This window comes from Muscardinus avellanarius, assembly GCF_963383645.1.
Source record: "Muscardinus avellanarius genome assembly, chromosome: 3".
In the NCBI taxonomy this organism is placed as follows: domain Eukaryota; kingdom Metazoa; phylum Chordata; class Mammalia; order Rodentia; family Gliridae; genus Muscardinus; species Muscardinus avellanarius.
This window is the reverse complement of record NC_137788.1, coordinates 67697526-68274241: the sequence shown is the minus strand read 5'-3', so window position 1 is coordinate 68274241 and position 576716 is coordinate 67697526. Positions and strand designations below refer to the sequence as shown.

General features: G+C 41.0%; 3 protein-coding genes across 16 annotated transcripts; 2 read left to right on the top strand and 1 right to left on the bottom strand.

The window, feature by feature from the left end:
* Positions 1–18750: 18750 nt before the first annotated feature.
* USP33 (ubiquitin specific peptidase 33) lies at positions 18751–63618 on the top strand (the record flags this gene model as incomplete). Of its 8 annotated transcripts, none has more annotated exons than XM_080690390.1 (23): positions 18751–18831; positions 19001–19054; positions 19467–19529; positions 21086–21238; positions 23216–23318; positions 27073–27142; positions 27733–27846; positions 30213–30291; positions 30627–31044; positions 32476–32616; positions 34698–34810; positions 36657–36829; positions 36952–37022; positions 37835–37868; positions 41632–41677; positions 43739–43919; positions 45980–46106; positions 47101–47270; positions 49350–49431; positions 50825–50933; positions 60769–60859; positions 62524–62592; positions 63461–63618. In XM_080690390.1, 23 exons carry the CDS (start codon positions 18751–18753, stop codon positions 63616–63618), a joined length of 2700 nt encoding a protein of 899 aa, XP_080546516.1. The 8 variants fall into 8 exon arrangements, with proteins under 8 accessions (XP_080546516.1, XP_080546515.1, XP_080546514.1 ...); XM_080690389.1 differs by having other exon boundaries at positions 60769–60871; XM_080690388.1 differs by having other exon boundaries at positions 36928–37022; positions 60769–60871.
* A 77590-nt stretch (positions 63619–141208) lies between these two features.
* Positions 141209–186046, top strand: ZZZ3 (zinc finger ZZ-type containing 3; the record flags this gene model as incomplete). Of its 2 annotated transcripts, none has more annotated exons than XM_080691134.1 (11): positions 141209–142725; positions 163071–163209; positions 168238–168385; positions 168475–168587; positions 170621–170692; positions 172452–172553; positions 173231–173326; positions 178915–179067; positions 181963–182097; positions 184804–184904; positions 185902–186046. In XM_080691134.1, the coding sequence occupies exons 1-11, from the start codon at positions 141221–141223 to the stop codon at positions 186044–186046; spliced, it is 2709 nt and encodes a 902-aa protein (XP_080547260.1). In that variant the 5' UTR covers positions 141209–141220. The 2 variants fall into 2 exon arrangements, with proteins under 2 accessions (XP_080547260.1, XP_080547259.1); XM_080691133.1 differs by having other exon boundaries at positions 168472–168587.
* A 6709-nt stretch (positions 186047–192755) lies between these two features.
* On the bottom strand, positions 192756–509366 carry AK5 (adenylate kinase 5; the record flags this gene model as incomplete). 6 transcript variants are annotated; one of them, XM_080692434.1, is made up of 14 exons in its annotated part: positions 192756–192814; positions 206479–206677; positions 221586–221702; positions 222494–222657; positions 260643–260687; positions 265177–265219; positions 331943–332019; positions 346375–346465; positions 428942–429133; positions 486183–486296; positions 486384–486553; positions 496527–496694; positions 504057–504243; positions 509307–509366. In XM_080692434.1, 14 exons carry the CDS (start codon positions 509364–509366, stop codon positions 192756–192758), a joined length of 1686 nt encoding a protein of 561 aa, XP_080548560.1. The 6 variants fall into 6 exon arrangements, with proteins under 6 accessions (XP_080548560.1, XP_080548559.1, XP_080548563.1 ...); XM_080692433.1 differs by having other exon boundaries at positions 192756–192824; positions 206483–206677; XM_080692435.1 differs by having other exon boundaries at positions 192769–192824.
* Positions 509367–576716: the final 67350 nt, after the last annotated feature.

Here is a 576716-nt window from a genome sequence, read left to right as displayed (position 1 = left end):
GAGCGCCGCTCGCCTTAACCTCCGGCACCGCACGGCGCGGCCGCCCGGACAGCCGGGGGCGGGGCCAGGCCGGGGTCCCGACCCCTGGCCCCGGCTTGGCCCCGCCCCGCGGCCTCGGCCCCGCCCCCGCCCGCCCGAGACGTCTGCGGCGGCGGCCGAGACACCGGAAGCGGCGCGGCTGCTGCGGGAAGTGGCTGTGCGGGAGGCGGGACGCGCGGAGCGCTGCGGAGCGGCGGTGCGGGCCTCGGAGGCGGCGCGGGCGGCAGGCCGGCAGGCTGGCGGCGGCGGCGGGGCCCGCGGGCGCGGCGGCCGAGGTAGGCTGGGGGCGGGCCGCCCGGGGCCCGCGCGCCGCGGCCTCGTCGTCCTGCCGGGCTGCGGTGCGCGCGGGCGGCGGGGCCCTGGGCGCTGCGGGGCGGCGGCGGCCGGGCTGGCGGGGTCGGGGGCGCTGCCGGGGCGGGCGGGAGGGGCGCGCAGCCGGCCGCCGCGCCGCGGCTCCCCACCTGGCGGCGCAGGCTCCGGGATCTGCTTTCATTTTGCGGCGCGGTTCGGGCGGCCAGACCCGTTGGTGCCGGCCCCGTTATTTCTAGTGGAGGGAAAATCGAGGTGTCATCGTCGTCCCTGGAATTTTTCTTCGACCGATGTTTTGTTTGGGTCAGGTCCAGGCTTCCTGTCGGTCCCTCTGCAGCTTTTGTTGGGGTCAGATTTCCATGATGTGTGTTTTCCCACACCTTAAGATATTACTCAAATAACAAAAACGCTCTTCATTGGAGTATTTACCGGGTGCAAGGTGAGCAGTTGGACAATGCACTTTTTTTTCCTAAGTATTATTTACTCGAATGTTTTGAGGGTTTACGTTCTCATGTAGGCAGTTATTAAATGAGCCAGACAGTGAAATTCTGGCAGGAGCAGTGATGAATTTTGCCACCTGGATCTCAGGACTTTTCCTTAGTAGAAATGTGGCATTCGAGAATTTTTCCTTTAAGAAAAGCCTGTAACAAAAAGTAAAAAATGTAATGAGGCCATCCTGGTTCCATTCTGCCCAGGAGTGCAAAATTGTATCATCTGGAAAGGTCTGGGTAAGTCAAATGATCCTACCAGGATCTTTCATTTGAACCTGATACAAATAATGTTAGTGAAATCATACAGTTAATATAAAGGGGAAAATTAGGCATCTTACTAAAAGATTGTAATTTTAAGAAAAAGTAAATCACTATGCAGGGATCTTTTATTTGACAAGACCGAAAATAAAAACAGTACAAATATATTTTTGGAATAAAATATTTGACCTGTGTTTAAGAGGAATACTCCATTTACAATTGCTTCTTATTTTTTATCTGGTTTATTGCCAACTTTTATTTTTTTCTTCCTTATGCCTTTGGTTTTTGTTTTCTTTGGGGGGCTTTTATAACCTATCAATAAGCAAATCATTTTACATAACTGTAGTTTTTTGGGATTAGATTGAATTAAGTTGAGTGAAAAATTTTAGAGCTAAGGAGATGATAGTTCTTAATTCTATGTATTGCTGTTAGAATTTTCAGTGACCTTTCACTTAAACAAATCTTGCTTGATCTTCATGTCAGTCTTCCGAGGAATGCCAAGAAATAGTCTTTCCCCATGTCATAAGCATTTCAAGATTGTGTAAGGATCAGAATTTCTTTAGAGCCTGAAATAATGTTGCCAAAGCAGCCTTTGATATAGATTGGAATTCAGTTAGATAGGATTGGAGCTCTGTGGTCTGTGACATATGGTAGACTGGACTCTGCAAGAAAATGAAATAGATATGCAGGAAAACTTTGGGTGAGAAATATGAAATGTCATTTCTTTTTTTTAAAAAAAGAAAGGAATAAGTAACAGCTCTTTCTTTAGTGTGGTTTTAAAAGTTTTTGAAAATCTACATGTGATTATAGGGGTGTAGCTGGGAGGTTGAATGCCCCTGGGTTCCATCCTCAGACCAGGGGAAAAAAAAAAAGAGGAATAGAGGACTGTAGCTCCGAGATAAAATGTTTCCAGGTTCAAAAGCCAGAACCAAAAAATAAAAATGATGGGTATGATGGTGCCTTCCTATAATCCCAGTACTTGGGAGGGTGAGATAGATAAGAATTTATCTATCTCATTTTGATAAGAAAGATCCAAAGAGTCTGAAATGAGTACAGTTTAACTGTCAAAAGAAGGCATCTGGATTATGTGCAATATAGTATATGAATATGTAAATGAGAATCAAGCCCCCCCCCCCAACTGGGGATTGAACCCAGGGGCATTCTCCCTCTGTACTAAACCTTTCAGTCCTTTTTATTTTTAAAACAATTTTTTTTTTTTTTTCGGTACTGGGGATGGAACGCAGGGACATTCTACCTCCAAGCTACATCCATAGCCCTATTCTTTATTTTGAAACAGGGTCTCACTGAGTTGCAAAGAGCCTCACTCACTAAGTAGTAGCTGAGACTGTAGGTGAACCGTGATCCTCCTGTCTCAGCCTCCCAAATGCTGGGATTATAAGCATGCACCACCATGCCTGGCAACAATTTTTAAACTTCTATGGTGCTGGCGATTGAACCCAGAGCATTTACTTCTGATCTACACCTTCTTCCCTGTTTTTTGTTTTTTTTTTTTTTAACTTAGAAAGAAGATCTCACTAACTTGTGGAGGACCTCACTGAACAGTGGAGGCTGGGTGAGAACCTGTGATCTTCCTGTCTTAGGCGCTCAATTACTGGGATTATAGATATCCCCTCTCCCCTCACAACTGGTTGGCTTTATTTTACTTTTTTAAATTTTTACTGGAGATTGAACCCAGGGGCATTATACCCCCAACCTTTTTTCTTTTTTATTTTGAAACTATGTTTTGCTTGCCAAGTTCAGAGGCTGGCCAGTAACCTGCAGTCCTATCTCACCCTCCCAAGTACTGGGATTATAGGAAGGCACCATCATACCCATCATTTTTATTTTTTGGTTCCGGCTTTTGAACCTGGAAACATTTTATCTCGGAGCTACAGTCCTCTATTCCTCTTTTTTTTTTTTTTTCCCCCCCCTGGTCTGAGGATGGAACCCAGGGGTATTCAACCTCCCAGCTACACCCCCGGCCCTATTTTTATTCTTTATTTTGAAACAGGGTCTCACTAAGTTGTGGAGGGCCTCACTAAGTAGCTGAGGCTGGCTTTGAACCTGTGTGATCCTCATGTCTCAGCCTCCCGAATGCTGGGATTACAAGTGTGTGCCAACACGGCCGGCCCTCCTATTTTAACCAATCTCACTAAATTGCTGAGGCTGGCCTTAAGCCTAGGTGCAATGGCATCCATCTGTAATCCCAGGGCTTGGGAGGCTGAGACATGAGGATCACACAGGTTCAAAGCCAGCCTTAGCTAGTGAGACCCTGTTTCCAAATAAAGTATAAAATAGGTCTGGGAATATAGTCTGGAGGTAGAAAAGCCCCTGGGTTCCGCCTCAAGTACCACAACAACAACAACAAAACTAGTATTGAAGAAACAATACATGTATCAAAATAAATGTTGCATTACAGTCAATAATTTGAGTCATTGAGCACAAAGCCACTTGAATTTAGAATGGAACATAGTTTCTGCTCTTAAAGAACATGTAGTCAAGCAGGTAATTTTTTTTTTTTTTAAAGTAGCTACAGTAAAGTTCTTGAGGAATGAGGTGAAGGAGAGACATTTCGTGTGCCTGGGCTTGCTGGAGATGATACTATTTGAGATGAGTGAGCTTTGAAAGCCTTTCAACAGGTGAACACTGGAGGAAATATTTCTCTTGCTTTGTTCTTTTGTTTGTTTGTTTGTTTTCTGGCCTGCCCTCCCACCACTGGCCTGAAGGATATTTCCAATAGGAATGGTTAGTGGGCTCTGGAAAGTTGCAAGTCATATCTGAGAAAGAATCAGCAGAACAGTTTGGTTAGTAGTAATTTATTATTTATGTGAGTAATAGGATACAAAGAATATAATTTATGAAAGCCTTCATTGAAGGCACTTGATCCAAAGAAGTATGTGAGTAGAATGAGCTGTAGTTGGGAGAAAAGAATGCAAGATTACTGGGTTGCTTTAGGTTAAACTCGGTCTTGACACTTATTTTAATTCAAATTTATTTTATTTTATTTTATTTTTTTGCGGGTATGGGGGTGGAACCCAGGGACATTCGACCTCTGAGCTACACCTCCTGCCCCATTTTTTAATTCTTTATTTTGAAACCGGGTCTCACTGAGTTGCAGAGGGCCTCACTAAGTAGCTGAGGCTGTCCGCGAACCGTGATCCTCCAGTCTCAGCCTCCCGAATGCTGGGATTACAAGCGTGCGCCACCACACCCGGCTCACTTTTTTTTTTAAAGTGGTATTCCTGGGGGGGGGGGGGAACCCAGTTGCATTCTACCTCTGAGGTACATTCACCTCCAGAGAGTTTTTGTCTTTTTTTTTTTTTTTTTTTAAACAGGGTCTCACTAAATTGTGGAGGGCCTTACTACAAGTTACTGAGGCTGGCTGCAAACCTGTGATCCTCCTGTCTCAGCCTCCCAAGTACTGGGATTACAGGCATGTGCCACTACACCCATTTAATTAACATGTATTGATGTACACGATAATGGGGTCTGGTGTGATATTTCAGTACATGCAGACAAAATCACTTTTGGGGCATCTCTGAAGTCTTTCTTGAACTCAGCCCTTGAGATAGCAGTTATGGATACAGATGAGATGCCAGGAAGCATGAGGGAGTGTCAGAAAAGGGGGAAAGCAAATCATGGATGGGTAACTCAGGGGAGATTTTTGTTTAACTGCCTCAGAATTGTCCTGCCAGTGAAATGTGAATCATGGTGTTTTTCTACTACTCCCAGCTCTTACTTACTGAGCTTGTCCCCAAAATTCTACCTGCACGTACCAGTTGTCCTGGTTAGATATAGGCAAGCTCCTTAGGTTGCTGGAAAATTTAGGAGAGAAGCAGAAAAGTGATTGAGGTGGAAACTTGAGGTATGTAGTAGAAATTCCAAATTAGCTACAAGTGAAAGTTGAAAAATTACGGGCCAGGTAATAACCATGTCTGTTAAATAACATCTTCACTTGGGTGTGGTGATACAGGCCTGTGATGCCAGTACTTGGGAGATTGAGACAGAACTAGTAGATTCAAGGCCAGCCTCAGCAATTTAGCAAGACCCTGTCTCAGAATAAAAAATAAAAAGGGTTGAGGGTGTAGCTCAGAGGTAGATTGCCCTGGGGCTCTTATTTATAGTGTGTGTGGGGAGAATAACCAGGCATGGTGATACACAATTATAATCTTAGTATGTGAGAGGCTGAGACAGGAGGATTGCAGGTTAGAAGCTAGCTAGCTCAGCTATTTAGTGAGGCCCTCTGCAACTTAGTGAGACTGTTTCAATATAAAGAATTTTTTAAAAGGGGGTTGGGGTGTATCTCAGATAGAATACTCCTGAGTTCAATCTCTGGGAACACATACACACACATACACACATGCACACACACACACACACACACACACACACACACACACACACACAAACACACCCCTTGCTGAAGACTTCAGATGACAAATGAAAGTGAGAATTTAGCTGGTAATCTAGAAGAATGAGTTAAGCCAGTTGTGGTATGACACACTTGTAATCCCAGTAATTGGGAGGCTGAGAGAGGAGGCCAAGGCCAGCATGTGGTGATTTAGGGAAATCCATTTCAAAATAAAAAATAAAGAAGGGCTGGGGGTGTAGCTTATTGGTAGGCGTTAGTACACCCTGGGTTCAACCTCCAGTACCACAAAAAAAAAAAAAAAAAAAAAAAAGAAAAGAAAAGAAAAAAAAGAAAAAGCTGGGTATGGTAGCACACACTTGTAATCCCAGTACTTGGGAAGCTAAGGCAGGAGGATTGCAGGTTCACAGCCAGCCTCAACTCCTTACTGAGGCCTTTATCTTCTTAGTGATACCCTGTTTCAAGTTAAAGAATAAAAAATTAACTGGCTGTGGTGGCGCACGCTTGTAATCCCAGCACTTGGAGGCTGAGACAGGAGGATTACACAGGTTCAAAGCCAGCCTCAGCTACTTAGTGAGGCTCTCAGCAACTTAATGAGACCCTGTTTCCAAATAAAGTATAAAATAGGTCTGGGAGTATAGCTCGGGGGTAGAAAAGCCCCTGGATTCCACCCCCAGTACCAGTAGCACCAAAACAAAACAAAACAGAATAAAAAATAGGGCTGGAGGTGTAACTCAGAGGTAGAATGCCTCAGAGTTCAATCCCCAGTACCACAAAAACAAAAAGGAGCCGGGCATGGTGGTGCACACTTGTAATCCTAGATCCTAGTACTTGGGAGGCTGAGACTGGGGTATCACAGGTTCAAGGAAAGCCTTAGCAATTTAGTGAGGCTCTCAGTAACCTAGTGAGACCCTGTTCCAAATAAGAAATAAAATCGGTCTAGGGATATAGCTCAGAGGTAGAATGCCTCTGGGTTCAATTCCCAGTATCATTAAAAAAGAGAGGAGAGAGCTTGGCGTGGAGGCACACGCTTGTAATCCCTGCGCTTGGGAAGCGGAGACAGGAGGATCACGCAGGTTCAAAGCCAGCCTTGCTGGTTTAAGAGACCCTGTTTCCAAATAAAAATACATAAAATAGGCCTGGGAGTGTAGCCCAGAGGTAGAAAGGCTTCCAGGAACCCCAATATCACCAAAGAGAGCGAGGGAGGGAGGGAGGGAGAGGGAGAGAGAGAGAGAGAGAGAGGAGTGGTGGGGAAAAGTAGAATTTGGTAAATGAAAGGGTGCTGAGGTTTGAAAGATAGCTTGTGATAGAGAATTGTTGGCAAAAGGTCACTGACTTTCAAATTAGTTATTTCAGAAGAATAAAAAGGGGAAATAAAGTATGAATGAGTACTCACTCAAAAGAGAGAGCCTGTAACCCTAGTACTTGGGAGGCTGAGATAGGAAGATTGCAGGTTTGAAGCAGTGTATCGAGGAGGCTCTTAGCAACTTAGTGAGACCCTGTTTGAAAAGGCAGGAGAATCTGGAGTTCAAGGCTAGCCTGGGCCTATTAATGAAGTCCTGTCTCAAAAAAAAAAAAAAAAAAAAATTAAAAAGGCCTGGGTATGTTGAGGTGGTAGAGCACCTTTGAATTTAATTACCAGTACTGGGGTGGAATGAAGATTTGAACAGTACTGCCACTCCCACTCACTTTTACTGTGGCTGGCCCATACTTGCTTATAAACCTTTGTTAAATTAGTCTATTTCCAGAGCATAACATAGTCCTGAAATAGAGTATATGGTGAAATATAGAACTGAGTGTGACATGAAATGAGACCATTTTCTACAGTTTTTAACGGTTTCTAAAATCCCAGAGTGATTTGCAATAATTTTGCTGGGGGTATTAGGTAAAAAAAAAGTTCATTTTATGATCACCAGTATTATATATGTGTGTGTGTGTGTGTGTGTGTGTGTGTGTGTGTGTGTGTATGTATATGTATATATTTGTGGGTCTGGGGATGGAACCCAGGGGCATTCCACCTCTGAGCTACACCCCCTGCCCTAATTTTTATTCTTTATTTTGAGACAGGGTCTAAGTTGCAGAAGGCCTCACTAAATAGCTGAGGCTGTCTGCGAACCGTGGTCCTCCAGTCTCAGCCTCCTGAATGCTGGGATTACAAGCGTGCGCCATCATGCCTGGCTACCAGTATTTTAATATAGTCCAGTAAACAAACAAAAATTATTGACAGAATTTTTCTTAGAGTAGTTCTCATTTGACTATTGTTGCATTTGTTTTTCCTTGTTTCCACATTGCTTGTATAAGCTTTTTTGTTTTGTTTGCAGTACTGGGGATGGAATCCAGGGGCATTCCACCCCTTAATTACACCCATAGTCCTATTTCGTATTCTTTATTTTGAAACAGGGTCTCCCTGAATTGCAAAGGATCTCCCTTAAGGAGCTAAGGCTGTTCGCCAATTACGTTCCTCCTGTCTCAGCCTCCCAAATGCTGGGATCACAAGTGTGTGCCACCACCCCTGGCTTTTTCTTTTCTTTCTTTCTTTTTCTTTTCTTTCTTTCTTTCTTTTTTTTTTTTTTTTTTTTTGTGGTGCTGGGGATGGAACCCAGGGGCATTCTACCATGCCCGGCTTGTGTACGAATTTTTAATGACTGTTCCTTAATGTCAGTATGTCAGAGTATTATTAATGTTGTTTTGTTGTTGTTGTTATTATTATTATTGTGGGGGGGGGTACTGGGGATTGAAACCAGGAGCATTCTACCTCTGAGCTGCATCCTTTGCCGAATTTTATTTTATATTTTGAAACAGGGTTTCACTTTAAGTAGCAGAGGGCCTCACTAAATAGCTGAGGCTGGCTGTGAATCTTCATCCTCCAGTCTCAGCCTCCCAGGTGCTGGGATTATAGGTGTTCACCACTGCACCTATCTGCCAGTGTATTATTATTACCCTTAGTCTTGCTCAAAAGTGACTTAGAGTGGAAATAACTGTCAGCTTATTTGAGGCTTATAGCACCATGATATTATTAATTTATTAATATTTCATTCTCTGGTGTTTGTCACAGTTATTTTTACTTATTTTTTGGGTCTGGGAATTGGATTGAACTCAGGGACATTCTACCTCAAGGTACACCACCTTCCACCTTGTTTTATTTTTTTATTTAGGAAAAAAAAAGAAGACTTGCTACATTACCAAGGCTTTCCTTAAACCTGTGGTCCTTCTGTCTCAGCCTCCCAGATACTGGGATGGCAATTGTGTACCACTCTGCTTTGCCAGATTTTTTTTTTTATTAGACAGATTTTCCTCTGTGTAGAAACTGCTAATTAATATTTAAATCTCAAAACATGTTATCTGGTGTGAGGATTACCATTTGGAATGGATATTATATTTTGTGTTTTTGCAGTAGTAGGAATTGAACCCAGGACCTTGGACATACTAGGCAAGCATGCTACCACTGAGCTATATTCCCAGCCCAGGAATACCATATTGGATGCTTTAGAATGTTTTTAAGGTAGTGTTAAGAGAAGACTAAGTTAGGTGTGGTGGTGCATGCTTATAGTCCCAGGACTTGGTAGGCTGTGACAAGATGATCTGGGTTTGCAGCCAGCCTCAGCTACTTAGTGAGGCCCTCTGCAACTCAGTGAGACCCTGTTTCAAAATAAAGAAAAAAAATGTGGTACGTGCGTGGGGTGGGTGGGGGGAGCTAGAGGTAGAATGCCCCTGGGTTCAATCCCCAGCACTAAAAAAAAAAAAAAAAAAAAAAAAAAAAAAAAAAAGAGTAGACTCGAATATAAGTTGTAGGTAGAGAAATAATTCACCTAGAACACTATATAGTTCTCTTAATAAACTTAAAGTTCATCCGGGCGTGGTGGTGCATGCTTGTAATCCCAGCATTTGGGAGGCTGAGACCTGGAGGATCGCGGTTCGCAGACAGCCTCAGCTACTTAGTGAGGCCCTCTGCAACTCAGTGAGACCCAGTTTCAAAATAAATAATAAAAAATAGGGCAGGGGGTGTAGCTCGGAGGTCAAATGCCCCTGGGTTCCATCCCCAGACTCACAAAAATAAAATAAATAAATAAACTTAAAGTTCTCATTAGTTAGACTGTGAAGGCTCAATGCCAGGTGTTTCTAGGAAGAGGGAAATAAAAACATTACCAAATCTTTTTTCTTTCTTTTGTTTTTTGCAGTACTCAGGATTGAACCCAGGGGCATTCTACCCCTGAGCTATACCCCCAGCCCTATTTTTCTTTATTTTTTTTTTTATTTTGAAACAAGGTCTAATTAAGTAGCGGAGGACCTCACTAAATAGCTGAGGCTGTCTGTGAATCTTGATCCTACTGTTTCAGCCTCCCAAGTACTAGGATTACCAGCTTTTTTTCTTTTTTAATAATTTATTTTTTAATAAATTCTTTTTTACATACTTTTACTGGGGCATTGTTGTCCCACATCATAATGTAGTTCTTAGTGATAGTGGCATTAATGTGCACAGCACTTGGTGGGCTTTCCCCCAGCTCCCTCCTCCTCTCCTCTATACACAGTGTTGAGATTGACATTGATATTGTCACCTGTGTACTTAAGGTCAATAAAAGTGAGTCCTAGTCCTTCATTGATCCTTCCTCTCCCCCATTCCACCTTCCCCAGATTTATTTTTCTATGTTACAGCTTGAATGAAAATTGAGAATGATTAAATATTTTAAGACAATTTAAGATCTTTAAATTGTCCCATGGATTTGAGGAAATGTGTTTAACAATGTTTAAAGATCAAGCAACACAGTTCTTTATAATGCTTTTCAGCTTCCATCCTCAGTAACCCTTCCCCCACAAGCTTGTCAGCAGATTTCATAAGTTAAAAGTCTCCACAAGCACTTACTGTGGATTGATTTAGAATAAAATACATTTTTCTGCTTGTTATTGCACTCTGTACTGATATTTCCATTAATCTTTTTAAGTATGGCTTGCTTTTATGGGTAGCAGTTTTCTACCAATATAAATATGGAAAGATGTGCCATAAATTTGTTATTGCATCTTTGCTGCTAAAATACTTCCCTCTCCCCCTCCCTCCCTCTCCCCCCACTTCTCTTTTTTTAAACTCCCCCCCCCCCCGAGTTTTAGGGTAAAACCCAGGCCTCTGGACTGCCTGGCAAGTGAGCACTCTGCCACTGAGCTAAATCACTAAACCCCTAAAATAATTCTGAAGTGTAATATTTAAAATGGTACTCTCTAGAGCGGGGCGTGATGGCTCACGCTTGTAAATCAGCATTCGGGAGGCTGAGACCAGAGGATCGCGGTTCGCAGACAACCTCAGGTACTTAGTGAGGCCCTCTGCAACTCAGTGAGACCCGTTTTCAAAATAAAGAATAAAAAATAGGGCAGGGGGTGTAGCTCGGAGGTCCAGCTTGGTCCAGAAACATAACCTAGAAATATGTTGCCTTAGCCAGGCACGGTGGCACACACCTGTAATCCCAGTAGATTAGGAGGTTGAGCCAGGAGGAACCGAAGGTTTGAGGTCAGCCTTGGCAATGTAGGGAGACTCAGCAACCTAGCAGGACTCTTTCAAAACAAAAATAAAAAGGGCTGGGAATTTAGCTCAGAGATAGCATGCCTCTGGGCTCTGGGTTCACCCTGTACCACTAATACTGGCAATCAAACCCAGGGGCACTGAGGTACATCTCAGCCCTTTATGTATTTTATTTTCAGACAGGGTTTGCTAAATTGCCAAGGCTTACCTAGAACTGGCAATTCTTCTGTCTCAACTTCCCAAGTACTGGGATTATGGGCATGCACCACCACTCCTGGCTTGGCCTAATTTTATTTTATTTTATTTATTTTATTTTATTGTGGTATTGGAGATTGAACCCAGGGATGTTCTACCTCTGAGCTACACCCCTAGCAGGATTACAAGTGGGCACCAACAAGACTGATTCTTGGCCCTATTTATTATTTATTTATTTTGTGGTACTAGGGATTGAACCCAAGGGAATTCTATCTCTGAGCCACAACCTCAGCCTTATTTTATTTTTTAGTTTGAAACAGGGTCTCACTAGGTTGTTCAGGGTCTCACTACCTTGTTGAGGCTGTCCTCAAATCTGTAATCCTCCTGTCTGAGCCTCCCAAGTATTGGGATTACAAGCGTGTACCACCATACCCAACTTTGGCCTCACTTTAAATGGTAGATTTTTTTTGAACCCCAATGTAGAATATTATATTAATTCTTACTATGTTTCATCTTGTTAATTTTAGCTCATTTTACATAGTTTCAATTTTCTAATTTTTTTAGTAATTTTATATTTATAACCAGATTTCACTAGCTTCCTCTGTACCTTCATCTATCTCTCTATACTATATATATGTGTATGTTTTCAGGGGAAGGGTACTAGGAACTTTTGTTTTGAAACTATGCCTGCCTCATTTATTTACTTATTTACTTACTTATTTATTGTGGTACTGGGTATTGAACCCAGCCAGACGTGGTGGTGCGTGCTTGGAATCCCTGTACTTGCGAGGCTGAGACAGGAGGATGGAGCAGGTTGGAAGCCAGCCTCAGCTACTTAGGCTCTCAGCAATTTAGTGAAACCCTGTTTCCAAATAAAATATAAAATAGGTCTGGGAGTGTAGCCTGGAGGTAGGAAGCCCCATCCTACCTGGAGGATAGGGCTCTATCCTCAGTACCACACACATACACACACACACTCACACACACACACACACACACACACACGTGTGTGTGTGTGTGCGTGTGTGTATGTATGTATATAAATAAAAAATAAAAAAAAATAGGGCTGGGCATGTAGCTTGGAGGGGTTCAATCTCCAGTACTACAAAAAAAATTAATAAATTACTGAGGCTGGGTATGAACCTGTAATCCTCCTATTTTAGCTTCCCAAGTACTGGGGTTACAAAGGTGTACCATCACACCTGGCTACAGCTAATTTATGGAGAGTACATCATAATAGAAAAGAATCCTGCTCTCCACTATTGAAGATGCAAAGCTACTCAGTTCGTATTGTGAAGCACACATACTTTTCTCTTTGATAAAAATACTAAACTGGTTAGGATGGCACATGCCTTTAATCCCAATACTTGGGAGGATAGAATGGAGGATCATAGGTTTAAGGCCAGTGTTTGGTAATTTAGTAAGACCCTTTTCACAATAAAATAGGACCGGGGGTGTAGCTCAGTGGTAGAATACCCCTTGGTTCAGTGTTCATTAAGCACACACACACAGAGAGACAGACACCCATAAAGATTAGTCTCTCTCATGTCTAGAAATGCAAAATTCCTAAGTACAATATTAGCCAAAGAACATAAGCAGCAGTCTAATAATACATTTTGACCCAGTACAATATATTGCACCAAAGATTATTGAGTACTGAATCTGTTAATATAATACTATATTAAAAACGAAACAAGAAATATAGTAAGCTATTTGTAGCTGCTGTGAGAGCATTTCATAAAGTTAGTATGTGTCTGTTTGTATTTTCTGTGTCTGCCTCACCCTCTCTGCAGAGCTAGAGATGAAACTCAGCCTCACAAGCACTGGGATTACAGGCATGTGCCACCATGCCTGGCTGTGTCTAATCCTTTTTATTAAATCTCAGACATCCCAATTTTAATCTGGTTGTATACTGAATAAGTTCTTTCAATCCTTTAAATGTCCTTAAACTGCCGGGCGTGGTGGCGCACACTTGTAATCCCTGCGCTTGGGAGGCTGAGACAGGAGGATCGCACAGGTTCAAAGCCAGCCTCAGATACTTAGTGAGGCTCTCAGCAACTTAGTGAGACCCTGTTTCTAAATAAAATATAAAAATAGGTCTGGGAGCGTAGCCTGGAGGTAGAAAGCCCCTGGGTTCAAACTCCCCCCCGCACCACAATAAACAAACAAACAAATAAATAAATAAATATTCTTAAACATTGTCCTAGGACAGTTTTTGGGGGATAGTTTTTTGGGGGGGCAGTATTTAGGATTGAATCCAGAGGGATTCTCCCTTTGAGCTACACCCCCAGCTCCCCCCCCCTTTTAAGTTTGAAACAGGGTCTTACTAAATTGCAGAGGGCCTCACTGAGTTGCTGAGGCTGACTTTGAACCTGCAATCTTCCTGTCTCAGTTTGCCAAGTACTGGGATTATAAATGTGGGCCATTAGCTGGGCGTGGTGGCTCACACTTTTAATCTCAGTACTTGGGAGGCTGAGACAGGAGGATCAGAAGTTCGAAGCCAGCCTCTACAATTTAACCTTCTGAGCTAAACTCCCCCAGCCAGATATTATTCTTTTATATTTTGAAACAAGCTTTCACTAAGTAGCAGGGGACCTCATATAAATAAATTGAGCTGGAAGTTTATTTATTCATTTATTTATTTTTGCGGTACTGGGGATGGAGCCCAGGGGCATTCTACCTCCAAGCTATACCCACAGCCCTATTTTTATTATTTATTTATTTATTTATTTATTTTGGTGGTACTGGAGATGGAACCCAGGGGCCTTCTACCTCCGGGCTATACTCCCAGACCTATTTTATATTTTTTATTTGGAAACAGGGTCTCTTCTTTGAACCTGTGTAATCCTCCTGTCTCAGCCTCCCAAGCGTGGGGATTACAAGCGTGCGCCACCATGCCTGGCTTTTTATTATTTAATTTAAAACAGGGACTTACTGAGTTGCTGAGGGCCTAAGTAGCTGAGGCTCTCCGCAAACCACGATCCTTCAGTCTCAGCCTCCAGAATTCTGGGATTATAAGCATATGCCACATAGCCTGGCTCCGGCTGGAGGTTTAACTCAGAGGTAGAATGCCTCTGGGTTCAATATTCAGTTGCTACCAAAAGAAAAGTGTGGGTCACCATACCTGGTTAGATTCCTTTTTATTTTGGGGGGAATAAAAACATCCTTTGTAAGGCTCTGAGAGTTTTTCTACCACCTCCTTCCCCTGTGGTTCTGACTTTGCCTTGGGGTAGTTGAATTAAATGCTCAGCTGAATGAATACCTGAGGGTGGCCCACTACAGACTTCCAGAGTGTGTGCAGTCCTGTTCTGACTGTCCTGTGCGTCCTAGCCTCTCTGGCTTCCCTAAGTTGTGCACTCTGTCTCTTCAACTCAAAAGAGACTGCCTGGAAATTCCGTGTAGGCTGAGTTGGGCAGATTTTTTATTCTTTTTAGTTACGTAAGGTGAGAGGGTAAATCTGGACCCTTTTATTCCATCTTGACTGGCAGTGAAAGTTAACCAAAAAAAGAAATGAGATATAAGATGTACCAGTATTGGGAATGGCCTAGGAAGATTTGAGAAAGCTTTGATTATTAATATATTTCAAAAATTGGGTTGAGGGGCAAATCTGTGCAAGGACTTGGTTTCTGCCTAAAAGCAGGCAACTATTCCAATGTAAATTAACATAGTTAAAAGTAATGAACAAGTCTATAGGAGAGGAGAACTAGGCCTTTATCTAAAGACAGATCTTAGGAAAACTAGGCCTTTCTGTATCTAAAGACAGATCTACATGATTAAGCTAGCTAAGATGGTAGGAGGGGTTGACCTTCATGAAAGGAGACACCTTGCCACACCTTGTTGGGGGAGGTACCTTACAGGATAAGAGGAGGTACCTTACAGGGACTTTCACCAGGTCAAAATTACGAAAACAAGATGGAGGTCATGGGTATAAAAATTCTGGTCCATGCTGTATCTGGGGAGTGGTGAGTTGGCCCGGGCCACCCTCTCCCCTCATGCCATTTTGGCATGGGGCTGTAACTATTTTCTGTATTTCTATTTTCTGAATTTTATATTTTTAATAAACTTCTTTAAATCTTCAGCAACTGTCCAAGCTATGCATATTTATTCTTAGCTTAGGAAAAGAACCCGCGGTTTTTCTGTTTTGGGTCATTTTGGATTTTGTTATGGGTTGGGGGAAAGTGTGTCCAGGACCCTCGCAGAGGTTCCTGGGGAACAGTTTCCTCAAACCATATTCTCCCAAATCGTAACATAAGAGATGGCTGAGAAATGTTGTCAAACCTTCTACCAAATATAAATAAAAAATAGAAAATATTAGCAATAGCTTAAATTTAACTTAATGCTCAGAAAGTCTGGAATGTGACTTATTTTTTTGTGTGTGTGTGTGTCGGGGGGTCTGGGGATGGAACCCAGGGGCATTAGACCTCGGAGCTACACTCCTCTGCCCTATATTGTATTTATTTTGAAACCGGATCTCACTAAGTTTTAGAGGGCCTCACTAAGTAGCTGAGGTTTTCGGCGAACCACAATCCTCTGGTCTCAGCCTCTCTAATGCTCTGATTACAAGCGTGCACCACCATGCCCGGCTTGTGACTTATTTAGCATAATAATGTTTTCACTATTCTAGAGTGTTTCCTGGTGTGTTTTGTACATTGCCATATAATATTGGATTGACTATTTGGGTTTGGATTTTGATCATACTGATTTTAGGGTTTGTTTGTAGTAGTGGGGATTGAACCCATGACATTCTTCCTCTGAGCTGTACCTCCAGCCCTTTTTATTTTGAAACAAGGTCCCAATAAGTTGCTGACGCTGGCCTGGAGCTTGCTGTGATTCTCCTGTCTCAGCCTCTCAAGTACTGAGATTATACCTGTGGATCATTACCCCTGGCTCAATCTTTTTTTAAAATGTGTTTACAGTGTGCTACTACTTTAGCAAATTTGTTGCAATAGTTTTAAAAGACAAACACATAGGATATAGGGTAACAAGGACTTTTTATGTAGTATAAACTGTGTTATTAAATAATATTATTTATATTATTAATTGTGTGTGTGTGTGTTGGGGGATACTTGGGATGAAACCACCGGGCATTCTACCTCCTGAGCTACACTCCCCTAGCTGGATGTTATCCTTTTATTTTGGAAGAAGCTTTCACTAAGTAGCAGAGGACCTATTAAGTTCTTGAGGCTGGCTACCAACCTGCAATTCTTCTGTCTCAGCCTCCCAACTACTAGGAGTATAAGCTTGCGCCACCACACCCAATTTATATTACTTATTTGTGTGTGTATGGTTCTAGGGATTGAACCCCAGGACATTGTACCTCAGAGCTGTACTCAGCCCTATTTGTTTTGTTTTGAAACAGGGTCTTGCCGAGAGAGTCTTCTACTAGTTAAGGCTGACCTTGAACTTGTGAGCCTCTGGTTTCAGCTTCCCAAATACTGGGATTACAGCTATTATTAACTATTATTAAAACTTATGGTGTTTCATGAATAACTTACAAACCATAAAGGAAATTAAATTTACAATGTCTTTGAATGTAAAACTGTGTGTGTGTGTGTGTGTGTGTGTGTGTGTGTGTGTGTGTTTGTGTGTGATGCTGGGCTTGAACTTAGTGACATTCTACCTCTGTACTCAATGACATTCTATCTCTGAGCTACACTCCAGCCTTATTTTATTTCTTTTTTTTTTTTTTTTTGGAAACAGAGTCTCACTAAATTGCTGAGGCTGGCTTTGAACCTGCGATCTTCCTGTCTCACCGCCCAAGTACTGGAATCACAGGCATGTGCCACAACACCAGGCTAGATGTAAAACTTACCTGTTTCATTCTTAGTAAGTTGCTTCACTTTTTCACAAATAGTGTTCTCAAACCCCAAAAATGAGCTAATGGTAGGAAAAGCTCTGTTACTAGGATTGTACTAACAGAAGACGATTGAGAAATACTGAGTTGACTTGAAATCTTTGATTGAAAAATCACTCACTTAACCTGAACCAGACAGGAACATTTGCATCTTAGCCTTATATGCAAATCAAGTTGATACCTACCTCAGAGGTCCCTACCTCAGAGTTGTAAAGATCATGCATGCTGGGCGCAGTGGCGCACGCTTATAATCCCAGCGCTTGGGAGGCTGAGACAGGAGGATTGTGCAGGTTCAAAGCCAGCCTCAGCTGGTTTAAGAGACCCTGTTTCCAAATAAAATATAAAATAGGTCTGGGAGTGTAGCCCGGAGGTAGAAGGCCCCTGGGTTCTGTTCCCAGTACCACCCAAAAAAAAAAAAAAAACCAACAACAACAACAAAAAACTACCTCCGAGCTACAACTCCAGCCCTATTTTTTATTCTTTATTTTGAAACAGGGTCTCACTGAGTTGCAAAGGGCCTCACTAACACTAAGTAGCTGAGCCTTTCTGTGAAGGTGATCCTCCTGTCTCAGCCTTCCAAATGCTGGGATTACAAGCCTGCACCACTACACCCAGCCCTGGGGAGCTTTTTGTCCACCACAGGATGGACTCAAATTCTGTTGAGAGGAATTAGTTCTGAAGAATGGTAGTGGTGGTGCTCCATAGGTGGAAGCAGAATTGCTGCTAAACGGGCAGTGTGACAAAGAATTGCCTCAGCTCTAAGTGTCAGTCTTGGCATTGTTGAGAAGCCCTTCTATGAAGTGCTCATTCTGTTCCAGGGCCAGGATAGAAGAGCACATGACTTCATGTATAACATCAGTAGAGGCTGCTCTTAGTATGAAGAGGAAGCTTTTCACTTGACATTTCTTTCCGATTCCTGTTGCAGTCTAAGGATTAATTGGGGCTGGGAGTCTAGCTTAGTTTTAGAATGCCCCTAGGTTCAATTCCTAGCAATAAGCCAGGCATGGTGGCGCACGCTTGTAATCCCCGCACTTGGGAGGCTGAGACAGGAGGATTGCACAGGTTCGAAGCCAGCCTCAGCTACTTAGTGAGGCTCTCAGCAACTTAGTGAGACCCTGTTTCCAAATAAAATATAAAATGGGTCTGGGAGTATAGTCCAGAGGTAGAAAGCCTCTGGGTTCCACCCCCAGTACCACCCAAAAAAAAAAAAAAAAATCAATTCCTAGCAATACCACCACACACACATAAGTGAACTGATGGGGGGGGGTGTTAGCAAAAAGTCATAGAGAACCAAATTTATGTTTGTTCATAGGTGTCCCCTTTGGGGGGGTACACCCCAGACCTGTTTTTTATTCTTTATTTTGAAACAGAGTCTCAGTTGCTGAGGCTGTCCATGAACCTGCAATCCTCCTGTCTCAGCCCCCCAAATACTGAGATTACAGGGTTGCACCTCCATGCCTGGCTTATAGGTGCCAATTTTAATAAGATATTTTTTGATAGAGAAAATTTCAATTTCAGATTAAAAATTATAAAAATTACCTAGGTATATTGGAAAATATATTCTTTTCCTGGGCAAGCTTATAAACATCTATCATTATTGTGTTATCTTTCATGCTTAATCATTTTTAGTAGGTTAGCATTTTCTAATTATTTGTTGGTTTGCTTTTTCTTATAGATATTATCTCATTTGGAAAGCCTTGGAAAACAGGAAAAAAATTCTAACAAAATGTCAACTTTTCGAAGTCATTGTCCACATTTGGATTCAGTTGGTGAAATTACAAAAGAAGACTTGATACAAAAATCTCATGTAAGATATAGTTAATATCTTTTAAAAATGATGGTTACATTTAACCCAAATATGCATTTTTATAAATTACAATATTCTGTTCGAGTCCCATTTTTAAAATATGTGATATATTTATTTGTGAGATATATATATGGCTGTGTCAATATGACAAAATTTTCTCCCCCCATAGGGTACTTGTCAGGACTGTAAGGTCAGAGGACCAAATCTTTGGGCATGCTTAGAGGTATGTATGCTTTTTCCTGAAAAGTTTGCTATTATAAATATATATCTGAGTAATGATAACCAATAAAATTTTTGATACTTAATAGAATTTTGTAAGCATTATTATTGAAAACAAAAAATTAAACTTCAAATTTTTGAAAGAATTTTAACTTATACAACTCTTGTGGAGTTTTTAGTAAATTACTCTGAGATATTTTGTTAGAGATATATTTTCTTAGAGATATATTTCTTAGAGATATATTTTCTTAGAGATATATATTGTTTTATTTTGTGCCTGGTACCTTTTATTTAAGTTGACTATGGAAAGTAATATAAGTATTAAAACATGTAATTAAAACTTAGTTGTAAAATTAATTGTAATGCTATTATAAACTAACACGTTATAAAAATTTTTCTTCTTGCATAATTTATAGAATAGATGTTCATATGTTGGCTGTGGTGAATCACAAGTAGATCATAGCACCATACATTCTCAGGTATGTATACAATAATTTTATGTATTTGTTTATTTATGGTACTGAGGATTGAACCCAAAGGTGTTCTACCTCTGAACTACATTCCTAGCCCTTTTTATTTTTCATGTTGAAGCAGGGTCTTGCCAAGTTACCATACAGTGTCTTCAAACTTGTGATCCTCCTGTCTCAGCCTCCCAAGTACCAAATTACAGATGTGCACCACTGTGCTGGTTTATATAATAAATTTTAGGGCAAGACTTTAATAAACAAAGTTTTATTTTGAGATAATTGTAAAATGTATGACAATTGTTATTATTAGAGTTTTGGCATGGGAAAGCCAGTATAGTATTAATTCAAGTCATAATTAAGAGAATACTGATCTAAGAAGCATGCATTGAGTTATATGGAGATGATGGCTGAAATATTAGATTATAGAGATTGAAGCCAGAGATACTTAGGTTTATGACACAGCTGAGCCAACTTTTTTTTCTTTGATGTACTGGGGATTGAACCCAGGGACATTCTCCCTCTGAGCTACACCCCCAACCCTATTTAATTTTTTTTTTTTTTAAACAGGGTCTCATTAAATCACAGAGGGCCTCACTAGGTTGCTGAGGCTGGCCACAAACCTGCGATCCTCATGTCTCAGCTTCCCAAGTACAAGCATAGGCCACTATGTCTGGCTAACTTTATATTTTAACTCATCATACTTTGTTTGCATATCATTGCCTAGAGTCCTCTTTCTACTTGGTTCTGGTTGTGTGGTGCTCCCTATGTAACTCTGGCATGCATCTATTATAGGTAAATCTCACATTGTAAACTCTTGGGTATTTTAAATGAATATGTCTCCAGATACACACTGATAACTCTACAACATCAAATATTCTCCAAAAGATTCCTCCAAAGATTTAACTAGCCCAAATACACAAAGCTCTAAGGCATGGCTGTACATAATTTACTTTTCTGTGCATCTAGAATGGTCCTTGGCTATGTTCCATCCTTGGAAAAATTGCAAAATTAGTCATTCAAATCATTTTCTGCAGGGCTAAATTCTCCTGTAGAGTACTAGTTGAGAATGGCTAGAGTTTTCTCTATCTAAGATCTTAAACTCTTATTTGATCTGTTTTATGTCATCTGTGTTCTTTTGCCATTCTAGTTACCTAGATAGTTACTTCCTATTGTTCATCATTCTCTATTTGGTGGTACCAGTATAGAACTCAAGGCCTTGCACATGCTAGGCAAGTGCTTTACCACTGAACTGCATCACGGACCCCAAGATTTTCTTATATCTGTTTGCTAATTACAGAGCAGTCTTATAGCCTTGCACTGTGTCTTTATATAGTGATTGGGGAGGAGGAGAGAAACTAGAATAACTTCTAGAATAGGTTTAAACATTGTTATTATTCCATTATACTTTAGCAGTTTATCTAAAGAACTTTAGATAGTGTTCTAGATTAGACTCTTGAGTATATTGTTACTCATCAAAGACCAACAGTATATCTTCTGTGGTTTTTTGAAGAAATATTTTCAAGTGTATCTGATTTTGGTTTCTCTTCCTTCCCTATGAAATTGTACAGGAGACAAAGCATTATCTGACCGTGAACCTTACCACTCTAAGAGTGTGGTGTTATGCTTGCAGCAAAGAAGTATTTTTGGATAGAAAATTAGGAACTCAGCCTTCCTTGCCTCATGTAAGACAACCTCAGCAAATACAAGAAAACAGTGTCCAGGTAATCTAAATTCATTTAGCTAAGATATCAAACATTAATGTTATAATTTCAGAATTTTTCATGTAGTTGAAATTTGAAAAGGAATCCTGCCTAAACTTCCATGTACATAAAAATGCCTGTAAAGTGCCACTCATGCTGCGTTTCTTACGAAGTAGAGGATGGTAGATTAGGGTGAGATTGAACCCTATCTGTCCAAAGATGAAAAAACACATAATGAATTTTTAAAGCTTTAAAAAATATGGTTTAAATAGTAGTTTTTTTCTAGCAAATCTTATTCTAGAAATGTTAGGCCTTTGATAGGGAATGACAGTTACTAATTCAATCACTTACCCCCATTCCCTCCCTATTTGTATTACTGTGAACACTTAACTGGTTATTGAAAGCCAGATATAATATAACAAAACTTAGCACTAGAGATTAGGCAAAGATTTTTTTCTCTTTTTGGATCAGGCTTGTAAAGATTGATTACTTAATTTTCAGAATTTTTCAGTTATGTAAAAATGGGAAGAGGGAATGAAGAAATTAGAATAGTTAGCTGCTCACTTATTATTCTGGTTATCATTTGATTAAATGTGAAATTTATTTTTCTTCATCTGTTGCTGAATGGATTTGATGTACCTTGATTGCCTGATAATATAGGACAGCTTGAAAATTTTTATCTTTCTGTGTGTACTCCTGATTTTTTTTTTAAATTTTTATTGTTTTGGTGGTATTGGGAATTGAACCCAAGGGGCCTTCTACCTTTGAGCTGTACCGCTATTTTTTTTTTCTTTTTAAACAGTTTTCTCTAGGTTGCTGAGGCTGTTCTCAAACCTGGATCCTCCTATCTCAAGCCTTCAAGTACTGATATAAAAGGCATGTGCCACCAAGCCCTGATGTTCTATTGATATCTTAAAATTTAGTTCAGATTTCCTTTTGGCTTTTGGCTTTCTTTTATTTTTTATTTTTTATTTATTTATTTTTTGTGGTACTTAAGGTGGAACCCAGGGGCTTTTCTACCTCCGGGCTTTACTCCCAGAACTTATTTTATAGTTGATTTGGAAACAGAGTCTCAATAAATTGCTGAGAGCCTCACAAAGTAGCAGAGGCTGGCTTTGAACCTGTGCGATCCTCCTGTCTCGGTCTACCAAGCGCTGGGATTACAAGCGTGCGCCACCACGCCCAGCTTTTTGGCTTTCTTTTTAACAGTGTGAGCTAGTATTTTGCCATCAGGCCATCAGTTGCAACCTTTGAGTTGAGCCAACTCTTGGAAATTAATGTTGGAATATTTTATTATTACTTAAATATTTGAACTTTTTAATATGCATAAAAGGGTAAAGGCTAAGTATAGTAATAAGTATTAGAGATTGTAGACGTTTACAAGTAGTTGCTTGAAGTTTTATGATGAAAAACTTGTCTTTTTTCCTGTTGAATGTTAAGAAAGATCTCAAAAGTCAGTGTTAGTGCACTGTGTAGTCTTTTTAGCTGAGATAGAATGTCACTTAAATAGAATTAGTTGTGGAGTTTAAATTCAGAGAACTCAATTATAAAAGGCAGTTCTTTATTCAAATACATATACTAGGAAAGCCAAGATGATATGCCATTAACTAGTATAGATGCATATTTCTTCAAAATTAGATGTAAGTTTTATAATTCCTAATACCTCAAATTCTTTTACTGGAGGTGGAACCCAGGGGCTTTCTACCTCCGGGCTATACTCCCAGACCTATTTTATATTTTATTTGGAAACAGGGTCTCACACTAAGTTGCTGAGAGCCTCACTAAGCAGCTGAGTCTGGCTTCGAACCTGTGTAATCCTCCTGTCTCAGCCTCCCAAGTGTGGGGATTACAAGCATGTGCCACCACACCCGGCAATACCACAAATTCTTTTATTAAATTATACTATTAAAATAATAATCTAATTCTTATAATGTAGATGTAATATAAGTTACAATTAAAATGTTTTAACCTATGTGCCATCTGTTTTTGTTAATTAAGGATTTTAAAATACCTAGTAATACAACACTGAAAACTCCTCTGGTTGCTGTATTTGATGATCTGGATATAGAAGTGGAAGAAGAAGATGAACTTAAGGCAAGAGGTGAAAAAAAATTCTGTGTAACAGTCTTCATTTTCTTGCTACTGCTGCTTCTTTAAGAAGCTGTGTAATATGAACCAAATCTAGAGATGAAATGGAACAGATATGATAATTATGAAAAAAATGCTCAGACATGTCCTAGTGTTTGCAACCTGGGTGCAGTTGCACATGTCTGTTCCCAGAATTTGGGAGGCTAAGACAAGAGGATCATAAGCTTGAGGCCAGCTTGGCAAGAGCTACTTTATAAAACAAAAATAAAATAGGGCTAAGGGTGTAGTTCAAAGGTAGAATGCCCATCACTTCAGTCCCCAGTACCACCACCAAAAAAAAAAAAAAAAAAAAAAATATATATATATATATATATATATATATATATATATATATATATATATATATTTAGTTGTTGTTTGTTTGTTTGCAGATAAACTTGGCTTCTCTGGTATCACTTTATCAATGTTGGGATTTAATTATTCTTTTGCAATTGAACCTTTGGATTTTTTGCTAACACCCCCGCCCCCCTAGTACTGGGGATTGAACTCAGGGGCATTCTACCTCCAAGCTGCACCCTCAGAGCCTTATTTTTTATTCTTAATTTTGAAACAAGGTCTTACTAAGTTCCAGAAGGCCTCACTAAGTATCTGAGGCTGTCTGTAAACCAAGATCGTCCTGTCTTAGTATCCCAACCAACTACTGGGATTACAAGCGTGCGCCACCATGACCAGCTTAAACATTTAAGATCTGTTTAAATTGTTACAAGTTGGCACATGCTTTTTTTTTACCATAAAAAAATCTGTTCAAACGGTGGTTTTCAACCTGTTTTTCAACTTTTATCTGTCAGTTATAGAGATTGGTGGGGCAGTTTTTTAGTATATCCTTACCACAATTTACAAGGAACAACATTCATTTGGAAATTTTAGGGGATTCTTTTTTTTTTTTCTCTCTTCTTCTTTTTGGTACTGGGGATGGAACGCAGGGGCATTCTATCTCCAAGCGACACCCCCAGCCCTATTTTTATTATTTATTTATTTATTTAATTTTTGGTGGTACTGGGGGTGGAACCCAGAGGCTTTCTACCTCCAGGCTATACTCCCAGACCTTTTTTTTTTTTTTAAATATATTTTATTTGGAAACAGGGTCTCACTAAGTTGCTGAGCGCCTCACTAAGTAGCTGAGGCTGGCTCTGAACCTGTGCGATCCTCCTGTGTCAGCCTCCCAAGCGCAGGGATTACAAGAGTGCGCCACCACGCCCGGCTTTATTCTTTATTTTGAAACAGGGTCTCACTGAGTTGCAAAGGGCCTCACTAAGTAACTGAGGCTGGTTTCGAACCTGCGCAATCATCCTGTCTCAGCCTCCCAAGAGCTGGGATTACAAGAGTGCGCCACCATGCCTGGATAAAATTTAGGGGATTCTGATAGAGCTTTGCCTTGTCTACTCTCTCATCAGCCCCTGCACTGAGAACCACTCTAACAGAGTGGTTCCTTTTTTTCTGGTACTAGGGATTAAACCTAAGGGGATTCTACCTCTGAGCTACACCCATAGCCCCTTTTTGTTTTTTATTTTGCAACAAAGTCTTACCAAGTTGCTGAGGGTCTAAGCCTTCCAAGTACTGGGATTATAGGTATGTGCCACCGTGCCTGGCTCTAATTTTATTTTTGGAGTATTAGTTATTTTATCTTTTTTGTTGTGTTAGGGATCAGATTTAGGTCCTTGCACATGCTAGACACATGCTCTACTAATGTACTACATCCCTAGTCCCTGTTTCATTTTTACTAGTGGAGAATCAAGCCAAGTATGGTGGGTCCTTGCACATGCTAGACACATGCTCTACTACTGTACTATATCCCTAGTCCCTGTTTCATTTTTACTAGTGGAGAATCAAGCCAAGTATGGTGGGTCCATGCACATGCTAGACACATGCTCTACTACTGTACTACATCCCTAGTCCCTGTTTTATTTTTACTAGTGGAGAATCAAGCCAACTATGGTGGAGCACACCTGTAATCCTAGTACTTGGGAAGCCTAGACAGGAGGATTGCAGGTCCAAGTATAGCCTTAGCATATAGTAAGACTCTCATCAACCTATTGAGGCCCTGTTTCAAAATAAAAATTAAAAATAGGACTGGGCATGTATGCCTCTACCATTTTGTACTTCATTAAGATGTATGGCTACAATGCACCAATAAAAAATAGGACTGGATGTAGCTCAGAGCTAGAATGCCTTAGAGTACAATCTCCAATACAACATACACACACACAAAAGAGAAATCAAATATATATATGAAAATGATTAGAAGTTGTCCAATGACTGATTTACTGTATTAGCTTGAACCACAGGAAACTGATGTTGTGTGGGCTGATTGTCAGCAGTTTCTTGTGGCTCAGAGTAACAAATAATTGTGGTCCCCCCCCCCCCAGTACTGGGGATGGAACCCAGGGGCATTGTGCTTCTGAGTGACACCCTCAGCCCTATTTTTTTTTTTTTAATTCTTTATTTTGAAACAGGTCTCACTGAGTTGCAAAGGGCCTCACTAAGTAGCTGAGGCTGGCTGGCTTCGAACCTGCTCTCTCAGCCTCCCAAATGCTGGGATTACAAGTCTCGTGAGCCACCATGCCTGGCTCAAATAATTGCTTTTAATGTAACACATTGAAATAGGACGGAGAAGGATGCTTTATCATTTCTCATGCCATTAGTTTTTTGTATTCTCATTAGTTTTTTCTCTCAATAATCTGCTTGTAATGAGAAATATAAGTCTCAACTAGTGTTCTTTAAACACACCTATTCTTAGTTAAATAGTAATAGGAAAGGTTTTTTTTTTTTTTGGTTTTTTTTTTTTTTTAGATGAGGTTAGAGATTGGTCCCAGAGGCATTCTACCTTCAAGCTATACTCCTCAGCCCAATTTTATTTCTTATTTGGAAATAGGGTCTTGCTAGGTTGTAGAGAATCTCACCACTTGCAGAGTCTGTACTTGAACCTCAGTCCTCCTAACCTCTCAAGTACTGGGGTTATAGGTGTGCACTACCATGCCCAGCTGGAAAGGTCTTTCTTCATGTTCAAACTCCAGAAGTTGAATGAACTAATTCTTGAGTTTATCTAAAAATTTTTTGCAGTCACACATAGGTTTAGGGCTTTGTGTGTGTGTGTGTGCTGGGCATCAAACCCAGGACTTTTTTTTTTTTTTTTTTTCTAGGTGGGGGTGGAACCCAGGGGCTTTCAACCTCCAAGCTACATCCCCTGCCCAATTTTTTATTCTTTATTTTGTTTTTGGTTTTTTTTTTTTTTGTTTGTTTGTTTGTTTTGGTGGTACTGGGGGTAGAACCCAGAGGCTTTTTACCTCCGGGCCATACTCCCAGACCTTTTTTTATATTTTATTTGGAGACAGGGTCTCACTAAGTTGCTGAAAGCCTCACTAAGTAGCTGAGGCTGGCTTTGAACTCGTGCGATCCTCCTGTCTCAGCCTCACAAGCGCAGGGATTACAAGTGTGCGCCACCACGCCCAGCTTTATTCTTTATTTTGAAACAGGGTCTCTCTAAGATGCAGAGGGCCTCACTAAGTAGCTGAGGCTGTTCGTGAACCATGATCCTCCTGTCTCAGCCTCCCAAACCCAGGACTTTTAATGTGCTAAGCACATGCTGTACTACTGAGCTATAAACCCATATTTTTGTTGTTTTTAAAGTATTTTTAGAACTGAGTACTCAGTAAATTCAGAAAATTGAGTGACTTGTATTTTTGAATGATATATTTTTTTCTCATTAGGTCTTACAGGTTTGAAAAATATTGGAAATACTTGTTATATGAATGCAGCTTTGCAGGCTCTTTCTAATTGGTACGTAGAAAAATTAATTTTGTTTTATTGTATAGATTCTAGAAGTCACTCTTTGAGCAGAAAGCCATGCTGTTGCAGTAGTTGACTAACTCTCAAGGTAGAGTAGTCAAGAATCAGGGTCAGGACATAATACACTGTTATCCCAGTGGGGTTACTTCTGTGTGTCTCTAGCTACCTAAGACCTCTCCTGGCTTAGATGCTATGTAGTTGTGTGTCTTTGAACAGGTTGTTTTATTTTTAGAAAATGAAGAGCTTGAACTAATTAATTTCTCAGGTAATTTTTAATTGGGAGATCCTATGAAAATATTTTCTATTTTTCTATAGGTGGAAACTCCTCTGATAAGTCATTCAGATTTTCTTTTTCTTAATTATACCAAGTAGATAGGGCAGGTGTTACTCTTAGGTTTTGATATACTGAGTCAGGACCAGACTAGGTCCTGAAGGATACAAACAAAGGAAGGTGAAGCTGGTAAAGAGAGCAAAGCAATAGCAGATTGAGAGATACATGTGTCATCAACTCATTGAATGGCTAGAAAGTTGTCAGTGCTGACCTGTGATTCCACTCTTAACATTTTTCTCTTATAAATTAGCCCACCTTTGACGCAGTTTTTTCTCGATTGTGGAGGACTTGCAAGAACAGATAAGAAACCGGCAATTTGTAAAAGTTATCTCAAACTAATGACAGAGTTGTGGCATAAGAGCAGGTAGGTATTTAATATTTATCCTTATTGTATTCCCAGATAAATGTTATTGATATTAAAAGTATGCAAGCCAGGTGCAGCGGTGCATGTCTGTGATTCTTCTTCTTGGAAGGCTGAGACACGAGGACTGCAGGTTCAAGGCCAGCCTAAGCAGATTAGCAAGATCCTCAGTAAGTGAGCCAGACCCTGTTTCAGAATAAAAAATAAATCCGGGCGTGGTGACACATGCTTGTAATCCCAGTGCTTGGGAGGCTGAGACAGGAGGATTGCACAGGTTCAAAGCCAGCCTCGGCTACTTAGTGAGGCTCTCAGCAACTTAATAAGACCCTGTTTCCAAATAAAGTATAAAAAATAGGTCTGGGAGAGCCGGGTGTGGTGGCACACGCTTGTAATCCCAGCATTCAAGAGGCTGAGACAGGAGGATCACGGTTCACAGACAGCCTCAGCTACTTAGTAAGGCCCTTTGCAACTCAGTGAGAACCTGTTTCAAAATAAAGAATGAGCTGGGTGTGGTGGCGCATGCTTGTAATTCCCAACGCTTGGGAGGCTGAGGCAGGAGGATTGTGCATGTTCGAAGACAGCCTCAGCTGGCTTAAGGGACCCTGTTTCCAAATAAAATATAAAATAGGTCTGAGAGGGTAGCCTGGAGGTAGAAGGCCCCTAGGTTCCATCCCCAGTAGCACCAATGAATGAATGAATGAATGAATGAATGAATGAATGAATGAATAGAAAATTGGGCTGGGGTATAACTCGGAGGTAGAATGCCCTGGGTTCCATCTCCAGTACCGCCAAAAACCAAAAAAAAAAAAAAAAAAACAAAACCAAAAAAACAAAAACACAGGACTGGGAGTATAGCCCAGAGGTAGAAAAGCCTCTGGGTTCCAGTTCCAGTACCACCAAAAAAAAAAAGAATATAAAATAAAAAGGGCCAGGAGTGGTGGTGTACGCTTGTAATCCCAGCGTTTAGGAGGCTGAGACAGGAGGATTGCACAGGTTTGAAGCCAGCCTCAGCTACTTAGTGATGCTCTCAGCAACTTAGTGAGACCCTGTTTCCAAATGAAATATAAAATAGGTCTGGGAGTATAGCCCGGAGGTAGAAAGCCCCTCGATTCCACTCCCAGTACCACCAATAAATAAAATAAAATTAAAATAAAAAGGGCTGGGTGTAGCTGGGAGATAGAATGCCCTTGGGTTCTATCTGCAGTTCAGTTAAGTATCCGGCATGTTGTATTTGAATCTGAACATCATAATTAAGGAGTCATAAAGTGTTAGAAGTATCTGAACAGGTGATAGTGTGCTGAACTGCCAGAGCTGCTATTACTAAAATTCATGAGTTTTAATGCAGGAGTACCAAACATTCTTGCAGTACCAAAATCAGGCCACAGATACCTTGTGAAGGTCTTCCTGCTTGTGCGTATTTGTTTTAAAGTTCAGCATTAGGACAATAATTATTTGCTGTGATGTGTTAATTTTGCTTTAGAACAACACAGGGAGTTGCATTCTTAAAATCATACAGTGGAGCAGCATGATCATTTAATTAGGAGAGAGGACAGTAAAATGTCACTTAAAGTATCAGGGACAAGTTGTTCTGCCGAGGCCATGGAGTATGATAGTGGGTAGTTGTAAATGACTTTTAAAATTATAAGCACTTTTCAGCTTATCACTGAATTCTTGGTGGTTAATTTTTTTAACGGTGTTCTACCTCTGAAATACACCCCCAGCCTTATCCAACCCCCCCCCCAGTACTGGGGATGGAACCTAGGGGCATTCTATTTCTGAGCTGCATGCCCAGCCCTATTTTTTATTTTTTATTTTGAAACCGGGTCTCACTGAGTTGCAAAGGGCCTCATTAAGTAGCTGAGGCTGTCCGCAAACCACAATCATCCGGTCTTAGCCTTCCAAATGCTGGGATTACAAGCATGTGTCACCACGCCTGGCTTACCTATTTTATTTTTTAGTTTGAAACAGAGTCTCACTAAATTACAGAAGCCTTCACTAAGTAGCTGAGGCTGACTGCAAATCTGAGATCCTCCTGTCTCAACCTCCCAAGTACTGAGATTACAAGCATGTGCCACCACGCCTGGCGCTTGATTGTTAATTAATTTATTTATTTTTGCAGTACTGGGGATAGAACCCATGAGCATTCTATCTCTGAGCTGTAACTCCAGCCCTATTTTTTACTTCTTTATTTTGAAACAGTCTCACTAAATTGTAGAGGGCCTTACTAAGTAGCTGAGATTGTCCAGGAACTGTGATCCTCCTGTCTCAGACTCCCAAATGCTGGGATTACAAGCTTGCACCACCACTCCCGGCCTTAAAATAAATATTTTAAATTACAAAAATGTTTGTTTTTTAACTGTTCTCTTCAGACCAGGATCTGTTGTGCCTACTAATCTGTTTCAAGGAATTAAAACTGTAAATCCGACATTTCGAGGGTATTCTCAGCAGGTTAGTCTACTGCTTTTCATTCGTAGTTTTAATAATCCTTAATAAACTCAGAAAATGCTATTATGCTCTTTTATTTGTTCATTCATCTTTTTTGATCATTGCATTGCTTATTTATTTGCCCAGAATAGTAACCTTTAATCATGTTTACTTATATTTTTACAACTTTCAGTTTTTATTATGTATGTATTTCTCTAGTATCTATGTTCTACAAATTGCCATTTAGTGTAATGCTAAACATTTACAAATCAGTTGATAACCATATTTTATATATTTCCTTCTTATGTTTCTACCTACATATGTAATAAAATGGTAACATTAAGTTGTTCATATATTAGGATGCTCAAGAATTTCTTCGATGTTTAATGGATCTGCTTCATGAAGAATTGAAGGAGCAGGTCATGGAAGTAGAGGAAGATCCTCAAACCTTAACTACTGAGGAAACCATGGAAGAAGACAAGAGCCAGTCAGATGTAGACTTTCAGTCCTGTGAATCATGTAGCAGCAGTGATAAAGCAGAAAATGAAAATGTCTCCAGAGGCTTTTCTGAAGATAATAATGAAACAACAATGTTAATTCAAGATGATGAGAACAATTCAGAAATGTCAAAAGATTGGCAAAAGGAGAAAATATGCAATAAGATGAATAAAGTAAATTCTGAAGGAGAATTGGATAAAGATAGAGATTCTGTGTCTGAAACAGTGGACTTGAACAACCAGGAAACTGTCAAAGTACAAATACATGGCAGAGCTTCAGGTGGCTATTAATTAATTCCATCATGAAATTGGTAGTATTTTATTTGTAGTCAGGGAGTGGTTAAGTCATCGTTACTTTCAGAATTACTGATTAGTAAACCTAACAGTTTAGTTATATTTGCATGTGAACAGTAAATTAAAGTCACAAACTTAGAATTTGAGAAGAGAAATTTTATGAATCATTTAATTATATAAAAAGTCACCAGAAGCCAGATATGGTGGTGCACACTTTTAATCCCAGTATTTGAGAGGCTGAGACAGGAAGATTACAGGTTTAAAGCCAGCCTCAGTTTCTTAGTGAGGACTTCCGCAACTTAGTGAGACTCTATTTCAAATTAAATAATAAGCCTGGCATGGTGGCACACGCTTGTAATCCTAGCATTTGGGAGGCTGAGACAAGAGGATCGTGGTTCATGGACAGCCTCAGCTACTACTTAATGAGGCCCTTTGTAACTTAATGAGGCCCTGTTTCAAAATAAAGAATAAAAAATAGGGCTGGGAGGTAAAATGCCCCTGGGTTCCATCCCTCGTACTGCAAATGAATAATAATAATAATAATAATAATAATAATAATAATAATAATATAATAATAATAATGATGATGATGATGATGAAATAGGTCTGGGGATGTAGCTCAGAGGTAGAGTGCCCCTGGTTTCAATTTCTAATAACACACACATACACACAAAACACACACACACATCAGAAGATTTTATAGTTATGTAGTAGTCTAGAAAATTGAGCTATTTGAAATTTTCCTTTTTATTTTAAGCAAATTATATATTTTTCTTCTTGTTGTAAAACCGAGGGACATTCTACCTCTTAGCCACACACCCCCAGCCTTATTTATTTATTTATTTATTTAGGTACTGGAGATTGAACCCAGTGGCATTTTCGCCCTGTTTTTTATTCTTTAATTTGATACAGGGTGTCACTAAGTTGTGGAGGTCTTCACTAAGTAGCTGAGGTGGCCATGAATCCCAAGTGTCACCATGCCCGGCTCCTATTTTATTTTTTATTTTGAAACAGGACGACCATAGTAAGTTGCTGAAGCTGGCTGTGAATCTATGATCCTCCTATCTTAGCCTCCCAAATACTGGGATTTCAGGAATGTACTACCACATCTAGCTTTTATTTTGAAACAGGATCTCACTGAGTTGTGGAGGGCCACAATAAGTTGGTGAGGCTGTCTTCGAACCTATGATCCTCCTGTCTTACCCTACCAAGTACTGGAATTATAGACTTGTGCTACCATACCCAGCTCACTATTATTTTCTTAGCAAGCACTTTGTCTATCAAATTATTCACTCGACATTTGTTAATGTGAATTGTATTCAGAAAATCAAATTTAAAAATCTTTAAATTAATATTAATGGACACATGGATAATTTTACTGTATAAGGTAATATAGATTTTAATTTAAATATTACAGAATATATAACTGATGTCCACTTGAATGACATGTCTACACCACAGAACCTTCCATCAAATGAAGGTGTTAATCCACGTTTATCAGCAAGCCCTCCTAAATCAGGAAATTTTTGGCCGGGATTGGCAACCTCACACAAAAAAGGTAAAAAGAAAAAATTCTTTTTTGGATATTTTGTCTTGGGTCTTAGCTTAGTGTGCTGATTTTGATATTTGATAATTTAAAGTGTTAACTATAAAATATTTATCTTTTAAAATTGAATGCAGAATTTTCTACAACTATGATTAAATTTTTTCTCTGTGGTACTCTTTTTTTAAATGCATGTAATAGTTGAATTTACTTTTTTGTGTAGAGTTGTGTGAGTTTAAACACATGCATAGATGTATGTTTTCACAAACAAAATACAGAGTGGTTCTATTTCCCCCCCACCCCCAATTTTCTCCTATTACTCCTTTGTAGTTAAATCCTCCTCCTCCTCCTAAGCCCTGGTACTATTTGTTCTTTTGCCCTATTGTTTTCTTTTCCCCCAGAATACAGTATAAGTGAAGTCATACAGTTGATAGACTTTCAAGACAAGATTCTTTCATTCAGCATTTGCATTTGAGAATCATTTGCATTATTTCATGTCTGAATAGTTTGCTCCTTACTACAGAGTTTTATTTCATTGTATGATTATACCATGCTTTCTTTATTCATTCATCGAGGGACTTTTGAATAGTTTCCAGTTTGGGGCAGTTATGAATAATGCTTCAATAAACATTGGTGTATGAATATGAGCTTGTTTTGTTTGTCCAGAATAAATATATAGAAATTGAGTTATTGTATTTATGTTCATTTTAAGCTTAAGGTTGTACAAAGCTGCCAAACTGTTTTCTAGATCATCTGTACCATTCTACATTTCCACCTTCTATGTATGAAAATTCTAGTATTAAAAAGTGTAAAACTAGCTGGGCGTGGTGGTTCACGCCTATAATCCCAGTACTTGGGAAGCTGAGACAGGAAGATCACAGGCTCAGTGCCAGCCTGAGCAGACTACTGATGTCCTCAGCAATTTAGTGAGACCTTGTTTCCCCCCAAAAAATAAAATAGGGCCAGAGGTATAGCTTGGACATAGAATACTCCTGAAATCAATCTTTAGAACCACAAAAAAAGGGGGGAAAAGTGTAAAACTATAGAACTAATAGTAGGAAACATAGGATAAAGTCGTCATGATCTTTGGTTAGCATCAAAGACATCAAAAGCACAACCCATTAAAAGAAAAAAACGGGGCAAAGGACATTGGAAGAAAGAAAAGATAATATTGAGAGGAGGTATTGTAAATTACATAGCTGACCAAGATTTCTATCCAGAAATAAATATAGAGCTCTCAGCGTCTTCTACTTTCTTCTTATGAAGCCTTACTTAGAAACAAAAACAAGTGAAAGTAGGACCAGATGCTGTGGTGCACACATGTAATCCCAGTGCTTGGGAGGCTGAGACAGGATCACAGCTCTGTGGCCATCCTCAGCAACTTAGACCCTGTTTCAAAATAAAAAATAGAGCTTGGGGTGTAGCTCAGAGATAGAACCCCTGGGTTCAATCCCCAGCACACCACACACACACACATGAAAGCATTACTCTGAAGTAAAAGTGAGAAGAGTGAACCCTCCTTCCTAATCTTGCCCTCTTCCTTGACCTGGAGAACATAATATCCCAGTGATAAAGGCTAAACTTCTTTTTGCAGTGGAAAAGATGACCTGTATATTGTGCTAGTCGGGATTTTTAAGTTTTCCCATATGTGCATTTATTTCAACCGGCTATCATAAATACAGTTTTTTTTCCATTTTTATAAAACCATCTTAAGCCTTACCTGGTTCACCTATTTCTTTAAAGTGGCGTTCTTGAAGAATATTTGAAAATTTCTCTACAGCATATTAATTTTTGCTATTAAATTTTCTAGAGGAATGTTGGGCATGGTGGCACATGCGTGTAATACCACTACTTGGGAGGCTGAGACTGGAGGATCTCAGGTTCACCGCCAGCCTTAGCTACTTAGGCCTTCCACAACTTAGTGAGACCTTGTCTGAAAATAAAGAATAAAAAATAGGGCTGGAGTTGTAGTTGAGAGATAGAATGCCCTAGGTTCAATCCTAAGTACTGGGGGGGGGGGAATCTAAAGGAAAAAATGATAAAGGAACTGCTTTTTTTTTTTTTTTTTTAAATCTGTACTTATTTTTCTGTTCTAGCTCAGACTGCATCTCCAAAGAGAAAAAAACAGCACAAGAAATACCGAAGTGTTATTTCAGACATATTTGATGGAACAATCATTAGTTCGGTACAGTGTCTGACTTGTGATAGGGTGAGTATGAGAAAATTTCTGACACATGTTCCTTTTTCAAAACTTGAAAAAATGGCAGGAAAAGTTTGATTCCTTAATGCTGCTTTTGATTATACATACTGTTCTTGTGTTTGCATCAATATAAGTTGATTTAAGAAAACTTACTTTTTGGAAGTAACGTCCTTTTTAAAAGATGTGTCTTAGCTGGGCGTGGTGGCGCATGCTTGTAATCCTAGCATTCGGGAGGCTGAGACTGGAGGATCGCGGTTTGCGGACAGCCTCAGCTACTTAGTGAGGCCCTCCACAACTCAGTGAGACCCGGTTTCAAAATAAAGAATAAAAAATAGGGTAGGGGATGTAGCTCTGAGGTCGAATGCCCCTGGATTCCATCCCCAGACCCACCAAAAAAAAAAAAAAAAAAAAAAGATGTGTCTTAAGTCAGGCGTGATGGTACTATTTTTTTTATTCTTTATTTTGGAAGAGGGTCTCACTGAGTCGCCAAGGGCCTCACTAACCTGAGGTTGGCTGCAAACTGCGCTCCTGTCTCAGCCTCCCAAATGCTGGGATTTCAAGCGTGCACCACCACACCCAGCTCTAAGGGCATTTAATAGCGTCATTTTAAAGTATGTTTTTTGTTATCTACAAATATTTTTAGCTATAGTCATGTACTTCATACAAAGGTTTTGCATATATGACAGTATCTAGTTATATCACCTAATGACATCGGAGCTGTCTTAGTTTGTGTAAATACACTGATTTTTTAATAACAGTGAGATCATCTAAGAGAACGTTTGTCATGACACGTTCCTGTTAGGTGGTACATGATTGTGTTAAAATTAAATGCTAGGTTTTGCATCTCCCCCCATTTAAAAACATTTAGAAACTGTTAGCTAGGTGTGAGGACACACACCCATAACCCCCAAACTTAGGAGACTGAGACAGGAAGATCCTAAGTTTGAAGCCATCTGGGCAGCTTACTGAGACAGTTTCAAAATAGAAATGAAAAAGGTCAGTCGTGGTGGCGCAGGCTTGTATTCCCAGCATTGACAGCCTCAGCTACTTAGTGAGGCCTTGTTTCAAAATAAAGAATAAAAAATTAGGGCTAGGGGTTTTGCTCAGAGTTAGAATGCCCCTGGGTTCCACCCCCAGTACCCCCCCACACAAATAGAAAAGAAAAAGGGATGGAGTTATAGCTTAGAGGTAGAATGCCTATGAGTTCATGTCCAGTATCTCCCCCCCCCACACACATGCACACAAAACCTATCATCAGCTTATAGGCCCAGCTGCTTGGAGGCAGAGGTGGGAAAATCACTTTAGCTAGCCTGAGCAACATAGACCTGGACTTGAGACTACAACAGCTGGATTTGGGGTGCATCTGGGTACTACAGTATCCATGACTGTAGTGAGGACGCTACTGGCTACCACACAGGGATTATGTTATGTGAGATTAAGTTTAGAGTAGCACTTTGTATGGAACATGGTGGGTTTTTTGTTTTTGTTTTTGTTTTTTGGTGTTACTGGAGGTGGAACCCAGAGGCTTTCTACCTCCGGGCTATACTCCCAGACCTATTTTATATTTTATTTGGAAACAGGGTCTCACTTAAGTTGCTGAGAGCCTCACTAAATAGCTGAGGCTGGCTTCGAACCTGCGTGATCCTCCTGTCTCAGCCTCCCAAGCACGGGGATTACAAGTGTGCGCCACCACGCCCGGCTGAACATGGTGGTTTTTTTTCATGCTGTTATTACTATAAAAGTTTTATTTGATTTTTTTTATTGCTGCTTTGATCTTTAGAGTCTAAAATCTAACCATACAAATGTTTGTGCTGGATTATTTTCATCCCATTTTTAAAACACAAAACAATTCTAGGTATCTGTAACCCTCGAGACCTTTCAGGATCTGTCCTTGCCCATCCCCGGCAAGGAAGACCTTGCCAAGCTGCATTCGTCGAGCCATCCGACTTCTCTAGTCAAAGCAGGGTCATGTGGCGAAGCATATGCTCCACAAGGGTGGATAGCTTTCTTCATGGAGTATGTGAAGAGGTATGTATTTATTTTCTTTGTTACAACTGATTGTTGAAACTGCTGTTTCTGCTCTACTGGCAGAACACTTCCTTTTTTTTCTGTCAATGATGTTTTAGGTTTGTTGTCTCCTGTGTCCCTAGCTGGTTTTGGGGTCCAGTAGTAACCTTGCAAGATTGTCTTGCTGCCTTCTTCGCCAGAGATGAACTAAAAGGTAAGAAATATAATCATATTCATGGCTACATTACTGTAGATAAATGTAAGTCTGCACTATAGGACAGCTTAAATAATATTTGCCTATCCTGTCACAGTAAGAGTATCTACAGTGGCAATATAAATATAACAAGAAGCCTGGCATAGTGACACATGCTTGTAATCCCAGTAGCTGGGAGGCTGAGACAGAAGGCTTGTAGGTTTGAGGACAGCCTTAGCTATGAGGCCCTCCACAACTTAGTGAGACCCTGTTTCAAAAGAATTAAAAATGGGGCTGGGGGAGAAGCTCAGAGGTAGAATGCTCCTGGATTCGGTTCCCAGTACCAAAGTAAGTAAATAAAAAATAACAAGAAACAAAATCATATCCTGGAGAAATTTATACAGATTCCTATGGTATCAGACAGCCTGTCTTAAAGCTGTTCTGGGATTCAAAGAAGGAAAAACTCAACCAAAACAACCGACTGACTTCAGTATCTTGACTTGTCTGTAACTGCTCCATGTCATTTAAGTACCTTCACTACTTCTGAGTGCCAGCATCTGTCTTGCTTGGACATACGGGCCAACAGCAAGCTTTGTTCAGTGAGTGAATGAGAAGGATGGTGGGTGAGGCAGGCCTTCACAGAGCACATGAAGCGAAGGGTGTGAGGCAAGGCGTGGCATCTGGAGCTGAGTGGTGAGCAGCTGCTGAAAGCGCGGCCCTGCCTGTTTCACTGTGCTGAGGTCCACATGTGGCAGAATCAGAGGCTCGCAGAACCCAGAGAAAATGACGCACTGTTAACTGCAGAGGAATGACTAGATCTCTTCTGTTTGCAGGTGACAACATGTACAGTTGTGAAAAATGCAAAAAGTAAGTGACATCGACAGTGCTTTCACTTCACACTTTATATTTTTCTTGGTTATTTTAATTGACAATATATAGTTACACTCGACACAAAATTTAGAAAAATATTAGCCAGCAAATGGTGATAATCAAGAGATTGGTTGTTTTATAAAACAAATTTGAGGTAAAAATGTAGCAGATTTAATAGGTTTATTCAAGGTGTTAAAGTAGCTATTTGAGGCATCTATATGTGAGTTTACATTAAATGTTTTGTGAAATAAAGCACTGTGCTCTTCTGGATTACTTTTTCTTCTTTTCTCTGTACTGCTGGGGGTTGAACCAAGGGGCATTCTACCTCTGAGCTGCACTTCCAGCACTATTTTCATTTTTTATTTTTTAGTTTGAAGTAGGGTCTCGCTATGTTATAGAGAGCCTCACTAAACTGCTGAGGCTGGCCTCAAATCCAGAGTTTGAGGCTGGCCTCAAACTCCTGTCTCAGTCTCCCAAGAAGTGAGATTATAAGCATGTACCACCATGCCCAGCTGGATTACTATCTTATTTAATTATTTATTATTTATTTTGGGGGGATGGTAGTAAGAATGAAACTCAGAGGCTTTCAACCTCTGAGCTATACTCTCAGCCCTGTTTTTATTCTTTATTTTGAAACAAGATCTCACTAAGTTGCAGATGACCTCATTGCTGAGGCTGGTTTCAAACCCAGGTGATCCTCCTGTCTCAGCCTTCGAAGTACTGGGATTACAAGCATGTGTCACCATTCCTGGCTTGGATTACCATTTTAATAAGCCAGATTCAGTAAGTAAAAGATACAGTGTTTCAAATCTGTATACAATTCAGAAAGATTTTACCAACTTTGATGTTACCTGCTATCATAATAGCTGAATAAGGCAGTAAGCCTGATCTTATTTATATCTACTAGTAATATTTACTTGGAATCTTAATAATGCAGACTTTGAGCCATTGGCAACAACCCCAGGGAAACCTTTATCTGAACTGTTGGTCCTTTTTATAACAAAAAGGAATGGTATGCTGTTTGGTCAATAAATATTAAAAATCTACCTTGTACTTCAGGAAAGAATTTTCTGTTTGTCCTTGACACCTAGAAAGGGATTCTTCCTTGTAAGTAAAATAGTCTAGGAAAAAGCAAATAGAGAAAAGGGGGAAATACGTAAGGTCTTCTTCCAAATCCAAAGTAGATGTTTGTCAAGTGTATGTTAATACTGATTGTTAGTTACAAACATCCTTTGTCTTGAGTTTTCCCCATATTTAAGAATAAAGGTGAGCTGGGCGTGGTGGTACATGCTTGTAAATCTCAGCTACTTAGTGAGGCCCTTTGCAACTCAGTGAGATCCTGTTTCAAAATAAAGAATAAAAAATAGGACTGGGGGTGTACCTCAAAGGTGGAATGCCCCTGAGTTCCATCCCCAGTATTGCAAAAAAAAGAAAGAAAGAAAAGAAGAAAGAAAAAAGAATAAAGGTAGATGGGCGTGGTGGCACTCGCTTGTAATCCCAGTACTTGGGAGGCTGAGATGGGAGGATCTGGGTTCTCAGCCAGCCTCAGCTACTTGGTGAGGCCCTGTTTCAAAATAAAGAATAAAAAACATGTCTGGGGGTGTAGCTCAGAGGTAGAATTCTCCTGGGGTTCAATTCTAGTAACACACACACACACACACACACAGTTTTGAAAGCTGAAAGAGGAGTATTAATGGGTTGGAGGCCAGCTTCAGCATTTTATTTTTTGTGGTACTGGAGATTGAATTCAGGGGCATTCTACCTCTGAGTTATACCCCCAGCCCTATCTTTTATTTATTTTGAAGCAGGGTCTCACTAAGTTGTGGAGGGCCTCACAAAGTAGCTACGGCTGACTGTGAACCTCCAATTCTCCTGTCTCGCTCAGCCTCCCAAGTACTGAGCCATCACTCCTGGCTCAGCCTTGGAAATTTTAGTGAGACCCTGCTACCAAAATATATGTATATTTTTAAATAGGCTGAGGTTATAACTCAAGGGTAAAATGCCCCTGGGTTCAATCCCCAGTACCACAAAGCAGAGTAAAGATTTTGAGTTGGGGACAGCGATGCACATCTTCAGTCCTAGCTATTTATGAAACTAAAGATCATGTGAACCCAGGAGTTCAAGGCCAGCCTGGGCAACATAGTGAGACTCTGTCTCAAAAAAAAAAAAAAAAAAAAAAAGAAAAGAAAAGAAAGGCCAGATATGGTGGTACACACTTGTAATCCCAGTTTTTTGGAGACAGACCTGAGGATCTCAGGTTTGCAGTACTCAGTAATTTAGTGAGACCCTGTTCCAAAATAAAAATAGGGCTGGGGGTGTAGTTCAGAGGTAGAATGTCTCTGGGTTGAATCCCCTTTACCACCCAAAGAAAACAAAAAAGAAGAAAGATTTTAAAATATTGAGCTGAAGCCAGGTGTGGTGGTGTATGCTTGTAATTCTAGTACTTGAGAAACTGAGACAGGAGGATTGAAGGCTCAAGGACAGCCTCAGAAAGTAGTAAGACTCATCAACCTAGCGACACCTGTTTCCAGATAAGAAATAAAATTAGTCTTGGGTGTAGCTCAGAAGTAGAATGCCTCTGGGTTCAGTTCTCAGTACCACACATTTGTTAAGTTTTTCCTTTTTTTTTTTCCCCCTGTGGTTAGTAAATTGCACAAGTTCCTAAGTTTTCTTTACTAGTATTTTGGTCTAAATTATTATTATTTTTTATTGGTACATTGTAGTCATACATCTTAATGGAGTACAAGATGGTAGAGGCATACATATACACACCATTCATTTAGCCCATATACAATTCTCACCCCATTCTCTCCCCCTCCCTCACTCTCGTGTTTGACTTAGTGATTAACTTTGATATGTTTGTGAATGTACATGCTTCAAAAACATGTACAAAAACAGATGCATAGCCCAATGGAGTAGAATAGAAGACTCAGAAACAAATCCACACGTTTACAGCCAATTGATTTTTCACAAAGGGGCCAAAAATACACATTGGGAAAAAGATATCCTCTTCAAGAAATGGTGTTGGCAAAACTGGCTAACCATATGCAGATAAATGGAAATAAACCCCACTTTCTCACCCTGCATAAGAGTCAATTCAAGATGAATCAAAGACGTGGAAATTAGACCAGAGACCTTGCAGCTTTTGAAGAGGGTGTACATCTAACACTCCCAACACATAAGCAGGTTAAAAACTTTCTGAACAAGACCCCAAAAGCACAAGAAACTAAAAGGCAGATCAATATGTGGGACTGCATTAAAATGAAGAAGTAAAGCAAGTAGTTTCCTACAGAAGTAAAGCAAAGGAAACTATCAAAAACCTCAACAGAGAGCTGACAGAATGAGAGAAGATTTTTGCCAAATTTTCCTCCAATAGAGGACTAATCTCTAGTATATATAGAGAACTCAAGAAACTCAGCACTAAGAAAACAAATAACCCGGTCAAATAATGGAAAAGTGAACTAAATAGACACTTCACAAAAGAAATTCAAATGGCCAGTAAATGTATGAAAAAATGCTCAACATCATTAGCAGTCAGAGATACAAATCAAAACTACCCTGAGATTTCACTTAAATTATCTTTCACAATAAGAAAGTTTAATGTTTTGATTACAGTATTTAAATATGTTACATAATTCAGTAGAGAACATTTCTTGTCTGATACCTTTTACCTGAATTTTCTAAAATGTTTTTGTGGTATATTTAAGCATAGTAAATCTTTTGTAGATTCATTGATTTTTTTTTTTTCTTTTCCTCTTAGGTTGAGGAATGGAGTAAAGTTTTGTAAAGTACAAAAGTTCCCTGAGGTATGGACTTCAATTCATTTTATTTTACTTGGTGTAAAGTATTATTGTCACACAATGTAGGAATAAATTCTCTCAGCTTTGTAAGAGAATGAAGTACACTCGGGTGTTGACTATTTGCTGTGCCTATCTTAGTAGGATTATTTATTTTAAAATATTGGGTTAGCTGGGTGTGGAGTCACACACTTGTAATCCCAGTACTTGGGAGGCTGAGACAGGAGGATCATGGTTCATAGGCAGCCTCAGCTACTTAGTGAGGCCTCTGCAACTTAGTGAGACCTTGTTTCAAAATAAAGAATAAAAAATGGGCTAAGGGTATAGCTCAGAGGTGGAATGCTCCTGGGCTCCATCCCCAATACTGCAAAATAAATAAATAAATATTGGTTTAAATATTGGGCTAATTGGCTTCAATGTTGGGTTAGTTAAGTGTACTTTACAGTGCACTATGCTGAAATGGTATAAATAGACATTGTAGGATCTTGTCAGGTATAAAGTATAAAATTAGGAAAACAAGTAAGAATGAACTTAGGAAGAACCATATTTCTTCATATATATATTATATATGTGTATCTATTATGTATATGTGTATACATATATATATTTTAGAGCGTGCGAGCGAACACATGCGAACACACACACACACACACACCCCTGTATTGGGAATTGAACCTAGATACATTCTACTGCTGAACTACTGGCCCAAACCGATTTTTTTTTTTTTTTTTTGGTGGTACTGGGGTTTCTGGAAACCCTTCTACCTCTGGGCTACACTCCCAGACCTGTTTTTTTATATTTTTATTTGGAAACAGGGTCTCTTAAGCCAGTGAATCCTCCTGTCTCAGCCTCCCAAGTGCAGGGATTACAAGCGTGCATCACCACGCCCAGCTCTTTATATTTTATTTTAAATGAGGAACTCTGTATGTTGCTGAGAGTCTTGCTAAATTGCTGAGGCTATCCTCAAACCTGTGATCCTTCTGTCTCAGCCTCCTAAGTACTATGATTACAAGTGTGCACCACCATACCCAGCCTCAAACCGATTTTATTTCTTATTTGGAAACAGGTTCTCACTAGATTTCTCAGAGCTTCACTACATTGCTGAGGCTGTCCTTGAACCTGTGATCCTCCTGTCTTAGCCTCCCAAGTACAGGATTACAGATATGTGCCACTAACGCCTGGCTCTTTTCCATATTTTTAACACATAGGTTCAGACTTTTAACTGAGCATTGATATTTAACCTTAACACTTACTCAATATGAATATTTAATAGACGTTTTTGTGGTACTCGGGTTCCTGGAAACCCTTCTACCTCCGGGCTACACTCCCAGACACCTATTTTTAAAATATTTTATTTGGAAACAGGGTCTCTTAAGCCAGTGAGGTCGGCTTCGAACTTGTGGGATCTTCCTGCCTCTGCCTCCCAAGTGCAGGGATTACAAGCGTGTGCTGCCACACCGGCTTTAATAGACTTTTATATAAGATATATAACAATAATGGGGCATTTGACCTCCGAGCTACACCCCCTGCCCTAGTTTTTCTATTCTTTATTTTGAAACAGGGTCTCACTAAGTTGCAGAGGGCCTCACTAAGTAGCTAATGCTGTCTGCGAACCATGATCCTCCAGTCTCTGCCTCCCGAATACTGGAATTACAAATGTGCGCCACCACGCCCGGCCTGAGTAAAATTTTAAACAACTTTGCCTTACTTAATAATTTTGTTTTAAGCCAGATGTGGTGGCGCATGCTTGTAATCCCAGCATTCGGGAGGCTGAGACCGGAGGATTGCGGTTCACGGACAGTCTCAGCTACTTAATGAGGCCCTCTGCAACTCAGTGAGACCCTGTTTCAAAATAAAGAATAAAAAATAGGGCAGGGGGTGTAGCTCGGAGGTCAAATGCCTCTGGGTTCCATCCCCAAACCCACACACACAAATAATAATAATAATAATTTTGTTTTTGTTGAACACTTTGATCTTTTGCTTGTAGAATAAAATCTTAGTGTTCTTATTTGGAATACTCTTAGTCTTTTGTAATGATAAATTAGAGTTTTGGATTTTATTCTCTTTTAGATTTTGTGTATTCACCTTAAGAGATTTAGACACGAACTGATGTTTTCCACCAAAATCAGCACTCATGTTTCATTTCCGCTGGAAGGCCTGGATCTTCAGCCATTTCTTGCTAAGGATAGTCCAGCTCAGATTGTGACATATGATCTTCTGTCAGTCATTTGTCATCATGGGACTGCAAGTAGTAAGTGTACATGCTTGACGCTTGATCGTAGATTTTTAAAAAAGTATCTGAATTAATTGCCTAAACAAGGCCTGCCTCATCAAAAGAAGGAAAAATTAAAATCTTGTAACTGGTGAGACCCTGTTTCAAATTAAAGAATAAAATAAGGCTGGGGGTATAGTTTAGAGGTAGAATGCCCTCCCTGGGTTGGATTCCCCGAACCACATACACACAAAAAAAGATCTTGTTGCTGTTTCTGTGTGTGTGTGTGTGTGTGTGTGTGTGTGTGTGTGTGTGTGCGCGCGCGCGCGCACGCGCGCACCCCTAAGGTACTGGGGATGGAATCTAAGGGCTTTCTACCCCCGGGCTACTTTCCCAGACCTATTTTATATTTTATTTGGAAACAGAGTCTCACTAAGTAGCTGAGACTGGCTTTGAACCTGCATAATCCTCTTGTCTCAGCCTGCCAAATGCTGGGATTACGAGCATGTGCCACCATGCCCAGCTTATTCTTTGTTTTTTGGGGTTTTTTTTTTTGTGTGTGTGGGTCTAGGGATGGAACCCAGAGGCATTCAACTTCCGAGCTACACCCCCTGCCCTATTTTTTATTCTTTATTTTGAAACAAGATCTCACTAAGTTGCGGAGTGCCTCACTAAGTAGCTGAGGCTGTCCATAAACCGCGATCCTCTAGTCTCAGCCTCCTGAATGCTGGGATTATAAGCATGTGCCACCACAGCCGGCTTATTCTTTACTTTGAAACAGGGTCTCACTGATTTGCAAAGGGCCTCACTAAGACTTAGCTGAGGCTGGCTATGAACCGCTATCCTCCTGTCTCAGCCTCCCAAATGCTGGGATAACAAGCATGTGCTACCATACCTGGCTCCTATTGCTATTTATTAAAAACATTTGATACTCCCAACACAAAGTGTTTAAGGAAATGAAAATGTTAACTACCCTAATTTGACTATTATGCTTTGAATAAATGCATATATTGAATTATCATACTTCATAAGTATATACAATTATCATGTGGTAGTTAATATCCTGTGTTAGAGCTGGGTGTGGTGGTGCACACTTGTAATTCCAGCACTTGGGAGACTGAGACAGGAAGATCCATGTTTGCAGCCAGACTTAGCTACTTAATGAGACCCTCTGCAACTTAGTAGGACCCTGTTTTAAAACAAAGAATTAAAAATCAGGCTGGGGGTGTACCTTGGAGGTAGAATGCCCCTGGGTTCGGTTCCCAGTTCCACAAAAAGAAAGAAGGCAATATCATGTGTTAAATAATATGTGTTATGGGCTTGGTGGTGCACACTTGCAATCCCAGCATTCGGGAGGCGGAGACCAGAGGATTGCAGTTCATAGCCTCAGCTATTTAGTGAGGCCCTTTGCAACTCAGTGAGACCCTGTTTCTCTGATTTTGGAAAATTGGAAATTATATCATGTAAGGTTAAATAGGTTAAAATAATTTTTACACTCTGGCATTTATTTATTTTGTGGTATTGGGGATGGAACCCAGAGGCATTATACCCCTGAGCTACACCCCCAGCCCTGTTTTTATTCTTTATTTTGAAATAGGGTCTCACTAAGTTGCGGGAGCCTCACTAAGTAGCTGAGGCTGTCTGCAAAAGGGAATCTTCTTTTCTCAGCCTCCCAAGTACTGAGTTTACAAGTGTGCCACCACACCCTACTGCACTGGAGCTTTTAAGATTAAATTTTTGGTGGGACATGACACAATTATACTTGGGAGCCTGAGACAGGAGAGCAAATGTTTGAGGCCAGCAAATGGTAACTTAGACCCTGTTGCAAAATACAAAATGAAAAGGGCTAGAGGTATAGCTCAGAGATAGAATACCCTGGGATCAGTCCTCAGCATCACATACACATATACCAAAAACAAAAACAAGATTAAATTTTTATCAGTTTTTATCCAAGTGGTGGTAGTGATGATACACACTAAAAAATAATATCACGATTCTTGCTATATGTTTCAGCTACTGTGCTAAGCATTGAGGATGCAAGAAGTTTATCCTTCATTCTTAAGTTAATAATTTGCATTTTTTTCTTCCCTTAAATATAGGTGGACACTATATAGCCTACTGCCGAAACAATTTAAATAATCTATGGTATGAATTTGATGATCAGAGTGTCACTGAAGTTTCAGAATCTACTGTACAAAATGCAGAAGCATATGTTCTTTTCTATAGGTAATGGAAGTTGTCTCACGAATAAGCTATTTTTACAATAATGAAAAGGCATCTCACTCTTTGGGGTTTCTTTGTGATTTCTGAGATTTTCAAACCGATTATAAGTAAAGAGTACAAGTTGTTTTAGTCACTTCATTAGAGTAAAATAGTAAAAAAAGTTTTCTATAGAAGGAGGCTTTGATTAGAAAAGCATTAAACCATTTATAGGAAGAGCAAAGGGATATATTTTGTTTTAGAAAGATTAGTTTAAAAAATTAGGTTGGGTGTGTTGATGCATGCCTGTTAATCCCGGTACTTTGAAGCCTGAGACAGGAGTTTCAAGGCCATTCTCAGCAATTTAACAAGATTCTCAGCAACATAGAGACCCTATTTCAAAATTAAAAGTTTAAATTGGGTGTGGTGGTGTAAACTTGTAATCCCAGTACTTAGGATGCTGAGACAGGAGGATCACAAATTCAAAGCCAGCCTTGGCAATTTAGCAAGACCCCAAGCAACCTACTGAGACCCTGCTTCCTAAATTAGAAATAAAATCAGACTGGGAGTATAGTTTGAAGGTAGAATGCCTCTTGGTTCAATCCCCAGTACCAAAAAAAAAAAAAAAAAAAAAAAAAAAATCAGGCAGTGACAAAGTGACAAATTTTCTCCTAAAATAACTATTAAAGGAGGTATTACAATAAAAATCTTTGGTATGTTAAATGTCTTAGGAAAGACAATACAAGCTACTGAAATAGGAATACATAGTTACTATTTAGCTTAATATTTATTGCTAACAAACATCTGAATGTTTACCATATGACAATAGTTAAATGGACTGTATAGTTAAGATACAGTATTGCCTCAAAGGGTGTGTTGCTTTTGAAATTCTGAAGGCATGATACATCCCAGTTTAGTATGTTTAGTATGTGTATCAAGTCTAACTAAAGAGGAAAAGTCAGTCTACTAGTCCAGTGTAGTAAAGTACATATTGAATTTAATGAATCATTATCTTTAATAGGAAGAGCAGTGAAGAGGCACAAAAAGAGAGAAGGAGGATATCAAATTTGTTGAACATAATGGAACCAAGCCTCCTTCAGTTTTATATTTCTCGACAGTGGCTGAATAAATTTAAGACCTTTGCTGAACCTGGCCCTATTTCAAATAATGACTTTCTCTGTATTCATGGAGGTAAGAAACGTGTCATGCAAAGTAGTGATAGAAGTTTGCTATTAGATAATTTGCAAATTAGAAAAGAGCAAAGGAGTTTTCTCTTCTTTTTTCTTCTTTGTCCAGCTATAATCCATCTTAGTGTATTTAATTCCATATATACCAGGAATTGACCTTGTCTTCTAGTCATGGGCAATATCCCATGACTAGAATAGATAAATTAAATCCTCTCTCGAGGATTTTTTTTTTTCCGAGGATTTATTTATTGTCTACCTATTTGAAACCTTGCTCTAGATTCTAAGGACACAGTGACCTTATTTTTCTTGTCAAAGTTTTAATCTCATACTAAAGTCAGTCAGATACATAAACAACCAATTAGAGTACAAGTCTTCTATTACTCATCATTTTTCTTAGCTCAGAGTCATTTCTGTGCTAGTGATTTCAGCTACCACCTACATCTATAGATTTCCTAAATATAAAAATATATTTCTTCTGAGCGTGGTGATGCATGCTTGTAATCTCAGTACTTGGGAGGCTGAGACAGGAGGATCATAGGTTTGTTTCTAGCCTCAGCTATTTAGTGAGGCCCTCTGCAATTTAATGAGACCCTGTTTCAAAATGAAAAATAAAAAAATAGGGCTGGGGGTGTAGCTCATAGGTAGAATACCCCTCAGTTCCACCTTCAGCACCAAAAAAAAAAAAAAAAAAAGAAAAGAAAAGAAAAGACATGAAAAAGAAAATATATTTATATATTTGAGATTTAAGTATTTCTGAGCCAGACGTGGTGGCGCATGCTTGTAATCCCTGTGCTTGAGAGGCTGAGACAGGAGGATCGCACAGGTTCCAAGCCACTTAGTGAGGCACTCAGCAATCTAGTGAGACCCTGTTTCCAAATAAAGTATAAAAGAGGTCTGGGAGTATAGCCTAGAGGTAGAAAGCCTCTGGGTTCCACTCCTAGTACCACCAAAAAAAAAAAAATTATTTCTGAAAGCTAGGCATGGTGGTACACAATTGTAATCCCAGCGCTTGGGAGGCTGAGACAGAAGGATGCAGGTTTGTGGCCAGCCTCAGCTACTTAGTGAGGCCCTCCGCAACTTAGACCCTGTTTCAAAAATAAAAAATAAAAAAATCGGGCTGGGGGTGTAGTTCACAGGTCGAATACCCCTGGGTTCAATCTGCAGCACCACACACACAAAGAAAAGTCTTTCTGGATCTAGGAATATAATAGCACAGTGTAGAGCACATGCTTAGTTGGCAGGAGAACTTGCATTCAAACCCCAGCACTGCCAAAAAAGAAAGAAAAGAAAATTTCTGCCTGTGAATTTCAAGGTATATGTTCATGTTTAGGAAGTACAATCACCAAAAAAATGATTTTTACTTACCTTTTTGGGAAGAGAGGTTTAAGAGTAATGATTGATCAGTCATTAGTCATTTTTTAAAATGAGTTTAACCGCCGGGTGTAGTGGTGCATTCTTGTAATCCCAGCATTTGGGAGGCTGAGGATTGCAGTTCCCAGATAGCCTCAGCTACTTAGTGAGGCCCTCCGTAACATAGTGAGACCATGTTTCAAAATAAAGAATAAAAAATAGAGCCGGGCATGGTGGCGCAAGCTTGTAATCTCAGCATTCGGGAGGCTGAGACCGGAGGATTGCGGTTTGCGGACAGCCTCAGCTACTTAGTGAGGCCCTCTGCAACTCAGTGAGACCCGGTTTCAAAATAAATAATAAAATATAGGGCAGGGGGTGTAGCTCAGAGGTCGATAGCCTCAGGGTTCCATCCCTAGACCCGCAAAAACAAAACCAAAAAAACACATGAGTTTAACCTAGCCAGGCGTAGTGGCACATGGCATAATCCTGGTACTTGGGAAGCTAAGACAAGAGGATTGTGGGTTCAAGGACAACTTCAGCAAATACTGAGACTCATCAACCTAGCGACACCCTGTTTTAAAATCAAAATAAAAAAAAAATAGGACTAGGGGTGTAGCTCAGAGATAACAATACTCCAGAGTTCAATCCCTAGTACCAAAAAAAAAAAAAAAAAAGGAATTAAAGAATGAGATAGACCTGTCTAAATTTTTTTTTTTTTTTTTTTTTTTTTTAGGTGTTCCTCCACGAAAAGCTAGTTATATTGAAGACTTGGTTTTGATGCTTCCTCAGCACATTTGGGATAACCTATATAGCAGGTTTGTGGTTTTTGTGTTTTGTTTTGTTTTTTGGTGGTACCGGGGGTGGAACCCAGAGGCTTTCTACCTCCGGGCAATAACTCCCAGACCCTTTTTATATTTTATTTGGAAACAGGGTCTCACTAAGTTGCTGAGAGCCTCACTAAGTAGCTGAGGCTGGCTTCGAACCCGTGTGATCCTCCTGTCTCAGCCTCCCAAGCGCGGGGATTACAAGCATGTGCCACCACGCCTGGCTAGTAGGTTTGTTTTTAAAATGACGATTCAGTTTTGTAAAAATAGCTAAAGTGGGTAAAGGGGGATTGGGTGGTTTCATATGCTCCTTGTGCTTTCTGTTGCTTATGTAGAATATCTTTTTTATTCATTTTCTTAATCTGAAATGTCAATAAGAAGACATTGTAGCTGGAATAGCCCTAGTCTAGATAATTAATCTTAATTTTTTTTGTTCTGATTATCGGTCTGTGAAGATATGCTGTGATATTTAAGTACCTAATTTTAAAGGTATTCCGTAGCTGGGCATGGTGGTGCATGCTTGTACTCCCAGCATTTGGGAGGATGAGACAGGAGGATCGGTTCACAGACAGCCTCAGATACTTAGTGAGACCCTCTGCAACCTAGTGAGACCTGTTTCAAAATAAAGAAAAAAAGGGCTATGGGTGTAGCTTGAAGGTAGAATGTCCCCAAGTTCTATCCCAGTATGGCAGAAGAATAAAATAAAAAATAAAGGTATTGCCTATACTCAACAGTAAAGTTTTACATGTGTGCACACTCCTAAAATTGAATATTCTCTTTTAAATTTTAATGTTTTATTTTAAAATGTTTTATATTATAATTTCCCTACAATTTTGTTTTCCTTAAACTCATACTATGAATGCTTCTTACATGAGAGGCCAGGAGAAGCCTAAATCTGACTGTAACTTACTGTGACTATGTATGTATAACTGACATTCTATGTTGTATTCTAGTTTGGAAAATCACTTTTTACTTTGTTTTTGCCTTTAGCATTTTGTGGAAGCTACAAGGGAAAGTTGAACTGTAGATTAAGAAAATTGCCCTAATAAACATACAATCAAGTCCTCATACTTTTTGTGGGTTTGGGGATGGAACCCAGGGGCATTTGACCTCCGAGCTACACCCTCTGCCTTTTTTTCTTTATTCTTTATTTTTGAAACAGGGTCTCACTAAGTTGCGGAGGGCCTCACTAAGTAGCTGAGGCTGTCTGCGAGCCGTGATCCTCTGGTCTCAGCCTCCCGAATGCTGGGATTACAAGCGTGCGCCACCACGCCTGGCTAATAGTTAATTCTTAACTATTTAGTCATTGATGAAAAATGTAGAAGCTATTTTGTAAAACATCAGCCTCTGTTATAATTTTAATGCTTAGATTCTTCTGCTGCAGGTATGGAGGAGGGCCAGCTGTCAACCATCTGTACATTTGTCATACTTGCCAAATTGAGGCAGAGAAAATTGAAAAAAGAAGAAAAACTGAATTGGAAATTTTTATTCGGGTAAAAAAAGTAATGCTTTTCAAATTGTAAACGATGTAGGATAATGATGAAGACCTGATAACTGGCAGAGCTGTGTTTTGTTAATGAAACAGTTGGGTGAAAGAGTTGTAATAGATTTCAGTTGTTCTGTTGCATAACAGGGATGACTTGAGGCAGTTTACTTTAATTCTAGTGAGTTTTCCCTTTCTGGGTTTTTGCTTTTATGTATTGGCAATAAATTTTGTTTTATGTATTGGTGCTGGCGAGAAATCTTATTTAAATGAAAAATTATAGGTTTTCTTGTTAGCATTGTCAGTAGTCTACCCAGATTGCATACTCTGCTTCCATCCTTTTGTGAAATAATAATGTTGTTTTATCTTTTGGGGCTTCCTCTTTGCTTATAAATGTACTCTGTTTAAGTGAGGCACTCCTTAATTGTAGACAACATAAAGTTTGATCCCAGAATCAAAAAGTTGACTAAAGCCATTCTTGGTGGCGCTGTAATCTCAGCTACTCAGGAGGCCGAGGCAAGGAGGGTCACAAGTACAGTGCCACCATGGGCAGCATAGTGAGGCCTTTTCTCAGATATAAGAAGGGCTCAGGATATAGCCTGGTGATACAGTACTTGCCTCGTATGTGTGAAGCCCTGGGTTTAATCTTTAGCACTGCTTCAAGAAAAAATAAATTTTATTTTTTAAAAGCTTAACAACTGGATTTTAGAGATAAGTACTAGTATAATTCTAATGATTTAGGTAACAAAATATCTTCAAACTATTGCTGTCAGTAACATAGTTCCAGTTGTTTTAGATACTCTGAAATTCAGTTCATCTGAGAGGCTTATTCATTGACATTCTTACTGGTACAATGGTAGGGGAAGGGACAGTACTGCAGGAGAAAATTAGGATTCTCTTAGTAAAAGCAGTAGAGAATATATTGAGCAGACCAAATTAAGATGCCTGGTATATTCCATATTATGCCCATTATGTGTGTAAACACACATACACACCTGCTTCTCTTTTTTATTGACTCGGGGTTTTTTTTTTTTTGGAGGGGGACTTGCCCTAAAATAAAGAAATTTTTATATAAGAGATATGATTTCATATTAGAATTATGGCTTTATTTTTTATTAATTTTACATGGGCCTCATTTGTTTCCTAAATCTACAGAAGCAAGTTTTATTTGAATATTAAAAATAATTTGTTTGAGCCAGGGTACATGCCTGTAATCCCAGTACTTGAGGCTGAGACAGGAAGATGGCAGTTTTGCAGACCCTGTTTTTTCTTTGTTTTGTTTTATTTTGTTTTATTGTGGTACTGAGGGTAGAACTCAGAGGCTTTTCTACTTCCGGGCTATACTCCCAGACCTATTTTATACTTTATTTGGAAATAGGGTCTCACTAAGTTGCTGAGAGCCTCACTAAGTAGCTGAGGCTGGCTTTGGACCTGTGTGATCCTCCTGTCTCAGCCTCCCAAGGGCTAGGATTACAAACATGCGCCACCACGCCAGGCAGACACTTTTTTTTTTTTTTCCCCCAGCATTGGGGATGAAACCCAGGGGCATTCTACCTTTGAGCTACACCCCCAGCCCTGTTTTTTATTCTTTATATTGAAACAGGGTCTCACTGAGTTGCAAAGGGCCTAAGTAGCTGAGGCTGTCTGCGAACCACCATCCTCCTGTCTCAGCCTCCCAAATGCTGGGATTACAAGTGTGCACCAGCACGCCCGGCTTGCAGACTCTTTTTTTTCTTGTGGTACTGGGGATGGAAACCAGGGGCCTTCTACCTCGGGCTATACTCCCAGACCTATTTTGTATTTTATTTGGAAACAGGGTCTTTTAAGCCAGTTGAGGCTGGCTTCAAACCTGCACGATCCTCCTGTCTCAGCCTCCAAGTGCAGGGATTACAAGCTGCAGACCCTGTTTTAAAATAAATAAAATAGGGCTGGTGTGCAGCTTGGAGGTAGAATGGGTTTAATCCCCAGTATCACAAATGATGATGATAATGTATCCATCAGGGTTTAACAGAAGCCATTCTAAGTATTTTATTTTATTTTATTTTATTATTTTTTTTTTTTGCGGGTCTGGGGGTGGAACCCAGGGGCATTTGACCTCCGAGCTACACCCCCTGCCCTATTTTTTGTTCTTTATTTTGAAACCGGGTCTCACTGAGTTGCAGAGGGCCTCACTAAGTAGCTGAGGCTGTCCGCGAACCATGATCCTCCGGTCTCAGCCTCCCAAATGCTGGGATTACAAGCATGCGCCACCACGCCCGGCCATTCTAAGTATTTTAAATAGAATCAGAATACAGGGAACAACAGACTGTTATACAGCTACTGAAAGGACAGGGTAGTAAGAGACCCAGCTGATTTTCAGTAGATCTGAAAGTGGGGTAGGCTGCTATGTAGGAGGTAGGCGTGAAGGCAGTGGCCAAGAATGGGGTTTTGGGGCCAAGACAAGATAGAGAGCTTTTGTGTAGTAGCAGAAGTTCAGTCAAGGGTGTTAGAGCTGAGGCGGGATGAGGAGGGATGCTGGTCTTGTTTAGAAACTGGGCTACAAGAGCACAGTGTGGTGGTGTTGGCAGTGAGAGATTGCCTACACATATGGAGAACTGATCAAACAAATTTCATGAGAGCCAGTTCTCTCACTGTCAGGTACAAATATAGGAAGGCAGAAAACTAAAATGTGCTCTTTGTTATTGGCTTCGAGTTGTAGGTATTTTTGAGAACTTATGGTGATAGATAAATGCAGAGATATAAATGTTTATTTGTATGTTTGTGCATATGTAGAATAATGTGAGGTTCCTTAACTCAATTGAAGGACAAAAAATGATTACTTCAGTAGGATTGAGCATGCCTAGTTCTCAAATCTTGACTTCTAGCATCTTTCTTCACTTAAAGGAACCAGCTCTCCTTGGAGAAATGAGTGATTCTAGAGTAAGGACAGGGAAATTACAAAATGAAGCAGAAACATCCTGTTATGCCAGAAAGTAAAGAAATTCTGCTGGGTGTGGTGGTGCACGCTTGTAATCTCAGCATTTGGGAGGCTGGGACAGGATGATCACAGTTCACAGACAGCTTCAGCTACTTAGGCCCTTTGCAACTCAGTGAGATCCTGTTTCAAAATAAAGAATAAAAAACAGGGCTAGGAATGTAGCTCAGAGGTGTAATGTCCCTAGGTTCAATCCCCACTACCGCAAAAGAAAAAAGAAATTCTTAGCCGGGCGTGGTGGCGCACGCTAGTAATTCCTGCGCTTGGGTGGCAGAGACAGGAGGATCGTGCAGGTTCAAAGCTGGCCTCAGAGCCGGGCGTGGTGGCGCACGCTTGTAATCCCAGCATTCGGGAGGCTGAGACCTGTAGGATCGCAATTCGTGGACAGCCTCAGCTACTTAGTGAGGCCCTCTGCAACTCAGCGAAACCCGGCTTCAAAATAAAGAATAAAAAATAGGGCAGGTGGTGTAGCTCGGAGGTCAAATGCCCCCTGGGTTTCATCCTGATACCTGCAAAATAAATAAGTAAGTAAAATAAAACAAAGTTGGCCTCAGAAATTTAGCAAGGCTTTCAGCAATTTAGTAAGGCCCTGATTCAAAATAGTAAATAAAATACTGCTAGGGGAGTAGCTTAGAGGTAGGATGCCCCTGGTTTCAATCCCTAGTAATACACACAACAGATCCAGGCTTGGGGGCACATGCCTGTAATCTTGGAAGTACTTGGAATGCCAGTACTTGGAAGGCTGAAACAGGCTTTCAAGACCAGCTGAGACAGGAGGTTTGTTGTTTTTTTTGTTTTGTTTTGTTTTGTTTTGTGGTACTGGGGGTGGAACCCAGAGGCTTTCTACCTCTGGGCTATACTCCCAGACCTTTTTATATTTTATTTGGAAACAGGGTCTCACTAAGTAACTGAGGCTGGCTTCGAACCTGTGCGATCCTCCTGTCTCAGCCTCCCAAGCGCGGGGATTACAAGCGTGCACCACCATGCTCGGCGACAGGAGGATTTTAGATTCAAAGTTAGCCTCAGCAATTTATTGAGGTTCTCAGCAACTTAGTGAGACCCTATTTGAAAACAAACAAACAAAAAATAGGGCTAGGGGTGTAGCGTGGAGGTATAATTCCCCTGGTTTCAGTTCCCACTAACCTCCTCCCCAACATGCATGTGCACACACACACATACACACACTTCATTAAGAAAATAGAATATGTTGCATTCATACTTCAATAACTAAATGAATAAATGAAATGACCGTGCACATGATATTTATATTATTTCAATTAATTCTCCACAAAATACTTATTAATTACAAATGGAAGACAACGTTCAGCAGACTCCTGGTACCACCTCAATGAAATTATTTAAGTATCATTAGAAATGGAACAAACCAGGCAGGCCTGATGGCACACACCTGTAATCTAAGTACTTGGGAAGCTGAGACCAAAGAATTGCAGGTTCAAGACCAGCCTCAGCAATTTAACAAAACTTTCAGTAACTAAATGAGATCCTGTTTCCAAATAAAAAATGAAATAGAGCTGGGGGTAGAGCTCTGAGATCGAATATTCATGGGGGTTCAGTCCCCAGCAACACACACCCACCTCCAACCAAAATAGTGTGTCAGGATAGGATACAATACAGTGAGAAGAGGGTGGCATTGCTTCTTTGGTACACAGATGTGTAATGGGAATCTCAAATGAAGAAAAAGCAGACAAACCCAAATTCAGGTACATTTTATATAGCAACCACTATAAATATGGAGGAAAGGAACATATTTTTTAGCAGTTTATTCTGAAATTGGTATAGGAAAAGAAATTTTTTTTTGTACTGGTATTTGGGGTTTTCCTGTAAGTTTGAGATTGTTTAAAAGTTTTTTAAAAATTGCATAAAGCCTCTGGAAGTGATCTCAGCTGGCTGCCTTTGGTGATTCTCAGAGAAGCTCAGAAGCCTGATCAGCTGTGGCGGCTCTTGGGCTCCATGTGAGTCCTTTAGTGGTTGTCCAGAAGGCACAAGATGCTGCTATTAAAGATGTTAGCTTCTGGCATTTGGGAGGCTGAGACAGGAGGATCACAGCTTAAGGCCAGCCTCTACAAGTTAGTGAGACCCTGTTTCAAAATAAAAAATGAAATAAGGCTGGAGGTTTAGTTAGATGTAGAAAACCTCTGGGTTCAGTCCTCAGTACCAAAAAAGAATACTAAAAGCTGAGGATGTAACTCAGTGGTAGAACACTTGCTTAGTATACATGAGGCCCTGGATTCAGTCCCAACACCACAAAAAACGAATGAATAAGTGAATATAGGTGAACCCAGACATGGTGGTACATTTTTGTAACCCCAGTACTTGGGAAGATAAAATAAGAATGGAACGTTCAAAGCTAGTTTATGATAACTTAGACCCTGTCAGAAGCCAAAAATAAAAAGGCCTGGCTAGGTGTGGTGGCACACACTTACAATCCCAGCATTCAAGAGGCTGAGACCAGAGGACCACGTTCGTGGACAGCCTCAGTTACTTAGTGAGACCTGGTTACAAAATAAAGAATAAAGCTTGGCGTGGTGGCGCACGCTTGTAATCCCCACCCTTGGGAGGCTGAGACAGGAGGATCCCAAGGGTTCGAAGCCAGCCTCAGCTACTTAGGCTCTCAGCAACTTAGTGAGACCCTGTTTCTAAATAAAATATAAAATAGGTCTGGGAGTGTAGCCTGGAGGTAGAAAGCCCCTGGGTTCCACCCCAGTACCACCAAAAGACAAAAAATAAGAAAGAATAAAAAATAGGGCAGGGGCTGTAGCTCAGAGATTGAATGCTCCTGGGTTTCATCCCCAGATTCACACACAAAAAAAATTAAAATGAAAAAGAATAGTAAGGCCTGTGGGTATAGCTCCAAGGTAGTATGCCCCTGGGCTCATTCCCCAGTAAAACACACATACACACATGTAAAAGATTTTAGTAGAAATTACTCCCAAGCAGTATGGCAAATAAGCACAAGAAAAAAAATATGGTCTTAGTAGAGAATTCTCATGTATATAGATGGTGGAAATGCAGAACTCTACAGGCTTATAGTATGGCAGTGTCCTCTAGAGCCAACATTGTAGCATATGTTTCAACAATCCCACTCCTAGGTATTGACTCCAGAAACTGGACAATTGTTTCCCTCTGGGTTTGATCCATAGTATTGTAACATATATATTGTGTATATATATAGTAACATATATATATATATATACCCAGCTTGGTGGCACACATGCTTGTAATCCCAGTGCTCGGGAGGCTGACACAGGAGGATCGCACAGGTTCAAAGCCAGCCTCGGCTACTCAGTGAGGCTCTCAGCAACTTAGTGAGAACCTGTTTCCAAATAAAGTATAAAATAGGGCTGGGGGTGTAGCCCAGAGATAGAAAAGCCCCTGGGTTCCACCCCCAGTACCACAAAAAAAAAAAAAATTAAAAAAATAGGGTTGGGTGTGTAGGTCAGGTAGAATGCCCCTTGAGTTCAATCCTCAGTACTGAAAAATAAATAAAAAGGGCTTGAGTTTAGTACAGCAGTTGAGTGTCCCTGGATTCAGTCATCAATATGAAGGGGGAAAAAAGATATTAGCTCTCTAGAGATAAGTCACAGAAATTACCAACTTTAGTTCAATGCCTTGAGGTAAACAAGCCTTTGTTTCCTTACTATCCAACAGAGACAGTCACAACATTTTTTCTCCCCCTCTTCCTTTCCTTCTCCCTCTTGCAATATTAATGATTGAAATGGGGAGATTCTAATAAGTTGTGAGGCTGGCCTTGAACCTGCAATCCTCCAGTCTCAGCTTCCTTAGTACTGAGATTACAGGCGTGGTTCACCTTTCTTTCTGATTTTATCTCTCTTTTTAATGGTATTTTGGATTTCTCAGGCTTCACACCTGCTAAGCAAGAGCTCTCCCATGGAATTACACCCAGCCCTTTTTATATTTTAAGTCAGGGTATTGCTAAATTGCCCAGGCTGACCTTGAATTTGTTACCCTCCTGTTTCAGCCCCTCCAGCTAGCCAGGATTACAGGCATTCAGACTCGGCTCACAGCATTTTATATTATTTTTCACTGTATTTCAGCAGCTACATAAATTATGTATTAAAAGGTCATGTAGTCATGTACTATGGAAAAGGAAAATGTTGAACAGGATAAGAGATCAGGAGTGCAGTATGAGGAGACAGATCAGGTTGCAATTTTAAACAGGCTGGTTTTAAAATGGGACTTTGTTGAGAAGGTGACATTTAAGCAAACTTGAAAGAAGAAAGAGACAGGTATTCAGGATATGTGAAAAGAAGGGAGAGCCATAGTTCACGAAGAGATCAGTGTGACTACAATGGAAAATGAGGAAGAAGATGATAGAAGATAAACTCAGATCTTAGAGGTGTAGCTCAGCTATTATAAGGATCTTTGGGAATGGATACAGGGGTTTGATTAGACTTAATTAAGGGCGTGACTGGGCTTGGTGTGTTTTAGTTGGCCATCATGAAATACTTTTAGGAGCCAGGCGTGGTGGCGCACGCTTGTAATCCTCGCACTTGGGAGGCTGAGACAGGAGGATCGCGCAGGTTTGAAGCCAGCCTCAGCTACTTAGTGAGGCTCTCAGCAACTTAGTGAGACCTTGTTTCCAAATAAAGTATAAAATAGGTCTGGGAGTATAGCCTGGAGGTAGAAAAGCCCCTGGGTTCCACCCCCAGTACCACCAAAAGAAAGAAAAGAAAAGAAATTAAAAAAAATTTTTTTAATGGTCCTGGGAATGGAACCCAAGGGAATTCTGAGCTACATCCCCAGCCCTATTTTTTGTCTTTTTTATTTTTTGAAACAGGGTCTCACTGAGTTGCAAAGGGCCTCCTCACTAAGTAGCTGAGGCTGTCTGAGAACCACAATCCTCTGGTCTCTGCCTCCCAAATGCTGGGATTACAAGCATGCGCCACCATGCCCAGCTCCTTTTAGGGTTCTTACTACTACAAATACCCTTCATTTTCTTTAATACCTTCTCTCTCTCTCTCTCTCTCTCTCTCTCTCTCTCTCTCTCTCGTGTGTGTGTGTGTGTGTGTGTGTGTGTGTGTGTGTGTTATTGGAGATTGAATCCAGGGACATTGTGTGTGTGTGTGTGTGTGTGTGTGATTGAATCCAGGGTTTTTTTTTTTTTTTTTTTTGGTACTAGAGGTTAAACCCAGGGCATTCTGTCTCTGAGCTATAACCTTAGTTGGTTTTTTTTTGTTGTTGTTGTTTTGTTTTGGTTTGGTTTTTTGTTTTTGAAATAGGGTCTTGCTAGGTTCCTGAGAGTCTCACTACTTGCTGAGGATGTCCTGGAACCCGCAGTCCTCCAGTCTCAGCCTCTCAAGTACTTGGATTACAGACATACACCACTATACCCAGATCACTTGGGTTTTTTTAAGCTACCATTGGTGAAAGGCAGACTGGCTAACTTAAGCAAAACAAGAAATGTATTGAAAATAAATTGAATGATCACACTTCTAAGGAGTTTGTAATTGAGGTGGCCCAGAGGTTTTAGCTAACAAAAGTTGACATTGGAATGACTCCATCCTAGCCACCAGTTCACTCCCTTTCTAGTTGAATTGTGCCTAATTTGTGTCACATACCTAGTCATAAAGTCTTTTGAGAATATACCTATCTGTATTATATGTTTATTGCCTGTGAAGTAACATGTACAAGATTATTCTTTCTAGCATTGTGTTGGCAATAGCAGATTGTCTACTAGTATCTTTCTTGCTTTCTTTTCCTCCTTTGTGGTACTGGGGATTAAATCTAGGGCCACTCTACACCACCAGACCATTTTTTAATTTTTATCTTGGAATAGGGATTTGCTGAGTCTGTCCTTGACCTGCATCTTTCCAAATACTGGGATTACAGATGTGCAACACTGTGCCCAGCATTGACCAATATCTCACGTGAACAAAAGTAAGGTTTTTGTGCGTGTGATGGCACATGTCTGCAATCTTAATGACTTGGGGTCTGAGGCAGAAAAATCACAAGTTCAAGGCCAGGCTGAGCAACTTAGTGAGACATAGTATCAAAATAAAAAGGAATAGGGATGCAGCTCAGTGCACCCCTGGGTTCAAAATATAAAAAGTTTTAGCAGTGAACCAGGCATGGTGGCACACACTTGTAATTCCAATACTTGGGAAGCTGAGACAAGGAGGATCACAGGTGCAAAGCCAGCCTCAGCTATGTAGGGAGCTGCTCAGAAACGTAGAGATCCTGTTTGCAAAAGAAGAAAGAAAATTGGGCTGGAGGCTAGCTTGGATGTAGCTTGCCTCTAGGTTCAATCTCCAGTACCAAAAAAAAAAGTTTTAGCATTGGACCCAGTATATTTAAATAAAGTCTACATGTTACGATTTTTGTAGAAGACTTTGTCTTGACCAGTCTTTTATATACCCCTTTTGTGTGTACTTGTTAAGTCCTGAGACATAACTAGAATTGTTTAATTAGTATGTCCTACTGGGGCCAGTCGTAGTGGTGCACGCTTGTACTCTCAGTACTTGGGAGGCGGAGACAGGAGTATCGTAGGTTTGAAGGCAGCCTCAGCACCTTAGTGAGGCTCCCAGCAACTTAGACCCTATTTCCAAATAAAATAGATCTGGAGGTGTATCTCGAGGTAGAAGGCCCCTGGGTTCCATCCCCAGTAACACACACACGCACACACGCACACACACACACACACTATATATATATATATATATATATATATATATATATATATATATATATATATGATGTTCTACCATGTATTCTAAGACAACTCAGCAATAAAATACATTTTATTGTGGTACCACATTATTTATTTATTTATTTATTTAGTCTTTCTACCAATTAAGTTCTAGTTACTAAGTGACTTTTTTCCCCCTTGTAGCTCAACAGAGCATTCCAAGAAGAGGACTCTCCATCTACTTTTTATTGCATCAGTATGCAGTGGTTTAGAGAATGGGAGAGTTTTGTGAAGGGTAAAGATGGAGGTGAGTGGTTGACTGAAAAATGAAATTCTTTGCAAATTTCTTGTTTCTTCACTCAGCAGGTATTTCCTAAATTTCTATATGCTGGGATTTTTTTCGGGTCTGGGGATGGAACCCAGGGGCATTCTACCTCTAAGCTACACCCCCTGCCCTATTTTTTATTCTTTATTTTGAAACAGGGTCTCATGGAGTTGCAAAGGGCATCACTAAGTAGCTGAGGCTGGCCGCGAACAAGCGATCCTCCAGTCTCAGCCTCCCAAATGCTGGGATTACAAGGCGTGCGCCACCACGCCTAGCTTGTACGCTGAGATTTTAGCAGTGAGCAAAAGAGAAAAAGATCCCCGCCCTCAGAGATCTTATATTGTAGTTTTTGTTCTTATTTGTAATTTTTTGTATATTTTACATATTATAGCATATTTATAGCAGGAATGAAGAAATTTGAACAAACTTAGTATGTAATCTTAATATTGAAATATTTAAAATATCATAACCAGGAACTGGTTAAAATGTGGTATCTAGTACAGTGGGATAATGTATACTTTTAAAATAATTTTGTATGATAATCTGTAATACTTAGAAAATTAAATGTTTTTGACATAAGGAAAAAGATTATGACATAGTGTGTACAGTTTAGATCCTGGGGGTTTTTTTTGGGGGGGGGAGGGAAGAGCAAATAACATTGTACAAAAGCAAAAGAACCATATAGATAGAGAGTAAAATAATGTGTCAATTGTTTTATATAGAGTGAATAGGATAAGATTTTCTTCCATGTGCCTGTTTCACAGCTGGGATTTTTTTTTTTTTTTTTTTTTTTTTTGCGTGCGTGCGTGCGTGTGTGCGTGCGTGTGTGTGTGTGTTTGTGGAATTAGGGTTTGACCCCAGGGGCATTCTCTGAGCTATATCCCCAGCCCTTTTTATTTATTTAATTTAATTAATTAATTTATTTATTTTTATATTTTTCGTGGTACTGAGGTTCCTGGAAACCCTTCTACCTCCAGGCTACACTCCCAGACACCTATTTTTAATATTTTTATTTGGAAACAGGGTCTCTTAAGCCAGTGAGGCTGGCTTTGAACCTGTGCGATCCTCCTGTCTCCGCCTCCCAAGCGTGGGTATTAGAAGTGTGTGCACCATGCCCGGCTTTATTTTTTGTTTTGAAACAGGGTCTCACTAGGTTGCTGAGGCTGACCTCAAACCTGTCATCCTCCTGTCTTAGCCTCTCAAGTTCTGAGATTACAGGCATGAGCCACCTTCCTTAGTTCTGTTTTACAGTTGTTTGTTTCACAGCTTTTGATAATGAACAGTCCTGATAGACTGTTATTTGTATTCAGGGAAATAAAAAAAATAAGCATTTTTTTTCTCTTAAATTTAAAAAGAAGCCTGGTGTGGTGACCCATACCTATAATCCTAGTACTTGGGAGGCTGAGACAGGAAGTTTATAGGTTCAAGGTAAGTCTTGGCAACTTAGTAATAGGGCTGGGGATGACATTTGGAGGTAGAATACCCTTGTCTTCAATCCCCAGCACCCCAAAAGGAACAAACAGTCTGCTTATATGAATATAGCTCTTAATTTTTTCAGGCCCCAAATTATGTAGTTCTTTTTCATATTCTTTGAAGAATAAGTATTTGATAATTCTTTTTTTCTTTCAAATTAGATCCTCCAGGTCCTATCGATAACACTAAAATTGCAGTCACTAAATGTGGTAATGTGATGCTCAGGCAAGGTAAGTTTGGCTAATATTAATTAAAGCCTTTACTTAGCTGGATGTGGTGGTATACACCCATAACCCCAACTACTCAGAATGCAGAGGCAGGATGATCACAAATTCAAGGCTAGCATTATGAATTTATTGACACCCTGTCTCAAAATGAAAATACCTCAATGTTAGAGAGTCCCTGGGTCCAATCCCCAGTGCAGGGATGGGGGAGTAGGAGGGTATTTGTTAGTGATTTCTTGATGTTCGGAATGTATAATCACTAGTCATGTATAGTACTTTTTTTTTTTTTTTTTTAACCTAGCTCAAAAACAGTTTAAGCTGGGAATGTAGCTCAATGGTAGAACACCTTCCCAGCAGACATGATGCCCTGGCTTCTATCCATAGCACCACAAATAAAAAATGAACAACAACAAAAAAGAAAATATAATCTGTGCTTTGAACTAGGACAAATAGTGGGAAACAGCAGTGTTTGTTTGTTTGTTTGTTGTGGTGAGGTTTGTGAAACCCAGGGGCTGTTCTACCTCCGGGCTGCACTCCCAGACCTATTTTATACTTTATTAGGAAACAAGGTCTCACTAAGTTGCTGAGAGCCTCACTAAGTAGCTGAGGCTGGCTTCGAACTTGTGTGATCCTCCTGTCTCAGCCTCCCGAGCACTGGGATTACAAGCATATGCCACCACGCCCGGCTCTTTATTTTAATCTGAGGACTGTGCATTGCAGCTTATAATAGTACAAGCTGGTAAAATGAAGATTTATATTGCAGAGGTTCTCAGTTATCCACACAGGATTCATACTAATGGTGAGTCTAATTATGGAAACATGAGCAGTATGAAAGTTTGTAAACATTACTTGCTCTTCATACCCATAATTTTAGGAGCAGATTCTGGTCAAATTTCTGAAGAAACATGGAATTTTCTGCAGTCTATATATGGAGGAGGGCCTGAAGTTATTCTGCGACCTCCAGTTGTTCATGTTGATCCTGATATACTACAAGCAGAAGAAAAAATTGAAGTAGAAACTCGATCCTTGTAACCTTGAAGATACAGAGTTCTAAATGAGAAATCATTTTCAAGCTGGGCGTGGCATTTGAGAGGCTGAGACAGGACGATCGTGGTTGGCGGACAGCCTCAGCTTCTTAGGCCCTTTGTAACTCAGACCCTGTTTCAAAATAAAGAATAGAAAACAGGGCTGGGGGGGGGTATAACTTGGAGGTAGAATGCCCCTGGTTCCATCCCTAGTACTGAAAAAAAAAGAAAAAAAGAAAAAAAAATCATTCCACTTCCATAACATTACACACACACACACACACACACACACTCAAAAACATTCCTTAAAGCATGTTTTTTTTATTTTTCATTTTTAAATCACATTTATTCTGACTGGGCATTATGGAAGAATATGTTAAAATGTGTAATATACTACAGGTTGGTATATTTAATGCTAAATAACATGAGGTTTTTCAATGTAATATTTTTGAAAGAGAAGGGCAGCTGTGATTAATTGGTAATCAGTGGGTTATCTTTAATCTTTATACTACATGCAGATCTGTAATATCCTTTATAGTGTTGTAAATATTTTCCTTTAAACACTTTTTCATTACCCTATACTACCATAACTGACCAATCTTTTTCAGTTCTCAGCATCTTAATTTAATTGTATAGTTTTGACATTGCTTCATATAATAAAGAGCCTAATTTAAATTGATAGTAGTAGTCAGAAAGTTGTTAATTTCCTAAAGCTCAGGAAACATTAGGATGTTACTTCTTTTGCACTGCAGCATATAAACTAGCATATTAAAATGTACAAAATGTCTTTTGAATGTATCAAGGCTGTACTTAGTTTGAGTGGAATTTGTCAGCAGATATCATAACTTATTGCCGCTTATACTGTAAAGTGTTAAACTTCAATTCCTATAACCCTGAATAGTGTTCTTTAATGTCAGTAAGTAAAAAAAACTTAGTGTTAGTTTCAGGCCACTTTTCATTGGCGAGCATGAAGTGTGGAATGTGTCAATGAGATTGTTGATAAAGCTGAAGCCACTTACAAAATGATTTTTAAAATGAAATGCACAGTCGTTTTGAATAATGCAGTGTGCACCACTCTTTGCTTGATTGTGTAATGTCCAGAGTTTAACTATATTCCAAATAAAGAAACATACTGGATTACATTGAGGATGTTGAGTAACATTCTTGATGGCTTTGTTTCAGTTTGGGGCAGCTGGCATCATCTAAAGTGATACTATTAAAATTAGTTCAATAAATGACTTAAAAATGTATAACTTGAATGTTGAGTTTATTTGACAGACATTAAGGTTGAAAGGGATAAAGTTTGTTAATATTAATGTACACTTGTTACTTCTTAAGAAGTATGGAAATAATCACTTGGTATAATAATATTTATTTATTTATTTTTGATACTGGAAATTGAACATAGGGGCATTCTACCTCCAGGTTTCACTCTCAGCCCTTTTAATTGTTTTTGAAACAGGGTCTTGCTAGGTTGCTGAGAGTTTCTGTTCTTGAACCTGTGATCCTCTTGCTCAACCTAAGTACTGGGATGACAGGTGTGCACCATCACGGCCTGACTTACATTTTAGTTTTAATTGATACATAAAAACATAAAAGTCTTAGGCAGGTGTGTTGGCGCTCATTTGTAATCCCAGCATTTGGGAGGCTGAGAAAGGAGGATTGCACAGGTTCGAAGCCAGCCTCAGCTACTTATGCCCTTTGCAATTCAGTGAGACCCTGTTTCAAAGTAAATAATAAAAAAAAATAGTGTTGGGAGCCGGGCGTGGTGGCGCACACTTGTAATCCTAGCATTTGGGAGGCTGAGACCAGAGGATTGAGATTCGCAGACAGCCTCAGCTACTTAGTGCGGCCCTCCGCATCTTAGTGAGACCCTGTTTCAAAATAAAGAATAAAACATTGAGCCAGGGGTGTAGCTCGGGCCTCTGGGTTCTATCCCCAGACCCGTAACAATAATAATAATAATAATAAGGCTGGGGTTTCACTCAGAGGCAGAATTCCCCTGGGTTCCATTCCCAGTACCGCAAAAAATAAAAGTCTCAACAGAGTAACATATAAGTACCCCACTGAGATACATATATATGCAAACACATTATATGATGTTTATTTTTTCACCAATAATTGGTTTATTAAAAAGTTATTTTCCCAGCATTCGGGAGGCTGAGACCCGAGGATCACGGTTTGTGGACAGCCTCTGCTACTTAGGCCCTCTGCAACTTAGACCCTGTTTCAAATTAAAGAATAAAAACTAGGGCAAGGAATGTAGCTTGGAGATCGAATGCCCCTGGGTTCCATCCGCAGACCCGCAAAAAAAAAAAAAAAAAAAAAAAAAATTCTTTTCTGAGCTAGGCATGGTGGCACACAGCATTTGGGAGGCTGAAACAGGAGGATTGAGGCTCATGGACAGCCTCAGCTATGTAGGCCCTTTGCAACTCAGTGAGACCCTGTTTCAAAATGAAGAATAAAAAATTGGGGCCAGGTGTGGTGGCGCATGCTTGTAATCCCCGCACTTGGGAGTCTGAGACAGGAGGATCGCACAGGTTCGAAGCCAGCCTCAGCAACTTAGTGAGACCCTGTTTCCAAATAAAATATAAAATAGGTCTGGGAGTATAGCCCAGAGGTAGAAAGCCTCTGGGTTCCACCCCAAGTACCACCAAAAAAAAAAAAAATTGCCAGTGTTGCTCAGAGGTGGAATACACCTGGGTTCTATCCCCAGTACTAAAAACAAAAACAAAGTTCTTTTCCCTCATTTTACATCAGATATAGCTCTGTCATAATTACAATACCTGAGAGGCTGAGACAGGAAGATCACGGGTTTGAGGACAGCCTCAGCAAGTAGTGAGACTCTCATCAACCTAGGGAAACCCTGTTTCAAAATAAAAAGTAACAGCCGGGCCTGGTGACGCACACTTGTAAACTCAGCATTTGGGAGAATGAGACAGGAGGATTGCAGTTCGTGGACAGCCTCAGCTACTTAGTGAGGCCCTCTGTAACTTGGACCCTGTTTCAAAATAAAGAATCAAAAGAAATAGGGCAGGGGGTGTAGCTCGTGGTTAAATGCCCCTGAGTTCCATCCCCAGACCCACAAAAGATAAAAATAAATATTTTAAAAATCAGGCTATAGATAATAGCTCAGAAATAGAATGCCCATGAGTTTAATCCCCAGTGTCATAAAAAATAAAAATTAAAAAAAAAGAGCCAGGCTTCATGGCACACACTTGTAATCCCAGTACTTGGGAGGCTGAGACAGTATGATCACATGCTCAGAGCCAGCCTCGGCAATTTAGCGAGGCTCTCGAACAACCTAGTGAGATCGTTTCCAAACAAATAAAATCAGTCTGGGGTGTAGCTTGAAGGTAGAATGCCTCTGAGTTCAATCCCCAGTGCCAAAAAAAACATTAAAAATAGGGCTGGGAGCTGGGCGTGGTGGCGCACGCTTGTAATCCCTGCGCTTGGGAGGCTGAGACAGGAGGATCGCACAGGTTCGAAGCCAGCCTCAGCTGGTTTAAGAGACCCTGTTTCCAAATAAAATATAAAATAGGTCTAGGAGTGTGGACTAGAAGTAGAAGGCTCCTGGGTTCCATCCCTAGTACTACAAAAAAAAAAAAAAAATAGGGCTGAGTGTGTAGCCCAGAAGTGGAAAACCCTTGGTTCAATGCCCAGTAACACAGACATTCACACACACACACACACACACACACACACACACACACACACACACCACACCACACCACACTACATGAAGGGGACCATTCCAATTGAGCATCCCTTAGAAGTCTGCAGCTGATGACTGCCTGGATTAACTCAAATCCTAGTGGTGGGGGCATAACTTACTGCAAATTACTTAACATTTTGTCCCAGCAAAATATACATTTAGTTTATAACTTCAAAAAGTATATGAACCTAGCTGGGCGTGGTGGCGCACGCTTGTAATCCCCGCGCTTGGGAGGCAGAGACAGGAGAATCGTGCAGGTTCGAAGCCAGCCGCGTGCGCTGGCTTAGGAAACCCTGTTTCCAAATAAAAATATAAAAATAGGTCTGGGAGTGTAGCCCGGAGGTAGAAGGGCTTCCAGGAACCCCAGTACCACCAAAAAAAAAAAAAGTATATGAACCTGATAAAATTTATAAAACATGCTTAGTTGTCTTTGTATCTAGCAAAAAACCACAAATACCTTTTTTTTGCTTGTTTTGATTTTATAACCTTTAAAATTTCTTAATTCACCTAGGACAAACATATTTACACAAAGCTACCAAAACACAGATCACTTAAAGAGTGAGATGTAAAGTATGACAGTAGCCAGGCGTGGTGGTGCACAGTTGTAATCCCAGCATTCGGGAGGCTGAGACCAAAGGATCGTGGTTCGTGAACAGCCTCAGCTACTTAGTCCATTTGCAACTCAGTGAGACCCAGTTTCAAAACAAATAATAAAAAATAGGGCAGGGAGTGGAGCTTGGAGGTCGAATGCCCCTGGGTTCCATCCCCAGACCTGAAAAAATAAGCAAGAAAAAATATTATGACTATGCTACAAGTATGGAACCTTTTTTCTGTTCTCTACAAAAAGCAGCATTTACGTTTTTAGAGTTCAGTGCAATCCTATAAGGAAAAATTAGCAGAAGAAAAACACACCCTTTAGACACATAAGCTCCTCTCTGGGGAAGCACATGGGTGGGTCTTTGTTCCACACAGCTGCTGTTCGTGGTAGAGTCCTTTTTTTCTGCGATACACAGATACCTTTTCTGGGATGAGGGACTTGAGGACGACAGTGCCAAGTGTGTGGCTGTTTGTAGGGAAAGTGGGTTGAATGGCAGCCTGAGTTGCACCTGGTTCCAGGTTGGACTCCCCTCCCTCCTCACTTGGGATAACATTCTCCAAGGAATGGTCAGAGACACTGCCCAAAAGGGGTAGAGCAGCCGGGTGTGGTGGCGCACGCTTGTAATCCCCACTCTTGGGAGGCGGAGCAGGAGGATCACGCAGGCTCGAAACCAGCCTTGCTGGTTTAAGAGACTCTGTTTCCAAATATAAAATAGGTCTGGGAGTGTAGCCCGGAGGTAGAAGGGTTCCATCCCCAGTACCACAAAAAAAAAAAAAAAAAAAAAAAAAAAATAGGGCTGGGGGTATAGCTTGGAGGTAGAATGATCCTGGGTTTCATCCCCAGAACCGCCAAAACAAAAAAGTGGTAGAGCATACATTTGTGTGTGTGTGTGTGTGTGTGTGTGTGTGTGTGTGTGTGTGTACACAAGGGACTGACCCCCAAGGCATTTCATTCTCTTTTTGTGGCACTGGAGATTGAATCCAGGGTCATTCTACCTCCAAGCTATACCCTCAGACCTTTTTAGGTTTTTTTTGTTGTTTTTTTGTTTGTTTGGGTTTTTTTGGTTTTTTTTTTTTTTTTTTTGGTGGTGGTACTGGGGTTCCTGGAAGCCCTTCTACCTCTGGGCTAGACCTATTTTATACTTTTTTTTTTTTTTTGAAACAGGGTCTCTTAAGCCAGCACTGCTGGCTTCAAACCTGCACTATCCTCCTGTCTCCGCCTCCCAAGCGGGGGATTACAAGCGTGGGCTACCACGCCCGGCCTTAGTTTTTGTTTAGAAACAGGATCTAGCTAGGTTGCCGAAAGTCTCACTGAATTGCTGTGGCTGGTCTTGAACCTGCAGTCCTCCTATCTCAGTTTCTGGGATTATAGTTGTACACCACCACAGTCAGCTTGGTAGTGGAGCTTTCATGCTAGAGAGACAGCTTGGCCTTCTGGTGTTTTTTTTTTGGGGGGGGGTCTGGGGATAGAACCCTCGGGCATTCGACCTCCGAACTACACCCCCTGCCCTATTTTTTATTCTTTATCTCGAAACAGGGCCTCATTAAGTAGCTGAGGCTGGCTGCGAGCAGTGATCCTCCAGTCTCAGCCTCCCGAATGCTGGGATTACAAGCGTGCGCCACCATGCACAGCTCAGCTTGGCCTTCTTTGTGGCACTGAGAAGGCAGGACCAAATGGGCCCAATGGCAAGTACTTTGGTGGCAACCTGCCAGAGACGAGGAAAGTGTTTTAAACTTTATAGAAAGATTTAGGCGTAATGGTGTATGCCTGTAATCCCAGTACTTGGGAGGCTGAAACAGGAGGATTGCAGGTTCAAGGCCAACCTCAGTTACTTAGTGATGCACATTGCAACTTAGTGGGACCCTGTTTCAAAATAAAGAAGAAGGTGGGCGTGGTGGCACACGCTTGTAATCCCAGCATTTGGGAGACTAGAACAGGATTGTGGTTCACGGCCAGCCTCAGTTGCTTATTGAGGCCTTTTTTAAATCAGTGAGACCTTGTTTCAAAATAATTAAAAAATAGGGCTGAGGGTGTAGCTTAGAGGTAGAATGCCCCTGGGTTCCATCCCCAGTACTGCATGGAGGAGGAGGAGGAGGAGGAGGAGGAGGAGGAGGAGGAGGAGGAGGAGGAGGAGGAGGAATAATCAGGCTGGGGTATAGCTCAGAGGCAGAATAGTCCTCAGCTTTTTTTTTTTTTTTTTTTTTTTTTTTTTTTTTTGGTGGTACTGGGGGTGGAACCCAGGGGCTTTTCTACCTCTGGGCTATACTCCCAGACCTTTTTTATATTTTATTTGGAAACAGGGTCTCACTGAGTTGCTGAGAGCCTCACTAAGTAGCTGAGGCTGGCTTTGAACCCGTGGGATCCTCCTGTCTCAGCCTCCTAAGCGTGGGGATTACAAGCATGCGCCACCATGCCCAGCTCAGTCCTCAGTTCTGAACAAAAAAAAAAAAAAAATAGAAGAAAAAGTAGAGAAGAGGGGACTACCATGCCGGGCGTGGTGGCACACGCCTGTAATCCCAGCATTTGGGAGGCTGAGAATGGAGGATTGTGGTTCTTGGACAGCCTCAGCTACTTACTGAGGCCCTCTGCAACTCATTGAGACCCAGTTTCAAAATAAAGAATAAAAAAATAGGGCAGGGGTTGTAGCTAGGAGATCTAATGCCCCTGGGTCCCATCCCCAGACCCCCCACACACACCGAAACAAAAAAGAGGGGACCATCTAAATGTGACAGATGTTGCAGTGGGGTGGGTAGTACCTACCGGTATTCTATATCACAGAAACATAGGAGAGAGAATGAGGGACGACTACAAAGGAGGAAAGGGTGTGTGTATGGTGGGAGTAAGTCCTTGATGAGCAAACCTCAAGTCTAAGCCATCCCTGCAAGCCAAGACACTGCCCATCCCAGCTTTTACTTGCTGGTGTTAATGGCTCAATGCCCTCGAGGGGAGACTTTCAGGTTACCTTCCCTGATCTCACATGCCATGGCTGGCGGGGTGTTACAGGGCCTGGCCTGCGAAGATGTGGTTGAAGGTGGAGGACAGTGGCCGGCCACCCCAGCAGGCCGTGCGGCAAGTAGAGTAGGGTAGAGGACAGCATGTAGGAAAGGGTGGATGGGAGGGCTTGGGATGATGGCTGAGGGAGATGGCATGATGGCATGGCTAGCAAGAAAGGTGGCTAGATGTGTTGCCGTGTGGTCTGGGGGAGCTTGTGGTACTTTTTCATCTCCTCAGGGGTGGAGGTGATGAGGTGTCTGTCCAGGGAAGCCGGCAATGCATCCTCAGCCCCATGTGTTACCTTGATACTAGGATCCTAGGTTCCCGTGGAGGTGCATAAACAGGGAAGTGCTTGAGGTCTGGCGTTAGAGGCAGCGGGATAGATTCCACAGGACCAGGAACTCCAGAGTGTTCCCGATGCAGAGATCAGGACGGTAGTTGTGGGAAGTGGTGGGGTCCCAGGGTAGCAGTGTGCAGAGGTACCTGGTAGAGCCATGGGGTGACCAGCGGTAGCTTCTTCCGACTTTGGCTCCTCTTGGAGTGGGTCTGACAAGCAGCCAGCAGCTTCCTCCACCCAAGTGAGACATCACTGCTCCCCGGGGGCCCTTCTTTTGTTTCTCACTGCTTATTCCCTCCCCCCTTTCTAAGCCAGACTCCTCCCATTTCTTGGGCTTTCCAGTGACTGGGAACTTCTCTATCAGTGGAAGAACAGGCTAATTGTTGAGAAGGGGGAAGCTTGGGCCTGCAGTAACCTTGTGGGGGTTCCTTGAGCTGAGCCCAGATGTATGTGTGTATGTATGTATTTATTTATTGGTACTGAAGATTGAACTCAGGGACATTGTACCTCTGAGCTATACCCTCAACACTATTTTTTATTTTAATTTTATTTTTATACATATTTTATTGAAAATAAATGGTATACATTTAAACTGTATTTGGTGCCCTCCCCCCCACCCCCATTTTCCCTTCCCCACCTCTCAACAATGATTGTCCAGGGAAACCATGCTATATTCATACTTTTACACATATTCTGATGTAGACCCTCATTAATCAAATTCAGCCTTCTTCCTCTCCTATCTTTCCATTCAAACTTTGCTGAGATTTCCCTTCCATTATCTGGAGTCCCTCTGGTATCCCCAGTGCTCCCTAGTTTGGGCATATTAGAGGAAACATATGTCTCTTCTCTTTCTGTGCTTGGCTGATCTCACTTAACATAATGCTCTTCAGGACTTTCCATCTTCTTGCAAATGACATGATTTTTTTCTTCTTTAAAGCTGAATAGAATTCCATTGTGTGTATTTCCCATAATTTTGCAGTCCATTAAAAATATGGAACCAACCTAGGTTGGTTCCATATTTTGGCTATTACGAATTGTGCTGCTATGAACATAGGTATGCATATGTTGCTGTAGTTCTCTGATTTAAACCCCTTTGGAAAGATACCCAGGAGTGGTATAGCCAGATCAAATGGTGAATCTATTCCCAGTTTTCTAAGGAATCTCCACACAGATCTCCATAGTGGCTGAACTAGTTTGCTCTCCCACCAGCAGTGTAAAAGAGTTCCTGTTTCCCTACATCCTCACCAGCATTTGTTGTTATTTGATTTCTTTATGTTTGCCACTCTGACTGGGGTTACATGGAATCTCAGTGTAGTTTTGATTTGCATCTCCTTGATGGCTAATGATATAGAACATCTTTTCATGTATCTATTGGCCATTTGTATCTCTTCTTTTGTAAGGTGTCTATTCAGTTCAATTGCCCATTTCTTGATTGGGTTGTTTGTTTTGCTAGTATAGAGTCTTTTGAGCTCTTTGTATATTCTGGATATTAGTCTCCTATCAGAGTGGTGGCTGGTAAAGATCTTCTCCCATTCTGTAGGCTTCCTCTTAAGGTTATTGATAGTTTCCTTTGATGAGAAGAAACTTTTTAGTTTGATGCTATCCCACTTGTTAATTCTTGCTTTAATTTCCTGAGCTTTGGAGGTTTTGTTGAGAAAGTTACTGCCTGTGCCTATATGTTGTAGTGATGAGCCTATGTTCTCCTCTAATAACTTCACAGACTCTGGCCGGGCGTGGTGGCGCATGCTTGTAATCCCCGCGCTTGGGAGGCTGAGACAGGAGGATCGCATGGGTTCGAAGCCAGCCTCAGCCACTTAGTGAGGCTCTCAGCAACTTAGTGAGACCCTGTTTCCAAATAAAGTATAAAAAATAGGTCTGGGAGTATAGCCCAGAGGTAGAAAGCCTCTGGGTTCCACCCCAGTACCACCAAAATAAATAAATAAATAAATAAATAAATAAATAAATAAATAAATAAACTTCACAGACTCTGGTCTAATTTCTAAGTTTTTGATCCATCTCAAGTTGATTCCTGTGCATGGTGAGAGGTAAGGATTTAGTTCCATCTTTCTACAAATGGACAGCCGGTTCTCCCAGCACCATTTGTTGAAAAGGCTGTCATTTTTCCAGCATATGAATTTGGCCCCTTTGTCAAAGATTAATTGACTATAGGTTTGTAGATTTGTTTCTGTATCTTTTATTCTGTTCCACTGGTCAGTATTCCTGTTACTGTGCCAATACCAAGGTGTTTTTATTACTGTTGCTCTATAGTATAATTTGAAGTCTGGAATTGTGATGCCTCCTGCATGATTTTTATTGCTGAGAATTGCTTTGGCTATTCTGGGTCTTTTCTTTCTCCATATAAAGTTCATGATTGATTTTTCTAGGTCTATGAAGAATGTTGCTGGTATTTTAATGGGAATTTCATTGAATCTATATATCACTTTTGGCAGAATGGTTATTTTGATATTTATTCTGCCTATCCATGAGCACGGGAGATCTTTCCATCTTCCAAGGTCTTCTTCAATTTCTTTCTTTAATGTCTTATAGTTTTTGTTGTAGAGGTCTTTTACATCTTTGGTTAGGTTTATTCCTAGGTATTTTATTGGTTCTGAGGTTATAGTGAATGGAATTTTTTTCTTTATTTCCTTCATTGTGGATTCACTGTTGGTGTAAAGAAAAGCCACTGATTTCTTTAGGTTGATTTTGTATCCTGCAACTCTGCTGAATTTGTTAATCAGCTCCAGAAGTCTTTTGGTTGAGTTCTTTGGGTCTTCCAGATAAAGGATCATGTCATCTGCAAATAAGGATAATTTTTTTGTGTATGTGTGTCTGGGGATGGAACCCAGGGGCATTTGACCTCCGAGCACAGCCCTGCCCTATTCTTTAATTTTTTTTTTTTTTTTTTTGCGGGTTTGGGGGTGGATCTCAGGGGCATTCGACCTCCAAGCTACACCCCCTGCCCTATTTTTTATTCTTTTTATTTTGAAACCGGGTCTCACTGAGTTGCAGAGGGCCTCACTAAGTAGCTGAGGCTGTCCGCGAACCGTGATCCTCTGTGTCTCAGTCTCCTGAATGCTGGGATTACAAGCGTGCGCCACCACGCCCGGCTTTAATTTTTGAAACAGGGTCTCACTAAGTCTCACTAAGTTACGGAGTGCCCCATAGCTGAGGCTGTTCTTGAACCACGATCCTCCGGTCTCAGCCTCCCAAATGCTGGGATTACAAGCATGCGCCACCATGCCTGGCTAAAATAAGGATAATTTTAATTCCTCTCTTCCTATGTGAATTCCTTTGATTTCCTTCTCTTGTCTTATTGCTGCAGCAAGAGTCTCAAGGACTGTATTGAAAAGGAGTGGTGATAGTGGGCATCCTTGTCTTGTTCCTGACTTTAGAGGAAATTCTTGAAGTTTTTCCCCATTCAACATAATGTTGGCTTTGGGTTTTTTGTATATTCCCTTAATGATGTTGAGGTATCTTCCTCCTATTCCAATTTTCTGCAGTGTTTTTTACATGAATGGGTGTTGGATTTTGCCGAATGCTTTTTCAGCATCTATTGCTATGATGATGTGGTTTTTGTTCTTGGTTCTATTTATGTGGTGAATAACATATTGATTTGTGTATGTTGATTTAATTTTTATTTTGGAACAGGGTCTTACTAGGTTGATAAGTCTCATTACTTGCTCAGGCTGTCCTTGAACCTGTGATACTTCTGTCTCAGCTTCTTAAGTACTGGGATTATAAGCCAGAGCCACCACAACTGACTTAAACCCAGGTTTATTAAGAGTGGCCTGCACCTCTCTACTTACTGGGTTTCCTCTCCACTTTCCTGGCCTGTGTCTTTTCCAGCAGTAGTTTGGCAGTGATAGGGTTTTTTTCTTCAGGGTTGCAGTCATTCATTCTGAGTCCTGTCCTATGCCAGTGTTGCTGTCCTGAGAGGGTGGACCTTTACTGTCTTCTCCTCTGCTATCATCTCTTTTCAGGACCTTCACCCTGGCCTCATAGCGGGGAGACTGAGAACAATAGATCTTGGAGCACATGAAGTTCCAATGGCCAGAATGCCTCTCCCGAGGCCTCTCGTAATCCCATGATTCCTTTCTAGAACCTGATCTCTGGTAAAGGCTCCTGAAGCTCTGACTCTGCTGCTAGCTGAGGCTGACGCAGCGGCCTTTGCTCTTGCTCCATTGTGACTACAGATGCGGCTGCTGCCCTGCAATCTTGAGCGCTCCCTGGTATGACTCCAGGTTAGCTCCAGCACTGGCTGCAAAGGAGGCTATAGTTATATCATTAGAAGATGAGTACTGTAAGCCGGGCGTGGTGGCGCACACTTGTAATCCCAGCATTCGGAAGGCTGAGACCAGAAACCTGAGACCGGAGGATCGCTGTTTGCGGACAGCCTCAGCTATTTAGTGAGCCCCTCTGGAACTCAGTGAGATCCTGTTTCAAAATAAAGAATAAAAATAGGGCAGGGGGTGTAGCTCGGAGGTCAAATGCCCCTGGGTTCCATCCCCAGACCCGAGGAGAAGGAGGAGGAGGAGGAGGAGGAGGAGGAGGAGGAGGAGGAGGAGGGGAGGAGGAGGAGGAGGAGGAGGAGATGACTGCTGGGTATGGTAGCTCATGCTTGTAATCCCAGTCTTAGGAGCTGAGACAAGAGGATCACAGGTTCAAGGTTAGCCTTTGCAAGTGAGACTCTCAGCAATCTAGCAAGACCTTGTTTCCAAACAAAAAAAATAAAAAGGGCTGGGGGTATAGCTCAAAGGTAGAATGCCTCTGGGTTCAACCCCCAGAATACCACACACACACACACACACACACACACACACACACACACACACACCTGGCATAATCTGAGTCATCCAAGTCATGGGAGTTATTAAACCACATTAGTGATGGTCACTATATTCACACAGCTGTCATCAGAGTAACTATGTTGTCTACTGTAGCAGCTCTAGTCTGAAAGCTCATCTGAGCAACTTGAATAAGAAGGCCAGAAGGAACAGTGTGAAGAAGTGACTCCAGAAATGTTCACAGCTGCCACTGCCGCCGCCACCGCTGCCGCGCCACCATCTCTTCCTCCTCCTCCTCCTCCTCCTCCTCCTCCTCCTCCTCCTCCTCCTCCTCCTCCTCCTCCTCCTCCTCCTCTTTGTATTGAGAGGGAGGCTTCTGGTGCAGCCTGTGGGATGAAGCATCTCACTGCCATCTCCACTCCTGGACTGACTGGTCCGTTTGGTGCCTGCTCTCCCTTGGCAGGACAAAGTCTCACTTTGTATTTCCTTCCACCATGACTTGGGAACTGCTATCACCCCATCTTCATCCTTCTTGCTGCTACTCTCTTCTGTAGCAGGGAGGGGTCCCCTCCGGAGTCATCCTGAGCATGTTGCCATCTTCTTGGGGTATAGGGCTGCCACTTGCAGGGGGTTCTGGTTTGAATCTTTGTCCCAAATCAGCTAGGGCTGATGACTTATCCTTTCATTTTCATTTCTTGTGCATTCTAGACTTCTCTCCAGATTCTGCCTTGGAGCTTTTTTCTTTCTTTTATTTTTTTGTGGGTCTGGGGGTGGAACCCAGGGGCCTTCGACCTCTGAGCTACACCCCCTGCCCTATTTTTTCTTCTTTATTTTGAAACCAGGTCTCACTAAGTTGCGGAGGGCCTCACTAAGTAGCTGAGGCTGTCCGTGAACCGCGATCCTCCGGTCTCAGCCTTCCGAATGCTGGGATTACAAGTGTGCGCCACCCCGGCCCTTGGAACTTTTTTCTTCTGTGCCAACCTAGTATTTTTCTGTGTGCTCATTTTTCTTTTTGTGTCAGTGGGATTCCCTGGATCATCCTTTGTTAGGAAAGCCCCCCCACCCTCCTACTTGCTCTGCCTGTCACAGGCAGGTCCCAATGCAGATGTATCAATTCTGCTTCCTGATGAATGCACTGCGTTCTCTCCCCTGTCTTTGTTTTGACTTACCAGGATCAAGGCCTTGGATATGGTCCTTTGAGAAGCCTCCTACGTCTTCTGGTTTTTCCGTCTCTTTAGATCTAGTATGTTTGTTCCCTGAAAGTTTAAGGTCAAGTATAATGGGTTACAAACTCTAGGAAATGGAGGGTTCTGCCTGGGTGACAGTTCTATGGCCACTGGAGGGCAGTGCATGCATCTTTGCTCAAAACTGGGAAGAAGGGACCAGCAGGATGGCTGGGTTGTTTCTGGCTTTCTTTTGCTGCTGAGGTGGCCTGAGAGTTTTCTTTAAAAGGATTAAGCTCACAGACTTGGATCTCTGAAGACTGTGTGTGTGTGTGTGTGTATTGAACTCAGGGGGATTTTAACTCTGAACTACACTTCCAGCCCTATGTTATTTGGAAATAAATTGCAGAGGCTGGCTTGGAAGGTATGATCCTCCTATCTCAACTTCATGCCGAACTCCGTTTCCTCCTCCTCGTCCTCCTCGTTCTCCTCCTCCTCCTCGTCGTCCTCCTCCTCCTCCTCCTCCTCCTCCTCCTCCTCCTCCTCCTCCTCCTCCTCTTCTTCTTCTTCTTCTTCTTCTTCTTCTTCTTCTTCTTCTTCTTCCTTTTTTTTTGTGATACTGGGCTTGAACTCAGAGGCATTCTACCTCTGAGTTATACCCCCAGACCAGCTTGCTTGCTCTTTCTTTCTTTCTTTCTTTCTTTCTTTCTTTCTTTCTTTCTTTCTTTCTTTCTTTCTTTCGTGGGTCTGGGGATGGAACCCAGAGGCATTCGACCTCTGAGCTACACCCCTGCCCAATTTTTTCTTTGTTTTGTTTTGTTTTGTTTTGTTTGGTGGTACTGGGGGTGGAACCCAGAGGCTTTCTACCTCCGGGCTATACTCCCAGACCTCTTTTATATTTTATTTGGAAACAGGGTCTAAGTTGCTGAGAGCCTCACTAAGTAGCTGAGGCTGGTTTTGAACCTTTGTGATCCTCCTGTCTCAGCCTCCCAAGAGTGGGGATTACAAGCGTGCGCCACCACACCCGGCTTTTATTCTTTATTTTGAAACAGGGTCTCACTGAGTTGCGGAGGGCCTCACTAAGTAGCTGAGGCTGTCCGCGAACCACAATCCCTGTCTCAGCCTCCCAAAACTGGGATTTACAAGCGTGCGCCACCACGCCCGGCTCAGTTTTATTTCTTATTCAGAAACAAAGTCTTACTAGGTTGCTGAGAGCCTCACTAGAGTTGGCTTCAAACCTATAATCCTCCTGTTACAGTCTCCCAAATACTGGGATTACAGGTTTGCAGTACCATACCCAGCTCTTAATGAGAAGCAGTGAACAAATGGAAGATGAAATAGTACACACTCAAAAAATGTCAAGACAGCCAGGTGTGGTGGCGCACGCTTGTAATCCCTGCGCTTGGGAGGCAGAGGCAGAAGGATTGTACAGGTTCGAAGTCAGCCTCAGCTGCTTAGTGAGGCTCTCAGCAACTTAGTGAGACCCTGTTTCCAAATAAAATATGAAATAGGTTTGGGAGTGTAGCACAGAGGTACCACACACACACAAAAAAAAAAAAGTCAGGAGAGAGAGGGGGGAGAGGGAGAGAAGCAGTTCTCCTAAGCCTGTATATAAATTGTCTTTTGGCTGTGAGAATGTAATCAATTTTTAGGGGGGTGGGTACTGGGGGGTGAACTTCGAGGCATTCTACCTCCAAGTTATCCTCCCAGCCCAATTTTTTTTTTCTTTTTTCTTTTTCTTTTTTGCAGGCCTGGGGATGGAACCCAGAGGCATTTGACCTCTGAGCTACACCCCCCCGCCCTATTTTTTATTCTTTATTTTGAAACAGGGTCTCACTAAGTTGCAGAGGGCCTCACTAAGTAGCTGAGGCTGTCCATGAACCCCGATCCTCCGGTCTCAGCCTTCCGAAAGCTGGGATTACAAGCATGCGCCACCACGCCTGGCTTTAATCCTTATACTTTTGTCTAAGCTTTTCTGTGTCTTTTTCACTTCTAGAATGTGAGGTCATTTGACAGTACCTTCGGCATAATCAGTCTTTCTTTCCACGTGGACCATACCCATGACATCATACTTAACAATGACTGGAATAGGATCTGTAGATTTTCCCAATGCCTGGTCCAGCTTCCATCCATCTTTTTGGAATAAGCAGTTGTCCCTGTCAACATTCTCACTGATGTAATCTAATAAGCCTGACCCTACCACTTAGAGAAGGAGGATTTATTTGCTAATAGTTTTTGTAGATTTTGAGGTTCAGTCCACGAGAGGCTGTGGTTTGCTGAGCTCAGGTCATGGTGTCAGGAAGCAGAGAGAGGGATAGAGCAAGGCTCTGCTCTCACATCATGGAGGCCAGAAGCAAAATAGCCTGCAAACAAGGGCATTTAAGGCAAAAGCAGAGTCCCTAAGGTCACACCCCCAGGGATCCAACTTCTCTAGCCACACCCCACCTGCCTAGATTACCACTCAGTAAATCCATGACAATGGATTTATCCACTAATGAGATCACAACCTTCACAACTTAATAACATCAACTCTGAACATTAAGATGTGAGCTCTTGAGCACGCTTGTAATCCCAGCATTCAGGAGACTGAGACCAGAAGGATCTCGTTCTGGACAGCCTCAGCTACTTAGTGAGGCCTTCTGCAATTCAGTGAGACATGGTTTCAAAATAAAGAATAAAAAATAGGGCAGGGGCTGTAGCTCGGAGGTCAAATGTCCGGGTTCCATCCCCAGACCCGCCCCCCCCCCCAAAAAAAAAAAGATGTGTGCTCTTCAAGGGTATATATATATATATATATATATATATATATATATTTTTTTTTTTTTTTTTTCCGGGCTACACTCCCAGACTTATTTTTACATTTTTATTTGGAAACAGGGTCTCCTAAGCCAGTGCACGCGGCTGGCTTCGAACCTGCACGATCCTCCTGTCTCTGCCTCCCAATTGCGGGGATTACAAGCGTGTGCCACCACACCCAGCTCTTCAAGGGTATTCTATATTTAACCATAACAGCAGTGCCTAATATTATCCAATCCAAAGGTTTATCAGTGATGCATGTTCAACTTCCAAGTTTCCTTCCTTATATTGATCAAAGTGATGACACTGAAAGTCTCCAGTCCTTGTTGAATTGAGAGAAGCAGTCTGCCATTTTTCTGCCTTCACTCCTCGCAGGACAATGTTCTCCACTTATATAATGTTTATTTTTGTTTTTAATTTCAGTACTGGAGATTGAGCCCAGGGGCATTCTATCTCCAAGCTACACTCCCAGCCCTCCACCCCCTTGTGTGTGTGTGTGTGTAAGTGGGGATTAAACCAGGGGCATTCTACCTTTGAGCTAGACCCTTAGCCCAATTTTTTTATTCTCACTAAATTGCAGAGGGCCTCATGAAGTAGCTGAGGCTGGCTGTGAAACTGCAATCCTCCTGTTTCAGCCCTCTAAGTACTGAGATTACAAGTGTGCACCACCACGCCTAGCTTTGTATGTTTACTTTTAAATTTTTTTATTGGTGCATTATATTCATACAACATATTGGGGTAAAAAACTTGTGTGTACAAACATGTACTCATCGCTGATTTAACCTCTATCCAATTCCCACCCCATTCCCTCCCTGTCCCTCCTTCCCTTGCTCGGCTTAGTGGTTGACTTCAATATGTTTAAGTACATTGTGTGTTTTAGAGATTTTCCTCTTCCCCCCTCCTTTCTCCTCCTTTAGGTTGTCTTGTTTGCTCCTCTATAGGATTTCCTCTTTCAAGAGTTCCTCCTATGACCCATTTCTCCCTAACTCTCACATATTAGGGAAAGCATCTGATTTCTTATTTTTTGTGACTGACTAATCTCACTTAGCATAATGTCCTCCAGTTCCATCCATTTCCCTGAAAATGATGTAATTTGAGTTTTTTTTTGGTGGCTGAGTAAAATTCCATTGTGTACATATCCCACAGTTTTGTAATCCATTCATCTGTTGATGGACATCTTGGCTGGTTCCATAGTTTGGCTATGGTGAATTGTGCAGCTATGAACATAGATACACATGCATTAGTTTGGTAGTTTGGTTTTTTTTCTTTTGGGTAGATACCCAACAGTGGTATTGCTGGATCAAATGGTATATTTGTTCCCATTCTTCTGAGGATTCTCCATACTGTTTTCCAAAGTGGTTGCACTGATTTGCAATCCCACCAACAATGTCTTAACAGTTCCCACTTCTCCACATCCTCACCAGCATCTGTTGTTGTTTGTGTTTTGAATGATTGCCATTCTAGTTGGAGTTAGGTGAAATCTCAGGGTAGTTTTGATTTGCATCTCTCTGATTGCCAGTGATGTTGAGCATTTTTTCATGCATTTATTGGCCATTTGAATTTCTTCTTTTGTGACATGTCTATTTAGTTCATTTGCCCATTTTGTTATTGGATGCTTTGTTTTCTTAGTGTTGAGTGCTTTGTATGTTTAAATCAGATTTTTTTTTTTTTTTTTGGTGGTACTGGGGGTGGAACCCAGAGGCTTTCTACCTGCGGGCTATACTCCCAGACTTTTTTTTTTAAAATATTTTATTTGGAAACAGGGTCTCACTAAGTTGCTGAGAGCCTCACTAAGTAGCTGAGGCTGGCTTCGAACCTGTGGGATCCTCTTGTCTCAGCCTCCCAAGTGTGTGGATTACAAGCGTGCGCCAACACTCCCGGCTTAAATCAGATGGCTTTGATCTTTGAATTGTCATAATTTAGTATAATGTTTGGGACTTAGTTAATTTTAAAAGGCTTGTTTTTAATAGTGCTTGCCAAGCCGGGTGTGGTGGCACAACCTTGTAATCCCAGCATTTGGGAGGCTGAGACAGAGAAAATCGCCGTTTGCGTTCGCGGACAGCCTCAGCTACTTAATGAGGCCCTCCACAACTTAGTGAGACCCTGTTTCAAATAAATAATAAAAAACAGGGCAGGAGGTGTAGCTCAGAGGTCAAATGCCCCTGGGTTCCATCCCTAGACCCACACACACACTCAAAAAATAGTGCTTGCCATTTATTGAATATTTAATGATGTGTTACTAATGTGTGACTAATGATTAGTCACTCTACTAATGTACTTTATTTTTTTGGTGGTACTGAGGGTGGAACCCAGGGGCTTTTCTACCTCCAGGCTATACTCCCAGACCTATTTTATACTTCAGTGGGAAACAGGGTCTTACTAAGTTGCTGAGGGCCTCACTAAGTAGCTGGGAGGGCCTAAGTAGCTGAGGCTGTCCATGAACAGTGATCATCCAGTCTCAGCCTCCCAAAAGGTAGGATTACAAGTGTGTGCCACCACGCCCAGTAGAAAAACTTCTTTAATCTGGTACTTGGGCCAGTAATCCCAGCTACCCAGGGGACTGAGGTGGGAGGAGGGGTTATTGCTTGAACTCAGAGTTCAAGGCCAGACCAGGGAGTATAATGAGAACTATCTTCTGCTTTGAGACCAATCTCAAAGATTTAGTGAAGCCCTTAGCAACTTTGTGAGATTGTTTCAAAATAAAAAAATAAAAAGAACTAGGGGGTATAGATCAGAGATAAAATGTCCCTGGGTTCAATCCCCAATACATGTGCATGGACCACACACAGAAAACCAAACCCAAAAAATCCCTGGTATTGTGTTGAGGAAGATGTTAGTTTGAAATGAATTGAAAACTGAAACAAATAGCAACCATTTCGGTCATTTATTAACTTTTATTAGCAATATAAAAGAAATTATGTATCTACATGCCTGAAAAAAAAAAAAGTTCCAGAGGATAAGGAAAACAATGAAGCAGAACTTTAAAATTGTAGTAGAAGGTCCCTAGTGGTGGCGCACACTTGTAATCCCTGGGCTTGGGAGGCTGAGACAGGAGGATCGTGAAGGTTCAAAGCCAGCCTCAGCTACTTAGTGAGGCTCTCAGCAATGGTCTGGGAGTATAGCCCAGAGGTAGAAAGCCTCTGGGTTCCACCCCAAGTACCACCAAAAAAAAAAAAAAAAAAAATTGTACACAGTCCCAGTTAATGCCTTCTACCAATGGATTTGATAATTCTGGAACACAGTCTTCTAATTATAGACAGGGAAGGAGGTTTAGGTCACTTTTTCCACAGCTCATAAATGGTGAAGTTGTCTGCTATACTATTAACCCCAAAGAAGTGCTTATTGCCATTAATGTATATTGGGCCATATTTGCATGTTCAGTATAATTGGTAGCTATTGAGTGGGATTCTTTGGGGAGGTTGCTGTGGATTGAAAACAGTTACTAGTACTGTTATCCCCTCCCACATCAGATCCTCTTCCCCCCTCCATACTGGGGATTGAACCCAGGGCCTTGATCTTGCAAGGCAAGAACTAAGCTACATCCCTGGCCACCCCACCCCCCCAAGCCGGGCATGGTGGCACACACTTGTAATCCCTACACTTGGGAGGCAGACAGGAGGATCAAGCAGGTTCAAAGCCTGTCTCGCTGACTTAAGAGACCCTGTTTCCAAATATTAAAAAAAAAAAGTATAAAATAGGTCTGGGAGTGTAGCCCGGAGGTAGAAGGGCTTCCAGGAACCCCAGTACCACAAAAAAAAAAAAAAAAAAAAAAAAAAAAAAAAAAAAAAAAAAAAATCATACAAAGCAAACCAGGCTGGCCTGGATTCTGAGCTCCTCCTGCTTCACCCTTCCAAGTAGCTGGGATTGATTACAAGTGCAACACCACTCCTGGCTCTACTAGATATTTTTGTCAGTTATTACTGAGAAGTGCTTTGTGCTAGACACAGTTTTATGGAATAAAGCAATGAATAGAAACTACTATAAAGAATAAAAAATAGGGTTGAGGGTGTCTCTCATAGGTAGAAGGTCCCTGGTTCCACTCCCAGTACCGCAAAAAAAAAAAAAAAAAAAAAAAAAACAACCCCACAAAAACAACAACAAAAACAAAACAAAAAATACTACATTCTCGGCGAGGACACCTACAAATAATCTCTGAAAGTGATAAGTGTTAGGAAATTAAGTAAAAGTAGTGGTGAAGGTATGCTCTTCTGAAAGAGTGGTCTGGGCAGCCCTCCGACGGAGACCTCAGAGAAGGGACCTGAAATATGTGCATCGAGCATCGACGAGTTAAAAAGAAATCCGGGGGAAGCGTTGTAGCTGGAGGCACAGCAAGCGCAAAGATCAGAAGCGGTTGGAGCTTGCGTGTTGCAGTGAGCGCCAGAGAGCCAGCGAGGTGAGCGCGGAGTCGGGCAGGAGCATCCTCTCTAATTAGCACGCGGCTACCGGAGCCACATTCTCCTAGCCACCCAGGGCAGGATGAAGCCGATTTCCAGCGGAGGACCCTCGGGCGGCTCGGGGCCGACAGGGGCTGGGTCCTGCCCCCCAGCACCAGCCCTCGCCCGGGGGCGGGCGGCGGGGGCGGGCCCGGGGGCTGCTGCACGGGCCGCGGTTGCCAGCAGGCGGTGCAGTGAGCGCGCCGGCAGCGGCCGCGCCCGCCAGTCCCAGGCAGGCGGAGGAAGGAGGGGACCGGAAGGAGCCGCTGGTGCTGCGGGAAGTGGCAGGAGCGGGAGGCGGGGACCCACCTGGAAGCGCCGCGGCGCCGCTGTCGAGCTTCCTGCGGCAGCGGCCACTCGAGCAAGTGCCGTGGCGGGGGCCGAGAGCGGCCACGGCAGCGGCGCCTCCCCGAGCGGGCCGCGGCGCGCGGCTCCGCGCGGAAGGTGAGCGGGCGCCTGGGGCACGTGGTGGGGCCCGGCGCGGGCGGGGCAGGGGCGGCGGGGACGCGGGCTCGGGACGGCTCGGAGCCAATGCGGGGAGGGGGTGGGCTGGCGGCGGCGGCGGCGACGGCGAGGCCCCCACGTGGGGCGGGGGTGCGCGCGCACGCGTGCGCGGGCGGAGGGGGCGGGGAGGGCCGCGCGGCCGCCGGGCGCGCGCGCGCTCAGTGACGTCCCACGTGACGCGCCCGCCGCGAACCTGTCTCCACGTGACAGGCGGGCTGGGAGGCTGGCCCGCGCGGAGGGACGCGCCGGCTGGGTGGCCGTGGAGGCTGTGCGTTCCCTGGCTGCCGCGCTTCTCCGCTAGGGGACTTGGAGGAGACAGGCAGGGTGGAAACGACTTCTGGCTCGCTCAGTATTTTCACACGTCCTCCAGTCCGTGCACGAAGCACTTACGTTCCGAGACACTGACTTTTCCTTGCCGCCATGTTGGTTGTAGAGGAAGCTCGCGAGACGCGAGGGGTGTTTACCGCGAGATCTGGCGACTCTCGCGGGACGTTGTTGGCAGTGCAGTTGTCCTGGATGGCGGAGCCTTGGGTGTTGGGGGCCTGGGACCCGCAACTCTTTCTACCAGGCAAGTTGCTAGGGAGGGCCCGGGGGCGCGCGCCTCTCGGTGCCGGGAGCCGCGCCCCAAGGCTCCCCTGGTCTGGAGGGAGCGCGGCCCCGCGCCGACACCCGCGGGCGCCCGGCCACCTGCGGAGCCGAGCGCCGCCCCCGCGCCCCGCAGCCGGCGCCCGGGATTCCGTCCCGCACGCTGTGAAGCCTTCTGGGCAGTTTTTCGCTTTTTCCCCTTTTCTCAAGTATTCCAGACCTGTTAATTAACCATTTTGTCGCCTTTCCTGCTGCGGTACCCCTCTCCAGTTGTCCAAAACCGAACTCCGTCCAGCTCTCCCTCTGGGTATCCCGTACTCCCATTTATTTGGCCATTGATAACTTCCTCATCACCCAGACTTTGTATTTATAGTAACTTTTGGCGGTATTTGGAGAGTCGTTTGAATCTCCCACGGTACCCGAGGTCAGAATAAAATCATTCTTTTAATTATTATGTACGTGCTTATTAACTCGGGATCATTAGTACAGTTTTTTTTTATGACTACGGTGTTACCAAGGTTGCCGTCTTTGATGTTTAGGGAATGTTATTTTAGGTTAAATGTTTAAGGTAATAGTGGATTGCTTTTGATTATTTTTGAAATTAAAAACATCTCAAACTTTAGCATCAAAGTTTGAGTTTTTCATAAATGAATTTGAAATCAGACCAGTTTCTTTTCAGTTCTAATATCTTGCGGATGATTTTACATGTGCCTTTGTTTTTTCGTATTAAGCAGCGTTTGCATTTCATTTAGTGTTCAGATTGGGGAAATAATTACACAACAAATAAGATAACTGGGTAGTTCATTCATAGTTTCCCCTTAATTAAGTTACGGAAGTGTCGTTTGCCTGTACACTTGCTACAAAATGCTACAGAAAGTTTACAGACTGAAACGCTTCCTGATACACTATTACCAAATATCCTTCCTCGTTCTTAAATTCTCTGCACTTCAAGTAACATTTTTTTTTTTTTTTCGGATATTTTCCATGAGCGAGGTTAGTTTTTTAAAAATTTTTTTTAGTTAAGAAAGTTATGTGATATACTACCCTTGCATTAGCAATCAACAGATTTTCTACTTAGTTACAATTTTATTTAGTGATAACTAACTCGTCAGGACTCATGTATGCATACTTGCTTAGATAAAAAACAGGTTTTTTTTTGGCGTGTGTGTTATATAGATGATGATTTAATGGTATAGTGGTATAATATCCCTAGTGATAGAGCTGTTTTTGCAGTGGAAATGATATAGTGTGCTGATAGCTTTGCACAAAAGAAAGTTTATGTAAATAAAGATTTAGGTGGGTTTGGGGGCACACCCTGAGACAGAAGGATTGTGGTTAGAGGACAGCCTACTTGGTTGAGGCCCTTTGCAACTCTGTGAGACCCTGTTTCAAAAAATGAAGAATATGACACATGCTTGTAATCCCAGCATTCGGGAGGCTGAGACAGGAAGATCACGGTTCACGAACAGCTTCAGCTACTACTTAATGAGGTCCCTTGCAACTCAGATCTGTTTCAAAATAAAGAATAAGCCTGTCGTGGTTGCACATGCTTGTAATCCCCGCACTTGGGAGGCTGAGACAGGAGGATCGTGCAGGTTCGAAGCCAGCCTCAGCTGGCCTAAGAGACCCTGCTTCCAAATAAAATATAAAATAGGCCTGAGAGTGTAGACTGGAGGTAAAAGGCCCCTGGGTTCCATCCCCAGTACCACCAAAAGAAAAAATAAAGAATAAAAAAAATAGGGCTTGGGGGGGGGGGTGTAGCTTGGAGGTAGAATGCCCCTGGGTTCCATTCCTAGTACTGAAAAAAAATGAAGAGTAGCCAGGCATGGTGGCTGAGACAGTAGGATCTCACAGGCTCAAAGCCATCCTCAGCTTAGTGAGGCTCTCAGCAACTTAGTGAGATCCTGTTTCCAAACAAAGTATAAAATAGGTCTGAGAGTATATCCTGGAGGTAGAAAAGGCCCCTAGGTTCCACCCCCAGTACCACAAAAAAAAAAAAAAAAAAAAAAAGCCGGGCATGGCGGCACAGGATTGTAATCTCAGCATTTAGGAGGCTGAGCTAGGAGGATCCTGGTTCTACGCCAGCCCCGGCCACTTAGTGAGGCCCTCTAATTCAGTGAGACCCTTTTTCAAAATGAAGAATAAAAAATAGGATTGGAAGTGTAGTTGGGAGGTAGAATGCTCCTGTGTTCCATCCCCAGTACCACAAAACAACAAAGATTTAAGTGTTATTACTCAAATTTTAGATTTTATGTTTAATGTTTATATTTACATATTATACTTACATATTCTAAATTTTAACTGAAATATGTAAGGAGTTTTCAGAAAGTTTGAAAAGTTTTATCAGCTTAAAGTATAGTTATGGTCATGCATTTTTGTGAACTCATTGGAGAGTTCATATCAGCAGTTAATACAAGCACATCTGTTTAAAATAAAAGTTGCTGCCGGGCGTGGTGGCACACGTTTGTAATCCCAGCATTTGGGAGGCTGAGACCAGAGGATCGTGGTTGGCAGACAGCCTCAGCTACTTAGGCCCTCCATAATTTAGTGAGACCCTGTTTCAAAATAATAAACCGGGCATGGTGGCGCCGGTTTATAATCCTCACGCTTGGGAAGCTGAGACAGGAGGATCACACAGGTTCGAAGCCAGCCTCAGCTACTTAGTGAGGCTCTCAGCAACTTAGTGAAACCCTGTTTCCAAATAAAATATAAAATAGGTCAGCCGGGCGTGGTGGTGCATGCTTGTAATCCCCGCGCTTGGGAGGCTGAGACAGGAGGATCGCACAGGTTCGAAGCCAGCCTCAGCTACTTAGTGAGGCTCTCAGCAACTTAGTGAGACCTTGTTTCCAAATAAAATATAAAAAAGGTCAGGGGAGTATAGCTCTGAGGTAGAAAGCCTCTGGGTTCCACCCCCAGTACCCCCCCCCACAAAAAAAAATTAGGGCAGGGGGTGTAGAATGAATGCCCCTGGGTTCCATCCCCAGACACACACACACACACACACACACACACACACACACACACACAGTTGCTAAGCAGGCCAGTGCTGCAAAAAAAGTTGCTAAGAAACCTATCATTTTGTGATTATTTTCATATTTCTCTCCCCCTAACTTAACAGCAGTATTATCAGACTTATCATAGTAAAAAGGGTGTCCATCCATTCTTTGGGTAGTGTTTTTATTTTTTAATAGTGTAAATAAGAATGTTGAAAAATGAAAGCAAGTGCTGAAAAGTGTGATGTGGGGAAGGAATATGGATAATATAGGAAGGAATATGGGTAATATAGGAATATAGGTAATAATAGGGAAGGTAATGAAATGGAATTATGAAGTTTTAGTAAAGACAGGAATGTAGAAGGTTGACAGTGAGGCAAAAGCCATAGCCCAGGAATTGCTCACAATGGCTGGAGGGAAACTTGAATTGATCAGAATTTGGAAAGAGTATTTTTGGGAGGGTGGCGGTCTGAGGATGGAACCCAGGGGCATTTGACTTGAGCTACACCCCCTGCCATATTTTTCATTCTTTTTTTTTTGTGGGTGTGGGGATGGAACCCAGGGGCATTTGACCTCAGAGCTACACCCTCTGCCCTATTTTACAAGCGTGCACCACCACACCTAGCTTTTCTTTATTTTGAGACAGGGTCTCACTAAGTTGCAGAAGGCCTCAGTAAGTAGCTGAGGTTGTCCTCGAACAGCGATCCCCCTGTCTCAGCCTCCCAAATGCTGGGGTTACAAGCGTGCACCACCATGCCTGGCTCTATTGTTTTTAATTTGATTCGGGGTCTCACTAAGTTGCAGAGAGCCTTACTAAGTATCCGAGGCTGTCAGGGAACCATAATCCTCAGGTCTCAGCCTCCCAAATGCTGGGATTACAAGTGTGCACCATCACAGGACTCTATATCTTTATTTTAAAACAGGTTTTCATTAAGTTGCCTCACTAAGTAGTTAAGTGATCTGTCTCAGTCTCCCATTTACTGGGACTGCAAGCATGTGCCACCACCTGGGCTCCTAGCCCTGTTTTATTTGTTTGTTTGTTTATTTCGGTAATAGGGATGGAACCCAGGGGCATTGTTTCTCCGAGCTACACCCCCTAAGCCTTATTTTTTATTTTGAAATAGGGTCTCAGTGTGTTGCAAAGGGCTTCACAAGGGAGTAGCTGAGTCTGTCTGGAACCGGGATCCTCCTGTCTTACCCTCCCCAAATGCTGGGATTACAAGCATTCACCACCAAGCTCTGTTTTATTTTGAAACAGTTTCACTAAGTTGATGAGGGCCTTGCTAAATTGCTGAGGCTGTCCTTCAATCCTAGGATCCGCCTGTCTCAGTCTCCCAAGTACTATGATTATAAGGTGTAGACTACGCCTGACTACCAGGCTCTTACTGACAGTAATTTATTTGAAGTTCTTAGTAGAAATATACTGAAGAAATCCAAGGAAGAAAAGTGTTTTACCTGGTTTGAGTTTGCTTGAGTAAAACTTGACCAAGAAATTTTATTTTCTTAATTTATTGTAGAAATTATGAAAGCTAGAACTGGCATGGTGGCACACGCTTGTAATCCCAGCATTCCTCATGCTGAGACCGGAGAATCATGGTTTGTGAATAACCTCAGCTACTTAGACCTTATGCAACTTAGACCCTATTTCAAAATAAAGAATTAAAAAAAAAAAAAAGGGCAGGGGGTGTAACTCGGAGGTAGAATGCCCTTGAGTTCTGTCCCTAGACCCGCAAAAAAAAAAAAAAAAAAAAAAAATTATGAGAACTATTGATTTGTCTTTATGTGAATTTTTTTTCTTAAGGTTTGACACCATACTAATTTCTGTAAACCTGTAATTTTGTAAGCTGTGCAGTGTAATACCTATATTACATGTTATATGAATAATGTAAATTGTATTATTTCTTGAATCAATGTCCAAGGAGACTATAGTAAATTACTTGAGTCAGGAGCATCAAAGGTTCAAGACCAGCATCAGCAGTTTAGTGAGACTGTCAGTACTTCGACCCTCTTTCAAAACAAAAACTAAGGGCTAGGGGATGTAGATCAGAGGTAGACTACCCCTAGGTTCAATCCCCAATACCATATAATAATAAGTACGAAACCCCTACTATCAGTAAGTATTTTTCAGATTCTTAAGTCTTGGCTTTTAAAACTATGTGAAGCCAGGCATGGTGGTGCACTCTTGTAATCCCAGCATTTGGGAGGCAGAGACTGGAGGATTGCAGTTCCTGGACAGCCTCAGCTACTTAGTGAGGCCCTTTGCAACTCAGTGACACCCGGTTTCAAAATAAAGAATAAGAAATTGGATGGGGGGTGTAGCTTGGAGGTCAAATACCTCTGGGTTCCATCTCCAGACCCGCAAAACAAAAACAAAAACAAAACTATGTGAATGTACAGGTTCGAAGCCAGCCTCAGCTACTCAGTGAGGCTCTCAGAAATTTAGTGAGACCCTGTTTCCAAATAAAATATAAAATAGGTCTGGAAGTATATAGCCCAGAGGTAGAAAGCCCCTGGGTTTCACTCCCAGTACCACCAAAAAAATATGTGTGTGTGTGTGTGTGTGTGTGTGTGTGTGTGTGTGTGAATGTAGAAGTGGGTCATGTGAATGTAGAAGTGGGTCTTTTGTTTGAATTTCAACTTTCTATTTTTTCCTTTTCAGATGTTCTTTCTTATTTATATAGATAATTTTCATCTTGGCAACAAGTGAATTGTGTTAACTTTGCTTGGGTGAAATATCACTGCATGATTAATCAAGCTATTTAGTTATTACTACCACTTTTGCTTTTTGGAACTTAGTGTATTTGTAAGTTAAGAATCAGTAATTCAGCTGGGCGTGGTGGCGCATGCTTGTAATCCCAGCATTCCGGAGGCTGAGACTGGAGGATGGCAGTTCAGCTTCAGCTACTACTTAATGAGGTTCTCTGCAACTTAGTGAGACCCTATTTCAAAATAAAGAATAAAAAAATAGGGCAGGGGTGTAGCTCGGAGGTCGAATGCCCCTGGGTTCCATCCTCAGACTCCCCCCCCCCCCAAAAAAAGAATCAGTATTTCATCTTAACATTTATTGAATGTTGGGATTCCAGCCATTAAAAACATGTCACAGAGGCCGGGTGTGGTGGTGCACTCCTGTAATCCCCGTGCTTGGGAGGCAGAGACAGGAGGATCATGCAGGTTCGAAGCCAGCCTTGCTGGCTTAAGAGACCCTGTTTCCAAATAAAAAAATATATATATGAAATAGGTCTGGGAGTGTAGCCCAGAGGTAGAAGGGCTTCCAGAAACCCACCAAAAAAACAAACAAACAAAAAGTCACAGATCCTGGACATAAAAAAGATCTCTGAGCATTCAATATAATTAACAGAAGTAACTGCATTGCTTAATGAGAGGGATATATACTGACAGATTAGAGACTTACAGAAACTAAGATGGCAGTTACATAGCTGAGTGATGCCATTTTGTGTGTGTGTGTGTGTGTGTGTGTGTGTGTGTGTGTGTTTGTTTGTGTGTGTGTATTTTACTGGGGATTGAGCCCGTGGGTACTTTACCACTTGAACAGTATCTCCTTGAGACAGTCTTAAAGTTGCCTAGACTGTCCTCTACTTTGTGATCCTCCTGCTTCAGCTTCCTGAGTTGCTGAGAGTACAGGTGTGTGCTCCCCTGTACCAGGCTGGTATAGTTTAATATGGATTACTTCCATGTATGTGGTCCATCCTTGACCAAACAGTATTACATGGTGCTTGACCTATACAATAATCCTCTGGCTTTTATTCAGAAACTACTAGCTGGAATTAGCCCACAGATGAAAATCCAGTGTTGGCCACTGGGATTAGATTTATGGACTGCTGGAGTACATATTATTTAAAGGAAAATGTAGAATCATTAAAAATAGATGAAATTACAAAAGAGTAGTTTTGCGAGGGTTTTTTTGGTACTGGGAATTGATTGAATTTAGGAGCATTCTACCTCAGAGCTACACCCTCAGCTCTTTTAAAATGTTTTGTTTGTTTTGAAACCATGGTCTCCTTATGTTGCTGAGAGTCTTGCTACATTGATGAGGCTAGTCTTGAACCTATGATCCTCCTGTCTCAGCCTCCCAAGTACTGGGATTACAGGCATGTGCCACCATACCTGCTGGGCAAAGAGTAGTGTTTTAAGGTCATTACATAAAGACATACCTTCCTATAATCATTGTGCACTGTACCAGTATTGGGAACAGCCTAGGAAGATTTGGGAAAGCTCTGATTATTAATATATTTCAAAAGAAGATGATTGATATTTCAAAAATAGTTGTATCAAAATGGCAGCAGACATGGGTGAGGGGAAGATCTGTGCAAGGACTTGATCTCTGTCTAAAACAGGCAGTTATTCCAATGTAAATTAACCTAGCTCAAAATAATTACCAGGTCAATAGAGGAGAGCTAGGACTTCTGCTTTCTAAAGAGATCTACTTGATGATCTAGGAGAATAGGGCAGGGTTTGACCTTGCCCTTCACAAAAGGAGACACCTTGCCACACCTGGTTGGGGGAGGTATCTTTTAGTGTTCAGGGGAGGTACCTTACAGGGACGTTCACTACGTCAGAGTCACCCAAACAAGATGGAGGTCATGGATATAAAAGACCCAGTCCACGTGTAAGCCCTTTGGTGTACTCATTAGAGTCATCCCTCCATGCCAGTCTAGTATGGAGCTGTTCCTGTTCTCTGTATTTCCATCTTTTAATAAACTTCTTTAAATCTTCAGCAACTGTCCAAGCTATGCATATTTATTCTTAGCTTAGGACAAGAATCCGCAGTTTTTCTCTGTTTTTCTGTTTGTGTGGTTGTGGTGGGGGAATTCCTTCTCCCCTCACACACCACACACATTTCAACCACAACATGCACCCCCATGCCTGGCTACAGTGATGATCTTAATCATAAACTTTAGGTACTATGTTTAAGAAGATATGTGAGTCTCTTAGGAAAAAAATGATTATAAAAGCTTTGTTTCTGCATTAAGTTGCAGGTTTCTGGAAACATCACTTAAATTATGTTACCAAGTAAAAATAGTGCTATTATGTATGGAATTACCTTTGTTTTATTTTTATTGCTTTTATCTACAGTCTGTCTACTTAGCTAATATTTCAAGGATTGTTTTCCATATAAGGAAGGCTTTATGACATTTTTCTGTGACTTATAATCAATTGCTTATATGCTTGTACATTTGTAAACAAAGAACTTAATAAAGTAGGTAATTAGACTTAGGAAATAACCAGTCCTCAGTCCATATGATTCAGTTTTATGATTTTGAACCCTGATATTAAATCTCTATCCTAATATCCAGAGGTGAGAAATGTTTCATTTTGTAGTGTTTTCTTTGCTGCTTTGCTGACCTGGTCTCTGGTTGTCTTTTCTTTATTATTTATTTGTGGTATGGAGACTAAACCCAGGGATATTCTACCTCTGAGCTATACCCCCAGCCCTATTTGTTATTCTTTATTTTGAAACAGGGTCTTGCTAAATTGCAGAGTGCCTAAGTAGCTGAGGTTGGTGTGAACCTGTGATCCTCCTGTCTCAGCCTCCAAAGTAATGGAATTACAAGCGTGTGCCACCAGGCCCGTTTCCCTGATTGTCTTTTATTTTAATTTGTAATATTTTTTTGTGTGTATGGTACTAGGGATTGAACCCAGGGGCATACTACCTCCAAGCTACACCCCCAGCTCTGCTTTTAGTCTTTTTTATTTTTTTATTTTTTGCAGTACTGGGGATGAAATCCAGGGGCATTGTACCTTCAAGCTACACCCCCAGCCTATTTTTTAGTCTTTTTATTTTTGGAACAGGGTCTCACTGAATTGCAAAGGGCCTTACTAAGTAGCAGAGGCTGTCCTCAAACTGAGATCCTCTGGTCTCTGCCTCTGAATTTTGGGATTACAAAAGTGTGCCACCGCGCCTGGCCCTTATTCTTTATTTTGAAACAGAGTCCTACTAAGTGTGTGCCACCACGCCCAGCTTAATATGTAATTCTACCTCTGAGTTATACCCCCCAGCCCATTTATTTATTTATTTATTTATTTATTTATTTATTTATTTATTTATTTATTGTGGTACTGGGGTTCCTGAAAACCCTTCTACCTCTGGGCTACACTCCCAGACCTACTTTTATATATTTTTATTTAGAAACAGGGTCTCTTAAGCTAGCGAGGCTGGCTTTGAACCAGTGTGATCCTCCTGTCTCTGCCTCCCAAGCGTGGGGATTACAAGCATGTGCCACCACGCCTGGCTTTTTTTTTTAATTTTTTGCGGTACTGGGGATGGAACCCAGGGGCATTCTACCTCCGAGCTACACTCCCAGCCCTATTTTTTGTTCTTTATTTTGAAACAGGATCTCACTGAGTTGCACAGGGCCTCACTAAGTAGATGAGGCTCTCTGCGAACTGTGCTCCTCCTGTCTCAGCCTCTCAAATGCTAGGATTACAAGTGTGCACCACCACACCTGGTTTATTTTTATTTTTTGGAACAGGGTGTCTCTAGGTTGATGAGAGTCTCACTACTTACTGAAGGCTGCCTTTGAACCTGTGGTCCTCCTGTCTCAGGCTCCCAAGTACTGGGATTACAAGTGTGCTCTATCATGCTTGTCTTAATATGTAATTTTAAATTTATTGTTCTTGCTGGGCAACACACTCCTATAATCCCAGTATTTGGAAGGTTGAGGCAGGAGGATTGCTAATTTGAAGCCAGCTCCAGCAATTTAGGCCCTCAGCAACTTAGTGAGACCCTATTTCAAGATAAAAAATAAAAATATAAAAATATAGGACTGGGAGATGTAGCTCAGAGGTAGAATGCCCCTGGGTTCATTCCCCAGCAGCACAAAAACAAAAGCAACAAAAAATCTTTGTTCTCTCTTCAGGGGTGGATAGTATTTGACTTAGGTGTAAAGTATGTGCATATACTGTAATGATTTCAAAAGCTGGTTTTAGGCCTTTTAGTTTTGGATATTAATACAATTTTGATATATTCTGTTATTTACCATTTTTTATACTGGGGATGGAACCCAGGGGGCAGTCTACCTCTAAGCTATAGATATATCCCCTGACTTATTTTATTTTTTTATTTGGAAATGGGGTCTAAATTGCATATGACCTCATTAAATTGCTGAGGCTGGCCACTTACCTGGAATCCTCGGGTCTCAGCCTCTCAAGTACTGGATTGGAAGTGTTGTATTTAGTTGCTGAGGCTGGTTTTAAACTTGAACTGCTCTTGCCTCAATCTCCTAAATAGCTGGGATCATAAGCATGTGCTAATGGGTTTCGCTCTCATGTCTCACTTTTTTCTTTTTTCTTTTTGGTACTAGGGATTGAACCCAGGCCATTTTACCTCTGAACTATACCCTCATATCTTTTTATTTTTTATTTTGAAACAGGGTCTTGCTAAGTTGCTGAGGCGGACCTGGAACCTCTGATCCTTCTGTCTCAGCCTTCCAAGTACTGGGCTTACAGGAGTTTGAGGGCTACCAAGCCCTGCTTCATGTTCCACTTTTTCACCTAATGTTAGGTAACATTTCCCTATTTTCATAAGCCTTGATAACCATCACTTTAAATGCTGTATGATTTCCTATGCAGATGTGGCATATCATTCACCTTTTCTAAGTTTTTGCATATGTAAATGATAAATGGAGAAAACATTAATACATAACATCTTCCTTGTATATGCTATTATCTCCTTTAAGGAAATATCGCCAAAAGTGATCTTTAGATGTTTTGAAATCTTTTAAACATTGCCAAGTTATTTATCAAAAAAATACATGTACATTCTCACTGAAGTAGGTTATTCTTACCTTGTCAACATTGAATGTTATAAAAATTTAATAGGATATACCACATGTTGTACAACTTTAGTTACTATTGAGGTGAAACATTACATTATACTTAATAGATATATTTCTTACATGGTTTTTTAAGGAAACAATTTTAATACTAATGTAAGTAAATATCCTACTATACCTTTGTTCTACAAGTCCTATGAAATTCTCCAAAAATGTGAAAAATAAACAATACTGACTTATACTGTTTCCTCAGTTATTTCTAAGTTAGAGTTAAATCAGTTTAACTTTTTATCTCCTGTGGCATTGGTGAAAATAAGACTGTTTTCCTTCAAATTGGCTATTGTCTCAATTCTATTAATGCTTTGTTTTCCCATTGTTATACTTCATTTTTCAATTTTAAATGTTTATATTTAAAACTGTTTTGTTTATCCCGAACTTTAAAATATTTTAGTGTTGTTTTTTAGATTATTCTTATGACATGTTTTATATCCTTTGCCTTGTTTTTTTTTTATTATGGTGGATGTTATATAATTGATTTATAAACATACTTATAAATTGAGGATAATAAAGCTCATTCTTTACAAAACAATGTTTTACAATTTCTTTTCTTATTAGCCCAAAATTGAAATATTCTTGGCTGGTGGTTGAGTGCATGCTAAGCATGCAGAAAGCCCTGGATTCAGTCCCCAACACCAAAAAACACAAACAAAGAAACAAACCCCACCACCCAAAAAAAGAAAGAAAAGTATTCTTTTCCCATACCCTGGAATTTAGTAGCAATTTCTTTCTTAATCAGTGATAAAATATGAAACTACCTAAGAGTACAGTACTAGAGACTCTAAAGATGGCTTTGGTAGAAAAATTAACTTCTGTAATCAGTTTGGGGTATTTATTTTGTGTTGGAGTCTGAGCCCCAGGTCATTTCAGGCCTTCTTTAATTTCTTATTTTGAACCAGGGTCTTGCTAAATTTCTCAGGGTGTCCCTAAGTTGTTGAGGCTGATTTGTGATCTTGTCTCCTCTCAAGTATTGGGATTATTGTCCTGCACCACCATGCCAGTGAGTGTTTCCTTTACTAAACAGTAACACACAGCTTAATACCTTACATCTCTAATATATTTAGTGGAAAAGTCTTAATTTGTAGTTGTGACTTAAGGTACAGATTTATAATAACTTTTTCAAATGTTAATGAATGACAATATATTTACTGACTTAATGAAAAATGTAGAAAATTTGAGTATTAAGAGGGCATTCATGCCAAGGAGAATAATTTTAATATTGAAAGTGATTGTTGTTTACTGTGTGTTTTTCTTTTGTATCTTAAAATAACTGATTAAAATTACTATACTTAATGATGTGTTTTTTCCTTTGTGAAATAATTGTTAACTATTTTTTTTTTCCGGTACTGGGGATGGAACCCAGGGGCATTCTACCTCTAAACTACACCCCCAGCCCTATTTTTTTTTTTTGTGTGTGTGTGTGGGGGGGGTTTGGGGATGGAACCCAAGGGCATTTGACCTCTGAGCTACATACACCCCTTGCCCTATTTTTTATTCTTTATTTTGAAACTGGGTCTCACTAAGTTGCAAAGGGCCTCACTAAGTAGCTGAGGCTGTCCGCAAACCATGATCCTCCTGTCTCAGCCTTCCGAATGCTGGGATTACAGGCGTGCGCCGCCACGCTTGGCACCAGCCCTATTTTTAATTCTTTGTTTTGAAACAGGGTCTCACTGAGTTGCAGAGGGCCTCACTTAAGTAGCTGAGGCCGTCCATAAACGGTGATCCTCCTTAGCCTCTCAAATGCTGGGATTACAAGCATGCGCCACCATGCCTGGTTTATCTTTTTTATTTTTATGTGTGTGGTACTGGAGATTGAACCCAGGGTTGCTCTGAGCAACCTATTTTATTTTGAAATGGAGCCTTCCGAGGTTATCCATGCTGTTTTCAAACTTGCAATCCTCTAGACCCTCAAATCCGGGAATTACAGGCGTGTGCCACCAGGCTCAGCCTCAGTATTGTAAGATAATTGATGAAAAGGAATTTCTAGTTATTATTTTAGTAAGTAATGAATTCATCATTTTCTGTTGTTTAGAGATTATTTACAATTATGTTAATGCTAGTAAGAGATCAAATTTAACTTTGTGAATATGAAACAGTAATTGAAAGAACATGTATTCTGTGTTTGGAGATCACCTAAAGGAGAATGCATATAAAAAACTTTGTGATAGAATTTCTTCTATTTGGGTTGTGATGATATTTAAAGGGATCAGAACATAATCTATACCTTTAATTTCTACTAGAATTCTGCTACCCTATAAAATTAGAAGTTGCTGTTGCAAAATGTTACATAAGTGTTCCCGGAAATTGGAGCTTAATTATATTCAGGCACTACTTACTCTCCTTGGTGATTTATTTATTTATTATTATTATTGTCCTGGGGATAGAACCCAGGGCATTCTACCTCTGAGCTACACTCCCAGCCCTGTTGTATTTTTTATTTGAAAAGGGTCTTAGGCCGGTCGGTGGCGCACGTTTGTAATCCTAGCATTCAGGAGGCTGAGACTGGAGGATCCTGGTTCTCGGACAGCCTCAGCTACTTAGTTAGGCCCTGTGCAACTCAGTGAGAGCCGGTTTCAAAATAAAGAATAAAAAGTAGGGCAGGTTGTAGCTTTGAGGTCGAATGTCCCTGGGTTCCATCCCCAGACCTTAAAAAAAAAAAAAAAAGAAAGAAAGAAAATGGTCTTGTTGAGTTGCTGGGATCCTCACAAGTTGCTAAGGCTGGCTTTGAATATACAATCCTTCTATCTGAGCTTCCCAAGTACTGGGATTACAGACAAGCACCACTGTTATTTGGCTGACTTTTTTTTTTTTAATTTTTATTTTTTGCGGGTCTGAGGATGGAACCCAGGGGCATTCAACCTCTGAACTACACTCCCTCCCCTATTTATTTTTATTTTGAAACAGGGTCACTCTGAGTTGCAGAGGGCCTCACTAAGTAGCTGAGGCTGTCTGTGAACCATGATCCTCTGGTCTCAGCCTCCCAAATGCTGGGAGTACAAGCATGCGTCACCACACTCGGCTTAATAAGTTTTAAGAAGTTAGGTATCTTAATTTTTCTTGTTACAGATGTAATACATTCTACTTACAAGTATTCTACTTACTTATACATGATTTGTATAAAAAATTATAAGATAGGTGTTTATCCAGTACTTGGGAGGCTGAGACCAGATGATTGTGGTTCATGGACAGCCTCAGCTATTTAGGCCTTGTTTCAAAGTAAAGAATAAAATATAGGGCAGGGAGCCAGGCGTGGTGGTGCATGCCTGTAATCCCTGCACTTGGGAGGCTGAGACAAGTTTGAAGCCAGCCTCAGCTACTTAGTGAGACCCTGTTTTCAAATAAAAAAATATAAAATAGGTCTGGGAGTATAGTCCAGAGGTAGAAAGCCTCTGGGTTCCACTTCCAGTACCACAAAAAAAAAAAAAAAAAAAAAAAAATAGGGCAGGGGGTGTAGCTCAGAAGTCGAATGCCCCTGGGTTCCATCCCCAGACCTGCAAATAAGAAAATAAATAAATAGGGCTGGTGGTAGAGCTCTGCAGACAGCCCCAGCCCTTTTTGTTTTTTAGTTTGAAACAGGTTTTGCAGCTAGGTGTGGTACACACCTGTAATCTCAGTACTTTGGGAGACTGAGACAGGAGGATCACAAATTCAAGGACAGCCTCAACAAGTAGCTAGACTCATGAATTTGGGTTTGAGGGTAGAATGCTCCTGGGTGCAGAGAGAGGGAGACACACACACACACACACACACACACACACACACACCACACAATTGCTAAATTGCTGAGGCTGGCCTGCAATCAATCCTGTTTCAGCCTCTAATTACTGGGATTACAGGCTTGAGCCACCACTCCCCAGGCTAGAATATATTCTTTGATGTGGAAATGAGTCTCAGAGAAATTTGCCACATAGCTTATAAGTGACAAATATCTGACTCCAAAGGCTATGCTTTTTAATGCCTTCTAGCTAGAAATTGAAATGATGGGAATCAACACCTTGGAGTTTATGTTAGGTAATAGTTCACAGAAAAGTTGGTTTCAGAAAGAAGATTGCTAATGACCACATACAGTTTAAGCAGTCAATAATGGTAGAAGGTTGTTAATGAAATTTGTTACTAATTAAAAAAAATTTTTTTTATTGAAGTCGGGCATAGTAGCGCATACTTGTAATCCCAGCACTGGGGAGGCTGAGACAGGAGGATCCTGGTTCGCAGACAGCCTCAGTTACTTAATGAGGTCCTTTGCAGCTAACTCAGTGAGACCCTGTTTCAAAAATAAAGAATAAAAAAATAGGGCTAGGGATGTGGTTCAGAGGTAGAATGCCCCTGGATTTTATCCCCAGTACCACCAAAAAAAAAAAAAAAAAAAAAAGAAAAAGAAAAGAAAAAAAATCATTGAACCAGGCGTGGTGACGCACACTTGAAATCCCAGTGTTTGAGAGGCTGAGATGGAGTATCAGGGTTTGCGGACAGCTCTAGGTACTTAGTAAGGCCCTTTGCAACTCAGTGAGACCCTGTTTTAAAATAAAGAATAAAAGCCAGGTGTGGTGCACACTTGTAATCCTCGTGCTTGGGAGGCTGAGACAGGAGGATTGCACAGGTTCGAAGCCAGCCTCAGCAACTTAGTGAGACCCTGTTTCCAAATAAAATATAAAATAGGTCTGGGAGTATAGCCTGGAGGCACAAAGCCTCTGAGATCCACCCCTAGTACCACACACACACACACAAAAGTAAAATAAAGGAAAAAAAAATAGGGCTGTGGGTATAGCTCGGAGGTAGGATGCCCCTGTGTTCCATCCCCAGCACCAAAATAAAAATAAAAAATATTCATTGAGGTAGGAAAACATGAGTACTCTAAAGAAATTATGACTTTCATGTAATTTCTAATAAAAATTTAAAAATCAAGAAAATCTAAATAATTAATGGTATATAAAAATAGCCCCAAAAGTTGTGCTACAGTAGGAATGTGGGAGGCTGGAGCCCTGAGTGAGTTAAGATTTGCAAAAATAAAAGCTTAAAAAGCAGGGCTAATTTTACATAATTCAGAGCAAGATCAGTTAGGAAGAAAGAAGCCCTTTCATTGTTGAGATAACATTGAATAGTGAGAACTACTCAAGTCCTGCTTTGCTCTCTCCCCATCCCTCCCCTCCTGGCTTTCTGTCATTGTACTACTGGGGATGGAACCCAGGGGCATTCTACCTCAGAGCTACACCTCCAGTCCTAGTTTTTAGTCTTTTATTATATTTATTTTTTGCGGTACTGGTGATGGAGCCCAGTTTTATTTATTTTTTATTTTTATTTTGAAGCAGGGTCTCACTGAGTTGCCATGGACCTCACTCTGTAGCTGAGGCTATCCATGAACCTCAATCCTTCTGTCTCAGCCTCCCGAATATTGGGATTACGAGTGTGTACCACCAGTCCTGGCTTCCCTATTTTTTAATTTTTATTTTGAAACAGGGTATGCTAGGTTGATGAGTGTCTCACTACTTGCTGAGGCTGTCCTTGAACCTGCTATCCTCCTGTTTTAGCCTCCCAAGTACTGGGATTAGAGGCCATGTGCTACCTGCTTTTCTGATATCTTTTCACGTTTATTTGGTGCTTTGTAATTATACATCATACTGAGGTGTAGAGTGATAGGAATATGCATGCACACAACTCTGTGAGCACTTCCACTTTCTTCCCTCCCTGTCCCCTAATGGAAGCCCCTGAGATTACAGTTGGTAATTTTATATACCTTTTTTTTTTTTTTTTTTGCGGGTCTGGGGATGGGACCCAGGGGTATTCGACCTCAGAGCTACACCCCCTGCCCTATTTTTTATTCTTTATTTTGAAACAGGGTCTCACTAAGTTGTGGAGGGCCTCACTAAGTAGCTGAGGCTGTCTGCAAACCACGATCCTCCTGTCTCAGCCTCCTGAATTGATGGGATTACAAGTGTGTGCTACCATGCCCCACTTATACATTTCTTATGTCTTTGTTCTCCACCTCCCTTCATCACTCCACTGTAGTCTCTGTTCTATCGATATTACCCGTTTCCCATTTTCTATCTAGCTTCTACATATAAGGTAAAACATACAACTATTCAATTTTTGAGACTAGCTAATCTTGCTTAGCATAGTATTCTCAAGTTCTATCCTTTTTCCTGCAAATGACATAATTTTGTTCTTTGTGGCTGAGTTAAATCACATTGTGTGTACATAACACAGTTTTGTGATCCTTTCATCTGTTGATGGATACCTAGGCTGTTCCATAATTTGGCTATTGTGAATTGTTCTGCTATGAACATGGATATCCAATATCAGTGTAATATACTGATGTTAATTCCTTTGGAAAGATGCCCAGGAACTCTATCACTGGCTTATATGGTGGTTCCATTCCAATCTTCTGAGAAACCGCCATTCTTTTTTTTTTTTTTTTTTTTTTGGTGGTACTAGGGTGGAACCCAGAGGCTTTCTACCTCCGGGCTATACTCCCAGACCTATTTTATACTCAGTAAGTTGCTGCTGAGAGCCTCACTAAGTAGCTGAGGCTGGCTTTGAACCTGCGCGATCCTCCTGTCTCAGCCTCCCAAGCGTGGGGATTACAAGTGTGTGCCACCATGCCCGGCTTAGAAGCCTCCATTCTGATCTCCGTAGTGTCTGTTCTCGTTTGCAATCCCACAACAGAGTATAAGAGTTCCTGTCTCCCCATAACCTTGCCAGCATTTATTATTGTTTGTGCTCTTGATGATTGCCATTCTAACAGAGTTGGAATCTCAGTGTAGTTTTGATTTGCATTTCCCTGATTGTTAGTGATGTTGAACTTTTTTTTTTCCATATAATCACTGAACATTTATATTTCTTCTTTGAGAAGTTGCCTTCGGTTCCACTGCCCATATTTTTATTGGGTTTGGGTTTTTTTTTAAGTGTTGTGTTATAAGCTAATTGTGTAGATATTAGTTCTTTATCAGAAGGGTAGGTATAAAGATGTCCCATTCTGTAAGCTCTCTCTGTAGATTCTTGATGGCCTCCTTTGCTGAACAAAAACTTTTAAATTTAATGTCACCCCAGTTATTTTTGTTTTATTTTTCTGAGCTTTTGGGATCTTACTGAGAAAGTTTCTGTCAATATCTACATGTTAGAGTATTGGTCTATGGCCTATTCTAGCAATTTCAAAGTTTCTGTTCTGATTTCTAGGTCTTTGATCCATCATGAGTTGACTCTGTAGGGTGAGAACTTGGGGTTTGATTCCATATTTTCTACAAATGAATAATCAGTTTTCTCAACACCGCTTGTTGAAAAGGCCATCTTTTTTCTGGTGTATATTTTTTGGCACCTTTATTAAAAATCAACTGTCTGTAAACATGAAGGCTTGTTTCTGAGTCTTTTTTTCTGTTCTTTTGGCTTATATGTCAGGTTTTGTGCCAATACCATGCTGTTTATATTACTATTACTTTGTAGTATATATTTTTTGTGCTACTGGAGTTCCTGGAAGCCCTTTACCTCTGGGATACACTCCCAGACCTATTTTATGCCTTTTTTTTTTTTTTTTGAATCAGGGTCTAAGCCAGCACCCCTGGCTTCTAACCTGCGTCCACCTCTCAAGGGTGGGATTACAAGTGTGCCACCACTCTCGGCTATAGTAATTTGAAATGAGTGTTGTAATGCCTCCAGTATGGTTTTCATTGTTGAGACTGAATGAATTACTCTTGGCTATTCTGGGTCTTTTGTTTTTTCATATGAATTTTCTTCTTCCTTTTTTTCTTTTTTTTTTTTTGTGGTACTGGGAGTGGAACCCAGTGACTTTTCTACCTCCGGGCTATACTCCCAGACCTATTTTATACATTATTTGGAAACAGGGTCTCCCTAAGTTGCTGAGAGCCTCACTAAGTAGCTGAGGCTGGCTTCGAACCCTTATGATCCTCCTGTCTCAGCCTCCCAAGTGCGGGGATTACAAGCGTGTGTCACCACACTGGCTGAAACTAATTTTTGATACATTAATAGCAAAGTCATTTTCCAATACATTAATACCAAAGTCATTTTCTAGTACCAGCACAGTAAAGACAACAAAAACCCTGTTTTAAGAGGAAAGCTTACTCCATGGTATGTTACATAATAAAGAACATCAAGTTTCATTAAATAAGTTTAAATCACCAATTCCAGTGAAATACTTAGAGCAAAGAAATGTTTTTATTACTATTACTTTGTAGTATATAGTTTTTTTTTTTTGGTGCTACTGGGGTTCCTGGAAGCCCTTTACCTCTGGGATACACTCCCAGACCTATTTTATACTTTTTTTTTTTTTGAATAACATGTTTCTTGATGTTTGTGGCTGCTTTTAAGTGTAGAGAAGACTATGGTTTAAAAAGAATATGAGTATTAGCTGGGCGTGGTGGCGCACGCTTGTAATCCCCGCACTTGGGAGGCAGAGACAGGAGGATCGTTCGTGCAGGTTTGAAGCCAGCCGTGCTGGCTTAAGAGATCCTGTTTCCACATAAAAAAGTATAGAAATAGGTCTTGGAGTATAGCCTGTGGGAGTGTAGCCAGAGGTAGAAGGGCTTCCAGGAACCCCAGTACCACCAAAAAAAAAAAAAAAAAAATGAGTATTTGAGAAGACTGAGACTGAAGGATCTCAGGTTCAAGGACTGCCTCAGCAACTTAGACTCTGTTTCAAAAAAAGTAAACAAATAAGTAAATAAATAAATGGGGCTGTAGGTATAGCTCAGAGCTGGAATTCTCTTGGGTTCAATCCTTCCTCCAAACAATATAGAGTATTTATTTATTTTTGTGGGTCTGGGGATGGAACCCAGGGGCATTCGACCTCCAAGCTACACCTCCTGCCCTCTTTTTATTCTTTATTTTTTGGAACAGGGTCTCACTAAGTCTTACTAAGTTACGGAGGGCCTCACTAAGTAGCTGAGGCTGTCCTTGTACCGTGATCCTCTGGTCTCAGCCTCCCGAATGCTGGGATTACAAGCGTGTGCCACAACGCCTGGCTCAAGTATTTATTTTTTGGTACTTGGAATTGAACCCAGGGACATTTAGCCTCTGAGCAACATCCCCAACTCTGTTTTCTAAAATATTGAAACAGGGTCTTCCTAGGTTGATGAGAGTCTCACCACTTGATAAAGCTCTCCTCCCGCCTGTGATACTCCTGTCTCAGCCTCCCAAGTACTGGGATTACAGGCATGCACCACACATAGCTGAGCCTAGGAGTTTAAAACCAGCCTTGCAACATAATGAAACCCCATCTCAAAAACAAAACAAAGATGAGCATGGTGACACCAGCATATAATCCCAGTATTTGGGATCTTGAGAGGAGGATTGCTGGTTTGAGGACAGCCTCAGCAGTTTAGGGAGACCCGAAACTGCTCCGGTCTCCCTAGTGGCTCGGAGGTAGACTGCCCTGTGTTTACACCCCCTAGTACCACAAAACAAACCACTCAGAAAAACAAAAACAACGTAAAAAAAAAGTCTCCAGCTTCATATTAGACATTTTATGATTCTGTTAAACTAGAAAATTTAATGTAAAGCAAGAATTATTCTGAATGGGTTTTTGATTTGTTGCTAGGCTTTGATTAATAGCCTAGTAATTTTAGTTGAACAGATTAAATCATCCATAAAATAACCTTCTCAAGTAAAATGGCCTTTGTACTTGTTTTCTGTCCTCAAATACTCTTCTCAAATATTTGCATGGCTTGCTGTCACTTCTCAGGTTCCACTTCATTGTGAATTGTGCACACTGGTGTGATCCTCATTAAATAAGGTACCTAAAATACCTTCCTTCAGTTGCCCTGGTTTGTTTTTATTAATAGTATTTATCATACCTGCTATTTGTTTGGTTCTTCTCATTAGAATATAAGATCCATGTGAAGGTTGGGATTGTTTTGTTCCGTGCTTGTTAACAGAGCCAGCAATGACATGTATTTTATGGTGGAGGCTCATTAAATATTTGTTGACTGTGTGAGTATATACTATAAAGAGCCTGGAACAAGATTGAGCATGAGAAAGTGGTATGTTAGTGTTTTATTAGTACTACTATGTATGTATTAGTACTACTATGTATGCTTATTTAATTAAATCTTGCATATTTACACATTTATTCTTATTTTTATTGTGTGTGCCACTGGAGATGGAACCCAGCAGATTTCTACCTCCAAGCTACACCCTCCAGCCCTATTTTTTATTCTTTATTTTGAAACAGGGTCTCACTGGGTTGCAGAGCCCCTCACTAAGTAACTGAGACTGTCCTCGAACCACGATCCTTCTGTCTCAGCCTCCCAAATGCTGGGATTACAAGTGTGCTCCACCATGCCCACATTTAATGTGCTATTTTATTTTATTTATTTATTTATTTTGATTGTTGTTTTTCTGGTACTAGGTAGGGATTAAACCTTGGGGTGTTCTACTTCTGAGCCACCCCTCCCCCCAGCCCTATTTTATTTTAAAACAGGGTTTATGTTGTCCTTGAACCTGTGATCCTCCTGTCTTAGCCTCCCAAATATTGGGATTACAGTTGTATGCCACCATGCCTGGCACATATAATATATATGTATGTATGTATGTATGTATGTATGTATGTATGTATTTTGCAATACCGGGGATTGAATCTGGGGCATTCTACTCCAAGCTACATCCTCAGCCCTATTTTTATTATATATATTTAAATATATGCAAATATAAATGTTATATGCAGGTTTAGTGAGAAATGAGAGACTCAAGAGTCCAAGGGAATGTGCCATTTGAAGCCTTTATTAGCTGGCCAGTGGTGGTACCCTCAGTCTAGAAATCTGACTAGAGGGGCGTGCCAGCTCGCTAGGAGTAGGGGTTTACCTTTTAAAAATCACTAAGGGGTAATCCATCTATTATGCTAAAATAAGCCAGCAGGTTTACAGTAGCAGAAACTTGCATATGCAGGGCTGTGCTGTTTTGTTCATGTGCAAGGCCAAGCTACTTAGTGGGGTTTGCAGGTCTGGGAGTGCTGGGTGGTGTAAGGTCAGACTCTTGCGAGGGAACCTTTGTTTACCACAAATCACAGGAATTTTAGGTGGGGAGATAGGCCATTATGATTTTAAAAGTATGGGCCCATTAGATACTATTGCCTAAGTAGGGACAGGCCTGATGGGCTATTGTAATTAAAAGTGAAGCATATTAGGGCTTTTGTCCAAGGTAGAGCAGACCTTGCAGGGTGAAGATAATTTCTAAATTATAAAACTATTTCCTCCTTTCTTTCCAGTTGCTTCCTTTTTACTTTTGGTATTACTATATAATATATAAATGTTTTAAACATATGATATATATATATATATCATACCTTTAAATATATATATTTGTGTGTGTGTGGTATTGGGGATGGAACCAAGGGGCATCCTACCTCTGAGCTATACACCCCTCAGCTCTGTTTTTATTCTTTCTTTTTTTCTTTTTATTTTGGTGGTACTAGGGGTGAAACCCAGGGGCCTACCTCCGGGCTACACTCCCAGACCTATTATATATTTTTTATATGGAAACTGGGTCTCTTAAGCCAGCTGAGGTTGGCTTCGAACCTGTGCCATCCTCCTGTCTCAGCCTCCCAAGCACAGGGATTACAAGTGTGCGCCATCACGCCTGGCTTTATTCTTTATTTTGAAACTGGGTCTCACTGAGTTGCAAAGAGCCTCACTAAGTAGCTAAGGCTGCCTGCAAACTGAGATCCTTCTATCTCAGCCTTCTGAATGCTGGGATTACAAGTGTGCAGCATCATGCCCACTCTTCTTTATATTTTGAAACAGGGTTTCACTGAGTTGCAAGGGGCCTCACTAAGTACCCTGACACTGTCTGCGAACCACAATCCTCCTGTCTCAGCCTTCTGAATGTTGAGATTACAAGCATATGCCACATCTGGCTTAGTTTTTTTTTTTTTTTTTTTTGGTGGTACTAAGGGTGGAACCCAGAGGCTTTCTACCTCTGGGCTATACTCCCAGACCTGTTTTATATCTTATTTGAAAACAGGGTCTCACTAAGTTGCTGAGAGCCTCACTAAGTAGCCTGTGTGATTCTCCTGTCTCAGCCTCCCAAGCTGCTGGGATTACAAGCATGCGCCACCACGCCCGGCTTGGTTTAGTTTTTGAAACAGGGTCTCACTAAGTGATTGAAGCTGGCTGTGAACCTGCAATCACCCTGTCTGAGTCTCCCAAGTACTGGGATTATAAATGTGGGCTACCATGCTTGGCTGCCTGGCTTATATTTTTATTTTGAGACATGTTGTTCTTGCTAAATTGCCTGGTCTCAAATTAGGATCTTCCTGCCTCAGCCTTCTGAGTAGTTATGATTACATGCTTGAGCCACTGTACCTGGCAAGATCTTAGTAGGGGGATACTACCTCCGAGCTGTGTACCTCCAGCCCTATATTTTATTCTTTATTTTGAAACAGGGTCTCACTGAGTTGCAAAGGGCCTTGGTAAGTAGCTGAGGCTGCCTGCAAACTGCGATCCTCCTGTTTCAGCCTCCCAAATGCTGGGATTGCAAGCATGTATGTATTTTGCAATACCGGAGATTGAATCAGAGAGCCACCATGCCTGGATCTCTGTTTTTTATTCTTTATTTTGAAAAGTGTCTCACAAAGTTGTGGAGGGCCCTCACTAAGTAGCTGAGGACAGCTGAGAACCTGTGATCCTTTTGTGTCAGCCTCCCAAGTACTGGGGTTACAAACCTATGCCACCACGCCCAGCTGGAATCTGTTTTTATTTTCCTTCACAATTTATATTTTCAGAGGTTTTGTTTTCTAAACAAGCTGTGTGAATATTTTATTTTAAGTTTTCTTTTTGCGGGTCTGGAAATGGAACCCAGAGGTATTCGACCTCTGAGCTATACCCCCTGCCCTACTTTTTTATTCTTTATTTTGAAACAGGGTCTCACTGAGTTGCAGAGGGCCTCACTAAGTTAGCTGAGGCTGTCTGAGAACTGCCATCCTCCAGTCTCAGCTTCTGGAATGCTGGGATTACAAGTGTGTGCCACTACGCCCAGCTCTGTGTGAATATTTCTGTTTTGCATTGGGATAAATAGTATTTTCATGTAACTTTATAGTTAGCTATCAAGATAAGTAAGTAGAACAAATACTTAAAGGTCAATAAAGTTGATTCTCATTATTTGCAGATTCTGTGTTTGCAAACTCAACTAAACTTTATTTGTAACCCCCAAATCAATACTCCTGGTACTTTCATAGTCATTCTTTGACATGCAGAGAGAATAGGTGAAATTGAAGTCCCCTTATGTGTACATTCCAGTCTGAGGTTAAAGAGGTGAGTCTCTACTTTGTTTTAGCTCTCGCACTTTAAAGTATCCTTTCTGAATGTATTTAGTCCCATGTCTTTCCCACTTGTGCTTTCTTTGGAGATAATTTTACTGTTTAAAATGGATCCCATGAGACTGGGGATATAACTCAGTTTTAGAGCACAAGCACCCCAAAAAGAAAAAAAAAGGCTCCTGGTGTAGATGAAGTACTGTGTAGTGTTCCTAATTACAGGAACTTGTGATGAAAATATGTTAGCTAAGCTTTATTCAGATATGAGTTATAGTGCTATTGGCTGAGTTCAGTGTTAATGAATCAGCAACAGTATTGAGCAAGATATCTTTAAATAGGAACACACATAAAACAAGGATGTGTTGATAGGTTGATGAGAATGTTTTGACCAGAGTCTCACAGGAACTTAACTCTGAATTTCCTTTTCTTAGTGTTCTGTATTGACCAATTTAATGCATTTGGCAACGCTATTAGATCATACTCAATATGAATAATGAGAATTGGCTATGTATGTAATTTGTTATGGTGGTTACTATATTAGAGACTCCTTTTCCTCTATAGATTTTTAGAGGTGGTGGAGATGCTGGCTTAGAGATTAATTAGCATGCTGATTAAATTTTTTGTACTCTGGGAATGACAGTAAAAATGCTAGAATTTAGAGGAAGCTAGTTATCTGATAAGATTGAAGGACTTTGTATTTTGACATTCAGACCTTGACATTGATATCAAGGGATTTTTCTAGGAGGACTCTGTCCTGTAAGACAGGAATGTTAAAAGTTAAAATATACCAACTCACTATGAGGTTTTTTCTTTTCTTTTCTTTTTTGGTATTAGGGATTGAATTTGGGGGCATTCTACCTCTGACCACAGTACTCTATCCATTTTTCTTTTTCTTTTGTGCTATTGGGGATTGAACCCAGGGGCATTCTACCTTCGAGCTACACCTCCAGTGTTACGGATTGGGAGAATATGGTTTGGGGAAGCCATTCCCCGGGAACTCCTGTTAGGGTCCCGGACATACTTACCCCTAACCCATAACAAAACTCAAAACAACCCCAAACAGAAGAAAAACCGTGGATTCTTGTCCTAAGCTAAGAATAAATATGCATAGCTTGGACAGTTGCTGAAGATTTAAAGAAGTTTATTAGAAAGATAGAAATACAGCCCCATGCCAGGTGACTCGAAATGAATACACCAAAGGAATTACAGGTGGACCGGAATTTTTATACTCATGACCTCCATCTTATTTACGTAATTCTGACATAGTGAACGTCCCTGTAAGGTACCTCCCCTTAACCCTGTAAGGTACCTCCCCTAGCAAGGTGTGGTGAAGTGTCTACTTTCATGAAGGTCGACCCCTCCTACCAATTTAGCTAGCTTATCCAATCATGTGGATCTGTCTTTAGATAAAGGCCTAGTTCTCCTCTCTTAAGATCTGTCTTTAGATAGAGAAAGGCCTAGTTCTCCTCTCCTATTGACTGGTTAATTGCTTTTAGCTAGGTTAATTTACATTGGAATAGTTGCCTGCTTTTAGGCAGAAACAAAGTCCTTGCACAGATTTGCCCCTCACCCAATTTTTGAAATATATTAATAATCATAGCTTTCTCAAATCTTCCTAGGCCATTCCCAATACTGGTACATCTAGCCTGGTGTTTTATTCTTTTATTTGAAAGCATGATCTCATAAGTTGCAGAGGACCTCACTAAATAGCTGAGGCTGGCTGTGAAACAACCTCCTTTCTCAGCCTCCCAAGTACTGGAATTACAAGTGTGCGCCACCACTCCAGGTGTTTTTTTTTTTTTTTTTTTTTTTTTTTGGGTGGTACTGGGGATGGAACCCTTCTACCTCTGGGCTACACTCCCAGACCTATTTTATATTTTATTTGGAAACAGGGTCTCTTGAGCCAGCGAGGCTGGCTTCAAACTTGCACAATTCTCCTGTCTCCACCTCAAGCGCGAGGATTACAAGCATGTGCCACCATGCCTGGTGCCTGGTTCATTTTCATTTTTTATTTTGAAACAGTCCAAGTTTCTGAGGCTGGCCTAGAATCTGAGATCTGTCTGCGCCTACTAAGTACTGGGATTACAGGTGTGTACTACCATGCCCAACTAGGAATTATAATTTTTTTGTAAGCCTTTTTAAAATGCTTTATGCAGTTATCTAGCTATGAAAAGCAGTTTTCCTGAGAAAAAATGCCAGTTGATAAAATACAACATTTTTGAAAATTAAAGATATAGGAGAATCTTTTTTTTTTTTTTTTGGTGGTACTGGTGTTCCTGGAAGCCCTTCTACTTCTGGGCTATACTCCCAGACCTATTTTATACTTTTTATTTGGAAACAGGGTCTCTTAAGCCAGCAAGGCTGACTTTGAACCTGTGTGATCCTCCTGTCTCCGCCTCCCAAGCGGGGAGGGGGGGTTACAAGCATGCGCCACCACGCCCTGCCTAGGAGAATCTTTACATCAGGCATTTCATATAAACCTTGCTGAATTATTTGTGCATTAGTTGAAAATATCCTTTTAAGATGAATGCCTGTGCAGAGCTGAGATCATGTCTTAATGAAAAGTGTGTTGTATATGGTATGTGCTAGATAATGTCTCAGCAATCTTGTTCAATAATTACACATACATATATACTTACAGTTTTTTTTTTTTTGTCGTAGTATTTAAAAGCTTTGGTTGGAGACAAGAAATTGACATAAAATAACTTTGCTTTAATTGAAATAAGAAATAGTTTATTCTGAGTCAAACATGAGTGACCTTGGCCTGGAAAGTATGGACTTAAAGTCACCCAGAAAAAAGTATTTCCTTGTGGAAGAGATTACAGGATCTTTTGTAGTCACAGAACAAAAGTCATGAATTACTGTGTTTATAAAATAACGTAGGTGGGGTTACCTGGTGCTTAGGGTACAGCAGAGAGGGTAGAAGGCATTTATCTTTATTGAGTTCTTGGCTTTGGAGTTGGTAGAGGCTATAGGTGTGTCATGCTTAGTGATAACAGTTCTGAGAGATTTATCTGAAATCTCCAGCATGTTAAATATGATACTAAAGTTGATAGTAAGTGGCTAATAAGAGGAGCTAAAGGACCTGCAACATTTCTTCTGTCCACAGTCATATCGTTCAGCTAAGGTCAGACATTCTATAGGATCTTTAATACAGATAGCTAAAACTCAACTTCAGTTCACAAAATAATATATGGTGTTTTTTCATCTCATTTTTTTCTATTTTTAACATTGCTAGGGATTTAACCCAGGGCAAGTAACTACCATTGAGCTATCTCTTCTTTAAAGTCATTAGTCAAAGAAATTTTTTTCAAACTTAATGAAGCCAGGTGTGGTGGTGCATATTTGTAATTCCAGTACTTGAGGGCACTTGAGGTGCTGAGACAGGAGGATTATAGGTTCAAGGACCCGGGCATGGTGGCGCACACACGTAATTCCAGTACTTGGGAGGCTGAGACAGGAGGATCACACAGGTTTGAAGCCAGCCTCAGCTACTTAGTGAGACCCATTGCAACTCAGTGAGAACCTGTTCCAAAATAAAAAAGGGCTGAGGGTGTAGCTCGGAGGTAGAATGCCCTTGGGTTCAGTCACCAGCACCATTAAAAAGAATCTGGGCTGGGGTGTTGTAGCTTACAGGTAGAAGCTTTTGGGTTCAATCCACAGCAACACACACACACACACACACACACACACACACACACACGTAAATAAAATGATTAAGTTTTGTATTCTAGAAGATAAATACTAAGTAATAACCAGGAGAGATACTTTTAGTATTAAGGCCTTACACACTATCTTTTCTCATTTATGAATAAAGTTAGGCAATACCTTTGCAGGAGAACTGGATGATTTACAAAAGTATAAAATGATCTCCAGCTCTCTGTTTCACTGATGTCGTTCTGGCCTGGTGTGGTGGCTCATGCCTGTAATCCAGTGCTTGGGAGGTTGCAGCAAGAGGATTGCAGGTTTGTGGCCAGCCTCAGCTACTCAGTGAGTCCCTCTGCAACTTAGTGAGACCCTGTTTCAAAATAATGAATAAAAACTAGGGCTGGGGGTATAGCCCAGAGGTAGAATGCTGCTGGGTTCCATGCTCAATTCTGGAAAAAAAAAAGTCATTCATTAAACTAGAAGCATACCACTAAAAACAGTAACAGACCTGTTAAAGTATCTATTACATGTGATCATTACCAGGGTTTCCTCACATGTTTAATGAAAGTAGAATAAAATTATTATTGACATTCCCTATTTTTGTGGCACTGGAGATTGAACCCAGGGGCCTCTGAGCTACACTTCCAGGCCCCTTTTATTTGTAGTACTGGGAATTGAGTCTCCAGAGGCATTCTACTTGTGAGCTACACTCAGCCCTGTGTTATTTTTGTATTTGGAAAGAGGGTCTAGTTAATTGCTGAGGCTGGCCTTGAACCTCTGATTTATTTGTTTGTTTGTTTGTTTGTTTATTTATTTATTTATTTATTTATTTATTTATTTATTTATTTATTTATGTTTTGGTGGTACTGGGGATGGAACCCAGGGGCTTTTGTACCTCCAGGCTATACTCCCAGATCTATTTTATACTTTATTTGGAAACAGGGTCTCACTGAGTTGCTCAAAGCCTTACTAAGTAGCTGAGGCTGGCTTCAAACCTGTGTGTTCCTATGGCCTCCCAAACTCTGGGATTACAAGTGTGTGCGCCACCATGCCCAGCTTACCTCTGATCTTTCTGTCTCAGCCTTTTGAAGTCCTAGGATTGTGTGTGTTCATCACCATCATCACCCCTGGCCCTTTTTAACTTTTATTTTTATTTATTTATTTTTTTGCGGGTCTGGGGTTGGAACCCAGAGGCATTTGACCTCTGAGCTACAACCCCTGTCCAACTTTTTATTCTTTATTTTGAAACTGGGTCTCACTGAGTTGCAGAGGGCCTCACTAAGTAGCTGAGGCTGTCCGCGAACTGTGATCCTCCGGTCTCAGCCTCCCGAATGCTGGGATTACAAGCCTGCGCCACCACGCCCGGCTTAACTTTTAAAACAAGTTCTCACTAAGTTACCATGGAATAGGCTCGCACCTGTGATCCTACACTCTCAGCCTCCCAAGTACTGTGGTTTTCAGCCTAAATCTGTGTTTTAACTTTTGGAAAACTTGAATGACAGTCACTAGGAGGAAGTTCTGTAACACTGCTGGAGATTGAACCCAGGACTTGGTGAATGCTAGCAAGTGCAATCCTGGTGGTGGTGGTGGTGTGCGTATAACCCATGGGCCTACTTCTGGTCTATACCTCTAAACCTAATTTATTTTTTATTTGGAAACAGGGTCTCACTCAGTTGCTGAGAGCCTCACTAAATTGTTGAGGCTATTTTTAAATGTGTGATCCTGTCTCAGCCTCCTGAGTACTGTAATTTTACACATGTATTGTTGAGGTGAAATATGTTGCGGTGTGGGAAGATATGGTTTTGGGGAAACTGTCCCCGGGGACCCCTGTTAGGGTCCCGGACACAATTCCCCTCAAACTACAACACCCCCCCCCAAAAAAAAAAAAACCCAGAAATAACACGGGTTCTTATCCTGAGCTAAGCGTCAATACATATTAGCCCAGACCCTTGCTGAAGATTTAAAGAAGTTTATTAAAAAGATAGAAATACAGAAGATAGTTACAGCCCCATGCCAGAAAGGCATGTGGGGGTGGTTCAAATGAATGCCCCACCCAAGATACAGCACATGGACAGGACATTTTATACCCATGACCTCCATCTTGTTTAAGTGTTCTGATGTAGTAAACATCCCATTGGGTTCCTCCCCTAGCAAGGTGTGGCATGATATCTCCCTCCTCCCATCCTAGCTAGCTTATCTAATCATGTAGATCTGATTTTAGATTGAGGATGGGGAAGTCCTAGTTCCTCTCTCCTAAAGACTTGCTAATTACCTTTAGCTAGGTTAATTTACATTGGAATAGTTGTCTGCTTTTAGGCAGAAACCAAGTCCTTTCACAGATTTTTGAAATATGATAACTATAGTTTTCGCAAATCTTGCTAGGCCATTCCCAATACTGGTACATGTATCACCACAACCATCCCCAATCCTGTTTCTTTTTTTGGGGGGGTACTGGTGATTGAACTCCCAGGGGCATTATGCTGGGCATGGTGGCGCATGCTTGTAATCCCAGCACTTGGGAGGCTGAGACAGGAGGATCACACAGGTTCCAAGCCAGCCTCAGCTACTTAAAAGGCTCTCAGCAACTTCCTGAGACCATGTTTCCAAATAAAATATAAAATAGGTCTGGGAGGATAGCCTGGAGGTAAAAAAGCCCCTGGGTTCCACCCCCTAGCTAAAGGTAATTAGCAAGTCTATAGGAGAGAGGAACTAGGAATTTTTTATTTTTATTTATTTATTTTTGCAGGTCTGGGGATGGAACCCAGGGGCATTTGATCTCCGAGCTACATCCCCTGCCCAATTTTTTATTCTTTATTTTGAAACCGCGTCTCAGTGTGTTGCAGAGGGCCTCACTAAGTAGCTGAGGCTGTCTGGGAACAGCAGTCCTCTGGTCTCAACCTCCCAAATGCTGGGATTACAAGTGTGTGCCACCACACCCGTGACTCAGGACATTTTATACCAAATCTTCTGAGCAGACTAGATTCACTCTTTCTCTGGGGCAGGTCTTTTGATGTGGGGATTCCATCCCTAGTACTACGGAAAATAAATTTATACACACATACATACATATTTTTTGTTTGTTTTTTGCGGGTCTGGGGATGGAACCCAGAGGCATTCAACCTCTGAGCTACACCCTCTGCCCTATTTTTTATCTTTATTTTGAAACCAGGTCTCACTGAGTTGCAGAGGGCCTTACTAAGTAGCTGAAGCTGTCTGCGAACCGCGATCCTCTGGTCTCAGCCTCCCAAATGGTGGGATTACAAGCATGCACCACCACACCTGGCACACACACACATATTTTGATGGTACTGGGAAATGAACCCAATGGCATTCTACTTGTGAGCCATATAGTGCTGGGATTATAGCTATGCACCATCATGCCCAGCTGAGGCTGTCCTCAAACCACTATCCTCCTGTCTCAGACTCCTGAATGCTGGGATTACAAGCATGAGCCGCTGTGCTCGGCTTTATTTTTATTTTTAAAACAAGATCTTGCTAGGTTGATGAGAGGGTCTCATTGCTTGCTGAGGCCATCCTTAAACCTGTTGTCTCAGCTTCCCAAGCGCGGGAATTACAAACTTGCGCCACCATGCCCTGGCTTGAATGATCCTTTTATCTCAGCCTCCTAAATGCGGAGATTACAAGCATATGCCACCATGCCTGGCAGATTTTCAATTTTTTGAAGGAGATCATATTTGAAATTATTTTTATCTAGTAGCCATTTCCTTAAACCTAAACTCTCTAGAATATAGCTACAAACTAGGAAGTTAAAAAGGCTTCTTAATAGTTAAAATAGATAAGAAGTTCATTCTCTCATCCATCTATTTTATAAGTAGAATTAAGAATGGTAAGACTTCCTGGGTTTACATTCCTACTTTAATACCAGTGTTCACTGAGACCTTGAACAAATTACTTCATTTTTTTCTGATCACTAAAATACTAGTAGAGGATATATCACAGGGTGGTTGCATGTTTTAAATGATATAATACTTTGGGCATGGTGGTGCATGCTTATAATCTCAGTACTTGGGAGGCAGACAGAGGATTGTTGGTTTGAGTTTAACCCTATTCAGTTTAGCAAAACTTTCAGCAACCTAGTGAGACCCTGTTTCAAAAACAAAAAATTAAAAGGTCTATCCAGGCATGGTGGTGCACACTTGTAATCCCAGCATTTGGGAGGCTGAGACAGGAGGATTCAGGTTCACGGACAGCCTCAGCTACTTAGTGAGGCCCTTTGCAACTCAGTGAGATCCAGTTTCAAAATAAAGAATAAAAAAGAGGGCTCAGAGATAGAACACACCCGGGTTCTATCCTTAGTATCACACAAAAAGGGGGGAGACTGAGGGTGTAACTCTGAGGCAGAAGATCCTTGGGTTCACTCCCAAGTACCCCTTCCCCCATAATAATAATATAATGAGTTGATAACATGTTCTTAGAAAGTGGCTGGCATGGAGTGGTCACATCTTAAATATTAACTGCTGCAATTTATTTGTTGCTCAGTGTTAGAATGTTAAAAATGTGCTATGTACTACATTTAGTGCTGGGGGATATAATGGGAGACATTGTCTTCTATGAGACCTTGGGGGGTGGGGGAATCTGAGAAGGTGTTGGGATAGTATGATCCTGAAGGGAAAACAACAGTGATAAATGAGTATCATAGATAAGAGAAGATACCTAATCCTTAAGAAAACTTCCTAGAGAAGGCATGCAGGAATGGTTACAGGCTTAGGATTCCATCTCTAGCTAGCTCTTTGATCTGGGCTGGTTAATATCTCTGTTAATTTCTCATCAGTAAATTAGAAATTCTAATTATATTTATAATCAGTATTAAATGTGAAATATATAGGTTTCTAAATATCAAGCTCTTATTAATACATATTAGCATATGTCATTATTTTAATAATTATTATAGACTGAGAAAACAGGGTCTCACTAAAAAAAGGCTTACTAAGGTGAGTAGGATGTGAGGGATGGGCAAGGAAGGGTATTTTATGCAGAGAGAACTTCAGGGATAAACCAGGGAGGGGAGAGTAAGAGGAAAGATATGAAAAATATGTGGAACTGAAAGTGGTATGTTTGAGATTGGACCCACTGCTGGCGAGTTGGCAGAGATGAAATTGGAGAGGTTTGAGTAGGACCAAGTATTAAGGACTTTACCATAGTGAAACAGGGGGTTTCTTGAGAAGAAACCCTGCATTTCATTAAGATGAAACGGAGTTTCTTGAGAAGAGACTCGGCGTTTCCTTACCAGATTCTTGTCTGTGGCAAGCGAAGAATGACATCTGCAGACCGCAGGAAGGGGTTTAAGTAAAAGGTTTATTGGAAACAGCAGGGAATAGAGAAAAGTGGCCGAACACCCCAAAGGGGCTGTTAAAACTCTGAAGTCCAGCAGCTGCCTTCAGGACAATACTTGAGGGTAGCCCAAGCCGAATGCCTTCAGTTGTAAGCTACTTTCTCCCAGAGTCCCGCAATCTGCCAGAAAGGAATAGGGAGAGTGGCAGGACACCTCTAGGGCTGTCGGGGCTCTGGTGTCCAGTAACTGCCTTCAGGTCACTACCTGAGTGTAGCCTGGGCCACGTGCCATCAGTTGCAAACTGCTTTCTCTCAGAGTCCACGCGATCTGCCAGAAAGGAAGTGCAGGTCACCCCTAGGGGCCCTGGTCGCCCTTGATGTCCAGCAGAGGCCTTCAGGTCACTACCCGAGTGTAGCCCAGGCCAAATGCCTTCATTGCACTCCACCTTCTCTCAAAGCTAATGCGACCTGACAGAGGGGGGGGGGGAGAAGGGAGGGAGGGAGGGAAAAGCTCCCCAATGAGGAGGGGTTCCCAGAGTGGGAAAAACTATCCTGATGGCTATGCTAGGGGTTTATATATGTCTGCATGTCTTCTGTAGATTGGAGTTTGGGATTCTGAGGATTCTGGGAAGCAGCTCTCAGAATTTGCATAGGGTATTTGCATGTCCTTTGAGGGGTCTCCTTTCAGTAGACGTGTCATTTGCATGTCTTTGGAAGGGTCTCCTTTCAGTAGGAGTGTCAGACTTGCTCCAGTGATGTCTCCTGGGTTTGTTGATTAGTAAACAGATGGTTCTGTGAAGCTTTGGTCTTTCTTTTCTCTGAGCCTTGGAAGAGCTGATATTCGTTGCCCCTCAGGAAATTATGTTTTTTTCTACCGAGGCCTCTTCCCTATCTGCCTATTTCCTTTCTATCTCCTCAATAGGGTCACTGAAGAGTTTAAATCAGGAGAGCACTGATGTCATCAGTCAGTGTGGAGAATGGGCTAGATAGGTTGTTCTCTATGACAGAGTGTGCCACTTCCGGAGGGACACACATGGAGCGGTAAGGGAGGAAGGGGACACCCACTTAGCCGGCCAGATCAGCAGAATCAACTGTGGTGATCATTGGGATGACAGATGTCACAGCCAGATCACCCTCACATCCTAATTCTTTATTTTGAAACAAGGTCTCACTAAATTACAGAGGGCCTCACCAAGTAGCTGAGGCCAGCTACAAACATGGGATCCTTCTGTCTAAGCCTCCCAAGTACTGGGATTACAAGTGTGTACCACCACACTGTGCTATACTCTCTTCTCTTCTCCTTTCTTTCTTTCTTCCTTTCTTTCTTTCTTTCTTTCTTTCTTTTTCTTTCTTTCTTTCTTTCTTCCTTTTCCTTCCTTCCTTTCTTTCTTCTCCCTCCCTCCCATCTTTCTTTTCTTTCTCTCTTTCGTTCATTTGTTCGTTCGTTCGCTCGTTCCTGGAAACCCTTCTACCTCTGAGCTATACTCCCAGACCTATTTTTATACTATTTTAAATTTGGAAACAGGGTCTCTTAAGCCAGGGCGACTGGCTTCGAACCTGCTCAATCCTCCTGTCTCCACCTCCCAAGCGCAGGGATTACAAGCGTGTGCCACTACACCCGGCCTTAACCCCTTTGTTTTATAGATGAAGAAACTACATCCCAGAGAAGCTTAAAAATAGATTTGAGTATAAGCCGGGCATGGTGGCATGTCTATTATTTCAGTACAAGGGAGGCTGAGACAGGAGGATTGCAAGTTCCAAACCAGCCTTAGCAACTCAGCGAGGGCTTCAGTAACTTAGTGAGACCCTGTTTTAAAATAAAAATTAAAGCCAGGTGTGGTGGCGCATGCCTGTAGTCCCAGTACCTGGGAAGCTGAGACAGAAGGATATTGGTTTGTGATCAGTCTCAGCTACTTAGTGAGGCCTTCTGCAACATAATGAGATCTTGTTTCAAAATGAATAATAATAATAATAATAATAATAATTATTATTATTATTATTATTATTATTTAATAAAAGGGGGAGCCAGGTGTGGTGGCGCATGCTTGTAATCCCAGCATTTGGGAGGCTGAGACAGGAGGACTGTGGTTCGCAAACAACCTCAGCTACTTAGTGAAGCCCTCTGCAACTTAGTGAGACCCTGTTTCAAAATAAAGAATTAAAAAAAACACTGGGCGTGGTGGTGCACACTTGTAATCCCCGCGTTTGGGAGGCTGAGATAGAAGGATCCCACAGGTTCGAAGCCAGCCTTAGCTACTTAGTGAGGCTCTCAGCAACTTAGTGAGACCCTGTTTCCAAATAAAGTATAAAATAGGTCTGGGAGTATAGCCCGGAGGTAGAAAGCCTCTGGGTTCCACCCCAGTACCACCAAAAAAAAAAAAAAAAAAAAAAAAAAGAATAAAAAATAGGGCAGGGGCTGTAGCTCAGAGATCAAATACCTCTGGGTTCCACCCCCAGACCTGCAAAAAAAAAAAAAAAAAAAAACAAGGTTGGGGTATAGCTCAGAAGTAGAATGGCTCTGGAGGTTCAATCACCCCCCCCCCAAAAAAAAAAAAGTAGGGCTGGGAGTGTACCTCAGAGGCAAAAGCACACACATGTACAAAGCACACTAGTTGAGAATATAATCATTACCAGCTCCCATTGTCTGGTATTTTGATTTTCTAATCTGAGGTTGGTTGTTCCTACTGCAAGCAAAGGGTCAGAAGATCACTCTTCTGGTTGTCATTTAATATAAGTAAAGAGTATTAGCACAAGGTCCTTGCATACATTTCTTTTCCATATAAAGATTGATTAATGGTCCAGATCATTGCTGTCATTTGGAAGTAGATTGTATCATTGAATGGAAAAGAGGTTGATTATCAGCCCTCCAAGGGAAGGGCCTGTATCTAAAGCTGAAATAAGACCAGGAGTTAACTTGAGTCTCTCCTGCCTTCCTGGTGTGTGGTTTCAGGAAAGCCTGTGTTTGCTCATGATAACCTGAGCTCCTGAGGGCCATCCGCATGGGAGCTAAGCTACCCTCTTCTGCTGGGTGTCACTGGACAAGCCTTAGCCAACTATGGCTGAAGCTGGCTGACCTGGTAACCCAGAAACCTGAGACCCAGAAATTGCCATTTTTGTTGTGGACTACACAGCACCATAAAATGCTTAGTTTTTTTTTTTTTTTTTTTGCTGGTCTGGTGATGGAACCCAGGGGCATTCTACCTCCAAGCTACACCCCTTGCCCTATTTTTTATTTCTTTCTTTCGAAACAGGGTCTCACTAAGTAGCTGAGGCTGTCTACAAACCGCAATCCTCCTTTCTCAGCCTCCTGAATGCTGAGATTGTAAGTGTGAGCCACCACACCCAGCTAAAATGCTTAGATTTTAACCTGGATTCTTGGAAAAGCATTTTGTTTCTTGATTTATTTGTACAATTTGATGTTTTTATATGGGTAGTCTTTTTTTTTTTTTTTGAGACAGGAACTCATTGAGTTGCCCAACTTAGCCTCAAACTCATGATCTTCCTGCTTCTGGCTCCTGTGTAGCTGGGATTATAGGCTGATGTTAAACCAGCTTTACAATCAAGATTATGAAAATATCCACCTTTGTTTCCTTGTGCCCTTTCTTAATCTCTCCCTACAGCTGTTCCCTTCTATATCAGCTGGCAATCACTGATTTTCCTTTAGTCACTACTGATGGACTCTGGATATTGTTTAAATACCCTTTCTGTATTTTTAATTCATCAATCTATTGATCTATCCATCTATCCAGTCTGAGAATTGCATTGAATCAACCTAATGCATATGTAATATGTAAACCAGTGTGACATTTTGAGTAAATACCATTTAGCACTAGATTTGGTTTGTTAAAATTTTGGTTAGAATTTTGCATCTGTGTTTTGCTTTCTTGTAATATCTGCACCTACTTTTAGAATCAGAGCAGTGTGGCCTAGTAAAATGAGTTGAAAATTTTACTTAATTTTCTGGAGGAATTTGAAATTTGACTGTAACTTCAAATTTTCTCCCCCTGATGTGCTGGGATTTGAACCTAGAGCTGCACATGCAGCTACACCTCTTGCCCTATTCTATTCTTTATTGAAAAGGGCTTAGCTGGGGCAGTGCTCAGGGGGCATGCCCCGGGGCCTCCCCGCGTGGCTGAGGATCTTGCTACGATGCTGTGGCTGGCCTCAAATCTGTGCTCCCACTGTCTCAGCTGCCTGAGCGCTCAAATTACAGGCATCCACCACCAAGCCCAGCTAACTTTTCTAGGGTGTGTGTGTGTACGTATGTATGTGTAATTAGGTATTAAACTCAGAGGCATTTTACCTCTGAGCTGTACCTCCAGTCCTATTGTATTTTTTATTTTGAAACAGTTCTCACTGCTGAGTTGTAGAGGGCCTTGTTAAGTTGCTGAGACTGGTGGTGAACTTGTGATTTTTCTTTTTCAGACTCCCAGGTACTGGGATTACAGGTTTGTGCCGCCATCAGGGTTTTTTAATTTTTAATTTATTTTTTTAAAAACAGGATCTTTTTAGTTTGCTGAGAGTCTGATTAAGTTGCTGAGGCAGGCCTCAAACCTGGGATTCTCCTGTCTCAGCCTCCAAAGTACTGTGGTTACAGGCACGTGTCACATTCCTGGCTCATTTTTTCTTTCTATATTGCTTATTTTATCTCCCTCCCTCTCACCCACAGTCCCTTTTTTCTTCCTTTCTTTTTGATACTGGGGATTGAACCCAGGGGCATTATAGTTCCAAGCTACATGCCCAGCCCTCTTTATCTTTTGTTTTGAAACAGGGTCTCACTGTATTGCCAAGGTTGCCTTCTAACCTGCAATCCTCGTCTTAGCCTCCCAAGTACTGGAATTACAGGTGTGAACCGCCACACCTGGCTTATCCTTTCTTTTACTAGTTTGCTCTGGTGTAAATAGAAGTGGTTGAGGTTCTTTTTTTCTAATTTTTGTTTACTGTTTTAGATTTTTCTGTAAAAACTGCTTTTTGCTACCTCCCACAGATTTTGTTAATGCTGTGTTAATTTCACTTTTGATTTGACTCATGGGTTCTAATAAGATTATAGCTAAATTAATCATATTAAGAATAAAGTCCAGGCATGGTGGTATTCTGGCACATGCTTATCCTTGTACTTGGGAGGCAGAGACTAGATGATTGCACAGGAGGATCACAGGTTCACGGTCAGCCTCCACTAGTTAGTGAGGCCCTTCATAATTTAGTGAGATCCTGTTTCACAATAAAGAATAAAAAATAAGCCGGGTGTGGTGGCGCACACTTGTAACCCCAGCATTTGGGAGGCTGAGACCAGAGGATCGCGGTTCTCAGACAGCCTCTGCTACTTAGTGAGGCTCTCTGCAACTTAGTGAAACCTGGTTTCAAAATAAAGAATAAAAAAATAGGGCAGGGGGTATAGCTCCAAGGTCAAATGCCTCTGGGTTCCATCTCCAGACCCCCCCCCCCAACCCACACACAAAAAGTAAAAAATACGGTAGGGGATATAGCTCAGAGATAGAATGCCCCTAGGTTCTATTCTTAATACTGGAAAAAGAATAAAAAATAGGACTGGGGGTATAGCTCAGAGTTCGTAGAATGCCCCCGGTTCAATCTCCAGTACTGCAAAAACAAACAACAACAACAAAAACAAAGTCCTTGGAGATTTTTGAGGTTTTTAAAATTAATTATTTTCAAGCCTGGGTGGTGGTCCATGCCTGTAATCTCTATACATGGAGGCTGAGACAGGAATATCTCAGGTTTGAGGACAACCTTAGCAAGTAGTGAGACTTAACCTAGTGAGACCCTGTTTCCAAATAAATAAAATTAAGCGGGGAGTGTAGCTCGAAGGTAAGAGTGCCTCTGGGTTCAATTGCCAGTACCACAAAAATAATTATTTTTCAAATGATCTTAACTAGAATTTATTCTTTTTTCTTTTTAGTTATTTTAGTTTATTGGTATATTATAATCATACTTGATTTTATTCTTTTTTTTTTTTTTTTTTTTGGTGGTACTGGGGATGGATCCCAGAGGCATTCTGCCTCTGAGCTATATTCCCAGCCCTGTTTTATATTCTTTATTTTCAAACAGAGTCTCACTGAGTTGTAAAGGGCCTCACTAAGTAGCTGAGGCTGTCCACAAATTATGATCCTCCTCTCTCAGCCTCCCAAATTGCTGGGATTACAAGCATGCACCACCATGCCCATCTGAGATTTTTTTTTTTTAATTACTAATTTGTAGTTTAATTCCGTGTGATCATGATTTATATGACTTGATTTTTTGTGTGTGTGTTTGTTGTACTGTACTAGAGATCATACCCAGGAATGCACCATCTCTTGAGTATACCCTAACCCTATTTTTTATATTTTTTTTACTTTGAGACAGGGTCTTGCTAAATTGCCCAGGCTGGCCTCAAACCATCAATTTTCCTGTGTCAGCCTCCTAGTTACTAGGATTACAGGTGTGGCCACCACACTCAGCTAGGCTGCATTCCTAAGGTATAAAATGGCTGGGTGTGCTAGTGCACACAAGCAATCCCAGTACTTAGGAGGTTTAAGCAGCAGAATTGCAGATTTGAGGCTGCCTCAGCAATTCCAAAGCCCTTGTTTCAAATGAAAAAAATTTAAAAGGGGCTGGACATATAGTTCAGATAGAATGCCCCTGAATCAATCCACAGGATAAGGGTGAGAGGGGGAGGAAAAAAAGAAAAGTGGCTCAAATGAGAGATGATAAAGGCCCAAGAACGGACCTAGGTGATGATACAACAAAGAGTGGGGAACAATGATATATATGGTGGTTTTTTTTGTGTGTGTGAGTCTGTGGATGGAACTCAGGGGCATTCGACCTCCGAGATACAACCCCTGCCCTATTTTTTATTCTTAAATTTTGAAACAAGATCTCACTGAGTTAAGGGCCTCACTAAGCAGCTGAGGCTGATCCTGAGTTGTGATCCTCCTGTCTCAGCCTCCTGAATGCTGGGATTACAAGCATGCACCACCACGCTCAGCTTGATAAGTGTGTCTAGAAGGAAGAATCTAGTGCAGGGTTTCTAAAAGGAAGGGTCATGGCCTGATTACATTTCAATCATCTTTAGTATTTGATAAGATGAAGATTTTTGTGCTCTGTTTTCATTTATTGAATCTGAATTCTTAAGGGTAGGGTTTAGAAATAGGCATTTCAGAGACATAACTAGGTTAAGTCCTGGGAGCACCATAAAGTTTTAGAAGAAACTGATGTAAAGTATGATCATCATTCTGGAGGAGCAGCCCCTACAGCATAAAGGCCTGAAGTGCCTAATTAAGATAAAGATTTATGCATTCATGTCCAGACCTGCTGAATATGAATTTCTTGGCCAATTTGATCCAGTCATTTCTTAGCATACTGAAGTCTGATAAGAAATATGATAAGTACCTCACAGATACATTCTCCATGGGGGTATAGCTAAGTGGTAGAGCAGTTGACTGCAGAAATGTTTTCCTTTTGAATCATAATAGCCCTGCAAAGTAGTAGGCTAGTGTCTTGTCTCCTATTTAACAGATACATAAAAGGAAGATAGGCACAAATTGGCTTGCTCATATTAGTGAATTATGGATGATAATGAATCACACATTTCCATCCACCATGTCTCATATTTTTTCTATTATCTTTTGGTTAAGTATAAAGCAGGCTTATTTCTAAAATCTATAGAAGGCATGCAAGACACTCAGAACCTGAGGTTCTGAACAATTTATGGAGCCAGGAAAATGCATTCTTCTTTGGTCAAGCATTGTACCAAAGCATTTGGTCAAAGCATTGTTTGTTTGGTTTTGGTACTGGGGGTGGAACCCAGGGGCTTTCTACCTCCGGGCTGTACTCCCAGCTGTTTTATACTTTATTTGGAAACAGGGTCTCACTGAGTTGCTGAGAAGCCTCACTGAGTAGCTGAGGCTGGCTTCGAACCTGTGTGATCCTCCTGTCTCAACCTCCCAAGCTCAGGGATTACAAGTATGTGCCACCACACCTGACTTAAAATTTTGTTTCGGATTGGATTGAACCCAGGATATTCTACCTCTGTGCTACACCCCAAGCTCTTTATTTTTTGCTTTGAAACAGTCTCATTAAGTTGCTGACAACCTTGCTAAATTACCAAGTCTGGCCTAGAACCTGAACCCTTCCCATCCCAGCCACCAAGTATTGAGATTACAAGCGTGCACCACCATACTCTATAGCAAGGTTTTCTAGGAAAGGTGTTCCTGTCTTTAGCCATGATTGTAATTCTTTTTACAATTGACTGTTTCTTGTTTTTGTTTTTCAGTAAGGCGAGTGGTTGAATCCAGGGCCTCACATGCTAGGCAAGCACTCTTCCACTGAGCTACATCTCTAGCCCTTTTCAAATTGTATTTTGAGACAAAGACTCATTATTAAGTTGCCCATGCTGCCTCAAACTTGTGCTCCCCCTGTCTCAGCTCTCCCAAGTAGTTAGGATTACAGGCATGGAACTACCACCATACCTGGTTTACAACTGAATTTGAATGCTTCTCAGTTTCTTTAAAAATTATGATATAGTGTACAATAATATAGTGTACATATTTAGTATTTCCAATTCTGACAACTAAACAACCAGTTATGAAATATGTCTGTAGTAAAACATTTTGAAAAATTTCCCAAGATCTTATAAAACACTATAAAATGATAGAATCATAATTTAGGTTGCATTTACTTTGCTCTAGTACTAGAAGTGGTAATGTTTTCTAGAGACACTTTCAGTAATCTGTGTGTGTGTGTGTGTGTGTGTGTGTGTGTGTGTGTGTGTGTGTTACTGGGGGTGGAACCCAGGGGCTTTTCTACCTCTGGGCTATACTCCCAGACCTATTTTATACTTTATTTGGAAACAGGGTCTCACTACATTGCTTAGAGCCTCACTCAGTAGCTGAGGCTGACTTCGAACCTGTGCAGTTCTGTCTAGACTCCCACGCACTGGGATTACAAGCGTGTGCCACCACGCCCGGCAATTTGGTAGTCTTTTGAAGTGATTTCATGTGTGCTATGAATTTGAGATTCTATAATTTAATTAACACAGTTGTTCCAGTGTTAGTAAGTGCTAGGAAAAGTAATCCTTTTCAGTGAAAATTGGTTTTTAGATCTGCTTTTGAATGTTTGAATAGTCAGTGAATTTTATTACTGTGTGAATACAAGCAAAGTGCTGTAGCAAGAAAGAAATAAAATTAGAAGGCTTTAGGAATAGGACTTAAGTAGTTTGCTTACTGTTTTGTATGCTTTTGAAAAAAATAGCTAAGATTTTGAACTTGTAGAAGTAAGTTTCTCAGTGAAATAATTTAGATGAAAACAATGATTATAACAATACAAAGTAGTTTATCTGCTCCAGAAAGTCTGTGGTATTTTCAGAGAATGCTTGTTTGAAATGTATGGTAAATGAAATGAACACAGTGTGGATGCTATGAGAATTTTGGCTGTTGAATTTCCTTGCTTGTTAGAGAAGTCATAACAATTATTAAAGTCATAACAATTATTAAAGTTAGGATTCACAGCCTTCTTTGATATATGCAAATGAGCCTTTTTTTGTTTGTTTTTGCGGGTCCGGGGATGGAACACAGGGGCTTTTGACCTCTGAGCTACATCCCCTGCCCTATTTTTTTTTTTTAATTCTTTTATTTTGAAACAGGGTCCAAGTTGCAGAGGGCCTCACTAAGTAACTGAGGCTGTCCGCGAATCACGATCCTCCTGTTACAGGGCCCCCCCCCCCCCCATGCTGGGATTACAAGTGTGCATCTCCACACCCAGCTGATTTGTAGAATTAAATTTAGAAATTAATTTTAATTAGAATTAAATTTAGAAAACTTATTTATTTATGGGTACTTTTGATATATATATAATTATCAAAAATATATATATATTTTTAGTGGCCCTAGGGATGGAACCCAGGGGCATTCTATCTCTGAGCTACACCCTCAGTCCTGGTTTTTATTCTTTATTTTGAAAGAGTCTCACTGAGTTGCAAAGGGACTCACTAAGTAGCTGAGGCTGTCCACGAATCGGAATCGAGATTCTCCTGTCTCAGCCTCCCAAATGCTGGGATTACAAATTTGTGCCACCACACTTGGATGCAAGAATCCTTAACAAATCATCTTACTCTATTTTTTTTTTTTTTCCGGTACTGGGGATTGAACCTAGGGGCATTCTACCTCTGAGCTATACCCCCAGCCCTACTTTTAAAACAAGGCCTCACTAAGTAGTCGAGGCTGGTCATGAACCTATATGATCCTGCCTCATAGGTCTCAGCCTCCCAAGTATCAGGATTACAAGTGTGCGCCACCACTCCAGCTATTGTACTCTATTAAGGATAACATATTTAATGGTTAAATGTAAGGAATTATTTATGAACTTTATTAGGAGATGGAGTGTACTATGTGTTTAGAAATATTAATCACTTTTATCCACAAATCTAAATAGTAACAGCCATAGTGACTGTATTGTGGTTTCCCTTCACAGATACCAAGTTGTGCTAGTGCAACCGTATAAATAATTAATACCTGAAGTTTCATTGTAACATGGACATTAACAATGATGACAAATAAATACAGAAGCTTGGGAATCCAATACTAGATGAAACACTTTTACAAAGGTAAGAAAAAAAGTAATCTTAAATTAAGGCCAGCCGAGATTTAGTAATTGAAGTTCTTTTTCAGTGTATTAGGTTTTTAAAAAGCATATCTGCAAGATCCTATCTATCTTAATATATTGGTGGAACTCAGTTGTTAAGTTGATTCTTCTGTAAAAATAACAGTTGCACATATCTGGCAACTCTCATAGAGGATGGTGTTCCTGTATTGAACCCTGTTCAAATAGGGCAGTAATACCTGGGCATGGTGGCGCACGCTTGTAATCCCAGCGCTTGGGAGGCTGAGACAGGAGTATCGCACAGGTTCGAAGCCAGCCTCAGCTACTTAGTGAGCCTCTCAGCAACTTAGTGAGACCCTGTTTCCAATAAAGTATAAAATAGATCTGGGAGTATAGTCTGGAGAAAAGTATAGTATAGAAAAGCCCCTGGGTTCCACCCGAGCACCACAAAAACAAAAACAAATAGGACAGTAATAACATGTTAACAATTAAAGCTTGATAAAGTGCCAGAACAGATATATGTGTTATGCTTAGAGACAGATTTTAGTTTGTGGATCCTCTTTGCTTCTGATGATTGCTACCACCATCATTAAATCTTAAAATATAAGGTTTTACCATATTTGTGAAAGGCTTCAGAGTTGAGTATGATGGACATGTCTTTTTGAGTCTTTGGTATAATAGTGAATTTTCAAGTTGGTTTTTTTTTTTTTTTGGTAGGATCTTATTTTCACTGTGTTTCCCCTCCTTGTTTTAATATAGAATTATTTTATTTTTATTTTTTGTGGGTCTGGGGATGGAACCCAGGGGCACTTGACCTCCGAGTTACACCCCCTGCCCTATTTTTTATTCTTTATTTTGAAACAGGGTCTTGCTAAGTTGCGGAGGGTCTCACTGAGTAGCTGAGGCTGTCTCCGAATTTCAGTCTCCTCCGGTCTGTCTCCCAAATGCTGGGATTACAAGTGTGTGCCACCATGCCCAGCTCTAGAATTTTTTATATAGTAATAAGTACCTATCTTTAAGCAATTTCCTATATTGTACTTAACCCTCAGTTCTGCAAAAATAAATAATTTCCAAGGCAAAATTAGGAGAGATTGTATCTCTAGATAATATATATTAACCCTTTCCCCTCTAAAATAGTAAAGTGTTTTTAATAGGCAGTAAAGCTACTATATAAAGTTTGATAATTGCATCCTTAAATTTTAAATCTTGCCAAATAGTATCACTTTTAGAATATCTAGTTTTTGTTGTTGTTTGTAGTACTGGGGATGGAACTCAGGGACATTCTAGCCCCAGGCAACACCCCTAGCCCTTCTTGGACAATTTAGTGAGACTTGTCTCAAAAAAAAAAAAAAAAAAAATTATAAAGGACTGGGGATATAGTTCCCTGGGTTTAATCCTAATACCACCCCACCACTCCCAAAAATATAAATTAATTTAAAAATATGTATAAATAAATATGACTTAGAGTAAACTCTATAAAAGAATTGAGTTGTGTTTTGAATCAAACTCTGTTGACTTGTACCAGGCTCTTTTTAAGGTTAATTTTTGTTGATTTCTAAAAATCCTATTCCGGTTTCTTAATGTCCCTGATGCTACAGAGTTACCAAAAAGCACCAAAGATGTTACTGTAGCTGGGCATAGTGGCATACACTTGTAATCCCAGTACTTGGGAGCCTGAGACAGGAAGATTGCAGGTTCACGGTCACCCTCTGCAACTTAGTGAGACCCTGTTTAAAAAAACATAAAAATAGGGGTGGGGCTGTAGCTCAGAGGTAGAATGTCCCCAGGCTCAATCCCCAGTACCAAAAAAAAAAAAAAAAAAAAAAAAAAAGAAAAGAAAAAGAAGTTGTTACTCTGAAGAGATTACCTGCTTTGTGCTCTTCTTATAGGAGTAAATCTGTTAGCATAAATTATTTTCCTTCTTTAATTCGTTTTTATTATTTTATTTTAAAGAAAGGAACTAAAGAGTTTCTAGTATTCTCCATGGCTGAAGCTGAGAGTCTGAAACCCTGATGCTTAAGGTCTGTTCTAGATCATAGCTTCAACTCCTTCAGGATATAAGAAAAAGATAAATTTCCACAATGATAGATCTTTGGTTGTACAGGTAAGTTATTAGTTTTGCAGTAGTGAAGCCAACTCTAGTTTTATTTTTGGATGGGGGAAGACTTATTTTTCTGTACCTTATGTGTAGAAGATTGTGTAGTCTGGGTAGCTGTTTATAGGAGTGTGGAGCGACTTAGAATGGGCAAGGAATATAGGAGTGTGAAACTGTATAGATAATGGTCTAAAGATGAAATATTTTCCCATTCTTTTTGTAACAGAGTATAAATGAAATGATAGTATTCTGGAATTTCTAGACCATAAACCCATCATTGAGCCAGGTTTGGTGGTACTCCTGTAGTTGTATCTACTGAGTAGGCTCAGGTAGAAAGATTAAAAATTTAAGACTAGCCTGGCAACTTACTGAGACTCTTTCTCAAAATTAAAAAAAAATAAAAAGGACCGTGATTTGTAGCGCACTGGTATAGTGCTTGCCTAGCATTTGTGAGCCCCCGGATGTGCATTCCTGTATGCACAGTTGGAGGTATAAAAAACAACCTGTCTTTTTGTGTGTGTGTGTGGTATTGGGGATTGAACCCAGGGACACCCTTATCTCCAAAGTACACCCCTGCACTTTCTATATTTTATTTTGATACAGGGTCTTGCTAGGTTGTTGTTTACCATGTTGCTAAGGCTGGTCTTGAACCTGTGATTCTTCTCTTTTAGCCTCCCAAGTACTGGGATTACACTTGCCTGGCTACAACCTATCTTTTAATACCTTAGATATTTCAAGAGCATTAAGAAGTTGACTTCTGTTTCTACTTAGTTGTCTTTTTAAGTGGTATTCATTCAGAACAGTCAATCAACCATTTGTCTTTTATTAATGAGGAAGAAGGAAGAATTCCTCTTTTTTAAAGACTATATGAGTTTAAGAGTGACTTCAAAGAGGTGAATATTATGAACCTTAAGTTGAATTGCATGGATAGGTCCCCGGGTTTCACTCTCCAACTATTAACTTTATAGAAACAATGCTAGAGCCGGTGTGGTGGCGCACACTTCTAATCCCCGTGCTTGGGAGGCTGAGACAGGTTAGAAGCCAGCCTCAGCTACTTAGTGAGGCTCTCAGCAACTTAGTGAGACCCTGTTTCCAAATAAAGTCTAAAATGGGTCTGGGTGTAAAGCCCGGAGGTAGAAAGCCTCTGGGTTCCACCCCAGTACCACCCAAAAAAAAAAAAAAAAAAAAAAGAAACAATGCTAATTCCACAACTGAAGTAATTGTTTGGGAAGCATAGCCTGAACACTGTTAAACAGTTTATGTTCTAAACAAGTAGAAAAATAATAATATTGATGACACATTGCGGTTCTTCTTGTTCTTTTTTTCTTTTGTTTTTCTACATGAATATATAGTAGTATCATGACCAGTTTCCTAAAATTGTTCATAAAACTCTTATGATAGTTCATAAAATTCTTATGATAATAAGAATCAGCCAAAACATTGGTGTTCTGGATTGCTATTTTCTCAGTCCCCAAAATAAATTTGTGTACCTTCTGTGATTATAGTAGGGACAAAAGGTTAGAGTCAGTGTTATTGAAACAACTTTTTAATTCTAGTGATTGATCACAATTTCTTCCCTCTGTGTTCTAGAAGGTGTCACTATTAATTAGTTGGTGGAAATGCTTTAGGCCAACTGCAAGGTTGAGTGTTGCTCAGGTGAATATGTTAAAAATAATGGTTTTCTTTAATTTTAAAACTAGAGTGATCGAATTTCTCCTTCCAAATGAGGGCTGGCTAAGATTTTCACTGTACATCTCCTTAGCAACTTAATATTTGGTAGGAATATAATTTTGTGCTCCAAACCTCTTTACTTGATTCTTCTGTAAGTTTGTGTTATGTAGCTAAGTAAAGAAAACAACTATCTTAGTATATAATACTTCGCTAATAAGCATGGCAAAACAGTGTTGAAAACTTATTGAGATAATTAGACATTTTGGGGCCCATTTTGACTACTGAATTTTGTACTCAGTTTATCAGAAGATTGCAGAAAATGCATGCCTTTATACTTCCTTACCAAAGTTAGAAAAGATGTGAAGATGCCGGGCGTGGTGGCGCACGCTTGTAATCCCCGCGCTTGGGAGGCGGAGACAGGAGGATCGCGCAGGTTCGAAGCCAGCCGCGCGTGCTGGCGTAAGAGACCCTGTTTCAGAAATATAAAATAGGTCTGGGAGTGTAACCCGGAGGAAGAAGGGCTTCCAGGAACCCCAGTACCACCAAAAAAAAAAAAAAAAAAAAAAAAGAAAAGATGTGAAGAAAAAGGTTAGAATAGATAAAAAATCATTACAGGGAAAATCGGTCAAAATTTACTTAACTCTGACCTTCATAATTTCAACGTAATGTGTTTATTCCAGTCAAGAAATTTTTGCAGTCCTCTCTTTGGTGCTTCTTTAGCCAGAGGGACCAAGGCCTTATTTATATATATATTTTTGATAGTATCTAGTAGGGAGTTAAAGGGTAGAAGTAAATTTAATTTGGTTTGGAACTTGGATTATAGTATATTATTAGGATACTGTCTTAGTACAATGGTCTAAGGCAGTGTTTTTCAAACTCTAATACACACACACACACACACACACACACACACACACACACCCCACCTGGGATTCAATTCAGAGGTAGATTTGGGACAGGGCCTGACATTCTGCTTTTTGTTGTTTTAGGGATCAAACCCAAGGCCTCTCACAGATTAGGCAAGTGTTTGGAGTTATACTTTGAGACCTCATTCTGCATTTCTAACAAGCTTCCAAAAGATTCTCATGATAGTCATATTTAGGTTACACCTTGAGTTGCAAGTTTCAAGTGCCAAAAGATCCTTGTTTTAAACAGATTCTCTTTAAATCTCAATAATACAGGATTTGAAAACCCTAAAACTTAGACTACATTGTAGTTACTGAATAAAAACAATTTTTAGGAAGCGGAAATCAGTGCTTTGATATTACAATCACTGAAAGGGTGAAGAAATGTTATAGGCCCTTTTAATAAGTGCTATTTTATAGCGATCTATACATACACACATGTATATATACTCTTTGTAAGTAAGTCTCAGTACTATTACTGCTAGCTTTACTTCTTCCAGAATACAAAGTAGTCTCTTTTGGAGGAGTTATACTACAAACAGAAACATTGCTTCTTATTCAGATTGCATGGGATAAAAACAAGGATTAGGAAGACCTGTTATTGGAATTGTTTAAGAGGTTTATGTGCCTTTAATAGGCATTGCTTTTAAAAAATAAACAGATTTAGCCGGATATGGTGGTGCATGCTTGTAATTCCAGCATTCGGGAAGCTGAGACTGGAGGATTATGGTTGGCGGGCAACCTTAGCTACTTAGTGAGGCTCTCTGCAACTTAGTGAGATCCTGTCTCAAAATAAAGAATAAAGTTGGCCATGGTGGCACATGCTTGTAATCCCAGTGCTTGGAAGGCTGAGACAGGAGGATCGCACAAGTTCAAAGCCAGCCTCAGCTACTTAGTGAGGCTCTCAGCAACTTAGTGAGACCCTGTTTCCAAATAAAGTATAAAACAGGTCTGAGAGTAAAGCCTGTAGGTAGAAAAGCCCCTGGGTTCCACTCCCAGTGTCACAATAAAGAAAGAAAGGAAGGAAGGAAGGAAGGAATAAAGAAAGAAAAGAAAAAAGAAAGAGAGAAAGAATAAAAAATAGGGCAGGGGGTGTAGTTCGGAGTTCTAATTCTCCTGGGTTCCATCCCCAGACCCACCAAAAAAGACCCAGACTTTTTGTTTATAAAATATTACTATTGACAATATTATTTTAAGTCATAAATTATTAAACTGCCATTTGAATTAGATTTTATAGTTTACATATAAAATTAGCCTATAATTATTTTCTTTATATATTTATATTAGTAGTTAATATTTAACCTTTAAATCCGAGAGATCAGTATTTGGGTACACAAAAACAAGTATGTCTTTTAAATAGTCATTTGAGGTTTAACTTAAATTTATTGTAAATAAGAGTGTATGTTTATAGGGCATTCTTTTTTTTTTTTTTTGCGGTGCTGAGGATGGAACCCAGGGGCTTTTCTACCTCTGGGCTACTTTCCCAGACCTATTTTATATTTTATTTGGAAATAGGGTCTCATAGGGTCTCACTAAGTTGCTGAGAGCCTCACTAAGTATCTGAGGCTGGCTTTGAACCTGTGCAATCCTCCTGTCTCAGCCTCCCAAGTACTGGTATTAAAAGTGTGCGTCACCACGCCTGGTGAAGATTTTTTTTTTTTTAACCTGTGAAAAAAACCAGATGGTAATCTTTTTCTTTTTTTTTCTTTTTTTTTTTTTGTGGGAGTGGTGGGGTGTGGGGTACTGGAGATTGAATCCAGGAATTTCTACCTCTGAACTATACCTAGCCTGCCTTCCTCCCTTCCTTTCTTCTATGAAACATGGTATTGCTAGTTTGCTGAAGCTGATTTCAAATCTGCTTTCCTTCTTTCTCAGCCTCCCAAGTATTGGGATTACAGACCATTGCACCTCACCAAAGACTATAATCTTGATGACAAAATATTAACAAAAGGGGATTACATGTTAGAGATTCTTTTAGTGAATCTCAGAACAGTAAAAGTCTATTATAAGAAACTGTTTCTAAGTTCTGATTGGTGTGTCGCATACTTATGTTATTTGATTGCTATGAAACTCTTCAGAATAAATAATTATGCTTAATTTCTGGTCTGGTTTTATGAGTCTTGTACGATTTTTTAAAATAAAGTAAAAATAGGTCTTGGAGTATAGAAAGTCCCTGGGTTCCACCCTCAGTACCACCAAAAAAAAAAAAAAAAAAAAAAGCCATACCTGGGGGGAACTTTACATATTTTATAGGGTACCTCCTCAATTCATTTGTCAGCATCCAGTATCAAGGTGACAGTATCCTTTAATATTTGTTTCTTATATGTGGTAGATATTGCTGTATCTTCTGTAGTTCTAACCTTTTCAGTTTTTTTTTCTAATTTAGACAAAGAAGAGATTGTGTTTAATTTGTGGGGGAGGGGGATAGAATGGTATTTGGAGAGTTATATGCAAGGACGGCTTTTTTTTTTTTTTTTTGCAGTGTTGGGGATGGAACTCAGGGGCATTTTATCTCTGAACAACACCCCCAGCCCTATTTTTTTATTCTTTATTTTGAAACAGAATCTCACTAAGTTGCAAAAGCCTCACTAAGTAGCTGAGGCAGTGCACAAACCATGATCCTCCCTTCTCAGCCTCCCAAATGCTGGGATTACAAGCATGTGCTGCCATGCCTCTCTCTGGAAGGCTCTTTTTTAAAAATTAAAAAATTTCTTCTTTAGCCGGGCGTGGTGGCGCACGCTTGTAATCCCCGCGCTTGGGAGGCTGAGACAGGAGGATTGCACAGGTTCAAAGCCAGCCTCAGCTACTTAGTGAGGCTTTCAGCAATTTAGTGAGACCCTGTTTCCAAATAAAATATAAAAAAGGTCTGGGAGTATAGCCCGGAGGTAGGAAGCCTCTGGGTTCCACCCCAAGTACCACCCAAAAAAAAAAAAAAAAAAAAAATTCTTCTTTCTTTTTTTATTTTTGTGGTACTGGGGATTGAACCCAGGGGCATTCTACCTCCAAGCTACATTCTCAGCCCTATTTTTTTTTTATTTTTTATTTTTTTTTATTTTTGCGGTACTAGGGATTAAACTAGAGGCATTCTACCTCCAAGCTATGCCACCAGCCCTATTTGTTAGTCTTTATTTTGAAACAGGGTCTCTCACCAGGTTGCAGGGCCCTCACTAAGCTGCTGAGGCTGGCCATGAACCCAATATCCTCCTGTCTCAGCCTCCCAAATACTGGGATTACAAGCATACACCACCACTCCTTTAAAATGTTTTTAAACTTATTTTATTGGTGCATTGCATTTATACAACATAAAGCAGAGTTTAAAACATTCATGCACACAGCTCTTTGTGTGTTTCCTTCCACATCTCACCACACTTCCCTCCTCCTTCCCACACAAGTTGAATACCTTCATATATTGCCAGAGTATTATTTGAACTGTTTCCTTCTTCAGTCCTCCTTTTCTTCTCCGTCTCACCCGTTTCCTCCAGATACTCTACAGATCTTTCTTTAAGTTATTTAAAGTCCTTTGTGTTTTCTGTTTTTCTCTAGATTCCACAGATGAGAGAAACATACCATCCTTTGCTTTCTTCTTTCTTTTTCTTTTTTCTTTTTGCAGTTAGTGAGATTGCCTCTGGAGATTGGTCAAATGCCCCTGGGGGGCATTACCCCAGTCCTATTTTTTCTTTATTTTGAAACGGTCTTACTAAGTTGCAGAGGGACCTCACCAAGTAGCTGAGGCTGGCTGTGAACTGTGGTCCTCCTGTCTTAGCCTCCTAAGTAATGGAATTACAGGCGCCACCCTTTACTTTCTGAGACTAACTAACCTCACATAATATTCTCTAGTTCCATCCATTTTTCTCCAAATGACATAGTTTTGTTAAGTCTGAGCACAAAATTCCATTGTGTGTGCATATACCACATTTTCTTCATTCATTCGTTGTCAGACTCAGGTTGATTTCATAATTTGGCTACTGTAAATTGTGCTGCTATAACATGGGTATGTTTGCTGTTTGTATCACTATAGTATTATGATTTTAGTTCTTTAGAAAGATATCAAGGAGTGGTATAGTTGGATCATACAGTGGTTTCATGTCGAGATTTTTTTTTTTTTTTTTTTTTTTGGTGATACTAGAGATTGAACCCAGGGGCATTCTACCTCTGAGCTATAACTACCCAGTCATATATATTACTTTGAAACAGGGTCTCACTAAGTTCCTGAGGCTGTCTTCGAACCCGTGATCCTCCTGTCTTAGCCTCCCAAGTACTGGAATTTCTAGCGTGTATTACCACACCCAGCTTGTTTCTAGCTTTATTTTTTGTTTTTTTCGTTTCTAGTTTTTTGAAGAACTTCTATATTGATTTCCATAGTGGTTTTATTAATTTACACTCGCACTGACAGAATCAGAGAAAATCTTTGCCACTTACTCCTGGTAAAGGACTAATATCTATAATATGTAAAGAACTCAAAATATTTATCATTAAAAAACAAATAACCTGCCGGGCATGGTGGCTACACGCTTGTAATTCCCGCGCTTGGGAGGCAGAGACAGGAGGATTGCCCAGGTTTGAAGCCAGCCTCACGGGCTTAAGAGACCCTGTTTCCAAATAAAAATGTATAAATAGGTCTGGGAGTGTAGCCTGGAGGTAGAAGGGCTTCCAGGAACCCCAGTACCACAAAAAAAAAAAAAAAAAAAAAAAAAAAAAACCTAGCCTCAGCAAATTAGCAAGGCCTCATTTTCAAATAAAAAATAAAAATGGGCTAGGGTTGTAGCTCAGAGGTAGAATGCGGGGTTTAATCCCCAGCATGCATATATATATATATATATATATATATATATATATATATATATATATATATATATCACACACACACACACACACACTCACTGAAATAAAGCTGGGTGTGGTGGTGCATGCTTGTAATCCTAGCATTTGGGAGGCTGAGGAAGGAAGGAGGATTGCGGTTCACTGACAGCCTCAGCTACTACTTAGTGAGGACCTTTGCAACTCAGTAAGATCGTTTCGAAATAAAGAAAAAAAAATAGGCTGGGTTTAACTCGGAGGTAGAATGCTTCAGGGTTCTATCCCCTGCACCCCTTGCCCCCCAAAAGGAAATAAATTGGCAAGTGAATATATGAAAAAATGAATAGCCGGGCGTGGTGGCGCACGCTTGTAATCCCAGCATTTGGGAGGCTGAGACTGGAGGATCGTGGTTCGCAGACAGCCTCAACTACTTAGGCCCTCTGCAACTTAGTGAGACCCTGTTTCAAAATAAAGAATAAAAAAACAGGGCAGGGGGTATAGCTCGGAGGTCGAATGCCCTTGGGTTTCATCCTTAGACCCACACACACAAAAAGGCAAGAAAAATTGCTCAGCACCACTAGGAATCAGGGAAATGCAAATCAAAACTATGCTGAAGCCAGGTATGGTGGCACATACCTATGATCCACATATTTGGATGGCTGAGACAGGAGGATCACAGGTTTGATGACAGCCTCAGCAAGTAGTGAGACTCTCATCAACCTAGTGAGAGAAACCCTATTCCAAAATAAGAAATAAAATAGAGCTGAGAGTATAGCTCAGGGGTAGAATGCCTCTGGGTTCCATCTCCAATAACAAACCAACACATTTATTCACACACATCCAAGAATACAAACAATAACAAGTGTTGGAGCCGGGCGTGGTGGCGCACGTTTGTAATCCCAGCATTTGGGAGGCTGAGGCCAGAGGATTGCGGTTGGCGACAGCCTCAGCTGCTCAGTGAGGCCCTCCACAACTTAGTGAGACTCTGTTTCAAGATAAAGAACAAAAAATGGGGCAGGGGGTGTAGCTCGGAGGTAGAATACCCCAGGGTTCCATCCTCAGCACCCCCCCTCCACACACACACAAAATAACAAGTGTTGGCAACAAAAATGTGGGGAAATGGGAACTCTTACATGAGGGAGGCTCTTGGAGGATGAATGACAAAGGCAGGGGGAGGGAACTGTGGAACTTTGCATCCCAGCCATTACTGCCTCTTTCCCTGACCATCCTGCGCTCTTTTTGAAGTTAGCACAGAAGTGATAAAATATCTTAGAATCTAAACAGAAGAGGAACAGGCTAATGGAGACTTGAAATGTTAGATGCTCCCTTTTTCTGCTTGATGGGAGCCTTTCGAAATACATGAAATCTTTCAGAGTTTATCCAAATGGATCAGTCAGGGCACTTTCTTAGAAACAAGAAGCCTCCATAACAGAAAACCCGCTCTCTTCATAAATCATGAATTAAAGCTGGCATAAGTTAAGCACAAGCTTTCAAAGAGGGAAAGGGTTGTGTTTTATGTATACTCTTCTTATCTCTCTTTCTTTCTCTGACTTGAACCCAGGAGTATTCTACCTTTTAGCTACACCTCTAGCCTTTGATCAGTCGATTGATTGATTTGAAACAGGGTTTTACTAGGTTGCTGAGAGTCTTGCTACATTGCTGAGGCTGTGCTCAAATCTCCAATTCTCCAGTCTCAGCCTCCCAAGTATTGGGATTATAGGTGTGCACCACCCACTAAGCTATACTCCTAATTTTTAAAATATATATATTTGCTTCAGGGCTTCTTTCCCATTTTCTTTTATCCTCTAATAAATCGTCTTTTACTTTGATTTATGACTTTGTTTATAGAGACTAGGAAGGCTTTGCTTTGTTGTTAGCCAGTGTAAGCTAAGATTGTTATTTCTATCCATTTAATTAAAAAAAATTACTACAACCAAAGTGTTTTGGAGGCCAAATAGCTTATTATCAAGGGATTTGACATGAAACTCATTTTAGTAAGAGTGAATTAAAAACAGTGAAGCCTGCCTTTTTTTTTTATCCCTCAGGAATGTTTTGAGAGAATGTTAGAAATGGTGTATAGTTTTTGTAAGGAGCTGCTATATAGAGTCAAGATTATTATTTTGGTGACCAAAAATCATCTTTCAGTTAGATCTTTCCTAGGTACTTTTTGCCTGTCCAAGAGGAAGATAGTGAGGCAGGTTAAGAGCATGGTCTCCACTGCCCTGCTATACCACTCTCTAGTTGTATGACTTTGAACATTCAAACCTGTGTTTCAGTCTGCTCATTTGTAAAACAGGGATCGTAATTGCATTCATCTGAGTTATTGTAAGTAAGTTCATGTATGTTAAGCACATAGAATGATTCTTGGAACATATTAAGTGACATAATTGTTATCTATTACTTGTATGGTGATTGGAAATGTTAAAATAATTTTCGTTCCATAATTTATTAATATTGGCTATACTTGGATTAAAAAGTTAGAGCTTTATAATTTTGTTTTAGGTTTATTAACTATTACCTTTTCTCATTATTTTGTTTACATTTTTGAAGGTTTCCCAATGAGTGGATCATGATGACCGTATTGTAGGGACTTGCCATAGTATGGCTGCTTCCCGATCTACTCGTGTTACAAGATCAACAGTGGGGTTAAACGGCTTGGATGAATCTTTTTGTGGTAGAACATTAAGAAATCGTAGCATTGCTCACCCTGAAGAGATCTCTTCTCATTCTCAAGTACGATCACGATCACCAAAGAAGAGACCGGAGCTTGTGCAAATTCCAAAAGGAAATAATAATGGAAGAACTACTGATTTAAAACACCAAAGTGCTCGAGAATCATGGGTAAGCCCTAGGAAAAGAGGACTTTCTTCTTCAGAAAAGGATAACATAGAAAGGCAGGCCGTAGAAAATTGTGAAAGAAGACAAACAGAACCTGTGTCACCAGTCTTAAAAAGAATTAAGCGTTGTCTTAGATCTGAAGCACCAAACAGTTCAGAAGAAGATTCACCTATAAAATCAGACAAGGAGTCAGTAGAACAGAGAAGTACAGTAGTGGACAATGATGCCGATTTTCAAGGGACTAAACGAGCTTGTCGATGTCTTATACTGGATGATTGTGAGAAAAGGGAAATTAAAAAGGTGAATGTTAGTGAGGAAGGGCCACTTAATTCTGCAGTCATTGAAGAAATCACAGGCTATTTGACTGTCAATGGTGTTGATGACAGTGATTCAGCTGTTATAAACTGTGATGACTGTCAGTCTGATGGGAACACTAAACAAAATAGCCCTGGTTCCTATGTGTTACAGGAAAAATCTGTAGCTGAAAATGGGAATTCGGAAACTAAAACTTCAATGTTCCTTGATAGTAGGAAGGAGGACAGTTTTATAGACCGTAACGTGCCTTGCACAAAATCAGAAGTGCAGGTTAAGTTGGAGGACCACAAAATAATAACTACCTGCCCACCTCTGGAACGTGTTAATCAGCTGACTGCTGAACCAGCTTCAGGCCCCATTTCTGAAATCCAGTCATCTTTAAGGGATTCTGAGGAGGAAGTAGATGTGGTGGGAGACAGCATTGCCTCAAAAGAGCAGTGTCATGAAAACACCAGTAACGTCCTGGACACAAATCTTAAAAGTATGCCAGTCTCTGGAGAACCAGAACCATCGTCTATTGTAGACTGTGTTTCAGCTCAAATGATGTCTCTGTCAGAACCTCAAGAACATCGCTATACCCTGAGAACATCACCACGAAGGGCGGTCCCTACCAGAGGTAGTCCCACTAAAAACAGTTCTCCTTGCAGAGAAAATGGACAATTTGAGGAGAATAATCTTAGTCCCAATGAAGCAAATGCAGCTGTTAGTAATAATGTAAGTGAGTCTCCCACAAAGCCCGATGAAATTTCTCAAAATGACAAAGTTACGTGTTGTGACTCTCAAAACTATGGAAGTGAAGGACTAAGTAAGCCACCCTCAGAGGCAAGACTCAATATTGGACATTTGCCATCTGCCAAAGAGAGTGCCAATCAGCACATTACAGAAGAGGAAGATGACGATCCTGATGTTTATTACTTTGAATCAGATCATGTGGCACTGAAACACAACAAAGAGTATGTGTAAATATGGTAACCATGAATTCTGCTTTGTTTATTATTCCCCAAGTTTTCACTATCTATTCATAAATGTCTTTTCATAATATTCTTATTATAGCTAAAATTAATGCTTTATTTAAAACCTAAGTGTAGTACTTTTTCCAACTCTTAAGAAAAAACTCCCAAGAAAAAGACTTTAAAACTTCAACTTTTTAATAACTCTTCTCTATGACAACATGGTTTTTCTAGATCTGGTATTTTGCACATCCTACTTGGGAAAGATATGGAAACATGGATTATAGTGTTTTTGTTTTCTTAAAGTTTTAAATTACTTAATTTAAAGCTGTGCATGGTAGCACACATTTGTAATCCCAGTGCTTGGGAGGCTGAGTCGGGAGGATCGCATGGGTTCGAAGCCAGCCTCAGCTACTTAGTGAGGCTCTCAGCAACTTAGTGAGACCCTGTTTCCAAATAAAATATAAAAAATAGGTCTGGGAGTGTAGCCCAGAGATAGAAGGTCCTGGGTTCCATTCCCAGTCTCTCTCTCACACACACACACACACACACACACTTTATAACATGAAAACATTTTTAGTTATTATAATACACTTTGGTATATAGTTGTAGAGTTTTATGTAATATCTATGTCTTTCAGATAATATAGGGCAAATAATGAGGATGTAGACATCAAAGTATGGGGAATATGGCAAGCTAGAAATCTTGTGTTTTAGTTATTTACATTTAAATCTCAGTTAAAGCTTGGTGTGGTGGTGCACACTTGTAATCCCAATACTTGGGAGACTGAGACAGGAGAATCACAGGTTTGAGAACAGCCTCAGCAAGTAGTGAGACTTTCATTAACCTCGTGAGATCCTGTTTCAAAACAAATATAAAGTAGTGCTGGGGTATAGCTCAGGGGTAGAATGCACCTGGGTTCAATCCCCAACACTACAAAACAAAAACAAAAAACAATCAAATTTTAAAATGTGCTTTATACATTATCTATGATTTTTGTAACTTAGAGGAGTAGATATTACTGTTAATATTATGACAGTTAACTATGTTTAATAGCATATTAACAAAAGTTAGTATTTACTCTAGTTTTATTTACATAAAATGCTTGACACAGCTTTTCTCAATACTAAATATAAGGGAAGACTGTATCTTATCACTTCTCAACTTTTACTAAAAAGCCACTTTTTTTTTTTTCTTTTAATGGTACTGGAGATTGAACCCAGGGACATTCTACCTCTGAGCTATACCCTTAGCCCAGTTTATTTTTATTTTGAAACAGGCTCTTGCAAGGTTGATGAGAATCTCAGTATTTGCTGAGACTGTCCTTGAACCTGCAGTCCTCCTGTCTGAGCCTCCTATATACTGGGATTTCAAGTGTATGCCAACCTGCCCAGCTGGCACTTTTCTAAATAAAGAATTTTGTCTAAATTTTTCGCAGTTTTGCTTAGACTTACTTAAAAGTATCCTGGAAAATAACACAAATGAATTGGTATAACTATGTCTTAATAATCCTGAAAGAAAATAGTGGGTATCTTAAATATTGTGATCAGAACAGGGCAAAGCCGGGAGTGGTGGCGCATGCTTGTAATCCCCGCGCTTGGGAGGCTGAGACAGAAGGATCGCGCGGGTTCGAAGCCAGCCTCAGCTGGCTTAAGAGACCCTGTTTCCCAATAAAAAATATAAAAAATAGGTCTGAGAGTGTAGCCCGGAGGTAGAAGGACCCTGGGTTCCATCCCCAGTACCACCAAAAAAAAAAAAAAAAAAAAAAAGAACAGGCAAGATAGGCTTATATAATAAGTTAATTACCTTTATTTCTACAGGGTAGGCCTTCGACTATCAGATATAATATCAGATAATAACACTATCAGATTGTATTGACTGCAAAAATACTTTGATTTGAAGAACCTTTTTAATGTTTTTGTTGGGACAGTTGCAGTACTTTGGTGTGTTGAGATTGCAAAGCATCAGGTTTGGCAATGAGATGTCATATAATAGATGGGCCACAGTTTTTGTATATGGTATGTGATGGCTTTTTAGCATAGGTCTCTTCCGAAACATTTTCTTCCATTTGTTTAAAAGTAGTATTTTAGCTGGGCATGGTGACGTACCCTTGTAATCTCAGTACCTGGGAGGCTGAGACAGGAGGTTTGTAGTGTCATTTAGGATCATATTTGCCAGCCTCAGCAACTTAGTGAGGCCCTCCACAATTTAGTGAGACTCTGTTTCAAAATAAAGAGTAAAATAGGACTGGGTGTGTAGCTCAGAGGTAGAATGTTCCTGGATTCAACCCTGAGTACCACGTAAAAATTAGTATTTTAATATTGGATTTAATAGAGATGTCATGTTATTTAAGAGTTTTATAAATTTACTTTTGTCAACATGTTAAGTGTTTTATGTATTTAAAATATATGCCTTGCCAAATATTTTTTGTCTTTCTGGTTCGCCCCATTCTAGAAAAGTTCTCTAAATAATTGCCTTTTGAAATGGATTTGAGCACTGTCCAAGTTAAATATGAATATCTCTGTCAGGAGAGAATGAATAGTATTTCCTGATAGCCAGCCCTAAAAATAGGTTATTAATAGAAATACTGAGAATGGCATAGTTCTTTGTCTAGAACTAGGAAGCTACAAAACTACCTCACTCTAGTTAAAACTTTCCTCTAAGCTAACAATGATCATTTCATTTGTAGCCTTCTCGCCTGGCATTTAACTTTTCTACCATGTTTGCAAGGATATCACATATAAGATCATCTATTCACTTGTAATTGTTTGAATTCCCTCTCTGCAACATTACTTGTATTTGAAAGGTCTTGAATATGAGCAGTTAAGCAATTGTGGTATTAGCCAGGTGGGGTGGTGCATGCTTGTAATCCAGTACTTGGAAAGCTGAGATAGGAGGATTTCAGGTTCATGGCCAGCGTCAGCTAGTTAGTGAGCCCTCTGCAACTTGGTGAGACCCTGTTTCAAAATAAACAAGAAGAAATCGGCTGGGGGTGAAGCTCAGAGGTAGAAGGCTTTTGGGTTCAACCTCTAGTACTGCAAAACAAACAAACAAAAATCAAAACCAAAACCAAAAAAAAAAAAAAAAAAAAAACTGGCATTAATTGCAACCTTTTTATAGAGTGTGACAAGTTAAATTTAGCATTTTTAGAATTTTGAGATCTTGGCTATCAGGTATGTGATAGCTTTTTAGCATAGATCTCTTCTGAAACATTTTCTTCCATTTGTTTAAAAGTAGTAGTTTAGCTGGGCATGGTGACTTCCTTAACATGCCTGAGGACCCTGGGTTCTATCCTCTCTACTGTAAAAACAAATTATCATGAATTAGTGGTAGAAATGAGATCAAATTTGTGTTTTATAATCCTTGTCTGAACTATACCTGGTTACATTTTCCAATGAGAACTAATCCATGGATTTGGGGGTTTCTAGGTTGAGAGCCCTGATGGAACAGACTGTAGGTAATTATAAAAAATTCTTAGCCGGGTGTGGTGGCTCAGGCCTTTAATCCCAATACCTGGGGGGCTGAGGCAGGAGGATTGTAGATTTGCATCCAGCCTCAGCTACTTAGTGAGGCCCTCTGCAACTTTGTGAGACCCTGTTTAAAAAAAAAGAAAAAGAAAGAATGAAAGAAGAAAGAAAGAAAGAAAGAAGGAATAAAAAATAGGGCTGAGGGTATAGCTCAGAGGTAGAATGCCCCTGGGTTCACTCTCCAGTACCACACACACACAAAATTCTTGACCCTGCAATTATAGTCATGGTTTTTGTCTGTCTGAGAATCAGTCTTATAGGTAAGTAATCTGCTTAATTTATTGAATGAAATGTTTTCATGTTCACTGTTTTAAAGAACATCTCAGTAGTGTATCTGTGAAGAACAAATTATTTTTATTTTTATTTTTTGGGACTGGGGGTGGAACCCAGAGGATTTCTACCTCCAGGCTATACTCCCAAACCTATTTTATATTTTATTTGGAAACAGGGTCTCACTAAGTTGCTGAGAGCCTCACTAAGTAGCTGAGGCTGACTTTGAACCTGTGCGATCCTCCTGTCTCAGCCTCCCAAGGGTGGGGATTACAAGCGTGCGCCACCATGCCTGGCTATGTGAAGAACAAATTAGAAAAAACTATCAACCATAACTTTAAAGGATTTTGCTAAATGAGGTTAATATTCTGGGGGGGGGGGGCTTTAGATAGACTGCAGTAAGTATATTAAAATCAGAGGTTATTAGGGGAAAACTTGTGGTTTATATAGTTTCCAGACTCCTTGGAAAAAGCAGCTGAATACCAGCCAGATTGGCTCAAAAAATTTGGCACAAAGATTAATGAGAGGAGGGTAGCTGCCTTATGAATAAAATGTTTCATTTTAAGTGGATTAAGCCATTAATCAAAACATTCAGCAAATTCTTTGCCTTTTCTTTTGAATGCCAATATTTTTAAATTTCAGCTACTGTGGATGGTCTAAAAGTGATTCTCTGCTATAACCCAAATATATTTTTACCCAAATATAACAACCTTTTCTTCTTGAGTTGGAATCATGTTTATTGGCAGGTTATGTAGTGATTCTCCTCTGGCATCACTGCCAGAATAGGTCTGTTTTTCCCTCTGTTACATGATCTGGGTATACTCCTTATGTTCTGATAATTGAGCATCTTTTCTACATTCATTTTGAAATCCTTATTTTCTTCATTTTGTTGTTGACTTTCATTGTTACTGAGGTTGACATTTGTACTGATGGGCAGTTTTTGGGGAATAAGCTTGGTCCCATTGAGATTGTGCTTTTAGCTTTGTTAGAGGAAGCCCCAAGTACCTGTACTGTAGGGCTAGGTTCGCCTTTGTTCTGTGGCAGGACCTTTCTGTTATCTTGTTCATAGTCTTTCACTCTGGCTGGTTGAAACCTGCATGAGTCTAACCTCCTTAGAACACAGGTGTTTTGTAGGTTGCCGCCTCCCTGCTGGATGTTCTTTGGTCTGTGGAGTTTCCTGTTATGTGTTAGCATTAAGCAAGAGACGATGCAGATTCTATGTTGTCTTTTTGTTAGTCCTTCCTCTTTGGTGCTCAGTCCCACTTACTCGAGCTGCCTTTGCTGCTCCAAATGATTTCCTTGTGTTTGTGTTCAGCAGGACATCGTGTTCCATAGGATTGACAGTCCTTCCAGAGTAGAAAGAGGGTGATCACAGCACTTTTTGTTGTTTGCCCTCTCTCACAGATCACAGTTAGCACCGTCTGTTGCCCAGTATCTAAAAATAGTTATTTCTATAGTTTCTCCAGTTTTTACTGTTACTTGCTTTGCCGAGGATCTAACCCAGGGCCTTATGCATGTTAGGCCAAAGCTCTATTCCTGAGCTATATATCCTTAGTCCTGGAAATTATTTTTTTGTTGACACTTCTGTGTTATTCCTCAAAGTTAATTTAAGCAATGTTTTTATAAAGAAGCTGAAGTTAGAAGAATTGGAATAATAGAAATTTTAATTGAAGAATGAAAATGACCTTTACCTGAAAACTTTATTTTTTAGTTATGTTGATTAGGTGTTCCTATGGCTAGAGCAGAAGCAAAAACTGGGTTATTGGTTGAGATTAAGCAGATGATGATAGGGAAAAGAGAGAAAATGATGAGTGAGAAGATGTTTAACTCAGGATCATCTTCCCTCCAAACTACTCCCAGCCCTTTTCATTTTTTGTTTTGAAACAGGGTTTGGCTAGGTTGCTGAGAATCTCACTACCTTGCTGAAGTTGTTCACTCGTTATGTCTCAGTCTCCCAGGTCCTGGGATTACAAGCATGTGCCGCCACACCTGGCTTGAAGAATTTATTTTCCCTAATATTGTAATTTTTACCAGTTAAGTCAGAATATGTTGATTCATTTTTTATTTTTGCTACTTTTCATTTGTCCTTCATTATCATTCCTCTAAATTGTTTGTATAGTCACTTATTTTAACCAAAGGTTCTCAAAATAGAAAATCATAGATAATTTTATATTTAAACTCTTATTTGGAGGGGAAGGATTCATGCTAATAGCTTACTGGTAATGAGGATAGGAAGTGAGGTAGAAAAATATTAAAGTCAGAACTGAAGTTTTTTTTTTTTTCAGTGCTGGGGATTTGAGCCCAGGAACCCAGGGCCTTTTACATTTTAGGCAAGTGCTCTCCCAATGAGCTATATCCCGGCCCTTTTTATTTTTATTTATTTTATTTTTTATTTTTATTTTTTTCTTTTGGTGGTACTGGGGTTCCTGGAAGCCCTTCTACCTCCGGGCTACACTCCCAGACCTACTTTTACATTTTTATTTGGAAACAGGGTCTCCTAAGCCAACGCGCGTGGCTGGCTTCGAACCTGCGTGATCCTCCTGTCTCTGCCTCCCAAGCGCGGGGATTACAAGCGTGCGCCACCACGCCCGGTGGCCCTTTTTAATTTTATTTTGAGATATGGTCTTGCTAAATTGCCCTGGTTGGCCTTAACCCTGGAATCCTCCTGCTTGAGCCACTGATAAGTGGGATTACAGCTGTGCACCACCTTGACTAGCTGTGTTGCATATATACCCCCCCCCCGCCCCGCCCCGGTAATGAGGAGGGACCCAGAGGCATTCTACTTCCGGGCTACACTCCCAGCCCTATTTTTTAATACTTTATTTGGAAACAGGGTCTCACTAAGTTGCCGAGAGCCTCATTAAGTAGCTGAGACTGGCTTCTAACCTGTGAGATCCTCTTGTCTCAGCCTCCCAATCCCTGAGATTACAAGCATGTGCCACCATGCCTGGCTCGTTGCATTATGTTTATTTTTACTTTGGTTTATTTATTTATTTATGGGTGTGTGGTATTGGGGATTGAACCCAGAGGTATTCTACTTCTGTGCTGCATGCCCACCCCCATTTTGTTCTTTATCTTGAAACAGGGTTTCACTAAGTTGCAGAGGGCATCCCCGTTTTGCTGAGGCTGGCTTTGAATCTGTGATCCTCCTGTCTTCGCCTCCCATGTACTGGGATTACAGTTGTGCACCACCATGCCTTGCTTTCATTGCATTTTAAAACATCCTCTTTAACCAGGTATGGTGGCACATGCCTGAAATGCCAGTATTTGAGAGACTGAGAAGGATCACAGGTTCCAGGCCAACCTCAACAATTTAGCAAGACCCTGTTTCAAAACCAAAAAAATAACAAGGGCTGAGAGTATGTCTTGAAGTAGAATGCCCCTGGGCTCATTCCTCACTGCTTCCAGTGCTTGTCCACTCCAAAGGATTAAAACATCCTTTTTTACTGTCTGACTCTCATTCTATCTTCCCCAGATTAAACCTTGATTTCCTGAAATCCTTCAATTATTATGTTCCTTTCCTCTGTGCTTTCTTCTTATCTGCCTACTGCCTGTTCTAGTCTACCTTATTTACGTTTCCCTGGTTGCCCTCTGTCTACAAAGGGAGAAGACCCGCTCAGTTTAGTCATCATATTCTATGAGAAATATGTCTTTCCAGGACTGATTAGTTACTTTTTATGTGGTTTATCATAGGAAATCATAATCACCTATGAATGTGTACAGTAGACCTCAAGCTCTTTGAGAGAATCATGCCTTTCTAGTTGGGAGATGAATCAGTGAAGATATTTGAAGCCTTATGTTGCTTTGAAAATGTCAGAAGAGCCTCGGTGATGGCGCATGTACTGTAATCCCAGTACTTGAGAAGGTGACAGGCGGATATAGTGTATATGGATCAGAAAGGGCTTTAAGTAAACAACGGACAATCTTTCGAATTAAGGCCAGGAGCCAGGAAATAAAGTGTAGGCCAGGCCTCCTGCAATTGTAGCCGCTCAGTTCAAGACGCTGCATGTGCTCTCTCAGCTCTGCTTCTCTCTGTGCAATACAGACTGTTTTTCTTTTTACTCTTGTATTTTGCACAACTTCCTCCTCCTTTCCCCTTTCATTTGCCATTAGCATTGGCTTCCTCTTGTGCCTCTCTTGGTACCAACTCTATACACGCTCTCTTTTGTTTATTGGTATGTTAGGGGTTGAATCCAGGGACATTCTACTTCCAAGCTACACCCACAGCCCTATTTTTTAATTCTTTATTTTATTTATTTTAAGTGGTACTGGGAGTGGAACCCAGAGGCTTTCTACATCTTCTTGGCTATACTCCCAGACCTATTTTATATTTTATTTGGAAACAGGGTCTCACTAAGTTGCTGAGAGCCTCACTAAGTAGCTGAGGCTGGCTTCAAACCTGTGTGATCCTCCTGTCTCAGCCTCCCATGCGCGGGGATTACAAGCGTGCGCCACCACGCCTGGCTATTCTTTATTTTGAAACAGGGTCTCACTAAGTTGCGGAGGGCCTCACTAAGTAGCTGAGGCTGGCTGTGAACCACGATCCTCCTGTCTTGGCCTCCAAAGTACTGGGATTGCAGGTGTGTATCACCACACCTGGCTACATACATCCTTTCATGCCTAGAACATCTTCACAATCTATAAGGAAAACTAGTTATTGACTAAGCAAGGGGTTGGTTTCTCTGGGTCGGGTGTCCTTCTTTATCAGGAAGCAATGCAAAACTAAAAAGGTTAACGGGCAATATAGGCTGCCCAAACAGGTAGACTATTTGGCTTGAATCAAATTTTATTCTTGCTCACGCGCTTACATGTGTCAGTTACTGGGGATTGAGCCCAGAGGCATTTACTTTGTTTTGTGTATATGTACTTAGAGGATGGAACCTAGAAGCCTTCTACTTCTGAACTACATCTCCAGCCCTATTTTATTCTTTTTTTTTTTTTTTTTTTTTTTTTGCGGGTCTGGGGATGGAACCCAGGGCCATTCAACTTCCGAGCTACACCCCCTGCCCTATTTTTTATTCTTTATTTTGAAACCGGGTCTCACTGAGTTGCAGAGGGCCTCACTAAGTAGCTGAGGCTGTCCGCGAACCGCGATCCTCCGGTCTCAGGCTCCCGAATGCTGAGATTAAAAGTGTGCTCCACCACGCCTGGCTCCTATTTTATTCTTTTATTTTGAAACAGGGTCTCACCAACTTGCAGATGGCCTCATTAAGTTGCTGAAGCTGGCTGCGAACCTGTACTTGAGAGGCTAAGATAGTAGGATTGCAAGTTCAAGACAAGCCTTAGCAACTTGGCAATGCCATCAGAAACTTAGCCAGACCCTGTTTCTAAATAAAAAATAAAATGGGCCTGAGGGTGTAGCTCCTGTCCTTAAGAGGTTGTACTTGTTTGTTTTGGCCCAGCTGGGTATCAGATTCAGGGTCTCACACATGCTACATAGCTGCTCTACAGCTGAGCTACACCCCCACTGCCAGTGTTTGTCTAGAAGGGGTGACCTCTAGCTCTAATGTTCTATGATTATGTATCACCAGGTATTGCTATGTTGATAATTTACTTAATATCCAGATATTGCTGTTTTGGTAATTTTACTTAATATTTTTTTCTCCTAAGCATAGCATCTAACCTCTTTTAAAGCATTGGATATATCTTGACAAGCTAATGTCAGGAACATTCAATGGTTAAGTAATCAGTTTATTTTCACATTTATTTTCTGTTTATTAGTGCCAGATCATTAATCATTATGTGTATTACTGAAAGGTCTTAGCTAAGCTATATATTATTTTGAGGGGAGGAACAAAGAGAAGCTCTAGTTTTTAATTTATTCATTCATTCATTCATTCATTTATTTCATACATGCACATAGTACGTAATGCCCCTCCCCTAAGATAAGCATTACAAGTAACTTTCTATTTATTACTTATAGCTATAACTCTAGGGCTTGCTATAAAAAGGATCATACAGCTTATACTTTGAAGTTAGCACTGCAGAGCTTTAACTGTTTCCTTTGTATTGTTAAGTTATGACATTCATACTGAGGGCCCTTTGGCATGTTTGATGTGTTAAAAATGCATCATAGAGTATACTGAGATACTAGTTTTAAAAATTATAATGTGGCCGGGCGTGGTGGCGCACGCTTGTAATACCAGCATTCCGGAGGCTGAGACCAGAGGGTCGCGGTTCGTGGACAGCCTCAGCTACTTAGTGAGGCCCTCTGCAAATCAGTGAGACACTGTTTCAAAATAAAGAATAAGAAATTGTGCAGGGGGTGTAGCTTGGAGGTCGAATACCTCAGGGTTTCATCCCTAGACCCGGAAAAAAAAAATTATAATGTGTGTTTAGTGTGAGGGAATAGTCAGTATGTAGGCTCTGCCCTTTTTCTCATGTCACTGAGGAGTAACACTCTTGTCACATTGGTGTGGAGTCAAGAAGTGCTGCACATAATAGAGAAGATAGGAGAAAAGGGGAAGGAAGGTCCTCGGCTTTGTGTTTATTTTATTTTATTTTTTTTGCGGGTCTGGGGATGGGACCCAGGGGCTTTCAGCATTTTGAAAAGGTCTCACTGATTTGCGGAGGGCCTCACTCTGTAGCTGAGACTGCGGCCTCAGTTTCCCAAATTCTGGGATTACAAGCGTGCGCCATCACACCTGGCTCCTTTATTTTAGTTTTATTTCTTCTTTAAAATGTCTGCTTACCTATTTGTTCTTCCTCACACCTGCAGAGTAGCAGTAGAGCTGAACTATTTTTGTTCCTTTGTTTCTATCCACCCAGCTGCAGAATAAGAAAAACGTTAACTACACTTCAAAAGTGAGGTTTAAATTTAACAATAGGTGCCTTTTTCCCTGCCAAGTAAGTGAAATAGCAGTGAAGAAGAATGAACTTGGATTTTCTCTTCATTCTAATAAAACCAAAGTATTTATTACATTATTTAAGACCTTGTCCTTACAAGTTTATTCTGTGGTTAGGATTTAACATCATAATTTAGCTGAATGCTGTGAATTATGATCATATTCTTCTGGAGATGGAAAAATTACTATTCTATTTTGGAAGGGTGTTTTCAGTACTAAAGACCAATAATCCCATGAAGAAATTACCAATAATGAGGTGATGTATTAATTATTCACTGAAGACAAAATGTGCTAACTATAACCCAAAGAATTGGAGAAAAGCTGAGTGTGGTGATGCATGGTTGTAATCCCAGTACTTAGGAGGCTGAGACAGGAGGATCATGCAGGTTCACGGCCAGCCTCAGCTACTTAGGCCCTTTGCAACTTAGTGAGACCCTGTTTCAAATGAAAGAATAAAAAATAGGGCTGGGGGTATGTGAGTTGGAGGTAGAATGTTCCTGGGTTCATTTCCCAGTTCTATCAAAAAAAAGTAAAGATTATCTGACACTTTTTTAGCTCTTTTTTTTTTGGCAGGGGAGGGGTATTGGGAAATGAAACTAGGGACCTTTGGAGCTGTACCTCCAGCCCTTTTTATTTTGCATCAGGATCCTGATTTTCTTGGCATTGATAATTTTCTTTTTCTCTCACTTTGTTTATTTTTTTGTGGTACTGGGAATTGAACTCAGGGGCATTCTACCTCTGAGCTACCCTCCAAGCTCTGTTTCATTTCTTATTGTGAAACTGGGTCTCACTAAGTTGCAGAAGGCCTCACCAAGTTGCTGAGGTCCTCCTGTCTCAGCCTCCCAAGTACTGGGATTATAGGCACTCACTGCCACTCCCCTCTCTTTTTCTCCCTCCTTTTCTCCCTCCCTCCCTCCCTCCCTCCCTCCCTCCCCCCCCTCTCTTTCTCTCTCTCTCCCTCCCTCCCTCCCCCCTCCCCCTCCCCTCCCCCCCTCTCTTGTGCCAGGGATTGAACCAAGGGACATTTTACCTCTGAACTCCACACCCAGCCCTATTTTTTATTGTGAAACAGAGTCTCACTAACTTGCAGATGGCCTCACTAACTAGCTGAGGATGACTGTGAACCTGCGCTCCTTCTGTCTCAGCCTCTCAAGTACTGGGATTACAAATGTGCACCACCACTCCTGGCAAAAAACAAAGGTTTTACTTTTAAAACTTGATTTAGCCGGGCGTGGTGGCGCACGCTTGTAATCCCCGCGCTTGGGAGGCGGAGACAGGAGGATCACGCAGGTTCGAAGCCAGCCGTGCTGGCGTAAGAGACCCTGTTTCAAAAATATAAAATAGGTCTGGGAGTGTAGCCCGGAGGAAGGAGGGCTTTCAGGAACCCCAGTACCACCAAAAAAAAAAAAAAAAAAAAAAAACTTGATTTATTTTTAACTGACAAATAGATTGTATATATTGATGGTTTACAGCATGGTGTTTTGAAATATGGAATGGGTAAATCAAGCTAATATATGCTTTACCTCATTTTTTTATGGTGAGATCACTTACTATCTCAACAAGTTTCAAGTATACATTTTTTGGGGGGTACTAGGGGTGGAACTCAGGGACATTTTACCTCTGAGTGACACCCCCCAGCTCTGTTTTTTATTCTTTATTTTGAAACAGGATCTCACTGAGTACAAAGGGCCTAAGTAGTAGCTGAGGCTGTCCTCAAACTTCAATCCTCCTGTCTCAGCCTCCCAAATGCTGGGATTATAGGCGTGCACCACCATGCCCAGCTCTATTCTTTATTTTTTTGAAACAGTCTCACTGATTTGCAAAGGGCCCCACTAAGTAGCTGAGGCTGTCCATGAATAGTGATTTTCCTGTCTCAGCCTCCCAAATGCTGGGATTATAAGCATGTGCCACACACCCGGCTTTGCACAGAACATTTTTAATTTGATGTAATCCCCTTGTTTCACTTTAGTTTCTTATGCTTTTGAAGGTATATTCAAAGTTTACTGCCCCAATCAATGCCATGGAGCTTTCCCCTGTGTTTTTCATCTAGTATTTGTATGTAGTTTATGTCCAGTAGTTTATGTAGTAGTTCCAGGTGTTTATATCTTTAATCTATTTATTTGTAGTTGATTTTCTTTTGTGGTACTGGGGATGAAACCTGGGGCATTCTCCCTCTGAGCTATACCCCCAGCCCTATTTTTTCGTCTTTATTTTGAAACATGGTCTCACTGAGTTGCAAAGGGCCTCACTAAGTAGCTGAGGCTGGCCGCAAACCTGGAGCGTCCTGTCTCTGCCTCCCAAATGCTGGGATTTCAAGTGTGTGTCACCATGCCTCTGGGCTCCATTTGTAGTTAATTTGGTGTAAGGTAAGGTTCTAATTTCATTCTTTTGCATGTGGTAATTAGTTTTCCCAGCATCATTTATTATGGAGACTATCCTTTTCCCATTGTGTGTTCTTAGCGCATTTGTCAAAGATAACCATAAGCACATGATTTATTTCTGAGCTCTCTGTTCCATGGGCCTATGTGTCTGTTTCTATCAGTATTATGCTGTGTTGATTACCATAGCTTTGTATATCTTGATGGCAGTGCAGTGCCTTGGCTTTGTTCTTTTTCAAGATTGCTGCTGCTTTGGGGCATCTTTTGTGTTTCCATACAAATTTTAAAATTACTTTTTCTGTTTCTGCAAAAATATTACCTTGAGATTTTGGTAATAATTGTCTTGAATCTGCAGTTCTTTTAAGTACGAGCATTTTAACAATATTCTTCCCATTTCTTTGTCTTCAATTTCATTAATATTTCTCAGATTTTCAGTATGTGAGTCTTTTACCTTTATTGTGAAGGTGTGTGTGTGTGAGAGAGAGAGAGACAGACACTAGGGATTGAACCCAAAGGCATTCTACCTCCAAGCTCTACACCCCTAGCCCTATTTTATTTTTATTTTGAAACAGTCTTGCTAGGTTGATGAGAATCTCACTACTTACTAAGGCTATCCTTGAACCTGTGAACCTTCTGTCTCAGCCTCCCAAGTACTGGGATCACAATCATGCATGGCTTGATTTTTGTTATTGTAATTTTTGAAGATTCAACCAAGACCTTCCAATATGATTTTGTTTATTTTTGTGATACTGGGGTGGTACTGGAGTATTTGTGGTATTTAGTTTAGAATAGCCAGGAAATGAGTATAGATCATAGTTTAGAGAGCTAGGAAATGAATAAAGAACATAGGAGGTAATAGAATCACCTGATCTCATCTAGTTTACTAGAAGTAATATCTCTGGCCAGCCACGACACAGATAATTTTGCCTGTTTGACTCATGGAAATGTTAAAATGTAAGCTCACTAAGAATTCTTAAAAATTGAATTGCAAACCAACCCTGGTGGTGCAGTCCTGTAATCCCTGTAACTTGAGTTTAAGACAAGAAGATCATAGGTTTGAGGCCAGTGTCAGCAACTTAGTGAGATTCTATTTCAAATTTTTTTGAAAAATTTATAAGGGGCTGTGAGTATAGCTTGGAGGTAGAATAGCCCTGGGTTCAACTCCTAGTACAAAAAAAAATTATCATCTTAGTTTTTATGTCAACTGTGAGTAGCAGCTTCTACCCCCTAATATTGGTAATTCCTAATGAATGTATTTCTTTTTAAGATTAATATAGCAAGAGGGCTCACAAATCTGACCGCACATGAGAATAACTTGTGATATGTTAGAAATATATGAACACCTAGCCTGTTCCAGAGAATATGATTTGGTTAATCAGTGAAACTTCATTCCTCTGAATTCATTGTAAAGCTTTCCAAGTAATTTCAGAGTTGAGCCTCGGTTGGAAATCATTGCTGTTTTAGAATCTATCCAATACATGAATACCTGGTTTTTTGTTTTTAATATTTAATAATTCAAGTTTTAAAATGTCAGATTGGGTTTTCAGTTAAAAAAATTGGGAGGTACTCAAGATTGAACTTGGGGACTTTCTAGTTTTGAGCTACATCCCCTAGTCCATGCTATTTTCTGTTTTGCAGCAGAGTCTTGCTAAGTTGCTGAGGCTGGCCTAGAACCTGGGGACTGTTGTCTCAGCCTCCCAAGTACTGGGATTACAGACACGTACCACCACACCTGGATGCAGCCCACATTTAAGGAGTGAGGAGTTTGTTTCTATCCTTGAGGGTATATTATCTATATAATTTATTTTTAATTCTTCTACATTTGAGACTTTTCTCTCATTTATTTACATCAGTATGGACTCATAAATACTTATTTAATACTTTGGGTTATAATGTAGTACTTTGTGGTACTGGGGATGGAATCTGGGGGCATTCTACCTCCAAGCTACATCCCAGCCCTATTTTTATTATTATTATTTATTTTGAAACAGGGTCTCACTGAGTTGCAGAAGGCCTCACTAAGTAGCTGAGGCTGTCCACAAACCCCGATCCTCCTGTCTCAGCCTCTCAAGTGCTGGGATTACAAGCGTGCGTCACCATGCCTGGCTAATGTAGTACTTCTTTACTGTACCTCAAATTGTTATTGTTCAAGTCTGGCTGGTTTTTGTGTGTTTTCTACCTTAGCCCTAGAATCAGCCCTTTATCCAACAGACCTTATTTCCCTTAAAATGGGGAATCTTATGATAAATCAAGATTTGATTCTGATTATGTCCACTGCTATCCAGTTGTTGCTTTGTTTAGCTGTCTTAGCTGACATAGCAAGAAAATATAAGTGTTTATAAGTGTTTCTATGTGTAATCTACATCTAAGGTAAACTTGGCTTTATAGGATAATTCTGATTCTACTCCATTACCACTGCCTCCTCCTTGGCTAATCAGGAAATGTGTACCCCAGCAGTGCTAAACCTACTTATTTTTTTTTAATTCGGTACCCAATTATTTAATTTTAATCCCATTTATGTATGGATAGTAACATCAGGATTATTAACCCCTATCTCCATGTTAAATCACTGTGTGAACTAGAATATAGTGCTTATGTGCTGTTCTTCTTGCCCCCGGTCGTATGGTGCCACTCATTTCCAAAGTTACTTAGCCCCCCTCCTTTTTTTGTACCTCCTCTGTAAGGTTATTTAGTACATTTGTAGTACAATTAGATTTTTTTTTTATTCCTAGGATCCTCTGAACTGCTAAAATTATTTTTCAAAAATTTGCAGACATTAGGGTTCATTCTTTGTGCTTAACAGTTTTATGGATTTTGATAGATGTAGATTGTTATCGATCTAATATTATAGTATCATAACAGAATAGTTTTACCAGTCCAAAAAAAATTTTTTCCCTTTGCTTTATGTATTCAACTCTTCCTTTATCTGCTGAACTTTTGGGGACTACTGATCATTTTATTGTCTGTATAGTTTTGTAGTTTTGTCTTTTACAAATTATCAATCAAAGAGTTTTTTTTTTTTTTTTTGGCAGTACTGGGGATTGAATCCAGGAGCATTCTACCTCTGAGCTACACTCCAGTCCTATTATATGTGTTTAAAAAAATATATATATATATATGTATATATATATATATATATAGTTGTATTTGGTGGTACTGAGGATGGAACTCGGGCTTTTCTAACTCCGGGCTATACTGTCAGGCCTATTTTTTTTTATATTTTATTTGGAAACAGGGTCTCAATGAGTTTCAGAGATCCTCACTGAGTAGCTGAGGCTGGCTTTGAACCTGTGTGATCCTCCTATATCAGCCTTTCAAGTGTGGGGATTACAAGCGTGTGCCATCACGCCCGGCTTTATTCTATATTTTGAATCAGGGCCTCACTAAGTTGCAGATGGCTTCATTAAGTAGCTGAGGCTGGCTGCAAACCTGTGATCCTACTGTTTCAGCATCCCAAGTACTGGGATTACAAGTATACGCCACCACACCCAGCTTTCAGAGAATCTTATATTGTGTCTAGCTTTTAGACTGAAGAAATTTATTTTTTACATGTTTTTTCCTATTTTCTTTAGAAATTTTGTCTTTGAGTGATTTTGCTGGAATTCTAGTGTGTGTTTGTTTGTTTATTCTGGGGATTGAACCCCATGGTATTCTACATCTGACTATATCCCTTGCCCTTTTTGTTTTTATTTATTTATTTTGTTTGTGGTACTAGGGATGGAACCCAGGGGCCTTCTACCTCTGGGCTACACTGCCAGACATTTTACATATTATTTGGAAACAGGGTCTCACGAAGTTGCCGAGAGCCTCATGTGAAGTAGCTGGGGATGGCTTCAAACCTGCGCCATCCTCCTGTCTCAGCCTCCCAAGTACTGGCATTACAAGCATGCGCCACCACAAATGGGCTCCTTTTGATTTTGAAATATAGCCTTGCTAAGTTTTTAAGGCTGGCCTCAAATCTGTGATCCTCTTGTCTTAGTCTCCCAAGTACTGTGGTTAACGTATGTGCCATCATAGCCAGCTTCAAACTTTTTCTTAATAGAAAATCTCTCTACAATATCCTTTGATATGGTGGCCATTCAATATCTTTCAATCTTTATCTAAGGAACTTTATGAAATAGCCCCTATCATAATTTCTTTTAATTTGACAGAAAGTCTTACTTGTTACTGAGTCTCACATTTTTCCTTAGCACTCAGTTTGGTTTTGGGAATGATTTGAAATAGGTCGGATCCTTTTTCTATGTAGCATGCTTTCCAATCTTGATGATAATTTTATTTTTTACTTATTTGCATATTTTGGTACTAGGGATTGAACCCAGGAACATTTTGTCTTTGAGGCTGACCTTGAATCTGTAATCTTCCTCCTCTTAGCCTCCCAAGTACTAGGATTACAGCTCTGCGCCACCCAACCTGCTTGAGGATAATTATAATATCCTTCTTTTGCCACCTAAGCTACTTTCTCATATCTCTGCCTAAAAGACATTTTACCCCTTGTTCTCAAGTCTTTCCTAAATAATATCCATGAAATGTTTAATAATTAAGGTAAATGGTTAACACTGAAGGATAAAGACTTGTCTTAAACTAATATTTCATTAAAGTTAGAACTCTGAGTGGGAAGGCACTAAGTCATCCCCAGATAAGTTATAGGAATTAATGCAAAACCCACTAAGTTCACTAAGTTTTTTAAAATGCTAGGTTTATTTAAAAATGAACGTCAGGCATGGTGGCACATGCTTGTAATCCCAGCACTTGGGAGGATGAGACAGTAGGAGCTCACCTGGGCTCATTTCAGGGAGATGGTAGTGAGCTAAGTACTAGAAGCTGTCCCCTCTATAATACTGTTAACTGACGTACTTCTCCTATAGAATTCCTATTCCACTAGAGAAATATAACCAAAGACTTGCCAGAGCCTTCACCACTATCTTAAGGAGGAGCTGTAATTCAGTATTATAATTTTTTATGTTTTTGTTTACATTCTACATCTAAGCTAATCCCCAGCCCTATTTTTTTTTTTTTTTTTAAGAAGAGTAGTATAAGTTTCTGAAGCTGGTCTTGAACCTGCAATCCTCCTGGCTATTTGAAGTTGTTTTTTTTTTTTTTACATTTTAAGCAAACTTCTATAGGCATGGTAATAACTGATAAAGCTCAAGTAAGAATGGAAATATAAGAAAAAAATAAGCTGAGGCTTGAAAGAAGTACTATAATCAGTTACAAAGGTGGCTGCTCTTTGTTATATTTGGAACAAACGGACACTGAGAAGAAAGGCTACTATTGGAAACCAGTAAGTTTTAACAATTTTAGTGTATATAAATTATTTCACATTAAATTTGACTAAAAAAGCAGTTCAACAAAATGACAAAGTTTAACTCTTCAACATCAACTTTATTTCTCTTTAGTTAAGACAAAACAATTCTCAGATCAGAAGGTCTAGGATAAATATTAGTAAAAATTTAAAGTCCAGAACAATAAAAAGACTAGATAAAAATAGTGAAATTAAGCCTTCTAGGCCCAGATAATTTGAGTTACTTCCCAGAAAACTCAAGAACATTTGCCTGAAAGATTACCATATAGATCACTGCGCAGATATGGAAAGAATCATCAAAACTTGGAGTGACATCTAAAATACAAGTGGGATATAAACAAATCTATTTTCAACCCTCCCCTCCCACCCACTCCTTTCAAAAGCAAACCACAGAAGTTGACCCAGGCATGAATTCAAGACAGAATTCAGTTGTTTATTAACTCAGCAATTCTTAATAAGGCACTATCCTAAAAGCTTTAGGAGTTACTAAGACACATGGAGTGTAGGTATAACAAGGGAGCTATAATTACACCAAAGAGAAAGAAAAGGAACTGGATGGGAGTATGAGTGGGATGGGGTTGTCCATCTTATGGAGGATGAATCTGGGCGTGTATCATACTAGTCCATCTACTTTTTTTTGTATGTTTGAGATTCTCCATATTTAAAGGGGGGGAAAAACCCAAACCAAAACAGCAACAATAAAAAGAAGAAACCCTTGTAGTTTTGGTCCACATTAATAGAGGAAATGATCACTGCGTTCTTCCTAGGCTGGTCAGATCACACTGGCCAGTGCACTCAGCTTGGCTTTTTAATTTTTTTTTTTTTTTTTTTTTTTTTTAACTTGGCAGTACTGGCGATTGAACCCAGGGGTATTCTACCTCTGAGCTACACCCCTAGCCCTATTCTGACTCTGACTTCTGAACTTTAAAGATTCACTACATTGCTGATTGCACAAAACAAAAGTCCATTCATTTGTTCATTCAAAAAATACTGCGCATTTATATGCTGGGAAATGTGGATAAACAAACTGTTGAACAAAACAGTTGTGTTTGCCATTATGGAGCTCATAGTCTAGTGAAAAATAAAACATTTTAAGCCATAAAGAAACACCATTTCGCTAATACTTTAAGGAATTACCCACTTATTTTAAAGTAAACTTCAGTGACTTTTTCTCATTCCTTTTTGTAAAATGTATTTGAACGTTCAGGGATTTTGGATTAAGATATCTCCATATATATATTTGATGTGCAAAATTAAACATTAGACAGTACAGTCTGAACAGAGAAAGAACACATGAATGAGAATGAATGAATGACTATATGTGTCATATATATGTATTAAAATTTCACAACAATGACAACTATTAGTTTTGATAGGTAAGAGTAAGTTTAGTTGTGCTAAATGGACCTTTCAGTCTGGGTGGTAAAAATATCTTCATGTTTTTTCTATAAATTCTCAGTACTTAAGAATTAAACATTTGTCTTTATCTTAAATGTCAGGGGAAAAAGAGTGAGATTTGCCGATAGAAACGTAAATCTCTAACATGGGGGGTGGGTATTAGAAAGAACAAGTGAGATCCATGAGACCTAAGATCATGTCTGATTAATGTGGCACTGTTGTTTGACTCTGGCAAGAAAAATGCACCTAAGATCCTTAATTCCAGCAGATAAAACAGAGCGGCTGGATTTGGAGATCTCTTGTAGTTGAAATTTTATGATTTTAACTTTTATTTTATTTAACAGTTTCTTAATGATTCTGGTTGTTGGAAGACCAAAATGGTTTCTTCTTTTCTGTACTTATTCAAGCTTCAGAAATTAAAAGCTCAAGACCAGGAAGCACACCTTGCTTCCTTTGACTGTAGGTGTTGCATAGCTCAGGAAGACCTCATTTATTCCCACTAATGTGTTTTACTAAACTCTCTCAGGTAACTTTAAAAGACTGTGACTTAATCTTAGCTCATGGGTTAAACTCAATTTTTATTTGTTGTTGTTACTAGAAAACTTTAGTGAGATATTTTTCTCTGTAGTTATCAGAGATTGCTCCAGACGATTGCTGTACTCGAGGCTCAGCGTTCTCAAGCAGTCCAGGACCTTGAAAGTTTAGGCAAACACCAGAGAGAAGCACTGAAAAATCCCATTGGATTTGTGGAAAAACTCCAGAAGAAGGTATACATTGGGATTTTTTAAAGATTTATTAAGATATTTTTGGTAATGACTTCAGAGAATACGGTTTATTCTTTCTACATATATATAAGTCTATATACATATATATACACATACGTTCATATGTGTGTGTATATATATTTTAAACATTTTATTTCCCCCTTTCTGTAATTAACCACACCACTGGAGGCAGGACCATCTTCTCCTATAGCAACACGGGCATGGTGGCGCATGCCTGTTATCCCAGTACTTTGGAGACTAAGAGGAAGGATCAGAGGTTCGCAGCCAGCCTCAGCAACTTAATGTGAACCTGTTTCAAAGTAAAAACACAAAATAGGGCTGGGGGTATAGGCCGGAGGTAGAATGCCCCTGGCTTCAATATCCCCCAGTACTGCATTAAATAAAAAAGGAGAAAAGAAAATAGTACAGGAGTTTTTACTGGCTATTTAGATAGGAACTTATCCTATTCCTTAATCATCTTTCTAGCTTTTCCCATTACCATTTGCACATTAGAATGTTTCCTTCTTGTACTTTCAGGACTTTAAAATTAGTAAGACAAAAATAAAAATATGTTAGCATTTATTAACTTTTTGCTTTGGGTTACTTTTATATATAAACACTGAGAGAGAAAACAAAGGTGATAGAAACAAAAATCTATTCTAAGTGTCTTTAAGGTTATGATAACCAAGTCCATGAAGAAAAAGTATAAGATCTCTTTCATTTTGAGATGCCTTTTTTAGTGTGAAAAGTCCTCATAATTTTTTAATTTTACCTAAACTTTCATGTTTAACAGGTTACCATTAAAAGCGACACCCCCACCCCCACCCCCCGTACTGGGGATGGAATCCAGGGGCATTCTACCTCTGAGTTACACCCCCAGCCTTATTTTTAGTCTTTATTTTGAAACAGGGTCTCACTGAGTTGCAGAGGCCTCACTAGTTCCCGAGGCTGTCCGGGAACTGTGATCTTCCTGCCTCAGCCTCCCGAATGCTGGGATTACAAGCGTGCACCACCACGCCTGGCTAAATTTTTGTAACAGTTTTCTTGCTCTGTAAATATAGAGATGATCTAGATACACATTTGTCCAATAATGAGTATCTTCAAATAGGGCAACACTAATTTTTTCCCCACCATCTTGTGAATGTAACCCAAGGGGCTTGTGCCTGATAAGCCAAGTGAAATTTGAGAGGCATGGTATTAGTCAGCACTGTGTGAAAAGATTAAAACTGAAAAATTACGAAAAAGAATCTTATGCCTTTAAAAGAAAAGCTGGGCAGAGTGGCATATGCCTATAATCCTAGTACTTGGGAGGCTGAGGCAGGAGGATTGCGGGTTTGAGGCCAACCTCAGTAGCTTAGTGAGACCCTCAGTACTTAGCAAAACTCTGTGTTAGGAAAGGTCATGGGACTGGGGTATGGTGCACATCTATAATCCCAGCACTGAGAGGCTGAGACAAGAGGATTACAGGTGTAAAGCCAGCCGCAGCAACTTAGTGAGCCTCTCACTCACTAACTGGTTTCACTCACTTAGTGAAACCCCATTTATAAAAAAATGAAATAAAATAACAACTTTATATAATATGACAATTTTAGTATTTTTCATGAGTTACCTCATTTTTTGAGTTACAAAATATTCGGTATTAAGGGCATTACCCTGGAGACTTCATTAGATATTATATATTTTTTTCTAGCTATATTATTTACTTGGCAAACATTCTCCTTATGCTTTCAGAAAACATCGAATTTTATAATAGATTTAGAATTTATATATTGGTCTGTTAAAACTTTCAAGGTTTTAGGGCTATATTGTGCTTTCTTTGTTAAACCAGGTCCCTCTAAAGTGTTTATTGATTTTTCTTGTTATTAAAGTTTGCTGTGTTGACAAAGATAGTGTACTTACAGCAATAATTTACAACAGATTAAAACAGTTTGTATTAGAAAAGTAAACATTAATAAAAATATACTAACCTTCATCATTTTATGTTCCCAGGTAGGCAGGGTCCGCTTAGGCACTTAGATTTGTGTGCAATTGATTGTTCGCTAGTTCTTCATTTCTAGGTTTAGTTTAGAACTATGGAGATGTGATATTTACCATCTTAAGAATTTTTTACAGAGATGTAATCCAGATACTTGTGTGTGGGAGGAGGGCAGTGGGGGTTGAACCCAGGGGCAGCTACCTCCAAGCTTTTATTTTTGTTTGGAAATAGAGTCTCACTAGGTTGATGAGAGTCTCACTACTTGCTAGATTATCCTCCAACCTGTCTGTGATCCTCTGTCTCAGCCTCTCAAGCACTAGGATTACAAGTATGCACCACCATGCCTGACTCAGACACTTTAATAACCATAAAAGACTTAGGTTTCTTTGAAAAAATTTTTTCCACTAGGATTTGGTTTAGAGGTCCTCAGTCTTTCATTGTTCTCTGTTCTCTTATGTGTAGGTAGTCTAGGTGTGTCACGCTAGGTACTGACGTGTCAATCTGTTGTTTCAGTGGACATCTAAAATCCCCAATATAAGATTAATGCAATTTATCGTGTATATTTTATATAGACTGCAATAAACATTTATGGCTGGCTAATTTTATTGGTATGTCTGTCATTACTTTAGAAGAATCTAATCTCTAGTCGTGTAAAAGTTGAGCTTTAGGATAATATAAGCCAGGCATAGTGGCACACCTGTAATCCAATATTTGAGGTGCTGAGACAGAATTGCAGGTTGGAGGCTAGCCTTAGCAATGTAGACCCTCAGCAACTTAATGAGACCGTGTTTCAAGATAAAAAATAAAGGCTAGGGGTATCAGAAGTAAAATGCCCCTGAGTTAAATGGACTCCACTACCAAAAAAGGAAAAAATATTATTTGTAATAGTATGGTGATTGTCATGATTAACCTGTTAAAAGCAAAATAAAAATAATAAAAATTAAGGATTATGTTGTAAGGATTTTGCTTGATGGTTTTGTAATTTATGTCATGATCTTTTTTTCCAGTTTTCTTTAGGAGAATTTTGAATACACAGAAAAATTTATAATATTGTGTAATTAGCACATTTACACCCATCAAGTAGATTCTACAATTAACATTTTACTGAATTTGCTGTGTCATGTATCTGTCAGTCTTTTTGTTCATCATTCCATCTTATTTAAAGATGGATATGAAGCATTTGATCATTTCAGAGTTATAAATATATGTACTTTCCACCAAAATAGTCCAGCATGACTATAGTTAATAGTTTTAAGCCGTGTGTGTGTGTGTGTGTGTGTGTGTGTGTGTGTGTGTTACTGGTAATTGAATCCAGGGGCATTTTACTTCTGAGATGTACCCTAGACTTTTATTTTTTGATTTTGAAATAGGTATCAGTAGGTTGCTGAGAATCTCACTAAGTTATTGAAGCTGTCCTTGAACCTGTAATCCTCCTGCCTCAGCCTCCCAAATATCAGGATTGCAAACGTGCCACCATGCTTGACTTGAGTTTCCTCCGCCCTGCACTGGGGGTGGAATCCAGGGGCATTCTACTTCTGAGCTACACTCCCAGCATTATTTATTTTTTTATTTTTTTGTGGTACTGGGGGTGGAACCCAGAGGCTTTCTACCTCTGAGCTATACTCCCAGACCTATTTTTTTTATACTTTATTTGGAAACAGGGTCTCACTAAGTTGCTGAGAGCCTCACTAAGTAGTTGAACCTGTGCGATTCTCCTGTCTCAGCCTCCCAAGCGCAGGGATTACAAGCGTGCGCCACCACGCCCGGCCTATTTTTTATTCTTTATTTTGAAATAGGGTCTCACTCAGTTGCAGAGATCCAACTACTGGGATTAAAAATGTCTACCACCATGCCCTGCTCTGACTTGAACTTTTTTAAAGGTGAAAATTACATATGTAATTAATATATCCTCATTATACCATTTTGTGAGTGAGTGAGTGTGTGTGTGTGTGTGTGTGTGTGTGTGTGTGTGTGTGTGTGTGTGTGTGTCTAGGGATGGAACTCTGGGGCATTCGACCTCTGAGCTACATCCACTGCCCAATTTTTTATTCTTTATTTTGAAATAGGGTCTCATGTAGCTGAGGCTGTCTGCGAACCGCCATCCTCCACTCTTGGCCTCCTGAATGCTGGGATTACAAGTGTGTGTCACCACGCCTGGCTCATTTTGTGATTTTTTTTTTTTTAAACAAATTCCTATACCTTTGTAACTCAAATCCCTTTACATAGGCTCAAATCACAGTAACCTGGTTTTAATGATTAGAATAACTAATGTCTACTAATGGTGAACAATGGAATCCCAAATTAATTAAAGGTAGAGTATTTTGGGGCTGAGAATGTATCTCAGTGGGTGCTTAGCATGTATGAAGCCCTGATTTCAATCCCCAATATCTCCTTGCTCCACATAGAACACAAGAAAGACAGAGAGAGCAAGATAGGTGTAGTTTTGATTATTAAGATGTCATAATTTGGGTGGGAGTATGGTGGTACACATCTGTAATTCCAGCTATTTAAGAAGCATAAGCAGGAGAATCACCAGCCTTGGCATTTTAATAAGACTATCTTAAAAAAAAAGGGGTGGGGGCTGGGGATATGGTTCAGTGCTAGAGTTCTGGGTTTAGTCCCAGTAACCACACACACACACACACACACACACACACACACACACACAATATAACTTGAATTTTGTGCATCAAGTGTATCTTTTATAATCTAGAAATTTCATATGCTATTCATAGATAATACATTTTTTGTTTTGGTGTTTTTTATGGTTAGTTTGATAATGGTATGTAATAACATATCTATATATTTAACATTCTGCCTCTGAGAAGTACTTTATCTTTTGCTAAATTCATTTTTCCTTTACCTGTTATCTTTAGCATCTAATGTTTAGACTGTTAATTAACTTTTTGCCTATTGGATTCAGTTAGTGAATAGAAATGCTTAGTTAATGATTATTTGATTTTCGCATCATCTGAAAATTTGAGTGTAGTTGATTTTTCCCCCTGAATTAAGTGTAGACTTTCACATATTTTTGTTTTTGTTTTGTTGTTTTCCAGGCCGATATAGGGCTTCCATATCCACAGAGAGTTGTTCAGTTGCCCGAGATTATATGGGACCAATATACCAATAGCCTTGGGAACTTTGAAAGAGAATTTAAAAATCGTAAAAGACATACTAGGAGAGTTAAGTTAGTTTTTGATAAAGGTAAGAAATCAAATGATAAAAATTTAGCTAGAGAAGTACATGGCAATGCCTTTCTTCAGTGATTCTATACATGGTTTTGTTTTTAGTAGGTTTACCTGCTAGACCAAAAAGTCCTTTGGATCCTAAGAAGGATGGAGAATCCCTCTCATACTCTATGTTACCACTGAGTGATGGTCCAGAAGGCTCAAGCAGTCGTCCTCAGGTAAGCAGTAAGAAATATTGGAGTAGGAAAATTTGAATTTTAGACAAAATATTTTGACATTTTCTTGGTTTGTGTTCTCCAAACTAAGGTAGTCATTTCACTGGAAGATGATGTAGACATAAACTTTGAAGTTAGGTGAAACCCAAGTTGAAGTCCAGACTCACCAGCTATGAAACTTCGTATGTTATTTACAAGTCCTCCAAGTTACAGTTTCCTCTTGTATGAAATGTAGTTAATGTTACCTATATTGTAGGTTTTTGTAAGGATTAAATAGTATATGTAGTATGTGTAGTAAAGTGTCTGAACATAATTTTTACTTTAAAATAATAGCTTTTTAAAATAGTGGAATATGAGCAGGCTCTAGGTCCTGGCCTTGAAACTGTTAAGCATTTTACTTTACTGTTCTTTTTTTCTTTTTTTTTTTTCTCCACTGGGGATTGAACCCAGGAGCATTCTACCTCCAAGCTACACCCCAGTTCTGTTTTATTTTTATTTTGAAATGGGGTCTCACTCGGTTGATAAGAGAGTTTCACTACTTGCTGAGGCTGGTCTTAAATTTGTGATACTCTTGTCTCAGTCTCCCAAGTATTGGGATCACAACAGTACCACCACGCCCAGCCATTCTTTTCTATTTTGAATTCACATCTCCTTTTTTGATAAAGAAGTTACAGTCAATAGTTAACATTTTAAAATGTTCATCATTTGCAGTCAGGGACATAAATCAAAACCACACTGAGATTCCATCTAACCCCAGTCAGAGTAACAATCCTCAAGAAGTCATAAACAGTAAATTTTAGCGAGCATATAGGGAAATAGGAACTCCTTTGAACTGTTGGTGGGAGTGCAAGCTGGTTCAGCTTCTATGGAGATCAGTGTGGAGATTCCTCAGAAAATTGGGAATGGATCTACCATATGATCCAGCCATACCACTCCTGGATATCTTTCCAAAAGGGTTGAAACTAGATAACTACATTAATATATACATACCCATGTTCATAGCAGCACCATTTGCAATAGTCACATTATGGAATTAACATAGGTATCCATCAACAGACGAATATATTACAGAATTATGGTAAATACAGTGGAATTCTACTCAGCAATAAAGAAGAACAAAATTAATGTCATTTGCAAGAAAATGGAAGAACCTGGAGAACATTATGTTATGTGAGATTAGCCAATCACAGGAATTGAAGGGTCACACGTTTTCTCTAATATGTGCAAACTAGGGAGTAATTGGGATACAAGAGGGACTCTAGACAATGAAGAAGAAACCTCAGTGGAGCCAGGGAAGAGGAAGAGGAAGACTGAGGCTCATTAATGGAAGTACTACTTTCATCTATGTGTACATATGTGAATATACCAATGCCAGTCTCAGTATACCGTATTGGGAAGTGGAGAATGGGGAGGTGGAGAGGGGCTCATTAAGTGCTGTGTGCATGTACATCGCTGTCGACATGATTACATTATGATTTGAGAATATAATGCACCAATACAAGCACATTAAATAAAGAAAAACTATAGTGTACCAATAAAAATAAATTAAGTAAGGAATGAAAAAAGAAATTACTAAGCCAGATGTAGCAGAGCACTCTTGTAATCCCAGTACTTGGGAGGCTGAGGCAGGAGAATCACAGGTTCAAGGCCAGCCTCAGCAATTTAGTGAGACTCTGCTTCAAAATATACAGTAAAATAGGCTGGAGTATAGTTTGGAGATAAAATGCCCCTGGGTTCCCTCTCTAGCACCCCCCCCCCAACACACACACACACACACACACACACACACAAGCGCACGTGCATGGACAAAGCTTTTAGCATTCATGTGGTAGGATTGCTAGGTGTGTAAAGCCAAGTGATGTACATGAACTTGTAAGCCTTGTGTAAACAGTAAAAACTATGTATACACTAGAAAACGAGTTTCCCAAAATACTCTTGACATTTTAAAATGTTCCATGATTTTTATCTTATTTGGCCCTGTCAAAGGGTAGTCTCTGTTATTTTCCTTTTGAAAATAAGCCTTGTTTTATGTGCAGATGATAAGAGGCCGCCTGTGTGATGATACCAAACCTGAAACATTTAACCAGCTGTGGACTGTTGAAGAACAGGTAATAGATATTTCTAAATAGTGTTGGCTTAAAGAAAAAGAAAGTTTTTCTCTTTTGGAACTGGGGATCAAACCCAGAGTGCCGCACCTGCAAAGTAGGCACTTTGCCACTGAGCTACATCTTGGCCCCCCAAAAGTAAACTTTTAGCATCATGAATCAAGTGTGTCTTGGTGTATGTAATCTCTCTCACTCCCTTTGTTTTATTTTATTTTATTTTATTGTACTGGGAATTGAACCCTGGAGCATTTACCTCTGAGCTATAACCCCAGCCCTATTTTATTTGTTTTTTATTTTGAAACAGGGCCTCACTAAATTGCTAAGGCTGGCTTTGAACCTGAAATCTTTAAATAATCCCAAATTACTGGGATTTATAAGTGTGTAATGCCATGCCTGGCTTTGTATGTAATCCCTTTTAGTAATAAGTTTAAGATATTTAGACTTATTTTTGTATACTTCTTTTGTGTATTTTATGAATTTTGGACTTTGAAGGCATAGGAGCTCCTATTTGGGGATAATTTTTAAAGAGGGAATCTGAATTTTGAGAAGGAGATACAAATGGATGGAATAAAGTAGATGTGTATGTAATTCAGCTTTGGGAGAGGGGCAAAGAATCTAGAAACCAATAAAAGCTGAGCACTGTATTGGATTTTCAGTGTTTGTAGTGAAGGGGAGCTGATAAAGCCAGGCCAGTGTGTTATGTTACATTTCGGCATATGGCTAGGATTTTTCCTGGGAGAAGTTTGAGACCACATCACTGTCTCATATGGGATTAACCGCACAGCTATAATAAGTCTAACCTTTGCATAAAAGCTTTAGGAAACCTTTATTTCAAGCATCTAGATTATTTTGCATCTTTAGCACTCTGAGAATTTATAAAGATAGGTTATTAACTGAGCATAGTGGTACATACCTTAATCCTAGTACTTTGGAAGTTGAGACCGGAGGATCCCAGGTTTGAGGTCAGCCTCAGAAACTTAAACTTTTAACAAAGGGCTGAGTGTGTAGTTCAGAGGTAGAATACCTTTAGGTTCAATCCTCTTTTATCTACACCACGCCCCAAAAAAAGCTGTAGCTGAGAGCCCAGCATATTGCAGCAAGAAAATACACTCAATGGAAATCACCAAGATGTGCGAGGTATATGACACGATGTACTTTATTTGCCAATTTACCTATTTTCTGTTTTCTTCCTTCTTTCCTTCCCCAGGGGGTTTTACCTCTGAGCTATCATGATGTACTTGTCAATTTACTCATTTTCTGTGTGTTTTTTTTTTTTTTCCTATCCCTTCCTTCCCTCCTTCCCTTTTCCTCCTCCTCTCCTTTTTCTTTTTGAACCTGGGGGTCTTTACAACTCTCAGCTTTATCCTTAGCCCTTTATATTTTTTATTTTGAAATAGGGTCTCACTAAGTTGCGGAACCTGCAATCCTCCTGTCTTAGCCTCCCAACGTACTGGGATTACAAGGCATGCTGTACCCTGCTCAACTATTTTCTGTTTTCCTATGCTGTCTTTTTATTCAATTAAGTAGAATACCTGCATATTATAACATCTTTATAGGTATTTTCTCTAATCTCATTTTCCCTGCAAAGTCTTCAGTTCCTAACTAGAAATTTTTCACACCATGAAGATTTCTAGTAACATAACTCCCAGAGGTGGGAAAGGAATACTACACTTTGAAATGAAGCGTGGATGTATTTATATAGAAATTTAGTTTTTTAAATTGAATGATGTTTTTCTTAAATTTGATCTTTGCTTTGGCATAGAAAAAGCTTGAACAGCTACTTCTCAAGTACCCTCCTGAAGAAGTCGAGTCTCGACGCTGGCAGAAGATTGCAGATGAACTGGGCAACAGGACAGCAAAACAGGTAGGTAAAGAGAAGGCGCAGCCAGGCGTGGTGGCGCGCGCTTGTAATCCAGCATTTGGGAGGCTGAGACAGGAGGATCGTGGTTCATGGACAGCCTCAGCTACTATTTAGGCCCTTTGCAACTCAGTGAGACCCTATTTGAAAACAAAGAATAAAAAATAGGGCTGGAGGTGTAGCTTGGAGGTAGAATGCTCCTGGGTTCCATTCCCAGTACCGCAAAACAAAACAAAACAAAACAAAACAAAAAAAACAACTAAAAATATAGTGTACTCTTGAATGCTTAGAAAGTGTATTAATTACATACTTTCTAGTTAGACTGTGTTAATAGATTCGATTTGTGACATTGCTTTAGTATTCCCTGGTTGTCTTTTTAAAAATGTCATCTTGCAGTTTCTTTCCCCACTTCGCCATCTATATTAATAGATATGTTTTTACGCTATGTGCATGAATGTTCACAAGTTGAAAATATGCATTTAGATTTAGTCAAGCAAGTTTAAATTTGCTTGAGCTATTTTAAAATATAAGTGTACTTATGAAAATTTAAGGTTATTTATAGACTTATGATGAGTTGTAGATTGGCAGCATTTGTTAGATACACATGTACATTTTAATTTTTAAAGCTTCTGAAGTATTGCATGTCTTCTCATTATGCTGAAACGCTTGTCATGTTTCCTTAGGTTGCCAGTAGAGTACAGAAGTATTTCATAAAGCTAACTAAAGCTGGTATTCCAGTCCCAGGCAGAACACCAAACTTGTATATATACTCCAAAAAGGTAAAAAAAAAAATGCAGATTAAGTTCATTAAAGCTAGAACTATTATGTAAAAATTGTATATGTTTGTTAAATAGGGTTGTTTTATTTTTAAAATTCTCTTCACTCTAAAAATTTTATTGTTGGGCATAAATGCAGGATAATATTCTATTATTGGAACTTAGGAAACTTCAGTGAGCTTTAATGATTCTTTATTATTTTCTTGGAGAGTACAAATAAATGTTACTTGAAAGATTTTATATTCACTCTATTAGAAGGCCTTTGTGAGGTTAAAGTTTTTAGTATGATTAACTCTAAAAAGTGCAATTTCAGCAGAGCATGGTAGTGTACACATGTAATCCCAGTACTTGAGAAGCTGAGATGGGAGGATTGCAGATTCATGATCAGCCTCAGCAACTTAGAGAGATTTGTCAGCACCTTAGGGAGACTATGTTTCAAAATAAATAAGTCAGGCATGGTGGTACATACCTGTAATTCCAAAACTTAGAAGGCTGAGACAGGAGGATCCCAGGTTCCAGGACAGCCTCAGCAAGTAGTGAGACTCTCATCAACCTAGGAAGACTCTGTTTCAAAATAAACTTAAAAAAATATGACTGGGGTTGTAACTCAGAATGCCCCTGGGTTCAATCTCCAGTATCACACAAAAAGATAAATAAATAAAATTAAAAATAATAAATAAAGTAGGGTTGGGGTTATAGCTCAAAGATAGAATGCTTCTTTGTTCAGTCCCCAGTACCATACAAAACCCAAAAAAGTTATGATTTATATTTTTTAGCTGTGCCACATAAATCCCAAAATAGAAATGTTTATTAATATTTTATTAATCTTCAATGGAAATTCTAGAAATAATATTGTCTTTACTGAAAATAATATCAATAGGTAGCTCTTATTCTTAGTATTGAATGTTCTGTGCCAGGTACTGTTCTATAACCTTATAGATACGGAAAGTGGTTTGTTTTTGTTGTTATTTGTGTGTGTGTGTGTTGGGGGGGCTACTGGGGCTTGAACCCAGTGGCATTCTAGAACTCCAAGCTGTACTTCTAGCCCAGTTTTATTTCTTATTTGGAAATAAGGTCTTACTAGGTTGCTGAGAGCTTTGCAAAGTTTCCAGGGCTGGCTTTGAATTTGCGATCCTCCTGTCTCGGCCTCCCAAGGACTGAGATTACACGTGCACACCACCACCCCCGGCTAGAAACTGGGTTTTAAGGTGCATTGAATAAATTGTTTAGTAACATGCTAATCCAGGAACCATTGATTCTCTGACTCTTCTTTTCCACTGTTCTTTTTTGCCTTCTCCAGCTCCTGTCTTTCCTATTTAGAACACTGCATAAAAGTACAGTGAGATTTTTACTATAATTAGAAAAAATACAGGCACCTAATTGTCCTTTCTCTTTTATTTCCTTAATACATCATCCTGATACTTCCCCTTTTTATCCCACTATCATCTTTCATATGAAGAAAAGCTAAAAGGCTGGTACTTGGGAGGCTGAGCCAGGAGGATCACAGGTTCAAGGCCAGTCTGAGCAATTTAGCGAGACCCTATTTCAAAATAAAAACTACAGAAAGGGCTGGGGGTATACCTTCAATGTAGAACACCTTGGGTTTGATCCCCAATATTAAAAATAGGAAAAAAAGAAAAGAGAAGCATTTTAGTATTTCTAATATTGCTACCTTTCCTAATGAAAGCTACTTATTTTACATAAAGAGAATGATCTATATAGCTCCAGATCGTGTGTGTGTGTGTGTGTGTGTGTTGCGTAGGATTAAAACCAGGGGCATTCTACCTCTGAGCTACACCCCAGCCCTATTTTATTTTATTTTATTTATTTATTTATATTTTGCGGGCTGGAGATGGAACCCATAGGCATTTGAGCTCCGAGCTACACCCTATGCCCAATTTTTTATTCTTTATTTTGAAACAGGGTCTCACTGAGTTGCAGAGGGTTTCACTAAGTAGCTGAGTGAGGCTGTCCACAAACCACGATCCTCCGGTCTCAGCTTCTCAAATGTTGGGATTACAAGCGTGCGCCACCATGCCCGGCTTATTTTATTCTTTTTTATTTTATATTTTATTTATTTAATTTTTTTGTATGTGTGGGCCTGGGGGTGGAACCCAGGGACATTTGACCTCCGAGCTACACCCCATGCCCTATTTTTTATTCTTTATTTTGAAACCGGGTCTCACTGAGTTGCAGAGGGTCTCACTAGGTAGCTGAGGTTGTCTGCGAACTGCGACCCTCTGGTCTCAGCCTCCCAAATGCTGGGATTACAAGCGTGTGCCACCATGCCCGGCTTTTATTCTTATTTATTCTTATTTTATTTATATATTTATTTTTGTGGTACTATGGGTGGAGCCCAAGGGCTTTTCTACCTCCGGGCTGTACTTCAAGACTTATTTTGTACTTTATTTGGAAACAGGGTCTCACTAAATTCCTGAGAGCCTCACTAAGTAGCTGAGGCTGGCTTCAGATCTGTATGATCCTCCTGTCTCAGCCTCACAAGTGCTGGGATTACAAGCGTGCCCCACCACACCTGGGCTTATTCTTTTATTTTGAAACGGGGTCTCACTAAGTTGCATAAGGCCTTGTGAAGTAGCTGAAGCTGATTGTGAACCTGCAATCCATCTGGCTCAGCCTCTCAATTTCTCAAGTACTGAGTTTCCAAGTGTGCACCACCATGCTTGGTTTTTAGTTTGTTTTTTTTACTGAGTATTGAATATAAGGGCATTATACCTCTGAGCTATGCCTCCAGTTCTTTTTATTTTTTTGTTTTGAAACAGGGACTCCCTAGGTTGCTGAGAGTCCGGCTAAATTGCTGATGCTGGCCTTGAACTAGCTATCCTGTTTCAGCCTCCCAAATACTGGGATTACAGCGGGGATTACAGATGTGTGCCACCATGTCCATCTCAAATTATTTTTACCAAATTTTGAAACTTTTTTCAATTTGCTATTGTTTTAATATTTTCTATCCCTTTCCTCCCTCTCAGAAAACATTTAAGGTATATTCAATATGTAAAGTTCACCCTCTAACTTTGGGTTGTTGGAATCCTTGGTAGCCAGTGCTCAACTTTACAGCTCTATTTTTCACGACTGATATGTAAGCTAACTTTGTAGGTATGTTGTGTTTTGCACATTATGCGTTTACAGCTAAGATTGCATGATGATAACAAAAGCAATCCTGGAGAAACCTGGGTGTATTCCTTTGTTTGGGTGTACTGTATTTTAAGTTAACAGATGTTTTGGCTGTGGTGGTCTAGCACAATGAATACTTTCCATTGTCAGAGTTATAAAAAATTTTTGATTTTATATTTTGGGTATGAGAGATTGAACCCAGGGGCATTCTACTCTGAGCTATACCCCCAGCCCTATTTTATTTTAAAATTTGAAACAGGGTTTCACTGAGGTGCTAAGGCTGGCCTCAAACCTGTAATCAATCCACCTGTCTCAGTGTCTCTAGTACTGAGATTACAAGCATGTGCCACCACGTGCAGCTGAGTTTAAATTTTAATTTTTTAATTTTAATATTGTGGTACTTAGAATTGAACCCAGGGACATTTCATCTCTAACCTACACCTCCACACTGATTTTATTTGGAAACAGCGTCTCACTAGGTTGACGAAAGTCTCACTACTTGCTGAGACTGTCTTCTAACCTTCAGTCATCCTGGCTCAGGACTAGAATTACAAGCTTGCACCAACACACCTGGCTGAGCTAAAATATTTATTTATTTATTTATTTATTTATTTATTTATTTATTTATTTATTGGTACTGGGGGTGGAACCCAGGGGCATTTTACCTTTGAGCTACACCCTCAGCTCTAGTTTTTAGTCTTTTTTATTTTTGAAACAGAATTTCACTGAGTTGTAAAGGGCCTTGCTAAGTAGCTAAGGCTGTCTGCGAACTGGGATCCTCCTGACTCAGCCTAGAGAATGCTGAGATTACAAGCATGCATTACCACACACAGCTCTACGTTTTTATATAGATGAAATGAGCCAGGTTTGGTGGAGCTGCCTGTCATCCCAGTACTTGGGAGGCTGAGAAGGGAGGATCACAGGATCAAGGACAGCCTCAGAAACATAGATTCTCAGCAACTGAGAAGACCCTGTTTCAAAACAAAAAATAAAATAAGGGTGGCGGTACAGCTCAGAGGTAGAGGTAGATGTTCCTGGGTTCAATCCCCAGCATCACACACACAATGAAATAGGTAAGATGATGTTTCTCTTGTGTTACTGAGGTTCTGCTTTGTGTCTGTGCCATTGATTATAAGCGGTGGTCTGTACCATGGTGGAGAGTGAGGACCTTGAAGCCAGAGAGCCTAAAATATCATCCTGGTTCTGCCATCATCCAGCTGCAACACCATGATCAAGAAACTTAACCTCCTTGTCCCCCAGTTTCTTCACCTTAAGTTAGCGGTGATAACAAGTACTTTATAAGAATGTTGGGAGGCCAGCTGTTGGGAGGAATTACAAGTTGTGTGGTAGCACACAACTTGTAATTCCAGCATTTGGGAGGTGGGGACTGGAGAATTACAGTTTGAGGACAGCCTCAGCTACTACTCAGTGAGGCCTTTTGCAACTCAGTGAGATACTGTTTCAAAATAAAGAATAAGAAATAGGGCTGAGGTAGAATGCCCCTGGGTTCCATCCCCAGTACCTCAAAAAGGAAAAAAAAAATGTTGGGAGGATTAAATGATGTTGGATGTTGGAAACCGGGTGTGGTGGCACATGCTTGTAATCCCCACACTTGGGAGGCGGAGACAGGAGGATCGCACTGGTTCGAAGCCAGCCCCGCTGGTTTAAGAGATCCTGTTTCCAAGATTAAAAAATTATAAAATAGATCTAGGAGTGTAGCCCGGAGTTAGAAGGGCTTTCAGGAACCCCAGTACCACCAAAAAAAAAAAAAAAAAAAAAAAGATGTTAGAATAAGGTAAGCAATCAGACAGTGAGATAATTATTTTCAGACCATCATGTCGTAGCAACTTTCCTTTTACTCAATAGTTACATCTGGTTTAGGCCATGCGATCCTCTCTGATCTTTAGTGAAATAATCATGTGAGGAGTTCAGTGTAGCCAGCATATTTGAATGCAAATAAAAGTGCTGAGGATACAGATAAAAGCCAGATACTGATCGTGTGGCCTATTGTTTTCTGTTGGGGTATTTCCCTTACATTTCCTATATGTGGCGGGGTTATTTTGTTTTGTTTTGTTTTGTTTTGGGTACTGGGGATTGGATCCTAGGGCATTTACTTCTGAGTTATACCTCCAGCCCTTTTTATTTTTTATTTTGAAACAGGATCTCACTGAGTTGCTGAGGCTCACTTAGAACCTGTGATCATCCTGTCTCTCCGCCTCCCAAGTACTGGGATTACAAGTACATGTTCCACCACACCTGGTTGGGTTTTTATTCTTTTCTTTTTTAAAAGGCTAGTTGTACTTTAAAAGATCCAGACAACATGAAAAAGGCCACAACATAAAAGGGCATGCAAAAGAAATTAAATCCTTTTGATAGACTTGTATAGAAGGAATTTTTATATTTTTTATTCTTATAATGATTTTCCACTGTCAAAATTAAAAATTTGTTTCCTTACTTAGTCTTCAACAAGCAGACGACAGCACCCCCTTAATAAGCATCTCTTTAAACCTTCCACTTTCATGACTTCTCATGAACCACCAGTGTACATGGATGAAGATGATGACCGGTCCTGTTTTCATAGCCACATGAGCACTGCTATGGAAGAAGCATCGGTAAGTTCTGTGCTGACCTTACACAGAGCAGGGTACAACATGAGAGCAAAGGGCTTTCTGATGGTTCCTGCTCTTCAGAGAATGTTGATTTCTGCTAACAAGTTGAATTAAAAGTTTGTTTTTTGTTTTGTTTTGCAGTACTGAGGATGGAACCCAGGGTCATTCTACCTCTGAGCTGCACCCATAGCCCTATTTTTTATTCTTTATTTTGAAACAGGGTTTCACTGAGTTGCAAAGGGCCTAAGTCTCTGAGGGTGTCTGCTAACCCAGATCCTCCTGTCTCAGCCTCCCGAATGCTGGGATTACAAGCGTGCACCACCACGCCCAGCTTAAATTTTTTTTTTAATAATATGCTTTAAAATATTTTTATAAAGAAAATTTCAAGCATACATATAAGTAGGGAAAACAGGATAATGAACCCAAATGCTCTTATCACTCAACTCCAACAGTTACCAACTTGTGGGAATCTGTTTTTATCTTAATCCACTCAGCCCTTCATTATTTTTTAGCCAGTCCCAGACATTAAACAATCATGTGCACAATCATATGCACGAAAAGATAATTTTATATAATAATAAAATATACAGTGTTCACATTTCCCTGGCAGTTTCAATATTTTTTCTAATTTATTTGGGTTGGATCCAAAAGAAAGCCAGTACATTGCAGAACATTTGTTTACTCTTATTTTCTTTTGTCTTTTTTATACTTGGCACACTATTTGTGTTAAAAACTGGGTTGTTCTGTAGATTTTGCCCTAATGTGGTAAATTGATTGTATCTCTTGTGTCATTGAACATATTCCTCTTTTCTCTGTATTTTATTTTATTTATATTTTGGTACTGGGGATTGAACCCAAGGGAATTCTACCTCCAAGCCACACCCCAGATCGATCTTTCTTTTTTTCTTTCTTTGCCTCAAACCTATCATTTTCCTGTCTCAGCCTCTCAGGTACTGGGATTACAGGTGTGAACTACCATGCTATGCTCTGTTTGTTTCTTTTCCTTTCCTTTCCTTTCTTTTCTTTTCTTTTCTTTTCTTTTTTTTTTTTTTTTTTTTTTGCAGTATTGGGGATGGAATCCAGGGGCATCTACCTCCGAGCTACACCTACAGCCCTATTTTTTCATTCTTCATTTTGAAACAGGATCTCACTGAGTTGCAAAGGGCCTCACTGAGTAGCTGAGGATGTCCACCAGCAGCAGTCCTCCTGTCTCCACGTCCCAAATGCTGGTATGACAAGTGTGCGCCACCATGCCTGGCTTTCAGGTTCTTGATGGCAAAAATAAACAGTACTGGACATGGTGGCACATGCCTGGGATCCTACTACTTGGGAGGCTGAAATAGGAGGATTACGGGCTCAAGGCCAAACTCAGCAACTTTGCAAGATCTTCAGAAACTTAAGGAGATTCTGTTTCCAAAAAAAGGAGGGGGGTGAGAGCTGGAGGTATAGCTCAGAGATTGAATGCCCCCATGTTCAATTCCCAGCACCAAATAATAAGGATCCAGGGGTATATCTTGGACATAGAATGTTCCTGGGTTCAATTTCCAGTGCCCCTCAAGGAAAAAAAATTAGCATAGTATGTAATAATCCCTAATGTAGCAGCAGAAAACGAGAAAGGTAGGAGTTGTTTGGTCCAGGATTGGGAATTGATAGAACATGGGCTCAGTAATGCTGTTGCATTAAAAAGTCTTCCACGAGGCTGAGAGGCTGAGACAAGAGCTCTGGTCACAAGTTGAGGACAGCCTCAGCAAGTAGTGAGGCTCTATTCAACCTATCAAGACCTTGTTTCAAAATGAAAATTAAAAAGTAGGGCTGGGGATACCCAGCTAAGCAGTAGAATGCTGCAGGGTTCAATCCGGAGTACCACAAAAAATTCTTCCACAAGTATTAGTGTGAAATATTGCTAGTATCAGTGCTAATTTTCTAAGTCTTAAAAGGTGAGATATCTTAATAGTGAAAAAATCTTAGTTACATCAGGAGCCAGTGTGGTGGTGACGCTTGTAAGCCCAGCATTTGTGAGACTGAGACAGGAGGATCACAGTTTGAGGACAGCCTCAGCTACTTAGTGAGGCCCTTTGCAACTCAGTGAAACCCTGTTTTAAAATAAAGAATAAAAAATAGGGCTGGTGGTATAGTTCAGAGGTAGAATGCCCTGGGTTCTATTCCCAGTACAAAAGAAAAAAAAATTATCAGTATTTCTTGCTTTTTACTTATTAGTACTTAGAGAATTGAAGCCAGGGGTATTCCTACCCCAAACTATATCCCCAGCCCCTTTTAATCTGTTTATTTAGAAACAAATTCTTATTAAGCTCACTAAGTTACTGAGGCTGTCCTTAAACCTGCAATCCTCCTGTCTCGGCCTTCCAAGTACTGGTATTACAGGCTTGTACCAACAGGCTATATCAATACTTCTAACACTTAGTTCATTTGGGGGGAGGGGTGTCTGGGGATGGAACCCAGGGGCATTCTGCCTCTGAGCTACACCCTCAGCCCTATTTTTTTCCTTTTTTTTGGATACTGAGGTTCCTCGAAGCCGTTCTACCTCCGGGCTACACTCCCAGACCTATTTTATACTTTTTTATTTTTGGAAACAGGGTCTATTAAGCCACAGCACCCCTGGCTTCAAACCTGCACGATCCACCTGTCTTCGCCTCCCAAGCGCAGGGATTACAAGCGTGCACCACCACGCCTGGCACCTATTTTTTTATTCTTTGTTTTGAAACCAGGTCTCACTGAGTTGCATAGGGCCTCACTAAGTAGCTGAGGCTGTCCACGAACCACGATCTTCCAGTCTCAACCTCCCAAATGCCGGGATTACAAGCGTGCGCCACCACGCCCGGCTCACTTAGTTCATTTTAATTATCACACTAATGGTCTTCTTTTGTATGTTTTTAATAGGATGAAGAAAGTATTCCTATGATGTATAGGAATTTACCTGAATATAAAGAACTATTACAATTTAAAAAGTTAAAGAAGCAGAAACTTCAGCAAATGAAAGCTGAGAGTGGATTTGTGCAGCATGTGGGCTTCAAGGTAAATTCTACCTAATCCTATTAATCATTTAATTTTTGAAATGGATAAGAGATACTTAAATTCTAAAGCCTCTGAGCATTCAGGAAAACTTAGCAAGTTATTTCTTATCCTGTTCGTTTATACAAGGTAGGGAGCCACACAGTTCCTTATGTCAGGAGGTTACGATTCATTTATAAAGAAGAAGACATTTAGACATCTGTAACTTTAGGTAAAATATGAGGCGACAAATTTTATCTGTCTATTTCCTTTTGTTACTTCTGTTCATGGACGAGAATTTTGACCCACATTTCAGATCTAGCTATCTCAGCCATTCGGCCATTTGTTTTCTTTCTTTCTTTTTTTTAATACCCAGGATGGAGCCCAGGGGCATTCTACCTCTGAGCTGAAACAGGGTGTCACTGAGTTGCAGAAGGCCTCACTAAGTAGTAGCTGAGGCTGTCCTCAAACTGTGATCCTCCTGTCAGCCTCCCAAGTGCTGGGATTACAAGCGTGCGCCACCATGCCCGGCTCAGCCATTCTTTTTTGTTGTTGTTTTGGGGAGGGATAACTGGGGATTGAACTCAAGAGTTCTGCCTCCAGGCTATACCCCCATCTTGTTTTATTTTGTATTTGGAAATAGAGTCTCACTAAACTGCTGAAGCTATCCTCTACCCTGTAATCCTCCTGTCACAGCCTTCCAGGTACCAGAATTACAGGCCTGCACCACCAAGGGTTTCAGCCATTCTTTTTGATATGCTAACAGAAATGCATCCATTCATTCCACAAATTTTTGAAATGCACATTATGTTCCAAGCACTTTGCTAAGTGCCAGAGATTCAGAAGCGATCAAGATAGATAGTTTTTGCCCTTTTGCTATTTAAATTATCATAAGGAATTTAGAGAAAAAGGTGCATACTGGAAAGTATTGAGAGACCTCTGAGAAACTTTAATAATTTTTCCGAGGAGTTGGAAACTATCCTAAGAGATTGGAGATTCATTAAAAGATTTTAAGCAGAGAGTAACATGAAGTCTGCATTTCAGAAAGATTATTAGCTTGCTGGGCATGGTGGCGTAGGCTTGGAATCCCAGTACTTGGGAGGTTGAGACAGGTGGATCGCAGGTTCATGGCCAACCTCAGCTACTTAGTGAAGCCGTCTTCAAGTTAGTGAGACCCTCTTTCAAAATAAGAGAATAAAATAGGGTTGGGGTATTGCTTGGAGGTAGAATGTTCCTGGGTTCTATCCCTAGTACCACCAAAAAGAAAGAAAGGAAAGAAAGAAAGAAAGAAAGAAAGAAAGAAAGAAAGAAAGAAAGAAAGAAAGAAAGGAAGGATCATTAATTAACTCTTAGCTTTGATAACCATTAGGAAGGCAGTGGGTTTAGAACTGAAGAGCTTTTAATCAGTGATGTTGAATTTTACAAAATAATGTATTCATATGTTATTTATGTTATTAAAAATGTGTAAGTGAAGGGCAGAGATCATCCTAACCATGTATTATGGAGACTTGACTAGAGGAAGGAAAAATGGAAGACAAGGAGATGACTTAGAGAAGTCTTTGATAATTTAAGCACAAAATGAAGGTGTCCTGAAATTGCCTGGGCTGTGGAAGTAGAGATCAACATGTTTGAGAAAACTTTAGGCATCAGAACTGACTGTACTTGGTTGGTTTGAAGGAGGTAATAATAAGACCATAGACACGGTACTTCTTTGGTAGTATGCCTAAAAGTATCAGCATGTGCTATGACTGACCAGATAATTGAAAACAAAATTGTACGTCTGGTCTTTGGAATACTCATTAGCCATACTATGCTGAATGCTTTTCCTCTTGATCTTTCAGTAGCCTCACTGGCCACTCTGGCCTTTCAAGCTGAAACTCTGGTCCCATTCATAGTTTAGTGGCCAGTCTCTCCACCACTATAGTTGGTCTAATGATCCAAAAATCTAGAAATGAGATTTATTTGGATCTCCAGAATTCCATAGAACATATTGAGAGCCAGCACAATGCCCCCACATGAGGAAAGCTGCACTGCCTCTTAGTCACGGTGACTGATTACTGGGAACGTGCAGGCTTTGGTAAGAGGAGAGTTCACAGAGGATTTTGTGATGCCTGGGTTTTTGTTAGTGACAGTAGCCATTAACACTAGTGGCTAGTTGGATAGTTGTAACTATGTAATGAAGTCAACCTTCACCACATCATACACTAATCTGAGGTACCAGTCAAGTAAACACCTGTTAATAACAGAATGCACAAGTTCAAGATGATTTACTTAAAAACTTTCTAAAGCCGGGTGTGGTGGCTCACGCTTGTAATGGGAGGCTGAGACGGGAGGATCACACAGGTTAGAAGCCAGCCTCAGCTACTGAGTGAGGCTCTCAGCAACTTAGTGAGACCCTGTTTCCAAAAACATATAAAATATGTCTGTGAGTATAGGTCAGAGATAGAAAGCCTCTGGGTTCCACCTCCAGTCCCACCAAAAACAAAAACAAACAAACAAAAAAACACCTTTCTAAATAAATTTGCACATTGAAAGTCAGTCTTTACAAATGCTCCTCTTACCTGCCTGAATCTTCATCTCAGATAGATGGACATTTACCTAGCTTGCTAGAAATTGTGTCTAACTTATAGCCATTTTTGTGTTTTACAACTGCCCATGGGTGGGGGAAGAGGCAAAGATGTCTGTTAAGCAACCATGTAGCCTAATTCTTTCCCCATGACTTGGTTCCAGTGTGACAACTGTGGCACAGAACCCATCCAGGGTGTGCGGTGGCACTGCCAGGACTGTCCTCCAGAAATGTCTTTGGATTTCTGCGATTCTTGTTCAGACTGGTAAGTGTTTTCTTCTTCGTTGGCTTTATATTTTGACAGGTAATGAGTTTCTCAGCCAGTGAATTAGATCTCCAGATTTAAAGAATAGCCACACTTAATGGATTAAATTTTGTTCTAAGCAATTAAAATTCTTTCTTAGTTGTTGAGACTGGCCTTAAACCTGTGATCTCTCATCTCAGCCTTTCAAGTACTGAGATTATAGGCATGCACCGCCATACTCAGCTTTAAAATCTTCTCTTAATCACCACATTCAAGTAGATTTCTGTTAGATTTTTGTATTTTTTCTGGCCCTTTGGGTTGAACTCAGGGCATTTTTACTTCTGAACTACACCCTCAGTCCTTTTTATTTTTGGTGGTACTGGGGTTCCTGGAAACCCTTCTACTATTTTTTTAAATATATATATATATTTGGAAACAGGGTCTCTTAAGCCAGCGCACCTGGCTTCGAACCTGCGCGATCCTTCTGTCTCAGCCTCCCAAGCGCGGGGATGACAAGCGTGCGCCACCACGCCCGGCTCTTTAGATTTTATTTTAAATGAGGATCTCTCTATGTTGCTGAGAGTCTTACTAATTGCTGAGGCTGTCCTCAAACCTGTGATCCTCCTGTCTCAGCTTCCCATGTAGTAGGATTACAAGTGTGCACCACCATGTCTGGCTTCATTGAAGATTTTGATAGATTAATGAAAAAAAAAAGTATTTGTGGTACTGGGGGTTGAACCCAGGGACATTCTACCTCCAAGTTGTATCTCCAGCCCTATTTTTTATTCTTTATTTTGAAACAAGGTCTCATTAATTAAGTAGTTGAGGCTGGCCATGAACCTGTGATCCTTTCTGTTTCAGCTTCTCAAGTACTGGGATCACACGTGTGTGCCACCACACCTGGCTGTAGTTTAATGCATTTAAACAGGAGGAGCTATGAGAAAATTTTGTAATATGTAGACAACATGTACCAAATGCCATGTAATGATGAGTTTTCGTGTATTTTTTTTCTTTACAGCTTACACGAAACAGATATTCACAAGGAAGATCACCAATTAGAGCCTATTTATAGGTCAGAGACATTCTTAGACAGAGACTACTGTGTGTCCCAGGGCACCAGTTATAATTACCTTGACCCAAACTACTTTCCAGCAAACAGATGACATGGAAGAGAACATCATTTACTAGTCCTTTTCAGCACATAGCAATGGTATCATTGTTAATTATGGGCGCAGTTTGGAAAGATCCTTGGCTTTCCCTGAAACGACACTCACAGCTCGAGAGCTTCCTGAGTGTTCTCGTCAAGTCCAGCTCTGCACCGTGTGGCTTGAGATCACTGCTCAGCAGCTGAGCATTCCTGGTGAGCAAGGGGTTTCCCTGGTGACTCGTTCACCACGACCTTAAAGCCTTTTAGGTGGTGATCTTACGTGGGTGAGATGGAAACGAGAGCACACATTAAAGCGAGAGTAAATCCCAAAGGTTTCAAAGAACTTGGTCATAAATATGATAACGAGAAGACAAAGTATTTATATTAAAACAGTTTAGTAGCTTTCAGTTTTGTGAAAATAGTTTTCAGCACAGAAACTGACTTCTTTAGACAAAGTTTTAACCAATGATGGTGTTTGCTTCTAGGATCTATACTCTAAAAGAACTCACTGTCCCAGTGGTGGCCGTTGGTGGCCAGTAGTCAATCGGAGCTGCTTAACCATATTGTTATCTAATTTCTTTTAACCACAATGAACTGTCCTTATTACCAACCGCGAAGCACTACAGGAGGCAACTGTGGCATTGCTTTCTTAACCAGCTCATGGTGTGTGAATGTTATAAAATTGTCACTCAGATATATTTTTTAAATGTAATGTTATATAAGATGATCATGTGATGTGTACAAACTATGGTGAAAAGTGCCAGTGGTAGTAACTGTGTAAAGTCTAATTCACAACATTAATTCCTTTAAAATACACAGCCTCTGCCTCTGTATTTGGGAGTTGTTGATGCAACTCATCAAAGAAACTGCCTAATATAAAAATCATATATATGGTAATAATTTCCCTCTTTTGTAGTCTGCACAAGATCCATAAAAGATTGTATTTTTATTACTATTTAAACAAGTGATTAAATTTAGTCTGCGCAGTGAGCAAGAGTTCACATGCATTCTTTTATACTGCTGGATTTTGTTGTGCATCATTTAAAACGTTTTGTATGTTTCTTCTTATCTGTGTATACAGTATGTTCTTGAATAATGTTCATTTGTCAGGAGAACTGTGAGAAATAAACTATGTGCATATTGTCTGTTTATATGATAGAATGGTTGTTGTGACTTCCTTTTGGTTAGATTTGCATTTTTTTTAACCAGTGTTAAAACCAGAAATTGTTTTCTTAAAGGTTTGTTATACATATAAAAGGGTTTTTTTCTGTCCTTTATAAAGAGTAAAGAATATATATGGAAAAGAGTGATTCTGAGGAGATACATAAAAGATGATAGTGTTTTTAATCAGTGTGTGCTGAAACACTAAATTAAACTATCTTACAAAAAAGAAACAGATCTTGGTTAAAGAAGAAGGCAAGTATTAATGCCCAGATGTGAAAACTAAAGTTGAAATATTCTATTCTAGTAGCAACCCCCTCTCTCTTTTGCTGGGGATCAAACCCAGGGCCCTTACGGATGCTATGCAAGTGCTCTATCTCAGAGCTACATTCCTAACCCCATTCTCATTGTTTTAGATGGAAAATACGTCCCCATGTATTCTAATAGTTGGTTTCCTAGAAATTATTATTGACCAGGAAAAGATAGTATAAATATTCTAAGACGGATCAAGTATTATACCCGACCTAGTTTTTGGAGTTGCTTTTTATCCTTTTCCTAAATGTGGGGGGAACATTATTTACTCTTCAGTACATAGCAGGGTACTAAAAATCTACCCTGAATTTTTTAAAATAAAAAATGTAATAGAATTTTAAATATAGAAATATGAGAATTTTAAAGTAATATATTGATTAAAGATCATTCATGATATTGATACAATATATCATAAATCAGAAAGAAGAGTACGGGAACTTCTCACCTTGGAATTACTAGTAGGTGGAAGAGTTGACATTCTAGATATTTTGATGTTAAACGTTTTGTGCATATGCCAGAAGATCTGCCTTCTTGTAATTAGGCACCACAGTAGCACTTGATGGTAACTTTTGTGTTTGTATAGAAATAATATCAGTTAGTTTTGGAGAACCATTCAGATGCATTGAAAAAAATCTCATGAAGTGTGCTTTGGAAGAGGGATCTGAGTGATACAATTGTTACATAAATAGAAAATACAAATCCAGGTGAATGCATTTTTCAAGGGCAAAAAAGACTCTTTGGTGATAAAGAGGATTATTTTCTGCCTGAACAGAAGGTATGTTTATTTTTGAATTCTTATAGTCCCCATGGCTTTAAAAGGCCCTAAAAGGTAGTGGTAGCAGCAGCGATAGTGTTTTGTTGTGTCATTTTAATTTGAGAGTTGCAGGAATGAGCAGAGCTGTCATTGCAAGTAGGCCTCTCATCTGTCAGTACAGAAGTAGTGCCTGTGAAAGACAATAGACTATAAGAGATTTACTTGTATTAGCATTGCTTATTCAGCGACACTCAGTAGGTCAGATCTACTCCTGGTATATTATGCTTAAATTATGAACTAAAAGCTGAAGACACTTTGAATGATGCCTAAAACCACTGCTATGAGGTTTAGGCAGAAGAGGTTTCTTTGGGTGAAATGCACTCATAATAGCAAATGCTGACCATGCTTACTATGTGCCAAGCAAGCATATAGTAATTAACTAATTCTCATTTATTAGCCTGTTTTTATATAAGGAAATCTAGCCAGAGGAAAGTTAAGTAATTTTGCTCAAAGTGATATAGTTAAAGTAGTGATGCTTGATTTTAATGCGGACAGATTATTTCAGAGCCATTGTCTGCTTCACTATCCAATTTCCTGAACAAGGATATTCCCAACTGGGCTCAGTGGCACATGTCTACAATTCCAGTACTTGGGAGGCTGAGACCGGAAGATTGCAGGTTTGAGTCCATCCTGAGCAATTTAGTAAGATCCTCAGCAACTTAGTGATATCTTACCCCCCCACCCCCCAAGGCTGGGGGTGGATGTAGCTTGGTGGTAGAATGCCCCTGGTTTTCAATCCTCAGTGCCAAGAAAAGGAAAGAATATTCTCATTGTGCCAGGCATCACTGAGGTCCTGGGAATGGAGGTATGCAGGGGTTGCATTTTCCCTGGCTTGGTGGTTGCCAGAGTACAGACCTAAGAGACGTCTAGGTTTGCAGCACAGGATAGAGAAGCCTTGGTGTGCAGGGGGAGAAGCACTGAGAGACTCTGCCATTGTGAATCAGAAGACCACATACATATTGGGTGCTTCTCACTTGACCTGATAGGATATAGCCCATGACCGTATTTCTCCCTTACCCTATGGTTTAAATTAAATTACAGAATACAATAATTTTAGGGGGGGAATTTTCTTTAATAAAATAGAGAAAATAGTATATTGTAAAGATAAGCATTGTTTGTGCAGTTTTTGAGATATAAATGTAAGCGCAGCATGCCATCTGCTCTGTATTTCTTACTGTGGGTAACAAAGTTTGAAATTCCTTATTCTAGGTGCAGTGGGTAAGCTCAGTCCTCCCCAGATGATAGGTGGCTTCTCCCACAAGTTATAGAGGCATTGTCCTGTTTAGACCCTGAGATGTTCACTTTTATTTCTTACTTTTGATGAAGAAGTACTGCTATTCATATCTCAGAAGAAATAAATTATTTTCACAATTTATGTAGTTGATGAAATTGATATTTGAAGAGAGTTCTGTCACATTTAGCTCCATGGAACACAGAACATTCATGTCTCTCTGTATCTCTAGAACTTGGGTTTAATAGATCTTCATAAAATGTTTATTGGTTGTGTGACCACTGTTTTGAAGAGCTACTTTTTTTTTTCTCTAGAAGTTAGGAGGTACCATCCCTACCAGAGTGTCTGTGGTTGGAGGGCTGGTGTCCGGAGAGCCCTGGCCCTGGCCCTGAGAGGATGGGAGGCACCTCGTGCCCTGTCTGGAGGCTGTGGTGTAACTCTGGGTGGCTGAGAGGTTTTTAATCCCGTGTGGGGCGCTGCATGCCTTGGTTCTTCGTCATATTTTGAGAGCGATGCTATGGGAAGATGCTGGAATGGACATTCTGGGTCTAGTCGTAGTTGTGCCAAAGGGTCACCCAGAAAATGTTGACAGAGAACCGCCTTTCATTGAGCACTAGGAGCCAGTCAAAGATTTATGTGTATTATGAACTTGTCAATCTCCATGACTCCTCTGTGAGATTGATTACTACTATGATCTCCACTGTACAGTTGAGAAAACCAGAAGTTTGGAAAATTTAAGTATGTTGGCTCTCTGTAACAATGTTATCTGTGTGTGGGCCTGGGGATACAAAACTCCTCCCTTGTGGGGATTATTGACTAATGTAGAAAATAAACAAACTAGTAAAAATTTTTAAAAACATTTAATTTGAGCAGAGATAAGTGCTAATGAAAAATGCTTGAAGAAAAATAATAATGGAAGAATGAGGGAATAATCAAGGAAAGCCTTGATGACAGGGGTGGGCCAAGATATCGGAGACCTGAGTGGAGCGAGGGGATTTGCTGGGCGGAGGATATACAAAGATACATGTGCATGTGTACATACACATGTATCTTTGCATGGCATGTGGAAGTGGCGGTGCAGGGCCTGGGCCAGTGAGATCTCAGCAGTAAGCAAGAGGAGAGTGGTGGTTGATGGGGTCAGAGAGGGTACAGCAGGCCCAGGAGGTCATCATAAGGGACATGTTTTACACACACACACACACACACACACACACACACACACACACACACACACACGCATCTTTCGCTAGACAGAGGTCCTTTCCTGTTTTAAAATCCTGTGACCTCATGCCAAGCCATTCAAACTAGTAACCTGTGTTTCGGTAGTTCTATGAAAGACCTGATTTGTAACCCTGGCTGCTTCACGGATGAAGCCATTGACACTGCTGATTCTCTTTCAAGATGGCCTCCAGTGACAGCCATAAGAGCCGTTGCTGGACTGGGCCATGCCTGCCTCTCCGCCGTCTCATTCCCCTCACCCACACTGCCAGAGCGGTGGCAGATGTGGACTGTGTTTGCCAGTATGTGGTATGTGTTTGAAGAATGTTAATCCCCACAAAGAGTGGCTTTATGTTTGCTGGCACCGCTGATGGTTTTCATCCTGTAACACTTTTTTTTTTCTCATTGGCTCAAATACTCCTTACGCTCCCTATGAAGTGCGACAGGCTGGGATGGTAATAAAGTATTTGACAACTGTGTGACTTGTGGGAACATGCTGCACCCTTTTTGTTAACAGTAGAGGCATAATTGTAACCAAAGAAATTTAATTTCTTCTCTAGCAAACACTGATATTTCTGTTTAAGAACAAATGTTAGAGAAAAAGGAAATATGAAAATCACCATGTATCATGAATACATTGAGTATTCTCTCTGTAATAGCTCAAATCTGGTCTCTGCCCAAAATTAAAACCATATAAATGGATCATAAATCTCAGCTATTACTGTGTTTGCTTCTGATTCTGTTTGGAATAAGATTCCAAATGCTTTCCAGAGTGCTGTGAGTTATAAAATAAATAGAAAAAAGAGTTATCCTGTCTTCCATTTATTTTATTTGTACGTATCCATTTAAAGGAAAAATGACTTTAAAAATACAATTCTGTCAAAATGGATCCTTATTTGCACAACCACTGAAGGAAAAAAAAATCATGCAAACGGAATGATGGTCTTTTGGAGTGACTGACTGGAAGATGCAGTTGATTCAGTAGAATATAGAAGAAGCTCTGATTTGACATCTGATAGCACAAAAGAGAACCTGAACTTCACTGGTTTCACGCAAGGTTTGCAAACCACTGGAATGGCCCATACGAAACAAATACAACACTGGAGTCTGCACAACACCTGCCAGCTAGTACGCCCCTTCACCCACACCACCTTAGTTGTTACCGTGTTTTTTACTTGCTTGGCAATAAGTAAATCGGTGATAACTTAAAGTTAGAAGATGGCATTTGTCCAAGGAATTAAATAACAAATCCTATCATGCTTTTACTTTTGGTCGTTGATATTAATTTGTAATTGCTGAAATGCACCACCATGTAGAGACTAGGTTAGACAATTAATCAAATTTGTTCTCTTATCCATTACTCGAGTCTTCCGAGTAGCTTAAATAGAGAATAGTACGACAAACTTGGGTTTTTGCCATCTTAGAAGAGCTAAACAATTTCACATTTAAAAAATTCTAGTCAAATTTTACTTGTTTGAGGCCTCTGTGTGATATGTTTGGTGTTGTCAACCCAGTAGAGCCTCTGATGGATGGGAAGTGAAGAAACGGAGCCACCACCAAAGGAAGATGCCCGAGCCTGCCCCCACATTGGACCTTCATCAGGAAACAGCACGTAAGGCTTGGGGAGAAGAAGGAAGATGTGACGGGGTTAGAGACGCTGGCTCATCAGGTCAAACTTCAGCAAGACCTGGGGGCAGAGCTGACAGACTGTCACTGCACTGCTGTTCACATCCTGACCTGGTTCTGAGGTGCAGAAAAGTGCTGGAGTGAAGACAGCTGTCTGAAGTATGAAGAGAAGGTTCATAGTCCCAAATACACCATGCAGGATTTTCAGACACCTCTCACACCAATCTAGCTGGGAGCAAAACAGCGATGTCAGGACTTGGGACTGGGGGCACAAAAGGCGTAGCTGAAACATTTTATGTGAAGGAAAGAACCTTTTAATTTTTCTCTCTTGTCTCCACTCTCAGCATACATGCATCTTTGCCTTTAGAAAACAGAGTCAATAGCTGAGCAGAGTTGAAGAAAAACTTCCTCTGGTGTTCCCTCTGCATTTACCTGTATTTAAAAGGGGAAAAAAGAAAGGCTTAAGACATGTTTGTGAATATGATAACTTTTGTGTAGGGGTGGGGGTAGCGGGGATTGAACCCAGGGGCATTCTACCTCTAGGCTACACTCCCAGCCCATTTAGTTTTTGTTGTTTGAAACAAGGTTTCCCTAAGTTGCTGAGGCTCATTTCAAACCTGTAATCCTCTTGTGTCAGCCTCCCAAAGTACTGGCATTACAGGCCTGCACCACCATGTCCAGCTAAAACCAGTTTTTTTTTTTGGGGGGGGGTGCTAGAGATTGACCCCAGGGGCATTCTACCTTTGCGCCATAACCCCAAACCCTATTTTATTTTTCATTTGAAAATGGGGTCCCACGAAGTTGCTGGGTGCCTCACTAAGTAACAATAAGATAGCACTACACATCTGTTAGAATATCCCAAATCCAGAATACTGATGCTTTGATGACTGGAACAACTGCAGCTCTCATGCACTGCTGGCAGGGTGAAGATGGTATAGCCACTTTGGAAGACACTGCAGTTTCGTAAAATACCCAGCAACTGCATTGACATACATTGAGTTGAAAACTTTTTTATAGCAACACAAAAATATCTGCATGGGTGTTTTCAGCAGCCTTATAACTGACAAAACTTGAAAGCAACCAAGACATATGTCTCTTAGTATGTGAATGGGCAAATGGTATTTCCAGGCAATGGATTATTATTCAGCACTAAAAAGAAATGAGCTATCAAGCCATGAAAAGACATAAAGGAAACTTAAATGCCTGTTGCTCGGTGATGGAAAGCCAATTTGAAAAAGGCACATACTGTAGATTTACAACCACATGACATTCTGGAAAAGTAAAAAAATAATGACAGGAAAAAGACCAGGGGTTGGGGCAGAGACAGGGATGAGTAGTAAGAATTCAGGATTTTTAGGGGAGTGAAATTATCTGTACGATGCTATAATGGCATAGATGAGATATTTTAAGTTGATCTAGGCTCATACCATATACTACAGTAGGTTTTTATGTAAACTAAGGACTCTAGATGAACAGTGTACCACTCTGGTAGGGATGTCAAAAGCTGGGGAAGTTGTAGTGTGCAGGGATGGATTCTATGCAAACTATATTTTATGTTTGCTTTTGCTGTGGACCTAGACCTGTTCCAAAGTGTAGTTTATTTAAAACAATAATAGCAATGAAATAAGTGCCCTGTTTTGGTTCAGAGGTCATGAAAAGACTTTGGGATTGCTTAAACACGAGTGTTTTGGAGCAGGGTGGGGTTAGGGTCGAGATTAAGGGCTTAGCGGGAGGGATGTGGAGAAGAAAGCAAACGCCAAGACGACGATGTGGAGCTATGCTGAGGACAGAGTTGGCTTAGGGGTTGTTGATACCCCAGGACAAGGAGCCAAGAGCAGAGGAAGCAGGAGGGGAATAGATTTCCTGGGCACGAAGGCACCACTCCTCAGACTTTGCCAACATCAATTGTACCAGTTACGGAGAACATCCCATCGTTCGTGGAGCCTGATGAGGTGCCAGAAACACCCAGAGACCAGAGAGGATGCTGGTGGCCTGCGCACCTCACTGCAGGATCAGCTTCAGCCCCTGTCACCCTGGTTTCTTGAGGCATCACCGTTAGACAGGAGCCAGAACTCATGCCAGCGGTTGGCCTGGAGGGACAGGGGCCTCGTTCAGGGAGCAGACACAGGTAAATGCTACCAGAAACCATCATGGATGGTCCGTGGGCCACTGCAGTTCGAGAAAAGGGAAAGCTCCCCCAGCAGGCTGTCATCATGAAGGCCAGGCCACTTAGCACAAGAGGTAACAGCTGTGTGTTGGAAAAGGGTGAGGGGGGCCTTGTCCTGGTGGCCCAAATCCCCAATGAGGGAGGTCCATGCTAACAAAGAAGAAAAAGAAGGCTGGTGATCCCCGGTAGGATCCATGGGTGGGAGGTAGGATGGTGGTGGTGGTATGTGTGCTAAGTTCCCTTAAAAGCAGCTTGGAGCTGGGCATGGTGGTGCACACCCCTGTACTGCTAGTATTTGGGAGTCTGAGATGGGAGGATCACAGGTTCAAGGCCAGCTTCAGCAACATAGCAAGACCCTGTTTCAAAATAAAAAATAAGCCCAGCCGGGCGTGGTGGCGCATGCTTGTAATCCCCGCGCTTGGGAGGCGGAGACAGGAGGATCGCGCAGGTTCGAAGCCAGCTGTGCGCTGGCTTAGGAGACCCTGTTTCCAAAATGAAAATGTAAAAATAGGTCTGGGAGTGTAGCCCCGAGGTAGAAGGGCTTCCAGGAACCCCAGTACCACCAAAAAAAATAAAAAAATAAAAAAAATAAGCCCAGTGTGGTGGTGCACCCTTGTAATCCCAGCATGTGGAAGGCTGAGACAGGAGGATCATGGTTCATGGACAGCCTCAGCTACTTAGGCCCTTTGCAACTCAGTGAGATCCTGTTTCAAAATAAAGAATAAAATAATAGAGCTGGGAGTGTGGTTCAGAAATAGAATGTCCCTGGTTTCCATCCCCAATACCACAAAAACAGACAAATAAGGGCTAGGTGTGTAACTCAGAGGTAGGATGGCCCAGGATTCAATCACCAGTACCAATAAAATTAAATATAGGAGATAATTTTTTAAAAAGCAGCTTTAGGGCTGGTGATACAGCTCAATGCTATAGGCCCTGGAAATGAAGCCCTGCCCAGGAGAGACGTGGTTGGGGTTTGGGGAGCTTTCGTGATTCCCCTACTTCATGACCTGCATGGTGATTGATTATGTGGGTGTTCGTCTTATTTTTCACAGTGTACATATTACTTTTCCACTTTCCTGTATGTATAATATAGTTCAAAATAAGGAAAAGTAAAAATTAAGACAATTATAAAAATACTTCTCATAAGTCTGTTGCACTTTACCCTTACAGGAGAATAGGATCTAGCAAGCTGCGCCTTCCTGTTTTTTTCCCTAGCCAGAGGCTTTAGATCTGGAGAGACAGGCTTCACCTGTCCATGTTCAGGTCCCTTATAGCACGTTGCTACTTGCTTTAACTTTCCCTCCTTTTCTTTTCAGCCAGTGGGCACTTCCTGGGTGTTGACGATGTGTTATATGTTGGGGATAACAGGCTGAACCAGAATGACAGTCCTGTTCTCTACGAGCTCACCACACAGTGGTATAGACAGACAGCAGCAATGTCTGCTGTTAGCAGGTTAGCACAGGACCTAGGGAGAAAGGGGCCCCTTATTCAACCTTGGGAGGGCAGAGCCACTTCTTGAGATAGCAGTAATAAATATTTACGACTGGGCACAGAGGAAAGCAATAATTTATTATTTAAAATGATAAAAGCCGAGTGTGGTGGTGCACACTTGTAATCCCAGGACTTGGGAGACAAGAGGATTGCAAGTTTGCAACCAGCCTCAACTATTAATGAAGCTCTCTGCAACTTAGTAAGACCCCGTTTCAAAGAAAAGAATAATAATAAAAAACAGGGCTAGGGGTGTAGCTCAGAGGTAGAATGCCTCTAGTGCTACAAAATACCCAGTGCTACAAAAAAAAAAAAAAAAAAAAACAACAACATAGCTGGGTGTGGTGGTGCATGCTTGTAACCCCAGTATTTGGGAGGCTGAGACAGGAGCATCAAAGGTTTGAGACTAGCCTCAGCAATTTACTGAGGCCCTCAGCAACTGAGCGAGACGCTATTTCAAGGTAAAAAAATGGCCTGGCATGGTGGCGCACGCCTGTCATCCTAGCGCTTGGGAGGCTGAGACAGGAGGATCGAGGCCAGGGGACACCTTCAAGGTAAAAAAATTGGGTGGGTGGGGGATCCTGGGGTGTAGCTCAGAGGTAGAATGCCCCTGGTTTCAATCCCTAGTACCAATAAGAATAATAAATGGAATAATAAACAAGCCAGATGTAGGGGCACACACCTGTAATCCCAGTACTTGGAAGGCCAAGAAAAATAGGTTGGAATTTAGTACCGCAGATATTTGCCTCTTCTGGGCATTTTATGTGAGTGAAATCACATGCTGTGTGGTCCTTTGTGACCGATTGCTTTCTTGTAGCACAATGTTTTCAAGGCTCATCCACGTGGTAAAAGGTATCAGTACTCTCTATCCATCTGATAATAATAACCTTCATTATTTTTTATTTTTATTTCTGGTGGTACTGGGGTTCCCGGAAGCAGCTGTTTTGGATGCTGTCTGCTCCTTTGGACAAACTTCAAAGATGTCCTGGGCCTTCTCTGGTTCTCACAAGGTTGCTGATATTTTGTAGCTTCTTCCCCTTTATCTGTTCTCCAGAGACTTGCTGAATGCTACTAGTTTCTTACATTTAACTGACTTAGCGTGTTCTATTTCTACCAGCTCGCCCTGAAACATTTCCTTTTTCCAGCCTATCTTTTGGAATCAATAGTAACAAAAGCTCCGCAACTATTTGTATATATGCATTTCCAAATTTGTCTTCCTTCCAAAATAAATCAATGCCTATGAGTGTGTGTGTGTGTGTGTGTGTGTGTGTGTGTGTGTGTGTGTGTGTGAAAGAGAGAGAGACAGACAGACAGACAGACTAAAACCCAGGGGCATTCTACCTCTGAGCTATATCCCAAGCCCTTTTAATCTTTTTGTTTTGAAACAGTCTTGCTGTCTTCAAACCTATCCTCCTGTATCAACCTCCCAGACTCTGAAATTACAGGCATGCACAACCATACCCAGTTCCCTCTTTTTATTTTCACTTTGAAGCAGGGTCTAATTTGCTGAAAGCCTCACTAAGTTGCTGAAGCAGGCCTTGAACTTGTGATTCTCCTGTCTCAGCCTACCAATTACTGGTAGAATGCCTCTGCAGTCAACTCCCCCGTCCCCCAAAAAAGCATAATGAAGACTATTCAGGACCACTGGACAGGCAGAGGGAACCATGGCAACCAGGTTTTGCACTGACAGAGGGACGCTGGGCTCTGAATTGGGAAATAGTGTGGATGATGGGACCCCTGGGGGAGGAGCAGGGCAGGGTCAGTGGGAGCGGTTGCCAGGAGTTAGGGAGATTCGCTGGACCAACCTGAAGCTCTTACTGCTTCAGGGCAGTCGCCTCATCTGGGGGAAGGATGGAGATGAGAAAGCCCACCAGGAGCTGAGGATGATCATGTATCAAGGCCATATTGACTGAGCAGGATTCTCTGTTAAGAGCAGGGCTTTAATTTTTTTTTTTTTCTGGGTCTGGGGATGGAACTCAGGGGCATTCAACCTCCAAGCTACACTCCATGTCTTGTTTTTTATTTTTTATTTTGAAACAGGATGTCAGTAAGTTGCGGAGGGCCTCACTGAGTAGCTGAGGCTGTCCACGAACCATGATCCTCCAGTCTCAGCCTCCTGAATGCTGGGATTACAAGTGTGTGCCACCACTCCTGGCTAAAATATTCTTATTTTAAATTTAATTATTATTATTAGATTTTTTTGTGGTGTTACATATGGAACCCAGAGCCTCCTACATACCAGCAAGTGCTCTACACTAGACAAGAAATTATGACCTGAAGTTTATACCTGACGAGGCCATCAACAGTGTGTGAAGCCATCAGAATGACACTTCCAGAGACAGAAAAAAAAATAACTAAAAGTTAGCTTAAGCATTATTCTTATTAAAAAAATTTTTTTTTGGTTGTGGGGACTGAATCTGGGGGCATTCTACCTTTGAGCTACAGCCCCAGACTTTTTTATTTTTTTATTTTTATTTTATAACAGGGTCTTGCTAAGTTGCTGAGGTTGGTTTTGAATCTGGAATCCTCCTTTCTCAGCCTCCCAAGTACTGGGTTTACAGCCATGTGCCATTATGCTTGGCTTCAGTTACTTTACAGAGGCTGAGAGGAGGATTGCAGATTTGATGCCACCCTCAGCAACTTATCAAGATCCTGTTCAAATATAACAGGATTACACACCTGTCATCCCAGTACTTGGGAGGCTGAAACGAGAGGATTGAAGGTTTGAGGACACCCTCCGCAACTTAGCAAGACTCTGAGCAACCTCCAAGATCCTGTTTTGAAATAAAAAATAAGATAGTCTGGGGGTATAGTTCAGAGATAATGCTCCTGGGTTCCATCCCCAACATCACACACACACACACACACACACACACACACACACACACACACACACACACACAGTCATAGGTAACCCAGAGACCATCTCTTATCCTCAGGCCTCTTCATTTATGGCCTGGGTGTCTCTGGACTAATTACACCATGAACAAATCATGCCCCCCAAAATGGAGAAAAACAATACAAGAAAATGAATTGCAATGTACATTAGTACCTCTGAGCAGAATAATTCTGGATTTTATAGCTAGTCTGTTAATAAGGCAGATATGACATCTTGAGAAATCTCTAACTTAGAGGACTTCTCAGCTTGTCTATTTATCAGCTACGAGGACGTCAATCAGCCTGAGGATCCTGAGAGTGACCAGGCCACCAGAAACCACCTCTGACCACTGGACTGCTGTCAACCTCATATACCTTGCCATCCTTCACCAAGTTTCCTTGAAAAGAAGAGCCATGAGTGCTTTGGGGGTGGGCCATATTTTCTCTGAACTCATATTTCTTTATGTGTGTGTGTGTGTGTGTGTGTGTGTGTGTGTGTGTGTTACTGGGTACCAAACACAGGGGTGTTTTACCTCTGAGCCATGTGCCCAGCCCTTAAAAAAAAAAATTGATTTGGGTCGGGCTTGGTGGCACACGCTTGTAATCCCCGCACTCGGGAGGCTGAGACAGGAGGATAGCACAGGTCAAAGCCAGCCTCAGCATCTTAGTGAGACCCTGTTTCCAAATAAAATATAAAATAGATCTGAGAGTATAGCCCGGAGATAGAAAAGCCCTTGGGTTCCACCCCCAGCACCACACACACACACACACACACACACACACACACACACAATGTTTTTTGTTTTGAAACAGGGTCTCCTTAAGTTGCAGAGTCTTGCTAAGTTGCTGAAGCTGGCCTTGAACCTGCAATCTTCCTGTCTCAGCCTCCCAGGTCCTGGAATTATAGGTGTGTTGCCACTCTACCAAGCCGAATATATTTCTTACTCTCCTAAATAAATCTCTGTTTATGTGCTGAACTTCTTTTCTATCGCATAAGCCAAAGACCCTGCCGTCCTGATTTGGGGAATCAACTCTTCTCCCATGACAGTTCTGCAGCCCTCCTGGGGGGCTCCTGAATTTCAGTTTTCAGTTGGATAATCCTACAATTAAGTCTTATGTTTCCAGTTAGGCCAACTTTATTTGGTGCCTACTACCTGCACCAAGTAGTCTACATCAATATTCTTAGTCACAATCGTGGTTTAAAAATTCATAGCAGCTGGGCATGGTGATGCGCACTTGTAATCCCAGTATTTGGAAGGCTGAGATGGCAGGATTTCAGCTTTAAGACCAGCCATAGCAATTTAACAAGATTCTCAACAGCCTAGTGAGACTCTGCTTCAAAACAAAAAAATGAAAAGTTCTGGGGGTGTAGCTTGGAGGTAGAAGGCCCCTTGGTTTAATCCTTAGTACAGAAAAAATTTTTCATAGCAAAAATATTTGTAGAAAATGGTCCAAAACATGTACCAAGATTTCTTTTTGTTTTTTTTTTTTGGGGGGGGGAGGTACTAGGTATTGAATCCAAGGACATTCTACCTTCAAGTTATATCCCCCACCCTTTTAATTTTTTATCTTGAAACAGAGTTTTGCTAAACTGCTTGAAACAGGATCCTCATAAATTGCTGAGGCTGGCCTGGAACCTGTGATCCTCCTGTCTTATCCTCCCAAATACTGGGATTACAGGTGTATTCCACCACATTGGCTTTACCTAGTTTTCTGTATTTTCTAGAATGAGCATGTGCTACCTTTGTTTATTATTATTATTTTTTTCTTTTGGTACTAGGAATTGAACCCAGGGGCGTTTTACCTCTGAGCTACATCTCCAACACTTCTTTATTTTTGAAACAGCATCATGCTCAATTGCTAAGGGTATACCTAAATTTCTGAGGCTGGCCTTCAATCTGCAATCCTCCTGTTTCAACCTTCCAAGTATTGGGATTATAGTTATGAACATCCAGCTAAGCATGTAATAGTTTTTTAATTAGAAAAAAATTCCCAAGTGTTTTAATCTGAAATTTTACAGTTCTTGAGGGTTTCCCACCTTCCCTCCCGATCATCCCATTGGGACAGGATGATGACTATAACACTGCAAACGCGGTGACTGCGGACTTTTACCATTTTTATACACTGCCCCTGCCCACCCCTCACGAGAAAGTCTTCTATAAAAAGAGAGCCATGGCCTGGCATGGTGGCGCACGCTTGTAATCCCAGCATTTGGGAGGCTGAGACCTGGAGGATCGCGGTTCACAGACAGCCTCAGCTACTTAGTGAGGCCCTCTGCAACTCAGTGAGACCCAGTTTCAAAATAAAGAATAAAAAATAGGGCAGGGGGTGTAGCTCGGAGGTCGAATGCCCCTGGGTTCCATCCCCAGACCCGCAAAAAAAAAAAAAAAAAAAGAGAGCCATGGTCCTCCAAATGCCTCTCTCACTTTTGAAGTGGCCCGCATTCTATCTTGAATGTATATTTCTTGCTTTACTAAATAAACCTCTATCTCTGTCTCTGACTGGCTTTGCTGAAATTCTTTTCTGCTAGCTGTGTATGGTGGTACACGCTAGTAATCCCAATACTTGGGAGGATGAGACAGGAGGATCGCCAGTTTGCAGACAGCCTCAGCTACTTAGTGAGGCCCTCTGTAACGTAGTGAGACCCTGTTTCAAAATGAATAAAGCCGGGCGTGGTGGCGCATGTTTGTAATCCCCGTGCTTGGGAGGCGGAGACAGGAGGATCGCACAGGTTCGAAGCCAGCTGCGCTGGCTTAAGAGACCCTGTTTCCAAATAAAAATATAAAATAGGTCTGGTAGTGTAGCCTGGAAGTAGAAGGGCTTCCAGAAACCCCAGTATCAGCAAAAAAAAAAAAAAAAAAAAAAAAAAAAAATAGAAAGAAAGAAAAGAAAAGAAATGTAGCTTAGAGGTAGAATGCCTCTGGGTCCCATCCCCAGTACCGGGGAAAATAAAAAAAAGGAATCCTTTTTTGCTATACAAGCCATGAACCTAGCTGTGAGTGATGTGGTCCTGGTGTTCACAAAGCTAGGTGGGGCTCTGCGATGCCCAGGCAGGTATTTTCTCTGCCAAGGTGTGCTTGGCCAGCATTGGTGCTTTTCATTCAAAAGGCTACACTTGTTATTTATTCAATAATAAATTCTTTCAGCCGGGTGTGGTGGCGCACGCTTGTAATCCCCGTGCTTGGAAGGCTGAGACAGGAGGATTGCACAGGTTCGAAGCCAGCCTCAGCTACTTAGTGAGGCTCTCAGCAACTTAGTGAGACTCTGTTTCCAAATAAAATATAAAGAAGGTCTGGGAGTGTAGCCCAGAGGTAGAAAACCCCTGGGTTTCACCTCAGTACCACAAAAAAAAAAAAAAAGAAATATTGCTAGGAGTTTAGATGTAAGATGGGAAAGAAGAGGAGTGTCCCAACTCCTCCCCCTTGTTGCCCGGGAGCAAGAGAGCAGACAGACACTTTTGAAAAATAAGGAAGCTGCTCCTCAGGCAACCCAGAGTCATGATCCAGGTGCTCTACCTAATGTAAATAAGAGAGAGCCAGTTAAAAGACTAGTGGTGCACGCTTGTAATCCCAGCATTTGGGAGGCTGAGACAGGAGAATTGCAGTTCGAGGACAGCCTCACCTACCACTTAGTGAAGCCCTTTGCAAATCAGTGAGACCCTGTTTCAAAAATAAATAAATAAATAAAAAATAGGCCTGGGAGTATATAGCTCGAAGGTAGAATGCCCCTGGGTTCCATCCCTAGTACTGTTAAAAAAAAAAAAAAAAAAAAAAAAAAAAGGCCAGGCATGGTGGCGCACGCTTGTAATCCCCGCGCTTGGGAGGCAGAGACAGGAGGATCGTGAAGTTTCGAAGCCAGCCGTGCGCGCTGGTTTAGGAGACCCTGTTTCCAAATAAAAATGTAAAAATAGGTCTGGGAGTGTAGCCCAGAGGTAGAAGGGCTTCCAGGAACCCCAGTACCACAAAAAAAAAAAAAAAAAAAAAAAAAAAAGACTTGAGAGAGCTGAGGGATGGGTTTGTAACTTAAAGGCCTTGATAGGTATAATAAATTTCAAACATCTTCCCTCTCCAAAATGAGACCTAGGGGATAAAAATCATGTGAGCCCATTGAGGCTCAGTTCCGTGAGTTTGTCAATGGAGCCATTTACTGGTAAATAAAGAAAAAAGGGCTTTTATGACTCTGAAGTTGGCTGAGTTCTGAGTTGTTTAGGGATTACCCCACCTTTGCAGATTTTATAGCATCACCAAGCCCCTTCTATTTGGATACTCGCTGTGTGTCCGAGGATGCTCAAAAGGTAAAAAGCACTGGGCCATCTGGTCTTTTTTTTTTTTTTAAAGCTTTATTATTTATTTAGTTTTTTTGTGTGTATAGTACTGAGGGTGGAACCCAGGAGCTTTTCTACCTCCAGGCTATACTCCCAGACCTATTTTATACTTTACTTGAAAACACGGTCTCACTAAGTTGCTGAGAGCCTCACTAAGTAGCTGAGGCTGGCTTCAAAGCTGTGCGATCCTCCTGCCTCAGCCTCCCAAGCGCAGGGATTACAAGCGTGCGCCACCACGCCCGGCAACGATCTAGTCTTAGAAAGGTCTTTACAATCCTGAATTCTTAAGACTATGCTCTTGTAAATGCACTTTTTGTTTGTTTTTATTCTCATTCTCTCTCTCTCTCTCTCTCTCTCTCTCTCTCTCTCTCTCTCTCTCTTTCTTTGTGGTACTGGGGATGGAGCTCAGGGGCATTCTACCTCTGAACTTCACCCCCAGCCCAATTTTTATTCTTTATTTTGAAACAGGGTCTCACTGAGTTCCAAAGGGCATCACTAAGTAGCTGAGGCTGTCCGTGAACTGTGATCCTCCTGTCTCAGCCTCCCAAATGCTGGTATTACAAGCGTGCGCCACCATGCCCAACTATTGTTTTTAATGGTCTAAGTCTTTCTTCTATATGGCAAACTAAGAGGTTACACAAAACATCCCAGGAAGCATTTGGCATCGCTAAATCATATCAAGAGGCACCTTTCAGACATGTAGACCCTGGACTTTTTTGGATCCTAAAAATTGGATTATTAAGATGGCTTAAGCAAGGCATGGTGGTGCACACTCGTAATCCCAGCATTTGGGAGGCTGAGACCGGAGGATCACGGTTCTTGGACAGCCTCAGCTACTTAGTGAGGTCCTCTGCAACTTAGTAAGACCCTGTTTCAAAATAAAGAATTAAAAAAAAAAATAGGGCAGGTGTGTGGCTCAGAAGTCAAATGTACCCGGGTTCCATCTCCAAACCCACAAACACAAAAAAAAGATGGCTTAGAAATGGGGTGTGGTGGCATATGCTTGGAATCCCAGTACTCAGGAGGCTGAGACAGGAGGATCTGCAGACCCACAATCCTCCTTAGTTTCCCGAGTATGGGTATTCCAGGCATGCATCACCACACCCAGCTTAGCCCTTTTTATTTTTTATTTTAAAACAGGGTCTCATTAAGTTGCTGAGGTTGGCCTTGAACCTGCAATCCTCCTGTCTCAGTTTCCCAAGTACTGGGGTTACAGGTGTGTGCCTTTTTTACTTTTTATTTTGAAACAGGGCCTCACTAAGTTGCTGAGGCTGGCCTAGAGTCTATGATCTTCTTGTCTCAGCCTTCCAAATACTGGGACTGCCAGCGGGTACCACCATGCCCAGCTTCTCTCCCCGGTTCGTGTCCTCAGGACTTTGCCCCTGCTGTCTGCCGCAGCCTCCAGGGCTGCCCTCGCATTTCCTCTCAGGTCCCCTCTCCACAGGGTGATGGCGTGAGCTTCTGGACCTGAGCCCTGATTACGCCTGTCCCCTCTGGTAGCTTCCATCACTCACCACGGGGCAGGTACTTGTTCCTACCCAAAGCTCCTCTTGATCTGGTCCTGGCTTGCATCTGTGCCCCTCTCTTTCCTGGCACTTCATGTCACAGCTCAGTGATGTGACATATTCCTCTTGACTTTGTCACTGGGGCTTCTTCGGTGTGGAGTGTCCTGCCCTCCTTGGGGTACCTGGGACACTCCAAGTCCTTCTCGGGTAGCCTAAGACTGAATAAAACTCCCTCTGCGCTTGCTTCCACCCCACACTTCCGCCCCACGGCTGCCAATCACCCTTACTCTACGCTGCCCTACCTCCTACCTCTGCAGGCAAGAGCCGCATCGACCCCCCAGGGCCACCGGTGGACCACGGGTGCCTGGCACACAGTTACGGTAAGAGTGGAAGACGGGACTGGGTAGTTTCCCAAATACCGGACACTAATGGTGACGCAACACAGATTAGAACTGGTGAACATTAGGTTGACACCACCACCTCCCCACACCTCTACTGCTTCACAGAATGGCCCTCCCCCGGCCCCAGGAACTGCTGCCCCAAACATGAGTGATCTGGAGAAATTGTAACAGAGGAGCCAGGGCCAATGACACACTCTGTAAACTCATGAATCCAAACGCCTGGAATCTTGGATCTAGAGCAAGTCTTTTGGCTCATCCTGTTCAGCCGAGGTTGCCCAGAGAGTCTGAGGCACAACCTATGTCTCACACCTTCCTATCTTTTTCTCTTTTTCTTGGAAGGAGGGGGGTTGGGTTCTGCAAAAAAAGTGACACCTATGAAACTTATATGACCAACTTTTTATGGTCTGTATGATGCCAGATATTTAATTCTGATTGAGACAATAGTGAAGAAAGGAAGAGAGTTAGTTATATTTTGCCTCTGATTCTACACCGGCATGCACCTCTAACTTTCAGATCCCATAACCAATCTTTCTAGTCTTTTTTTTTTTTTCTTCTTAGAAAAGAAAAAGTGCAGCTGGGCATGGTGGGGCATGCTTGTAATCCCAGCGCTTGGGAGGCTGAGACAGGAGGATCGCATGGGTTCGAAGCCAGCCTCAGTTACTTAGTGAGGCTCTCGGCAACTCAGTGAGACCCTGTTTCCAAATAAAATATAAAATAGGTCTGGGAGTATAGCCTGGAGGTAGAAAGTCCCTGGGTTCCACCCCCAGTACCACCAAAAAAAAAAAAAAAAAAAAAAAAAAAAGAAAAGAAAAGAAAAGAAAAAGTGCAGCCAGGTGTGGTGGTACATGCCTATAATTCAAGTACTTGGGAGGTCGGGACAGGAGGATCCTAGGTTTAATGCCAGCCCCTGCAATTTAGTGAGATCGGGTTTCAAAATAAAACCTAAAAAAGGGCTTGGGGGTAAGCCGGCCCTGGTGGTACATAGCATTCGGGTAGCTGAGGCAGGAGGATCCGGGTTTGAGAATAGCCTCAGCTACTTAGTGAGGCCCTTTGCAACTCAGTGAGACCCTGTTTCAAAAGAATAAGAAAATAGGGCTGGAGGTGTAGCTTGGAGGTAGAATATCCCTGAGTTCAATCCTCTCAGTACCACAAAAAGGGGGAGGGTCTAGGGGTATAGCTTGAAGGTAGAATGCCCCTGGGCTCAATCCCCAGGACCAAAATAAATAAACAAACAAACAATAAAAATACATACATAAAACATACATACATACATACATACATACGAGAAAAGAATGTGTTAGGTGCCCTCCGCGGGCAGAGCCACCCACCTTGCGCAGCTGCGTCTTGGTCTCGTAGTAGGCCATCACGGGGATGGAGGCTCGGTAGTAGGTTTCCAGGCGCTTGGCAATGGTCTGGGTGGCGTCGTCCGCGCTCTCGCTGCTGCTCTGGGTCCTTTGCAGCAGGCGGTTGGTCATGGTGTCTGCCGAGCAGTCCATGCAGATCACCAGGTGCGGGTCTCCAATCTGGGGTGGGGGGCAGAGCACAACAGATCAGGCCCCCACCCTGCAGGTGTTCCCGGAGGGCCTGGGGCCCACGCTCTTCGGTTTTGTGGCCTCTTTCCTCGCAGGAGCCCAGACCTGAGTCACAGCACAGGCGGGGACTGTACTGCAGGGACCCCCTCCAGGCCTTTCCCACGCTGCCTCGCCTTGTGTCACTAGGCTGAGGACACAAGGCAGGATTGTGTTCCCAGGGCGATCACAGTCTCCTCCACACTAAAGGGAGGTATATGGGGTGTGTTACGGGTCCTCCTCAGGGAGGGCCTTTCCATAGCCATTGAGGCAAAGCTAACCAGATCTCCATCCCGCCCACAGTCATCATTATTATTTTTCAATTTATTTAATTTATTTAATTTATTTTATTTTTTGCAGTACCGGGGATGGACTCCAGTGGCATTTGACCTCTGAGCTACACCCCCAGCCCTGTTTTTTATTCTTTATTTTGAAACAGGAAAAGGCCCATGATGGTTTAGGAGAAAATTATCCCTGTTCACCAGCAGAGGGCATGCTTGGGAGGTAGTTTAGGGTTCCTTAACAGTGCTCTCAGCTAAACAATTTCTGGCGGGGGCTGCCTGGGTCATTATCAGGCCACCCTTAGGGACAGGAAAGACAACTTCGGGACTCGTTCAGGCACAAACAGAGATTATGTTTATGTAAGCAGGAGCTGGTAGTAAATGACTCTCTGGACCAAAATAAGCACAGAGCTGAGAGGCTGCTTTGATTCAGAAGTATGGACAGAGGATCGTCAACATAGGATTTGGGAGCTTTATTTATTTATTTACTTATTTACTTTTGCAGTACTGGGGATGGAACTCGGGGGTATTTGACCTCCGAGCTGCACCCCCAGCCCTATTTTTTATTCTTTATTTTGAAACAGGGTCTCACTGAGTTGCAAAGGGCCTCACTAAGTAGTAGCTGAGCCTGGCCACAAACCATGACCCTGTCTCAGCCTCCCAAATGCTGGGATTACAAGTGTGCACCACCACGCCCAGCGGATTTGGGAGCTTTGGAAATTCAGAGTCTCAGTGGGTTTGGTGGGACATGCCCCGTAATCCCAGTACCTGAGAGGTTGAGACAGGAGGATCATGGGTTTGCAGCCAGCATCAGCCACCTTGTGAAGCCCTCTGCAACTTAGTGAGATCCTGTTTAAAAAAAAAAAAAATACCGCAGAGGGTATAGCTCAGAGGTAAAATGTCCTACGGTGTAATTCGTGGTTACACACACACACACACACGTGCACACACACAAACACACAAAATGCAGTCTCAGCTGGGTGTGGTGGCACACACCTGTAACCCCAGTACGTGGGAGGCTGAGACAGGTTCCAGACCAGCCTTAGCTACTTACTGAGGCCCTCCACAACTTAACGATGATGAGACCCTGTTTCAAAATAAAAAGGGATTGGGGTGTAGCTCAGAGGTGGAATGTCGCTGGGTTCAATCCTCAATACCACACACAAAAATAAACAAACAAATACGGAGTTTCAGGCACAATACTCACCAACCTGACCAAAGTCTGCATTTTACCAAAATGCCCAAGTAATTCTTTATAATCTAATAGTTTGAGAAGCTGCCCTACCAGGCCATTTCCTTGGACCAAAATTATGGGGCTGGTCCTCTCTCTTTCTTGAATCAGCACTCTCTTCCTATGCACAGAGCTGCCCTTGGGGACATTCCAATTGGAAGTAACATTTCTATTTTATTTTGACATTTTTATTTTAATACCTAAAATCTTCAAAATGTTTGGGGAAATGGTTTTTCCAAACTGCTTTGATATAAAATGTAGAAAAACTCTTGGGGCAGCTCTCTGGCTCCTTGCTGTGTCTTTCTGTCACCGGATGGTGGCTCTCCTCTAACTCAGGTGATCAGGAGAACAGAGAACTTGCCCCAAAGGATTGCAGATGATTGCAGACAACACTCTGCCAGCATTTCAGGAATTCTGTCACCAGCATCTCTGGGTTTTTGATGGCCTCTGGGACCCAGGACCTCCACTAGCACACAGGGTACTTGGAAGGTGCCAGGATTCAGCTCGATCTGACCACAACCATCTCGAGTTGCAACTGCCACTATTGCCCTTGAGTGACCACGATCACTTTCCCTACGTACGGTAAATAAGTGAAACCATCACAGTGGCACGCAGGGCTTTCCAATCAGACACTGGTGCTAGGAATGCCTGAGGAAGTGGAAGCTCCAGGCCACTTTGCTTCAGTCTCCTAAGGACTGGTTCATGACAGAGCCGAGCCACTGTGCGTAGTGTGAAAGCCAGGGACTTCACCCCAGCGAGGCGAGCCAGGCCTACAGAATGGGGCTCAGTCAAGATGTCCGGTGGTCAGGGCCAGGAGAGGAGGGTGGGACGGTGGGAAGTGGGCTGCTGGTGAGTGTGGAGTTGCCTATCCTATGTTTGAGAAGTTGGCTCTTGCTGCCTTTGGGGATCCAGGTGGGGTCAGCACCCTCCTTACACTCCTCAGTGGACTTGTGACAATGGCCTGTCCTTGGTCGTTCCAGTGGAGAGGGAGGGGACACTTGTTCTGCTCTCTTTTGACCCCCCCTTGGTGTGCCTCTGATTCAGTGGGGACACTCCTGAGGCAGGATCTGTCTGTGCTCCCAGCAACTCTTTTGTTGAGAAGAACAAAATTGCTCTCCAGCTGTTTCTGTTTTATTTAAAAAATGAAGAGAATAGCCTGGTGTGGTGGTGCACACTTGTGATCCCAGTACTTGGGAAGATGAGACAGGAGGATCACAAGTTCAAGACCAGCCTCAGCACTTAGCGGGACTCTCAGCAACCAATCCAGCAAGGCCTTGTTTCAAAATACAAAATAAAATAGGACTGAGGAAATGACTTCAAGGTAGGGCGCCCCTGGGTTCAATCCCCAGGATAAAAAAAAAAAAAAATAGCATAAAGGCTAGAGAAATAGCTCAGTAGTAGAGTGCTTCCCTAGCACGCATAAGATTCTGGAATTGATCCCCGGCTACACACCTACACACACACACACACACACACACACACACCCTCACTGGAGCATTGTAAATGTTAAATGAGTTAATACATGTAAAGTTCCTAACCATTTCAAACACAACATAAATGTGAGCTATTATCATTGTTATTGTTTTATTTTTGTAGTACCTCTGAGCTACACCTCTAGCCCTATTTTTTAGAATTTTAATTTGGAAACAGGATCTTGCTAAGTTGATGATGCTGGTCTTGAACTTGTGATCTTCCTGTCTCAGCCTCGGACAGGTACTGGGTTTACAAGTGTATGTCACCATGCCCAGCACTAATATTATTTAATGTGGGCCTTGGTTCATCCATTAGAGCTGTAAAATCCCCTTATGGTCAGATTTGGGTTTGAAAAGAGTAGATGCCCCACCGGGTAGTGTGCTTCTCCTATAGGGACTGACTCCTTCCTCTGGGTATCTCATAAAGAGAGGAGTCTGGGCCAGTCCTTCAGGCCAGAAGATGCAGCCTATTAGAAATAGTGCCAAAGCCGGGCGTGGTGGTGCATGCTTGTAATCCCCGCGCTTGGGAGGCTGAGACGGGAGGATGAAACAGGAGGATTGCACAGGTTCAAAGCCAGCCTTAGCTACTTAGTAAGGCTCTCAACAACTTAGACTCTGTTTCCAAATAAAAGTATATATCCAGGCATGGTGGCACAAGCTTGTAATCCCAGCATTCAGGAGACTGAGACTTTAGGATTGCGGTTCGTGGACAGCCTCAGCTAGTTAGTAAGGCTCTCCGCAACTCAGTGAAACCCGGTTTCAAAGTAAAGAATAAAAAAATAGGGCAGGTTGTAGCTCGGAGGTCGAATGCCCCTGGGTTCCATCCCCAGACCCGAAAAAACAAACAAACAAACAAACAAATAAAAGTGTAAAATAAGTCTGGGAGTATAGCCTGGAGGCAGAAAAGCCCCTGGTTTCCACCCCCAGTACCACCAAAAAAAAAAAAAAAAAAAGAAAAAAGAAATAGTGCCACCATACTTTCTGCCTCACACCACCACCACAGCTGAGTGTCTGCAGTAAACCAGATTCAGAAGAAGAGAGCAGGGAAACCCCAAGTGGCCCCAGGCTCCCCACAACCCCAAGCACCTAGAACTGACCAAGTACACAGTCCCTTGGCCAGACACAGACACTTGAAGAGCTCATGCTAACGCTTAGAACACATTTATAAACAGAATCGCGGTGTCTGCTGACGAAGTACAAGAGTTAAGAGCAGTCAGGGGGTCACTTGTGGTGACGCCCACCCAGGACTTGAGGCTGAGATAGGAGCATCACAGGTTTAAGGCTAGCCTCAGAAACTTAGTGAGAACCTCGGTAATTTAGAGAGACCCTGCCTCAAAATAAAAAATAAAAAGGGTTAGGGTTGTAGCTCCACGGTAGAACGACATTGGATTCAATCCTCAGTACCAGAACAAAAATCAAAAAAAAAAAAAAAAGAAATTAAAAATTAGCTGACCGCAGTGGCATGTGTTCATAATTCCAGTCCTTGGGAGACTGGGACAGGAGGATCTCAGGTTCAAGGACAGCCTCAACAATGTTGCAGCAAAATCCACACCAACTTAGCAAGACCCAAGTTTAAAATAAAAAGTAATATAGGGCTGAGGGTACAGTTTGGAGGTAGATTGCCCCTGGGTTCAATCCTCTGTGCCATGAATGAATGAGTAAATCAATAAATAGGGCTGGGATTTTTTAGTTCAGTGGTAGAGTGAGCCGGGGTTCAATTCCCAGTACCCCCTGCCCCTGCCCTCAAACACACGAGTAGCCAGAGGGGACATAATGTCGTCATTCACAAATCCAGTAAAAGAATGTGTGTGCTCTGAAGGCAGAGCTTTCTGGGAAAAGAAAGTCATAGCAAAAAAAATAGTCATAGCAAAAAAAAAAAAAGTCATAGCAAAAGAAAGTCTGGGAAAAGAAAGCTCAGCTGAGCTTTCTGGGAAAGGAAAGTCATAGCAGGTCTATGCATTTTACTTAAGAAAAAACAAAAACTTTTAAACCGGGCATGGTGGTGCACGCTTGTAACCCCAGCATTTGGGAGGCTGAGACAGGAGGATTGCGGTTCAAGGACAGCCTCAGCTACTACTTAGTGAGGCCCTTTGCAACTCAGTGAGACCTTGTTTCAAAATAAAGAATAAAAAATAGAACCAGGGGGATGTAGCTCGGAGGTAGAATGCCCCTGGGATGTAGCTCAGAGGTAGAATGCCCCTGGGTTCCGTTCCCAGTACCACACACACACACACACACACACACACACACACACACACACACACAAAATACTTTTATGCCGGGTGTGGTGGTGCACGCTTGTAATCCCCGTGCTTGGGAGGCTGAGACAGGAGGATCACACAGGTTCAAAGCCAGCCTCAGCTACTTAGTGAGGCTCTCAGCAACTTAGTGAGATCCTGTTTTCAAATAAAATATAAAGTAGGTCTGGGAGTAGAGCCCAGAGGTAGAAAGGCTCTGAGTTCTACCCCAAGTAGCACCAAAAAAAAAAAAAAAAAAAAAAAAAACAACAACAACAAAAAAAAACCCAAACCAAAACAAACTTTTTACTGGTGTATTGTAATTATACATCATAGGTTCAACTTGATACAAACACGTGCACACAGCACTTGGTGCATTCCCTCCAGATACTGCCCCCTTTATCCTTCCTCCTATTCATGTAAGTGAGATTGGCAAGGAAATCCTGTATGGACGTGATCTTATTTCAACAGTCCCCTCCCTCGGTCCTTGTTTTTTTCCCCTCCTGGTTTCTTTCCCCCAAACTCCTTCCACTATTTTACTGTTTTCTCTCATTTGTCTGTTTGCTTCCTGTTTGTGTTCTAATTTCCCCATATGAAAGAAAACATACGACCCTTGCCTTTCTGTGACTGGCTGGTTTCAGCATAATATTTTCTACTTCCACCCATTTTCTTGCAAATGTCATAATTTTGTTCTTCTTAAAGCTGAGAAAACTCCACTTTTGCCCTCGATATCTCTGCTGAGGGACACCTAGGCTGGCTCCACAACATGGCTATTGTGAACTGTGCTGCTCTAGAAGTGGCTGTGCATGTCTCACTGCGGTATTTTGACTTCAGCTCCTTTGGGAAGATGCTGAGAAGTGGTGTGCCTGGGTCTACATCTCTGTGTTTAGTTTGGCTGCTGTTAGGTTGGAGATTGAGTTTAAACAAGAAAGTGTTTCAGTTTAATGCCAGGCAGCCGGGCTAAGTACACAGGCTTCCTCCAGATAAGAATAATCTATCAGGTAAGGGTAATGACACCTACTGAGTAGGTTGTGAGATTAATCAAATGAAATATGTGACGTATTTGGTTCAATTCCCAGTATACTGTAAATGATCAAAAAGATAACGGCCATTATTATATTCTAGATGGTTCTAATTATATAAAATGGCGAAATAAAGACTGAAAAAACATATATCAAAATGTTAATAAATATTACCTATTGGTGGTTAGTTAAATTTTTTATACTTTTGCATATTATTTTTTCTTTTTTTTGCGGTACTGGGCATTGAACTCAGGGGCATTCTACCTCTGAGATATACCCCCAGCCCTATTTTTTATTCTTTATTTTGAAATAGGTCACTAAGTTGCAGAGGGTCTCACCAAATAGCTGATGCTGGCCACGAACCTGGGATCCTCCTGTCTTAGCCTCCCAAGCACTGGGATTACAAGGCTGCAAAACCACATCCAGCATATTATTTCTATTTATATAATATTCCTCTTCTTTTTCTCTCATTACTGAGGATTGAACCTAGGGCATTATACCTCTGCATTATATCCCCTGTCCTGTTTTATTTTTTATTTTATTTATTTATTTATTTATTTATTTATTTATTTTTGTGGGTCTGGGGATGGAACCCAGGGGCATTTGACCTCCAAGCTACATCCCCTGCCCTATTTTTTTATTCTTTATTTTGAAACAGGGTCTCACTAAGTTGCAGAGGGCCTCACTAAGTAGCTGAGGCTGTCCGCGAACCGCGATCCTCCGGTCTCAGCCTCCGGAATGCTGGGATTACAAGCGTGCGCCACCATGCCCGGCTTTATTTTTTATTTGAAACTGGTGTCACTGAGTCCTGAGGGTCTCACTAAGTTGCTGAGGCTGGCCTTGAATTTGCAATTTTTCTGTCTCAGTCTCCCAAGTACTGGATTACAGGTGTGTGCCACCATGCTCAGCTTTAACTTTTATTTATTTATTTATTTATTTATTTATTTATTTATTTATTATTCTTTTGCGGGTCTGGGGATGGAACCCAGGGGCATTTGACCTCCGAGCTACACCCACTGCCCTATTTTTTATTCTTTATTTTGAAACTGGGTCTCACTGAGTTGCAGAGGGCCTCACTAAGTAGCTGAGGCTGTCTGCGAACTGCGATCCTCAGGTCTCAGCCTCCCGAATGCTGGGATTACAAGCATGCGCCACCACGCCCGGCTTTTAACTTTTATTTTTATAGCTAGAAAAACATTATTAAAAATACTATTAATTAGCTGAACTTTGTCAGGTGTTATGGAGCACGCCTGTATTTCCCAGTATTTGGGAAGTTGAGACAGAAGAACCACAGGTTTGAGGCCAGCCTCAGCAATGTAGTGAGATCCTGTTTCAAAAATAAGTAAATAAAAAGGGGTAGAGGTGTAGCTTAGAGGTAGAATGCCCCTGGGTTCAATCCCTGGCCCCCCAATAAATAAATAAGAAAATAAATAAAAAATTAAAATGGGCATGGTAGTGCATACCTGTAATTCTAGTACTGGGAGGATAAAACAGGAATATGGAAGGTTTGAGGCTAGCCTCAGCCAGACCCGTTTCCAAATTAAAATAAACTAAAAATAAATAAATAAATAAATAAGGAGGACTGGGGTGTAGCTCTGAGGCAGGATGCCCTTGGGTTCAATCCTCAATTAAAAAAAAAAAAAAAACAAAAAAAAAATACAAGCCGGGCATGGTGGCACACGCTTGTAATTCCAGCATTCAGGAGGCTGAGACTGGAGGATTGAGGTTTGAGGTTCTCGGACAGCCTACTTAGTGAGGCCCTTCTCAACTCAGTGAGACCCTGTTTCAAAAATAAAAAGACTAAGCTGGGTGTGGTGGCCCACGCTTTTAATCCTAGTACTTGGGAGGCTAAGACAGGAAGATCAGGGTTCGAGACCAGCCTCAGCAACTTAGTGAGGCCCTTTGCAACTCAGTGAGACCCTGTTTCAAAATAAAAAATAAAAAATAGGGCTGGAGGTGTCGCTTGGAGGTAGAATGCCCCTAGGTTCCATCCCCAGTACCTCAAAAAACAAAAACAAACAAACAAAAAAAAAACCCCAAACCAAAAACAAGCTGAACATCTTATGCAGGTTTATAAACATATAAAAGTATTTTTCAAGAATTTCACCCAATCTTCCCAACACACACTGAAATAGGCATTTTCATTCTACATTTTATAGAAAAGAAAACCAGGATTGTTGAAGTTAAGCGGCTTGCCTGTGGTCAGGAGTTGCACGGCCGGGCCCTGGGTGCAGGCCTGTTATTCCAAAGCTACGTGAGGCCTGGTTCTCACGTTGGGCAGGGGTGAAACGTGATCAGAAGGCACAGTCCTCCCTCCTTCCCTCGCCTCCTGTTTCTCACACACACCACCCACACACGTGCACCCTTCCCTTCTACGGCATACCACTATATGCCCCAGTCTGCCTGGATGTTAATTCATTGGGAGAGAAAAACAGCCTTGGGAATAGAAGATGGGAAAACGCACATAAGCTTGAATTTGTGTCTGATCTCTATCTAGCCTTGTCATATACAGTTATTCAAGTGAATCCTCAGAGGACCTTGAGCCTGTCTCAGAGAGCTCAGCCATAGGAGTACAATGGCGTCGGTCTAACAAACTGAACTGGATTCTGCAGGCCACGGGTGGCCCCTGTGTCAGGACGCGGGCATCTGTGACGCAGGAAAGCTGGTGAGATTTCCCTGGGCTGGTGGAAACCACTCCCAGGCCTGACTGAGCTGCAGACATAGCCCCAGACCTGACGCGCGCGCGAGAAACACTCTGCTCTCAGGCCAGCTGATGACTCTGAATCTCTGGAGAAAATGAGTTGTCTACATTTATCAATGCCAAATTTCAAATTAATCTCTTGCCTGTAATTTGGAGGAGACTCAACAGATGATGAGCCCCAGGAGGGCACAAAAGCGTCAATAGTAGCTTCTGTGATTGAAGCCTCTGTTTTTCTCCTACTCTAACCCTTTCCCCCAAACTGGGAATTGACCCCAAGCAGGGGTGTTCCACCTCTGAGCTACCCCGTTCCCAGCCCTGTTTTATTTTATTTTTGAGAATGTGGAAGCAGGGTCTAAGTTGCTGAGGGTCTTTTAAGTTGATGAGGCTGGCCATGAACCTGCAATCCTCCCATTTCAGATTCCCAAGTACTGGGATTAGAGGTATATGCCACCATGCCTGGCTCCTATTTTATTTTTTATTTTGGTGGTACTGGGGGTGGAACCTAGAGGCTTTCTACCTCTGGGCTATACTCCCAGACCTTTTTTTAATATTTTATTTGGAAACAGGGTCTCACTAAGTTGCTGAGAGCCTCACTAAGTAGCTGAGGCTGGCTTCGAACCCGTGATATTTTATTTTCTATTTTGAAACAGGGTCTTGATGGGTTGCTGAGAGCCTCACTAAATTGCTGAAGCTGACTGTGAGCCTGCAATCTTCCTGTCTCAGACTCCCGGGTACTGGGATTACAGGTGTGTACCACCATACCTGGCTCCTTTTTTTAAAATATATTTTTTGCTTTGAAGCAGGGTTTTGCGTGGTTGCCAAGGTTCTTGTTAAGTTGCAGAGGCTGTTTTAGACCTGCGATTTTCTTGTTTCAGCTTCTCAAGTCCTGGGATGACAGACCTGCACCAACCACCATGCCTGGGTGGCTCTGGGTCCTTTTGGTCAGGTTTAAAGCAGGTGCTCACTTTGGAAGGGTGAACATGCTCTTATACACACCGACTGAACTGATACTGGAATATTCTAAAATCACTGTACCCTGTAGCAAACCAGTTTCACTTTGGCCTTTGTAAGTTCTTCCCAGCAGTATGTAAAAGACTGTCTTTGAAGGTATCTAGGCATCTCAGAGGTCATTAGGGCAGTAGTAAAACGAGGACTCACATATATTTTGAAATGGTATCCTGCGGTTTAGCATTGGTTCAGAGTGTTGAGGCATTGGATTGGTGACCCTCCCTCCCTTCCTTCCTTCCTTCCTTCCTTCCTTCCTTCCTTCCTTCCTTTCTTCCTTCCTTCCTTTCTTCCTTCCTTCCTTCTAGTTAGGCTTGTTTCTGCCACATCCTGAAACCTGTCTGAATGGGGACCAGAGTGGGAGAGGGAATTTTGTTTACTTACAGCAGATCACAAGGATGATCTGAATTCCTACCCAAAGGCCAGAGGGCCCAACAACCGGGGGCCAATTTAGGGCCCGCCTAAAGCCCTGAGCTCGGCTGGGCCGGTGCAGTGGTGCACCTGAGGCTGTAGACAGGAAGATGGCAGGTTCAAGGCCGGTCTCAGCACCTTAAGGAGGCACTCAGCAACTTAGCAAGATCCTGTTTCAAAATAAAATAGGGCTGGGGTATATCAGAGGCAGAGTTCTATTCCTAATATCACACACACACACACACAAAAATAAATAAATAAAAAGGGCTGGGTGTGGTGGCACACGCTTGTAATCCCTGCGCTTGGGAGGCTGAGACAGGAGGATCGCGCAGGTTCGAAGGCAGCCTCAGCTGGCTTAAGAGACCCTGTTTCCAAATAAAATATAAAATAGGTCTGGGAGTGTAGCCCAGAGGTAGAAGGCCCCTGGGTTCTATCTCCAGTATCACCAAAAAATTAAATAAATAAATAAATAAATAAATAAATAAATAAATAAAAAGGGTTGGGTTATAGCTTGAAGGTAGAATGCTCTTGGGTTCAACCCCTAGGAGCAAAGAGCTGATTGGGTTACAGTGTAACCCCTGACTGGGTGACAACCAAAGGAGGAAGAGGCAATGGGGTAGGGATTTTAGAGGTTTGTGTGAGATGTAAGCACAAAATGAGCATCCCTAAACTGGATAATTTTTATTTTGTACTGGAGGTTGAATCTTGAGGCATTCTACCTCTGAGTCATACCCTTAGCCCCATTTTATTTCTCTTTCTTTTTTTTTTTTTTTTTTTTGCAGGTCTGGGGATGGAACCCAGAGGCATTTGACCTCTGAGCTACACCCCCTGCCCGATTTTTTTTATTCTTTATTTTAAAACAGGGTCTCACTGAGTTGTAGGGGGCCTCACTAAGTAGCTGAGGCTGTCCACGAACAGCGATTCTCCGGTCTCAGCCTCCCAAATGCTGGGATTACAAGCGTGCGCCACCACGCCCAGCCATTTCTTTCTTTCTTTAAATTTTAAAATTTTTGGTGGGCCTAGGAATTGAACCCAGGGGTGTTCTATCTCTGAGCTACACCTTCAGCTATATTTTATTTTTTATTTGGAAACATGGTCTTGCTAAATTGCTGAGGTGGGCTTCAAACCTACCTTCCTCCTCTCTCAGCCCCCAAAGTACTGAGATTATAAGTGTGTGCCACCACACCCGGTTTTATTTTTTGTTTTAAAATACGATCGCACTAAGTTGTTGAGCCTGGCCTTGAACCTGTGATCCTTATGTCTCAGCCTCCCAAGTACTAGGATTACAGGTGTGTGGCACCATGCCTGGTTCTGGATAATATTTTATACTTAAGAAACACATTTATGGCCAGGCTATACTCCCAGACCTATTTTATATTTTATTTGGAAACAGGGTCTCACTAAATTGCTGAGAGCCTCACTAAGTAGCTGAGGCTGGCTTCAAATCTGTGTGATCCTCCTGTCTCAGCCTCCCAAGCACTAAAATTACAAGCATGTGCCACCACACCCAGCAGAAAGATCTTTTCAACAAACGGTGTTGGGGAAACCAGATATCCACATGCAAATAATGAAACTCAAGATGGGTCAAAATACATTTGAGGGCTAAAACTACTAAACTCTTAGAGGAAAATTCAGGGGGAAAAGTTCACGCCCTTGTCTTTGGCAATGATTTCTTGCACATGCTGCTAAAAGCACAGGTGTTACTGGTTCAGATCTGCAATGTTCCCAAATGCCAGGTGCTGATGGCTTGGTCACCCAGCAGTGACCAAGCACTGTGGTGCAACCTTTAGGAGGTGAGGACTAATTGGAAGAAGCAGGTCACCAGAGGTGTGCCTCTGAAGGGTATCTTTTATTCCTGATTCCCCCTCCACTCCTCTCCCTCTGTTTCCAGTCCCCACCGTCATGTGCTACCTCACTACAGGCCCAGAAATGATTGAACCAGGTGGTCATGGGCTGAAACTTTTGAAATTGTGAGCCCAATACATCTTCCCTTCTTTGTTTTTTAAAATATTTATTTATTTATTTATTTATTTATTTATTTATTTATTTATTTATGGAACTGGAGATGGAACTCAGGGGCATTGTATTTCTGAGCTACACCCCTAGCCCTTTTTTTTAATTTATTATTTTGAAACAGGGTCTCACTGAGTTGCAAAGGGCCTCACCTAAGTAGCTGAGGCTGGCTGTGAACCTGGATCCTCCCTTCTCAGCCTCCCGAATGCTGAGATTACAAGCGTGCGCCACCACGCCTGGCTCTATCTTCCTTCCTTTACATTGACTTTCTTAGGTGTTTCGTCACAGCAATGGAAAGCCGACTATTACAAAGGCAACAAAATGTAAAAATAGGTAAATCAGATGGTGCCAGAATTAAAAATTTCTCTGTCTTAAAGGACAGAATGAAAAAAGGAGAAAGGCCATCCATAGAATGGGAGAAAATATGTGCAAATTTAAAATCTGATAGCAAGTTAATATCCAGAATATATAAAGAACTTCTATAACACAAGAATGAAAGGCAAATAACCTGATTAAAAGATGGATAATGGGCTTGCATGCACATTTCTCCAAAGAGGCTATGTAAATGGCCAAAAGTACACAAAAAGGTGCTTAATATCCCTAATCATTAGGGAAATGCAAGTCATAAAATACTGTCTTAGACTTAAGGTGACTATCAAAACAAACATGTGTCACCACACCTGGTCACATCATTAACCTCTTCTGGGCTTAGTTCACCATCTAGTTCCCTGTCTACCTAAAAAGGCTACCTATTTATTTTTATTTATGTTTTTTTATGTGGATCATATTGAAAATAAAAAGGCTATTTATAAAAAATATCAGATGAAGAAATGAACATGAAAATATTATAAAACTAGTTTAAAGAGATTGCTACATGAGCCTGCTGCAGGAAGGAAATGAGGCCAACACGAAGGGTAACAATCTGGGAGATGCAGAGAATAAGACAAACAGTGGACAGGTCTAGCCGGGCGTGGTGGCACACACTTGTAATCCACGCTTGGGAGGTGGAGACAGGAGAATCACGCAGGTTTGAAGCCAGCCTCTGCTGGCTTAAGAGACCCTGTTTCCAAATATAAAATATAGAAAATAGGTCTGGGAGTGGAGCCCGGAGGTAAAAGGCCCCTGGGTTTCATCCCCAGTATCACCAAAAAAACCAAAACCAAACAAACAAAACAGGTCTAAAAACCTGGGTGGAAGCAAGTCTGAACCACCACTGGGTGTTTAGTTACTAAAGTCAGTAGACCCGCCAACCCCGACTCTGAGTTGAGATTTCACCATTTTTTTTTTTTTTTTTTTTTTTGCGGGTCTGGGGATGGAACCCAGGGGCATTCTACCTCTGAGCTACACCCCCAGCCTTATTTTTTTATTCTCTGTTTGAAACAGGGTCTCACTAAGTTTCAAAAAGCCTCACTAAGTAGCTGAGGCTGGCCGCGAACCATTATTATCCTGTCTCAGCCTCCCAAATGCTGAGATTACAAGCATGCGCCACCACACCCGTTTTTTTTTTTTTTTTGGTGATACTAGGGATGGAACCCAGGCGCGTTCTACCTCCAAACTACATCCCCAGTCCTATTATTTAGTCTTTTTTTTTTTTTTTTTTTTTTTTTTTTGCGGGTCTGGGGATGGAACCCAGGGGCATTCAACCTTTGAGCTACACCCCCTGCCCTATTTTTTATTCTTTATTTTGAAACCGGGTCTCACTGAGTTGCAGAGGGCCTCACTAAGTAGCTGAGGCTGTCTGCAGACCATGATCCTCCAGTCTTAGTCTCCTGAATGCTGGGATTACAAGCATGTGTCACCACGCCCGGCTTTTTTAGTTAGTTAGTTTGTTTATTTATTTATATATTTATTTTACTGGGGATGGAACCCAGAGGCTTTCTCACTCCGGGCTATACTCCCAGACCTAGTTTTAAGTAGTTTTTTTTTTTAAATTTGGAAACAGAGTCTTATTAAATCGCTGAGAGCCTCACTAAGTAGCTGAGGCTGGCTTTGAACCTGTGTAATCCTCCCGTCTCAGCCTCCCAAGTGCGGGGATTACAAGTGTGTGCCGCCATGCCCGGCTTGTCTTTTTATTTATTTATTTTTATTTGTTTATTTTTTGGTGGTACTGGGGTTCCTGGAAACCCATCTACCTCCGGGTTACACTATATTTTTATTTGGAAGCAGGGTCTCTTAAGCCAGCGAGGCTGGCTTCGAACCTGTGCAGGGATTACAAGCATGTGCCACCACGCCCGGCTTGTCTTTTTAGTTTTTGAAACAGGGTCTCACTGAGTTGGGAAGTGAGACTGTGCGTGAACCGTGATCCTCCGGTCTCTGCCTCCCGAATGCTGGGATTACAGCCATGAGCCACCACACCCGGCTTGCTTCCACCATTCTTAATGGAAACATTTGGTTGATATCATTGGGAAAGGAATAGACTTCGAACTTATCCCCCAACTTCAGTGATACCCCTGTTTTTCTTGGGGAAGGGTCTCTGTAACAACAGCTCACCTTGCGGCCGAACTCTTCCCCTTGCTTCACCTCGCGAGGGTAGCCGTCAATCAAGAAGCCCTTGGTGTGGCTGAGGCTGGCTGCCATGGCCTCCTTTAGGAGCTCCAGAACGATGCCCTGGAGCAGGGAGGGAGTGGTCAGGATTCAGCTGAACAAAACTACAATCGTCCAGTCTAACCTCAGCCATGCTGCTGAAGGAGGGAGGGAGGGAGGGAGGGAGGGAGGCACAGGTGGGACCCACAGCAGGCAATAGTATTGCACATGTCATCAGCTCCCTTCTCTTCCCCATACTCTAATGTGTGTAAATTGGTAGGCATCTTACAACCAGTGCTGGGCCACAGTGTCACTGTTAGTGATGTTTTCTTACTGGTGCATCCTTACTGGTTATATTTGCCTTGGTGTCTTGAAACAATGGAATCTTAGATCACAATGGAATCTTAGATCTCATACATATAACATGAGATATGATAGCCATATTTCACATGGTCACTTAAAACTTAGAAAAAATACCAGAGAGAGAGAGAGAGAGAGAGAGAGAGAGAGAGAGAGAGAGAGAGAAAGAGAAGAGGGAGAGAGAGAGATTGGACCCCAGAGGCATTCTACCTCTGAGTTATATCCCCAGCCCCATTTTATTTTTTATTCTGAAACAGGGTCTCACTAAGTTGCAGAGGGCCTCACTAACTAGCTGAGGCTGACCACAGAGAAGGAACCCTGGCCCACAGTACTCAGAGGGGCAGATGGCCTGTCTGTGTAGACCTGCCTGCCGTGGGATTGCTATATAGAGGAGAAATAAGAGACAGATGTGGGTCCCTCTAGGTTTTTAGGTTGTGGCAACTCAGACTCAGTACAGTAGTTCCCATTCCTCTGCCACCCAAAGGTAGCTGGGTGGGGCAGGCTGTGCCACTTACGGAGGGCACCAGCTCTCCGCGTTCCATGAAGTCTCTGATCAGTTTGCTTCTCTCTGATTTTGATGCCAGTTCGTTTCGCAGGAGCCCTCCAGTCGAGAGGTGTGTAAATCCATATTTTTCCACCAGCTTTTTGCACTGCGTGCCTTTGCCAGAGCCAGGGCCACCTGGAAAAGGAGTCATGCATCAGACATGCACTCTGAGCTTGGTGGTTCCTTTTGGACTGTGGTCACCATGGTGAGCGAGCCTCAGGGCTTCATCACCAAGCCATGCTGACAACTTGGGATGCTCTGGGAGCCCTGCTGGGAGCCGTGGATACAAATGGAAGTGGGACAAGACCTCAAGACCTTGCCCTTACTGAGCTCTCTGTCCCCGGAAAGGCAGGTGTTACCCACACATAACAAGAATGGCCTGACCCAAGGGTGCCATCTGTTGCAGGGGCACAGGGGCACAATGGCACAGGGGCACATGACTCTGCTTTGGTAAGGATGCAAGTATGAGAAGTTTCTTGGGAATTGAACCTGCTCAGGTGCAGAACACAGATTACCATGCCTGATACTTAGTGAATGCCTAACACAGGATAGCTGTTTATTTTTTATTTTTATTTTTTTGGTACGAGAGATTGATGCCAGAGAAATTCTGCCTTTGAGCCAGACCCCCAGCCCTTTTGATTTTTTTATTTTGAAATGATTTTGCTACATTTCTGAGGCTGGCCTCAAACCTGTGATCCTCTCCGCCTCTCCAGTACTAGGATTACAAGTGTGTGCCACCACATCCTGCTGCTGGCTGTTAATTTTATTTTTATTTTTAGTGGTACTGGGGTTCCTGGAAGCCCTTCTACCTCCGGGCTACACTCCCAGACCTATTTTATATTTTTTTATTTGGAAACAGGGTCTCTTAAGCCAGTGAGGCTAGCTCTGAACCAGCAAGATCCTCCTGTCTCTGCCTCCCAAACGTGGGGATTACAAGCATGCGCCACCACGCCCGGCTGGCTGTTAATTTTAACAAGAAGTTGTTTTTATTTTCAACCAATCACAAATGTACAAATGTACAGAAGAGTTGTAACCAAAATACAAAGAGCTTTTTTTGTGTTTGTATATGGTATTAGAGATTGAACCCAGGGGCATTATACCTGCTGGCTATACCCCCAGCCCTTTTTATCTTTTGTTTTGAAGCAGGGCCTTACGACATTGCTGAGGAACTTGCAATCCTCCTGACTCAGCCTCCCAAGGGAGGATTATAGGTGTGTGCCACCATGCCCAGCTACAAAGGACGTTTGGAAACACCGGAGAGTAAGTTGTGGATCAGACCGCATACCTTATCACTCAAGAATCTTTTAGTGTCATTTCCTACAAACAAGGAAACAAGCACATCCTCCTATATAACCACATCCTTTGTCCTTGTTCTAATTTCAGTTGAACTGTCCCAATCAGCTCTACAATGTCCCTTGAAAAAATCAATGGACTAAGTTCAGAGTCACATGCTGCCTTTGGTTGTGATGGCCTTCTGGTCTCCCTCAGTAGGGAACAGTGGATTTCCTTGACACCTTTGAGATTATAGGCAGTTATTATTTATTGTGATTATTGGTACTGGGATTGAAACCAGGGCATTCTTCCTCTAAGCTACACCTCAGCCCTATTTTATTTTTTATTTTGAAACAGGGAGGGTCTTGCTAAGTTATGGGGGATCTCCTTGCTAAGTTGCTGAGGCCGGTCTTTAACCTGTGATCCTCCTGTCTCAGTCTCCCATGGACTGGAATTATAGGTCTGCACTACCACATCTAACTTAAAAGGGAATATTTAGCATTGGTAGAAATGCATAAACATGACTGCGAGTTTAGCATGACGGTGAGGATGTATGACTTATTTTGCAATTTGTTTGCTCTGCCCCTCTTCCTACTCAAAACTCCCTTCTCAGGGTAGCCGAAATTTCCCTCTTAAAGGACAACATTAGTTTTGTCCCTTAGAAGAAGGACCTCTCTTTTCCCCTTCTTTGCATTGGCAGAAAATCAAGGAAAGAGCCGGGCGTGGTAGCGCATGCCTGTAATCCCAGTACTTGGGAGGCAGACAGGAGGATCACAGGTTTGAGGACAGCTTCAGCAAGTATGAGACTCTCATTAAACCAATGAGACCCTGTTTCAAAAAATAAAAATGAAATAGGGCTGGGGGTGTAGCTTGGGGGTAAAATGCCTCTGGGTTCAATATCCAGTACCAAAAAAAGGAAGGAAGAAAGAAAGAATATCAAGGAAAGGCCAGCGCTTTCTATCTTCTGCCCTTCCATACAACTGCTCTAAGCCAAATGGGGAGGGTTTAGGCCCCTGGCAGTATTGTCCTTGATGGGCCACATGCAGTAAGAAAACAGCAATTACTGAGATTTGTGAAGATAATACAGACCACTTCAAGCAACAGCCCAACTAATGCTACCCTTGCCCTGTCTCCTGACACAATAGGATTGGAGAGTATGGGAATGAGAGAGAAGGGCACTGGGGAAGAGAGCTTCCAGATAAATGACTCAGAGGACCAAACAGCTGAGCTCCTGCAGAGGCCCCTGGGCTTCAGTGTGCACTGGATTTACCTGGAAACACTTTTCCTGGGATGGCTGGTCACTGGTCACATGGAGAAGCATTTTCAGACTTGGCTTACAAAGCAAAAGTGCTGTATTCCATTTATTTTCTGCCTTCAGCCTCCTACTAATATGACTATTATAGTTTTTGCTCCTCTAAAATGTTTTTTAATAAATCTTGACACAAAGGCAATTAAAAAGACTCAGCTCAAATTAACAACAGCTGTGTGTTAAACAGCACAGGCTGCCCCTGTTAGAAACCTTTCAGTGGCAGCAACAGCTGCAAATTCTTAGCATTTTTTGGGGGCCAAATGGTATGGGCGCTGTGGAATGTAAAGTATTTTACACAATAGCTGGATTCTTCTCTTGGCTCTTAATAGGGAAGCAAAGTGGTTTTCTCCCTGCAACAAAAGCGCAAAAACTGAAGAAAAAAATGTAAATTTTCATATACTGTCACTTATCTGTCTTTGAGGTCTTAACTTGTGACTTTTAAATTAAAAACAATGTGACTCTAATATCCCTCTAGGATCATTTGTTACACAGGGGGCAAATGTTCTGAGGAACCATGAGACAGGGCAGAGGACCTGGGAATGAGGGATTAGGAAAGGACCTCTGCATTATCTTCCTTGAGGTGGGTGGCAGTTAACAGGGAGGTGACAGACCTGGTGACCAGTGGGTGCCAGGGCATCAGGGCCCACCAGCCCATGGGATAACAATTCAAACTAGGGATTGAAAGGTGGGAGGCCCCGGCCAGCGCAGCGGGGACAGGGCCGGAAGCCAGGAGGCAGAGCTCCGTGATTCCCACAGAAGAGACCACTCCCCTCGATTTAAGCTAGATGCTGCCACCTCAGGGGCACAGAAGCTCAATAGAGACATGCAGACAGAGACAGAGAGGCGCGCTCTTCCCCACCAGCCCCCGCGCAGCCGACTCTCCACGAATAAAGGCTTTGGCATACTTATACTGGACTCCCGCGTGTATCTGTGTGCCGATGGGACCCGCCGCATTTTATTTCTTACAGGGATAAAAATTAAAACTAAGGATTGAAATTGGTCAAAAGACATTGGTTCCCCCAAACCCAATTATGACCAATCACAAAGAAGCAGATGGGGAACCTCAGTAAGGTTTAAAAGCCCACCTCCCAAAAGCTTTGGTAGTTACTCTCTTTTGGGGACCTCTCCCCTTATCAAGGGGGATGCTGTTTCTGTCTTTTTTTCTGGCTTTAAATAAGCTTTCATATTTCTATACCCTTCACTAATCTTTGAACTTCATTTGTCAAGACCAACTGGACAAGAACCCTGTAAGAAAAGACAACAGTATTTCATTCAAAATTAATGCTTTAAAATATTCTTGTCTTGCCGGGCGTGGTGGCGCACGCTTGTAATCCCCGCGCTTAGGAGACAGAGACAGGAGGATCGCGCAGGTTCGAAGCCAGCCGCGCTGGCTTATGAGACCCTGTTTCCAAATAAAAGAATATAAAATAGGTCTGGGAGTGTAGCCCGGAGGTAGAAGGGCTTCCAGGAACCCCAGTACCACCACCAAAAAAAAAAAAAAAAAAAAAATAATAATAATAAAAAAATAAAATAAAATATTCTTGTCTTCTGAGGATTTACAATAACATTTAGGTCTATTAAATGGGCTTCTATTTTTTTGGTGGTACTGGGGTTCCTGGAAACCCTTCTACCTCTAGGCTACACCCCCAGACCTATTTTTATTTGGAAACAGGGTCTCTTAAGCCAGAGAGGGTGGCTTCAAACCTGCACGATCCTCCTGTCTCTGCCTCCCAAGCATGGGGATTACAAGCATGCGCCACCATGCCTGGCTTATTTTTTATTTTTTACAGGGCTAAGAATCGAACCCAGAGCTTTGCGTGTGCTAGGCAAGCACTCTGCCACTGAGCCAAATTCTCAACCCCTATGAAATGGGCTTTTAAATTGTTGATATATAGGAAAACAATATTGTTGAATGGCCTTGTTTTTGGGTCTTTATTAAAAGACAACAAAGGTTGCTGGAAATTGGGGCTCAAATCAATGTATGCTTTTGTACACAAAATTTATTTATTGCTTTGATGGGGATAACTATTCATCATTGTACCTGAGTACCCTAAAAATTTGAAAATAATGATCAGACCCATAAAACACTCCTCAACAATCTTTAGTTGATAGAGCTACATGGAGATTTTAAAATTCCCTAGAAATAGAGAGCAAATTTTATTGGTCCTGATACTGGAAATATAATGATGTCAAGAGCTGGGTTACATGTCCTGCGTTTCATTCCCTTATTGGCCATTGACCTGGAAAAACTAAACAGAGATAGACTAAGGACACCTCCCCTTGGCAACAAAGGTAAGTCACAGGCAGGCAGGCTACAATATGTGCTGCAGCTACCATGGGTAAAATAGTATATGTGACCTGCAGTCAAAACAGGTGCTGCCTCTAGGTCTCCCTGGTAACCATGAATAGATCCAGTAGACTTGGCCTGCCCATGGCCATGTATGGATAAGGATCAGGTTCAGGACCCAGTGTTCTTTGGGGTAATCAAGACAGTGAGAAAAGCTAAAAGCATGCTCCCCCCCACCTCTCTGCCTTTCAGAGGAAAACCTACTCCCCATCTGCCAAAGTCACTAGCACCTGCTTAGATTATATCTTATGGAACTGGGGATCTGTTGACCCCAGTCACTAAAGAAAAAAAAAGCCTAGTCTTTTCTGTGCTTAGATTTGGCAGTATAGATTTAAAAAATAGAGAGGATGGCCATCAGAGGGAAATGTAAAGAATGACAGTATCTTGCAGCTGAATTTGTTTTGCAGGAGTAAAGGGTCTAAAGTTCATGTTAAAGAAAAATGTAAAAGTATGCCGGCAAGGTAAATCAGATGTGGCCCTTCTGGCCACACTGACAGTAAGAATTTTCCATGCTGGCATAGTCCAATAAAATAAAAGGAAACCCAATAAATAAAAGGGGATATTTATAATAGGAGGGGATTTTTTTTTTTTTTTTTGGTGGTACTGGGGTTCCTGGAAGCCCTTCTACCTCCGGGCTACACTCCCAGACCTATTTTATATTTTTATTTGGAAACAAGGTCTCTTAAGCCAGCGAAGCTGGCTTCGAACCTGCGTGATCCTCTTGTCTCCGCTTCCCAAGTGTGGGAATTACAAGCGTGTGCCACCATGCCCGGCTTGACCTCAATTTAAAATGTTGACAGGTGGATGGTCTGAGGTAAAAAGTTATAGGAAAAAACCATTATGGCAAGATATTGAACCCAGAGACAATCTACCTCTGAGCTATAACCCTAGTCCTTTTTTTTGAACCTTGAAATAGGGTATCACTAAGTTGCAGAAGGCCTTACTAAGTTGCTGAGACTGGCCACAAACCTGCAATCCTCCTGTTTCAGCCTCCCAAGTACTGGAATTACAGGTGTGTGCCACCACACCTGGCTCTAAATAAACATCTTAAATTTCCCACTTTTGCTTTCTGCTTAAATTTTTTTTCTCTTGGAGAAGCAAGAGTCGAGGTGGAATCATTACCTAGTAACAGACCTATATACAATACCAACTAGAATTGAGGTAGGGATTGAAGAAACAACAGAGTAGGAAGCAGACATAAAGAAAGGAGGAGGAAAAGGTAACTTTAACAAGGAAGTCTATGCTATAATTCCCCAAACCAGGCCTGTCATTTATGGGTATCTGGGGAGTTTGCAAGTCTTTACTCACTTAACTATCTTCCTAGGTGTATTTGTTGATCAGTCAATAAAGGGCCCACAAATGATGTGGAAAGGTGGCCCTGATCCCATCCTGGAAATACATTGACAAGTGTTAGTGATCCCACCTAGGATGAGAGAGAGAGAGAGAGAGAGAGAGAGACAGACAGACAGACAGACAGACAGACAGAGAGAGAGGGGAAGGAGGGCACTATTGATCAGACAACAGGATCCACATAAAAGATTAGAAAGATGACCTGCCCATCAAAAAAGGAGACCCACTTTCCATCTTTTGATAATCTCCTTGGGCACCGTTAGCCATTCCACCTGTCAGTAGTTTAAACAAAAAGAACACCTACTGACTAGACAGTGAGGGCCCCATCAGAATGGGACGATGACCCTAAAACTGCAAATGGGGTGACTGGACTGATGTCTCCCCACACACCGCCCCCTGCCCACTTCTCATGAGAAAGTCTTCTATAAAAGAAGAGCCATGGTCCCCAAATGCTTTTTTCTTTTGAGGTGGCCCATATTGTCTTTTGAATGTGTATTTCTTGTTTTCCTAAATAAACCTCTGTTTCTGACTGGCTCCTGTTGAAATTCTTTTCTGTTATCCAAGTCAAGGGCCCCGCTAGTCCTGAGTGGAGTTTCTTTCCCCCACCGGGGACTCCTTGGACCCTTCACGGAATCTCTTCTCCTGTGACAGCGTGACTCACAGAGTCTAGGCTGTGAGATTCTATTTTGAGGGGACTGCCAATATTTTAGGGGGAAAAGGTGGAAAAAGCTTTATTCACAACCTCAAATGTAATTTAAAAATGCTTCCATGTGAGGCCAAAGGTGTTATATTGTAAACAAAGCAAATACTGAGAAATGCTGCTCCATGGCTTGGCCATCTCCCCGCTCGGGGTCCATGAGAAGAGAGAGCAAAGCCAGCCCAGGTAGCCCAGGTGTAGGTCCCTGGTGGTCACCGAGGTAGAACTGAAAGGACCTGCGTCACTGGGTCACCTCTTCCAGGTGGCTTTTTTTATTTTTTATTTTTGTGGTACTGGGGATTGAACCCAGGCAAGTGTTACATGAGTTAAATAAACGAAATTAAAGATTGAAATTAAAGGTCAGCAACTTAGTGAGACCCTGTTTCAAAATAAAAAATAAAATAGGGCTGAGGGTGTAGCTCTGAGGTCGAATGCCTCTGGGTTCAATTCTCAATACTAAAAGGTAAGGAAAAACAACAACAACAAAAGAAACCAAAGAAATTCCTCAGTATCAATGATCCTCATCACTAACCCAGTTTCTGCTCCCTGCAAATCTGACTGATCCTGAGCTCACTACTGGAGTCCATCCTCCAACTCTGATCATACCTTCCTCTCCCTTTCTCTTTTCTCTTGACTTCACTTCTCTTGCGCTTTGCCTGCACCGTGACCTCATCAAGCTGGCCTGTTCCCTTTGGGCTCCACTTACCTCTCTAGCCAGCTGTACATCAGGTCCTTTTTAGTGACTTTAAATGCATTGCCTCCCTTCAATTCTTTTCTTTTGTCGGTAGGACATGATTTATTAAAGACAATGTTCAAAGTAGACAGAGTCCTAGTTCGATCTCTAGCACCAGAAAAAGACATGTCCTATGGACATAGGAGGCTAGGCATGATGGTATATGCCAGTAGTCTCAGCTGCTCACAAAGCTGAGTATTGCAAGTTCAAAGCCCTGTGTATAAATGGAGGGGGATGTAGGTCAGTGCTAGAGCATCCTGGATTCACTCTGCAGAATGTGTGCAGACACACACACATATGCAAGAATGGAGGGGAAAGTTTGCTACTAAGCACATATAAGCATAATTTTTCTTTTCTCTCCTTTTCTTTCTTTTTTTCATACTGGCAATTTAACCCAAGGGCATTCTACCTCTGATCTACATTCAGTCTCTTTTTATTTATTTACCTGTTGTTGTTGTTATTAGTAGTAGTAATAGAAGTACTGGGCTTCCTAAGAACTGGGGTTATAGGTGTGTGGGACCATGTTCGGCTTAGCACAGCCTTCTTAAAGAGATGTACATTAAAGATTTACATGGTGGTATATACTTGTAATCCAGGAGGTTTGAGGCCAGCCTCAGCAACTTACCAATACCTTGTTTAAAAAAAAAAAAAGTCTGGGGATGTAGTTCAGAGGTAGAATGCCTCTGGGTTCAATTCCCAGTATACTCTCCCCCCAAAAAGGAAGACAGGTATACTATAAAGGATTAGGGGTGTAGCTCAGAAGCAGAACTCTGCCCTCCTAATAGCCTAAGCCCTGGCTGGATCCCAACATGGAGGAAAACCTTGGCTGCTCCAGGAAGCAAAGCTGACTTGCACATTTACCTGAGCCCCGCAAGCCTGGCAAGGCCTGGCCAGCACCATCCCACTTATTCAGGCCTAGTTCAGGCTGTACCACAGCAGGAACAAATAGTAGCTTCTTCTTGTGGAAGCGCCCTCCTCCCATGGTCATCCGAACCATTTTCAGATGCAAATCTCGGCAATCGCTAAGACTCTTAACTCACTTCCACAGTGCCCATGGGCGGTCCCAGCGCCTTAGAAACACTCTAAAAACATGTTTGTAAGAAATCTGGAATTCCCTTAGTTCATGAGTGAGGATTCCTAATTTCACAAAGTGTGACATTAATGTCCAAAGTAGTGGACATCAGTTATTAAAAATATGTAGAGAACAGGGCAAGAAGTGAAGGTCAGTGTCCTCAGGGCAGTGTACCTGTCCCTTCAATTCTTTGGTGTCTGCCAGAATGCGCTCTGCCCAGCCTGCCATTTGCTTTATTTGCATCTGCTCTGGGTTGCTAAGAATTCCTTGAGAGAATCAGAATCTAATATTCTAATATTCTTTTAATATTTCCTCATTGTCCTCAAACACATTCTTATTTTTCTCTTATTCACTAAGAATAATAAGCAATCTTCATTACCACAAAAATAAAAATGCAGACCATGGTGGAAATATTTGCCCTTGGATTAGAGAGAACTGAACATGTGGTTATACAGAAGAGAAAGTGCCAACTGAGAGGGGTAAATTTAATGTGGACAAGAAAGAGAGGATCAAGTTCTTGGAAGAAGAAAGAGAGGACCTATTCATTATTTAATTATTCAGCTGCTATTGCAAAGGGTCTCCTATGGGTCGGGCACTGGGATTGGGCACAACCCAGAGGAAGGCAGACCCAGAGCCTGCACGTGTGGACCACAGAGCCTAGTGGGAGAGACAGGCTTTAAGTAGGAACTGAAAATTAGATAGATAGATAGATAGATAGATAGATGATAGATAGATAGATAAGTGAGTGTCATATACTGTGGACAAAATGCCAGGGTTCTGCAAGCTCCAAAAACAGAGATATTAGACATAAGCTGAATAAGACATGTAGAAGTCTCCCAAACAGGAGAAAGGAGGAATAGAAAAACAAACAAACAAACAAAAACAAAACAAAACAAAACAACAACAACAAAAAAAACGGAGCTACGTGTGGGGCACACAATAGTAATCCCAGCACATAGAAGGGGAAATATTGGCTGGGCGTGGTGGCGCACGCTTGTAATCCCCGCGCTTGGGAGGCAGAGACAGGAGGATTGCGCAGGTTCGAAGCCAGCCGCGCGCGCTGGCTTAGGAGACCCTGTTTCCAAATAAAAATGTAAAAATAGGTCTGGGAGTGTAGCCCGGAGGTAGAAGGGCTTCCAGGAACCCCAGTACCACAAAAAAAGGGGAAATATTATTTTCTTATGTTAAAATGTTCAAAACAATGATATCTTCTTTTCTTTTGGTGTGGTACTGGGGATTGAACCCAGGCATGTCCTACCTCTGAGCTACACACCCTTGCCTTATTTTATTTCTTATTTTGACACAGGGTCTTGTTGTTACTTTATGGTGGCATTGAACACACAAGCTTCCCACGCCAGCCTTCCACGTCCTGGGATTACTATCATCTATCTATCTAATTTTCAGTTCCTACTTAAAGCCTGTCTCTCCCACTAGGCTCTATGGTCCACACGTGCTGGCTCTGGGTCTGCCTTCTTCTGGGTTGTGCCCAATCCCAGTGCCCGACCCATAGGAGACCCTTTGCAATAGCAGCTGGATAATTTAATGATGAATAGGTCTTCTCTTTCTTCTTTCAAGAACTTGATTCTCTCTTTCTTGTCCACATTGAATTTATCCCTCTCAGTTGACACTTTCTCTTCTGTATAACCACATGTTCAGTTCTCTCTAATCCAAGGGCAAATATTTCTACCATGCTCTGCATATTTATTTTTGCAGTAGCTGAAAACTGCTTATTTCCATTCCTCATTTATTGAATTCTTCTCCTCTTGGAAACCAGCTTTTACCTCATCCTTCTCTGAAATCGATCTTTTAAAGTTCACCAGTGATTGCATATCTGTCAGATTATTTAACAGCCATCTTCCAGTCTTTAATATTTTTGACGTGGTAGCAGCATTTGATACTGTTAAGAAGCTTGCCAGAAATGAGCAGGTGGGCAAGACTGGGATGAACCCGAGAGAACGGAGGGAGAAATGTAAGCAGTGAGCTGGTCCCATGAGTGTGAAGGTGGTGCTTCCTGCCTCGCTGCAGTTAGAGACCTGCTGGGTTTCGCTCGGAACCCTACGAGAGAGCTTTCAACATGGCGAGAACAGCTCAGATGCACTAAGCCATAGTGGAAAAAGAGAAGTTACATTCCCAAATGCATATGAACTTGGGGAAAGGTTTCCAGAGGGACTAAAGCTCTCCACACGGAAGACTTTATACCATTCTGTTCCCGGAAACGAACAGTTCCAGATTATCTTTTCTCTGGAATGTAACTGCCCTTATCAAAATGATCTCCTTCTCCTCCTTCTCCTTCTCCTTCTCCTTCTCCTTCTCCTTCTCCTTCTCCTTCTCCTTCTTTTCTTTTTTGGTGCTGGGGACTGAACTCAGGAGAATTCGACCTCTGAGCTATACCCTCAGAAGCATTTTATCTTTGAAATGGCATCTCACTAAATTTCTGAGGCTGGCTTCAAACCTGTGATCCTCCTGTTTCAGCCTCCCAAGTATTGGGATTACAGGCACCTGCCACAAAGCCCAGCATATCACAGCCTTCTCCTTTTACACTGACCCCTACATCCTTCAGCAAGCCCCTTATATTCCCCTATTTGTGCTTCCCTTTTGAATCCTTTCTCTCAGAAGAAGCAAGAACCAAGAAAAGGATTACCGCTTGGTGATTTAAGAGATTACCACCCAGTGACAATACCATTGACAAACACCTTGAAGTTCTCTCTTCCCCTGGCCTCCAGGCGTGTGGCTGGCCCCTGCTCTCAGCCTTCCTGAGCTTCCAGACAGCAGAATCTGCTTCACTTGCTGTGCTGCCCCCACACAGCCTATGCACTGGCACAAGTAACTGCTACAGCCAATGTCCCAGAACCTGAAGGCCCATCAAAAGTAACAACTCATTTCTCTTCCACATAAAGGAACGAGGGACCAAAAGCCTCAAGTTCTGGGTCACATTCCTGACTTTTTCCACCCAATTAGAGGACTTTGATCAAGTCACTGATGCTTGCTGAGCTTCAGTCTTCAGTTATAAAGTGGGATGTCATACTGCCCTTTGGCTGTGAGGACAACCTGAGGTGCGTGGAACGGAGCTGGCAGAGCCAGACACTCAGTAAGCATCCTGATGATGATGATGATGATGATGATGATGATTGTACCGGGGGTTGAATCCAGGGGCATTCTACCAGCCTCTCACCCCTTTTTGGAACTAGAGGTTGAACCTGAAGGTGTTTTACCTCCAAGCTACACTGTAGCCCCAGGGTCCCACTAAATTGTAGAGGGTCCAGCTGAGATGCTGAGGCTGGCTTGAACCTGCGACCCTCCTGACTCAAGTCTCCCAAGAAGGATTCGCCTGCTGGGATTACAGGAGTGGACCACCCCACCAAGCCCATCCCCCTTAAAATTTTTTTGAAACAAAGTCTTGCTAAATTGTTGAGTTCAGCCTTGAACCTGTAGCCTCCTGTCTTAGTCTCCCAAATACTGGGATCACAGGCATACGCCGCTACACTGGGCAAGCATGACAAAGACGGTCTGTAAAACGAGGCAGATAGCCTGGACAATGCTTGAAAGTTTCCCTGGCTCTCACATGCCATGAGTTTACAAAGTGTAGGCACAGCATTTTATTTATTTCTTTAGTTTTGGTGGTGCAATTTTTAAATTTATTTTTATTTTTTATTTATTTATGTTTTGTGGGTCTGGGGATGGAACCCAGGGGCATTTGACCTCCGAGCTACACCCCCTGCCCTATTTTTTATTACTTATTTTGAAACTGGGTCTCACTGAGTTGCAGAGGTCCTCACTAAGTAGCTGAGGCTGTCCGCGAACCGCGATCCTCCGGTCTCAGCCTCCCAAATGCTGGGATTACAAGCGTGCGCCACCACTCCCGGCTGGTGGTGCAATTTTAATATCTTTCAAGATGGATAGTCTTCATAGTTGTAGCTTGCAAGGGTATCCAATATCTATTACAAATCAAACTGTCCTATATCTAGATAATATTCTGATTTGCTTGAAAATCTATCACAATTATCCCCCCTTAAACTATTTCTTTCTCTAAATAAAAATGGGTGCCAATGCAGGGCTCAGGGTTTTGTGGCTAAATGCTCTATTTCCGAGAAAAGCTATTATGCCATCAGAGCATGAACTGACTGTGCGCTAGGAATGACCCCCAGCCAGCCTGAGCTTGTGAGTCACTTCAGATATCCTGTGTCTCGGATGAGCCGCTTCACCATGCTGAGTTTTTGCAGCCTGTTGCTGGGAACTGATTCTCTCTGACCAGAAGCAGTTAAGAAAAACAGAGCTTCTCACTCACAGATAATGTCTCTGTTAGCTCCGAAAGGCATGGACCAATTCGGGTTATTTAGTGAATGTGTTCAAATATGCCGGTGATCTGATCAGCTGAAGGTCATATGGAAGAACTTTAACTAGGGTGGGAGTTGCCAGGGCTGGTGGCATATGCTTGCAATCACAGTACTGGGGAGGCTGAGACAGGAGGGAGGCACATTAGAGGGCAGCCTCAGGGAGTAGTGAGACCTCATCAACCTGTGCGTCTCTGTTCCAAAATAAAAATAAGGCTAAGGCTGGGAGCTTCTTTATAATAGATACTGTGCTTTTAAAATATTATTTTTTATTTTTTATATCAGTGCCTGTTATAAGGGGAAAACTGTTAGGTCAATGGTGAGCTGTCTGTGAACTGTAGGGAGGCAGCTCTGTTGGCGACAAGGACCTTCGTTCTGGACCACTCCTGCCTTGGACTTGCTGAGTGGGTCTTGGAAAAGTCACTCTGGTCCATGGGCTATTTTCCTGGTCTTTGAACCGAAGTGCTCGGGTTTCAGGAGGAGGTTCATGTGTTGTACTGTATTTCTCATTCCTGCAGAAGGATTCACCTGCTCTGCTCTGGTTCGGATCTGGAATGTTCTGGATGAACATAACATTTGGAACATTTGGAACAATCTGAAATGATCTGGAATGATCTGGAATGATCTGGAATGATCTGGAATGTTGGGTCTGGAATGTTCTCCAGGGACCCATGTGTTAAAGACCTGGTCCCAGCTTGGTACCACTGGGAGGTGGTGGAAACTTTAAGAAGTGGGGTCAAGGAGGAGGGTGTGTCCCTCCCTCGTTTCCTTTTTTGAGTCCTTACCATGAGACGAGCAGTTCTTCTCCCTCACACACTCCTGCCATGACAAGTTGCCTCCATCGGCCCCAGAGCAACAGGAGCTAAGTGATCAGGTATTGGAACCTTCGAAACTGAGCCCCACTGGGCACAGTAGTGCGTACCCGTAATCCCACAATACTTGGGAGGGTGAGACAGGAGGATCACAGGTTCAAGGCCAGCATGTGGTAACTTAGACCATCTCTCTAAATTTAAGAATTCCAAGACTGAGCCGGGCGTGGTGGCGCACGCTTGTAATCCCAGCATTCGGGAGGCTGAGACTGGAGGATCACGGTTTGAGGACAGCCTCAGCTACTTAGTGAGGACCTCTACAACTCAGTGAGACCCTGTTTCAAAATAAAGAATAAAAAATAGGGCTGGGGGTGTAGCTCGGAGGTCGAATGCCCCTCCTCAGTTCCATGTTCCATCCCCAGACCCGCAAAAAAAAAAAAAAAAAAAAAAAAAAAAAAAAAAAAAAAAGAATTCCAAGACTGGTGTGGAGGCACATACCTATAATCCCAGTACTTGGGAGACTGAGAGAGGATGGTCGCAGGTTCAAGGCCAGCCTCAGCAACTTAGGGAGACCCTGTTTCAAATTAAAATATAGAAAAGGGCTAGAAATGCAGCTTAGAGGTAGAATGTCCCTGGGTTCAATCCCCAGTAAAAACAAACAAACAATCCCCCTCCACACATACACACACATGCGCACGTGCACGCGCGTGTGTGCACACACACACGCACACACACACACACACGAAAGATGTACCGATGGATGAACGGAGGGACAGGTAGGGGATAAGATAGAGTAAAATGTAAACTTTATGAGGGGGCAGACCAGCGTCCACCTGAAGTGCTTTCAGCTTTGTTGTGCATTTGAAATATTTTCATTATAACAAAAGATAATCATTAAAAATATTCCCCAGGTGATTCTGAGTTACGAGCCCGGTTTGGAGCTTCTAGACAGATGATCTCAAGAAGGCAATTGCTTCAACTCCCTGAGGGTCACCGCGGGGAGGCTGGGTTGATCGTGCTTCTCATATTGACAGAGTGATAATGCTGAGATAATGGTTCTACCACGAATGACTAATTGTTGTGATAGTTAATAAAAGTCCTTGCTGCTTCATTAAAATCTGGGCCACTCCTCTCTGTTGCAAATGGGAGAACTTTTCTTTTTTTTTATGATACTGGGGATGGAGCCCAGGGGGATTCTACCTCTGAGAGGCACATCAGCCTTATTTTTTTATTCTTTATTTTATTTTATTTTGTGATACTAGGGGTGGAAACCAGGTGCTTTTCTACCTCCGGGCTATACTCCCAGACCTATTTTATACTTTATTTGTGGTACTGGGGTTCCTGGAAGCCATTCTACCTCTGGGCTACACTCCCAGACCTATTTTTATACATTTTTTTTTTTTTTTTTTTTTTGGAAACAGGGTCTCTTAAGCCAGCGTGGCTGGCTTCGAACCTGTGCGATCCTCCTGTCTCTGCCTCCCAAGCATAAGGATTACAAGCGTGCGCCACCACACCCAGCTATTTTATACTTTATTTGGAAACAGGGTCTCACTAAGTTGCTGAGAGCCTCACTAAGTAGCTGAGGCTGGCTTTGAACCCATGCAATCCTACTGTCTCAGCTTCCCAAGCACTGGGATTACAAGTGTGCGCCACCACGTCCAGCCTTTTTATTGTTTATTTTGAAACAGGGTCTCACTGAGTTGCAAAGGGTCTCACTAAGTAGCTGAGGCTGGCTTCGAACCTGTGCAATCCTCCTGTCTCAGCTTTCCAAATGCTGGGATTATGAGCGTGCGCCACCACGCCCAGGTAGAACTTTTCATTTCTCAGCACCAAGTTGGAAAGATAAATCATGGCACTGTGGGGTATTTTGCCCCAGGATGTGGTTTGGGGACCAACCACGTCCGAGAAAGCACTAGATACCATTCAGATGAAAGCTCTGGGCTTGCCCAGCCCAATTATGTTATCTAATCCATAAGCCTTATTTGTAATATTTCATTTAATTTTTTGCAATAGCTTTTTTTTTTTTTTTTTTTGGTAGTACTGGGAATGGAACCCTTTTATCCCCGGGCTACACTCCCAGATCTATTTTATACTTTTTATTTGGAAACAGGGTCTCTTAAGCGAGAGAGGCTGGCTTTGAACCTGCGTAATCCTCTTGTCTCTGCCTCCCAAGTGCGGGGATTACAAGAGTGCGCCACCACGCCCAGCTGCAATAGCCATTTGAATCTGGTACTATTTGTAGCCTTATAATAGGTGGAAAAAACTTCTGAGGGCCAGCCATCCCCTGGTATCACCCAGCTCCACAGCTCCCATCTGTAAAGTCCTTCTGGCCGCTCCTGATGGAGAGCAGACAGGCCTGCTGTTAGAAATGCTCTGCACGTGACAGCCAGTCGGAGTGGCCCTCTGGAGCCCGGCTTTCATTATGGCCCCATGGGGCTCCAGGAGAATCACAGGAGTCTCAGTTAAATATCCACAGCACATAATTATGCAGAACACCAAGTCATTGTTTATCTGAAACTCAGATTTAACTAGGAGCCTTGTATTTTTTTTATTTTAAATTTGGGTTAAATATTTTTATCAGCACATTATAGTTATGCATGATGGTAGGACACATTGTGACAGATTAGTATGCGCAGAGATCATAATTGGTCAGTTTCATTCCTCAGTGCCTCACCCACCCCCTCCTCCTGCCCTCCTCCTTTCCCGGCTCCTCCTCCTACTCCACTGGCGTCCCCCTTTTCCTCTCTACCTTCCACATACGAGGGAAAACTTTTTTTTGTGGTACTGGGGTTCCTGGAAACCCTTCCATCTCCGGGCTACACCCCCAGACCTATTTTTATTTATTTATTTGGAAACAGGGTCTCTGAAGCCAGGGAGGCTGGCTTCGAACCTGCGCGATCCTCCTGTCTCCGCCTCCTACAAGCGTGCGCCACCATCCCTGGTGGGGGCATTTTTATTTGTGAAATCTGGCAACTCTATCAGGTCCCACCATGTGTGAGCTGCGAGACTTTAAGGGACATGATCTGACAATCAACAGTCTACGATTTTGCGATTCATTGGGGCGAAACTCAGGATAACTAGAGAGATGTGTGAAATGCTTCACTGAGACACGGATCTGAAGCTGGATGCAGTGGTCATAGCTCATATGTGGGTAGATGACAAGCAGGCCCCAGGCTCGGCTCCTGCGCATTTCTACCCACACTGCTGGGTGTCTCCTATAGCTCTCCCACTCTAACCCCAGCCCCAGGCAAGGGCAGAAGCAGGATTCTGATCACAAGAAAAATACCATTAAAATCTGCCCTTCATTTCAGGGCCTGGACCTAGTTTACCAAGTGCATTTATCTTTTCAAACCTTACAGAGACTGGAAACGTTCAAAAGTTGTTCAATCAGACTCTGCTTGTTTGGGTATCCAAATTTTGTATGCATTTCTAGGTCTTTTTAGGTCGCTGAGAGTCTCGCTAAATTGCTGAGGTTGGTCTTGAACCTGTGATCCTCCTGTCTTAGCCTCCCAAATACTGGGTTTACAGGTGTGTGCCACCAAGCCCTATTTAAAGAAAAATTTAAGCTGGGCGTGGTGGCACACGCTTGGAATCCCAGCATTCGGGAGGCTGAGACCAGAGGGTCGCGGTTCACCGACAGCCTCAGCTACTTAGTGAGGCCCTCTGCAACTTAGTGAGACCCTGTTTCAAAATAAATAATAAAAAATAGGGCAGGGGGTGTAGCTTGGAGGTCAAATGCCTCTGGGTTCCATCCCCAGACATGCAAAAAAAAAAAAATTAAATTAAAACATATTTTGAGCTGGGTGTGGTAGCACATGCCTGTAATACCTGTACTTGGGAGGGTGAGACAGGAAGAGGGCAGGTTCAAGGACCGCCTCAGTAAGCAGTGAGACTCAGCAACTCTAGTGAGACCCTGTTTCCAAATAAGAAATAAAATCGAGTTGCCTCTGGGTTCAATCCCCAGTACCACACAAAAACAAAACAAAACATATTTTGACTAAATTTTGTTGTTGTTGTTGTGGTGGTGGTGGTGGTGTTGGGGATTGAACTCAGGGGGATTCTATCTCAAAGCTACATCCCCAGCCTTATTTTTTATTCATTTTGAAATAGGGTCTCACTAAATTGCCGTGAGCCTCACTAAGTAGCTGAAGCTGGCTGCAAACCTGTGATCCTTTCTGTCTCAGCCTCCCAAGTACTGGGATTGCAAGCATGTCACCTGTTCCACCATGCCTGGCTTGACTAATTTTTTTTTCTTTTCTTTCTTTTTTTTTTTTTTTGTGGTACTGGGGATGGAACCCAGGGGCATTCTACCTCCGAGCTACACTCCCAGCCCTATTTTTTATTCTTTAGTTTGAAACAGGGTCTCACTGAGTTGCAAAGGGCCTCACTAAGTAGCTGAGGCTGTCTGCAAACTTCAATCTCCATGTCTCAGTCTTCCAAATACTGGGATTACAAGCATGTGTCATCATGCCTGGCTTGACTGATCTATTTTAAAAGAAATTTTGACTACACATGTTTAAGGAGACATAAGGAGGGGCAAAGATAAAGGAGAATTTATTCATTCATTACCTAAGTAAATACACAGAGTCCATATGAGTTGGCACTGTATTCGAGTACTGGGGGCAAAGATGAGAAGACAGAACTTTTCTTCAAGAACCTTCCACACTTTTGTGCATTTGGTGCTGGGGATTGAACCGAGGGGTATTCTATCTCTGAGCTACACCCCAGCCTTTTAAAATTTTATCTTATTGTGGTACTGGGGATGAAACCCTGGGGTATTCTACCTTTGAGCTATACCCTCAGCCCTTAGTTTGAAATAGTCTCCCTAAGTTGCTGAGGCTGGCCTTGAACCTGTGACCCTCCTGTCTCAGCTTCCGAAGTACTTGAATCAGGGTCTCACTAAGTTGCTGAGGCTGGCCTTGAGGTCATTCGGGCACTAAAATCAAGACTAGATGATTGTGTGTCAGTGACTGAATTAGCAGGGCAATTCAGCTGGACTGATCTCTCCCTTAGCTCCATGCTTCTTCTGTGGAGAGGAGCGGCTACCACGAGCCCAGTCTTTGCTCTATGTCTTCCAGGTACATTGTGCACTGTTGGGGTTGACATTTTAATCTAAGATCCTTCCTCCTTGTTTTGGAGAGGACTTGAAAACAAAGACCTCAGTGACTTACCTTGGTTTGGCTTGAGCTATTTCAAATGCAAACCTTTTCTGAGTTTGCATCCTCCCATCCCTACTTTTTCCTTTTCTGAGACTATTTTTAAAAAGCCTATACAATTAGAATGGTAACTATGAAGATGGGCATTGTAGCACACACTGATAGTTCCAGTACTTGGGAGGCTGAGACAGGGGGATCACAGGGGTTCAAGGCCAGCCTTAGTAACTTAGTGAGACCCTGTTTCCAAATACAAAATAAAAGAGGGCTGGGAGTGTAGCTAGGAGGCAGAATGCCCCTGGGTTCAATCTCTAGCACACCACACACACACACACACACACACACACACACACACACACACACATTAATAAATGAAAAAAGAAAAATAACTATGAGATATACATGGGAACCATCATTTTCTCGCTATTTTTTTTTTTTTTTTTGGTGGTACTGGGGTTCCTGGAAGCCCTTCTACCTCTGGGCTACACTCCCAGACCTATTTTATATTTTTGAAACAGGGTCTCTGTCTCCGCCTCCCAAGCGCAGGGATTACAAGCGTGCGCCACCACGCCCGGCATCGCTGTTTGTTTTATATTTACCTTTGCTTCCTGACATCTCTGTTAGCTATCTGGTGGTTGCCTAAAACTTGATTCTGACACAGATTTGTGTGCCTTCCTTGTACCAGTATTGGCAGTGGCCTAGGAAGATTTGAGAAAGCTCTGATTATTATATTTCAAAAATTGGTGAAAGGACTTGGTTTCTGCCAAAAAGCAGGCAACTATTCCAATGTAAATTAACCTAGCTAAAGGTAATTAGCAAGTCTATAGGAGAGGGGAATTAGGACTTCCTCATCCTCATTCTAAAGACAGGTTTACATAATAATTGGGTAATCTAGCTAGGATTGGAGGAGGGGGTTGACCTTCGACCATGACCTTTGTGAAAAGAGACCTAGGCAGGGAAAGTACACCTTGGCGGGGAAGTAAGGAGAGGTACCTACAGGGTAAGGGGAAGTACTTTACAGGGACCTTTTCTCCGTCAGAATTATGTGGACAAGATGGAGGGTGTCATGTATAAAAATGTCTGTTCTGTGTTTTGTACTTCGGTGAATTCGTTTGAACCCCCTCATGCCACTCTTGAATGGCATCGGTCTGTAACTGTCTTCTGTATTTCTATCTTTTTAATAAACTTCTTTAAATCTTCAGCAAGAATCCGGGCTAATGTGTATTTATCCTTAGCTCAGGACAAGAACCCATGCTTTTTGTCTTTTTCTTCTTTTGTGGTATTTTTGGGAAACTATTCCCAGGGGTCTAACAAAGATCCCCGGGGATGGTTCCCCCAGATGGTAACCCTCACCCCCAAACCGTAACATTCCTCAGTGCAATTTACCTGCAGTCATGTCTTTTTGCTGTTTTGTGGAAGGACCTATTAAGACCTTATAAAGACTCTATATAAGACTCATCTGGAGAAGAGTCTCTTAGTTATAGTTGGTTCTTAAAAATGGCCAAGCCTTGCCGGGCACGGTGGCACACACCTGAAATGTCAGTACTTGGGAGGCTGAGACAGGAGGATTGCAGGTTTGGGCACAGCCTCAGCAACTTAGAGAGACCTTCAGCAACTTAACAAGATTCTGTTTAATAATAAAAAAATAAAATAGGGTTGCGGGTGTAGCTCAGTGGTAGAATGCTCCTGAGTTCAATCCCAAGTACTACCACCACCGCCATAAAAAAAAATCTAAGTTTTACCTCAAACTTCTCTGATCATCATGGCTCTGAGATGGTCATCATTATTAATGTTATTATTAATATATTTACTTCTGACAGTGGGTCTTTATACCTGAGCTTGAGGATCTGGAGTAGTAACCTTATCTGAGCTTTCATCATCTTCTATTTAGTTTCATTCTGTTCATCCTAAACATTCTCGCTGAACACTAAGTTCCAGACATCCTAATATGTGCTTCAGGAACAACAACAACAACAACAACAACAACAACAACAAAAACAAAAACAAAAGAAGAAGAGGAGGAAGAGGAGGAGAAGGAGAAAGGAAGTAGAGGGCATAATGTCAGTCCTCTGGGAGATTTGGGAAAGACCACCCTTCAATCAACTGGCCAGCACTGCCTTCAAGCAAATGGCCGGGGTGGGGTGGGGGTGGGGTTCTTTTTTCCCCCCTTGTACTGGGGATGGAACCCAAGGGCATTGTACCTTCTAGCTACAGCCCAAGCTCTAGTTTTTACTCTATTTTGAAACAGGGTCTCACTGAGTTGCAAGGGCCTCACTAAGTAGCTGAGGCTGTCCATGAACCGGGATCCTCTGGTCTTAGCCTCCTGTATGCTGGGATTACAAGTGTGCACCACCATGCCCGGCTTGGAAAGGGTTTCTTTTTTTTTTTTGGTGGTACTGGGAGTGGTACCAGGGGCTTTCTACCTCTGGGCTATACTCCCAGACCTATTTTATATTTTATTTGGAAACAGGGTCTCACTAAGTTACTGAGAGCCTCACTAAGTAGCTGAGGGTGGCTTCGAACCTGTAGAAATTCTCCTGTCTCAGCCTCCCAAATGCGGGGATTACAAGTGCGCACCACCACGCCTGGCTAGAAAGGGTTTCTTGATGCAGAACATTCTCTTTCTTACTCAAAGACAAATGTAAAACTGCAGAGCTGTCTCAGGGCTCCCCACAGATGCTGCACCTGGACCAAGTTGATGACTTCCGAGAAAAACAAGTGTGTTCTCCGCCACTCTACCCGCACCGCTTGCCTTGTGTTTATCAGGAGCGAATCCAGGCAGGGAAATGTGTAACTGAACCGTGCAGGTTCCCAAGGTCACAGGCTGGTGCTGACGGGAGGGTGCGTGGCACTAACCCTGGAATCCACCTGGTGTGGAAGAATTTCTCACAGCGTGGCAAAACCTGGAGGAACATCTCCAGCGTCTGCGACCCAGGCATGTATGGAAAAAACAAAAACAAAAACAAAAACAAAAAAACATCCACCTGGATGTTCTTAAATTGTACCAAATTTAAGAACATCTTAAATTGTGCCACAGGTTCTTAAATTGTACCAAAGCCAGAGCCAAACTCTGTTAGAAGAGGAAAGAATCTCTCGTTGCCTTGATCACCTGATTGTTAGCTTAAATATATTTTATTTGCAGTTAAAACAACTCTGAGACTCTTGGTTCAAAGAAGCCTGGAGCGAAATGGAAGAAAAATACTGTGTGAAGGTTATGTTTTAAGGGCCCAAACAGTCACTATCCCCTGAGTCATTTGGCTTGTTATTCTGCTTCATTCTTCAAGGCAAAAAATGGTCTCTCCAGTAAAATGGTCCCCCATGGCGTGGAGCTGTAAACAACGTATAAACTAGAGCAAACAGTTTATGCAGTGAATAGACAGGCTCAAGCCAGGATGTGTTTCAACTGGCTCTGGTCGCAGCCAGGCTGCTCGGGTGCAGGTGCAAAAGGATGGGGAAGCCCAGTCCTGGGAGCATTAACTCTAACAAGGACCAGACAGACACAGGTGCCTACCAACCTGCTGGCAAGTATGGCTCCCATCTTGTAGATATCCTTCCTCCTTTTCTTCTTCTTCTTCTCTGGCACTGGGGATTGAACCCAGAGGCATACCATCTCTAAGCTACAACCCCCAGTACCTTTTATTTTGAAACAGGGTCTCCCTAAATTGCTGAGGCTGTCCTCAAACCTGCAATGCTCCTGTCTCTGCCTCCCAAGCACTGGGATTACAGGTGTGAGGCACCACACTGACTTCCAATTCACTTCCAATCCCCTCCTCTTCTCCCTTTTCTCAGGATCCTTGCCCTCTTATTGGCTGTCTCCCTCACTCAGAATCTGGTGGTTAGAATGACAGTAAGTGCTGCTGAGTATTCCCTAAGGCCACTGTCTATGTGTGACTCCGCCTCATCCTTACACCAGCTCTGTGGCAACCGACAACCAGGAACTTTCATCTCTTTGACATGTCAGGTGATAAAACTGAGGGACTGTAGGCGGAAGGATGCTGCCAAAGTCACACAGCCAGTTCACGAGGGGAGTGCTGGCATCTGATCTCTTGGCTGGAGTGGAGACTGCCTCTCTCTGTATAGAAATGTGCTTGGATCTTTCATATTTAGAAATATCCTGTCCTACCTGGGCATGGTGATGCTCGCTTATAATCCCTGCGCTTGGGAGGTTGAGACAGGAGGATCACACAGGTTTGAAGCCAGCCTCAGGTACTTAAGTGAGGCTCTCAGCAACTTAGACCCTGTTTCCAAATAAAAGTATAAAATAGGTCTGGGAGTATAGTCCGGAGGTAGAAAAGCCCCTGGATTCCATCCCCAGTAACACACACACACACACACACACACACACACACACACACAGAGAGAGAGAGAGAGAGAGAGAGAGAGAGAGAGAGAGAGAGAGAAATCTCCTGTCCTTGACCTCCATTTCCTTTTAGATATTGCTCAAAGTCTTCCTTTTCCTTCAGAATTAAGCTTCTTGAAAGCGTAGACTGTCCGTGACCTTGCCTCCTTACCCTCTAACCGCCCCTTGGCTCTCGGGTTTTACCTCTTTGTGTTTCTGCTGGAACTTCTCTTCACAGTCACCCGCACGCTTTGGTGGCCAACCCAGCAACTGTCGGTACACGAGATCTCACCTTTCTCTCTCCTGCCTTGCCTGCTCTGTGTGATACCATTTGTTATTATTGTTGTTGTTCTAGTACTGGGGATTGAACTCAGAGGCATTAAACATCTTAGCTACACCTTCAGCCCTATTTTATTTTATTTTTTTATTTGGAAACAAGGTCTTGCTCAGTTGCTGAGGGTCTAACTAAATTGCTGAGGCTGGGCTCGATCTGCAATCCTCCTGTCTCAGCTTTCCAAGTACTGGTAATACAGGTGTGCACCTCCATGCCCGGTTCTGTTTGTTCTTTTTCTTTATTTTTAAATTTTTTTTTGGTGCATTATATTCATACATCTTAATGGGGTAAAAAACTTGTGTGGACATACATGTACCCATTGCCCATTTAGCCCCTACCCAATTCCCACCCCATTCCCTCCCCATTCCTCCTTCCCATGCTTGGCTTAGTGGTTGACTTCGATATGTTTGAGTACATTGTGTGTTTTAGAGAATTTCCTCCCCCACCCATCCCCTCATTTAGGTTGTCTTGTTTGCTCCTCTATAGGATTTCCTTTTTCATCTAGAATTCTTCCTATGAACCATTTCTCCTCAGCTTTCACATATTAGGGAAAGCATCTGATTTCTTATTTTTTGTGACTGACTAATCTTGCTTAGTATAATGTCCTCCAGTTCCATCCATTTCCCTGAAAATGATGTAATTGAGATTTTTTAATGGCTGAGTAAAATTCCATTGTGTACATATCTCATAGTTTTGTAATCCATTCATCTGTTGATGGACATATTGTCTGGTTTCATGGTTTGGCTATGGTGAATTGTGCAGCTATGAACATAGATACACATGCATTAGTTTGGTAGTTTGGTTTCCTATCTTTTGGGTAGATACCCAAAAGTGGTATTGCTGGATCAAATGGTAGATTTGTTCCCATTCTTCTGAGGATTCTCCATACTGTTTTCCAAAGTGGTTGCACTAATTTGCAATCCCACCAACAATGTTTTAGAGTTCTCACTTTTCCGCATCCTCACCAGCATTTGTTGTTTGTGTTTTGAATGATTGCCACTCTAGTTGGGGTAAGGTGAAATCTCAGGGTAGTTTTGATTTGCATCTCTCTGATTGCCAATGATATTGAGCATTTTTTCATGCATTTATTGGCCATTTGAATTTCTTCTTTCATGAAGTGTCTATTTAGTTCACTTGCCCATTTTTTTTATTGGATTATTTGTTTTTTTAGTGTTGAGTTTCTTGAGTTCTCTGTATATTCTAGATATTAGTCCTCTATCGGAGGTGTAGGTGGCAAAATTCTTCTCTCCATTTGTTCTTGGTTTGCTTTTCTCTCTGTTCTTCCTCCAGGGCTCCACACAGGTGTCTCCCAGTTTCCTCTAGTCTCACCTCACCTACGCCCACTGGGTGGTCTCTCCAGCACTAGGTTTTCCCACCTATTGCTATCCTGGTGAACTCCCATCTGTGTCTGCAGCCAGAACTTGGCTTTTGGTTATCAGAGCTCACAATTCTCCTGTTTAGTGGACATCACCACATGGATGTCCTATGGGCATCTCAGCGTGAACACATTTAGCACTGAGTTCTTCCTCTGGCCCTTGAACCTGGTTCCTTATCCACACTCCTTCCTCCTTGGCTGGCTTCTGTCCCTGTGGCTGGTTGCAGGCTTCCTCTCTGCCCCTGTGCACAGGTGGATCTTCATGCTGGACTCTACTGCCTGGATTCTCCCCATCTTTCTTCTCCTCAGCGATCCCTCCCTTCCTGTGTGGTTGTCGGATGGGCTGGTGGCCTGTGACTGGCCTCCCTCTCTGTGCTGCCAGCCTGCTCTGTCAGAAACCCCTATCCCATGGCGCATGTCTGTCTGTGTGTGAAGGCCTCGCTGCTCCATGGCTGCCACGACATCGTCCTCTCGGCCTGGTGTCGTCTCTCACCACCGGCCACCCCTCCATTCAGACTGCTTCCTGCCTTGCGTCCACCTCGCCTTTTTCCCCTCAGTGCCTGCCTCCCTCCTCGCCCGCCCCATGTCTGTTCCCCCTGGCACCCCCCGCCCCCGGCCTCTGCTCCTCTCCTCGCCACCAGCTCCTGGGTTCAGGGAGCCTTTTACCCTGGAATGCTTAGGCCTGTCACTGGCTGTGCGGGTATAGTAGAAACTCAGTGTGTCAGGTGTTAATGAAATTAACCCCAAAGCAAATACACCTAATGGAAGAATTGAATATAGCAGACAGGTAATGTATTTATCATTAGGGAGTTCAAGCAGCCTCCTTTAAATTTATGTATTTATGTATTCTGTGGCCTAGTCTAGTTGTTGTTGTTGTTTTTGCTATTATTATTATTATTATTATTAGGTACTGGAGATTAAACCCAGGGTCATTCTATTTCTGAGCTATTACTACAATCCTACTTTATATATTTTGAAACAGGGTCTCACTAAGTTGCTGAGGCTAGTTTCAAACCTGAGATCATTCTGTCTCAGCCTCCTGGGTACTGGGATTACAAGTATGCACCATGGTGCCCATCTAGCTTTTTAATTTTTATTTTATTTTTTGCGGGTCTGGGGATGGAACCCAGGGGCATTCGACCTCCAAGCTACACCCCCTGCCCTATTTTTTATTCTTTATTTTGAAACCGGCTCTTACTGAGTTATAGAGGGCCTCACTAAATAGCTGAGGCTGTCCGTGAACCGCGATCCTCCAGTCTCAGCCTCCCGAATGTTGGGATTACAAGCATGCGCCACCATGCCCAGCTAGCTTTTTTTTTTTTTTTTTTTTTTTTTGGCACTAGGATTGAACTCAGGGGCATTCTAACTATATGGAATTATAGCCCCTGCCCCTTTTTAATTAATTAATTAATTAATTAATTAATTTGGTGGTACTTGGGATGGAACCCAGGGGCTTTCTACCTCCATGCTACACTCCCAGACCTATTTTTATATTTTTTATTTGGAAACAGGGTCTCTTAAGCCAGCGGAGGCTGGCTTCGAACCTGTGCAATCCTCCTGTCTCAGCCTCCCAAGCATAGGGATTACAAGCGTGCGCCACCACGCCTGGCTTATTTTTTGTTTTTGAAACAGGGTCTTGCTAGGTTGCTGAGAGTCTTGCTACATGTTGAGGCTGTCCTCAAACTTGTGACCTTTCTGTCTCAGCCTCCAAAGTACTGAGGTTACAGGTATGTGCCACTATGTCTGGCTAGTCTATTTTAAAAATTTATTTTCATACTAAATTACCATTTGAGATCAATATGTAGTCATGTTATTTCACCCAATCCACAAAGAAAATCTCAGAGTGACCAGGCTCCCCACATCAATTTGTAAACATCTGCTTACTATTTATTTATTTATTTATTTATTTATTTATTTATTTTGCAGGTCTGGGGATGGAACCCAGGGGCATTCGACCTCTGAGCTACACCCCCTGCCCTATTTTTTATTCTTTATTTTGAAACCGGGTCTCACTGAGTTGCAGAGGGCCTCAGTAAGTAGCTGAGGCTGTCCGCAAACCGTGATCCTCCGGTCTCAGCCTCCCGAATGCTGGGATTACAAGTGTGCGCCACCACGCCCGGCTCTGATTACTATTTAAGTAGCTTTGTTTCTGCTCATGAAAAAGGTGCTCATAACTCCCTTAAGTCCTTTTTTTTTCTTGGAGATTAAACCCAGGGACATTCTACCTTTTAGTTACATGCCCATCTCCTATATTTGCTTTTTAAATTTAAAACAGTATCTTAATACGTTGCTGAGGTTAGCATGGAAATTGTGATCCTTTTGTCTCAGCCTCCCAAGTACTGGAATTCCAAGCGTGTACCACCATGCCCTGCCCATGATAAGTCTTTTTGGTAAATGATGCGGCATATATTCTGAAATCAGTGTGTGTGTGTGTGTGTGTGTGTGTGTGTGTGTGTGTGTGTGATCTGTGGTATTAGGGGGTGTCCATGATGGTTCAGGGCACTTTTATGGAACCGAATGATACCTTTCTTTGAAGTTAATATGGAATTATAAATAATTGGGAGAAACATTGCTGGTATACTTAGAGGTCTGTTTCATTAATATTCAATCTCTCTCTCTCTTTTTTTTTTTTACTATTTTGTCTTTGTTTCAGACATCAATAGCTAGATATATAAGGAACAAAATAAAATAGGAAGTTGAGGTACTTCTCCAAATAATTATAGCAAATGCTCCCCGCCCCATTCCACTACCAGGACCTCACCTCACATATCTACAGACAATTTTCAGGCATGGGCTTGGAAGTCTGAGGAACTCGGCTCAGAGCCCAAATATGTTGCTTATTAACTCTTTATCTTAGAAAAGTTACTGAACCTTGGCAAGTCTCAACTCTTCATCTGTAAAGTAGGGAAGAATATGAGTACTGATGACTGGGGATAGGATTAAACAAGATAGTACGTAGACATCACAGTATGGGAAGCATAGTAAGTCACTAACTGTATTTGTTTTAAGGTTGTTAATAGGTTATTAAAATTAATATTTGGAGATAGAGGATGGGGACTTTGACTTATTTAACTGTCTTCATATTTTATTTCCTCAGGGTTATATCTTTGTTATATATGTTTCCCATTAAGAGAACACCTAGCAATGCACTAACTTATTGGCTGTTCAAACTTAAGGTAGATGGAGAGCAAATAATGTTTTTCCGTTTTAAAATAAAACGCAGAGCTGGGCATAGTGGTGCACTTTTGAAATCCCAGTAGCTGGGAGGCATAGACAGGAGGATTGCAGGTTCAAAGTCCAGCCTCAGCAACTTGGTGAGAGCCTTAGCAACTTAAGGGCTGAGGGGTGTAGCTCAGGGTAGAATATCCCTGGATTCAATTCCCTCTACCAAAAAAAAAAAAAAAAAAAAAAAAAGAAAGGAAGAAATTCAGAATTCTAGGAGATTGGCTCAATATTACATTAACTTGCACATAGGATTGCGGTTCTCAGGCAGCCTCAGCTACTTAGTGAGGCCCTCTGCAACTCAGTGAGACCCAGTTTCAAAATAAAGAATAAAAAATAGGGCAGGGGGTGTAGCTTGGAGGTCAAATGTCCTCTCCAGTGTTGAGTCCTGCTAGAGTGTGTAGTATTTGCTAATGTCCTCTGATCATTCTTAGTGGGTCTCAGGACAAGCAAGAGAGCTTTTGGTGAGTCAGGCAGGAGGTAAAGGCTTGGCTCTATGGCTAGTCAATCAGCAGAACTCAAAGGAACACTTGCCATTTACGAACACACTTAGCCTTTGTGGTCTGGCTGAGTACCCAAAACTTCATCAGGTGACTCAGCTGGTGAGTCACTAGTGTGTCCAAAAAGAGTTGAGCCACCGAACAGTAGGGAGTCATTTGCTGTACCTGCTAAACCCATACACTTGTGCTGTTTTCTTGCTAGTAGTAACTTGCACATTTTATAACTTGCTTCTTAACTCAGCAATATTCCTTTCTTTGAGGAAATAATTTAAAAACTAAAAAAAAAAAAAAAAAAAAGAAAGCTTCTGCCATGGTATGCAGTGTGCCAAGGACCATTTTATGTCTTCTTGAATCTCATATAGTTCTTTGAGTCGCAAGCTCCTGATAAGGGTTTATTAATTTGGCATGATTAAATGAAGAAAATGTTGCATTCTAGTTCAACATTCCTTAGAGCCTTTTTGCAGTTAACAGGTTTATATAATTAAGTAGGTTCACCTTGCCAGAACACAATGCCCACATTTCTCCAGCGTTAGAAAGACAACGCACTGGTTTGTAATGCATTTGAGGCTCGCCTGGAAAGTAGTCCAGAAAGTAGTCCAATGTCTCTTGTCCTTTATTCTCCCATTCTGAATGGCCTGGAGCTTGAAAATATAGGTGTCAGGCCTGGAAGAGTGTGACAAAAGGCCCTTAGCATCTTCATCCCTTCAGGGAAGAAGTGCTGGGGCGATTCTGTATCTGTGTGGAGTAGGGACAGTACTTCAGTTGGGCCAGGCAAAGGCTTGGAGTCAGAGGGAAACTTATTTCTCTATGTGAATCCAACTGTACTGGTCAGGTTCTCTGGAGAAACAGAACCAACAGGGTATATTTTATCCAGCTTTTGTTGTCACTGTGACCCACACACCTGACAAGAACAACTTAGAGGAGAAAAGGTTTACTTGGCTAATGTTTCAGAGGTTCGGTCCATGGTTAGGCCATTCCAAGGCAAAACATTGTGACGGCAGGGTGTGGAGGTGGACAGTGGCTTTTTTTTTTTTTTTTTTTTTTGGTGGTACTGGGGTTCCTGGAAGCCCTTCTACCTCTGGGCTACACTCCCAGACCTATTTTTATATTTTTATTTGGAAACTGGGTCTCTTAAGCCAGAGCAAGCGGCTGGCTTCGAACCTGCATGATTCTCCTGTCTCCGCCTCCCAAGCGTGGGGATTACAAGCGTGTGCCACCACGCCCGGCTGGACAGTGGCTTAATTCAGAATAGCCAGAAAGTAGAAAGTGAGAGAGGAAGAGGTCAAAGATATATATCGTCCCCAAGGCCACACCCGGTGACCCACCTCCTTCACCCATGCCCTTCCCACCTACAGTTGCCACCCAGTAAGTCTATTAAAATGATTAATCTATCATTAGGTTCATCCACTGTTGAGGTCGGAGCCCTGATTTAATGATTTCACCTCTGAACATTTCTGCATTGCCAGCATAAGAGCTTTTCTGGGAGACATTCCTTATTCCTACCACAACAGGGTATGTGTATGTGTGTAAGAGGGAATTTACTGTAGGATTTGGTTCACTTGACCATGGAGGGCAAGAAGAGCCATGGTGGGCCATTTTAAGTTGAAGAGTCAGGGAAGCCAGAGAGGTAGTTCAGTCCTGAGTCCAGAGGCCTGAAAGCCTGGTGGTGGTGGTGGTGGTGGTGGTGGTGGTCGGGGGGAGCTGCTGATATAAGCTCTGGAGTCCAGAGGCTCAAGAACCTGGACTTCTGATGCCCAGGGGCAGGTTAAAATGGATGTTCCAGCTCCAGAAGAGAGAGAGAATTCACCCTCCCTCTGTCTTTTCTTCTCCCAGGACACTCAACAGATGGGATTGGGGCAGATTTTCCTTACCAGTTCACTAGTTCAAATGTCCATCTTCCCTGGAAACACTCTATAGACACAGTACAATGATGTTTTACCAGCTACCTGGGTATCCCCTGGCCCAAGCAAGTTGTCACCTAAAAATAACTGCTATACCAGCTCCTGAGCTGGCTGGTTTGGCTTTATAGCAAGGAATCAACCAAGTCTAATATGAGTTTTCTTAGTCCAATCCAATGGTTTCTTTTTTTTTCTTTCAGTATTGGGGATTGAATCCAGGGTATTTTACTCCCAAACTATACCCCAACCCTATTTTATTCTTTATTTTGACACAGGGTCTCACTAAGTTTCAGAGGACCTCACAAGTTGCTGAAGTTGGCCATGAACCTGTGATCCTCCTGTCTTAGCCTCCCAGGTACTGGGATTACAAGTGTGTGCCACCATACCCGGCTCAATCCAATGGTTTCTGATTAGCTTGACAGTCCAGTTTAAAGCTCAGTCTCCACATCGGGCTGTTTTCCCACCCAAAAGCTTGCTTTGCCCTTCCTCTAGTTCTAATTCCTCCTGGTGCTATAGATCCCTAGCGTGCCCCCCCACCCCACCCATTTCCCCATTTCCCTCCAGCACAGCTTTGGGGACAGCTGCTGCTTCTCCTGCTGCTCAGCTTATCTCTTCTGACAAGCACACAGGCTTTCTTTCCGGACATCTCTTGTGTTACCTACGCACAGAGAAACTTTAAAGCCTCTGGAGATTAAAAAAAAAAAAAAAAAAAAAAAAAAGGGCTTTCTGAAGGTATACCCCTTTCTTCACAATTGTGCTTTCGAAATGATGCATGAAAACAAGGCCAAAGGGAGTTTCCCCTCCAATAGCTCCTAAATGCTGTCTGGGTTTCTTTCCGTCCCACATACTCCTACTGAACACCTGCCCCCTCCCAATTAACCCCAGGTAGAAATTCTCAAAGTGTGGTCCCCAGGCACTGCAGGTTCCCCATTATCTTCATTATAAGTTTGAGAAGTTACTAGCTCATCATTGATGATGCAGAAGTAATGGTTGTAAAACCGTGGTGCATCAAAGCATCGGCACCAAACTGCACTGGACATTGTTTACTTCACTCCAATGTACTGGCAGTGAAAGGAAGAAAGAATCAATGTCAGCTGGACATGGTGGCATGCGCGCCTGTAATCCCAGTACTTGCAAAACTGAGATGGGAATATCGCAGATTTGAGGACAGTCTCAGCAACTTAGTGAGACTCACAGCAACCTAGCAAGATCCTGTTTCAAAATAAAAACTAAAAAGGGCTGGATGGGGATATAGCTTGGAGATGGAATGCCCTGAGCTTAAACCCCGGACCATACACACACACAAAATCTATGTCACTTAAGAACACCTTGATGAAACTAAAAGAAAGATTAATTGTATTTGGTTTCGACCCATAAGTGCACAGCACTGTAATAATTTGTGTGAAAAAATAGGAAGGATGCCTAAAACACTTCACACTACTAAGAATAGTGGATTCTCAAAAAAAGGTGCTTGTGTGATTGAATCTAGGGTCTCACTAAGTTGCCGTGACTGACCTCAAATTGGTGATCCTCCTGTCTCAGCCACCTAAATACTGGGATTACAAACCTGTGCCACCACACTTGGCTTAGTGGCTTTCTTAATTGAATACCACTTCTGTATTTTGAAAGATTATCCAACAGACAAGTTATGGGTTTTTTCAGACTTGAATATCTGGCAAATATTTTCTTGAATCTGTATCAGGCCTCTCATTTCAAGAAAAATAACTGGCAGCTTTTGTTGCCAGTGTTGAAATATTTTCAGGCCCAGATATATCACTTACTAGCAAATGATCTAACTATCTAATGTTTTACTTGAAAAGTCAGAATGGTAGTATTACTTTCTCCATAGGATGGATACAGGCAGTCAGTAAAATAACATAATAAAATGCTTAATATAGTGCCCACCATACATAAAATGCTCAGTTAATGTTGGTTTCTATTACATCTATATTGAGTTAGAACAATCATATTTTTTCTGTTTTTAATTTAAATACATATATGAGTCAATTAAGTCAAGTGTTCATGAGTCCTCAAGTAGTTATTCTAAAAATCAATTTATATTTCCTCTATAATAGGGCTATAATGAAATGAAAACTGGGCTATCATGAAACAATGATAGGCATTAGAATATTTAGTTTAGGCATTAGAATATTTAGTTTTAGGAAAAAATCTTATTTCTCCAGTTTTGTTCAGGAAAATAGCACTATTTGTGCACTGGTTAATAACACATAAAATAACACAAAAGATTATCAAAATACTTCCTAAAGCTCACTATGTAAAAGCAATCCATCAGAGCACCAGTGCCAGCATATACAAAGCCATCTGTGTCCCTGACACCCCAGTGCAACGCCCTGGATTAGGTCTCCATCTTTCTTCCATTAAACACTGCGGTAACCTGATGAGCCAGGTATGCTTCAAGTTGAGGCTCTCCTACACGACTGTGGATGTAGTTTAATGGGAATTCGGGCAATGTCACTTTTTTTTTTTTTTTTTTGGTGGTGGTATTTGGGTTCCTGGAAGCCCTTCTACCTTCGGGCTACACTCCCAGACCTATTTTTACATTTTTATTTGGAAACAGGGTCTCCTAAGCCAGCACGCGCGGCTGTCTTCGAACCTGCGTGATCCTCCTGTCTCTGCCTCCCAAGTGTGGGGATTACAAGCATGCGCCACCATGCCCGGCCAATATCACGTTTTAAGCATAGCAGGCAATAAAAAAATAAAGAAGGAAAAGAAGGGGCCAAAATAAATTGGATAATATTGAGAGAGAGATTAAGAGAAAGAAAGAAGGAAGGAAAGGAAAGAGGGAGGAAAGAACTGTAATGGAAAAGGTTGTAAAAGTCTTCAGGCACCTTTTCATGGGACACTATGAGGCTCTTTTTGTTGTTGTTGTTTTTCTTAGAATTCGTATTGGTGATTAAACCCAGGGGCATTCTATCTCTGAGCTGCTGTATCATCCACCCATTTTTAGTTTTTATTTTGAAACAGGGTCTTGCTAAGTTGCTGATGCTGGCCTGGAACCTGTAATCCTCCTGTCTCAGCCTCCTAGTGCCAGGAATCCAGGCATGTGCAACCATGCCCGGCTTGAGCTGCTTTCTTCAGAAATAAAAATGATGCCATTTGCACAGCATTCCAAGGTCAGCCAGGTCCGTCCTTGCCACCTGTCTCTCTGGCGCAGTTGGACCACTTCCTTGGAGCATTTTCCACGTGGATGGTGGTCACTCCTGTCACCTGCACCACTACCACCTTCAAAGAGCACGAAACCACACCAGTTCAGGGGAAAAGTTGCTTGTTATCAGTGAGAAGGTAGCAGTCCTTGGACACAGCGACATCTGAGTAGGCTCATCATTAACCTGAAAAGCATCCTGCAGGAAGCAGCTACAGCAGCAGCAACGACCTGCCTGTTAGTTCTAGTCCAGGAATTCCAACCACTATTTTGGTTGTTATGGAAACGGACCACACTGCTTCCTAAAGAATTCATTATTTCAACAAATATATACTTTTTCTAGTCATTATAGGCTCTTGGAAGGAGAGATGTAAGCACAAGGGACAGGAGGGCCCAGAGGAACAAGGATGGTGATTAGAGAAGACTTCTCAAGGAGCTGGAACTTAAACCTGCCCTGGGGGCGTGAGTAGACTGGGGGGGGCACATTCCCAGTGAAAGGACCGACAGAGAGGCAGCCTCAAGAGCTAATGGGGAGGCAAGCAGTGCTGGAAAGACCAATGTGGTGGCACAGTGAGAAATGGCAAGGACCCATCTGGACCCATTAGGAGGGTTGAAGGGGGCCAGTCAAAGGAGGCCAGACCTTTCTGTAGACAAAAGGAAGCTAATGAGACTTTAAAACAAGGGGAAACTATTTAGATATATATTAATTTTGTCTTAAGAATAACAGTGAGAATGAGCTGGGTGCAGTGGGGCGTGCCTGTAATTCCATCCATTACTTGGGAGGGCTGAGACAGGGAGGCTGTCTTTGAAATTTCTGAGTCTGGCTGTAGGATTACAGCCAGACTCAGAAATTTACTGAGGCCTCCTGCAGCTTAGTGAGATCCTATTTCCAAAATAAATAAATAAATAAATAAATAAATAAATAAATAGGACTGGGGGTATAGTTCAGAGGCAGAATACCCCTGGGTTCAATCCCAATTCCCTCCCTACCCATTTCACCCCTACACATATACAGAATAACAGTGAGAATGTCAACCTAGGCTAATATGACCACCCTCTTGTGTGATAGATGCCAAGACAATTTGAAAATGGAAAAATGCAGTCATCTTGTGTAGACAAAATCATACCTGCTCCACTGAAATCATGTGCTTCTTGTTTATTAAAATTCATCCAAACAGCAATTGGTGTGTCTATATATTCTGAGTGGTTTTATTTTATTTTATTTTTTTGGTGGTACTGGGGGTGGAACCCAGAGACCTTTTACCTCTGGGCTATACTCCCAGACCTATTTTATATTTTTATTTGGAAACAGGGTCTCACTAAGTTGCTGAGAGCCTCAGTAAGTAACCGAGGCTGGCTTCGAACCTGTGTGATCCTCCTGTCTCAGCCTCCCAAGCGTGGGGATTACAAGCGTGCTCCACCACACCTGGCTTCTGAGTGGTTTTATAAGCTACAAGCTGACTGTGGTAATGCAGCCCCCAGATGTCATTCTGCCATCTGTCAGGAAGTACTTAGAACTAAGGCCTCAGTTTTCAGAGTCTAGTCAATACTCTGTAAGAAGAGAAGCCATTCTCCTTGGTTCACAGTGGCTCTCTCTGTACCTTCTGCTGAAACAGGAAGCTGAAATCTTTTTGTCACGGTAGTGTCTGGCAGTAAATTGAAATACAGGAGAGTTTGTTTAGAAATAAAAAAAAAAAGAGCCTTTTGCTCAGAGCAGCGGCTCACAGTGTGTGTTCTGCAGACATTTAAGGGTTCCAAGCTTTGTCGAATGCCAAAGACTTTAAATCGTGCCCTTCGACTTTCTAAAGAGCATGGAACTTCATAGCAGGTGAGCTGAGGTCTTTAGTTATGCCTAGACGACAGTAGCCGTATTTGTAAATCGTTTCAAAATTCAACTGCGACTGGTAAACAATGGGTAAATATGAAATAATATTACTGCTGGAGACAGTAACAACAATTACAAAACATGTTCTACTATTGGTTGAAGTTTTCTTGGATCACATTATTTTAAAAAAAAGATTTCTCTATGATAATAAAGAGCTCCTACTTTGAATTTTTAGATAGCAAATTTCAAGGCTCTCTTCTTTTCCTAATTTGGTCTCTAATATAAAAGATTAACAGAAAATAGAATACATTGTGTGAGGTCTGCATGCCAAGAAAACCAATTATTAAAATTATTATGTGGGAAAGAAAATTTTAGTAATCTATAAGCACAACTGATTTTTCTTTGAAATTACAATGTTGAGTTCCTCTTTAGTAAGGCAGGTAAGAAATATATTTTGCCAGCTATGGTGGCACAGCGTTTGGGAGGTTGAGAAAGGAGGATTGCTCAGGTTCAAGGCCAGCCTCAGCAACTTAGTGAGGCTGTTTCAATACAAAAAATAAAAAAAGTCTGGGGGTATAGCTTAGAGGTAGAATGCCCCTGGGTTCAATCCTATTACAAACACTAAGAATAAGAATGAGAAGGAGTTGAAGGAGGAACAAGAAGAAGAGGAAGAGGAAGGAGATGATGATGACTTCTGCTTTCTAAAAAGAATGCAAAGTAATTGTGGAAGAGTCTATCCAGTTCCTAAGATTAAGATCAGGTAGAGTTCCGCAGGTGAGATACAGAACTAGGGTAGGTCTCGGGAATTCTCTGCTTAAAACATTGCCCTCCTCTTTGATTAGAATTTCCTCTTTTTCGCCTCCCATTAGACCTTTCAGTGGCCCCATCTCTCCAGTTGTTGTGCGTGTACGTGGTGCTGGGGATAGAAGCTAGGACCTTACATATGCTGAGCACACATTCTACCACTGAGCATCCCCCAGCCTCTTTCCTTCCAGTTCTGCTTAAGATTGCCTCCCCAGGGCAGCCTGCTCGGCTCACCCTCTCTAACTCATCACCCAGTTCCCCTCAGATCGCCCATTTCAGCTTTATGCTTCTTTCCCAACACTCTTCAAGGTTTGTCCTGCTCACAGTGCAGCAGGGTCCACTGTTCAATGAGCATCTGTCAAATGGCTGTATGTTCAAGACAGCTGGAGTTCAGGAAGAAAAACATCACTACCCAGTGTGTGGTGGAGCCGGAGAACCTCGGACTAAGAGACTACCGCCTCACACCCACATTTCCTCACCGCCACCAGTCGATTAGATGACTTTGACCAACCCGTGTAACTTCTCTGGGTTCAGTGTCATCATCTGAGGATGAAGGAGATGTACTTGGAGATTTTCAAGACAGTGTCCTGATTTAATTAATTAATTTATTTATTTTTGCAGTACTGGACATGGAACCCAGGGGCATTCTACCACCGAGCTGCATCCCCAGCCCTATTTTTTTTTATTCTTTACTTTGAAACAGGGTCTCACTGAGTTGCAAAGGGCCTCACTAAGTAGCCGAGGCTGTCCGCGAACTGTGAGCCTCCTGTCTCAGCCTCCCAAATGCTGGGATTACAAGCGTCCGTCCGCCACCACACCCGGCTCTGTGTCCTGAATTTAGCATGCAAGATATGAAGTTTATCTGATTACCTTTCTATGGTGCTGATAACCATCCTTTTCCTACTCATGGAAGAGATGTGGGCCTTTTCATTATTTCTGAATATAAATAGATATTTCCTGGGAAATGTACAAGTAGGTGTACATTTTTATATAACTATATATAGTTATATATATTTGAATGATTAGCAGAGGAGGCACTAAGTTTTAGGAGGCTGTTCCCATAATATCTGCATTTTTCTTTTTCTCTCTACTGGGGATGAAAGCCAGGCTTTGCACACGCCAGGCAAGTACTCTACCATTAAGATACACCCCTATCCCCAAAATAGATTGTTTTTTACTGATGACTGTGTAGAATATGGGGTATGGCTTTAGAGGTATATTTGAATTTGTGGCCACTGATGCCCTTAGTTCAGTAAGGAGAAGCTTGGCATTCAAATAGAAAAGGTGTGTGCTAGACTCTAACATATGGCATCCTCTTACCCTTATGATGTGCTTTTTATTATTGTAGATTAAACTTGGGGGTCTGATGTTCCTCAGAGCCCTACTTTTTCTACATTGAAAAGATACAAGGCCAAAACCAGTGTAAAACTGCATAAATACAAGCAGCAATCTGAAAACCTCAGGGATGCTATTTTGACCAAACAATAAACATGATTTTAAGACAGAGTAAGAAATGAATAGTCATTTTTTTTCTCGCTACTAAGTTATTATTAGCAATTGTATTGGAAAACTTGAGAGCTTACTCACCCATCATGAAAATAATTTTACATTTTCTCAAATCGCCCGTGAAACCTTTAAAATAAGAATAATTTAAGTTATTGGCAAGAAATACCACATTGATGCCTTGGCTTTACTCCTGTTATATAAAAGCCAAATCTTATAGTGTTTTGTTTGATAAGAAGCTTGAAGTTGAATAAACGTATAAATAGGCTACAATTAATAGACACTGATGACTATTTCAGCCTTATTCCTAGGTCTGTTATTATATGTTCATCTTAACACGCACTATTAATCTTAGGTGGTAAGACTGATGTCATTAAATGGTATGAATCACAGAGAAAGCTAAATTTAAAACTTATTTTTCAGTCTTCCTAAGTGTCTCAGTTTGATGTCATTTCACATTTGCTAATCTGTTTTTTTTTCTTTTTCTTATGGTACTGGGTACTGAACCCAAGGGTGTTCTATCTCTGAGCTACACCCCCAGTCCTATTTTATTGTTTATTTTGAAACAAAGTCTCACTGAGTTGTGGGGAGCCTTGTGTTGCTGAGGTTGGCCATGAACTAGTGATTCTCCTGTTTTAGTTTCCCAAGTATTAGGATTACAAGTGTGCACTACCACACCCAGCATAATCTCACTTTTAACAGAGAAGAGTTAAGATATACAAATAAAATGTCTGTTGGGAGGCTGAGAGAGGAGGATCGCAGTTCTCAGCCAGCCTCAGCAACTTGTGAGGCCCTTGGCAACTTAGTGAGACCCTATTTCAAAATAAAGAATAAAATAGAGCTGGGAGTGTAGCTCGAAGGTAGAATGCCCGAGTTTAATTCCTGGTACCACAAACAAATTTAAAAAAAAATAAAAAAATATATCTGAAGACAATATATTTTTACTTGTAATTATTACAGTGTGTTTGCTTGTAATATTACAATGTGTTTACAGATATTATACATATATATTTGTACTGGGTACTAAACCCAAGGGCATTCTACCTCTGAGCTATACCCCGACACATTATTATTTTTTTTTGGAGATAGGGTGTCACTGTGTTGCTGAAGGTTTTGCTAAGTTGCTGAGGAGATTGGTCTCGAACCTACAATCCTCCTGTCTCAGTCTCCCAAGTACCATGTGCAACCATGCTTGGCTGAAGACATTTAAAAAATAGCTTCCAGCCGGGCGTGGTGGCGCACGCTTGTAATCCCCGCGCTTGGGAGGCAGAGACAGGAGGATCGTGCAGGTTCGAAGCCAGCCGCGCGCTGGCTTAGGAGAGTCTGTTTCCAAAGAAAAATGTAAAAATAGGTCTGGGAGTGTAGCCCGGAGGTAGAAGGGCTTCCAGGAACCCAAATACCACAAAAAAAAAAAAAATAGCTTCCATTTACAACAAACAATGCTATTTTCCATTTAAAGTAGTGACATAAACTTTCTTTTTAAAATAAATATCAAGTAACAATACGTAGCCAATTTATGGAAGAAAAGTAAATAATGTCTGAAATATTACTCTGGTGGCAAGCAAGGTCTGAATTTTGGGAACCACTGCTCTTAGGCCAAGGAATGATTCATGATAGGAACTGTAGGCAAAGTACAAAGCCTTCTAGGGTTTGTGGAGCCCAAAGAGTTTCTGTCAAGTGTGGTTAATAGGATGGTCCAAGAGGAGAGTAAATAAGAGCTGGTTTGACTGGGACAAGTGCCTCCCTCTCCTTAGACCTCAGTTTCTGCACCTGTAAGATAAATGGGTGGACCAATGATCTCCACTATCTTTTGGTTCAAATACCTATGACTCTGTGGTTCCTGTAAATGAATGGGCCATGCAAGGAAATGGTCCTATTTGTGCCTTAGTCAAAATTAAGATATGGTTGTATGTTTCAGATCTCTTCCTAAATAAAATATCACTCTAGGAAATCTTAGGAGAGGGCGCAATCACTTGAAGGGATGACTGGAACCAAAACCCTCAAGTGAGCACAGCTCTGTGAGCTCAGAGTCTCTGGGCTTGGAAAATACCAAAGATTACTGCTTAAATCTGGAAGCAGGGGGACCCTCAAACTTAATACTAGAATGTAGAGTGAGACCCAAGGATGAAGCATTTCACCTAAGCATGTTTTAGAGAGGAGATGAGGCCAGCATCTCTCTGGCTTTAAGGTCATGTGTTTTATTTATGAAGATTAGACATTGTACGTGCTCAGGAGTCCAGCCAGCTCTAGCATGAGTATTAGCATGAGCTTACTCAGCTGTGCCAGGGAAGGGCCAAGCTTCTGTCCCCAGGTAGGGTTATTAAGTAGGTGAAGACAGTAGCTGAGGGCTAGTTCAGGATACTGCCAAGTTTGGGGCCGGAGTCTGTACAAACCATACAGGTAGGTGCTGCTCTGACTAGCAAGCCACCCTAAGCACACAAGGATGATGAGGAGCTTAGTGAGATTCTCTGACTGCTCCCTCCACTCTCCCACTCCGACATGGGGGAGGAGTCAGACAATCTCACTAGGTCGGAGTTCATCCCTGCACTGGCTAATTTTGGGGCATTTTGGTCTATATTCCACAAGAGCAGGTGGGATAGGAGCGCAGGATGATTCCACAGATAAGGCCTACTTGGGCACCCAGAAAGTTTTCTTGGCTGTGCTTAGGCAAAGCCAGGCAAAATTCTAGAGGGAAGTGGGTGGGTGTTGATGAGAGGGGCTGTGGTTTACAAGAGTTTACATCTAGAGTCAGGGTTATATATATATTTGTGGGAATGTGTGTGTGTGTATATATATATATATATATATATATATATATATATATACATATACATATATATTTTGCAGGAATATATATATATGTGTGTGTGTGTGAGAGAGAGAGAGAGGGTGGAGGTAGAGATGCTTTAGTCTCTTTAAAGGGTAGCCCATAGTGAGTTGAGAATCTTAGGTGTCCTGGAGTTTTCTATTAAAGGCAGACACACTGGTGTTTCTGCCCACTGGTGTGGGACCAGATGGTCATCTCATGTTCTACAGCTTGACTGTTTACTTTGAATCTATTTGTAATCTAGGAAAGTGGCTATGGTTGATATTTATTTATTTTGGTATGGTTGTGTCCTATTTCAGTTTAAAAAAGAATTTTGATTTTGGTTTCTTTAGTTATACAATTTAGTCACATTTATACAATGTAGTCATTTCAAATTAAATTTTTTTAACGTTTGTTTTCATGTTACTGGGAATTTAGCCCAGGGGTATTCTACCTCCAAGTTATACCCCCAGCCCTATTTTGTTTTTACTTTTGAAATACTATGGGTCTTACTAAGTTACCATGTGCTGACCTCAAACCTGTGATCCTCTTGTATTAACCTCCCGAGTATTGGGATTACAGGCCTGCATCACCATGCCGGCAGAAACTAAATTTTACAGATTTTTTTTAATGAGAATAGGTTTTTGTTATGATATGTATACATATTTGGAAATATTTGTATATACACATGAATTTAAAACTATACAAGGTATACAGACAACACACTGAAGTGGGATGCACTAGATGGTTGGCCATGATGCTTTATAGGTTCTTGGTAGGGCATATTTCCTACCTTAAAAAAGTTTCCACAGTGGATATGTGCTAATTCTGTAGCTATAAAAAAAGGAAACTTTATTACGACATCCATCATCCCATGTCCAGCTGGGGCCGAGTTGACTATTTGCCTTAGCTAATGAAAGCCGAGTCGCGGCTCATGTCCATGTGCCTTTCTCCATGAATCATCACCATGTCATTGGGTGACTATGATTTTCACATACTGCCATTACTGTTATCACCAAATGACACTTTATCTACACTCTCATGGTCATGGATCCATGAAGGATCAGGGCTGGGACTATTTAAAAAGCCAAATCACTTGTTTGCATGTGTTCACAGTCCATACTATAAACACATTTCCATCAACTATAATGATGACTTTTTTTTTTACAAAGGAGAAATTTTAGAAGGCATTTTTATTAGGGCGATCATGAACCTTATCCTTTTTACACAGTCCCAAATTTTCATCACTTTATCTATTTTGAATTGTATGCGTAGCTATCTGGGGTGGATTTTCTTTAGTTTTATGAGATTTTGATATGACAAAAGTTATAAAACAGTATAGTTGTGTAGATTGGGTTGGGTCCCAATGGTACACTGTCAAATACTAACTACAATATGGGAAAAAGACTTTCATGTTCCAATTAAGTCTGAAGAAGTCTGAATTAAAATGGGCCAGCTCTCTTTGCAGGAGGACCTGTGGGGACCTTGCTGTGCTACTATATGTGTGACTCTTCTACCAGGGATGAAACATTCAGTTTCCCAAGTCTCTTTGGCCAGAGCACCCCCTTTTCATTGACTATCTCAAGAGTCATTTTCTCTGGGCAGTTAGAAAATGCATCTCTTAGCAAAGAATCCCTTTGATTTTCACATGGACTGAGAAGATCCCTGGAGTCCCTCTTACTCATGTTCCTTGGCCAGGAGAAAAGTATACATTGTTGATATTTTCTTATCTCTTAGTTGGCGTTTAATAAAGAAGACATGTTCAAAGCTACTAAAATGACCTCTTTGCTCTAATCAATAAAGGAAACTCACCTCCCATGATGTCCTCTCCAAATACATTTAACTGATCATCGCCCTGTTAAAAAAACAATCACAATTTTAGATGCTACTACTGACAGGTGTTGTTCAAGCTCTTTGCCAACATGAACATACTTAAAGGTTCAAACAACTCTATGACATAGGAACTTCCAGGCAATTATATGCGGGATAACATTTCACAGATGAAGAAACATTTCTGAAGTTAAGTTGCTGAAGGTTGTCACTGAGTGGTGAGGGACAGAGCTCAGATTTCAACTTGGGCCATCTGTCCCTGAAGTCCAAGCTCTCTCTGCAACTGGTACACTATCCAGTCTTATTTTCTTGGTGCATAAACTCTTTGTGGACATAAAGGGGACTTCAGTAAGACAAAATCCTTAGGTATCAGAAGCCATTGGAGAGGTGTAGTCACAGCTGTTAACACAGCTAAATAACTTCATAATTTAAAGTGAGGGTTGGCAAACTTTTTGGTAAAGGACCAGATAGTAAAGTTTTTCAGTACTGTGGGCCTATGGTCTCTGTCACAAATATTTAATCACTGCCCATGGTTTGCTGATCCTTGAACCAAAGCATGAAATAAAGAAAGTTGGAGTGGCCAGCTTTTACCAATGGCTGTCTTTAAAATTTTTATTTTATTTTATTTTAATATTATTATTATTATTATTGGTGGTACTGGGAGTGGAACCCAGAGGCTTTCTACCTCTGGACTATACTCCCAGACCTATTTTATATATTATTTGGAAACAGGGTCTCACTAAGTTGCTGAGACCCTCATTAAATAGCTGAGGCTGGCTTCGAACCTGCGTAATCCTCCTGTCTCTGCCTCCCAAGCGCAAGGATTATAAGCGTGTACCACCACGCCCGGCTGAATATTTTATTAAAAAATAAAAATAAGCCAGGCGTGCACGCTTGTAATCCCCGTGCTTGGGAGGCAGAGACAGGAGGATCACACAGTTTCGAAGCCAGCCGCGCACTGGCTTAGGAGACCCTGTTTCCAAATAAAAATGTAAAAATAGGTCTGGGAGTGTAGCCCAGAGGTAGAAGGACTTCTAGGAACCCCAGTACCACCAAAAAAAAAAAAAAAAAAAAAAAAAAAAATTCAATTTTCCTTGTAGATTAGCTCTTGGTGTTTGAGAAAAATTCAGAAAAAAATTATAAAAAGATATTTGATGAGAATTCTCCTTCCCAGCTCATATTTTTTATCTATCTTATCTTCCCCACTTCCTTACCCCTCATAGGTAACCACATATGGAAATTTCTTCCTAGGTACACAAAATCAATTTCTAGATATTCAGGGAAACACTTGAATATAAATACTGACAGTCTTATTGTGTCGGTATTGGAAAATTGCTTTGGTATTAATTTCAAAATGTAAAAAGTAGTCAGGGCCTGGCGGCTGTGCAGGCACTCAGGCAGGGAGCAGTGACAGCTGTTACATAGCAGAGTTCCTCTCACGAAAAGTGATTGCCAAGTACACAAAAGAGTTGTAGCCCAAGACCTTCTTTAAGTTTACATAATAAATAACTTTTGGCAGATAGAGATAACAAAGGCTAAAACTCCCCAAGGATGTAGAAGATGGTACAGGCTTTCCTCAAAGAGGGCATATAACATGTGACCCCTGACTTTGTTAACCAAGTAACACAGTGACACATCTTTAACAAAGGCTTGCACCTTTGTTATGATATGAGTGGACTCACACATGCATCAGGTCCGGGGCAGATAGACTATAGGTCAAGCAGGATTGCAGGTAGTGAATCCTTAATGCCATACCAAAGGCTTGCACCAGAGAAATGGGCAGCTCCACATATGCATCAGGTCAGGGGCAGATAGAAAGACTATTGGTTAAGCAAGATGAGAGATAATAAATCCTTATAAAAACTTTTCTATATTCAAAAACCCCAGTGTCAGCCAGGTCATGGTGGTGCACGCTTGTAATCCCAGTGAGGAGGTAGAAAGGAAATAGGCAGGTAGGGAAGAGCCCTCAGTAGAAAAACTTAATTTCCTGAGGGGTGACGAATACTAATTAACTTCCAAGGCTCCTAAAAGGACCAGCTCTTCCAAGGTTCAGAGATAAGAATGACCAAAGCTTCACAAAACCATCTGTTTACTAATCAACAAACCCAGGAGACATCACTGGAGCAAGTCTGACACCTCTACTGAAAGGAGACCCCTCAAAGGACATGCAAATACCCTATGCCAATTTTAAAAACTGCTTCCCAGACTCCAAGTAATAGAAGACATGCAGAGATATATAAACCCCTAGACCAGTCACCAGGATGGTTACCCACTCTGGGAAATCCTCCCCATTGGGGAGCTTTTTTCTTCTCTCTCTTGCAGGTTGTGTTAGCTTTGAGAGAAGGTGGGGTGCAATTGAAGGCACTTGGCCCGGGCTACACTCGAGTAGTGACCTGAAGGCCTCTGCTGGACATCAAGGCTGACCAGGGCTCCTAGGTGTGACCTGCACTTCTTTTCTGGCAGATTGCATGGACTGTGGGAGAAAGCAGCTTGCAACTGAAGGCATTTGGCTTGGGTTACCCTCAAGTATTGTCCTGAAGGCAGCTGCTGGACATCAGAGTCCCGACAGCCCTTAGGGGTGTTCGGCCACTTTTCCCTATTCCCTACTGTTTCCAATAAACCTTTTACTCCCTTCCTGACATCTGTGAGTGTCAATCTTGCTCACCGCAGACAAGAATCCGGTAAGGAAATGCCGAGTTCCTTCTCAAGAAACCCTGTTTCATCAGCATTTCAGAGGCTGAGATAGGAGGATCGCGATTTCTGGACAGCCTCAGCTACTTAGTGAGGCCCTTTGTAACTCAGTGAGACCCTGTTTCAAAATAAAGAATAGGCCGGGTGTGGTGGCACACACTTGTAATCCCTGCACTTGGGAGGCAGAGACAGAGGATCACACAGGTTTGAAGCCAGCCTCTCTGGCTTAAGAGACCCTGTTTCCAAATAAAAATATAAAATAGGTCTGAGAGTGTATCCCGTAGGTAGAAGGGTTTCCAGGAACACCAGTACCACCCCCAAAAATAAATAAATAAATAAATAAATAAATAAATAGGGATAGGGGTGTCTCTTGGAGGTAGAATGCTTCTGGGTTCCATCCCTAGTACCTCAAAACAAACAAACAAACAACAAACACCCAGTGTCTTACTTTCAAGGTACGCCACTGCGTCCCTTTCTCTGATGCAGTGCTTTATAGTTTTGTCCCTTCTTTCTACTTTTGTCATAATATAATTTAAGTTCACAGCAGTATAGTTCTGGCTATTTTTTTCTAAACTAGCTTAGAACAAGAACTGTTGCCATCTCAAACTATTACACTTATGATCTCCATTTTGTACATACAAGGAGCATATGTTTATTACACATGGATACATGTGTATGTTTATTTTTTTGTGGTACTGGGGATTGAACTCAGGAGCATTCTACCTTTTAGCTATACTTTTAGCCCTTTTTATTTTGAAACAGAGTCTCACTAAATTATGAAGGTCCTCCCTAAGTTGCTGGGGCTGTCCTTGAACCTGCGATCCTCTGTCTTAGCCCCCCAACTCCCAGTACTGTAATTACAGTTATGCATCACTGTACTGGGCAGATGTGTTTATGACATAATACTCTAATATATTGTTCTTTCACTTGCTTTTTCACATATCAAGATATTCTGGAGAACTTTCCAATACAGAATGTTCTCAGTGCATAATGTTTAGGTTGCAGTTTTCTTTATGGTTGGTACCATGGTTGTTTTTAAACTAGTCCTTTATTGATGGGCCATTGAGTTGTTTCTAATCTTCGAGTATTTTTTATTTTTATTTTTTGGAAAGTGGCCCAGTGAACAAGTTTCTATAAATGTCCTTTCACAGATATACTGGTACAGGATAAATTCTAAAAGGGGGGACTGCCTGATCGTGGAGTAATGTATTTATACTTCGGATTGATTTTTGCCAATCTGCTCTCCACAGAGGCTGCAGGGACCATTTTGCAGAGACGGCCTTTGTCTGGAACTTTATCCTAGCCTCCAGCCTCTAATTCACTTTGATGTGGGAGCCAGTTAAATGAGGTTGTCTGCTTGTATTAACGCTCCCTGGAGGTAAACTGCCCTGAAAGCACTTGGTTGGAAGTCAGAACCTTGCCATTTATTTATTTATTTATTTTAGTACATATGCCTTCAGGGCAATTTTACTGCTTGTCTTAGATTTGCCTGTGTCTCCAGAGTTATTCCAGGTAGAGAAAAGCTTTTAATGGAGTGGTCATTCAGGGACACATTTACATTAATTAATCCCCTTCCAGGAATGGAAAGCACATAATTAGTCCTCAGTGAGCCTCCCCACCAGTCCCCTTGTTGAAGTCACTGCTATTCTAATGGGAGGACAGGGATGTTCTAATCCAACACTGCCACTCTTCTCTCCCATTTCAAAGATGAGAAAACTTATGTTCAGAGAGGTCAAGTGAGAGGCCCATGGCCAGCAATAACATCCTCGTGGAGGCTGAGGAGCTAGGAACACTAGCTGGTTTAGAGCAGAGAAGCTAGGAATAAGAAGGGTTCAAGGAAAGCATCTGTATAAAGAACAGAAATAGAGAAGGTTGATAAGATACAGGGGTAACAATGACCAAGCAAGGAAGCTTCAGCCCCAAGAGTAATCTAAGAGGACAGGATGGGGACACAAGCAAGTAGCGCCAGGAGATTAGAAGAGCCCACTGACCGTTAAGAAAAAGATTCAAATTAAGGATTGAAACTGGGCAATGGCATTGTGTCTCCAAGACATAATTCTGACCAATCACAAAAGATCTCAAGAAGGGTTACTGTCTTTCAGGGACCCCCCCCCCCCCGTGTGTGTGTGTGTGTGTGTGTACTGTTTTGTCTTTTATAATATTTCCTTCGCCTAAAATTAATCTTTATACCCTTATTCCTACCCTTCTATAGTCTGTTGGCTTTTATTTCACAGACAAGAACCCAGTAAGGGAACACCTACATCCTTTGGTGCAGTAAAGGAAGAATTTGGTTACAAGGTCAGGGATATATTGTGAACCTCTTACCACCTCCTCTGACTCCTGTAGATTTAGTCCCATCAGTGTAGCTGCAGAGTGGACAATGATGTCAACTTCTCTGCTGGTCCCTGGCCCAGGCACCCTCCTTAACTACTGCCAAGAGGGCAGCACAGTCTTGCTCTGCTGCAGGCACGGTGACTCCACAGTGCACACTGTGCCCAGAGCTCCCTGTGGATGGAGATGAGGCCAGGGCAGAGGCAGGACCACATCTTCACTTAGCCCTCACCTCTGCCCTTCTCTGTTTCTCTCTTCCCATCTCCTGAGAACACAAACTAATAATGCATTTGTATAAGAACCCCCATCTCAGGCGCTGCTTCTAGGGAGGTTGACCTACTCCAGGGACCTATTAGAAGCAATTAATATGTTTACCTAAGTTGTAGCTGCCCAGAAGCAGCTCAATAATACTGGCTAGAAAATAACTGATTAAATGGAATCTGCTTATTGCTTGATAAACAGCTGTTGAATATATCCAGGTGATGTTAAGAAGAAAGAACTGAGTTCTCTTCCTTGTTTTTTATTTTTAAATTATTTTATTTATATCTTTATTTTTCTTTCTTTCTTTCTTCCTTCCTTCTTCTTTTTCCTTTCTGCTATTATAATAATTTTTTTTTTTTTTTTGGTGCTGAAGATTGAACCCAGGAGCATTCTACCTTTGAGCTATACCTTCAGCCCGTTTTATTTTTATTTTTTATTTTTTTGCAGTACTGAGGATTAAACTCAGGGGCATTCTACCTCCAAGTTACACCCCAAGGCCTATTTTTTATTCTTTATTTTGAAAAAGGGTCTCACTAAGTTGCAGAGGGCCTCACTAAGTAACTGAGGCTGGCAGCGAGCCTGCAATCCTCCTATCTCAGCCTCCCAAGTACTGGGATTACAAGCATGTGCCACCACGACTGTCTTATTTTAATTTTTTTTGAAATGGCCTAAGTTATTGAGGTTGGCTGTGAATCTGTGATCCTCTTGTCTTAGCCTCCCAAATACTGAGATTTTAGGTGTGCACCACTGCGCCTGGTTTAGACCATCTACTTTATATTTTGTGTGTGGTATTGGGAATGGAACCCAAAGGAATTCTATCTCTGAGATATGCCCCAGCCATTTTTAATTTTTAATTTTTTTTTGGTGGTACTGGGGTTCCTGGAAACCTTTCTACCTCTGGGCTACACTCCCAGACCTATTTTTTTATATTTTTATTTGGAAACAGGGTCTCTTAAGCCAGTGAGGCTGGCTTTTAACCTGCACTATTCTCCTGTCTCTGCCTCCCAAGCGCGGGGATTACAAGCGTGAGCCACCACGCCTGGCTAATTTTTTGTTTTGAAACAGAGTTGTCCTAGGTTGCTGAGAATCTTGCTAAGGCTGTCCTTGCCAAGGCTGGCCTTAAATTTGTGATTCTCCTGTCTTAGTCTCTCAAATACTGGAATTACAGGTATGTGTCAATGTGCCTCACTCTTTATTTTTAAATATTATTGTTAGATATTAAATTCTACCCACCTTACAGGCTAAACTGTATTTGATTTTGCTTGTATGTGGTAGCCTGTCTTGGGAGTTTGATTAAGGTTAATCTAAATTTATTAAAAACAATGTACTGCATTGTAAAAAGGCCCATCCAACCTCTATCTGACTCCTGGAGTCTGACTTGTTTTATCCATATCTCTCATCCACAACCTTTTATTCTGCTTGCCAAAATGCTCTGGATGAACCCTAGTTTTATTCCCATTAATTTATTTATAGTGCACAGGTTTCTGGGGTATCAATGCAACCATGATTAGTTCATAGGAGCCCAGGTGAATGGAATGTTTGATTGGAGGGTATTGTTTTCCATTGACTTTTATGCAACTCATAATTGCAGTATGAATTTTTTTTGTAAATAAATTTAACCTAGCATCATAAAAACACACACACACACACACACACACACACACACACACACACACACACACAAATGGTGAATGGTAAACACTTTTGGTTATGGTGAAAACGATGCCAAACTGCCCCTAGAGAACTACATCTAGTTTCTTTTCAAATGTAGGTTTGTTCTGCATGGAAGGCATTCATTTCAGAAGGCCAGTTGGACAAGGAGCCAGGGTTATAGCCTTGTTTGGGAAATGTCTGATAAGGTATTTACCCCTAGTGTTGCGGAGTTTGGTCTCCAGTGAAGTATACCTAGAGAAAACACAATGCTTTTTTTGGTGTGTGTGGTACTGGGGTTCCTGGAAGCCCTTTTACCTCCGGGCTACACTCCCAGACCTATTTTATATTTTTTAAAATTTGGAAACAGGGCCTTTTAAGGCAGTGCGGCAGGCTTCGAACCTGCGTGATCCTCCTGTCTCCGCCTCCCAAGCGCAGGTATTACAAGCGTGCGCCACCACGCCCGGCAAAAAAACACAATGCTTTGACCACTGAATCCCGCTGAGTGCTGTGGGCATTTCTCTGTGTTAGAGCCTTTAACTGTAGACACTCTGTCTAATCTGTCATTTGTCATCTTTAGTCTGCATAATGGAGTTAGACTTTGGGGACACAATGAGACAAAGCTGCCTCTCCTAGGACTGAACTAAGTTTAGGGGACGATGAAGTGGGATACCAACGCTACTGATCTGACAGAGTTTAAATATAGGCACAGTTTTTATGTAAATGCTATTTATGACTCACAAATGTAGAGCCAAGACACAGCCTGCACAACACGATTAATACCAGGAAAGGTAGAGAAAGTGGCTGCAAAATCATCAATGCTGTATATTGGGTAATATATTGGTTACAGAAAGAAGGTGGCCTAGAAACTGTAGATATGGACCACAGATTTGATCTCTATCCCTTTATACGGTTAGCTTTTGTGTTGCTGTGATGAAATAATTGACATGAACAAATTAGAGGTGGAAACGTTTATTAGGGATCATGGTTTCAGAGGGTCAGTCCATAGTTGGCCAATTCTAAGTCAGAATCTCATGGAAGCAGGATGTGATAGAAGGAGGCTGCTTGGGGCAGCTGGGAGGGAGGTGTGGGGGGGGGGAGAAAGAGAATGAGGAGGAAGAGGAGGAGGAGGAGGAGGAAGAGGAGGAGGGAAGAAGAAGCAGAAGAAGCAGAAGCAGAAGCAGAAGAAGAAGAAGAAGAAGAAGAAGAAGAAGAAGAAGAAGAAGAAGAAGAAGAAGAATGGGAAGGGGAAGGAGAAGGGGAAGGGGAAGGAGAAGGAGAAGAAGGCGGCAGGGGGCAGGAGGAGGAGGAGGAAGAAGATGGCTTTAGAGGGGAGGAGGAGGAGAAAGGAGAGGAGAGCCAGGGATACACATAGACCTCCAGGCACTCCCCCATTGACTCACATCTGAACCTTGCTGCACTGCCTAACAAGTGAGGGGACATGCCAGATCCAAAACCTAGCAGGGCACATTTGGAGCCTTGAGGGGGATAAGTGGCTTCGTGTGGAATCTGCAGCTTTAGAACACAGATTTTGTTCTCTTTCTCTAATTTTCCTGTTAACCCAGAGCTATAAAAAAAAAGGGGGAAAATTAATATTCAACTTTTCCCTATGTGGATGTGCGGGCAAAAAACTGTTTTTGCAAGGAAGGCTGGATTCTGGCTAGTGTTTGTAGGAACAACAGCTAATTGGTGTGTATGTGTTTCTCCTTTGAGATCAGAGTGCCCACCATCACTGTCTCAAGATATGGAAGTCTGGGCACTATCAGTTCCTTAAATTATTGAGTTTAAGGTGGGGGAGGTCAAAAATAGAACAACTCAGAAAAACAGATGATTCACTAATTTTAAGAAAGTTTTACTAGTGACAACCTTAAAGCCACTAGCTTCTCTTGCTTATGGCTGACTTAGTCATTAACTTTGGGAGGCACACAGTTGAGCAATAATACATCACTAGCATTCTACTAGCTATGCTATAGATAATGCCGCTGTGTGGGCTATAATAATGGTTGTCTAGGTTCCTTATGCCAAAGCCCAGACTCTTCCCTTGGGCCTGCAGATGTCCGATGGGCAACTGGACTGGTCTGACAAGGCTCCACATCTCTGTCTTCAAATTGTGTCTGTCTAATCTTCCCAGCCGGCTTCTATTCAGCTCTGCATGTGTATCACTTGGGAAATGTTTGTCTTAGACTATACTGCCAGGTTAACTTGACCTCAATGTGCTTAGCCTCTGTCTTCTCCATTAAGGCTAATGACACTCACCAGCCACCAAGACCAGAAATACCAGATCATAAAAAGAATTCGAAGGGGTGGCCCCAAGTTCCTGGAAGAGCTCCAGCCATTCCCAGAAAAGACGGAGTCTGTCTCTCGCACGCATGATTCCCATCCTATGTCTGTAAACCCTCAACCTCTTGGCATGGAGAAGCTGATTCGCAAACACCGCTTATTCATTCTCTGGCCACTGTCCATCAAGCTGCTTTGATGTACAGTGTGGTGACCTCACAAAAGCGCCAGCTTCGTGTGGCATCTTCACATGCAGAAGGAGACATTTCAATGGTTCTTTACAGTCCTGAAAGGGTGTTTGTCCTTGGGGTCTCTTGATCTCCACGACAGTCCCGTGGAGGAGGAGCAGGGTAACTGAGGTCGTGGGGGAGCCACTGGGTGGCATGTGCCTGAACTTCTGGTACCTGGGGAGGGGACTGAGCGCTGAGCCCCCTCTGTGGTACTAGCCTCTGCTTCCTCAGCAGCCTCTGACTGCTATCAGAGGTGTTCAGATCCTCCTGTTGTCCTTTCTTAATTAGGCAGTTTTGATTTTTAAAAATGTTTCTGGGAGGCAGGCATGGTGGTGCATGCCTATAAACCCTAGTACTTGGGAGGCTGAGACAGGAGGATTGCAGGTTTGAAGCCAGCCTCAGAAATTTAGCAAGACCTTCAGCAACTTGGCAAGCTCCTGTTTCAAAATAAAAAATAAAAAGGGCTGGGTGTCTGGCTTGGAGGTAGAATGCTCCTTGGTTCAAACAAAATAACTAACTGATAAACAAGCAAACTAACTAATTAACTAAGTAACTAACTAGCAACTGTTTCTGGGGACCAGAGAATTAAAGCTGTCCCGGAGGAGAAGCAGCAGGTCATCTGGGGGCTATTTCCCTAGTTCAGAGCAACTTGTCTTAAGCAGTGTGTAAAGTCATGGTATTGCTTCAAATGGCATCATGAAAAAGAAGTTTATTTGACTACACATTGTTACAACTAAGATTGATTTCTTGCCCTTAAATTTACAAATGCTAGCTGGGCGTGGTGGCACACGCTTGTAATCCCAGCATTTGGGAGGCTGAGACAGGAGCATCACAGTTCACGGATGGCCTCAGCTACTTAGTGAGGCTCCCTGCAACTCAGTGAGACCATGTTTCAAAAAAAAAAAAAAATAGGGCTGGGGTGTCGCTCAGAGGTAGAATGCCCCTGGGTCCATCCCCAGCACCACAAAAACCAACCAACCAAACAAACATCTTACAAATGCTGCAAAAGATAAACTTTTCCCTCTGATCTTGAGCACTAATAATAACTTCAAAATGGAAAAAACAATTGAGCAGATAGCACAGATTCTAGGAAGTCAGTGGGCCGTGAAATGTAGCATATGACACTTTTTCTAGACTGATTTTTAAATTGGTCTAGTAACCTGTCTGGTAGCAGTAGGGCAGTGGGGAGGGGGGTGTGACACACAAAAAAGTTCCCTAGTTCTTTGAAGGTTTTATTTATTGAGAAGCGGAATCCTAATAGAAGAGAGTAAGAATTAAAACAAAAAGATACCAAGCTATTTCCCTGTTTTGCAACCAGAAAATGAACGTATTTGGATTCTTTCCATTATGCCTGTCAAAAATCCAGCAGTACACCTCACACATAAACAATTTATAAAGTGATGACTGGAACTACTACTTAGTTTTTTTTTGTTGTTGTTTGTTCATTTTTGTGGCATTAGGGATTAAACCCAGGGGTGTTCTACCACTGAGCTACATCCACAGCCCTATTTTATTTATTTTTTAATTTATTTTGAAACAGGGTCTCACTAAATTGATGAGGCTGGCCTCATACTTCAGACTCTCCAGTCTCAGCCTCCCAAATACTGGAGTCACAGGTGTATGCCTTCTCATTTGAGTTTACTACTTAATATCGAGAGGGCTCGCAACATCAGGAGGTGGGAAAGATGGGTATTTTCCATCTTCCAGAAAAGGAAGAAAACAGATGTGGCTTAGAAAAGAGATGTGGTTTGATCTGGAGGCCAGCAGGTGGGGTGTCTTGCCTTCCTCCTGCTACCTGCGGGCCCATGTGGAGCGAGAGGCCAAGGGGTGGTGCAGAGGGACTCGGTGTGGCCAGTGCGGTGGGGTCCTAAACAGTCACGTTGTTATCTAAATGGAAATGAACGTGGATTCATTTGCTAATCCAGGATCCAAGCCTGTCCTGCTTATCATGTGATTCAAGGATGAAATTTTCAGGTTTGACTGGCACGCTGAATGAAGGTCTGGACATCCCTTGGGTTTTCAGCAGGACAATATTGGAAAATAAAAAAAAGGAATTTTATATTATCAGAGGGAGCAGGGGATTGGTTCTTGAGAAATGTTTTGAGTGCTCATGGTTCTTGTACAAAGCATGTTTTCACTTAAGTAATGGGCAATTTGAGAGAAAAAATGTATGGGAAGTGATATGTCATTTAGTTACACCCAAGAATTTATCCTGCGGCAGGTCCCATTTCTCATTCACTGAAGTGTATACAATTAGAGGTCTGCTTGCTGTGGAAGTACTTGAATAACTGAGTAAACAGGAACGAGAAAAATAGAGTGGGTGCTAGGCCAACCTCCCTTCAGTTGTATTAAATTGTATGTTCTCCAAAGGAGCTGCATTAAACATTGGCTTACAGACCCAGCTGTCTAGGAGAAATGACATTTTTCTTCTTTTATGTATAAATTGAAATGTCTCTAATACAAAATTTTATTTATTTATTTATTTATTTATTTATTTATTTATTTATTTATTTTTGTGGGTCCGGGGATGGAATCCAGGGGCATTCGACCTCCGAGTTACACCCCTGCCCTATTTTTTTATTCTTTATTTGGAACAGGGTCTCACTGAGTTGCAGAGGGCCTCACTAAGTAGCTGAGGCTGTCCGTGAACCACGATCCTCCAGTCTCAGCCTCCTGAATACTGGGATTACAAGCGTGCGCCACTACGCCCGGTTTTTAATATGAGATTTTAAAGCCAAAAATTGGCTTACTGTTTTCCTTCAAGCTTCTGTGTTCACCATCTCAAATATGTGTTGCTCTCTGCTAGTAGATTGTGGAACACATTGATCTTGTTCTCATTTGCCAAATGTGGCACCGTTGTCAGGCTGATGGCTTAAGGGAAGGGGCAAAGTTCCCATTCAGATTCCTTCTCCTTTAAAGTTGATGCTGATCCGGGCGTGGTGGCGCACGCTTGTAATCCCCGCGCTTGGGAGGCGGAGACAGGAGGATCGCGCAGGTTCGGAGCCGTGCGCGCTGGCTTAGGAGACCCTGTTTCCACATAAAAAAGTTAAAAAATAGGTCTGGGAGTTCCAAATATTATTATACAAGTCTGGAGGACTTGTATTCAGTGTTCTAAGAATCTGGCCATGATAGAAGGCTGAACAGCGTTCAGTGCTCCAAAGGGTGTGCACACATTCCAAAGCCAGAAATCTGAATTTTCAGGTAGAATACCTTGCTGTTGCTTCTCTTGTTTTTTCATTCATAATTGTGATTGCTTTTGCTTCACTATTATGAATTACACTGAGCTGTTTACTTAATGCCACCCTGTGTAGCAAAAGCTCTTTGCATGTTTTGTATGGGCAGTCTTTGGGAATAGGCTTTAAGATCAGCAAGTTCTATGGCTGTATACCACTGCACCACACCTGCCTGGACTGCTAGAGTGTCCCCACTCTTGTACAACCTGCAGAGGCAAGGGGTCTCTGTTGCTCTAATACAGTATGCACTGTGTCCAGATCTCCTAATCGTAGACAAAAAAAACTACAGGGAGATTACAGTGCAGTGCCCTCCTGGAAACAAACTCAACCTTGCACAACAACAGACCCGGGGGCGGAGTAAAGGCCATTTTACTAAGTCCATCTCATCAAACTGGTAGAGATGTCCATTTCACAGATGTGCAAATCTCAACATAGGACCACAAGAAATATAAAAAACCAAGGTAATGTGATACCCCTAACGATCATAACTCCATAGTAACAGATTCCCTAGATGTCCCAGTGGGTGAAGTGCCTGAGAAAAATTCAAAAGAAGTTTTTGTAAAAAGCATAATGAGATGACCCAAGAGAATACAATATTTAATATTTAATATATTATATATTTGATATAATAACATTTAATATAATCCATGAGAATATAATATTTAACTACTATCTAGTTAAATGAAATTATGAAGACAAAGTGAAATATGAATGAAAAATTCTGCAAAAAGATAAATTTTGAAAAAGAACCAATCAGAGATCTTGGGAATAAAGAAGTCAATAAATTAGATAAAGAAGGCTTGAGGTGTAACTCTGTGGTAGAACATTCACTGAGCATGCTCTGAGGCCCTGGGTTCAACCTACAGTATTGCCCAAAGTAATTAATTAGATAAAATTAAGTCAGACAAAAATTCAGTTGAGCCAGGCCTGGTGGTGCACGCCTGAAATCCCAGTACTTGGAGGCTCAGACAGGATGATATCAGATTCGAGGTCAGCCTCAGGAACTTAGTGAGACCTTATTTCCAAATAAAAAATAAAATAGGCCTAGTGGTATAGCTTAGAGGTTGAATGCCCCTAGGTTCAGTCTCTGATACAAAAAGAAAAAAATCAGTTGAAATCTTTGATAAGATTCTAGATCTAGTAGCAGAAGGAATATCAGAGCGTGAGGAAGTGTCTTTTGAAGTATCATATTCAGATAGTAATTAATAAAGAATATAAAGGAAAGAATGAAGAAAGCATACAAGGTCTTTGAGACACTGCTAAAAAAATCTTCACATCATCGACATACCCAGAAGAAATAAAGGCCAAGGGCATAGAAAACCTTTTCAATGAAATAACAGAAGAAAACTCACCCTCATTTTGGAAAAGACCTGGACACTCAGGTACAGGAGGCCTTTAGACTCCAAATAGACATGCCTAAATAGACATGCAAAGAAAAGATCCTCACCACAACACATTGTAGTCAAACTGTCAAAAGTATAGGGCACAGAAAGAATTTAAAGATCTGTAGGAGAAAAAAGCACCGAGCTACATTTTTTTTTCTTTTGGTACTAGGGATGGAACCCAGGGGCCTTCTACCTCCAAGCTATACCCTAGCCTTATTTATTATTCTTTATTTGGAAACCGAGTCTCACTGAGTTGCAAAGGGCCTCAATAAACAGCTGAGGCTGTCCGGGAACCGCGATCCTCAGGTCTCAGCCTCCCAAATGCTGGGATTACAAATGTGCGCCACCACGCCTGGCACCAACCCACATTTAAGGGCAACTTTATTAGACAAATTGCATATTTTTCAACAGAAACCCGATAGGCTAGGAGGGTATGGAATAGTGTCTTTTTTTTTTTATGGTGTTGGGGATTGAACCCAGGAGCTTTTCCTCTGAGCTATACTCCCAGCCCTATTTAATTTTTAATTTTAATTTTTTATTTTTTGAAACAGAGTCTCATTAAGTTGTGAAGGGCCTAAATTGCTGAGACTGGCCACAAACCTATAATCCTCCTGCCTTCCAAGTACTGGGATTACAAGTGTGTACCACATGCCTGGCTAGAATAATGTACTTCAAATTCTGAAAAAGCAAAACAAAACAAAAAAAAATCCCCTGCCAACCAAGATTACTATACCCAGCAAGGATATCCTTCAGAATGAAAGGCAAAATAAAGACCTTTGGAGATAAGCAAAAACTAAGGGAATTCATGATTATTAGATTACCAGATCAACTTTACTAAAGCCGCTTAAGGTCCTATACCCAAAAGTGGAAGAGAGAAATCTGGACATGGTGGCACATGCCTTAATCCCAGTACTTGGAAGGCTGAGACAGGAGGATGGCAGGTTCAAGACCAGCCTCAGCAACATAGTGAGACCCTGTTTCAAATTAAAAATAAAAAGGGCTGGTGTATAGTTTGGAGATAGAATGCTCCTTGGTTCAATCCCCATTACCACCCTCTTCTCCCCCCCCCCAAAAAAAAAGCAGCAAATCAGCCTTGTGTGCTTCCATATTTTCTTTTGGTCTCCTACCAAAGCCAAGAGGACAGACCTGAGCTATCTGCTTGAGGAGGAGAGAGAGTGAGGAGCCATGTTGGAGTCAGCCTCATGGAGGCCATCCCAGATCAGCTCCACCCTGGCTGGCCCAGCAGTGGACCACACATGGCAGTTAGGGTTCTATGGGAGAAACAGGACCACTCGTGTATATACGCCCATGTTCGTGTCTATGTCTCTACCTGTGAGATTCATCACAAGAAACTGGTGCCCACCATTGTGGGCACTGGTTAAGCAAGTCAATTCACAGGGCAGGTTGGCAGGCTGGAAACTCTTGGGCAGGAGCTGGACTGGAGACAGTACATAGAATTTCCTCTTCCTTAGGGAAGTCTCTGTTTCAGTCTTAAGGCCTTTTACCTGATTGGAGAAGGCCCACCCATGATATGGAGGATGACCCCCTTTACTTAATGGATTGTAGATGTTAGTCTTAACTACAAAACACTTTCACCGCAATAGCCAGATTACTATTTATTAAATAACTGTGTACCTAGCTTAGCAAAGTTAACACATAAGACTGACCATCGCACTGTGATGTGGGAGTGAGCTGAGATCAGCCAAGCCCAGAGTAGGTCAGTGGAATTACCCAGTAACCCTGGTGCCCAACCCTCAAGTCTCAAGAAAAACAATAACTGGATTTTTAAAATTTTTGGTGCTGGGGATTGAACCCAGGGGCATTCTACCTCCAAGCTATACTCCTACCCCTTTTTATTTGGCAACAGGGTCTTGCTAAGTTGCTGAGGATTTCGCTAAGTTGCTGAGGCTGGCCTTGAACCTGGGATCTTCCTGTCTCAGCCTCCCAAGTACTGGGGTTACAGGTGTTGTTTTAAGCCACTGAGCTCCAGGCAGCGACACAGCAACAGATGACTGAATGCACAGTGTTGCTTATTTTGAAATGATATTTGAAAATCCTCAGCCCAAGGACTTCTGCCCTATTTTGGCCCTGCTGTAATTTCCCCAAGACAATGCAGACAACAGCTGCAGGGTGGTTTCCAGAGTGACCTGGCCTCGCTGTGGACCTTTGGAAATGTGCTTGCAAGCCAGCCTTTGTGTCTCCTCTTTGTCTTAAAATCTTAGCACAAAACCCCACGGGTGGTTAAGAGAAACATTTCGCTGTCTTTTGAGAGGCCTTTGGTAAAGAGGATTTGGGGAATATTTAAAAGGCTCCATGACGTCATCTGAGAAGCACCCATTCAACCCAGGACCAGACGGGAGCCCAGGACCTTCCTGCTCCTTTCTGCCTCCAGAAGCCCCTCCATGTGACGACACAGAGAAACAAGAAACAACTGTCAGAGGGAGAAAGAAAAGAGGTGTGGATTGGGCAATGACAGTCTTTCCTTAAAGTAGAACATTCAAAATGGAGGCCTGGATCCCTGCTGCTGAGAGAAGACAGCCCTTTTCCTATGTCCAGAGACCGAAGACCTGTCCCCGAACAGCTGCCGCTGTGCGCAGATCTACAGTTGCACATTGCACAAATATTCTTGCCAAGGGACTGGGCAGGAACTACGTTTATTCAATAACCTGTGTGTCCTCAACAGATGTGTTTAGAGGGGGGTGTTTTTTTTAATGTGCACAACAGTGCCATATGGGTCTGCCTTTATCAATTTTTTTTTCCCATTTGATATCTTCAGAATAGAAAATAAGAGCCAGGCACGGTGGCACATGCCTGTAATTGCATTGCTTTGGAGACTGAGATGAGAAAATTTCAGGTTCAAGAGCAGCCTCAGCAACTTAGTAAGACCCTTAGCAGCCTAGGGAGATCCTGTTTCAAAACAAAATAAATAAATAAAAATAAAAAGGGTTAGGTGTGTAGCTCAGAGGTAGAATGCCCCGGGGTCCAATCCCTGTACCCAAAATAAAACAAAAGAATAGAAAATAAAGAATGCAAATGCACCTCTCTGGTAGCAGTCAGATGCTGCAACCACTCAATCCCAGCCCAACCTCCACGGTCCCAGTAAACCACTAGCAGCGCTCCATTTATAAGCCAGGGGGCTCACTACACGATGTGGCCTCAGAGGGTCCTCTGAGCCCTCCCTGAATGAGCCCCAGTGTTTCAGCCCCTTGTCTGTAAACATTCAGGAGAGGCTGCTACTGCTCTCTGCCTCCTTTGCTGATGGATCACAGAGGAGCCCTATTCCTTTCCTACTTTCATGACGATAGTATTGTGAGGATCAGATGAGGTATGAAAAGAGGATGCTGTAAACACGGAGTGGACCTGCTCTCCTCTGGGGGAGGTGCAGGACACTCCTTCTGGGTTTCGAGCCGCCCACCACCCTGCGGTCGCAAGTTACCAAACTCTAAAGGAGCATGGGAACCTCTAAACTGGCATAGATTCCCGGACTTATTGGCTCACCATCTCCTTTTCAGAAAAAAAAATGACTCCTTCCGCATTTCTGCTATCTCTTTGAATTCAAAGTCCCCTAACTGAACCAGAGGCTACAACCACCTTGTGCGTCCTTTCAGCACCCACCTTCAGGGGGCAATATTGGGACTCTGGGAATCTATCCCAAGGCTGGAATCTGTTTTCTCATCAGTGCCTGTGTGTGACTTTTCTGTGTATTTACTACAATTAGAGAGTCAATAGCCTTAGAGAGGAGCAAACACAAAGAACATTATGTAACTAATCTGACACATTTGTATCTATTTTAGAAAAAATTTAGGCATGAAATTACTGTTTGTGAACTAGGAGATCTATAGAATGATTAGTTTTTTTTTTGTTGTTGTTGCAAACAGTTTTTACCTTTGAACACTAGCCCCAGACAATCACACTTGTTATTCTACCAGCCTTGGACCCCCTTTCTTGGTTTTTACTCTTTTTTTTTTTTTTTTTTTTTTTGGTGGAACCCAGGGGCTTTCTACCTCTGAGCTATACTCCCAGGCTTATTTCATATTTTACTTGGAAACAAGTTCTCACTAAGTTGCTGAGAGCCTCACTAAGTAGCTGAGGCTGGCTTCAAACCTGCGTGATCCTCCTGTCTCACCTCCCAAGTGCGGGATTATAAGCGTGCGCCACCGTGCCTGGCTGGCTTTTACTCTTATTCTACTCATTACTGAGCAGGGGACCCTGCATAAAGCCAAGGAGTTGGGATGGAAAGAGAGGTTTTCATGACTGAGACTATGTTCACAGGAACCCAGGGAAGGAGGTATCAGGAGCCTCCACTTTGCAAAGAAGGAAACTGAGGCTCTGGAGGAGGGGGTATGTCCAATGTCACATCACTGGCAGGTAGGAGAGCTGACACCTTAACCCAGGTCATGGGATGCCAGAGATTCTTTGCTCTGTCCGTGAACAAATAAACGAGGAAATTTGGTATTACTGTCTCTGAAAGTGTATGTCAGTACATATTGTAGGAGAGTTACTTCTTGTTGCATGTCGACATCCAAGTTAATGTGGTCCCACCGAAACCACCATATTTTCTTGAAATTTCAATGTCTTATTTTGGGGAAGGGGATCCTGGACATTGAACCCAGGGCATTCTTCCTCTGATCTATACCCCCAGCACTTTTTATTTATTTTTTAAATTTGGAAACAGGGCTCTCTAAGTTGCTGAGAGTCGCTAAGTTGCTGATACTTACCTTCACCCTGTGATCCTTCTGTCTCAGCCTCCCAGGTACTGGGATTACCAGCATGCACCTGGCTAGATTTTGTGTTTTTATGGAGATCACTGTAGATGCTGCCCTGAGCAAGAATTGTAGGTTTTGTTCTAACGGGGAGAGCACAATAACCACTCCAGAATGTGGTTGCTAAGAAGGAATGAGATGATCAGAAATACTTTGTGGATGGTGAATTCTTGTACAAATGCAAGGTATTACTACATCCTTTGTCTCTTAGTATGTTCTGCCAAGGCAGGCACTATTAATTATGTCTTCCAATAATTCATGTCTTTTGTTCAAGATTATAAAATAAGTCTGGGCTCAGATCCAGCACTAAACCCCAACCATGTCAGAGAAGTAGGGTCTAACATAGTGCTACTACGTTAAAGTTCTGTCCAAGTGGCTGTCAGACGAGATGGGATGTGTTCAGGGTGGGATGGCCACAGAGGCCAAGTGGCCTTCAATGGAGGCTGGATGTAGGCAGGTGATATCAAACAGCATTCCCAGGTGAAACCTGGAGGTCACAAGCTCCTAACCCAGAAGGGTCACTCCAGCGTTCTGCTCAGCATGAAAGGGGGTGAATGGATTTACTGGCTAAAATGCAAAGTCTTTGGAAAGCCTTGGGGAAAATAATGCACTAACCATATTACTTTCTGTTTTTTTTTTTTTTTTTTTAAGAATGCTGAGCTCAAGAGCAACAATAGTACATTTATTTCTTCATTTTTTTCAGTTAATTGAGAAGTTGCCATGGTAACTCAAGACGGACTCCTCATTGCCTTCAATGAATTGCAGATCCACATTTTTCATCTACTGAGAGTTGCAGCAAGCTTTCAAGACAGGTAATCTTGATCTTGATCTGTTGCTTTTTTTTTTTCTGGTCTCTCGCTTTCTCTCTCTCTGTCTGTCTCTCTGTCTCTCTGTCTGTCTGTCTCTCCCTGCACTCCTGCAGTAGAGAGCACTTCGTTTTCATGAATGAGAAAAGTAGAACCAGGGCGAGAGGTTTGGAAAAGTCACTGGAATTCGGACCTACAGCCAGCAACAACAGGGGTCTGGGGTCAGCATCTCCTTTCTTGGCAAAGGGTTCCCAGAGGCCTCCTTGAAAAGATCCCGGAGCCAGAGGAAGGGAAGGCCGTAAAACCCTCCTTCTCCAGAATCATGTTCCTTCTCATTATTCCTTTTGCTTCTGCCCTGGCCTCATGTCCATAATAACTTTTTAATTAATTAATTAATTAATTAATTAATTTATTTTATTTTTGTACTGGAGCCTGAAGGCTGAATCCAGGGCCATTCTACCTTCAAGCTATACCCCCAACTTTTTCTTTTTGAAACAGGGTCTCAATAAGTTGCTGAGAATCTTACTAGGTTGCTGAGATGGGCCTCAAACATGAGATCCTCCTGCTTCAGTCTCCCAAGTACTGGATTACAGGACTGTGCCACCATGCCTGGCTTAAAAAATCTTAATTACTAAAATATTCTCTGTGAGCCGAAGATCTTTCCATCTTTCACAGTGCCTTGAACACAGAGGCAGAGTAAGTGGCTCCCTCAACATTTCTGTGTCACTTCTATAGTTTCTCAACATATGAGACTCTTCTCGAGACCCATCCCACCCCTGTGATGTGACCCTGGCCTCGGGTGTTGGGATCAGGAGTGCACCTGAACCAAGCTTGGGCAGTTAATCTATCCCAAGGAATTCGGGCCTGGAGAGACTGGTTTCCCTGCAGGCTGGACCAGTTGGTAGATACTTTTACCACCAGAGAAATGTGACTAGCAAAGGAACAGGCTTAAAAAGAGAAGAGTGAGGTACTTCAGAGAAAGGAGCCACTATAGAACGGACAGGAATTCTTAGTGGCCTTTCAGCACCTGGTTCCATGTTGCCTCTAAGGCTCAGATGTGTTCCTTCTTGGTTGTATGAGGGGTTCTGAAGCTTTATAATAAATTTATCTTTTTTTGCTGAAGCTAGCCTAGGCAGGTTTTTGTGACTTGCAACCAGAGTGTCTTAACTAAGACACTTCTGTAGTGAAGGATGTTTTTGTAACTAGGATCTCCCAGGAGACTGACATCTTTGAAAGCAAGGACTGAATTTTAATTAAGTTCCGCAGTCCAAGAATCTAGCACAGTGCCTGACATTTAGTAAACGGTCAGTGTGTGCTTGTTGAATTGACATATTGACATTTTCTTGAATCAAATGAAATGATGTATAAAAACTTTATAGCACCGGGTCGATGTGTACTGTTAGTGGACCAGCTGTGCTGACGGCTGCCCCTCACTTGCTCCTCCCAGGGCAGGAAGAAGGCTGAGCCTGGAGATTTCACCATTGCTCTGAAATCAGGTGGGGAGGAGGCTGTCAGCGCCCCTCCAACATCAAGAAGCAGCCGACCCTCACTACTGTAACTTCTGTGATTTCTTTGAAAGGCTTCATTCATTCACATTCACCTAAACCATGTTTATTTTTTATTTTATTTTATTTATTTTTTTATGGTAGTGGGGTGGAACCCAGGGGCCCTCTACCTCCAGGCTAAATCCCCAGCTCTATTTTTATTTTTATTTTTTTAATTTGGAAAGAGTATCTCACTAAGTTGCTGAGACCTCACTAAGTGCTGAGGCTGACTTTGAATCTGTGATATTCCTGTCTCAGCCTCCCAAGTACTGTAATGTTTAGAGCATGTGCCACCACACCAGGCTCTAAACATGTTATGATAATCCCATTATGGCATGAACCTTTTTCAGATCATAAAGAGAAGGATTTGGTATTAAATTGCAAATAAGGCAATTAATTAAAGTAATCACTTTTATTTTTTTATTTTATTTTACTTTTTATTTTTCTTTACTTCTTTTTTAAGATAATCTCAAAGCTGGTTGTGATGATGCATATCTGTAACCCCAGTATTTAGGAAGCTAAAACAGGACTATCACAGGTTCAAGGTCAGCCTTAGCTATTTATCAAGGCTCTCAGCAATTTATTGAGACCCATTTTCAAAATAAAAAATAAAATAGGGCTTGGGCGTTGCACAGAGGTAGAATACCCATAGGTTCAATCCCCAGTGCAAAAAAAAAAAAAAAAAAAAAAAGAAAAAAAGAACAAAACAAAACAAAAAATTACCTCAAGCACTGCAGAAGTTCTAGCCTACCAGAATTAATACAAATTACTTGTTTTAATTATGGCAGGATTCATGTTATCAGTGTTATCAATAATAATTATGTTCTTAGCCTATCTAAAGGATATTTTCAACAAACTCATTTTTTGATTTTTAAAGCTCAGAAAGTAATGTTACTGTATTTATAGAAATTGAGACTTAGGAAACCCACAAAATATCCAAATCATTTTCTACTTTTATGAAGCCATTCAAAAGTGGTAGGGAGGAAGGACATTAATATTGAAAGAGATTCATAATTTATAGTAGGAATAGGCAGATAACTAAAGAGTAGGAATACTGAGGCGGGGCAGAGGACGGAGGAACAGGAGGATTAAAAGGCCATCCGCATGACACTCTGTGAGGGGGGGAGGTGAGCAGGGAGGTGAGAGACCAGTGGGCGCCAGGACGTCACTGGACCCCAAGATTTAAAATGGCCCAAACCCAATTCTGACCAATCACAAAAGAGCAGATGGGGAAGCTCAGCAAGGCTTAGAAGACCACCTCTCAAAAGTCTCATATTTCTAACCCTTTGTTAATTCTCGAATTTCATTTGTTGAAACTACTGGATAAGAACGACTGGGTATGAACCCGTTTCAATACTATAATCCTATATTTTTATTTGCGGAACTGGGGATGGAACCCAGGGGCATTCTACCTCTGAGCTATAGCCCCAGCCTTATTTTTTATTCTTTATTCTGAAACAAGGTCTCACTAAGTTGCAGAAGGCCTCACTAAGTGGCTGAGGCTGTCCTCAAACTGAGATCCTCCTGTCTCAGTCTCCGAAGTACTGGGATTACAACTGTGTGCCATCCGCCATCCCGCCTGGTTCTATGATCTCATTTTTTTTTTTTTTTTTTTTGGTGGTACTGGGGTTCCTGGAAACCCTTCTATCTCCCGGCTACACTCCCAGACACCTATTTTTTTTTTAATATATTTTTATTTGGAAACAGGGTCTCTTAAGCCAGCAAGGCTGGCTTCGAACATGCGCCATCCTCCTGTCTCTGCCTCCCAAGCGCGGGGATTACAAGTGTGCACCACCATGCCCGGCTATGATCTCATTTTTTTTTTTTTTTTTTTTTTGGTGGTACTGGGGTTCCTGGAAGCCCTCCTTCCTCCGGGCTACACTCCCAGACCTATTTTATATTTTTGAAACAGGGTCTCTTACGCCAGCACGGCTGGCTTCGAACCTGCGCGATCCTCCTGTCTCCGCCTCCCAAGCGTGGGGATTACAAGCGTGCGCCACCACGCCCGGCTATGATCTAATTTTTATAAAAAATATATACATAAGAATTTATAATAAAAATGTAAATGTTAATTTGTTAAGTAGCTTAAATGTGGGTGCCTGGTTAAAGATAATTTTTCTTTCATTTTTTAATTTATTTATTTTTATTGGTGAATTGTTATACATCAGGATAAGTTCAGATTTTTCTTTTAAAATCTATATTTTATAATTTCTGTAACATAAAGAACACGCTACTCAAGAATGTACTTAATGGTTCAGAACTTATAGAAATTTAATCGCAACTATTGCCTAGTTCAAGAAACAGGAAAAGTTTAAACAGCATCTTTTCTTCCTGTTTCTACCTTCTACTCCTTTTATTAATAATAAGAGCTATCATTTATTGAGGCCCTACTGTGTGCAGGTACTATGCTAACTGACAGGAGTATAAGGTCGAACACGCTCAGTACGTATTTGTTAAACCTCTGGTTACAACATCTGGTCCTTGGTCTCTGGTCCCTGGTCCCTGGATCAGTATCACATGATATACAGAACTTTTTAGAAGTATACACTCTCAGATCTACTGAATCAGAAATGGTTGGGGTGGAGCCAACATGCTGTGTGCTAGCCAACCAGTGCCGCAGATGAGCTTATGAACTCGGCGGGGATTAAGGAATAAGTGAGGACCAGATTGGTTCCTGCCTCTGTGGATCCTCGAGTCTCCTGGGGAGTGTGGAGCCAATCCACTCAGAGATGTAAAGCAGCCAGTGACAGACCCTAAAACTTATCATCATAGATAAATCATAGGATTCCTGCAGAAATTACAGCCATTCGAGAGGCTAGCAGGAGCCGAACCATTAAGGAACTCATAACTCACTAAAAAGTTTGAAATTAATCTTAAGCGAGAGCAGGGTGAAGCCATAAAAGTGTTTCGAAAGATGAGGGCAATAAAATTAGATCAATGTTTTAATAAGATTACTGGGGTTCTTCGGAGAAAGGAGTAGCCAGTGGGAGCCAAAGGCCCCAGGTGTTTGCACTCAGAAGGGAAGCCGGAGGCTGAGAATTAGATCAAAACTTGTCGGGATCCTGTTCCCTCAAGACAGGAAGTTGCTTGTTTGGAAAAAAAAATGACAGGAAAATCTCAACATTCTGTCCTTGGAAGTCCACTGGGGAGTGACCAGGCTTTGTCTGTAGTCATGTGAATAATGGCCCCTCAAAGAAATTCATTTTCTAGTCCCCAGAAGCTGTGGAGAATGTGCTCTTATGTGGAAAAGGGGGCTTTGCAGAAGTGAGTAAGGGTGTGAGGTGGGGAGCTGTTTCTTTACCTGGGGACTTGATGTAATCATAAGTGTCTTTAAAGAGGTCAGAGTCAAGCCGGGCATGGTGGTACACACTTGTAATCCCCGTGCTTGGGAGGCTGAGACAGGAGGATCACGCAGGTTTGAAGCCAGCCTCAGCTACTTAGTGAGGCTCTTGACAATTTAGTGAGACCTTGTTTCTAAATAAAATATTGGAAAAAAAAATAGTTCTGAGAGTATAGCTCGGAGGTAGAAAGCCTCTGGGTTCCTCCCCCAGTACCACCACCAGAAAAAAAAAAAAAAAAAAGAGGTCAGAGTCAGAGTCAGAATGGTGCAGGTGTGTGTGTGTGTGTGTGTGTGTGTGTGTGTGTGTGTGTGTGTTGGGGGGCAGGCTTTGCTCCTGGCCTCTAAGACAGAGGAAGGGACACAAGCTAAGGACTGCAGCTGCCTCTAGAAGCCGGAGGGCTAGGGAATGGGTCAGCCCCTAACAGGCCACCGAAGCCTCTCCTCTGTTGCTGATGAGTGCACTCTAGGACCTCTTCTCTCCAGAACTCTTAGATAGGAAATTTGTGCTATTTTATTTATTTTTGGTGCTGGGGTTTGAACTGAGGGCCATCCTACCTGTGAGCTACCCCCCTCTCCACCCACACACTGCACCTGCCCTGGGCCTTTTTATTGTGAAACAGGGTCTCACCAAGTTGCTGAGGCTGGGTTGAACCTCAGATCTTCCTGTCTCTGCCTTCCAGGTTACTGGGATTACAGGTGCAATCCTGTCATCACCCAGCTGCGTTGTTTTAAATCACTAAGTGTGTAGTTTGTTATAGCAGGTAGGACACGACTCCACTGCCTCGTCATGCTGGAAAGCCCACCATTGCATGAGCCTTTACACCAGCAGCCCCGTGCACACAGAGTGTTAACAGCCCTACTTTTGTTTGTTTGTTTGTTTGAAACAGGGTGTTGCTAGGTTGCTGAGAACCTGTCCATGTTGCTGATGCTCTCCCCAAACCCACAATCCTCCTGTCTCCGCCTCCCAAATAAGGTTACAGGTATGTGCCGCTGTGCTCAGCCAGCCTCACTTTTAATGCAAATGAATAGCCGTGGACCTCAAAATTTAGGAGGAAGTCCTTGATTATGAAAGAAAGAGGTATAAATAAGCAAACACAGAAGAAAATAAAAATAATGTGAGAGATAAAGAAAATAGTAGCCACACGTGGTGGCACATGCTTGTAATCTCAGCATTTGGGAGGCTGAGACAGGAGGATGGTGGTTTGCAGACAGCCTCAGCTACTACTTAGTGAGGCCTTCTGCAACTCAGTGAGACCCTGCTTCAAATAAAGAATAAAAAATAGGGCTGGAGGGGTAGCTTTGAGGTAGAATGCCCTTGGGTTCCATCCCCAGTACTGAAAAAAATAAGAGTAAAACAATCTAAATATTATTCTGAAAGTATGAGAATATAATTACATCTCTAAAATATAAAACACCATCACAGTGTGGGAAAGGAACAATTAGATGCAAAGAGGTCTTGAAAATTAAAATACGATGGCTGAAATAGATACAGTAGAACAGTTGGAAGATGAAGTTAAGGCACAGAGTACAGAAAATTTAAGGTAGAAAATGGGGCAAAAAATGAAACATTCAGTTCAGGAAGCTTAACATTGGATTCTAAAAAGCAAGGACAGAATGAGTAGAAGATAGAAAAAAAAAAAAACACAGAACAATAATATCGTAAAATGTCCCCGGGTTAGCCAGGTATGGTGGCATGTGCCTCTCGGAATTTGGGAGGTTGAGCCAGGAGGATCAGAGGTTGGGGGCCAGCCTCGGTAACTTAGGGAGACCTTTTGCAACTTATCAAGACCCTATTTCAGAATAAAAGATGAAAAGGGCTAGAAGCATAGTTTGTAGGTAGAATGACCCTGCGTTCAATCTCCAGCACTGCACACCCCCCAAAATGTCCAAGGGTTGAAGGCCCTGAGTCTCCACATTCAAACGTCACACCAAATGCCCAGTCCAGCGAATGAAAAAAGATCCACCAAGGGCACACCACAGAGACACGTGAGAACACCAGGCATAATGGCTCTTAAAAACCTTCCAGGGCATTGCAGGAGACTTGATAGCAGAGGACCGAAAGCCAAACAGCCCAGATTCTGCAGCATGGCAGGACAGAAGACGACAGGCCGGTGCCGCTCACACAGCAAGGAAACTTTATGGCCACTCTGGGGTTAGATCTAGGCAGCTTATCAGAAAATTATGAGGAAAGAATAAAGCCATCCAGTAATGGAAAAATTAAAGAAACTTGATTTTCCATTAGCTTTGGTCAGGAAGTCACTTCAGGATGTTTTCTAGAAATACAAGAAACATAAAAAGGAAGAGCTCAGACACAGATCCTGGGAAGGGCTCCCAACAGGTGCACACACTGGGAGTTCACAGGCCTTGCCCAAGAGACCACGCAGGGCAGGAGAGAAGGCCAGGCTTTAGCTTTCATGGTGCCTACATGCCACTCCTTCAGCCTGCTCAGTGTTTGGATCTAGGGTGACCAAACACCCCTGTCTGCCCAGAGCAAAGGGACTTCCCAGGTGTGGACTCTGAGCTTTATTTCATGTTTTTTTTTTTTTTTTTTTTTTTTTTTTTGGTACTGGGGATGGAATCCAGGGTTTTTCTACCTTGGAGCTACACTCCCAGCCTGATTTATTCTTTTTATTCTTTATTTTGAAGCAGGGTCTCACTGAGTTGCAAAGGGCCTCGCTAGATAGCTGATGTTGTCTGCGAACCATGATCTTTTTGTCTCAGCCTCCCAAATGCTGGGATTACAAGCGTGCGCCACCACGCCAGGCTTGGGCTATGGGCTTTAGAATTGGGAAGACTGGGGCCTCCGGGGAGTTTTCACCTTCTGGAGCTGTGGCCCATCCCTGTTCTTTCGTGTCTGTGCCTTTGGCACATGCTTTCGATTCCAGCTCACCCACTAGCCTACACCAACTTTGAGGTTGGAGAGATACATCCATGTCTTGATGAGGTAGAATAGAAAAAATAAAATTTTAGCTAGAAAGGAGACACATTGGGAGGGAAAGGAAGATACGGCTTTAAAACCTGAAACCTTCAGTTAACAGAACTTGGTTATTTTTAAAAAGCCAGGCCTACACTTTTAAATCAAAATAGGCTGGCTCAGGAAATTCCTGAGGTGATGAAAACCTGAGAGCTTCATCTTTTGTCAAAGTTCCACTAGTCTCCAGGAAGATCCTCAGAAAGTCACACCTTTTTGTTAAAAAGCTGGGCACCTGGCTTCATGTCTTGGCTCCCTGGGATTCTTATATAAAGGAATTCCCACCTTTTGTGAACCAGGAAGTTTCAAAGAAGAGGCAGCCATCCCAGGTAACCTGGCCACCTCCTCTCTAATAAGCCACATAAAAAAAGTAGAACTCTGTGCAATTCGAAGCCATTTTTCTTTGAGCCATTTTCTTTGCCACTTTGAGCCATTTCTGGGCCATTTGGGGCCATTTTGGGGCAGCTCTGGGGCAGCTTTTGTAGCTCTTGGTCTCACCCCCATGACTGTATACATGCTTTTGAGATGGCCAGTGTTTCCCATGAATATGCATCTGTACTTTACTTGAAACCTTTGCTTTTATCTGACTGGCGCGTGTTGAAATTCTTTTCACCACGAAAGCCAAGAAACTACAGAAATTATTGTGTTACCCATGGCAGCTCTCTTTTCTAGCAATATCCAACATAGAACACATGTCTGTTAAACTCCTGTGACATTTTCATTTTCTTTTTCTTTTGTGGTACTGGGGATTGAACCTAGGAAGGTTCTATCACTGATCTACACCTCCAGCCCTTTTAAAATTTAATTAATTAATTAAGTAATTAATTCATTTATGTGGCACTAGAGATGGAACCCAAGGCATTCTACCTCTGAGTTGAATACCCACCCTATTTTATTCTTTTATTTTGAAAGAGGGTCTCACTAAGTTGTGTAGAGGGCCTCACTAAGTTGCTGAAGCTGGCTGTGTACCTGCGACCCTCCTGTCTTAGCCTCCTAAATACTAGAATTACAAGCGTGTGCCACCATGTCCGGTTTTATTTTTTATTTTAAAACAGGGTCTGGCTAAGTTACCTGACACTGGCTTCGAACCTATGATCCTTCTGTCTCAGCTTCTCAAGTTCTGGGATTACAGATGTGCACCACCACTTCCTGTTTAGAGTCTTATTATTATAGTTCCTTAAAGAACATTGACCTTCACACTGATGTAGGATAGAAGAAATAAGTAGGTAGAAAGGAGACAGGAAGGAAAAAGTAAAATATAATTTTAATATAAGAACCTGGACCTAAAGTACTTCAGCCTCTAGTCCACAAACCAGTTCTCTTTCCCAGGCCTGACTCTCCCAAAATTCCTGGGAAACCTGTAGATCCTAGAGTTAACTACAATATTTCCAAGAAACCTATAATTTAGCATATTCTAGCTTATCTGTCAATCAGCTAATGAGGACCCCAATAAGCCTGAAGACCCTAAGGCTGACCAGACCACCAGACCACCAGGAAGCGCCTCAGGACTACTGGACTGAGCTCATCCTCACATACCTTCTCTAGCCCACCCCTCACAAAAGTCCCCTATAGGAAGAGAACCCTGAACTCCCCCAAATGCCTTCCTCATCTTGAGGAGGCCCGCATTCTCTCTTGAATGTGTATTTCCTTCCCTTTTCCCCAAATAAACCTCTGTCCATGTCTCTAACTGGCGTGTGCTGAAATTTTTTCTGTCACGTTAGCCAAGGATCCCGCAGATCCAGAGTTCCTTAGCTGAGAGCTCACCCCAACAACACTTCCTATGGAGGCTTTACTTGGCTGACTTGGGCCCTCCCCTCAGGGATTTAGGGGGCTTTCTCCACCGACACTGCCTGCTGCTGCCCCAAAGGCTGAGCTGGAGAGCAGTCTGGAGACTGAGAGCTCCAGGGCACCTGACTTGCACCTTCCTGAGTCAGGTGATTGTTTCCTACATTGGAAGCCTCTGTCTCCCCCCCCCCCCCCCCCCCCCGCCGGTTTGCATGCTCCAGCCCTTCTGTCTGGCCAGCCACAACCTGCCACACCTATAGCACAGTCTGAATTCCTTGGGGAATTTTTAAAAACACAGTCTCCCCCACACCCCATAGGCTTCAGTCCCAGACCAATTCAATCAGAAACTCCAAGGGTGGGGCCTGCATATGGCAGGTTCTGCCTACTTCCCAGCTGCCTCTAATGGGGGCATAGCAGTGGGGGCTATGACTATTGTGTTTGGAGAACTAGATTTTGTTTTAGTCCAATTGGACTGCTTAACCAAATATTAGAGACTGGCTGGCTTATTACCAATTTATTTTTCAGAGTACTGTAGGCTGGGAAGCCCAAGATCAAGGCATGAGCTGCTCTGGTGTCTTGTGAGAGCCTGGACTTCTTCTGCAAGGGCACTAATTTCATTTAGATGGTACTGATCTAGTCATTCCTAAAGGCCTCTTGTCCCAGCATCACATTAGTGATTTGGGGAGGGGGCACATACACTCACACAATAGTAGTTTTGGAATCAGAGACACTGGGTTCAAGTTCACCTTTGACATTGACTAGATGTTTTACATGGACCAAATAATTTCACATTCTATTTTTTTTCAACCCAAGGGCATTCTACCTCCAAGCTACACCCCTAGCCCTATTTTTATTTTTCATTTTGAAATTGGTTCTCACTAAGTTGCTGAGGCTCTCTGTAAGTTGCAGAAGCTGGCCTTGAACCTGCAATCCTCCTGTTTCAGTCTCCTAAGTACTGGGATTACAGGCATGTGTTAACAAGCCTGGCTAGTAATTTCACATTCTGGGTCTTAGTTATCTCATCAATGAAATGGGCTTACAAATGCCAATCAGATAGGGAGGTTCTGGTATGGATAATGCAGGTGAAGCAGTGAGATTAAAGCCTGACCCATGTCAAGTGCTGAGGGGAGGGAACAGGTCGTCTTCGCTGGGACAGTAGAAAACCTTCCTACCACAGAACAAAGGGAGGGCAATATGTTTAACCAGTTTGCTCAAGATTCTCTATCTCAAGAAAAGATAAAGCTTGAGATCTTAACTTTTGGTAAAGATAAGCTTACAAATTAAACTTTAAGAAAGAAAGAAAGGTTGAGAAAAAATGTCTCCATTTAAATGTAAGCCAGAGGTGCCCGTGACAGCTCCGGATCAGCACACTCAACAACCCACCAGGCTCCAGAGAAGAAAGGTAAACAAGGAGCTGAAGTGAGCAGCTGAGGATCATTCGGGTGTAATTCAAAGTTTTTTGTGTAGAGAACGTCTAAAACTCCCAGTGGCCAAGCTTATCACGCCCTCCAGGGACTCAGAATGGAGCTGAAGACCAGAAAAGAAATACGCCAGCCTCACGCCTGCCGAGGGCGTGGCAGCAGTGCCATATTGCCAGAGGTGGCGGCGAGTTCACCGTGCCCGTGACAGCTCCAGATCAGTGCACTCAATTAACTGTAAGTGAAATTGCGGCCTCTAAAGGAGAAATCCCAGTACTGCACTGCCAGGGACGTGCGCAGATTTGATAATCTCCCTGGGTCTGAGATTTTGCAGTCCAACCCAGCAAAGGAGTAGCAGTGGCAGAGATACCACACCCTAGTCACAGCTCCCAGTGGGAAAACACCCTGGTACCCCCATGGTTTCGCACAGCCTCAATTAACTCCCTGGGTCTGAGACTTTGTGATACAACCCAGTAAAGGAGTAGTGGTGACTGAGATTACCACAGACTCAAGATCCAGAGCACCCTAAGTGAAGCTGTAGTGACCAAAGGGAAGAACCCAGAGAAGGCACAAACTTCTGAAATCATGGGAAAGAGGAATAACAATAGAGCAATTAATGCCCACAACCCCACAATATCAGAACCTGATAACACAGAAATTCAGAGATCTCCAGAAGATCAAATCAGGAATATAACTGTAGAAATAATACAGGACCTTCGAAAAGAATTCAGAGAGAGAGTTTAAAAGAAATAAAGGATGCAATCATTGAAGTAAAGGCCTCAATTCAAAGTATAAACAATTGATTAGACCACATGGAGAATAGAATCTCGCTCCTAGAAGATGATCACTCCAAAAACGAATGCATAGTTTCTAATTTAGAAAAAAAAATCTGACAGCAGGAATTTGACATTGAAGAAATATGGGCCCATTTTAAGAGAGCTAACCTAATAATAGAAATAAAGGAGGGAAAAGAAGGTGAAACTAAAGGGAACAATAACCTCTTCAAGGAAGTAATAGCAGAAAAATTTCCAAACATAGAGCAAGAGGTCGATACACAGGTCCAATGTACTTAAACATATCGAAGTCAACCACTCAGCCAAGCATGGGAAAGAGGGATGGGGAGGGAATGGGGTGGGAATTGGATAGGGGTTAAATTGGTGATGTGTACATGTATGTACACACAAGTTTTTTTTTTTTTACCACAATATGATATATGAATATAATGCACCAATAAAAAATTTAAAAATAAAAATAAATAAATGTAAGCCAGACACACTGAAAGTATGTGAGATTAATGTCATCCAATTACTTGTGCACCAGATGGTATCAGTTCCATGGGGAAGGGCTGCAGGTAGAAAGGTTATCTATTCGGCTGGGCGTGGTGGTGCACGCTGGTAATCCCTGCGCTTGGGAGGCAGAGGCAGGAGGATCAAGACCAATTGCGCTAGCTTAAGAGAACCTGTTTCAAAAATACAGAAAATAGGTCTGGGAGTGTAGCCCAGAGGTAGAAGGGCTTCCAGGAACCCCAGTACCACACACACACACACACACACACACACACAAAGAAAGGTTATCTATTCAATTTGACTTTGCCAGATAACACATTTTGGAGGAAAATATTAATTTAATCTTGGAAAATGTATTAAACCTCTTTGGAAAACCTAGAGTCAACAAGATATGTGAATACAGTCATTGACAGAGTTGATAAAAAGGGATAAAAATGATTAAAATCTCTAGAAATAAAACTAGTCAGATGTGTGATAAAAAAGTAACAATGTCTTATTTTCTGCTGTTGGTTCATTATGGAGAGTGAGAGAGATTATGTCTGGGGTCTTGTGGAGAATGGAGAAATATTACCCAAGATGGGTATGATTCAGAGTGAGATTTGAGGACAGGGGATAAGCCAACACTCCCTCCCTCCTCCTGCTGGGTGAGTGAGGCTCTCCTAGAACAAAGAGGGAGAAGACTGAGCCTCATCCACACCCACAGTCCTAGGAAATGCCAGGCACCAGGGTGGGTTTGGCAGGTGGATCTCTGGGCTCTTCACTGCCCCATGGGACAAATGTTCACAGAAGCAGCAGGATGCTGTGAGTAGGGCAGCCCCCTCTAGAACAGATCACATAGGCTTAAACAATTAGCATTTTGTGTTGACGTACAGAGATAATGACAAGAAGACTCCTTCCCAAACTTTCTGGATGAGATGAATTTTCACAAATTCTAGTGAGACCCTAGAAAACAGGAAGATGGTTACTCCCATAGATAGCTGAGAAAAAACTTCTAGTCATGGTAGTTTGGTTAGATATAGGACGTTCCCTGAAAAGCTCATGTATTAATGTTCAGAGTTGATGTGATGAAGTCATGGGGGTTGTAATCTCATCAGTGGATAAATCCCTTGTAATATATTTACTGGGTGGTAACCTGGGCAGGTGGGTTGTGGCTGGAGAAGGGAGATCCCTGGGAGTATGATCTTAAGAGACTGCTTCTATCTTTGAATCCCGTTACTTGTTGGTTCTCTGCTTTAGCCTCTATGATGTGAGTGCAGAACCTTGTTCTCTTACTCTCTCTGCTTCCTTCTGCCATCCCCTGAGCTCTACAGACCCCAGCCTCACATAGAATGAACCTTGAAATCTCCAAAACTGTGAGCAAATACATCTTCCTTCCTCTAAGTTGTATATGGTCAGTTGTTTTGGATTACATCAGTGAGAATGTTGACAGAGACACCCTGTAAGGATACAACCATGGGACCAAATTGATTTATACAGAATACAGAAAACTTACATGGCAGACATCTATGGTCATTTCCTAGCAACTATACCAGTGTTGATAAAGGTTTCTAACCCGGGGTTGATACATACACATTGTCATGTAACTGCTGGAAGTGATGGAATTTTCAGAAATCCAATTACCTTTGGTATATAATTATTACATTTTTTTTTAGGTGGTACTGGGGGTGGAACCCAGAGTCTTTCTACCTCCGGGCTATACTCCCAGACCTATTTTATATTTTATTTGGAAACAGGGTCTCACTAGGTTACTGAGAGCCTCACTAAGTAGCTGAGGCTGGCTTCGAACCTGTGCGATCCTCCTGTCTCAGCCTCCCAAGGGTGGGGATTACAAGCGTGCGGCTATAATTATTACATTTAAATATTGAAAATGGTCAATTTAATAAAAGAAGTTGGGAAATATATAATAAAGCTGAAGAAGCACAAACCCACTAAACGACTGGCTGGCTAACAAGTCTCATTTTACTCATGAACAAGCTGATAGCCGGAAGCATCATCCTAATGCTGTATGTAGCAGAGGCAGAGGTTTGGCTGAGGCAAGAGCCAGGTCCTGCCCATGTCTCCCCTGGTATTTATTGTGGAGTAATTTGTACTAGATTTAATAAGAAGACAGTAGAAGCCAGGCGTTTGAAAGGCTGAGACAGGAGGATTGTGGTTCGAGGACAGCCTCAGCTACTTAGTGAGGCTCTTTGCAACTCATTGAGACCCTGTTTCAAAATAAAGAATAAAAATATAGGGTATGGGTATAGCTCAAAAGTAGAATGCCTCTGGGTTCCATCCCCAGTACCACACACACAAAAAAAGACAGTAGAAGAATGTTCACTGTACCTTTTCCCTTCCTTCCTTCCTTCCTTCCTTCCTTCCTTCCTTCCTTCCTTCCTTCCTTCCTTCCTTCTTTCCTTCTTCCCTCCCTCCCTCCCTCCCTCTTTCTTTCTCTCTCTCCTTTCTTTTTTTTGTGGTACTGGGGTTCCTGGAAGCCCTTCTACCTCCGGGCTACACTCCCAGACCTATTTTATATTTTTGAAACAGGGTCTCTTACACCAGTGCAGCTGGCTTCGAACCTGCACGATCCTCCTGTCTTTGCCTCCCAAGTGCGGGGATTATAAGTGTGCGCCACCACGCCTGGCCTCTCTCCTTCCCTTTCCTCTCTCTTTCTTTCTTTCTTTCTTTCTTTCTTTCTTTCTTTCTTTCTTTCTTTCTTTCTTTCTTGGAATTGAGCCTGGAGGCATTTTACCTCTGAGCTACACTCCCAGCACAATTTTATTCTTTTGTTTTGAAAGAGTCTTGCTATGTTACTGAGGGCCTTGCCAATTTGCTGAGGCTGGCTATATAACTGAGATCCTACCAAGTACTTAGATTATAGGAGTGTGCTACCATGTTGGGCTCCACCGTACCAAATTTAAGACACTAAAAATTGGAAACAAGCTGGGCATGGTGGCAAATGTCTATAATCCCAGTACTTCGGAAACTGAGAGAGAAGGATCGCAGGTTCTAGACCAGCCTCAGAAATTTAGCAAGATTCTATTTCAAAATAAGAAATAAAAAGGGCTGGGGTTGTAGCTTGGAGGTAGAATGCCCCTGGGTTCAATTACCAGTAGCAGCAGCAGCAACAACAACAATAACAAAAATTGGAAACAAACTGAATGCCCACCACTAGAAGAGCATATAACTAAATTCTGTTAAAGTCTTATGTTGGAGTGCATATAGCAGTGAGGATGTATGAAGCAGAGGTACAGGACCAGTGCTGACTGAACAAGGAAATCGAGGTGCAGAGGGATATGATGGGCAATTAAGATGGGGGTCAAAACATTAAAAACTCTTCTGTTGCTTATGAATACATTATTTAATATATTTCTTGAATACCTGCCATGAGCCTGCATTCTTGGAACTTGCATTCTAGAGACATACCTACGTACGTAGTAAAAAGAAAAAGACAGATGCAGGATTGACACACACTGAATTCAGAGCAGTGGCCTCTCTAGGGAGGGCCAGAGGGATGTGACTAGAAAGCAAATTCACAGAAACCTTCAGAAATTTGCAAAGTTTTATTTCTTAACCCAAAAAGTGGGTAAATGGTATTTTTTAAAAAACATACTTATTCATGGCTTTATTATTTTTAAAATGCCTTATGAAAATCTGTTTATTTTTGTTTCCTAGTTTTGCTTCTAAAATTTCCTTTGTACTTGCAGAAACATGTTTCCCCCTGCAGATAACAGCGAGGTTATATGATTAATGGAGATGTTTTGGACGCAAGCTGTGTTTAAGAAAGCCTGTGTGCTTGAAAATGACAAGATGTCTTGAATCACAGTGACTCTAGAAGGAAGTGGATGCTGCAGCATTTGGCCAGGCCCAGCGACACTCTGAATGCAGGACTGAATTCGGAGCAAACTCATTTTCAAAGAAAGGCACAGAGGTCCCGCTGCTCAGCCCAGAGGTGCCACCTCACCTTGCCTAGCCACAGGTGGCTGGGGTGCTGGAGGACTGGCCCATTGACCGGTGGACTGCAGGCATTCTAGCAAACCACATACTCTGCATCTTGAGTCAGGAGGGACTAAATGGGACCTTGTTTGACAGGTCTCATTTCAGTCCATTTAAATAAACAGCCCTACCTAAAAATTTTCTTCTTTGGAATCCTCTACCCTGTAACAAATCCTTGTTTTATTACTGTAGTGTTTCTGATGAGAAAGAAGTGGAGATGTTGCCTCCGTATCCTTTGGTACTATTATTAGGGCAACAATCAGAGGTAGAATTATCTGCAACAGCGAGAGGATGAAAAGAAAAATAGGTGCCTTACAGCGGGGGAACTATGAGGACAAATGGAGTGCTTCTACAGAGTGGCATTTCATTTTGCCCTTAAAATATGTTATTATAAGCCAGGCGTAGTGACCCACGCTTGTAGTCCCAGCATTTGGGAGGCTGAGACAGGAGGATTGCAGTTCGTGAACAGCCTCAGCTACTTAGTGAGGGCCTTTGCAACTCAGTGAGACCCTGTTTCAAAATAAAGAATAAAAAGTAGGGCTAGGGGTGTGGCTCGGAGGTAGAATGCCCTTGGGTTCCATCCCTAGTACCACAAAAAAGTTATTACATGAATTATTCTATGATGTGAGGAATTCTATATCATAAGTAAAAAGTCTGATTAGAATTTATAAAAATTATTTTTAATTCCCAATAATAGTTGTGTTTAATTTAAGGGGTACAATGTGATATTTTGACATATGTTTATGAAGTAAAATGATTAAAGTAGGCTAGCTAGCAAATTCATCACCTCACGTACTTACCATTATTTTAAAGAGAAAATATTTAAATCTGCCATGTAAGCTGTGTGTGTGTGTGTGTGTGTGTGTGCGCGCGCACGCGTTACTGGGGTGGAACCCAGGGGCTTTTCTACCTCTGGGCTATACTCTCAGACCTATTTTATATTTTATTTGGAAACAGGGTCTCAGTAAGTTACTGAGAGCCACACTAAGTAGCTGAGGGTGGCTTTGACCCATACAATCCTCCTGTCTCAGTCTCTCAAGCACTAGGATTACAAGTGTGTGCCACCATGCCTGGCAATCTAAGCAATTTTGAAGTATATAATGCATTATTACTTATTGTTTTTACAATTTTATGGAATAGATCACTAAAGCATATTCTTAAATTTTATACCCTTTGATTAGCTTCTCCTGTTTACCCTTCTGATTACAACTGTATTAAATATCTACCAGTCTAAAAATAACTATCAGTCAAAATATATTCCATAATGTTAATTTTCTTCTTTATACTTTTTATAATTTTCTAAAGCATATAATTTAGATTTTATAAATAATAAGAGTTAATAAACTTAAGAAATCAAAGAAATTGAAGTGTATTGTCAATTGAAAGACAAGTAATTTCAGACTTGATATTTCTTATAATCTTAGATATCCATTTATATGAATTGCTTATTTATTTAATTTTTGGTACTGGATATTGAATCCAGGGGCAGTCTACCTCTGAGCTATACTCCAACCCTTTTTAAAATTTATTTATTTATTTATTTATTTATTTATTTATTTATTTATTTATTGTGGTACTGGGGGTAGAATCCAATGGCTTTCTACCTCCAGGCTATACTCCCAGACCTATTTTATACTTTATTTGGAAACAAGGTCTCACTAAGTCGCTGAGCACCTCACTAAGTAGCTGAGGCTGGCTTCGAACCTGTGCAATCCTCCTATCTCAGCCTCCCAAGTGCGGGGATTACAGATTGAACCTGTGATCCTCCTGTCTCAGCCTCTCAGGTTCTGGGATTACAGACATGTGCCACCACTCTCATCTTGGCTTGATTGTTTTGTAAACCTGCGAAGAGATTTACTTCTATGATTACAAATACTAAAGTAAAATACAGGTTAGATTTTGATTTTGTGGCTTTTTTTTTTTTTTTTGGCTGAGAGGTGATTGTTACAGATTGTGGGGTGGAAGCATGGCTCTTTGTAAAGAGATGAACTTGGAGTGAAGATGTCATTAATTATGTGGCTTTGGTGACAAGGATATTTTCCTCCCAGAGTTCTGGTGAAGATGAAATCAGATCGTGAGAGCTCTTGGCATGGGACAGGCACTTAATACAGGCTATTGACTCTGGCTGTCTTCAAGGTTATGATCGGATTGGTAAGACACTGGAAGTTTTAGGTTGTGCTCTCTGTTGGCTTGCCCCCGAGGAGATTAAGTGGTTCGAAAAGGACTGTTGATGCATTTACTATTTAGAACCAAGTGAGTTCCTTATGAGTCATCAAGCTTCTAAATTAAAGACAAAAATAAGTAAACAAAGAGCTCCAGACCTAGTATCCCATGGTGCGCCTCAACAGCTGCCCCATATGTCCTCTGTGGGCCCAGTTCCACTCCCGACCCTGTGAAAAGTTCCAGCACAAGCATCAAAGAGGTCAATGTTTCTGACTGATTCCTTCTCACCCAGTAGTGTCTTCCCTTGGATCCTGGCGCTAAATGTGGTTCCTGGTTTTCCAAAGTCCTCTGTCCCACTGAAAGCTATCCTGAAGTAGACCCATAGTGTACTGGGTTAAAGCTTAGTCTCAGTGATGTCAGACTGCCTGGTTTTGAATCCTTGACATATTCCTGAACATGTTTGGATGTTGGTTCTCCATCCATAAAATGGGAATAATGATAAAACCTCATTAGGTTGTGGGAAGGTTTAATGCACATATTGTGCTTGGGATACTGCCTGAAACATAGTAAAACACTTGGGAGATTACAGCTGTTATTTCTACTATTCCTCCAGGTTCTTGCTGTATAAATCCCTACCTAATGCAGGGTTAGAAAACAAAGTTCTAAGTAAGGAGGTCACATACTGCAGGCTTGGAGCACAGGTACTGCATTGGGTAGAGTTGAGTTATGTCACATCTTTGCCGCTGTCTAGCTGTGTGACCTGGGACAAGTTGCTTACTATGTCTAAGCCTCAACTGAAACTTAGAGCTAGGGGTAGAGTTCTTATGATAATAGAATGGTACTTAGCAATAGTGATTGACTTAGAGTACGTATTTGATGTCTTTTAAGTATTATTCTATTTTATCCAGTTTAATCCTCCCCAGACCCCAAGTTTGCAACTTGTGTCAGAACGGGAACTCAAAGCCAGACAAGGAGTACAAGTTCCCTAGCTTACAGTCATGATCACTGCACACCCAGCAGACCCTGGCTCTGCTTCATGAAAAGGAATTCACTTACGCTTCACGGTCAATGGTAAACAAAGATTTAACATGTTTCTATCCCTCAACAGGATTATCTCTTTAAGAAAAACTCCTATGAATACTTAATATTGGTATTAATTAATAATTATTAATTAATTATAATAAATAAACAATAATTATTATTTAATTATAATTATTTAATTATAATCATAAATATAAATATAATTATAATTATTAAAAACTTAATAATAAATATTAATTAATTATTCACTGGTATTAATTTGAAATTAAAAGGATTGTATAATTAACAGTGTTCTAAGATGATAGGCGTTTTATTCAGCTGGAGTTACATCTGGTTAAATAATATTAGTAATGATGAAAAACTAAGGCGAGAACTTCTAGTGACAATATCAACTCCCATTAGATTTTCTAGGGATGAGATTTCAGGTACTGAAGGCAGGCCAGTGTAGTCTGTATTTAGATGTTTCTGGGATGGTTGTGGTGGGATTTTATGTCACACACACACACACACACCACCTTGGCCCATTCTTAAACAAATAGGCTTAGAGATTTAAGAAGGCATATAATTTTCTTACCCAGTACAGAAATCACTTTTTGTGGTACTAGGGATAGGACACAGAGGCATTCCACCTCTAAGCTAAACCCCAGATCTATTTTACTTTTTATTTTGAAACGGGGTTTCACTAAGTTTTGCAGAGGGCCTCATTAGGTCCTGTCTCAGCATCTCAACTACCCTACTGGGATTACAGGTGTGTACCACCACACTTGATTTTTTTTTTAAATTACCTAAAATTTGTTTGACTATCTTCAATGAGGTATTTGACTGGACAACACTGGTTATAAAATTGTTTTATAGCCGGGCATGGTGGCGCACACTTGTAATCCCCGCGCTTGGGAGGCGGAGACAGGAGGATCACACAGGTTCGAAGCCAGCTGGGCTGGCTTAAAAGACCCCTTTTCCAAATAAAAAAATGCATAAAATAGGTCTGGGAGTGTATCCCAGAGGTAGAAGGGCTTCCAGGAACCCCAGTACCACTAAAAAAAAAAAAATTATCTTATACATAGATCTGAATTCCATTTCTTTATAATTTCCACTACTAGGATCCAATTGTCTCTTACACAGTAATACAGAAATCTGACTTCGTCTTCTAATATAGTATGGTCTTTACACACAGGGAAGAGAGTTATGAGCAAGGCCCTAAACTCTGCTCTCTGAGGAACGACCAACCAGCAAGATCTTGTGTTCTCCACTGAGGTATTTCCATATCCTTCAGCCCCTTCTTGTATGTCTGATAGTTTTTGGGTCCCTCAACATTCTAGCTCCCCTCCTTTGAGAACATGTAGTTTTTTTAAATACATCATTGACACCTATTTGTTTTATCTCCTGTTCTCTGTGTACAGTTTACAAAATGTCAGACTTCTTCCTTGCAATTTCTTTTTGAATTTCTTCTTCGTTTTGTTTATGGAACAACTAGTTCTGAACTGCCTTCCTATATTCTGTCAAGGATTATGCATGAAATTGAGGAATTACTGTGAAGTAGACATTGTGCATGTTCTGGGTAATAGCCTACCGAGAGGGAAAAAGGCACACAAATAGCCACAGTCTATGTGATAAGTGCAGCAACAGAAAAAGGAACAAGTGCCGGTCAAAGGAAGGACAATCTGCCCAGACTTTTCAGGATGACACTGGAGTCCGAGGACACTTCTTCATGTGCACTATTTATTATTTTTTCTTCTTTTTGTGGTTATTTAATGTATTTCTAAGGGAGTCTTTTAAAAATCCTGAATGGTAAAGCTGTTCTATAATATATTTTCTATCTAAACTCAAATGAGGATCTGAGGAATTTACAGTAAATAATCATCAGGTTAAGACATTTTGTTTGGATAACTCTGTGTGCAGTGTTTTGCATTTAAAAGCATGCCTTGATGATACCAGCTCTTTAATCTTCACATTACTGTCTTCCTTTTATAGATCTGGAGACAGAGGCCCAAAGAAGTAAAGCAATTGTGTCACTATCACAATGCCACTGAGTGGCAGACCAGAACTCGAACCCATCTAGACATTGAGGCCTGGGAGTCTCTATTTGTTCTAGATAAACCACTTTCCCTCATGAAGACATGGATCTCACAGAAAATAAAAACAAGGACTTCCAGTGTGACGGAAATCCAACAGGCCAGAGAGACTACCAGTAGGTGAGGATGGTAACTCTGCTCCTTAGCAACCGTCTCCAAGGAACAGAACAACCTCGTCACATCCCTGTCCTTCCACCCATATTTAAGTTTGCACACGTCCATGTTTGCTATTAGACTCGGTTTTCAGGCTTTTGCACACTCCCCCACCCTTACTTCTGTAAATACATTATAATCCTGAGTTATTTGGTTTCTCAATAGCAATAGTTTCCTGTCTTTTAAAGCTCAAAGATACACCAGATGATGGGTCATACATGAGTTCCATTTCCTTCTCTTTATTAGGCAGCAATACTATTGTGTTATCGCAAATATTTTCATTTTGCTTTCAAAATGACATGACATTCAAGGTTATTCTGGTTAATAAGATGTTATAGGAGCCCATGAAATTAATTACAAAACCATCTGACAAGAATAATAAGGTTTTTGAAAAGAGAAAAAGCAGTCTCTTCTGATCAGTCCGTTATATGTTTTTACCCTTTGAGTATACCCCATTGCTTTGAAATAAAGAATCTGATCAGTTCTCACTTCCTTCCACAAAGATTTTCACTATATCTGTGCGATGGTTCGTGCATAACACGCATAACAATGGCGCATTTGCTTTTATGTCCTCAGAGTGTGGAAATATATTAAACAAATCCTGGCTCAAAATTGGCAGCTCAAGTGATAGTATGCCACTGTTTAATATTTAACATATACACTGAAATATGAAGATGTGAAGGGCATTCCTGACTTGGCCATCAAGGATGGTGAAAACATATCCTTATTAATTTATGAGGTTTAAAAACGGGATATGTCTTTCTTCTTGCAGAATCAATTAGCTCTGAGTCCCCACAGCCAGGGGAGACAGCCAGGAAGTGCTGGCTGCCAGTGTCTGTAGTCGGCATTATTGTTGTAGAGTTTGGGAAAATCTAAACTTACATCCTTCTGACCTCTTTCTCTCTCTAATGTCCCCGCTCTCATCATTCCAACAGGCCACCAACAGCTTTCACCAAGTGCAAGTGTTTCCTGCAGAGCTGAGGGGCAAGTCCGGGCCCTCCAGCTTCCTGGCTTCAGCTGATTCTTGTCGGACCTGCCACAGAAACCTGACTTACCTGAGAGAACAGGACTCACTGTGTCAGCTACAACACACTGAATCTCTAAAGTGTGATGAGTGCAGTGTTGTTGCACTATACTGCCTTGGATACGGCACCATGTTAAATCAGCTTTACACATACAATTTAACACACTGGCTAGATGTAATATTTCTGAAAAAATTTTTTTTGGTTACTAGAGGTTGAAATTAGGGGCATTCTATCTCTTCTAAGCTATTCCCCAGTCTTTTTATTTTTGACTTAGAAATAAAGTCTTGCTAAGTTGCTGAGTTTGGCCTCAACCTGTGATCCTCCTGTCTTAGCCTCTCAAGTATAGACATGTGCCACCACACGCAGCTTATAAGTGTAATATTTTTTTTAATTTAGAAGCTGAAGAATATCACTATGGAAATTCAGTTAAACACACACACACACACACAGACACACACACCACAGTTAACTGTTATCTGATGGTGTCCCTGTGCAGTGGACACAATGAAAGTCCAAGACAGGACCCTCTCTCCTGAGAGGGAAAGAATGAAGGGTATTGACTGGATGGCCTGCAGTGTCAGACGCTTTCACACAGATCATCTCTTTTGATCCAAATACCCTACAAGTTGTGCCTATTTAACAGATGAAGAAACTCAGGCTTGAAAGGGCTAAGTAACTTGCAGCCAGGAAATTAAACCAGGCCCGTCTGGCTCTATACCCAGGACTGTCCCCATAATAGATGCATGTAGGAGCCGGGCATGGTGGTGCACACCGGTAATCCCAGTACTTGGGAGGCTGAGGCAGGAGGATCGCAGGCTTGAGGACAGCCTATTAAAAGGAAGACGGGAAGTGATATGAGTCAGTCTATAATGAAATCTAAGATTAAATATAATTGAGTATGAAGAACTAAGGTGTAGCCTTAAGCACTTTGGGTGGTGAGTGGTAAGAAATTAATGCTTACACTAATTATAAGGGAAGACCTCAAAGAGAAGCAGCAAAATTTAAAATGCTTGCGGCGGGATTGCTAGGACCAAATATTCTTTTTAAGAAAATGGTAGCAACTGCATGTGACCAAGAGTTATGTTTTTAAGGAAGGCCAGTGTTCTATTTCTTCTGGGAATTGGCCCCTCCCATTACACACAAACATATACACACACAAACAGAATCTGCTCCAGTAGGTCTTTGTAAGCTCAACAATTTCCTCCATGTTTCTGTACACAGGGGTATTTTGTAGTCCTCTTATTCCTCATCCCCTGAGTATCATTTGATGCTTCCTGTTTCCTTCTTTCTTTTTTCTTTTTTTGGTACTAGAGATTTTGAACCCAAGGGCATTCTACATTTGGCCTGTACCCCTATCCCTTTTCTTTTTATTTTCTTTTTATTTTTTTTTACCCCATCCCTTTTAATTTTGTTTATTTTGAAACAATGTCTTGCTAAGTTTCTGAAGGTTGTACTTAGTTGCTGAGGCTGGCATTAGACCTGTGCTGCTCCTATCTCAGCCTCCCAAGTACTGGGATTATAGGTGTGGGTCACCATGCTGGGGGAGGCTTCTTGTTTTTTGTAACTATTTCCCCTGGTTTTTGGAACACTGTTCTACAGACTTTCTTCCCATCTCTCGGAATTCTTCTGCATCCCTGAGTGCGGCTGGAGGCCACCCTTCTTTACCCAGCCTGCACTTTTCCCGAGTGCCTGGCTGTGCACCCTTTTCTCAGTTCTCCTCTCTTCCCTTTATCTCCACTCCTGGCTCCTAGTCCTCGCTATATTCAAAAGGCTCATACATTTGTATTTCTGGCCCAGATCTTTTCTTTTAACACCAGATCTGTATATTTAATTGCTCACTTGGATTCTCTACTTGGATGTGTTAAAGCACTTTGAACTCAGCGTGTCTAAAATTACACTCATGCTCTTTCCTTACACAACTGGTATTTTTCTAGTGTTCTTTCTCAGTGAATGCCACCACCATCCACCCAGCTGTACAAGTTAAAATTTAGGAGTCATCTTCAACAGCTCATTGCCTTCAGCTCCTGTATCTACTAGAATACAAAGCCCTGCTGTCTTTGACTCTCCAGTGCCCCTCAAACACACCCCTGTCTCTCCACCCCGTCCACCACCCCAGGCAACTCACCAGCTCTCATCTGGTCTGGACAACTGGACTCCCTAGGTCCACTCTTGCTCTCCTGCAGCTTGTTCCCCACATTGCAGTCAGAACAAAATCTCTCTTTCTCTCTCTCTTTGAGATGGGATCTGATTATATTTCCCAGGCTGGCCTCAAACACCAGGGCTGAAGCAATCTTCCTACCCCAGCCTCTAGAATAGTCGGGGCTACAGGTATAAGCTACTGAGACCTAGTTAAGAAGTATCTTTTTAAAAAACAAATATAATTATGTCAACACACTTTCCTGCTCCCTCCCCTCAATCAACAAATCCCAAGCCAAACCCTCCCCCCTCAGAGTCTTGCAGTTCTTCAGGCCTCCCTTGCCCTTAGGATAGTCAAGGCACCTAAGCTCTCTGCAAGGCCTCCCGTTTCCTATGTTTGAACATCCCCAGTGGTTCCCTACATTCTTTTTTGTTTTCTCACGCTCACACATACCTGGCTACCTCTTCTCTTTTAGAACTCAAGCCAAGCATCTGAGAAGCTAGCTCCTTACTCCGCTGCCCACGTTTACCGACAGGACATTCTCTTCTCCCAACTACCTCCCACAGTTTTAACTTCTTTCATGTGGTTTTTCTTTTTCTTTTTCTTTTTTCTTTTTGGCATTGGGGATTGAACTCAGGGGCATTCTATCTCTGAGCTACACACCCAGCCCTATCTAGTTTTTTTTTTTTTTTTTTAAACAGGGTCTAATGAAGTTCTGAAGAGTCTAAGTTGCTGAGGCTGGCCTTGGACTTGCGATCCTCCTGTCTCTGCCTCTCAAGTGCTGGGATTATGGGTGTGAGCCATGGCTCTGGGCTCATGTGGTTATTCTATTATCACTTGTATCTGTGGTAAGCTCTAAGATCACCAGCGACTGGATCACAACAGCATAGAGACTCCCACGAATCCTGAACCAAGGAAGACAGGTACCTGCGGGCGCCCAGGGAAGTGCGGACCCTAGCGTGCGCTGCACTCCAACACCCCAGCACGCCCAAGCCTCAGACCCGAGCACTCCCCTCTGCACACCTTGTCTGCGCCCCGGTTCCCTGCTAGCAGTCATTGCCTGTCCCACTCTCTCCACTAAATTGGAGCCTACCTGGGTGTCTAGCCCCCCCCGCCACCTTGCCAGAGACTGCCTTCAAGGCTGCGAAAGCCCTGTGTAAACTGGAAATCTCCTTGGGGCACCCCCAGTTTCTACATCCCGCGGGAGGCAGAGACCATTACTGGGCACCACGCACTGGATCCTTGAGCACCTATCCTGCACTCCTGGCCCACCGCTGGGTGTTCCCACCCTCCTGCTAGCCAGAGGCTTAGTTCTAAGCGAGAACTCAGCTCAATACACCTTGGAAGAGCATACCAGCAGCAACAGACAGCTGCATCCACTCACTCCTGGGTCCAGTAAAAGCAGCACACCCAGCCTGCACTCTTGGAATAGGCAGAGCTCTGGCAGCAAGCGTGGGCACCCAGGAACCAGCACCCATTTGCCCAGGGTACATCTTGGGACCACACCGGCTAACCCAGCTGGAATTTCCAGAGACACAGGAAAATCCATCGGGCCACAATATCTGCACGGGACCTCAGGGGGAGGTTCTAATTATACCTTGGTCATGCTCCACCCGTGTTGTAGGGAAGCACAGGCTGGAGTCTAGGGTGGTGAGTGCAGAGGTACTGACCACAGGTTAGAATTTCGCAGAACCTGTGAATTGTACAGAATCAAATAAAAGTGAAACCAGACATCCGGACACATAAACCTAAAGCAGCTAAAGGAGAGAAGGTGTCCAAACACCCAGAGTGACCTAAGAAGATAAAAAATAGAGTACAAAGAAAACTAAGAGACATTGGATCGTATTCTGAAAGTTACCAAAGCAATCAGATACGCACATATTATATAGACCTGACCCCATATGCGTAAATAAGGAGGACTGTTTATTTTACTTTTAATGTGGATGTTTTGTTTTATATTGCTTTTACAGTGCTTTTGTATTGGTATGGTTATTGCTGTGTTATTTTTTTTTCTTTCAACCACACTTCTCTTACTTTCACATGTTGTTTTTTTTATATATATATTGGATAGTTTGCCTTATTTTTTTATTTCACACAGCTGCTAGCTCCTTTTATTTTATTCTTGTTCTTTTGTCCTCTCTCTTCCTCTTTCCTTCCTTTATTTTCATTCTCCTCCTTTGATTGGTCTTCCTCCCTTTTTCTTGGATTACATAATAGTCTTGGTATCTTATGTGGATTTTTTTTTCTATTCTTTTTTTATGTCTGTCTGCTCCTTCCATCACCCCTATTTACAAACCTTCCCACACTAACCCTACATACTTTTCTCCCCCAAAACTTTTCCACATAATATACCTCCTGGTCTAATACTCTAAGTATTTCTTACATTCATAATTACTCCACGAACGACAAGAGTCCTAGTAGTTAACTCTCTCTCATTCCTAGCAAGATTTCACCTTACCATACTTAAAGTCTTTCTCAACCTAAACATATCCTCTACCTAATCCGACTCCTTTACTAATCACCCCAGCTCCTCCCACATCACCCACCCTCAACACTGGAAAGGCTCTGCTGACTAGCCGATACCCCAACTCCTAATATTAAGATTTGACTAAGCATAATACTCACGAACGATGGGTAGAAACCAGAAAAACAGGACAGAGACCGCTACAAATATGAGAACCAGGAATTATGAAGAGACAGCAGAAATCACGAATACTGACCTACTAGAAATGCAAGAAGGGGAGTTCAGAATCTTGTTGTTCAATATGATGAAAGGATTCAAAACAAGTATAGAGGAGGTTAAAGGTGAATTAGAAACACTAAAAAAGAATCAGAAAGAGGTCTGGAATGAAATGAAAGAGGCAATAAGTGAAATGAAGACAGCAATTGAAAGAAACTCTGGAAGATTAGATGAAATGGAAAACAGAATATCAATATTAGAAGACAGTACATCCCAAACCGAAAACACAGTCAGCGATATACAGAAATCTTTACAGCAACAAAACCTAAACATCCAGCAATTATGGGATAATATGAAGTGCCCTAATTTACGGATAATAGGCATTGAGTAAGGGATAGAGGTACAGACCAAGGGCATCTGTAATATCTTCAAGGAAATAATCTCAGAGAATTTTCCAAATATGGAAAGAGACTTCGATCTTCAAGTCCAGGAGGCATACAGAACTCCACTGAGACAAAACCAAAGAAAGACCACTCCACGCCACATAATAAACAAAATGACCAATATAGAGGCTAAGGAAGGAATCTTAAAAGCAGCGAGAACAAAAGGACGGGTGACATATAGAGGCAAAACAATAAGAATCACCCCAGACTATACAACCCAGGTTAGGAATGCTAGGAGAGACTGGTACGACGTGATTCAGACCCTGGAAGAAAATAACTTCCAGCCAAGGCTCATCTATCCAGCAAAACTACTATTCAAGATCAATGGTGAATCCAAAATCTTTCACGATAAACAGAATCTCAAAAAATTCATGAATTCAAAGCCAGCACTAGAGAAAATTCTTAAATAAACCATAAGGAAGAAAAAAGAAGCAGACTTCAGAATCAGAGAAGAGAGGAAGTTAATAAGTGGGCCACTTAAGTAAAGAAGAAAGATCACACCACGCAAGAGTAGACAGAACACAAAATGGCAGAAAACAAAAATCATATTTCAATAATATCTCTTAATGTCAAAGGACTTAACTCACCAATCAAAAGACATAGACTGGCAATGTGGATTAGGAAACATAATCCAAATATATGCTGTCTGCAAGAAACACACCTCACAGCCAAAGACATCCACAGGCTGAAGGTGAAAGGATGGAAAAAGATATACCATGCCAATGGTGACCAAAAATGAGCAGGGGTAGCAACCCTAATATCCAACAAAACAGACTTTAAACTAAAACACATCAAAAGAGACAAATCAGGGCACCTCCTTTTACTAAAAGGAACACTATACCAAGAAGATATAATGATAGTAAATATTTATGCCCCAAATATGGGTGCAACCACATTTGTAAAACAAACCCTTCTGGACATAAGATCCCAAGTAGACCCAAATACAATAATTCTGGGAGACTTTAATACGCCTCTCACACCACTGGATCGATCTTCAAGGCAAAAGATGAGTAAAGACGTTTTAGAACTAAAGGAAACCATAAACCAAATGGACCTAATAGACATTTTCAGAGTATTTCAACCAGGAACTACAGAATACACTTTCTTCTCAGCAGCCCATGGAACCTTCTCCAAAATTGATCACATCCTGGGACACAAAGAAAACACCAGCAAATTCAAAAAATGTAATATAATTCCTTGCATCTTTTCAGACCACAACGGAATAAAAGTAGAAATCAACAACAGGAAACTCGAAAGAAAGTATTCAAATTCATGGAGAATGAATGATACACTATTGAATGATGAATGGGTAAGAGCAGAAATTAGGGAAGAAATAAAGAAATTTATGGAAGCAAACGAAAACAGAGACACAACCTACCAAAACCTATGGGACACCATGAAGGCAGTACTAAGAGGAAAGTTTATTGCATTGAGTGCCCACATAAAAAGGACGGAGAACCACCAAGTAAAGAACCTAATGACACAACTCAAGGATCTAGAAATTCTGCAACAGTCTATTCCCAAAGCCAGCAGAAGGCAAGAAATCATCAAAATTAGAGCAGAAATAAATGAAATAGAGAACAAAAAAACAATTCAGAGAATCAATAAAACAAAAAGTTGGTTCTTTGAAAAGATTAATAGAATTGATAAACCCCTGGCCAACCTGACCAAAAGAAAAAGAGAATCAACTCAAATTATAAAAATTAGAAATGAAAAAGGAGATATCACCACAGATAGTGAAGAAATTCAAAATATTATCAGAAACTACTTTAAAAATTTATACTCCAATAGACTTGAAAACCTGGAAGAAACTGATAGATTTCTAAGCACAGTTAACCTTCCTACACTTAGCCAAGAGGACATAGCAAGCCTAAACCAACCAATAACAACCAAAGAAATAGAAATGGCAATAAAAATTCTTCCACCAAAGAAAAGCCCAGGCCCAGATGGGTTCCTAGCTGAATTCTACAAAACCTTCAGTGAACAACTAATACCAATACTGCATAACATGTTCCGGGAAATTGAAAGAGATGGAACTCTTCCAAATTCCTTCTATGAGGCCAGTATCACATTAATCCCCAAACCAAGTAAAGATACCTCAAGAAAGGAAAACTACAGACCAATATCCTTAATGAACATAGATGCAAAAATTCTAAACAAAATACTAGCTATACGCATTCAAAACTATATCAAGAGAATAATACATCATGACCAAGTCGGTTTCATCCCAGAAAAACAAGGCTGGTTCAACATACGCAAATCAATACATGTTATTCACCACATAAATAGAACCAAGAACAAAAACCACATCATCATAGCAATAGATGCTGAAAAAGCATTCGACAAAATCCAACACCCATTTATGTTAAAAACACTGCAAAAAATTGGGATAGAAGGAAAGTACTTCAACATCATTAAGGCAATATACTGCAAACCCAAAGCCAACATTATATTGAATGGGGAAAAACTGCAAGAATTTCCGCTACAATCAGGAACAAGACAAGGATGCCCACTTTCACCACTCCTTTTCAATATAGTCCTTGAGACTCTTGCTGTAGCAATCAGACAAGAGAAGGAAATCAAAGGAATTCACATAGGAAGAGAGGAATTAAAATTATCCTTATTCGCAGATGACATGATCCTTTATCTGGAAGACCCAAAGAACTCAACCAAAAGACTTCTGGACCTGATTGACAAATTCAGCAAAGTCGCAGGTTACAAAATCAACCTAAAGAAATCAGTGCCTTTTCTTTATGCCAACAACGAATCCACAATGAAAGAAATAAAAACAACAATTCCATTCACTATAACCTCAAAACCAATAAAATACCTAGGAATAAACCTAACCCAAGATGTAAAAGACCTCTACAACAAAAACTATAAAACATTAAAGAAAGAAATAGAAGAAGACCTTGGAAGATGGAAAGATCTCCCGTGCTCATGGATAGGCAGAATAAATATCATCAAAATGGCCATTCTGCCAAAACTGATCTATAGGTTCAATGCAATTCCCATTAAAATACCAGTGACATTCTTCAGAGACCTAGAAAAATCAATCATGAATTTCATATGGAGAAAGAAAAGACCTAGAATAGCCAAAGCAATTCTCAATAACAAGAAACACGCAGGAGGCATTACAATCCCAGACTTCAAACTATACTATAGAGCAATAGTAGTAAAAACAGCTTGGTACTGGCACAAAAACAGATATACTGACCAGTGGATTAGAATAGAAGATACAGAAACAAACCCACACATCTTTAGTCAATTAATCTTTGACAAAGGGGCCAAACACATACGCTGGAGAAAAGACAGCCTTTTCAACAAGTGGTGCTGGGAGAACTGGCTAACCATTTGTAAAAAGATGAATCTAAACCCCTATATCTCACCAAACACAGGAATCAACTCAAGATGGATCAAAGACTTAGAAATTAGACCTGAGACTGTGAAGCTAGTAGAGGAAAGCATAGGTTCAACACTACAACATATTGGCACAGGCAGTAACTTTCTCAACAAAACATCCAAAGCTCAGGAAATTAAAGCAAGAATAAACAAGTGGGATAACATCAAACTAAAAAGTTTCTTCTCATCAAAGGAAACTATCAATAACCTAAAGAGGAAGCCTACAGAATGGGAAAGGATCTTTACCAGCCACCATTCTGATAGGGGGCTAATATCCAGAGTATACAAAGAGCTCAAAAGACTCTACACTAGCAAAACAAACAACCCAATCAAGAAATGGGCAATTGAACTAAATAGACACTTCACAAAAGAAGAGATACAAAGGGCCAATAGATACATGAAAAGATGTTCTTCATCACTGGCCATCAGGGAGATGCAAATCAAAACTACACTGAGATTCCATCTAACCCCAGTCAGAGTAGCAAGCATAAAGAAATCAAATAACAACAAATGCTGGCTAGGATGTGGGGAAAGAGGAACTCTTTTACACTGTTGGTGGGAATGCAAACTAGTTCAACCACTATGGAGATCTGTGTGGAGATTCCTAAGAAAGGTGGGAATAGATCCACCATATGATCCAGCTATACCACTCCTGGGTATCTTTCCAAAGGAGTTGAATTCAGAGAACTACACCAACATATGCATACCTATGTTCATAGCAGCACAATTTGTAATAGCCAAAATATGGAACCAACCCAGATCTCCATCAACAGATGAATGGATAGCAAAACTATGGGAAATACACACAATGGAATTCTATTCAGCCATAAAGAAGAACAAAATTATATCATTTGAAAGAAGATGGAAAGCCCTGGAGAACATTATATTAAGTGAGATCAGCCAAGCACAGAAGAAGAAGATACATATGTTTCCTCTAATATGCCCAAACTAGGAAACACAAAGAATACCAGAGGGACTCCAGATATTGAAGGAGAAATACTAGCTAAGTTTGGATGGTAAGATAGGAGAGGAGGAAGGCCGGTCTTGATTAATAAGGGTCTACACTTGAACATGTGTAAAATTATGAATAAGACATGGTTAACCTGGACAACCATTGGTGGGGGGGGAGGAAAAATGGGGGCGGGGGGGGGAGGGCACCAAATATAGTGTAAATGTATACTATTTATGTTCAATAAAAAAATTGTTATTAAAAAAAAACCATTAATATGTACACCCCAAATCCCAGGGATTCCAAATTAATAGTTTTGAGAAAGCCCAGAAATTAGTCATTTTTTAAAACCCTCCAGGTGATTCTAAGACATAACCAGAGTTGAAAAACCACTGTTTTAGACAAAGTTGTGCTATTTTGGCCTGAATTATTGAAATAATCCTCTTTTCTCACTCTTGGAAACAGAACTAATCCAAACCAAATTATTTTTGGTTCTTTGTGACTACAGTGATACAAGGTGGTTTAAATGGAAGTTTTCCCTGGTTTTTAAAATTTAGAGTCTTATTATGTATGTCCTGTTCTTAGGCTATGTGTACTTGGGAATCAGCAGTATCTTTCCTCTTTTTTTTGGTCACTATTCTAGTAAATGAAAAAAACAATTTCAAAGAGATAAATGCACCTTACCAGGGTGCTAAGCATGTTGGGGTAAGAGCTTTTTATGTTGTTCACTTTGTTCAATGGAAAAATAATTATGATTTTTTGCAAAAATAAAATTTGTTGTTTATTAATAAAAAAAAAACAAAAAAACAGGGTCTAATGAAGTTCTGAAGAGTCTAAGTTGCTGAGGCTGGCCTTGGACTTGCGATCCTCCTGTCTCTGCCTCTCAAGTGCTGGGATTATGGGTGTGAGCCATGGCTCTGGGCTCATGTGGTTATTCTATTATCACTTGTATCTGTGGTAAGCTCTAAGATCAAGGAACTGTAGGTTTTTTTTTCCTCACCTTTGTATCCTCGGCACGTCATATAGAGGCCGACACATTAGCTTTTCTTTACAGTAGGTGCATGAATAAGTAAACTGATGGAGTTGGAAGCATGGGCATGGCCATGGGCAAAGCGCTGTGCAGTGAGAGGAGGGATCAGGAGGGAACTTGGTGAACACAGCACTTTAAGAGGGCAGGGAAGCAAACCATGTTGGGGGAAGAGACACAAAAATAATGAGCTGGGCGCGGTGGCCCATGCCTGTCATCCCGGGGCTTGGGAGGCTGAGACAGGAGGATTGCAGGTTTGAGCAACTTAGTAAGACCCTCAGCCACCTAGCAGACCCTGGTTCAAAATAAAAAATAAAATAAATAAAAATAGCTTGGGGTGTCGCTCAGAGGTAGAATGTCCCTGAGTTCAGTTATCTCACACACACACACACACACACACACACACACACACACACACACAGCAATACCATTTAATGGAGTAATGGAGCAAGGTTCTGAAGACAAGAGGGGCATGGTTAAGGACTTAGGAGGAGCTCCAGCTTGGAGACAGGTGGTAGGTACAGCTCTGTGCTGAAGCTGGTTGAATAAACAAAGGTACATATAAACTCAAGAATGAAGAGAAGGGAAGTTATGTGAACTCAATTTCTGCTAGGAATCTTCTTTACTGCCAGAGTAGGACCTAAGGCAGAGATTGGTGATGCTAATTTAAATGTAGATTAGAAGATCAAAAGAAAACCCAAAGCGTTATTCTCATTGTGAACAATCGTGGGCTGGAAGCAAAAGGCAATGATTTCACACGATATGTGAACGCACTCTGCTTTCTATACTGATACTGGAAACAGGCATTTCCTCACAGCAGATGTCTCCAGCCTTTAGGTTTATTTTCCATGATATATACAACCCTCTCTTATTTTCTGAATGAAGTAAGTAAGCCAGAGAAGAGACATTATTTCTCCTATTCTCCAATTTATTGCTGGAGTCTAGGATAATGCCTGACTGAGAACAGGTGCGCCATCTATCCTAGTTGAGTAGATGAATGAGAAAGTCTCTTTAGGAGAAATTCCCCTGTTCCCTTAAATGCAACCTCTCTGCTCACTCAGCATTCTCTGGTATGTGCTCCATTGGTCAAGGCAGGATCCATGTGTATATTCACTGTTTTACCCCTGTTCCCTAAGCAGAGCCTGACATGTAGTAGACACTCAAATAAACACCCACAGAATGAACGGCTGTGTCTCTGAGCTTCAGTGTGGAGAACACTGATGACATGGCCTGTCATCTCCATCAGTGGGTTTTTTGGTTTTTTTTTTTTTGTCTTTTGGGGAAAAGTCTCTGCTGTTATTATGGGGCAACTATTTGTTCTCCTGGATAGCTTAAGCTGCAAAGGTATAGCTCTAGGGTTTTAAGAACCTAAGCTATTGTCTTCTCTGTGTTGAGCAGGTGTTTTGTGTGAGCAAAAATGTACACAGAAAATGTCTATAGGTATTTTCCTGGATATGACCTTTGTCAACCTTATGTCATTTTTAGTTCCAGCATGCAAGCTCAGCAACTTGTTTTGCCTAGATGACTTGCCCCTGGCTTAGCTTATTGCGTATTTCATGGATTGTGACTTTGGTATTATATTTAAAAAGTAATTGCCATACTCAAAGTCATCTAGATTTTTGCCTGTGTTATTATGTAGGAGCTTAACATTTTGACATTTTACATGCAGGTCTATTATTCATTTTGAGTTGATTATTGCACAGGGTATCAGGTCTGTGTCTAGATTCTTGTTTGCATGTTTCAGTTGTTTCATCATTTATTTAAAAGACCATCTTTGCTCCATTCTATTATCTGGGCTGCTTTGTAGATCAATGGACTATATGTATGTGGGTCTATTTCTAGATTCTCTATCTGTGCTATTGATCTTTTTGTCTATTCTTCCACCAATATCACACCATCTTAGTGTAGCTTTATAATAAATATTGAAGATGATGACAGTTCTCTATGTTTTTCTCCTTCAATATCAAGTTGGCTATTCTTGGTCTCTTACTTGTTCATCTATCAGTTATTCAATAGTCACAAAGTAATTTACTATAATTTTGATTGGGATTGCATTGATTTTATAGATTTAAGTTGGAGAGAATTGATATTTTGACAATATTGAGTTTTTCTGTTCATGAACATGGGATATCTCTTTGTTTGATTAATTCTTCTTTGATATAATTCACCAGAGTTTTGTAGTTTTGTTCATATAGACCTTGTACATATTTTGTTAGATTTATACTTAAGTATTTAATTGTCTTGGTGCTAAAAAAATTATGTGTTTTTAATTTCAAATTAAAGTGATTATTGACATAATGGGGTTAATATCTACCATATTAGTTACTTTTTATGTTTATTACTCTTGTTCTTTATATCTAGTTTTGTCTTTCATACTTTCTTCCTGTGTTATATGTTGTGCTAACCAAGTACCCAATGATGGGTGCTTTATAAAGCAAAAAGGTTTACTTAGTTCCCAGATTCAAAAGCATGGCATCAACATGTTCCTTACTCTAAGAAAGGCCTTCTGCTATATTGCAGCACGACAGATAACATCATGGCAGGAGTCTGTCTCACCCCCCCCCCCACATTCTTGCCATGATGTTGTGTGTGTGTGTGTGTGTGTGTGTGTGTGTGTGTGTGCATATGGGAGGGAGAGAGAAAGAAGGAGAAAGAAAGAGCACTACTACATGACAAGATTCAGGGGAAATGTCACTGTTTTTCTAACAAAATACTCTTGCAAACACTGAGGTCTCATGAGAGCTACGCTTATCTCTTGAGGTGGTGAACCTCGCACTAGGCTCTGCTCTGCCTCTTAGAGTTTCTATCAACTGTGTGATGTGTTTCCACTGCACTGAGGACTAAGCTTCCAGCACAGGAACCTTTAGGGGACACATGTGAACCATATCTTAACAATAATCCTGTCTTTCTTTTCATTTTAATTGAGCATTTTATAGCATTCTATTTTTCTCCTTTTTAGCATATTGGTTATATTTCTTTTCTCACCTTTTGTTAGTGATTGACCTGTAATTTGCAATAATATGTATAGCTCATCTATATTTATTTATTTTTTGGTATAGGGGATTAAACCCAAGGACATTCTTAAGGATAAAACTCAAAGACATTCCTCTGAGCTACACCCTTGGCCCTTTTTATTTTTTGTTTTGAAACAGGGTCTCACTAAGTTGCAAGGCTGGCCTCAAACCTGTTATCCTTCTGTTTTAGTTTCCCTATTTTTGAGATTACAGGCATTCACCACTGTATCTGGCCTAGGGACATTCTACCTCCAAGCTATACTCCCAGCCATATTTTTTTTTTTTTTTTTTGCGGTCTGGGGATGGAACCCAGGGGCATTTGACCTCCGAGCTATACCCCCTGCCCTATTTTTTATTCTTTATTTTGAAACCAGGTCTCACTGAGTTGCAGAGGGCCTCACTAAGTAGCTGAGGCTGTCCGCGAACCATGATCCTCCAGGTCTCAGCCTCCCGAATGCTGTCCCAGCCATATTTTTATTCTTTATTTGGAAATAAGAGCCCACTAAGTTGTGGAAGGCTTCACTAAGCAGCTGAGGCTGGCCATGAAACTGTGATCCTCCCATCTCAGTCTCCCAAGTACTGGGATTACAAGTGTGTGCCACCACACCTGGTCCATATCCACTTTAAAATAACATCATACCTCTTTATAGGGAGTGTAAGTACCTTATAATGACAGAATTGTCCTAATTCCTCCCTCCTATCTCTTGTATCATCGCTGTCATTCACTTTACTTATACATGAGCATATATTTATATGCATGTTTTTATGTATGCATATGCATACATAAACATAAGCACACATAACCATATACTTTGCTATTATTATTTTGAGAGAACTATTTTCTTCCAGACTTGGCCATTGATTGACCTTCTATATTGGCTTTGGTGCCTTTGAACATGCTGCCATCCTTCATGTGTTAGATTAAGAATAAGAAAAGTAAGTTTTTATTTTACCTCACTTATTCACGTTCTGATGCTCTTCCTTTGTTTAGATGTTAGTTTCTGAACTATGTCATTTTCCTTCTCTCTAAAGAACTTTTAGCATTCCTTGTAAGGCAGGTCTACTGGCCATAAATTCCCTCAATATTTGTTGGAGAAAGTATCTCTCCCTTTATTTTTGAAGGATAATTTTGTGTGGTGCAGAATTCTAGGCTATTCCTCTCCTCCTCAGTTTTTAAATATTTTAATCCAATCCACTCTCTTTTTGCTTGCAGGACTTCTAAAGAGAAGTCAGGTGTTACTCTTATTTTTGCTCCTGTGTAGGTAAGATGTTTATTTCCCAAGACTTCTTTGATAGTCTCCACTTTGAGTATGACATGCCTAAATGACATGTTGCTTTGTTTTTGGCGTTTATCATCGGTTATATTCTCTGAACTTTGGATCTGTGGTTTAGTGTCTGGCAGAATTTGGGGGGGCGGGTAGGGATTCATAGACATTGTGGCTTCAAAGGTTGATTCTGTTCCTCTCCTTTTCTTTTCTTTCTGGCATTCCCACTATGCATACATTATACTTTTTGTAGCTGTCCCATATTTGTTGGATATTCAGTTCTATTTTTCAGAATTTTTTTCTCTTTGCCTTTTTATTTTGAAAGTTTCTTCTGTAAAATCCTCAAACTCAGAGCTTTTTCTCCTGAGCTGTGTCCAGTTTACTAATTAACCCATCAAAGACATTCTTCATTTCTATTTCAGTGTTTTTTAAAAAAAAATCTCTAGCACTTTCTGATCCTTTCTTATATTTTCTGTCTGCTTACATAATCCCTCTGTTCTTGCATGCCTACTTTTTAAACTAAACCAATTAACATATTAAAAATAGTTTTTAAAAAAATTCCTGACTTGATCATCCAAACATTCCTGCCATCTATGACTGGTTTTGATGTTTGTTTTGTCTATGAAAAATGTGTATTTTGCTTTTTGGCATGCCTTATAATTTTTCTTGATAAATGGACATGATGTACTAAGTAAAAGTAACTATAATTTAGTGGTAAAGTGTGGGGGAAGAAGGGCACTCCATAGTCCTATGATTTGCTCTCCATCTTTTGCTGAACTTGGGTCCCTGGACCATGAGAGTCACCAGTGATTCTTATTTACTTATTTGTACATATACCTTTCAGGGATGCAGGGTGGATAGGGGGAATGGAGTTGGGCATTTCTGTTCCTCCAGGTAATTTGGGCTTTGGTAAAATAGTTTCTCTTGAGGGCAAGCCTTGTTAAGAACAACAGAATGCCCTGACATCTTTCACAATAGTTATTTTTCTCTTCCTGCCAGAAGCCTGGCAGGAATATTTTTTCTGATACTCACTGTGAGCACCTGATAGAGCTCCTGGAGGTGATTTTCACAAACATGTTGGGGCCTCCCTAACACTGGCTCCCCCTGGAGATTTTAACTCCCAGATTCATCCATACTAGCCTCCAGCCATTGTCCCTGTTCAGTTTTTCCCATCCCGGCGCTGGTTCCCACAGAGCTCTGCTTGTGGGTTTCTTTCTGTTCAGGGAAGCTGAGATCCGCCTCGCTGTAGGTTCAATTTTTTTTTTTTTTTTTTTTTTTTTTTTTTTTTTTTTTTTTTTTTTTAGTGTAGTAGCTTTGTCTTATTGCCTTACTTATGTGATGGAGGCAAGGAGAATTGATGTGTGTTTGCATGTTTCTATCACTTTGAACCTCATTGTGATGTGTAATTACAGATGCACCGAGGGAAGTATACTATAAGAAAAGACTTAATTTTTCAGCATGTTCAGCTTTTTACTTGTGCTCAGGACAGAGTAGAGATTTCTAAGTTCTTTCCGTGCCAATTAGCTTCCACTTAGAGGAAGAAATTGTGGCCTTTGTCATCTACAGAGGAGCATTCGTGCCTATAGAAAGTTCAGTCTGAGCCAGGGTTGGTGGAGGGCAAAAAGGAGACTTTTATTTGAGCACTTGTTCTATACAAGGCCACTTGTACTCCAGCCTTGTACAGAGGAAACTAAGGCTCAAAAGAGGACCAGCAAGTTATCCCCCCCCAAATCTCTCTCTCTCTCTCTCTCTCTCTTCTCTCTCTCTCTCTCTCTCTCTCTCTCTCTCTCTCTCTCTCTCTCACACACACACACACACACACACACACACACACACACACACTTTTTTTTTTGGTACTGGGGAATGAACCCAGCAGCATTCTACCTCTAAGCTACACCCCCAGCCATTTTTATTTTTGTTTGGAAACAGAGTCTTGCTAGGTTGATGAGAGTCTTGCTAAAATTTGGTGGCGCTGGCCTTGGACCTGAGATCCCTGTGTATCAGCTGCCCAAGTACTGGGATTACAGACATGTGGAACCATATTTGGCACCAAAATCACACTCAAGTAGTAGAACTAGAGTTAATTTTTCATGCCTTTAAAAGAAGTTGACATTTATTGAACAAATGCCATATACCAGGCCATGGGGCAACCACGGATGATTCACAGAGCAGAACATAGCCCATGAAATGCAAGAATATTACAACGGGGTCATGGACACCAAGCATGCAGTGAGAGAAGGGCTTCCTTAAGGAGAAGGCTGGTCCTGATGGTGCATGAGTGGGGATTATCTGGGATGGACGTAAAGGGGTTCAGGAAGCTGCCCTAGAGAGGGAAGAGTCTGCAAAGTACACCCCACTTCAAGACACAGCAAATGGCTTGGTGTGGCTGCGGCAGCCAGTATGTTTTGATGATTAGCAAGGGATGAGGTTAGAGAGGGATGCAGGAGTCGGATTCTGATTTGTAGGTTTGCAGGTATTATGTTGAGATTCTGATTTAATGCTGAAATCAATAAGGGCATTTGCTAAGTTGCTGAGTCTGACATCGAACTTGCAATCCTCCTGTCTCAGCCTCCCGAGTACTGAGATTAAAGGTATGCACCACCATGCCCCATTCAAGAATGTTTTTAAGCAGTTGAAAGCTGTGACAACCTGCTTTCACAGAGGCCATCTGCATGGGTTTAGACTGGAACAGGAGACTGGTTAGAAGACTGTCCCTGTGGTTGAAGGAAGAAAGGCTGAGGCTGTGAACCAAAGCAGAGATGGAGGGGTTGGGGAGGGCAGGAGCAATCTCTGCACAAAACTGACCAGCTTCCCCACCAAGCTGATGTGGAAGTGAAAGAAAGGAGATGAGGAAGACGCCCATGTTTCTGGCTTGGGCAGCTGGGAGGGGGATGGTGGTATCATTCACTGAAATAGAGAAAACAGAAGGAAGAACAGATTTTGTGGGGGAAGATGGTGAGCTTGGTTTTGGACGTGTTAAGTTTGAAATTCACATGGGAAATCCAACTAGGGGTATTTAGTAGGCAGACATGTGCAACAGGAGCTCACCCAGGGCTCTGAGTGAAGCCAGAGCAAGGCTGTTACCAAACTTCTCAGAGGAGAACGTGTAGCCAGGCACAACTGTAATGGTGGTGCACACCCATAATCCCAGTACTTGGGAGGATGAGGCAAGAGGATCTCAGCTTTGAGGCCAGTCTCAGTAATTTAGCAAGAACATCATTCAGCAACTTAGTTCAAAATAAATGAACTGAATGGTTCAAAATAAAAAAGTAAGCCAGGTGTGGCAGCTCACCTTGTAATCCCAGCATTTGGGAGGCTGAGACAGGAGGATTGCAGTTCATGGACAGCCTCAGCTACTTAGTGAGGCCCTTTGCAACTCAGTGAGACCCTGTTTCAAAATAAAGAATAAAAATTGGGCTGGGGGTGCAGCTCGGAGGTAGAATGCCCAATCCCTAGTACCATAAAAAAAAAAAAAGGAAAAATGGCTGGATGCTGGGGTATCATGCACATTTGAATGATGGACCCAGGAAGAGTTCAGCAAGAAAACCAAGACTGAGAAAACAGAGAATTGGGGCGAGAGCACAGGAAGGAGGTGCTGAGAGCAGGGCTTCGGGCTGAGGCTGGCTGGGTGCCCACTAAGCACACCAGGAAACTCTGCTCTCCAGCCTTCTAGCCAGTGCCCAGGGCTGCTACCAGATGTGGGACAGGGTCACCTGTGGTTAGAAGCAGGTGAACCTTCCTCCTTTGGAGGTCACCACAGACGTGCCTCTGGAAGGCAAGCGCTCAGGCTTTGCGTTTTCTCTGCTACCCCGGAACAACCCAGCCCAACTAGCTCCACCTTGCTCGCAGTTGGGTTGCTGGATTTGAACCAAGGCTCTGCTTCTTACCAGCGCTGTGACCTTCAGTTAACTGCAAGATTTCTCTGGACCCTGGTGTCCTCATCAGTAAAATTGATACAATAATAGTAATATCTATCCTAAAGAGTTGTCTGAGGATAAAATTAGGAAATAAACATGAAGCACTAAGAACAATATTAAAGACTAGAATGTCAAGAATGGGGGGATGGTAAAGGCCACTAGATTATGACCGATAAGTTAAATCTACCCTGCTGCCTTTTTCTTTTATTTTGGTTCTGGTGATTGAACCTGCCACCAAGCTACAACCCAGCCCTTTTTATTTTATTTTATTTTATTTATAATAAAATTTATTTTATTTTAGTACTTTGGATTTCTTTTTTGTACCAAGAATTAAACCCAGAGGAGTTTTAACTCTGGGATATATCCCAATCCTTTTTATTTTATTTTTATTTTTATGTGGATCATATTGAGAATGACATACATTCAGACTGCTTGGTGCCCTCCCCCCACTTCCCCTCCCCTTCTCAACAATGAGTGTCCAGTTAAACCATGCTATATTCATACTTTTATACATATACAAATGTAGCTCCTCCATTAATCAACCTCAGCCTTCCTCTCCTACCCTTCCTTTCTAGCTTTGCTGAGGTTTCCCTTCCATTATCTGGAATCCCTCTGGTGTCCCTAATACTCCCTAGTTTGGGCGTATTAGATAAAACATATGTTCCTTCTCTTTCTGAGCTTACTGGTTCAGCCACTATGGAGATCAGTGTGGAGATTCCTTAGAAAACTGGGAATGGATCCCCCATATGATCCAGCTCTACTACTCTTGGGTATCTTTCCAAAGGGGTTGAAACCAGAGAACTATAGTAACATGTGCATACCCATGTTCATAACAGCACAATTCATAATAGCCAAAATATGGAACCAACCTTGGTCTCCATCAAGAGATGAATGGATTGCAAAATTATGGGAAATACACACAATGGAATTCTATTCAGCTATAAATAAGAACACAATCTTGTCATTTGCAAGAATATAGAAAGACCTGGAGAACATTATGTTATATTACTTTATCTTATTTTTGAGCCAGGGTCTTGCTAAGTTGCTGAGGCTGGCTTTGAGCCTGTGATCCTCCTGTCGTAACCTCCCTAGTACTGCATTAGAGTTGTGCACCACCCCACTGGACATGGGGTGACATTTCTAAATGGTTGAAATAGATCACATGAAAATGATTCTCTACTCATAAATAAAGTTTTGTTGTGACTTGGCCATGCTCTGCTCCTTTGTTTACATATTGTCACTGCTGCTTTTGTGCAACAATGTTAGAGTTTGAGTAGTTGCAACAAAGCCTGAGCAGTTGCTTGCAAAGCCTAAAATATTTATCATAAAGAATAATCTTGGTGGAGCAAATGGGGCTGGAATTGGGTAAGTGCTTATTGGGTGATGTGTGCATGTGTGCCTCTACCATCTTGTACTCCATTAAGATGATTAACTTAGTGAGACCCTCTGCAACTCAGTAAGGACCTGTTTCAAAATAAAGAAAAAAAATAGGGTGTAGCTTGGAGGTAGAATGCCCCTGGGTTCCATCCCTAGTCCCGCAAAAAAAAAAAAAAAAAATACATATATATATGTGTACACACACACACACACACACACACACACAATGCACCAATAAAAAAATTAAAAAATAATAAAGAAAAACCTTGGTGAATCCTGGTTTACAAGATCCAAGGCAGTTATATAAGAATATAACTGAAAAGTGTTAACTGGAATTGGGAGTGCATTAGCAGTGACCTTGATAATGGCTCTTTTGGAGCGGTGAGAGTAGAAGATAGAGTTGGAGGCAGCAGATCTGAGTTTGATTTCTGATTCTGTAACTCGTTAGCTGCGTGGTCTTGGGAAATCACTTATCTTCTACAAGTCTCAATTTTCTTAGCTGTAAATTGGGGGTGAACAGAGCTGGCTTCGTGAGTTGTTGCAGGGATTAGCAATAAACCATAAACCCTCTGCCTGGTTTACAACAGGCATTCAATACAGCAGGTGCAAGATGCAGCTTCATTTAATCTGCTGCTGCCCAGAGTGCTGTTCCTTTATAGGCAATGCCTCTGTGTGTGTGTGTGTGTGTGTGTGTGTGTGTGTGTGTGTGTGTGTGAGAGAGAGAGAGAGAGAGAGAGAGAGAGAGAGAGAGAGAGAGAGAGAGAGAGAGAGAGACACACACCACTAGGGGCCTTTTGACCTTTAGTACTTTGTTTTTGTCTTTTGTATTTTGACTCTCTACATTTTTTTTGTTTGTTTTTTACATTTTATGTTGTCTTTGTTCGAATCTTATCTCTTAACCGAATATGGTGGTGCATACCTATAATCCGAGGATCGAATTTCAAGGACAGTCTCAGCAATGTTACAAGACTTAACAACCTAGCAAGACTTTGTTTCAAGATTAAAAAATAAAAATAAAAAAAGCCGGGCCTGAGGGCGCATGCTTGTAATCCCAGCATGTGGGAGGCTGAGACAGGAGGATCAGGATTCCTGGACAGCCTCAGCTACTTAGTGAGGCCCTTTGCAACTTAGTGAGACCCTGTTTCAAAACAAAAAAAATAAAAAGTAGGGCTGGGGGTGTAGCTCAGAGGTAAAATGCCCCTGGGTTTCATTCCCAGCACTGCAAACAAACAATGAAACAAAATAAATATAAAATAAAATAAAATAAAAAGGGCTAAGGGTATTGCGTGGAGGTAAGAAAAAAGAACAACTCACCTCCTTTAATATGGGCATCCCATTTAACACTGACAATTCTATTTAATATTATAATCTATCCTTCTCAGTATTCCTAACCCCTTACCCTGATTTACACTTCCTTTTTTTTTCTTTTATTAATAGCTTATCACTTCTGACATTCTGGAGAATTACTGATTTATTATGCTTATTTATTTATTTATTTTTTTTACTGTTTGTCTTTCCTACTAGGATGGAAATTCATGGAAGTGAGAATCCTTGTAAATTTATGGAAGTGAGAATCTTTGCCTGTTTAATATGATTATATATATTCCAAATACCCAAATGTGGCACACAGTAGTGCTCAATTAATACTTATTGGGTGAATAAATGAAAAGAGTGGGAATTTTTCTTTTACTCCTCTGGACTGGATGTGTTAATTCAATCTGGGGAATTTATCTTTTTTTTTTAATCTCTGTAAAATTCACAACTATTATTGGTTAAATAACAGTCTCTGCTCCATCCTCTCCATTCTCTCCTTCTGGAACTTTTTTTTTTTTTTTTTTTTGGTGGTACTGGGGGTGGAACCCAGGGGCTTTTCTACCTCTGAGCAATACTCTCAAACCTATTTTATATTTTTTATTTGGAAACAGGGTCTCACTAAGTTGCTGAGAGCCTCATTAAATAGCTGAGGCTGGCTTTGAACCTGTGCGATCCTCCTGTCTCAGCCTCCCAAGTGCAGGGATTACAAGCATGTGCCACCACGCCTGGCTTCCTTCTGGAACTTTAAAAATACAAATGTTGGTTCATTCATCCATGCTCAAGGCCTACCAAATTCTTCCTGTACTGGACAACTATTTAGCTCTGGTCCTTATAGGAGACGTCTACTGTATCATTAAGCCTTTTCAGCTGTGTCCAGTTAACCTCTTCCTCTCCCTTCCCCCCTCCCCTTCGGTTTTCCTTCCTCCATCCTCCTCCTTCTTTTTTGGTACTGGCAATTAAACCCAAAGGCATTCTACCTCTAAGTTACATCCCTAGTCCCTTTCTAAATTAATTATTAATTATTAATTATTATTATTATTATTATTATTATTAATTTTGGTAGTACTGGGGTTCCTGGGAACCCTTCTACCTTCGGGCTACACTCCCAGACCTACCATATATATATTTTTTTTTTCTTTTTTTTTTTTTTTAATTTGGAAACAGGGTCTCTTAAGCCAGAGAGGCTGTCTTCAAACCTGTGCGATCCTCCTGTCTCCGCCTCCCAAGTGTGGGAATTACAAGCGTGGGCCACCACGCCCGGCTCTAAATTTTTATTTTGAAACAAAGTCTCCTTAAATTGCTGAGTCTAAGTTGCTGAAGCTGGCCTTGAACCTGTGATCCTCTGGCCTCAGCTTCCTAAGTACTGGGATTGTAAGTGTGCACCCCTGTGCCCAGCTTCCGGTCAACTTTTCAACCTGTTAATCGAAACCTTTTCAACAACAGTAGTTTTTGTGCCTAGAATATCTATTTTTTCTTTTTTCTTTCCATTCTTTTTTGCACTTGTTCCCTGGTTTCTAGTCTTTCCTTTATTTTTTTTGAATATTCAAAATATTCCTATATTAAGACCTCTCTCAGAGTTTCCTATTATTTCTAGCTCTTGGGGGTGTGAAGCCTCCCATTTGTTGCTGCCTGTCTTGTTAAGTGTCATTTCTTGTGCAATCTATAATTTTAGACGCAGACTGTGAGTGGTTGTTTGGCATTTGCCTCTGCTGAGGCCTTAAGAGTCAGCAACGGAAAAAGCTCCAAAAATGTGCAATATACTCCCTTACTCTAAGCGGCCCGTTCTTGAAGGTCAGGAAGGCAGGCAGCGCGGTGTTGGTGTGAGTGAACGTGCCCCAGGTTCACATGCAACTCCTTGTGCAACCTTGGGAAAATCTCTTTCTGTTTTATTTATTTAGTTTTGTCTGTGAAGTAGAAATAATAATTACTGCTTTTTAGAGATATTGTGAAGAATTAGTGAGATAATATAAGGAGCTTAGAATAATGTTTTGGATGTAACAAATGTTTACTAAATATAAAAAAATGACTATGGTAATTGTTATTATCTTTTCCTTGCATAGAGATACAAGGAAGAAGTTTAGTGCTCATGAAAATAGTTTCTGGAAATACCATGGGCAGCCAGCCATGTCTTGTGGACCCAGGTCAGATCTGTTTGTGACATATATTAGTTGCAAATGGGAACAAACGAGCATGCTCACTTGGTTTTGATTTACTGCTGAGAAGTACTGATGAGGGGTAAGAGCGTTTCAGGCATTATCCTTTTTTTTAAAAAAAATAAAGCCTAATTAGGAAGTTGGACCATTTGTCAACTAGTTGAGATCATTAAAATATAGCAATAGGAGGGATTCTTCTGCTGAGAAGAAAATGACCTAGATAGTTTTCTTTTGTTTTATTCAGGGAGAGCATATACTTAACTTCTTGGCTGTGTTTCCCTCTGTGACTGCTCCAATCCAAAGGTTAGAAATGGAACAGCAGAGCCCTGAACCTGCAGCTGAATCTCAGTATATATTTTTAGTTTATTAGGGGGGAAGGTTTGGAGACATAAGCAAATTCTTAGGCAAGGGAACCTTATTTCTGTCTCAAGTAACTTTTGACCATAAACCTTTCCTTAGTCAACTGCTATTTTGGATCTGTGGATAAGAGAGGGTTAAAGAGTAGAAGAAGGCTGTAGGCTACTATATATTTTTTTAATCAGGAAATATGTTATAGATATATCCATAGATGTCACACAACGAAGGCTTACAGTTTTAATGTTCACAAAACATTTGTGAAGTCTAAAATGAAAAATATTACATAGAAAAAATATTTTTGGATTTTAATTACCTGATCTTCATAGTCAGATCCTGTGTCAATGATCTCCCCAGATTCCAGCATCATAGAAGGATCGAGGTCACTTGAACCTAAGTTGAGAAAGACAAAATTAGGTGGAGGCTTCGTAAAGCAAGCTGTTGTCCACTACGCTTCCCTACTGTCTCAGGGTTGCATTAAATTCACAAACATTTCTAGATTCTTCCCATCTGCCAGGTACTGTGTTTAGGCTGGAGACCGAAGATTCAGATACTCTGGACTCAAGACTTCATCCCTATGAAGACAATATTGTGCGGGAGAGTGATTTGTCAACCGCAAGGCTCAGACACCAAAGACAGTGTGCCGTCCACTTTGACTAGCCGAGGAGGTGATGGTGGGATGGGAATCTTCACAAGGACCACCTGTGAACTTGAACTTTGAGGATGAATACGGGCGGGTGGGAGGAGATGCAGGTCCAGGATGTGCAAGGGTAACTGCGTGGAAGGATCACCAGGCTTAGAGTGAGCGGAGAGCCAGGGGCTCCGGAAATGGAGTCCGCCCACTCCAGGGAGACCTGACAAGATTTCCCGAGAGACTCTGGGGTCAACTTAGTCCCTGAAGTTGAAGAAAATCAGTTTAACTAAACGTAGAGATAGACTGCTTCTTCTAGGTGCTACAGGTCACATTAAATCACCTGCTCATTACTCTCCATGGCTCAGACTCACACCAGTAATTTTCACAGTGAGGCTCTTGGAGCCCAGTCGGTTCATAGTTCTCATTTAGTATCTTGGAATATGCATCATATGACTCTAACTAGGAAGGTGAAATTCAGTGCTGCTCATAGAAGATCATGCATCCTGTGAAATAACAGATCACCTCATGTCTCACTGCAGACTTGATCTTGCCACATAATTCTTGGTTAGTATATAAAAAAAAGTCAGCTAGGTGTGGTGGTGCAATCTTGTAATCCCAGTACTTGGGAGGTTAAAAGGTTTGAGGTCAGCCTCAGCAACTTAGCAAGACCCTGCTTTAAAAAAAAAAAAAAAATATATATATATATATATATATATATGTGTGTGTGTGTGTGTGTGTGTGTGTGTGTGTGTGTGTGTGTATGTTTTTTTTTTTTTTTTTTGGTGGTACTGGGGTTCCTGGAAGCCCTTCTACCTCCAGGCTACACTCCCAGACCTATTTTATATTTTTGAAACAGGGTCTCTTATGCCAGCGTGCTGGCTTTGAACCTGCACGATCCTCCTGTCTCTGCCTCCCAAGCACGGGGATTACAAGCGTGCACCACCACACACATGATATATTTTATATGTTTTATTATACATCTGGCTCAATACCCAGTACCATATATATATGTGTGTATATATATACACATACATACATATATGTGTAAGGAAGATAGATACCCTTTCTTTCTTTCTTTCTTTCTTTCTTTCTTTCTTTCTTTCCCTTTCCTTTCCTTTCCTTTCCTTTCTTTCTTTCTCTCTTCTTTTTGTGGGATTGGGGATTGAACCCGGGGATGTTCTACCTCTGAGCTACACTGCCAGCCTTATTTTATTTCAAAAAAGTTCTTACTAAGTTGCTGAGCCTTTCTCTAAATTTCCGAGGCTGTCTTTGAACCTGAGACCCTCCTATCTCAGCCTCCCAAGTACTAATATTTTAGATGTGCTCCACGACATTCAGCTTGAAGATGGATTCTTTAACAATATGCTTTTTATTGATGAATTATAGTCTCCATCATAATATGAATCATGTTGATAGTGACATACATGCACACAGCACTTGGTGGCCCCTGTCCCCAGCCTTCCCAGTTCCCCCTTTCCCAATACACAGTACTGAGATTGACATTGGTATATTCACATAGTCAGTGGTGTTTTCACAGATGAACCTCAGCCTTCTTCCCTGTCTTTTAGACTACCGCCCTGGCTCCACTGAGTTTACTACTCCATTGTCTGGAGTTCCTCTGGTATCTCAAACACTCCCTAGTTTGCACATATTAGAGAAAACACGTGACCCTTTCACTTTCGGTGACTGGCTAATCTCACTTAACCTAATGTTCTCTAGGTCCTTCCGTTTTCTTGCAAATGACATAATTTTGTTCTTTTTTTTTAATTTTATTTTATTGGTGCACTGTATTCATACATCATAGTGGGATACAAACTTTTGTAGACATACATGCACACATCGCCCAGTCAGCCCCCACCCGATCCCCACCCCATTTTCTCCCCATCCCTCCTTCCCATGCTTGGCTTAGTGGTTGACATCTAGTATTATAGCAATTTATCCAAAATTAAAAATGATAATCTCATATAACAGTTTCATTTGTCTGATACCAAGCGTTTGATGATTTAAAGATAGCATTTCAATATTTCTTTTTGCTTTCTTTCTTACTAGAGCATATTTTTTTCTGTTTTTTTAGGTGAAACTATCATATATTTATATATTTATTTTTCAGAAAAAAATCTATCCTAATATGGAATATGAATTCTAGATACCCAAAACGATCTTGAAAAAGAACAAAGCTAGCAGATATATATTTTCTGATTTCAAGCCATATAAAGCTACAATAATTGAAACAGTGTAGTACTGTTCTAAAGGCAGATATATAGACCATTGGAGTTAAATACAAGCCTAGAGCTAAATTCTTCCCTATATTGTCAAGTTATTTTTGACAAGGTTTCCACGAACATTTGGTGGTGGAAATAATAATCTTTTAACTAAATATTGTTGAAAAATAATAATTACATGGAAAAGAATAAAATTGGACCTTTACCTAATCCCATATACAAGTATTAACTCAAAATAGATAAAAGACCTAAATATAAATCTTAAGACTATAAACTTTTAGGAGAAAATCTGGGTCATAAAACCTCACAACATTGAAATTGGCAGTGATTTCTTGGATATGATTTCAATGGCACAGGCAACAGCAGAATATACAAACTCCCTAAAAAATAAAAGAAAATATTGTATATCCAAAGACAATGTAAACAGAGTTAAAAGTTACTAATAGAATTGGATAAAATATTTCCAAATGCTATATCTGAAGGTATATTAATATTCCAACTAGAAATCCTAAAAATTAACAACAATAAAGGCAAACAATACAACTTAGAGATAGGTAAAAGACTAACATAAATAATGAATCTCCACAGATAACCAATCTTAGTTGTCTGTTGGATGGAAACTCTTGTTTCTCTGGTTCTGGTGAGTGTTACCTATTTCTTCTTTGTAGTTAATCTCTTTGAGTATTTTCTCTAGCGCTGGTTTTGAAGACATAAATTCCTTCAGTTTCTGTTTGTCATGGAAGCTTCTTATTTCTCCATCTAATTTGATAGAAAGTTTTGCTGGGTAGGAAATTTTTGGCTGGAAGTTGTTTTCTTTCAGAGTTTGGAATATGTTACTCTAAACCCTTCTGGCTCTCATGACTTGGTTTGGGAAGTCTGGAGTGATTCTAATTGGTTTGCCTCTGAATGTCAGTTGGCCCTTTGTTTTTGTTGCCTTTAAGATTCTCTGCTTGGCTTCCACATTGGTCATTTTGACAATTATATGGCGTGGGGATCCTCTTCTCCGATCCTGTCTAAAGGGAGTTCTATAAGTTTCCTGGATCTGTGTATCAACCTCTTGCTCTATATTTGGAAAATTTTCTGCTATTACTTCCTTGAAGAGATTGTTGATCCCTTTGGTATCACTTTCTTTTCCCTCCTCTATTCCAATTATTCTTAGGTTAGCTCTCTTAAGATGGGCCCATATTTCTTCAATGTCAGATTCCTGCTGTTGGATATTTTTTTCTAGATTAGAAACTATGCATTCATTTTTGGATTGCTCATCTTCTAAGAGCGAGATTCTGTTCTCCATGTGGTCTAATCGGTTGTTTGTGCTTTGAATTGAGGCCTTTACTTCATTAATTGCATCCTTTATCTCTTTTTGGCTCTCTCTGAGTTCTTTTCGAAGCACCTCTATTATTTCTACAGTTATTTTCCTGATTTGATCTTCTAGAAATCTCTGATTTTCTGTTTTATCAGGTTCTGATGTTGTGGGGTTGTGCACATTCATTACTCCAGTGTTATTCCTCTTTCCCATGGTTTCGGAGGTTTGTGCCTTCTCTGGGTTCTTCCCTTGGGTCACTATGGCTTCACTTAAGGTGCTCTGGATCACGAGTCTGTATTATCTCAGACCCCACTACTCCTTTACTGGGTTGTATCACAGAGTCTCCGACCCAGGGAGTCGATAGAGGCTGCTTTAAACTATGGGGGGTGCCAGGTTGCACATTCTCCTATGGTGTGATATCTCTGCCACCACCACTCCCTCACTGGGTCAAGTCCCAGGAGGCCCAATACTGCGATTTCTCCTCTGTGGCCCGCAATTTGACTCACTGTTCTTGAGTACGCAGATGTAGCTGTACTGGACTCGGTGAATTCACTGCTGCTGCCGCCGCCGGTGGCAATATGGCGCCTCTGCCACGCCCTCGGCCATGAGACTGGCGTATTTTTTCTTCTCTGGTTTTGATTTCCACTCTGAATCCCTGCAGCGTGTGCTGAGCTCAGCCACTGGGAGCTTTAAATGCTGTCTGCGCCGAAAGATCCCGCCTGGCTGTTCCGCAGCGGCTCACCTGGCTTGCTGTAGCCATCTGTTGAGTTCGCCGCTGCCGCCGGCAGTATGGCGCTGCTGCCACGTCCTCGGGCGCGTGTGTCTCCTCTGTGGCCCTGAGCTCTGTTCTCAGTCCGCTTTCTCTCTGGAGCCTGGTGGTTTTTTTTTTGTTTTTCTGGTGATGGTGTTTTCTGGCTATGAAAGGCGCTCTTTTTGTGGTATTGGAGATTGGTTGTTAGCGGGACTCTTAAGCCCCGCTTTTCTCGGTCGCCATCTTTCTTGTTCTTTTTTATTGCTGAGTAGAATTCCATTGTGTGGATATACCATTCCGTAATTCTGTAATCCATTCATCTGTTGATGGACACCTAGGTTGGTTCTATAATTTGGCTATTGTGAATTGTGCTGCTATGAACATGGGTATGCATATATTACTGTAGTTCTCTGATTTGGGCCCTTTGGAAAGATACACAGGAGTGATATAGCCAGATTATACGGTGGGTCCATTCTCAGTTTTCTGAGGAATTGTCACACTAATCTCCATAGTGGCTGAACTTTGAAAATGGATTTTTTTTCTTTTTTTTGTGTGTGGTATTGGGAATGGAAGTCAGAGACATTCTACCTCGGAGTTACCCCAGCCCTATTTTATTCTTTATTTTGAAACAGAGTCTCACTAAGTTGTAAAGGGCCTCACAAGTTGCTGAGGCTGGCTGCAAACCTACCATCTTCCTGTCTTAGCCTCCCAAGTACTGGGATTACAAGCGTGCACCACCATGCCTGGCTGGAAGATTTCTTTCTTCCTTTCTTTCTTTCTTTCTTTCTTTCTTTCTTTCTTTCTTTCTTTCTTTCTTTCTTTCTTTCTTTCTTTCTTTCTTTCTTCTACCTCCGGGCTACACTCACAGACCTATTTTATATTTTTGAAACAGGGTCTCTTATGCCAGCGGCTGGCTTCGAACCTGCACGATCCTCCTGCCTCTGCCTCCCAAGCACGGGGATTACAAGCGTGTGCCGCCACGCCCGGCTTTAGAAAATGGATTTCTAAAAAATCCCCAAGCACCTTGCACACATCTGGGATATGGACCTGTGGCAGAGGTGTGGATTTCATGAAAGAGACAGGGTATGTCCTCTCCCTTTCTTTACTCATCCCTTCCCTTTTCTTATTATTAATCCCTGATGTCTCTAAAATGAACTAAGTTCTACTCATTGCTAAATTGACTAAATACTAAGTAGTAACACCACTGTTTATTGTGTCTGTATCATTATCGTTTATAAAAAGAATAATGAAGTTTTCCAAAATGCAGACAATGGAACTGTCAGACCATTCTGAAAATGTAGCTCACTGTAAAATGGTCACCTGCAGTTGCACAGGTGTGTTCAGAATGACGCTAGCCGGGAGCCGAGGCCAGCGCATCCTCTGAGCAGCGCTGGCCGGTTCTGCCGCTAGTCAGGGAGCTCGAGATGGCTTTGGGAAGACCACGCAGTAACACAGTGAGCCTGGAGGGTGATGTGGAATACTTAATGTTTTATGTATGCTTTTTAAAAAAGTAGTGGGCTTATATATAAATTCCCTCTCCTTGTGCTCCTGGTATTTTTCAAATAAAGAATTTTGTAAGTGTATCTTAGGGCCAGAGTACTTGACTGTCTCAAAGCCTGGTTTGAAAGTCAGTTTATAATTATGTGTGAGAAGTCAGTAGAGATGGCAGAAGGGAAATGTATACTTTTCATTTTATGTCCTACACATTTTAGAACCGATGTTTTGTAGAATCCCACCCTGTCACTTTATTATTTATTTATTTATTTATTCATTCATTCATTCATTTATTAATTTATTATAGTGCTAGGGATTGATCCCAGGAGCATTTTACCTCTGAGTTACAGTAGTCTACCGTCTACTTCCAGCCCATTTCTTTTTCCTTTTTTTTTCCTTTTAGGGCACTAGGTCTTGAGAGTCCTGCTCTGGTGTTGAGGTTCCTCTCAAACCCACAATCCTCCTGTCTCAGCTTCCCACCACGTCTTCATTTTAGCTTATTATTATTTTTTAATATCTTTCTGAAACTGGGGATCAGATCCAAGGCAGTGCACTGGATTTGATCCTCACTTGACTTACCACTGAGCTACATCCCCACTTTGTCATCTTAGAAAAGGAGAAAACAAGATGCAGAGAAGTTAAATAACTTGGCCAAGGTCAACACAGAAAGTGCGACATCAAAGACAGAGCCCTTTGTTCCCATCTAAACAGGACCGATCTCAGCAGCTTAACAAATATCATCTTTCCCTGGAGTACTCTAGTGGATTGGGGGACCTGTGGGCCCCACCGTCATTAAAAGGGATGCACGTTTTAATTCGCTTTCATTACTTCCCGGTATAGATACTATCGAGCACTGACCCATGACCTGGGGACAGGCATGCGTATTCAAATGTCACCCTCACCTCAGCTTTATTTATTTATTTATTTATTTTTTAGTCTTGGGGATTGAACCCAGGGGTGTTCTACCTCTGAGCTACACCACCAGCACTATTTTATTTTTAGGTTTGAAACAAGGTCTTGCTAAGTTGCTGAGGCTGGCTGTGAACCGGTGATCCTCCTGTCTTAGCCTCTCGGAGACTAGGGGGATAGGCGTGGGCCACTATGCCTGGTTTCCTTCTAATTTTGAAACAGGATCTTGCTGAATTGTCGAGAGGCTCACTAAGTTGCCGAGGCTGGCCTTGAACCTGCAATCCTCCTCTCTTAGCCTGCCAAGTACTAGAATTAAAGATGTGTGCCACTGCACCGAGCTACCTCAGCTCTGTGTAGAGCGCTTCATGTGGTGTGAGAACGTGAGTCTTATTAAACATATAGTTGCTGTCACTGCCTGTGCCCTACTTATTTTATTTAATTGGAAACTGTTATTTCATTTGTTTTTTTTTTAAAGTGCAGAATGAAAAGCTCTTGAACAACCCAGTTAACAGTTATTACATATTAATATTTGCAGCTGAAGCAAACTTATTAGGAAATTATCTTCAGCCATAGCAGAATGAATAGACTTTTGTTTAAAAAACCTTGTGCTTATAAGGAAGAGGGGATTGGTTTTCCTAATCAAGTACTTTTAACAGAAATTTTATTGTGTGATTAAAGGATGGAATTTCTTGACACATTGTTGCTCCTGGCAACAGTAGTATTAATATATCACGGGAGGCGATAGACAAAGGATATCATTATCAGCTCTGATACTGACTGAATGCTTTCTTTTTCTGTTAGCGCTGGTTGCTTGGTTTGCTGTAAATGGGGCCTTAAATAATAGTCCAAGGCTTGGCAAGTGAGAAGGGAGGTAAATACAGTCATATGCATACATTTTCGCTTTCTTTCAGTGGACACATTAACATATAAACAACGTTGTAATCTCCTTAATAAAAAAAGACAGCAAAACCAGGACATTAAAAAAAGGGGGGGTGTGCCTTTCATTTCCCCCTGGTTAGAATTCCTCAAATCCTTTTCTGATTTAAAAATGTCCTTTCCATACAATACAGAGAAAGGTCTGAGCAGAATGTAGAACCCCACGGGGAGCACTTAGCATCACTAGGTTTAGATGTGCATTGTCCTCAGATACAGTATTTTGGGGTCATCTCCTTTCATTTAAATGTGAAGAAGAGACAAGTTGGCTTCAGGGGTACTAGAGACTAAGCATTATCACTTTCAGGGACAATGTTACTTATGTTTTCCCTACTGGTGGATCTTCAATCTAAAGTTTTAGGAAGAGCCTCCTTCTAACTTTGAGGACCAGATAAAGAGGCAGTCCTGCAAGGCAGGCTCCTTCCCTTCCTTTCTTTTCCCCTCCCTTCCTCCTCTCTCCTCCTTCACGGTACTGGGGATGGAACCCAGGGGTGTTTGACCTCTGAGCCTCACCCCCAGCCTTATTTCATTTCTTTTGAAACAAGATCTTACTAGTTGCTCAGAGTCTCACTAAGTGGTGAAGGCTGTTCTCAAACTTGTGATCCTCCTGTGTCAGCCTCCCAAGTACTGGGATTACAGATGTGTGCCACAGTGCCCAGGTAAGACAGCCTTCTTGAGCAGAGAAGGGCGAAGGTAAATAAAACTCCTTCAGCACTTCATTCCTCTAAGGAAAGCAGGCTTTCCTTGTCTCTATTTCCACTAACTGTAAGTAAGCCACCCTGAAAGAGAAGGGTTGTTTCATCTCTGGATCTAAAAACAGAACTTAGAAATTACACGAATGCAATACAGATACGCTAAATGACTAAGAACAAATAGAAGGACATTTGCATTTTTTTAAGAGCTATGACTTCCACTCCCCACCATCCATTTACTTAGGTACTTACTTCTGGCGTTCATGTATAGCACTGTCAGAGTTATTAACCTGCACTCCTCTGGGAAAAACTTTCTCAACTGGAGTATAGTGCTGCCTTGTGGCAATGACCTTTGCATTTTACCTTCACAGGTCTTGAGTTTATTCACTCTACAAATTTGAAGCACCTCTTCTGAGTGCCTCATCTGCACTAGGCCCTGAGAACCCTGCTCTAACCCCAACAGGCATAGGAAGTGTTAGTAACAGTTTGCATCAAAATTCCTTTGAGGAAGAACACTGTAATATTTGAAAAGTATCCAGGCAGTATTTGAGATTAGAATGTGAGCTCCCGGAGGGATATGGGTGTTGCTAGACTGTTCTCGATGAAAAAAGGAAGGGGAGGGGTCTATTTTTAAGTTACTCCAAGAGAGGAGTTGGGGGAGGGAGGAAGGAAAGGAGAAGAGAGTAGAAGCAAACCTAGGAAATGAAGGGGAAATTATGCTGTGTAAGATACGGTCTCTTTCCAGGAGTCCTCAGAGCACGTATAGCCTTTTCCATGTGGCAGATTCCCTGCTCCCTTTTTTTCCTGGTACAGAGGATGGAGCCCAGGAGCATTCTACCTCCAAGCCATGTCCCCAGCCCTTTAAATTTTTTTCTTTATTTGAAGATAGAGTCTTGCTAAGTTGCTGAGGATTTCACTAAATTCCCGAGGCTGACCTGGAACCTGGATTCCTCCTGTCTCAGCCTCTCATGTACTGGGACTACAGGTGTGTACAACTTACATGTGGAAAGCGTTGATTCTTCACAACTATCCTTGAAGGTAGGTGCTATTATCTTTTTATAGACAAGGAAATGCAGGCTCAGAGAGATGGACGTGGTCTGATGGTCTGCTGTGAGTACTAGTGGAGGGCTCCTGGAGGAGACACTGCAGACAGAGCTTGGAGCATGGTGGCCCAGGGGAATGGAGCCCCTAGGAAAAGGCCTGGAGGCCAGGAACCCATGCTGTGCTCAGCGGCAGAGACTTGGTGTATTCATGAGTTGTGTGCTTAGATGAGTGACCCGGCTAAGACGGCCCGCTGAAGAAGGAAGGGCTCAGGGGCCACCTTCTGTGAGAGTCCCGCGGGTGTCAGCCTCTCCTGTGTGCGCTGTCCTCATGAAGTCTTATCCTCTAATAAGGGAAACTGTTGTTTAACAGTCTTGTGCCCAAGTGTATAATCACAATTTGTGTGGGTACATGTGAGGTATTGAGCTCAAGGGCACTTTACCATTAAAATACATCCTTGGCACCACTTAAAATTACTTTTTAATTTTGAAACTGATCTTGTTAAGTTGCCAAGGCTGGCCTTGAGCCCTTGATCCTCCTGTCTCAGCCTCCCAAATCCTGGGATTACAAGCATGATAAATATCTGTCAGGAAATGCACAGGACATTATTCAAGGGCCTAAGCTGGTCTAGGTGGTGTCTGAGATGCCTCATGAGGAAATAACTTTCTACTGAGGTATAAAGTATCATCTGGCCAGGTAAAGGATGAGGCTCTGGGACTCTCGGTGCTGGTCACACATGCGACAGGCTTTCTGAATGACCGGAGGAGCAGATCCGGCCCACTGAAAGTGTGGGGTGGAGGTGATGGGGCGGTCTCAGGACGCTGTGGGAAGCTGGTTTGGGGCGTTCTGTTATGTTAGGGCCTGGTGCCCAGCCTGCAGGAGAGTCACTGATGGCTCTGTTTGTTTGTTTGTGAGGCCTTCGCTAAGTGACTGAGACTAGCCTTGAATCTGCAATCCTCTGGTCTCAGTCTCCCAAGTACTGGGATTACAGGCATGAGCCACCATGCCCAGCTGAGAAGAGGGTTTGGGTGCGAGGTGTCCCTGAGGAATGAGGATGGTGTGGAATACGATGTGGGCAAGAACATTTCTGCCTGGCTCTCTGGGAAGAGAGAAGGAGAAGGAAAAGGAGGAGGAGGAGGAGGAGGAGGAGGAGGAGGAGGAGGAGGAGAATAGAGGAAAGGGAGAGGGAGAAGGAGGGAGAAAGAGAGAGAAGAAAAGAAGGAGGAGGAGGAGGAGGCGATGAGGACAATGATTGGAAGGACAAAACCTGAAGGCTAAAATTCACAGAGCAGAGGCCACAGACGTCACCTCTTCACTGGGTGGGCCACCAACATTCACAACCACGGGATTTCACCTACGAAGGCAAGCTTCTGTTTTCCCTCAAAGAGAGGGAGCCCCGCAGCCCCGGCCCTTTGCTCCTCAGTGGCAGGATGCCAGCTGTGAGCGGCAGCGCCCAGTGGTGGCTTCATCATACCTTGCTAGTTCCCCACAGTCCCTCTCACTCCCTCCACTGGCCCAGGGCTGTGAGGGACAGAGCAGACTTATTTTAAGGCTGGAGCAGGACCCAGCTTTCTGGGGTCTCGGTGGGAGAGAGCTGGCAGGAGCTGAGGCTGCAATATAGACGCCTCTGTGCTGAAGCCCAGAGGTACCACTGCCATGGCCGGCACCGTGCCCTCCACCCAAGGGACTTCAGGACCACGAGGACGGAGCTCCTGCCCTCGGGTGTTTTCCACAGCCTCACAGTTACAGGATGCAGGACCAAATCACCCCAGAGAAATGGCACCAAGGGCTGGGCGTCATAAAGAAGGGTAGCATAGGTCAGCTCCTCCGCCCTCCCGCATTGGCAAACCGAGGACACCTGTCTAGCACTTAGGTATTTGCTGGTTTTTTCTGCGGTAGTCTCTAAATAAAACAATAACTTAAAAAGCACCAGAGTCAGCATTTTTGAGATCAGTAATAGTTGTGTTTACACGATCCCACCCTGTTCCCAATATTCCATCTTTTGTGTAACAGGCCGACTTTCTGTAAATATCACAGAAAAGTTAGGTAGGGGGGCTTACATTAGTTATCCAGGCTTTGTGTGTCTGCTTGGAAACACCACCATATTGCTCTTCTTATAATTCTGCTCTTCTTAGAAGCTACTCTCAGATTGCTTTAAATAGTTTTAAATTTTAAATGCTTAGTCTTTTTCTTGACAGCCCAGAACTTTTCACATTTACCTTTATCTATCTTCTATCTATCTATCTATCTATCTATCTATCTATCTATCTATCTATATCTTTGGTACTAGAAATTAGATCCATTCTACCTTTCAGCTACACTCCCAATCTTTTTTATTTTTTATTTTGAAGTAGGTTCTAAGTTGCTGAGGCTGGCCTCGAACTTGTGATTCTGTCGCCGCCTCCTAGGTACTGGGATTACAGGTATGTGCCACTACGCCTAGCTTGCTTTTTATTTTCAAACTGTGTCTTGCTAAAATGCTGAGGCTGGCCTACTGTCTCAGTCTCCCAAGTACTGAGTGTAGCACTGTGCCCAGCTTTACTTTTTACTTTTTGAGACCAGAACTCAGAAGAAAAGTCAGAATTGAGGCCAGGATTTGAAGGGCGAGAAGGCAGTGAGCCTGTGTCACCGGTGGTGCGGTTGGCACTGCTGCAGGGGGCAAGACGCAGCGGCCGAAGTGCCTGGGCTAAAACATTTAATGGGGTGCAGCACCTTGGATCCAGCACTCCCCCCTCCTGCCTGCTCCGGACCATACCACATTAGTACAGCAGAGCCCGGTCAAGATGAAGTTGATCAGAAAGGCGAAGGCCATGGGCATAGAGGAGAGTCCAGAGGAGTGAGCTAGAAGCCAATGTGCGCTGGGCACCTGTAATCCCAGTACATGGGAAGCTGAGATGGGAGGTTGGTAGGTTTGAGGCCAGCCTCACAACTTAGCTAGAGCCTCGGCAAGTCAGTGAGACTCTGTCTCAAAACTAAAACAAAACAAAAGATGGATAAATGAATAGAAAGGGCTTGGGGGTGTAGTGAGAGGTAGACTGCTACTGGGTTTAATCCCCAATATCAAAAAAGAAAGAAAAAAGCTGATGTGCAGAAGCCAGTGTGCAGATAAGAAAGGGCATAGCTTGTCTCAGGACCTTACTGGCTACACACTGGCTGCTGGAGAGCCACAGGAAGGGCTATCAGACCACGGCTGGGGTGAGAAGGATTATTATCAGATAATCTGGAAGGTCAGTGCCCCAGCACAGTGGCAAGCCTTTGAGAATACTTCACAGAAGAGCAAGACACAAGTTGAGGGAGTGGTTTCCCCCAGCCCCAGGGTGAGGCTCCCTCCTGCTTGGGAAGGCGGCAGCGGGTGCAAGGCCAGAGGGTGTGTGGCTTCAGGTGAGCTGACTATAAGTCAGAGCACCAGAAGGTAACCCACACACACTCACTCACACACATTCACAGTCGCTTTCTTTGGGAGGGAGCTGCTCCCCAGAGAACCCAACTGACACTCATCTATTGGCTCCTGGAGAAGCAGGAGCCTGCTGTTTACAGAGTGGATGGCTTATTTGAATGTAGCGCATACTTAATAAAGCCATTTATTTATTTGCTTGTTTGATTGAGACTGGAAATGGAATCCAGGGGCATTCTGCCACCAAGGTACACACCCATTTCTTTTTATTTTTTGGTTTGTTCGCACTGGGGAGTCAATCCAGGGGCATTCTACCTTTGAGATACATATCCAGCCCCATTTTATTTTTTATTTTGAAACAAGGTTTCACTAAATTCTAAGGGCCTTGCTAAGTTGCTGAGTCTGGCTTTGAACCTTAGATCTTCCCGCCTTGGTGTTCCAAGTGCTTGAAGTACAGATGTGCGGCATCATGCCGGGTGATAAAACCTGTATTTTTAAACCTAATAATATTGATATTTCTTTACAGTCCAGAACTTTTCAATTTCACTGTGTGTGTGTGTGTGTGTGTGTGTGTGTGTGTGTGTGTGTGTGTGTGTGTTGAAGGTTACTGGGAATAAGACTCAGATTTGTTCTACTTTGGAACTATGCTCTCAGCTCTTTTTATTTTTTATTTTGAAACAGGGTCTCATAAGTTGCAGAGGCTGGCCTCCAACCTGCGATCCTCCTGTCTCAGCAGCAGATGATTTATGGCCTGAAAAGGTAAAGCCCAAAACTTTTCAGTTGGAAAGAAAAAAAGATTGCAAATTATCCCCATAGAATTGACAGCTGAGCCATGTGGGCTGATGGCCAGAATAAGTGAGTGGAAAGAGAGAATGAGAGGAGGGTTGAGGACAGACCCCAGTGCTGCCCGCCTTAGGGGCCTGCATCTGCAGTGGCCCAGGCGCCCTTCCCAGGGAGTGCTTAAGAAGAGCAGGGCAGGTCACCAGGAGCTGGAGGCTGGGCTGGGAGCAACTACCAGAGGGAAGGAGAGGCTTCTCTAGGCAGCACAGCCGAAATCTCTAGAGGTTAGGGAGCCCTGGAGGAGTTTTCACTTCCAATTGTTGCACAAAGTGTGGGTTATTATAATAACATATGTCCTATGTGAATGCCTGCTCATTTACATGTGCAATGACAGGAAGAAAAGCATTATCTAACTACAAGGGACGCATTTATGGGTCCTTCCTATTTGGTTTTGCGCCTTTATTTTTAAGTCCCAATGAAGGAGGCTGTGAGGACAGGGCATCCTTTAAACTCAAGAGCAGTTTGCTAAACTTTACCCACTAATACAAAGCCCCAGATCACGGTGGCCTGTTGCCCAAAGGACGGGGCGACTTACCTGCCGCCGCCTCTTTGTTCGGAAACAATTTGTTGTCCACAGCCACGCTGATGTCATAGAACACCTCATCCTCATCTCGGTCTGCATCAAACTGGGGGAAATCAGGACAGACACGTTTGGAACATGAGAGTGCATGAATCAGTGAATTCCAAAGTGCAGTGAGCAAGCATCGCATGATTGTGTCTGTAATGAAGCCTTGTGTGCACCAGGCACTCTATCAACTGAGCTGCATGCACCTCTAGCCCTGAGTCTTGTTAAAATTTTTCCATGTATTATAATAACTATTTTGATGTTCCTCCCCGCTAATTCTAATTTGTGCCAGTGGAGTCCATTTCGAATGACCCCTCCCCTCATCACGGAGCATGCTTTCCTGTTCCTTCACATGCTTAATATTTGTTCAGTGGATGTCAAGCTTGGACAATTTGACCTTGTTGGGTGTTGGCTTTTTTTTTTGTTGTTGTTCCTAAAAATATTCTTGGGCTTTGCTCTGGAATGTAGCTTAGTTACTTGGAAACAATTCAATCTTTCATTCTTGCTTTCAAGATTCGTTAGGCTAGACTAGGGAAAAAAAGTTTAGTTCAGGGTTAATTATCCCCTACTGTTGAGGCAAGTCTCTTCTGAGTGCCCTTCCCATTTCCTTGAGGATGGAGCGGTTTTCCAGTCCGGCAGGAGGACACTGGCACAAGTTCAAGCCTGGTGTGAGCACTGGTATGATTCTTTCTTATGCCTCAGGTGATTTTCTCTCCTGTATATTTTGATTAGGACTCTGCTGAGTGCTGGAGGGGCCTCCGTGCATCTCCACAGCTCCGTCTCCAAAGCTCTGTGTGCACTGCTTGCACCCTGACCCTTCAGCCTGAGCTCTCCAGCCTCCTCAGTCTCCTGCCTCTCTACTCCATCTCTCAACATGTGGGGTCCACCAGCATTCTTGGTGTTTCTTTTCCCCAAGCCTCAGCCTGGAGGCTCTCCAGGTAGCCAGCGAGCCCCACATGGGGTAATCATCTGCACTTGACTACTTTCTCTCTGGGGCCCTTTCATTTGTTCTATGTTCAGCATTTTGAAAATTGTTTTTAAAAATAGATTGTTTTATTTATCAATCAATCAACTGGTTGATTGTCTCTAATTAGCCCAGGGAAGAGGTGATGCAGGCGTCTCATGTCTGCTTTACAGGTTAGGAACCATCTAGCCAGAGAGATCATGGCTTCCTGCAGCCACGCAGCTAATGAGCTTGAGAGCCAGGGCTTGAGCTGGGGCTGGTGGGCACGTTCCATCCCCTCCAATCCTGTCTTCAGTCCAGTGGGGCACACAGAGCCCTGTGCTCAGGAAAAGGAGGGCGGTCAGCGGTAAGCATGGGTACAACATGGCCATGAAGCCACCATTAGTACCGTCTCAATGCCTTGCTCCCCACACACTTGTACTGTGGCCGGTTTTCTCTTTCAGGATGCCTATTGGCTAGCATCGTACTGTTTTTATGTTTTATTTTTGGAGTTTTGAGGGCTGGGCAGCTATATTATCATTTAATAAAAGGTTATAATCTTATATCATAGCCAGGGCTCCCTAGAAAATGGAGGATAAAGCAAAACTTATAAGTGAAGTGTTTTATTGATGTGGTGTGATGTTGTATGGTGTGTGTGTGTGTGTGTGTGTGTGTGTGTGTGTGTGTAGGAGGGAAGTGGGGCTTTGAAGGTGGGCACATCACTGAGCTGGGCCCCAGCTTCATGAGAAAACACTGGTCTCCAGAAAGGACACATGGAACAGCTCCATTTTAGGACAGGCTGCCCCTGTGGACAGGAACTTGCCTGCTGGCTCTTCGACCCTCCTGTCTTTCACTGGTCTAAGCTTTCCCATTGAGGAGCTGGCTCCCCACTTCCTGGGTGTGTTGCTTAGCCTGTCTGGGCGGCCACAGGAAGCTAGACTCTGCCCAGGGAGCCCCACAGCATCTGGAGCTGGAGTGCTGAAAAGATCCAGGGCCCCTGTAGGGGTCCATCTGTTCTGGGTGGGCCTGGGTGCCACTGTGGGTGGTGGGTGGAGGCTGAGTGGGACTATTTACAGTGTCAGGAGATGAGGTAACAGGTGGGGCACTGGTGGACAGGGCTCTTCACTCAAGAAGCAACCCAGAGCTGGGCATGGTGACGCTCACCTCTAATCCCAATATTTGAAAGGCTGAGACAGGAGGATCATAGGTTCAAGGCGAGCTCCAACAATTTAATAAGACCCTGTTTCAAAATAAAAAAATTGAAAAGGGCTGGAGATGTAACTGGGAGGTAGAATGCTCTGGGTTCAGTCCCAGTACCAAAAAAGAAAAAGGAAAAAGAGAAAACAGCCACCAAGGCCGGGGGACCCATGAAGTGGAGCAAGTGAGAGCCAGTTTAGCCCAGGGAGTTAAAACTCAGCGGTGTTTGGAATTTCTGCTGTCCTTTGCAGCAGCTGTCTGATTTTGAGCCACCTATTTCTTAGCTCTGTCTCTACATCAGAGGAGAAGTTACCCATTTGTTAAGGGATTGTGGCAATGGCCTATTTAACACACCAACGCAAGCCTGACACACATTGTAGTCCTTTTTCTTCTTTACATCCTGAGGGCTGAGGGATATAGACTTTGGACCTTCGATTGCTTCTGTATTACACATGTAATAACTCATGTTATTGCCTCTGTACCACACATGTTATAACTCGGGGTTATGGAGTGGAGAACACAGGAAACTTCGAGTCCTTCTAGGAGATCCTGTATCCTCCAATTGGTTTGGACAAGGATATATTTAGATCCAGCACAGATGAAAATACCCAGTTGCTCAGTTCAAGAGGCAAAGGCAAAACACAGCCAGAAAAGCATTTAAGAAATATGTGTTGAGTAGCCACTCCGCGCCAGGGCAGACTCTTCGAGTTGTCCCCCAGGCTCCCGGACAGGTGAGCGAGGCCAAAGGAAATGCAGATGAAACAGCCCCAGCCCAGCTCTGTGATGATGCGGGCGTTCTGGGAGCCAGTGCACTCCACGTCAGGACCACGGAATTAAATCAGACTTCTCACTTTTTACAACACCCCACCTCTACAACTCCAGACTAGCACAAACTCCTCTTCCTATTCTTTTAGAAAATTTTTCATGGCAGGGAGACCCCAGGGAGCACCCTGAGTGAACAGTATCACAAAAATGGCTCTTGGATCGCCAGGGATTTTCACAGAATGAATGAAACATTTAAATCACTAAGCATTTTATTGATTATTTATTTGGCACAAACCATGTATATCAGTAATTATTAACCAGGACTGATCCCCACCTCCTCAGGACTGTGGCAATGTGGGGAACAGTTTTGGTTGTTATAGTGGTGGGGGGTGGAGAGGCTCCTGGCCTGGGATGCTGCTAGGTATCACTCAGTACCCAGGAGGGCCCTGACCACAACAAAGGACTACCCACCTAAAACGTCAGTAGTGCCACAGTCGTGAAGCCCAAGCTACACCAAGGCATTCTCAGTGCCAGGACTTATAAACAGTGTTTTCAAACTCAAGTAGTTTTTGTTGTTGTTGTTAAGAAAATGCTCTTAACTACAAGAACCTCGGATGCTATCTTTAAAATACAAAAGAAAGCAGAGTGATAGTGCTGAAGGAGCAGAGATGAAGAGAAAGAGGGTCCTAGGAAGAGACTTTTATTTATGTCTTGTGGGCTAGAAGAAGTTTCAAGGAGCCGTCATTAGGCTGCGATAGACCGGGTGAGGTCTAAAGTTGCTCCTAGCTTTGAAGGTATGTGATTAAAAGGGTATTTTATCTTTCAGGCGATTGTTGTTTAATGTCTAGGAATCTTAGACGAAAACCCTTTTTTATTACAAGGGAAAAAACTCATAGAGGTCATGGTCAGTATAATTTGTTTTTTCTTATCATTTAAGGTAAGCAGGCTGGGGAAGTCAATTAGAAATTTCAAAATGAAATGCTTACCAAATTCCTTTCCTCACTCCCAGCACATGTTTTTTTAAAAATTTTTTTTATCAGGGTATTATAGTCATATATCTTAATGGGGTACAAGATGGTGGAGACATACATGCACACATCACCCGATTAGCTCTTACCCAGTTCCCACCCCATTCCCTCCCTTCCCTCCTTCTCATGTTTGACTTAGTGATTGACATTACTATGTTTGTTAAAGTCCATCATGTGCATTAGAGGATTTCCCTCTGCCCCCTCCCATCCTCCCAGTGAGGTCGCCTTATTTGCTCATCCATAGTGTCTCCCGCTTTGTCTAGAGTTCCTCCTGTGACCCATTTTCTCCCTAGCTTCTGCATATTAGGGAGCATCTGGACATTATGCTAAGTGAGATTAGTCGGTCACACGTTTTAATTTGAACAACAAATAGCGTAACAGCCTTCAAGAGCATACACAATACATCTAGATTAGGAAAGGACATGACAGTAGAGGAGCAGAACTGTGTACCCTAGGTGTCAGTCACAATGATGATTAACTGCCCAAATATTCTTATTTGCCTAATATATATATATATAATATATTTATATAAAATTTTATATATAATTTTATGTATATATTGTATATAAATGCCTTTATTGCTGCACAATACTAAAACTGGTATTGATAACTTCATGAATGTGCGTAGGATCGTTTCAGCTGACTCCTTCAAGTCTCCTCCCTCTCCACCCTACCTTGCTCTCTCCAAATCTCCTTCTATCCTTTTGCTGGTACCTCTCCTCATTTATTTGAAGTCTCTTTTGTAGCCAGTGAAGTCCATAAAATATCCCAAATAAACCCATCTGGGACGATACCAATTCAGTCCTTTGATTAAACTTAGGTCTGTCTCCTATCCCCCCCCCCTTTTATCAGTTGAGGAGTTCTGTAATGGGTTCTGTAATTAGCATTGTTTCAGTTTGATATTTCCCAGAAGGATCATTCTCTATGCATCAAATAAGCTTCTTGAAATCTTCCCTCCTCCCTTGCTTCTTGCAGGCGATTTTAATGAAGCAACTTGCCACTGGTGGTTTTCCTCACTTGCTACTGGAGATCCCTCACTATGCAAGTAACTGGACTGTCCATTGTTTTCATTTATATGTTTGGAAAACGTCATTCTCAAAAACTGATTGGTTAGTGTCTTCTTTGCAATGAATGCGTTTTTTCTCCAACCCCAAATTGGAGATACTACTAAAAGAGTAATGCTTTATTTCATATAATGGTCAGTCAGGGAGTAATGACCATTATAGTATTAGCAGACTCATGTTTCTAAAACTTCATAATTAATAATAAAATTCAAAAGAGAAACACCTAAGTGATGTAGTGGGTGGGGCTGGTAGAGATAATTCCCTGAAAAAGCCAAAGCAAGGATGGGGTGTGGCCTTCTTAACTAAATGAAACAAGAAAAAGACTTGAGAGGAGACAGATCTAAAAGTGGGCATGAGTGTATGCAGAGGAAGGGTGCAGAACACTGGGAAGCTGGAGATATGGGAGTAAAAGGCTTAACTTTCTGCTGCTGGGTATGGTGGTACATGCCTACAATCTCACTACTTAGGAGGCTGAGAGAGGGGGATTGTGGGTTTGAGGCCAGTCTCAGCAATTGTGAGACTCAGCAACACAGCGAGACCCTGCTTCAAAACAAAAAAAGAAAAAGGGCTGGGGGTGTACTTTGGAGATAGAGTGCTCCTGGATTTAACCCCCATGACAAAAAATAAAGAAGAAAGGATATTTTCTCAGCCTCTGTACAGAAGTTTTTATTTCACTGGATATTCAGATTATAGACAACATCAGGAAAATTTTGTTGGGAGAAGTTAACACAGTAAAGAGATTCCAGAGAAAAACGTTAATGATATTTACAAAAAATTTTAAGGAAAAGTTCTCCTTGAACTTTAAGTTTTAAAATGAACTCAAATATGGCAGTGTGAACAAGTCCCTGAATAATGCCTTTGAATTATTTTGCTATAAAAACTGAGAAAAGAAGGCTAGATCAAGTTTTTTTTTCCCCCAGTACTAGGCATGAAACCCAGTGGCATTCTACCTCCGAGCTACACCCCAGCCCTATTTTTTATTCTTTATTTTGAAACAGGGTCTCACTGAGTTGCAAAGGGCCTCACTAAGTAGTAGCTGAGGCTGTCTGCAAACCATTATCCTCTTGTCTCAGCCTCCCAAATGCTGAGACAAATACAATTGTGCTCCCCCACTCCTGGCTTAGATCAAGATCATTTTGCCGATTACTCTTATAACATTAGTCCAGCAAATATCTTTCAGAGTCTTCATCAGCACTCAATACCAACAGAGTTCTAAATAAAGCCCCAGATAATGTGGTCATTCATTAAGCAACTACTATGTGCTGCACGCCGCATTAGACATTTGCTGTATACATTTTAATAATGCAATCCTTATTATAACATTATGAAAGATGTATCATTATCCACCTTTTACAGATTCAAAACTGAGCTTCTAGGCTAAGGATATAGCTCAGTGGTAGAGGGCTTGCCTAGGATGTGTGAGGCCCTGGGTTCAATCCCCAGCACTGTGAAACAGAAATACAAACTAAACTGAGCCTCCAAGAGATTCAATTTCTTGTCCAAGGTTTTGTCCCAGCTGAGTGAATATTAAATGCACATCTGGAGACATCAAAGCATGAACCCTACTGGCTGCCAGGGCTGTTAAGAATCAGCTCTCAGCTCCATCGGGGCAGCCTGCTAGAGGGCTTTCAGAAGGATTGTAGGATGGACCCCCCAAGAATCCTCAGAAGCCAAGCGAAGGCAGGTCCAGATGCAACATACTCAAACATTTTTTATCTTATTCCCTATTTTGAGGCCATCATAGGTGATTCCATTTCTCTGTTTAACATGCATGCCCTGCTAGGTGGCTGATGGAAGAGCTTTCCCGTAGGCTGGCCGGGAGCATCGGGAGGTGCAGGAAAGGCCACAGTGACTGTAAGCAGCAGATGACTTCCCAGCTCCTAAAAGAGCTCTCTTTGTGAGTCTTTAGCTTAAAGCTATCAATTTCCCAGGGAAACTGGCTCCTGCTCAGCATCCTCTTTGTCTATTGTTGACTCTAGCTGCACTCTGCAGTGGCCTTCTGAAACTTCTTTCTGCATCAACCCTGCCTTTAACTTTTTTGAGAGGACCAAGGTCATCAGTGTACCTTCCGTTTTTCTCCTCTCGGCACCATTGGAACCCTTGGAATCTAAGGAAGAGCAGGCTCGCCTCCCTCCAAGGCCTCTCTGGAACAGGAGGACAGATTTCCAACTGGGGTCCTTCTCTGGTCCACCACTTCTGGCAGAAGCTGCCCTGGTTCCACCCCAGGGATTCAGCTACCAGCATCCATGGACCCAGGCTCAGCTCAGCTGCCCCCTCCCCACCAGCCATGGCTGCAGGCATCTTAGAAGTACTGCAGACTTCTCCTCATGCTCTGGTTGCCTCTAGGGTATGGAGGGTCCAAAGCCAGGCCCCCTCCCATAAAAAGGGAGAAACCAGGTGTTAGGCTATGTGGGAAGATGGAGAGAGATGGGCCAAAGTATAAAGAATCCAAGGGTAGAGTGATTCTTGATCTGAAGAGTGGGCAGCTGCAGTCGCTGATCATTAAATTGTGCAGATGCAGGTACAGCTGGAAGCAGATGTTCTAGTGACCATGGCCTAGAGTGTGAATGGATACCAAGTGTCTGAGACTTGGCTCTCTAATCCATGGGTGCTACAGTGAGACACTTAAAATTAAGTTGTAGCTGGGCGTGGTGGTGCGCACTTGTAATCCCCGTGCTTGGGAGGCTGAGACAGGAGGATCGCACGGGTTCGAAGCCAGCCTCAGCTACTTAGTGAGGCTCTCAGCAACTTAGTGAGACCCTGTTTCCAAATAAAATAGAAAGAAGGTCTGGGAGTATAGCCCGGAGGTAGAAAGCCTCTGGTTCCACCCCCAGTACCACCAAAAAAATAAAAATAAAATAAAATAAAGTTGTTGCAGAAATCACATTACATGTAAAGGAGGTAGCTAAAACAAACCCTTATTTAGTAAATGCCCCAAAGATTTAAGATATTACTCAAGATGATACTGATTAGAGATAGTGTGTTGTTATTGCTTTACACTAAAAAGTTAACTAATAAATAAATTTGTTGCCCAGAAAATAGGTTAATATAGTAGATTCTATCAAATAAACAAAGTTTTAGGATATGTCTTGGGATTAACATAGTTTATCCAATCTCTTATGCTGCCTACGTCATGCAATTCAATTCAATAATGATTTATTGAGCACATACTTTATACCAGGTATTGTTATGGACACGGGATCTACTTGAAGATAACTCATACTAGCTTTTCTTCACTTGTTAGAGCACCAAAGAGGACTAAAATGCTTTGAAAAGACTCGGTAAAGGAAGGATTAAAGGGAGAAAATGAAGAAGAAAAGATGTGCTCATTGCAGACAATTACATTGTGCATTTCTTAGTTTTTCTCTGCTGCGCCTACCAGCATTTTGAGCCTGGCAGTTAAACAACAAACACTCATCAAACTGAATTAACTGGAAAATTAAATTAATTAAAATACTATTCTTCTTTTTCTATTACCTCTTCTCACCTCCCAGCATTCCAGCAATTTGAGGCTTTACAAAACGACAAAGTAGTGAGATAAAGATTTAAACCTTTGCCAAGAAAGAAGAAGTTAGAGTTTTAAAAGCCAAATTTCAGCCTCATGTGACATCAGGTACCTTTCCTAATTACAGGCTCCATTCTCCCCAAAGCTCAAGCGTCTCCCTGCTACAGACTTCTAAGTGGCACCCTAAAAGCCTGAAAAAACCACTCTTCCACCTAAGAGCACACCTGTGACTAGGGGCTAATTCGGGTGCTTGCAGATCGTGCTCATTCTGTTTTCCTTTGTTCTTTTTCTTTTTCCTCTTAGTTTTAGTTTTTTTCTTAGATGAGCTACTTCTTCCTTTTACGTTTCTTTTTTGTAGCACTGGGGCCTGAACCCAAGGCTGTGCACATGTTAGGCAAATGTCCTACCATGGAGTTACACCCTTGCCTTTTTTAAAAAAATATTTTAAACTTTCTCCTGCTTAGCCTATGCGAGGCCCTGGGGTTTGATCCCTAGCACTGCAAAATGAATGAGTGAATGAATTAGTGCTTCTCTCCTGTTTAGCGATCATGGCCAAACATGAACAGTTCACAATAATGTGGAAGACTCGATGGGGAGCAAACAGAATCAAAGAGATCAGCTTAGAAAATGGAAACTCAGGGAACTCTGTTTTGCAATAGGAACACAGACAATATGATAAAAAAAAAAAAAACCTCACTACTAGAGCAGATAAAGGGGTTGAATTTTAAATCAAATTTCTTTTAAATGAATATACACATCCAGTGCTGCCAGAACTAAGAAACTGTCTCTTCACAAGGGCATTTATAACATTTATGAAGACATATTTTACTGGATTAGTGAACAATCATTCTGGATAGTAAAACAGCTGCCACAAGAATCTTGCTAATATTTCCTCCTGTTGGACAAGTTCATAGGAAGTAAGTATGACACTGGGGAAATAATTTAATTTAATTTCACTCAGTCAAATATGGTATGTAGTTTAAGGTCAGTGATGTGAGACTGACTAGTGAATCATTAGTACCAGGGTGATGTGGGTCGGGCTGGATGGAGGTGTGCATGGGGCGTCCTGGGGGCGAGGAGTGGGCAGGAGCTGCAAGTGTGAGGCTGGGGGTCAGAGATTTCCCAGGAATGTTGATGCATGAGTCAGGTTCTGAGCAAGTGAGAAGAGCAAATTGAAGAAAGGAAGGGCGGGCATGCAGGGATGGGGCAGCCGTGAGAGGGAATGATGGATGGAAGGCGTAGTCCTTGTCCACAGTGAGGGTACCTGGCTTGGAATCTCGGCATTCTTATCTGAGAAGTTATGGACAATGTACTTCTCGCCTCCTGAGTTATCTGAAGGCCTTGTATGGGTTTTTAAAACTTGGTAGCTAACAAGTCTCTACCTGAAATCTCTGTGTATGCTTCTGTAGTGAGTGGGTGTTGTGTTGTTTTGTGCATGCCCGGAAGATTACTCTCCTAAGGAAATAACTGGTTAAGAAAGGAAAGTACTCACTTAAGGTCCTAAGTCTAGTGAAGAAAACCATGTGGATAAGAATTGAGGTCTGTCTTAATGACAGTGCCTGTGTATGTACTTAGGAACTAAGCTATTTTAGCTCTGGAAAAACCAAATCTTATGTCCTTAGTTATCCTGTTTCTCATTCATCCCTATTTTTAGCTTGAGGGTCATTTCCAAATTCAGAGCCATTTAAATACTCATCCTCATTTTTTCCTTGACTCATTATCCTCGGTCTAATACTTTTTTTTTTTTTTTGGTGGTACTGGGGTTCCTGGAAGCCCTTCTACCTCCGGGCTACACTCCCAGACCTATTTTTGCATTTTTATTTAGAAACAGAGCCTCCTAAGCCAGTGCGCGCGGCTGGCTTCGACCTGCGCGATCCTCCTGTCTCTGCCTCCCAAGCGCGGGGATTACAAGCGTGCGCCACCACGCCCGGCTCGGTCTAAAACTTTTAATACTGTTTGTTGTCTATATGGAGTTCCCCCAAACCAAACTGATGTTGGTTTCAGAATAATTAACTTATTAGCAAGATGGCTATAAGAGGCTTGACGATGAAAAGTAATTTAATAGTAATCTTGGTCCTTTAATAGTAATTTAATAGTAATTTTGTCCTTTTGAGTAACAGTAATTTTGCTCCAAGTTTAAGGAAAAATATAAATGCAGCAGGAGGGAAAACAAAAATTAGGAGAACGGAAGTCAGGTTGGTAATGATGGAATTTATATTTAGATCCATGGGTAGAGGAAGAAAATGAAAAAATTTCCCCCCATAAACGCTTCTGATGCTAAGATTTTATATGAATGTAACTGACTCAACAACAAGGATAATTACTGTTCTTATGCTTCTGCTAACACAGTTAGACCTTTGACAAGAAGCAGCATGTAGAACAAGAAATTACTTGCCACCCTACTCCAACAAATACCTACACTTTATTTGTAGGACTGAAGTGGAGACTACAGAAAAATAATTTTATTGATTAAGTAATAGATGGCTATATACTGATATGTAGGATAAAGGTGGAGATTTATTTTGACAGAAAGGGGTCTTTCAAGCTATGATAAATTTTCTAGATGCCCTACAATGTGGAACATACACTCCATCCTTGGCTTATATATCACTATATACTCATATATCACTCAATTACATACTCAGCAAGTTCAGACACATATGTGGCCAGTGTTGATTCTGGTGAGAGTGGGTATAGTTTTGATGGATCTTTGGGAAAGTAACTGGGTTGGGCCAGTAGAGGGGAAGAAGAAAAGGGAGTTGAAGGATGGAGATGAAGATCAGCCCCCATGGAAACCCGGTTATGTGTGTCCTGGCTCTGCCTTCTTAAATACTTTTCTCATTTGGTTGTTTGAGGTTATTTTTTGTTTAGATGTGCCTTTATTCTTTTTGCTTTCAGACACGCTTGAACCTCTAGATGAAATCCTTTCTGGCCCCCTGAAGACATCAGCAATGAGATTCTGTTCTACACTCGAAGACAAAGTGCGCCCAGCATCCCTAAAGAGCTGCTTAGCCGCCTGTGGCCGCAGGACCAGTCCCCTGCTGTTTATATTTTCATTACCACCTTGGACAAGGCCAACCTGTTTCTGAAGGATGCTGGAACTGATAGGCTTACCTAAAGTAGAAAGGATGAATAGTATTTGTAAAGCAAATTTGCAACTTAAAGATTCCTTCAGTTTTTAAAAGAAAACATCCCACTTGGTGCACATGGTCAATAACAGAGACAGACCAACTAGAATCTGTTAGGAGCCTTGAGGGCAAAAGCTAAGCCAGAGAAAAACAAAATGCATGCCAATTTCAGATGGCAACTCCAGGCTCTGCAGAACAAGATAAATCTGATCACATAAAAAACGGTGATACGTTGGCTTTGACAAAACGACATAGCCACTCTGTAGGGCATCTAGAAAATGTATCAGAGTTTGCGGGACCCCTCTCTTTCCAAATAAAGCTCCATCCTTATCCTAAGAAACGAGAACCCACCTTTCCCCCACAGCATAGGGAATCAGTACCAGGCTGTGAATCCTCTTAGAATGTCTCTGTTTTCTTTTCTTCTTCTTTCACCTGCCAGCCTTCACTGCAAGAGCAGCTGGGGTAGAGAGGGTGGCATATTTTCTCTTTCCCTCCTCCAATAATGGTGGAAGAGAGAATTATTGAGAAACAGTGTGTGTGTGTGTGTGTGTATGTGTGTGTGTGTATGTGTGTATGTGTGTGTGTGTGTGTGTGCATGTGTGTGTGTGTGCATACATGTGTGCATGCACACTCGTGTTAGTTACTAGGGTTTGAACCCAGAGACATTCTACCTCCGAGCTACACCCCAGCCCTATTTTATTTTTTAGTTTGAAACAGAGTCTCACTAAGTTGCTGAGGCTGGCCTTGATTTTGTGATCCTTCTGTTTCAGCCTCCCAGTCACTGGGATGACATGTATGAGCCATCATGCCCAGCCAGGAACAGGTTTTATTTTATTTTATTTTTTGGTGGTGGTACTGGGGTTCCTGGAAGCCCTTCTACCTCCGGGCTATACTCCCAGACCTATATTATATTTTTATTTGGGAACAGGGTCTCTTAAGCCAGCGCGGCTGGCTTCGAACCTGCGTGATCCTCCTGTCTCCGTCTCCCAAGTGCGGGGATTACAAGTGTGCGCCACTACGCCAGGCTCCAGGAACAGGTTTTAAAGTCTTCTGTCCTGAGCATTCTTAGGTTTTATGTCTCTTAAAAGCTATGTGAATCACAATTGGTTTCTCGATAAATATCCCAGTAAAGTCTTAAACTTACAAGCTCATAAAAAATTTTGAAGAGCTTATTGCGACTTAACAAATGTCTGTTGTTGGACATGGTGGCACAAGTTTGTGATCTCAATATTTGGGAGGTTGAGACAGGAGGATTGCAGGTTCAAGGCCAGCCTAAGCAACTTATGGAGATCTTCTTTCAAAATAAAAATAAAAAAATGGCTGGGTATGTAGTTTGGAGGTAGAATGCCTCTGGGTTTAACTCCCACTATAAAACTAAAACCAAAACCAAATATTTACTGAGTGCTTGAAATTCACTGTGGGTAATATACAGATGTTTTTCTCCAGTGTCACATAATGTGGTAGGTAGCATTTTCACCTCTTGTGAACATCTTCTCTCTGTTTAAGCAGGAACTTCCATTAAAGGGGAGTGAGGAAACGACACTATTAGTGTGTGGAAACTTCTATTAATTCACTAATTAGGCAGACACTTAACCTACTAAATGCCATGTGCTGAGTGCTGTGTTCAGGAAACACAGGTTCTGACCCCTAAACATGTAGCAGGGCCCATAAAGATCCTTCTCTGAGTCTAGGGGCTGCCTTACCAAGTCTGGTAAAGATGTTCTTTATCTAATAACAATTTATGAACCAGAAATCTCACAGTCAGAACTATACTCTATATTTTAAAATTTGGCTGGAGGATTCAGTCTTTTAACCCATTAAATATCAAGTTTTCAATTCTGTAAACATTTTAATGAAATTAATATAGTTGCATTAAATAGGAGGGTAATCATAATCTAGAGCTTATATGTACTATTATATTAATAGTAGTTAATAGTATTTTATTATAATATATTCTTATTTGATTAGAATTGCTTTATGTGTTATATACTCTATTTAAGTTTGTATATATCTGTTCCATATTTGGGAACAAAATAGGTTAATAAGGTCGACAATAAAGTACTGCTTTGCTTTGACCACACTTAACACTCAAAGGAAACAGTATGGTGTAGAGTGAGACTCTAGACGCAGACCACCTGGTTCAAGTCCCGGCCTCACCATTACTGGCTGTGTGACTTTGAAGGAGTGACTTTCCTCATTCATTGAAGAGTAACCTGGGCATGGTGGTGCACACCTGTAGTCCTAGTACTTGGGAAACTGAGACAGAAGGATCACAGGTTCAAGGCCAGACTCAGACACTTAGTGAGACGCTATTTCAAATTAAAAAAATATAATAGTGTTGAGAGTGTAGCTCGGAGGTAGAATGCCCCTGGGTTTAATCCCCAGTAACCCCCCACCCTCAAAAATGATAATAATAATAATAATAATAATAATGCTTATGTTGTATGGTTGTGTATTGCTAAAAGGGTTATATAAAAGAATTCATCATGTGATGGATGTAGAATCCATTATTAGTATTAGCTGGCACAAAGTAAATCTCAAAAAATGTTGACTATTACTATATTGAAAAAGGGCAAATGATGATCTGTGTAGAATCCCATTCTCTGAAAGTATTTACAATAGGATAAATTCTCTTTAGCCCCAAATGGCTTATCTCTCTTTCTGACACCTCTTTAGGACTCACTGCTGCTTCTTTACTTGAATACCCTCCTACCCTGGTTTGTGCTTGTCTTGTAAATTATAGCAACAATAATCAAGATCAAAGCTGCAAGAGCAACAGATCCCACAACCGAGCCTGGCTTTCCCTTGCCAGTGTTTCAGGCCAAGCACGGTCACTAACTTAAAGCATGCGCTCTGCAAAGAGAATAAGTGAGAAATAAATGAACCACTGTTGGGGGCCATCTTAGCCCACGCAATGAGGCCAGCATCTCGGATCAGCTTAGTCATATCCATAGTCCACGCTAAGTGGAAGTTGGTCAGCCTGCAGACAAACCAGATGGTGGACTTTGATGACCTCCTCTTCTCCCAGAAATGTTTACCTTGCTCTTCCCTAAACTTACCTTAAGACTGCCACTCCCTAAACGGAGCTCACGATTGCCTTTCCCTAAAACTTAACTTGTAATTCTAAACTCAACTCATGACCATCTTGTGGTTTGCTTTGTTTAAGCCCTCAATAAAAGAAAGGCTCTGGTTGAAGGAGGGCAGGAGAATTATCATCTATCTCATCCTTGACCCCCCAATTATTCAATATATAGTCTCAAAATTATTATCTCAGACCTTGTGTTATTTTCACGTGAGAAGACTATTTTTCAGGAAGCTGCCTTGAGCAGCGACCTTCCGTGGAAGGAACCACAGAATAATTTTCAGGTAGCTGTCTGAAGCAGCAACCTTCTGTGGCAGGACTACAGAGCAAGGAGTGTTCGCTAGATCCCGAAATAAACCATTATCTTGATGGCTCTGAAAAGAAGTGCTACGAAAATCATGCCCTGAGTGCTCAGTTAGATTTCTGTGTTTACCCTGAGAGCTGGTAGTTACTGCAGTATCATAAAATGCTTCCCTGAGTTTTAAAATGTGTATGAGGAAATCTTGCCATTATTTCCTGGTTGCAAAGGCAAAACAAGAGGTTGTGGGCAAAGTGATAGATTTGAAGTGAGGAGCTACAGCAAGGACATTAATGCTAGTCACCAGAACTGGTTTCCATGGATTATTTAAAAATAAAAAACACAGTTGTTCCTTTGGCCACTAAATGGCCATTTCCTCTTGGCATAGAACCATGACCTACTTAGCTGTCTTGTCAGAAGAGTCAGAACCATTATTTTCATGTGCAGATTTAGAGTCACAATTAGCACAACTGAGTGACAGCTAGAGAGGTGAACACAACACCCCAAGGGTGTTCAGAAGAGATGTTCACATGGTCTTCTCTTTTTAATACTCAGGTGCATGATTTTTAAACATTTGTAACTAGCCAGATAGTCACCCCACTTTAAGACATTGGGATTCATTTAAACTATGTTATCTTAAGGTTACTATTCATTTAAACTATGTTATTTTAGTGTTTCTTTAGTATATCAAGTGAATTTCAGAGGGGCTTTGGCTTAAATTTTATATCAGTTATCTCCTATATGCCATAAAGAAACTAGCAATTACCCTGAAGGAGAGAGAGAAAAAAAAATACTCATTAAAAAGGTCCCAAATGCATTAGAGGCTTTCCCACATTCAATTCATGAGATTTTGAGTTTGGAAACTTGTGCCTTGGAGGAATACTGAAAAAAATTAATGTCTATTTTAGTCTTCTGCCTTCCAATAACACTCACAGCATATTTTTAACTACAGTTAGGCCCAAACACAAACAACCAATTTAAGGTGCATAATTATATTTGTGCATAGTCAGTGGTTAATCCGTCATGTAGCAGAGACAAAAATACTAAGACTCCTCTGGATGTTTCAGCCACTCTGCATGATCTAAGGATTTTTGAACTTCTTATTTTTATTCAAGGACCATGTTGGAGTTGACATACTACTCTTTTTTGGAGGACAGGAAGGAAGCTGTTAATTCTGTCTTCCTAAAGAAAACCAAAGCCACCCTGTGAAGGGAGAAATGACTAGGGGTCATTGTTTTTCAGTATCTGTTTTTCTCTCTTTATGCCACACTCTTCATTTCTGAACATTTGGCACACAGAAGAGGTTGAGTGCATGAGCTCAGATATCAGAACAGCTATGTGACTCTGGGAACCATATCCATCATGGTTTCTGTAGGTCTGAATTGGGGATGATAGAAGTTCATGCCTGAGGAAAAGAATCCATGCACTATATCTGCACTTAGGAACTGTTTTATAGATGCCCGTTATTATTATCCAGTTCCCCAGCATCTTTTCTATAGTATCTATCAGGGTGTTCATTCCCCATTGGCTATGAATTGCACAGCTGCTATGGTCAGGGCCTATACAATATCAGTAACCAGAGGACTTTTTTGGATGTAGAAGATACTGAGAAACACAAACATAGACACACCAGGTATCCCTGGGGTTGTGAGTGTCAGCTGCTAACATCACATTTCTGCTCTTGGCTGAGGGAGGCTGACTGGGAGCTGCAACTGACTGCTGGGACCACTTCTGTAAGTCCCCCTTCTGAGCTGTGGAGATCAAGCTGAGGAAGGAGGACAGGAGAATTGTCATCTGTCTCCTGTGAGCTGGTTTCTTTGCATCGGGCTCACTTTCCTCTCCTTTCCTGTCTCCCTCACTCAAAGACAGGTGTCTTCCAAGAGCATTCCCTGGGCAGACCTCGACAGACACTCTGCTGTTGGTGAATCTAACCCAAGGCAAAGCTTGCCTGCGTGTTATTTTGATAAAAATTTTGATAAAAGTGCAGCTTTTAAATAAATACATAAATAATGGCTACACAAATATTTCTAGAGCTTCTTTAAGATACACAGGCACAAATAATCTATTGCTCTTCCAAAGTGCTTGAACACACACTTTATAAATATTCTTATCTATCTATCTATCTTGAACACACACTTTATAAATATTCTTATCTATCTATCTATCTATCTCTATTTTTATTTTCTTTTGCGGTACCGAGGATGGAGCCAAGGGGGCATATTCTATCTCTGAGCTACACCCCAGTCCTATTTTTTATTCTTTATTTTGAAACAGGGTCTCACTGAGTTGCAAAGGGCCTCACTAAGTAGCTGAGGCTGGCCACAAATATTGCGATTCTCCTGTCTAAGCCTCCCATATTATTTATTTATTTATTAAGGCTTATTTATTAAGGCTTCTCTTGGCCTTCACTAGTTTCTTTAGAGCTCTCTTGCCTTTACATCTAAGAAAGCATGCTATTAAAACAGAAATAAATTTTAAAAAATCAGAACTTTGTAAAGCCCTCTTTGGTTTTTTTTATTTCCTTTGTTCTTTCAAAATTGAAGTAAAAACCTCTATTCATTTTTGGACCTATCGTTGATTTTTACCATCTCCCTGGCTCAGTGCTTATTCCCATCTATTGATTTCTTTCTTTTACTCCCTACAAGTGGTCTGGGCTTGTCATTCTCTGTAGGAATAGGGTGTTATTGTTATAAATGCACCTAAAATGGGTTTCTCCACCCTCACCTCAGTGTCCTGGGTAACAGTTTTATATTACAGTTGACTGTTTACTGATTCTGAGTAATCAGGCCAACCCACCTATAGACTGTAGTCTGGAAAAACAAATTTCACATAGTGAGACATGGGGTCTGGTCAGAACTTTCCTATCTTTGTTTTACAAACCATGGCAAATATTAGGAGTGTGTGTAATTGTCAGTGAATACCTGGTAGAGGGGTTTTGCACTACTAGGGGTCATGCTGAAGTAGCGTTTTTGTGAATTTCAGCATGACTGATTTTAACTTGGTAGGGAAATTGGACGAGAACAGAATAACTTTCTTAGTATACTACAAATGTCTTATCAAATGGCTAATTATCTGTCATAACTGGTGATCTATCACTGAATCACAGAATGGTAGGGCTAATAGACCTGGAGAGTCCACCAGAGGCCCTCTTTTCACTCCTGAATTTAGACACACTACTGCTTGAAATCTGCCTACTAGGAAGTGTGTGTGTGTGTGTGTGTGTGTGTGTGTGTGTGTGTATTAAACTCAGGGGCAGTCTATCTCCATGCTACACCCCTAGCCCTTACCCTATTTTTTCTTTTTTAATTTGGAAACAAGATGTCACTAAGTTGCTGAGGGCCTTGCTAAATTGCTGAGGCTGGCTGTGAACCTGAGATCATCCGGTCTTTGCCTCCCTAGTACTGGGATTACAAGCATGCGCCACCACACCTAGCCATACTCTTTTTTTTTTTTTTAACAATCTTAGAGAAATTGATTCCACACTAGTGATAATTAAGATAGTAATAACTTAAACTATTTTATCTCCCCAACTTCCATAAATTCTTTATTGATCACACTCCCAGTTTCTAAAAAGCTAACATTGTATGCATTTTTTCATCTCTCTTTTTTTTCTGCAGTCGCTTTCTGCCTTCCATTCTCTGCATTTCTGTAAATCAGCATGTCAGCCACTCCGGACAGCTTCCCTACTCCAGAGAATGCTTCTTTCCTATCAACAAAGCCTGGGCACTGTTCTTCTGGTAGCCACAGACTCATCCCCTTTCTTTCCTAGCATTTGAGACAAAAGTTTGCAAACAGTTTTCCTACATGTTTTTAAACCCCATCTCCCCAGGCAGCCGTGGTGTGGACTTTTACCAATAGTGGGTCAGGTTTAAGTAATCCTACAGCCTCCCTCTGGAAACACCAGACAGTCATCCTTGGGCTATAGAGCTTAATATATCACAGGGCCCTTGTGTTAGTCAGCTTTGTCATTACTGTGACCAAAATAATCGACATAAACAACTTAAAAGGAGGAATGATTTATGTTGGCTGGGGCTTCAGAGGTTTCAGCCCCTGCCCGGCTGGGCTGGCTCCCTTGCTCTGGACTGACAGTGGGGTAGGACATGGTGACGGAGGGGATGTGGTAGAGCCAAGCTGTTCCCCTTGGGAGAGAGGCAAGATCCAAGGTCAGATACAGTCCCCAAGGGCCCATTCTTGACCAGGTCCTGCCCCTGCAGTTTCTACCACTTCCCAACACTGCCAACAAATTATTAATCCACTGATAAGGCCATGATAAGAACCCTCAAGATCCCACCACTCCCCAAGAGCCACATCTCTGGACACTGCTGCTTTGGAGACCAAGCCTTCGATATGTGAGCCTTTGGGGACAGTCTAGATCCAAAACATATCAGCCCTCACGTACAAACGCTTGCAAATTAGGCTTCTATTTGGCCAAAGAAGTCAGTTGCCACACTCAGTGCCATAAGCTCTGCAGACACTAAATTACACTATTCAGTGACCACTAAGTCTCCTGTTTCCCAGATACTGGTTGGAATTCCACAAGCTAGCTCCTCTACCCAGCCCTCTCATTCTCCTTTTCTCCATGTTCTCTGATTATTCTGAATTTGCTTCCGCTATTGTGTCTGATAACTCAGGCTGTCCATTGTAATGGACAGCCTTTCAGTCACCCCACCCAGAAGGCACTTTTTCACATTTTTCTATGGGCCAAGTGAAGATAAGTTCAAAGGTGTAACCAGTCTTTCCTTCCCTCTTTCTTTCTTTCTTTCTTTCTTTCTTTCTTTCTTTCTTTCTTTCCTTCCTTCTTTCTTTCTTTCCTTCTTTCTTTCAATAGATCTCATCCTGCCCACACTTTGCTTTTGGTAGTATGTAATAGTTCTCTTAGATGTCAAGCTTTATGTAGCTGACAAGATTTTAAAAGTATTTCTTCCACATTTCATTTTAAATTATCACGGTTTCCTATACACGAGGAATTTTTATCATAATGCAAAAAAAAAATAAAGGTGAGATTCAGGATCTTTTTTCATGGCTTTGGGTTACTCAGATGTTAAAGTGTGTGTGTGTGTGTGTGTGTGTGTGTGTGTGTGTGTGTGTGTGTGTAGTACTGGGATTGAATTTACAAACATTCTATCTCTGATCTGTACCCTCCACCCCTTTTACTTTTTGCCTTGAAACAAAGTCTCACTAAGTTGCTGAGGCTGGTTTCAAACCTTCTATCCTCCTGTCTCAGCCTCCCAAGCACTGGCTTATAGGCATGCACCACCATATCTGGCTTGATGTTAAAAGATTTGATGGCAAAGCCTTAACCTGAGTTCTGAAAAGGGGTTGTGACTGAGAGCCAGCACGTTTGGGATGATGATAATTCAGAAAACAATGCACAGGTTAATATGCTTCCTATGTGCAACATTTAACGGAGCACATGCAAGACAGAGATGCTGTGACTGCTGCCCACTCTCCCTCGACTTCGTGACCAGCAGCCCAACTGTGTTCTGTAGAGTCTGCAGGTCCCCATGGAGACCAAAAGGCTTGTCTGACACAGGCTAGTGCCCAAAACTTGTGATATTCCATCTGCAGACTGACGGGAGAAAGAAAATATCACAGAGTGGAGGGAGAGGGAGTCACAGCTTGAGTTGGCAAAAGCTGCGTTTATATATGCACACAACGATGGAACTTTAAACATCATGACCATTTACATGCCATCATGACATCGGGAGCCAAGAAACAGGACTTATCCTTCTTGCTTAAAATGGCACTGTAATAAGAAAATAAGGAGCGGTGAGATTGATGTTTAAGAAAGGTATTCAGGTGGCGGTTTTAGTAGACAATTTTAACACAGAAAAAATGGCTATCTCACCTTAACTAATGGAAAAGCCTGTCTTAAGCAAAAGATAAATGAAAGGACTGATATTTGCTTTTCAAATGACCTTCTACAAGTGCAAGTAAGTCAGACACCAAGTCTCTTAATTCTCAACAAAAATAACTAACTACAAGCAAGAGAAGAGGCTCATTTTGACTCAGTTCTACTAATAGCTTCAAGTATGTTCTGGATGCAGCTGATTACATTTTTTTCTTTCTTTCTTTTTTTTTTTTGGTGTGTATGTGTGTTAGTTACTGGGGATGGAATTGAGGGGCCTTCTACTTACAGGCTACATCTCCCAGCCCTGTTTTTTTTTTTTTTTAAATTGGAAACAGGGTCTCACTAAGTTGCTGAGAGCTTCGCTAAGTTGCTAAGACTGGCCTCAATCCTGGGATTCTCCTGTCTCAGTCTCCTAAGTACTGCGATTACAAGCATGGGCCACCATACCCGGCTGACTAAATTTCTTTTCCTATAAGTGGAAACATTCTGAGTCCAGCCAAGAGTTTCCAACTTGGGAGCCTTGCTGGGGTTTAGCTAAGCAGTGATATGCATCTGTACGCAACTTCTTTAAGTCTTTTAAATTTCAGAATGCCTAATAGAAATTGTACTTTTTATTCATGAACATGCTCTAAGTGCCAACTAAACCCTTCAGTTGCTTTGCTTAACTTTGTCAATTTAGTAAGCCAACAGGTCTTGCTCATACTGGTTGGTTATAATGGCACTGTAGATATTTTCAGTGACAATTATCATAGTGTTTCTTCAAGATGAAAATGCTGTGCCTCTCTAGAGCCCTCCATCCTTAGTGTTCCTTTACCCTTCCTTTCCATTGCTACTGCCACGTTCTAGTCACTCTCAGCTCATGGCTGGAACACTGCAGTAGCCACCTGGCTCTTTCCTGACCTCTGGTTGTTCCTCTGGTCACAGTATGCCACACTTCACCACTGGGATGATCTTGCTTACATACATACATACATTCATACACGCATGCATACATACATATGCACATTCATACATACATACATAATACATTCATACATATATACATTCATACATACATACATACATTAATATATGCATACATGCATATGTACATCCATCCATCCATACATTAATACATGCATACATACATTCATACACGTATGCATACATACATATGCACATTCATACATACATACATACATAATACATTCATACATATATACATTCATTCATACATACATACATACATTAATATATGCATACATGCATAGTACATCCATACATACATACATTAATACATGCATACATACATACATTCATACATACATACATTCATACATATGTACATACATACATACATATGTACATTCATACATATGTACATACATACATTCATACATACATACATACATTAATATATACATACATTCATACACACATTCATACATATGTACATACATACATTCATACATACATACATACATACATTCATCCATCCATCCATCCATCCATTCATTCATACATACATTTGGTACTAGAGGCTGAACCCAGGGCATTTAAACCCCAAGTTATACCACTGCCCTATTTTATTTTTCATTTTGAATCAAAGTCTCACTACATTGCTGAGGCTGACCTTGACCCTGTGATTCTCCCATCATAGCCTCAAGTACTGGGATTACAGGCATGTGCCAGCACATTTGGCTTTACATTTTGGTTTATTATTTCCTATGCAAGAAGATTCCTCCTACTATGGCCTCTCCAGACTCTTTTGTACTCATTCCCATCTTTCGCCAACACAAACCCGCCGCCGCCAACCTGGCTCACTACCATCTCATGACCACACAGGAGCTGCAGCCTCCCTCCCACTGGCTTCTGATTTTTTCTGCCAGAGTCCTCTGCACTAGCCTGGCCAATCACAAGGTTCTTCTCAATGCTGAGCTCCAGCCTCTGTCTCCATGGGCTGAAGCTGCGGCCTCTCCCCCAAGCGCCGAGACTCTGCCAGTTTGTTACTCTGATTTAGTGTTTGGAAAATGCTGCTTTATAATGTCATCGCCCCCAAAACCCATACCGTCTTGGAAGAAATCAACTTGTAATTTTCTATGTTCCTCCACAGAGCTTAAAATTATTTGGCTTACTAATGGCTCACACAACATTATTGACTGACTTGCAAAAATTAATATCTGCAGATTGTCAGGAGCACAGTTTTTTTATTCAGCCAGATTATGACTGTTCCAAGTCTTTTTTAAAGCATACAAATAATTAAATCAAATATATATATATATATATATATATATATATATATCCAGAGTTAAAAGAAAGAAAATAAAGTATCAAAGGCTTAATGAATCATAGCCATCTACTCTCTCTTATAGCCAAATGTGTTTTTATTTTAGCTGTTTTTTCCAGAAGTTATTTCTATTGTAAACAATGCACTTTGCTATTTCTATTGATTGTAGTACTGGGGATTGAACCTAAGGGCATTCTACCTCTGAGCTACACTCTTATCCCTTTTTATTTTTTATTTTGAAAAAGGATTTCACTAAGTTACTGAGGACCTCCCTAAGTTGTTGAGGCTGTCCTTGAACTTGTGATCCTCCTGTCTCAGCCTCCCGAGTACTGAGATGATAGGCAGGTGCTACCACGCCCAGCTTGCTATTTCTTGATTTCTCAATTTCAGGATTTATTTTTACATCACTTTCCATCTCCCATTGCTGTGTTCTCCCAGTAATACCGTACCACTACTTTTCATCACACAACCAATCCTCTTTCATGGCATTCTGCTCTTATCCTGTGGTGACCCAATTTTCTCCTATTTCTCTGAAGATGTAACTGGAATGTTGTTGATCTTTTCTTTGACTTTCCCACATATCTTTATTCTTCCTGGTTCATTCTTTTCTGTGGCTTATGGTGTATCTTTTTTCATGTTGGAAGCTTTTCTTCAAAAGGCTTTATTGAGCCAGGCATGGTGGCACATGCCTGTGATCCCAGTGCTTGGGAGGCAGAGACAGGAGGTTCACAGGTCTGAAGCCAGTCTCATCAACTTACCAAGATCCTCAGCAACTTAGTAAGACCTTGTTTCAAAAAATAAAACTAAAATAGGGTTGGGGGTCTAGCTCAGAGGTAGAATGCCACTGAGTTCAATCCCAGTACTCAAAAAAAAAAAAAAAAAAAGGCCTCCTTGGTTGGCCATGCACATTATGAGTGAGGTCTCTTTGCCGAAGGACCTCCCAAACACCAAGGTGTATTTTATGGGGCCTGTTGATCTCTTCCTCAGGGAGCTGTACGTCCCCATCTCTAGTCAGAGGAGGGATCCTGAGCTCAGTGCTGGCCACAGGGCAGGGCAGGCGGCATGCGCTGAGCTGTGGGCAGCCTCCCATCTATTCTCAGCCTCTGTCTCACCTTGGTTGTTGAACTTGGTGTTAGGCACTGATCTTTGTCCCCCACGAGTTCATAGTTGACGTCCTCATCCCCAGGATTTCAGAATGTGACTCTCTGGGGGAAATGAAGGCTTTAAAGAGAAAATTAAGGTAAAATAAGTTCATATCGGTGAGCGCTAACTCAGTATGACTGGGGTCCTTATAGGAAGAGGAGATTTAGACGCAGAAACTCACAGAGAAAAGACCCTGTGAAGACATAGAGAGGAGACAGCCATCTGCAAAACACGGAGAGAGGACTCAGAAGATGCTCACCCTGCCGACCCGGGCCCTGACCTCACACTTGCAGCCTCCAGCCCTATGGAGAAAGCGCGTGGGTTGTGGTGGTATATTACAGCCAATGAAGACACTCGGGCTTTTGCATGTCAAATCTTTTTTGGTTAGTTTGATAGAGAAAAGACCTCAAAAAAATTTTCAGAGTGAAGGGGCATAACTAATTGTTCTGTAAATAGGTATCAGTGGAGAGGAATATTTCCAACAATTAGATAATTTTCTATCTCACAACAATAACTTCAACAATGAGATAGATAATTTTTCCAAATAGATAATTTTCGGTGTGGTATTGAGCCTCATCTTTATGTTCCCCACAGCTGGTACTTCCAGATCCTGACCCTTCCCAGGAGTTTCCTCCCTCCCACTGTCTGCCACGTATCATTTCCTTGTATACATTTTAAATTGACTTCCTCTTCCCTGTAAAATCAGTTTCTTAGGTCGCACTTGCCTTCTGGCTTCCCAGAACTTATTAGAATCTCTTACTCATGATGGCCTCTGTTACTACTATTGTCCTTGTGGTTGGTACATTCTTTATTCTTTTATCATTATGTTAGTGGGCTCTTCAAGCAGGAGAAGAAATACACATGTGTGAGTGACTCAAATCTTTATTAATGATGAAATAGAAAAATAAAATAAAAGCCACTGCCAATAAACTCTTTAAAGGCAGGATTAACTGTAGTATTGTAGCATCCCACTTATGATTAAATATTATTTGAAATTGGATCTTAAATTTTATTATGTCATCTTATGTTCATATAAAGTTTATGTGAGGATGTTAAATTGAGTCAATAAATAGTCATACTGCATAAAATTGGGGAATAATTCTGAACCAAACTTGATCTCATTTATAAATAGTATGATTAATACAGCAGAAATTACTGAATATCTAGAGAAGTTTTGTTATAATATGAATTTCCTGTGAATTATAGCATTTTATTATTGTGTCTTATAGTACCAGGAATACGTATGATAGTCATCACGTTTTGTTGATAAGAAGATTGCTATTAAGTGGTAGGAAGCTCAAGACAGCAGTTTCTTCATGTACCAGTGATATTCTGTCTTCATAAAGTTAAACTGAGACCACAATAATAGATATTTTGGCAAATTTTTTCTGTTAGGCATCAAATTCCCACTGTATATTAAGTGGCCTCTAGACTTTGTTTTCTCTTGTGAACTATGTGGCATTAAATAAGTCACAATGAGATTATGAGTTCTGCTTTTCAATTGCCTGCGTTCTGTGGGAATTTGTGAAGTCTCAGCTTTTTTTTTTTTTTTTTTTGTATAAACAGTTGCTAAGGAAGCTGTGTCATTATGGTATCCTTAACATTTGAAAGATTTTGTTGTACATTTTCAAATAAATTCCATAATGATAATTTACAATTTATATTGCTATCTGTAATTTCTGAGAATGCTATGTAGCTGTCACTATAAAACTTCACTGCTTTTGATCATTTAATTAGCCGTGAAGTGCCACTGCGCACTTTGGCTAATTAATATTTCCTCGATTGCCAGCCAAGTGCGAACACTGTTTCTCTAGATGCTGTCTGTTCGGGTTCATCTGTTCAGTGTGGGCCTACCACTGTGGGTATGGCTTTCTTTAAATATGAAGTTTAGATACAGAGATAACTATCATATTTGTGATCATTTGATATATCTCTAGTATAAAATTTAGAATATTTTAATAATAAAATTTATCTACTTATTATTTATTTTATTGGCCCGATGATAAAGGGAAATACATTTCCCTTAGCACTGGAGCACCTATGCCGTCACATTTTTTTTCTCCTCTGAAACTCCCCATATTGAATTGTTTCATTCAGCTAGAGTTTATTGTGGACTATGGGACGATGTTTTACTGAGTTGTTTCATCTTTAAATTAACGGCTAATAATTTCCCAGAGCATTAATATAATTATGAAATACTGGATTTAAAATATACCTTTAGATTGAATTTACAATTATTTCATTAAGTCCTTTACATTCTGATATTACCTTTTGATATTTTGATTGGAATTGCAGCAAATTTGATTGTTTTGTGTGTGTGTGTGTGTGTGTGTGTGTGTATGTGTGTGTGTGTGTGTAGTACTGGGGATTGAACCCAGGGGCATTCTACCTCCAAGCTACACCCCCAGTCCTATTTTTCATTCTTTATTTTGAAAGAGGGTCTCACTAAGTTGTGAAGGGTCTCACTAAGTAGCTGAGGCTAGCCTCAAACCTGTGATCCTCCTGTCTTAGCCTCCCGAGTACTGGGATCACAAGCATGTGCCACTATGCCTAGCTTGAGTGTTCTTAAACATTAGGATTGGGGCAAGGCATATGGTGGATTTTATTAAAATTGTCCTTTATTTCTCCCTTTAAAGTTGGCAATTTTACTTATCTAGTGCTAGAGTGCCACATTAGCATAAGTAGCAGCTACTTAGTATTTTCATTGATATAGAAAAGGACATCATTTTTCTTCACTACTGTTCATTTTATGACCAGGTTATTAAATATTCTAGATCATCACAAATAGCTTTTAGCTTATTACCCTGGGTCTACAAATGGCTTAGAGATGATAATCTTTTTCTCTCTTTATTCTTTTATTGACCCCATTTTTATAACATCATAATGGCAGAATCTTTAATAATAGGTAAGCTGAGTACTATATAATGTATCCCTGTTTTGTTTGGAAATGTGTGTAATATATCTTTGTTAAGTACAGTGACTCAATTTTAAGTAAATATTAATTTAAGAGAAACTTTATTTATTTATTTATTTTTTTTTGTGGGTCTGGGGATGGAACCCAGGGGCATTTGACCTCTGAACTATAGCCCCTGCTCTATTTTTTTTTTTTTTTTTTTTGGTGGTACTGGGGATGACACCCAGGGACTGTCTACCTCCGGGTTACACTCCCAGACCTATTTTATATTTTTTATTTGGAAACAGGGTCTCTTAAGCCAGCTGAGGCTGGCTTAGAACCTGCGTGATCCTCCTGTCTCAGCCTCCCAAGTGCGGGGATTACAAGCGTGCGCCACCAGGCCCCACTCCCTGCTCTATTTTTTATTTATTTTTGAAACCGGGTCTCACTGATTTGCAAAGGGCCTTAACTAAGTAGCTGAGGCTGTCCGAGAACCATGGTCCTCTGGTCTCAGCCTCCCAAATGCTGGGATTACAAGCGTGCGTCACCATGCCTGGCTAGAAACTTTATATTCTTTATATTCTAAACTTTATATTTTATGCCTAAACTTTATATTCCCCAAACTCTAGATAAATGAATGGTTTTATAAAATGTCTTTTTGAGCTGCCTCTTTGGGTATTCATCATGTTTTTTTTTCCCCCTAATTGTTCTACTGATATTTACAGAATGAGGGGTTTTCTCATACCATACTAAATTGCATTCTAAGGATAAACTTTATTTAGTTATGGTATATTAATTGATAGATGTACTTATTTATTCCTTTTTGCATTTCTTCTGTTCAGGCTCCTAAGCGAGTTGTCTGCACAAATAGTTTTCCTTCTTGCAGTGACTGTGGCAATATTTAGGCTCAAGATGGCAGATGCCTCAAGGGTTCCGCAGTAACCAGCTCAAGGGGTGTCACTTTTATTACTGACAGTAATATCACCCCTCTGTGGCTTTGAGGCCTGGAAGGTCTGTGAGGAAACATCTGGTGTCTGTGTTATCTCTTGTTTAACATTGGAGGAAGCTGAGCCCTCAAGATATTAATGACTTAAGAGTCCCCAGATGGTTAGTGGGGTAAAAATGAATTAAAAACATATAATATGTGTTTTATATTTTTAGGAGAAGTAGCAACATTAAAATTTATTATTTAATTAAACTCTGTTACTATAATTTGGCCCAGTTTTATACTTTGAGCATAATTTCTAAAATAAATGAATGAATGGATAAATGAATAAAAGATTAGAAAATGGATTATTTTTTGTTTGGTACTGGGAATAGAACTAAGGAGTACTTTACCTCTCAACCAAACCTCCAACCTTTTAAATTTTTTATTTGGAAACAGGGTCTCTCTAAGTAGCTGAGAGTCTCACTAAGTTGCTGGGGCTGGCTTCAAACCTGTGATCCTCCTGTCTCAGCTTCCCAATATTTCCTAGCTGAGATTACACGTCCAGCTAGGAAATATTTTTTTGAGCAGATGTCAAAGAAACTGGGCTCATGTAGTTTATGGAAGGAAATCGAAAAGACTTGATATCATCTTATTTTTTCATCCTTATGCAACACACACACACATACACGCAAGCACGCATACACGCACACTAGAATTTCTAATGAAAAGAATGCCCCGAGGATCTGAAGAAAAGTTCATGGAGGAGCTGCCTGGCTGGGCATGGTGGTGCAAACCTGTAATCCCAGTAGTTGGGAGGCTGAAACAGAGGATTTCAGGTTCAAGGCCAGCCTCAGAAACTTAGTAAGATTCTCAGCAACTTAGTGAGACCTTGTTTCAAAATGAAAAATAAAAAGGGATAGGAGTGTGGCTTGGAGGTAGAAATGCCCTTGGGCTCAATGTCCAATACCAAAAAAGTATAAATAAATAAATAAATAAATAAATAAATAAATAAATAAGAAAGAAATCAGCTCTGGGCAATGGCACAACCCCTGCCTGTGAGTCCAGCATCTCCCTGTGCTGGAGGGGCTGGAGGGGCTACACATGGTTGGGGAGGCCTGGCAACTGCTCTCATAAACTTAACGATTGGGTTTTAGATTTTTCTCATTGATTGATTCCTTTGCTTATTGTGATGCTATCTAGTGTCCTCACTTTGGTTGTTTCCACACCAGCATGGAACTTATTTGCTTAATGTTACATTTGGATAATAGAGAATTTCTAGAAGTCAACTGAATGTACATGGTAAAGAACACCGGTTGGAATATTAATATACCATCAGATATAGTATTTGGAACTATTTTATCCCATTCTATTAGTAACTGTTAACTCTGTTTACATTGTCTTTGGATATACAATTTTTTTTTTTATTTTTTAGGGAGTTTGTATACTCTTCTGTTGCCTGTGCCATTGAAATCATATCTAAGAAATCACTGCCAATTTCAATGTTGTGAGGTTTTATGACCCAGATTTTCTCCTAAAAGTTTATAGTCTTAAGATTTATATTTAGGTCTTTTATCTATTTTGAGTTAATATTTGTATATGGGATTAGGTAAGGGTCCAACTTTATTCTTTTCCATGTAATTATTATGTTTCAACAATATTTAGTTAAAAGATTATTATTTCCTCCACCAAATGTTCGTGGAAACCTTGTCAAAAATAACTTGACAATATAGGGAAGAATTTAGCTCTAGGCTTTTATTTAACTCCAATGGTTTATATATCTGCCTTTAGAACAGTACTACACTGTTTCAATTATTGTAGCTTTATATGGTTTGAAATCAGAAAATATATATCTTCTAGCTTTGTTCTTTTTCAAGATTGTTTTGGGTATCTAGAGTCCATATTCCATATTAGGATATATTTTTTTCTGAAAAATAAATATATAAATATATGATAGTTTCACCTAAAAAAAATAGAAAAAAAATATTCTCTGGTAAGAAAGAAAGTAAAAAGAAATATTGAAATGTTATCTTTAAGTCATCAAAAGCTTGGTATCAGACAAATGAAACTGTTATGTGAGATTATCATTTTTAATTCTGGATAAATTGCTATAATACTAGATGTCAACTACTAAGCCAAGCATGGGAGGGAGGGATGGGGAGAGAATGGGGTGGGGATCGGGTGGGGGCTGACTGGGCGATGTTTGCATGTATGTCTACAAAAGTTTGTATCCCACTATGATGTATGAATACAGTGCACCAATTTAAAAAAAAAAAAAAAGAACACCGGAGTGCTCTAATTGGTGATAATAATAGAACAGTGTAATGATAAGATGGAGTTACTTGTGCACCCCCCAAACTTGTGTGCTGAAGAAAGATTATTCACAATCCCTTTTGTTCAGAATTATGTTAAGCAAACCCTTGTGAAGCCCAGTCCACACTATTGGGGACCAGGTAGAGTCATATGTTGTGACTGCTGTTGGCATATGTATGTCCTACCCTCCTCTACAAGATGTCTTTTTTTAAAAAAAAATTACTGGTGCATTGTAGTCATACATCTTAATGGGGTACAAGATGGATGGTGGAGGAATACAAAGATGTCTTTGAAGATGTTTTTCTTCATTGCCTCTGGTGCTCAGTATAGTATCTTGTACATAGTTGGCCTGTTTTAAATATTTGTTGAAGAAATAGCAGAATTACTGGGATGTGGGCTGCCTTAGTCCCTTCTGGCTGCTATAACAAAACACCATAGGTGTTATGGCTTATAAGTTTACTTCTCACAGTTCTGGAGGCTGAGAGGTCCAAGATGGAAGCACTAGTAGACTCAGTGTGTGGTGAGGGCCCACCTCATTTCACAGAGGCTGGCTTCTCACTGTTGCCTCGCAGGGTGGAAAGGGAAGCCGGCGCTCTGGGGTCTGTTGTAAGGACAGTGACCCCATTCATCATGGATCCACCTTCATGATCTGATTCCCTCCCAAACCCTACCTCCTAACACCATCCTCACACTGGAGGTTGGATTTCAAGGCATGGATTTTGGGGAACACAGTATTCAGTCTATAGCATGGGCAGAACAGAATCTGTTGCTTAAGAAAGAGAAACTTTTTTGCCGGGCGTGGTGGCGCACGCTTGTAATCCCCGCGCTTGGGAGGCGGAGACAGGAGGATCGCGCAGGTTCGAAGCCAGCCGCGCGCACTGGCTTAGGAGACCCTGTTTCCAAATAAAAAATGTAAAAATAGGTCTGGGAGTGTAGCCCGAAGGTAGAAGGGCTTCCGGGAACCCCAGTACCACCACCAAAAAAAAAAAAAAAAAAAAAGAAAGAGAAACTTTTCAAAAAAAAGAAGAGAAAAGAAAGAAAAACTTTACTAATGTTCTGAGAGACTTTCAACCTTAAAGTCTTACAGCATTGAGTTCAAAGTGGAGTTAGACTCCTCAGTCTCACCCTTTCTGAGATCTGATATAGTTAGATAGAAAATGGCCCCTAAGGAGCTCATTTACTAATGTTCAGGGTTGATATAGGGGAATCATGAGCGTTGTAATCCCAGCATTGTAATGGATTTATCTGGGGGTGACCCAGGCCAGTAGGGTGCAGCTGGAGGTGGGTCCCTGGGGTGAGGCCTTGGGTATTATATAGGGCTCCTCCTCGCCCTGCTCTCTTCCTCTCTGGTTTCTGACCTCTTCTGTAGACAGCACGGCCTATGTGTTCTTCTCTCAACCTCCTGCCAGCTTGCCCTGAGAGCCCCAGTCTCCAGCCTCACATGGACTGAGTCTGAAACCATAAGAAAAGAAATCTTTCTTCTAAGTTATGTGGGCAGATATTTAGATTATAGCTCCAAGAATGCTGACAAATCCAAGCCCCACCTCCTCCTCTGCTCCAGCCTGACACTCCCGCTGTTTCCCGACCCTGCTCTGCTCTTTTGTCCCCATGCTCTCTTTATCTGGAATGTCTTAGTTCCCAGTCTTCACCCAGACAACCCTCATTTATTTTATAACTCAGCTCAGGTTCACCTCTTCCTGGAGTCTTCCCTATCTGTCTTAGGTGGCCCTGTCTCTGTAACATGTCTCTGTCATGACAGCGCATGGTATTCAGGACTGTTCAGTTTCCTGTCGAAGGCAGGACGAGCCATGTTTGTGCCTCTGGTGCTTAGCACAGAGTCTGGCCCTGAGGAGCTGCTCAATAAATGCTTGCTGAGCCAGGCATGGTGGTGCACACCTGCAATCCCAGTACTTGGGAGGCTGAGACTGGATGATAGGAGGTTTGAGGACAGCCTCGGTATATACTGAGACTCTCAGCAACCGAGTGAGACTGTTTCCAGACAAAAAAATTTAAGAGGGTTGAGGGTGTAACTTGGAGGTAGAAGGCTCCTAGGTTCAATCCCCAGTACCAAAACAAAATAAAAAAAAGGAGCTTGCTGATTAAAAAAGCAAATAAGCTCATAGTTTCCCCCTGGGATTTAGTACAACAGTTATACACAGTAAGTGTTGGATAAATATTGGTGGAACTGAGTGACCATGTTCCAGAAGAAATGCGGGGAGAGAGAGTAAAATTAGTTAATGCTCCAGGCATGGTGGAGCATGCCCGTAATCCCAGCACTTGGGAGACTGAGACAGGAGGATCTCAGGTTTGAGGACAGCCTCAGCAAATTAGTGAGACTTTCTCCCTGTTTAAAAAAAAAAAGAAAAAAAGAACTGGGGGAATAGCTTGAAGGTAGAATGTCTCTGGATTCAATCCTCTGTACCAAAACCAAATGAACAAAACCCAAGCAAAAACCTAGTTGGAAATGCAGGCTCCAGCATCAGCCGCTGGTTCTAGAGCTCTGTGGGGCCTGAGATTCTAGTCTGTAAAGCAGGAAGAACAACAGTGCCGAGCTCGAGGGGGTTTTGTGAGGACTGGTGGGAAATGCTTAGCTTGGCCCCTGGTGCTTGCTGTGAGCCAGCATCTTCACCAGGTGAAGCTGAGGCCTCTAGGCTTGGGTTTTGCCTGTGCTGCACTTTCCTTCTGACCTCAGGGAAGGAGGGGAGGGTCTACTCAGCAGTTCCTTCCGCCACCCCAGGCTGGTGGGGCAGGAAGCCAGACGGCTGCGGTGCCCTTGCGGCCGTCTCGTACAGCTGGCTCATTCAGCGTCTGCCTTCCTAACAGTTTGAAACCCTTTGCTCTGTGGGTTCAGTGGGAACATTCAGGATGCTGTCATTAATAATTATTAGTTCTTGGGATCCCTGCAAGCTGTTGACATGCTTCAGAGACAGATCTAAAACCCAGCCCTCCCATGAGGAATAATCAAATATGTCTTTTATTCCCTTGGCTTTCAAGGCAGGCTTGTGTGAAATGCACACTTTAGGCATCGACCCAGACGCAGTACTTATGATTTTTAGGTTCATGTCTTGTATCAGTTATAATCTGGGAAGTATCCATTGCAGTGAAAGCATTCAGACTGACAGCGCTGAAAGAAAATTAAACCTCTTGTTCCTGTACCCTATGTTCATTTTGTTTTCAGATTTCTTTTCTTTCCTTTTTTTTTTTTGCAGTACTGGGAATGAAATCCAGGGGTATTCTACCTCTGAGCTACACCCTCAGCCCTATTTTTTATTCTTTGTTTTGAAACAGGGTCTCACTGAGTTGCAAATAGCTTCACTAAGTAGCTGAGGCTGTCCGTGAACCATGATCCTCCTGTCTCAGCCTCACACGTGCCGGGATTACAAGCGTGCGCCACCAGTTCTGGCTTTGCTTTCAGATTTCAACGTGGACACCTTGCCTCTTCTCAAAAGTCTGGAAAAAGATAAGGATATTTCGGCTCCTTGTTATGAAGTTAAGGAAGTCATGAGTTAAGTCATAAATTTATGACTTAGAAAAGCTCCTCCGCCTTCAAATTTAGTGCCTTTGCAGGCTCTTCTGCTTGCCACCATGAAGGTTACCTGGATCACTAGGACCCTGAATGTGACAGCTGGTGGCCCTTTATGTCTTTACTGAATGCTGTCCCTTGAGAGTCTCTGACGATCATTGCAGGGCCTCTAAATTTACAGAACAGCATTCCTGCTGTCACCTGCTGCCAGCAGAGGAAGGAAGCAGGGAACCCCTTCCCTTCTGGGGCCTGTCATGATGATGGTGACTAGTGTGCTCTGGGACCCACGGAGGGGGTGGGCGAGTCTCCAGAAGGAGTGTTGCAGATGCCAACTGCATCCATCGCCAGAGGACACTTATCTCTGGGGTGGCAGCCATCTGAAGCCTTCTGCCAAGGCTCACTCAGAGCAATGGCTCTATCACACACTGCTCCTTCCTGTTTAAACACTGGTCCTTCTCATGCCGGGTCACCCCAGACCCACCACGGTTCAAGGAAATAGGGCAGATTCAGGCTACAAGACTATGGGACAGCGTTCCATAAGCTAAGTGGGATAGGGAGCAAAATAAAGAAACATGGTTTTTACAGAGCAAGAACCCGGTATGCCCTTTCTGGTGCCTGCTGTGGAGTGTTTCTGCACAGGTCTCCCAAGATTGTAGAAGTACACGTGTCTCATACAGAGCAGCTGGAATAACAACCTGCCCTGATTGCTATTTATTGTACCCCTTCTCTGTTCCCACCCGTGGTAGTTTACTGTCCTAAGAGACCTAAACTTCTCTCAGCCTGTCTAAAGAGCCTCTGTCTTTAGTTGCACCAAGCCTAGTCCTTTAAGGCCCATTATCTTCCACGCAGGGCTCCCTCAGTTCTACATGCATCCATGTAATCTCTCCTCAGTTCAGATGATGGTGTCGCTTCCATTCCTTCATCTGTCCAACCCGACCAATATGCATCTTTAGCCAATCCAAGTTCATCTGCAAAAATGGTACGTGCTCATGTCTCACGCGAAGAGACCTGACTACAGCGTCCCTTTCCCTTCCCCCCTCCCCCCTGTCATCTGCTTGGTTTTCAACATTTTGTATTTTTATATTTTACAATTTATAATGGCATATATTTTGATTTTATAGATGTGATACAATGTAGGCCTATCATTTTTCATTTAGAAACTTTTTCTCTGAGTAATTAAGAATAATTATTTTTTTCTTTATCGCCATCTGATATGCATTTCAAGCTCTCTTTATTTCTTAGGGTAGATTTAATTTTCTGTCTGTTGTCACGTTCCTTTACCCGAGGAACTTCCTGAATCATTTCTTGTATTGTAGGTCTGCTGTCAATGAAGGTCTCAGTTTTTAATTTGTTTGAGAAGTCTTTCTTTCCTTTTTTTTGTGAGGGAAAAAGTGGGGCTTGAACCCAGGGGCATTCTACCTCTAAGAAACATCCCCAACTTCCTTTCTTTTTTTGATTTTGAAACAGGGTCTTGCTAACGTGCTGAATAACTAAGTTGCTGAAGTTGGCCTTGAACTGGTGGTTTTACTGTCTCAGCTTCTCAAGTTCTGGGATTATCAGCATGTGTCACCATACACACCCAGCTTATTTCTTTATTTTTAAAAAGATATTCTCACTGTGTACATGATTCGTGGCTGACTTTTCTGCATGTCAGCCCTTTATGTATGTTATTTTACTGTCTTCTGGTTATTGGTTTTCTGACAGGAAGCACCTGTGGTTCTTTTTCTCCCTATGTAATTCACCTATTTTCTCTGTTGGCCTTTGCTATTTTCTCTTTGCCTCTTGTTGGCAGCAGTTTGATGATGACATACATAAATGTTTTGTTTTTGTATTTACATTGCTTGGTGTTTTCTCGAGATTTTTCTTTTTGTATCTATGGTTCGATGGCCATCATTAATTTTTGGAAAGCTATTTCTTCTTCAATTTAAATTCTCCTGCCTCATTCCCTCTCTTCTTCCTCTTGGGATTCCAATTGCGTGCGTGTTAGACCATTCGGTACATTCAGTTCCGTTTCCTCCCGCTTTCCCCCCACTCGCGTTTCAGTTTGGGCACTTTCTACTGAACTCACTTGAAGCTCTCCATTCTCTCTTTGGCTATGCTGAGTCACCTGGAGAGCCTGTTAGACATTCTCCACCTCTTACTGTGGTTTTCATCTCTTGCATTTTCAGATGATTCTTTCATATACTCTCCATCTCACTGCCAAAATTGCCCATCTGATCTTACATATGGTCCGTCCTTTCCATTGGGATCGTTAACATGTTAGTCATAGTCCTTCTAAAACCCTTGGCAGATGATTCACTCATCTGTGCTGTGTCTGATTCTAGTGACTGCTTTGGGTCTTGACAGTGTGATGCTTTTTCTTGCCATTTAGTGTGACCCACGATTTTTATTGAAAGAAGATATCTTATGTTGGAGAGTAGGGGCTGAGGTGAATGGCTTTTTTGCTTGGACACAGGCCTGCCTCTCCTTTTGTTTCAGGCTTCTGGAAGGTCTTTGAGTCCATTCAGTCAGGAGTTGAGCGGGTTGTGAGGTTGTCCCTGGAACCTTCAGGGCCCTGAGGTTTCACATTCCTGTAGGAAGATCTTGTATTTAGGATGTGGGGTAACGTTGCAGAGATTTTCTTCTTAGTGTCTGCTGCACCCAGAGCTTGACGCCTTTCCTTTGAGCTGTGCCTCAGAGGGTCTGCTTCTTCACCCTCTCAACACTGCTGCCTGGATTCCCAGACACCTATTATGGAATGCTACTGATCCTGGTGGTGGTGGGGGGAGGCACCCTCTATTTTTCTCAGTGGTCCACTGGCCACAGGCTGAGGCCTTTGTGATGCTTCTGCCCCTCCCACAGCTGGAATTCTGGGATCAGCAACCCTCCCACCCCTATATCTTCATATCTCTACATATATAACACTAGACATAATATATGCTCTATATCATTCCCACATTGTATACTATTATATATTAATATGTATGATGTTTCATATATAATTTCTCATAAATATAATTTTCCCTTCTTCTAGCTTTGATAGGCTTCCACCAGTTCCCTAAAGAGATGCTCTGCCTCCTCTCCCTCAGATTCAGGATTTTTTTCCCCACAGGTGAGATGGAGAAGGGGCTGGGAGGGGAGCCCTGTTCCCTCCACAGCAGCTGCTGCCCCCCTCCTGCACCTGGGGGGCACCTTCTCAGGACCCTCGCCAGTCCTCTGTGAGCACTTGGTGGGAGGTCTGTGGGAAAAGCCTGCCATGGGGGGTGTCAGCACCCGCGTGTGGCCTCCAGAGGGTTCCTGCGTCTCACCAGCCTAGGCCCTGCCTTCACCACTTTGTCAACTTTTCTATCTGAAGTGCTCTTGTGTTCAGCTGTGCCTGCCCAGTAAGGCTCTTCCTCAGAGTTCTGGCTAGCTGATTGCCCTGAAACCTATTGTCCAGCATATTCAGGGAAACCCGCAGTTTATCTGGCTGCTTTGTTTTTGTGAGGGTGGTAGTGAAGTTCTCCTCATTCTGAGCAGAAACTGCAAGTTTCTCTAAATCTTCTTTTAAGACATAGTCCATATCTTTCCTCAAGAGATGCTTCACAGACCAACCTTCTAACGGACTCACTTTTATTTACTATAGCACTTGTATTTTTATTTAATTTCTATAACACATATGACTGCTTTTTTCCCCATACCTTCTTTTCATTGTGTAAGTACCAACCAAACATCTACTGTGTGCCAGGTATCGGAGATACAAAGAGAAAGGGCGTAGCCTGCGCTTCAGAAAGCTGGAGGGAACAGATATACAAAGAAATACTTGAGATGATTGCCACTGGGAAGGGGGTGGTGAGATCAGGGAAGGTTCTTCACAGGGATTCAGATGTATTATTAATATTTATTTCCTAGGCTAAGTGTGAGAATATGGATGATTGCTTTATTGTTCCTCTTATTATTTAAATTGTACAGATGCCTAGTTTTTGCTCCTCTGTCTTTGCAGTGTATTTCACAATTAAAAAACTTAAAGCAGGGACCGGGCTGTAGCTCAGTGGCAAAGCGCCTGCTTTGCAGGTGCGGTGCTCTGGGTTCCATCCTTGGTTCCAAAAAGACAAACAAAAACAAAAACAAAAAACAAAACCTAAAGCAGTTGGATGTGGTGGCGAACACCTGTCATCCCAGGACTTGTGAGGCTGAGACAGGAAGAGTGTAAGTTTGAGGGCGACCTCAGCAACTTAGCAAGACCCTGTTTCAAAATAATAAAAAATAAAAAAGGGCTAGAGGGGTAGCTTGAAGGCAGAATGGCCCTGTTTTCAATTTCTATTACAAACAACAATAATAACAACCTTAAAGCAATACTATAAGTGGTCATATTACAGAAAACACCAATATGTACATATAGGAAGAAAGAATGAATTTAAATATTATTCAAATGAGTATTAAGGCTTGGAATAAATTTCACTGATAGCTTCCTGCATGAATCTTTAACTTTTTTTGTTTCAGTACTGGTGATTGAACTGACGGCCTCTAGCATGCTAGGCAAGCACTCTACCACTGAAATTCACCCCTGACTCTCTACGAAATTTTTTAAAGTGCTGCATCTCCAACAGTTTGCATGGAAGTAAAGCTGACATGTTCCGGAAAACTGAGTTAGAGAACTTAAAGAGTGACTTTAATGATGGTAAACACCACAATGTTAAGGATGTTATAAAAATTCCAAATCTGCATGGTTAACCTGGACACTCATTGTCGGGAGGAGGTGAAGGGGAGGTTGGGGTGGGAGAGGGCACCAAGCGCAGTCTGAACGTATGCCATTTTCAATATGATCCACATAAAAATAAAAAAGAAAACAAAAATTTCTGAATCCATTTGTTTCATGATGGTTAGAACGAGAACACTCATAATAAAACTACATACTAAGTGCTTCAGGGGGAGTATTTACAGGTTGCTATAGGAACACAGAGGAGAAAGGTTTCCTCAAGAAACCTGTGACATTCATGTTAAGTCTTAAAGAGTGAGTGAGCATTTTCTAAGAGCAAAAGGCAAGAAGAAGAGTATCTTTTATGAAGTACAGAAGTGTGAACCTGTATCATCCACCTAGGAACCACTAGTACTTCAGTATAGTCAGCAGGAAACACGACAGAGAAACCCCAAGTGTACAACTAAAAAGTCCTCATTTTATTCAAGAGATGCCAGAGAAGCATCTAAGAACACAGCTGAGTGACAGGATCATACTCATCCACAGGGCATGTGGTATTGACTGGAAGGGAATTATACTAGGAAAGGGAAAGGAGTAGCCAGGCATGCACCTGTAATCCCAGTACTTGGGAGGCTGAGACCGGAGGATCACAGGTTCAGAGCCAGCCTCAGCAAGGTAGAGAGGCTCTCAGAAACTTAACAAGACCCTGTTTCAAAATTAAAGAAAATAAAAAGGCCTGTGGGAGCGTAGCTTGGAGGTAGACTGTCTTTGGGTTCAACCCTCAGTACCCAAAGAAAAAAAGAGTATTGTACTAATATCAGTAAAGAAGGCATGGTGGGGCAGGAAGAAGAAGCAACAGGAATAAAGAGGCAGGGCTAAGCTGATGAACTATCTAGAAGCTGGGGTGATGAGAACTTGGTCACTGATTGGACATGGGGGTTGTTGAGGAAGGCATCTCCTGTGGCGGGTTTTTGACATGGACTTCATAGGAGATGGGATGGATATTTACTGAGGGTAGGAATGTGGGGAAGAAGATTTGGGGATGGGAAAAACTGGTAAGTTCAGTCTTGGACAGGCTGTTGTTAAAGCATTTGTGGAATGGTTGAATAGAGAGAACCCCACCATCAGGAATCTTAATATATGGGTTGGGAGCTCTTCAGGAGAGTTTGAGGACAAAGAGGAGAGTCATGAGTGAGACCAAGAATGAAAACACAAAGTCTGACAGGAGCAACAGCCCATGAAAGCCAGAGCCAGGAGCTGCTCGGGGGCAAGTGACTGTCATGTTTCCTGAATGCTCGAGTTTGCTTATTTCAGCCTTACTAAGAAGGCAACACCAGTCAAGGTGCCACGTACTATAATTAGGACTTCTGTTTATTTCTCATGTTTCTTTTGCTTTGCTCGACATTGCATGACCTCCCTAGTAAATATAACATCAAAATGCCAAGGTTCTTTTTAGAAGTCAAGGAGAAAAAAATATCAAAGAGAAGACTTATGGGAATAGCTCCATGCACCACTGATCAAGTCAGTAGTAATAAAAAGAAAAGAAAAGAAAAGGTAAGACAGGTTTTCTTTCTAACATTGAGTGAATGATGCTTTTACTTTTGGGCTTGGCTCCGCATCAACTGGAGACTTGGGCTCTCTTTCTGCAGCAGCTGGTAAGAGAACAACACTGCTGCTCAAACGACTTCCCTCCCTGCCGATCGGCGTCCAGTGAACACGAGGAAAGGATGGAGGCTGAATGGTGTGGCTGTAGACTTTAAATTAGATTATCGTCATGTTCCCTAATTACCGTTCAGTGTCTGGAGTCATAAGTGACACAAACCAGTAGTGTCCTCTCTGAGTTTTCATGTAGCACCAGGAGGCTGAAGCTGCAGTGAATGACCTCAATACTGAAGTAGAATATGTGTATTTCATAAGAAACGGTTAAAAATTTAAAAAAATTGTTGTACAGCTCGTACAACAATTTCTTAGAAGAAAAACACACAGCTCCTAACATTTACGCCTGCATTTACTTGAGCATCACAACAGACTAGCAAAATCAACATTAACATGATTTATTTGTGTCCCCTGGTAAGAAAAAAGCAGCTCAGAAATTCAATCGTCTCAGTCTTCCAAGTCTCAGGCCATCATTGTTCTAGGTCACACTGTCTCTGGTAGGGAACCAACACCGTGAATCTCTTTGATTATCGCAGCCTCTCTGGATAACTGAAGTCTATTTTAGACATAGGAAAAAAGCAGCCCATGTAGCATGGAGATCCAGTGGGTCCTCATTTCCCACTGCATGCATAAACTATGGCATGATACCCCGGGCAGGGACCAAGGAGTTGCGTTTGCAGAACAGCTGAAGACCTAGTCCATCAAAATATTTGTGACCACTAGATTGCAAAAGAAAATCACTTCCCACATTTAACAAAGCATGAGAAGTAAGTGGCTGGGGCCTGCCTGGCACACTGACGTCCCAGGAAGCTGTTCACTTGTATTTCCCCTTTGCTCCAGGATCATTTCCTTGCGGTCCAGATGGCAAAGCCCCAGCATATAACCTCCTTTCCCTGCAGACACATGGTCACTAAGTGACCATGACCATCTTTCTGATTGCACTTGAATCATTTACCTGCCTCAACACACTGTCTACCCGGGCTGATGATCTAGTTTGGTATGCCAGATGAAATGGTTTGGTGTCTCAGGTTAATGATCAGAGCTATTTTGCCTTCTCAGAGCATGGTGAGCACAAGTCTGGCCTGGCTTGACTCTGCACTGTTGTCCTGTAGGTGACTGACTTGTCCAAGCACCTGAAGTCTCTCTAGCCTCGGTTTCCTCAGCTATAAAGTGAGCTATCTAGTGCGGACAGTGTGGCATTGCTGGAAGGACTAAAATGACATAAGAAGTTGCGTCAGCCCAGTTTCCTGGCACTAGTGAACGGCACATAATGGCATAAGGTTTATGTCAAAAGAGAGGTAATTGATTTTAGCAGTTTGATAAGAATGCACTTACTAATGCAATTTAAAACCGGGGAGTCAGATATACTTAGTGAACATTAAAGTATGTTAATTGCTTTTTCAATGACAACGTATAAGCCTTTCTTATATACTCTCCCTTCAAACAATTTTTTAACTTATCAAAATGGAGTCTGAAGAATAATATAGTTTTGGAAGTGATATTGCTCAGCTTAATCTTGTGGTGTTTTTAACCTTGGTTTTAAAGGAAAGCATATGACCTCAACTGGGATAAGAGATCTGAACTAAAAAAGTAACAGAGAGCTGTAACCCAGAAGGAAATTCTTGTTTGGGAGGATTTCATGATAACTACTTGGAGAGTTAATTGGTCACTTTGCCATCAAGCAGGGTAATAGAAAAAGAATAAAAGCAAGCCCAAGGGCATTGTGCTTGGCTAGGAAAACAAAACTGGGGACTGTCCAAGGACAAGCTGCCAGTAGCTTTTTTGGAGTGGATTTGGGTTTTAAAAGAGATTTACATACCAAATTTGAATTATTATGAGAGAATACTGAGAATGGTAAGCAAATATGAGGCTAAAACTAAATTCTATATTTTTGGCACATGCTTTGATAAACTAAGATACCAAAATAGTTTCAGATGAGCGTTCACAGACTCTGAGCTAGAATCTACTCATTGGGAAATAACAGTGTTCTAAATAGAAATCTCAGAAATGACACATTTACTCAATATATATGTTCTATGGGCTGACAGACATACATAAAGCTTCATGGGCAATTATTGTTGTGTTTGTGTATGGTACCGGAGATTGAACCCAAAGGCATTCTACCTCCGAGCTACAACCCCAGCCCTATTTTATTTTTATTTTGAAACAGGGTCTGGCTAGGTTGACAAGAGTCTCACTACTTGCCGAGGCTGTCCTTGAACCTTTGATTCTCCTGTCTCAGCCTCCTAAGTACTGGGATTACAGGTGTGTGCCACCAAGCCTGGCTATCCTGGGTAACTTTTAATGTTATTCAGAATAATTTTTAAATATTGCTGGGCACAGTGGTGTACATCCATAATCCCAGTACTTGGGATTGCAGGTTCAAGGTCAGCCTCAGCTACTTAGTGAGATTCTCTGCAACTTAGTCATACTCTGTTAAAAAAAAAAGGCGGGGGGGGGGCTACTGAAGGTACAGAGGTAGAATGCACCTGAATTCAGTTCCTAGTACCAAAAATATTTTGAAATCTTATTAGTAAATAGTCTTTATATTAAGTACACTGCAATGTTTAAGACTTAGGAGTTTACTTTTTAAAATATACAATATGCTCACTTGAAAAGTACTTATAATTTACATTAAGAAGCACACCCTTACATTGTGCATAATCATCTGGCAACTGGATGCTCTCTGGTAAAGGATGTCTATGCAACTGTATAATGATTCATATATTCACTCATAACTCAGCAAAGCTTACCAAGTTGTGACATGTAAGGCACTGGGATTATAGTCATGTGAAAGATAGAGGCCTTCCATCACAGAGACTTCTACTCACAGTGCTGGGAAGACAAATTTTCATTTGAAGGAAGGGTTACACTAATGGCTTCTAAGAACTTTTTCATCTTTGAAGTCTATGCCTCAGCTATAAAATTGTGTGTGTGTGTGTGTGTGTGTGTGTGTGTGTGTGTGTGTGTGTTTTGTGGGTCTGGGGATGGAACCCAGGGGCTTTTGTGTGTGTTTTGTGGGTCTGGGGATGGAACCCAGGGGCTTTTAACCTCCAAGCTACATCCCCTGCCCTATTTTTTTATTCTTTTTTTTTTTTGATGGTACTGGGTTTTTTTTGATGGTACTGGAAGCCCTTCTACCTCTGGGCTACACTCCCAGACCTATTTTATATTTTTGAAACAGGGTCCTTTACGCCAGCGCGGCTGGCTTCGAACCTGTGGATCCTCCTGTCTCCGCCTCCCAAGCGTGGGGATTACAAGCGTGCGCCACCATGCCCAGCTTATTCTTTATTTTGAAACAGGGTCTCACTAAGTTGTGGAGGGCCTCACTAAGTAGCTGAGGCTGTCTGCAAACCGCGATCCTCCGGTCTCAGTTTCCCAAATGGTGGGATTATAAGCATGCGCCACCACGCCCGGCTTATAAAATGTTTTAAAGTAAGGGTGCTCATGCTGGCAAGGGTGTGGTGAGGTGGGAACCATTCCTACCCAGCAGGTGGGAGTTTAAGCTGTCATGAGCTTCTTCTGGAAAGTCATTTTACAATGTAGCTCAAGAGTCTAAAGAAGAACTACAAATTTCACTTGTTGGAAAAAATTCTAAGGGAAAAAAGTTATTAGAAGTGTGGACATGGTCTAACAAAGATGGTTGTCACATCTTTATAATAGTAAAAGTTTGGGAACCTAAACATCAAAGAATAGAAGAATAGTTAAGAAAATTAGATCCCTACAATAGAAACAAGGAAGCCGGGTGTGGTGGCGCATGCTTGTAGTCCCAGCGTTCAGGAGGCTGAGACCGGAGGATCACAGTTCGCGGACAGCCTCAGTTACTTAGTGAGGCCCTCCACGACTTAGTGAGACACTGTTTCAAAATAAAGAATAAAAAATAGGGCAGGGGATGTATCTCGGAGGTAGAATGTCCCTGGATTCCATCGGCAGACCAGGAAAAAAAAAAAAAAAGAAAAGAAAAGTAAACAAGGCAGCTTCTAAGATGGTGGAAGTTTTTAATTGGTCAATGCTGAGATTCTAAGAATGGAAATCAGACACTGAATCACATTTACAAGATGTATTTGTCTTGTTTGCATACATGTATTATATTATTTATATTTTATTAGAGAAGAAAACAAAAATGTTTGGTTGGATCTGGAAATGAAAATTGTAGCTAAAGATTGCTGCTCAGTATCAATCAGGTGTGAGAAGATTTCAGCAGTCATACCCAGTTCTACTTTTTTATTGAGTAAGTGTGTGTGTGTGTGTGTGTGTGTGTGTATGTGTGTGTATGTGTGTGTGTGTGTGTGTGTGTGTGTGTGTGTGTGTGTGTGGTGCTAGGGATGGAACCCAGAGGCTTCTACCTTTGGGCTACACTCCCAGACCTATTTTCTATTTTATTTGGAAACAGGGTCTCACTAAGTTGCTGAGAGCCTCACTAAGTAGCTGAGGCTGGCTTCGAACCCGTGTGATCCTCCTGTCTCAGCCTCCCAAGTGCAGGGATTACAAGTGTGTGCCACCACGCCCGGCTTGATTGAGTAATTTTGAGGCCTTATATATCCAAAGTGCTTTAGTAGATACTTTTTCTGGATCAAAGAAAGAACAAAGTCTAGAAATTCATTCTGAAACACTGGTATTTTGACATTAGTAAGTTAAATGTATTAATGATGACTAAGAGTCATACTTCTGTTTCAGAATATTTAATGTAGAGCTTTAAACACAAGTCTATTTGTTAAAGATGTCTTTTTAAAAAAAAATTTCCCACAGTTTTAAAATTTAACAATAATTTTTTTCACATTCCAAAGGTGAGGGTGACATGTGGGAAGTCTTTGGATGTGTAAATTTTGATGTTTAAGTGCTCATAAAAGGATTATTGTGATTTTTTTATGCCCAGGATTTTTATGACTGTTACTGTGAAAGAGAAAATGGTACACATTTCTCTTCGCATTGTGCGATTTTTGTTTTTAGCATTTTATATAGCACTTTTCTAAAATTCACTGTAAAATTTCAAAGGAAATGTAGTTTTAAAACTAGTGGTATTATTAAAGGTCTGGTGTCAGTGGTTAAAAATATATTAAGAGCCAGGTATGGTGGTGCAGGCTTATAATTCCAATTCTTGGAAGGCTTAGGCAAGAGGATCACAGGTTTGAGACGAGCCTCAGCAACTCAGAGAGGCCTTCAGCAAGTTAGTGAGACCCCGTTTCAAAAGGAATGAATGAATAAATAAATAAATACATAGGGCTGGGGTATAGCTCAGAAGTAGAATGTTTCTGGGTTCAATCCTCAGTGCTATAAACAAAAGAACAGTATGGGTTAGTATTTGAAATGATTTATCAAAGGTAAGCACATGCTAACAACACATGCTGTGTTAATGAGGATTAGGATTAAGAACTGTTATGGTTGGATCTAGAACGTCCTGCAGAGCTCAGGAGTTGAAGTCTTGGTCCCTAGGAAGCAGGGCTCAGAGGCAGGGCCTTTGGAAGGTTATCAGATCATGAGGACTCTGATCTTGCCAGTGGGTTAACTCACTGATGGAGTCATCAATGAGCTCTTGAGAGACAGCTCAAGAGGTGGGTCCTACTCAGAAGTAAGTTAACTTAAGGGAGAGCCTGTAAAGGTTGTATCTTGTCCTTGTTCCCTTCCCTTTCTATCTATCTATCTATCTATCTATCTATCTATCTATCTACCTACCTACCTACCTACCTACCTACCTACCATCTCTTTCTCCTGGCTGCAATGAGGTGGGCATCTTTCCTCCACCAAGCCCTTCTGCCATGATGTTCTGCTCCACCACAAGCCCAGAAACAACAGCGCCAAGTGATCGGGAACTGAATGAAACCTCTGAAAGAGTGAGCCCAAATAAACCTTTCCTCTTCCTCCACAATTAATCTTTCCACAAGTGATAATAAGTATCAGAATTCAATCACAAACTTTACTCCTTTCCCTCTGTTTTTCCCTAGTCTGCATAATAAATACAGAGTAGTGAAGTAATGGAGACTTTGATTTCTTAAGCATTTATTAAGTGCAAAGCTCCTTGTATGCGTTATCTGTTTAAATCTTTTTAATGACCCAGTGAAGTAGGAGTTATTTGTGTGCGTTTCCTAGGGAAGCATACTGACCCCAAGAGAAGGTGAGTGCTACGACAGCAGGAAAGTCAGAGGTCACCACTAACATCTGAACACAAGGTGATATGAGTGAGAGGTTTATATCCTGAGGACCCTACTCTCAAGTGGATTTTCAAATGCTGCAGGGTGTGATGGTCAGAATAACTGGGTGAGGGGAACCTCAGACAGAGGTCTTGCCAGCAGGCTGGATAAGTCACCGAGTTGATTTCCGAACTTGTTGCTTTTACTGATACCACTGAGAATCTTTCCATCTGTGACTTTCAAGGATTCAGGGGAAAATACAAGGTTGTGTACCTGCCTCCCTCTTGCCCAGAAAAACAGACTAGACAGCCAGCTCCCAGAGGAGCTAGGTCTGTTCTTTAAAAGTATCACATAAATATGTTCTTGGAAGAACTCGAAGTGATGCCAAGAAGGGTTTCTGGTCATGTGAGCTTACAGTGAGGAATAAAAGCACATTATCATGAATCAGAGACGGAGCAAAGTTCTGACTGCAAAAGAGAAGCCCCTTCACTGTGCAAAGACATGTGAATGGAAAGAGGCTGGATATTTATAGCTCCCCTGCCCACATCCTCTCTGGTGCTTGGGATCGAGTCAGCAGGTAATGAAATGTGACATCCAGCCTCACATAAGTGATTTAAAAAGAAGAAAGCAGAACTGGAAAGAAGAAGACGTCAGAAAGGAGTTCAGAACAAAGTATGCCACTCATCGTTAACTTGGGTGATAATGGACAGCCACAATAAGGCCAGGAGCGCTGGGGCCCTGCAGGAGGTGCTGGATGCTTTGGAGTGGTGCCCTGCTGGGAGGGAGGGTCCTGGAACCTGGCTCAAAATAACATAAATAATAAAAAGTGCTGGGATGTAGCTCAGTGGTAAAGGGCCCCTGGGTTCAATCCCCAGTACAAGAAAAACAAAACAAACCAATAAAACCCCCCCAAACCTTATTTATCCTATGCTTGGATTTTATTTCCCTTTTTTGCCCTTGTGATTTATTGACCCATTCAACAAATATTTATTGAAATATTCATATATACTTACGTATAATGCACTATTTTAGGCATTAAGGTATAGTAATGAATAAAAGGAACAAAACTATCTCTGCCTTCATGGAGTTTATAATCTCATGGGGAGAGGTAGATGATGAATAAAATCAACCAAATGGTATACTAGAAATTATTAAATGTCTTGGAGAAAAAGAAAGGAGGCTTGCTACACAGGACTGGGCTGGAGAACAGGTGAGGAGAAGCACTCCTTCCCGTCCACTCTCTGTGGCTTTTCTGTACAAGAGGCTGTACCAATGAGAGGATAACCAAAGGGAGGAGTGGCCGGTGGAATTTCCATCCCACTTCATTGCCTGCCTTGCTAATCTTGAGACCCATCTTTACTTTTTTTTTTTTTGCGGTATTGGGGATGGAATCCAGGGGCATTCTACCTCTTAGCTGTACCCCCACCTCTATTTTTTATTCTTTATTTTGAAAGAAGGTCTCACTGAGTTGCAAAGGGCCTCACTAAGTAATAGCTGAGGCTGTCTGTGAACCACGATCCTCCTGTCTCAACCTCCCAAGTTCTGGCATTACAAGTGTGCACCACCACGCCCAGCTAACCCATCTTTACTGTTTTTAAAGTCCAATCATTAAAACATCATTTACAGCGTTCACACCACACGAGATTGGAAAAGAAATTGAGATCCCAAACTCTGTGGAGTCTGTCTGTAGTTTGTGTGTGATGTCAAAGTTACTTTGAGAGAGCCTATGGGGCTTTGAGGCTGCCTGGGAATTTGTGGAGGGATAACATGGGGATGACTTGTTAGAGGCTGAATTTACTTCCTTTCAGCTTTGAGCTTTGGGCTTAATCACTTTTCAGCGACTTATGAAAAATAGCACAGGGCAGCCGAGCTCACTGCTGCAATTCCCCCTGGGCTGGTGTGAAGTGTGGGAACAAGCACTGTACACTGGGGGCCGGGACAGGGGCGCAAGGAGAGGACGGGCAGGCTGGACTGGAGCCCTCAAGAGGGCGTCGGCCTGGCGTCCAGGCCGGCACTCTCAGGGCCAGCTCCCGTCCTCTACAAGGACTTGGCAGGAGCCACTGACAGGGTTCTCCCAGCCACACTGGATGCTATTCAGGAAGAAAGGTGACAGGGAGAAACAACATGGCTTTCTCAAAGGTGACATAACTGCGGTGTCACAGCAAAAGCAGGAACTTTACAGCGTGTCTGTGGGAGGGGTTGACTGCACTCTGACTCCACGTCTTATCTGTGCTCCATGAAGAGGACAATTGATCCCTAATGTTTTTTGTCAAGCTGATTCTTGAGACTACTTATATGTTTACTATCATTCAAAAGCAATGGTAACTTCTAAATAAAATACTACTTCCTTATAATAGAAATAATTATAAAATTAGAGTTTGTTTGTTGATTTTTGGTCCTAGGGATTGAACCCAGGAGTACTCTACCTCCAAGGTATACCCTTTATCCTTTTTTACTTTTTATTTTGAAACAGGGTCTTCTTAGGTTGCCGAGAGTCTTGCCAAATTGCTGAAACTGTCTTCAAACCTGTAATCCTCCTGTCCCAGTCTCCCAAGTACTGAGATTTCAGGCTAGAGGTTCTTACTGAAACAATTTGTACTTACCATGTACAACAGTATGGTCCAATTTCATCTTCAGACACGCAAATGAAGGGGCTAAAACTTACACAACTCTCACTTTTAATTGACACAGCAGATCGAAAATTAATACCTGTGATGGCAGACATGATGATGGTAACAGAAGTCCCTATTAATTTGAAGAATTCTGGAAAGCCTACAAAATTCTTTTTTTTTTTTTTTTTTTTTTTTTTTTGGTGGTATTGGGGGTGGAACCCAGAGGCCTTCTACCTCAGGGCTATACTCCCAGACCTTTTTTCTATTTTATTTGGAAACAGGGTCTCACTAAGTTGCTGAGAGCCTCACTAAGTAGCTGAGGCTGGCTCTGAACCCGTGTAATCCTCCTGTCTCAGCCTCCCAAGCACGGGGATTACAAGCGTGCACCACCACGCCCGGCAAGCCTACAAAATTCTAAGAGAGAGGTTTATTGTATTTATTTGAAGAAGAAAATTAGGGGAAAGTAAAATCAACATCTGTTTTCATAGAAAAAACTATGATAATACTTTATATATGATACAGCATATCAGTATATATAGTATAATGCTATAATAATACTACAACTTGCTAATATAGTAATTTGCTTAAAAGCTTAATATTATTCCCTATATTTTAAACTAGATTTTGCTAAAATAAATATTCTTTTGAATACATTTGAGATGGTCTATTGGAGAGAGAATAGGCTTTGAAATTAGGTAGAACTTGGTTTGAATCCTGGCTTTATTACCAACTATCTGATTTTAAAAAAGTAATGTAGCCTCCCTGAGCCTCAACAATCTTATCTGTAAAATGGATAACAAAGCCTCCTTTGAATAAGATTCATTTAATAAGGATGAAAACGAGCAGCGTTTCAGTGAACCAAACGTTCGGTAGACTTGGCACGAATAGGAGATAGCACAGGCTGACTGAGGAGTGATGACTGACCACCTTTGACTGTTCTGTGAAGCTAGATTATAAATTAGGATGATATATCAATTATATTAATGTTCAGAGATGTACGCATAGCTATTAAAGTATGACCACATGATTCAGTCAGAAGAAAGAGAGGCCTTCCTGTAGAACGCCGCACAAGTTCTCTTGAGAATAGAGAGCTGTGGAGCCCAAGTTATTTAGGAACCAAATATTTAACTTCTGACACCAACAGAAAGTGGCCGCAGAGCCCAGTGTCTCTGAAGTATGATGGATCACTGAGGTTCAATAATGACGGGTAAAGGCTGATGCGCGTCGACTGCCGTTATTCCAGAAAAAGGAAAAGACGCTAGGGCCTCTGCTTAGAAAATCTATAAGCTAAAAGTCAGTTTTAAATCACGGAGTATTTTGCCAGCATTTCAGCACAGTGACCATCCCTTGTCATTATGACTTGACCTTACTGAGGAGTAGAAAGTTATAAACCGAAAATTGTTCTCCAGTTAAACTACACGTTCTTTCCCGACAATTTAACTCTAAGACATATGGTTTTTGTTCACACATCCATCCATAGCAGAGTGTCAAAAATAAAGCAGTTGAGAACAGATAACTTGAAACCTGCTCTTTGGTGCCCACAGTGAAAATAAATCTGTGTATCCATTACTCTTCCATACTTACATGGTTTGGATACATTTGAGCATGTGTCTCAAAGGTTCTGGGTCTAGGAGCTCGAGCCTCAGGGTGGTGGTGGAGTCTTTAAGAGGTGGGGCCAAGGGAGAAGTCATTAGGTAATTGAGGGTGCTGTCCTTGATAGGAATCGATATAATTTTCATGAGAGGGTTGCTATAAAAAGAGAAGACTGGCCCCGCTCCTCTCTCTGCCTTCTGCATCTCCATGTGAGTTCTTCCTCTCACACATGTTCCTTCCAGGATGCTACCTGCCATCATGATGTGCTGTGGCAAGGGCTGGGTAAGGAAGACTTAATGAGAAGATGACATTTAAACAGAGATGTGAATGGAGGAAGAAGCAAGCCATGTGGACATCCAGCTTAGGGAAGAGCAACATTAAAAGTCCTGGGTTGGAACTGGTTAACTGGTGTAACTGTGCCTAAGAGGGGTGTGTGTGTGTGTGTGTGTGTGTGTGTGTGTGTGTGTGTGTGTTTCTTGTGGAAGCAAAAGAAATGAGATCAAGAGGAGAATGAGAGTTGATGAGGTCAGAGGAAACAAAATGCCACATCACACTGAGGGCCTCCGGGACCATGGCAAAGACGTAGGTCTTGCCTCTGAGTGACATGGGACACCTTAGAAGAGTTAGACAGGGCAACGGGACCAGCTGGGCTGCACTGCTGGAGGCAGGAAGACCAGCTGGGAGGCTGTTGCTATAATGCAGCAGAGAGATGGGGTGGCTTGAGCCAGGGGGAGTGGGGGAGGTCGTGAGAAGAGGTAGGATTTGGAATATCTTTCAAAGGATGCACCAACAGATTGTGGACAGATTGGCTGGAGATGATAGCCAGAGAGGAGTCAAAGATGATAAGGTTTTTGGCTCACACTACCACAGAATAGAGGTGTCAGCAGCTGAAATGGAAAGCGCTGGGAAGAGAGGAGGCTCCTGGTGGGTAGGGTGGGGGGAGTATCAGGAGGCGGATCTATGTGCGCCTATCAAGGCTGAGGTCCTGGGAGACATCCTAGTGGAGCTGTCAATGGACAGTTGCACATGAGAGCCAGAGGTTGAATGTAAACATATAAATTTAGGAGTTAACAGTATAGAGAGAATTTATAGACTAAGGAGGGATGACATCACCAAGAAGGTGAGTGTGTGTTTGATGAATGCTCTGATTTGTAAAACACTTATCCTTTCTATGATCACTACATCAGGACAGGATTTTTTTCATTGACTTGTAATGTCTTGCTCCTTAGAATAAGTTATTTATTGGGGTACTTTTTTGAAAAAAAATTGTAATTTGCATACATAGCTATCTGGCTTATTTATTTGTAGTTTTTTTTTGTATTTTCTGTCTAGTATTAGGAAGCACAAGCTATGAAGAAAGACCAGATTTAGACCACAGTGGTTTTTCTCATAACTCATACACTAAGACATTCCAGGCCACTTTATAGCTTGGGTAGATAACAGTACTTTTAAAGTAATACAGCATCCAACTGCAGTTGAGGAAGCATACAAAATATAGCCCATTTAAAAACTACATAGCAGAGCTTGGCATGGTGGTTCACGTTTGTAATCCCAGTACTTGGGCGTCTAAAACAGGAGGATCATGGGTTTGTGGCAGTCTCAGCCACTTAGTGAGGTCCTCCTTAACTTAGTGAGACCCTGTTTCAAAAATAAAAGGAATAAAAAAATAGGGTTGGGGGTGTAGCTCAGAGGTACAATGCTCCTGGGTTAAATCCCCAGATCCTCAGTACCACAAAATAAAATAAAATAAAACAAAACCACATAAAACGAGAAAAAATTAAAAGAATGCAAAAGACTTTTTTTTTCAGTACTGAAGATTGAACCCATGGACATTCTACCTCTGAGCTACACCCCCAGCCCTATTTTATTTATTTATTTATTTATTTATTTATTTATTTATTTATTTATTTATTTATTTTTGTGGTACTGGGGATGGAACTCAGGGGCATTTTACTTCCGAGCTATACCCCAGCCTAATTTTTTTTAATTCTTTATTTTGAAACAGGGTTTCACTGAGTTGCAAAGGGCCTCACTAGGTAGCTGAGGCTGTCTGGGAATATGCGATCCTCCTGTTTCAGCCTCCCAAATGCTGAGATTACAAGACTGTGCCACCATGCCCAGCTCCTATTTTTTATTCTTTATTTTAAAACAAGGTCTCAATAAGTTATGGAGGGCCTCACTAATTAGCTGAGGCTGAACTTATGATCTTCTTGTCTCAGCCTCCCAAGTACTGTGATTACAAGCATGTGCCACCACACCCGGCTTGCAAAGCTTTTTAACAAATTTAAACATTGTAAACTGGGTGTAACACACATCTGTAATCTCAGTACTTGGGAGGCCGAGACAGGAGAATTGTAGGTTTATGGCCAGCCTCAACAACTTAGAAAGACCTTTAGCAACTTATTGAGAGTCTGTTTCACTAAAACCAAAAATAAAATATGGCTGGGGCTGTGACTCAGAGGTAGAATGTCCCTGGTTCATCCTGCCATACTACAAAATTAAATAAATAAATAAATCATTCACTGAAATGAAATGATCTGAAAACCAAAAATAGTATTCATACTGGTAGAGGATGAGTAGCCAATGTATTAAGTAAATAACTTTTGCTGTAGTAGTACCTGGCAGTAAAGACAGCAATAACCTCAAGTATTTACACAATGCTTACTAGGTGCCTGGTGCTGTTCTAAGTCTCCCATCCTCTCATTCTTCTCTATTGACTCATTCTTCTCAGAGACTCTATGAGGTCAATACCAGTTATGAATCCCTTTTTATAGAGGAGGAATCTGAGGCACAGGTAGGTTGGGTAATCTGCCCAAGATGCCATAACAGAGCAGGGATTCTTCACATACCCAGGGTTTTGTCCCCAAATTTCCTATCACTTGCTTTATACATATGATTTCATTGACTTTTGATAGTAACCTGCAGAGGTAAATATGTCCCTCACTCTGGAGATAGAGAATCTATATACAGGACTCTCTGAGTCTCACAAGTAGTGAGTAAGAAACACAGGATCTGGTCCGGGTCACCTTGAGACAAGTTCCCCTTACCCATACTGCCTCCCAGCAGGGAAAGTCCAGAGTTCAGTAGCTAAGAATTCCCAAGACAGAAGCTCATAGGGGGTAGAGGAGTTGATAGGTGAGATAGCGAGCTACAGCAAAGTCTAGGCTGTGAAGGGAGGACTGGAGAGCAAGGGCGTCTCCAGGGCAACAGCCGAGCATGAGGGTAAACTGAGGGCGCCCTCGGGGCACCGAGGGACCAGGTAGGAGGAGGATGCTTACATTGGCTTGTGGGTTTGAATTGCTCTTTCCTGTTTTTCTAGAATTCTTCCTCTTGACCTTATTCTGGCATACACTAACGATGGGCCTCTTGCCACCTCTTGCCCTGAACATCCTTTCTGTGAGTTTTCATTAAGCTGTAGCTTTTCAAAGGCAGAGAGTTTCTCCTGTTCATTTTTAATGCCTGGCCTATAAGCACAAAATGTATTTGTTGAATTAGTGGAACTGCTGGTTTTGATCTATTCTAGACATCTAGTAAGGCTGTTTACATTCCCAGGTCCAGAGTCAATCTCTGTCTCTCAGATGTGTCCCTTTTAGCCAGCTGTGGTGGTACTCACCTGTAATTCCTGTACTTGGGAGGCTGAGACAGGAGGATCGCAGGTTTGAAGACAGCTTTTGCAAGTTAGCCAGAGCTTCAGCAATTCAGAGAGAGACTGTTTCAAAATAAAAATTAAAAAGGACTGGGGGTGTAGCTTAATATAGAATGCTCCTGGGTTCAATTTCCAGTGCAAGAAAGTAAAGAAAGAAAGAAAAATGTTTCTTCTCCCTGAGTAAAAGCATGCTCGAGTCTTAAAAAAAAAAAAAAGCCAATGCGATATCAACAAACCAACATGAAAACAAACCCCAACCCGCTCCTCAATTCCTCTCCCCCCTTGATCTTCTGCTTTATTTATTTTTTCTCTTTTGCAGTCTGACGACTTGAGTGTTCTCAACCTCCCCCACCCAACTCCACTTTCTCACCTCCCACTTCTCTGCCTACTCCAATCTGCTTTCTGAAGCTGTCCATTCACCAAGCAAGCAATGGGCAATGAAATTCATGAACTCCCTTCCAACTGTCAAAATGAACAGGCATTTCACAGTCCTCATCTCACTTGGCTTCTCACAGAAGCAACTCTGTACAGTTGACTCCTTCTCCCTGGAGCATCTTTAATGTAGCATCTCTGAGGCCCAGTTCTCCTCTCTCCTGTCTGACCACCTTCTCTTCCCCTCCTTGCCTCACTGTCCTCTACCAACCTTAAGAGGTTGCTTTTACTCAGACTCTCCCTAGATCTCTAGGCGATGCTATTTAATTACAACCCCTCCCCCAGTGACAAAACCAACTTACAACAGCCTAGTGCTGTCAATGGACAGAGCCTAAAAAAAACTGCTCTCTCTCTCTCTCTCTCTCTCTCTCTCTCTCTCTCTCTCTCTCTCTCTCTCTCTCTCCTGCTTTGCTTTGACCTTTTTCTCTGAGCTCTTCTTGCATCTTCTAACTTTTACTAAAGCCTACTTGGTTCCATTAGCCATCTATCCCTGAGCCTCAACTAAGCCATTATCCATCCCCTGGTCTATTAATTCAGTTGCTGGCTCTGACAAAGTTGTTTAGTTTTAGACAACTTTCGGTATCATTAATTCTTGATAGACTTCACGAAGGGAGAAAAAAACCCACGGACCCTGGATTTGACAGTTGTTTGACATACCGTGAAACCAAATAAACAATGAGAAGGAAAGTGAGCCAGCTAGTTGGGGAGAGGCTTTGCAGAATTCAAATAAGCTCAGTATGTGCTTTTTCTTTATGGAAAACATTTCACTGGTTTCCTGTAGAGATCACATTGCCAAGTTTTGTTGATCTGAACTGAATTCTCCCATTTTTCTCTTCTGTGAACTGGCTGACTTACTGTTATTTTGGATCATCAACATATACAATTTTTGATAATTTTCTTTCATTCTCCTCAGATCATCTGCAGAATACATGTTATAGTAGAAAATACTTTTGATTTTGTGGTACTGAAGATTAAATCTAGAGGCATTCTACTTTTGAGCTACACTCCCAGCCTGATTTGATTTTTTTTTTTTTTTTGGTACTGGGGATTGAACCTAGGGTCATTCTACCTACATTTTTTATTCTTTATTTTGAAAAAGGGTTTCACAAGGTTGCAGAAGGCCTCACTAAGGTACTAGCTGAGGCTGGCTATGAACCCAGATCCTCCTGTCTCAGCCTCCAAAGTATTGGGATTACAAACTTGCACCGCCACATCTGGCTTTGATTTGATTTTTTATTTGGAAACAAGGTCTTGCCTGGTTGATGAGAATTTTACTACTTAATGAGGCTGGTCTTGAAACTGTGATCTTCCCGTGTCAGCCTCCAAAATACTAGGATTGTAGGCATACACCTCCAGGCCAAGCTAGAAAATACTTTTTTAAAAAAGATTAAAAAATAATTAATTCCACCTTCTAAACATATCCAAATACATGGATTTTCCCATACTAATGTTAATTATTCAAAAATACCTCTTATCTGAAGGGGTTCTTTGATTTTATATATTTCTTTTAGTTCAAGAAAAGTTTTTTCTTCAGCAAACACTGTTTTTTGTGGGGTTTTTTGTTTTTGTTTTGTATGGAACCCAGGGGCATTCTACCTCTGAGCTGTACCCTCAGCCTTAATTTTTATTCTTTATTTTTGAAACAGGGTCTCACTGAGTTGCAAAGGGCCTCACTAAGTAGTTGAGGCTGGCCGTGAGCCGCGATCCTCCGGTCTCAGCCTCCCAAATGCTGGGATTACAAGCGTGCGCCACCACGCCTGGCTCAAATACACTGGTGTTAAATTAAGTCAATCATTATAAAATGATTTTATCTTATAAAAATTAGACTTTTTTCCTTCTTGGGGGGGTAAAGATAGGAAATGTACTATTCAACTGGCAAGTCACATTGTTGTTGTTAAATTATAATTGTGCGTCAGGTAAGAAAAATAATTCTCTGAAGCATGACTCATGTTAAAATGGAATGAGCCAAGGATAGAAGAAATTTAAGATCTGAAAACTCTCTTTAAATAATTGAGGAAAAGTTCTACTTACAGTCAAAGGGAGAGTTCAACCACTACTTCTTTAATGTTTTCATGTTTTAGCTTTATCTCTGGAATCAGATTGTAAACTCTCTGGGGTCAGGAGTTGTCTTGTGTCTTTTGTGGATCCCAAATGATCTGTAGAGAGCTATGTGACAGAGGGTTTAATAAATATGGCTTTGGTCAGGCATGGTGGTGCACACTTGTCATCCCCGCACTTGGGAGGCAGAGACAGGAGGATCACGCAGGTTCGAAGCCAGCCGCGCTGGTTTAAGAGGCCCTGTTTCCAAAAATACAATAGGTCTGGGAGTGTAGCCCAGAGGTAGAAGGGCTTCCAGGAACCCCAGTACCACCAAAAAAAATTATGTATATATATATATATATATATAGGCATATATATACACATATATACATAAATACACATACATATATATGTGTATATGTGTATATATACACATATATATGTATATACACATATATATACACACATATATATATATATATATGTGTGTGTATATATATATGAGGCTTTGCGATTCCTCAATACATGGGGATCAGGGCAAATAAAAACTTCATTTGTGTGCTGTATAAATGACTTACTAAGGACTCACATGCTTTCTAATTTGAGTCTCATGAACATTCTGTGAGTTAGAAACACTGGGTTATCATTAAGGGGACTTCTAGAGGGAGAATTCCCCACATGACATCTTGAGAACATGTTCAGGATATAATTTTAACAGAAAAAATGTAAACACAAAGTACAACATAGTTTCAACTATCATAATTTCAAAATCTCACAAAAACACTGCATGAAAAACCCAAAATTTTGCCGGGCGTGGTGGCGCACACTTGTAATCGCAGCATTTGGGAGGCTGAGACAGGAGAATCGCGGTTTGTGGACAGCCTTAGCTTCTTAGTGAGGCCCTTTGCAACTCAGTGAGACCCTGTTTCAAAATAAAGAATAAAAAATAGGGCTGGGAGTGTAGCTTGGAGGTAGAATGCCCCTGGGTTCCAGTCATAGTAACAAAAAAAGGTCAAAATTTTAGCAGTAGTTATTTCTGGGTTGAAGAATAAGGGATAATTTTTCCTTTCTTCTTATACTGTTAAGCATTCCTGACCTCCAACCCCTGCCCACGCAAGAGGGTGTGCCTGCCCACACACAGAGGCATAGACAAGCAAACATATACATCACCTCCACAAATGTAACTTATTTTAAAGAAAAAGCACAAGGTTTTTTACATAAATAATTAAAAACAAAAGTAAACAGACTCTACTTCTTTCCCCTTTTGATAGAAACTTGAAAGTTGCTCATCCTTTAGGCAGCTTCTTCTTGCCCATGTAGAGAAGTAAAATGATAGAAAATAACATGGCATGGGTCTGCCAAGACAGATTTGTGGTTGACATTTGTTTTGAAAAATGTCTCCATTATGCCTGGCGTGGTGGCGCACGCTTGTAATCCCCATGCTTGGGAGGCTGAGACAGGAGGATCACGCAGGTTAGAAGGCCCCTGGGTCCCATCCCCAGTACCATCCCCCCCAAAAAAAAAGAAAGAAAAAAAAAGAAACAGAAAAATGTCTTCATTAAAATAAGTAGCTGTTAGTGTTGCCTCTTGATTTAGTCATTTTGAAAAGTAATGAGTAAGTAGCTTTCATTCGATTTTCAGGTTTCTTATGGAACCTAGCTAGCACTATGAATGAATACATCTTAAATATGACTGAGAGTGTGACAGAAGATTATTAATCAGCAGGCACATGTCAGTTTTCTAAAACATATCTGCATGAAGTTGCCTAGCATTGTGAAGTACTCAGCAAATGTAAGCTATTACCTATTAGTATTGTTTAGCATATATTTTGAACCACACACGCCAAGAATAATAGATATATTTATTTAGCCACCCATGTGATATGAATTCTTTATATTATTTATAATCCTCAGTGAATCTTCCAAATCAATGATCTCCATCCTCATTTTATAGACGAGGATACTCCAATAGAGATGTTAAGAAACTCGGCAGGACTCAAGCCCTGGTCTTTGTGACTTCAAAGTCACCCCCGCATATCAATAATACCACACTATGTTTTGCTTACTGTCATATTTATCCTTGAGTATTTTTTGTAGCATTTTTATAGCATTGGGTTTCTTTGAATATGTTAGGAATTTAGCAGGATTTTGAATGACACAGGCATAAAACATATGAAATTGTCAGCCCTATCTAACATTTTTGATGTCTACTGAAACCCTCCTCCAAGAGAAAGGGAAAAAAATCAATAGAGCAAAGTAAGAATTAGAAGAAGAAATAAGAGAGAAAAAGAAACACCAAGAGCCTATAAAATAGCTTCTGAAGGACTTTTATAGCTGCTGACAGGTTTGGCAACACTTTTTTTGACTATTAAGCTACATTCGATTTTCTCAGTACATCATTTCATAGGAGCTGCAGTAACCACCTTCCTGAGATTTAAAAATGTCATTGGAAGGCAGGAATATTTCTCTTGTCAGAAATCCAACATAATGAGATGAGAAAGTACATGGCACATGTGGTTGCTATAGCACTAATAATACTTCTGGCCAGGACAGGGGCCAAGACCATCCACATCATAAGAGTAGGAAGAGTGGTGTCTGGTTAGTACTTTCTCTGTGCTGGGCACCTTGCTGAATTCTTGAATTACCATTTCTCACCAGTCCCCACAATTGACCCATGTGGTAGATATCATAAAGTGTGGTTTGCAGATAATAGAAGTGAAGGCCTGAGAGTTTCAGTAGTTTGAGCAGGGTTGAGAGCTGGTGAACGGCCTCTAAGCGCAACTTCTCTGCTGCTGACTTTGGAGTTTCTAATCCCTGGCCCTGTTTTTCTCCATTGGGAGGCGGTGTGGCTGTCATTTGGCTTTCATTTAGGTGGCTTTCATTTAGGTGGCTTTCATTTCACTTTTGCTTTGAATTCTTCTAGTTATGTCTCCAAAGCTAAGATGCAGTGAGGATGTTGGTCTAAATCTACATTTCATTCAACCAATACACATCGAGTGCCTACTTCATGCGGGGCAGTGTCCTAGGGGTCCGGGATATAATGGTGAAGAAATCAGTCAGCATACGTTCCCTCACAGAGCTTCTGTTTGACTTTGCACAATGGTTATTAAATTTGCATTCTCTGAAGAATTCTAAATTACCTTATGAGAGTATGAAACAAAATGTGAAATTTACATATGATGTGCAAATTAAGAGTTAAATTTGAATCAAGAGACCTAAGACTTAAAGGGGAAATGAAATATGTTTAAGACAATGTAAATAAAAGAATCTTACAAATCTTACAAATTAGAATTAACCATAAAAAGATGCAAACAACAGTTTTCAAGTGGGAGCATCTATTTTGGCTTTGCTTGTGTTTTTTCTTCCCTCATATATATATATAAAGTGCACACATAATGTGTGTGTGTGTATGATACACTGGGGGTTGAGCCTAGGGGCATTCTATCTCTGAAACAACAATCCCAGCACTATTTTATTTTTTATTTTGAAGCAGGGCCTTGCTAAATTGCTGAGGCTGACCTTGAACCTATGAGCCTGTCTCAGCCCCCCAACTACTGGGATTACAGGCATGCACCATCACGTCTGGCCACACACACATATTTAATGAGGGTCATTATATAATTGACAACCCATTACTATGACTTATTCATGTAGTAACTATATATTAAAGGTGAATGAATGAGCTCTAAGTCAGATGCTGAAAATAAACTGAGGATGACAATATGATTATAAAGAATGTCTACTGTAGACAATGGGAGAATTGTCTGAAGTATTATAGAACTAATTATATTCTTATACTATAGGATTATAATAGCAAGATAGTAAAATAATAAAGAAGTAGAGCTCCTATGAACAATTGTGAAACTGCCATAAACAGGATCAAAATGGGTATGATTGGGAACTCAAGGCTGGGGCATTTTTTCCTATCAGGGTGGCTTCCAGAAGAATCTGTTCTGAATATCACAGCCCCACCAGACCAAGGCAGAGCAGGTGCTTAATCAAAGCCACAGAGAAGGCAGAGCCTGGCTGGGCAAAGGATCTCTAGCTCCGGATGGTGCAGTCTTTGTGTAACTACAGGTAAGAGCAAATGATTCCAGGTAAGCCTCGGGAGAAGCACCCGATGCTTTTCTCAGAACTTAAAGGTTGGCCATCACTTCACAGGGGATATTGCGAGCAGGAGAGAGTTGCCTACCTAAGCAATTTTAGGAAGTTAATTAATTGGTACCATTAACATCAAATTTCAGTATTTTAAGAAAGCAGATCGAACTGATTAAATAAAAGGTAATCAGAAGTAAGTGGCATATGCATTGTTTATAGAACCAAAAAGATGTCATCTAAAGCTTTGCAAGATCTTCTGAGATAGGATTTAGTTGGACATTACTGCTGTGTTAAGTCATTCAGCGGGAGGAAGCGTGCCATCTTTTTGGACTTCTGCCAAAATTAGTCAGAAACTCTAAAGACCCAGTAGAAAGACAAAAATAAACATTAGCAAGTATGTACCCAGTGATGGCTGTGTTTATGTTTAAAATTTGAAGCAAGAGTTTCACAATAGAGGAAGAAACTCAGCTCACAGTGCACAACACTTGACATTTTTGGATTAAATCTTCAGGTAAGAAACACAAATTTTCTTACCCAGAAAAGCCATTATTTTTATTTTTCCTCTTTGATCCGATTGTGACAGCAGTTGTGGAAACTAAAGCAACACTGTGCTCTGTGGTATTTTCTGAGAAATCCTTCATGGCTGCTGACACCTTCAAATGACCCGTGAATTGGCCATGGGTGGAGGCCAGAGCACAGCGGAAAGCACGGATTTTTGGAAGTTCGAGTTTTAAAACATTGCTAAGGAGCGACTTATTTAATCCAAATGAATGAAGTCTAAACAGGTCCTTGTTCCCACTCAAAATGAACTCGTGCATTATAACTCAATTTACACATTTATTCAACACGAAGTTTCGGGCCCTCGCTTCATATCTGTCACTTCTGGCCACACAGCTCCTGCTACGCAGGTTACTGATGAGAATATCCAACACTGTGTTACAGCTCATAGCTACTCAGGATGTTTTTCTACGGACATCTGTTTAAATTCAAAGTTCTAAGCTAGGTATGGTGGCATGTCCTATAATCCCGGTACTTGGGAGGCTGATGCAGGAGGATCACAGGTTTGAAACTAGCCTCAGCAACTTAGTGAGGTCCTTCACAACTCCGTGAGATCCTGTTTCAAAATTAAAAATAAAATAGGTCTGGGGGTGTATCTTGGAGGTAGAATGCCCCCTGGGTTTTATCCCCAGTACCTATCTCTCTCTCTCTCTCACACACACACACACACACACACACACACACACACACACACACACACACATCAGAGTTGTTTTTATACTTCATGTAGAAATTCTGAAAGCCCTCAAATCAACATTTTCATTAATCTCTGAGTACTTCTCATGAGATAGAAATTTCAAAATCATTGCCTACAAAGATATTGATAAATGAGTTGATAGTCTCAAATTTATCAAAATTGACATTCTCAAAGTTATCTTATACTCTGATAAATACAATTACTTAATTAGGGAGGAGAAGAAACCAACTGGATTGGTTAAGGTAAAACTACTTTTGTTTCCCCAGTCCTTCTCTGGCTGGTCATGCCTCGATTCTGACTTTCCCATCCATCTATTCCCCTTTCCAGTCCTGAACTTGGTGTAATGACCATGATGTTGCACTCAGGAATTGCAGGTGCCCAACTGCATCTCTGGGCGTATGGGTAAACCTCTATCCTGATGTGTTTTGAGTTCCTCCAGACCCCTAGGAGTTATCACAGAGAAGCCCAGAGGGGTTTACTCCATTCTGTCGCCCTCTGCTCATCCTTCTGTGGCAACAGTGGTCCAAGGCATTGAGATCACTCACTGCCTCGTCTTCTCCTCTGTATACCTGGGCTCTGTCAGGGGCCTGTGTTCCAGCTGATAGTTCAGGTTCAACTAGGCAGAGGCACCGTCCTCAGTGCTGAAAGGAGCCTTCCAGAGGCCAGCTGGGTGGAAGGCAAAATGACACATGAGGGGAGCCGGTCACAGAGGAGAAGACAAGCATAGGTGGTCTGGAGGGCAAAGCAAGGAAGACCACAAGTAAAGATGTCAGAGTTCAATGCAAAACAGGAGATGTGAGGCAGGCTGCAGGGTTTAGGATTTATCTGAAAAAGGATGGCAAGTTCCTATCTTTACCAGAATAAGGCATCTCAGAAGAAACACTGGGCTCATTAAATAATTTTAATACCTATATTACAGGATTGAGTGGTTGAAAGAGGTAAACATTTATTTTATTTATTTATTTTTGGTACTGGGAATTAAACCAAGTTATATTCTACCTCTGAGCTAAACTCTGGTACATTTATTTATTTAAACAGGGTCTCACTAAGTTGCTGTGGGCCTTGCTAAGTTGCTGAGGCTGGCTTTAAATCTGTGATCCTCCTGTCTCAGCCTCTAAAGTACTGGGCTTACAAAGGTGTGTGTCACTGCATTTGGCTCAGAGGTAAACATTTTTTTTTTTTAGCATTATAACATAGTTTTTTTTTAAAATAAAATGGAAAAAAACTCAAAATATTCAAATTGGTGAAGTTAAAGAAGAAAAATTAAATTATCCATGTACCTGTTTTTTTTTTTGTTTTTTGTTTTTTTTGGTGGTACTGGGGTTCCTGGAAGCTCTTCTACCTCCGGGCTACACTCCCAGACCTATTTTTTAATATATATTTTTTATTTGGAAACAGGGTCTCTTAAGCCAGCGAGGCTGGCTCCGAACCAGCGTGATCCTCCTGTCTCTGCCTCCTAAGCGCGGGGATTACAAGCGTGCGCCACCACACCCGGCTGGCATGTACATGTTTTGAATGATAATCACTTTTTTATATTTTGCATACATCTTTCCAAATTTCTCTATGTACTTGGGCAGTTTTGCAACTCAAAATAATTCTTTTTTTTCCTTTTAACAATTTTTTATTGAACATAAATAGTATACATTTAAACTATATTTGGTGCCCTCCCCCCCCCCGCCCCTGTTTTCCCTTCCCCCTCCCACCAATGGTTGTCCAGGTTAACCATGTCATATTCATAATTTTACACATATTCAGATATAGACCCTCATTAATCAAGATCAGCCCTCCTCCTCTCCTATCTTTCCATTCAAACTTTGCTGATATTTCCCCTCCATTATCTGGAGTCCCACTGGTATCCTCTGTGTTTCCTAGTTTGGGCATATTAGAGGATACATATGTACCTTCTCCATCTGTGCTTGGCTGATCTCACTTAACATAATGTTCTTCAGGGCTTTCCATCTTCTTGCAAATGATATAATTTTGTTCTTCTTTATGGCTGAATAGAATTCCATTGTGTGTATTTCCCAAAGTTTTGCTATCCATTCATCTGTTGATGGAGATCTGGGTTGGTTCCATATTTTGGCTATTACAAATGGTCCTGCTATGAACATAGGTATGCATATGTTGCTGTAGTTCTCTGAATTCAACCCCTTTGGAAAAATATCCAGGAGTGGTAGAGCTGGATCATATGGTGGATCTATTCCCAGCTTTCTTAGGAATCTCCACACAGATCTCCATAGTGGTTGAACTAGTTTGCATTCCCACCAACAGTGTAAAAGAGTTCCTCTTTCCCCACATCCTCGCCAGCATTTGTTGTTATTTGATTTCTTTATGCTTGCCACTCTGACTGGGGTTAGATGGAATCTCAGTGTAGTTTTGATTTGCATCTCCCTGATGGCCAGTGATGTAGAATATCTTTTCATGTATCTATTGGCCCTTTGTATCTCTTCTTTTGTGAAGTGTCTATTTAGTTCATTTGCCCATTTCTTGATTGGGTTGTTTGTTTTGCTAGTGTAGAGTCTTTTGAGCTCTTTGTATATTCTGGATATTAGTCCCCCTATCAGAGTGGTGGCTGGTAAAGATCTTTTCCCATTCTGTAGGCTTCCTCTTTAGGTTATTGATAGTTTCCTTTGATGAGAAGAAGCTTTTTAATTTGATGCTATCCCACTTGTTTATTCTTGCTTTAATTTCCTGAGCTTTGGAGGTTTTGTTGAGAAAGTTATTGCCTGTGCCAATATGTTGTAGTGTTGAACCTATGCTCTCCTCTACTAACTTCATAGTCTCAGGTCTAATTTCTAAGTCTTTGGTCCATCTTGAGTTGATTCCTGTGTTTGGTGAGAAATAGGGGTTTAGATTCATCTTTTTACAAATGGTTAGCCAGTTCTCCCAGCACCATTTGTTGAAAAGGCTATCTTTTCTCCAGCATACGTGTTTGGCCCCTTTGTCAAAGATTAATTGACTAAAGATGTGTAGGTTTGTTCCTGTATCTTCTATTCTAATCCACTGGTCAGTATATCTGTTATTGTGCCAGTACCATGCTGTTTTTACTACTATTGCTCTATAGTATAGTTTGAAGTCTGGGATTGTAATGCCTCCTGCATGTTTCTTATTGTTGAGAATTGCTTTGGCTATTCTGGGTCTTTTCTTTCTCCATATAAAGTTCATGATTGATTTTTCTAGTTCTCTGAAGAATGTCACTGGTATTTTAATGGGAATTGCATTGAACCTATAGATCAGTTTTGGCAGAATGGCCATTTTGATGATATTTATTCTGCCTATCCATGAGCACAGGAGATCTTTCCATCTTCCAAGGTCTTCTTCAATTTCTTTCTTTAATGTTTTATAGTTTTTGTTGTAGAGGTCTTTTACGTCTTGAGTTAGGTTTATTCCTAGGTATTTTATTGGTTTTGAGGTTATAGTGAATGGAATTGTTTTCTTTGTTTCTTTCATGGTGGATTTGTTGTTGGTATAAAGAAAAACCACTGATTTCTTTAGGTTGATTTTGTATCCTGCGACTTTGCTGAATTTGTCAATCAGCTCCAGAAGTCTTTTGGTTGAGTTCTTTGGGTCTTCCAGATAAAGGATCATGTCATCTGTGAATAAGGATAATTTTAATTCCTCTCTTCCTATGTGAATTCCTTTGATTTCCTTCTCTTGTCTTATTGCTACAGCAAGAGTCTCAAGGACTATATTGAAAAGGAGTGGTGATAGTGGGCATCCTTGTCTTGTTCCTGACTTTAGCGGAAATTCTTGCAGTTTTTCCCCATTCAATATAATGTTGGCTTTGGGTTTACAGTATATTGCCTTAATGATGTTGAAGTACTTCCCTTCTATCCCATTTTTTTGCAGTGTTTTTAACATAAATGGGTGTTGAATTTTGTCGAATGCTTTTTCAGCATCTATTGCTATGATGATGTGGTTTTTGTTCTTGGTTCTATTTATGTGGTGAATAACATGTATTGATTTGCATATGTTGAACCAGCCTTGTTTTTCTGGGATGAAACCGACTTGGTCATGATGTATTATTCTCTTGTTTGAATGCGTATAGCTAGTATTTTGTTTAGAATTTTTGCATCTATGTTCATTAAGGATATTGGTCTGTAGTTTTCCTTTCTTGAGGTATCTTTATTTGGTTTGGGGATTAATGTGATACTGGCCTCATAGAAGGAATTTGGGAGAGTTCCATCTCTTTCAATTTCCCAGAACAAGTTATGAAGTATTGGTATTAGTTGCTCACTGAAGGTTTTGTAGAATTCAGCTGGAAACCCATCTGGGCCTGGGCTTTTCTTTGGTGGAAGAATTTTTATTGCTGTTTCTATTTCTTTGGTTGTTATTGGTTGGTTTAGGCTTGCTATATCCTCTTGGCTGAGTGTAGGTAGGTTAACTGTGCTTAGAAATCTATCAATTTCTTCCAGGTTTTCAAGTCTATTGGAGTATAAATTTTTAAAGTAGGTTCTGATAATCTTTTGAATTTCTTCACTATCTGTGGTGATCTCTCCTTTTTCATTTCTAATTTTGATAATTTGAGTTGATTCTCCTTTTCTTTTGGTTAGGTTGGCCAGGGGTTTATCAATTCTATTAATCTTTTCAAAGAACCAACTTTTTGTTTTATTGATTCTTTGAATTGTTTTTTTTTTTTTTGGTTCTCTATTTTATTTATTTCTGCTCTAATTTTAATGATTTCTTGCCTTCTGCTGGCTTTGGGAATAGACTGTTGCAGAATTTCTAGGTCCTTGAGTTGTATCATTAGGTTCTTTACTTGGTGGTTCTCTGTCTTTCTTATGTGGGCACTCAATGCAATAAACTTTCCTCTTAATACTGCCTTTATGGTGTCCCATAGATTTTGGTAGGTTGTGTCTCTGTTTTCATTTGTTTCCATAAATTTCTTTATTTCTTCCCTAATTCTGCTCTTACCCATTCACCATTCAATAGTGTATCATTCATTCTCCATGAATTTGAATACTTTCTTTCGAGTTTCCTGTTGTTGATTTCTACTTTTATTCCATTGTGGTCTGAAAAGATGCAAGGAATTATATTACATCTTTTGAATTTGCTAGTATTTTCTTTGTGTCCCAGGATGTGGTTTATTTTGGAGAAGTTTCATGGGCTGCTGAGAAGAATGTGTATTCTGTAGTTCCTGGTTGAAATAATCTGAAAATGTCTATTAGTTCCATTTGGTTTATGGTTTTCTTTAGTTCTAAAGAGTCTTTACTCATCTTTTGCCTTGAAGATCGATCCAGTGGTGTGAGAGGCGTATTAAAGTCTCCCAGAATTATTGTATTTGGGTCTACTTGGGATCTTATGTCCAGAAGGGTTTGTTTTACAAATGTGGTAGCACCCACATTTGGGACATAAATATTTACTATCATTATATCTTCTTGGTGTATTGTTCCTTTTAATAAAAGGAAGTGCCCTGATTTGTCTCTTTTGATGTGTTTTAGTTTAAAGTCTGTTTTGTAGGATATCAGGGTTGCTACCCCTGCTCTTTTTTGGTCACCATTGGCATGGTATATCTTTTTCCATCCTTACACTTTCAGTCTGTGAATGTCTTTGGCTGTAAGGTGAGTTTCTTGCAGACAGCATATATTTGGATTATGTTTCCTAATCCACATTGCCAGTCTATGTCTTTTAATTGGTGAGTTAAGTCCTTTGACATTAAGAGATACTATTGAAATATGATTTTTGTTTTCTGCCATTTTGTGTTCTGTCTACTCTTGGGTGGTTTGGTCTTTCTTCTTTACTTAGATGGCCCACTTATTAATTTCCTCTCTTCTCTGGTTCTGAAGTCTGCTTCTTTTTTCTTCCTTGTGGTTTATTTCTTTAAGAATTTTCTCTAGTGTTGGCTTTAAATTCATGAATTTTTTAAGATTCTGTTTATCTTGAAAGACTTTGGGTTCACCGTTTGTCTTGAATAGTAGTTTTGCTGGATAAATAAGCTTTGGTTGGAAGTTATTTTCTTCCAGGGTCTGAATCACGTCATACCAGTCTCTCCTAGCATTCATGACCTGGGTTGTATAGTCTGGGGTGATTCTTATTGTTCTGCCTCTATATGTCACCCATCCTTTTGTTCTCACTGCTTTTAAGATTCCTTCCTTGGCCTCTATATTGGTCATTTTGGTTATTATGTGGGGTGGAGCGGTCTTTCTTTGGTCTTGTCTCAGTGGAGTTCTGTATGCCTCCTGGACATGAAGGTCCAAGTCTCTTTTCATATTTGGAAAATTCTCTGAGATTATTTCCTTGAAGAGATTACAGATGCCTTTGGTCTGTAGAGGTAAACATTTTTAAAGCAGTAAAGCATGTGATATTGTATGTTAATTTTCCTCCACTTCTTCTAGAATTAAATTTCTCATTTTGTAAAAAGAATGGTTACATATGTTAAAATAAATTAAGATGGATACAAGGCCTGAAGAATCCCTAAACAGACAAAGCCAGTTAAAGCTCCTAAGAGATGTTAACCTTGCTTGATTTTTGCAACCAAAAGAGAAATGTACCTTGGGTTATTTCCTATAAATGTTTATGTTAAACAAAAGTGAATGATGATACACGCCTATAATCCTAAACTTGAGAAGCTATGACAGAAGGATCACAGGTCTGAGGATAGTTCCCGCAATTTAGTGAGACCCTCAGCAATTTAGCAAGACCCTATTCTCTAATCCACAGGAATTACTTTAACAAAAATATCAATGTCAATCACCAAGCCAAACATGAGAAGGAGGGAGGGAGAGGTAATGGAGCAGGAAATAGGTAAGGGCTGATTGGCTGATGTGGGCATGTATGCCTCTGCCATCTTCTATCTCATCAAGATGTATGACTACAATGCACCAATTTAAAAAATGGCTGGAGGTACAGCTCAGAGGTAGAATGCCTCTGGGTTCAATTCCTGGTACCATAAAAAAAAAAAAGCCCATTAACCTAATGTCTAATAAGCAGAAGCTCCCAGACAACTTATATAACTAGGATTTTCCCAGCAGGATAGACTAAACAAGGCAACTGTAAATCTGTCACCAGTTAACTATTTGCTGTGCTTCGTTTCCATGTTGCCCTATATAAATAAGCCTTCCCCTTAGGTTTTCCTTGGGCTGCCCTGTTGGAGCATCAAAACCACTTTTAGTTTGGGGCTCATTCATGAATCACTCTTTGCTCATACACATTCTTTAAAATTTATATTGTATCTCAGTGTACCTCTTAGCCAGTGGTATTGCCCTCAGTCAGCCAATCCCTGCAGGTCACATTAATACGGCATTCTCAGTATGTTTTCTGACTATTTTGAGAGGGGTTTTCGGCTCTTCCCTTGGACTCAACTCCAGGCTCCACCCCTTGTTAGGGTGTGAACCCTGTGAGATGGGACTGTTCTACACCTCAGCTTTCTTACTGGCAGGTCGGGGAGGGGCTGTCCACATGCTCACCAACCACTTTGAGCCTCTGTTTTCTCCTTAACCTCAAAGGACTATTGTGAGAATTAGGTATAAAATCCTTTGCATATTATAAGTGCTTTCTGAAAGTAGCTATTATTATCAAGAATACTCTATTTTAACCATTTTTTTGATGGAATTACTTGCGAATGTGTTTCACTACATATTTTTAAAGGATGATTTTAACCTTGTAGTGGTTATTGTAGGTTAGTTCACTCAACGTGTATTTTAGCTTCTTGCTCATTTGCCTTCCTGCACATTAAAGGCTGGGAAGCTAAATACATATGCTCTCTGGCCGGGTTACAGCCTCATAAATTCTTCATAGGATGAAAACATCAACAATGCATTTAATGTGGTTGTCTGTGCTCATGGTTCTGCAGCCACAGATTCAACCGCCCATTAATTGGAAATTGAAAAAAATTGTGGGGGACTTCCGGGAAGATGGCGACCGAGAAAAGCGGGGCTTAAGAGTCCCGCTAACAACCAATCTCCATTACCACAAAAAGAGCGCCTGTCATAGCCAGAAAACACCATCACCAGAAAAACAAAAAAACCACCAGGCTCCAGAGAGAAAGCGGACTGAGAACAGAGCTCAGGGCCACAGTGGAGACACACGCGCCCGAGGACGCGGCAGCAGCGCCATACTGCTGGCGGCAGCGGCGAACTCAGCGGACGGCTACAGCAAGCCGAGGTGAGCCGATGCGGAACAGCCAGGCGGGATCTTTCGGCGCAGACAGCATTTAAAGCTCCCAGTGGCTGAGCTCAGCACACGCTGCAGGGATTCAGAGTGGAAATCAAAACCAGAGAAGAAAAAATACGCCAGCCTCATGGCCGAGGGCGTGGCAGAGGCGCCATATTGCCACCGGCAGCGGCAGCAGCAGTGAATTCACCGAGTCCAGTACAGCTACATCTGCGTACTCAAGAACAGTGAGTCAAATTGCGGGCCACAGAGGAGAAATCCCAGTATTGTGCCTCCTGGGACTTGACCCAGTGAGGGAGTGGTGGTGGCAGAGATATCACACCATAGGAGAGCGTGCAACCTGGCACCCCCCATAGTTTAAAGCAGCCTCTATCGACTCCCTGGGTCGGAGACTCTGTGATACAACCCAGTAAAGGAGTAGTAGGGTCTGAGATAATACAGACTCGAGATCCAGAGCACCTTAAGTGAAGCCATAGTGACCCAAGGGAAGAACCCAGAGAAGGCACAAACCTTAGAAATCATGGGAAAGAGGAATAACACTGAAGTAATGAATGTGCACAACCCCACAACATCAGAACCTGATAAAACAGAAAATCAGAGATTTCTAGAAGATCAAATCAGGAAAATAACTGTAGAAATAATAGAGGTGCTTCGAAAAGAACTCAGAGAAAGCCAAAAAGAGATAAAGGATGCAATTAATGAAGTAAAGGCCTCAATTCAAAGCACAAACAACCGATTAGACCACATGGAGAACAGAATCTCGCTCTTAGAAGATGAGCAATCCAAAAATGAATGCATAGTTTCTAATCTAGAAAAAGATATCCAACAGCAGGAATCTGACATTGAAGAAATATGGGCCCATCTTAAGAGAGCTAACCTAAGAATAATCGGAATAGAGGAGGGAAAAGAAAGTGATACCAAAGGGATCAACAATCTCTTCAAGGAAGTAATAGCAGAAAATTTTCCAAATATAGAGCAAGAGGTTGATACACAGATCCAGGAAATTTATAGAACTCCCTTTAGACAGGATCGGAGAAGAGGATCCCCACGCCATATAATTGTCAAAATGACCAATGTGGAAGCCAAGCAGAGAATCTTAAAGGCAACAAAAACAAAGGGCCAAGTGACATTCAGAGGCAAACCAATTAGAATCACTCCAGACTTCCCAAACCAAGTCATGAGAGCCAGAAGGGCTTGGAGTAACATATTCCAAACTCTGAAAGAAAACAACTTCCAGCCAAAAATTTCCTATCCAGCAAAACTTTCTATCAAATTAGATGGAGAAATAAGAAGCTTCCATGACAAACAGAAACTGAAGGAATTTATGTCTTCAAAACCAGCGCTAGAGAAAATACTCAAAGAGATTAACTACAAAGAAGAAATAGGTAACACTCACCAGAACCAGAGAAACAAGATTTTCCATCCAACAGACAACTAAGATTGGTTATCTGTGGAGATTCATTATTTGTGTTAGTCTTTTACCTATCTCTAAATTGTATTGTTTGCCTTTATTGTTGTTAATTTTTAGGATTTCTAGTTGGAATATTAATATACCTTCAGATATAGCATTTGGAAACATTTTATCCAATTCTATTAGTAACTTTTAACTCTGTTTACATTGTCTTTGGATATACAATATTTTCTTTTATTTTTTAGGGAGTTTGTATATTCTTCTGTTGCCTGTGCCATTGAAATCATATCCAAGAAATCACTGCCAATTTCAATGTTGTGAGGTTTTATGACCCAGATTTTCTCCTAAAACTTTATTGTCTTAAGATTTATATTTAGGTCTTTTATCTAGTTTGAGTTAATACTTGTATGTGGGATTAGGTAAGGGTCCAATTTTATTCTTTTCCATGTAATTATTATTTTTCAACAATATTTAGTTAAAAGATTATTATTTCCACCACCAAATCTTCGTGGAAACCTTGTCAAAAATAACTTGACAATATAGGGAAGAAGTTAGCTCTAGGCTTGTATTTAACTCCAATGGTCTATATATCTGCCTTTAGAACAGTACTACACTGTTTCAATTATTGTAGCTTTATATGGTTTGAAATCAGAAAATATACATCTTCTAGCTTTGTTTTTGCTTCGAGATTGTTTTGGGTATCTAGAGTCCATATTCCATATCAGGATAGATTTTTTTCTGAAAAATAAATATATGATAGTTTCACCTAAAAAAAAGAAAAAAATATTCTCTGGTAAGAAAGAAAGCAAAAAGAAATATTGAAATGTTATCTTTAAGTCATCAAAAGCTTGGTATCAGACAAATGAAACTGTTATGTGAGATTATCATTTTTAATTTTGGATAAATTGCTATAATACTAGATGTCAACCACTAAGCCAAGCATGGGAAGGAGGGATGGGGAGAGAATGGGGTGGGGATCGGGTGGGGGCTGACTGGGTGATGTGTGCATGTATGTCTACAAAAGTTTGTATCCCACTATGATGTATGAATACAGTGCACCAATAAAATAAAATTAAAAAAAAAAAGAAAAAAATTGTGCCTATACCTAACATGTAGGCATTTTTTCCTTGTCATTATTCTCTAAACAATACAATGTAACAATTACTTCTACAGCATTTGCATTGTTAGGTATTATAAGTAAGATAAAAATGATTTAAAGTATGCAGGAGACTGTACATAGGTTATATGCAAATACTTTGGCATTTTATGTAAAGACTGAGTATCTCTGGTTTGGTATTTCTAGGGGGTCCTGAAACCAATGCCTGTAGTCACCGGGGGATGCCTGTACACCTGAGCTCTGGCTGGCCATCATGGCTCAGCAACACACTACCTGCGGCGATGCTGCAAACCCTCACGCTTACATGGTTGACCAGAAACCCTGGCTCAGTGCCGTGGCCCAGCACCACCAGAGAGGATCATGGTACATATACATACTATGTGTGTGTGTGGGTGTGTGTGTGGTACTGGGGGTGAAACTCAGAGGCTTTCTACCTCCGGGCTATACTCCCAGACCTATTTTTTATATTTTATTTTGAAACAGGTTCTCACTAAGTAGCTGACACTGACTTCGAAGCTGTGCGATCCTCCTGTCTCAGCCTTCCAAGTGCTGGGATTACAACCGTGCGCCACCACGCCCGGCTCATATACATACTATTTTTTAACAAAGGTGTATCACTTTCATACTACTGTAAAGTCAAAAAATTATAAATCATATCATTGCAATTCAGGGACCATCTATATTCCGTTTTGCACCTTCTCTTGAAGGTATCGTAGAATACATGGCCCTGCTCTGACCAAGACTAAAGTACAGTCAGTGAGTTGAGGGAGGAGAGGGAGTTTAAGGGATAGCCTTTCCTTTTGTAAGGAAGGACAGGAACTGTAGCTTTATGTTAAAATTTATGTTAAAGTGTATCATAAGTGTGTACATGTGGGAAAAAGACAATATATACAGGGGTTCAGAAGTATCCATGGTTTTAGGCATCTGCTGGGGGTCTTGTAACATGTCCCTCCCAGACAAGGGGGCCTTCTATATATTACTTCTTTTTCCATACGCCCTTTCCTTCCAACTCTACTATGAGAAAAATGGGGAGTCAGAGTAGCTGAGCTGGTGAAACATGCCAGGCCCCTAGCAGTGGCTCCCCTGTTTGCAGTGGGTGCCAAATGGCTGTAGATCCTATACACAGAGAAGCAAAACCTTGTCACCATTGTAATTAGGGCCTCATCTAATCCCTTCTGGACACTTCCTGCAGGCCTTGTTTACACACAGCTACCAGCTCAATACTGCCAGTTACATCAATCTTGGGCTCAGGGGTTTGAAGCCAGCTCTGGCCCACAGAGTCACCTTCCTCCTCGGCCCAGCTCTTCAGTGCCTTCCTCAGTTGGGGCCTGACATACCCATCCCCTCTATTCTAATTCTCACATGGTACCCTCCCCCCCTCCCCCATGCCTGCTTATTCTGCCTTTCTGCCCCATTTCTGGGTTTCATCCCTTCTCTGCCTCCCAAGAGTTGACATTTCCAGTAGAGCCTCTTGGGTCTTTCCAGGAGGAAGTTGCTCGCCTGTCCTTGTGTCTTCCTGGCCTGTTTTATTGTCCCCCTGTGCGGTGCAGAAGCTCCTTCCTGAGCTGTATTTGGGATGTTTATGTTCACATCCATCTGTGTGTCCGCGGCACCAACTCCAGGAAGGTAGGAGGTGGCTCTCCGTCCTTGTATTCCTCACTGTGCCCGACGAGGGAAGACAGCGTGTCAATGAGTACCTGTTGAGTAGGAAGGATCTCTGTTGTCTGATGAAGATGGCACCATGAGGACATAAGTCCAGTCAAATTGTTTGAATGAATGACGGTGAAAGGACTGTGCTAATGGTGACGAGGAACTAGAGGGTTTATGGTAGAGAAGGACAGGGTTTTGCCTGTGGCAGAAGTGCACTCCTTGCTTTACACGTGACCAGTAGAAATGGGCAGGGGAGGAAGAAGGCAGGTAGCACAGCACAGATAAACAGAGACACAAAGCCCAACAATTGGCTGTTTGTGGCAAAATTTCCTTGCTTGTTATGTATGCTCACACTCGTCAGTTTTATGAATTCTCTTAATTGTTTTATATTACTAAGTAAAAATTACTTTTTTTTAGATAAAACCTCTCAATGTAATGCAGCAATAGAATTGATTTTCTCATTTCTTCTTTTGTAAAAAGAAGAAATGAAGAGATTACAGCTGAACAGACACATATCAAATGATAAATGCCTGAAGAAAGCACCAGGGAGCTCTTCTCTAAGGTCAGAGTACAAGAAGTTCTCACATAGGCCAGGTGCACGCTTGTAATCCCCGTACGTGGGAGGCTGAGACAAGAGGATCACAGGGTCAAGGCCAGCCTCAGCAACTTGGTGAGGCTCTCAGCAACCTCATAAGATCCTGTTTCAAGATAAACTAGTTCAGAGGCAGAATGCCAAAAGAAGAAGGAAGGAAGGAGGAAAGAAAGAAGAAAGAAAGAAAAGAGAGAAAGAAAGAAAGAAAGAAAGAGGGAGAAAGAAAGAAAGAAAGAAAGAAAAGAAAGAGAGAAAGAAAGACAGAAAGAAAAAGAAAGAAAGAAAGAAGGAGAAAGAAAGAAAGAAAGAAAGAAAGAAAAAGAAAGAAAGAAGGAGAAAGAAAGAAAGAAAGAAAGAAAAAGAAAGAAAGGAGAAAGAAAGAAAGAAAGAAAGAAAGAAAGAAAGCAAGATGGATGAAGGGTCCACAGGCTGTAACAGGTGTGGCCTGAGGTCAGTGGCCTGGGGCTGGGCCCCACTTTTCAGCTTTGTCACCACCACACCAGGCTTGGAATTTTCTAAATGTGAATCATCCAAATGTGTTCCCTTGAATAGTATCCACATTTTTGTTTCATAGTTATCATAAAAGGGTGTTGCTTTACACTTAACGATTATTTAAAAAAAAACTGTTCGTAGGGCTTTTTGGACCTGATTTCATGGGCATCTAGTAACAAAATAAACAGAAATACACTTTAGGCAAGGAAGGATGTTCATTCTCTAAGTTCCTCCCTATTTCATGTGTAAAAAGCATCACATTGAGAATATCGTGTTTGTGCAGAGCCCTTATCATCAGGAGCTGACAGGAAATGGATGGCATCCATTTCCAACTTCAATTTCCAACTTGGAAAAAAGATGCTCTCTGAGTCACTTGGTTTGCCCTCCACCTGCAGGGTGTGAATATGACTGATACTGAGCGAGCTTTGGGAACGGGAGAGTTGTGAGTCAGGGCGTTCGCTGGTTTCTGAGACAGAAGGCCAGAATGAGCTATAAATATGTTATCTGCTGTTCTCTCTGTTTTGATGCTGTTTAGGAACTAGAATAATTCGCTTCCCAGGACTGTCTATATAACTTTGCTGTATGTGGGTTGGCACTTGTGTGCTAATGGCTTGATCTTTTATTTTTCTTTTTGTGTCAAAGAACAGAGAAACTAGTATCATTGTATTTGAGTTTCTTGAGCCCATGATAATGACACTTTATGAAAGCAATTAGATTTACTTTTCAAGTTAGTTATGAATCATTCGAAACTAAGAATACAAAGATTTATGTCAATAGGTAAATAAAAAGGGTAGCACTAAGTAACCCACAGAGACGTTATCCTCCTGCAGGAAACACATAAAGTACTTTCCTGAGGGCAGCATCGTGGTGCCAGCTCTGCACAATGTAGGAGCTGGTATATGCTTGTTGCCTAGACAATGTGATTTCTTATAATCTGCTTTTTATTTTTTTATTTGAGTCAAAACCAGGTATTTCTCATGTTATTTCAGGGTTTCCAATATTGAGGTTCTATCAGTGTCAGGTTTCATGCCAGAAAGTACTGTTTACTTAACTTAAAAATACTCTGGGCAACAGGAAAACAATTTAAAGGGCCACATATCTAGGGTGGGTCACATATATATCACAATCACCCAAGTATCTTCTGGAATACTGCCACAGTCTTTCCTATGTATTAACCATTGAAAACACCTCCTTGGCTGTTTTCTTTGTTACTAGGGACTTTTGGTCACATGATATGGGCGTTGAAACATGATGGAATGAGGAAAGTTTCATTATGTCTCACAATGAAGGTTCATCAACTTCCTATGTATAATCAGTAATAAAATTTTCCTCCAAGAAATTTTAGGGGAACGGGGTTGTTTAGACAAGCTGTTATCAATTTTCTTTGCCTTTCTTCCATGGAGGTTGCTGCTGAATCTCCTGAGAGCTAATACTATTTCAATTGATTTCTCCCTAAGTTTGTTTTTTTTCTCTTCTATTTTTTACCAGCCTGTGTACTGATGTTAAAAGAGATGGTGAGGATTAACCTATGGCTATCCACTGGGAGTTTAGGGCTAAGTGTAGTTGTATTTTATTTGTTTGTTTGTTTTTGGTGGTCCTGGGGTTCCTGGAAGCCCTTCTACCTCTGGGCTACACTCCCAGACCTATTTTTCTTATTTTTGGAAACAGGGTCTCTTAAGCCAGCACGGCTGGCTTCGAACCTGCGTGATCCTCCTGTCTCCGCCTCCCAAGCAAGGGGATTACAAGTGTGCGCCACCACGCCAGGATAGTGTAGTTGTATTTTAGACGTCACTGTTGATTCCTATGACATCTGAAGCTAATTAACAATCAGTTCAACAGTCCTGTCTAAATTAACTTTTACCATGCCATTGATTTTTTTCCTTTGAGTATCTGATGGAATGGGCTTTCCTTCCAGTGATAAATTAAACACATCTTGGTGGTAGTTTCTGTAAAAGTTAAACGCTTGTTTAAAAACTTTATTCAGAGAAATATCATTTCTGAGTGTGTGCGTGTGTGTGTGTGTGTGTGTGTGTGTGTGTGTGTGTGTGTGTGTTAAAATATTCTTTTCCAGCTGGGCATGGTGGTACACATTTGTAATCCCAGTACTTGGGAGGCTGAGACAGGAGGATCATAGGTTCACAAACAGCCTCAGAAACATAGTGAGACTCTATTTCAAAACAAAAACAAAACTAAACTAAAAGCTAGGTGTGTATCTTGGAGGCAAAATGCTTCTGGGTTCACTCCCCAGTACTACACACACACACACTATTATATATATATATATATATATATATACACACACACATATACATATGCAATAATTAGTGTATGTATAATCAGTATATAATAATATAAATGATTATATAATACATCCCTTTCAAACAATGGCAGAAGAAAGTGATTTTTTTTTCTAATGCTCTCCCTTGATAAAATTTAAAAGCCAACTTCATTTTAGCACCATTAAAATTTTTTTTTCTGTTGGGCATGGTGATGTACACCTGTAATCCTAGTACTTGGAAGGCTGAAACAGGAGAATTGCAGGTTCAAGACAAGTCTTAACAAATAAATACGACCTTATTTCAAAATAAATAAAATAAAAAATAAAAAGAGCTGAGGGTAGAATGCACCTGGGTTTCAAGCCTCAGTACCAAAAAAAAAAAAAAAAAAAAAAAAAGTTCTTAAAAATCTATGAAGTAAAGCCGGGCGTGATAGCGCTTGGGAGGCTGAGACAGGAGGATAGCACAGGTTCGAAGCCAGGCTCAGCTACTTAGTGAAGCTCTCAGCAACTCAGTGAGACCCTGTTTCCAAATAAAGTATAATATAGGTCTGGGAGTATAGGCCGGAGGTAGAAAAGCCCCTGGGTTCCACTTCCGGTACCACAAAAAATAAAAAAAATCTATAAAGTATTGCAATTAGATAATTTAGGGCCTTGCTAAGGTCCCTTGCCACTTTCTCAGGAAAACTTATGTGGGTGATAAGAAATGATTCAGATTTTAATATTTTCAGTCTCTTCAGCCTTCCCCGACTGAAGAGATGCAGTTGACACGAGTGGGTACGAATGAGTGGGCCTCTTCCTAAATCCCCTCGCTGCCGCTCACTTCTCATTTTAAGTTAGATTTCTGTTTCCTCTGACACAAAGTCCTGAAGGAAAATGACCATCTGCCCTTCACGTCTAAAGTGCACACCAATGTTCATTAATTACTGCCCGTATTAAGTAGCACTTGTTGGATGCACATAGCGAGCATCCATTTTCCCAGTAAGCCACCTGTTTTTTTGGCTTAATAGAGTGTCCAATGGTACAAAGCTTTGAATATATTATGAAAAATAACAGACATTACATCTTGCCCTATTATTTTTCAAGAATTTCTAGAAGCCTCCTTTTCTTTAAAGATAAACAAAACTACATATATGTGCATTTGTGTGTGGTGGTGGGGTGCTGGGGATAGAAACCAGTGAGCATTCTACCTGTACACTACACCCCACCCCGATATTTTATTTTTAATTTTGAAACAGGATCTCACTAAGTTGCAGAGAGCATCACTTAAGTATCTGAGGCTGCCGCCAACCCAGATCATCCTGTCTTAGCCTCTGAAGTACTGGGATTACAAGCGTGTGCCACCACAGCCGGCTTGCATGTATATGTACATATATATACATATATATTTGTTTTCATTTCTTCTGTGGTGCTGAGGATTGAACCCAGGGGCATTCTACCTCTGAGCTACACCCCCAACCCGGTTTTTATTCTTTATTTTGAAACAGGGTCTCAGTAAGTTGCAGAGAGCCTCATTAAGTAGCTGAGGCTATCTACGAACCCGGATCCTCCTGTCTCAGCCTCCCGAATCCTGTAATTACAAGTATACGTCACCACGCTCGGCATATATAAAATTTAATCAAAGTTACAGAGACTTGGGCTGAGGGTATGGCTCAGTTTTAGAACAGTTACCCTGCATATGTGAGGCACTGGGTTTGATCCCCAGCACCATAAAAATAAATAAACAAATAAATAAATAACATTACTATGACTCGATTAGGGATTATTAAAAGAAATTCTAGTTTTGCTTTTGTTTTAAAAATAAAGATGAAAAATCACCAGTGGATGTATAGTACGTTGAAGCTTTAAAAAGCCTATAAAAGGGAAATGACTGTTCAAGAATTATTCAGTTTCATAAGGTCCAAGTTCTTTAAAATGTCTTGAGACATAGCTTAGTCAGTAACACTAAATAAGTAACTTTCCTAGTTACAGTAATACTTACATTTCCACAAACAACATTGGAAAAACTGTAATTCACAGCCTGCCTTTCTTTCTTGGATTAAACCCAGAGACATTCTACCTCTGAGCTACATCCCTTACCCTTTTTAATTTTTTTAAATTTTAAAATAGGATCTTTCTAAGTTGCTGAGGCTAGCCTTGAACTTGCTATTTTCCTGTTTCAGCCTCCCAAATACTGGGATTACAGGCATGCACCATCACATCTAGCTGTTATCTTTAACTAAAAGCATAAAATTACAAAAGACACATGAGAAATTATATCCAACCTTACAAAACATTAAAAGTAACATATAAACAGGTTAAAGAAGATCCTATGAAGTCTCTATTATAATATTATTTAAATTCATACTTGGACACATGGCTGTATATAGAAATACATATTGAACTAATAAAAATAAAGACATCTATGTGATTGGAATCATGTCAATGAGATACAGTATTAAAGAAATAGCCTGTTTTTCCTGGCTATTCTTACTCGATTTTCTCTTCAGTCAAGGAGGTATTTTTGACACACACAAAATTAGGAATTTGTTCTAAGGAACAAAGCATGTTTGTTCTTTAGTCAAATCTACCAATAGATACACAGTTGGTGAAGTGAAAAAGAAAGAATGGGTTGATGTGTGTTACAATTCAACTACATTATTTAGGCACAACAATTATATGGCTCGATTACATAGACAGTGTGGAAATTAAGAAAACATTGGGTCAGCTTTATAACTGATTAATAAATAGACACTTGAGCGAAAAATAAATTTGGCATGAAGCATAGGTTTGTTTGTTTGGTTTTTTTGGGGGGAGGGGTGCTAGGATTAAACCCAGAGCATTCTACCTCTGAGTTCCACCCTTATCCTTTTTTATTTTTTGTTTAGTGTCTTGCTAAATTGCTGAGGCTAGCCTTGAACCTGCTATCCTCCTGTCTTAGCTTCCCAAGTACTAGGGTTACAGGTATGCACCGTTGTGCCTGGCTTCATCTTTATTATTTAATTCTTCTTTAAAAGCAGAAGTGTTATCAAATGCATTTCAATTCCAAAAGTGAATTATGATCCAGGTTCTGAAAGAGAATGTGTGTTGAGGATGTAGTGCCTGCATTATCAGGCTAGTTTTTCAAATTCTATTCCCCAGAGCTCAGCCTGTATTCATTGCTTTCCAAAAGGTGACTTTCCAAGGCAAGTTTTTCCCCAGTAATTAGAGGCATTTATCTTAAAGTGCATTTGGTTGTAGCAGTGAGGTTACTGGCTGTCATCCACATTGTTATCGACTCCTTCAATTAGAAGCAGCGGCATTTCACCTCTGTGCAAAATATTAGTAAATTAACAGTCTCCACTCTGCATTCATTTGATAAATCTGCTGTGCTTGGTGATGACGAACATGACACGCAGGGGGTAATCAAGGACACTTTGGTAATACCTTTATGCCTTGCAAACGTCAATTAAATCTCTGGCTCTGAACCTTGCAGTCAGGGCTTGGTCTACAGGGTAAATTTCTTTTTTCATAACACAATGCAGAAGTCAGGCTGGTAATTGTAGAAGAAAAACACACCACAACCCCAACCAGAAATAGCCACAGAAACTTTCATTCACTCTGATTTTCTTGAATATTCCCTACTTCTTAATATCTGTTTTTAACCAAAAAATGAACTCTGGCATGGTGAGTAATTTTCAGATCAAATTTACAACTCTCTAACATGACAACTTAGAGTGAAATGTAATGAATATTGTGAGACTGCAAAAAGATCATTATTCAAATGTCATGACTGTCTCTTTCAGGTCTCAGGGCATCTTAGTCTAATGAAGAGAGCTTTAACCCAGAAATCGTTAGGTCACAGGAGTTCTGTGGATGGGTTTCAGTTGACTTATCTGAATTTTGTGAAAACTGTGCTGTATGCATTTTGTTGGGATGTTCATGTGTTTATTTATGGGTGCTTGTGACTCCAGTAAGCAAGAACTTTTGGTCTGGTAGGAAGGGCCTGAGGATGTGTGTGGGAGGTTCTGCTATCTGAGCTGCTGTTCTTTTAGTGTCTTTTTCTATAAAGGACAATCTTCTGATGGCTTAAGATCCTCCTTTTTCTCTCTTGTCTTTAATACTAGAATCTGATGTTATGGGGAGTCATCAACTGAGCTAAATCTTCACTTATAAAAACTGTATTAAGGAATGGTTTAGTGCCATTTTCCTTAGCATGCTAGAAATCACTGGCTGCAAAACAAGGTAAACATTAGGAAAATATTAATATTTGTGTCATATCTGTTAATATTTGCATTGTATTAAATAAGCAGAAAATGAACGCATCCCATTGCAATATCCTGTGACTTTTTTTTTTAAGACAAATCAAACCCTTGGAGGCCTTGTTTTGTGAAATCAGAATCTCATTACTTTGTGAGGCCCATTATGATGAACAAAGCTCAGCTTGCTCCCCAAACCTATGCTAACAACCTGGCTGACTGTTGTTTACACAGCTTAATCAATTTTGTGAGGTTTTCAAAGAAGAGTTGAACTACTGGGCAAATATTCACTAAAGTCATCGCAATAATCATTTAAAAGTATTTTTAAATTGGAGTCATAGAATTTTAGACAAGGTTAAAAATTCATCACCTTTTATAAAAATTAATTAACCTAACATGAAAGATGTTTTATTATTATGGCTTAATAAGGTTAATCAGGTAAAAATGGTTGATTTCTTTTTTTTTTTGGTTGGTTCTACATGTTACAAAAAAGGCACTTTTTAAAACAATTTTTATTGGTGCATAAAAAGGCACTTTTTAAAGTTAAGAAGATTTCTGTATTAGAACCTGGGCTAATTAGAAATCTGAAGAGGCATTTCTAAGCGGACAAGTGAGAGCAGAGCTAACTTACTGTCATGATGAGCCCCTTCTCCTGGAAGTATTTGACCAATGGAGCAGCATTTTGCTTGAAGTTCATTAGCCTCCTCTGGGTGGCTTTTAGATTGTCGTCGGGCCTCCCTTGTTGTTCTGCACGCTTCAGTAATCTTTCTTTGAGCCTCTGGTTGGCGCAAGCCAGGAATACCACCAAGTCGGGGGTACAGATCTGTGGAGCGTATCAGACAGAGCGGCATTCAGCGTCCCAGCCAATGCAGCGTGGGCAGTGGTGTCGGCCTCCCTAGCTTCTGTTGAGGCCAACATACACTAGACCCTCTATTTTTTTCAGTATATTTCTTGTGCTGCCACACTGCACAGACCAGGGTCACTACAGTTCACATAAATGGCATGTCCAGCTCACACACCTGTCTTGCTTCTATATACTAAAAAAGACACTTGTTTAGTTTATGTTCATAATAATTTTCAGTTTGAACTAAGAACAATTCAGATCAAGATTTGCCCAAAGTATATGCAATCTTATTTCTGAGGGGAGATGACTATGGGGGCAGAGATATCATCTATAGCAAACATGTACATCTGCTATTATTTCTATCTTCTGCCATTTTAAAAGTACCCACTGTATGCAAGGCATGATGCCAAAATATTTCTTATAGTACTGCTGAAATTTTCAAGGCAAACCTGATCTCCATTTTGTAGATGAATAAACTGAGGCTCTGAGAAATTAAGTACCTGCCTCAGGTCATATGGTCAGTAAAGTAAAATAGGTATTTGAAACCAAGTCCATTTGGTCTAAGGCCTCTATTCTTTCCACTACCACAAAGCACCAAATGACCCAAAGGCTTTCATGAATTCCCCAAAATACCAATGAATGACATAAAAAACACTTGTGAAATAAAATTTTTATTAAAATAATTTAGGAGTAGTATTGCCATAGGAAGAAAATGCAGTGTACCGTTGAGTATGGGGCAAGGTAAAGATGGCTTTGCAAAGTGCTTTGAAGCATAGTCTCTAAAATTTTTTATTCCATCTTCGTAGTAGTATTTTTTGAACCTACACCCTAATACACATATGCTTATTAGTTTATATGTTATGCACATATACAAGATATCCATGTGTTACCATACTATTATAGTAGCACATTATCAAATACAAATACACTAAAAATAAACACAATATTCATAATTTTTAAACAGTTTCTTTCCATACTACAGTTAGAAAATGGACTAAGGAGGCCGGTAGATGTGGGTTCAGTTTTCGCTCTAGGATTTGCCAGTTGAGTGATGGACATATGGCTTACTCTTGCCTTTTTGTCAACATAGATATATGAATCTATCTTCCTGCATTATTATGAAGGTTAAATAAAATGAAATGCACAGAATAAACTCAGCACATTTTAGCCTTGATGACTTTCTCTTGGTTTTCAGGATTCTGTATGGCCCTGGATCTCCTTTAACTTCTTATTTACTGTGTTGTTCTTTACTCTGTTTATAGTTTTGTCCTCCTCAAACCCCCGAGGCTTAAATCATACAAATGTGCTTCTCACTTCAGGTTCCATTCCTGAAGATTTTTCTAATTAATACAATGAATACAACTTCAGTTCTGACAAAAATAACCTGAAAGCAAATAAGCAAATACATATATATTTATATTACACACACACACACACACACACACACACACACACACACACACAAACACATTTATTTTGAAACAGGATCTTGCTAAGTTGCTGAAGCTGTCCCTGAACTTGCGATTGTCCTATCTCAATCTCCCAAGTACTGAGATTACAGGACATGTGACATTCGTTACATTTGGCTGCAAAACTATAGAACTTTATAACTATGAATAATTTGCTGTCTTTCTTTGGTACTGATTTAAAGACAGGGTGGGGGATATAACTCAGTGGCATAATGCTTACCTAACATGCATGCCCTGGGTTCAATCCCCAGCACCACAAAACAACAACAACAAAATGACTCTTAATTTAAAATAAATGAAAGTGAAAAGCAGCCTGGACCACCACATCAGCCAGGGATAGTGAGCTGTCTGCAGAATGACCCCAGCCACAGGTGTGCTCATAGGCTCCTATTAACCCCACAGGCATTCATTCACTCATAATCCTCTTGTGCTCTCCAACCGTGGTCTATTTTAATTGGAAAAACATTTAAATTGTCTGTTTTTGTTCCCTCAGACTTAAAAACAAAAAGCAGACCCCATTCTATTTCAAATATGTGAGTCCCCTAGGAAGCATTCCTGAAATCCACTGTCAAACAGAAGGGCTGTCCTGAGATCCTCGGCACCTTTGCTTAGGCTATGTTCTCAAAGCATATGAACTGATTGAATGAATCAATGAGTCAATAAAAAAAGGAAGAAAAAATAGATATCTTTTTTTTGTCTGCATGGCAGTAAATTTCCAAATCATTGATACTCTTTCTTCCATTGAATAAATGTCTTTTTTTCTGTCATTACATGGACAATTCAATCTTCTGCTATCCATTTTTTAAGCCTTACTTGAACAATTGTTCTGTTAAAAAGAACTGGTGACTGCCCTTGTATCAGCAAAGATGTATTCATTGTGTCAGGCTGCAAAGTGAACTCATTTAAATTCTTTTTCGTCCTCAGTGTCAATGCTTCCAACTGTTCTGTTCTTTATGAAGATGTGTTAAGAGGGCCTCGACTCCATAATTCAGATCGGCTACACTGTCAGAATCCAGGAAACTAAATACTAAAGAAAAAGGAAGATGAGAGTTGAAATAAAAACCGGAATCACAGAAACTAAAAGGTGGAAAAAACTTGGAGGTTATCTAACCCAAATTAATGCCAAGTCTGTAATCATCTCCACATTCTCCTGACTTTAAAACTTGAACACTTAAGTGCGAATGTTCTGCCTTGAGCCTTTCTTGGAATGGTACTTATTAGTTATCAGTAGAACTTTCCATCACTTGATACCTCTACCTGGGGGAGGCTCATTCTAATACTAGGCTAAAATTTCCTCTCCCATTCTGCCTACAGAGAAAAAGTAAAATAAATGACTTCTTTTATCCATTAAACATTTATTGAACATATGCCATCACCATAAAAGCTAAATTAGATCATTATAAAAGGCAGGGAAAAAAAGATAGATAGGTAGATTCATCATCACTTAGCAGAGAGACAGTTTCTGGGCAGAAATTGGGTTATGTGGCCAGGGAACAAAAACCAGAATATGTGGCCCATCAAGGAGGAAGGGCTCTATCTAGAAAGTCCCATCCCTGTACCCACCGAAGGCCTTAGAGCTGTACAATCAGAGCATGTGTGAACTGCCCTTCACAGGACTAAATGCCGTTTAGAATAATCTGAAGTCCTCTTACATCAAGGTGATCGATCTAGTGGAACTTGGCATGTGGACCATTGTTTGATGATACCTGCTCTGGAATCACCATTCAAAAGTTGTAAAATAAAATATAAAGAACAACCTAGTAGATGATAAAATTAGAAAATTAAAATTGTTTAATTTGAAGTCAGATGTGGTAGTAGCATATGCTTATAATCCCAGTAGGTGGGAGGGTAAGACAGGAGGATCAAGGGTTAGAGACTAGCCTCAGTAATTTAGCAAGACCCTATTTCAAAATAAAAAATAACCGTGGGCATGGTGGCACATGCTTGTAATCCCAGTGCTTGGAAGACTGAGACAGGAGGATCACACAGGTTCAAAGCCAGCCTCAGCTACTTAGTTAGGCTCTCAGCAACTTAGTGAGATTCTGTTTCTAAATAAAGCATAAAATAGGTCTGGGAGTATAGCCTGGAGGTAGAAAAGCCCCTGGGTTCCACCCCCAGTACCACACACACACACACACACAAATAAAATAAAAAATAAAACAGGGCTGGAGATGTAGTTCAGAGGTAGACTACCCCTAGATTCAATCCCCTGTACCAATTTATCCATACTTAAAATCATATTATATACAATTATATATGTGTATATGCAAATCATGTATACACATGCAAGAAAGAAAAGAAGAAACAAAACAGAGAGAACAAACAAAGTATAAAAATAGATTTAAACCCAAATATTTGAGCTACTGTATTAAATTGTAACAGTCTGCCGGGCACAGGTTTATAATCCTAGTACTTGGGAGGCTGAGACAGGAGGATTGCAGGTTTGTGACAAGCCTCAGCTATTTACTGAGGTCCTCTGCAACTTAGTGAGACCCTGTTTCAAAAATAAAGAATAAAAAATAGGGCTGGGAGTATAGCTCAGAGGTAGGATGCCCTGGGTTCAATGTTAAAATAAAAAAACAAAGATAGACTAGATTTAAAAAGAAACTCTTTACTGTTCATAAGATAGTGTTTTAACTTGGGGTCTCCCAGAAAAAAAGAGCCTGGTAGCTGCAGTGGAGCTAGCTCAGTGCTAGATTACTTGGCATGCATAGGCCGGTGCTTCAATCTCCGCCAAAAAAAAAAAAAAAAAAGCCTGCAAAGGGGGCTTGCCTGCAGGCAGTTGGCTGGGAAGCATTCTAGGAAGCAGACGAGGGAGAGTTCAAAGCAGAGGAAGAGGAAGCCGGTGCCAAGGGAAAGCTTAAGGTTAGCCACAGCCGCAGGACACAGGACTCTGCTGCTGGACCTTCCGAGGGATACAGGAGGAGATTGCATCCATCAGATCCATCCCCTGCCGGCCAAGACCTGCCCTCTGGCCTGCTACCTCCCTCATGCTTTCATACCACGAGCCTGTGACTGGAGGTGTCTCAGGGCAGAGGGCTGAATTGGTAGCAGTGAGTTGCTGTCCTGGCACAAAGCTGGTCTTGGCAGAAGTGGCCAAGTAAAGTAGAATGAGAGAATATAAGGTGGGCATCAGAGGAGTTTGCTATCACAGTGCACTTTAAATATAAAGACGCAGAAAGGCTTAAAGAATGGGAACCATGAAAACACCCACCAATAAGAGTTTGGTAAAACTATACAAATTATCAGACACAATAGGTTGTGGACTTTGGGGAAAGCAGTGTTACTACAGCTAAAGAATGCCACTTCATGAAAGCAGGTTTAATTATCCAGGAAGGAATAATAATTCTTAATTAGTATGACCACATAATCTAGGCTCAAAGTACTTCAAGTCAAGCTTGGATAAAACTGAGAGGAGAAAATCTCAAAGCCATAACCAAACTGGGTGATTTTAATATATCTGTACAAGTAACTGATAGAACAAGTAACAAAATCACTAAGGGTCCAGATTTCAACATAATTAATAAATTGATCCATATATATGACACTGCAGCCATTGAGTATAAAGTTTTTCATTCTTTAAATATCATTTTATTGGTGCATTGCAATCTCACATTATAATGTAGTTCAGAAAGCACTTGGTGAGTGCCCCCTGGCTCCCTCCCCACCCCTTCCACTTCCTGTACAGGATACTAAGATTGACATTTATAATTCCACATGTGTACATAATGTTAATAAAAGTGTTTTCCTTCATTAATTCAACCCCCACCCTGCCCCAAATACTCTCCATCGCTCCACTGAGGTTTCTTCTCCTGAGTATAAAGTATTTTAAAACAAAAAAAAGAGCTGGGCATGGTGGCGCACACTTGTAATCCCCGTGCTTGGGAGGCTGAGACAGGAGGATCGCACAGTATCGAAACCAGCCTCAGCTACTTAGTGAGGCTCTCAGCAACTTAGTGAGACCCTGTTTCCAAATAAAGTATAAAATAGGTCTGGGAATATAGCCTGGAGGTATAAAAGCCCCTGGGTTCCACCCCTAGAGCCATACACACAAAAAGAAATAAAAGAAAGAAAAAGAAAACTTACAAAATTAGACCATATTCTAAACCATAAAGGAAGTCTCAAAATATCTATAATGAATGCAATCACAGAGTATCCTTAACAAGTATAGTGGAAATAAACTCTGCATAAGTAATTAAAACGGGGCTTGGGGTACAGATCAGTGGTGGAGCAGTTGCCTAACGTGTGTGAGGTCCTGGATTCAATATTCAGCACCACAAAAAATACACAAATGAATTCAGTGAACAATAATAATGAACAATAAAAATATAACTAGAAAATCTTCATGCTTGGAAATTAAACAATACAATTTAATTCCTATGTAAAAAACCACATGGAAACAGAAAATATTTAATTAAATAATAACGAGATCATGACATTCTAAATCTTATGGGATGTAGCTAAATCACAGCTGTAGGAACACTTATCGCCTTAGATGCATTTATTAGGGGAAAAAGAAAAGGTGAAAACAGAGAAATGTTTAACCAAAATGGTTTAAAAAATATTTTAGATATACTAAAGCAACTCTTCACTCTCCACATTACTGATGCACAACAATTGATTTCAAAATGATTTTTCAGAGCTAAATGTGAAAGTTTAAATACTAAAGATTCCAAAATATAAAAGTGTAACAAAATAGCTTCTGGATGTTAGAGTAGACAGGATTTCTTAAATATAATCTAAAATAAAAACAAAAACAAAAAACAAACCCAAAGCCACTAACCATAAAAGTTTGCCAAACCAAGTTTGCTTTAAAATAATAAAACCAACTTTCATTTTGTGAATGTGTGTTTTTTTTTTGGGGGGGGGGGTACTGAGGATTGAACCCAAGGGCATTCTATCTCCAAACTATACCCCAGTCCTTTTTGTTTTGAAACAGGGTCTCATTAAGTTGCTGAGAATCATGTTACATTGTTGAGGTTGGCCTTAAACCTAAAATCCTCCTATCTCAGTCTCCCAAGTACTGGGGTTACAGGCGTGCACCATCATTCCCAGCTATTATTTTCTTTTATTAAAACACGTCACTAAGAACATGAAGATTTCAACTACACACTGGGAAGAGATATCTGCAACACATGTAACCAAATGCAAGCTTGTCTCAAAAATATGAAAAGATCCCTGCAGTGGTGGTGAAGGCTTGTAATCCCAGTACGTGGAAGGCTGACACAGGAGGATCACAGGTTCACAAACAGCCTCAGCTACTTAGTGAGGCCCTCTTTCAAAATAAGGAATAAAAAAATAGTGCTGATGGTATAGCTCGGAGGTAGAATGCTCCTGGGTTCAATTCTCAATACAGGGAGAGAGAGAGAGAGAGAGAGAGAGAGAGAGAGAGAGAGAGAGAAGAGAAGAGAAGAGAAGAGAAGAGAAGAGGAGAGGAGAGGAGAGGAGAGGAGAGGAGAGGAGAGGAGAGGAGAGGAGAGGAGAGGAGAGGAGAGGGAGAGGGAGAGAGGAGAGAGAGAGAGAGGGAGGGAGAGAGAGAGAGAGAGAGAGACAGAGAGAGAGAATGAATAATAGAAAAATGGACAAAAGACTCAAATAATGGACAAATAAGTAGAAAAGGCGCTAACATCATTAACAATCCAATAAATGTACATTGAAAGTATACGTTCATTAGAGTAGCAAAAACAAGATCAACAATGTCAAGCATGAACATGGTTGCATAGCAACGGGAACAAGTTTGTGACCAGTCACTGAAAGCTCACTCAGAACCTCTGTCTCTATGTGCCAGATTCTGCTCTGGGACCGAGGGTACCGAGCGCATTCAAACCAGGCATGTCCTTCTCCTGATGAAGTTTGGCCATCTGGAGAACACAAACCTTAATCAAAGAAGCTCACACATGTAGATCAGAGCTGAGCACAGTGGCACAAGTCTGTAATCCCAGTACTTGGGAGGCTGAGACAGCAGGATCACAGGCTTGAGGCCTGCCTCAGCAACTTAGTGAGACCCTGTTTAAAATGAAAATTATAATAGGGCTGGGAGTATATCTCAGAGGTAGAATGGCCATGGGTTCACTTCCCAGTAACACAAACACACTCACACATATGCATGCACAAAATATGCATCAAACTGTGATTAGTGCCTCAAGACAGAGCTGATATTTCTTACTATCAGCTGATACTATGAAAACATACAACAAAGAGACCCAGCCTTAGCAGGTAGGTCATGGGAGGAGCTTATGAAGGACTGTCAGTGGAGCAGAGACCAAAGATAAAAAAGGACTAACCGGAGGAAAAAAAGAGGAGGAAAGAGTGGTTATTCCAAAATAACCCAGATTCATAGTACAGGGCAGGCCTATGGGCCTCAGAGGAATGTTCAAATTCTGCTTGAGGCACGCAGTTCACAGGATGAGAATCCTTCAGACATCTTCCTCCTGGAGAGGAGTTAAACAGTGACAATTCTTTCCCAGCACAGCAGAAGCAAGTAATGTCTTGATTGGATTTTTTTCCAAATTAAATTTGATGTTTACAGGTGGACGATTCTAGACGTTGGTGTAGATAAACTGCAACCCTGGTGAATATGAAGTTATGTCATCTGTTTTCTTTGTCTGCTCTCTGTAATTGACAGGAATGAGCTCTGCAAATACATTGGCTTTGCTATAAGCTCAATGGCCTGAGCTATGAAGATCCCGGTCTTAAAAGAAAGGACAATTGAGTGCCAACAGAGTAGTGCACTCCTATAATCCCAGCACTTGGAAGGCTGAGACAAGAGGAGCACGGGTTCAAGGCCAGCCTCAGCAACTTGTTGAGGCCTTCAGCAACTTAAATGAAATTCTGTTTCAAAATAAAAAATAAAAGAGGGCTGGGGGTGTAGCTCAGAGGTAGAATGCCCCTGGGTTCCATACACCATAACACACACACACACACACACACACACACACACACACACACGGCAAACACGCACAGGACAGGACACAAGGTACAGGAATATTCATCTCTCAATAAAGCAGGACTTCTCTCTTGTCGGGGCCCGCTCGGCTAGACCAGGATGGAGTGGTGGCTCAAGATGGCGCCTAGGCATGTTGCCAAGTCACAAGGCTCACGAGGCTGGCGGTGCCCTGAGCCTGCGCAGTGAGCCCTATCAGGCGCCCTACGGATGATCAGTGATGCAGCGCCTCGTGCTACCACCAGCCCGCCTATGAGAGGGTTAGAAATGCGCATGCCCTAGCTGTGGGAAGCTTGGGGTTGGTGGGGTGATGAGGGAGGGGTTATGAGACTGATATATATTTGCTTGCTGTGCGTATTAAAGGAAGGAAGCATCATCCACAGACTCGGCGTTTGTGTGCTCCTTCCCAGGGCTCTGCAGGACGGAGCCTTAGGGACGCGACACTCTCTCATTCTTCATCTTCCTCTCCCCTTCTGAGGAGAGAAACTGGGGCTAAAGTTGGTGAGGGCAAGCCCTTTCCTGTTTTCTAGTACTAGGCAGAGGGGTAGTTCTTTTCTTTTATACCCAAGAGACTGCAGAAGTCACCTCGACCTCTCCTTCTCTCTGCATCCATCTTGCTTTATGAACTTGCTTCTTTCCATACAGCTGCTGAGGTCTGCGGGACTTGGTTCTCAGAAGGCCCGACTGGCACAGGCCGTGCTTCTCCGCCTTTGGTTTCTGTTCCCTTCTCCCTGCACTGTCTGGATCAGCGCTTCTGTGACAATCCCAGGACAATCTGAGGTTGGGGTTGTGGGGACTGGGGTGGGGCCATCTGGCTTGCTTGGTCCTACACTGACTCTAACCAGACCCCAGGGATTCTTCATGCGATTTGGATACTAAGTTTGGAAAGGAAGATTCACGGTAAAAGGATGTTTTTGTTGCTGATGGCGGTCTCTGTGCTTCATTGGACTCGGATCGTGCTGAAGTGTCCTGGTGACAGGATGTGGTTGGTCCCCAAATATCATTTGACTTTGTTGTGTTCCTAGTGATTTTCACTAAGTAGTGTCCCTGATGGTAGAAAGAGGAATAAGACATTTCCCCTCATTTTAAGAAGCTCGTTTCATAGTAATTGAGGTGAAGAAAGAATTGTGGGGGTTTTGGGGAGCTGGTGGTCAAAGGATACAAATTTTAGTTAGGAGGGATAAATGTGAGAGATTTTTCATACAACATGGTGACTCTAATTAATAATAGTAAATTGTATTCTCAAAAATGGCTGAGAGTAGGTTTTACGTGTTCTCACCACAAACACTGGTAACTATGTGAGGTAATGCGAATGCTAATTAGCTTGATTGAGCCATTCCATGAGGGAGATGTATTTCAAACCCCTGTGATGTACACGATAAATATATTCAATTTTTGTTGATGCAAAATGAAATAACTTAAAAAGATACAATTATTATACAATATGATAAGCAAAAGGGCTACTACTATATGACAATTTTTGTGTGTGTGTGGTACTGGGGATTGAACTCAGGGGCATTCTGCCTCTGAGCTACATCCTCTGCCCTATTTTATTTATTTATTTATTTATTTATTTATTTATTTATTTATTTATTTATTTATGGTACTGGGGTTCCTGGAAGCCTTCTATGTCCGGGCTACACTCCCAGATCTATATTATACTTTTTTATTTGGAAACAGGTTCTCTTAAGCCAGCGGGGCTGGCTTCGAATCTGAGCGATCCTCCTGTCTCCACCTCCCAAGCGTGGGGATTACAAGCGTGTGCCACCACGCCCAGCCTCTCTGCCCTATTTTATTATTTTATTTTGAAACAGGGTCTCACTAAGTTGTGGAGGGCTTCAAGTGTATGCCACTGTGCTTGGCCACGGTGATTCTTAAAATGTCTGCTGTCAATTAACATATTCTCCCTAAGTTTGTTTACTCCTCCAGGACAAATATCATTTACTGTTACATGGAGTTGTATAAATTCAATAATATCTGTTGACTGGGGAAAACCCCGATGTCAGTGTGAAGGAGGCTAGTGCCCTGTTTCAGGAAGGGCAGTCTTGTGCTCGCTGCCCTCGGGGGGCACGTCGTGGAAGCTCATCTGAAATGCACATTCATGGGTGCCACTCTGCAGATGGGGCCCAGGAAACTGGGTTTTATTCTCTGCTTTATAAGAAATCCTATATATAGAAATGACAGGTCAAGACAGGAGCTTAGAGAAGTTGTAGAGTCTTGTAAAGTAACAGTAACAGCAATAAAAATCCAAAGGGAAATGATTATATGATTAAATACAAAAATGAAAGACACTGATCTGTTTCACTTAGGGAAAGAACTAGCAACGTAAAGCCTTATTTATGTAGTTTGAGCATTTTCTGTCTTCTATCCATTTCTGTGAGCTTGTGGTCATCTCTTAGAGTGCTCAGTGCATGTGGTTTCTACTACTTTGGGGAAGTAGTTACCTAGGTTACCCTGTTCCTTCCACAACCAGTCACAAGCCAAATCAATTGTATCTTCCAGAGTATATCATTAAGGATTTTAAAAATATATCTTTTGATGAGGCTGTCTACAAACCTGCAATTTTTCTGCCTCAGCCTCCCAACTACCTTTACAAGGGTGTACCACCATGCCCAGCTGAAATAGGAGGATCACAGGTTTGAGGCCAGCCTCAACAACTTAGCAAGGTCCTCTGCAACTTAGTGAGACCCTGTTTCCAAATAAAAAATAAAATAGGGCTGGAGGTGTAGCTCAGAGGTAGAATGTCCCCGAGTTCAATCTCTAGTACCATACATATACATATACATATACATATACATATACATATACATATACATATACATATACACACATATACATATACATACGCATATACAAAATTTAGTTTATGAAAAGGACATTTCTGTGCCTTGATTTTAATGGGCATGAATCTTTACTTCAATGAAAGTAGCTGGGGTATATTAGAAAGCAAGATGTAGGAATTTAATGAGGAGGAAGAAGTTGAGTTTATTTACTAGATATCTGGTTGACAATAAGGAAATGAATGGAAATTTACAATGCTACTTTTCCTCCAGACAACTTTTCTTCCACCATGGATTTGGTTATCCAGGTATCTATTTTATTTATTTATTTATTCACTCATCTATTATGATGATCCTATTATGAGTAGAAGCTGAAGTTCTGGAAAGGTTGACTGAGACTGTGGGACAGCATCATCTTCCACACTAAGCAATGGGTCTTTTATCTTCTATCTGGGTGAGCGGGGTCTATATTTTATTTTGTGCTTTAAAATGAGAGCCCATGGCAGCACAGGGGACAAAATGTGTGGGGAGGCACGGAAGCAAGTGGATCACCTGGGAGAACCAGTGAGCCTGGCCTGCCTATAGTGATGTGCTACATAGTGACCTGTCTATAGTGATGTGCTATATAGTGACCTGTATATAGTGATGTGCTATATAATAGTGACCTGTCTATATAGTGATTGGAACTCTTCCAATAAAAAATAATGTAAAACATGTTCATTTTTCTTTATTTGTGGTACTGGGGATGAAACCCAGGGACATTCCACCTCTGAGCTACACCCCCAGCTATATTTTTTATTCTTTATTTTAAAACAGAATCTCATTGAGTTGCAAAGTTTCTCCTAAGTAGTAGCTGAGGCTGTCCAGGAACTGTGATCTTATCTCAGCCTCCCAAATGCTGGGATTACAAGCGTGTGCCACCACATCCAGTTTATGCTAATTCTTCTTAATATTATTTTTATAGATGTCATACCCCTTATGAAGAAAGATAAAATAAAATACAATGTAAAACATTATCATTATTCTTAATATAATTTTTATAGATGGTGTGTTCCTTATGAGGAGAGATAATAATGTAAAACTCAGCCATTTTTCTTATCATTTTTATAGATGTGCTTGATTTTAATGATCATTTAGGAAATATAAGGAGCCATAAGAGCCAGAAATTAACACTGAAATAAAACAAAGTAATTAGTTGGGCATGGTGCTGCATGCCCACAATCCCAGCAACTCAGGAGGCTGATACAGGAAGCTCTTGGATGCCAGGCCAGCCTGGGCAATGGGACAAGACTCCATCTTAACAAACAAACAAACTAACTAACTAATTAACTAACAAATGAAGCAAAACCAAGAGCAAAAACACATAAAACAAAAGGGCTTTCTCAGATTGGGAAGTAGAAAGAAACAAAGATCAATGAGAGGAATACAAAAATACATCCGTTCTTCCTACACCTATGGGATAAGCCACGCCTGCCTGGTTCATAATGGTCAGTTTATAGATTCTTCAGTATTAGTGCACGTGATACACAATTGACTAGACCAAAGAAAACATTATGGATTAGGAAGTGGTCAAAGAATTGGGTAATAATGTTGGGCAATGCTGCCAATCCAGCCACAAAGATCACCATAGGGATTTTCTTTTACATACTCCTTAAAGATCCCCATTTAGCCAAGTTCTAAACCAGCTCTCTCTACCTTGCCTCCTTATACACACTTAACATTTAAACCCATAATATTAACAACAGGTATAATTGTCATTGGTATGTGAAAACGAATCTGCCCTACGATCACAGAAGCAAAGAACATGAGGACAATCCTTAAAGATCATGTGCTCCAAGTCCCTGTTTGAGCTACTGTACAATAATTTTAAAAAAATTGGATGCAGTTAAACATAAGACATATTCCTAGTTTCATCAAATAAGAGAAATTGTATTCATTTTCTTTTTTTATTGCTGTTTGTTTTTGTGGCCCAGGGAATTAAACCCAGTGGCATTCTATCGTCAAACTATACCCCCATCCCTTTTTATGTTTTACTTTGAAACAAGGTCTTTCTAAGTTGCTAAAGTTCTCTCTTAGTTGCTGAGGTCAGCCTTGAATCTGTTACCCTACTGTCTCAGCCTCTCAAGTACTGGGATTACAGGTACAGGCTAAACTGTATTTATTTATTTATTTATTTTTTGTTGTTGTTTTCTCTTTTTTGTATTTATGTTAAAAAGCAAGAATAAGTTAGGTATGGTGACACGTGCCTGTAATCCCAATACTTGGAAGGCTGAGGTTAGCCTCAAAAACTTAGTGAGACTATTTCAAAATAAAAAATAAAATAGGACTAGAGGTGTAGCTTGAATATAGAATGCCCTTGGATTCAATTCCAAGTCCCAAACAAAACAAACAAAAGAAAAGCAAAGCAGGAATAGTGTCTTTCTCTCTGTCCTACCTATTTTAAACAACTAGATTTTATGCTTTAAGGCATATGGCATTCATTCAAAGAAGTGTTAAAAAAAAGAGGTTGAGAAATTCTTAAATCAAGAAGCACATTTTCAAATCTTTTAAAAGTATTTCTTGGAAAAATGTGATTTAATATCATATTAAATGTGAACTGATATTTTGAGAATACAAAATAGATGTGAGATTATGTGAAATTTCCATTAATACTCCATGCGCAAATTTATTGGATAGAAAATAAGCTGAAAATTCACCTCAAAATGTCACTAGAGGGTATGAAAGATTTTCATTTGTAATTTAGATAGAAATATTTTCTTTAAACTGTGGTGTCATTCCAAATAAAAACTGGTATAATTTTCTTAGGTGATTCGTGTGGCTGAAAAAAGCTAACGCTTTAAAAGAAGAGACACACCTAATATAGTTCTAGTTCACACTGAGCTACGTTTGTTGCTTAGCATTCTTTTCAAATCAAAGATCATTTCCAAAGAAATTCGAAAAAAGATTATGGAGATATTAATACCTACAGAATAGTGATGGTATTTACTCTATTCATCAGGCATTACTATATCTCTCTGCTTAGCTTGTCTGAGTAACTCTTCTCTTTCTATTGATAACGAAGAAACTATACTTTTTTTTTTTTTTTTTTTTTTGGTGGCACTGGGGTTCCTGGAAACCCTTCTACCTCCAGGCTACACTCCCAGACCTGTTTTTTTATATTTTTATTTGGAAACAGGGTCTCTTAAGCCAGAGTGGCTGGCTTCAAACCTGCGCGATCCTCCTGTCTCCGCCTCCCAAGCGCGGGGATTACAAGCGTGTGCCCGGCTGAAACTATACTTCAAATCTGTATCATCAGACAATATTTGAGGTAGTAAGTGAAACCTAGGGGGTGGGGGGGTATATTCGTGGTAGAGCACTTACCTAGCAGACATTAGGCTCTGGGTTTGACCCTCACCACCAAATAATAAACAAACAAACAAACAAACAAACAATTCATGGAACAGTCTAGCTGGGTATGGTGGTATGTGCCTGTAATCTCATCTACTCAGATGGCTGAGACAGCCTCAATCATGAGTTTGACTGGGCAACTTAGGAAGACCCTATCTCTTACAGAAACATTTCAGCTCTAATTTCAGAACATAGCTTCAGGAATTCTTATTCTCAAGAGTCTCCTGAACTTTTTAAGTATGAGAACCATTAAAGGAAGTTTCATTCATTTTCCTGCTCATTCAGTCAGTAAGCATTTATTAACTGTTTAAAATATGTCTACATCTATTTAAACTAAAGTAACCATTTATTCATATTTTTCTTAAAAATTTTTCTGATGGGTAGGGTTCTCACACTACCTGGGAATGAATTAAGAGGTGTCTATTTTAGGTCAGTAAATATAAATGTAAGTATAAATATAAATATAACTCTATAGAATATATATACTATCTACTATATATGTATATTTATTATCTACTAAATATGTGCTATTTATATTTTATATATACTATTACACTAATAAATTATATAAATATATAATACATAAAATATTATATATATACATATATGTATATGTATATGTGTGTGTATGTATGTGTGTGTGTGTGTGTGTATATATATATATATATATATTACTACTGAGGTTTGAACTCAGTGATGCACTACCTCTGAGCTATGTCCCTAGCCCCCATTTTATTTTTTGTCTTGAAACAGAGTCACACTAAATTTCTGAGGGCCTCGTTAAGTTGCTGAGGCTGGCCTTGAACCTGAAATCTTCCTCTCTCAGCCTCCCAAGCACTGGGATCATAGGTGTGTGCCACCACACCTGGCTTCAGATCACTAAGTATTGATTGAGCATCTACTATGATCCAGCTGTCGTCCTAGATGAAAGCGATCAACATGTACAAGACACAGTCCCCGCTCACAAGGACCTCCCAATTCAATGTGGAAGCAAACACATACTATGTTATCTCATTACAGTGAGATTGTATGGGAAATTCACTATACTGGACTACTCCAACATGGAGGCCAGCACACGCTGCAAGAGAAGAACAGGGAAGGGCCTGAAGAACTGGAAATTTATGCTCTAGGTGAGTACCACATAGTTATATGAAATATTTTTTTTCTCCAGAAACTTTCCATGGATCTGCTCTTCCTGCAGCAAATTGAGTAAGGAGAGAACTTATATTATATCCAAGTTTATGTCATGGTAGGTAAAAATGGATTTGCTACTCAAATACCCTTCTATCACTCAAACACTCCCTCTTTCACTGAGATTCTATTGATTACTATGCCCAGCACCAGATTAGAGTTGCATCTTGTATTTTTTTTTTTTTTTTTGGTGGTACTAGGGGATAGAACCCAGGGGATTTCTACCTCCAGGCTACACTACCAGAACTATTTTTTTTATATATATTTTATTTGGAAACAAGTTCTCACTAAGTTGCTGAGAGCCTCATTAAGTAGCTGAGGTTGGCTTCGAACCTGTGCAATCCTCCTATTTCAGCCTCCCAAGTGGTGGGATTACAAGCGTGAGCCATCATGCCCGGCTTGCATCTTGTATTTTAAAAGTAGCTTTTAAATTTGGCATCTATCTACTGGTTGCTCTTATATAATACAAAATGTAATGAATTCAAGGTTCATTTTTAAAGTTGGTGGCCTGGTAACTATAATATCAAGAATAAATGAGAAGCTGGGCATGGTCGAACATGCTTGTAATCCCAGCATTTGGGAGGCTGAGGCAGGAGGATTGCACAGGTTCGAAGCCAGCCTCAGCTACTTAGTGAGGCTCTCATCAACTTAGTGAGACCCTGTTTCCAAATAAATATAAAATAGGTCTGGGAGTATAGCCCAGAGATAGAAAGCCTCTGGGTTCCACCCCAAGTACCACATAATAATAATAATAATAATAATAATAATAATAATAATAGACTGAAGGCATAGCTTGGTGGTAGAATGCCCCTGGGTTCCATCTCCAGTACTGCAAAAAAAAAAAAAAAAAAAAAAAAAGAAAAGAAAGCTAGGAAACCACTCAGTGAGGAGACCAGCTAAGTTTCTAAAATCAGCCTCCTTCAAACAGTCAGGAATACCCTCTATTCAACTATCCCCCATCCTGCCCTCTGTGCCTTTACATACAATCCCACTAAATGGCTTGGTAGATTCAGGGTTCTAGAACATGCAATTTGGAATTCAAAGTGCTTCAGTCTATATCATGGTTGGATTTAGGGGTAGAGAGGATTTAAATCTGGGGATGGGCAGAGAATTATCACTGCTAATGATCTCAGCACTCTGGATACAGCTTCAGACTCCTCAGCACAGCAGGTCAGAGAACTCTTAGCATTTAAACATGGTACCTAAGATGAAATATTTATGTCACACTGGTTTGTACCCATAAGCAAGGTGACTCCATAAGACACCCATGAACATTAGTTGTAGTTTCATTCTAAAGCCATAATGGGTAACACAAAAACAAATGATGGCGAACATTTTTCTAACATGTTTCATACTCAACTAAAGGATTTTTTTTTTTTTTTTTTTTTTGCAGGTCTGGGGATGGAACCCAGAGGCATTTAACCTCTGAGCTACAGCCCCTGCCCTATTTTTTACTCTTTATTTTGAAACCAAGTCTCACTGAGTTGCCAAGGGTCTCACTAAGTAGCTGAGGCTGGCTGTGAACTGCGATTCTCTGGTCTCAGCCTCCCAAATGCTGGGATCACAAGCGTGAGCCACCACGCCCGGCTTCAACTAATGGATTTTTAATGCCAAGCAATGGTGAACAGAAGAAGCATTTACATTAAAATCAAATAAATTAATCCCAACATTGTTGGTGCCCATTTTAATGTTCTACTAGGCATTTTTGGTAGGCTAATCTTTAGTTGCTTTCCCACTAATAAATGTGTAATTGCCGGGCTTGGTGGCCCACGTTTGTAATCCCAGCATTTGGGAGGTTGAGACAGGAGGATCGCGGTTCCCGGGCAGCCTCAGCTACTTAATGAGGTCCTTTGCAACTCAGTGAGACCGTTTCAAAATAAAGAATAATAAACAGGGCTGAAGGTGTAGTTTGGAGGTAGAATGCCCCTGGTTTCCATCCCCAGTACTACAAAAAAACATGTGTAATTGTCCAAGGCTTAGTAACCAACAGCTTTGTTAAGAGTGGGTATTTTCAAATTGTGCTCATGCCACGGAGTTGAACCTAGTCCTCTCTGTTATAACAGGGAGCCAGAGTGCTGAAATATAATTACTCTGACATGATAGTTTAAAGCCATTTATTTAATGCTTTATTGTTTTTCTTATTTTTGGAAACATATGAGTGATTTGGGCTGAAACTAATCTGAGCTGAAAAAAATCCAAATATTTCCCCTCCTCCTCCTCCTCCTCCTCCTCCTCCTCCTCCTCCTCCTCCTCCTCCTCCTCCTCCTCCTTCTCCTCTTCCTCCCCCTCCTCCTCCTCTACCTTCTCTTTCCCTTCTCCTTCTCCTCCTCTTCTCTCTCTCTGTTTTTATATTTATCTATTTTCACATAACACATGTTTGTATACATACTCATATGTAAACACAAATTGCCTAACGAATAGTATTTATTAGACTATTTGGAAGTTCAAGTTAAATATACTTGGGTGAATTTTCAAAAGGCTTATCATTAAATTTTCACAGAAGCCAGGTATGGTAGCACAAGCTTGTAATCCTAGTACTTGGGAGGCTGAGACAGGAAGATCACAGGTTCAAGGCCAGCCTCGGCTACTTAGTGAGACCCTCCACAACTACTTCAAAATAGAGAATAAAAAATAGGGCTGGGGATGTGGCTCAGAGGTAGAATGCCCCTGGGTTCAATCCCCAGTACTGAAAAAAAATAGAAAGTAAAGAACCACAGATATGGGAAGGCCCACCAGAGATGATGATGATGATGATGATGATGATGATGATGATGATGATGATTTGTGGTGCTGGGGATCCAGCTCAGGGTCTTGAACATCCTAGACAAGTGCTCAACCACTGAGCTATCCCTTCAGCCCCCTACCAGAGATTTTAAACCATTATCAGTTCTGTTTTTCACTTATTCATTCATGCAATCATTCATTCAGTAAATATTGAGTGTTAAATGTGTTCAAAGATCTTATTAAAGAATTCCTAAAATTTTACAGAGGAGAGAAAAAAAATCAATGGTTGCCTCTGATACTTTTCTCCAATGCTTACCAGTTGGTACTTCCTCATATATAATTCAACATTATTCTCTTAAATATAAGTGCATTTACTCAGCAGAGAAGAATTAGGTAACATGCTTGGGAAATATGAAGAGATGCCTATAAAGAAAAATGAATATTTTGAAATAAAAATGTATGAAACATTTTCTAATTAAGAACTGTGCTTTCCTTTTCAAAATAGGTCATTTGGGGGAGTAAAAATTCACTTTTAAATGTTGTCCGGTGTTCAAACTGTTTTTGAATCTAACTCCAGAGAGCTTCTTCTGACTGGAAAACTCTCATCCTTTGAGATCATACCCAGCCTTTCTTACTGCTCAGACACAGAATAACTCGGGGGAGAGAGCCCCACAACAAGGCTCTGGAGGTGCGGAATCTGGCTCTCACATCAGCTAAGTGCATGAATTCCAGCCAGTCCCCTATTCTCTCCAGGATCCAAATTTTTATATTCAAAACTAGCTCAGTGGCTACAAATCTTTATTAATTCAAAGACTTTTAAAGAGATTTTAAAAATATAATTCCAAGCATCTTCACAGCCCCAAATGGTACTTATTTGATACCTTATAACTGGGAAAATGCTATGCTTATCTAGTTTTATCTCTGTAGCAGCTCAGCTACACCCAGAGGCAGGAACCACCAGTTACCATATGAAGGATAAGGTAGCCTCTGGAATTTGTATCTGAGGTGCTGGCCTATGAATCTATGTACTCATAGAAGGTATTATTCAAAGCATGAATGAGAAGATATTCTTTAGGCCATGACTCACAGAAAAAGAAAAAAAAATAGAACCAACAGCAACACATAGAATAAGTACAATAATTAAGGGCTACTCACTACATTAAAAAATTAGTCACTATTCACTTTTCTGATGTAAATATAAGCTTATTATCCTCTATGCCACCTACATATTTAGACAAGTATTCATGCCTGTGTGTTTAAACAATGCCACTAAAGAAATAGAGATGTTTTATGTTTAAATCAGTATTTTTTTTAAAACAGGAACCATCATGAAAGTTAAAAAAAAAAACAAGCTAGAGGTGGCTCACCCTAATTTTATAATAAAAAGAAATTTGCTGCTAATATTTAGATATACAATTGGTGCAGCCAGGCGTGGTGGCGCACGCTTGTAATCTCCGCTCTTGGGAGGCGGAGACAGGATGATCGCGCAGGTTCCAAGCCAGCCGCACTGGTTTAAGAGACCATGTTTCAAAAAATAAAATATAAAATAGGTCTGGGAGTGTAGCCCAGAGGTAGAAGGGCTTCCAGGAACCCCAGTACCACCAAAAAATAAAAAATAAAAAAATATATATATACATACATACATACAAGTGGTGCATTGATCCTGCTTTCCATGATCTTGTCAAATTTAGTTAATAGTTTTGGTAGTCATTTTTGAGATCCCAATGTTTTTTTTTCGTAAACAATCATGAAATCCACAATCACAGAATTACTTCTTCCTTTCCTACATTTATGCCTTTTATTTATGTTTTTTTTTTTAATCTTAGAGGACTGTTTAGAGCTTCTAGTACAGTGCTAAATAGAAACAGAAAGAGTATGCATCTTTGTAGTTTTCAATATTGGGAGAAGCTCAAAATATTTCACTATTGTATTTGATATCATATTTATTATATTTAACATCATATTTGATATTCAGGCTGGCGATATAGATCAGTGGTAGAGTGCTTGCCTAGCATGTGCAAGGCTCTGAGTTCGATTCTCAGCAATGTAAACAAACAAAAAATATTAACTCTAATTATTTTTCTTTGTTTTGCAGATGTTATTTATCAGAATGAAAGACTACCCCTTTAGTCCCAATTTTCTGGATTTTTTTTTTCATGATCTGATCTGATGTTGACAAATGCTTTTCTGCTATTGTGGTCAAAGAACGAACATACTCTATGAGATTTCAGGCTTTTATATTAAATGTGAGACTAGCCGGGCATGGTGGCGCACGCTTGTGATCCTAGTACCTGGGAGGCTGAGACAGGAGGATCGCTGTTTGTGGCCAGCATCTGCAACTTAGTGAGACCCTGTTTCAAAATAAAGAATTAAAAAAAAATAGTGCTGGTGGTATAGCTCATAGGTAGAATGCCCCTGGGTTCCACCCCAAGTACCGCAAATAAATAAATAAATAAATAAATAAATAAATAAATAAATAAATAATGTGAGACTAGTCCTATGACCTAGTTCACCTTGGTGAATGTACATATGCACTCAAAAACTCAATGTAGGAAGTTGATGGAGTAAGGACCCTCAGGCGAGCCTGTCTCTAACTCCTGTCAGGGATCTCTGAACTGAACAGCATCCCACATCCTAGACTACCTTCATGGAAAGTGGGAACTGAAGACAGAGAAACTCAACAATATCTACAAGGACAGTTTTAAACACTGAGGCTGAAAAAGGAAAAAAGTGAAGTGAGAATAATAGCTCTCACTGTGGACCGGTGGGACTTTGGAAATCCAGGGAAATCTTATATCCAGCAACCTGAGACACTGAGGACACCAGCCACAGAACTGCACTGTCCTTTAAGGTCAGGACAGAAAAAGAAGACCAAATCTATGCTTTTTCCTCCTACCGTCATCCTACCACATGCTCAATGGCAGAGGACAGTGCACAAACCCCAGGGAGGGGAGTGCAGACTCCTCAAAGACTACACGAAGAGACCAAAGAAAGGGGGTGGGAATTTATGCAGACGATGAACTCACGAAAGGGGGTGGGAATTTATGCAGATGATGAATTCACGTGGCACATGGAACTCTGAGAAAAACACCAGGCTTGAAAGCTACAGCCCAACCCAGCCTTCCGTGTGGAGAGCCCATAGTCCCGGTGCTTGCTTTGGGATGGACCCTGTAACTGGGGCCCAGTGCTCAGCATCCATGCAGAGAAAAATACTGGGTAGGTGACTATGGCATCGGGGCTGCGACGGATGCCTCTTGTTCCAGATTTACTGGCAGGCAAGAACACTTGGTCCGTGCTAAGGAACCTACTATATTAAGTAAACCTCATTGTTGTTGTTTTACTCTTTACCTTTTTGTTCTATCTCTGCTTTTTACTGCTGCTGTGTACTTGTGTATTTCTAGGGTTTATTTATCCCCTTTTGTGTGTTTTTTATTTCTTTTTTTCCCTCCATCTATCTCTATCTCTCTATACATCTCTCGTCTTTTAAATTCTTTTGTGGTACAGAGGATGGAGCCTAGGACCCCAGTGACTCTCTCAGTCTCAGTCTCTCTCTCTCTCTCTCTCTCTCTCTCTCTCTCTCTCTCTCTGTCTTTTGAATTCTTTTGTGGTGCAAGGAATGCTGGGTGAGTGCCTTGGGCAACTCCCCAACTCCAGCCCAGAAGAGTGTCTTCCTAGCAGCCAGCAGTTGGGGCCCATCTCTTCTTCTTCCTGTACCTCATACCCAACCTGCCTCCTTAACAGTGTAGAAAATAGCAGATAGGTGAGCAGGCTAGAATCAGAGTTCTGGAGCAGATTTTATATCTCTTCTAAGCAGGCATAAATCCAAGAAGAAGCAGAAGAAGGAGAAGGAGGAGGAAGAGGAACAGGAAGAGCAGGAGAAAAACTCAGCCAGGAAATATTCAAAGCCACAAGAGGAATCAGTTCTTTCCAAACAAATAAATTTTACTCATTCTCAGTTAAGCAATTCTTCAGGTTCTTTATCATCATTATTAGTATTTCTGTTTCTTCTTCTCTTCCTCTCCTCTTGAGGGTGTACATGTGAGAGACTGTCTGTGTTTTGCTTTCTTTGTTTAACTCCTAGTGAACCTGTCTGCCAGTTCCTTGTAATATATTCATTTTCTATCACTATATCTAAATATTCTACACTGGCTACTAGAATTTTCCTTTATTTTCACTATCTTTATTCTTTACTAAATGTTACCTAGCCACATATAAACTATTTTATACTTTAACCTATTCTTGCAGTCATCACTCTGTTCCCTTCATCCTCCCTCACCCTTCACCACTGATCACATTGCAATTTGCCCTTGTATAAACACCTACTACTTAAGCTGGATCAGACAGGTGAACCAACAGGAAGAACTACTAGACACTAAGGACAAACAACCACAGCTGACAGAAGGAGCCACCCAGCATCCCACACATAGAAGTTTTTTTTCCCTGTAGATTAAACCCAGGGGCCTTCTATCTCTGAGCTACATCCTCCAGTCCTATTTTTTATTATGGATTTTGAAACAAGGTCTCACTAAGCTTCAGAAGGCCTCACTAAGTATCTGAGGCTGGCTGTGAACCTGAGATCTTCCTGTCTCAGCCTTCCAAGTACTGGGATTTAAGTATGCCTGGCCACATAGAAGTTTAAAAATGTACAAGACACAAACTGCTTTGCCCACACCTCAGAGACTACTCCCTATTCCAAAGGTGACAGGTCTTTAATATCTGGAATACACCAATGTCACCACTCCAGCAGGCAGACAGAATAACTGCAACCCAGTACTGGTGATTTATAAACAGAATAACAGAGAGGTAATATGGGAGCAGAGGCCCCAAAGTCAACATTAAAGGATGATAAATACTCAACAGAAAACTGTAAATACCCATATGACAGAGGCTATTCACTTTTGGTGTATGTGTGTAGTCCTGGGGATGGGACCTAGGGGCCTCTACCTCTGGGCTATACCCCCAACCTATTTTATATTTTATTTTGAAACAGGGTCTTACTAAGTTGCTGAGAGCCTCACTAAGTAGCTGAGGCTGGCTTTGAACCTGTGTGATCCCCGTCTCAGCCTCCCAAGTACTAGGATTATAAGCATGTTCCACCACACCCAGCGAGGCTATTTACTTTGAAGGTATACCTTAAAATAAATATTTACCTCCAGAATAAGATATATAAAGAGAGAGAGAGAGAGAGATTTGACATAGAAAACCCATTGAATGAGAGAAAGCCATCAAAAGCAAACAACATATAAATAAAAAAATGAAATCATGAGAAAGAAGACTAGCAAGAAAACAATGAGTCCCCACAATCCTACAACAAATCCACCAACTCAGTTGCAGAAAATGTCAGAAGAATTCAGAAGTTTAATAGTAGAAAAGATACAAGATTTCCAAAAGAGTTCAGAGAGAGCCTGAAAGAAATAAAAGATCAAATCAACAAAGAATCTAATATCCTAAACAGGAATAAAAAAAAGAAGCCCTGAAGGAAGTAAAGGATGTAATAAATGAAACAAAAACATAAATACAAACCATCAATGGTAGACTAGACCACATGGAAAACAGAATCTCACTCTTAGAAGATGACCACTCTAAAAATGAATGCATAGTATATAATTAAAAAAAAAATTTGAGAGCATGGATGGACACCCAGGAGATATGATAAAAGAGCAAACCTAAGAACATAGGGCATAGAAGAAGTCTAGAAGCTGAAGTCAAAGTAATAAAAAAATCTCTTCAGAGAAATAATATCAGAAAATTTCCAAAACATAGAAAGTGAGATTGATACACAGGTATAAAAAACATATAGAACCCCCATTAGACAAGACCAAAGAAAAGATTCACCACACTACATAAAAATCAAACTGACTAATGTAGAGGCCAAGGAAAGAATCTTAAATTCAAGGAGAGTAAAAGATCAAGTGATATTCAGAGGCAAAACAATAAGAACCACTCCAGACCTCTCAAACCAAGTCATGAAGGCCAGGAGAGCCTGGAGCAACTTTTTCTTTTCTTTTCCTTTTTTTTTTTTTTTTTTTTTTTTTTTTTTTTTTTTGTGGTACTGGTGGTCCTGGAAACCCTTCTACCTCCAGGCTACACTCCCAGACCTATTTTATGCTTTTTTATTTTTGGAAACAGGGTCTCTTAAGCCACTGGCTTTGAACCTGTGCAATCTGGAGCGACACATTCTAAACTCTGAGAGAACACAACTTCCAGCCAAGATTACTCTACCCAGTAAAAATATCCATCAACTCTTCCATGACAAACAGAAGTTGAAAGAATTTTTTTGTCTTCCAAACAGCACTAGAGAAAATAATCAGAGATAAATTACAAAGAAGAAATAAAAAATAAATGCCACAACCAGAGAAAGGATGCTTTCTATCAAATGAACAACTAAACAAAGAACAAACACTACCTCAAACAAAGGTTACAATTCAAATGTTAGGAGTTAAAAATCATCTCTTAATAATCACGCTGAAAATCAATGGCTTCTACTCCTCAATCAAAAAATATAAGGTGGTAAAATGAATTAAAATTATAATTCAACTATATGCTGTCTGCAAGAAATGTACCTTTTCAGTAAAGATAGTCACAAACTAAAGGTGAAGGGCTGTAAATAGCAAGGTAATCCATGCTAATGGAACTCGAAGACAAGCAGGGGCAGCAACTTACATATCAGGACAAAATTGACTGCAAGCCTAAACTTATCAGATGAGACAAAGTAGGTGGTTGTTTTTTTTTTTTTTTTTTTTTTTTACTGGTAAGAAAACCAATCCAACAAGGGGATATAATGATAGTCAACATTTATGCTCTAAACATAGATGTAACCATTTTTAGAAAGCAAATTCTTCATAACATTAAGTCTCATATATATCACAATAAAATAATATTGGGAGACTTTCACACCACTAGACCAACCTCCAAACAAAATATCAGTAAAGGTGCCCCAGACCTAAGGGGCACTATAAACCAAATGGACCTATTAGACACATACAAAATATCTCATCCAACTACAACTGAATACACATTATTTTCAGCTGCTTATAGAACCTTCTCCAAAATAGACCATATATCCTGGACCACAAAGCAAGCAGCACTATCAAATTAAAAAACCATGACATAACCCCTGTATCTTTTTAGACCATAATGAAATGACACTAGAAATCAACTATGAGAACATCCAGAGAAACTTCATAAATACATGGAGATTGAACATCATACTACTGAATGAGAAATGTGTCATAAAAGAGATAAAGGAAGAAATAAAAAAATTCCCAGAAACAAATTAAAATAGAGACACAACATATCAAAATCTTTGGAACAAGCTGGGCACGGTGGTGCACACTTGTAACCCCAGCATTTAAGAGGCTGAGACAGGAGGATCACAGTTCACGGACAGCCTCAGCTACTTAGTGAGGCCCTTTGCAACTCAGTGAGACCCTGTTTCAAAATAAAGAATAAAATGCCGGGTGTGGTGGTGCACCCTTGTAATCCCAGCATTCAGGAGGCTGAGACCAGAGGGTTGTGGTTCGCGGACAGCCTCAACTATGTAGTGAGGCCCTCTGTAACTCAGTGAGACCTGGTTTCAAAATAAAGAAAAAAATAGGGCAGTGGGTGTAGCTTGGAGGTCGAATGCTCCTGGGTTCCATCCCCAATACTGCAAAAACAAAACAAAACAAAACAAAACAAAACCAACAATCTCTGGAACACATTGAAGACATAAGTATTAAGAAGAAAATTCATAGCACTGAGTGTTAACAAAAGAACAGAAAATCACCAAATAAATTGCCTAAGGACATACCTTATAACCCTTGAAAAGCAGGAACAATCTAATCCCAAAGCTAGTAGAAGACAAGAAATCACTAAAATCAGAGGAGAAATCAAAGAAGTATAGAACAACAAACAGAAACATAAAACAATAAAAAAAATCAACAAGTTGGGTGTGGTGGTGCAAGCTTATAATCCCAGCATTTGAGAGGCTGAGATAGGAGGATCGCAGTTCGCAAACAGCCTCAGCTACATAATGAGGCCCTTTGTAACTCAGTAAGATCCTGTTTCAAAATAAAGAACAAAAAATAGGACTAGGGGTATAGTTCAAAGGTAGAATGTCACTGGGTTCTATCCCCAGTACCGCAAAAAAAAAAAAAAAAAAAAAATCAACAAAAGCAAAATATGATTTCTTGAAAAAACAAACCTGATAGACAAGCCATTATTTAACCTAACCAAAAGAAATAAAGAATCAACTGAAAGTACTAAAATAAGAGATGAAAAAGGTGATTTTACCACAGACAGTGTGGAAATCCAGAGGATTATAAGAAAGTACATTGAAAAATTATACTTCAACAAAAAAACCTAGAAGAAATTAACAAATTTCTAGACACATATAACCTTTCTAAATTGAATCAAGAAGATATAGAAAATTTAAACCAACAAATAGCAATCAGAGATACTGAAACAGCAATAAAAAGCCTACCATCAAAGAAAAGCTCAAGTCAGATGGTTTCCTGCAGGAGCCAGCCAGCAAAAGTACAGGTTCTGAAGAGAGGAGTGAGGGTGAAAGAATTCAACTCTTAAGAATTTGATTCCGAAAATTTTTAATTCTAACATGGGGGAAGCGCCAGCCTACTCCTGAGTCGATATCTCTACTGGCCGACCCCTGCTCCTGGGTCAATATTTCCTACTGGCCGACAATGGGTTTATTTCTCTTGAGGTATTTATACAGTTACAGGTCAATCAATATCCTCGTGCTATCACCACCGGAATACAATAAAAGACCAATCTAAAGCACATACATTACAGGTAGGTCAATCAATACCCTCGTGCCATCACCACCCAATCTTCTCTCAGACCTTTTACTTTGAACCTTCTATGATCCCAAACCTTGTTGACTCTGGGGGAAGGACAGTCAGCTAAGTCAGAAATATTCTTTTAGGGGAAAACCTTAATGGCTCCCCACAGTTTCCCAGCAATTTTATAAAACCCTTACAGATGATCTAATCCCAATACTTCTTTTTTTTAACTGATAAGCAGGAAGGAGAATTTTTATTAAAAGGAAGTAACCTATTCTATTGTTCTAAAAGGTAAGAAGGCTTAGATAAATGTTTTGTTATTGAATTCTAGATAAGGTTTAGAGAAAGTAGAGCCAACAACAATCAGATTCTATTAAATATTAAAAATGCTGCTGGGAGTGGTAATGCATGCCTATAATTCTAGTACTTAAGAGGGTGATACAGAGGAGGGGGCTGGGCCAAATGTAGTGCTGTATACCTATAATCCTAGTACTTGGGAGGCTGAGATAGAACAATCCAAGGTTCAAGGCTAGCCTCAACAATTTAGCAATGCCCTCATCAACTTAGCAAGACCCTGTTTCAAAATAAAGAATAAGACTGAAGGTATAGTTCAGAAGTAGAATGCCCCTGGTTTCAATTCCTAGCAACCCCCTCACCACACACACAGGGCTAAGTGTGTACCATGAAGATATGACCCTGGATTCAATCCCCAGTACAAAGAAAAAAGTTATTTCAGTTTAAAAACTGTAGTCTACCTAATTAAGGGTTTATTATCAATAGTATTTCAAACAACCACAATTATTTTTCTTTTTTCTTTTATTTTTGGTGCTGGGAATTGAACCCAGGGGCATTCTACCTCTGAGCTAGCTACACCCCCAGCCCTATTTTATTTTACCTTTTAATGTGTGTGTGTGTGTGTGTGTGTGTGTGTGTGTGTGTGTGTGTGTGTGTATGTGTTTATTTATTTATTTGCGGGTCTGAGGATGGAACCCAGGGACATTCAACCTCCAAGCTGCCATATTTTTATCCTTTATTTTGAAACAGAGTCTCACTAAGTTGCAAAGGAAGGGCCTAAGTAGTTGAGGCCGTTGGCAAACTATGATCCTCTGGTCTCAGCCTCCCAAATGCTGGGATTACAAGCATGCACCACCACGCCCAGCTCTGTTGTCTTTTTTTTAAATCGGTACATTATAGATCCTAATCATTCTCAATCTATTTCATGAAACAGAAAGAGACCAACTCTCCCAAACATATTCTATGAAGTCAGTATCACATTAATATGAAAACAGAATAAAAACAACTCAAGAAAGAAAGAAAAACGAAAGACCAATATCACTGATGAACTTAGATGCAAAACTTCTAAACAAAATACTAGCAATGCATTCAAAAGCACAGCAAGAAAATTATACACCACTACAAAGTTGTCTTCATCCAAGGAATGCAAGTCTGGTTCAACATACAAAAAATAAACTAGGGTTGGTAGTGCACACTTGTAATCCTGACATTTGGGAGGCTGAGACAGGAGGATTACAGTTCGTGGACAGCCTCAGTTACTACTTAGTGTGGCCCTTTGCAACCCAATGAGACCCTGTTTCAAAATAAAGAATAAAAAACAGGGCTGGGGGTGTAACTCAGAAGTAGAATGCCCCTGGGTTCCATCTCCAGTACTGTAAAAAACAAAAAGCAAACAAACAAACAACAAACACCCATGTACTTCACCACATTAAAAAAAAAAAAAACTAAGGACAAAAATTACATGATCATTTCCATAGACTCGAAGAAAGCATTCAACAAAATTCAACACCCATTCATGCTAAAAACACTGCAGAGAATTAGAATAGAAGGAATATACCTCAACATCATAAAGGCAATATATAGTAGGCCTACAGCCAACAACATATTGAATGGGGAAACACTATGAGTTCTTTTTAAAATCAGGAATAAGACAAGGATGTCCGTTATCACCACTCCTTTATTTCAATAGAGTATTTGAAATTCTAGCCAGAGCAATAAGGCAACATAAGGAAATAAAAGGAGTATAAATATGAAAAGGAGAACTAAAACTATCCCTATTTCCAGATGACATGATACTATAATTAGAAGACCCAATAAACTCAATCGAATGGCTTTTAGAACTGATCAAAAAATTCAGCAAAGTGTCTGGATACAAGATCAATCTTAAAAGATCAGAAGCTTTCTATATGCTAGCCATAAATCACTGAAGAAGAAATTCAGAAAATATTTCCCCTCACAATAACCCCAACAATAAAATACTTAGGAATAAACCTAACCAAGGAGGCTGGGGGTGTAGCTCAGAGGTAGAATGCCCCTGGCTTCCATCCCCAGTACTGCCAAAATATAAAAAATAAAAAATAAAAAAATAAAAACTAGAAGATCTTAGAAGGTGGAAAGACCTTCCATGTTCTTGGATAGACAGAATAAATATTATTAAAATGGCCATTCTCCCAATAGTGATCTACAGATTCAGTGCAATACCCATTAAAATAATAAGGTCATCTTCACAGATATAGAAAAATCAGTTCTCAAATTCATTTGGAACAACAACAATAATAACATCATCAACAACAACAACCATGAAGGAGGCATCACAATACTTGATTTCAAACTATACTACAGAGCCACAGTAATAAAAACAGCATGGTATTAGCACAGAAGCAGACACATAGACTAATGGAGCAGAATAGAAGACTCAGAAACAAATCCACACACTTATACTCAATTTATTTTTGACAAAGGGGCCAGAAACATACACTGGGAAAAAAAGATAGCCTCCTTAACAAATGGTGTGGTAAAACTGGTTACCCATGTGCAGAAAATAGAAATAAACCCAACTTTCTTATCCTGCACAAGAGTCAAACCAAGATGGATCAAAGGTCTGGAAATTAGACCAGAGACCTTGCAGTTACTTGAGGTTAGCATAGAACCAACACTCCAACATAAAAGCACAGATTGAAAACTTCCTCAACAAGACCCCAAAGGCACAAGAAATTAAAATGAGGATTAATACATGATATTGCACTAAACTGAAGAGCTTTGTGCAGCAAAGGAAACTATTAAGAATCTCAAGACAGCCAAAAGAATGGAATTTTTTTTTTGCCAGCTACTCCTCTGATACAGAACTAATATCTAGAATATACAGAGAACCCAAGAAACTCATTGTCAAAAACCCCAAATAACCCAATCAAAATATGGGCAAGTGATCTAAATAGACACTTCACAAAAGAAGAAATACAAATAGCCAATAAATATATGAAAAATATTTAGCATCATTAGCAATCAGAGAGATGCAAATCAAAACTACCCTGAGGTTTCACCTAATGGCACTCATTCAAAACACAGACAACAACAAATGCCGGTGAGGATGTTGGTAAGTAGGAACTCTGAAACACTGTTGGTAGATTTGCAAATTAGTGTAACCACTCTGGAAAACAGAATGGAGGATCCTCAGAAAAATGGGAATGAACCTACTGTATGACCCTGCTATACCACTCATTTTATCCAAAAGTATGGAAACCAAAATACCATAGTAATGCATGTATATCTATGTTCATTACTGTACAATTCACAATTGCTAAACTATCAACCAGCCAAGATGTCCATCAACAGATGAATGGATTACCAAACCATGGGATATATGCAAAATGGAATTTCACTCATCCATAAGAAAGAGCAAATTATGTCATTTTCAGGAAAAAGGATAGAACTGGAGAAAGGTCAAATTTTCTCCCTCATATGTGGAAGCTAGGGAGAAATTGGGACATGGGAAAGACTTTAGACAAAGGAGGAGAAACCTTAGTTGAGTGAAAAAGGAGATAATAAAGGAGATGAGAGGGGAGCAGAGGGAAACACCTCAATGGTCATGATAGAGTACACAAACTTATCAATACAAGTCACTGTGCTGAGGACAGGAGGGGAGAGGAAAGGACAGGAAATGGGGGAGGGCTAAATGAGTACTACATGTATGTGTGCCCCTAACACCTAAATTTTAACAAGATATGTGATTGCAGTGCATCAATAAGAAAGAAAAAAATCCCCTATGTCTTATGCAGTAGCTAGATGGAGTGTTCTAGATGTGTCTATTGTTCTTCAGGTCTTCTACTTAATTACTGACATTTTATTTAGCTGTTACACTGAATAATAAAAAATGCTTAAAATTTTGAATATGAATGTGAATTTGTCTATTTTATTTGGTAATTTTTTATTTATTTGTTTTGAAACTTCTTCATTTATACATATAATTTTAAAACTTCTTTATTAGGCATATAGACATTTATAATTTGTATGTCTTTGTATTCATAGGGGTCTGAGAAATGGTCTTTTTTTCATTGTGAAATCTCCCTCTGACTGTGGTGATATTTTTTGTCTAGAAGTCTAATATCTATAAAGTCACCCCTGCTTTCTTATGTTAGTGTTTGAATGGTATATCTTGTGTCTCTCCTTTATTTTCAGCCCATGTATTTGGGTTTTTTTTTTAAAGCATTTCTTGTAAAAATCAAGTATATTCACTTAAATTCAAGTAATGAAAATCTCATTTGAATCTTTCTGTGAAGGCAGGAATCCTTTTGTGTATAAACAATTCCAAAGTGCCTAGAGGCAATGAGGCAAAATTGGAAAATTCTGAAAATACTATCTTGGACTTCCAAAATGTATGACATACAGCCAGTTTAATTTGAATTTACTTTTTGGTAATTACTTTAGATACTCAAATTATAGTTGTGTCTGCATTTTTTTTTCAAGGAACTGTCCTTTTCTGTTAAAGGCATTAAGTGAATTGAGCCTGGAAATTAAGGAAATACAGTAATTTATGTTTGAGTGAATCATTATGCAGAAAATACAAAATGTTGATACTGGGAGAACCTTTTGTCACTCATCCTTATCAACTATTCTGGAGATATGAAACCAGTGTGTACAGCATAAAAGAATGAAGACACAGTTGTTGAATATCTATTATAGGTAGTACGTTGTAGAGATGTAAGAGATAAAAATTAGATGGGGGAGTATGAGCCCTTAGTGAGTCTGTCACTGTGCTATTTTTTATTTTCCCTTTGCCCCTCCAGCTCCACCCTCTACCATTTTATCTCCAAATCTGTGCCCTGTATGGGAGACTTCTGGAACACGCCAATGGATTCTCTTAGCCACTTGCTTCCAGCTGGTTTAGGCCAGTGGTAAATATCATCAGGGCATCAGAAGAATAGAGGAGAGAAAAGTCTAGATATATGTCCGTTTGACTCTCATCAGAGGCTGGCCACTTCTCTCTACAGCAGGTCAAGATTCCGTAAAGAATCCTCTTCCTCCAGCTCCTCTTTCTCTGAACTCAAGTAAAAAAATTCCCATTCTTGAACCCGTAGGCCTTGGGATGAAAACAAATTTCACTTCCACCCCCTGTGATACTGAACTATCTTTTATGGTTTCCTCATGTCCTATGTGCACCTTTACAACAGTGCCCTGTGAAGCCCTTTTGTTGTTGCCTCTTCTCCTTTGCAGACCTTTACTGAACACTCGTATTTAACCTATTTGAGGTGCCCTTACTTTTCTGCTGATTTTCTGCTGGAACTCGAGTCTCACAGCAATCTGATGAACTAAAAATTAACAATATAAAGTACTATAGAAGGTACAGACTGTAAAATAATGTTCTGAATAAGTAGAGGGTAGAGACAAATCTCCAAGGCTTGGAGCCCTAAAGGAAGGTGTTCAAGAGAAATTGAGACTGGACATCAGTTCCAAAAAGATAAAAGACTTTATCTGAAGAGAGACAAACAGTGAGAAAGCAGGACGAAGTGTGTTAAAGACACCGAGGAAAGACGGCCACACCCAGCTCAGATTAGATCACATGAGGCAGTGATCCTATGGGGACACATGCATCTAGTGACATTAGTACCGAAAGCATATCTTGTGTGAAATTCCTCATCTTCTAAGAATTTATCTCCTACTCAAGTAAGTTAGTGTGAAAACTAGTGCAGGTGACAGTACTGTGGTGACTGTGCACGGGCTCTCACATCAGTACTTTACCATTATTTTCCATAGACCACTTGCTCCACAACTATGGAAACTTGCTGTGGTTGAGAATTGTTGCTGCATACTATTAAATACTAAATTAAAGTTTGAATTTTCATGTATTTAAGAATTGACTCAACCAAAGTTGTTAAATTGTAAACTTGCAGACTCTTGGGCTCTACCCACCAGAATTTCTAACTCAGTAATTCTGTCATGGGACATGAAAAAAATCCACATTTTATTTATTGTTATTGAATTATTTTGTGGTACTGGAGAGTGAACCCAAGGACATTGTGTCTCTAAGCTACATGCCCAGCCCTGATTTATTTTTATATTTTGAAACAAGGCCTCGCTAAATTGCTAAGGTTGATCTTAAACCTATAATCCTGTTTCAGCCTCCCAAGTACTGGGATTACAGGAATGTACTACCATGCCTGCCTTAAAAAAAAATCCACATTTTAAAATAAGACACGTTTCTGCCAGGCGTGGTGGCGCACACTTGCAATCCCCGCGCTTGGGAGGCAGAGACAGGAGGATCGCGCAGGTTCGAAGCCAGCCACGCTGGCTTAAGAGACCCTGTTTCTAATTATTATTATTATTATTATTATTATTATTATTATTATTATTATTATTGTGGTACCGGTTCCTGGAAGCCCTTCTACCTCCGGGCTACACTCCCAGACCTATTTTATATTTTTTTGTTTGGAAACAGGGTCTCTTAAGCCAGCACGGCTGGCTTCGAACCTGCGCGATCCTCCTGTCTCCGCCTCCCAAGAGAGGGGATTGCAAGCGTTCGCCAGCACTCCCGGCCAAATTTTTCAAAAGTATAAAAATAGGTCTGGGAGTGTAGCCCGGAGGTAGAAGGGCTTCCAGGAACCCCAGTACCACTAAAAAAAAAAAAAAAAAAAAAAAAAAAAAAAAAAAATCGAAAAAAGAAGACATGTTTCTGATTCTGATATAAAACGATATAGGGAGAAACATGTTCATAATAGTAATCATGAAAGGCTTTTTTTTGTGGTACTGGGGGTGGAACCCAGGGACTTTCTACCTCCAGGTTATACTCTAGACCTATTTTATACTTTATTTGGAAACAGGGTCTCACTAAGTTGCTGAGAGCCTCACTAAGTAGCTGAGGCTGGCATCGAACCTGCGCAATTCTCCTGTCTCATCCTCCCAAGTGTTGGGATTACAAGTGTGTGCCACCACACCCTGCTCATGAAAGGCTTTTAATCAGAAGAGTGGATTAATAGGTCATTTTTTATTTTATTTTTTATTTTATTTTTTTATTTTTTGGTGGTACTGGGGGTGGAACCCAGAGGCTTTCTACCTCCGGGCTATGCGCCCAGATCTATTTTCCATTTTATTTGGACACGGTCTCACTAAGTTGCTGAGAGCCTCACTCAGTAGCTGAGGCTGGCTTCATACCTGTGCGATCCTCCTGTCTCAGCCCCCCAAGCGCGGGGATTACAAGCGTGCGCCACCATGCCCGGCTAATAGGTCATTTTTTAGAAAAAAATATCTATTGTGGGACATAAGATAGACTCACTGTGGAGAGAATAAGGATGAGGAAGTTAGGTAAGAGAAGACTGAAAGTCCAAATAGACGGAAGAGAGTATCCTGCATGACAAGACTAGCAAGAAAGGAAATGAAAGGAAGGATGGAACAGGCAGAGAGCAAGGTAAGGAGGGTCAGGCATTGAATCATTGAGCTTCATGGTGTAGTGTTTTTTTCTTTTTTGTTTTGGTATTGGAGGATGAATTAAAAGGCATTATACCTCTGAGCCACACCCCAGTGCTATTTTATTTTATTTATTTTAAAACAAGATCTCACTAAGTTGCTGAGAGACTTGCTAAGTTGTTGAGACTGGCCTCGAACTTGCGCTCCTCCTATCTCAGCTTCCCAAGTTTGACTGAGATTACAGGTGTTCATTACTATGCCAGGCTGTATAGTGGTTTAAAACATGTCAACATGTTTTTCTTGACACTTCTCCTATCTTATTTATTTTATTTTATTTTATTTTTGGTGGTACTGGAGTTTCTGGAAACCCTTCTACCTCCGGGCTACACTCCCAGACCCATTTTTTTAAAAATATTTTTATTTGGAAACAGGGTCTCCTAAACCAGTGAGCCTGGCTACGAACCTGCGCGATCCTCCTGTCTCCACCTCCCAAGCGTTGGGATTACAAGCCTACGCCACCATGCCCGGCAACACTTCTCCTAGCTTTTAAAAATAAAAAATCAGAGCCAGGCATGGTGGCACATGCTTGTAATCCCAGCATTTGGGAGGCTGAGACCGGAGGATCGCAGTTCATGGACAGCCTCAGTTACTTAGTGAGGTCCTCTGCAACTCAGTGAGACCTGTTTTCAAAACAAAGAATAAAAAATTGGGCAGAGAGTGTAGCTCGGAGGTCAAATGCCCCTGGGTTCCATCCCCAGACCCGCAAAAATAAACAAACAAACAAACAAGCAAACAAACAAATAAGCAGAATCTAATTCCTCTACCCTTAAATATGGGCTAGCCTTCATGACTCATTTCTCCCACACAAAAGGTGGTAGAATGTAATGTGGAGAAGTAGGAACTCTAATACAGTGTTGGTGGGGTTGCAAATTAGTGCGATCACTTTGGAAAACAGTATGGAGGATCCTTAGAAGAATGGGAACAATCCTACCATATGATCCAGCAATACCACGTCTAGGTATCTACCCAAAAGAATGGAAACCAAACAACCAAACTAATGCATATGTATCTATGTTCATAGCTGCACAATTCACAATTGCCAAACTATGAAACCAGCCAAAATGTCCATCAACAGATGAATGGATTACAAAAGTATAGGATATGAACACAATGGAATTTTACTCAGCCATAAAGAAGAACAAAATTACATCATTTACAGGGAAGTGGATGGAACTGGAGGACATTATGCTCAGTTACATTAGTCAGTAACAAAAAGTAAGAAGTCAGATGTTCTCCGTAATATGTGGAAGCTAGGGAGAAAATGGGCCATAGGAAGAACTCTAGACACAGGAGACACTACAGATGATAAACAAGGTGACCTAACTGAGGGGGATGGGAGAGGAGAAGAGGGAAATTCCCTAACGTACATGATGTACATTCATAAACATATCAAAGTCAATCACTAAGCCAAACATGAGAAGGAGGGAAGAGGGCGGGAATGGGGTGGGAACTGGAGAAGGGCTAAATGAGTGATGTGTGCATGTATGCCTATTCCATCTTGTACCCCATTAAGATGTATGACTTCAATGCACCAATAAACAATTTTTTTTAAAAGAAAGCAAGTGGAGAAGTGATGCTGTGCTGATAGGACTCCTTCCTTCTGGCTCACTCGGGTTATTGCCTTGGAGCCCCGATCTGCTATGGAGTTCAGTGCCCTGTGCTTCATCAGGTGGACTGCCACCTCCTGAAGTGAGAAGGGATGACTGAGGCGCTGCAGCTGTTTCAGTCCCCAGCTGTTTGAGCTCCCCCCAACCATGCATCAGATGTATGGGTAAGCCATAGCCCAACCCATGCAATCTTAGGAGAGGCCTTGAGTCAAAACCAACCAGCTGAGCAGGTCTTGACTCCTGCTCTAAATAACACACGTGAAACTATAAATAGTTATTGTTCTAAGCCACTAAGTTTTGAAGGGAATTTGTTACATAGCAATTTTAAGATATACAGGGCAACGTCAAAGATGACTCTGGTTTTTAATATTTGTACAAAAGTATGCCTCTACCATCTTGTACCCCATTAAGATGTATGACTACAATGTGCGCACGTGCACACACACACACACACACACACACACACACACACACACACCAACAACAACAAGAAAGTTTGGGGTTTGCCTTTTTACTTTAAAGAAGATGATTAGGAAAATATCATCTATTGTTAATTTTCTTTTTTTTTTTTTTGGGTGGTACTGGGGTGGTTCCTGGAAACCCTTCTACCTCCAGGCTACACCCCCAGACCTATTTTATACTTTTTTTATTTGGAAATAGGGTCTCTTAAGCCAGAACGGCTGGCTTAGAACCTGCATGATACTCCTGTCTCCACCTCCCAAGCACGGGGATTACAAGCATGTGCCACCATGCCCAGCTATTTTTAAATTTTAATGGTCTTTTGCTGTATCAATACAATGCAATGAAATAAAGTATTGTCTTCTAATATATTCTTGATTTTTTGTGTGTGTGGTACTGGGGTTCCCAGAAACCCTTCTACCTCCGGGCTATACTCCCTGACCTATTTTATTTATGCTTTTTTAAATTTGGAAACAGGGTCTCTTAAGCCAGCACGGCTGGCTTCGAAACTGCACAATCCTCCTGTCTCTACCTTCCAAGCACAGGGATAACAAGCATGTGCCACCACACCTGGCTATATTCTTGATTTAAAAACCTAATTATTAAATAACTGTAAACAAGTTTCTAAGCCACTAATTCTAGAGAGAATCAACATTTTCTTTAATATTTTGCTTAAAAGTGCTAATAATTAGGGAAAATATTGCCTAATTAAAATTAAATCACTCTCCCTTAGGAACAAATCAAATGTGTCCCCCTTAGGAATAACAAATCAAATTATGAGTCTGTCAAATCAATTTACTATGCAAATAGGATGACAGTCCTCTGATAATTTTTTTTAAATCAATATCAATATAGCTCTTTTTTTTTTTTTTTTTTTTTTTTTTTTGCGGTACTGGGGATGGAATCCAGGGACATTGTAGCTCCAAGCTATACTCCCAGCCCTTTTTTTTTTTTTCTAGTATTTTTATTTTTTGAAACAGGGTCTCACTGAGTTGCCTCGCTAAGTAGCTGAGGCTGTCCCGCAATCCTCCGATCTCTGCCTTCTGAATGCTGGGATTATAAGTGTGTGCCACCATGCCTGGCCTCAATATAGCTTTTTCTTTTTCCTTTTCCTTTTCCTTTTCCTTTTCCTTTTCTTTTTCTTTTCTCTCCTCTTCTTTTCTTTTCTTTCTTTTCTTTTTTCTTTTCTTTCTTTTTTTGTGGCACTGGGGATTGAACCCAGAGGCAGTCTACCTCTGAGCTATTAGCCCTTTAAAAATTTTTTTTTTTAAATTTTGAAACAGGATCTAACTAGGTTACTGAGACTCTTACTGAAGAGATAGAAAGGAAATAGGCAGATAGGGAAAAGGCCTTGGTAGAAAAAAGTTAATTTCCTGAGTTTCCTGAGGGGCGACAAATGCCTGAAACTCCAAAGGCTCAGAGATAAGAAGGCCAGAGCTTCACAAAGCCATCTGATTTACTAATCAACAAACCCACTGAGCAAGTCTGGCATTTCTGAAAGGAGACCCTTCAAAGGACTTGCAAATGCCCTATGCAAATTCTCCTTGGAAGTCACCCTAACCAAAACGGACTTACAAGTGGTCAGGCAAGGCCTGAATGGATGGCAAAAGGGGGATTTTCCCTCTCGGGACCCCGTCCCCTTTTGGGGAGCTGTTCTCTCTCTCGCAGATCATGTTGGCCCTGAGAGAAGGCAGAGTGCATCTGAGGGCACATGGCTCGGGCGACTCTCGAGTAGTGACCTGAAGGCCTCTGCTGGACATCATGGCTGGCCAGGCCCCTAGGGGTGACCTGTACCTCTTTTCTGGCAGATCGCGTGGACTCTGGGAGAAAGTAGTTTGCAGATGGGCACTTGGCTCGGGCGACACTCAGGTAGTGACCCTGAAGGCAGCTACTGGACCCCGGAGTTCCAACCGCCCCTATGGGGTGTTCGGCCAATTTTCTCTATTCCCTTCTGGCAGATCGCGTGGACTCTGGGAGAAAGTAGCTTACAACTGAAGGCAATTCGGCTTGGGCTACACTCAAGTATTGTCCTGAAGGCAGCTGCTGGACTCAGAGTTCCAGCCCCTTTGGAGGTGTTCTGCCATCCTCCCCCCATTCCCTGCTGCTTTCAATAAACCTTTTACTCCCCTTCCTGAGGTCTGCGGGTGTCATTCTTCGCTCACCATAGACAAGAACTCGCTGGGTTTTCTCTCAAGAAACCCCCGTTTCATTATTAAATTGCTGAGGCTGGCCTCCAAGCTGTGGTCCTCCTATTTTAGCCTCCCAAGTATTGTGATTTTAAGCATGCATCACCACATCTGGCTCCATTTAGCTTTTAAAAAAATACTATTTATCTATTTTTGTCTATTTTTTCATATACACAGTCTCAGTGATTCAAACTCAGAACTTAATCTATTTTTAAACTCAGTTTAAATGACAAAGCTGAGCTCAACATATAGATGCCAAAGGAAATCACAAATAGAAAATGAACAACAACCTAGACAGGCAATAGACTGGCTCTAGCAGGTCTTGCCCTCTCTTATCCCCGCAGTGCATATTTGAATTCACAAGGCCTGTGTGCTCATGGGCCACAGCCCTCCTAGGTGCGATTCCTGGAGTCCTTTCTTCCTTTCTCAAGAAGCCTGCAGTGGGGCAGGGGTGTGACTCAGTGGTGGAGCACAGGCTTAGCATGCAAGTGGCCCTGGACTCAATACCTGTACCAGTATTGGGAAATGGCTTTGAAATGTATGAATGTACCATATTGGAAAATGGTTTCAAAATGTGAAAATAATGTCAGTATTAGGAAGCCAGGAGAAAGGGTTACAAAGGACCCAGGGGCCCAGACTGATTAGCAAGAGAACAGAGGAAGCCCAAACAGCCTAGGGTCTTTTACATTTCTAAGAGGAACAAACTTCCTCAAGGATATGGGGGAATGCCTTGAGCCTCCAAGAGATCCCAGACTCTGATATCAACTAACACATTCTGGAGTGTAACAAAAGGTGTGGGGCCTGTGCTGGAGGCAGGGCAGGTCTACAGGAAGAAATCTTCCTATCAAAAGACCTGCTGGGGTAGGAGGAAGGGCATATCTAGTCCTGTTAGAAGATTATTAATATAAAATACTCTGTATCCAGACTTCTTCGGTGGCTTCTTTTCAAGTCATCCCACTATGTCACTCTCTCTCTCTCTGTGATGTAATGCTTTACTCTAAGCTTTATTCTCTCTTTCCATCTTTGTAATAATAAAAATTGCTTAAGCTTACCAGCAAAAGAGTTCGGGCTAGTGTTTTCTATACCTAGTTCAGATCAAGAACCTGCTGTTTGTCTGTCTGTCTGTCTGTCTGTCTGTCTCTCTCTCTCTCTCTCTCTCTCTCTGGAACAGTTTTGGAAGCCCAACAGGGTCCCTGGAACACTTCCACCACCATAGCAGTTTCACAACTGTAACAATACCCACACCAAAGATAAATAGATAAAATAACATAAGAGGAGGAAGCAGCTCAAAAGAACACAAATGAATAAGAGGGGCATTTAGGATGTCTCTGAGGGCGTAAGAGTGCCCTCTCCATCACCTTTGCCACCCCCTACAGTCCCAGTAAATAAGCATCGTGTCTGCTATTGTTAAGCATCAGTACTTTTGACTCTGAATATGACAACTCAGAACTGTGAATGCACACCTCAAAAAACAAAAGCACCACAGCAGCTGCTGCTTTAACAAGAGTTTGAATCTGTGTTAAAGACGCCATTTATTTCATTATTCTCCAACCATCTCTGAGGGTCAGACCTGTTTGATTTTAGCCCTTGATTCCTTAAGGAGAGTGTGTACACCCAGCAGGATGTTCAAGATGATGAAGTGGAGTGTTAAGAAAAAATAGTATATTTTCTGTTTAAATTTACTTTTAACATAGCTTTGCCTATTTTTCATATATAGACTGATGTGGCTGCCAGTATGGGGACATTCAGTTGTTACATATCATTTTAAGTTTTTTTTTCTCCTGGCAAAACAACAATTAAAGGTGGGCATAGTGGCACATGCTTGTAATCTCAGTACTTGGGAGGCTGAGACAGAGAGATCACAGGTTTGTGCCAGTCTCAGCTCTTTAGTGATGCCCTGTTTAAAAATAAAGAATTAAAGCTGGCATGGGGGCACATGTTTGTAATCCTAGCACTTGGGAGGCTGAGACAGGAGGATCGCACAGGATCGAAACCAGCCTCAGCTACTTAGTGAGGCTCTCAACAACTTAGTGAGACCCTGTTTCCAAATAAAGTATAAAATAGGCCTGAGAGTATAGCCCAGAGGTAGAAAAGCCCCTGGGTTCCACCCCCCAGTACTACCAAAAAAAAAAAAAAAAAAAAAGAATAAAAAATAGGGCTGGGGACCTAACTTGGAGGTAGAATGCCTCTATAGGTTCAGTCCCTACTACAACAAAAACAAAAACAACCAACCAAACAAACGAACAAAAAACAATTAAAATCTAGTATAACTACAGCCGGGCGTGGTGGTGCACCCTGTAATCCCCGCACTTGGGAGTCTGAGACAGGAGGGTTACGCAGGTTCAAAGCCAGCCTCAGCTACTTAGTGAGGCTCTCAGCAACTTAGTGAGACGCTCTTTCCAAATAAAATATAAAATAGATCTAGGTAGAAAGCCTTTGGGTTCCACTCTCAGTACCATGGGAAAAAAGAAAGTCTAGTATCACTACAAAGTCAATTTAGTATTGAGTTGTGCCTTTGAAATTTGTAAAGTTTTAAGTGTTTTTTTTCAAAATAAAGTTTCTTTTAAAACACATTAGGCCTAAAATACATTTGTAACTGAAAAAGTAGTGTTTGTACTAAAATAAAATGTGAAATACTGAAATTATTAGTTATTTCAGCTTGATCTCACCCTATTAAGCACTCTCCCTCTATGTTTTATCATTTACATTATAACAGACAGGAGGGGCTAGTGCTCAAATGATTCTTACTGATGGTATGTAATGTACCAGTATTGGGAAGAGGTTTTAAAATGTATTAATGTACCAATTAGGAAAAATTTTCAATTTTAAAATATATCTTTAGTAGTAAAGAAAGCCAGGAGCTCCAGGAAAAAGGGCCTTTTTACATTTCTAAAGAGAGGCAAACTTCTTCAAGGATGTAAGAAAATCCCAGATTCTGGAAAAGCAACTTAACACATTTTGGAGTGTAACAAAAGGTGTGGGGGGTCTGTGCTGCCCCCCTCCCCACCCCAGAGGGGGCGGATCTGGCTGGGGTGGAGACAGAGCAGGACACCTGGGGTAGAGATGGGGCAGCACGTCTACATATCAGATCTGGTTGGGCTGGCTATAAGAATGCTCCACGTGTTGTATCTTTGGTGAATTCCTTTGAACCACCACCCTCATGTCACCCCTGGGTGACATGAGGCTGTAAATATCTTCTGTATTTCTATCTTTTAATAAACTCCTTTAATCTTTAGCAAGAGTCCGGGCTATTGCACATCTATCCTTAGCCCAGGACAAGAACCCACGGTTTTTGTGGTTTTTTTTTTTTTTTTTTTTTTTTTTTTGTTTCTTTGGGGAATTATTCCCAGGGGTCTAAAAAAGGTCCCTGGGGACAGTTTCCCCAGATGGTAACCCTCACCCCCAAACCGTAACATCTTTGATTAAAAAAAAAAAGCATGGAGAATATTATCCAAATGTAAAATAAGGCGAGAGAAAAACCTATATGCATATTTCCTTGTGTAAGCTTTCTCTGAAAGGATGTAATGTCTATATTCTAGATGGTAATTGACGTAAGGGTAGGAAAGATAGTTTCTAGTGTATTTAAAACTTTTGGGGTGGTGCTGGGGATTGAACTCAGGGACATTCTACCTCTGAGATACCCCTACCCCAAGCCTTTTTTATTTTTTGTTTTGAAACAGGGTTTCACCGAAAATCTCACTAAACTGCTGAGGCTGTTCTCTAATCTTCAATGTTCCTATCTCAGCCTCCCAAGTACCATGATTACAGGTGTGCACCACCACACCAGCTCAGTGTATATCATTTTATATCCTCAAAATGTTCAACACAACTCATAAATAGAGAACATATTGAGTTCCAAATTAAAAAAAAAATAGAACACACACAAACCATGTTATGTATTTATACTCTATTATGCATGCATTTCACTAGGACGGCATATGTAATCATTCACCTTTGTGTTTCCACAACAAAGTATAAGAGCCTGGAAGCAGACTAATAAAGACCAATTGTATGCCGGGCGTGGTGGCGCACATTTGTAATCCCCGCGCTTGGGAGGCAGAGACAGGAGGATCGCGCAGGTTCAAAGCCAGCCGCCCTGGCTTAAGAGATCCTGTTTCCAAATAAAAATATAAAATAGGTCTGGGAGTGTAGCCCAGAGGTAGAAGTGCTTCCAGGAACCCCAGTACCACAAAAAAAAAAAAAGAAGAAGAAAAGAAAAAAGAAAGACCAATTGTAAAGTGAAAATTCTCAGATTAATGAAAAAGCTCATTTTCTCCTGAGAGAAACATGGGTACATGTCATTACACAATCTAGACTATTATGGTCTAGCTCCCCAATTGGCACACATTTTTAAAAAAAGTATCTACAGCCCACATTCAGCCTGAGAGCGCCTACAGTCTTCTCTCTCATTTTATTTTTCTGCTGGAATTAATATTGTTAAATACATTATATTTTTATCATCTGCCCTTTTTACTCCATCACTCAAGTCTTTTTGGTTATCATTTATTATTTCATTTAGTATGAATAAATTTTTTTTTTTTTTTTGTAATTCTGGGAATTGAACTCAGGGCTTCCTGTAAGCTAGGAAAGCACTTTACCACTAAACCACACCCACTTTTAGGTGACAAACCTAATATTGCAATAATTGTAGCTAGAGAATATTCTGGCATATTAGTCTATGTTCTTAAAATTATAGGTAGTTAAGACTAAAGCCTCAGGACCTACCTAGACTGTGTGGGTTCAAATCCCATCTCTGCTTCCTAATAGCTGTGTGACTGAGCAGATTCCTCAGCCTCTTTGTAAATTTAGTCTCTAATTTTTCATATGTAAAATAGAAACAACTGTTTGGTTTAGATCAGGGTATTATTTTGAGGTCCAAAACAGGTAAAATATGAACATATCTGGGTTCAGAGCAATGTCTGGCACATGGTAAATGCTGAGTATATGTTCAGCATCGTCGCCATTGTGCTATCTACTCATTTATTATTTATTTATCTCTTTGCCCATGTCACTCAAGCACACAGCTACCCATATCACTGCTTCACTGTGCGTGGCCACAGAGGCAGAGACTTCTGTTTTCCAACAGGCTGAGACTTGAGGCGGACACTGACGGACTGCAGGTGCACTGCAGGGAACAGTCTGGAGCAGAGGGCCCGATGCAGCGTGGCACCTGCGCGCGCAGCATGGGTTGTACTGACGATGAGGTAAGAGGTGCTAACACAGGGCAGCAGCCACAGACATGGCGGGACAGGGGACAGGAGCAGCCTTCTGCACTCAGGCCAGAAGAGGGCTGCAGCTGAGGGTGGAGGTGGGGGGCAGGAGAGAAGCAGTGCTGTAGGCACAGACTCCAAGGCCTCCTAAGGGCTGGGCTGGTGGTGGGGAAGGACAACTCTGAGCTGAAGCACACCTACCCTCCCTAACAGCAGCAGCTGATGCTCCGGGAAGAACCAGGCCTTGGAACTGCAAAATCTCCAAGGATATCAAGAAAAGCAGTAATCTGCTTTTTATTTTCTAATCATCTGATCTTAAAATTTGGCATACATTTTTTTTTTAAAAGTATCTACAGCCCACATTCAGCCTGAGAGCTTCTGCAATCTCAAGGTCTACAGGCTGCCTTGGTCCCCAGGATGGAATTCTAGTGGTGCCCTTTGCCTGCTGGTGGCTGCAGGGAAGTCACTGAACTTGTCTGAGCCTCAGTTTAACTGCCTGTGACGTGGAAGAGAAACACCTAATGTTAGGGAGTAAAGTGAAAGCTTGATAAAAACCAGTGCTAAAGTATACATGTTCAAATATACACAATATTATAGAAATAATATGCTTTGCTTGCACCAAAACCAGCAAAAAAGTATAGACATAGTTAAAAACTCAATCCAGCTATACCATTCCTGAGTATCTTTACAATGGTACTGAAATCTAAATATTATAGTGATACATGCATATCCATGTTCATAGCAGCACAATTCATAATAGCCAAATTATGAAATTAGTATAGGTGTCCATCAGCAGATGAATAGACTACAAAATTATGGAATATATACAGCATGGAATTCTACTCAGCAGTAAAGAACAAAATAATGTCATTTGCAGGACAATGGAGGGACCTGGAGAACATTATGTTAGGTGAGATTATCTAGTCACAGAAAGCAAAGGGTCAAATGTTTTCTCTCATATGCAGAAGCTAGGGAGTAATTAGGACACCAGTGGGGCTCCAGATAATAATGAAAGAGAAATTTCAGTGGAGCAGGGAGGTGGTCTAGGGGAAGGGGGAAGGGGAGAGAGACGATCAATGAAGGAATTATTTCCAGTAACATCATGTACATATGTGAGAATACCAATGTCAATCTCAATACCGTGTATGGGGAAGAGGGGATTAGAGAGGGAGCCGGGGGAGTCTACGAAGTGCTGTGTGCATGTGTGTCACCATCACTATAACCACATTATGATGTGAGACTCGAATCAACAAAGTAGAAATATAATTTATAAATTGCACCAACAAATGTATAAATATAAAAACTCAAGTTAATTTGGTACCAAACATTATTTATGGATACAATCTTTATCTTATTCAAATCATAGAAATAGAAAAAAAATTGTATATGCTTGGAAGAAAACAAACCTATATCATCATAAAGGATGACCTGCACAGGGTCCTAACGAGGCATCGGGGACACCGAACCACTGCTCGTGTTGAAATCACAGGGAAGGGGATGGACGGGCAAGCCTAATCAGGACAGGCACGAAGGCATCAATGTGGGACCAACCCCTCCAGAGAGAAACTGGGAGGGAAACTGGATTGAACCAAAAGTCATACACAGAATGGATGGAATTTTGGTTTTGTTTGAATATGTAAAACCAAGATGCCTGTTTGAGAGCACCTTATCAGCAGGGTATGGTGGCACATGCCTATAATCCCAGTATTTGGGAGGCCGAGACAGGAGGATTGTAGGTTCAAGGCAGCCTCAGCAGGTTAGCAAGAACCTCAGTAACTGAGTGAGACCCCATTTCAAAATAAGAAATAAAAAGGACTGTGGGTGTAGCTCAGAGGTAGAATGCCTCTGGGATCAATCCCCAGTATCCAAGGTGGGGGAGAGAAAAGGGAAGAAAGGGAAGAAGAGAGGGAGGAAGGGAAGGAGGGAAGGAGGGAGGGAGGGGAAAGAGAGAAAGAAAGAAAGGAAGAAAGAAAGAAGGAAAGAAAGAAGGAAAGAAGGAAAGACAGGCAGACATTTGCACTTTCTTCACCAACTGCATCAGTGGTCACATGAATGCATCAGACTGCTCCAGGGACTAGCTCTTGGGAAGCAAAACTGGTAACAGACTAGAGAGAGAGGGGCACTGACTCGCCATACCCAGGAGCAGTGGGACCGCTTGAGGCTGAGGAAGAGCCGGGATGGTCAATGGCTCCTCAGAGGCCTGACCCTAAAGAAGACCATCAGCTTAAACCACAGACCAGTGCCTGGCTCTTGGAACCCACTTTTTCAGAATTAGTTCTTCTGCCAGGGGCTCACTGGGAAACTCTGGTTTATCATCACCTCTGGCTTCAAATAATCAATTATTAATTCCTTTTTTGCTTCAGAAGCAGGAAGGGGAAGGATAAAGAAGACAGGAGGCATTAATTAGTAGACTTCCAAATTCTTCCTGCCTGGCAGCATGAATGTTCTCTGACTCCAGCTGGTAGGTCTCTGGAGTGGTTTCCAGGTATTTTTATCAGAGGAGAACTCGGTGGAACTTCAGGACACAGAGTCAAAGCAGAGCCATCCTGGGCAGCCTGAACACCTCAAGAGGGTCTCTGAGGGCTCTACCAATTGATCTGAAGAAAAGCCCCTCAAAAACTCTAGTTTTTCTGGTGTGGTGGCACACGCTCATAATCCCAGCATTCAGGAGGCTGAGACTGGAGGATTGTGGTTCACGGACAGCCTCAGCTACTTGGTGAGGCCCTCCATAACTTAGTGAGATCCTGTTTCAAAATAAAGAATAAAAAATAGGGCAGGGAGTGTAGCTTGGAGGTCGAATGCCCCTGATCCCCAGATCTGCCAAAAAAAAAAAAAAAAAAAAAAAAAAAGGACTCTAGTTCTTTTACTAGGGCACAGAAGATAAAGAGCTCCTTTTGTTGAGTGTTTATCGTGAACCAAAGACTGTTAAAAGCCAGTAGAAATGTATTATAGCTCATTTAATTCTCCACAACAATCCTGTGAAATATAGCTATTTCTAAAAAATTTTATTGGTGCATTATATTTGTATAAAATAGTGGGATTTGTTGTTACATATTTGCACATGCACATAACATAATTTGGTTAATTTTCCTGTGAAATATTATTCTCATTCTTCAAAGGAAAACACTGAGACGTCAAGAGAGTCAGCAAATTAGCCAGGAGTCAGTAAGAGTTAAACCCACTCTAGTCCACTGACACTTTAATCAACTCCACTGGTTTATATGAGAATCCGAGACACTGAACTCAAGATTACTATTTTTGTTTTGTTTTGATTTGGTTTTGGTGATACTGGGGATTAAACCTAGGGGCATTCCACCTCAAAGCTATACCCTCAGGCCCTTTTTATTTTTTGCTTTGAAACATGATCTCACTAGGTTACCGAGTCTCATTATTTTTCTGAGGCTATCATGGAATCTGTGATCCTCCTGTCTCAGCCTCCCAAGTACTGGGATTACAGGCATGCCTGGCTTTAAGATAGCTTTGTACACAATTACTTGACACATTCCTTTGTCTCGATACCCATGACACTAATATTTACTTGCTACTTCCAAATGACATACATCTAATATAGCTCAAAATAGTAAAGGAATGTGGTAAGTTGGTAGGGTGGGAGTGAGGGTCCTGGGGGTGGTGGTAGTGAGAAGGGAAGAAGAAAAGGAGTTTCCAACATGAATGGGCCAGCTCTGCCTCAAAGAGAGCCAAAACAGAACCCTCTCTGGGGAGACAGAGTCACATTCATAAATACAATAAATCTATAAAGATCAATTGAGCACTAAGAAGAATGGATTCAAAAAAACAAAAGTAGCTTGTAGTCAACTAATAACTAGCAGCAAAACTATTAACATGTGGACAAAGCTAATAAAAACAACACAAGATTTTTTATATGGAAAATTATAAAACTTTCCTTAAGGAAGAGCTAAAACTAGACCTGAATCGGCAGTGATATGATAGTGTTCACAAATGGGCAGACTAATCTACCTGTGTGTTTAGATAAAATCTATATTGAAATTTAAACCAAATTTCAAATTGACCCTAATTTTATAAAGAAGAGTAAACGTAGAAGAGCAACCCACTTAGAAGGAGAGGTGAACCAGGCATGGTGGCGCACGCTTGTAATCCCCACGCTTGGGAGGCTGAGACAGGAGGATCGCACAGGTTCAAAGCCAGCCTCAGCCACTTAGTGAGGCTCTCAGCAACTTAGTGAGACCCTGTTTCCAAATAAAATATTAAAAAATGGGTCTGAGAGGATAGCCCGGTGGTAGAAAAGGCCCTGGGTTCTACCCCAGTACCACAAAAAAGAAAAAAAGGAGAAGTGAGCCATGCATGATGGCGCACACCTGTAATCCCAGTACTTGGGAGGCTGAGACAAGAGTATCATAACTTAGAAATCAACCTCAGTAACACAGTGAGACCCTATTTCTAAAACTTAAAATGTGGCCTCGAGCAAGGGTGTCATATCATAGCCAGGAGCAAGTGCTGATGTCACAAGCCAGGAAGAGCGAGGCCTGGCCTGGGTTCCACAGTCCCCCATGGGAGTGTGCCCCCAGTGGCCTAAGAACATCCCATAGGGCCCTACGCATTCAGAGTTCACAGAACCTCCCATGCAGCGCCATCCTGAGGACAAGGCTCTTACATATGGATATCCTTCAGACATCAGGGTATAATTTAAATTTCTTCAGTTGAAACTACAATACTGGAAATAAATAAACCAACAAGAGAAGTGGATAGAGAATTCCTAAGTGGACCCATGTCTGTATGGGAATGTCATTTAGGAATCAGTCATTTCAACGGGGGGGTGGGGGGGGTGCATAAGTCAACAAATGATCTTAGGACCACTGGATATCTTCCTCATTTCCATGTAAAATATTCAGTAACATTCCCTCTCTACCTCACACTATACACAAAAGTTAATGAGGATGGAATAAATGTCCAAACTATCAAAGTAAAACTAAAAAGAAACTAAAAGCCAGAACATTTTCATGAGATTATAGGGAACATTTTCTTAGAAGCCAAATATGAAAGCCAAAAGGAAAATGCTGATATATTTAACAAAGCCAAAAACTCAATTTCTATATTACAAATATATCTTAAACATAATGGAAGGAGATATAAATGGAAAAAGCTATAAGATGGATAGCAAAAAATTCCTATCCAGAATGTCCAGATCAATTAAAAAACTCAAACTAAGAAAAAAGGGCAGGGAGCTAGGTTATATTTTGGCAATTCTCAAAAGAGGAAATACAAATGGTTAACAATTACATTTTTAATATTTGAGTTCATTAATTCACTAGTAATTAGAATACAAATGAAAATAGCAATGCAGACACATTTTCAATCTATTAGGCAGTCAAATAAAAAAAGAACTGAGATTAAGTATTGGTGAGATGTGGGGAGATAGGAAAAAAGTAATCAAAATTTTATAAGACTGCTTTTCAAAAACAAAATCTAACTATAGACTTAAAATACATATGCATCTATGTATGTTGTAAATATATTTTCTAGGGTAGAGATTATTTTTTTCCTAGCCTAAAAAAATCATTTCCAGAAATATTCCTTGGAGATCTCTTTGTTGGTTCCAGCCAAGACTTTAAAGGAACCTGAATGTCTGCTAATAAAATGTGATATACGTACAGAATGAAACATTATGAAACAGGTATAAGAATGAGCTAGGTCTTTATGTGCGGGCACAGACAGAGTTCATAAACAGAATGCGCAGTGAAGAAAGCAAGTTATGAAATGACATAAATAGTATTGAGGAAATAGCCGGGGCTGGTCACTGTGACTAAGAGGAAGGCGTACAGTGTGTTGAACATGGAGATTGATGTATGACACTTGAAAATCAGCTGGGACCCGGTAATTGCATATGTCGCTAATTACTGTCACTTTGTGGCTTTAAAAATATAACTTGGGTGTAGGCGCCTGTCCTTCATTGTCAATTACAGCACCATAGAGTTCTTACTGGTTTCAACTTTACTGTTTGGTTACTGAATCCTCATTATGGAAATCTAACTTTCTTCCCATTTCCATCCCATGAAATATGAAACTCCACATCCTTTAGAAAACACTGCTTAGGTTTTCATTGTGAACTCTAGGCTCTAATAAAATCTTGGCTATGCAGCCTTGTTTGGTTGGTGGAGAGAAGATGGTAGACTTTCTATTCTTGGCCACCTTGGTTCCTTTTCTTTACTATGTTATCACTTTTCAATACTCAGGGCAAAGGTGCAAAAAACGTACTTTTCATATAGAAAGCAACTACTATACAAACCCAAGGAATGCAGCCAAGACCTACTAGGGTAATATGGAGAGCCCTTTCCTCTTCTTGAAATGCCAGGACTGGGGGAACTCAGCTCTTGGGATGAGAAGAGTTGGAAGGAAAGGTGTGACAATGCACAGTCCTGAGCTCATGGTAGAAACTGCTAGGTGTCTACTAAGATCTGTTTCTTCCCTAATAACAGCTCTGTAGGCAGACTCATGATTAATGGCTTGACTACATTTTCTAACCTCTGTCCTTCTTGGGATGTAGCCATGTGACTGAAGTGCTTATCAACAGAGAATAAGAAGTGATGTGTGCAGCCTCGGGGTTTGGGACTTAAGAAGCTGACCATCCATCCTTTGAATTCTCTTCCTTCTTGCTGCCAGTTGAAATTGGGCCATGGCAGAGACAAAGAGCTTTCACCATAGATAGGTTCGTGACATCCCAGGGCACTGGTTCTCAAAGTGTGCTCTTTGACACCCCTGGGCATGGAAGGCCACAGGTCAAAACTATGTTCATAGTAGTACTAAGACAGTGCATGCCTTTTTTATTCTCATTCTCTCACAAAGGTACAGTGGAGTTTTCTAGTGGCTACATGAAGTGCAGAATCACAGTCATTCAAGTGCAAAAGCAGATGGGAGAACCCAGCTCTCTGCTACTTGCTAGAAATTACAGAGATCTGCAAAGATGCACAGTCATGTCTCTCTGATCACTATTTTTTAACTTTTGTAAAATAGGGTTATTTTTCATAAGAATGTGTTATGTTAACTTAAATATACTTATTATTTTAAATGACAATAAATAGATTTATTTATTTATTTATTTATTATTTTTTTTTTTGCAGCTCTGAGGATGGAACCCAGGGGCATTTGACCTCTGAGTTTAGACCCCTGCCCTATTTTTTATTCTTTATTTTGGAACAGGGTCTCACTAAGGTTTGGAGGCCCTCACTAAGTAGCTGAGGTTGTTCGCAAACCACGATCCTCCTGTCTCAGCCTTCCAAATGCTGGGATTACAAGCATGCGCCACCACGCCCGGCTAGATATTTGAAAATTTCTCTTGTGGTATAAATGAAGCTTTTTGAGGTCCTTAATGACTCCTAAATGTGCAGAGAGGTCTTGTGACCCAAAATTTGAAACTGTTGTCCTAGATTAGAGGAACAATGACTTGGAAACAACTTGCCTGCCTTATTGACTGTGAAGACTGAAACTGTCCACTCTTAATCACAGCAAGGCTGTTCTTATACACAAAAGAACATGTTTCTGTGCTATGTCATTGTGCCAGTATGTTTTTTTTTCATTATAGACCTTGTATTACGCCAAATGATGCAGACAACCATCCTAAGTGGATGCTTCTAGACCAAAACACTAAAATATATGACATTGGTTTGCTTAGGCAAAAAGGGCACAGATATTTTAAGACAGGAAGGCTGTTATATTTAGTACAACTATTACTGTTATAACTTGGAAGGCAGGTAAACTTCCAGTGAAGCCAATAGCTAAAGAAGAAATGTTTGGGAAGAGCTAGAATGTAACAATATGTTGACTGTTTTTGCTGCATTAGCAACATGTTACATGATATAGGTAAACTGAAGAAAGAATACAATTTGTAAGAGGATACAAAAAGGACAGAGTTTGTTGCAAATGAGGACCTCACAAGATCGGAATACACCAGCTGTTTTCACAACTCCAGATTGTGATGAGGCAGTCACAACTCAAAGGGTTCGGTTAACCATCACCACCACCACCAATAAAAACAAAGGAGTAGTGAAGTAACACTGAGGCTAATAATGCTGCTTTCTACTCGGGCATGCTGTGGTGTGTGTGTGTGTGTGTGTGTGTGTGTGTGTGTGTGTGTGCATGTGTGTGCGTACACATGCACATGCAAGTGCAGTGGTGCTGAGGACTGAAACCAAAGGCATTCTACCTTCAAGCTACACCCTCAGCCCTATTTTGTTTTTTCTTTTCTTTGGAAACAAGATCTCACTAAATTGCTGAGGCTGGCTTGGAACCTGTGATCCTCCTGTAGCCTCCCAAGCACTGGGATCACAGGTGTGAGCCACCATGCCCAGCCAGGCCCCTTGTTTTAAAGGATCTTGAGGTCACTCTCATTAAAACAAGAAAACACAGAAATAATGCAGCTCAGTAACTATATCTGGAAAGGACTTGTAGGTTCCAGCAAGTTGCAAGCACTTACTGAAATCAGAATGAGCAGAGCCTACCAAATTTTTGAGAAAATAGTTTTTCCAAAGTAAATATAAGCCCAACGTATAAAGGCTTGTATTTTTTCCTCCCAAGCATAAAGTAGGTCCCTTAAGACCATAGTATTCAATGAACCACTTTGATGTGGGCATGCAGGGTATTGGACAGGGAAGGACCCAGGCCTCAGAAAACACAGAATTGATTAAAAGCAGCAAACCCATGAGATGTCGACGGGTGGACCATGGAACGGAAAACTGCCAGGCCTCCGGCCTCTGCACCCCAGCCCTAAAGGATGCTAATCGATACATTTCTGTGGTGACAGTATCCTTTTCTGGATAGGAATCATTATTGACCTATTCTGGTCCTGCTTCTCTCCAGTTTATAAGTGGCAGGGAGAGAAGAGGAGTTGAAGTTTTGTTTAAAAGTGGCTGAGTATGAGTAGTCAAGTCTGGACCTAGTGGAGAAAACATATACCAGGTAGAGACTGCCCGTTCTGGAACTATATTGTGGAACTCTGGGGTGCTTTCCTTGCTGAGTGAATACTCTGTGTGGGAAGGAGGGAGCATGCAGGCACTTTATGGCCAGAGGGGCAGACTGGTAGAAGCTGCTAGTTTGTTCTTCATACTTTCTACAGTCATGAGGCTGTAGCCAGGCACCTGGCTGCCCAGATGGACCACATTCCCCAGTCTCCTTCACAGTGTCACATTGACAGCATCTCTCAGTCATCAGTGCACAGAAGTGATGAAATCCCTTCCAGATGTGACACTTCAGGCATTCATGTTCTCCTCCCCTTACATGCCAGCTGGACCCTTTCTCTGTTCAGCCTTACACATGCCTACAACAGCATCCTAGGAGACAGTGGAATAACACCCGGGAAGGAACAGTGGTACCTCAGTGACTTGGAAGAAAAAGGAACAGCCAATCTGAACTGTTCACATCAAGGCTGCTCCCTCAGGGAAAAGAAGCACTTTGTCCTATGAGATACTTAAGTTTTTGGTCTTTTTATTACAATGGCTGCACTACTACCTATGCATAAGGCTGACACCAGAAATCCAACTCTTCTTACACCCTGGACCTTTGAGAAAGTCTTAGAGAAAAGTGTGTGTGTGTGTGTGTGTGTGTGTGTGTGTGTGTGTGTGTGTGCCTGTATTTTCATTTTTAAAAAGCTGAATTAAAGAAAAACCTTGAGGAGCTATGATATAATAAAAATATTTCCTTGCTGGGTATGGTGGCACACATGTGTAATCCCAGTTCGGGAGAATGGTAGGGCTGAGGCCAACTGGCCTCAGCAATTTAGGGAGACCTTGTTTCAAAATAAAAATTAAAAAGGTCTGGGGTAGAGCTCAGAGGTAGAATTCTACAGGATTCAGTCCCCCAGTACAGATAGATGTAACACACACACACACACACACACACACACACACACACACACACGTGGTTTCTGGAACAGAGCTCCTAAAACTGTTGGGATTTTTTTTTTTTTTTGAGTGATAGGAGTGCCTTTTGTTATTCATAACAAGTCCCTTCTGACTACCTAGGTCTATTCTAATTAGACACTAAGGCAGAATGCTCTAGATAGACTCAGAAAGAGGCTGGCCTGAAAGACTGAACGGGGTTAGAGAGTTGAACTTTCAGCCTCCACCCCACATCCAGTGAAGGGAAGGTGGCTGGGGATGAGGTGTGAACACCCTTTCCAGGGGCTCCGCTAGCCATGGAGTTGGTGAAGTGCTGTCACCTGAGCCCTGCTGTGACCTGTACTTCCCCTCCACTTCACTGTCCCTGCCTTGTATCATTTTGAATAAACCAGTAAATGTAAGTCATGTTTACTCCTGCCTTCTACGAGTCATTCTAGTGACTATCCAAGCAGTGTGGGCTTTGGTAGACCCCTCAAACTTACAGTCAGTCAGAAGTGCAGAGATTGCTGCAACTTGCAACTGGTGTCTGAGCTGGGCCAGACTGGTGGCACTGCGCCCGACCCAGTGGGGTCTATCTAACTCTGGATGGTTTATGTCTAAGCTGAATTTGGTTCCTGGACATCCAGTTGATGTCAAATAACTGGAAAATTAGTGCAGAAAACTCTCACATTCTTGTTTGCAGGAGTGATGGCAGGAAAGAAAAAAGACATCACAGGAGCTTCGGCCTGCAGAGAGCAAGGAGTAACTGGGGCTGACCCTAGCCCTCTCCATAAACACTCCAGCTTTGTCTCTGTATCAACAAACTCTTACAGGATCATCAACAGCAGCACTGGTTTCCATCACCACCACACTGCCACAGGAGCCACGAAACTCCAGGAGGCTGCGACGCCAACCTAAGGAGATGCTAAATGTGGGGGTTTTCACTCTCAGAACCATGGTTGAGAACAATAAATGTGAGTGGCTGTACATCCTACACAGAGAGCAGACCATTCTTGGAACTTGCTGACAGGTGTTCTCAAAGCAGTACTGTGACCCTAGCACATCAGCCCCATCCAGGCTATAACCGGATGGAGATCAATCAGGTAACCAGAGGGAGTTGCCAAGCATTTCTTGCCTTCTCCCTACATGGTATGAACCCCTTCCTCCACCTTCTTCTTTTCCTTCCTCCTACCCATACTGCACTGCAAGTCAACAGAAAGAAGAATACAAGATTCTGAAACAGCACTTTATGTTTCTAAACCTGAACCAGGCCCAGGCTGAGAACGGCAGCAGCACGTTGGACTGAATGAGAAACTCAGTTTGGGTTTAGGTTAGATGTGACATTGTAATAGCTAAAAACGAGGTTATCTGTTTATGATTTCTAAGTGATCAGACAAACCCAGGGACCTGCCTAACTTATTATACAGGCAAAAAGAGAGATACCCAACATGGCATGTTACACAATAATCCAGAGAGCCTGCAGTCGTAGAGCACCTGCTTAGCATGCCATGGCCCTGAGTTTAATCCTACCACTGCAAATAAATCATTCAAACAAACAAAAAAAAGCAACAGAGAAAGAATTAAGTGGGTTCATCTGCTTGTCCCCACCAAGTGTAGCTCCCTCCCTCCCTAGGGTGGACCAAGCATGGGTGACAATGCCTGGCTGCCTGGCTCGCATGCTCAGACAAGAATCCCATGGAATGGCTGCTCGGGTACCACTTCCACAGAACACAGTGTGACAACAGCAGCAGCAGCAGCAGCAATAAAAGGGTATATTTTGTCTGGTTTTTCTCTCTTGAAGGCCACAGAAGGCCAATTAGATCAATCCCTTGAACTGGTAATTAAAAAATTTAAATGAAAAAATCAGTCATGCAAGTTTTTAAAGATTAAACAGTAAAATATTTTAATTTATTTATTATCATTTAAGACAGATGTGTTAGATATTGAACAGGCAAAATCTACTCAAATCTGAGTAAATTTTTGGCAACTGAGCCCTATCTTAATAGAGGTTCAGGATTTTTACAACCCAATAAAGAAGGCTTCCTGATTTGGCAAGAATAAAAGTACAGGGTGATGTTTCACATCCTTGGACATTACCAAGCAAGGCTCATCTTTAGTAATTAAATATAAAAAAGTAACCTTAGAAAAAGTATTTTGAAAGGAAGTTTAGAGAGATTTGCATTTTTAATAAAAATAATAAATTCTTTTTAAAATTTTATTTATATATGGAACATACTGAAAATGGTATACATTTAGACTGTGCTTGGTGCCCTATCCTTCCCACCTCCCAACAAAGAGTGTCCAGGTTAACCATGCTATATTCATACTTTTACACATACTCGCATGTAGCTCCTCCATTAATCAACGTTAGCCTTCTTTCTCTCCTATCCTTCCATTCTAGCTTTGCTGAGATTTCCCCTCCATTATCTGGAGTCCCTCTGGTATACAAATAATAAATTCTATTATTAGTTTTTATCTTTCCTTTTGGCAGAGAAGATTGTCTTCAATTTTTAAGCATTTGCCAAGGAAATAACCTTCTGCCAACTCATACTGATGGATTTGCCTGTTTCAGACCAGAACTCATTAAAAAAAAAAAAAAAAACCCAGCAAGTTTTCCAAGAAATCTTTTTTTTTTTAAATTTCAAAATTTTAAGCAAAAAGTAGGTCATTTAAAATACAGAGCTATTCTTACTTGGTCCTCAAAAGATATAGCCTGGGCAACATCTCTGGGGAATCCGTCAATAACAATGCCCTCTTCATCAGGTATTTGCATCAATTTTTGTTTTATCTCTGTAATTGTTGTTTCCTTTTATAGAGGGGAAAAAAACACAGTTAGAATGCTCATAACTGGTATAAATTTTTTGCTGAATAGAAGAAAATTATATAACAGTACCTGCGGGGCCAATTCTCCATTTGTAATTATCTTGGCAATAAGACTCCATTTCCTATTGCTGCTGGTACTGTGGATCTTCTTTCTCAATAGTTCTCCCACAGAAATGTACTGGAATCCATAACGTTCTGCGATTTTCAAGCTTTGAGTACCCTTTCCGCTTCCAGGACCACCTATTGTTTAAAATAAGCAAAGCTGTGGCCTTTGGAAACATTAAGGAACTCCTTTTGATACAACTACTACTCTCATCTAGGCTGAGGACTCTGAAGCTGCGGCATCAGGGTGAGTAGCTATTACATTTGTAGCACTTTCAGTGCTACTTGATTACAAGCAAGTACAGCTTAAGCAAGGAGAGGATACAACTGTCTTGACTACCTGTCAGAGGAAAAAGATGTTTTTCCTCTACCTGTTTTAATAAGTAACTAAGATGGGGGGGGTGTGATGCAGTGGTAAAGCGCATGCTTAGCATGTACAAGGCCTCAGTGTGCACACACACACACACACACAAAAGAAACCTTGACTATTTTTCTATGTAAAATTGAATACTTTCCCCCTTTGTAATAAAAAAAAATCTGTGGGATACAAACAATAATAATCAAAACTATAAAAGTGTGTTTCATGCCAACATGTGTAATGTGGTGAAATGTAACAATTATTTTTAAACCAAGACACACCAATATTAACACAACTTATTTAACTCTTTTGTTAAAATCTGTTTGCCCATGCATATATTATTCTTATCTCCTTTGAATCCAAAATTGTATGCAATGAATACACAAATAAATATATGGAATAGGTCCTTAGGATAGGAAAATGTCATGGAACTAAGAACTTTGTTTGTGCTATAACTTACTATGAAATAATCAATATTTTGCAATATAATGCTAATCAAAAATAATTGCAGTTTCCCTTTAAACATAAATAATAAAAGAATCACAAAATGAAAATATATTCTTTAGGTTTTATTTTCAAATTATATCAGATTACTTTTTTTTTTTTTTTTTTCTGCAGTAGTGGGGATGGAACTCAGGGACATTCTACCTCTGAGCTACACCCCAGCCCTATTTTTATTCTTTATTTTGAAACAGAGTCTCACTGAGTTGCAAAGTACCTCACTAAGTAGCTGAGGTTGTCTGTGAACCATGATCCTCCTGTCTCAGCCTCCCAAATGCTGGGATTACAAGCATAAGCCACCACGCCTGGCTTTAGATTACTTTTTTAGCTAACTAGTTTCTAAACAACCTAAGCAACTATCTAGAGGCAGGATAACTTAAAAAATAAAATATACAGTAATCACCCCAATATATAGATATTTGATGTTAATTATGAAAATGAAATATTTTCAAAGACTTATACCTAAATTATTGAATATAAGTAAAACATTTTAAAATTCAATACCTAATGAATATGAAATGCTATAGTAATACTCATTAAAACATGATTACAATTTATTCAATAGTATTAAAAATCAACAGAAAAGTTGAGTGCTCCCTAGTAATATAAAAATATTTGCATGTTGTAGCATTTTGCATCCAATTATTTGATAAGTATTTTTCATTAAATAATATAAATAAAAGTTTTTTAAAATAAAATTTCAGAGTGGGCAGATTTGATTAACAAAATTCTAAGATTAACTAACATAATTAGAACCATATCTATACTCCAACTCCAAATAATACACTAAATAATATCTAGCTTTCAGTTTTTATTGATTTATTAAACTTAGTATAGAAATTTGTTTACATTTTTACTATTCTTATTCTAAGAGACTCTATGTCCTATACTACTAGGCTTAACATTATAAAGTTACTTCTGCTTTTGTTATATTAAATTATTTAATTTGCAATTTAAAAGTAAATTTTGGTTACAAATAGCCGCTTTGGGCCTATTAATATGGGCTAGTCAAGGATTGGCTTAAAGAAAAGTAGAATGTGACGGACTCCATTGACAAATCCAAGGGACGTAAGTTGGTGAAGAATCAGTTATTATTCAGGATAGTTATTTCTGCACTTGACCTCACAAACTATCAAACTCAAGGTTATAAATGGCATTGCATTAAAACAGTTCAAACACACTGAGGAATATATGATTCCTTCACAAAAAATTTTGTCAAATAATGATGGCAATACAGTTAACAACAAAAAATAAAATTGGCACAATCAACAGAAAATAGTATTAATTTATAGGGGTCAGTTTTAATGGCTAGAGTTTCTTAACATTCATTTTACTTCCATCTCTCTAAGGCCAGAATGAACTTAAGTTTTTTCTATTTATCTCTAATATTTAAATATTAAGGTCCATCTAACTCAGATATTATGATTATATTATCATAAGAAAAATTCAAAGCTATACCAAGAAGATCAGCCGAAAAAAATTCTTGTTTACTTAGATGTAATACCATATGGGCCTCTGTACCTCCCCCATATTTCTTTTTAGAGTGAAGCTAATAAAAATTTGCAAGCTTCAGAGGCAGTTATAATTCCTCAAAAAGTCATAAAACTGGTCAAATTTTAGAAACATTAAGATTCACCTTTTTGCCTCCTGCTTTGTCTCAATCCTTTAAAATTATTTATTTCAATTGGTTCACATCATTCTTTTAATGCATAAAACGTAACGCATGTAAGTCTATAACCAGAATCAAGTCCTACGGAAGCACATTGATTTCACTGAATAAAAAGGAACTGTCAAGTGGGTGAGATTTGAGGATTTATGCCTTCTTCAAAAATTTTAGTTACTTGAAATAATTTAGTCTGAAAATAAAAATTATAAAATTTTCAATGCATAAAAATCATATATGTGCTGTTTTACATTAGAGCAGCTTGGTATTAATCCATTTTCCTGGAAATCAAGTTTTTCTTTGTTCATCTTGTTAATAAGCACTAACACTTTACTCAGAGCAATAAAAAAGGCAAAACTGGAAGAATCTATCTACTTATGGACCATAAAGTGGAAAAAAAATTCTCATTCTTCACTAATAGCTGTCTTTCAGTTATTTATTTGTCTTCTAAGTAAGAATCACACATTTTTAGGCACAAAAATATTACATTTCAAAATAGATTTATGAGCCAGGCGTGGTGGCGCACGCTTGTAATCCCAGTATTCGGGAGGCTGAGACCAGAAGATCGCTGTTGGTGGACAGCCTCAGCTACTTCGTGAGGCCATCTGCAACTCAGTGAGACCTGGTTTCACAATAAAAGAATAAAAAAATAGGGCAGGGGTGGGTGTAGCCTGGAGGTCGAATGCCGCTGGGTTCCACCCCCCCAGACCCACACACACAAAAAATAGATTTATGGTATAATAGTGGCTGTCAGGAGCCATAAGAATATTTTGACTTTTTTTTTTGGTACTAGGGACATTATGCTTCTAAGCTACAGTCCCATCCCCACTTTATTTTTTATTTGGAAATGAGGTCTCACTAAGTTGCTGAGGCTGACCTCAAATTGTGATCCTCCAGTCTCAGCCTTCCAAGTACTGAGATTACAGGTGTGTGCTACCACATCTGGCTTATTTTGGCTTTTGAAAGCTGACTTCAGCCAAGTTTGATCATCTTGGGGATAAAACCCAGAGCCTCATACATACTAGGCAAGCACGCTCTACCACTGAGCTACTCCCCTAGCCCTTCAAATCTTTACCAGTTATTCCTCTATAGAGGAATAACACCTAGAATGTATAAAGAACTAAAAAACATACACACACACGAATTAAAAATGAGCAACTGAACTGAATAAAAGCTTCTCAAAAGAAGAAATACAAATGGCCAACAAATATATGAAAAAATGTTCAACATCCTTAGCAATCAGGGAAATGCTAATCAAAACTACACTGAGATTTCATCTAACCCCAATTTGAATCTCAGTCATCAAGAGTACAAACAATATATGCTGGTGAGGATGTGGGGGAGGGAGAAGAAATGCTTATAGTGTTGGTAGGATTGCAAATTAGTACAACCACTTTGGAAATCAGTATAAGTTTTCTTCAGAAGTCTGCAAAGGGCCAGGCGTGGTGGTGCACGCTTGTAATCTCCGCACTTGGGAGGCAGAGACAGGAGGATCGCGCAGGTTCGAAGCCAGCCTAGCTGGCTTAAGAGATCCTGTTTCCAAATAAATAAAAAAGTATAAAAATAGGTCTGGGAGTGTAGCCCTGAGGTAGAAGGGTTTCCAGGAACCCCAGTACCACCACCAAAAAAAAAAAAAAAAAAAAAGAAGTCTGTGAGGGGAACCGCCATATGACCCTGGTACACCACTCCTTGGTTTCTTCCCAAAAGAATTAAGGTAAAAATACTTTTAGTGATACATGTAAATCCAGGTCTATAGCAGCATAATTTATTATAGCCAAATTATGAAACCAACTTAGGTGTTTTATCAACAAATGAATGGATTAAGAAAATGTGATATATATACATATAAATACACATATATGTATGTGATACATATATATATATATATATATATAGTGTATATATACACATAATGGAGTTTTAATCAGCCATAAAGAGAAAAAATCATGTCATGATACTAAATTATATTAAATGAAATCGGCCAGTCTCAGAAAGTCAAGGATCATATGTTTTCTCTCATACATGGAAGCTAGAGCAAAAACACAAAAAGAAAAGGGATTTCATGATAATAAAATGTGAGAACAGAAGAACTGCGAAAAGGAATTGGGGGAGGGGGAAAGGGAGAGGGAAAATGACTCTTGTTTTTTGTGGTATTGGGGTTCCTGAAAACCTTTCTAACTCCAGGCTACATTCCCAGACCTATTTTATACTTTATTTAAAAAAAAAATTTGTAAACAGGGTCTCTTAAGCCAGCACTGCTGGCTTCGAACTTGCATGATCCTCCTGTCTCTGCCTCCCAAGCACAGGGATTACAAGCGTGCACCACCACACCCGGCTGGAAAATGACGTTTGAAGAAGGAAACAGACCAAATAATATTGTGTTCATATCTGAAAGTATCACTACCAACTTTACTAGTATGTGCCGAGAAGAAGGAGATGGGGAGCGGGATAAGGTTAGAAGGGAATCATACCAAGAGGTGTCTGCATATATGAATGTATCACTTTGAATCTCACAACAAGGTATGACTAAACTGCACCAATAAAAGTCTTAAAAAACCAACAGTACTGATGCAGGTAACTATTTGTAAAAAAAAAAATTAAATTACAGGTAGATTCTTTTCTCTCACTATACTATGATATGTTACAGGTAAATTAAAGATTTAAATGTAGCATTTGAAATTTAGAAGGAAGATCTGAGTGGAAATACCTTAACCTATGAATAAAAAGAACTTTTGAGTATAAGGATAATGGGGGGAAAAACCACAACAAAATATTCCCCAACATTGACTATAAAGATGATGATTTTTTTTTTTTCAGTACTGGGGATGGAATGCAGATACCCCCAGCCCTATTTTTTATTCTTTATTTTGAAACAGGAACTCGCTGAGTTGCAAAGGGCCTCACTAAGTAGCTGAGGCTGTCTGTGAACCCTGATCCTCCTGTCTCAGTCTCCCAAATGCTGGGATTACAAGCGTGCACCACCACGACTGGCTATAAAGATGATTTTTAAACAATTCTATATACATAATAAAATGTCTAGAACAGAAAAAATCCAGAAAATATTTTATTTTGAAAAAACAAAGCTGATTTCTAAACTCTCCTCCTGCAATGTTATTTTTAATAATTTTGGGCTAAATATGTTAATAATTTTATTTTCATTTCACTTTGAAATGTGCAAATGTCACTCCTTTAGTCTTATTACCTAAGTTCTTATTATAGTTCAGGGTGTTTATTTGCATCTTTTTTCTAGTTATCATCTCTTTTTTAATTAATTTATTTTTTATTGTGGTACTGCAGATTAAACCCAGGGGCTTTATACCCTGTCTCAGCTTTCCACGCACTGGGATTACAGGCATGGGCCACTGTGTTCAGCCTAGTTACCATCTTCACTGCCTTCTCCAGAGCACTACTTCTCAGCATAGGGACTGTGTACATTTAGTCCTCTGTTAGTGGGTACTATTTAGAATCGCTTTGAACATTTTGCATTAGATAGCTGCTTTTGGTCATCTTTGGAAGCTCTAACTAGAGTCATACAGTGACTATATATATTGCATATTCAAAGGTCTTTGTGGTTTTCATAGGTTTTGACAAAGTTATAATTTTCAAGAGTGATAAAAATGTATTTTGCAAAATTACTTAAAACACTTTCAGTATTTATGCCTTGTGAAATAGCATCAGGCTGACATTTTTCATATTCAACAAAAGATTCGTAGTGGCAGTTTTAAAAATGAATAGCTATCTTTGTTATTTTGGTTAATACTCAGATGTCATATGCTACATAAAACACTCTTCTCTTATATTTGCTTGCCTAATAACATGGAAACTTAGATTTTATTGTAGGTACCAATTTCCCATATGAGATTCATTTACACGAAGCCTTACCTATATATTATTTTTTATATTTCTCTCTAAAGTTAATAGTGAGTAAGAATTCAACTTGTTGCTTTAAAGTGGAAACAAGCCGGGCGTGGTGGCGCACGCTTGTAATCCCCGCGCTTGGGAGGCGGAGACAGGAGGATTGCGCTGGTTCGAAGCCAGCCTCGCTGGCTTAAGAGACTCTGTTTCCACATAAAAATGTTAAAAAATAGGTCTGGGAGTGTAGCCCGTGGGAATGTATCCCGGAGGTAGAAGGGCTTCCAGGAACCCCAGTACCACCAAAAAAAATAAATAAATAAATAAATAAAAATAAATAAAGTGGGACTTCCGGGAAGATGGCGACCGAGAAAAGCAGGGCTTAAGAGTCCCGCTAACAACCACTCTCCATTACCACAAAAAGAGCGCCTTTCATAGCCAGAAAACACCATCACCAGAAAAACAAAAAAAACCACCAGGCTCCAGAGAGAAAGCGGACTGAGAACAGAGCTCAGGGCCACAGAGGAGACACACGCGCCCGAGGACGCGGCAGCAGCGCCATACTGCCGGCGGCAGCGGCGAACTCAACGGACGGCTACAGCAAGCCAGGTGAGCCGCTGCGGAACAGCCAGGCGGGATCTTTCGGCGCAGACAGCATTTAAAGCTCCCAGTGGCTGAGCTCAGCACACGCTGCAGGGATTCAGAGTGGAAATCAAAACCAGAGAAGAAAAACTACGCCAGCCTCATGGCCGAGGGCGTGGCAGAGGTGCCATATTGCCACCGGCGGCAGCAGCAGCAGTGAATTCACCGAGTCCAGTACAGCTACATCTACGTACTCAAGAACAGTGAGTCAAATTGCGGGCCACAGAGGAGAAATCGCAGTATTGGGCCTCCTGGGACTTGACCCAGTGAGGGAGTGGTGGTGGCAGAGATATCACACCATAGGAGAACGTGCAACCTGGCACCCCCCATAGTTTAAAGCAGCCTCTATCGACTCCCTGGGTCGGAGACTCTGTGATACAACCCAGTAAAGGAGTAGTGGGGTCTGAGATAATACAGACTCGAGATCCAGAGCACCTTAAGTGAAGCCATAGTGACCCAAGGGAAGAACCCAGAGAAGGCACAAACCTCCGAAATCATGGGAAAGAGGAATAACACTGGAGTAATGAATGTGCACAACCCCACAACATCAGAACCTGATAAAACTGAAAATCAGAGATTTCTAGAAGATCAAATCAGGAAAATAACTGTAGAAATAATAGAGGTGCTTCGAAAAGAACTCAGAGAGAGCCAAAAAGAGATAAAGGATGCAATTAATGAAGTAAAGGCCTCAATTCAAAGCACAAACAACCGATTAGACCACATGGAGAACAGAATCTCGCTCTTAGAAGATGAGCAATCCAAAAATGAATGCATAGTTTCTAATCTAGAAAAAAATATCCAACAGCAGGAATCTGACATTGAAGAAATATGGGCCCATCTTAAGAGAGCTAACCTAAGAATAACTGGAATAGAGGAGGGAAAAGAAAGTGATACCAAAGGGATCGACAATCTCTTCAAGGAAGTAATAGCAGAAAATATTCCAAATATAGAGCAAGAGGTTGATACACAGATCCAGGAAACTTATAGAACTCCCTTTAGACAGGATCGGAGAAGAGGATCCCCACGCCATATAATTGTCAAAATGACCAATGTGGAAGCCAAGCAGAGAATCTTAAAGGCAACAAAAACAAAGGGCCAACTGACATTCAGAGGCAAACCAATTAGAATCACTCCAGACTTCCCAAACCAAGTCATGAGAGCCAGAAGGGCTTGGAGTAACATATTCCAAACTCTGAAAGAAAACAACTTCCAGCCAAAAATTTCCTATCCAGCAAAACTTTCTATCAAATTAGATGGAGAAATAAGAAGCTTCCATGACAAACAGAAAATGAAGGAATTTATGTCTTCAAAACCAGCGCTAGAGAAAATACTCAAAGAGATTAACTACAAAGAAGAAATAGGTAACACTCACCAGAACCAGAGAAACAAGAGTTTCCATCCAACAGACAACTAAGATTGGTTATCTGTGGAGATTCATTATTTATGTTAGTCTTTTACCTATCTCTAAGTTGTATTGTTTGCCTTTATTGTTGTTAATTTTTAGGATTTCTAGTTGGAATATTAATATACCTTCAGATATAGCATTTGGAAATATTTTATCCAATTCTATTAGTAACTTTTAACTCTGTTTACATTGTCTTTGGATATACAATATTTTCTTTTATTTTTTAGGGAGTTTGTATATTCTTCTGTTGCCTGTGCCATTGAAATCATATCCAAGAAATCACTGCCAATTTCAATGTTGTGAGGTTTTATGACCCAGATTTTCTCCTAAAAGTTTATAGTCTTAAGATTTATATTTAGGTCTTTTATCTATTTTGAGTTAATACTTGTATATGGGATTAGGTAAAGGTCCAATTTTATTCTTTTCCATGTAATTATTATTTTTCAACAATATTTAGTTAAAAGATTATTATTTCCACCACCAAATGTTCGTGGAAACCTTGTCAAAAATAACTTGACAATATAGGGAAGAATTTAGCTCTAGGCTTGTATTTAACTCCAATGGTCTATATATCTGCCTTTAGAACAGTACTACACTGTTTCAATTATTGTAGCTTTATATGGTTTGAAATCAGAAAATATATATCTGCTAGCTTTGTTCTTTTTCAAGATCGTTTTGGGTATCTAGAATTCATATTCCATATTAGGATAGATTTTTTTCTGAAAAATAAATATATAAATATATGATAGTTTCACCTAAAAAAACAGAAAAAATATGCTCTAGTAAGAAAGAAAGCAAAAAGAAATATTGAAATGCTATCTTTAAATCATCAAACGCTTGGTATCAGACAAATGAAACTGTTATGTGAGATTATCATTTTTTATTTTGGATAAATTGCTATAATACTAGATGTCAACCACTAAGCCAAGCATGGGAAGGAGGGATGGGGAGAGAATGGGGTGGGGATCGGGTGGGGGCTGACTGGGCGATGTGTGCATGTATGTCTACAAAAGTTTGTATCCCACTATGATGTATGAATACAGTGCACCAATAAAATAAAATTAAATAAATAAATAAATAAATAAAGTGGAAACAAACCACATCATGTTTGAGAAGTATCTAATGGATCAGTCATCTCTACTAAACACAAAACAAATAAAACCACAGAGCAATGAGTAGTGAAGAAAATACTTTAAATTCATTATAAAGAATTTTGATGACATTGTAATGGAAATTCATGAAAATTCAGTAGCATTAGGTTATATAATTATAATAATGATTTATTGAAAATCATTCTAACAGCCAGGCATGGTGGTACATGCTTGTAATCCCCGCGCTTGGGAGGCTGAGACAGGAGGATCGCGCAGGTTCGAAGCCAGCCTCAGCTACTTAGCGAGGCTCTCAGCAACTTAGTGAGACCCTGTTTCCAAATAAAGTACAAAATTGGTCTGGGAGTATAGCCCAGAGGTAGAAAGCCTTTGGTCACCACCCCTAGTACCACAAAAAAAAAAAAAAAAAAAAGAAAAGAAAAGAAAAGAAAAAAAATCATTCTAAAAAATAGTTTCTTGAACTTTTTTGTTTCTGTATTGCTTATCATTATCTAACTAAAAACTTGCAAATATTATACATAATCAATTTTTTGAAATGTAAATATATAAACAAAATTAGTTTTTGCTTTCTGTCCTCATACCTATGACAAGAATGATTTTTGGTCGCGGTCTAGTAGGATCAAAAACCTCATACTCTTCAATTAACTCTGCAGTCTCGGAGAGATCTGTGTCACTCTCTATGGAGAACTGGTGGATTGGAGGGAGCCGATCATACCGCCGATATGGGAAGTTTGAATTTTCAGGCATTACTGCAAAAGAATAAGATAACTTTGAAAAGGAAAAATAGCATAATAAAACACTTTTCATATTTAACCAGTTAGCAGAAAAAAATTAGTTAATGAATTTAATTTTTTTTCCAAATGGCAGAAAACTTTCTAAGTGGTCAGCAAACTTTTTCTTAGAGGGCCAGATAGCCAAAATTTTGTGTTCTGAGAACACCTCAGTCTCAAACTCAACTCAGTCATGGTAACATGAATGCAGTCATAAATGAGACATAAACAAATGAAGGTACCTGTGTTCAAATAAACTTTATTTATAAAAACATTCATTGAACAGCTCCTGCCCTGTTCTAGAGGAACCTTCTCAGATACTGCCTGGTTTTGCTTAGTGGGTTGTATGACAGTCTGGTTCCACTCTCTGGAACTGTGTGGTGCAAAACTTTGATGACCAAATGCAGCTGCCCATGGAGCCAGTGATTATGTATCATGTATTCCATTCAGCAAATACAGATAGGTGCTCACTCCCAGGAATGCTGGGGGACCAGTAAAGTGGTTTGGTGGCATAATGAACAAAAACTTAGGTGCTATCACAAGCCGTGTGGAGGGTACAAACAATTTTTACGTTTGGAATACATTCAATTTTACTTTCTCAAATATTTACTTATGTTGACTTACTTTTTTAAAAGTCATAAATGTGAAGATTTAAATTTATATCTATAATGACAACAGATATTTACCATTTGTTGCCAGGCATGTTGATGTGTTGTGGATGATTCAGTAGAGGAATAAGATTTAGTCTTGTCTTTTCAGGATTTATAAGCTAGAGCACATATGCTTATATATGACAGCTGTATGTGCATCAGGCAGGAGAAGTGCTAAAATAAAAATCTCCTGTGGTAAATATCACAGCAGATAAATGAATGGGTAAATGCACTTGGGCTGCAGGGATAGAAAAAGACCTAAAAAAGAGGCAGTGCCAGAGATTTGGAAGACAAATGCAGGTGATAAAATATAGAATGTAGATCCCAGTTGGTGGGCACAATACCAAGACCCAGAGTTAGCAATACAAAGGCCATGTTCAAAAGGACCAGAGGCCAGACCTGACCCAGCCAAATCAAGCAGATAGATGGTCTCAGCCAATTGTCAACATATAGTTCACGGCTCCTTCCTTCTTCACCCTAAAAGTCAGTATCTCAAGAGGCACAGAAAAGCACTATCTTCTCAACAGCCCCTGCACACAGCAGACAAGAGGCCATTTGTCTTCTCTGAGAGAATCTACTATGGTGGTTATTGTATCTAGGCCTACGGCTCCCCTCTCCCAGGGTGCTATCAGTTAGAACTTTCTAATCTCTGTTGATATACTCAATGATGCTGTCAGTCACTGACTCACTGGACTCACTTTAGTTTCATGGAAGGAGTGGACTAGTCTGCAGAAGAAAGTGGCAGTTTTTAGAAAATAATGGGAAAGGCACTAATCAGAAAAGGTATTGGCAACAGTAACCTGCTCTGCCTTGAGATACAATCACCTCATCCAACACAGAGCCAAACTCCAGGTGTCAACCTTGGTTGCTTTCTCCCCTCACCCTTCACATCAGTTCCCATACATTCCAGACATACACTCTTTTATCTATCTCCACTACCATATTTTACTTGGACTGTGGCAATGGATTCTTTAAAACTGGTCTGCTTGCTTCCATGTTTGTGCCTACAGTCTTTTGGCTAAAAAGTTCTTCCTTTGTTGGTCCGTCCCTGGGTTGGCGGCTCCCTGCTACGCACACCTCAGCTTTAGCGCCATATTCTAAAAGAGGATTTTCTTGACATTATAATCTAGGGTAGCTCCCAAGTGAATCTCAAGGACCTCTCTCTAATGCTCTGCACAGGCCTATGGCTGCATTCATTTTTCTAATTCATTCATTCATTCATTCATTCATTCATTCATTCATTCATTCGTTTGTCATCTCCTACCATACTGTAAGTTCCCTGAGAGCAGAGACCTTACTTATCATTTGAAACTCTGAAATCCTAGAACATGATGTCCAGTGTCCAGTAAATGTTTAATTAATAACAAGAGAACATGCTGAAAATAAGATGGGTAGGTAGAGATAAGATGGGAAGGCCACTGAGTACAGAGGCTGGAATGCTGGAGTAAAAGGTTGAGCTTTCTCTGGTGGGAATCCAGTAGGCATCGGGGTAGTTAGAGGGCCATAATGAAACACACACACACACACACACACACACACACACACACACACACACACAGTGAAGTGACCTGCTGGTGGCTAGAATGGATTTGAGTAGGGAATGACTGAGAGCAGAAGTAGCAGCAGCTAGGAAGATGTTTCCATAATCCAAAGGAGAGCAGTAAGGGCTGGGGTAGAGTAGGATTAGTAAGAATGGAAATGGATAGTTGGATGTAAAAGACATGTCTCAGACTGGGATACAAGAAAAGAAAGGAGACAGCCCAAAAGCAATTTTTACCCTCACGTCTAAAAGAATAAGGAAGCCGGGCATGGTGGTGTACCCTTGTAATCCCAGCGCTTGGGAGGCCGAAACAGGTGGATTGCATAGGTTCAAAGCCAGCCTCAGCTACTTAGTGAGGCTCTCAGCAACTTAGTGACACCCTGTTTCCAAATAAAGTATAAAACAGGTCTGGGAGTATAGCCTGGAGGTAGAAAGCCCCTGGGTTCCACCCCCAGTACCACACACGAGAGAGAGAGAGAGAGAGAGAGAGAGAGAGAGAGAGAGAGAGAGAGAGAGAGAGAGAAAGAAAGAGAAAGAGAAAGAATAAGGAATACATTGCATTTCATACAATATCTTTCTGCCTTCACTTTTATGTTCTAAAACTACTACTGGGCTTTCCTCATTCCTAACCACATTACACCCTCCTTTCTCTACCTCAGAAACATCTATTCTCTGTTCCCTGGCACAACTTTCAATCTCTTCCTTTCTTCAGTAGCTAACACATATTCATTTTTCTTTCTCCAAGTATTAATACATCTGTTCTTCCAGAAAGTTTATCCTGAACCCCTGCCTAGGCTGGATCCAGCCCCTGGTTAATATAGTCAGTTCTATAACATGCGTAGTTTCCGATAGCACCCACTGTGCGACCAATTATATTTTTAATGCCCAATTTCCTTTCTAGACCGTGAGCTCCGGGAGGGCAGGTGCTATTCTGTTATTTCTTGGTGGCCCTAAAGGAACATCTGGCACAGAATAGTGCTCAATAAATGGTCATTTTAGTGCTCAGCTGAGTTACTTATGTAAACAGGAAAAGGAAGTGTGAGCACTGGTTTTGATGCAAATATACTGTATTTGGTGCGGACAATGAGACAGTCCAGAGGTATTTACGGTGTTTGAGATTGGCATTCTCATCCAGGGGTCATTATGTGCTCAGCTGTATGCATCTGGCAGGAAAGAAACCATAGGTATTGGACATTAATACTTTGTAGCACTGTCAGCAGTAATTTGTCTTTGCCTTATCACATTTTATTTAGGGAATTAATTAGATGATAAATATGTTTTATGTCATAGGATAATATTTCAGGATAACTGTAGGTTAGCATACTTATGCCAATATTTGGGCAAAAAAATTTCATGAATCACTCTCTCTAGAAATAATTATTTTGTTTTAAGTTACTGGGCAGATAGCGATTTTGTTAAATTTAAGGACGTAGCCCACAAATTATAGCTAGAACCAACAAAGGTGTAAAGCATTTTATGAAATAAAATTTTATTATTACAGGATAAATAGGGTTAAAAACAATTTTCATCTTTTAACAATGGTGCCAGATATAAGACAGTGGAATAAAACATTCTTCTACCGTAGTACATAGAAAGGTTCTATTGGATAATTAATGAAAAGACCAGTGTCTGAGAAATCTGGTGAAGCATTAGAACGCATGAAAACCCTAAAATTAACAAGTAATTTTATTTTAACAACCATTAAGTTTACATTTCTTATTTCTGTATCCATTTTTTATGATAAATCAGGAGTTCTAAAATGTTCATTTGCGAATTTCACATAGTCTTACAGCCTGACAGATTGATATTTTTCTCAAGTTTGTATTAAATCATCCTTTTTTTTTTTTCTTTTCTTTTTGCTAGTGGTGATGCTGGGGAATGAACACAGGGACATTCTACCTCTGAGCCAGACCCCCAGTCTTTTTTTTTTTTTTTCAGTTTAAAATTGCTCCTCACTAAGTTGCTGAGACTGGCCTTGAACCTGCAATCCTCCAGGCTCGGCCTCCCAAGAACTGGGATTAAAAGCATGTGCCACCACGCTGGGCTTCCTTGATTGCTCTTAGAAGTTGACTATTCTTTTTAGTTCTCCTTTCTAATATGGCCACTGTCTCTAGTATCCTCGATTAGGCATGGCCTACCTGGTCTCCATGTATTATCATGCCAAGAAACAGTATAAAGGCATAAAGGCTCAATTTTGTTGCAAATACTCACTTCTTTTTTCTTTTCTTTTTTTTTTTTTTGAGGGGGGGGAATGTTATTCAAGATTGAACTCAAGGATGTTCTACCTCTGAGCTACATTCCCAGCCCTATTTTAATTTTTTTATTTTGAAACAGGTTCTTGATATTTTGGTAGGTCTCACTAAATTACTGAGCCTGGCCTCAAATTCATGATCCTCCTGTCTCAGCCTCCCAATTATTAGGATTTCACCTGACTTACAAATTCTCATTTTTTATATCCAATCTGAGAATAACTTATCTACTAAGTGACGAATTAGCATAACCCCTTTGATTTAACTTATTTATTTATTTATTTATTTTGTTTGCGGTACTGGAGATGGAACCCAGGGGCATTCTACCTCCAAGCTACACCTTCAGCCCTATTTTTTATCTTTTATTTTTGAAACAGGGTCTCACTGAGTTGCAAAGGGCCTCACTAAGTAGCTGAGGCTGTCCGCGAACAGTGATCCTCCTGTCTCAGCCTCCCGAATGCTGGGATTACAAGCATTCACCACCACACCTAGCCCTTTGATTTAACTCTTAAATAAAAAAAAAAAAATAGCTTAGGCTAAATCCAGAAATATCTGAGTCTTCAATAGTGCTTGAAGATTTAGAAACAAGTTCCCCATACTTATTTCAGGTGATCTAACAAAAGCAGGAGGTATGGATTTAACAATGGGCTACATTTTTAACAGTGTGATGGTACCTCAGGAAATAAGTTAGCTGTTTGGGAAGATGTATAAACTTCTTAAGCTCACTAAATTATCACTTCTTCATGAAAACATTGTCATGTACAAAGGCGTGCTGCAGCAGTCACTGGCTAACGTTTCTTTGGCAATTGTGGCCCATAGAGGCAGCAAATCTAAACCTTCGTGTGTGTAATTTGAATCGGAGCCCAGAACTCCTTTTAGGTTCTCTTGCTACTCTGTGTCCTGGGCTGTTCTTAGTGAACAAAAAACCTTGTTGCTGTACAAAGAGTGAAATTTTCAACTTGGAAATAACAGATATTATTAGCCAGGAACAGGGTCTATGAGTAGACTACATGGGAAGAGTAAAAATACTCTTCAGAACTGAAATAATTCTAAGGGTCAAACTGAAACACTTGGTGCAACTCAGTTTTGGAAGTAGGTGAAGACATGACTTCAAACTTTGGACCTACCACAGAAAGCAATGACGTGGCTTATAGGGCACTGAGTGAGCTTTTATATTCTATCAAGATGGACTGCAACGAGAAACCTTGTATAGTAAAGAGACAGAATTACTCTCTGAGACTTGGAACATGAATCCCATTACCTTCTGGTCACACCAAATTATTTTTCTAATTATCTCTTGGCTCTGGGGGTCTGTTAGAACATTTGAGGGTTTTTTTTTTCTTTTTTTGGTGGTACTGGGGTTCCTGGAAGCCCTTCTTCTTCCTGGCTACACTTCCAGACCTATTTTTATATTTTTTAAATTTGGAAACAGGTCTCAAGCCAGCGCAACTGGCTTCGAACCTGCGCCATCCTCCTGTCTTCGCCTCCCAAGTGCGGGGATTACAAGCGTGCGCAACCACACCCAACAGAATATTTGAGTTTTTGAAGTAAGTTTTAAATAACAATTTCATATATCTTGGTTGCTTCTTAATGACAATGGAAAATTTGGTCAGGAGTCGCATCATCTTCCGGTTAAACAGTCGAGGTTTCCAGTAAAACAGTCGAGGATTCAAACCTTAACTACCTGGTATTGGTTTCTGCATAGAAAAAGAAGTATTCTCCTCCCACTTAGAGATATTTCTGAGGAATGGTATTTCTACTTTCTTTCTTCTGCTTGTGTTTCTTAAAAATTAGCACACCACAACTCTTTCCCACACCATATTGAAATAAAGTATGTGGGTCATGACTGAATAAGGTTATACAAACTAAGATTTGTTTCTTCTTTAAATTTATTACAAATAGAATTGTTTCCACTTCAAATTCTGTTAGTATAGATGAAAATGTTTTGTGGTACGATTTTATTTTTAAATTTTGACACAGGGTCTCACTAAGTTGCTGAGAGTTTCACTAAGTTGCTGAGGCTGGCTGTGAACCTGTGATCCTCTTATCTCAGCCTCCCAAGTATTGAAATTGCAAGTGTGTGCCACCATATGATCAGTGAAAATATAACAATCTTGGCCAGTAAAACAGAATTTATAAACCCAATAAATTAAGTCAGGTTGAAATTGATTCTACTTTTAGCAACCTATTATACCTCACAATTTAATCTAGAACTCAAAAGGCTGGTTGGCTTATGTTGAATCCATGATGTTGACAAGTATATATTTCAGAAATACACCACAAATCTTCTCTAACAAGCTCCAGTTCTTAGTTATAAACTACTCCTGAAATTTAAGCTAGTTTTCTTCTTCTACCTCTTTTATAGTACTCAAATGCCTACTCTAATACACTGTATTAGATGGCTGATTAATAAATCTTTATTGAATTAACTAGCATAAACTTTACATGCATTTATACAGATGCATTAATATGTACTCTGGACTTGGAAATGTATTATTAAACCAAATCTCTTTCCTAATGAAAAATGTAGAATTGTTATGTAATAACTACCAATTTTTATCTGCATTGTACTCATGTATTTGGAAAAAGCTTATTTGCAATTTAAAAATAAACTCATGGTTTGTTAATGTAATTCATTTTCCAAAATAACCAAGTCAGTAATATAAAATCTCATTAAGTCTTTAGCAAATTGCTGGACAATGGTATGTAATTTTGTTTGTCTTAGCACAGAGGTGATTAGAATTAGGAACAGAAAGAGATTAATCATGTTCCAAGACCTCATATTCTCCTGGGTATTTATAAACCCAATAAATTAAATCACTGTCTACAGCATAGACGGCATGCTTTAAAGATAACTGCTCTACCTATGAAACTGTCTTCGATTATTCTACATGTACATTACCGTTTCTTAGGAAGGATCTCCGTGACTGGCCTCCATTTAGTGGGGGTAGGGTCTTCTTTTCCTGGCTGACAAATGTGTCCCACTTCACCTTGTCACAGCCACCTAGCTCTTTTACTTTCTGTAAACAACTTTCCAAGTATTCTACTGGGTCTTCCGGCTTCGAACACATCAGTCCATTCAAAAGGCTCTGAAAGACAACAAAACATGTACAAATGAGATGTACTTTAAAACAGTGTTAAAATACTGCTATGTCCTATTTTTGAATTGTTTCTTTAGTCTTTTGTCTTTAATAAACAATTAGAATTAAAACTGAGTAATTAGAATAACCCATTAAATTCTAGATTCCTTTGTTTTCAACTCAGCATTCTCTGCCTTTTAAATAATTCAGGCAACCACATAGTTTAAGATAGAAGAGTCCTATCAAAGTGAGACAAACTGCAGAATGTAAAAATAGCAGAGTCATTATTTATCTTTCTCCTACTCACTGTTAAAGCCCCTATGCTTCCATTTCTTCTATATTTTGGGGGTAATGATACCTACTTCATTGATTTTTAAAAATAATTAAAAAATACAATATTCATACAGTGCATACTAAGTATATGTTATGTAGTAAGTTCCACATATGCTGATGGTCTAGTTGTTACCACCATTATTATTATTATCAGGAAGTATCTTCTGAGCCCTGAGGTTAGCCTCTGGTCCCCTTGGTGCCCAGCATAAAATATCACACTTGCCTTTTTTTTTTTTTTTTTGGTGGTACTAGGGGTGGAACCCAGAGGCTTTCTACCTACAGGCTATACTCCCAGACCTATTTTATACTTTATTTGGAAACAGGGTCTCACTAAGTTATTGAGAGCCTCACTAAGTAACTGAGGCTGGCTTTGAACCTGCTCGATTCTCCTGTCTCAGCCTCCCAAGTGCGGGGATCACAAGCGTGCACCACCACGCCCAGCAACACTTGTCATTTTTACTGTAAGCACTGGTCTCTATGTCAGTCCCCTAAATTATAACCATTTAACAACACAGAGTGAGGCTCATTTATTTTCACAGACCCCAGCATGTGACACTCTCCCTGGTATATGGTAGGTACATATTAAACTATTTTCAGATTAGGACAAAAAATATCATTCAAATCTCAAGTCTGAGTGAGATGAAAAAAATTGAAGTCCAAGTCTCAAAATAGCTATTTTTAATGTATTAAGTCACCACAGTATTTATTTATTTAGTTAGTTTTTTGTGGAAACTAGGGGCAGGGGCATTGTACGTCTGAGCTACACCCCCAGTCCTATTTTTTAGTATTTTTATATTTTGAAACAGGGTCTCACTGAGTTGCAAAGGGCCTCGCTAAGTAGCTGAGGCTGTCCCCATCCATGATCCTCTGGTCTCTGCCTAGGAATACTGGGATTACAAGCGTGCACCACCACACCCTGTCTACTGCAGTTATTTACTGAGATAGATAGATGATAGATAGATAGATAGATAGATAGAGAATCATGATCCTGATATTAGTTTTTCCATTCACAGTGTCCAATGTGTCACATGTACTAGTTTCTAAATATGCTGAAAGTATGGAAATGGTGACTCTTGGAAACTAGGCTGATGTGTAAGATATTTTCCTCTAGGGTTTTTCATGGAAAAAAGCATAGAGGATTATTATCACCAATATATACCATACATGTACAAAACACCACCCTTTGAAAAGTTGACATCTTTTTAAAAGACAGTATTTTATTTTCAAATTATTATTGTAAAATTTGCCCAGAATGGCGAGCAATTGATACTAGATATATTTGTTTTCTGAAATTCTAAATAGAGTGGGTTAGAGTGTGAAACTCCATCAGATGAGTTCAATTGCAGAGAGAGCAGAGAAAACTAATCTGGGCATCTGTACTCAGTTTGTGGACAGAGCTGACCTGTAGACAGGCAACCTGCAATTCATCTTCCCACAATCCTCCTGTATACTGAGCCAGAACTAGTTATGTCAATACATAAAGATATCTATCTTAAATGCATTAGTATATACAATGCACTCTCAGCCCTGGGTGGTATTGTTATTATCATCTTTAGATTAGGAAATTGTGGCTTGAAAATGTTAGTGACTTAAGTTTACTCATCTAGATTCAGGACTCCAACTTAGTTTTTTATTCCATTTTTTATTTTCAGATGTTGGGGATTGAGCCCAGGCATATTCTACCTCTGAGATATACCTGAGCCCTTTTATTTTCAATTTAAAACAGGGTTTCACTTAGCTATTGGCAGTCTCACTAAATTGCTAAAGCTGGCTTTGAACCTGTAACTCTCCTGTCTCTGTCTTCTAAGTACTGGGATTAAAGGTAATGCCACCACACTTGGCTTCGGTATCTTATTCCCAAATTGATATAATAATCGCTGTACATCTTGACAAAATATGATATGGGATAAAAGAAAAAATACCAGATTCTCTGTGCCCTGTTTATAATCTAACCTTAATATGAACCAGTCAAGATGAGGTCTTTTTACTTATGACTTTTACTGATGCCTAAAATGGTAGAATATACTGAATCAAAGCTTTTCTGACTGTGAAATACACATTTACAGCCTTCCCAAACAAAAGCAACTCTTCCAAGGGAAGTGGTTTTCAAAAAGAAAGAATGGGTTGCACTCCTTCCTGGATGATTTATTTGAGTCTCCTAAGAGCCAGGCACTATCAGAGAGCCAGGAATACCAGGAGGCCCTACTACTCAGTTTCTGAGTTAATCCTTCCAGAAGTTGAATAATCTAATTTGACTTTCCACAATTCAAATTAATTGCCAAATACCTGCTCTGAGATATAAGATCAAAATATACCACATACGGTTAGCTAGAATTAAGAATTCCTGTCAAGCTGGGCATTATGGCACACACCTGTGATCTCAGTACTTGGGAGGCTGAGACAGGAGGATAGCAGGTTTGTGGCCAGCCTCAGCTACTTAGTGAGATCCTGTTTCAAAATAAAGACTAAAAAAAAAAAAAAAAAAAAAAAAAAAAAAAGAATTTCTGTCAAAATCAGGATGAAGTAATTTACAAAAATTTAATTTTAAAATTTAAAATATATTTCAAATATGAACCTACCAGATATCCCACATCACATTTAGCCCAGGCGGTGTCTCAAATCAGGAAGAAATCCAAAAAGGTCAGTTAGTATATTCAATCATCAGTCACTTGGTCTATACTCCTGTTTGATATCTAGAGATGGGGCTCTCATTTCAGGGTTTGACAGATACTTTACTGTTAAGCTTTACATACATAAAAGACTCTGGTTTTGATGGAGAAAATTCAGTTTAGAAACCTTAGTATTTGGTTTTGTTATCTACACTCATCACTTGGAGAATGGCCAGAGTTTCCTTCCCCCTCGTTGTGAGCACAACACAGATTTATTTTGCTGGAAGGATGGAGCCGTTGAGGTCACCAGCCATCTCTTTCCATCTTCCTATTGTCCAGTATTGAATCTAAGTACGTTCGTTACAACATTTCACCTAAGCAAGTTGACTTCCTTTTCTGGGTGTGCATTATTTTAAGATGTCCCATTCGTATGCAGAAAAGCATAAAGAAATGCCAGCCATCACTCATTTGCATTCACAGAGTAGATTTTCGTGAACACACAATCCAAGTTCTCTGTGGTTACCTTCTAACAAGGAAGAAAAACAGTACCCACATTTACAAAGAAAAAAGACTATTATTTAGCAGTATTTTGCAACCAGGTGGCCCTCCTTTATATCATTTTTTTTTGCAAGCGTGGAAATGAAATTGGTCTCAGTAGTAACATTTGTGTTTAAAAAAAATCCTTCAGCTCTCCTCCATATTTACTTTTTGAAAATTAACAACAATAACAACAAAACTCAAGATTCCCACACACTCCCAAGACCTGTCCTAATGCAACACCACTTGATTATTTTCACACAGGAATAACAACACTTGCTAGACGGGGGCTTCACAGAGCAGGCTTGGGCTCAGCGAGTGGTTTACCTATAAATCTTGGCTTCCGGTGACCTGAAAACAGTGGCTTACAGAGGTGAGAGAAAATCAAGATCTGCAATTCTGGCAGCCCATTTTAAAGACAGTTTGGGGAAACATTATTTTCCCCAGTGGTGTTTTAAAATTCCCTTTAATACAACAAATCCCCCCAAACAAGAAAAAAATGACTTAGTGTATGTCTTTTAATTTTTTTTAGAAATGGGAGGCCAGGTTTGCAGTGAAGGATTTCTCCTTTCTGGGCTAACCCTACAGAAGCTTGGCTTGGCTCCATTCTTTTTTGTTTTCTTTCCTCTTTCTTTCTTCTTTCTTTCTTTCTTTCTTTCTTTCTTTCTTTCTTTCTTTCTTTCTTTCTTTCTTTCTTTCCTAACCTAAGCAGAAATATTTAGGACTGTTTTTAAATTCAAATGTGGAGAGAAGAAAAAGAAGCTAAAACACCTGAGACAGAGGCTGTGGCTTGGAACTATAACCAAGGTTCCTTTAGCTCTTTTCTCAAGCGTCTTCTCCCACTGCCCAAGTGTCCCTCCATCCCCGGGTCCCTGGTGCAGATGAGACTGTGGCGCGGTCTGAAGCCAGCAACAGGAGTCACGCCCGCCTCGCCCCTCCCTTCCCGACCAGCTATCTCTAGGTGGGCTAGGGAGCGCGAGCGAAAGCAACAGCCCCCAGGGGCTAACAGTCTCTCCCAAGGCGACAGAAAAACGTGCTCTGGAGTTCATTCACCGAAAGCGCAGAGCAGCACTGGGTGCCTGTCACCCAGGAGGCAGCTCTGCTGTTCGCATCTTCATCCCAGCTGTCCCCGGGCAGGGCCTCTTTCGTCCACGCGGCCCCTTCTCCGCAGGGGTCCAGGTCCTTGATTCAGGGACCCGGGCTGAGACCCCCCCAGTTTCCTGTCTTTGCTCCATGCTGGGCGACAGTGGGCTCACCTGGCCTGACTCCCTCTCGCGCCCCCCAGAGAGAGCTGCCAGGCCGCTCTCTGCAGCCCACCCCGATGTCCGCATCTGAGGGGTGCGCAAGGGGCAGGCGGCTTCTAGAACCCGGGTAGCAGTCGGGAAACTTGTTCTGCGGGATGCGGGCTTGTAAGCCTGGCCATCTGACAGGGACGTGGGCAACCCGCGGGAAAGGTGGCCACCGTGGGGTGAGCTGCTTCTGCAATCGTCTCCACTCCCGCGCCCCGCTTGGGGAAGGTGGGACAGGGCACAAGTGCTCACCCCGAAACCCGGAGGTCCTCCTGCCCCTCCTTCGGCCAGCCTAGCCCCTTACCTCGAAAAGCTGAGGGATTTCCCTCCGGGCCAGATACTCCTTGGCTTCGCTGGTGTTCATGGCTGTGCCGCGCGTGGCTTGGGGCACAGGCGGGGGCTCAGGCTGCGGCGGGCTGGTCTCGCTGGGGGGTCCGCGCCCGGGTGCCGCCCGGCTCTGCAGCGCACCCTCGCTCTGCGCCCAGGCCGGGCCCCGGAGGCTCTGGTCTCCGCGATCCCGCCGCCCCCACTTGGGAGCTGGTCCCCGCGCTCTAGCTGCGGGCTGGAGCAGAGGCGGGCGGCTTCCCCGGCTCCCCGCCTGCGCGACCGCCAGGGGAGGGGCGGCGGGAGCGCGGAGGGGGGGCGGCGCGGACGCCAGGCAGCAGCGGCCGCCGCCTCCCCGGCTCTGAGCCCCGCGCCTCCGGAGCACGGTCTGCGGCGGCGGCCAGTCACGCTGCGCCGTGGGGGGGGCGCGGGCTCGCAGGCTCCCCCCTCCGCGCCGCCGGCCCCCAGCGCCCCCAGCCCGGGACGCGGCCACCCTGAGACCAGGGGGCCCAGGGAGCGGGGTCGGGGTCTCTGGAAACCTGAGACCTTTTGGCTCGCGTGCGCGCACACACACCCACACACCCGCAGTTACACACACACACACACACACACACACACACACACACACACACACGCCCTCCCGCAGGTCCCTTCTAGTCCCCTCTAGCCCAGAGGAACTCCTGGAGGCAGGTAGAGGGAGGGAGATCCGGAGAGTCGGAGAATGTATCACTTAATTCATAAGGTTACTGATCTTTCATTGATAGGGGCCCTGGTGGGGGAGGAAAGAGGCTTCGTGGTTCAGCATCCACCCCCTTAAGACAGATTTTATATTTCAAGTACCTTCATCCTCCAGGAAAGTTTGGCTAGCTGGTTTCGAATGTTTTCCCCTGCCAATGCCACAAGTTCTTACACATTTCATATAAGGTCTTAGTGTAAGCCTGAAATCTTCACTGATAGGATTAGTAAGTCGTCAAATAATTATTTGTAGCTAGAAGAATGGGAAGGTTGAGGGGACTGGAGGGCGGTGGAGAGCTGGAAAAGTGCTGCTGGATGCCAGTAACCTCAGTGCTTGGGAGGCTGAGACAGGAAGATCATAGGTTCAAGACCAGCCTCAGCAACTTAGCAAGACTCTCAGTAGCTTAGTCAGACCATGTTTCCAAAATAAATAAATAAATAAATAAATAAATAAATAAATAAATAGGGTTGGGGGTCTAGATAAGCAGAATGTCCTTGGATTCAATTCCCAGCACCATAATCATAAACACACACACACATGCACGCGCACACACACTGCTTAGTATAGGTGGGATGGGATAGGCATCATGAATTAGATCTGAGTAGCCTGTGGATTGTCAGCCCCCTCCTGAGGGGTAGTAGGAGAGAGTAGGAGGCAGTACAGGTGGATATTTAAGGCACAATGGGTAATAGATCTTTTGGTTGCAGACTGTTTGTTGTTAAGGTGTACCCATCCTCCTCCCAGCTCCTGGGCTGACTCATTTCCCCCATTAAGATGTCTTTCCATTGCCTGTTTGAGAGATGGTCCATGCCCCCAGGGAATATGATCTTGGCTGAAGGCAAGGCCTGGCACTGTGGGAGGGCATGTGAGTAAAAAGGACGCTCTGCTAGGTACTGGGTCTGGGGCAGGTGGATGACAAAGCAACAAGCACCTGCTTGGAAAGCCCCAGGTCTGTGTGTCCGCTTCCGGCTCATCTCGGCAGACCTTTCCCTGCTTTTACTTCTTGTCACGCGAGCACTGCTCCTCCACTGTAGCTGTGGCTTCGTTTCACCCGGGGAGAGAACTTGACAACTACTTCGTTGAGTTGTGTAAAGTAAATGAAGTTTCGAGAACACTTTGGAAACCATGTGTCATATAGTGGCCCTAAATGAGGCAGGTTTTTCAGTTCCAAGGACACTCATGTCTGTCTCCTCTTAGGATATGCCCACTACCTACCATTCCAAATCCCAAATCCAGCTTGCTTGCTTGCTTGCTTTTTCTTTCTTTCTTTCTTTCTTTCTTTCTTTCTTTCTTTCTTTCTTTCTTCCTTCCTTCCTTTCTTTCTTTCTTTCTTTCTTTCTTTCTTTCTTTCTTTCTTTCTTCTTTTTGTGGTACTGGGGTTCCTGGAAGCCCTTCTACCTCCGGGCTACACTCCCAGACCTATTTTTACACTTTTATTTGGAAACAGGGTCTCCTAAGCCAGTGTGCGCGGCTGGCTTCGAACCTGCGTGATCCTCCTGTCTCTGCCTCCCAAGCGCGGGGATTACAAGTGTGCACCACCACGCCCAGCCCCATATCCCATTTCTTTACTTCATTTGAGAGCAGGCTCCAAGGGAGGGAAAGCAGTCTCTTCACTAGGCAGCCAGGCTTGAAGAGTCCCAGGATCCCTGTATGAAGGCTAACTTTGTGAGCAGGAATAGCAGAGGCAACTCTGTAGGACTGTCCAAGGTCATCAGTTTCAGAAAAGAATCAGGCAGAGCACAGTTCACATCTCTCCCCTCCTGGTTCTGGTCTTTGAATGGACACAGGATTCTAACAGTCCTTCAGTATAGCCAGGCAAGTGATGACAACTGGTGTATAAAAAGAATAGATAAGAAAGACTGTGTTGCACAAAAAATGGCCAAGAGCCTGAAAATGTAGCCAAGGGAGATGCAGCAAGTTTTTGAGTAGCCTTAGGAACTGACAGTCGGTGTTTTTTTGGTGTGTCCCAGGGTGGAGAGAGATGCATGAAAGAGGTTAAGATGTTCATGATTACTTTTCCAAAAGGACTCTAGCCTGATAGAGAAGGACGCTATGAGGGAAGTACAGTGCTTAAAAGCCAGGTGGGTGGTTTGGAAGAGGAGAGGAAAAGGACAAGAAATACTAAATACATCCTTGCCATGAGAAAGCTGCTGTCCCCTGTGATGACATTCTAAGGATGAGTGTATATGGTATGTTTATTTCAGGATGCATTCCTGCAAACTCTAGCAAATCCAGAAGGTTACTTCATGTCGGCGTGTGTTTCTAAAAAATTAGCACACTGTGACTTTTTCCCACACTGCATTTAGATAAAATTTAAATGGGTCATGACCGAATACGGTTACACAAACTAAGATTTGTTCCTGCCTTACATTTATTATAAATAAAACTGTCTCTGCTTCAAACTCTGTTGGTAGAGTGGAAACTTTCTGTGGTGTAATTTGGGGGAATTGTTTAAGTTTTTAAAAGATAATGATCTTGCCGGGAGTGGTGGCGCACGCTTGTAATCCCAGCGCTTGAGAGGCTGAGACAGGAGGATCACACAAGTTTGAAGCCAGCCTCAGCTACTTAGTGAGACCCTGTTTCCAAATAAAGTATAAAATAGGTCTGGGAGTATAGCCTGTAGGTAGAAAGCCCCTGGGTTCCACCTCCAGTACCACAAAAGAAAGAAAAAAAGAAAGAAAGAAAAAAGAAAATACAATGATCTTGCCCACTGAAGAAGAATTAGATCAAATGTCTCTTCTGATGACACTCTGGGCAAGTGTGCTAGTCTCAGAGCTACCCCCATGATGAAGACAGACATGATGCCTGCTGTCAAGAAACGTATGTCCTACTGAAAAGTGTGTGTGAGAAGTGCAGGTGGGGGCTGAGGTGGAGCTTGCTTGCCTGGTGTGCAAGGTTTTAATCCCTGCATTTAATCCCTAGCACACACACAAAAAAAGAGAAAAGAATGAACAAAGGGAGGGAAGAAAGTACAGATGGATACAAGTAAGTAAAAATGGATGCTCAACATCAGTGATGAAGAACGAAGAATAACAATATAAGAAAAAAGGCATAAGCAGGAACACATCAGTGATAGGTGTGACGATGAAAATCAGAACTGACTCTTGATCTGAAGCCAGGTGCAGGATCCAGATCTGCTCTGTGTGACAGGGGAAGAGAATGGGGTAACCATTGGGCTGGCAATTCTGGGACTTTCAAGGGTCAGACTTTCTTGAGGAGGAAGCTTTGAGTGGGGAATCATCCCCTGAATCTTTGAGTAGGGATCATCCCCTGAATCATCCCTGGGGAAGCTTGGCTGACACTGGGGCTACTTCTCAGTATGGGGCCAGCCTGCTCTGGCCCATGGTTCAAGTGTCTAGTAGGGACCATTACCCATCCACACAAGAAAAGCTAGAGGGCTCTATCTCCCAGACAGTAACCCTCAATCCATGCAGAGAAAGCAGGCACCTGTGCTCAGACCCTCACCCACCCCTTATGCATTGCCATCGGTAATCTAACTAGGGTTGGTTAAATATTTCTTCTGTTGTAGTTGCTTGTCCAGGACGGGAGTCTAATGAGATCAACCATAAGCACTGGTCTGGTTGACAGTAATGATGCTATGACAAATTTGGCCCTAACACATGATAAAAATGTATTGAGTATGTGTTAGGGGTCAGGCATTGTGCTGAGTGCTTTACATAAGCTATAGTATGATATATTTGTGCATGTGCCATATTTAATTTTTAAAACAACCTGTAAAATATGTATAATTGTCATGTGTAAATGAAGTAACCAAGACTCAGAGAGCCCTACTGTGATTGTGATTATAATTATTTTCGTGCAGGGGATTGAACCCAGAGGCCTTCTACCTTCGAGCTATACTCCCACCCCATTATATTTTTATTCTCACTAGGTTGCTGAGGCTGTTCTCAAACCTGTGATGCTCCTAATCTCAGTCTCCCAAGTACTGGAATTATAGGCATGTGTCACTATGCATAGCTCAGAGAGCCCAATTTTAAGATTATGCTAATAGCCAGCATCAGTTTAACTACAGAACTGTGCCATTTAATTCTTGTATATCACTTTATCTTAGAACATCACCATAATGCCTTTCAAGTTTACAAAGGGCTGCAACAATTTTTTCTTTAAATCTTTTAGTGTTTTCTAAGGGTCCTTCCATCCTTCCCAATTTTCTTCCTTTCTTCTTTTCATCAGATACCATTTTTATACTTGGAGGAAAATATGTTATTTTAAACCCAAACAATATAACAAAACATGTAGCTACACATTTATCTCAGTGTATTTTCCAATTTCTCAAAGTCCTTTTCTGTTTGAAAGTTCTCACTTCGTTCAAGAGATTATAGATACAACACTACCTAATTATTGAAGTTTTGAGTGTGACATTTCTCTCATACAGAGAAGAACACACAAACTCTCTCTTAATTATTCTGTTTCCTTCACTAATTTATGATGCAAGGGTTCATTTATGTCTGATGAAAATTTGGACATATTTTGTTTGTAGGAAATAGTATGTATATTAGATCGTCCTTCCAAGTGGATAGAAAAGTGTACCCCTATTTCACAAGGACTCTTCTTAGGAGGTGTTTCTGAAGGGTTTTTCTTTTTTGGTGAATGTGGAATGTATATATAGTGAACTCTGGGGTAAATGGAGATTAGAATCATGGTGTGTAACACAATTCCTTAGCCAATGGGAAATTTCCCTTCCTCCTTTCCTCCATTCCTTCCTTCTTCCCTACCTCTCTTTACTGGGGAAGTGAACCCAAGGGCATTCTACTTCTAAACTATACCCCTAGTCCTTTTTATTTTTTAAACAAGGTCTCACTAAATTGCTGTCCTCCCACCTATAATCCTCCTGTCTCAGCCTCCCAAGTACTGGGACAAGAGGTGTGACCCACCATGCCTAGCTGAGGGTTGTTCTTTTTTTGGGAGGGGGTACTGGGGGTTGAATTCAGGGGCATTCTACCTCCCATTTATACCATCAGCCTTATTTTATTTTTTATTTTGAAACAAGGTCTCACTAAGTTACAGAGGGCCTCACAAGTTGCTGCAGTTGGCCTCAAACCTTTGATCCTCCTGTCTCAGACTCTGAAGTGCTGGGATTACAAGTGTGCTCCACCATGCCCGGCTCATGCCCATCTTTTTAAGTGGCTTTGTAAGAATTCAGAGAGAAGTTTTGACATAAATGACATAGGCATTTTCTCCTATGGTTACACATTTTGTTTGCTTCTACTACTCTGCTACTATAAGTGATTCTGCTATACACTCTGTGCATATTTTTTGACATGTGTTTGATAAATTTACAAAAGTGGAATTGCTGGACAAAATGGAAAATGTATTTCTTTGGTGGGGGGAAGTACAGGGGATGGAGCCCAGGGGCATTTTGTCTCTGAACTATACTCCCAGCCTGGTTTTATTTTTATTTGAAACAAGTTCTTGCTAAGTCTCACTAAGCTGTTGAGGCTATCCTCTAGCCAGCCATCCTTCCAAACCGGGATTACAGCTGTGTGCCACCGTGCCCAGCTAGAAAATGCGTTTTGTAGCTCTCATTTCTTAAGTTTTTAGAAGGGTCTGATCCACTTATAGTAGCATAAGTCATATTAGGATTAAATAAAAGTTACAGTTTTACTACACTTCTCCTAATAGGGTATTATATTTTATTCTTAATTTTGTCCTTGATAAAAATTGCACATTAGAAATTCCATCATAACTTAATTCCAATCTCTCATACAAAGCCCTGCTTTCCATCATTTTCCTTCTTCGTATCTCTTTTCTTTATTTTTGTCATACTGGGGATTTCATCCAGGGGCATCCTACTTCTGAGCTATACCTAACACTTTTGATTTTTTTGTTTTGAAACAGGGTCTTCCTAGGTTGCCGAGAGTCTTGCTACGTTGCTGAGGCTGGCCTCAGACTTGAGATCCTCCTGCCTCAGCCATGCACCTCCACACCCACCTCCGTTGCCTGTTGTTTTCATTTGTGAACTCTGACATTTCTTCTGTTCTGCCTTATAGAACAGAATCTCTTAAACTGTGTCTCTTAATGGGCTACCAGTGATTTTTGGAAAGGTTTTATTTTTTTTATCTGCAATGTAAGGCACATTATGGGTTGCAATGTACAAAGCATTTTCCCACACTGACTCATTTAACTCACAGAATAACTTGAAGCAGGCATTATTTTCCTCTTGGATAAGAGTCAGAGTCAGAGTGAAAGTAAGATCTTTTTTTTTTTTTTTTTTTTTTTTTGGTGCTACTTGGGGTGGAACCCAGAGACTTTCTACCTCCAGGCTATACTCCCAGACCTATTTTATACTTTATTTGGAAACAGGGTCTCACTAAGTTTCTGAGAGCCTCTCTAAGTAGCTGAGGCTGGCTTCGAATCTGAGCGATCCTCCTGTCTCAGCCTCCCAAGCGTGGGGATTACAAGTGTGCACCATCACGCCCAGTATAAAGTAAGATCTTCTAATGAAGAAAATGAACAGGTACCCCATTGAGAGAGAAAATATTATATATATATTCTTATTGGTGATAGATATAGATATATATCATATATATATCTTCCAATAAAGAAATCCTTTATCTCCAATAAAGGATTCAAATATATAAAAAACTACTACAAGAAAAAAGCATGCCGGGCGTGGTGGCACACACTTGTAATTCCCGCGCTTGGGAGGCAGAGACAGGAGGATCGTGCAGGTTTGAAGCCGTGCTGGCTTAAGAGACCCTGTTTCCAAATAAAAATATAAAATAAGTCTGGGAGTGAAGCCCGGAGGGTAGAAAGGTTTCCAGAAACCCCAGTACCACAAAAAAGAAAGAAAGAAAGAAAGAAAGAAAGAAAGAAAGAAAGAAAGAAAGAAAGAAAGAAAGAAGAAAAAGAAAAAAGCGGTCTAATAGGAAACTAGACAAGAAACTCCAGTGGAGTAAGGAGAGGGTGGGGAGGTAATTAATGAAGAAACACTCCCATTGACATTGTGTATATATGCCAAATGATCAATGCAACCTCAGTATCATGTGGGGAAGGGGGTAGGGAGGGAGCTGGGACGAGGCCCACCAGGTGCTGTGTGCATGTGTGTCCCTATCACGCTGAATTACATTGTGATGTGAAACTACAAGACATCAATAAAATACATTAAAAAGTTAAAAAAAAGCTAGACAAATCCTTACACCAAACACTTCACAAAAGATGAAATTCAAGTGACTAATAAGTAAATAAAAAGTAGTAACTTTGTTAATCACCAGAAAAAAATGCAAACCAAATACAAGATGATACTACTACATACCCACCAAAATGGTTAAAGTGAACATAAGACAGGAATCAGATTCACTGTGGGGGAAATATTAATTCTTCAATCACTCTAGAACGCCATTAGCAAATAACTATTAAGGCTGAACACATGCATATGTATATTCACTAAAAGGGATGGATTAGATTCTTCATAGAATCACTATTTGAATTAGCCCCAAACTGGAAGCTGCCCAAATGTTCTCCAATAGGAGAACACATAAATAAATTGTGTTCTATTCACAAAATGCAGGACCATAAGTAATGAGAATCAATAGTGTACAGCCACCTAATACAATATGGATAAGGCTCATCAATATTGAGTGAGCATGAGACACAAATAATGCACACTCTGTGATTCTATTTACATAAAGTACAAAACCAGGCAAAGTCAAGCTGTCATTAGAAATCAGGACAGTGGTTACCTGCAGGAGAGTGAAACGACAGGGAGGGAGGGCAAGGTTAGTTTGGGGAACGCTGCTTATACTTGCATTCGGCAGCAGGTCACACAGGCCTGGTAATTTTGTGGAAACTCATTCAGCAGTACAAACAGAACATCTAGCTTTGTGTATGAATGCTGCACTTCAATAAAGAGTTATTCATTAAAAATTAAAGGTGGTCAAGTATGGAATTCAAACCCAAGTCCATCTCATTCCTAAATTCCATGTCTTCCTGACTGTTTCAAGCCATTGAATCAGTTAATGAGCCTATCTGCAAATGAATTTTCAATCCCAGCCATTTGCTCAGAACTTTATTGTAGCATTTAGAATTCAATTGCAGCTATAAACATTGCATTGTATGTAGGCAATGATTTATTTACAGCGTAGTCCCTCTCATGGTTCTGAGCTCTTCACAGGCACTGACTCTGTCCTAGAAATCTTTATATTTCTAGTGCTTTGGACAATGTCTGGCCTAAAATAGGTACACTTGAATGCAGGAATGAAATGTCTATCTATAGAATGCTTAGGACTCAGCCAAAAAACTTTAGAACTGACTCTAGCAAGAAGAGGTAAACATTCTAATATTTAAAAAAAAAAATATATATATATATATATTGAGCCGGGTGTGGTGGCGCACGCTTGTAATCCCAGCATTTGGATGGGAAGATCACAGTTGACGGACAGCCTCACTACTTAGTGAGGCCCTCTACAACTTAGTGAGACCCTGTTTCAAGATAAAGAATAAAAAATAGGGTAGGGGGTGTAGCTTGGAGGCCGAATGCCCCTGAGTTCCATCCCCACACCCGAAAAAAAAAAAAAAAATATATATATATATATATATATATATATATATGTTAAATCCTTTAAAAAGTACACTATCATGATCTGAAAGAATTAATGCCATGAGCAGGGATTTCTGATTTAACTCATGGGCACATTTTCAGGTGCTGATAAAGATCTAGCTGAAGCAATGTCTTCAGAATGTCTAGGGATGTAATGGTTTATAAATGCTCAGTTAAATTGCACAAATGACAATAAAAATAGTGTATGATCAGTTATTCTGTCAAGACATTACTTGAGCACCTACTGTGTGCCCAGCCTCACTGGCACTGCTGGGCTCCCAGTAACACAGGTGAAGAAAACACATACTTAGAGCACATATGTATGAAGGGCAGATACTAGCAAAATATATCATAAGAAAGTATATTACATGGCTGTTAGAAGATAAATACCACATGAAAAGAAAAAAGAGAGGAGGATAAGGAAGAGCAGATGGCTGGTTATGATTTTAAATAGAGTGGTTGATGAGGGCCTCTTAGAAAAGATGATATTCCAGTGAAGATTCGAGGAGGTGAGGGAGCAACCAGTTCAGATATCCTAGGGTGGAAGGATCCATGGCATGGCCCGGCAATGGCAAGGAGGGCACTGTGGCAGGAGCAGGGATGGGGGGAAGAGCAGAAAGGATCTACACCAAGTCACTTAGGAACTTATAAGCCATTGTTAAGTTCTTGTACTTTTATTCTGAATTAAACAGGAAGTTAGTGAAAAATTTTGAATCACAAATAACATGGTCTGACTCACAGCTTTTCTTTTTTGTTTTTTTGTTTTTTGAAGGGGAGGCAGTACTGATGATTGAACTCAAGGACGTTCTACCTCCAAGCTACACCTCCTGTCCTATTTTAGTTTTTATTTTGAAACAGGGTCTTGCTAAGTTGCAGGGTCTTGGTAAGTTGATGACCCTCTGGTCTCAGCTTTTTAAGTACTAGGATTACAGGCATGTGCCACTGTGGCTGGTTTTGACTTACATTTTTAAAAGATACTTTATTTGTCTGCTGGCTTAGGAAAAGGAAAAACAGCAAAGGCTGGGGCAGGCACAGCAGTTGGGAGTCTGTTGGGACTCAGGTAGGAAATTATGAAGGCCTAGGCTGGGACATTGAAATATGAGGCAATGAGAACTAGTTAGATTATTTTATTTATTTATTTATTTATTTATTTATTTATTTATTTATTTATTTATTTTGTGGTACTGGGGATAGAACCAGGGGCATTCTGCCTTCGAGCTACACCCCCAGCCCTGTTTTTATTTTTTATTTTGAGACAGGGTGTCACTGGGTTGCAAAGGGCCTCACTAAATAGTAGCTGAGGCTGTCCTCAAACTGCATTCCTCCTGTCTCAGCCTCCCAAATCCTGGCATTACAAGCGTGTGCCACCACGCCTGGCTTCTAGATAGATTCTTGACACACACATAAAATAAGATAAAGAGAATTACTTGACAGTTTGGATATGGTGGTTGAGAGGAAGAGAAAACATCTAGGATGACTTCTTGGGTTTTGGTCTGAGGACAGTATGGAGACAATTAATTGGCCTCAAGCACCTTAGTAACTTATAAAAATAGATACATAGTGAGAAAATTTGTTCAACGCAGAGCAAGAATGAGGATACTGTGCTCTGAAGGGGGCCTGGCACATAGTAAGTTCTAACTGCTTACTGACCCCATCTCTGTTTTACCCACATCTCTTGGCTTATGGTGACCATTTATGCTCCAAAGTTAATCTACACTTTGGGTTGGCCTGCATTTTGGACAACCTCTTGTGCAAGTAAAATAAATTTTGACTTGCTTCTGGATAGGTTTGCACATTGATGCTTTAGAATTCCAATGTGCATCCTTTAGGGTAACTCTTTTACCCCTCAGGGGAAAATATGTACTTCCATCAGAGCTAGTCTGATGGTGAACAGTCAACTGGTCAACCCGTCTGTCTTCTACAGTTGTAAACAGATGAATAACTTGAATTCTGTGGAAGCTCTAAATTTCAATGCTTCAGGTAAATTATAGAGAAAAGCATTTTCATTTTGAGTTAAATAAATATTCTGCTATATGATCAGTAGTGAAAGCCTTTATGGTCTTATAAAAGCCCCAGAGAAAAACAAACATCTGAGATAAATTTACTTTTAAAAATTTGTTTTTATGGAAAACAAATAACATACTTGAGTTGTTTTCTTTTATAACATTATTGGAAAATAGCAATTTTGTGAGCCTAGAGGCCTGCGATTTCTAAATCATACATATGTGTCACAACCAGCCAGCCCTTTTGAGTTCATATTGCTTGCTTTTATGTCTTTACTATATGTCTTATGAACAATATATTAGTAATACATACATTAATCAGCCTAGAATGAGTAAGATACCATTTTTCTATCCAAGGAATAAAATGTGTTGTTTCTCAATAGTCACAAGTCGTTCATGTTGGTGTGCTAGAAATTTTTAAAAATTTACCAGAATTTACCATCTGCTCCTGTTTTTATCTAGGCTGTTTAACCACATTTCTTCTACTAAGTGTTCTCCTGCAATACAATAAACTTTCACACTGTTTTTCTAACTAGATGAAATAGTAAAACTAAAGATATAGCTGAACTAAATAAGCGGTGATTAATTTAAAAAGAGGACTCTTTTCCAGATAAATCAACATTTTTACTGTGTGATACTAAAGTACTTTTCCAATCATAGCATTCTCCTGTGCAAAAAAAATCGAATAGCTATGATCCAGTGTGCTACCCACTTGCCACATGTGGCTATTTATATTTAATAAGTAAATTTTAAATAAAATTAAAACTTCAATTTCTTAGTCGGACTAGCTACAGTTCAAGTACTCAATAGCCACATACAACCAGTAGCTACCATATTGGTTAATACACATTCAGAATATTTCCATTATCACAGGAAGATCTAATGGGACTCATATAGAAAATAAATGCTCAATTTCTTAGAATGGAGTTTCAGGCCTTCCATGTTTTCATTCCTTATTGCCTATATCTTCATAATCTTCCTAGTTATATCTTCTACCATACCACTCACACATAAACTGTTCAACCTTGTACTTTTTTGTTTGAGTCTGTACTAATTCCCTCAGTTTATAATTAGTTTTTTCTGTTTTCTACTTTATAACATATTTCCAAGCCTTCAAGGCCCCACTTAAAAGCAACTTCACCATAAAAGCCACCTTTATTTAGGCCTTAATGGATTTAAGTAATTTCTTTCTTTGACCTTTGTAGAATGTTACTTGTACCTTCATTCAGCCTTGTAACTTTTTTATTTTTCGGCTCTGGATTGAAGCCTGGCGTACTGTTAGACTGGGTGTGTGAACCAGGAAAAGAAGATGCCTTGGCTAGCCTAGCCTGCAAATGCTAGTTGCAGACTCAGAGTCAGTGCCATGGTTCGTGATGGGCCTCCCAGAAGGGCTCCATGGGTGTTGGCCCCGGGGCTCCGTGCAAAAGCTTGGGTCAGTGTATATTTGGTGTGTGAACTAGGAAAAGGATATGTTTTGCTTAAGTGTTTCTGTAAAGGAAGCATTAGGCATAGAGTCAGAGTCAGAGAAAATGTCTGCATTGATTCTCTCACCACTCCTCCCCATGTACCTGGCCCACGGCTTCGTAAAAATATTTGGGCCTAGGCCAGATTGGGGGCAAAATTCAGAAAGACTGTAGGTACAATTCAGATGTGGTACATGTTTCAGGGTGAGGATAGCCCAAGTATTTTCTTTTGCCAAAAGTTTTCACATGTGTCAGGATTTATGCTGGGTTGAAATGTTTGAGTGACTGTTAGAAGTTTTGTGGGAATCAGAAAACAATGAATGTGGTCAATGTAAATGGAAATGCCAGGAATAGGCTCAGGTTTCGAATTAGGGTGAAAGTTTGCAGTGGGCTTCCATCCACTTGGATTCCTCTATCCACTTTCAATTGTTTGTATCTAGCCATGACTGGATTCCACTGGTTTAACCCAGCTTTGACTGGTCTGCTACTCTTTCACCCAATTCTGATTGTTTTTGTTTGGTATGAGTGGAAGAGAATGAGGATCACAAATTCGAGTATGTCTGTCAAGAAATCACCAAATGCATTCCACACCCATACCCCAAATTACCTTAATGCGCAGTCTGAGGTACATAAAAATGAAAACAATCAAACAAGCACTCCGAAACAAACTTGCAGTCCAGAACTGGTCAGAGGAACATCCGGATCCTAAACTGGAGTATACCGAATGACGCTACCAATGTTCACACCTACAGCAAGGCCTCCAACTACAATTTGATTCTGCGGCCTTATTCAAAGCTGAGTTTCCACAAAGAGTTATATGCAGTTCTAGTGAGAAATGAGAGACCTGAGAGTCCAAGGGAATGTGCCAGGCGAAGACTCCATCAGCTGTCAAGCGGCAGTACCCTCAGCAAAGAAATTTGGCTGAAGTTGAGTGCTGAGCCTAAGCATCAGAAAACTTCTCTCCCAAAGAAGGCCCATGGAGGCCTTTCCACATTTAACCTAATCATCACCTGAGCTATGTCAAGCAAGGCAACTACAGAAGCCAATTAGCACTTAACAGGGCTCTAGGGCGGGAACGCACAGGTGTGAGCCATATATGGTGAATACTGAAGCCAACCACAAAGTTGCAGTGAGCTAGATCCACTTCGGTAAGAACTACATGTACTCAAACTTGCACCATCAACTCTCAAACTAGGAAATGGCAGAAAGGTTCAGAGTTAGGGTGAGGTTCCGTGAGGGGGTCTCCCGTCAAATCCTGGGGCATTGGTATATTTCAGCTATGGATTAAAGTGTGGGGCACTGTTAGATTGGGTGTGTGAATCAGGAAAAGAAGATGTCTTGGCTAGTTCTGTTTGAAAATGTTAGTTGTAGACTTAGAGTCAGTGCTATGGTCTGTGATGGGCTTCTTAGAAGAGTTCTATGGGCGCTGGTCTTGGGGCTGTGTGCAAAAGCCTGGGCCAGTGTATATTTGGTATGCAAATTAGGAAAAGGATATGTTCTGCTCAAGTGTTTCTGCAAAGGAAGTACCAGGCATAGAGATAGAGTCAGAGAAAAAGACTGCATTGATTTTCTCGCCATTCTTCACAGTGCCCTCGGCCAATGGCATCGTAAAATTTTATGTTCAGGTTAGGGTTAGACTGGGGGTCGAATCTAGAATGACTGTAGGTACAATTGGTGCAAGCTTTAGGGTGAGGTTAGCCTATGTGTTGGCTTTTGCCAAAAGTTTTCACACGTGTCAGTGTTTATGCTGGGCTGAAGTGTTTGAGTGACTGCCAGAAATTGTGTGGGAATTAGAAAACAACAATTGTGGTCAGTGTGGATGGAAATGTTAGGAACAGACTCAGGGTTCGAATTAGGGTGAAAGGTTGTAGTGAGTTTCCATCCATTTCAATCCCTCCATCCTCCCCTGATTGTTGGCATCTGGCCATGACTGGATACCACTGGTCCAGCCCAGCTGACTGGTTTGCTCCTGCTTTAGCCAATTCTGACTGATTTTTTTTTTTTTTTTTTTTTGGAGCGGAAGGGAAAGAGGATCACAAATTTGAGCATGTCTGTCGAGAAATCACCAAATGTATTCTACAGCCCAATTCCAATTTACATGAATGCCCAGTTTGGATACAGAAAAATGAAAACAATAAAACAAGCTCTCTTAAACAAACTTGGAGTCCAGGAGTGGTCAAAGGAACATCCGGATCCTAAGGAGTATGTTCAATGATGCTAAGTCCACACCTACAGCAAGACTCCTAACTACAATCCATTGATTCTGTGGCCTTATTCGAAGCCGTGTTTTCAGACAGAGTTATATGCAGGTTTAGTGAGGAATGAGAGACCAGAGAGTCCAAGGCAATGCGCCTGGTGCAGTCTTTATCAGTTGTCAAAGGGCGGTACCCTCAGCAAAGTAGTTTGGTTGCAGCTGAGCACCGAGCCTGGGCATCAGAAATCTTCTCTCCTACCAAGGGTCCATGGAGGCCTTTCCACATTTAACCCAATCACCACTCGAACTACGTCAAACAAGGCAACTACAGAAGCCAATCAGCACTCAACAGGGATCTAGGGCAGGAACACACAGGTGCTAGCCATACATGGTGAACACTGAGGCCAACCACAAGGTGGTGGCGAGCTATTTCCACTTCAGCAAGAACCACATGTCCCTTGTAACTTATTTATGAACCTCTGTTCATAAATCATATCATCTACTTCAGCCCCCAAAATGTATCCTGGTTGGATCCCTGTGAAGTTTATCATACAATTTTGTATGTACTAAATACTCTAAAATGATGATTTCAGTAATTTAAAATAAAGTTAAACATGACTTCTGTTTTGTGAACAATTGTGCCTTCATTGCTTGATGTGCTTTGAATTTTTAAATTTATTTGCTTTATCATTTTCTAGTACTATAATTTTCAAGCTCCATCAGCATTGGCTAAGGGAAGAGGGACTAACTGCATCGGGTTATAGGCATAAGTTTCTCTTTATGAGACTGTAATTCGATGCTTGAGTATTTGAATTGCCTTCACTGTGATCTCTCATGCCTGTAGCTAGCAAGCAGGATGCAATTTGAATCAATCAGTGTCTACTAATCTCCGATAATTGGTGCAAGGTAATAGGTATTCTTCCCATCCAGTTGCTCCTGATCATTGGTTTTACAGAATCATAGTCAACAGGACAGAGAAAGGTTGTTAAGACCTTGTTTATACCTCTCTAAAACACTTCCCCATTGCTACACTTCAAGTATATAGAGCAAAACAAAACCACTCATCAGTTAATCCATTTTCAAATTACAAGCTCCAAAAAGACTACCAGATATGATTGATTGAATCATCTCCAGAAGATATAGCACAAGATCATAACACATTCCTCTTAAGGAAATTTTGAATTGTGTTTCTCTTATCTTCTAAAACATTCCCCTTTGTAATTTTCAGACATTGGTATGGCTATTTGTAAAGATTATTTAATGCTAATATGTGTTGGATGTTTCAATGTCTTTACCTGTATGAAAGGAGAAGAGAAAGTTTTTGTGTATCTTTGTCATTCTAAGTAAACACTTTCAAAAGAAGATGTTTCCTAACATTACCCTGGTGGCCTTTCAGGACAATCACCCTAACATCTTTAGGCTTGATGGTTAGCCTTCAATAAGAATGGAAAGAGAAAGTGGACTTATACTCAGCCTGAAGTCAAAGCATATAGTAAATGCTGTCTAAAGGTACTATAAATACTTTTTAAACTCATCTATCTCTGGCTATACCAATGATGTTTGAGCAGAAGCTTTTTTTACCTGAACATCTTCACTGCTGGCCTCTCTCTTGTGCTCCAGTTCTGCCTTGACAACCGGTTGCTAGGTATTCTTTCTTTCTTCCATTCAGCTAACATTTACTGAACACATAGTACATGCCAAGCACGTGCTAGGTTTTTAGGAAACAACGACACAACCAGTATGGCAAAATGCTCATGATCTCCAGAGGAAAAGGGGATGACATCAAAGGAGCAAGGGGGCAGTATAGCAGAGTAGAAAGAAGATAGGTTGTGAAATTATAATCTCCAGCTTTGTCTCTTTCTTCTCCAGATATGCTATGTCCACAAGTTAGTACCAGCTTGAGCCTCAGTTTCTCTTTTTAAAGATGGACATATTCATTTCTAACTCAGTAAGTTATTATGAAGGTTAATTGAGCTGGTAAGTGCAGAGTTGAAACATAACCTATGTCTCTGTCTCTGAATTCTAATTCATTGGCTCCTGAATTTCTTATTCCAGACCCTGAATTAAGACCTGGTTCTGTGTATCCCCTACTCCCTCTCCCAAATTATAAGCTGAAATGTGACTGATATGTTTCCTTGGGTCTCTAGCCTCATGCTGCCTTGTCTTTTCTCAGGCTGGTCTGTCTTCCTAGAAGACATTCTCAGATCTGCATAGCTTCCTGCTTCAAGGAACTTGATGAAAAATAATCTTCATCATAAAGCTTCCCTTGGTCTCTACATCATGAAATAACTGTTTCCCATAAAACCTTGTAGCATTTTGTTCAATCTTTCTTTAAAAATTGCATTTATATAAGACAAGGTACATCAAGTACCACAGTGAGAATGATAATTATTACCCATGCATTGAAAACATTTTAACGGTGGCAACGGTCTGTCATTTGAACTTAAGGAAGATGCAGTGGCACAATCCTAACGCTGAAATGAAAGAAAATTAATGAGGTGTGAAAAGGGATAATCAGCCTTCCCCATATCCATCCCTCAGTGTGTGCCTGCTGCTTCTACCTCACCACACTTCCTCTTTTCTCTTCTTCAGGAACCTGATTTCATATTTTAAAGGAAGTTAGAAATGGTGATAATGAACCAGACATAAAAAAAACTAGCTGATAGGCTGGGTGTGGTGGTGCACACTTGTCATCCCAGCATTTGGGAGGCTGAGACAGGTGGTTCACAAACAGCCTTAGCTACTTAGTGAGGGCCTTTGCAATTCAGTGAGACCCTGTTTCAAAATAAAGAATAAAAAATAGGGTTGGGGGTGTACTTCAGAGGTAGAATGCCCCTGGGTGCCATCCCCAGTACTAAAAACAAAAAACAAAACAAAACAAAAACTAGCTATAAACAACTTTAGTGTGGGCATTTTCAATTTCAGCATGACTAAATTGCTGAGGGTTTAGCCAGACCCTCAGTAACTTAGTGAGACACTGTTTCAAAATAAAAAATAAAATGTAACTGGAAGTATAGCTAAAAAATAGAACACCCCTTGGTTCAATCTCTGGTGCCAACAAATAAATAAATAAATGTCTTCTATGCTTGAAAAAATGTTAATCTCTAGAGCTTTGAAATGTCTTAATTATTGAAGAAAGAGTGGATTTCACTGGTAATTCCATTTGCTTCATGTGCATTAGACCATTAAACCAAAAAATATATTGACTTGTCTTAAATAAGAAGTATTTTCCATGTCAGAAATTTGGTATCTGTTGTTTTAATGTTTGCTTTCAAGAATTTTGAGAATACATAATAAATTTATTTATTTTCAACATAATTTTATTTTTTGTATTTATGCAAATATTAACAAGGTTTATTGATCTCTAACAAATGCCTGATCTCTCTGATTAGTAAATACAGTTTGATGGTGATCTCACCACTTTCATGGTGTTCATAAATAACTAGGCAGGGGCCAGAAGGTGCTGGAACAAAGTAGCGGACAACTCTTATAGTTTTATATGTCCACTGATACCACCAATTGGTCACTCCTTTGCGGGAATCACCATCATCTCCATTTTTTTCATTAATTAAAATACATACAAATTGTGATGTGTAATATGACTGTTCATCTGAGCATATACAAATGGTCCCGGTTAACTGTGAGCAACTCTACCTTCTAAATCCCAATTCACAGTTACACTTCACCTCAGGCAATGAAGTCAATGCACTCTTTCTGTTTGCTTTCTTATATACCCCCTTCCCTACCTATTAGTCACTACCAGTTTTAAAACACTGCTAATTTAGCACCTCTATGCATTCAATTTCAATATTTTGGCCATTTTATGTTTCTATCAGATAAGATAGACTCTATAGCAAAACTAACCCTTCTTTTTGTTATTGAAAATGCCACAGAATTTGAATTTTTTACTTTTCTGTTTCTTTAAATTTAAAATTTTCACTAATAGCAAAATTTTTATATTGACTATCTCTGCTGTATTCATTAAGATACGACTTATCGCCGGGCGTGGTGGCGCACGCTTGTAATCCCCGCGCTTGGGATGTGGAGACAGGAGGATCACACAGGTTCAAAGCTAGCTGTGCTGGCTTAAGAGACCCTGTTTCCAAATAAAAATATAAAGTAGGTCTGGGATTGTAGCCCAGAGGTAGAAGGGCTTCCAGGAACTCCGGTACCACTACCCCCACCCCCCAAAATATATGACTTACCATTTTTTCTTATTTACCTAGTTTCCTCATTTAGCAAGCATTCCAAATTATTTTATTCTACATAGAGGTCTGTTATTCAATTGACCCATGGATAACAGTTTGCTGATAGTCATTGCTCATTGCTAAATTTCTATATGAGACATTTCATGTTGGAATATTTGATTCATGGTAATGTGAGGGAACTGGTGATCCAATTCTATAAAGTGGTTTCTATTTCCACTATATCCACACCCAGTAATTGTATCTTTGCGTTACTCTGAGTCGTATGGTGAACTTCCCAACCTGGCACCCTCGTAGAAGAGAGAGCCTAGGTTCAATTGGATGGGCACAAAACTTATTTTCTGGGGACTATTCATCTTTATATTGTGATACTAGCCACTTTCCTATTAGTGCTTAGGAGAAAAATTCTGGTAATAATTTGCAGAGTGGACTAGGCATGGTGTCACACTCCTGTAATTCCCATTCTTGGGAGACTGAGACAGGAGGATCTCAGGCCTCAGCAACTTAATGAGATCCTATTTCAAAACCAAAAATGAATAGGGCTGGGGATGTAGCTTGAAGGTAGAATGAATCCTGGGTTTAATCCCCAGTACCACTTCCACAAACAAACACAAACAAACAAAACTTTGTGGAGTGGCTGGTAAGAGCTAAGATCACTTTTTTATTCACCAACTCTGACTTCCAATGACTAGAAGGTTGAATGAGAACACAATGAAGAAGAAATTTTAATTCCCTTGTCTGATGCCCTCATCGATGAGGGACAAAAAAAATCAATCTGACCATTATGTAAGCTCTCAGCCATGGCAGCACCACAGAGTGATATCCAAAGGATTCCAGAGACTGGGAAGTCAATTCTACACATGATTATGGACTGCACATGGAAAAGATTCCACCAGTGCCTTCAATGGCACCCAGGATAGTGCCTTAAGTTATTCTGGAACCAGTAAGTTCACAGCTGACTTATAACAATTTTCCTTCATGCGATTTGAACTGTGAGTCATCTGTTCCTCTGAAATTGTGGACACATTGGTGTATTTTTAACTTACTAGGAATCACTCTTCTAGAATAAAACAAAAGTACAATAAGCAGTGTCTAGGGGAGATGGTATGGGTGGACTTGAGTAGAGCCCTACATCCTGGGTCCTGCTAAGGCGATAAAGTGCTCCAGGCCCCTGGCTCTCAGCCTGTCTTCCCAGGCCAGGAATAGAGAACACACAATTTCCAGAGGTAAGTTTTCCTCTGAGTTTTTGCAGCTTCTGTTTTCCAGACACTGTCTTATTCAATTTTATAGCTCTCAACCCAAGCATGGGTGTCCCAGGCATAGTAGAATTTGCACATATATCGGTTGAGTTCGTCCAGCCCTTCATTCATTCCTTTATTTAGCATATATTTAGTAAGCCCCTATAATGTTCAAGAGCTTGTACTAGGCTTTGGAGATATAGCTGAGAGCAAAACAGAAAGTTCTTGATTTGACAGAGTTTAACTGTGTGTGTTTGGGGTGGAGAAATCAGATTATATAGTAATAGACAAAAAATTCCATTTATTTTTTTTTCCTTTTTTTTTGTGGTACTGGGGATGGAACCTAGGGACATTCTACTTCCAAGCTATACCCCCAGCCATATTTTTTTTTATGTTTTATTATCTTGAAACAGGGTTTCACTGAGTTGCAGAGGTCCTCACTAAGTAGCTGAGGCTGGCTGTGAACCGCAATCCTCCTGTCTCAGCCTCTCAAATGCTGGGATTACAAGCGTGCACTACCACGCCTGGCAAAAATTCCATTTATAAGCACTTTGAAAGACTAGGGAGTCTTGATCAAACTGTGCTGATAAACTAGTAACATAATGTGGGACAAATTACTTAACCCCTGAGTTTCAGTTTTCTCATTTATAAAATAAGAGATTTGTAGGAACTGAGGTTAAAAAAATATTTTTTTTGGCCTAAACCTTATGATCCTGTACTTGCATTGTGAGTAGCTACATTTTGTACAAAAAACATTTGGTTAAAGTTATTTGTTAAGTAATAATATCAGTAGCAATGATCAGAAGGTGGTAATTTTATAAGTTTTTAAACTCCCAATAACCATAATAGGAACCTCACCACACAGCAAGAAATAAAGAAGGGGTTCTGCCAAACAAACAAATCACAACAAAACAGAAATAGAGTTAAATGAAGAACTAGAGTAAAAGGAATACAATGTCTGCCTCCTAAATGTCTTGGCATCATTTTGGATGACTAACAGAATAGTGTAAAATATAAACTGAAATATATTCTTGCTCTGGAAGATTACAAATAGTGCAAGGGTTAGGAGAGATAACTTAAAGTGCTGAGTTTTTAAAAGGGCCTTTTTTTCTTGATACAAGAGTCTGGCTTAAGAGAAAGAGGCCAAACATAATCTATGACCTTTACTAGCAAGAAAAGTAAGAAAAGGAGACAACTGGAGGAGAGAGCATTTTAGGGACTATCTATTCTCCCACGAACTCAAATACTTCCCTTCCTGCACTCAAATTCGCTACCCCCAAGAGACACAGCAGGCAGTGGTGAGCAGATTGTCCTCACCTGTGCCATGGAGAGTCCAGAAGATGGGAAGGAGCACAGGCTTGCTGGGACCTGCTGAGGGAGATGTTAAAGAGGGAACCACATTGATAAAAGAGATGTGGAAAGCTGGGCGTGGTGGCACACGCTTGTAATCCTGCGCTTGGGAGGCTGAGATAGGAGGATCGCACAGGTTCGAAGCCAGCCTCAGCTACTTAGTGAGGCTCTCAGCAACTTAGTGAGACCCTGTTTCCAAATAAAGTATTAAAAATAGGTCTGTGAGTATAACTCAAAAGTGAGTATAGAAAAGCCCCTGGGTTCTACCCCCAGTACTACACACACACACACACACACACACACACACACACACACACGAGATGTGTAATAATGTTGACTAGGGATGCTCCAACTGAGTGGGCCTGGACACGGCAGGTACCATCAGTGACAGAAGAATCGGGGAAGCTGAGAACTTCATCAGTGGGGTCTGTTGGGACCCCTACTCACCTGATATTGGGGCGATAGATCATAAGTCAGAGCAGTGGTGCTAAAAAGGAGACAGCAGTGCCACCAAGTTGTGCCTTTCCATGTCTGAGATGCGGCTGATCCCTAGCCAAGCAGATAGTTTCCCTATCGTGAACTATATCAGCAGCAGGTTAGGGGTTCTAGTAGCTCTGGGTCAAGCAGTAGCTAAACAACCCCCCCCCCACGCACACACAGGCCAGAGGAAGCTGAGGACCTGTTGCTCAAGGACCCCAACTCTTTCCTGATACCTCTTGAGCCACACCCTACACTCATCATATGAAGACCAGGCAGGGGGAGAAGCAGGGGAGGTTTTCTGAAAAACTATATGGATTATCCAAAAGATCGAATACTCTTAGGTATTTAAATGCTTGTTAAGCTTTAAGACATATTGGACTGTTAATTTTATTCCTCCTTATCAGCGGCCAAGGTGCTCCAGGAAAATGTAAAATAATCATAAACAAGATATTTATATATCCTTTGTATTTCTAGGTTGTCAAGTCTGACCTACCCTACACTATTTTTTTGAGGTACTGGGGATGGAACCCAGAGGCCTTCTACCTCCAAGCTATACCCCCAGCCCTATTTTTTATTCTTTTTATTTTTGAAACAGGGTCTCACTGAGTTGCAAAGGGCCTCACTAAGTAGCTAAGGCTGTCTTCAAACCACAATCCTCCTGTCTCAGCCTCCCAAATGCTGGGATTACAAGTGTGTGCCACCATGCCTGGCTTCCTCTATACTATTATTGCCATTATATAATGAAATGTCTGGAAAAACTTCTCTTTTAAGAAGTGACATATTGTAGAAGTAATGTGATGGAGCAAAAGCATCTATGATAGAACCTATTTTGGTGTGAACTAGAGCAGCCTCATTTCCCAGCTCTGCTACTTATTAGGTATGTGGTCTTGGGCATATCACTTAATCTCTCTGCCTCCATTTCTCCATCTCTATAAAAGATAAAATAATAACCACCCTACTCAATTATTAGAAGAATTGGAATGCATGTCGTATTCAAGTACAGTCTCTGGCACACTGATGATGCTAAGCATTGGAAATTTCCATTAATATGATTACTATATGCTAGGACTTTCTTGCTTATTCTATAACAGGGAAATCAGAATGTCTGGCCCCTGCTTACTATTCACTTCTCACAAAGTCTAATAAATCTCTTAGCCACAGTCAATTTTCCTATTATTTATTTTGGACAGCCTATGCTTATCAAAAACTACACCGAGGGTTAAATTACACTTGCTGTTGACATTACTTTGCAGTCTTTTAAACTAAAATATACTTTTCAATGAACCGTAGGAAAATAAATGGGAACAAACTGTGAAAATTATAAATTGGTCAAATTCTTTAGACTTGTCTTTTAGACAATGAAAATAGAGAGTTGAGAATTTTTAATTTAATTCTCAGAGGTAGCCAGTTAGGTTATTTTTGGTTCCTAGTCCCTCTTTATTCAAACTAGGAGGAATATTTTGTCCTAAAACATCAAAAATTTATTCCTTTAAAAGAGCTAAGTAGGTACCTGTTTAAATGAAATACAGAGAAAATTAATTCTGAAGTAGTCATAGATAACAAGTGAGTATTTCTAAAATATGGTAATTTACTAGTTCTATAAATACACAAATAGCAAAAGGTACTGAAATTTTCTGTTTTAAGTCACTTATTTTTCTTACTTACTCATAGCACTTCTTCATACCAAAAAGATGTTTATTAACATACATTTACAAAAATCAACAACAGAAGCATCTCTTAGGCTTTCTAATTCAGGACGACACAAACTATACAAACATGACCACAGCCACTGAGATGAAAATAAGAAGGTGGTAGCCTATCTAGCTATTTCCTATAGATACTTCCCATTTCCCCTGTGGTTTTGATTTCTATGATTTCAGTTACCCAATGTCAGTGGTGGTCTGAAAATATTGCATAGAAAATTCCAGAAACAAGCAATTCATAACTTTTCCTTTTTGTGTGTGCTACTGGGAATTGAATCCAGGGGCATTCTACCTCTGAGTTACAGCCCCAGCCCCATTTTATCTTTTGATTTTAAAACAGGATCTCACTGAGTTGCTGAGAGCCTTGTTAATTTGCTGAAGTTGGTTTCGAACCTGTGATCCTCCTGTCTCAGCCTCTCAAGTACTGGAATCACAGGTGCGTGCCACCAAACCTGGCTATCTGTTTTAAGCTGCATTCCACTGTGAGTAGTGTGATAAAGTTTTGCACCTTCCCGCTCAGTTCTACCCAGAACATGAATCACCACTTTGTCCATTGTGTCCACACTGTATACATTTCCGCCCATTAGTCACTTAGTAGCCCTCTGGATTTTCAGAAGGACTCCACATATCACAGCACGGTGCTTAAGCGATCCTTATATTATTTAATAGTGGCTCTGAGGCACAGTGTAGTGAGGCTGCCCAAAGAGTAGATACAAAATGCTCCCTTTAAGTGAAAGGGCGAAAGTTCTTGACTTCCTAATGGAAGAAAAAACTGCATACTGACATTGTAAGTTATTGTTCATCTCTTACTGTGCCTAATTTATAAATTAAACTTGACCATGGTCATGGATGACTAGGAAAAATATAGTCTATGAATGGTGTGGTTCTGTTTGCCACTTCAGACCTCCCCTGTGAACTCAGAATGTATCACTCACCGAGAAGGGGCGACCTAGCATTTAGAGATCTTTTATTGTTTATGTTGGGCATTTGTGGTTTTGTTTTGTTTTTACTGAATTTTTTTAGTGTGTGTGTGTGTGTGTGTGTGTGTGTGTGTGTGTGTGTGTGTGTGAGCACGTGCACGCGCGTAGTAGTGGGGATTGAACTTGAGCATTCTACCTCTGAGCTACATGCCCAGCCCTAATTCTTCTTCTTCTTATTATTTTTTTGGTACTGGAGATGGAACCCAGGAGCATTCTACCTTCGAGCTACACCCCCAGCCCCATTTTTTATTCTTTGTTTTGAAATAGGGTGTCACTGAGTTTGTAAAGGGCCTCACTAAGTAGTAGCTGAGGCTGTCCGAGAACCGCGATCCTCCTGTCTCAGCCTCCCAAATGCTGGGATTACAAACATATGCCACCACACCCGGCTTATTTCTTATTCTTTATTTTGAAACAGGGTCTCACTAAGTTGCAGAGGGCCTCCTAAGTAGCTGAGGCTGGCCGACAATCTGTAATCTTCTTGTCTCAGCCTCCAGAGCACTGGGATTACAAGCATATTTCCCTGGGTTCCATCCCCAGACCCGCAAAAAGAAAGAAAGAAAGAAAGAAAGAAAGAAAGAAAGAAAGAAAGAAAGAAAGAAAGAAGGGAAGAAAGGAAGGAAGGAAGGAAGGAGGAAAGGAAGAAATCTACACACACACACACACACACACAGTCGCTCTTCTTCCCACTCCTACACTCATTTCTTACTATTCCCATCTTCCTCTGCCTTGTTCATTCTGCCTCTTTGGGATGCTGCTAAGAATGTTCTTTCTCAGTGACTTTGACTTCTCTTCTGTCTGGACTGCTTCTTCCTCAAATATCCATAGTTTATTCCCTCAGCTCCTCATGCTTTGCTCAAGTGTCCTCTTCTTAAGGATTCCTTCCTGACAACTATATTTAAAATTCAAAACCTCCCTTTCTTGACGGACTCCAAGCCCCAGAACTTTCTATTCCCTATGCACTACTTATCACCACCTAACAAATGACACCATGGGCCAGTTTATTGGTCATATTTTTATGTCATTTCTTAACCAAAAAGTGAATTCCATGAATGCAGGACCTTTCCTTTTTTTCTGTATCTTTAGTGGCCCATACATGTAAAAAGAGAGCAATTCATAATATAACATATATTTTGATTTGCCAAAACCATTGATAAAACTATTCGAAAAGAACTAATGATATAAATCATATGGCATGTAAAATCACTGAGAATATACAACTTCGGTGTAATGTGTGTGGTGATGGCTTTCACTATTTATGGGGAAAAGTTAAATCTTAGGCCTAACATGACATGTAAGATCCTATAAGGTGTTATCCTCTGTCCACTCTATTCTCTCTCTCTCTCTCTCTCTCTCTCTCTCTCTCTCTCTCTCTCTCTCTCTCCACACACACACACACACACACACACACACACACACACACACACACTACACACACATAGTGCTGTTTCATGGATCAATTCTTTTGCTCATGTACTTGGAATTTTGGAACCATCCATTCAAGATTCAGCTCAGGTATTTGCATTTTTTCCAATAAGAGTTTTTCTAAGAATTCCTTAGACTGAATTCACATAAAATCATGTGCAAACCTGAGGTACTTACCACTCACATTTGATTAAAATCATTGGCTTATTCTCTATCTCCTCCACTAAACTGGAAACCTGTCCAGTGTAGAGATGGCCTCCCTCCTTTGCGGGCCTCCAGAGTTTGGCCAGCGCTTTACAGAGTTCAGGGAACCAAATGGCCTCGATCAGCAACAGCCAAGCCGTTGGCGCTGCTAGTCCTTTGCTCAGCATCCCTACTACTCTCTCTGCTCCCTAGCTGGTGATTCTCAGTTTTTCACTAGAATGCTAGAGCTATGCTGCCCGTGTGCAGGATATTGAGACCTCTTTATTGAAATTTTCTCGATAATTTGTACATCAGTATATATGTTGCTTGAAATCTATGGGATAAGACTAGCTATACTTAGCCAAACTCTTACATTGAAAAACTTACAATCAACTAAAGGAAAAATCAATTCTTCATTTTTATTTCTTTTTGTGGTACTGGGGATGGAACCCAGGGGTATTCTACCTCTGAGTTACACTCCCAGCCCTATTTTATTTTTGTCCTTTTTATGTTTGAAACAGGGTCTCACTGAGTTGCGAAGGGCCTCACTAAGTAGTAGCTGAGGCTTTCCGCGAACCACAATCCTCCTGTCTCTGCCTCCCAAATGCTGTAATTACAAGTGTGCGCCACCACGCCCGACTTCTTCACTTCTTAAAAAAATCCTTTTTAATTTTTGGATGAAAAGGGCAGATCAGCTTAGTATTAAGATGGCAGGCTTGGGCTGAAGCTATAGCTCAGTGGTAGAGCACTTGCCTAGCAAACACAAAGTCCTGGGTTCAATTCCCAGTACTGAATGAAAAAGGAGAGAGGAAACAGGGGGCAGGCTCTTCACAGTCCAGCTGCTGGGCTTGAATTCTGGTTCTGCCCTTTGTAGCAAGTGACTTAAACTCCTTGGAAAGTGTTTCAAACCCTCAATGCCTTTTGTTCCTCATCTGAACAATAGGGGTGGAATTATTATTACCCCGGAGAACTGAGATGTGTATTCAAGGAATTAGTATGCAGAGAGCACTCGATAATTTGCACATCAGTATATATGTTGCTTGAAATCTATCCACGTGGACCAGGGTTCAGTGAATATCGAACCTTTATTATTATTATGCAGTGACTTGAAAGAAGTCCTTGGATGTGCCAAGACAAAGTACATCTGCAGGATTTCTATAAAGATGAATACTGGTTTTTTGTTAACTTTAGTTGTTTTTAAGTTTTATGAAGTAATAGAATATTTATTCCTCAAATGAAGAGAACTGCTGACTGGGGTCTAGCAGGAGAGGAGGTGTGATGGGAAGTATAGGTGTGATGGGAAGTAGACCACTACTGCCAGGCTGTGAAGGACAATCCCGAGCTCAACTGAGGACCCGTGTGTGTACTTCATGGGATAAGTCACCATAGAATGAGAGCCTGACCTTTCCCCTTCTGCCTGTATTATTGTTCTATGGGCAAAGAAAAGTACAGATTCAGGTGCATGTGGGAAATCCGTAGGAACAGAAAATTCCCAACAGAGCTGAAGAGTGCAATAGCCAGGTTGGTTGCAGAAGAACCAAGAGTGCTTGCTATTTCTCTGGAACAGCAGGCACCTCTTACTTCCCTTAGGTCTGTCTGGTTCAAGAAGTCAGCATGTGGTATAGCACAGGTGAGAAGTTAGCCTGATCACCCTTGTCACTGTGAGAGGCACATGAAGAAATGCAAAACGAGGATCCCACATTCAGCACACTGGAGAGAGCCTCCCTAACATCAGTTGTTTGCTGGGACTTCCATTCAGTTGACTTAGAATCTTACTCTTTGTTTCTATGAGCTGAGATCCCTCCCGAGTTCTCTTTCTCCTATCTCATCCATTCCAATATCCACGCACACAAAGCAACTTTTATTGTTGAAATAGATAAAATTATTTTCTGCTGAATGATAGTCATGTTTTGGGCTAGCCAAGTAACCAATCGTTTTACCCATATTAGGTGTTTGATAAATGGTTTTGAAATGAAGCAACCATTTTGAGGAACAAAAGGTTTTGAAGACTCAAGGGTTTAAAGCTTTTAAAAGGTACAAAAGTATAAAGAAAAAAATTCACCTTTTTACTCTCCATATCAATATTTTATCCCATTGTCAAAGGATGCTGCTATTAATAGAGTTTTATTTTCTCTTTGCAGAAAGTAAATATCTCTAAATATATTATCTTTGTATGTCTTATGTAAATAAAATGAAGTTTCTATTCGTCTCTTTGGTACGCAAAAACACCTGGATGAGATTCCATCGCATTCGAGAGGAATTCATTGAGGATGTTTTGACTTAAATACAGACTATGTGACAGAGATAAAAGTCACTTTGGAGAGTTTTATGGATCATTTCAAAGAAATAGGCAGTTATCCTCTAAAGCAACCATCACTGACATTCAGGAAGTTACTGTTATACTGTCCACTAAAAGAGACTAAAAGAAGAAAGATAGAGAAGGAAAGCAAAATGGGATTTCAGACATGGATTCCACTGGAAATTCATAGGAGTAGGCATGTTAAGTCACAGATGGTAATTTCTGGTGAAGTACTTTTCCAGCTGAGAGATTTTTGCATTATCCTTTAGGATGAGCAGCAGAAGGGATTTATTTATTTCATGTTAATTAATTTCTCAACCCACTCTGGGCAAATCTAATTTTAAAGTGATTCTTTTCCCAACAAGGTATATTGCAGTATACACAGTGAATACATTAGTGTCTACTCTGAGCCAGGCACTGTATTAAGTGACAGGCTTACAAAATGGTGCTGGCACTTGGTTTTTAACTTCACAGAGTTCAAGTCATCCTCTAGTGGTCTGCAGATAATGGTACACATTCATTTGAGCCTGAATTAAGTTGCAAAGAACCTCACTAAGTAGCTGAGGTTGTCCACAAACCGTGATCCTCCTTTCTCAGCCTCCCGAATGCTGGGCTTACAAGTGTGCACCACCACGCCCGCTGGACAAAAAATATTTTAAAAATATTTTAAAATTTGTTCATGTGCTAGACATTTGTCATTATTCACCAAAAACATAGCACAACTACTTACCTATAATTTACATTATATTTTAAGCAACCTAGAGATAATTTAAAGCATACAGGCTGATGTACGTGGGTTTTATGCAATAACTACATCCTTTTATACAAGGAATTTGAGCATTTGCCGATTTTGGTATCCCTGGGGGCACTGGAGCCAATATTCCATGCATACCAAAGGAACACAGTATATATTTTTAGTGCAAATATTTGGTTGTTAGGCCCTTGCCAGTTACTGTGAGGACTTTGGCTTTCACTGTGGATAAAATGAAAGAGATTGAAATGTTTGGAGCAGAAAAGTGATGGGATCTGATGTACATGTTAACAGACTGATTCAGACTGCTTTATGGAGAATAGAGTCTAGGGAACAAGGCTGAAGAAACTAGGTAGGAGGCTATTATAAAAATCTGAAAGTAGATGATGATAATGTGGACTAGGGTGTTGATGGTGGAGGTGATAAAAATCAGTTGTATTTAGGATATATTCTGAAGATATGCCTGGTGATGGATTTAATGTGGGGTATGATCACATTTCACATGTTCTCAAAGTGGGCATTACAGCTCCCTGGGAGGTGCTGGAACAAAAGATAGATGTATAAAATAACACGGTTGCCGGGCGTGGTGGCGCACGCTTGTAATCCCCGCGCTTGGGAGGTGGAGACAGGAGGATCGCGCAGGTTCGAAGCCAGCCGCGCGCGCTGGCTTAGGAGACCCTGTTTCCAAAAATGAAAATGTAAAAATAGGTCTGGGAGTGTAGCCCGGAGGTAGAAGGGCTTCCAGGAACCCCAGTACCACCAAATAAATAAATAAATAAATAAATAAATAAAATAACACGGTTTGTCACTACATCTTTGTGTTTATTTGCTTAGAGAAAGTAGATTTCCAGGGGGTGCCGAGTCAGTCTTTTTTTCTAAAAGAGGGAGCAGGAAGCCAAATAAGTTTGGGAACCTGTGTATGGAGAGTTGAATTTAACAGAGGTTAGGGACTAGCCCGGCATGTGCAGTAGATGCTAGAGTATGATGAAGTGAGCCTGAACACGAGAGAATTGATTATCATCATCGAATACCAAAGGACATGCATGAGGCTCTGGGTTTGTTCCCTAGTACCACGTGGATGTGGAGACATAATCCCATCACACACACACTGAACATGGAAGTTAAGTTGGATAAAAAAAGGATTCAAGAGTATTAGATGAGGTGAGGGAAAATGAAAAGGTAGTAGAGTCCATGGGTTATTGGTTTTGATAGGTGTTAGAGAACTTACCTTTGGAGACAGAATTCTAACAAGTATAGATGGTAGTGGAAAATTGGATGCATAAAATTTAGATTATGGTGAAGTTGCAATTTTTGGCAATGACAAAGCCTAAGATATGAAAGCAAGGCTGATATACTATGATAGAAAAAAATCTCCTGGAGGAAAAGAAGCATATGAACTAAGAGGTTAGGGTACTGGAAAGATCTTCTACATGGATTTTTAAATCACTAAGATAAAGATAGCAGTAGTGTTGAAGTGGGCCTGGGAACCAGGAGTGGAATCTGATGGATAATTGCAGCAAGAAAACGTAATAGTAAAGCCTAGTAGAATAAAATGAACTTGAAAGTCAGTTCTAGGAAAGAGGAATGAAGATGACTTGGAGTGAAGAAGTGATATTGTTTTTATTTATTTTGGTACTGGGGATTGAACTCAGAGGCATTCTACCTCCAGGTATACCCTTAGCTCTTTGTTTTTGAAACAGGGTCTTGCTAGGTTTCTGAGAATCTCACTATATTGCTTAAGCTGTCCTTAAACTTGCAAAACTATCTCACCCTCCCGAGTACTGGAATTACAGGTATGCGCCACCATGCCTAGCCTCATATTCTTCTTTACTTGCAGGGATAGTTCAAAGAATATAGAAGAAGACTACTACCACATGAAAGAGCTCTAGAGGAAGGCGAGGTTTGCAATAAAACAGAAAAACAAAATAAAAGATGGAGAAAATAAGCATTTGCTGATGATGGACCGTGCGTTCCACTGAGCATAAGTCTCCCTCCCTCAGCGCTCCTACCATCCAATAAGCAGAGGCTGAGAGCAGGGTGGTATGATTCTGAAATCCCCTCCAGCAGGAATAAGTTTCTCAGGCTTTGGTTTATTGTGATTTTGTGTTAGCAGAATATATATTCTTTTGGATTTCTGTAGACAAAATGTGTTTGTGTTTTAAAATTACTATGTCTATTGCAGGAAGTACCTAGATGTAGCATGTATCCATTATCCATCAACCTACTTATCTATCTATTTATCTATCTATATTGCAGGTTTTCAATAATGGGCATTTGAAGAAACTAATCAGGAATAGAGAAGGGGCCCATTTGGATTGATAATGGCACCGTAGGATTAGGACTATAGAGCAAGTAGCAGAGAACAAGCTTCTAGGTTTGGTAAAAGATTAACATTGAGGTAGAAGAGAGTTGAGGGTCCTGGGACATTTTGTGATACAACAATGATGAGCTTCAGTAATTATGCTGAGTGAAAGTTCAGAGCCAGATTATTCTTTACCTACTTTTTGTTATTCTCACTCCCTTGTACCTCTGTTAACTGGTTGGGGTACCTGGGACAACCAGGGTTACATGCATTTTAAACTGATTAAATATGGCAGTGCTTAGCACTAAAGCACACTGCTCCTTTTTTCTTAATAAGTAAGTATTCTATGACATTAATTTTGAGCAGTAAATGGAGTTAGATTTTCTTCATAATGCTTTTTAAAATATATTAGGCTACATCATCACTTTGCTCCCATCTCTCAGCTGAAATGTAATGGATTTTTAAAAGCATTTTCTTCCCTGATATGATATTTTAGGGTAAAAAATAGTCTTTTGTCCAAGTAATTTCAAAAAGCATGTTATTGATTTGTTTCTGGAAGACTTCATTTCTGTGTTCTTAGAATAGAAATCAAATGATTTTTGACTCACTTAAATCTCATGTATCATATTTGTTATCCTTCATAGCCATTGTTAGGAAAGTAGTAATGAAAATCAATTATATACAACAGAATACACAATTTACTTTCGTTTGGCCTCCATAGCCTCGTGTATAACCCTATAGCACGATCTTATCCTTCATACTTTCATTCCTGTGTCTCTTTTTGGCCTGCCTCAAAAGTAAAGTATTATGGTTATTCCAGTATCCATATAGTTGTCAGGCTTGTACTTGTAGCAGATAGGGGTTCACAGATGCAAATTTATGTGTGAAAAAGATGGCACTTTATTCTCCCATAACTGAGGAAAATTTCTGCCTCTAGCTTCTATTTTCACCTAAAGGCAGAAAGCTTTATCATGTTACTTGAGGTAAATTCAAGCAAAGGACAGTCATTTTTCCATCATTCAAGTTACAGTGCAGTGCAGCACAGAGTGCTCTTCTTTCTTCCTCTCTCCCTAGGATGGCATGTCCTTTGTGGAGAAGGGGAAGGATATACATGGCATATCACACTGCATAAGCAGAGAATTCAGCTGTGGAATTCACTGAGGTAGCCAGTACTTGCTCATTCTTACAAACACCAAGTCCCCATCTATTTTCCGGTTTACATGGTCCACATTGGTATCTCCATTTGTGGTCTCTTTGAAGGGCTATTTAGACCTTTGGGACTCTAGCTGTTTCCTTTGTATAATACATTTGCTGCAGAAGGATGGTTTGGCCACTGCCCTTCTGTCTCTGAGGCTGAGAGCAACCCAGAGCTGCCACTGTGCCGAGACACTTTTCTAAGATTATTTGTGCTTCACTTTCAAGCTCCAGATGTGAACTAGACACTAGTCTCCTTTGTAGATGCTCCCCAAGTTTATATGGGATTCATCTCCCTGCTCAAAGACTAGCTCTTGGAAGGGACAGGGAATGTATTCTCCTAAGAACCTGCTAGGGACTAAGTTTTCTCTTTCCACTCTTGAACTCCTCTCAGAGAATGGCAAATAGATGTTATCTAAGAGAGATAAGGCCTCAATTTTTCCAGATATCAAGGTTTTAAAACTTAAAAACCTACTAGTTTTAGGAGTCTACTTTAGAGCCCCAAATATGAATATTCACTATTTCTTTTTATATTCCTGCTACCCTGGAGGCAGGGATGCATTGATGCTGTAAAGGGGGCTGACCAAGATAAGGAAATGCAGGGACGGGCCAAGGAGGAGGTTGTAGTGGGCACCAGAGGACACTTTGGCAAGTTCCTGAAGCTATCATCCTATAGCCTGAACTCTAAGCTGCTGAGTTTTATCATTTTTTTTTATTCCTCTCCAGATTCTATGACATTAGCCTATTCTAATTTTCTTCCAACTTCTTCTATCAGTTCATTTTAATTTTTCTCCTTTCTCTCCAATCATTTTCTGTATTCCAATTTTTGTCCTCAAAAAGTTCTAGTTTGGACTCTTACCTTTTCTCTCTTCTTAGTCTCTGAAATTTTATGTATTTCTATACTGTCACCTGGCATATCTATAAATAGTGCTGGCTTCCAGTCCTGACCAATAATCTCACATTTCGATGGCCTCAAATGCATTTCTACTCGGACTTAGCATCACTTCTAACTAACACGTACAAAAAATTCTTAATCTTTCCTTTGCCTTCCAAAACTACTCTCCACTTTTCATTTCTGTGACAGTTCTTGCCATTTTTCTAGTCAATGTTCAGAATCCTTTCCTTTTTAGACTTCTGACAGTCACCAAATATAATACATTATTATTTTGAAATCTCTTTCTTATATTTGCAACCCTGTCTCCATTCTGACTTTCACCACAGGACTGTGGCAGCCTGTTAGCTCAGTACTTTGCTCTCTGATTTAGGGATTTCTTGACCTCATCTCCTCCTGCTATAGTCATCTCTGTTGGCTCTCTTGGTTATTTTTTATCTTATTTTGGCTCTACACCTTGGCTCTAACCCATCTTGCTTCTTAGATGGGTGAATAGATTTTGGATGTTCTTGTCTGGCTGAGATTCCGATGTCTTACAGGGTATTTGTCCTTCAATTTTGTGAACTAACCCTGGATGCTGACTTTATTGATGAAAGTTCCACCTGATAGAGCCTTGTCCTCAGCTGACCCCTGCTGAACTCACCTTGCTGCTTGCAGTCAACTGCACATCATCCTAGGATTAATGGTAGCTTTGTCCTGTCTCTTCCTTACTTCGAAGTCCTCTAGGATTCCTTTCTGCCTATAGGGGAAGATTCACCCAAGTCAAGTTTGTATTTAAGCTCCTCTAAATTCTGTCACCTCCAGCTTTCTAGTTTTATGACAGTTATAAAAGAACCTCCAGTCAGCCCACCGCATTGACTAATTGCTGTCTCTCCAGCACTTTTTACTTTGTGATGTCTATTTTTTCAGATATCTGAAATAATTCTCCTGGGCTATTCCCCGACCCTCCTTGGAAAACATACCTTTGCTTCAAACGTTAGCTGAAAGCTTTTCTACTAGCTTATTGATCTTCTCCCACTAAAACTGTAAAATAATAAAACAATAATAGGAACTAAAACAATACATAATTATAATCATATAAACAGAGATAAATATAAAGATAATCATATAAACAGGGAGATTAAATATAAAAATATCTTGGTTGAATGAAAAGTGATTTTATTGGTTGTTATACAATGGGATTGGCCAGGTTCTGATGGGATTTTGTGGAAAATGAGGGTTGATTTCTTTTTTTATTACTGGGGTTTTAACCCAGAGGCATTCTACCTCTGAGCCATACCCCAATTCTTTTTTTGACATTTTTTCCCAGCCATTTGAAAAAAAATTTTTTTTGAAACAAGGTCTCATTAGGTTGCAGAGAGTCTCACTACTTGCTGAGGCTGTCCTTGAACCTGTTTATCCTCCTGTCTCAGCTTCCCATGTACTAGCATTACAGGCATGTGTCACCACACCCAGCAAGAGATGGTTTTTAATGATCCTAGTAGGGCTCACTGTGGCTTCCGAATCCTGGATCTATTTCCTCTTTTCCAGCCTCTCTCTTGTGGACGTTTGCTGCCTGTGTTCTCCCTGTCCTTCCCCCCCACTTCCCAATGCTTTCTTAGTGTCTTTCAGCAGCCCTCCCTCTTGGTCTTCCTTTCTCCAGGAATGCTCCTATTCAGACTGGCTTTCCACCTTTCTCTGCCTACTGCTCTGCAGGTGCTTCCTAGGTGGCTGACCACTGGCTGCAAGGACCAGCTCACCATTCACAAATACTGGTGTCTAGCCGGGCGTGGTGGTGCACACTTGTAATCCCCGCACTTGGGAGGCTGAAACAGGAGGATCGCACAGGTTCGAAGCCAGCCTCGGCTACTTAGGCTTTCAGCAACTTAGTGAGACCCTGTTTCCAAATAAAATATAAAAAAGGTCTGGGAGTATAGCCCGGAGGTAGAAAGCCTCTGGGTTCCACCCCCAGTACCACCAAAAAACAAACAAACAAACAAACAAACAAACAAACACTGGTGTCTACCTTGGACCCTCCTAGTAGCAAGCCCAGTCTATACCCAGGCTTCTAGCTTGGAGGTTCTATAAGTAACTCAAACTCTAAATGTCTCAGAGTGAATCCACTTTTAATTTCTGCGATCCTAATCTTCTCCTCCTTCTGTATTCCCCACCTGCAATGGAACATCATCTTCTCACTCACCCATTCTGAAATAATTCTCAGGTGCTCCTTAGATCCTCTGTTCTATCAACACCAATTCATTCCCCTCTTTGAAGCCCTTTGAGTCATCTCATTACACTAAGAGTACTTAAAAAATGTCACCATTGTATTAAATGTTCTACACAAGTCAACTTCTGTCTCCTTCTCAGGTCTTATCTCATACCACTATTCTCTTGCCAGATTTGAATGCCAGGATTCTAATCACTAGGATTCTTTATTTCTTAAAAGTCATCTTCTCAGAGTGACAGTTGGCTTAATTAAAACAGATTCCCTAGTCTGGTGTAGTGGCACATGCTTGTAGTCCCATTTCTTGGGAGGCTGAGACAAAAGGATCGTAGTAGGTTCGTAGCTACTCTCAGCTACTTAGTGAGGCCCTCTGCAACTTAGCAAGACCCTGTTTCACAAATAAAGAATAAAAATAGGGCTAGGGGTATAGCTCGGAGGTAGAATGGCCCTAGGCTCAATCCCCAGCACCATAAAAAATAAAATAAAATAATAAAATATAAAAACAGATTCCCTTCTATTCTTTTCTGTTATCCATCCAGCTATTTATTGTTTATTTGTTCTTACTACTGAAGAAGGGTGGCAGACTATGTCACTTAGGCATAAGGTTTATGTTGAAAAAAATCACAGCGGATATAAAGGTACGCCGACTCTTCCCTTTTTTTCATTGAAGGCAAAGGATAAAACTTCCATATGGAAAATATTCTTCCTATACCACAAAGAAAATAACATTATTATTATCAAGGATGAGAAGTCAAGATGGAGAGAATTCTGTATGAAACAACTTTGTTAAACTATCCCTTATCTTACTAGTCACTGCACCCAATTAAATTTTTAGCCCAAGACCCACAACTTATTGCTTTTTGTTTAATCTAGTATGTAAGGATTTAGCTTTAATGGTGTCTTTGAACATAAGTTTTTTTTTCCCTGTGCTATTTAAAACTTGCATTAAATAAATATGTATGCCTTTCTCCTGTTGATCTGTCTTATGTAAATTTAATTCTCAGGCCCAGCCAAATATACCCTAAGAGAGCTAAAGCAAAATTTTGTGTACTGTATGTCATGAATCACATATTGTTTACTCCTCTACTGGCAATCAAAATTCGTGAGAACAGGTGCCATGTCTTTTTTTTTTTTTTTTTATCGTCGTAGCTGCAGGTGTTTGCCATGTGATAGGAATTCAACAAATCCTTATTGAATTAAAAATAATTCAGTCAACAAATTCTGTTGACTTTGTCTCAAAATGTCCTTTGAATACAACTTTCTTTTGGCTTTTTTCTTACTAATTTTTCTCTAACTTTGGCATTTCTTACTTCAGAAGCAATGAAGATAGTTCTTAAATATTCAGAGGGTAAGACTGCTTGAGTCTGAATTCTAGACTCGATATTTACCAGACATGGTAATTTGCTTAAGCAAATTGTTTGACAATTACATGCTTCAGTTTGCACATCTGTAAAATGGAGATAATAGCATCTGTCTTACAGGACTTTTATAAGAATTAATACACACAAGTATCTAATTTGCAATGCACATAATAGACCTTATGTGTAAGCTGTTATTCCTTTTCTTCCATGAACTATTTCATAGCCTCCAAACTATCTTTAGCCCATTTACTGCTCTCTTCCTAAAACATAAATTTGATGGTGTTGTTTTGCTGCTTGAACATTTCTGATAGATGTGCACTCTCTGCAGGATGAAGGTCAGCCCTGCAGCATAGAGCACTCGGTTCTTCATGGCCTCACACCATTTCCACCACTCAGGTCGTTGCTCTCAAGTCCCAGTTCCTTGATCTACTTACCCTTCATCAAAAGTTCGCAGTGTGCCTTTCTCTGATTCTATACCTTTGCCTAGAGTGCCTGCTGGTCCTTATAGATAGGCATTCAATCTTTCTTCCCTGAAGATGTCGTTCAAATGCTGTCTGTTCAATGGAATTTTCTTCCCAATAATAATTGTAGCAATACTAAAAAAAGTAATGACAACCTCTGTACTGAGTGAACACTAAACATATTCCAGACAGTGTGCTAAACACTCCATATTTATTATTGTTAGGTTGAAAATAGAGTTAGGGGGCTTAGGAGGGAGGTAAAAACACCAACCGGGTTATCAGAGACCGCTGTTTTATTCGGACCCAGGCCCTCCAGGGAGTCAGCCGGCCGTGGGGAAAGGGACCGATGGACCACATGTCTGGAGAGTTGCGCATAGTCCTGATCGGCCGGCTGAGTCACGTGGTGGTTTGGAGGCACTGATGTTTTATAGGCATGCCGATTCTCTCGTGACATTTGCAGTCTCGTGATGTTTGTAGTCTCAAGGCACCTGGATTCTTGCGATATCTCCACTTCTGGCTTGCAGGGTTCTGCCTCCTGTTCCCGCTTACCTCACGTAGGGGAGGGACCTGACTTATCTTTATCACTTAATTTTTCAACAACCCTATGAGTAGGGCTAATGTTATTCTCTATTATACAAATAGAGAAATCAGGATTAGAGAGGTTAACTAGAATTCATTATTTTTCTGTTACAGCAGCAGGACTTTTGCTGTCCCTCCTGCTTAGTTCTACAAACCCTTTATACAATCATTTTCTCGAGTGGTTGCTCTCTGGATCCCTTCCTTCAGAAGGAGTCCTTGCAGCATAGCCACATAATATTCAGCATTTTTCCCCCTTGGGGATGCCTCCTCTTGCCTGAATTTTTCTCTCACTAAGGTGTCCAAAATCAGTTCTATTTGTTTTTATTAACTTTTGGTGGTACTGGGGATTCCCAATAATAATTGTAGCAATACTAAAAAAAGTAATGACAACCTCTGTACTGAGTGAACACTAAACATATTCCAGACAGTGTGCTATTCACTCCATATTTATTATTGTTAGGTTGAAAATAGAGTTAAAAGTAGCTCTGTCACTAAGCTACATCCCTGCCCTTTTATTTAGTTATTTTTATATTGAGACAGGTCCTTGCCAAGTCTCTGAGTCTGGCCTTGAATTTTGATCCTCCTATATCAGTCTCTCAAGTGCTGGGACCATAGGTGTGCACCACCACGCCTGGTTTTCAAACTAGTTTTAGATACTTTTTTCTCATTATGTCTAAAATTTCCCTTGCATTCTTGAACCTGATTTAAAATTACTTTGTTAGCCTGGCATGGTGGCGCATGCTTGTAATCTGAGCATTTGGGAGGCTGAGACAGTAAGGCCCTTTGCAACTCTGTGAGACCCTGTTTCAAAATAAAGAATAAAAAATAGGGCTGGGCTATAGCTCAGAGGTAGAATGTCCCTGAGTTCAGTCTCCAGTACCGAAAAAAAAATTACCTTGTTTATTTTTTTGGAAATAAATAATTATAAATTCAATTTAAAGAAGGAATGAAGAAAGTAAGAGAGAGCCACATGGGGATATTAAGCTTTGTTCTACTTACTGGAAAAATCAATTTTGATCTCAAATGATAAAATGTTCCAACAGTAAAAAGAAGTAAAATGTAAACAAGCATTCATATTCATTCTGCAGTACTAACATAAAAGAAAAGGAGTAAAAATGCATTTTGTTTTGATTAAATTTGTTCTGAGCCCTCTGTACCTAACAATGCCCTTAAGAACCAAAGAAATTTCTGTTTGGCATTTTTTTGAAACAATGAGGCTGAAGCTATAAAAATTTACCAACACAATAGCTCTACATATCGTTTACTGATGGGTTCTTATCCAAAACAGCCTATTTTCTTTACTGAAAAAGCTTTTGAAACAATACATGAAGAGATTGGGATTTTCCATCAAACAGACAGATCGAATTAGAAATTTTATGAAAAATGTCATTTTCATGAAAACTTTTGTTTGTTTATTTATTTATTAGAATATGCCTCTACAGAGAGAAATGTCAGGCAATGTAAATTATAACTGAACTCTATTTAACTATTTCCATGGATATAAATATTAGAAATACTAATTTAAATTTTGGAAAGATTTTCTTGAAGTTGTGGGAAAAATGAGAAGACTAAAAATAAATTCTTTTATTAAGTGAAACTTAGAAATGCAGAAGTAATTTTTTTTTTTTTTTTGGTGGTACTGGAAGTGGAACTCAGGGACTTTTCTACCTCCGGGCTATATTCCCAAACCTATTTTATACTTTATTTGGAAACAGGGTCTCACTAAGTTGCTGAGAGCCTCACTAAGTAGCTGAGGCTGGCTTTGAACCTGTGTGATCCTCCTGTCTCAGTCTCCCAAGCACTGGTATTACAAGCGTGAGCCACCATGCCTGGCTCAGAAGTAAATTGTATAGTTACTATTACGAGTCGACTACCACCACCAAGTTTGTTCCCATAGACCTTCAACATGGCTTTCTACTTGGCCTGTCAATGAACAAGGTGTAGAAAACTTGCTAGGAAAGGGGAATAGGGCTAGCCATTGGGAAGAAAATGAAGGAAATAGCAACAATTAACATTAACCAACCACTCAGGTATCAGACACTGAGCTCAGGGCTTTACTATACAAATATGCAGTATTTCAATTAACCTAATAGCAACTCTATGAAGTAGACATGTCTGTTATACCTATTTTACATATGAGAAAGCCAAAGTTTAGGATTACATGACTTGCCTAAGAGACACAGCTAGTGATGTCCAGATGCACTTTTAACCCCTCTGCCACTGTAGACTAGAGACCCATGGGTTCCAGTGGTTCTGTGTTTAGCATTAGCTGCCATACATTATAATTAATGGTGAAATGTTTATTTGTTGGATTCAACTTTAAAAAAAATAAAATAACCAGGAAACTGAGAAAAACATTTCTGGTCAAGATTATTGGTCCTGAGAAGCTTAGGGCGCCACATTTTAGGTTTGCTCCCTAGACAAATAGTTTGAGGCACATATGGAATTGTATAGTTTTCCATGACAGCTGCAGAGGCTGTCATGCCAAAACCAGATAATGACATAATCTTTCCAGTAGTCTCTAAAATCTTCATAAAGTGTAGCTCATGACCTCCATGACAAAATGTTATCATCCTGATTTTCTTTTTGATGTCTAACCTAACTCTATTAAACTGAACCTTACCCCCCCATTTCCTTACACATAAGTGATCTATGTATGTTCAAGGAAACTAGACAAAATGCTGAGTATAACTCCGCAGGGAAATGGTGACATTTGGGTAAATTCAGGATAATTACTGGGCAAAGTCTTTAGGCTATTAAAATTTTTATGAGTCTCAAAGAATTTCTCAGTAGTTGGCGAATCTGCCAAATGTTGATATATAGCCAGCGCTAAAGGTCTGGGTAATGATTATGCACTCAGGGATTACCCACACCCTTTAACTTGCCGCCATCTCCCTTTGGATGACTGCCTTACACAGTTGCTGAACTTATTTGCAATTAAAATCTATCCACTTGCTATTTATTAGCAGATGTGGTAAAAAGTATTTGTTAGGTGGCTATTAAAACACTTCGTTAAAATTGTATATTATGCGTAGTGCCCTCTTTTAAAATGTCCCCTTTTTTCTTACTCATAATTGACTAATTTATTTTCTCTTGACATACTGTGTCACTTTTTTTTAGATTAATTAACTGAATTTGGCCCTTGCCAGTTGTCTATTGTTTGCAATAACTAGGCCTGTTCTTTTTAATTGACAGATTTCATTTTTAAATAGGCTGTATTTTGTAGAAGAGTTTGGGTTCACAGAAAAATTGAATGGAAAATGCAGAGTTGCCCTCTTCCTCCTGTCCTCTTGCATACACATCCACTTCCACCATCAACACCCCCACCAGAGCCGTACATTTGTTACCGTTCATAAACCTACACTAACACTTCATTATTTCCCAAAGGCCATACTTTACATTGGGATTTGCTCTTGGAATTTTCAGACTATGGCTTTGACACATGTAAAATCAAATGTTTCAACCATTGTAAGCCATACAGTAGTGTTTCATCACCCCAAGCATTTTCTGTGCAATGCCTATTCATCTCTTCTTACCTTTTAATCTTTGCTTATCACTGATTTTTCAGCCAGCTCCATAGTCTTGCCTTTGGAGGATGTGTTAATAGTTGGAATCATAAAACATGCAGCCTTTCAAACTGGCTTCTTTCACTTAGTAATATACACTTAACGGTCTTCTATTTCTTGATAATGCATTTCTTTTTAGTGCTAAATAATATTCCATTGCCTGGATGTACCAAAGTTTATTACTTCACTCACCTGCTTAAGAAAATCTTGGCTGCTTCTAAGTTTTAGCAATTATAAATAAAGCTGTTACAAGTATCCATTTTATGGTTTCATGTGGATGTATGTTTTCAATTTATTTAGGTAAAAACCAAAGAGTGTGATTGCTAGGTTACATGATGAGAGTATGTTTAGTTTTTAATTTATTTTTAAATATTATTTGTTTGTTTATTTATTTATTTATTTATTTGGAATAATTGGAACAGAACCCAGGGGCTTTTCTACCTCTGGGGTATACTTCTAGACCTATTTTGTGTTTTATTTGGAAACAGGGTCTTACTAAGTTGCTGAGAGCCTAAGTAGCTGAAGCTGGCTTCGAACCTGTGCGATCCTCCTGTCTCAGCCTCCCAAGTGCTGGGACTACAAGTGTGTGCCACCACCTGGTCTGAGAGTATTCTTGGTTTTTAAAGAAACTGCCAGACTGACTTGCAAAGTGGCTGTGTCATTTTGCATTGCCTCCAGCAACAAATGAGAATTCCTGGTGTTCCACATCCTCAGCAAGATTTGATACTTTTTAATGCTTTGGAGTTTGGCAATTCTAATAGGTCTGTAGTGGTATCTCCTTGTTTTAATTTGCATTCCTTTAATGACATATGATGTTAAACATATTTTTGTATAGGAATTTGCCATCCATATGTTTCCTTTGATGAAGTGTCTGCTCAGGTCTTTTGATTTTTATTCATTTTTCTTTTGAGGTGCTGGGGATTGAACCTAGGGTCTAGGCAAATCTCTACCACTGAGCTACATCCTCAACTCCTTGTTCATTTTATTTATTTATTTATTTATTTATTATTTATTTATTTATTTTATGGTAGTGGGGGTAGAACACAGAGGCTTTCTACCTCCGGGCTATACTCCCAGACCTATTTTATATTTCATTTAGAAACAGGGTCTCACTAAGTTGCTGAGAGTCTCACTAAGTAGCGGAGGCTGGCTTCGAACCTGTGTGATCCTCCTGTCTCTGCCTCCCAAGTGTGGGGATTAAAAGGGTGCACTACTACGCCTGGATAGTAGTAGTAGCTGGATAGTAGCTCATTTTTAAAATCAGGTTGTTTTCTTATTGTTCACATTTAAGACTTCTGTTTATATTTTGGATAATATCTTTTATCACATGCATCTTTTGTAAATATTTTCTCCCTTTTTTTGCGTGTATATGGTATTGGGCATTGAAACAAGGAGTATTTTACTTCTGGGCTATACCCTATTCCATTTTTTTTTTTGAAACAGGGTCTCACTAAGTTGCTGAAGCTGGCTGTGAACCTTCAATCCTCCTGCCTCTGCATCCCAAATACTGGGATTATGAGCATGTGCCACTGTGCCCAACTCCTACTTCATTTTATAAGTCTAATTTTTTCATGGCTTTTAGAGCTATTTCTTCCCAGTTGATATTCTTTGTTTATTAATTTTTGAAAGCTCAATAAGTATTTATACATTTACTAACAAACATTTTCACACCTTTTTTGCATTTTCCTAGGTTATAGGAATAGAAGGTGAATATGGCATTTGATATCCTTGATTTCAAAGAGTTCAATCTGCCCATCATGAGACACATCATAATTGGTGCTATAACAGAATTCGTGTAGGGTGTTATGGGTACAAAAGAGAGTTATGACTTTTCAGGGATAGGTAAAGTCAAATGAAAAACAACCATGACAAATAATAACAATTGAGATTCATTTATTGAGCTTTTATTTGATCCCTGGCATGGTGGCCAAACGTTTTCCATACATTAACATATTCGAAGTTCACATAAATCTGTAATGTTATATACATTTTAATTCATTAAATTAAGGATTTTTGTTCAATGAAGGACAGCATGGATGAAGTTGAAAGACCAGTGACAAAATCATATTTTAAATGTCTAAAACCAATAAAGGATTAAATATCTGAACTTTATAAGGAAATTTACAAATAAACAAGATAAAATAGAAAACAACTTAAAAATAAGTAAAGAGTATGAACAAGTAATTTACATGTTAAAACAATGAACTCCCACTTCACCCTTATTAGAATGAAAAAAAAAATGGCAAGTGCAGTGGCATAGAAATCCTCATCCACTGCTTGCAGTGTTTAGATGGAGTATTTATTTTGAAGAGCAATCTGTTTCCACTTAGTTAAATTAAATATGCACATATTTCCACCCAGCAATTCTACTCTTTCTTCCCTACTTGTGGACAGCTTGCAATGTTGCCAGCCCACAGGTACAAATAGTATGGATCTTGAATAAACGACCAAGCCTTTGCCCCTTGTCAAAGATTGCTCCAGAAATAGGCATGTGAATAAGCCCTGAATAATCAAGTATAAATGGAAGTCTGTTAGGAGGCTACTAAGATTGTGTATTCTCTGATAAAAGGCAGACATATGATATTTGAAGCTTTGGCAGCCATCCTGCTACAAAGCTAAAAAAATCAGAATCTAAAATAATATAAAAACATGCTGCGATGATGGAGCAGGAAGACCACTGGCAGCTGAAGAAGTTACTGAGTTTTTTTTGCTTTTTTTTTGTTTTTGGTGGGTCTGGGGGGTGAAACCCAGGGGCATTCCACCTCCAAGCTACACCTCCTGCCCTGTTTTTTATTCTTTATTTTGAAACCGGGTCTCACTGAGTTGCAGAGGGCCTCACTAAGTAGCTGAGGCTGTCCACGAACCGCGATCCTCAGGTCTCAGCCTCCTGAATGCTGGGATTACAAGCGTGTGCCACCACGCCCGGCTAGTTACTGAGTTTTCATAGCAACCTTGAAACCACCTTTCAGTGTTTGGCTGATCCTTCCAGTTAATTAAATATTATTATGGCTTAAATTGCTTTAACTGGAGTTTTTGGTTACTTGTAGGCAAAATCATCCTAGCTGGTTCAATGCTTAAATGTTGAACGAACAAACAATGATGGTTTTAAGTATCACAAACTCTTTTCTTTGTTAGTTTCTATTTCTACCATTAAAGAAAATTTAAAAGTAGAGAATTGATGAATGTAGAACCAAAATACCAATTTATTATGAAAATAGATATGTAATAGATCTCATATTAGTTTCCCAGGGCTATTGTAACAAGCTTTTACGCTGAGTGGCTTATAAAGAAGAGGCTAGGGGTGAGCTCAGTAGTAGAATGCTTGTCCAGTGTGTATGAGGTCTTGCATGTGATTCCCATCACTGACTTCTCTGATGGCTTTTGACAATCCTTGCTATTCTTTGTTCTATGGTTGCATTGCTCCAGTATCCTCCATGTTTTTCTATTTATGTCTCTCTGTGTCTTTCTTTCTCTCATAAGGTCACCAGATATTGAATTTAGGACCCACTCTAATCCAGTGTAATCTCATTTTGATCCTTCCCCTAACTAAATCTAAAAAAGAAAACTGTCGGGGAGGAGGCAAGGTGGCAATGGCTGTGGTCGCAATGGCGATCATGGCCGCTGATCAGAACATGCATGTCGCGCGCAGTGACGACTCTTACACGATCTTCCTCAAGCAGTTTTATTACCCCAGGTTCTTGTACAGTTCCCGCAAATCTTCTTCCCGTAAATCTTCTCTTCTCTCTCCCTTTCCCCAGAAATCTTCCCCTTATATAGAGCCCAACAGCCAATCAGCAGACTGTTCACGTGCACAACTCATGGCAACAGCCAGTCCATTGGCTGTTGCCCTATGGCATGCGGTGTTCCCGTGTATCTCATGCTCTTGTCGTCACTTCCTGAAAGCTGTTTACCACCTAAGTGCTCTGGGGAAGATTTCCGCTCAGCGCCATCTTAGCTCTCGGACTTACTGGCTGATGGGCGGGGCCCGTCACAGTTCCCCCTTTTTTGTTTTTTCAGACAGGAGAGGACAGAGGACTCAACCCCTGTATGTTTGGAAGGGGCTTCTAGGCCCACCACCTTTTGCCAGGGACGGGACAAGAATCAGTGGCAACCCGTATGCAGTTGAGCATGCCCTCCTCGGGATGCACCCTCCCGGGGTCCCGAGTGCAGTCCTAGCTGGCATCCTGTCATTAAGACTTTCCCATCGCCGCAAGCCATATTTGAGGGGATTGTCCCAACTCCATGGCTGCAAATGCCTGAGCTATGAGCACTTGATCTGTAGCGCGCTGACGGATTAGTTTTCTAAGACAGTAGAGACATAAGATACACAGTAAGACCAGACAAAGACCAAGAGCACCCAGTCCAGCCCACTCTTTTAAATGACGAGCTGCTTGTTGGATCCAGGACATCAAGGTGCGGGCCATCACCGGGTCAACTTGAGTAGTATTGGTTTTGATGATCTCCAACCGCAACCGTCTTGTCAAATTGTCAAATTTCGATGACCGGTTATCTGTAGGATATGCAGAAAGCTCGCAAGAAAGATTAGCGGCAATAAACGCATTATCATTAATCATGACAAGGGGAGCTAAATCCGTGCAACTGCCATTTATCCCACAAAGAAGCCACAGATCAAATAGGTTAGAATGAAAGGCCATGGTCAGGCTCTAATAAGTAAAATTATAACCTGCAAAAGTAGAATTTGCTCCTGTGCCAATTTTAAGGGGAAAAGGTAAAAGGATTAAGCGGGGAAGAACTTGAGCAGAATGACTCAAAGGCAATAGAAAAGAAAAAGCAGTCAAAAGCCCCCATTGTGGATCACTTCCTATCCTTGGAATTCCACAGTATCATGGTCCCCAAAAGAATCAGTCGATGGCTCATCATCCTTTTGTTTCACCAGACGAGTCAGCCGCTCTGGAACCCAGACAGGATCGGCGCCGTTCTGTGGAAACACACAAACAGAGCCTCTGGCCCATGTGAGCACTGGGTCAGGTCCCCTCCATTGCCCTGTGAGGGCATCCTTCCAACGCACGAAACCCTGGCTCGTACCCGAGGGGGCAAAATGACGATCGGCAGCAGTCTTGCCATTGACATCTAATTGCAAAAAATTCAAAGTAAAAAGGGCTAAGGATAGGCGTTGCTTCGGTTTCATATTGGTTCCAATTCCCTCTTTTTGTTTTATCAAGCATTCTTTAAGAGTACGATGGGCGCGTTCCACAATACCCTGTCCCTGAGGGTTGTACGGAAGGCCATGCTTTAGAGTTATTCCCATCTGTGAACAAAAAGATGTGAATTTTTGGGAAGTATAAGCCGGGCCATTATCAGTTTTTATTTCTTTAGGCATATTCCATGCTGCCCAGGCCTCAAGGCAATGATTGACGACGTCATGTGCCTTTTCCCCGGCATGAGCAGATGCATGAATAATTCCAGAGACAGTATCTATGGAAACATGGATATATTTCAATTTTCCAAATTCAGATATGTGAGTTACATCCATTTGCCAGAGATGTAGAGGGAGCAAGCCTCGTGGGCAAATGCCCACATGTGGGGGGTGTAAAAAAGGGGCACAGGCATTACAGGTTTTTACAATTTCCCGAGCCTGATGTCGAGGGATTTTAAATCGCTGTTGTAATGTTTTAGAATTTACATGATATTGACGGTGAAATGCCTGTGCCTGTTGCATTTGAGTAAGAGAAAAAATCATATGTATCTTGGTGAGTTTATCTACTAGATCATTTCCATATGTAATAGGGCCAGGTAATCCAGTATGTGCCCTAACGTGCTGGATAAAGAATGGTGTCTTTCTTAAATGTATATAAATCTGGATTTGGCTAGCCATAGAATGAATAGGAGTATGTAAAGAGAGTTGACCCGCGCATTCAAGCGATCTAACCAGATTAACCACATATTGTGAATCTGATAATAAATTGAAAGGAGAAGAAACTCTCTTAAAAATTTCTAAAACAATATTTAATTCAACCAGTTGTGGAGAGGTATGTGAATATTGGATGATAACAGGATCGCTTCCCTCTATTAGGTAGGCCCCCACACCAGTTTTGGATCCATCAGTAAAAATGCTAATTGCACTAGCTACAGGTTTGTTTTCAGTGACCAATGGGAAAATGAGAGGATGTTCCAGAACAAAATGTAACAATGGATCTTTGGGAAGATGATTGTCCATTCCACCACTGAAAGAGCACATAAGCATAGCCCAATCATCAATAGTGGCTACCAGCGTTTGTACTTGCAGAGCAGTGCACGGTACCACCAACTCATCGGGCGTTCTGCCAAAATGTTGGATGCACTGCTGAATGGCTTCAAGGGCAAGGCTTGCCACACTGGTGGGACAACATTCAACTACCCTTTGAGGGGAGACCTTGGGGTGAATCCAAAGAAGGGGTCCTTGTTGCCAAAGAACACCAGTAGGCTGTTTTTCAGTGGCCAGGATACAAGCCCATAATGGCTGTCCAGGGGTCACTCGACGGAGAGACGCCTTCGCAAGTGCCTGTTCTACTAATTGTAACGCATGGCGGGCCTCATCGGTAAGGACGCGAGGAGAATCCAATTGAGGATTGCCCACGAGCAGATCATATAAAGGTTTCAAGGCATGGTTAGGAATTTGTAAAAAGGGTCGAACCCAATTAATGTCTCCCAACAGTTCTTGGAAATCATTGAGGGTTTTTAGTTGATCAGTGCGGATGATTAATTTTTGAGGCAGGACTGCATGGGGGAGAACAATGTTGCCAAGAAAGTGTATATTTTCCCCTCTCTGTACCCTTTCTGAGGCGATGAATAATTGATGAGTTTCCAAAATCTTTACAAGGTGACAACAAGCCTCCTCAAGTATGGAGGGATTTTTCGTGGTCAACAAAATGTCATCCATGCAATGAACACACCGAATTTCTGGAAATTTGGTTTTTACGGGCTCAAGAGCACTACCCACATATAATTGACAGAGGGTAGGGCTATTGGCCACTCCCTGTGGGAGGACCACCCATTCATATCTACTGTCAATTTCCTCTTGATTAACAGAGGGAACAGCAAAAGCAAAACGAGGAGTATCCGCAGGATTCAAAGGGATGGAGAAAAAACAATCTTTTATATCTATGCTGATAAGTGGCCACTCCTTCGGAATAGCTGAGAGGAGTGGAAGCCCTCGTTGGACTGGCCCCATAATCTGCATTTGGCTATTTATGGCTCGGAGGTCGTGTAATAACCTCCATTTTCCAGATTTTTTCTTTATCACAAAAATCGGGGTATTCCAAGGAGAGGTGGATGGCCGGATATGGCCTAACTGTAATTGCTCTTGTACTAATTTCCTTGTTACTTCAAGCTTTTCACGGGAGAGAGGCCACTGAGGAACCCATACTGGATCTCCCGTCTTCCAGGTAATGGGAATTGCCTCCTCAGTGGCTACTGCACAAAACCCAGTTCCTCGCGACCACTCTTTTCTTTAGTAGGAATTGGGCTTTTACGTCCCTGGAGGTGTTTTCCCAGCCCGTAGGAAGGGTGGTAGCCCTGGCGAAGGAGAATATTATGGGCTTGGGGGAAATAAGATGTATTTTGTAAGGAATATCCCATGTCCACTAATAAATCTCTTCCCCAGAGGGAAACTGGCAGCTCCAGCACATAGGGTTCAAACTGCCCCTTATGTCCCTCCTGATCTTTCCAATGTAAAGCCCTAGCACTGAGGTCAGGGGTTTTAGCATAACCCAAACCTCTAAGTTCTCCGGTAGCCTTTTGAGTGGGCCATGAAGATGACCAATCTTTACAGGCGATGACACTTTTATCTGCCCCAGTATCTAAAAGTCCTAGGATTTGCTTGCCTTCCACGTCCAAGGTTATCAAGGGACGAGTTCCCATATCAAAGGCAAGAGATATTAACTCATTTCCTGAAGAACCGAACCCACCAATACCGCGTCGTCCCTCTGCTGAAGGAAACATACCATGTAGACTGGGAAGCAAAAGTAACTGTGCCACTCTATCCCCAGGGGAAATGGCAACGATACCCCGGGGCGCTGAAACCATCACTTTGATAATACCGGTATAATCCTCATCTATAACCCCCGGATGGACTACAAGTCCTTTCATGGTAGAGGAAGACCTTCCAAAAAGTAAGCCAACAGAATTAGGTGGCAGAGGACCTTGAAAATCTGTTTCAATAATTTGAACCCCCATTTGTGGCGTTAATACCAGCCTGGAGGTGGCACAGAGGTCCAATCCTGCCGAACCTGGAGTGGCTCGCCGGACTGTTCCGGAGGCTGTAAATTGGGCCACTGAGGTGGCTGTGTCTCCATGGCCCCATACACCTGAGGGTTCCCATATTTTTGTGGGCCCTGGGAACGAGGGCCCGCCCTCCCGTTTTTTGTCTGAGTATTTGATGATTGCTTTCCAGTATAGGGCAAGGGGTTGCCATCGATATCTTTAACCGAACGGCACTCAAAAGTAGGATGCCTTCCTTTTCTACATCGACGACAATACTCAGGAGGAGAAGGATAAGATTGGGACGCCCTACACTTAGGACAATCTCGTTTTAAGTGTCCTGTCGCTCCACAGGAAAAACAATTGCCATTTTTGGTACTATTCTTACTTTGTTGTCCGGAGGCCTGTATAATGGCTGCAGCAAGTCCTGAATTGGTTAAGGGTCCTCCGAGTTCCCTGCACACCTTCATCCACACCTCTAGGCCTTTATGTTTGTAAGGAGTGATGGCCTGTCTGCATTCTTTAGTGCATTGCTCATAGACCAATTGTTTAATGAGCGGCATGGCCGCGTCAGAATCCCCAAAAATTCTTCCCGCAGCCTCTACTAGACGGGCAACGAAGTCTGAAAAGGGTTCAGTCAATCCTTGAGTAATCTTTGTAAGGTTACCAGATACCTCTCCTTTGTTAGGGAGGGCCTTCCAGGCCTGGGTAGCGAGTCTGTTGATTTGTTCATACACCTGTTGTGGATACCCAAGCTGTTGATTAGCAAATCGTCCTTGGCCCATCAGCATGTCTATATCCCAGGCTGAATTTCCTGCTGCTCGATTACGTGCAGCTTGTTCAGTGGCATATTCTATATAATAAGCTTTCCAATCCAAATATTGGCCAGGATTTAAGGTGGCCCTAACCAAATTTTGCCAGTCTCCTGGGGTCATGGCATAGCGATGTAAACTCTCTACCATTGCTATAGTGAAAGCAGCTGACGACCCATATGTGCGAACTGACTCTGCGAGATGCTTAACTATTTTAAAGTCCAAAGGCTCATGATAACGATTTCCCCCCTCCTGCAGCTGGAAAACTGGGAAAGCTTGATTTGCTAAAAAAATTCCCGCATCTCTCCACATCTGACTACTAAAAGAGACACCTTCTCCTGCTCTGGGCGCAGAAGGGTTATACGGAGGAGGCGAAATTTCCTCTTTAATCAGTTCAAAAGCTTTCACTTGTTTACAAATGGCCTCTAATTCCTCCTCAGATTCATCCTCCCCCTCTGACTCTGAATCCTCCTCACTGGCCACTTTAGAGGAAGTTGAACGTTCCTCTTTTACACCGTCTAAAGCTGCCTGGCCCTCCTGCACAAATTTTCTAAAGCGCCTTTCTTCCAAACAGGCACGAATCAGCCGACAAAGCGGCCGAGTCCCTCCTGTGACAATACCTTGTTCTTCGGCGCGTTCTACGTCTCTTCCCAATTTATCCCAGCTTGCTAAAGAAAGATTCCCTGATACTGCAAACCATGGCGCTACCCTATCTATTTGTTCGAGAAAATCTTGTATTGTCTTGTCCCTAAGCTTTAGGCCTCTACTTTTCAACAAAGCTTTCAATGCTTTATGCAATGGGTGAGATGGACTATTTCCCATCTTGTCGAATCAGGACCAGCCCGATTCTCTAACTTACTTACACTAAAAAATATCCTCCTTAATGGAGCCCCCTTTGATCGGGGAAAATACAGCGCTGTTCCTCGCTTTTCCGCGAGCCTCGCTTATCCGCGAGCCTTATTCACTAAATATCCTCCTTAATGGAGCCCCCTTTGATCGGGGAAAATAACCCTCCGTAAACGGAGCCTCCTCCTCCCTTTTCGGAGTCAAGGAGTACTTACCAGCCGGCTGCCCTGGACTGCCGAGGTTCTGATCAAAGCGAAGGTCCCCGTACGGGCCAACCACTTGTCGCGCGCAGTGACGACTCTTACACGATCTTCCTCAAGCAGTTTTATTACCCCAGGTTCTTGTACAGTTCCCGCAAATCTTCTTCCCGTAAATCTTCTCTTCTCTCTCCCTTTCCCCAGAAATCTTCCCCTTATATAGAGCCCAACAGCCAATCAGCAGACTGTTCACGTGCACAACTCATGGCAACAGCCAGTCCATTGGCTGTTGCCCTATGGCATGCGGTGTTCCCGTGTATCTCATGCTCTTGTCGTCACTTCCTGAAAGCTGTTTACCACCTAAGTGCTCTGGGGAAGATTTCCGCTCAGCGCCATCTTAGCTCTCGGACTTACTGGCTGATGGGCGGGGCCCGTCACACATGCATTCCTTGGAGAAGCCCTGGACACCAGAGTTTGGATTAAAATCTGATTGGGACAACTTAATGAGACATTGTCAGCCATGACTTCCAATCTAGAATTCAGGAGAGAGCGTGGATAGCGGCAGAATTAGAAGCAAGATGACAAGGAGACGCCTGCCACACAAGAAAAGTGATTTTGGGGAAGAACATCCCAGAAGAGATTAGAGAAAAGACCACTTCAGCTGTGCATGCAGAGAACTCTTAACATTATACCTTGTAAGAAAAGTGACCTGGCCGTGGTGGAGGGAGTTGAGCAATCACAGGTGGGAGGCCGAGCCCGAGAACTGGGAGGCCTGGCGCCAGGCAGGAGGCCAAGCTGTGCATCCCAAGGAACTCAGCGCCGCTGTGCTGCACCATGGCCCGTGGTGTGCTTGGAACAGCAGATCCTGCTCTGCGTGGTGAGGCTGTGGGCCTCTGCTCCTGGACGGGAGATAAAATTAATTGTTGCCGAGTGCTCAATCCCACAACCTCTTCAAACCACACATACTATCTTCTTTATTTAAAAAAAAAAAAGAAGGAAAAAATATTGGAGAGCAGTCAAGATGGCCACGGGAACTTGGGACAACATGCTGAGTGAAGAGGGTGCTCTGAAGAGAACCAAGATGGCTGTGGCAGCGGCAGCAGTGGTCAGCATTTGGTAGAGGCAGAGATTCAATCCATTCCATCTCATAATTTTAAAGAAATATCCTCAAAGGTATACCGCTACTGGTGCACATGCTTGGGAATTCTGGAAAGCAAACTGTGTGGGAAAGGTGTTTGGGAAAGAACTGAGATGGCAGTGGCAGCAGCAGCAGTGGTGGTGACCAGAATTTGGAGAGGAAGACAGATCCAGTCCAGTGACTTTTGAGGAAATCTCCCCAAAAGTAGATTGCTCCTCTCACACATGATCGGGAATTCTGGACATCATGCTAAGTGGTAAAAGGATTTGGGGGGTTAAAGAGGGAGCCTCACATGGCCAGGATGGGCCGCCACACTTCAGGTTCTGGGAGTCATCAGCCCTCATGGCCACCGCACTCCTCTGCACAGAGTGGGAGGCCAAGGTACATGTGGAGCAGCAGAGCCTGCTCTCCGGAGTGAAGCTGTGGACCTCGGCCTTCAGAGGGAGGACAAAATTCATTGCCACTAATTATTTGGGGCCCCAGCTTTTGCAAAAGACAAGTACAACTTTCTCATATTAAAAAAAAATTGAATAATGCCGGGTGGGTGGCCTACACTAGTAATCCCTGTGCTTGGGAGGTAGAGACAGGAGGATCACGCAGGTTTGAGGCCAGCCTTTCTGGCTTGAGAGATCCTGTTTCCAAACAATAACAACAATAACAACAAATATATATATATATATATATATATATATATATATATATATATATATTATATATAGTATATAGTGGGTCTCCAGCCTGGAGGTGAAAGGGTTTCCAGGAACCCCAGTACTAAAAAAAAAATGGAAGAAAAAAGGGAACATCTGTAGATGACCTGCTCATAGTGGCAGAGAACAGAGCCCAATCCACAGTAAGACAGCAAGTCCGGTGCCGGAGCCTCTGAGGCCAGGATAAGAGCCTGCTGGATGGTTAGGCCAGTGCCGGGTCCAGTGAGGCTGGGATCAGAGCCTGCCATGAGGCAAGGCCGGTGCTGGGGCCTCCAAGGCTGGGATCAGAGCCTGCTGAGGGCTGAGGCTGGTTTTGGGACCAGCGAGGCCGGGATCAGAGCCTGCTGTGAGGCAAGACCAGTGCTGGGACCTCTGAGGCCAGGATCGGAGCCTGCCAAGGGGTGAGGCTGGTGTCGGGGCCAGCAAGACCGGGATTGGAGACTGCCATGAGGCAAGGCCGGTGCTGGGATCTCCGAGGCCAGGATTGGGGCCTGCCTTGAGGAAAGGCCAGTTCCGGGGCCTTTAAGGCCAGGATCAAAGCCAGCCAAGAGGTGAGGCTGGTGCTGGAGTCAGCGAGGCTGGGATCAGAGCCTGCTGCGAGGCAAGGCCGGGGCCAGCGAGGCCGGGATTGTGGCCTGCCATGAGGCAGGGCTGATACTGGGGCCTCCAAGGCCAGGATTGGAGCCTGCCAAGGGGTGAGGCTGGTGTCGGGGCCAGTGAGGCTAGGATCGGGGCCTGCCGTGAGGCAGGGCTGGTGCTGGGGACTTCGAGGCTGGGATCGGAGCCAACCGAGGGGTGAGGCCGGTGCTGGGGCCAGTGAGGCTGGGATCAGGGCCTACAGTGAAGCAAGGCTGGTGCCAGGGCCAGGGAGGCTGGGATCAGAGCCTGCCATGAGGCAAGGCCAGTGCTGGGGTCAGCAAGGCCGGGATCGGTACCTGCCATTTGGTGAGGCCACATCTGGAGCCAGTGAGGCCGAGACAGGAGCTAGCCTAAGGGCAAAGCCGGTGCTGGGGCCTACGAGACTGGGATCAGAGCCTGCCACAAGGCAAGGCCGGTATTGGAGCCAGTGAGGCCGGGATCAGAGTCTACCAGGTGGCCAGGCCAATGCTGGGGCCTTCAAGAGTGGGATCAGAACTTGCAAAGCGGCATACACAGAGAAATATCACAGAAAATTAAAAAATCAGATGCTCTCCCTAATATGCAAAACTAGGAAGAAATGGGTAATAGGAGGGAATCTAGTAGAAGAAGGGGCCCTATGGAGGAGCAATTAAGGTGACAAATCAGAGGGGATGGGATGGGAGACATGATGTACGTAAATAAATATATCAATGTTAAACACTAAATCAACCATGGGATTGAGGGAGGGGAAGGAATGGGATAGGGATTGGATAAAGGTTGATTGGATGATGTATACTTGGATATTCTAACAAATCTTGTAATCCATTGTGATGTTTGACTACAATGCATCAATAAAATTATATTAAAAAAAGAAAGAAAACTGTTTCTATATAAGTCACATTCTGAGGTTCTGGTATACATGAAGCTTTGGGGGGAGACTACTCAATCTACTACAAGTCCTAAGTACTTTATTCATTTCATCTATCAATAATATCTGAACTTCAAATCTTTCATTTTTAATGAAATTCTAATTGATATCTTTAGTCATAGTTTCTTTTATAAACTGAGAGTCTCTGTCATAGTAGCACTTACCTTCTCATTATTTCATCATTATAAGGCAATTTTATATTATAATGCATTTTTTGTTAAACATAGCCCATATATGCTGATTCTCCTTAAAGGATATGACTGATCAAAGAGTAACAGATACATAAATGTACTGGAAAGTAAGTAAACAACAAACAAATTACAAGGATCAACTAAATAAACTGATAGCATTTTACTTATTAATTTTTGATGGCATGGTATTAATAGGGTCTCTTTTATTTCCATTTTAGTTTTCCTAAAGATGATAATTTTCTGTAAAAATCATCAATGGACATTTATTACAGAGATGCTATACTTCTCACTCCTTTCCAAAGCTAATTCTGAATTGCAGTGTGGAAAATTACTGCTCATCTGGGAATTATAACTAAAGATTCTAAAATTGAGATATTTGGAGTCCTTACCTTTTAATATCTAGTGATTTCACTTACTGGTAAATTTTGTGATTTCAAAATAATTCATGTCCTTTGTTCCATCACTTGTTTGGTCCCATAAAAAATAGAACTTCAACTTGCAAAGAAACTGGGTTTTCCTTCCCATCAGGTCAACATTAAGCTCATTTCGCAAGCTCTTATTTATAGACTACCAAAGGGTCATACATCTAGTCATTCCTAATGTATGCTCTAGGCAAGGAGACAATTTAGCCATTATTTTATTTTACTTTTCTCATCTCACAGTCTCAATTTATTAACATAAATATATCATTCGACTGAAGTATTTGAATGTGAGAGAAAAATGTCTGAACCTTAAGCTGAATATGGCTAAATCAAACAGAGACAGAAGACCTTTTCCAGCCCTGAGCCATGCTAATGCTAGATACAAAGAGAAGGAGGAATGGTACTGATTTCTTAAAATAAAATGAAATATAATAAAAATGTTCTTTTCCTGATAAAAAGTGATACATACTCTTTGTAGAAAAGTTTGTTTCTTGTCTCTGCCCGGCAGATTCCTGTTCATCCTTTAGTTCATAGCTGAAGCTGATTAGGAGAGCTTCATTGGCTAGGTTAGGCTGCCCCAGGACATGATCATGTCATCCTGTACTTCTCCTTCCTTGGACTTATTACAATATAATTAATTATTTTGTGTTAATATCTGTGTAATATCTGCTTTTCTACTTTGTATAAGTTCTGTAAGGGCAATTATTGTGTCTTATTTTCCACTGTGTTCTCAACTTCTAACACATTCTTTAGCCCAGAGTATATGATCAATTAATAACTCAAATGAATGAGAGGACACACAATGAAAGAATACACCTACTCTTAATTCTCACACAAAAATAGATAACATTTGAGTAAACTTCTTATTTATTTATTTATTTATTTTTCTGCAACTGGGGATTCGACCCAGTGGCATTCTACTCTGAGCTACACCCCCAACCCTATTTTTTGTTGGGATCCAGCCCGACAGCTGGTGGGGCTTGGAGAGATGATGAGTACCAACGACTCGAACACAAACCCATGAGCCAGGAGTCAAGTCAAGCAAGATCTCATTTATCTCTCTCCAAGCAATCATATATATTGCACCCAGCCACGAGGGGAATTCCCATGAGAAATAGCCTAGCCTATTTGGAATAAAGATCACTAGCACGTAGTTTACAGCCAATCCCAGGCCAGTACATGAGCCATTCATGTGTGCAGAAAGCTCCTTTAAAGGTAGAAAGGGAAAAACTGCTCAGTCTCCCCACCCATAATGAATGGGGAAACCACGCCTTCGTAGCTTCCTCCAGGCGCCATCTTTAGCCCATTTTCTGCTGAATCACTTTACTTAAAGTTTTGCCTTAGGCTGTAGGCCGCTCAGGCCGAGGAAGGCTGCATCTCCTTAGGTGCTGTATGGACACACCCCATCAATTTTTTATTCTTTATTTTAAAACAAGGTCTCGCTTAACTTGCAGAGGCCTCACTAAGTAGCTGAGGCTGGCTGTGAACCTACAATCTTCTGGTCTCAGCCTCCCAAGTACTGGTATTACAGGCATATGCCACCAAGCCTGGCCTCTCATTTATTTTTATGATTGAGAAACTATGCACAATTTTATGGTTTTCTCAATGTTACCTAACTTTTCCTTTAATGATTATTTATCTGTATTTAAGAAGCAATATAAACCCATGGTAAAACAAAACACTTCAAATAATACCAAAGAATGAAGAGAAAAAGTCCTCTTAGACCCTGGCCTTTATTCCTAAGTCTCCAAGGAGTAACCATCATTACAAGTTAAGAACCTGCATTTTCAGCCAGGCATGGTGGCGCACACTTATAATCCCAGTGCTTGGGAGCTTGAGGCAGGAGTATCGCACAGGTTCAAAGCCAGCCTCAGCAACTTAGTGAGGCTCTTAGCAACTTAGTTAGATCCTATTTCCAAATAAAATATAAAAAAGGTCTGGGAGTATAGCCTGGAGGTACCACACACACACAAAAAAGAACCTGCATTTTTTTTTTTATTACCGACCTAACAACCATAATATTAGTGACTTAAAACAAATATACTACTAATATATATATATATATTGCAGTTCTGGGGATTGAACCCGGGGGGGGCATTCTACCTCCAAGCTACATCCATAGCCCTATTTTTTATTCTTTATTTTGAAATAGGGTATCACTGAGTTGCAAAGTACTTTAATAAGTAGCTGAGGCTGACCTCAAACTGCAACCCTCCTGTCTCAGCCTCCCAAATGCTGGGATTATAAACTTGCACCACCACACCTAGCTCTGTTCTACATTTCTAAAGGTCAAAAGTCCAACATGTATTGGCAGAGCTGTGTTGCTTTAGAGGCTCTGGGAGAAAACCCATTTCTAGCTTCTAGAAGTTACTCAACATTCTTTGGATCACTCTGACCACCACCACTTCCCTCTTCCTATCTCTTCTTTGACCTTTGTGCCTTCCTGTGTTAAGGACTCCTATAATTACACTGACCCACCCAGATAATTCAGTAGAATCTCCCCATCTCAAGATTCATAATTTAATCAGATTTTCAAGGTCCCTTTTGCTGTGTAAGGTCACATATTCAGAGGTCCTAGGGATATGAGCACAGATATCGTTAGGGAGGCATTATTCTGCCAGTGTTCTAGCAATTTACTATAAAATTATAACAGTGTTCTAGCAATGTTCTATTAAAATTTACATATTTAAATATTAAAATTTGTCACATTTACAATATATGGCATCATTAAAATATCTATTAACTATTCCTGAGATTTTAGAGAATCTCACAGGATACCTACTGAATAAAGTCAATGTACAATTGGATAAAAAATCAATTAAACAAAACCAGTTGCACGTAGAGTAAATGCTCCACTCACTGAGGACTGAACTCTTCATCAATTAGCTTCGTATCAATAGAACTCCTGATTGACCAGGGAGGACTATCCTGGGGCAGAACCTTTGAGTGGCTAAAGCACTCGACATGACTTTATGTCCAGGTTGTCCTGGCATTTTAATGATGGCACAGGAATTCCAGAATGAGACTTTGAAGGACAGTTGCTCTACTCTGCATCACAGCCCTGTTGCTATGGGTTAGTCTGGAGCTAGTTAGAAGGTCGTGCGATGGGAGTGGATTACTGAAGAATAACCAACTATTATTAAAAGGTTCACTGAAAGAAGTAAGAAAAACATTTCAGGCCAAAATAATATTGAATTTAAAGCTGTCCAATATCAAAGCAGAATTAGAAAGTGATAAAAATAGACTTAAGTGATTTGTTTCAATAATCTTTTCCTTATTTATATTATATTATTTATCTAATTTTCTTTTATTGAATTTAATCTTCCCCAAAGAAATATTTTGGCTATTATATATGAAAATGCTTAAATAAATATTTGGCTATTAGATATAAAATGCTTCAACAAAACACTTTGGGTTCTGATTGATATAGCAAACAAACTTGCCTGTAGCAACTAAGTATAGAGTACAAAGCACAAAAAAATCTCTTTCAGGGGCCATAGTTTGACCCTAATTAAGTCGATTTCATCCACTCATTTTATTTTGTAGCATTTATTTAGTAATAACAAAAGCATTTACAGTAGGTTTATGTGAGTTTGTCTTCCAAATTGCTCTGGGGAAATATTTAAGTCAGATTCTACTTGTATGTAAATTCTAACTCGGATCCATTTCCTGTGGTCCCTATGCTTAAAAAAAGTGGCACTAGTGTGCATTCAGTTGTACAGGCCAGATGTACAAAAGACATCCTTGAAATTGTTCTCACTCTCACTTTCAAAATATAATCTCCCACTATGTTCTTTTGGTTGTAACTTTAAAATTCTCCCTCCTCCTCCCTCCTCTTTTCCTCCTTCTCTTCCCTTCCTGGCTCACTCCCACCTCCTCCTCTTCTCTCCTGGCAATCTATCTCTGAGCTACACTCCCAGCCATATTTTATTTTTTATTTTGAAACAGGGTGTTGCTAACTTGATCATCATCTCTATTCTTAACACTTAGTCTGAGCTACCATTGCCTAACCTGTAGCAAAAACCTTCCAAATGCTCTACCTGCAGTCATTCTCCTTTTTGGAGCCAGTATGATCTCTCCCTTTCTGAAGCTTTACAGAGCTCTTAAGATGAAGGCCAAATATTCATAACCTGACCCTCCAGGCTCTGGAGGGAGATTGGCTTCTGCTGAGCAATTCAGCCTCATCTCTCTACACCCTCTCTTTTCTTTAACAAACTCCATGACTAATGTAATTCTAAGCCTGGTTCCTCTAACAAGTCAAGATCCTTTCTGCATTAGAGGCTCTGCACAGTAACTCATTAATTTCAGCTCAATCCTTTCTTCAAGGAAACCTATTCTGATTTTTTAAATGGTTGGATGCCCTCACTAGGAATTCTCCTGTTAGACTTTTACATTTGTTTAAATACTTCTTCTTTAGTGAAAAACAAAACAAAACAAAACAAGATAACTAGAAATCTACTTCTTTAACATGACAATGAATATTCTAATTCAAGAGTCAAAGGCTAGCCTAGCATGGTGGCACCCAGCACTCAGGAGGCAGAGACCCAGAGATCTGGGTTCACAGTTCATGGACAGCATCAGCTACTTAGCGAGACCCTTCACAACTCAGTGAAACCCTGTTTCAAAAAATAAAAAGACTAAAAATTAGAACTGGGGGTGTAGCTCGGAGGTGCAATGCCCCTGGGTTAAGTAGCATTTTTTTTTTAACTTGAAAACATTTTAAAAAGTTTGGTTGGCAAATTATCAGGCAAATAAAAATATTTTGTGAAAAAATACACTAAAGCTGAGTGTGGTGGTGCATGCTTGTAATCCCAGCATTTGTAAGGCTGAGATGACAGTTCATAGACAGCCTCAACTACTTAGTGAGGCCCTCCACAACTCAGTGAGATGCTGTTTCAAAATAAAGAATAAAAAATTGGGCAGGGGGTGTAGTTCAGAGGTCAAATGCCTCTGGGTTCCATCCCCAGACCTGTAAAAAAAAGAAAACCACTAAAATGATTAGCTTTCAAGTATTAGAACATATAAAAAGCAACAATAATTGAAATAACATAGAATAGTGACAATGTGATGGGCTAGCTCAGTTTGGGTACAATAAATCTGGGCACTGAGTCCACTCAGGACCTAGATTCTCAGAAAGGTGGGAAAAGGCTTCGGTTGTAGTTCTGCAGAGACTTCTCTACAGTGATTTTTCCCTTTTTATGAAATAAACTCCTTTAAGTTTCTGTTTACGGCGCTAAAAGTAGAGATTCCTCTCTGGGAAAATCTGAAATGACTGACACGGACAAATGCCTCTTGTGCAATTGACACTTTATTACAAAAACCCAAGGAAATTTATATTCTTCCACCAGTGAGATTAATAGTAAAAAGTGTAAACACCACAAAACAATAGTGAAGGACATGTAAACAAGGTAAAAGGACACTAGTCCAGCATTCAAGATTAGCTCCGGATCCTGTGACCAAATCCAGCCCCCTGCCCTTGCAGAGAGGCGGCTCCAGAGGGCAAATTCCAGAAGGCACAGGCATGCCCAGGGTTTGGAGAATTCGGCCTCTCATGGAATCTCCTTTAACTCTTTTTGGAACTTTCCGTTCCTAGGGCTTAGTCCATATAGTTGGCATGGGGAGATATGGCAATCCAAGGGGCTGTGATGGAGGTCTGCCGGGTTTTGTCTGCAACACATCTTAAGTCTGAAAGCTTAAAGAAGCTCACAACACAGTTTAGCAGATAAACACCAAAAAGTAACATGAAGTTTTTAGATTTAATTGTCAGATGTACTTCTCTAGCTGCTGAGCACTTTTCCTCAAGCGATAGGCTTATTAGAAGCCTATTCCTCTTTTAATAATCCATTTTCCTACCACAAACCTTCTGTAATTTCCTCTTAATCTTTCTGATTATCCTGATTCTCTCTTTCCCATTTGGGACAATCTTAGGATAAACTCTTCTTCATACAAAAATGCTTTCTTATTTTCACAATATTTCCTTTCTTCATACCTGCACATTTATTATATCTGTCCTTTGTTCTGACATATTCATTTCTTAACCACATGGCGCCTCCCTGTCTCGAGCAGCACACATACTGGGTGTAAAGGTCAAGAATCTTCCTAGCCTTCGGCTCTATTGTATGGGGCAGTATTGGCTGCTCATCAACTTTGCTTTGAAGTCACACACAAAGTTTATCTTCTCTGTATCTAGGCCAGATCACAAGGAGAGGGGGTAAACAGAGGCACCATTTGCCTCCCTGGCAAGTTTTTAGGGCTAATGGCTTCAGCTGACTCTCAAGGCTTTTACTATAGGTTAATGATTAGAATGAAGGTCAGAGATAGAGAGGAATTCTGCATTTGTAATTGCTGCAGCTGGAATGCTACCACGGCATCTGAATTCTGACTAGATTTTATTACCATTTGAGCAAAGCCGAGGGCATTTAAAGGCTCAGACAAATTACTAGAACATTTATTTTCCACGAACTCAGTTTCTCCCACAGTCCTGATCTTACATCACTGGAGCAATTCGTGTGGAAAGTTAAAAGAATCATTACCAAAAGAATAATGACTATGAAAGAATATCTAAGAGTGGGGGAGTACTCTGGCCAGAGATAATGCTCCTCTCCTCGGGGCACTGCTTTCTTTAAGTATTCAGCCAATTATGTGTGGAATTATTATTCCACAATTATTATGGAAGAGGAAGCGGCGGCATGACAAAGTAGCTATGTATTTTATTACAGTTTTGAGAATATGTTATGGTTTTGGGGAAACTGTCCCCGAGGACCCCTATTAGGGTTCCGGACACAATTTCCCTCAAAACACAAAAAAACCCCAAAACGGAATAAAACGCAGGTTCTTGTCCTAAGCTAAGGGTAAATACACATTAGCCTGGACTCTTGCTGAAGATTTAAAGAAGTTTATTAAAAAGATAGAAATACAGAAGATAGTTACAGCCTCATGTTGTAACATGAGGGGGTGGTTCGGACAAATTCACTGAGATACAACATGTAGACCAGGCTTCTTTATACACATGACCTCCGTCTTGTTCACATAATTCTGACATAGTAAACCTCCCTGTAAGGTACCTCCCCTTACCCTGTAAGGTACCTCCCCTCGCCAAGGTGTCTTTCACAAAGGTCAATCCCCTTCTCCCATCCCAGCTAGATTATTATGAAGATCTGTCTTTAGAAAAAGGAAGTCCTAGTTCCCCTCTCCTATGGACTTGCTAATTACTTTTAGCTAAGTCAATCTAAGTTTCAATAGCTCTTTGCTTCCTGACCAAAACCAAGACCAAAACCAAGACAGATTTGCCCATCATCCAATTTTTGAAATATCTGAATAATTAGAGTTTTCTCAATTCTTCCTAGGCCGTTTCCAATACTGGTACATTCCCCCCTCTGTCTAGTAACTTCCTGACACCTGTCAGGCCAAAGGTAAATATAGAAAATACATTTTGACTTTTACAATTCTTTTTAAAAGTTAACATGAGCTCAACTTCCATTAATTGTTCCCTCATTTCTATCACATGAATGTACTCCTTAGCAAAGGAATAAGGCTGCTGAGTCGGTCATAAACTGCTTCTAGCTGAACAGGGATGAAGTTGGGGGCCCCAGCTTTAGGCTAACATTCATGCATGTAGTTGGCATAGGGGAATCAGATGGGTCCGTGCCCTGTGTGTCTATGACCATCCAAAGATGTTTCTCTTGGGTGCTCATACCACCATCTGACATCTGAAAGCTTCAACCCTATGAGATGACAGTCACAATACAGGTTAACCATGAAAACCTAAACATAGCACTTAAATGAGAAGTTAAAACCTACTTTGCTGATATTGCCAGCAGCTGCAGCGAGTTCGCCGTGCCCCGCCACAGCTCCAGATCTGCGCGCACAATAACTGTGAGTGTAATTGCGGCCTCTAAAAGGAGAAATCCCTGTACTGCACTCCCATAGACTTGCGTAGCTTTGATAATCTCATTGGGTTGGATATTTTGCAGTCCAACCCAGTGAAAGAGTAGCAGTGGCAGAAATACCACACCCTAGCCACAGCTCCCTGTGGGAAAATGCCCAGTCCGGCTCCCCCACAGTCTCGCACAGCCTCAATTAACTTCCTGGGTATGAGACTTTGAGATACAATCCAGTAAAGGAGTAGTGGCGGCTGAGATTACAACAGACTTGAGATACAGAGAACCCTAAGTGAAGTCGTAGTGACCCAGGGAAGGCACAAAATTCTGAAATCATGTGAAAGAGGAACAACAATAGAGCAATGAATGCCCACAACCCCACAACATCAGAACCTGATAACACAGAAATTCAGAGATCTCTAGAAGATCAAATCAGGAAAATAACTGTAGAAATAATAGAGGACTTTTGAAAAGAATTCAGAGAGAGTCAAAAAGAGATAAAGGATGCAATCATTGAAGTAAAGGCCTCAATTCAAAGTATAAACAATCGATTAGACCACATGGAGAATAGAATCTTGCTCCTAGAAGATGATCACTCCAAAAACGAATGCATAATTTCTAACTTAGAAAAAAATTTTGACAGCAGGAATCTGACATTGAAGAAATATGGGCCCATTTTAAGAGAGCTAACCTAAGAATAATCGGAATAGAGGAGGGAAAAGAAGGTGAAACCAAAGGGATCAATAATATTTTCTAAGAAATAATAGCAGAAAATTTTCCAAATATTCAGCAAGAGATTGATACGCAGGTCCAGGAAACTTATAGAACTCCCTTTAGACAGGATCAGAGAAGAGGATCCCCACAACACATAATTGTCAAAATGACCAATGTGGAAGCCAAGCAGAGAATCTTAAAGGCAACAGAAACAAAAGGCCAAGTGACATTTAGAGGCAAACCAATTAGAATCACTCCAGACTTCCCAAACCAAGTCATGAAAGCCAGAAGGACTTGGAGTAACATATTCCAAACTCTGAAAGAAAACAACTTCCAGCCAAAAATTTCCTACCCAGAAAAACTATCTATCAAATTAGATGGGGAATTAAGAAGCTTCCACGATAAACAGAAACTGAAGGAATTTATGTCTTCAAAACCAGTGCTAGAGAAAATACTCAAAGAGATTAACTACTAGGAAGAAATAGGTAATACACACCAGAACCAGAGAAACAAGATTTTCCATCCAGCAGACAACTAAGCAAAGAAGAATATATTCATGTGTTTATAGCTTAAAATCTTTGGAGATTCATTATTTATTTCAGTCTTTTACCTATTTCTAAATTGTATTTCTAAATTGCATTGTTTGCTTTTATTGTTGCTAATTTTTAGGATTTCTAGTTGGAATATTAATATATCTTCAGATATAGCATTTGGAAATATTTTATCTCATTCTATCAGTAACTTTTTACTCTGTTTACATTGTACACTATTTTTTTATTTTTAGGAAGTTTGTTTATTCTTTTGTTGCCTGTGCCTCTGAAATCATATCCAAGAAATCATTGCCAATTTCAGTGTTGTGAAGTGTTATGACCCAGGTTTTCTTCTAAAAGTTTATAGTCTTAAGATTTACATTTAGGTCTTTTATCTAGTTTGAGTTAATATTTGTATATAGTGTTAGGTACAATCTTATTATTTTTCATGTAATTATTATCTTTTAACTCTTCAGTGAAAAGATTACTATTTCCTTCACCAAATGTTCTTGGAAACTTTGTCAAAAATAACTTGACCATATATGGAAGAATTTATTTCTAGGCTTTTCATTTTACTCCATTGGTTTATATATCTGCCTTTATAGCAGTACTACATTATTTCAATTATTGTAGCTCTATAAGGTTTGAAATCAGAAAATGTACATCTACTAGCTTTATTCTTTTTTGAGAGTGTTTTGGGTATTTAGAGTTCATATTTCTTGTTAGGATAGACTTTTTCTAAAAAAAAAAAATGTACGATAGTTTTACCTTAAAAAATATATATATCCTCTGGTAAGAAAGAAAGCAAAAAGAAATACTAAAATATTATCTCTAAGTGATCAAAGGTTTGATATCAGACAGATGAATCTGTTATGTGAGATTATCATTGTTAATTTTGGATAAATTGCTATAATATTAGAAGTCAACCACTAAGCCAAGCATGGAAAGGAAGGATGGGGAGGGAATGGGGTGGCGATTGGGTAGGGGCTAACTGGGCAATGTGTGCATATATGTCTACACAAGTTTTTATCCCATTATGATGTATAAATATAGTACACCAATAAAAAAAATAAACACTGAAAAAAACCCCTGTTTTGCTGACTTAGGCTGAAACACACAAAAGTGGGACGTATTTAGTTTATTTTGCACCACGTGAATCCAGGAATTAGTACTGTGGAGACCTGAAATAGGCTTTGCGGTAATTTGAATAAAGATTTTAGATGATTTTTATATGTTATATCATTAGGGTACTGTTTTTGGATTTTAATACATCTATAGATGCCAGTATGTAATAGAGTGGCTTGAGGTTGAATAATAGAAAAATTGGTATTAAAAGGCTTTGACTGATCCGTTAATTTTTTAAATCTCAACTGTTGTTGGGCTATATGAGAAAATATTGTTTTTTTAATCTTTTACCCATATTATCGGTCCTATGGGTGAACTATGATTTGCCCAGCACTGTAATATTAAGGAATTTTCTATTGCCACTGTGTCATTGCTGTAGCTAAAGGCTGTAAGATAGCATCCTTTAGCAATTGAACATGTAATAATTGGAAAAAGACCAAAAATGAACTCATTAATTAATCCAGAAAAATGAGTAAAATTAAGAAAAATGAAAAGACACAAATTTGAGTGCCTGGTATAATCCTGGAACTTAATGGTTTTAACTCTGTTGAAGAAAACCACATAATTTAGAAACTATGGGCCAAACATAAGTTTAAATAAAATGGCCTCCACTGGGATCGGAGCCTGCCATGAGGCAAGGCTGGTGCCAGGGCCAACGAGGCATGGATCGGAGCCTGCCGAGGGGTCAGCCCGGTGCCAGGCCAGTGAGGCTGGGATTGGAGACTACCATGAAGCAAGGCCGGTGCTGGGGCCTCTGAGGCCAGGATCGGAGCCAGCTGAAGGGTTAAGCTGGTGTGGGGGCCAGTGAGGCCAGGATCAGGTCCTCCCATGAGGCAAGGTCGGTGCTGGAGCCAGCGAGGTTGGGATCAGAGTCCTCTGTGTGGCCAGGCCTCTACTGGGGATATCAAGAGTGGGATCAGAACTTGCAATGTGGCATGCACAGAGAAATATCACAGAA